This window comes from Rhipicephalus sanguineus, chromosome 6, assembly GCF_013339695.2.
Source record: "Rhipicephalus sanguineus isolate Rsan-2018 chromosome 6, BIME_Rsan_1.4, whole genome shotgun sequence".
NCBI classification, from domain to species: Eukaryota; Metazoa; Arthropoda; class Arachnida; order Ixodida; family Ixodidae; genus Rhipicephalus; species Rhipicephalus sanguineus.
In genome coordinates this window covers 13,248,006-13,727,188 of record NC_051181.1, presented here as the reverse complement: position 1 = coordinate 13,727,188, position 479,183 = coordinate 13,248,006, and the positions used below count along the sequence as shown (strand labels likewise).

Here is a 479,183-nt window from a genome sequence, read left to right as displayed (position 1 = left end):
CACATAATCCTGCAGCAGCGGTTCCTGAGAGTCTTTAGATATGTGCACGATTTCTTATGTCTCGGGGTCGCATTCCGGGTTGTCGCAAATTGTTGGGGTATTTGAAGAACGTCTTTCCACTCTTATCATAGCACGTGAAATGTCAGACGGACATCCTCCGATTCAGTAAAAACTAAATGCACGCGTATTCAACAAAGCATTTCATAGTAAACACAGGTGTGCATTCTACTTAGATGCACTTCCGCTGCTATCTTGCATTTTGGTCAGGGACTGAGTAAGACGGCCCCCTCCACATCTTTCTTATTATCTTTCACTGTGTGGTGGGGGAAGGGGGGGTGCTTGCTCGGCATTTTACGGTAGTAGAAGTCAAGAAAGTCTAGAGAAAACGTGAGCCATCAGCACGGTTTCAAATTGATGACACGTGAAGCCCTTTCTTGGGCTACGTCTCCAGGTGCAGGGACCGTTCAACACACTGGAATGTTTTGATGGCGGGACCTATCAGCGGCATGCGCATGTAAGCCTTGGCGTTCTTTGTATAGAGCTCTTTAACAGAGAGAACAATCACCACCTTTCTTGGCTTCTGCACGGGAGTACAAAAGCTGACGTCGCGCCTCGGTACTGCATTTTTGGGAGCTCAGGCATGCACAGGGGCTTATGGCGGCGGCCAGGGGGCCTTCGCGATGACAAGGTGCATTAGAATTACTAGAGTTTTAGTGGCGGGGAACCACAGATGCTCGCGTACGCACGCTCCTGCTTTCCTTTGTATTCTCCGTGGGTGCAGCTGCTGGGGGTCCCCGGAACTTGTAAGGCCGGAGGTACAAACGAACGCAAGAGCGTGCGTGCGCAAGCCACCTGGGGTCCCCGATACTAAAATTATCTACATTTTGTAGCTTTTTGGAATGCTTGCCTCGTCGATAGCAATGTAGCCCAAAAATAGCCACATAGCCAAAGAGAAAAATTCGACGCCAACTCGAACAAAAAGTAGCCCAATTTGGCTATTAATAGCCCAATCTGGTAACCCTGGTTCCCGAATCCCGCTTCAGCGCGAGAACATGGCGAGAACGTTTATCCCCATACTGACCCACGAAAATTCCCCAGATTACAAGAAAAAAATCCCAGATTCGCATTGAATGTCAATCTAGGGATTCAAAAAATACATATGTTTGACAGTGTATTTTGTGTTTGTTTTCCTCCTCCTTCGTTTTCCTACCCGCGAGCGCACGAGCACGGCTAGCACGAGAATAAAAAGCCACCTAAACATCGCCCAATGTTAGCGGTGTAAGCATGCTTCATGTTGGCTACCTTGTGCTGCCGAGCACAACTAGCGCCTTGGTGTACCCAGAAATTCCCCAGTCAAGTTGACGAGAGCAACGAGAGCATTATCGGCTTAATGGTGTGTTACCTCGCGAGTGTTCGCTTAGAAGTGACTGAGTGACTACCAGCAGCCTCAATTACGACGTCATGGACTCTGCTGTCAACTCAGTGCGCTCCAGAATGAACAGTGGCGTTATGCGAAGAAAACTAAACGTCATGCTGTGAAGCTCTAGCCCGTCGTGGCCGAGAAGGGTTCGCTGCTGCAAAGTGGTTGATAAAACAACATTTACGCCTTCGAAGCAACTTAAAGGAATCAGTCATCTCATGAGACTGTCCGAGACGTGTGATTTCGGTTTTTAATAATGGATATATCGAACTTTTTCGCGATCCCCTTCGAATCCGATGAGTCCGACGGTTGTCAAGTGAGGTGAGGCACTCGAGAGCGTACGTTGCGTTAAAATGTCTGTGTCTTTATGTTACCTCGCGAGTGTTCGCTTGAATTTATACAGATTGTTAAGACTATCAGCAGCGCTAAGAAATCCATCATCTGCACATTTATTATTTGACCTGAAATGCAGCAGCTGGCGTTTGAAGTAGACATCCGTAGCGGCGCCTCGTCGCAATTGTGCAGCTAGTTTACTATGCGATCTCGCTTCAGGCCACCTGATTCATTGGTGTGTTGTAATAATCTCTGTTGCATAATTAAGTAGGGAGTGTCTAGCGTTACGTCTAGACGTAACGGTAGGAGCCGTTGCAGTTACGTCTGGACGTAAGAATAATGAGTCTTAAAAGTTACGTCCAGCGTGACGATACAAATACAGTCCGTTAGACCTACTGAACCGATTGGCCTCTGTGGCGCAGCGGCTAGCGTGTCGTGCTCGGAACTGCGAGGACGTTGGTTCGAACCTCGCTGCTGCTACTTTTTTTTTTTCTTTTTTTTTTTTTGTCGTCGTCTCAGGTGTTGCTGAAGTCTGTTGCCAGAGAAGCGCGACGCGGCTCTTGGGTTACCTACGCCTCCGCCTGCCCCGAAGGGGCAGGCTGCGCGGGCTAAACAGCGCGTGGCCGCGATAGCGGCCAGTAGCGCGTGACCGTGACCCTGCCAATCGGCCATTGAGCGTTAGCGAAATGGCCGCACTCGCGAAGCGAGGGCGAAGCCACGATTAGGTTTCCGCGCCCGAAGGGCGCAGAGGGCCTTCACTGAGCAACAGGAAAATAATGTACTCACGTTTGTGGAAAGCCACATCTGACTAGAGTCCCTAGATTTTCCCTGCTCTTCAACAGGGAAAATCTAGGGACTTTAATCTGGACGTAACGATAGCGGTGACTACAGTTACGTCTGGACGTAACCCTAGCAACAGCCAATTAAGTAGCCCCATGGGGAGTGTCTAGCGTTACGTCTAGACGTAACGGTACGAGCCGTTGCAGTTACGTGTGGACGTAAGAATAACGAGTCTTAAAAGTTACGTCCAGCGTGGCAATACAAATACAGCCCGTTAGACCTACCGAACCGATTGGCCTCAGTGGCGCAACGGCTAGCGTATTCCAAAAGGACATGCTTCTGGGCTAGTTGGTGCATGTATTGCTTAGGTACAGAAGACTGAGGCGCGAAATACATTTCTTGAAAAAGGGAGAAGCAGAAGAGAAGACAGAGAAGCGCCAACTACCAACTGTTTAATCACAGACTACGAAAGGTACAGTAAAAAAGGAAACATTTCCGCGCATGCGTGAACAGGGGACATCAGACGTGCAGCGACATGGTCAAGCCAACATAGTATCTAGGAAGCGCATTTCTGTCGAATACAAAGATATCGAAGTGTCACTGACACAATCAGAGCCTTTCTTTTTTATATAGAAAGCTTCCAGCAGCTCTCTAGCCGTTTGTTGTCTGCTTCTGCCAAGAATCAGTACTTGCGCAAAGCATGGTTCACATCCGCAGGAGTTGCAATGCGCAGGAAGGTGCGCCTGATCTCTCTTACCTAAGCTGTTGGCATGCTCCCTCAATCTGTCATTAATGCAACGTCCCGTTTGTCCAACGTAGGACTTGCCGCAGCTCAGGGGTATTTCATACACCACCTCTTGTGCACAGCGCCTAAAAGGTTTTTTGTGCTGCTTCTGACAGCCCCTCAGCTCCTCGCGTGTGATACGCGGGCACAATTGAGCCAACTTGTTGGGAGCTGAGAAAACGACCGGGATGCCGTAACGGGTAGCCACCTTCTTCAGGTTATGGCTCACACGGTGTATATATGGAACTACCTCTGGCTTAACCCGATCCCTTTCTTCCAAGTGCCTGATTGCACCGGCAGCGCTGGCTTTTACCTTCTGCAGCAGGGATTCAACCACGGAACCAATGACAGATCGAGGGAAACCGGCTTTGGAAAGTCTTTGAAGCTGGTTCCCAAAACTATCCTGCATAACGTGCTCACATGATCTGCGCAAGGCCAACTCCAAGCAAACCTGAGCGATTCCACGCTTCACAGTTTTTGAGTGTGCCGAGTCATACTGCAGCAACTCTTTCTTGCATCGTGGGAGGTACGTACAGCAAACATGATCGCTCAAAATCGTTAGTTTGAGGTCTAAAAACTGCAATGAGTTGTCTTTGGGAAGCGTCTTTGGGCATCTTTATTGGATCGCGAGTAGCACCCATTTTATGTGATATCTTTTTATCGTTCCTTGACCACGCACTACAAAGTGCTTTTACTTCATATCATCCGAATGTTTTAAAAGTTTTTAGATACGTAGACGATTTTTTAGTCGTTATTGAGAATAGATGCCCTTTGCCTCGTACTGAGATGGTTGAGCAGATTTTAGATGTTTTTAGAGCAAACTCTGCGGGTCTCACGTTTACTAATGAGCTTCCCAAAGACAACTCATTGCAGTTTTTAGACCTCAAACTAACGATTTTGAGCGATCATGTTTGCTGTACGTACCTCCCACGATGCAAGAAAGAGTTGCTGCAATATGACTCGGCACACTCAAAAACTGTGAAGCGTGGAATCGCTCAGGTTTGCTTGGAATTGGCCTTGCGCAGATCATGTGAGCATGTTATGCAGGATAGTTTTGGGAACCAGCTTCAAAGACTTTCCAAAGCCGGTTTCCCTCGATCTGTCATTGGTTCCGTGGTTGAATCCCTGCTGCAGAAGGTAAAAGCCAGCGCTGCCGGTGCAATCAGGCACTTGGAAGGAAGGGATCGGGTTAAGCCAGAGGTAGTTCCATATATACACCGTGTGAGCCATAACCTGAAGAAGGTGGCTACCCGTTACGGCATCCCGGTCGTTTTCTCAGCTCCCAACAAGTTGGCTCAATTGTGCCCGCGTATCACACGCGAGGAGCAGAGGGGCTGTCAGAAGCAGCACAAAAAACCTTTTAGGCGCTGTGCACAAAAGGTGGTGTATGAAATACCCCTGAGCTGCGGCAAGTCCTACGTTGGACAAACGGGACGTTGCATTAATGACAGATTGAGGGAGCATGCCAACAGCTTAGGTAAGAGAGATCAGGCGCACCTTCCTGCGCATTGCAACTCCTGCGGATGTGAACCATGCTTTGCGCAAGTACTGATTCTTGGCAGAAGCAGACAACAAACGGCTAGAGAGCTGCTGGAAGCTTTCTATATAAAAAAGAAAGGCTCTGATTGTGTCGGTGACCCTTCGATATCTTTGTATTCGACAGAAATGCGCTTCCTAGATACTATGTTGGCTTGACCATGTCGCTGCACGTCTGATGTCCCCTGTTCACGCATGCGCGGAAATGTTTCCTTTTTTACTGTACCTTTCGTAGTCTGTCATTAAACAGTTGGTAGTTGGCGCTTCTCTGTCTTCTCTTCTGCTTCTCCCTTTTTCAAGAAATGTATTTCGCGCCTCAGTCTTCTGTACCTAAGCAAAACGGCTAGCGTGTCGTGCTCGGAACTGCGAGGACGTTGGTTCGAACCTCGCTACTGGTGCTTTTTTGTTTGTTTGTTTGTTTGTTTGTTTGTTTTTTTGTTTCGGGTGTTGCTGAAGTCTGTTGCCAGAGAAGCGCGACGCGGCTCTCGGGTTACGTACGCCTCCGCCTGCCCCGAAGGGGCAGGCTGCGCGGGCTAAACAGCGCGTGGCCGCGACAGCGGCCAGTAGCGCGTGACCGTGACCCTGCCAACCGGCCATTGAGCGTTAGCGAAATGGCCGCACTCGCGAAGCGAGGGCGAAGCCACGATTAGGTTGCCGCGCCCGAAGGGCGCAGAGGGCCTTCACTGAGCAACAGGAAAATAATGTACTCACGTTTGTGGAAAGCCACATCTGTAGAGTCCCTAGATTTTCCCTGCTCTTCAACAGGGAAAAATCTAGGGACTTTAGTCTGGACGTAACGATAGCGGTGACTACAGTTACGTCTGGACGTAACCCTAGCAGCAGCCTTCTCCATGACACTATTCCAAGAAGTGGCTTGGTCTGTTCTCTAATGTAGAGGTTTGCTGCTAATTCGTTTGCGTGGCAGGTAGAAGAATTGAAGAAACTTTAATTTGCTATGCACTTGCGCATTTATTAGACGTTTGGGTATGGTTTGGGTGCTCGTACGGTGACTGGAGACTGCGTGGGCGCCTTTTGCGAAGCTGCGCATTTCCGCGATGGCAGAAACGACCCCACGGAAGCGCAGGCGTGGTCCGAAGTATTGCGGTTTAGCGGCCAGCCACAACAGTGCAGAAAACACCAAGGCATACGATTCACGTGTTAAACTGTATCGTTTCCCGGGCGTGTCGTACGAGAAATAAAGGCGGCAAGCGTGGATAGCTGACAGCGCTGTCTCGCCTTCTATTTTGGCTGTCTGAGCTCGTCGCTTTCGTTCGTTCCGACTACCTGAATCGGTAAGTAACGCGGCGCACGCACGCAGCGACTACATTAATGATTACTCGCTGTCTTTTCGTATTGTTAAAGTCCAGTTACGGTTGTAGGTGAAGCAACTTTGTGTTTTGATTCCCCGTGTTCGTGACCTACCCGTCGTTGTTGAACGTTCACATTCGCGTTATACCGTTAGCATTGCGCGGTTGGTTGAATTCAACTGAACTCGGCACATTGTCAGAAGTTCGGCGCCTGCATTTCACGCGTCGGGAAGGCTGCATGCTTTATCACGCCTGAACGGACGTCTGTGCATTTGCAGCAAGCTTTGACATCGTTCTGCAGGTTTGCTTTGTTTTTGTCACTTTATTAGGGTGACATATATTTAAGCCGCTAAATATAACTGGCACTTAATACATGATTTGCAATTGCAACCTTGAAGTAACCACCTTCTGACTTTGTGCGATTTTCTATCCGCGTTCACGCAGCAGGTTTTATACGCCTGTCAAGTCGATATCATAAAAAGAGACTGCAAGCATGACGCGAGAGCCGAAAAAACGAGGCGAGCAGTTTATCTTGCTTCACAGTAGTTAAAGCTCAGCTAGCTGCCTCGCGTCTTAATCGGCGGGTGATTCTCCAGCGGCACGGAGGACTTGACTCTAACCTTCCCAGGAAGCAGTGCCATGGCCGTATAATCTTTTTTTCGCACGCCGCAAACGTTTGTTCATGAAAGTACACGGCTGCTACTGTAAGCATGCCTTATCAAAACAACAATCATATGATTCGTAGTCCACGCCGCGGAACATCGATAGCGTGTACGGCTTCATTTCGGAGTGCATATGTGGACCATTATTCATCTTTAACATGACAGAATGAGACTTACCTCGAGGTATACCGTATACGTCCTACACGGTGTAATCGCGACTTGGGAAATGCATTTCGCTTTGAGTTGGGCGTCGTTGTTGTCGATCGTCTGCTCTTCACCGTTAACGTGATTGACGAGCCTTTCTCATTTTATCAAGTTCGCTTTTCGGAAGTGCCAGTCAAGCTTGAAAATCCTTTTGAAGCCGCACTGCAAGCGGTACATTGTGAGGCGGCGCAAGTACACCGCGAGAGCTCTGCATGTGCAAAGCGAGCGGCAACGCGGTGGAGAGAAGGGAAAACGCGCGCTGCTAACACCCCAGTTTCTCTTTTTCTGCCAGAGCTGGCGCTGCCTGTCAAGAGAAGCAGCGCCGCTTAGCGTTGCTTGGGAAGCCTATAGTGCATTGAATCCAAGGGGCAGTGCAAGCATGGCGGAAACAAGCAGGGTACGAGTCAAAATATGGGCGGCGTAGCAGCACAGATTTCTTTGCGCTCCACAATGAAGGAATTGCTTTGTAAGTTTTACCGCTACACAGGGGTGTAATGCGACGAAAACTATATACCACGCTGTGAAGCTTACTACCTGTGGCTGCAATTATAGTTGCCGGAAAGATGTATACTGAAAGAATAAGCGCTAAAATTGACGAGCACACAAAGATGAGAACAAAGGACTGGCGCTACTAACAACTGTTTATTTTCGTCACACCCACCGAGTTTAAATACATATAATCATGGTGTTGCGCGTGCGCAACTTCACATTGGAACATAGAGCACAAGAAATCAAGTGTAATTCAAAAAAACTAAATGCGATGACGCCTGCCATAAAACAAGAAGCGAGTTACAACTGCGCATGTCAAAGGGAGCCTTGCAGAAATTCAAATTCGGAAGCATGCAAGGATATCGAAGCCTCACTTATAAATACAAGTGCCATCATTCTTTTTGATAAAAAACGCTTCTAAAGCGAGCCGAGATGACATGCGCTTTCTTTTGCCCAATATTCTAGTGTCTCGGAAAATCGGCTCGCACCCACATGCAGAAATGTGCGCGACCAGATGCGCATACTTGTCCTCATTCTTTTTTGCACTTGGTGCGTGCTCCCTAAGTCGGTCATTGACGCATCTTTCGGATTGGCCGATGTACATTTTCCCACAGGACATGGGAATAGAGTAAACAACTCCAACAGAGCATTCAACGAAAGGGTTTGCATGCCTGGTGCTGCAACCTCGTTTGCTTTGAGCGCAAATTCGAGGGCAAAGTTTCTGCAGTTTATTAGGGGCAGAAAACACCAGAGGCACTTCATGCCGGTTTGCCACCTTCTTGAGACTGTGCGACAGGGTGTGCACGTATGGCATGACCAGTGGTCTCCCATTCAACCCCCGATCCCCTACCCTTTCTGCTCCGTGTTTGACTCTTTGCAAGAGCGACTCGGCGACTGCGATGACCTGCGCTGGGTAGCCTGCCGCCAAAAGGCGGAGGGCTACCCTTCGAAGCAGAAAGGGTAGGGGATCGGGGATTGAATGGGAGACCACTGGTCATGCCATCCGTGCACACCCTGTCGCACGGTCTCAATAAGGTGGCAAACCAGCATGAAGTGCCTCTGGTGTTTTCTGCCCCTAATAAACTGCAGAAACTTTGCCCTCGAATTTGCGCTCAAAGCAAACGAGGTTGCAGCACCAGGCATGCAAACCCTTTCGTCGAATGCTCTGTTGGAGTTGTTTACTCTATTCCCATGTCCTGTGGGAAAATGTACATCGGCCAATCCGAAAGATGCGTCAATGACCGACTTAGGGAGCACGCACCAAGTGCAAAAAAGAATGAGGACAAGTATGCGCATCTGGTCGCGCACATTTCTGCATGTGGGTGCGAGCCGATTTTCCGAGACACTAGAATATTGGGCAAAAGCAAGCGCATGTCATCTCGGCTCGCTTTAGAAGCGTTTTTTATCAAAAAGAATGATGGCACTTGTATTTATAAGTGAGGCTTCGATATCCTTGCACGCTTCCGAATTTGAATTTCTGCAAGGCTCCCTTTGACATGCGCAGTTGTAACTCGCTTCTTGTTTTATGGCAGGCGTTATCGCATTTTGTTTTTTTTTTTTAATTACACTTGATTTCTTGTGCTCTATGTTCCAATGTGAAGTTGCGCACGCGCAACACCATGATTATATGTATTTAAACTCGGTGGGTGTGACGAAAATAAACAGTTGTTAGTAGCGCCAGTCCTTTCCCACACAACACTCGACGACGTGAGGTTGTCCTGAGGATGCCCTACCCAGTACGAAAGGACGACCTGAGGTCGTCCTCAAATGAACCTCGACAGGTCCCAGTCAAGTCTATTTGTCCGGCCCCAGATCATACTCAGGTTGTCCTGAGAACAACATTCAGGGATATTTTTGGTATGCTTTCAGGTCGACCTCAGGACAGCTTCAAGGCTTTTTTTGGAATGTATGCAAGGCTTTTAAGAGGCATGCTGTGCCCATTGGAAATGTGGTTTTACAATGTGACTTTTCCATAAATGAATGAGAAAATTCAGCCGTAAAACTAAAGCATGCACTTACTGCTTCAAAGAGCATACTTTGAGTTTTATTATTAATTAATAACAAAACTCAAAGTATGCTCTTTGAAGCAGTAAGTGCTTGAAATTTACTGAGCTTTTAAAAGCTCAGTAAATTGCCACACCAGAAGAAAATATAAATACACAGTGAAACGCAATGCTTTTTTTATTAATATCAGTTTCAAACACCGAATCCATGGAGCTTGGCAAAATGGGGTTGCTTTGATTGAATCTTTTCGTCTGAGGTCTCTGGAGATGGGCAGGGTACTAGAGGAGACATTAAGAGAAACAATGAGCAGGACATAGTGAAATACAACAAAACTGACAACAAAACAGCTAAATTGACAAAAGAAAGAGTTAACGCCAGATAAACAGAACCATTGCGAGAATACTCCTAAACCACTGTAGGCATGCTCTTGTCAAGAAAGTTGCCTCTCAGCACATGTACAGCAAAAACGTCACGAAGATATAAATGTCATACCAGCCGCATTGTGATGGTTGCGTCAGCTGCAGCTTTTTATGAAACTTAATTCTCAAGGGCGTCCGAATCTTCAAAAACTTTGCTCAGTAGATATTCTTCTCTTGCAACTTGTGATGCAGTACTGCACAGTTGCCGCTGCATTGTAGCGAACTGCTGGCTTTGGTGCTCCACCATCACCATGGGCGTTTCCAAGATTCTAACTCGTTGCTTAAATTCTGAAAACATATGAGAATAAATGTAAAAGTGTTAATTTACAAGAAACTTTGCATGACTAGGCAGGTCACCAATCGTACGTGTCACCATCAACATTATAAAATCTGCATCCTTCGCAAGTGACTGGAAAACCCAAATGATTTTTGATACCTGCCATACACAGCTACAGAGCTTGATAGGGTAAACGCGCGCACACGTCGCAGCGATCACGCTGAACATCTTCACGCTCGCAACCGCAAACTATAGTGTTGCACACGATAGTGACACAAACGGGTTCAGAAAAACTTCGGTGACCTTCAAACTGTGAAGAAACACGGGAAATGAGCTCTTGGGTACTTGCATAAACATCACGCGACACAATGAACACCATGGCATTGTCGCGTGACATCGTCAGCTTTGGCAGCGCCTACTTACTGTAAGCCCTGTTTGCTATGCGTAAACAGGCATTAGCGCATCTATTTCTTTATCGTCTAAACCTGCAGTCCACGCTTTCTCCCGTTTCGAACGCGAAAAATAGAGACGGACCCTGGAGACTTACCTGCCGCCATGCTGTTTTCTTTGTAGACGTCGGGAGAGGTTCTTTGCAGTACGTTCCACATGGGTTTCCTTTGCGCATGCGTGGCCGTCGCCTAGCAACGGAGACACGCGCCTTGCGAGCGCGGCCAGATGTTCTCTGGCGCGGCCGAGCACAGGCATGTCGGGCGTGTGGTAGTGCGGTAGTACTAGAGTTTACTAGAAATATTCTAGTGCACTCTAGTAGTACGGTCCCTAGAATACACTGAGCGTAGGGGTAGTGCCACTTTGCCGCTGCTGCGACTACGCTCAGCACTTGTTGAGAGCAGATTCCGTGCCACTTTTCCTGCGGCGCGGGTCACTGTGGAGCCTGCAGTGGCGACAGCACCTGAAGAAGATGTATGACACCTGCGGGACTTGTTAGTAGCGACTGACATTTGCGTGCGGTAGGTATTGCCGTACTTATGGCGTTTACCGTACGGAGCTGCTAAGATGCCCCAACGAAATGGCCTGTACTGAAGTGCAATAAAAACTCAGGGTCCCTTATGCATTTGCCTGAGACGACTGGAAGGTGAAAGCCATCAAGATGATGTTCTAGATGAATTACCAACCCGTTCAAACGCTCACGTTAATAGGCCTAGTTGCTGCATAACTTCGCAGGTAAGAACTTCAGCACAAACGAGGGCGAATTACAAAGAGCCCTGGCGCAGGGCACGTGTTCAGTCCTAAGCGCTGAAGTTTTCACCTTCAAAATGTACTGAAGCAACATCTGTATCGGATGGAATGGAGTAGCACGAGCACAGACCTTTAATATTTTCATGAAGCTAGATGCATGGGTCGCGGGCCGCTGCGGATGCCTGCGTGCAGCGCATATAATCGCCCATCGTAGCAGCTGCACGCCCAATACTTCTTTCAAATGTGCCCGCGTGGGAGCCTTCGTCCCTTTTTCCCATTTTCTAGGCTTGATTTCGGCTGTTGTAGAGCGACATTTGACAGCGAAAGCTGTTATGAGATCATTTCACCGGCCGTTTTTGGCGCCGTAGTTGTCCGCCGCCGCCGGTGTCCGTAACCAGTATCGCTCGAAATAAGAAAAAAAAAATGAAATAAGAAAAAAATTCCAGGATGGAACGAGGTTCGAACCTGGGCCCTCTGCGTGGAAGCCCAGTATTCAACCTCTGAGCCATGCTGGTGCTTGAAACTGCTTTGCAAAAAGGTCCTATACACTCTTCATGTCGGGAAGGAACCACGTTAGCATATGCAATATAGCGTGGTAGAAGAGTAAAATAAGCACCAAGCGTCGCATAACGCGAATTCTGTAACCAGGCGTCACACAATGCGAATTGCGCAACGAGTAGGTTGTTGAATGCTTCCAACCAAGTAGGTTTAAACCTCCTTGCTTCCAACCCATTACAGGGCTCTGCCATAATTCTTCGTCGTCATCAGGCACAGCATCAACAAAGTGCGCATAATGCCTTACATGCGCTAAGCAGGTACCGCGGCTCTCCGTAGAATGACGAAAAGTGGCACAGTGCCTGCTGCCCTACTTCTCAAAAATTACAATAATTTGTAGCGTAGTGGGTTCCTCGCAAGTGCACTTGTATTGGTTGCCAAGGAAGCCCATAAGCGCATGATCCATTTCCTCGGGGTCTCAGTAAAATTACAATGATTTAGAGCGTAGTGGGTTCCTCGCAAGTGCACTTGTATTGGTCGCCAAGGAAGCCCATAAGCGCATGATCCATTTCCTCGGGGTCTCAGTAAAATTACAATGATTTATAGCGTAGTGGGTTCCTCGCAAGTGCACTTGTATTGGTTGCCAAGGAAGCCCATAAGCGCATGATCCATTTCCTCGGGGTCTCAGTAAAGTTCTTCGCCCCCCCCCCCCCGTCTCTCTCCCACGTCAACGTATGTTATACAGCATGACGGGAGAGGGAAATAGCGACCGGGCCTCACCCAATGCAAATTACATAACTGGTGGGCCGTTTAAAGCTTCCAATCCATTACAAAGGGCTGAGCCATAATCCTTCATCGTCATCATGTCGACGCGTCAACAAAGTGCACATAATGCCTACATACGTGTAGCTGGTGCCTCGCTTCTCCGCAGAATGAGAAATAATGGCTTAGTAGGTGCTTCCCAACTTCACAAAAATTGTGATTTATGGCGTAGTGGGTACCTTTCTAGTGTACTTGTATTGTAGCCCCAAGAGAGCTTACAACGGGATCTAGAAACGCCGCTCTTCCAGCTTTCGCTGTGACTGCGCTGCGGTTTCAGCGCAGGCCTGCAAAGAACCTCTCCCGTAGACGTCCGCTAAAGCGCTTGGCTTGGGTTGCTTTGACTTGGGCTGTCTATAATGTCAATGTTGCCAGACAGGAAAAGAAAAATGTTGTGCATTGCCACTGTCGGATACCGTATCGACCGTGTCGTTACCTGTTCATTGCCGACCACAGGGGTAATCATCCGCGTATGCGCAAAACAGTAAATTTCGTAAACACACACACACACACACACACACGTGAAAAACGTTTTTATGTATGATTGTAAGGCATAAATAACCAAACACGCAGAAACAACTGTACAAAAGAGATGCGCTAGCGGTTGTCACATGCATTTAATTTTCGCGCGCCCGTGACGAGAGCCTATGTAACACAAAACCTCTAAAAGACGTCTCGAAACGGCTACGGACGGCTATAAACGTCTTGGTTTACGAGAAGATCAAGAATACACATTTTTGCTAAATAAAGCACTTGCCTCTCAAATATGCCTGCGTACTGTTTATTACCGTTTTCAACAGCTACGACATATCCAGAGTGTATTCTGCCAAAGAAGTCCACAACGTCTACTTTGAGACATTTTTAGACATTCTGCCCATGAAACACAAAACCTCTATAAAACGTCTTTAAAACGTTTAAAACCTCTATAAACCTCCTCTATAAACCCCTATAAAACGTTTTATAGAGATTTCGTGTTTCGTGGGTGGGGGAAGCGCGCGCAACGACTATCTACACTCTAAAAAGTAAAGGAGGAAATGGAGGGTCGAGGTTACTCCTTTAGGGGAGTAACTAACCTGCCACACCCATTACTCCTTTTTGGGGGTAACTGCGACGGGACGAACCCGTAGAAGTTGCTCCTTCAGGGAGCAACTGACTGGAGCAACGGATGCTCTTTGTGGAAACTCCCACGGAAGCAACGGTTACTCTTTCTCGATACTCCTCAAAGGAGGAACGGATAGTCTTTTTCGATACTCCCACGGGAGGGACGGTTACTCTTTCCCAATACTCCTGAAGGGAGGAACAGATAGTCTTCTTCAATACCCTCAAGGGAGCGACAGTTACTCTTTTCAATTACTCCTCTAGAGAGCAGCCGTTGCTCCTTTCCTAAACTCCTAAAGGGAGGAACGGATGCTCTTGGTCAATACTCCTATGGGAGTGACACTTGCTCCTTACAAATACTCCCGAGGGAGGAAAAGATAGTCTTTTTCAATACTCCCAGGGGAGCGACAGTTTCTCTTTACAAGGAGGAATGGATGCTCTCTGTCAATACTTCCACGGGAGCAATGCTTTCTCTTTCTGAACACCTAAATAGAGTAACAGTTACTCTTTCCCATTAGTCCCGCAGGGAGGAATGGATATTATCTCTCAATACCCCCATGGGAGCGACAGTTACTCTTTCACAACATTCCTCATCGGAACAGCATGCAGTTAATCATCCTCAATGCCTCTCGATGGAGTAACGTTTGCTTGTATTGAGTGCTCCTCAAGAAACCAGCAGTCCAGCTCTCCCATTGGCAAATGAAAAAAAATTTTGAGGAACATGATTTTCATCGGTTTGCGCCAAGTCTGACACAAATGCTCCAGGAGAGGGCAGAAATCCAGATCTATTTGTGAGAAAAATACTTTATTGAAATCAGTCTGGCTGTTCACTGGCTCAAGATGGTTAGAGCCACACTGACGAGTGACGTCGGCCGCAAGACGCTCTGAACTTTCAGAACTTGACACAGGAGATCGAAGGTCCGCTGAGCTTTCTTGCTGAAAACAATGTTCAGCGCCCAGTATAGCGCGATTTGTGTGGCAATGGCTGCCAAAAGGCTAGTCTCCTTAATATCAAGGCCCTCCAGGCGCACAATAAATTCCCTTGAAGTCAACAAGCTTCCATTTTATGTTACTGTCGGCACATGATGCGTCTTGGTGGGGTCCTACAAAAAAAGGCACATTTTAACACAAGGCTGGTTGCTTCATTACAGCAGCTGCTTCATGTAGCAACAGATAAAACCTAATGCTTTACGACACACTGACAAATAAATGAAATTGTAACTTATTTGCAAAACATGGTTCGACACTGAAAGGAACATTCTTAACAAGTCAAAGAACTTGCAGTAAGGCTACAGGTTTATCCACAGGTTAGAGACTGATCTCGTTTAGACGGAAGCCAATTAATTGGTTCTGAAAAAAACAGGCATTGGCTGTTTGCAGGCAGCACTCATGCTAGCATACTTTATCAAGTAGAACCTTGCTGATACATTTTTCAAGGCCATGTGGAAAAAGAATGTAGGAGCCAGGAAATGGGGAAAAAAGTGAAAGTGAGAGTCGTAGTGAAATGCACAATCATATCTCAGTGGTTATTGATGAAAAAAAAATGTGCAGCGTTGGCTCCTGTACCTTTTTTCCATCTGATCAGCACAATGCGAGCAAATTCATTGTGGTAGGTGGGAGTTGAGCTGTTAGAATGAATTATCGACTTGACAGACTTACTTTCCTGCACTAATTAGGTGCCCATTGTGCCACGTGGCTCCTACCATGATCACTTGAGTGTACATTTTTTCCGAATAAACCCAGTGTCTTTGGGTGGCTAGCACCTAAAACGGTATCTTGAAGCGACCATCCGTCGTGATCCTTTCACATCCATAAACAAGATTATCGCTGGATGCACCGGCGATAATGCCACGAGCAATGACGATCTCAGTATTTTCGGCATAGTGCCACGTTGGTGTGGCTTGTAAATGGCCGCATGTCTGGCAACAGTGAAAGACCAAAAACACAGCCCTTTCTCCCAAACTTCACCACCACAGCACGCATTGGCACACTCGACCATGATCTCATCAGTCGACAGAATTGTGGAGTTAAGAACTGCATTATCGGCGAAAACATTATTGTAAGTGATTCCATTGTAGGCATGAAAGAACCGAGCATGCACAGCATGCTAGCATGACTACAGCAATGACCCGCAAGTAAACAGAGTGCGAGAAGACCATGCCGTCTCTGGTCTTGGTGGCCTTAATTTTGCCAACACCTCACACAAAAAACATTTTAGAACTATGTGACTTTACAGATGGCTGTGAATTGCAAAAGATTATTGAATAATTGATGATTGAATAAATGTTTAGGGGTAAAATAGACTTCAAATCTTCCCGAAAAAAATTGTGAAATTAGAGAAAATATGCGATTTGTCGCATGTTTGACCGTAGTTTTCATGCTAATGCTGTCCAAGTAAAGATCCTCGCCATGCGGCATTTGATAGAAGACTTCGTCGTTAAGTAATGAAGAAAGTCTAATCAAATCATTTTTTGTTTTAAGGAAGAAAATAATTTTTGAATTTGGCGCTCCGTAAGTGCCCGGAATTTATTTTTGTTGCCACTTCGCCGCAAAGCACGTGGTCGCCCTTGCAGCTGAAACTCGTCACAGGCAGCGGCAAGATGCGAGATGTATGTCAGTGGCTCGTGGGTTGTCGAAAGTCTTGTCGCGCTGATGTCAGGGCGAGGAGTAATGAATTCGCGTTACAATGTGAGCTTGCTTGGCGGGCCCAATGGGAAGTATGGACGCCCGAGAGCAGCTTATGGCGTCGTTGGCACAGTGTGCTACAGGGCCGTCTGCACAACTAGCATACACATACCGAAAGAAATAATGCACATTGTACACACTTTCTTTCGGGCTATACGTGTTGTGCAGACGGCCTCTAGCACACTGTGCCAACGACGCCATAGGCTGCTCTCGGGCGTCCATACTTCCCATTGAGCCCGCCAAGCAAGCTCACATTGTAAGGCGAATCGATTACTCGTCGCCCTGAGATCAACGCGACAAGACTTTCGAGCACTCACGAGCCACTGACATACATCTCGCATCTTGCCGCTGCCTGTGACGAGTTTCAGCTGCAAGGGCGACCACGTGCTTTGCGGCGAAGTGGCAACAAAAATAAATGCCGGGCACTTACGGAGCGCCAAATTCAAAAATTATTTTCTTCCTTAAAACAAAAAATGATTTGATTAGACTTTCTTCATTACTTAACGACAAAGTCTTCTATCAAACGCCGCATGACGAGGATTTTTACTTGGACCGCATTAGCATGAAAAATACGGTCAAACATGTGAGAAATCGCATAAGTTCACAATTTTTTTCGGGAAGATTTGAAGTCTATTTTACCCCTAAAAATTTTTGTGCTATAATACACTTTCCTGAAAATCATACTATTATTAAGATTGGTTAGGGGGAGTTGAAGATAGCACAAGAAAAAATCACGAACGTTGAAGAGTTTTGTAGTTTTTTTGAAGATACGTAGCTGGTAGTGAAACACAAAAAATTCGGAATTAGTGAATAGGACACCTAAACAGAACCTCTGCGATAGCGCCAGCGTGGTTTCAAAGCTGAACACAGAAAAATAGATTTTAAACACATTTTTCTATTAGGCGCGGTTTAACAAATACAAGCGAACTTTGAGGGGGCGCCATGATCGTCAAAATTTTTATCGAGCAAAAATATTTTGCCACAATACTCTATGTGGCACAGGAAAAAAGGCACAAATTTTATCAGCAAAATCTGCTATGTGCGAGCGCCACGTCTGGGACACTTGGCATGGAATGACCCAATAATAATATCTGGGGTTTAACGTCCCAAAACCACGATATGATTATGAGAGACGCCGTAGTAGAGGGCTCCGGAAATTTCGACCACCTAGGGTTCTTTAACGTGCACCTAAATCTAAGTGCACGGGCCTCAAACATTTTCGCCTCCATCGAAAATGCAGCCGCTGCAGTCGGGATTCGATCCCGCGACCCGAAGGTCGCGAGATCGAATGACAGGGTCAGCAGTTGAGTGCCATAACCACTAGACCACCGTGGCGAGGCTTAACCATTGAAGGTGCAACTAGCAACTGAGCAAAGAGGCTTATCCATTTCAGAGGCCTGTTTTATAAAGAAGCTAACTACGAGCAGACTTCGATTTCGGCGAGTTGGTACATGCTTGGCTGGGGAAAAACAGCGCAAAAAAGAACGAGGACGCAGGAACACAGTACGAGCGCTGAACTTACAACTGACATCTTTATTGCACCAACCGCTCGTTTTTACAGCGCATCAAGCCGAGCACGCCATTCCAATCACACCGCCAATCAAAATCATCAGGTATGCAAACTACATTGTCACTGAAAGCTATCACATGTACACGAATTTCACGTTCTGTTTTGCCGTTTGCCTTCTCTAAAAATTATGTGTTCTCAAAACAGAATTTGAAATCGTGGAAGCGTTTTTTATCAGGGAAGCAGGAGACAGTTGCATCAGCAAGCCATCTATTTTGCTCAATGACGCTGAGATTCAATATCTCAAAGGTTTCATGTAAATCATTTCCTATACTGTGTTTTTTGTTGGTCATCCTCTAATTTTCCATCGACTAACTCTCAATCATTCTTATCGCGGTAAGTGAGCCTGCACCTCGAACATGGATTGTTTGTTGTTGTTTTTTTGGGTTTTTTTGTTGCTTGTTCATCCTTGTTAGGAACTTGTTCGTTCATTTTATCTGAGTGTGAAAGATTCATGAGCACGGTGTAATTCATGTACACGTGATAGCTTTCAGTGACAATGTAGTTTGCATACCTGATGATTTTGATTGGCGGTTTGATTGGAATGGAGTGCTCGGCTTGATGCGCTGTAAAAACGAGCGGTTGGTGCAATAAAGATGGCAGTTCTAAGTTCAGCGCTCGTCCAGTCTACTGTGTTCCTGCGTCCTCGTCTTTTTTTTTTTAGCTGTTTTTCCCCATCTAACTAAAGTTTTTGTCAAAGCGGTGTGCAACAAGCAGACTAAGTGGTTTGATAACGATACTAATACTCAAGGGACCTGGCTGGTCCCTTGAGCATTTATTCTTGCTCTATTTTCGATCACGTCCACTTCTCTAATGTCTACAGACACTTGGAAGTCTTCGTCGAAACGCTATAAAAATAAGAATGCCAGAACTCAGAAGGGAACTACGTAACACACGGATGAAAAGTTCGGAAGTGTAATGGTTGCAATGCTGGCCAACAAAGATTCACAGCCTACTGTTGCCACAAGCATTCATACTATTTATATATCCCAAATTTCCGCCATAGCAAGTGACAAGCGCGACATTTTACTACATCTAAAATTAAAACACACTATAACGAGGTTCGACTACTGACAGTGTCGGCTACTCATACACGTGCGGCAGCGCTAGATGCCGAACACTACTGGAATTGACGCCTTGCGTGGCCTCGAAGAAGGATATCCTACTCAGCAGAAATACCTTTCACGTTTTCTATGATGAAAGAAGTGAGGGCTAAATTCGGTGCAACAATGTTGTCATCAAGGCTTAGACGGGACCAAATTTGGCAATAACGTAAAATTTAGCGCTGCCGAATTTTTATATAAAATGGACGATGCTCAAGAATGTAACACAAAGCTGCAGTAATCGATGACAAACGCTGCTGCAACCGCTACAACATGACGATCAAGCACTCACCGTTAAGCCGATGGTGGAGACGTCAACTTCAGAGAACATGTCCAACTCCTTTATATGTTCCATTGAATCCCGCCCCGTCCACGGCTCGTCGAAAATGATGACGGCACTTCTGTCGCCGTATGTAACGAGTCACTTCGATGACATTGGGCGACAACGGCGCAAGACAAAGAACAGTTCTCAAGCCTGCCGCGGCACATGCACTCGCTCACACATACACGGTGTAGTGTCTCTATACGACTCGATTGCTCTAGTCCTGAAACACGCAAAAGTGACACAAAGCCGGTGATTAAAACAAAACGAACTTATTTACTGATACACCAAAATAGGAAACGTCCACGCAGCTCAAAAGGTTCGCTGGCGACTGGTTTTCCCTGGTCCGCCGGATTCTCCTCCTTGCACCACAAACACACACACACAAAAACAACCACGACCACCGACACTGGCATGGGCGTCGGCAGGATTTTGCCTTGGGGGGTGCAAACCCGTGTTACATCGCCTCTGGGGGGGGGGGTGAGGGGGAGAGAGAGATGGCATAGCTTGGGGTCGGGGGGCAAGTGCCGGTGTGGCTTGAGGGGGGCAAGTGCCCCTTTTGCACCCCCTGCCTACGCCCATGGACACTGGTGTACGTGTCCCCCGTTTTATGGCCCACTTCGGAGGGGAGAACAGTAGCGGTTTCAGTCAGGCGCGCTTTCAATGTTCCAAGGCCACGGAAGCGGGGGCCATATGCTAGACGCGTGGCTCTTCCCAGCACTCGAGAGTCGAAACTCCAAAACAAACTGTCCGCGACACACGGCATGTATCCACGTGCGGTCCTCGTTGCCATGACTGCTGATTTATCAGTAGCTCTACTGATGTTTGTAATTTCTGCTGACTCAGTGAAAAGGTGACGGAATCTACTGCTTTTTGGTCTTTTTACAAAAATGAAAGGAACCTCTACGTTTTTTTACTAAGTTTACATTAATGTGATATCACCAGACAAACAAGAAATTTCTTTATTTGCGATGTTCTCAAACGCAGCACTACTTTTGACTGACGAGCCATAGACACCATAGACCTTCATACAGTAAGTATTACAGGAAGCTCTATGTTATGAGCAAGTACCAGCAAGTCGTGAGACAGAAATGTGAATGCGCAACGCGCCCCACAGCTACGAAACCACAAGCAATATATCTGGCTCTCGCGCCAGTGCCCCATACCCCGTGCGAAGAAGTATGGACCCTGGAATAAAGTATGGGCCACGGTGCACCGGCCTGGACGTATACATACCGTCGGGCAAACAGGGCCCACCTCCACCGTTCAATAAAGGTCATCCTGTCATCTTTCTTAACAATTTTATTTTAGTTATTTATTCATCCACTTATTGCTTACAAGAAACGAACGAGCATCGTTACGGCCACTAATATACATTTTCCAGGCACTGACACTTCGTAATTCACTTAACGTAAAAATATGCTTAGTAGTGAAAGGAGATCTACCCGCTCACCCCCTCGACCCCCGGCTCCCTCCCTCTCCTTGACGAGGCGCGCGGGAGTAAGTGTGCGCATTCGTCCTCCCGTTCCTCTCATTTTGACGAAGGACCAAGCAGTTACCCTCCGAACTTTGCGCAGGGCACGCATGCTTCTGCAGTTCGTCCTTCGAGGGAGTAAAGCGCCCTTTTTCGGATGAACTGCGCAGTTACTCCCGAAAACTTTTTAGAGTGTAAATGATTCTTCAAATGTTTTGTCCACGAGCGCAAAGACGCCAAAACGGCATGTCTAAAGAGCGGTGACTGTCGCTTTAGTGAAAGAAGAGACGCAGAAAACAAAGCCCTCAAAATAATTGGTTTCGCTCCGCAACGCGGGTTTCTATCAACAGTTTGGTAAGTATATTCTTTTCAAGCCAAGGCGGCAAAGGCCGCGCAACGCTCGCGCAACAGCGAACGACAACAGAAGCAAACGCAGGCAAGCCAGGCAAGCATTGCTACTGATGCTACGCAGTCGGAGGCTCGAAGCGGGTGTTGTTGAAGCGCGCATGTTTACCCCTGCATTCAAGAACATCTTTTCACTCGGCGCTCCACCTTGACTCAATGTCGATGGCAGCTAGATACACCTATTGGCAGGAATGCTCACTAAATATTGAGCAATAGGTGGGATCATTTTGTGAGAACCGTTGTGTCTTTTTCTGTTGAATGGTGACGCTGTGCTCAGCTCGGTCAAGTGAAGGGTGAGGCTTGTTTCAGAATACTTGTTCCTTCCTCCCCCTTTCCCCTCTTCCTCCACTAGTTCGCGCCAGCCGCCAGTTCGCGGCGGCCATGCGGCGACTCGATCGGCAGCAGAGCTAGGCGACAGACGGCGGTCATTTGCGTTTTGTGTAGCGTTGTCAGCTTTTGTTTGTGAACGGATGAACGGATTACGGGCTGTTTGGCAGCAAGTAACGGTGATCATACTGTCTGTCGCATATTTTCCATCAGTGTTTGGTGAAACAAGCTTTACTGTGCTTTTTGCGACGGTACGTTCGTCGGTACGTTCGTTTCAAGAAGCGATTGTTCTGCTCACCACCTTCGCTGCAGCCAGACAAACAGCTAACAACTTGTGCACGTTCGGATAGAGTGCTTTTTTCGGTAAGTGCACCTGACTTTTCGTCGTTTTTACTGTAAGGTTTTAGTATTGTGATTAAAATGTGAACAGTTCTTTGCTAGGTTGAACCGCGTGGTCGAACGCGAAACTATAATATACGCGCCGGTGAGAATCGTAAGCCAGACTGACTCGCCCTATTTTGAGTAATTATGTTTTGCGCGTTACAGCTCGTGGCTCCACGCACGCACGCTAGTGACAGGCCGACATAGTTTAAGCAAGCATGCTTACAACTACGCCGGCCTGTCGCTGACAAAGTGCAAAGCTTCTACCGTAGGCGCCTCCCCTGTAGGTGCGGTTATGATTGATTGTCGTTTCTTAATACATGACAGCATTTTATCATATCTATAATTGGAAATGTTTCTTTAGAGTAACTTGATGATCTGTTATTTGTTGTAAATCCTGCGTAGCTTACTTGCTTTCTCTGTATGCAGCTTTTCTTCACTGCTGTTTGTGCAAGATATTGGGCCTGAGACCACGCCAGCTAATGCGGAAGCCAGTGCAGTTTCTTTGACGAGACTTGGAGTGCATTCATGCAGAATTTTATTTACGTTGCTGCCATGCCACTCAGCTTCACCTTGTGCGGTCACCTTCCGGCGTGTTTTGTGCCACAGTTGGTTGTGCTTTATTCATTAATAAAGCCAATTCGACAACATCATGGCATAATTTATTGTTGCTGAGAAGCGCGATTATTTATTTGCGCGCCATCCGCTAAACGTCATTTATGTAATACAGTATACGTGTTGATTCCCTGCGTACGTGTTCAAATTTATTATAAACCGATGTCTTTTATATGAAAATTGGATATGTATGGTGTGGTGAAGTAGCCAATAATTCACGCGGCATATATGAGCGACCGCAACAACTTGATTCGGTCCGCAATAAACGCGAGTAAACTCAGCGTCGAAAATTTATATATGCAACAGTGAGGACATGCGTGGGTGAACAGGTATGTACGTATGTTAGTGATCTTGCTTGATTGTTTGGTCACTTGCTCGACGACTGACATAGGAAGTGGGAGAAAAACAGGAAAGTGCTCTTGCGGGAGCTCTTTCGGTCCCTTCAATCTCTATCTTCCTATGGTAGCCGTCAGGCTGCCGACCAAACATGCTGCAAAGACAGTTCTATTAGTTTATTTTATATTTCGAAAGTCCAAAATTTCGAAAACGGCGATAAAACAAGAACGTCTATAAAACGTCTTATCTTGGTCTTTTCAAAACGTCTTTTAAAGACATCAACTAGCGGGACATTAGCACAGCTATCAGACGTCGAAAAGACGTCTACGGCTACGGGAATGTCTTGACCAAGACGTCTATTAGCTCTTTTTGTAGCCGTTCAAGACGTCTTTTAGACGGCAAATAGCTTCTTTTGTGTTACGTGGGAGCCACACAAAGTTCATGTACAGTCTTTTTCTGAATTATACAGTATGCACTCAAAATGTCCTACAATGGACGTTTTTCGGACGATGAGTTATCCTCGAAAAATACTGAAAAGTATGTTTTCAGTATCATCCTGTGAATGCCTTCCTGAGGGCGCACTCAGAACGTCGCATAACCCGTTGGGGACGTTTGTGCCATTTGAGGACCACTGAGGACTACCTCAGGTCGTCGAGTGTTGTCTGGGTTGTCTCTTCTCCTCTGTGTGCTCGTCAATTTTAGCGCGTATTCTTTCAGTGTTCATGGATAACCAACTAGCCCAACAGTCTGTTCTGCGGAAAGATGTATCGCCAGGTTGCTTCAGTGGCGCAAAGTGTTGTCTGGTCCGATACGTACACGTTTTACACGAGCAGATTTATGAAAAATAAGTCATGGGAAAATTTTAACGGCTTCACAGCAGCTTTAGAACGACCAATTGTCTCGAGGGACAGTCTGAGACGCATGAATATTTATTGATATATACTGAGTATGTGCAGCACAATGAAACGAAGACAGAAGACACATAAATGACATAGACTGGCTATGTCGTTTATGTGTCTCCTCTTGTCTTCGTTTCATTGAGCTGCACATACTCAGTATATATCAAGACATGTACCAACTATATTTAAGCTTCAGACAGGCATTTTATGCATTTTTAATTACGGGTATATCAAACTATTTAGCGATGCCCTTTAATTCCGATGTATGCGAGTTTTACTGTATATACACTTAGCCGACAGTGTGCATTCGTAACACATTGGTCGGTTCAGCGAAGCATTATGTGTTGAGCAGCATTGATTTTCCTGGTGTAAACAAATACTGTTTTTATTATATGATATTAAGGAGATCTTGGTGCTTCTGTATAGCACCGGGTACTGCTTTTCGCTGATGATAGGATATGTGAAAAGCACAGCAATGAAAAAAAAATTTCAAAAAAAAAGAACAGCTAGGCAAAAAAAGTTATTCACAATGGTGTTTCATATATCGGCTTAATACCGCATGCATGCGATGGGAGCCATGCATGCATATGCGACATATATCGGTTGAGGATGGCCTAGATCCATCACCACGATGTGTTCGGTAGGCACCGGGAACTCCACTGATCTGATGAGAAAATAAGCAATCTGCATCGCTGCGTTTCCTAGTACCCACATGCTGTGCTCCAAGTAGGGAGGCCAGCTTCGGCGTGACGCTCGTTCGCGTGGTGGCTCAATCGACACAAGAATTTGTTTAAAACAAGCAATAATATTGATTATTCGGTGGCTATCACAGAATATTGGAGCTAAACGTTTTTCTAAGGCACCTTCTGGGAAAGGCTGGCTTTTCTGAAACCACAAAACAAGGCCCAAACAGCAGCTCATATGAATATATAGCACGTGTCGTGCCTGGGTATTTGGATCCATCCAACCGCTGCAACCAGTTGTTGCGACCGGTATTTAGATCCGTCCCTCATCGGCAACCAGGTTGTTGCTACGATAGGGCAGCGTCGCACCCGGACTCCGTTTGGTAGCGTAGTCGAGTCTCCGGGTTGAGGAAATGCTGCTAGCAAGTTGGGAAAACAATAACAAGTTTACTGGCACTTTTCGTACACTCAGTTTACATCGTGACAACGTCAGAGTTCAGCGACGAGCGAATTGGATGAGCCTGTTACCGAGGGCTCAGAGCCCCATTTCTCCCTCAGCACCGTCGTTTTAACCCCTCAGGCTGGCTCCTCCTTCTTGATGACCACCAATCACACACACGACCCCACCCACCATGGCACAGTCCATTTCACTGTCGCTGAGGGGTCGTTGCACTCTTGAAACAGCAAGGGTCAGGTGATCAACGGCACGCTTGTGGGGGAAGCAAGGCGACAGATTCCTCGGGCTCGTTCCTCGTACTCTTCTTTTCCCCGAAGGGCAGAACGTGCTTGCTCCTCCGATTCTTCCCCGAAGGCAGAAAAGGGTCTGCGGCGACTCCTGTCCAAAGATACAGGTCATGTCGTTTCGGCAGCATACCAAGTCAAGCCCAGGTGGCCCATTGTCTCCGGCTTTGCCGTCCCGGGAACGCCGTTTCCAGGAAAGATGCAGGTGTTCTAGCGGTATGAGAACGCCTCGCCCGCCGATTCTGATGGCCAGCGCGTCGGCACCGACTGCCAGTCATAACAGCCTCCTCCCTCGCCAGTGGAGAAACGGAGGGTAGCAGCCACCGCTGCTGCTCGAAGGGTCGAAAATGCCCCAAGCTCGTCTTCGCTTGAAGCATTGTCTGGTCAGTCACAACCCAAGTTCTTCGGCCTCTCTGAAACTCAACCACATGAAGAGCAAGTACTCGGCCGCCTCCGAGTAAACCAGGCCAAATGAGGGTTGGTAAACAAACTTTCATTACTAGCTTTATATGAAAAGCTGACACTCAAAACTCTCCGGACTGACTTATGCTGAGAAACCAAACGTGCTACTTTACTCAAACAATCAAATAGTTGCACGAAAAAAAAAACTCTCAAATATCAATTTCGAGACATTGGGAAGAGCACCCCAGACTCGCTTAGAAAGAGCGGCTAAGCGCGTCAGCGTTTCCATTCAAATTTTGCCCTTCTTATCCTTAATGTCGAAAAGATATTGCCCAAGAATCAAACTCCACATCAGAAGGCGACTGTTCTTTGATGTCGCGGTTTGCAGCCAGGCAAGGGGATAATGGTCCGTATCTACGCTGAATTTGAAGCCTCCGAGATAACACTACAACTAATGAATGGCCCACATAATGCAAGCGCACTCCTCTTCTGAAGCGCAGTACGCCATCTCGCGGGAGCTCAAATTTCGGTTCAAGTAGAGCACCGAATGTTGATTGCCTTCGTCATCCCTCTGACAAAAAAAAAACGGCACCTAGGCCTCGATCACTCACATCACTCTGGACCGTGTATTGTCGGTCGTAATCCTGAGCTCGCAAAACCGGACGGTTAATCAGTACCGCCTTCACGCTTAAGAAGGCAGCTTCCTTCTTTTCATCCTAGACTACTTTCGCCTGTTCTGTCCCGCGAAGTACATTGGTCACATTGTGGCCAACGATGAATAACTTCCGGTGCAGACTGCATAGCAGCGAGCCCCAAAACGCCCTTCCGTCCTTCTTTGTTTTGGGCCGCGGATAGTCTGCTACTCCTGAGCTCTTAAGCTCACTGGGTTTCCTAAAACCTAGGCCTACGCCGTGACCTAAATAGTCTACGATTGCACTTGCAAAACGATCTTCTCTTCCTTTACAGTCAGAACCCTAACAAAAGGTTCGACCGCGTCTCATACCTGCCGGAACGATCGCTCACACCGTAACGTTCGGAAAAGCTTAATGACCCGCCTATGTGATCACTCGATCATTAATTCTTCAAAGAAAAGAACAACACATAACGGGATAAACACTGCCTTCTAACAGGTTTATTCGGTTAAAGTTACCTGCCCATGCCAACGCCTCTGATAAAAACCACTGTGCTCTCCTGAGCGCTTCAATTACTCTCAATCCTATAGCGTTGCAAAACACAAGGTACTATTAACGACTCACCTAATCCCTCTAAGTTCTTCTAAAAGCTGATCCTTACGTTACGTTACAACGCACATTGTACAAAAAAAAAACCCCAGGTGCAATACACTTCAAAAGCACCTCAAACATTTACATTGGTTTTATCCTAAAACCTTGCACAAATGCCTGTCAATCCTAACTAGCGCGTAACGAAAACTGCACCGCTCAGTGCCAAACTCATTTCGGAAACTGATGCAGATATCTCTCCTCAAATGCTTATTCACCCCAAATCGACATGAAAGTGAACGCATACGATATCGGACCAAACCTTTCAAAACTACAAAAATTACAGTTTTCGCGCAAAAAAAAATACCTTCTTCAGAAGTTCATCCTAACGATTAAAGAACTTCGATGCTCTCTTCAACCTTTACTACTGCGCGGGTTTTCTTCTTAAAACTTTACACCGCATCTCGTAATACACAAAATTAAACTGGCTGAATTCTAGATTCCTAACAAAACCATGAGTAACCCTAATTTGCATGCACGTGCAAAATTACTCGACCTGACCGTTCTCCTTTCTCTTAGACTTCATTTCTATGCGGCTTTTCTCTTTCGAAACCTCATACCGCCTCTCATAACTTACGAAGTTAAAATTAATGAAGTCTGCTCTCCTAAAAAAAACGATTTACATTATGTTACATGCCCGTGCAAAATTACTCAAAATGACCGTTCCCCCCTTCTCAATTAGATTCGCTTGAATCGTACCCGATGGGGTCGCGGTCCTGCCGGCTTTCTAGCTCGCCAGAGGCCATAACATGCACGAGCCAACAGCTGCACTCTACCGTCCCACTTCATTCGGCACCTCGGTCGGCTCCCCTCAGGCAGGCGAATGGAATGCCAAAAACGGGGAAGAAACCGTGTCCGTTCTCCCTTTGTGCTCGCCTCCGCGCGGTGCTTTGTTACCCGCCGTACACTGGCCTTTCGACTTTGACGACTCGGACCCACCTGCTTTCCTGAAGCTGTCAATCTCAACCTCGCCTTCAGTCGTGGGAGCGCACCTTGCTTTCTCCCTCTGCGCCCCTCTCGCTGCTTGCGGCTGAATGAACGCCTCAATTTACGTTTCCGCAAACTGTCCGTTGGCCTACGCTTGCGTCTTTCTCGCGCCGGGGTGGGACCTTTCTTAAGCTTACGCTGAGCCGAATGCTTCCGCCGCTTTCCTTTTCTACGATGTCGGCGGACCTCCTTTCTCTCGATGCCTCGATCATCGCTTCGGGTCGCGACATGCGGAGTTGTGCAGCTCGTTGGTGCTTGTGCTACACCTTCTTTCTCGCTCAAGCTTTTCGATTCCTCCGCCATGTCGGACTGTCGGGCCAAATTATCTGTGTCAACACTCACAAATTCTGAAACTGGGCCCTCTCCGATGGCATCGCTGCACCCCTGAAGCGTCGCGTCTTTGCTATGGTTGGCCGCCCCGCTAACCGTGTCTCCTTTTGACGGTTCCGAAACGCCCGCCGAACGCTCTCCCCTCTTTCTTTTTCTGCGCTTTTGGCAAACATCCTTTCCCACGACGCCTCCATCATCGGTTCGGGTTGCGACATGCGGAGCCGTGCAGCTCGTTGGTGTTTCCGCTACACCTTCTATCTCGCTCACTCCTCTTGAATTCTCCGCCGCGTCGGACTGTCGGGTCAAATTATCTGCGTCAGCGCTGATAAAATCTAAATCTGGGCCCTCATCGACGGTATCGCCTAATCCTTGAAGCGTCGCGTCCTTGCTATGGTTAGCCAGCACGCTAACCGTGTCTACGTTTGACGATTCCGAAACGTCCTTTCGAGGCACGAGGAAGGTTTCCAGCTTCTCCTTGAGCCCGTCAGGGCGGCTGGTACCAACCTCGTCCACGGAAGGAACGTCTTCCGGAATTGTCCCTAACTCTAGACCGGCCAAGGCCTCATTCGCAACCTGCTCTCGCGATCTCGAAAACGGCGACCTGTCGCTCGTTGTTCTCAGGAGAAGGATCCCTTTGCATACCATTCCTGCTTTCCTCTCTCCTACCAGATATTCCGAAACTCCGGAATAAAGATGCCTTAATTACATCGTAGTTGTCCGCGTCCTTCTCACCGAGTCGCGCAACAACCTCAACTGCCTCACTGGGCAGAACTGACAATAACCCATGAGACCAAGTGTCTTGCTCAAAAAGACAGTTCCTCACACATTTGCTCAAATTGTGCAAGATATAGGCCGATATCCCCTGATACCACATATGGCTGCATATACCTTGACATCTTGAAGTCTGCCTTCTTGTTGAGTAGAGGTACCACTCGCTGGGGACTACTGCCCGACCTCTTACTTAACTCCAGGAGTTCCAACTTGACTTCTAGTTTACGGATCTCAATCTCTTGCTCACGCATCCTTTCCTCATGCTCGCGTCTTTTTGCTTCGCGGCGTTCCTCTCTTTCACGCTCACGCCTCTTTTCTTCCCTTTCGAGTTCTGCGCGGCGTTCCTCTCTTTCTCGCTGTCTGAGCTGCTCTTCCTTTTTTTGTTTGATGCACTCCCATTCTTCACAGAGCTCCTCATCATCGGCCCCCAAATCAATGATTGCCTGTATGATTAGGGATTTTCCTGCCAAACCCTTTGTAACAATCCCCAATTCCTTACATAACAGCAACAAGTCCGGCTCCTGAGCTTCTCTAAATCCATGATCGTCCTGAGTGCCCGCTACTTCCAAAACAACTATCCGAGAGTACGTAACCTTGAGTCTCTCGGCAAAGTTATCTACCAGTTCTGAAACCCTCGGTTAGAACCTGGTCCACATCAAAGGAAAAGCCAAGCACTCACCCACACGTGATCGATGTCTCGAGACAGCTGCATTCCCTTAGGCCGACTGTTGTTATCGCTTGTAGCTTCAGATCCCAGCGCCGATCACCAGTTGTCGTGCCTGGGTATTTGGATCCATCCAACCGCTGCAACTAGTTGTTGCGACCGGTATTTAGATCCGTCCCTCATCGGCAACCAGGTTGTTGCTACGATAGGGCAGCGTCGTACCCGGACTCCGTTTGGTAGCGTAGTCGAGTCTCCGGGTTGAGGAAATGCTGCTAGCATGTTGGGAAAACAATAATAAGTTTACTGACACTTTTCGTACACTCAATTTACATCGTGACAAGGTCAGAGTTCAGCGACGAGCGAATTGGATGAGCCTGTTACCGAGGGCTCAGAGCCCCATTTCTCACTCAGCACCGTCGTTTTAACCCCTCAGGCTGGCTCCTCCTTCTTGATGACCACCAATCACACACATGACCCCACCATGGCACAGTCCATTTCACTGTCGCTGAGGGGTCGTTGCACTCTTGAAACAGCAAGGGTCAGGTGGTCAACGGCACGCTTGTGGGGGAAGCAAGGCGACAGGTTCCTCGGGCTCGTTCCTCGTACTCTTCTTTTCCCCGAAGGGCAGAACGTGCTTGCTCCTCCGATTCTTCCCCAAAGGCAGAAAAGGGTCTGCGGCGACTCCTGTCCAAAGATACAGGTCATGTCGTTTCGGCAGCATACCAAGTCAAGACCAGGTGGCGCAGTGTCTCCGGATTTGCCGTCCCGGGAACGCCGTTTCCAGGAAAGATGCAGGTGTTCTAGCAGTGTGAGGACGCCTCGCCCGCCGATTCTGATGGCCAGCGCGTCGGCACCGACTGCCAGTCATAACACACGCTATAGCTGTTCCGATCATGTCGCAAACTTCGTCGTCCAAAAAGAACCAGCTTCGTAAACTAATGCGCTTGATACGAAAGCAAGGTTAACACAACAATGAAACCTAATGCACTGTGCGGCTATGCCTGCGCAGTGATATCATTGAGCTGAAACAAAACTGATTCCCCCTCCTTGCGAACTACGTGCCCCTTAGTCAAAAAGTGGCCCTTCCCAAAGAAAGCAGCAAGTATGCACCTTAATTCGTGCGTCCATTAAATCAAGCCACCTGCATTTCCATGGTTAAATAGCATGATCAACGTCTCGCACGCACGTAGAGCCACGGTACTAGGCTAGGTACATCTCGCTTGGAATTTCCTAGGGACAGCACCGAAAAATGGTCTGGCAACGCGGGCATGCTTTGGTGGCTTTTTAGTCGTTCCCCCCGCGAGCGGCAGCGTCTGCTAGAGGTACTAGAGGTGGCACGAGACTAAAAAGCCACCAAAACATCGCCCAATGTTAGCGGTGTAAGCACATTTCATGGTGGCTACCCTGTGCCACCGAGCAGAACTAGTGTCTTTGTGTACCCAGAAATTCCCTAGGGAAGTCGCCGAGTGAGGTGAAACCTGAGGCACTCGAGAGCGTGCGTTGCGTTAAAATTTCTGTGTATGTCCTGCTTTATGTTACATTGCGAGTGTTCGCTTACAGATTGTTAAGACTATCAGCAGCGCTAAGAAATCCATCATCTGCGCATTTATTATTTGACCTGAAATGTAGCAGCTGGCGTTTGAAGTATGGCTGTGGCTAGGGTTACGTCCAGACGTAACTGTAGTCACCGCTATCAATACGCCCAAAGTAAAGTCCCTAGATTTTTTCCTGTTGAAGAGCAGGGAAAAATCTAGGGACTTTAGTTCGTGGGTACATTATTTTCCTGTTGCTCAGTGAAGGCCCGCTGCGCCCTTCGGGCGCGGAACGGAAATCTAATCGTGGCTTCGCCCTCGCTTCGCGAGTGCGGCCACTTCGCTAACGCTCAACCAGCGGCGAGGTTCGAACCAACGTCCTCGCAGTTTCGAGCACGACACGTTAGCCGCTGCGCCACGGGGCCAATCGGTTCGGTAGGTCTAACGGGCCGTATTTGTATTGTGGGAGTGTCTAGCGTTGTCTAGACGTAACGGTACGAGCCGTTGCAGTTACGTCTGGACGTAAGACGTAACGGTACGAGCCGTTGCAGTTACGTCTGGACGTAAGAATAACGAGTCTTAAAAGTTACGTCCAGCGTGGCAATACAAATACAGCCCGTTAGACCTACCGAACCGATTGGCCTCAGTGGCGCATACGTCTGGACGTAAGACGTAACGGTACGAGCCGTTGCAGTTACGTCTGGACGTAAGAATAACGAGTCTTAAAAGTTACGTCCAGCGTGGCAATACAAATACAGCCCGTTAGACCTACCGAACCGATTGGCCTCAGTGGCGCATACGTCTGGACGTAAGACGTAACGGTACGAGCCGTTGCAGTTACGTCTGGACGTAAGAATAACGAGTCTTAAAAGTTACGTCCAGCGTGGCAATACAAATACAGCCCGTTAGACCTACCGAACCGATTGGCCTCAGTGGCGCAGCGGCTAGCGTGTCGTGCTCGAGTACGAGCCGTTGCAGTTACGTCTGGACGTAAGACGTAACGGTACGAGCCGTTGCAGTTACGTCTGGACGTAAGAATAACGAGTCTTAAAAGTTACGTCCAGCGTGGCAATACAAATACAGCCCGTTAGACCTACCGAACCGATTGGCCTCAGTGGCGCATACGTCTGGACGTAAGACGTAACGGTACGAGCCGTTGCAGTTACGTCTGGACGTAAGAATAACGAGTCTTAAAAGTTACGTCCAGCGTGGCAATACAAATACAGCCCGTTAGACCTACCGAACCGATTGGCCTCAGTGGCGCAGCGGCTAGCGTGTCGTGCTCGGAACTGCGAGGACGTTGGTTCGAACCTCGCTGCTGCTGCTTTTTTTTTTTTTTTCTTCTCTTAGGTGTTGCTGAAGTCTGTTGCCAGAGAAGCGCGACGCGGCTCTTGGGTTACGTCCGCCTCCGCCTGCCCCGAAGGGGCAGGCTGCGCGGGCTAAACAGCGCGTGGCCGCGACAGCGGCCAGTAGCGCGTGACCGTGACGTAACGGTACGAGCCGTTGCAGTTACGTCTGGACGTGTCTAGACGTAACGGTACGAGCCGTTGCAGTTACGTCTGGACGTAAGACGTAACGGTACGAGCCGTTGCAGTTACGTCTGGACGTAAGAATAACGAGTCTTAAAAGTTACGTCCAGCGTGGCAATACAAATACAGCCCGTTAGACCTACCGAACCGATTGGCCTCAGTGGCGCAGCGGCTAGCGTGTCGTGCTCGGAACTGCGAGGACGTTGGTTCGAACCTCGCTGCTGCTGCTTTTTTTTTTTTCTTCTCTTAGGTGTTGCTGAAGTCTGTTGCCAGAGAAGCGCGACGCGGCTCTTGGGTTACGTCCGCCTCCGCCTGCCCCGAAGGGGCAGGCTGCGCGGGCTAAACAGCGCGTGGCCGCGACAGCGGCCAGTAGCGCGTGACCGTGACCCTGCCAACCGGCCATTGAGCGTTAGCGAAATGGCCGTACGAGCCGTTGTGTCTAGACGTAACGGTACGAGCCGTTGCAGTTACGTCTGGACGTAAGACGTAACGGTACGAGCCGTTGCAGTTACGTCTGGACGTAAGAATAACGAGTCTTAAAAGTTACGTCCAGCGTGGCAATACAAATACAGCCCGTTAGACCTACCGAACCGATTGGCCTCAGTGGCGCATACGTCTGGACGTAAGACGTAACGGTACGAGCCGTTGCAGTTACGTCTGGACGTAAGAATAACGAGTCTTAAAAGTTACGTCCAGCGTGGCAATACAAATACAGCCCGTTAGACCTACCGAACCGATTGGCCTCAGTGGCGCATACGTCTGGACGTAAGACGTAACGGTACGAGCCGTTGCAGTTACGTCTGGACGTAAGAATAACGAGTCTTAAAAGTTACGTCCAGCGTGGCAATACAAATACAGCCCGTTAGACCTACCGAACCGATTGGCCTCAGTGGCGCAGCGGCTAGCGTGTCGTGCTCGAGTACGAGCCGTTGCAGTTACGTCTGGACGTAAGACGTAACGGTACGAGCCGTTGCAGTTACGTCTGGACGTAAGAATAACGAGTCTTAAAAGTTACGTCCAGCGTGGCAATACAAATACAGCCCGTTAGACCTACCGAACCGATTGGCCTCAGTGGCGCATACGTCTGGACGTAAGACGTAACGGTACGAGCCGTTGCAGTTACGTCTGGACGTAAGAATAACGAGTCTTAAAAGTTACGTCCAGCGTGGCAATACAAATACAGCCCGTTAGACCTACCGAACCGATTGGCCTCAGTGGCGCAGCGGCTAGCGTGTCGTGCTCGGAACTGCGAGGACGTTGGTTCGAACCTCGCTGCTGCTGCTTTTTTTTTTTTTTCTTCTCTTAGGTGTTGCTGAAGTCTGTTGCCAGAGAAGCGCGACGCGGCTCTTGGGTTACGTCCGCCTCCGCCTGCCCCGAAGGGGCAGGCTGCGCGGGCTAAACAGCGCGTGGCCGCGACAGCGGCCAGTAGCGCGTGACCGTGACGTAACGGTACGAGCCGTTGCAGTTACGTCTGGACGTGTCTAGACGTAACGGTACGAGCCGTTGCAGTTACGTCTGGACGTAAGACGTAACGGTACGAGCCGTTGCAGTTACGTCTGGACGTAAGAATAACGAGTCTTAAAAGTTACGTCCAGCGTGGCAATACAAATACAGCCCGTTAGACCTACCGAACCGATTGGCCTCAGTGGCGCAGCGGCTAGCGTGTCGTGCTCGGAACTGCGAGGACGTTGGTTCGAACCTCGCTGCTGCTGCTTTTTTTTTTTCTTCTCTTAGGTGTTGCTGAAGTCTGTTGCCAGAGAAGCGCGACGCGGCTCTTGGGTTACGTCCGCCTCCGCCTGCCCCGAAGGGGCAGGCTGCGCGGGCTAAACAGCGCGTGGCCGCGACAGCGGCCAGTAGCGCGTGACCGTGACCCTGCCAACCGGCCATTGAGCGTTAGCGAAATGGCCGTACGAGCCGTTGTGTCTAGACGTAACGGTACGAGCCGTTGCAGTTACGTCTGGACGTAAGACGTAACGGTACGAGCCGTTGCAGTTACGTCTGGACGTAAGAATAACGAGTCTTAAAAGTTACGTCCAGCGTGGCAATACAAATACAGCCCGTTAGACCTACCGAACCGATTGGCCTCAGTGGCGCAGCGGCTAGCGTGTCGTGCTCGGAACTGCGAGGACGTTGGTTCGAACCTCGCTGCTGCTGCTTTTTTTTTTTTTTTCTTCTCTTAGGTGTTGCTGAAGTCTGTTGCCAGAGAAGCGCGACGCGGCTCTTGGGTTACGTCCGCCTCCGCCTGCCCCGAAGGGGCAGGCTGCGCGGGCTAAATAGCGCGTGGCCGCGACAGCGGCCAGTAGCGCGTGACCGTGACCCTGCCAACCGGCCATTGAGCGTTAGCGAAATGGCCGCACTCGCGAAGCGAGGGCGAAGCCACGATTAGGTTGCCGCGCCCGAAGGGCGCAGAGGGCCTTCACTGAGCAACAGGAAAATAATGTACTCACGTTTGTGGAAAGCCACATGACTAGAGTCCCTAGATTTTCCCTGCTCTTCAGCAGGGAAAAATCTAGGGACTTTAGTCTGGACGTAACGATAGCGGTGACTACAGTTACGTCTGGACGTAGCGGCTAGCGTGTCGTGCTCGGAACTGCGAGGACGTTGGTTCGAACCTCGCTGCTGCTGCTTTTTTTTTTTTTTCTTCTCTTAGGTGTTGCTGAAGTCTGTTGCCAGAGAAGCGCGACGCGGCTCTTGGGTTACGTCCGCCTCCGCCTGCCCCGAAGGGGCAGGCTGCGCGGGCTAAACAGCGCGTGGCCGCGACAGCGGCCAGTAGCGCGTGACCGTGACCCTGCCAACCGGCCATTGAGCGTTAGCGAAATGGCCGCACTCGCGAAGCGAGGGCGAAGCCACGATTAGGTTGCCGCGCCCGAAGGGCGCAGAGGGCCTTCACTGAGCAACAGGAAAATAATGTACTCACGTTTGTGGAAAGCCACATGACTAGAGTCCCTAGATTTTCCCTGCTCTTCAGCAGGGAAAAATCTAGGGACTTTAGTCTGGACGTAACGATAGCGGTGACTACAGTTACGTCTGGACGTAACCCTAGCAACAGCCTTGTATTGTCACGCTGGACGTAACTTTTAAGACTCGTTATTCTTACGTCCAGACGTAACTGCAACGGCTCCTACCGTTACGTCTAGACGTAACGCTATAGACACTGCCTTGAAGGTATACACATCCGTAGCGACTCGTCGCAATCGTGCAGCAAGTTCACTATGCGAATGATTCAGGCCACCTGATTCATTGGTATCTTTTTTGTGATAATCTCTGTTGGCACAATTAAGTTTCTCCATGACACTATTCTAAGAAGTGGCTTGGTCTGTTCTCTAATGAAGAGGGTTGCAGCTAATTCGTTTGCGTGGCAGGTAGAATAATTGAAGAAACCTTTGCTGTGCCCTAGCGTATTAGACATTTGGGTGCTCGTACGGTGACTGGAGACTGCGTGGGCGCCTATTTTGTGATTAAAGAAGACAAAGCATCAGGTAACGTATGTGGCAGTTACGATTTCCCTTGCTGGTGGGCTTCACTCAGGGGCGTAGCCAAGGGGGGGGGGGGGTTCAAACCACTCCCCCGAAATTTTTCAATTTTGCTTGCATATATATATACATGCGCACATACAATTGTGCAGCAAGTTCACTATGCGAATGATTCAGGCCACCTGATTCATTGGTATCTTTTTTGTAATAATCTCTGTTGGCACAATTAAGTTTCTCCATGACACTATTCTAAGAAGTGGCTTGGTCTGTTCTCTAATGAAGAGGGTTGCAGCTAATTCGTTTGCGTGGCTCTCGAGTGCCTCAGTCGGGCCGGGCCCGACTCGGCCCCGCTCATTAAAAGGCGTAAGTCGGGCCTTCGAGCAAACGCGAACGTTATGCATTGCATGGTCTAAGGTATACTGTGCCAAGCTGAAGTGACACGTGCAAAGAGCTGGCTCTTAGTAAAGCTTAACAATAAAAAAAGAAAGCAGTTGAAGTGCTATTTTTTTCACCAGTATAGATACAGATTGGCGCTGTATATTTTCACTAACGCTTCGTCTGCTGGACCAGACTTTGTCAAAAACGCCCCGCCACGGTGGTCTAGTGGTTATGGCGCTCGACTGCTGACCCGAAGGTCGCGGGATCGAATCCCGGCCGCGGCGGCTGCATTTTCGATGGAGGCGAAAATGTTTGAGGCCCGTGTGCTTAGATTTAGGTGCACGTTAAAGAACCCCAGGTGGTCGAAATTTCCGGAGCCCTCCACTACGGCGTCTCTCATAATCATATCGTGGTTTTGGGACGTTAAACCCCAGAAAAAAAAAAAGACTTTGTCAAAGTAAAAATTCGGCAGATCCCACGTACCGTGGGAGTCGATCTTATGCGAAGCGCGCGGCGGAAAGGTCACCGTGGCGTAATTTTTTTATACTGGTGAAACGTTACAAAATGACGCTAAAGATTTATATAAATGTTATACGCACAGATATACGTTGAAGAGCCGCATATGTATTATATGATCAGTTGTTTACAGTTGGGTAACGCTGCCAACGGCAACGTGGGTATTACCAACACCAGAAGCGGTAAGCTGATATGAAGTGCTTTACTTGTCCCTTATGATGGAGAACACACGCACGTTTCACAAACCTGTGTGAAGCGTGCGGGAACAACTTCAATTACACCGGGATCAGTGCGCACGAGCAGCTGGTCATAACTTGTTATCGGATCCGGTCGTGATCGCGGTGACGAGGGGTCCATGTGTAGTGAAGTATGAGGTATAGTACAGCTGTCGGAATTCGTGGTTACCTAGGTCATTTCGTCGACAAATTGCCTCTCGATAGAGCCGGCGACATGTCGGAACCTGAAGTCATCTTTTGCGTTGGTGAGGTATGGGCCGTCGAGGCTGGTAGGCCTGGATAGTGCTACGCAGACCAACATCAGTGGATGGCGCTTGTCGTATTCGTAGACTACCTGTGCGTATGTGGTCTACGTACACTGTAAAAAATATTTTGTGAAAAAAACAGAAATTGTCTGGCAGCTCTCTTGCCACAAAATTTCTGTAAAGCTATGTTTTCTATTTTGAAGTTTTCAGTGTTTTAACAGATTTTTTCCCGTTTTACTTTACAGAATATTTCTGCATAAACACAATGTTCAGTTTTGTGTTACAGAAAAAACTTGGTTTTCTGTTTGTCTTCTTTCTGTTATTTCACTGTTACTTTCACTTTTACAGTACAGAAATTTTATGTTTAAAAACACGTTTCAGTTTTCCGACACTGAAAAAAACTGGTTTCTGTTCTCATTTATCTGTTATTTCGCTAATAGTGTCTGTTATCGTTTACAGAAACGTTATCTATAAGTACAAGTTCGGACATCGAGTCAGAAAGGTTGTGGTTTCTTTTACTGTCCTCCTGCTATTCCATTACTGCATTTTACTTCTGGAACATATTTTTTATGCATAAAGATGCACTTTTATATATTTTCTTAGAAAAGCATTCCTCAGTACTAAAAAGTAGTTATGTCACTGGTACTAGCTATACGTAAAAATATTTTGTTTAGCCAAATGAAATGGCAAAAATACCAATATATTGCGCTTGCATAATCCAAATATGTTGCAATTTTTTAAAATAATATCTAGGGTTTTACAAGCCAAAACCACGATATGATTATGAGGCGCATCGTAGTGGAGAGCTTCGGAACTTTCGACAATCTGGTGTTTATAACGTGCACTGACATCGCACAGTACATGGGCCTCTACCATTTCGCCTCCGTCGAAATGCAACCGCCGCGGCCGGGGTCGCACCCGCGACTTTCGGGTAAACAGCCGAGCACCGAGCGGACATTGTGAACTTCTTGGAGCTACACCCGCGAGGTGTTGCTTCCATCACTCTAGTAAATAACGCAGTAAAGACAGGCACGTTTCAGTAAATTCTCCTTTCATGATAAAAGAAACGAATCTTTATTTAAGCACAGGAAATGCTGCATGTAAACAGCTTCAAAATAATGAAAACTGCGTACATGTTGTCACCGTAGATTCAAACTGGTTTGGAAATTGTGTAGATATACCGTATTTACTCGAATCTAGGCCGTACCTGATTATAAGCCGACCCGCGAAATTCGCAAGGCCAGAAAAAAAAAAAAAAACTTAATCATTGTACTCGAATCTAAGCCGACCCCCCCCCCCCCCCCCCCCCCCCACAGACACTTTCGCACATCGTTTTTTGAAAAAAGAAACATCGGCTTAGATTCGAGTAAATACGGTATATTCATTATGATACTGCAAATCTTTCGTTGTAACACTTAGCATTCATATAGTCTCGCAGAGGTTTGATTAACTTGGTCATTTGTGGTGTGAGGTGGCGTTGCGTCCTTGACTTCTCGACCTTGCTCCCTCTGTCAGGGTTGACTGCTGCGGCTGCCCTAAAAACGAATGATGATATTTTTTGGTGCACCAGGCTGTTGCATGACTATGCTGAGCATAATTGGCCACACTGAGAACAACATTGATTATGTTGGTAGAGCGCTCAAGAAACCCTCGCATTGCCACTAAAGGTGTGTGTGGAATCAGTTAAAAAAATAACCTCATGATCCAGATGGAGATTCATTTCTATAAAATTGCATTAAGGTTCATACAATGTCATTTATTGCAGTGTAAAGACTTTAAAGGAAATAATGCTCCTCAGAGAGCAAGGTTCACGTGCTTTTAAACACTCACCCAAATACAATAAAAGCTCATTAATTTGCATTTCACGGGTCCGGAAAAAACGTCTGTATTAACCAAATGCCCAATTATCGAGAGTATCCAGAAAAAAATAAACAAATGACTATTATATCAATGCACTTTCTTTTTCTTGATGAATGCGCAAATCCAGTACCTGTTTTGCACAAGAGTAAAAGCCACAATTTCTGTCATTAGGTTCATCGTTCACAATGAGACCGCGGCCCAAGACTCCGTGTATTAAGCCGAAACGTTTTCTCAACCCATCCCTTATTACGTACCTCCGCGAGCAACACCACCACGCCCACGTGATGATCATTTTGTCGCCGAAAAATCGGTCGGCAACTGATCGTTTGTCCGTCGGAATGTAACAAGCGAGTTTTATGTGAACTTGCGAAGTGCCGCTGAAGGCACTTCGACACCTTCAACAGCTTCCACCATGTATGAGCTTTGTGACATTGTGCGCGCATAGCCCAAAGTCGAAACAAAGCTACCATGCTATTAAACAAAACAAAGGTGTTATTAAACAATACATGTGCTTGCTGGGACCAGACAACACCGCCGAACTATCCGATTTTTTAAGTGCACACGCATCATTGCATGGTAGGCACTATGGGTTCCACAATTTAGATCTGCTAAAAATTACACTGAAACCATTGTAGCGCGATAGACCCGGACAAAGTGGATGATGGGACACCACGGGCACAATTTTCACCACGGATTTTATGGCATTGCCCCAGACAATCAGGAAAAGAACATACTCATCCTGAAGCGCATGCGTGCACATGTTCTCCATTGCAAACAATAAGAGATATGAAAAAGTCGTGTGTAGCTATAGATGCCAAATAAACTTGTAGACGTGTCACTGATGCAATCTGTGCCCATTTTGCTTACAGGGAATTCTCGCTTGATTGCACCAATCCTCGTCGGTCCTTTGTTTACTGTGTCTCTCTTTCTGCGTTGTGCTCACAATTATGGTATACCAACTAGCCCGGACACACACCTTGCTCCGGCAGCAGAACTGCATAAAAAAGTGCTAGCTCTTATTTATTATAATGAAAACTGTCGTGTTACTTGGTGCCCCTTCGAAATCCTCATTAAACAATGATTAAAAATATACTTCACACGTCAACCGCTCCATATATTGACGTTATTACTTAAAATCTTTCATGACCGCTCAGGATTCCCGTAGACAGTTTTACATTAAGCTGAACATTTCCATTTAGTCATACTCCATCAGAACCCTCATTGACTTAGCCAAATGGGAGTGTAGTATCAGATATTGGAAATTACCCAGTACTTGTCTACTTTTGTACTATCTAATGTGGCTTTATCTAAGTTAGTTGCATGAATCTTGTTGAAAAAGTCAGAAAAATCATATTAAGTTTTACCTTTGTGTGAACACCAGGGTTAGGCTGACCTCCTTGCGGTATTCAATAGTAAAGGCGAAGTGTGTAAAGAGCATCAACTTGAATGCCGTGTGGTGGATTCGATCACAGCATGGGTGTCAATACAGATGGTAAATACCCCGGCAGTCAGAAAGTTCTCTCCTGGAACAAAATATTTCCCGTTTAGAAATATACAGCAATATATTGCAAATATCCATAACAATAGCTTTGGCAATGATGAAAGGGGAGCACGGCACGTCTCCGACGTTATCTTCACTTGTACTTGCCTGCAATAATAAAAGTTATGAAGTTAATTATGCGATAAGTAGTCATTAAAACTCCTGTACCCTGGAGTTCAAACAAGCATACGAAGACAATTAAAAAGTTAGACAATATTTTTATTGAACTACAGACATTGTAGATGTGATATAAAATAAAAATAAATAAATAAATTCTCTCAATAATAGAAGGTAAATTAAAGCAGCGAGCAATTTGAGGAGCAGGCCACTGTCAAATTATCCTCTTACCTTCTGGTAGCTCGAGATGCAGCACCACCTTAGGGCTTCCATGACACAAAACCATATAAATCTTTTTTGGACTATTCGTTTTCTCTACAGTCCTATTTTCGTCCTTGGTATCTCGTAGCACTAGCTCAGAGAAGGAACTCTCGGAACACTTTTCTGTGCTTTTCCAATGGGCACTTCATGCAGAACAGATTCATGTTTTTGTGCAGTGGGCATACTTCATGAATCGTGGCACAGTCGTCTTGGTGATGCCAGAGAGACTGCAAACATACATCGCTGAAATAAATAAAAAACTGCAATTACCGAAAAAAATAGAAAAGTCTGTTATAACGGTAAGCACTTCTGTAAAGCTCTAAAGAGAAAGGAAAGGAGGCTAATGCCTGACTGTAACAGACATTTTTGCCATTTCAGAGAGAATGCATCTTTAACATTAAATGCTATACCTAATTGAAACATATTCCTAATGCTTTCAAAAAGCCTTTAAAGGCATGCGCATTTGCACGGACGTGAGGCTAAGCATGCAGACGAATAACACCAGAGCACGTGGGCGCGCTCAGTGAACCTCCATTGCAGAAAGTGTTTACGCAAGGAATCAACAATGCATGCGCAATGACGTTCGCAATGACGGTTCCTTCGCGTCGACTATTTCATTATTTGGGCTAGCGAGCCACCAAGTTACGATTTCTGTCACACTTTTTTCGTTACCAGGAATTCATTTATAAATGGCACGTGGTGGGGAAATATAGTTCAATGATCTGTATCAATCTGGGAAAACTTGCCACCTGAGATGGAGCAAACTATCCTTCGTTTTATGAAAAGCAGAGGGTCAATTGGTTTATATTTTTACGGAAAAACTCCTTGGAGTTGGGCTAAGCCATTGGGCCAGAAGACGAGATGCACTGCCTGCAGGGCCGTATAGCCAGAAATTCTTTTCGGGGGAGGGGTTCAACCGCTCTTTATGTAGTATGTTCGTGCGTGCATATTTACACATGCTAAATCTAACAATTAATTGGGGGAGGGGGGGTTGAACCCCCACCCTGGTACGCCAATTCGTGCCTATTACGTGCTGTATACATAGCATGAAATTTGCTTCTCCGCAAAAGAGCAACACAATATATATGTTCAAAATTTATAGAATATTGTGAATGTTTACAAATCGCAGAACATTTCTAATGAGCAATTCGCTTCATTCAAGGAGTGATGCGGCCCCGCCACGGTGGTCTAGTGGTTATGGCACTCGACTGCTGAGCCGAAGGTCGCGGGATCGAATCCCGGCCGCGGCAGCTGTATTTTCGGTGGAGGCGAAAATGTTTGAGGCCCGTGTGCTTAGATTTAGGTGCACGTTAAAGAACCCCAGGTGGTCAAAATTTCCGGAGCCCTCCACTACGGCGTCTCTCATAATCATATCGTGGTTTTGGGACGGTAAACCCCAGATATTAATATTATAAGCAATGATGCGCTTAAAGAAGTAGATGTTATTTTTTCAGTGGTAATATTAGCGTAATTACAGTTTGTTTCGCATGGCGTCATTTGGCAGGAAACAACACCGTCAAATAAACAAAGCCCATCTGTCGCGGTAGCATGGCTCGCAAAACAAACAGACCATTCCGTCATATGCCAGTCGTCTGAGCAGTTCGGGAGCCGCTGCCAAGCTGCTCTTTTGTGGCCTACATGTCGATAGGGCAGAGGTATAGAACGGATATCCTTCTAAAGCTGTCGACCAAAACGTGCGCATGTTTTTTTTGTTTTTTTTTTCAGACGCCCTAAACCTCACGCGCGACAGAACGTGCGCCTCAAAGAGCTAAAAAAATTGCGTTCAGCGGCGAACACATCTCGTACACACATCTCGAACACACTTGGTTGCGTCCTTCAAAATTTGTGTCGGTACTTTTGTTCGACGATGGAAGTCTAATAACTACTGCCGCCAAGCACTGGTGAACGAAACGGGCGAGAGCCAACGAACGATTCATTCGCCCTTCAATACGCCACTAAAAACAAAGTCCGCCTCTCCGAAAACCGGGATTCTTTAAAGGTAGTCACGATCGATGTCCACAATAAGCCTTCACGCACGGCTAGAACAGCGGCGTCGGCGTTGGTGCTCACCGAGAGATCACATGTGACATGTGCCACGATTCACCGCCTGTACTACGAGCGCAGTTGAGCCCACTTTCCAGAGGTGTTCACGGCTTCACGCTGTTGTGTGTAAACCACGGATAACAACCGCGTATCTAACATGAGCTTCAGCAGGGGGGAACACGCCAATCCGAAACGCGCCCAGTTTCTCCTACCGAGAAGACGTGCTCCACTGCAACGCAGGCGGAATGCGATGACGCAAGGTAGCGCGTGTACACGTCAAGCCCGTGCCCCATTGGCTAGTCACTCGAGGTATCAGTTTACCGAGTGGATGTGCCCCACACGCCCATTCGGTAAACTAGGTTTACCTAGGTTATCTATCTTCCGCCATGAACTTAAAGCTTCGTAAGGAAGGTCATCCAATGATACTACGCCAGGAAGCTATGCGTTCGCACATTCCCGCCAGCAATGTTCAAGATACACAGCATTATACAACCAAGCAGAACTTATCATGCAATGACCACTACAAAACACTAAACGCCGTACACCAAGCCACAACATCATTGCTCAGGGCCATGTTCACTATGCAGGAGAAAGCTGCGTAGATAAACACACACAAAAAAAAGGAAACGCTTGCACTTTCATAAAAAACGAAAGTATTATATGCTCTGTAACGTCGCTCAGTTAGCTGAGTACAGTTATACGCACTTCATTAGTTTTTAGGGGACGTCGGTCCAAGCATCAAGAAAAAAATAGGTGCAGAAACACAGAATACACAGGTTTGATGCAATAAAGACACAAAGCAGGTAAGGTGAACAAATACATCTCATTATTCTGTACAGCGAAACCTCGTTAATGGCTGCCGCAGAGAACGCGTATGAAGTGCGCTGCGAACGCTGTAGTATATGCGCTCTGCAACCGTCCAAGTACAAATTCGCATACCTTGACGTACGCTGTCGCTAACAGCAAAGAAATAAATGGGGTACAACAGCAGGCGTTCCCTCAACCACCCACTTACAAGGCCATTCAGTATTTCTACCAAAGCATGGAAGGAATTCCGGCTCTCGCACAACGTTGTGGTCGCGCGCGCTGCCGACGCCAATCAGAATTAGAAACTACGCGAGAGCGAATTTCGAAAGCGGGCAGGCATATCAACGAGTTCTTGTTGTAAGGAACTCTAGTTAGAAGCAAACCACTCACCTTTCAATGACAGACGCACAAAAAGCAAGAGCAGGAGGGTGCCGTAGCCGCGCTTTACACGGTAGCCATGCGCAGCCGCGCTTCGACGTGAGCGGTAGCCATCTTGTAAATGTAGGGGCAGAGAACATCTGTAGGGGCCATGGTAGGGGCCCGCGAAGCATGAACGTAGAACCGCAGAAAAGGCTCTGAATATTAATCAATCAAAATAGCATTGTGGGAATAACCAGAAAAACATGAAATGTTATTTCATGGACATTTGTAATCTTTGAAGTATTTAAAACTGTGGAGGTTCAATTTGGAGTCGTTTGTTTTGCTGAAGGTCACGAATAACAGGAAATTTCGGTTTCTGTTTTTAACAGATTTCCTTCATGGCACATTCACAGAAAGTTTCTTTCGCGGTACAGAAATTTCATGTATTTTATCTGTAAATTTACAACTATTTTTTACAGTGTAGCCTAGTCTAAAAAGCGGCTGTCAATAAGTCTGGCATCATCCTCGGTCAGCATTAGGCCATCGCCCAGCCTCGTAAGAAATGAAGAGGACACAGCGTCGTTCTGGCGGACTAATACCCCTGACACACGGGCACTCTAAAGTCCTTTAGACTAGGGGACATCTTCCGAAAAGGCGTTCAGGCGCAGTGACACACGATAAAGGAGTAACTCCTTTCTGGCAAAGGTTCTTTTCCGAAAAGCAGATCCCGCATCTACTTTTCGGGCAGTAAGGGAGTACTCTCGCACACAGTGTGCAGAGCTGATCAATAGAAGAAAGCATGTCACAACGCTAGGTTGCCCTTGATTTCTTCGCCTAGAGAAAATGTGTTCATTTTCAGTAGTGAAGCGATTTGTTAAACAGTAAATATTTACAGTAGCTATACTCTCACACGCCCGCATCACGTCACTGGCGCCGCCACGTTGGTGTTGACAGTGGCACAGTGCGGGCTGTCGCCGGTTGTCAAACCCACACGTTGTGTGTCGTCGCGCGCGTCACGCTTGTGTTCCTTGTGTTTACAGTAGCTATACTCTCGCACGCCCGCATCACGTCACGCGCGCCGCCACGTTGGTGTCTTCAATGTGTGTTGTCATCACTGTGCCTGCCAAACCCGATCTGCAAGGTCAACTCGCTTATCGAGGAACACGCGACTCCACGCTACCTGCGAGTGCGCTGCAAGGGACGCTCATCGGCGTGCTTACCATACGCGGTCCACGTCCCACAAGAACGCTTAGCGAGATGCGCTGCGCGTCGGGTGTGCGCTGGCTTCGGTCGCCTCTGTTGTATGCATTTGTTCGCTCTTGTAATATGAAGGCGCGTCTCTGCGCTCTTTTGTAAAGACTCTGGCGAATAGGCGTTTGACTTTCGCCTGCGCTGCGGTAATCTAACCATCAAGAAATCCGAGAGCAACAAGCGTCAGGATTACCGCAACTCTTCCTTTATCGCTATCGCTAATTACTCCGCTAATCCATCACGTGATCACAGTTGTGTGAATAACGCTATGAATAAAACGCGGCACGCCGGCACTGACACAAACGTGAGAAAGGACGGCAAGAACGTGGGTACCAAAACACTGACTGTTCATAGTTGCTAAACCAATCAAGGTCGCTGCTAAAATGCAAAAAAAGAAAAAAATATACGAACGTGAGCAATATTATAAGGCGTCAAACAATAAAAACAAACGTTTTCGAGTTCTGGTAGCGCTAAAAGTGATCTACATGCGTAGCTTTTTTAAAAATTCATCGCTCGCAGAAGAAGCGCCATTTATTTTCAGCGTTCTTCTGAGGAACCACCTGAAGCACTATAGTCCGGTGCCGTGTGTCATCGGCGCAACTCCTTTCTGAAAATGGTCCCTTTGGGTACAGTTTGGGCGACAAAAGTGGTTTACTTCAAAGCACTTTACTTTTGCCCGTGTGTCAGGGGCATAAGTGCACTTTACGGTGCGGTGATGTGAATATCAGACGTAACTTTCGTTAATGTATTCCTAAGGGATCGAGCGATATAAGAATACAAATCATAATAATAAGAATGAATGATAAGAATGAATCATAAGAATACAATGTTTATTAGACTGCTATAAAAGCGGAGTCAACACTGGAACCAAAGACGTTCATCTGATATGACGCCTGTATCGTAGGAGTACAGATCGTAGGAATATCATGTAGTGTTTATTGCTTGCTTGTAAAATTAGATAGCGAGCACCACAGACACAATTGACGTTGCACCGATATTACGCCTGCATATGCTGTTTTTCCAAAGCAGTTTAGAGACCTGGCGTGGCTCTGTGGTAGAATATCTGATTTCCACGCAGAATGCTTGGGTTCGATTCCTGCTGGGATCCCAATTTTCATTCTTTCCATTCGTCCGGTCAACGCTACCGATGTCGGTGTTTCTTAACGCCCTCGCATTTAAATTACCAATGTGTGTTCTCACCGCTCTTGGTTAGGTATAAACTGTCAATCACCTGTGGCGCATACCCGTACACTGGGGCCCGTGGTAAACGGGTATGTGCCACACGTGTCTAGAGGAAATGGTTTGACGACGTACGCGACAGGATTTTCATGTTATTCATGTTATGACCCAACAGTCATATTCGCCAAACCCTCTTACTCTCCCATGCCAATTTTGGTCCACACCAAATTAAAGAGGCGATCATAAGAGCTTCCAGACGTAGGCGGCTAGATAGATAGATAGATAGATACGTAGATAGAAACGCTCAAAGTGCCAAAGGTTCGCTAAGAAATGCTTCGCATTTAACAAGTACATCGTGGTGGGTTCCTTATAAACACGCCAGATCACGTATACATATATATGACCAGAGTGTCGGAACGGAACGAAAACCTAAAACGAAAAACGAAAAAAAACGATATTTTTGACCGGAACGAAAACGTAACCGAAACGTTATTTATTATTTCATTCCGGAGTGAAACCGAAATTTTTTCAATCGTTTTTCGGTTCACGAGAAAATTTCGCAATCCGGATCAACTGAGCTCATGCAATGTGAGCATATCTCAGGGTATAGTATTAGCGCGTACCTCAGACAGGAAATCCAAAGCAAAGATATGTTGAAATTGTGCGAAAAACGAGAACAGTGGCAACCAGAGATGTTCATATTAACGCAAGTGGACTTTTGCGCGCCTGCCAAGCAGGCCAAAGTGGAGAGGGCATTGTCGGCGCTGAAGTTTGTTACAGCAGAAGCTGTTATGAGATCACAACAGCCGATTTTGGCTTCAAAGTTGTCCGCAGCCGCCGGTGTACGTGACCGCTATCGCGTGGTATAAGAAAAAATTAAATGAGAAACAAATTTCTAGGATCCGCGCCCTCTGCGTGGCAGTCGGGTCTTCCACCACAGTGTCACGCTGGTGCTTATAACTCCATCACAAAAATACTCTACACAGGCGTCATGTCTGGCAAGGAATCGCGTTAACATATGTAATATAGCGTGGAAGAGTAAAATAACAACCAGTCATCACACAATGCTAATAGCGCAAAGAGTGTGTTTTAATGCTTCCCACCAATGTTGCGGAGTTACCACTCCGGAATTGGAATGACTCCGGAATCTTCAACATTTTCGCGACCCCGCAATGGAATGGGGACAACGCTCGGAAGAATGGAATGGGAATGGAATTACGTCTTTTTCCGAAAATAGAGGACGTTTTCGTCTACGTGCTGTTTTTCAAGCTTCAAACGTTAGTAAGTCAGAGCCTCGCAAGTTAACACTAAAGCAGTATTTTTAAAATGACTTAGCTGATTACAAGCACGGTACATTTATAAGCAACGCGCCTACTACAAACGGAGGCATAAGTTAGTGTACAAACAAATGCATTATCTCAGCATATACCGAAGGGAGAAACAAATTACACCTGCGCGTTGGTTTCCATTGATACCCCCACCCGAAAGTGGCGAATACTCTATGCACAGCCTGATCTTTATCTCACGAGCAGTTTAGTACCTGACACACTTAAATAACCTTTGCGACAAGGAAGACATTTCATACCTGCGCACAGGCGAACACAGAAAGTTCTCCTCACCCTATCCATGCTTGCAAGGCGCGCTTGACAAGCGTGAATGCTGACGGGAAGTGCGGCCCAGTGTTTCGTATTCGATGCAAAGGCGCTTTTGTCAGCATAAAAATACGCTATGTCGTCATTTTAGCATTAACAGATTTAAGCTTAAACAATATTGAAACACCAACATTCGTTCAAACATGTTGACCACGCAAATACTCTCGGTAGCGGGAGAACTGCCCCTATGGGAATTAATAGGGTGGTTGTACTGCACGATATATGTCACCAAGCTACTATTCCTCGACCTTGGCAACGTGTTTTGCGTACTTTTGCAGTTCTTAATGCATTTGACATCAGCTTTATGGGGCGTTCATTCTTAACTCGATAAAACTATCAAGATGCCTTTCCTACGTTGAGGAATTACAGGAATGGAATCGGACTGCCAGGCCATTCCCTGAGTGCCAATGGGCTAAGTTTTTTTCATTCCGAGGAATTGAAAGGAATGGAATTGCGGCAAGTTCTAATTCCCCGGAATGGAAATGGAATCGAATGGAGGCGCCCATTCCGCAACACTCCTTCCCACCCACTGCAAAGTGCTCAGCCATAATTCTTCATTATCAGCCACAGCACAGTGCAGATAATGCCTCACAGATGTGTAGCGGGTACCGCGATTCTCCGAAGAATGAAGAAAAATGGCATAGTGAGAACTTCGCTACTTCATAAAAATTGCGACGATTTATGACGTAATAGGTACGTTGCATGTTTACTTGTATTAGTTGCCCCAGGAGATAACAACGGGCTCTACAAAGTCCGCTCTTCTAGCTTTTGCTGTGACTTGCTGCGTGTTTCACGCAGGCCTGGCGATCTTTTTATCAGAACAGCGGTCTCGCACATCAGAGAGTACACTCAATGACGTGCTGCTTCTGAGATCGCGCTCACTCCCTTGACACAAAGAATTAAGCCACCTAAGAAAATTCGTATTTTTCTTGTGAGAAAATAAGTACTATTACTTTGAAATGAATACTGGTTTGTGCTAGTTGGTAGGAATACGTGGTGCAGTTACTTCCGCTCCTCTGAAGAACGTGTTTTACCCTTGTCCCACCCAATGTTTTTTTAATGATTGCTTTACCTTTTTCATACTTTCTTTTTTTATACAAAGAAAAAAAAACCGTTACGAACCGTTACGGAACGTTTCTTTTTCGTTCCTGAACAGAAACGAAACGGAACTTTTTGCGGTGAAACGAAACTAAAACCGAAACGAAAAACATTTCGTTCCGACACCCTGGTTGTTGCATTCACGGTGATAACGAACGATCGAAAATGCAAGGTAGGCGCATCAGTGAGGCTGCGCATGCTCAGAGGTGCCCCGTTTTCAACTGTAGATGACGCTCGTGCAGTTCGGAGCAGGACGCTCCGTCGTTATAGATATGAAAGTTGACCACTGTACTCGACGGTTTAACACGCCGCCGCGAGCGGCGATGTCGCCAAATGCTCCGATGCTCGACTCCACCTACTCGCCTTGGCCCACGAACGGCGACAGGGAGAGGGCGCCCAGCGGCGTGACGACACACGTCTCTCGAGCTGTCATTGGCGGCGGCCGTCCGACGGTCCGACACGGCCCGGTTTGATGCACGCCGGGCATGCGATGCGGCGGTACGTTGGGATGAAACGTCACTACTCCGGCTGCCGCAACGCCGCGTCGGACGTCGCATCGCATGGAAAATCGTACCATCTGTCTCGGCCTGAAGCGCTGGACACATGGTGCGGATTCGGATGCGATTCGCCGTACGGCTGTTCGCGCCAAAAGCCGCATGCGGACAGACGTCCAACAGGTTCCAACAGCATGCGGAGGCGATTCGCACGCCACGCGGGCATCCGACCAATCCGACTAGCTGAATGTAGCCGCACGGCTGCCGTACCGGTCTGGCGGCCGCAGCCAATGGCAGCGCGGGAGACGTGGGACGTCACGCCACTGGTGGCGCCCATGTCGCTGGTTCATTCCTCGCCGTTCCGATGGCCCTGATCGCCCTGGCGTTTGCGGATATCGCCCTTGATGGTGGCTTGAAACACATTGGATAGACTTCGTTTCTCACATGAAGTAATTCATGATTGAATAAAATGATGCTTGAAGTGTTGCATTTCTGCAAGGCGACGCCCGTTTCCGAACCATCAGCGGGATATCGAGCCGCGATGGAAGACCATTTTGCAGGTAAACAGCGGCATCGGGTGACCGGCCGTCTCGGCCAACCGGCTCGCTTCGCTCCCACCTTTTCTATTCACTCCCATCGAGGCCGTCGAGAAAACCAATTGCGCATGTAAACACGTCATATAGGAGTACACGTTTTTATCGTGTTGGCAAGAATAAGCGCTCGACGATGAGCCCGCGTTTGATCGCGAGCGGCGCTATACCGACAGCGGCGAGGCCTGCGCTCGGAGTCGTGAGTGAATATGGGCTGTTGCGATGTTTGTAGCTCGCGAAGGCTTAGCTTTGTTGGCAATGTTCTTAGAGAAGAAAGCATGGCTGTGTAAGGTTGTTTGTTTTGTACTTAATGAAGAAGATAGGATGTCTTTCGAGCATGCATGATGAAGTGCCGTATGTGGGCGGAACCTGCGCGCTGATTGCTCTTTCGCCCCATGTGTCCTGAATCGTCATACTCCGCGTGCGGCGTCGCACGTCGGATCGGATGCCGAATCGCACCATGTGTCTAGCACCTGTTGTTGCGGGAACAGGTTTTTCGCTGCGACCGTCGCTCCGAAGTGTCGGTATGTGGACATGTGTGGCGGAAAGTAAAAATCGTGCGCGAGACGGATACGCGGCAGGATCCCGGCACTGTTTTCGGCAGAGATGACCGCAGCGAGCAACCGGTGGCAGTGGCCCCGTGCTTCCATATTGGACTCGCTCGCCTCATATAAGGCCACGTGTTGACTGCTGTAACGTCTCAGATTTTCGTTCTCTCCTTATCGCGCATTTGCTATTGACCATCGTTTTTTGTGTATTCTGTTACTATGGTGCACTTGCATTTTGTGTTAGCTCGTGTTTTAGCGATCCAACGGGCACATGTCAGTGGTTTTCATGCACGACTGCTTTCCGTTGCTATCTTACCTTGAGATTAGGAGTGCATGCGTGCGTTTCTACGTTGTTTAGATGTAGAGTTCATGGGATCTTGTGGTACCGCTTGCAATGTTTTTCGCGTCGCGTGCAGCAGTTTATTCATGTTTTCGGCCCTTAAGTTGTCACTGAAAAAAGTGTAATGTCCGCTTAACATTATAATTGCCAGTCACGTTTGCCAACCAACCCAACTTTATTCTTTGGTGAATTTGATAAAAATCAGGGGGGGGGGGAGGGGGTGCTTCTCTGCTAGTAATTAGCTCACGCGTACACATACTCTTCTAGTCTGGTTGCCACTCGTATCCTTGCTTTTTCGCCAGGCCACCTAACATTATCTTTGTTTTCTTCGGATCCGTCTTTAATCCTACATTAACGCTCATTTTCTTTACATCTGTAGAATTTTTCTTGGTGATTCGTCACGGTCATTGCTGAAAAGCGCGATATTGTATTCTTCGATATTCTCCGTAAATCCTTATTCCTATTTTTTCCCGTTCTAGTTCTCTAAATATTTATAGTGAATGTGCTGTGAACATCATTGAATAGATTGTAACTCTTCCCCTGACCCTATTCTCTATCAGGATTTTCCTGCTTTTCTTGAGGAATACGGTGGCTGTGGTATTTATTGTTTTAGATGTTGGCTATGGTATCTACAAATGTTTAGGTATTCCTTTATGGTATAATTATTCCGGAACTGCTGGCGTGTGTTCATATCTGTGAATAAGTTTGTGTTTATCCCTTTCCGAATGTGTTCCTCCTGTATTACCCAGACGCATGCGTAGTTGGTGCAGCAGGCCTTTCATCCTTTTAGTTGTGTTGGATACAATATTGACTTTCCTTCTCGTCCTTGCACGGTTACACAGAATTCTGGGTCTCAATGGCCCACTAAGAACCCAGTGGAGCAGTCGTTGTAATTAAGAAGTATTGTCTGAATACGGCGCCAATGGTAGTCGATGAATGCCGTTGGGCCCCGAACAGACTATTTCAGCACTGCTGACTTACAGTCAGCAGTGCTACAGCAATACTGAACTGCAGCAATACTACACTGAACTATACTAAACTACAGCGATACTGAACTACCGGTCGGCACGCAGCCGTCTGACTTTATAACACGTCTATCAGCCTTTCTCATCAAGTTACTGTACGCATCGAGCAACTGCCGCCGGTGTCCCCATATAAGCTAGCTACGTGCAGACCACGACGGTACAGTACTACCGTACTTAACGCACGGTAAACCATCGCTGATAAAACACCATAATAACGGGTGTAAACGCCATACGTCATACAGACCAATATCTTTACTTTGTACCTGCTCAAAAATGCTAGAACATATTATTTTTACGCACTTGTCGAACTTTCTGCAACAAAATAAATTGATTGATTGCCGACAACATGGTTTCCGTAAGGGAATGTCGACGGTTACCCAACTCCTTGAGACAATACACGGGTTTGCCTCAGCCTTAGATAAACAGAGTCAAATCGATATAATTTTTCTGGACTTCCAGAAGGCATTTGATCGCGTCTCGCACCATAAACTTTTGTTAAAATTAAAACCCATATTACAAAATAACTCACTTTTATCATGGATAGAGTCATACTTATCGTCCAGGAGTCAATGCGTATCAGTTGGCGGCTCGTGTTCACGCCCGGCGCCCGTGCAATCAGGCATTCCCCGAGGGTCGGTTCTCGGGCCACTATTCTTTTTAGTTTTTATAAATGACATCATAAACGATATACCTGACAAAATCAAACTGTTCGCGGACGATTGCATCCTTTATCAGGAAGTAAACACACCTGATGGCCAGGCATTATTAAGTAGTGCCCTGGACAAACTACATATTTGGTGTGAAAGATGGCAGATGAGCATCAATACTACAAAAACCGTTTCAATGACAATTTCAAGAAATAAGGCACCCCTTACTTTCCAGTATTCAATAAATGGTCTAAAGTGCGTTGGCGGGCTAGTTGGTTGTTCATGCTTAGTTTCCACAGCGCGACTGGACGCGGGCGGAGAAGGAACACGCAAACACACACACAGCGCTGACTTGTTTTGTGTGCACCTGCTCGCGTGTGTCTATATAAGCGTCACGTGCATATGAAAAATAAACATTCCAGTTGAAAGTCAGCGCTGTGTGTGTGTTTGCGTGTTCCTTCTCCGTCCGCGTCCAGTCGCGCTGTGGAAACTAAGCAATAAATGGTCGCTGTCTTAGTGCTGTAAATCGTTATAAATACTTAGGCTTAATAATCACTTCAGCACTCCGGTGGAATGAACATATCACCTTCATAGAAAAGAAAGCCATGAAAAAGCTTGGATATCTTAGGAGATCGTTACGACAGTCAACGCAAGAAATAAAACTATCAGCGTATAAAACCTACATTCGTCCCCTTTTGGAATATGCCTGCGTTGTCTGGGACCCATACACAAAGAAAAATATTGATAAACTAGAAAACCTACAAAGAAAATCTGCTCGATTTATCTTTCGCTCGTACAATCGCCTGACGTCAGTCAGTGCTTTGCTTCAGACAGCGAACTTGGAAGCCTTACATCTGGGGCGATATCGCGAAAGGTTAAAACATATGTACCTGCTCTATCACGATAAGCTTGGCATTGATTCAAGTGCGTATATAGAAAAAGTCGTGCGACGACGAGCGCGGGCGGATCATTAAAAAAAATTACAGGAATTTTCTTGTAGAACCAACTCGTACGTGGGCTCTTTCTCCCTGGTGGGGTTGTGGAGGCGGCGACAGTGGCGTCATTCTTAGCGGAGCTAAATAACTCATAGCATGTCTTCCTGCCATATTTGTACTCTTTGTTTTGTGACGTTGGCACGATTTGTTTTTTTCTCTTTGCTTGCTTTGATGCGTTGTTAGTACACATGTGAGGTTAGTACGCATTTATATAGGTATTATGCTATATGGAATTGCATGCCATGCACTGTATATTTTTGTTTTTTTTTTCCTTTTTTTTTTACCGCCTTCGAAACTGTGTGTTCGCGGCATTTTCTGTGCGTAATATATTGTGAAAATGTTCAGTGTGCTATATTTATATTACCCACTCCTGCTTATGGCTTCATTTTGAAGCCAGCAGAAACCCTGTAAATTAAAAAAAATAAACGGTCACGCCGGCAGCTACCCGACGTCGGCGGGGCCGACACCCCGCCAGCATTGGCTAGCTTACATAGGTCCAATGACGGCTCGCCATCTTCCGCTGAATAACGGCAGGCCCGTCTCGGACCGACGCTGGCTAGCCCACATCGGCCGGCGTCGGCCCGTCTGTGCGATAGGAAGAAACGTGTCGTAGGTATACCGTACATTTATTGCGTATCTCACAGGCTAAAGAAAGTATAAAGTAGATACGGCGTTAATGTTGTTTTCACAGCTTCCAATGCGCTAGGTAAGATTTGTGCCGCTATGTAGAGGAAGAATGAGCGAGTAAAAGACAAGAAGCGGACCGATATTTGTTTCGTAAAACACACCAACGAATTCACTGATTGCCGTACAAGTGTGGTGTATAAGTCCCTTTCAGCTGCGGCCGCTTCTACGTAGGACAAACGGGCCGATGCATTAACCAGAGATTGTTGGAACATAGATCGCCAACAGGAGGCACACCTTCTAATCTATCTTTACATTCTCGAGATTGTAAGTGCAAGCCAAAATTCGATGAATGCGCAGTGTTCTACCGGCACAGAAATGAAGAAACCCGCCTAATGATTGAAGCTTGGCATATCGAGAATAGTGGTAGCGCATGCGTGAGCCAACCGTCGATTAACTTGCTTAAAGACGAAATGAAAAGTCTTAGCAGTTCTCTTCGACGTAGACCCCCACGCGTGCCGGATTGATAGGTTCGCCTGTTGCATGGGCATGCGCAGATAAGTTTTCGTGTCTTCTTCCTTTTCCGCCGTTATGTGTCTCTTCAGTTGTTAGTCGGCGTTTGTGGTGTCCTGACTTCTTTCTTGTGTCCGTGTTTGCACGCCTTGTCTCTTTAGAATGAATTCTTGGCTGATCATTGAAAAAATTGCACTGTCAGCCAATTTTCGACAAGTGCTGCTACAATGAGCAGCGCGCACGTGAGATAAGCGGCTGCCTTTAATAATAGTGCAGTGACAGCCCTAACTGATCATGTCAAAAATTGGGTAACACTTGCAATGTTTGCTAAGTCTGTGGTCATAGAGTGCTGTAATCAGCAGCGTGGACACGAGATACGCGAAGCTTCTTATACGCAACAACATGGTGCCTAAGTGCGCCTTTGCCCTTCACAGCAGTGAAATGAAATACCTATAGGAAAATTGCACTACAGCTTCCCGAGAAGGTGATATATCATAGCCGTTCGATGTATTCGCGTATTGTGCTTTTTGTTTCGTTGTCTGCAGAGATTCTTGCTTCCTATATATTTCAGTTGTTTTGCATTAAACTTTGATTGTTAGCAGTCATTACCTTGTCTAGTCTTTCCTTTGTCCTGTCCAACGTGCTGTTTTGTTCCCTTTCACAAGGGACACTAGGTGAAAAGAGTCACAAGGTCGCAGGTTCGGTCACTGCCAGCGGCAACGAGCTCTCCGCTCATTATTGGTTCACGTGCTACGTGACGCCATCTGGCAAAAAAAAAAAAAGCGTTCCACACTAGCCGTCATGGCTAAGAGCGGCGCTGACTCCCAGGGTTTGCATGCACATAGATACCCGATAAGTGGACGGGGGGACGACCGCCGCTGTAGCTCAGTTGATAAGAGCATCGGGCGCGTAATCCGAAGGTCGCAGATTCGGTCCCTGCCGGAGGCAAGTTGTCTTTTCGTCCACTTCACTTTCTTCACATATATATAAGAATTATTACAGTACACTTAAAACATTACAATTATGTCCCCTGTACTTTCCTTGGCTTCATGATCTGCTGGTTTTCACTACGTTTGTGTCAGACAAAGAAACGAGCCGTCGAAAATTCCCTTCGTTTATTCACTTCAGTGTATTAGTACCTCAACCACATGTATGAGCATTTGGGGAATGTCCCATGAGACATTCCACACTTCCTGTCGGCGTTGGGCATTGCTCTATACTAATATTAAACAGTCCCCGACAATCCACATTTGGGCCAAGTAATAGCGTGGCGACAGTCATACGGCTTTTCATGCCACTTAACACACTGATATGCTTCAGTTTCATATAAGCTTCCCTCAAGCTAATTTAGTTTTCATACAAAACAAAAACCATTTTATGTAGCACACAGGCTCCCGTGATTGAAAAATCATTGGGTGTAGAACAAGTATGTTTTATTCCCTTTATGCTCAGCTGCACATAGTGCAATTGTCAGTGCCAGAAAACAGCAGAAAGAAGAGGGGGAAGGTTAAGACATTCCACACAACGAACCAAAATTTTCTTGTGCCCCGAATTTTGTTATTTTTATGATAGAACGTAGCAATACAATTTTTGTCTTCTGGGCTGGAGAGTAATTAGCGGCGGCTACAGTGGCTGCACCAATGCCTTCAGGTCCGGGAGGAGATCAGGCGGTTTTGCCTGGCCCCATGATGCGGTCAACACTACGGCCGGCACAAGCTTCAGCTCGAGCAGGGTGGCCTTGGAGTCGTCCAACGTGTGGCCGGATGGTGACATGAGTGTACACTGGCTCTTGGCTTCTTCCATGTTGTCCAGGAGGAACTCTCGCACGGCAGCAAGCGGCTCGTGCACAGAAAACGTCCCCTGCAACCACCCACAAGCGCAGCCCGCGGGTGTGCACTTACAATATATTCTATTCATGCAGTGCCGACAGTAGTACTGGGTGCACGAGCTATTCGGGAACACAAGAATTTGCTATCATCATTTACGCCAGTTTTGTTATATGTATCTCTACACGGGGACAACTTTCTGTGGCAATGAAGGGAAAGCTACGGGGGCGGAGCGTCTGCACATGTACTGCTACGCGAAGTAACGCCGTGGAAAGTGATGGCTAGCGTTGCTTTTCGACGCAAACGCTGCTGAGCGTCTAAGGTACGGGTAAAAGGCGCGGCTTTTTCACGCACGCAAAAACGCAAAGTGACAACGTATAAAGTAAAATAAATACAAATATCTCGCTTGTGTGCGCTGCGTTCCATCTCAAAAAGCTACATGTAGAAAATGAAGGAGTATTTTATATATCTCACGCAGAAAATACGGACGCGATTGTGGGACTACATTCATTAGCGGTAGGGTACGTGCATTGTGGCTCTGTAGCTTTCCCTTCATTGCCACAAAAGTTGTCCCCGAGTATAGGCTTCGTGTATATCTACCTTCAGAATATATTAAAAAGAAAGTGCTCAAAAAATAGATATCGCATGCATAATGCATACCAATCATTGGCAGAAAAAGTATAGGAGTCTGGAAAGTACGGGCAACGGAAGTAAAATACTGTCAGTGGTGCTTTATTTACCATATGGTGCACAGTGGGCCGTGGAAAGGCTCTACAGTCAGTGAACTAGAGCCTATGATGTGCTACAGTCGCAATTTACATCGTTCTCTTGTCAACTTATTTAGGCTCTGGACTGTTTTTTTTTTCGACTTCTCTGTGAATACGAGCCAATGACAGTTCATCATAGCATTCAAGAAAAAGGCAATAAAGTTTGCAGAGGCACGTGGAAATCTGATAGCAGAGTGCGAATTCGGAGTGTTTGAGAACAGCACTCGCTACTGGCAGACCAGAAGGATCGCATCAGCACATGCAGCAATCCGAAGAAAACTCTGTAATTTAAGGCCAGTTGGCGCATAGCTCAACAAAATGTTCGTGGCGCAACTGAGAACGAAGAATAAAAACAGAGGAGACAGGATCGCTGTTGGGCAAGTTGGTGCATGTCTGGAATCAACTATGCGCCAAAATCACATAAACACGAAGCATCACATAGACAGGACGGGCGCTGACACAGCCATTTATTCCTTGACGAATGCAGGCTAACAAATCCACCATTCGCCAACGCATGCGCAACGTGCTTGTGCCTTAATCATGCTACCGAACACTTTCTAGATACCACACTTCCGGTTCATACAGGTTTATTCAAGTTTCACTTGTACAATCGCTACCCCTTTATGAAAAAACGCTCCAAAAATTTCCATGCTGCTTTGTTTTTGCTTCTTCCCAAGATCCGTATCTCCGTGAAGCGCGGTGTGCATTCACATGTCACATGCGCGCTTGAATGCACACCGTTCTCATTTGTAGCAGTAAGTGCGTGGCCTACATAGCTTTTACCGCACGTTAAGGGTAGTTCGTAAACATATTCAGTGGCACACTTAGTGAACGGCCGAGCATGCTTCTTTTTGCAGCCTTTCGGTTGTTGAGCATGATTTGCTGTTATGCGAGGGCACAACTTCGCAGTACGTTGTTGAAGATAGTGCTGTTAGATGTCATTTGAATATGCATACGCCTCACTGACATTTTGATAATTAGGTGAGTACTTGTCGAGTTAGAAATATAATTATGACTAATTAATTAAATGTAAATAACAAAAAGTCAGTAGTGGCTACTTCCTATTTCCTTAAATCGTGCTGTTTGATAGCTGGGACACACCGTGTATATATAGATATACATACTATCATTTCTTGCTTTTTTAGTAAGTCGCGAGTGCGGTGTCAACCATGTACACCGTTGACCACAGGGTGAATTGTAGGTGTAGGAAGGCCTAGCCTGCCTGCCCCCCTCCCACCCCCTTTCAGCTGTCGAATAGTTCATTCAGCTCAAAATAGTGCGAAAGTGCAGCCCTATAGGGCTTGTTGCTGAGCTACGAGGGGCGTTCAATAAAGATTTCCCCTGACTGACTTCCATTTATTGCAGGATGCTGAAACTGCGCATGCATAATGACATAAGTCACTGTAGGTCGCGTGCCAATTTGCAACTCTAAACTAATAACGGTCTTTCCTTTAGAGGCGCTGAAGTGGTGTGAGGTGTGATAATGGATGCAGTGGAAGACAGAGCAGCCGTCAAGTTCCCGTACTTGAAAGGCCGCACTCCAAGGGAGACGTTCGATGAGATAAAAGAGGTTTATGGGTAGGATTCCCTATCATATGATGTAGTGAATAACTGGCATCGCCAATTCAAATACGGTCTGATTTCCGTGGAAGCGGCTCCGATTGCAGGGCGACCCCATTCCGCTGTGGATGAACACACCATCCAGCAAGTGGAGGCCGCCATTTTGGAAAATCGCCGCGTTAGCGTTCGAGACCTAGCCCAACATGTCAAGAAAAGTGTGGGGTCCATGGAAAAAAATCATTCAGGACCATCTTCATATGCGTAAGGTATCCGATCGCTGGGTTCGCCGGCTGCTCACACCTTTCCAAAAGCAGGAACGAGTCGAATGCTCCCAGGCTCTTTTGACCATGTGCCATGGAAACCAGCAGGACTTTTTCAACAGACTAATTACACAGGACGAATGCTGGGTCCATCACTATGATCCGGAGACTAAAGTCCAGTCGATGCAATTGAAGCACTTGGACTCACCGCCTCCAAAGAAGGCACGCACCCAGCCCTCGGCGGGCAAGGTCATGCTCACAGTCTTTTGGGACCAGCACGGAGTGGTCTTGATGGATTTCCTAGCAAAGGGTGCCACGATTACTGGGGCATACTATGCTTCACTGCTGCGGAAATTGCGAGAGACCATCAAAAACAAAAGACGTGGCATGCTCACCAATGGCGTCCGCCTTCTGCCAGTTCACAACTCACATGTTGCCCAGACGGAAGCACGCTCCTGCGGCTTTGAAATTCTACCGCATTCCCCTTATTCACCCGACCTCGCACCAGCGGACTTCCACCTCGTTCCAACATTGAAGTCATATTTGAAGAGCAAGCATTTTACAGATCATGAGACTCTGATTTCTGAAGTTACAACATAGATTTTGCAGCAACCTGTCGACTTCTACAAGCGAGGTGTTTACAGTTGCATAAAAAGATGGGAGTAGTGTGTGTTCCGGGGTGTCACCTATGTAGAGAAGGACTAATAAATCTGGAAAGTTTCGTTGCTCTCCGTCCACAGGAAGTAGGTCAGGGGAAATCTTTATTGAACGCCCCTCGTAGTTGGTTCATAACTTGAGGAAAAACTGTAATGACGCAAAGAAGACGGGGACGAAGCGAAGACACGAACAGACAGACACGGGCGCCAACTTCCAACTGTTTATTCTCAGAAACCGCGCCGATTTATATACGCTGCCGAACAAGGTAATCCCATAACAGAAATTGAGTCATCGCAGAACTAACAATTCATCATGAGCCATAAATACAGATACAAGGCATGCGCCGGAACTGCACTAACGCAGCCCTATAGGGCTGCGAAAGTGCGAAATAGTGCGAAAGTGCAGCCCTATAGGGCTGCACTTTCGCACTATTTTGAGCTGCAAGCAGACCTACTATAGTAGGTCTGCTTGCTTATGTAAGGTTGCCTGGATGCCTGCAGTTGAGAGAATGGGGATAGTATATGAAGTGCAATCGCCGTTAATCTTGCGCATCTGATCCTACATTCTTTTAAATGTGATGGAGCTATTAGTTGACGAGACGCAATTTTTCCAGGAGAGCTTTTTGGCATGCCTGCAAATAAATCTTGCCTTTTTAAATGATAGGAGGTTGCCTTGTGTAGGGTATCTACGAAAAATGCTCCAGGCCTTGTTTTGCATTTTCTTAGCTTGTGTGCACTTCCTTCTCTACCAGGGATTCAGCATTTTATTGAAAACGCCAGATGATTGTGGGATAGCTTGTTCAGCTGCTGCAAGTATACAGGCAGTGATGGTCTCATTCATTTCCTCTGTTTTTAAACCATCAAGAATCTTCTGTAAAGAGTCCCCAGTCTGCCACGTGATGTTTCCAATGAGGTTGTAGAGATGCAGTAGTAGGGATGCTGGATGTTAGTTTTGTGATAGTGCGCATGTGGTCACTGCCGCAAACATTATCCATTGCACTCAATTGAAAGTGAAAGAATAGCTATGGTGAGCACAGTGGGCAACTCATAGCTCCTGTGCCTGGGGGGCAGTAGGTGAGAATACCAGCATTTTAATGACATATGTCATTGCTCAGGATAAGATATTTGAAGATTTTGCTCTCGGTATTGATTGTACTCCTTACCCAGAGCATACCATGCGCATTAAAATTCTCTGCTATAACAAAAAGTTCAGGCAGCTGGCCCAAAATATGCTCCAAGAGTGAATGTGTATGTGGAGGAATACAAACGGAACATACGGCGATAGCATTACGAGCTAAAATAGTGATGGCCGCGGGCTTTATGAGACTGTTATCTATCTTGCTATGATGCCGCCTTTGATGATGATGGCTACACCACCAGACATGGAGGAAGGAAATAACTGAGGAGAGGCCTTCGCTCGCCCATTTGCATTGCAAAAAGAGTGGCGGAAGTCACGTGCTTTTGCAATGGCTTCTGGGATACCTTGGTCACGCCGACGACGCCGTCGTCTCGCGCATGGATGGTCTCGCGTCTTCCGCGCCACCACCCATATGACCGCGTTGTTGACAGAGCCGGCTGGAGCAGCGAATTCGCATTTTAGGGGCGAAGCTCCTTAATGCGGCACCCGTTCGTCCCTCGTAGTCGTAGTAGTCGTAGTGCGTAACCAGTCGTAACGCTAGTACCAGATCTTGACCTCCAAGCTGGTGCCGGTGGGAGATTTTTCCTCTGCGTTGTTGAACAATAAAAAATTCGCAGCGTGCCCGTTAACTAAAAGCCGAATTCTTGTCTCTCATTCCCCATTAGCAGCCATTGGCATGTTCCAGTAGGAAACGTTAGTAGAAGTAGAAGTGTAAGTGTTAGCTAAAAGCTATCCACGGAGTGAATGATGATGAGTGGGCGAAGATGCGGAAGTTCATCGGTAAACCGTGAATCTTCCGTGAATTCTGCCCAGTACATCATCACCGACGTGAGATCGGGCGCGTTTATACTAAAGGTTCGATGAGAGTTATGACGACTTGCAGCTCACTTTAATTTTACTTGTACGCTGTGAATTTTCATTGTTTAGAAAACCATTGCTTTAGAAAACATCTGGCGTCTTTCGTTAAGCAGATGGCGTCTTTTCGTTTTGCTTTTAGAAAACATCTGGCGTCTTTCGTTGGTTTATTTCATCAATCAACGGCGTTTTGAACAAAATTTTTATTGTTTATTCACGCACAGGAGAAATGTCACCAGGCACTACCTTGGAGGTAAACAATGGCTGCTAATGGGAATGAGAGACAGAAGAAGTCGGCTTTTAGCTAACACTTACACTTCTACTTCTACTAAAGTTTCCTACTGGAACATGCCAATGGCTGCTAATGGGGAATGAGAGACAGAAGAATTCGGCTTTTAGTTAACGCGCACGCTGCGAATTTTTTATTGTTCAACAACGCACAGGAGAAATCTCCCACCGGCACCACCTTGGAGGTCAAGATCTGGTACTAGCGTTACGACTGGTTACACACTACGAGGGACGAACGGGTGTCGCTTTAAGGAGCTTCGCCCCTAAAAACTGAGCTCTCCGCGGCGATTACGCTGCCGAGTTGCACCGTTGATTATTGCATTCAGCTGATCAAACAAGAAGTGCAAAGATGGAAATTTATTGGAGAAGTACAATATGGGACGTAATGAGGCTGCGAGTGGCACCCAGGCACGCTACAAACAAGCATCGCAGCAGGTTTGTTCTTGATTGGCACAAAAGTTTCACTTTTCAGGCTCGTCTGCCAGTTGGCGAGGCGCGACCGAGCTCGACGCTCGCCTGGCTCCCCGGCCACCGCGGCCCAGTTGCGCATGCGCAAGCGAGCCGAAGCGTGGCCAACCTTGCGAGGAGCTCTCTACCCTCCCCCACATCCGGCTTCAAAAAATGTGACGTAACGGCCTCTCCTTAGTATTCCTTCCTCCATGCCACCAGACAACTGGCTAGCATGAACACGGCCACGACGCACTACAGGCAATCTACCGCTGCCCCTACAGCGAAAAGTGAACAACCACTCTACACTGCGAGTACTAACATATGGGATGGAAACTTGAAGGTTAACAAAGAAACTCGAGAAGAAGGTCCCCATTTGCCATCTTGGTGACCTTGCAGAAACTTCCGGTGGTCTCCGTGAGGCACATCGTCACAATGAACAGTGAAATCTTCTGCACTCTCTTATCTGCGTTCTCACAATGTATCATGTGGTGCTTGGGAAATGCACCTTGTTTTTTTTTTTTGAAATGACAGTAAATGACAAGTGATGTGCCCCCTTCCCTGGGGGCGATCTGCTAAGGAAGGGTTCACTGATCCCACGAAATATGTTGTGTGTTGCAGTGATGTAATCGACCGAAGCCACTTCGGCGCAGCCTTTGGAGTAGCATAACAATCTTTTGGAGCAATTACCAAGCAAACATTTTCACAAACGCAAACATTTGTCTCTAAGTTGGACCAGTTGTACCATGTTTAACAAAACTGATTTATGCACAAATACAGGCATATTTACTAGAATACCTTAAAAGATGAGATTGAATTACTGCTCTTCGTTTTTGTGCAGACAGCCCTAATTTTCTTTAGAGCCGTGGCCTCAGGATATCAGCGCGTTTCCGAAATCCACCTCATGTTTGTGAATGAATATGACTTAATTTTCATTGATGCTTCAGTTAGTGCTGGAAGCACAAACTATGTAAATTTTCCATGCATTCTGTTTACTATTCATTACAAAACGTTCGTACTTTCAGAACAACCCTGCTGCTCTCGTCGCGGGTGCGACGCTGGCTTGCACCGCCTTCGCCAACTCCACCGAACAATGACTGCCTCTTGTCCTGGGACCCCTCACCTCAGCTCGGGTCGGGTCGCGTGGCACGCGCCCTTCCCCGGCCAATGGTGTGCGTGGACGTGGCATTGGTGCACACCATCGGAGAATCTCCGTGCCGCGCACACCATCGCGATAATCCGCCTTTAGGCACGCGCCTCGTGCCCCTTTACTCATGACATTGGGCCCCCTTTTTAGGAGTTTTTTAGATGCGAAGTACCTTATGGCGGAGTTCAATCCGGTGGTGGTGGTGTGCGGCGTGACCACCCTTACTGCGCATGCGCATACCCTCTCCCCTCCCCCTCTCCAGTTCCCCTCTCCCCTTTCCCTCTCCCCTCCCCCTCCCTTTCCACTCTTCCTCTGAAACGCGGGCTAGACATGCCGAAATTCTCTCCTGCGCAACGCCGCGATGAGCACCAGCGCATGCGCGTCCCCTCCCCCTTTCTTTCCTCTCCTACGCTGCCCCCCTCTCGCACGCCTGCCGACCGCGTTCCCCGCTCGCCCTGGAGAATTAATGGCCAGGCTAGAGGGAAGACAAGACGCGCATAGCGTTCCTCTTCGCGTTCCACGACACGAGGTCGGTAGCATGCCCAAAGAACGCCAACCGAACGCAATCGTGCAAGCGCTCCGGCTTCGCATCGCCTCATGGTCCCCTTTAGCGGGAAATGGTGTAATTTTTGTAGCGTTAGCTACACTTGCCTAGCAAGAGCAGGTTTCGCGGGGGTCATCATGAGCCGTGCTGCGCATGCGCGCGCGACTCGCCGCTGCTGCTCTGTGCATTCGAGAGGGGTGACGTCGTAGCCATGGCGGGCGCAGCTATTAGATGCGAAGTATCTTAAGGCGGAGCTCAATCCGGTGGTGGTGTGCGGCATGACCACCCCTACTGCGCATGCGCATACCCTCTCCACACACCTCCTCTCTACTCCCCTCACCATTCCCCCTGTCATCTACCCCCTCCCATTCCCCCTCTCCACTCACCCTCTCCCCTTCCCCGCCCCCATTACCCTCTCCACTTCCCCTCTCCCCTCCCCCTTTCCACTCTTCCTCTGAAACGCGGGATAGACATGCCGAAATTCTCTCCTGCGCAACGCCGCGATGAGCTCGAGCGCATGCGCGTCCCCTCCCCTTCTCTCTCCTCTCCAACGCTGCCCCCTCTCGCCCGCCTGTCGACCGCGTTCCCCGCTCGCCCTGTGAGAATTAACAGCCAGGCTAGATGGAAGATACGACGCGCGTAGCGTCGCTCTTCGCGTTCCACGACGCGAGCTCGGTAGCATGCCCAACGAACGCCAACGTAACGCGATCGTGCAAGTGCTCCGGCTTCGCATCTAGTCATGGTCCCCTTTAGCGGGAGATGGTGTATTCGCCTTCGCTGTGCAGTCGCCGTCTGACAGTGCGCTGGTGCCGCTTGATAGCACCTCTGACTGGCGTTTGCAGGTGGGTAACGCCATGGAGGAGGAGAGCGCAAATGCTGCTCAACGGCGCAGAAGAGCCGAGAAGCTTACATCATCGGATCCCGAAGTAGTTGCCTGGCAATTAGCGCTTCAGCGTAAGAAGAATGAACAGAGGAACGCTAAACGTGCTGCGGAAAGCTAAACGTGCTGCGGAAATCTGGAAAGCTCAGAATAATCAGCTGAAGCTTTGCTAACGCTACGTATATCCTGGCATAGCCGAGCTAAGCCACTGCAAATTTTTTTTCTCTAAAAAACTGCTCATTTCTTCCGTCCAGACGATTTTGCAACGTCATTCTTGCTTGTCTTCCTTACCCTTGCCTTGCTTGATTTGGGCTCACCTTCACTTCACCCCACTGTCACGCCCTTTCAATCACACTTTGTCTGCACTGCACTTCACATAGTTTGCACAACACCACCATCCATAGTTCACGTTTCACTTCGGTCACAATTTCACCAAATTCACACTGCTCGACTCATAAAATCCGCTCCCACGTTCTGTCGGCCCTTGATGTATTCTATGTGGAAACAGTATTCCTGCAAAGTCAGGCTCCACCTCATTACCGTTCCATTTGTGAGCTTTGCTTTGCTCAAAAACTCAGGCGGTTGATGATCCGTTTGAACTCTAAATGGCTTATTAAACAAATAAGTGTGAAATTTTTTTACGGCCCACACCAAGGCCAGACATTCCTTTTCGATAGTGGAGTAATTCTGTTCGGCGCTGTTCAATTTCCTACAAGCAAAGAATACCGGGTGGAGGGTTCCGTTTTTGTCTTGCAGGAGTACTGCTCCCAATGCCTTATTCGAAGCATCGGTGCGTAATACAAACTCCTTCTGCATATCTGGGCCAAAGGTATGGGAGACCGGGACATTTCACTCTTTAACTTCTCAAATGCAATGTCATGCACCTTGTACCCTTTACTGGCACCTTGTACTTTACTATATTACTGGCACCCCTCTTCGTTAATTCGATAAGAGGTCCCGCAATTTCTGCATAGTGAGGTATGAATTCTCGATAAAACCCGGTTAATCATAGGAATGATTGGACCTGGTTTTTGCTTTTTGGTCTCTCCACCACTTGGATCTTGTCCAAGATCTCTTCCTTACTTGGTCTAGCCCTAATTTATGCCCCAAGAAATCCATGGTGTTGTATCCTAACTCACATTTGTAAGGTGTAACCGTCAGCCCAGCCTTCCTTATCTTCTCGAACCGCTTCTTTAATGCCTGGAGATGTTGTTCCCATGTAGCTGTTGCAACCAGGATGTCATCAATGTAGTGCTCTACATAGGGCACCTCATGCAAGACTTTCCTCATTAACCTTGTGAATACTGCTGCAGCTGTTTTCAGGCCAAAAGGCATCCATTTGGATTAGAATAATCCCCGAGAGCATGCGAAAGCTGTCTTTTCCTTCGAAGCTTCCTCCATGGGTATCTGCCAGTACCTTTTGGAGAGATCTAGTTTCGAGAAGTATCTCTTGCTTGCAACTTTTGCTACAGCCCCATCAATTCTTAGAATTGGTTCTGCGTTTGTCTAAGATGTTAGTTAGTCACCTAAAATCCACACATACTCTGTTTCATCCGTCTGATTTTTTCACCACTACCAGTGGCGCGTTGTAGGCCGAGTTGGCCCTTTCGATGATGCCCTGCTTTAGCATCTCATCTACTTCTGTTTCGATGGCCTCCTGCAAGGCCATGGGTAGTGGATATTGCTTGACATACACCGGTTCTTCTGTCGAGCATTAAAGGTCACACTTCACTACCTCTGTTCGCCCTGGTATATCTGAAAATATCTCGCTGAATTCGTCAATTAGCCCTCTTAACTCTGTGGCTTGTGAAACCTCTAGGAAAGGATTTACTGTAACCTTCTCTGCTCGCATTGTTTTCCTCATATTACAGGTGAATACCTCCTCCCCGTTCTCTTCCGTGATTACCGTACACGCGGTAGCCACCTCTTTCTCTTTTCTACCTCCTTTCTCTCTTCATATATCTTTAGCATATTAATGTGGAACACTTTTCTGGTCACCGACTAAAATTTTATAATCCATTTCACTCTTCTTTCGGGTGACTGTAAATGGCCCTTTCCATTGCATCAACATTTTATTATTCTCCGTGGGCAGCAGCACCAGTACTTTATCTCCCTCATTTAGTGTCCTATGCACTGTTCTACGATCATAACATGATTTCTGCTTCTGCCTAGCTTGTTCCAATTCTTGGTGTGCTATTTTGCATGTTTCCTCTAGCCTGTTCTTAAGATCTAGCCCATATGTATATGAGTTCTTTTCCTCTGCTCCCAACTCTTCCTTAGACCACAACTCTTTCAGAATCGTTACTGGGCCTCTGACGGTTCTCCCGTATAACATCTCAAATGGTGAGAATCCCAGACTAGCCTGCAGTACCTCGCGATATGTGAACACGAGTGCGGGCAGATATCTATCCCAATCCTTAGGCCTTTCTTTCCACATCCTTTTTAACATCGTTTTTAGTGTTCCGTTGAAGCGTTCTACCAACTCCATGGCCATTGGGTGGTATGGGGTGGTCAACTTCTGATCAATGGACATTAATCGGTGGAATTCCTTCATCATCTGAGGTAACGTTCGATCCTCTGTCACTAAGTACCTCCTTTGGTACACCATACTTGGAAAACATTTCCAACAGGGACTCTGCTACCTCAATGGTGTCTATGTTCCTTATGGCCACCGCATCCGGGTACCGGGTAGCTACATCTACCAGGGTTAGTACATATCTATTCCCTTTCCCTGACACTGGGTTGATTGGCCGCACAATATCAATCGCCACCCTATCAAATGGTAGTTCTACAATCGGCGTCCTATCCAGAGGAACTTTACTTATCCTCCCTTTAGCAACTGTTTTTTGGCATACGTCACACGATTTAACATATCGTTTGACATCACTGTATTCCTACCCAAAGAAATTCTTCTGTGATCCTCTCCAGAGGGTTTTTTACGCCCTGATGACCGGCCATTATACCGTCATGCCCCAATTTCAACACTGTACTCTTCAGTTTCTCCGGCACCATCAACTGCTGCACTTCACGACCTGAGCTAAAGACATACTTGCGATAAACCAGCCCGTTCTGTTTCACAAACTGTGCTACCGTTCTACTATTCTTCCTTCTCATGGTTTCTCCTAATCTCTCCTCACATGCTCTAATAGAGTGGTCCTTCTCCTGCAACTCTTCGAATTTACCCACTGTTATACCTAACCCATTAATGGCTGCGATGTGCAGCGGTTTCACAGTATTGCTTAACTTGCGCATGGCCCTGATTTGTACCGAGGCTACTATTTCAGCGTTTGCTTCCTTCCCTTCTGCAGGCTCCGAGTCTTTTCTCTGATCAAAGCTTTTCTCAGCCCCTCTCCACAATGGATCAGGGTCACCCGCCTTTTTTACCCCCGGTACATTTCCCACAATCGGGTCATAAATGGGATCCTCCCCACACTTTGCTGTCACGAGACCTGTATAAAAGGGTGTAGATACCCGTATTTTTGCTTCTGACAGGTATCTGATGGTTCTGTCCACAAAGGTCACATGCTTTACCTGTCCGGTCATATTTTCCGGTGAAACTAAACTTTTCCTTACTAACACTGTATCGGCGCCTGTATCCCGCAACACCGTAGCCTTATGCCCTTGCACCTCGCCTTCTACTACTGGCATTTCTGGTTCCTTCTGTCCCTCCTCTCTGTAGCTCATAACACACGCAGTCATTTCGGCTGACTTCGTCTTACAATCCTCAGCTCTATGTCCTCTTTTCTGGCACAGTGGGCAGGTCACGGGCTTTTCGCTGTAACTATCCTTTGTGCGACAATTGACAGCAATATGTCCAGGACGGTCGCACAGGAAATACTGCGTCGGTGCTCTTGGTTTATCTAGAGGGGCCCGACTCTTACCCTCTCCCTCTGCTGCCATACGGTTGTCAGTGTTCCCTTTTCCTAGATTCCTTAGCCCTTGAACTTCCACAAACTGGTCAGCCTGCCTTGCCATTTCCTCCGCCATGCCCACCTTTCTTTCCTTCAAAAATACAGCCAGTTTACTGCTGCAACGGTTGAGGAACTGCTCGCCAACTATTTTGTCGCGGACGCCTTCATACGTTTTTTCTGTGTCTGACAGTTCCATCCAGCGCTCAAAATACTTAGAAAGGCGGCAGACAAACTGTTCGAAGTCTCAGAGGTCTCAGGTCTACAAGTCCGGAACTTTTCCCGAAAACCCTCGGCAGTCAGCTTGAACCTCTCTAATGAAGTTTTCTTTACCAGATCTCTTTACCAGTGACTCTTGTGCCGGCATGCGGCCGAACACGCTCAATGCCTCTCCCACGAGACACAGAATCAGAGCATTTGCCCACTCGTCCCTCTCCCAGCCTTGCCCGAACGCAATCCTTTCGAAACGATGCAAATATGCATCCAGGTAGTCTCTTCGTTTGTCGAAGGGCGCCATGAGCTTTCTTGGGCAAATCTGTCTAGGCCTGGGAGTAGGCGAGTTGGCCGACGCCGTCGTGAGGGTACTCGCGCTACTAGAGTCATTGCGCGGAGCAACATTTATTTCTGCTCACTTCAACTTAAGCTCGAGAATCTGCTTCTCGCGCTCGTGCTGGTCACGCGCACGCTCCTTTTCGCGCTCGTACTCGATTTCGCGCTCCTTGCGCTCAGCCTCGCGTTTCTGTTCTTTCAGCGCGAGCTGCTTATCACGCTCTTCCTGAGCGATCTCAAAAAAACCTCTTCGTCTACTACTTATCCATTTCTACGTCTTTGGCCACGGCCTCCAACTTCTCCCAATCCATCCCTGCAACACCCGACGATACGTGACTGGGCCAAACGCTGGAAAACCTTGGCAGGCTTGCCACTTATTATGTCACGTATCTCGCGAGCGCTTGCAGTGTGGAATGTAGTTGGGAGAGAGAGAGACAGGAGACCGTGGTATCACGGCAAATATGCTTTATCGCACACAACACTGCAAACAAGACGGACACACTAAAAATTTACCACACAAAAAATAACACATGAGAAAATGCGACGCTAGTGCGTAATCCCTAACTAAAATCACAAAGCGTTCGAGCTATGTTCAGCTCTCCCTTACTTGACAGTCTGGCCACTATGGCGTCTCAGTCTGTCACTGTGCGAATCGAACGTTCTTACGGTTCGTAGTGTTCGATGCCTCTGTTCGGTATCAAAGTCGACGCCCTGTCCCGACGTCGAAGCTCCTGTCGACGTCTTAGAGTCGTCGTCGTTGGTCAGCCGCCTCGCTGGTTGTCCTCATCGACAATGCTTCGGTCTTTCTTCGAGAACGTCGGTCTCGCCCGGTTAGGCCCAACGCTCGGCCTCTCCTCAGTGCCACTGGATGAAACTTGCCGACGTGGCTATTGCCAACGCGTTGCCGTCGTCTTGTCGAGGTGGGGTAGTGCCGTAGGTGCCCTGTGAACTGCTGTGACGAGGCTGCCGGAAGCCCGGGGAGCCTCACTCGGATGACACTGTGGCGATGGGTGACCTCACAGACCGGCGAAGTCTCGGCCTTACCAGAGAGAGAGCGAGCCCGACACGACCGCCTTAATCAGAAGTATTTTAATCGGTCTTTCTTTCGAACGCAAGCGCGCGCAGGCCCGTGGCAGCGGCACCTGCCTCGTGCAAGAGCGAGCGACTCCGTCCTCTTTGCGATGACGATGCTGCTGCCGCTACAGAGGGTTCCCCCTTAGAGAGGAGGAAAGTCCGACGAACGATCATAACTCCAGGTGACATGGGATGTCTTGGGTGTCGGGTGAGAAGGCAGCGATCCGGGATGCAGCAGCGTTGCGTCGCACGATGGCGGGGCCGATGGCAACGTTGCTTCGAAATAGGCAGGCTTGATACGTTCGAGATCGATTGTGCCGGGACGGCCGTTGACGTTGACGACGAATGTTGACGGACGACGCTCCAGAACTCGATACGGCCCGGAGTAGTGCGGCTGCAAAGGCTTCCGCACAGCACAATTGCGCACGAAAACGTGTGTAGCAAAGGTGAGCTGCGGAGACACGTAAGAAGCTCTCGATTCGTGCGGGCGTGTAGACACGGGGCGTATCTGCTGCAAGATGTTTTGCAGTTCAGAAACGTAGTCTCCTACTAGTGGTACAGGGGTGATTCCACGTAAGATCGAACAATCGATGGCTGGTCGACCTCTCAAATTTATTTCAAAATTTTATATATTATTGCCTGATGAATGGAAAGAAGAGATCCGCAATTTCTTTTGCCGCCAAAAATTTTTTCGAAGCACAGGAAATCAATAATGACGAAGAGGTGGAGTGGAGCACTCATCCGCTCTGCTGTTTTGGCCAACTTTCGTTATGAATTGCACAAAATATATTAAAGTTAGGTAGCTGAAATTTCTTTAACTAAATATATGCATGTTTTTGCTTCTGCTCAGGTATTTTTAGTTTTGATGTGTAGTGCAGATGTTTTTATAAAAAACCTCAAAATTGGCCCAGGAAACGTTATTTTCTTTACTTTGAAGGTCTTTATCTCGAAAAATCCTTGTAGCAGAGCGAGAAAAATTGCGCATTACGTTCTTCGCATGGTTATCTACCAGGCTGCCGAATCTTATATTCATATAACTTTTCAGTAAAGAGATATGATCGGGCTAAGTTAAAGAAAACACCGGACAATGAAAACTTCCGACGACAATAAAAAAAAAACATTTTTTATATTTCTTAAACTGTGTCCACTTATTCTCCTCCACATCAGCTTTCATATTCATTGAAAACATGTTGCATAATGTCGTTGCACTAATAGTTACGACCCCTCCAATGAGACCCTCAGGCAAGGATTGGCAATTCCGACTTCTTGCAAGTGTATAAAATGCAGGCAGGATTGAATTGCTTTTTATTAAAAGGCCAGCAGGTACCGAAAAATGTGTCGCCGGCACTGAACACGGTATTTTGAAATTATTTGGTCACTGCAGCGGCCACGAGCGCGGGGCTACCGAGCAGGCGCGCGCGCACCCGAGATGCTCGTTGTAAGAGACGGCGCAGTGAGAGCTCGTTTTCGCGTCCTCAGACCGATTGAGTTCGAAACAGCAACACCTCTGGGGTGACTTGAACGCACGTACACCGATAGTCGCAGTGATCTGGTTAATGACGTCGATTTCTTTTTCAGGGGGTATAAGAATGTCAGCGTTAAACTGTGCGTTCCGTGAAGATCTTTCATTGCAGTGGTAGCAAAAGCACGCGTAGCACAAGTAGTCCGTCTCACTGGCAGTCACTGATCTTTCGGGCGTTAAACGTTTCTTCAAAGCGTATATGCCTAGGTCGGTAACTCTGCCAAATTTTTGCTTCTTTGCAATAATTAAAGAAGTACTGACACCATTTTGAGACATCGCAAAAGGAACATTTTTTGCTTCGTTGGTGTGCAGTGTCAACGCTGTCCACACACTGGAGTCGGAGAACACGTATAAAATATTTTTATTTGACCTTGAAGTTTTCGTCGCTGCGCATCTGCAAGCCAGCTCCACTGCAAGGACATTATCCCCACGAGTCAAGACAGTTCCCCCGAGTATGCGAGTTCTGCGTCCTGCATACAGCCTAAATCGCAGAAATCACTGTCAGGGTCACAGGACGACAATTCACTCATCGTTGTTTATGTGCACCACGAGCAGATGACGAATTTGCTGCTAGTACGTCGCGAGTTTCTGTATCTCCGTGACGTCACACTGCTATGAAACGACACTGAGACGCCACCCCCTCGATATCTAAACCGAAAGTGTCTTTTTAAGGTGGCGCTAAATAAAATATATACGATGCATTCCCAGGCACCACAATAGTCGTTTTAGGTTTCTCGACACCAGTATTTTTATTTAGAGCAACAATCCGAAGTTTTTAAAAATTCGTGTCAGTACTCCTTTAAGCTTCTTGTGCTTCGAAAGGTAGTCTCCACAACACACTCATTCCGAGCTATACTTTCTCGCCATGAGACGCACAGGAGGAGTAGAGTAAGAGCAAAGCACAAGAACTATCCGCGCCGAATGAAGTGTGAACAGCGCTCTGAACGCGCGGCTAGTTCAGGCCGTCTGCTGCCATCTAAGATAGGCAAGCGCATCCGGTTAACGATAGTTTTGCTTTTCTTTCCTTTGACATTCCATATTTTGCTTTGCCACTGGAGCGCCACGTTAATGCTTTCCACTGATCGCAACTGGCGCAGCGCAGTTTCTCTGGCAGCAGCGTGCGTGAAGCGAGCGCTCATAGCTCCCTTATAGAGTTCTCATATTGCTTCCATCTCTGCCTTGTTATCAGCGCCTAGCTGCGATGCGAACAGAGAGCGCATAGAATAGGGAAGCTCCAGTGCACGTGCGTTCAAGTCACCGGAGAGGCGTTGCTGTTTCGAACTCAATCGGTCTGAGGACGCGAAAACGAGCTCTCACTGCGCCGTCTCTTACAACGAGCATCTCGGGTGCGCGCGCTCCTGCTCGGTAGCCCCGCGCTCGTGGCCGCTGCAGTGACCAAATAATTTCAAAATTACTGTGTTCAGTGCCGGCGACACCTTTTTCGGCACCTGCTGGCCTTTTAATAAAAAGCAATTCAATCCTGCCTGCATTTTATACACTTGCTGGGCAAGAAGTCGGAATTGCCAATCCTTGCCTGAGGGTCTCCTTGGAGGGGTCGTAACTATTAGTGCAACGACATTATGCAACATGTTTTCAATGATTATGAAAGCTGATGTGGAGGAGAAAAAGTGGACAAAGTTTAAGAAATATAAAAAATGTTTTTTTTTTTAATTGTAGTCGGAAGTTTTCATTGTCCGGTGTTTTCTTTAACTTAGCCCGATCATATCTCTTTACTGAAAAGTTTTATAAATATAAGATTCGGCAGTGTGGTAGATAACCATGCGAAGAACGTAATGCGCAATTTTCGTCGCTCTGCTACAAGGATTTTTCGAAATAAAGACCTTCAAAGTAAAGAAAATAACGTTTCCTGGGCCAATTTTGAGGTTTTTTATAAAAACATCTGCACTACACATCAAAACTAAAAATACCTGAGCAGAAGCAAAAACATGCATATATTTAGTTAAAGAAATTTCAGCTACCTAACTTTAATATATTTTGTGCAATTCATAACTAATGTTGGCCAAAACAGCAGAGCGGATGAGCGCTCCACTCCACCTCTTCGTCATTATTGATTTCCTGTGCTTCGAAAAAATTTTTGGCGGCAAAACAAATTGCGGATCTCTTCTTTCCACTCATCAGGCAATAATATGTAAAATTTTGAAATAAATTTGAGAGGTCGACCAGCCATCGATTGTTCGATCTTATGTGGAATCACCCACAGGTGTTTTGGCGGGGACATCGAAGAAGTCGCATGGCAGGCGTAGCGAACTGCCGTAGACCAACTCGGCGCATGAGCAGCCCAGGTCGCTTATGATGGCAGTTCTAATGCCAAGCAAAACGAGTGGCAGTTGAACGACCCACTTCTCTGGTGATCCTTGTCCCATGAGGGAGGACTTTTGATGCCTGTGGAAACGTTCGACCAGCCCATTTGTTTGTGGGTGCTAAGAGGTCGTGCGGAGGCGTGTCGTTCCGAGAAGCTTGAGGAGTTCGTTGAAGAGCGCCGAATCAAACTGCCGACCGCGATTGGTGACTATGGTAGATGGACAGCCGAACCTCGCAATCCATGTCGACACGAAGGCTGCTGCAACTGTTGGCGCTTATATGTCGGCGATGGGTGTAGCTTCTGGCCACCGTGTATAGCAGTTGATGCATGTCAGTATGTAGCTGTAGCCCTTGGAAGGTGGGAGAGGGCCGACCAGGTCCAAGTGTACGGTGTCAAAACGCGCGTCCGGTGGAAGGAAGGACTTCGCAGGCGGAATGGGATGGCGCTGGATCTTGGAGCGTTGACACGGCAAACAGCGCACCCAGTCGCGAACTTGGGCGTTTAGCTGAGGCCAAACGTAGCGACTGGAAATGAGCTTCTGTGTCGCGCGAATTCCGGGACGCGACAGACTGTATACAGCATCGAACAGGCGTCTGCGAAGCGGTTCCGGGAGGAAAGGTCGGGGTGCGCCGGTAGAAGTATCACACACTACCGATGTACCATCTGAAGTCAAAACGACGTCCTCCAGCTTCAGGGACGTTGACGAATTTCGGAGGGTACGTAGCTCGGTGTCGTCACGCTGGTGAGTAGCGAGTAGGCCGATGTCGATGATGGAAGGCTCTGCAGTTGCTGTGGAGACTGCATCGACGCGGCTCAGAACATCGGCAGGAATGTTGTCGGTGCCTTTGACATGACGGAACGTTGCTGTAAACTCCGAGATGTAGGAGAGATGTCGACTCTCGCGAGGCGAGCGGGAGGACGCAGATCGGTTCATCGCGTGCACAAGGGGCTTATGGTCGGTCAGGACACTGAACTGACGACCTTCTAGGAAGTGCCGGAAGTGTCGGACAGCCAAGTACACGGCGAGTAGCTTGCGGCCGAAAACGCTGTAACGGCTCTGTGCAGGCTTCAGCTTCTTTGAAAAGAAGGCGAGTGGATGCCATGTACCATTGATGAATTGTTACAAAACGGCGCCGACAGCGTTGTTCGAGGCGTCTGTCATGATAGCAGTCGGTGCATCTGGTTTCGGATGTTTCAAGAGTGTTGCACTGGCGAGGGCACTCTTGACTCTTCTGAACGCGTGGGCGGCCTCTTCAGTCCACTGAAGCGCTTGGTTCCTTTTGGAGCTGAGAAGACAGTCTAGAGGAGCGACAAGCCGTGCACAATCGGGTACAAAATTTCGATAGAAATTGACGAACCCGAGAAATTGTCGAAGTTTGGTCATCGTTGTCGGTTGTGGAAAATTTTCGACGTCGCAAATTTTGGACGGCAGTGGTCGAATGCCGTTCGCGTCGACAACGTGTCCAAGGAACTCGAGTTCTTGTCGACCGAATTCACCTTTGGCGGCGTTGATGACGATTCCGCGGCTGGCGAGGCGGGAGAATAAGAGCCGCAGGTGTTGAATATGTTCTTCAGCTGAAGGACTTGCTACAAGGAGATCGTCAATGTAGGCAAAGACGAATGGCAAGCCTCGGGTGACGGAGTCGATGAAACGCTGGAACCATTGGCCAGCCTTCCGTAGGCCAAAGGGCATGCGGAGGAATTCAAAAAGACCGAAAGGTGTGGTGATGGCGGTCTTCGGGATGTCTTCTTCGGTGATCAGGACGTCTTGAGGGGCTAGTTGGTTCATACTATGCAGGAAAATTTGCGCTAAACTAGAAAGGACAACACAAAGAAGGAACACCTCAACAGATCGAGCGCACACTACCAACTGTTTTTATTGAACGTAGAACATCGGTTAAATAGGGAAACCCGAACTGCGCAGACACCCCGTGGCTGCGCATAGCTGCAAGGACACATCGAGGAACATCACGTGCTAACGCACCTTATTCATCAAAAAAGACACTTCTGCACCGTAGAGCGCTACCGAGGCCTCACTTACACAGCTATCTTTTTTCCCGTTGATGAAGAACGCTTCTAAAACCTCCCGAGCACACGTGTTTTTGCTATGTCCCAGTATCAGTCTGTTGGAATCGTGCTTCGCATCCACAGGCAGCGCGGTGAGCTGGCAAATTCGCCATTTCTTTATTTTTCATCGACAGCTGGTGTTCATGTGCGCGGTCATTTACGCAGCGGCTTGTTTGGTCATTTACGCAGCGGCTACTTCGTCAATGGCGGTGGGCGAGAGTGCCGCAACAGCGTAGTGGAACTTCGTAACTTGGGAGCGGATACCAGCAACTTGAAATTGCGATTCCGCCTGAAGAAACCACGCCGAAGGATGCTGGTCCCAGTACTGAGGAAGGCGGACAGCGATGGCTGAGCAGGAAGGCTCACCACGTCGCTCGGGTAGGTTCTGGTTTCGAGAACTTGTACGGTCAGTCTGTTCCATGGTCGCTTCTGCCACGGAAACTTATGGCCACGATCACGTCCGGGTCACCAAACTGTGGCGATGGGCGACCTCACACACCAACGAAGTCTCGGCCTTACCAGAGAGAGAGCGAGCCCGACACGACCGCCTTGATCAGAAGTATTTTTATCTCTGTTTCTTTCGAACGCAAGCGCGCGCAGGCCCGTGGCAGCGGCACCTGCCTCGTGCAAGAGCGAGCGTCTCCGTCCTCTTTTTTGCGACGCCGATGCTGCTGCCGCTACAACACCAAGGTCGACGCCACCCTCCCGAGCCTCTCGTGCCGCTGCCTCCAGAACAGGGCCCTCGTGCTCTCGTCGCGGGTGCGACGGTGGCTTGCACCACCTTGCTCTTCGCCAACTCCACCGAACAATCACTGCTTCCTCTCCTGGGGTCCCTCACCTCAGCTCGGGTCGCGTGACACGCGCCCTTCCCCGGCCAATGATGTGCGTGGACGTGGCATTAGTGCACACCATCGGAGAATTTCCGTGCCGCGCACACCATCACCACAATCCGCCTTTTGGCACGCGCCTCATGCCCCTTTACTCATGACAAATTTATATGAAGTTTGGAGTTTGGATGCGCGATCTGGTGCTACACGCCGGAGCTCGCGACATTGACATCATCTAAAGTGACCCCCCCCCACTTCCGCGACGTCACCAGTCTGGGTTAGCTCCAAGCTGGCGCAGCTAAATGATGACGTCATAGTCGCCATTGCCCTTGTGCCACGCTTGAGCAGGCAGGATACTATTTGATGGCTGCTCGCGAGTCCCTGCCCGCGGCGAACGTGTGGAAGCCTCAAGAAACTCGTTGCCACCAGACGACGACGATGATGGCGGCAACGAGATAGCGCAGCACGTGCGGCAGGCGAAAGTACGCGAGCGGACGATGCAGGCAGCGCGAAAGTGGGTAACAGTTCTGTGTGCCGTTTCACACGCACTATATGGCATTAGTTGCACCTGTAAAAGTACTTGTTGTTGGGCTAGTTGGTAGATCATTTCCAAAAACCTAATTAGAGCGCAACCACACGACACATTCACACACACCCACACGCCCAGGCTACAACCATGTACAGCGCTCACGTGGTTGATGCCTGGGTGTGCGGGTGTGTGTGTTGTGAATGTGTCGTGTGGTTGCGCTATAATTAGGTTTTTGGAAATAGTTGCACCTGGCGGCTTGTCGTTCTCGGAGCTCTCCCGAATCTAAACTGAGACTTGTCGGTAATAAAAAGACTAAATAATTGTCTGTCGCGCGCTGATGCAAGCGATATGCCGTTTGACTAATAGGCGTCCAGCAACATGTTGCAGCAAAAAAACGCCACACCAATATTTTTGCGTCAGTACCCCTTTAAAATGCTGGATGATGGACGGCTAATGAAATACATGGTTTAGCAATTGGCCCTTTGTACCCGAAATCTAATTTGTGCTCCATGAAATTTACGGTAATGCGAGGCTTCGTATTTAACTTCGGCAAGTTCTCACACCTGTCCCTGTCGTGGTGCGCTACACCATACGAATTATGAGTCTTACACACGAACTGTTGCTGCGGTGGAAAAACACAACCGACATACAGGGATGCTGGGACACCATACTTCCTTAGCAAGATCCCACAGTCCACTGTAGTTTGTGACATTGTTGATAAAAGTCTGGTGATTCTATGGTCACTCATAACTTAAAAATTAAGCGCCCTGCACAAACTTTTATAGAAGTATATTACAAGAGATAGTACATTGTTTTGTAAAACAAAGTATAGCGGAATGGACTACTCGAACATATAAACGCACTGGTCACTGCAGCTAATGGAATCAATCAAACAGTTTGGTCTCTAGCTTGGTTCACAACAGTTAGAAGCTGTTTTACTGAACTTAATAATGTAATCTCGCATTATAGTCTAGCAGTCATAGAAAACACAGTTTGGGCCAGGCTGAATTGACGATTTGCGGGAAAGCTTTTGCGCATGCGCGGCAACGGTGCAGCTGGCGCCCTCTACAGGAGCTTTGGTTTTTGTTGGAAAACATGAGCCGGACTGCCCGCCAGTCGTGCATTTGTATGCTGTGACCGAGCTTCGTTGCCTCGCTTTCGCTGTGTACAAAAATGCCAGCGCACTGTGTGGCCTACGGATGCACGAATTATTTTACTGAGAAAGGCAGCACTAACTTCTATAGGTTCCCGTCCGCGAGGCTACGTGCCAAAAATAGAGAGGCTTGTATAGCGGCTGTGAGGAGACAGAATGCTGACGGCTCGTCATGGGTGCCGAACGATCACTCTCGGATCTGCAGTGCGCATTTTATAACCGGTGCGTAAACCTATTGCTTATATCTAGATCAGCTTACAGCGCAATAAAATGACGAGGACGCAGACCAAGGATGTTACGACACGAGCGCTGAGACTCTCAACTAAAGTTTATTGGAAGGAAGGGCACGAATAAATACATACAGAGGCCAACCGGCTATCGACCGAGCAACTGCGCGTGTGCATCAGAATCATCCAGGTGATAACGAAATTATGCACGGCACGTGGAATACCAACGTGCGTCAAAAAAGATACATACAAAACAAGGCCCACTTACAAAAAAACGTGTGACGCCACCTAATCCGAAGCCAGTCAAGACAAGCTTCGATTAAGAAATTGCGCTGTAAGCTGATCGAAAATGAACTATAACCAACTAGCCCAGATTTCCCTTCTTGCTTATATCTAGGTTTGTACAATCAGAAATTACGTTTATTGCAGGACGGCCGTCAATGTTCAAGAGCCATCCTGACTTCGTCCCCACTGCTATGCGTCGCCATAGCCGCTCTCACCAGACCTAGCTCATCGTCAGCGGTTTGAAGGTTCAACCTCAAGTGTTTAACGTAGCCTCCTTCCTTGAAGGACCAGCCGCGATGAGCCTGGCGAACAGTCGAAGTGGCGGAGTGTAGGTACCGCCACACGTCGTAGTTGCTTAGGCTGCAACGCGAAAAATCCTCACTCCAGCCTGTTTCTACAAACGCAAACGGGATGTTTTCTTCTCCCATCATGCTGTTTCAATAGGAAGCGCACGTTTCCGGCAAAGAAGCAACACTAAGTCAATAAAACAAGCGCACGTGAGCCGCTGAACGCTGCCTTGCACATGTTAGTCGACGAATCAGTTTCCAAGCAAAGCGCGAGCGAAGCTTCCCTGTTTAGACGGCAGGTGGCGCTCGCTTTTCCGCAAATGGTCAATTGTTTCGCAGGGTATCCCAATGCCCATAGACTGTCACGTCACCAAGCGGATGTCAGGAGGAGGGTGTTATGACTTACAGTCGGTGGCGAAGCGTTGGATAAGAGAATAGAGGGCCGCCGCGTTCTCACGCTACTGGAACATCTGCAACCACCCCAGAAAGACGGGAAGCGACCGACAATGGAGAGTCTCGAACGAAATCCGTTGAGCGGCGGAGATACAATGAACCAGCAGAGGGACATCAAAGATGGTGACGTTTTTACAATGGGCGCCTGGACTTGGTTTGGTGTGCTGCCGTGACGATCTGTCCTGTATGTTTTGACAGGAGTCATTAAGTCGCCGCAGACCCTTTTCTGCCCTTCAGGGGAGAGGCAGATGAACTTGCCCGGGTGACCTGTTTCGCGGCTGGCCTCACAAGCGTGTCGCTGACCGCCGCACTTCCGTGTTTCAGGAGTGCAACGACCCTTCAGCGAAAGTGATACGGGCTGGTGCCATGGCGGGTGGTGTCGTGTGTGTGATTGGTTGTCATCAAGGAGGAGGAGCCAGCCTGAGGGGTTAGAACGACGGTGCTGAGTGAGAAAAGGGGCTCTGAGCCCTCGGTTACAGGCTCATCCAGTTCGCTTGTCGCTGAACTCTTACCTTGTCACTATGTAATTGAGTGTACAAAAAGTGCCAGTAAACATGTTTGTTAATCGTTTTCCCAACTTGCTAGCATCAGTTCCTCAACCCGGAGACTCTGCCACGCTACCAAACGGAGTCCGTGTCACGATTTATCTCGGGGGTGCTTGTAAAAACGGATCGGGAGCGAGTGAGATGGGACCGTGATAGGACGGCAAAAACAACAAAGTTTATCATGAGCAAAAAGGTAACATACAGAAAAGAGCGTTAAGAACACTGAACAATCCAACAAAATCCTATTTACACTTTTTCAACATCTCAATTCATATTCAGAATTGAAACTAGCTAAACAGCGTTTTAGCTAGGCTTAGCTACGTATCCTCAACTCAGTCTGGCCACTATGGGCCATGTGACAATCGAACGTTCTTACAGATCGTCGCGACGACTCGAAGTTCCCGTTGCGTCAATCTCTTGTCGAGACCGTCGTCGACGTCCTCAGTAGGCCTCCGAGTTAATCCTCGGTTGCCTTCGTCCAGCCCGCTGCTTGCTCTCGTCGCGTGCGTCCCCAGTAGTCTTCTCCGTCCTTGGTCCGTCGAGGTTAGGCCTAACTGGGCCTTGGTCCCTTGCTTCAGGACTCCACTGGTGACGGGCGTCTCCTTGACTGAACTGTGGTCTGCAGCCGTCCTGCCGAGAAGAGAAGGGCTGCTGGCGATCCCGGAACTGCCGTAGTGAGGGGCGACGGGTGCGGGCAGCCTCGCTTGGAGCCTTCCAAGGTCGACGGCCACTCCCCGGGCCTTGCGTGCCACCACCTCCAGAACCGAGTACCAGCCGCCTTCGCCGCGGATGCGACGCTTGCTCCTTCCTCGATCTTCTCCGTCCGGTGCCCCACAGCACAGTGCCACGATCATCTTTCGTCGTTCACCATCACGGCTCGGGTCGCATGCCACGAGCCCCTATCTGGCCAATCCTCTGCGTCGACGTGGCTGGTGCGCGTGCCATCGGGTGACTTTGCTTCTCGCGCACCATCGCCGCGCTTCCACGTTCGGCACGCGCCTCGTGCCCCTCCTTTACTCATCACAGTCCGGGTACGACGCAACCCTAACGTCGCAACAACTGGTTGCAGCGGTGGGATGGATTTAAATACTCGGTCACAACAAGGGTTAGCAGACGACAAACCGGCAGCCGCTCCCTAGTTCGGCTGTGCTAGCCCACTTGTCAACGCGTGGGTTGGAAAGACACTACGACTTTGCATGTTTCGTGAATCCGTGAACAAACCGAGCCGTCCGTGACAAGACAAAGTGAATTATTCGTAGACTTCTGCTGCGTATGAGTGTTTTCTGTTCACTGATTATGTGCCGTAACACTGCTGATCAAGTGCATAATATTCATGTGATCAAGTGCTGTAACATTGCAAAACTTTGTACTTTTTCGTTGCCCCTCCTGCTTGGGCGTAAGTATAGGCCTGCAGAACTTGCAAATAAATAAATAAGTAAATAAATAAGTAAATAAATAAATAAAGTGAATAAACTTAATTCTTTCTTGCGAGACGCGAAGTTTTCGTGAAAATAGGTGGTGAAGCACCCTGGGCAAGTCATGCTGCCAATGATGTCAGACAGCGTACACATTTCAGCTCCGCGAAGCTTCCTGTGGCCACGCAGGTTAGTGAAATGTTAGTGTCTGTCTTTTTCTGTCGAAACTCGCGCTATTTCGCTTGTGTGTATACAGTACCCGTGGTTGTTTTTGCATTGCATGAAACAACATTATACACGGCGTGTCGCGTGAGCTTGCGATGTCCTCCTCTGTAACCGAGTATTATCGGGGCCTTCGTAATAAATAGGTGATACACTAAACTAAAACGCCTTACATGTTGTCAGAAAAAAGCTGTGTGAATCTTGCGAGCGACCATTCAGTCATTCGGGGCTGCGCTCGCTCCATGGCTATCGTGAGCTATGACCAAGTACTGGCTGCGTTGCGGGCTCAATCTTGTTCTCAGCTGACGCATTCCGACGGAGATTAAATGTGATTGATTGATTGATTGATGGCATATGTGCATATCCACGCTGTGGACCCCAGCTGGCGAAATTTGATCGGCAGCCCGCTCTCAACGTCGTCATTTAACCGTGTGTTGCTTTCATAGCCAGCGCTGCACTGCATGTTTGTTACTTTTGTTGATAGTTGGCAACCCACTGCAATCAAAGGGACGACTGGCTTTGGGCTGCCACGGCAACGTTGTCAACGAGGAAGTCCAGGGTGACCTGAGTTGGTCCTGTTTCGAAGCGCGGGAAGCACAGAGCAAGCTGTCCTACGAAGGCAGGTTGTGCGTGATGCAGCCACATCGATGGGCACGGCGAATCTTTAATATGTGCACCGCAACGGCATCCGCACCATATGGTCGAAAAGACTGCAGCACCTCAGCAGAAAATACGGCTTCTACGCGAACTCTGTGCAGGAGGACACCGAGCCTAAGTGGTCCAAGGCAGTTAAGACCCAGGTGCGACTGACGGAGGCTGACACTTGGCTGCGAGACACCCGCGTCGAACCTCTCTTTGACAATAGTGTCACGGGGTCGTGACGCAGACGAAGGCAGCAGTCGGCGTGTCCGAGATTAAACTCTTTATTTGGCCGAACTTGTGGCCGGGAAACGGGAAAGTCAAACAGAAATACACACCGTACACTGATAGTGGCGAACAGAGCGTCGGCCATCGATAAACTGCGGAGCGGTAAGGCGCGTCTCCATTTGTGCATGCGACCTCGAACACTCCAGCCTTATTCCTGCTAGCTCTTTCTGGTGCTTATTCTTGCTATTCCAGCTGGTTCTTGATGCGCAGGCGGTACAGGTGTCGAGCTTCTTCGGCGCGTTGCAAATAAGCGGTGACGTCGAGATCGTCTTCGTCGGTGGCGGTTGGCAGCATTGCGTCGAGCGTCATTGCCGGGCTCCTTCCGTAGAGCAGCTTGTACGGCTTCATTTGCGTCGTTTCTTGCACGGCCGTGTTGTAAGCGAAGGTCACATACGGAAGGGTGGCATGCCACGTCTTGTGTTCGACGTCGACATACATGGCCAGCATGTCGGCGATGGTCTTGTATAGCCGCTCGGTGAGCTAGGCCACTAACTAGTCTGTGGGTGGTACGCTGTGGGCCGGCGGTGGCTTGTTTGGCTGTATCTCAATATTGCCTGAGTTAGGTCAGCAGTAAACGCCGTGCCTCTGTCGGTGATGGTGACCTCTGGGGCGCCAGGACGCAGGACGATGTTCTCAACGAAGAACCTCGCTACCTTGGCGGCACTGCCTCTGGGCAAGGCCCTTGTCTCGGCGTTGCGGGTGAGGTAGTCGGTAGCTAAGACGATCCATTTGTTTCCGGCATTGGACGTCGGGAACGGCCGCAGTAAGTCCATCCCGATTTGCTGGAACGGCCATCGAGGTGGCTCGACAGGCTGCAGAAGTGCGGCTGGCCTAGTCGGCCGTGTCTTGTGTCACTGACAGTCCCGGCAGGTCTTGACGTAGCGAGTGACGTCGGCGGCAAGGCGCGGCCAGTAGTACTTTTCCTGTATTCTTGCGAACGTGCGAGAAACACCCAGATGTGCCCCAGACGCCGGGTCGTCGTGCAGAGCCTGGAGAACCTCTGGTCGCAATGTCGAGGGCACCACGAGAAGGCAATCGGCTCGAAGCGGCGAGAAGTTCTTCTCTAGGAAAACACCATTGCGCAAGAAAAACGTCAGTCCTCGCGTGAATACCTGTGATGAAGCAGCTTGAAAAAATGCGAGTGTAGCAGACGACAGCGCTGCATCTCCTAGAAGATGACGAAAATGAAGGGACATTGAAGCTCGCGCATCGAAAAAAAGAGAAGGCGCTCGCGCAGAACGGAGCTGTTGGAACGCCGAGCCGACAAGACGAAGCGAGAGTGCCCAGGGCGAACCCGGAACTACGCGCGAGGTTCAGAAGGCCGGGTTCCTGTCTTCGAGTTGTGTCGGCGTGACCCGGCACGTGTTCTGGGTGAGGCCTCCCGCGGACATCTCAGGCACGGCGAGCGTACTCGAGACCCCAGAGCTGCTGACCATGTCCAGCGAGCCGACGTCGCTGACTGTGTGCGGCTACGCCTAGGCCTGGCGATGGCTCCTGCAGCGGGACGCTGACCTGTGTACCCAAGCGACGGCTGCATCACGAGCACGCAACGGGCTCCACCTCAGTGCACTGGGCTACGGCACAGATTTGTGAGACTGCCTACTACTTTCGTTATGTTTACGAACCGCGTGCATGACGTCTAGTTACTGTACTTGTAATGTGTGTCATTGAATATAACTACCTTTTGTGTTCCGCACTGTCTCCATCTTCCTCGCGTCACACGCCTTGCGACGTGACTAACCTCACCATCACATATCTGGCGTCGGCGACAGGACTGCTCTTGCTCCATCTAAGAGCATCACATCGCTTATGTTTGTGTGACGGTCGATGATGGAGGCAGATAAGCTGACGGAAATCGAAAAGGAATTAGGGTTGAGTGGCTCAGCACTAAAAGAGTGGATGGACGAAGAACGCGTACCCGAAAAAGAGGCACGTGACGCTCGTCTGGCTGAAAGAAATGCCGCGAAAGAAGCCGAGGCGGAGGCAGTCGCTAGATTAAAGGCAGAGAAGGAAGTTCTAGAGCTGAAGTTAAAGTTGCGTGAGTTAGGTGCGACAGCAGGTAGCACAACTACTGGGCAGCTTCACGAGGGTGTGCCTGCAGGCACCACGCAGAGCTACCAAAGTCCACATAAACTCATCCCCGCCTTTAACGCTAAACGCGATGAGCTGGACGCATATATACAGCGGTTTGAACGCGTCGCTACGAGCCAAGACTGGCCCCAAGACAAATGGGCCCTATCACTAAGCCTTTGCTTGACCAGAGAGGCCTTAAGTGTTGTAGGTAGGATGGCACCTGAGCATGCCATGGACTACGCGACGTTGAGGAAAACGCTACTACAACGCTTTAGGTTCACGGAAGAAGGTTATCGAACAAAATTTCGATCAGCGAAACCGGACAATTCTGAAACAGGCACGCAGTTTGCGGTTATTTTGACCATTGGCAAGAAATGGCCAAGAGAGACCGGACCTGCGATGCTCTGCGAGACAAAATCGTCTCCGAACAGTTTCTCGCACAATGCCATGAGAAACTCACCGTGTTTCTTAAAGAAAGAAACTGTGAAGGTCGTGATAAACTTGCGGAGGCTGCAGACCACTACCTGGAGGCACAGGGGTTGATTAACCTTGGCAAGAGTCAAGGCGATAACCTGAGCAAGCCCCCAGGTCAAACTCGAACGTCTGAGCGGCAAGACGAAAAAGAGAGACCGCAGTGCTTTCTTTGTAACAAAAAGGGTCACAGAGCTGCCGATTGCTGGACCAACACAAAGGGTCCAGGCACGAAGCCACCCTTCTGTGGAAAGTGTCGCCGCACCGGGCATAAGACAGGTGGCTGTCCCAAAAAGGCCAACAGCATTGAGAAGGCCTCGTGCTCGTTACAACAAATAGATGGGACCAATGCCACTAATTCAGAGTCACGGGCTTCCCTTTGTGCTCCCGATAGTTCGGAGCGCAAGGGAACGCAACAGGCCAAGCTGAATGAAAAATCTATGCCCACGGCCGAAGGTGTACTCGAAGGACATCCCGCTACGGTACTGCGAGATACGGGATGCGACTCATTGTCAAAAGATCTCTTGTGGCGAATAGCAAGCTGACAGGAAAGATTTCTTCGATCTACCTCTTGGACAGACGGTTGATGAAGCTGCCTGAACCACATGTGGAGATTATTTCACCTTTTTTCACAGGCCAGACTCCAGCCATCTGTATGGATAGTCCTTTATACGATGTTGTCCTGGGAAATGTGGAAGGCGTTCGAGGAGCCCACAATCCTGTTAACGACTGGAAGAGCCATCTTTACACCCGGAATGCTGCAGAACAGTATTCTGGCGCAGAAAATTCCAGTTCTGCACATGGGCCCTTCTACGCGAAGACTTCGACATCGGCTGCAAGGAAAACAGGTGTCACGACAAAAGTTGCAGCGGTAAACCGACAGACAGGAAAGCCACCTCTACTACCGACACCCGTTATTGATCCCTTGGACAGCAGCCCACAGGACTTCAGAACCAAACAAAAGGAAGACAGCAGCCTGCGGGAATGCTTTGAAGCAGTTAACCGAGAGGTAAAGACAAGGTTTGCTGACATATTGTTTTTTATGAAGGAGGGAATCCTTCATCGCAAGTACACGCTTCGCTCTAAGAGGCAGGTAGATCAGCTTGTGATACCAAGGTGCCTCCGACATTTTGTAATGAAAATGACCCACGAAGGCATTTTCTCTGGCCATCAGGGAATTAAAGGAACGACAGACCGAGTACTCGAAGAGTTCTACTGGCCAGGGGTTCAATCAGACATCACACGATTTGTTAAATCGTGTGACATTTGTCAAAGAACCATTCCCAAGCACTTGGTGGGTCGTGTACCACTCGGAAACACACCTATAATTGACACTCCATTTAAGAGAGTAGCCGTTGATATCGTGGGACCATTATCACCGATGTCAGAGAGCGGAAACAAGTACGTTCTCACAATGGTGGATATGGCAACGCGTTATCGCGATGCCGTAGCATTGCCGAGCATCGAGACGGGGAGAGTTGCTGAGGCGCTCCTGGAGATGTTTTCTCCTGTAGGAGTACCACGGGAGATAATCAGTGACAGAAGCACATCATTCTCGTCACGTCTAATGAAGGAGCTAAGCCGACTTCTCTCTTTCACACAACTGCCAACAACTCGATATCATCCTATGGCTAATGGCCTTGTTGAGAGGTTCAACGGTACACTGAAGCAGATGATAAGAAGAATGTGTCAGGAGAGTCCGAAGAAATGGGACCGGTACTTGGCGCCCTTACTCTTCGCTTATCGCGAAGTTCCCCAGTCCAGCTTACGCTTCTCCCCGTTCGACTTGCTCTACGGCCGTTACGTCAGAGGTCCCCTGGCGATATTGAAGGAATTATGGGCCGCTGATCATCTTGATGATGATATAAAAACATCCTACGGGTACGTAGTTGAACTGCGGAATCGTCTTGAAGACACCTGCCGCTTAGCCAAGGAGGAGCTTCAGAAAGCGAAGATGGTACAGAAGAAGCATTACGACCGAAAGGCCAGACCACGTCAATTGTCCCCTGGAGACAAGGTTTCACTACCTCTCCCATCGGAAACCAACAAATTGGTTCTCACGTGGAAAGGGCCCTTTAGTGTCCTTGAGAGGAGAAATGATGTCGATTATGTCATTGACCTCGGTACCAGAAGTACGCTGTTTCACATAATGCTACTGAAATATTATGACGAACGGCCGCCTGCACCACCACATGAAGCATCAGCTGTTTGCCAGGCGGATGACACCGAAAGCGACGAGCTCCGGTGTCATCTTTGGTCAACTTGGACAGGCGAAATACTTCGCTAAGGACTACTGGCAGCTTCCCGTGGATCAAGACTCCAAACCAATGACAGCTTTCGCTACAGCATCAGGACTGTATCAATTTAGATTCATGCAGTTTGGTATCAAAACCGTCCCGGCTGTGTTCAACCGCCTTATGAGGAAAGTGGTAGCAGACATACCACACGTTGACGATGTGCTCATTGCTACTGAATCCTGGGCTGGACATGTGGCTATACTTGAGTCGTTTCTCAAGCGAGTTAGGGAGGCTGGTTTGACCATTCGGCCAACAAAGAGTGAGATTGGCCAGGAGTCAGTAAAATTTCTCGGCCATCTCGTTGGGCAAGGCGTCATTCGACCACAGGTCGAAACACTCGACAAAATACAGGCTGCGAAGCGCCCACTAACTAAAAAAGAAGTACGCTAGTTCTTGGGTCTTACAGGTTATTACAGAGATTTCGTGCACAACTACTCTGAAGTCTCCTATCCACTGACCGAATTGACAAAGAAGAGGGCCCCTAGCAAAGTTCTTTGGGGAGAACGAGAACAGAAGTCATTTGATGGACTCGAGATTTTGCTGTCGACGCTGCCTATTCTGAAAGCACCTGATTTTGCAAAACCTTTTGTACTCCGCACCGATGCATCATCGATAAGTGTAGGCGCCATACTCATGCAGCGTCATGAAGGAATACTGCACGCAGTGTCATACGCAAGCCGCAGACTGCAACCACGCGAAGCTGCTTACTCTACAGTGGAGCGAGACGCCCTGGATCTTACGTGGGCGGTCCGAAAATTTCATATCTACTTATTCGGCCGCACGTTCATTCTGCAGAGTGACCACAAACCGTTTGTGTACATCAAGTCGGCCAAGCATGTTAACAGCCGCGTGTTACGGTGGAGCCTCATACTTATGGAGTACGACTTTTCGGTCGAGTACATAAAGGGCAGCGAAAATGTAGGCGCAGATTATATGAGTCGTTTACCAACTCCGTGAGCAACGTCTACATAAAGACTCGGCGCTTAATGGTATTAATGTCATGTGGTGTCAACCTTACAGTGCAATACTATACAGGTATCATGACGCTTTAGTTTTGTGACTTGTTTCTATTTTTTTTCTGGTGTGTACTTTTGTGATCAAATGTGCCGAGTGTGCGGGGCTCGGAACTGCTGTGCTGTGCAGTGGTGCTTACGTGCGTGTTTCCGTCTGCGAACCAACGTGTCCCCAGTGCCTTCAAGTTCTTCTACCGGAAGAACTTTCTTAAGTGGGGGGTGATGTGATGAAGCAACTTGAAAAAATGCGAGTGTAGCAGACGACAGCGCTGCATCCCCTAGAAGATGACGAAAATGAAGGGACATTGAAGCTCGCGCATCGAAAAAAAAAAGAGAGAAGGCACTCGCACAGAACGGAGCTGTTAGAACGCCGAGCCGACAAGACGAAGCGAGAGTGCCCAGGGCGAACCCGCAACTACGCGCGAGGTTCAGAAGCCCGGGCTCCTGTCTTCGAGCTGCTGACGTCCTCGGGGCACGGCGTGTCGGGGTGACCCGGCACGACTTCTAGGTGAGGCCTCCCGCGGACATCTCAGGCACGGCGAGCGTCCTCGAGACCCCGGAGCTGCTGACCATGTCCAGCGAGCCGACGTCGCTGACTAGCAACAACTTGTAGGTTTGGGCGAGTCGGTTCATGATGCGAAAACTAGAAGCAGCGCGAAAAAAACGACGACAAAAATAGGAACACACACAACAGGACTAGCGCTGAACTGCCAACTGAATGTTTATTGGAGAATCACCACTTATAGCTATGCCACCAAAAACGCCTTGTCACACAAAAAACGCCACAAAAAACCAACGATTGCGGACATGCGTATTGCTAAACTAACAGGTGTTTATCGAGAAAAGATCTCTCATGAGTAGTTAAACTAAGTGACGCCGCGCTGACACACTTATCTCCAGCTTTATTGATAAAATAAGCTTCCACGATTTCTCTTTCTTTTTTGGAGTTTCCAAACGTCAAAAAACTAGTTTGCCCGAACTTGGGTGTGCATGCGCATTTTTTACAGTGCGAGGCTAGATGGCTGCCATAGCCATTTTTGACATTGTTCTTATGTTGCCTGGCCCTATCATTAAAGCATTGCCCAGTTTGTCCGATGTACACTCTCCCACAACTCAATGGTATCTCATAAACAACATCAGAGGTGCACTTGGTGAACTTCGTTTCATGGTTAGTAGTACATATAATTTGTTTTCGACCTTTCATAGCATTACACAGCGTTGAAAGTTTACGAGGAGCAGAAAATACGAGGTTGACTTGGTGCCTGTTGGCCACTTTCTTCAGGTTATGCGATAACCTGTGCACATATGGTATCACATGAAACGGTCTCTTGTCTTTTAAGTGCGAATGCACTTTATAAGCGACCCTGAATCCGCCGTCCCATAGCAACGGCGCGTGGAGCGGAGAGGAGCGTCTGTAGCAACGGCGCAGCGACGTCACGCCCCACGTGACTGCGCGCGCTCCGCCCTCCGCTCCGTGGCTGCGCGCGCCCGGCGCATTGCCTGTGGTGATGAAGGCCGGCGGCGAGACGCCGAACGAAAGCGTGCGAAGCGAGCCGAGCCAGCGCCCTCTTTTCTAGGTGGCATTGGCCGAGCACCCCGAAGCCGATCTGGCGCGGGGACGCGCGATGCGTGAGCGGGCGCCAACGAGTTGAACGCGTTGCGGGTTCTTTGGAACGAGTTCGGAAGACAGATCATCATCATCAGTAAAAGTTCTTTGCACTTAAAAACGGCCAGACCTCCGTGGGTCGGCTGGCGCGTGCTCTCTCGCTGCCGTCTCCTTCGCTCGGCTCTGCAGTTTAGTCGCGCGCGCCCCCTCATAACATCACCCCGTGCTTCGCACTTCCTCATACTCCCCTTCGGGGAAATGCGGGTTTTTTTCTTGCTCATCAGTTTTTCTTCCTGAACGTTTCAATCTTTGTAGCAAAGTTTCACTCACAGCTGTGATGACGGAAGTAGGGTAACCGAATGATTTAAGTCTTTCGGTCTGATGCATTAGGCTAGCCTTCATTTGGTGCTCACATGATTTGTTAATTGCACTTTGTACACAGGTGATGGCAATTCCCCTTTTTACAAGCTTGGAATGGGCACTATCATACGGAAGGATGCCTTTCTTAGATCTAGGTCGATACTCCCAGCAGACATGTTCATTAGACTCAAGAAAGGAAATATTAACGTCCAAAAACTGTATGGTATTATTCTTAGGCGTTTCAAAAGTGAATTTCAGTCCCCCTCCAAGCATCCTAAAAATGCCCAGAATATTTTGGACTTCGTCATCAAAACAGTAACCTGGACGTTTCTTTAAAAGAATGAGGTAGTCATCAACGTAGCGATAAATACCAGTGACTGGAGAGTCATTTAACGCAGCGCAAATACGGTTGTCAACGCTAGATAAAAATATGTCACTGAGAATGGGCGCAATGGATGAACCAATAGAAATGCCGGTGCGCTGAATGTAAAAAGTTCCATTGTGATTAATGGCTGTCGAATTGAGATAAAATTCTAAAAGCGTGATAAAATTGTCAACATTTATGCCTGCTGAGTTTTGGAAGTCTTGTTCATTTGTTTCACAGATTTTTTCCCGCACAGCGGCTAGCAAATCATCACATGGAAGAGAATAAAACAAATCTTCTACGTCTACAGAAAACGCCGTCACACTGTTTCCGTTAGTGACACAAAGGCCGCTTAGTTCGTTCACGAAATCCTCAGAACTTTTCACTAAGTAAGGGTCATTCAACGGAAGTTTCTTCAAATGTCCTTGCAAGAACCTTCCGACATGCAACTGCCACGAAGCTTTTTCAGACACAATTACCCTTAACGGGTAGGTGGGTTTGTGCGTTTTACACGTGAAAAACACGTCAAGGAACCCAGAATCTGTCTTGCTTGTGATCTTCTTCAAATGCTCCTCTTCTTCAAATGCGTTTTCTGTAGACGTAGAGGATTTGTTTTATTCTCTTCCATGTGATGGTTTGCTAGCCGCTGTGCGGGAAAAAAATCTGTGAAACAAATGAACAAGACTTCCAAAACTCAGCAGGCATAAATGTTGACAATTTTATCACGCTTTTAGAATTTTATCTCAATTCGACAGCCATTAATCACAATGGAACTTTTTACATTCAGCACACCGGCATTTGTATTGGTTCATCCATTGCGCCCATTCTCAGTGACATATTTTTATCTAGCGTTGACAACCGTATTTGCGCTGCGTTAAATGACTCTCCAGTCACTGGTATTTATCGCTACGTTGATGACTACCTCATTCTTTTAAAGAAACGTCCAGGTTACTGTTTTGATGACGAAGTCCAAAATATTCTGGGCATTTTTAGGATGCTTGGAGGGGGACTGAAATTCACTTTTGAAACGCCTAAGAATAATACCATACAGTTTTTGGACGTTAATATTTCCTTTCTTGAGTCTAATGAACATGTCTGCTGGGAGTATCGACCTAGATCTAAGAAAGGCATCCTTCCGTATGATAGTGCCCATTCCAAGCTTGTAAAAAGGGGAATTGCCATCACCTGTGTACAAAGTGCAATTAACAAATCATGTGAGCACCAAATGAAGGCTAGCCTAATGCATCAGACCGAAAGACTTAAATCATTCGGTTACCCTACTTCCGTCATCACAGCTGTGAGTGAAACTTTGCTACAAAGATTGAAACGTTCAGGAAGAAAAACTGATGAGCAAGAAAAAGACAAGAGACCGTTTCATGTGATACCATATGTGCACAGGTTATCGCATAACCTGAAGAAAGTGGCCAACAGGCACCAAGTCAACCTCGTATTTTCTGCTCCTCGTAAACTTTCAACGCTGTGTAATGCTATGAAAGGTCGAAAACAAATTATATGTACTAGTAACCATGAAACGAAGTTCACCAAGTGCACCTCTGATGTTGTTTATGAGATACCATTGAGTTGTGGGAGAGTGTACATCGGAAAAACTGGGCAATGCTTTAATGATAGGGCCAGGCAACATAAGAACAATGTCAAAAATGGCTATGGCAGCCATCTAGCCTCGCACTGTAAAAAATGCGCATGCACACCCAAGTTCGGGCAAACTAGTTTTTTGACGTTTGGAAAGTCCAAAAAAGAAAGAGAAATCGTGGAAGCTTATTTTATCAATAAAGCTGGAGATAAGTGTGTCAGCGCGGCGTCACTTAGTTTAACTACTCATGAGAGATCTTTTCTCGATAAACACCTGTTAGTTTAGCAATACGCATGTCCGCAATCGTTGGTTTTTTGTGGCGTTTTTTGTGTGACAAGGCGTTTTTGGTGGCATAGCTATAAGTGGTGATTCTTCAATAAACATTCAGTTGGCAGTTCAGCGCTAGTCCTGTTGTGTGTGTTCCTATTTTTGTCGTCGTTTTTTTCGCGCTGCTTCTAGTTTTCGCACGTCGCTGACTGTGTGCGGCTACGCTTAGGCCTGGCGATGGCTCCTGCAGTGGGACGCTGACCTGTGTACCCAAGCGACGGCTGCTCCACGAGCACGCAACGGGCTCCACCTCAGTGCACCGGGCTACGGCACAGGTTTGTGAGACTGCCTACTCCTTTTGTTATGTTTGCGAACCGCGTGCATGAGGTCTAGTTACTGTACTTATAATGTGTGTCTCTCGAAATGACATTGAGAAGAGCTATAAGGTGGGCTAGTTGGTGTTGATTCATCTTCAAAGGTGCGCTTAGTGAACACAAACAGCACAAACGAAAAAAGTACAGGACATAAGGCAACGAGCGCAATACAACGAGCGTGTACTTTTTTCGTTTATGCTGTTTGTGTTCACTAAGCGCACCTTTGAAGATGTGTCTCTCGTTGAATATAACTTCCCTTTGTGTTCCGCACTGTCTCCATCTTCCTCGCGTCACACGCCTTGCGACGCGACTAACCTCACCATCACAATACCTTCGGAACAACGGTGGTCCTGCCCTCGAGGTATTCCACAAGGCTCCCGAGTTCTGGGTCTGCTCGCTGTCGTTCGGCGAAGTCGTCGGCACTTATGGTTCCCAAGAAGCAGTCATCCTCCAGGTCAGGCCCGTAGCCAGGAATTATTCCGCGGGTTGGGGGGGGGGGGGGGCGCTTGCTCAAAACATTGACTATTTCAGAAACACACCTATTTCCATTATTTATTTGGGGGGGGGGGGGTGGCCCCCGCCCTCTGGCTACGGGCCTACTCCAGGAACACCTTTTCTAGCCCGTCAGTCTTCTGCACAAGGACGGCGCCGAGTTCTACTCTGCTTGCGTCGGTGTGGATGTCCGTATCGGCGTATTCGTCGAAATGCGCTAGTATCGGAGGCATCTGAAGGCGCGTTTCACTTCTTCAAATGCTTCGAGTTGCGCCGTTTCCCACTTGAATGGCACGTCGGTCTTCATGAGGTGCGTTAGCGGCTCGGCTATTCGTGAAAATTCCTTGGCGAAACGTCTGTAGTAGGCGCACAAGCCGAGAAAACGGCGTACGGCCTTGTCGGTGGGCGGCGGGAAGGCAGCGATGGCAGCTGTTTTCCGCGGGTCTGGGGGAACACCATCCTTGCTGTTTAGGATAACTTTTTGTTCGGCAAGTTGGTGAACGTTCATAATTGATTTTTAAGGCGCAAAGGAGGACATACACAAGACAGGACACGGGACGGTTGTTAGAGGCGCTCCGTCCCATGTCTTATCTTGTGTATGTCCTCCTTTGCGCCTTAAAAATAAATTATGACCATCCTTGCTGATCACGTGGCCCAAAAACAAGAGCTCCTCGTACGCGAAGCGGCACTTCTCACGCTTCAAAGTGAGTCCGGAGGTCTTGATTGCTTGAAGTATAGCTTCAAGGCGCCGAAGGTGTTCGTCGAAGTTTGAGGAAAACACAACCACGTCTTCCGAGTACACGAGGCATGTCTGCCGCTTCAAGCCGGCCAGTACTGTATCCATAACCCGTTGAAAAGTCACCGGTGGCGAGCAAAGACCAAAGGGCATGACCTTGAACTCGAATAGGCAGTCTGGTGTTATAAAGGCAGTCTTTTCTCGGTCTCTCTCGTCGACTTCTATTTGCCACTAACCGGTCTTGAGGTCCATCGACGAAAAGTACTTTGCGTTGTGTAATCGATCCAGGGCGTCGTCTATACGGGGAAGAGGATACACGTCCTTCTCCGTGACATTGTTCAGGCGACGATAATCGACGCAAAAACGTGGAGTCCCATCCTTCTTCACTAGCACCACGGGAGATGCCCACGGACTCTTGGACGGCTGGATGATGTCGTCGCGTAGCATTTCGTCGAGCTGTTTCTTAACGGCCTCGCGTTCTCGCTTCGAAACTCGGCATGGGCTCTGACGGATTGGTTGGGCACCAGGAGCGTAGCCAGGGGGGGGGGGGGGGGGTCAAACGCTCCCGAAATATTTCAATTATGCGTGCGTATCTATACACGCACACATACAAACGCACGCACGAACATACATAAAGTATGATTGAACACCCCCCCCCCCCCCTCCGAAAAAATTTCTGGCTACGCCCCTGTCGGGCACCTTCTTCTGTTATGATGCGATGTTTCGCGACTGGGGTCTGTCGAATTCTTGACGACGAAGAGAAGCAGTCGTTGAATTGCAGGAGCAGGGCTTTAAGCTGGTCTTGCTTGCGCTTCGGGAAGCTCGGGCTCACGTCGAAATCTGGTTGGGAACCTTCATGCATCGAAGCAGGTTCGGTAGCACCGATGAGGGCGAAAGCATTGCTGGCGTCCACGAATTCGTCGATGTAGGCGACCGTCGTGCCAATGTTGAGGTGCCTATATTCGTGGCTGAAGTTTGTCAGCACTACCTTTGCTTCGCCATCGCCCAGCTCGGCTATGCCTCTTGCGACGCAAGTTTGACGGTTCAGAAGCAGGTGCTGATCGACCTCGATGACACCTTCAAGGTCTGCGGGTTCTTCGGAGCTGACGGAAATGATGACGCTGGAGAGAGGCGGAATGGTGACGTGCTCTTCTATCACATACAATGCCGGGTGCCTTTTTCGCTTTTTCTGAGGTTAGTGTTATTGACTCAAGCCTGAGATCGATGACGGCGCCGTGGTGACTTAGGACGTCCATCCCAGGTATCACATCCCTGGAGCAATGTTGTAAGGTTACAAAGCCCGCAGGATAAGTTCGGTTATTGATGGTGACTCTTGCAGTGCAGACTCCAGCCGGCGTAATTAGGTGGCCTCCAGCGGTCCCGATTTCGGGGCCTTGCCAAGCTATCCTAACTTTCTTCAATATTGTGGCGAACGGTCCGCTGACGACGGAATAGTCGGCTCCAGTGTCGACGAGAGCGGTGACGTTGTGGCCGTCGAATAGTACGTCGGGGTCGCTAGTTCGTCGCCTTGCGTTACGGTTAGGTCCTCGCGCCGGGTCACGGCTACGTCGGTTTGCTCCGCTGCTTCCACGTTGCATCGTCAGGTCTTCTTTTGGCCGCGAAGTTTCGACGTCAGGACTCCGTTCGGCTTGCGGCGTGTTCTTTAAATTTCGCCGCGGCGTCGTCAGCGGCAGAGGATCTTCGATGTTTCGGCGCACAGCGACCGCATCTCCATCGGTTGCTGCCCTTAGTTTTCCGGATATGGGCTAGACGACCGGCCCCGGTTTGGGCCAGTGTACTGGCGGCGCCGCGGTGACACATAGTGGCCTGGCGACGGCAAACGGGAAGGTTGTCGGGGTGTCCACTGCGCTCGTGCGAGGCGGTCGGCGATTTCGCGTGGTCGTTTACCCCGCTGTGGACGCGGCGCGTGAATGGCGAACCCACATAGTCCCATCTGTCGGTACTGGCAGCGGCGGTAGGTGTGGCCAGCTTCTCCGCAATGGTAGTAGAGTGGGCGGTGTTCGGGGGCAAGCCAATCGTCGGTCTTCCTCGGCGTGTATCCCTGGCCGGCTGGAGGGCGGTATGACGTCGGTGGTGGCGGTGGTGGTGCCTGGCGGCGGCGCGGCTTCTTCACGTGGGCGAGGAGGGGGGCGTTGCGTCGGGCCGCAGCACCATAGCTCATTGCTTGCAGCTGCGGCTGCGCTGACTCGGGGATGCCCAGCGACTGCCGGATTTGCTCTCGGACGATGTCTGCGATCGAGGCATCTTGAGGCTGGCACGACGGGAACATTCTACGAAGTTCTTCGTGCACTACGGCCCTTAATGTCTCGCGCAGATCGTTGGAGCCGATAACTTGAACCGCTGCGCTGTCTTGGATCAAGCGACGGTTGTATTGCAGGGTGCGCATTTCCAACGTGCTCTCGATTGTTGTGGCCTCGGAGATAAATTCCTGAACTGTCTTGGGTGGGTTCCACATGAGCCCAGCGAAGAGCTCTTGCCTTACTCCTCGCATGAGGAAACGGACCTTCTTTTCCTCTGTCATGTTAGGGTCGGTGTCGCGAAAGAGCTGGACCCGTGCTTCCAGGTAATGCGGCGGCCCTTTCCTTTCGAACGACGCTTGTGAACGCTGCGAGGAAGCTGCTCCGGAAGATGTCCCACGTTGTCAGGGCAGACTCCCTGCTCTCGAACCAGGTCCTGGCGCTGTCTTCCAACGCGAAGTACACATTGCGCAACTTATCGTTGATGTCCCAGTTGTTGAAGGCCACAGTCCTCTCGCACGACTCGAGCCACGTTTCTGGGTCCTCACATGATCCCCGAAAGATCGGCGGCTCCCTTGGCTGCTGCATCACGATCGCGGGCGCTGGCGCAGTGGCTGTCATCGGTGCCGCAGTTGTGGTCTTGGCCTTGGTCTTCTGAGTCTTGTCGGGTAGAGGCCCGTACTCCGGTGGTAGACCTTGTTGCCTACGGCTACCTCGCTGGTCGTGGTTGGCTTCGATGTCTTCCTTGCCGTGGGCTGGGTTGACGGCTTGACGGGGGCATCTGGAACATGAACGAACAGCACCTCCACCAGATATCACGGGGTCGTGAAGTCGACGAAAGCAGCAGTCGGCGTGTCCGAGATGAAACTCTTTTTTTGGCCGAACTTGTGGCCGGGAAACGGAAAGTTAAACAGAAATACACACCGTACACTGATAGCGGTGAACAGAGCGTCGGCCGTCGATAAACTGCTCAGCGCTAAGGCGCGTCGGCATTTATACATGCGACATCGAACATTCCTGCCTTATCGCTGGTGGCCGCGTTAGTTCCATAAAATACTCAGTTGTTCGCGTTTCCGCGCTCAAGTGTAACAGATCATCCCAAAGTAATCTGGAACGTTCCCAGACATTCTGGCGCGGTTTGCGCAAGGCATTAGTAACGCGTGTAAGGGGGCGTTAACATAAAACATAGAAAGAAAGGAGCGCGTATGGCAATAGTGTAGCCAGCAGCCTCCTCTTCGAAGCACGAGCCGGCGCTCTCAGAAATCTGGCGTACTGCCGGCGCTTTTATGACAGCGTGGGTGATGCAACGTGCCGGGTATGTGGTGCCGACGAGGAGACAATCGAACACTTGGTCGCGAACTGCGAGGGCTTCACAACAGCACCTACAGCAACACCTTACAGCAGGCGCTTGGCTTTGCGCCCACCGACGCTCCTGATGGTGGCGGAGTAGCTACGGCCAAGAAGCGACTCAGTGAGTGGTGGACAAAAGTGTACGCGCATATTGACATGTCGAATATCTCCTCGTTGAACATGTACAGTGGTGATTAGTTAATATGGGTGTAGCCACTTCCGTGTACGCGCTTTCTTGTTCTTTTCTTATTTTTTAATTCCTTAGGCCAGGGAATCGGTTGATGCCCGCCCGTTACAAAGGGTGAGGCCATGAATCCTAATCCTGAGCCTAATCCTATGTGTTCTTGAGCCCAGAACGCGGAGAAGGCGAGGCAGCTCTTGGGGGACGAGATTCTTTAGATTGATTTTCACAGTGATGTTCAAAGAGACCGTGCATCTTATTGACGACGAGGATTTTTCACTGGACATTGAAGGCTGTGAAAGCACCGATAGCGATAGCGTCGATGAAGATGCTGCAGCAGCGATTCTCTTTAACGTGCTTTGCTGGTTGACCATCTGCACGGCAAACTTTTCACAATCGCAAGTAACTTTGACTATACTATGAGATGACGCCCAGTTAAGTAATCGGAAGGTTATATTTCAATGTAGTAACGGCGTGAGTCCAAGACGGCGCAGCCCGCGTGAAAAACGAAGATGATGATTACGATGCTTTCTGTACAGATGAAGATGAACTATATAGTCAGGGCTCACACAGCAACGCCGAATATGTGGTTTCAGGCGAGAGACATGAGCGATCTCGGTGCTGCGGCGACGAAGATCAGTAGCCGCGCTGGCAGGAGCGACGCGATAGTTCACGGCAGATGTCCTCTCCAGCACGGTGTATGGACCGAGATACCTGCGAAGAAATTTTTCACAGGGCTCAGGTGTACGAACAGGTGTCCACAGGAGGACTTCATCGCCTGGACGGAACGGAAAAACTCGACGTTTCGCGTCAAAACCGACTTTCCTCTTGTCCTGAATGGTAGCAGTGTTGGCGCGGGCAATTTCACGGCAGCGGGAGACGCGAGCAGCGAACTCTTCTGGAAGGGACGAAGATGGAACAGAGGACGTGGATAAAAATGTTGTGTCCAGAACAAAAGTCGGTTCACGGCCATACGCGAGGAAAAATGGGCTGTAATTCGTCGTGCGTTTTATGACAGTATTATATGCAAACGTGACGAAAGGGAGTACAGTGTCCCAGTTTTAAAGATGATAGTCTTTCTTGGGGAACTTAAACGCAGAAATTTTGGTCTGTCTTTCTGTCTGTCTGTCTTTCTGTTTGTCGGCACGTCCCTCGATTCAGCCACTCGGCCAAAGTTGAACCACTTGCCCAAGGGCCAGCCGTCTTGAACTGGTACATCTGTTCATACTTGTGAACGTTGTCGATCAAAAATTAAATATCATGCATATCTGAGGTGCAACATCACTAGGTAAGTATTAGGTGGCGTGTTCCTTTAATAGAAAATGCATACATACGTAATTTTAACGACCCTAGTTTCTTAAGCTGCGCTGAAAATGCATAAGAATGGAAGCTTGAGCGAGTTGGTATGCGTTCATCTTTGTTGAAACAGCGCTCACTAGACGACGACGAAGTAAAAGAAGGCACAGGACAGGCAGCGCCTGTCCTGTGCCTTCTTTTACTTCGTCGTCGTCTAGTGAGCGCAGTTTCAACAAAGCTGAAAATGCGACTGCGCTGAAATTTGCCTTCCTCCGTGCCCGTCGCACGAGCTCATTGTTGTGTTTCGGTTTCGGTTCTGTATTGCACTGTACGAATGCCATGGGTTGGTGTTGAAAAACTTTAGTTTTGAGAAGGCCAAGAAGGTGAAAAAAATATTTAAAAAATGAAAAAGCAGCGTTGTGGGCGGCCTTCAGGCTGCCGGTTGTGGGCGCCGCTCTGGCGTTCCTGTTTTACCCAGGCGACGTGTAAATAAAAGAGTGTGTGGAGAGTACTCGTTGAGTGCGGACGTTTCTCTGCTTCAGCGCTTCGCGCCAAACCGCGTTTTCGGGCTGGCTGGCGTCCCCGCCGGTCGCGTTGGTCACCGCCGGTCTTCGCCTGCTGCTGCGCCGGGACTACCAGCACGCAACACAGCACTCATGTTTCCCGACGTATTGCCAGATGGCGTCCATATCTCACACAGCGCCTCTTCTATCGTCTTTACACGACATTTGCAGCGAAGCACGCAGATACGCGGCCAATTTTTTGTCCCAGTTATGTACAATAGCGTTGAGATCAAAATAAAAGCATAATTTTTTCCGATGCGATTCACGTAGCGCAACTTTTGTGGCCGCATGCTGCCAACAAGCTGGACGAGTGGAAGCAAAACGTGCAATCGCCTCCACAAGCCGCGCCGCTATGTTGCCAAATGAACTTGATCATTACCGTTCGAACGGCGTCATTGCTCATAAATTCTTCGACGTTGCGAAAAGCTTGCGTGTGCAATTGTTTCGAGGTGCTCATCAAACCTGTAACAGCCGAAAGAAGTGAACACACAAGTAATGATGACGGAGCAACATGTTTAGAAACCATCGTCACGCTAAACATGCGGTGCTGTGCAGCAACAATGGCGTTACTCGCTAGCGGCCTATTACTACGGCAAATCTGACAGGCAGGCAAGGTACGCATACTCGGAGTACCGTTCAGTTCATACGTTTTCTAAAGCGCGCACAGGATTCCGTAAAGCATCGTTGATGCACGGTAAGGAAGCCGATATATAACCCCTCACACCGCGGTAAACAATGAGGTAGCGAGCATTTCGCACTTTCCGAGGATGAGGCAACTATTTCGGCCTGATATCCATTCAGTGCAGTTCATGACCTCATCCGGTGAAAGTGGCACGGGCATAGGCGTATCTACCGGGGGGGCAAGGAGGGCGCTAGCCCCCCGCTGAGAAATGTTGCCCCCCCCCCCCACTTTCGACAGTGATTAATGTCGGCTGCAGAGTGGCAAACTAACAAGTCAGGCAAAGTTTTACTTAAACGCAGCGATAACGTAATTTTGTAATAAAATTTGTCCTACGATTCTGCGGTGACAAATGTCCTCCATGTGTCATGACCACGCACTGTAAGCTACCTGCGGTGCGGGCTGCATATTCCACGCTTGTGCGTGTTGCGCTCGAGCATTGCAGAGGAGGCTATTGCTCAGCAGGAGCTCTGTAACATTACAGCAATCTGCCATGATTTTATTTTGTCCTGCCTGGCCTGAAATTTAAGTAATCCGCGTCGCAAACATGGGCGGGAACCAGTACACGTTTTATAGCCCTATCAAACGCTCTTCTTTTTCAGAAAATTCAGTTCTTTGAAAACGAATAGCATCGCCACTGCTCCATATTCAAGCTGGTGTGAGTTGATTAGTGTGCAGAAGTGTCCAGTATTTTAGTTGTGCCTAGCCAGGATAGCTAAAATAGACTTGCACTTTAGTCTCCGATTAGCCTGCTTCACTTGGCTTATCATATGGTAGCCTGCAGCGATCGTAGCGGCTTGTAGCAAGGCAGTGGACTCAGTAAATTGAGAAGCCCAGCTTTCTAGTTTGCCCCGTTACTTGATAAAGTTGTTACTCAGATAAAGTTGTTACTCACTGCCCCGTTACTTGATCCATCTCACCAGGGATATGATCAGCGTCCACGGTTTTGTGGACAAAGAAGGCTGCCTACCTGCAAAGGATTGTGTCTGTTCCTAATAATGTTTATTTTTCTCTCTACCTCTTTGTCAGCAACGATGAGTTCACAGAGAGTTGTACACGCGTAAACACAGCTCAGCATCGTTATTCTAAAACTGAAAGTATCTATCATACACATATGAATCCCTCTAGCCCGCTGCTGTAAGCAGCCGCTGCCAATGCTATTGGCGGGTAGCCTTCTTAAATTACGTTCAGAAAGAGACACTGTCTGGCTATTCCGAAAAAAATGAGTTATTTTTCAGCAAAGTAATAGGCTGCTTATTGTGCACACTTCATTTTAACGCCGCGAGTTTTCGCAGACTTGTGACGTCGCGTAACATTGGAGGCGATTTTATGGCACACTGAAAATTTTGACGAATAGCGAAGAACCAATGACAAACAATACGCCGTATTGAAAATAGTTCATCATTATTACTTTTTACGCAGTCATGCGTACGCGGTAATTACGTGGTGGATCACTTACGCGTCTTTTGTTGCGTCGTTTTACGAGCAGGAGCTGTGAGCATAACCCAGAAATTTTCGACCAATCATTAACAGCTAACAACCTATACGGAAGAAAACAATGCGGGGTAGTTTAACGTTATAATCGGCCACATTTTTTCAAGAAATTTTGAGCTTACACAGTATACATAGGTTATTTACTTGGAGGATCCGGGGGGGGGGGGGGTCTAAAGGACCACTTCACCGCTTTTCCGTCCAACCCCCACCCAAGCTGGGAAAAGTAGGAGGGCAAGGAACGACACCTAGGTATATAAATTCGTAGTCATTCATAATCTTATAACTATACACAACCAGCTCAATGTGGTTACCTTAAGTATCATTCGACAGAACAAGGATGTCATCGTTAAGAGCGCTCGGAGAACTCGACTCACAGCTGAGGAACTGGGATTCACATCTAAACAATCTGTTTTCGTAAATGAGCACCTTTGTCCCCAACTGAAAAAAATGCAGGGCATGACGATTGCTCGGAAACGGGAAATGAACTGGCGCTTCGCGTGGGCAAGTGGTGGCAAAATATTTACGCATGAAACGGAAACATCTCGTGCAGTTCAAATCACATGTGAAGCCGACTTGCAACAGATGCGCGCGGCCGCTTCAAGCAGCCGCGGGGCATCTAGCATGCCGTAGGCTTATCTGATTAGCGCTTTCGTTTTTCCGGCGCGAGCCCTTGTTTTTTACTTTACTTTTCTTTCTTTTCTTTTTTTCCTTTTGTGAAGATGGCGTTATTACCTCGTGATATCAATATACCAAACACTAGTGGATGTTGCAGTATCATGCATTTCAATGCTCGATCAGCGCGCAACAAGCACGATGATATAACTACGTTTCTTGACGAATTTTCGTTTAAATTCGACTGAAATTTGAAATGATTTCTGAAACCTGGTACACGTGCAATTACGAGGTACTGCGCTTGCCAGCGTGTAAATCGTTCTATCTAAACAGGCCCTCTCGTCGAGAGGGAGGTGTGTTGCAACTAATTTCTGATCATTTAGTTTGCAGCCTTCTCTCAGACTTTTCAGCGGTTACACCAGACTATGAAGCATTATCGCTAATATGTCACAGGTGTGTATATGTGGTACTTTATCGTCCACCTGATGGAAAAACAGAAGCATTTTTTCGATTTCTTGAAAATCTGCTTACGTATGCGTGCTCTAACAGGTTGCACATTATCATAGGGGGCGACTGCAACATTAACCTTCTACAGCAAACTGAAACATCTTGTAATTTCAAACTACTGCTTGATTCTTTTGCCTGTGCTAATATTATTACTGAACCTACACGTGTCGCTTCAGATACTGAGAGCCTTATCGACTTATTACAAATGACATAAGTGATTCAACCGTATCTGGCACTGTTATTGCCGATATTAGTGATCACTACTCTATATACATGTTTCAAAATTGCAACGAATATCTTAATCGTGCAAAAGTATCAACTCCAGAATCGTAGAAAATACAGGAAATTAATAACAAAACATTAGACACTTTTAGGCGTGAAATTGCTCAGATTAGTTGGGATCCTGTCTCTAAAGCAGTTAACTCTAATGAGGCGTATGAAATATATATGTGCCTGTTAAAAAAACTCCCCGTAAGTGCTTTAAATATAAAACTGTCAAAACCATCAAGAAAGGTCGGAAACAATGGATGACGCGAGAATGTCTGGAAATGATTGAGAAGAAAAATCTACTGTACGCGCAATTCGTGAAAACAAGACACCCTAACGATCTTTCGGAATTCAAGCGGTACAGAAATGTTGTAACGGAGCACCTGAGAAAAACTAATGATGCGTACTATGAAGCTCTCTTCAAGAGGGTTAGCACTCGTGGTGACGTGCTTTGTTGAGAAATAAATAAGCTTCTAAATAGTGGTTGCTCTCGAGACAACGCACTTGAGTTAAACATAGATGACAAGATCGTAAAAGGTGAAGAACTTGCTAATAAATTTAACGTGTACTTCACAACGCCAGTGTATTCCGATTTATCAAACCCTTCTCGTGCCCGTAATAGTGATTACAGGGACTTTTTAGGTGTGCCAAACATGAGCACTGCATATTTTTTACACACAACTCCTGAAGAGGTATTTTCGGTATTTATGTCATTAAAAAACACTACTGCTCGGGACATAGATGACCTACAAATTAAGCCTATTAAAACAGCACTTGATCTTTTGTTACCACTTCTTACCCATCTATTTAATACCAGCTTATCTACGGGAGTTTTACCAGAAAGAATGAAGCATGCGAGAGTTAGTGTCTTATAGAAATCTGGTGACCGAAATATTTTTTCTAACTATCGTCCCATCTCCATACTTCCCGTTATATCTAAAGGGCTAGAGAAAATCATACATCAACGTGTCATATCTTTTTGTGAAAAGTACTCTATATTATCACCGCATCAATTCGGCTTCCAACGGGGTATGTCCATGGAACTGGCTCTGCTCACACAAAAATAACTCATACTTGACTCATTTGAAAAGAAACTGTTAACACTGGGTGTTTTTATTGACTATTCTAAAGCATTCGACAGAATTAACCACGAAATACTCTATGAAAAATTGAGTCATTATGGTTTTCACGCAACGCCCCTTGACTTTCTGAAATCGCATTTATCACAAAGAAAGCAATCTGTAGTAATAAATGACAGCCAATCCTGCTTACTAACCATAACGTCAGGTGTACCTCAAGGCAGCATATTAGGGCCCCTACTGTTTAATATCTATATCAACGACATAACCAGTGTCAGCAAATGTGTGGACTTTATAATAGACCCTTTTCGTAAAAAGGCGCCCCAAGCGTCCTTCACGCGAACTAGTCCAAGCCGCCATGTTTAGGGCGTCGCAGCTGTCTGCGACTAGGGTGGCTACCTACTGCGATTGCCGGTGCGCGACGCTTCGCTAGCATGGCAGTCCGTCCGCGCGTTGTGAATTGTGCCGGAAATGTGTTGCTAAAGATGGTTGGAAGGTGCTGTGTTCCGCTGTGTCCCCAACTAGGGTACCGCGACGAGAACGGAAAGGTATGTGCGACAGACCGATGCAAACAAACACACGTGTCGCATATCTGCGTACAGTGCGTGTGTCAATGCCATTATGGTCGCGGAAGCGCAAAGCCGTGTAGGCATGCTGTCGATTTTTATGTAAAATGCGCGTCCCCGCGATGGATGACGCGGTATAGACCATCGTAAGCGCGTTGCACTGGCTTCCGTACTCGACGCTGGCGACGTGGAATTCCGACATCGCCTGCTTTGCGGGAAAATGTGAAGTACGTTGCTAGCAGCGCGGTTCAGGGCCACGAAGCGTGCGGAATGAAACTCGCAGTCTGTTGATGTAGCCGGTGAAGTCAGGATATGATAGCGAGGGCAGCGATGATGCCAAGCCACCGTAGTAAGTACATACAGTGTATTTTGCCAAACAGAGGGCCGCTGCTGGCAGCCAAGTTGTTGTGATGCTTCAGCGGACCTGACAACACTCAGTTTCACACATCAAGCGCACCGCTGTTGAAGATGTGCAAGAAGTTCGGTCAGCAAAATGTATAAATCCGCCTGTCTGCTTTCTTTGGTTTTCGCGGTTGTGAATGCTCGTGTGAGCTGAGCACGAGCATGCGCGTGAGGCGTCGCGAGCGGCTGCAAATGAAATACTGAAACAACAAAACGTCAGGTGATGTGAAACGGCACACTAAAAGCCGCATAACGGAGTCTGTTTATTTCTAATTAAGGCACAAATCATGTATTACTCAGCCTGAAAAAGAAAACGAAATTACAGTGTGGCGGTAAAGACGTTCAACTATTCGTTAGCGCAAAAGCTTTTTTTTTTTCTAAGCATCGCTAGCCTCTACAGCGTTGCACCTGTTGTATGCGAAACAGAGTACGCGAAAGCGCTCGGCACTGGCCGCTCGAGACGTCCACTCTCGCGCGTACATCTGGTTTCGCAGGCCGGCCACCGTTGTGTTCTTTATAGGCAATGCTGCTACAGTTACGTGAACGCAAATTCCCGTCAGCAGCTTTTAGCTCTGACGAGCGATATTCCTCGTTACAAGCTACCGAAGTCTAAGTTGGAGGGATTATGCGTACGCCTCGGCGCGGCAGCCGCGTCAAATCGCTCGTCTACCCGGTCGACGGGTCACTCATACGACGACGAAGTCAGTTGCACTAGCTTTGCAAAGCAAGGCAGGAGTGTATTCATTCGCAGAGATTTCGGAGGCGGTGAGATGCAGCGATGAAGCCGCCTGGCACCACGCACGGGCACATTACACGGGCGCACGTACGGATAGTCACGCCCCCTTGCCATAAACATGGCGAATTATATCCCAGAACTCTTTGGAAAGTCGAAACTGACAAAAAGCCCACCGTCAGGTGCCGTATTTATGAAAAGGGTCTATTTATGCAGATGACACTAGTATATTTTTCCATGGTAATGATTTGGGTAATCTTGCATACACAGCCCATAACATTTTTAACGACATCTTCAAAAGGAGTACTGCTAATTCTTTAATGATCAATACAAACAAATCCAAAGTATTCGCACCGGTTCAGAAGGCTGTCGTCATGCTTTGGATATACACCTAGGGCCCGAAAAAATTGAGGTTGTCAAAGAAGTTTCGTCATTAGGAGTAATTTTTAATGAAAATTTTAATTGGGACCAACACGTTAATAAAGTGACTAGAAATATAGCTAGGACGTACGGTATACTCTCTAAATTTCGACAGATGCTTCCAGCAAACATTAAACTTTTACTCTATAATGCGTTGTTTTCATCTCACAAACTACTGTAGTCTATTTTAGAAGAACTTCTTGCTGGGCGAATTGTTCGTGGTGGGAATCGTTGCGCATTCAATTGGACGAACACAGGAAGGAAGGACAGAGTAAATGGAAAGAGCGCAAACTATCAACTGGCTTTATTCATTTGGTCGCTGCATATATATGCACTTTTTATCACACGTCCCAAATAAAACGAAAGAAGGGGAGAAGAGGAGGAGAAATGATCAATTGTTCGTGGCAGTCAGGGAGTGCATCGAGGAAAATGGCGTGATAAGCTTTCAAAATTCTACCGGAGTGACGGTCGACAGTTTCATGTCCATGTTAGAATTTTATTTACAAGCCACATTTATATCCTTTAACGATGACTTTGACATTCAGCGGCAGGGCATATATATAGGATCATGTGTTGCCCCGGTCCTATGTAATATATTTTTAGCCGCCGTGGACCGCTCCCTTAGTCGTGAGCTTGCTGATCAAGGGTTCCTTAAGGTCTTCCGATATGTAGATGATTTTTTAATTGTTATCTCAGAGCAAATAGTTATGACCCACGCTGATTCAGTGAGCAGAATTGTAACCAACTTTAGACAATGTGGTAAAGGTTTAGTGTTCACGCATGGAGTCCCGTCTAACGGATCACTGCAGTTTTTAGATATTAACTTGAATTTTAGTGCACATCTGCTGGCGATATGCACCAAGGGCGCAGAAAGAGCTCTTGCCTTTTGAATCTGCGCATTCCAAGATAGTCAAGAGGGCAATTGCAAACTCCTGCCTGGAATCAGCTCTTACCAAGTCATGCCCGCATGCCATGCATGAGAGCTTCCATAATCAAATCAATAGGCTGCTTTCAGCAGGCTTCCCCACCGCGATCATCACGGCTGTGGCTGAGAATCTTCTCAAAAAGATAAAAAGAGAATATCTTGGCAGCAACACAGAGCGCCCGCGTGGGAGGAATATCACAGTCGTGCCATATATGCACAAAGTTGCGCATCACTTGAAAAAAGTGGCAGACTGGCATGGCGTCCAAGTGGCTTTTTCTGCGCCAAGAAAGCTCGCCGGCTTATGCCCAAGGATTGGCGGGAACGGACAACGGCGAAGCTGCTGCGGTAAAAAGCATGCCGAAACGTTCTTGAAATGTGCCACAGGAGTGGTGTACGAAATTCCTCTCACGTGCGGACGTTCGTACGTGGGCCAAACAGGGCGCTGCGTGAATGAGCCCGTTGGGGAGCATGCTGCGTCGATAACGAGAAGAGAAGGAGCGAACTTGCCCGCGCATTGCAGCTCATGCATGGGGTGTGAGCCGGACTTCAAAAGGGTAAAAATTCTAGGAAGGAGCAAGGAGAGAGTGGGTCGTGAGCTGTTAGAAGCTTTTTATATTAAGGAATTAGGCGACCACTGCGTGAGTGACACTTCTGTTGCTCTGTATAGCGCAGAAGCAACTTTCTGCGCAGCTTTTGTTTTTGACGTGAGGTATCCTTGACATGGGTTTCCTCCTCTTTTCTTCTCCCCTTCTTTCGTTTTCTTTGGGACGTGTGATAAAAAGTGCATATATATGCAGCGACCAAATGAATAAAGCCAGTTGATAGTTTGCGCTCTTTCCGTTTACTCTGTCCTTCCTTCCTGTGTTCGTCCGATTGAATGCGCAACGATTCCCACCACGTACTGTAGTCTAGTGCGGGCGGATACATCAAAAGAAAATCAGAACAAAATATCTTTACTGCAGAAAAAAAAAAGCAATTCGTCATATTGCAAACGTACAATACGACGCACATGCAAGTGATTTATTCAGAGGATATAACATTTTACCGATTGATCACATACACAGCTTTAACCTTATTATGAAATACAAACAAAGCTTGCTATCAAACAACGCTTGTTTTCCTAAACTGTGTAACCTCAGGAAAACTACACAATCTCATTATGACATTCGGAAATGGCCTTCCTGGTTCGTACCTTATTCGCGAACTAATCATGATTTGAGAAGACTTTAACACTGTATTCCCGCTTGTTTTAACATGTTTGAAAATAAAAACATTGCCATCTTTAATATACGTAAAAAAACACTTAAGAAGCTTCTTATCCAGATTAGTGGCATGTAGTTTGGCTTCTTCTTATTGTCCGGCTAAAATACTATGTGTAAAAGAAACACCCTATAATAGTGCTCATGTGTGTAACATGTCATCCTACGCTGTTGCTTTCTTTGTAATTTTTTTTACGAGTTCAACATGTCACATTTCACTCCTCAGTGTTTCCGTTGTACTTCTCCAGAACTTGTGTTTTTCGCATACCCAATGCTGTAGACTTTTTATAATTATTTTATAATACTTTGTTAGCTGTTTGGCAACGTGTGCATTGTTTCATAATTGACCGTACGCTGTTTTCTTGTTTTATTTCTTGTTTTTCTCTTTCTGGGGTTTGCTTATTTCTATGTAAACCTGAAACTGTGATGTAATGTGCTGCTTTTTGTTTTCATTTCCTAAATTCCTGCAGTTTGAAACTCAAATGTCAAATTGTATTTCATATCTGTGCTCTGCGGATTTGTGATGCCAAGTGAAAAAGGGGTAGGAGCGTCGTCAAGCTGCTAACATAGTAGCTTTTTGCTCTTATCCTTGCATTTTCTTTCCGCAGTTCTCTGAAGAAAATGCCCGATAAAACTGAACTGAACTGAACTAATGATACTAGTCAGATTATCATTCATTGCGGACAGGCCGCCATTGGAATCTGAACTTGGCTACGTATAACGCTAGAACTTTATCTAGTGAAGCGAGTCTAGCTGTACGGTTCGAGGAATTAGAGGGGTGCTAAATGGGATGTAATAGGGCTCAGTGAGGTTAGGAGGCCACATAAGGCTTCTACAGTTCTGAAGAACGGACACGTCCTATGCTATCGTGGCTTAGCTGACAGAAGAGAACTAGGGGTGGGGTTCCTTATTCATAAAAATATAGCTGGCAATACAGAGGAATACTATAGCATTAATGAGAGGGTGATATGTATCGTAATTAAGTTTAATAAGAGGTACAAGATGAAGGTGGCACAGGCCTACGCGCCTACATCCAGCCATGATGATCAACTGGTTGAACGCTTCTACGAAGACATAGAATCAGCAATGAATAAGGTAGACACAGCATACTGTACTGATGGGTGACTTTAATGCAAAGGTAGGCAAGAAGCAGGCTGTAGATTATGCAGTTGGGGATGTGGGAATCGAGCGCGTCCTTCCCTTTGGCGCCTCGTTCTCCAGCTAGCGCTCGTGTTGGCCCCGCGTGGCTCGAGCGCCGGGAACCGCCGTTAATCGGCAGTATGGCGACCACGGCGGCAGCGCCAGGCCTCTTTGTCTGGTGCGAGCCATGCGTCAGCTTCCCGGCGCGCGGGCATGCGTCCGCAGGCTTGCCTCGACATGCTCACATGCTCACGCCACCAAGCTAGCTTACGTCACTGCGCAACGCCTGTCCTCATTGGCCGCCAGTGACAACCCCCTTCCCCCTTGAGCTCGCTTCTGTCTGGCGCGGGCTTGCCCGCGGCAGATGCTCTCAGGCTAGCACGAGAGGTTGACGCGCTGCTCTAGCAGGCGGCTTCTCGTTCGTGTGCTCGACCGCTGCCCTTTGTGTGGTAGTCCTAGCGCCGCTGGCAAGCGTACTCGTTCGGTCTTGCGGAGTTCCCCTTACGGCCTGCAAGCCTGTGAGTGTCGTACTGTGCTGCATCTTGGGTTAATAAACCCGTTGTTGCTGTTACCCTGCCTCGTGCGTGGTTTCTGCGCCGTGTCGGAGAAAACGACGAACCCGGCCGCAGCGTCGTCGCACGCAGCGGCAGTGGAGAACGTCGCGTCCCTGCACGGTCGCGCTCGTAGGTAAGCCTAGTGCAAACCTATCTCCACAGGGAATATGTCCTCGGCTCTAGAAACGCCAGAGGGGAGTTACTAGTGGAGTACGCAGAACGCAATAATTTACGGATCTTGAATACCTTCTACAGAAAACGGGCTACTCGTAAGTGGACGTGGAGGAGTCCTAATGGCGAAACTAAAAATGAAATAGACTTCATAATGTGCGTCCACCCGGGCATTGGACAGGATGTGGAAGTAGTTAACAAGATCCGATGCAGTGACCATAGAATGGTAAAATCTAGAATTCAACTAGACTTAAGGAAGGAACGGCAGAAACTGATACGCAAGAAGCCGATTAATGAACTAGCTCTGAGAGGGAAAGTACAGAAATTCAGTTTCACTTCAGAATAGGTACGCGGCTTTAAACGAGGAAACCAACCTTAGCCATTCCAGTACACTCTGCTATAACCAAATATGGTGTAGCCAAGGCTGGGCACCACACAAGCTCAACCCTCACAGCCAGGAGAACTAAAGGTAAATGGAAGGGAGAAGGAGACAGAAAAAGACTAAGATGCATGGAGAGAGATAGAAAGAGATGGCTGCCAATTTTAAATGCGAAGCATTTCTTAGCGAACTGCCTGCATGCCAGCCTGCCCTGCCCTGCCCTGCCCTGCCTCCCTGCCTGCCCTGCCTGCCTGCCTGCCCGCCCTGCCCTGCCCTGCCCTGCCCTGTCCTGCCCTGCCCTGCCCTGTCCTGCCCTGCCTGCCCTGCCCTGCCCTGCCCTGCCCTGCCCTGCCCTGCCCTGCCTGCCTGCCTGCCTGCCTGCCTGCGACTTCGTGCTCTCCTGGCCGTTTCTATAAAGCGGCCCTGCGACACTAATTAGGCATGTCATTTTCAACACTGATTCTTGTGGAATGCACCGACATCGCTGCGCAAGTGGCATCGCCCAAGACGAAGCCGTTATAATTTTATTTCACCGGATCACCTACCTTGATTTTGAACTACAGCGACACACATCCGCTATTTTTGTTATGGTAAGTGGCGTTTCGTCATTTGGCAGTGACGACAAAGGCCGTGCGTTTTGATTGGCTTGACGCGATAAGTACCATGTAATATTCATATGGTGGCAGCTAGGCCATATTACTGAGCCCTAAAAAGAATCAAACCCCTTTTATGCTTTCTCAGAAACAAATCATTTCTGTTTCTAACTGATATTACTTCAAAACAACGTACACGACGATAGGCACGTGCGCTGTGGAACTGGTGGGAATGGTAATCAAACGCTACTCGTCCGCATTTTGCCTTTTGCGGCATTGGGTGACATCGGCCACACCGGCACCTGTGAAACACGCAACGCTCAGTTAGGCACAATGCTGTCAACGAAAAAAGAAATATTCTAAACGCTTACCAACCGACGCCTTCCGCGTCATCGGGCGCTAGCGAGCGCTAGCGTTTCGCCCGGGGCCTCGGAGCCATCCTCGCGTTGCGCGGGGCTCAGCGACGCACTTTCACTTTACGATGGCGTGTCCGGATACGGCACTACACGCAGGGCATTGCTGCCTCGCAAGAGCTTGCGCTCAAGGCTTGTTAGATCATCCATACTCATTGTGTGCACTACACGACAAAACCATGGGACCATCTGCTAGGCGACGCACGTGGTTCGTCGTAGCCATGGTTGCAAACCCCGGCCAGCGTGGTTTGTGTGTGTGCGGGAATATAGCGTGTCATTTTTGTTTCGGATTTCTTGCTCATTATTCGTTAGGATTCGCAGCGCATCTCGGGAGAGCCGGCCGTTAGCATAGCTACGTATCGTCACTTCCGAGTCGCTAATTACTACTTCGACCTCGGTGGCGGCTACCGCGAGGGTGATGGCAACCTCCTCGGCCGCCTCCAATATTATAAAAAAAATTCAAAACAAAGAAAAATGCAACAAAAGAATTCATAAGAACACCAATGCTGAAACCGATGGTTTGACGAAGCATTGTCTGGTTGGGAAGGAGCATGAAGAAGAAACGAAATGAAATTAACGCCGACCAAACAAAAGGTTTATAAACCCTAAAAAGACGTTTCGGCTACCGTACGGTAGCCTTGTTCACAGTAAAGTGGCCCAGCGAAGCGGGCTTATGTCCGTTTTAGAATGCTGCCGAGACACCTGGCGTACGCTGGAGGCAGATTTCCATTATTTCTGTCCAGCGTTTTTTTTCGTTGTCTGGATAAGAAGCGATTCCGAATGCTGACGCGAACACCAGTTTCTTTCCTTTGTGATTACGGTTGCCTTGGCCCAGTCAATGTCGTGATTACATGTAGCCACGTGTTCCCCAAGTGCCTTAGAAACCACATTCTTTTTGACGTCATTCATTTGGTCCTTCACACGTCTATCAAAGTTACCACTCTCCCCAATATAAATATGGTCGCAGACCGCACACGGTATTCTATAAACGACGCCTGGGAACTTTTCTTTCTTGAGTGGGTCCTTCACGTGCACCAGTTCGTGTTTTCGGGCAGGAACATGCGCGACGTGTACGTCGAACGTTCGTAGAACCCGTGCTATTGCTTCACTAAACCTGGCACATAGGGAATGGGTGCACGAGCTTGGGGCTGCACAGCTCGCGTAGAGGCGACGTTGCGTGTGCGGCGTTCTGCGGAACGAATGAAGCTGAGAGGGTACCCGTTGTCAGAAAGTTCACTGCGCACTTTGGAAAGGTCAGAGGCACGGTCAGCGTCACTGGAGCATACCAATGCTACTCTGCATAGGGTAAACACTAAAAAAAATCGAAATATATGTTTTGAACACGAAGCCCTTAAAGAATAATACTGCAAATATAAACTTTAAGTACAAAAATTACTTACATACATACAAAAATATAAGCATTAGTGTATCATGTCACCGCGCGAAGCAGTTTCTTGGCATGGTGAAACAAACGTTGGCTCCCTGTGGGTTGGCATTTCGAAAATATGCATCCACGCATACTTATTTGCGTGGTTGCATGTCTCTCCGACGACTTCAGTGGTGAAAAACAACACGAAGAAGCCTCGGCGCGGCACTCCGGAGAGTTATGTCAAGGTCCACTCCACGACTTCCTCGCGGAGAGAACTCCGCTCTTTCTGCAGCCGGCGCGAAACACTACCACCCGAACAAAGTAGACACCTTGCAGATAGGAGCTGTGACCTTTAGTACGCGCCGGATACGTTTACATCAACGCGCGGCAGCGATAAAACGGCCCAAGGAGAGGGCGAAAGTTACTGGCGGATACCTGCTTGTGTTCCGGTGCGGTTACATTGAGGCACTATCGCCGTCCGTACTGAAGTCTTACGAATCGAAGTCGTCTTCCGTGTCTGTGCTGCTACCATCATCTAGACATTGACGCTCAGATTTATCGGAATCCATCAAAATTTGCTCTGCAAAATGTGCTGTTTTTGTGGACAACCCGCGAGCGACGTCGACGCCACAACCGAAACCACGAGCACTCACCTCCCTTACTGCGAAGGAGCTTTAAAGATCCCCCCGCGGCAGCGAAAAAAACAAACAAGCTCAAAAGCGAAACTGATAAAATACTGCCTATTTTACCCTTTAAATGAGGTGTCCAGAAGCGCGCAGAGAGCGCCAAAATTTGAACTTGAAGTCATCGTTAACATACTAACGATGAGAATACGCGCGGTCAGGAAATTATTAAAGGTCCAGTCACTTCCCCTTTTTCCCAGACATGGCTCTGCCATGCATGGCGAGGTGTGGGAGAAAGTCGAATTCCCTCCCGCGGTTCCGTGGTGACGTCATTCACCAAACTCCTGCAAAAGCTGACACCCCTGCGAGACCGTAGTCTGCATTTTTTCCAACGTGGCCAACACAGGAAGGGTTCTCCCTTCCTGTGATGGCCACGTTGCATAGAGCATAGTGCCGCGCGTCTTATTTTTCATGAGTTGAAGCTTCACCCGCAAAGACTGTCGGCAACGCGCTGCGCAGGCCGCGCCGCGATGTGTAAGAAACTTCGCGATTGTTTTAGAACGTTCCGTTAAGATTGCGCTCCGCACGCGAATGTTCCAGCTTTGTCGAGAGATAACGCTGCCACCAGCGATATCGCTGGAAAATTCGATAGCGCCTGTATAAAAGCCGACGCACTTGATCGACGGACGCCGCTTCAGTTGATCGACGGACGCCGCTTTGTTCGCCGCAATCCGTGCTCATTGTGCATCGCTTGTAAAGTGACTATTTCGTTTCTTGGCACAAGTTCGCCAAATAGAAGACTCGTTCTGATCCTGCTGACTTCTGCCTACGTCCACGTCACGAACACGTTACATCTGGTGGAGGTGCTGCTTCGCTCATGTTCCGGTCGCCCCCATCAGGTCGTGAACCCAGTCCGGGCCGCAACGAAGACATCGACGCCTACCCCGAGCAGCGAGCAAGCCCCAGGAAACAAGGACTATCTCCAGAATACAAGCCTTTACCCGACAAGACCAGGAAAACCCCGACCATGACCACCACAACAGCGACAATAACAGCAAACAATCTGCTAATATAATAATATCTGGGGTTTAACGTCCCAAAACCACGATATGATTATGAGAGACGCAGCAACCAATCTGCTGAAGACCCGGAAAGTTGGCTGGAGAAGTACGACCGCGTCGCCGTTTTTAACGAATGTGCCGATGAAGACAAGTTAGGACACGTCTACTTCGCCTTGGAGGACTCTGCCCGAACTTGGTTCGAGAACCAAGAGCGAAGCCTCCCGACGTGGGACAATTTTCGCAGAAGATTCCTTGCCACATTCACGAGCGTCGTCCAAAGGAGAGGGCCAAAGCTCTGCTGGAAACCCGTGTGGTTTCCGAGAACGGGGTGCTGTACGCGGAAAAGATGAGCCGAATGTTCCGCCAAGCTGACCCTAACATGTCCGAGGAGAAGAAAGTTCCCCTCCTCATGAGAGGAGTCAAGCAGGAGCTATTCTCTGGTCTCTGGCCAGAGAATCCAAGACCTGGGTGGTCTTGGATTCCAGGTCTTGGATGGCCAAGACCATCCAGAAATTCGTGGCAGAAGCGACCACCATCGAAAAAAAAACGCTTGAAATGCGAAACCGCCAGTACAATCGGCTATCGATTCATGACTGTCCAGCTGCTCATTCCCTCGGCTCCGACGATCTGCGCGAAATGACACGAGCGATCGTGCGGGAGGAACTGCGCAAGCTGTTACCCTCCCCACAGCCTCACGTGACCTCGATTGAAGACATCGTCAGAGAGGAAATTCAGCACTCGCTGGGAATCCCTGAACCAGCCCCACCGAAGCCTCAAGCAATGAGCTCCGCAGCTGCAGCCCGCCGTGCCGCTCCTTCTCCCCGCCCTTGAAAGGCGCTGCACCACCGCAGTACTGTCGCCCGACACCCCCGCCACAGTTCCGCCGCCAAATGCCGCCGCCACCACCACCGATGCCCTACCATCAGCATGCTGGCCAGCACTACGCGCCGAGAAAAACCGACGTTTCACACGCCCCAGACAACCACCCCGTCTGCTACCACTGCGGGGAAGCCGGCCACACGTACCGCCGCTGCCAGTACCGACAAATGGGGCTACGTGGTTTCGCCCATCGACGCGCCGTAACCACAGCAGGGTGAGAGAGCGCGCGACATCGCCGACTACCTCACAGGAGCTCAGTGGACGCCGCGGCAGCCTTCCCGATCACCGTCGCCCGGCCGCTACAGCTCGCCGCACCGCCAGCAGCACAACAGCCCCTCCCGGGGCCAGTCGCCTAGCCCCCACCTGGAAAACTAAGGGCAGCAACCGATGGAGGTGCGGTTGCTGAACGACAAAATGCTGAACATCCTCCGCCGTCGACGATGAAGCCGCGACGAAGTCCCGAGCCCCCGCCGCACGCCGTCCTGAAGACGAAACATTGCGACCGGAAGAAGACCTGACGACGCAACGCGGACGCAGCGGTGCAAACCGACGTAGCCGTGACCCGACGGCGCGACGTAACCGCAGCGCGAGACAGCGGACTAGCGACATCGACGTACAATTCGACGGACACAACGTTACCGCTCTCGTCGACACTGGGGCCGACTATTCCGTCGTCAGCGGGTCATTCGCCGCGAAGTTGAAGAAAGTTAAGACTGCTTGGGAAGGACCTGAAATCCACACAGCAGGAGGTCATTTGATAACGCCGGCTGGAGTCTGCACAGCAAGAGTCACCATCAGTGACCGACCTTATCCCGGGAGCTTTCTTATCCTGCAGCACTGCTCCAGGGACGTGATACTTGGGATGGACTTCCCAAGTGAACACGTTGCCGTAATGGACCTGAGATTCGAGTCCATAACGCTATCCTCAGAAGCTTTGCCACCCCCCACGACGACAAGAAACCACGCCTAAAGTGTGCTCGACGTGCAGGTCACCATACCACCTCTCTCGAGCGTCATTATTTCCATCTGCACCGAAAGAGCCACCGACTTGGAAGGCGTCATCGAGGGTAACCAGCAGCTGTTGGTCAATCAAGACGTTCGCGTCGCAAGAGGAATAGCCGAGCTTCGTGGAGGAAAAACAAAAGTGATGCTCACGAATTTCGGCTACGAATAAAAGCACGTGAACAAGGGTATGACAGTCGCATTCATTGAAGAAATTGTGGAAGCCAGCAATGCCTTCACCCTCACAGATTTAACCGAAGCCTCCGCGAAAACGCCAGGACCGGAACCTGCTTTTGACGTTAACCCAAGTCTTCCCCAGCGCAAGCAAAAACAGATCAAATCCATGCTCAAACGATACAAGGACAGCTTCTCGTCGTCGTCACGAATTCGACAAAGTCCGGTGGCGAAACAACGAATTATAACGGAGGAAAGTGCGAGGCCCCTCCGTCAGAGCTCCTACAGAGTTTCGACTCTAGAGCGCGACGCGATGAAGAAACAAGTCGACGAGATGCTAAGCGACGTCATCCAGCCATCCAAGAGTCCGTGGGCGTCACCCGTGGTGTTAGTGAAGAAGGACGGGACACTGCGCTTCTGCGTTGATTATCGGCGCCTGAACAAAATCGCGAAGAAGGACGTGTACCCCCTCCCACGGATAGACGACATTCTGGATCGACTTCACAACGCGACGTACGTTTCGTCGATGGAGCTCAAGACCGGCTAATGGCAGATCGAAGTAGACGAAAGAGACCGAGAAAAGACCGCTTTAATAACACCCAACGGCCTCTTTGAGTTCAAGGTCATGCCTTTCTGTCTTTGCTCGGCACGTGCGACGTTCCAGCGCGTCATGGACACCGTGCTGGCCGGATTGAAGTGGCAGACGTGCCTTGTGCATGTGGACGACGTCGTCGTGTTTTCCTCGACTTTCGGCGAGCATCTCCGGCGGCTTGAGGCAGTACTTCAAGCAATCAATACCTCTGGACTGACCCTGAAGCCAGAAAAGTGCCGATTCGCGTACGACGATCTCTTGTTTCTGGGTCATGTGATCAGCAAGTCTGAAGTGCGCCCAGTCCCGCGGAATACAGCTGCCATCGCCGACTTCGCGCCACCTAAAGCCCCTCCATGCGTTTCCCGCCGGCTCGGTTAAGTAGCGCCAACTCGTCCTCCCCCTTCCCCTTACACCGGTTCCCCGCCTAGCGGAAGCCGAAGTGCCGCCATGATGTTTCTGCTGCTTTTCCGGTTGATGCACCCGCCCATGCCCTCGCGACGCAGAAACACCGAGCGAAAACTCGCTCGGCGGCAGGCAGTTTACGACAAACCTCAAAACAACATTTGCGAATCGGAGAATGAAATATTTGCTTTTTCGCGTGTGCACATGCGTGCGCAGAAACAAGATGGAAGGAAAAAGCAGAAGGAAGTGGTTCAAGAACTTCCTTCCGGAAGCTCCGGAACTGGAAGTGAACATCGTCGTCGAAAGAATAGATGGCGGTACTTAAAAAAGCGGCAGCAGACGCGATGGAGGGGCTTTAGCGCCACCCACCGACGAGAAGGCCGTGCGCCGTTTTCTCGGCTTATGCGCCTATTATAATTGTGTCACACGGACACTTTTGAACGGCCATCCAGTCGAAGGCCATTGAAAGGCCACAACTCGATCGACTCGATGGAGTTGTCGCGCTGCTACACGGCAGTTCTGAACGTCCGTTGAGTGGTTCAGGCGTCTCTCGCGAAAACTGCGTGGCGCTGCAGATTTTCGTATTCATGTCACCGAAAGTTAAATAATACAAATCCGCTTAAAATCACAATTATGCCTGTTGATTTTGTTTGAACATTTTAATATCGCATTTATTTGTATTTAGCAATATATATTTAATTTATAATATGTTGAGCACTGTGGCGAGTGACACACGGCAAGACGGCACGATAAAGACAAGCACGTTGCCGATGTCGAGGGTATGTGCCGTTCGCACATTTCAAGTGGCACGCATATTTTAATAAATAATCGATTGCGCTCGCATACACTGCTTTAAAGCATACTGGTTAAAGTTTTATTTTTGTAATCGTGAGTACGAGCACACTGTGAACGAGAGAGCACGTTCGCGCTGTTTCCGCTTCCGTCGCTCAATGACCATCGAAGTTTCAATGGAGTTGTGGGGTGCTCCGTTGACTCGATAGACTATTGACTCAATGGCCTTCAAAACCACCCGTGTGGCAGCTCGTGCTTGACCATTGAGTCAATACACTATCGGTTGGAAGGGCTTCCAAACGCCCGTGTGACACGGGTATTACAGACGCTTCCTCAAAAACTTTTCACGGATCGCCGAACCACTGACGCTTCTCACGAAGACTAACGTGGAATTCAGGTGGGAAACGGCGCAAGCGCAAGCATTTCAAGAACTTAAACGACGCCTGCAGACGCCACACATACTTGCGCATTTCGACGATTGCTCCGATACGGAAATACACACCGACGCAAGCAGCGTAGGGCTCGGTGCCGTCCTTGTGCAAAAGACTGACGAGCTTGAAAGGGTTATCAGTTATGCTAGCCGGTCACTATCCAAGGCAGAAGCCAACTATTCCAAAACAGAAAAGGAATGCCTTGCCATCATCTGGGCTACGTCACAGTTTCGCCTCTACCTCTATGGCAGGCCCTTCAATGTTGTCAGTGACCATCACGCCTTATGTTGGCTAGTTAAATTGAAGGACCCTTCAGGTCGTCTCGCACGATGGAGTCTGAGGCTTCGAGAATTCGACATTACCGTCGTGTACAAGTCCGGACGAAAACACCCTGACGCCGACTGCCTGTCTCGTGCCCCCATCGACGCGCCGCCGCAAGACAACGACGACTGCTTCCTCGGAACTACAAGTGCCGACGACTTCGCCGAAAGGCAACGAGCCGACGCGGAACTGGGGGGCCTTATGGAGTACCTCGAGTGCAAGACCGCCGTTGTTGCAAAGGTATTCAAGTGAGGACTGCCGTCGTTTTTCTTACGGAACGGCGTTCTCCTGAAGAAGAACTTCTCGCCACTTAGAACCGAATACCGTCTTGTCGCGCCCTCGTCATTGCGACCACAAGTTCTAGAGGCCTTACACGACGGCCCGACGGCTGGACACCTCGGTGTTTCCCGCAGGCTTGCCAGAATACAGGAAAAATGCTGCTGGCCACGCCTTGCTGCCGACGTCGCCCACTACGTTAGGACAAGATTGCCAGGGACGGAAGACACCGCCGACTAGGCCAGCATGACTTCTGCAGCCAATGGAACCACATAACCGGCCGTTCCAGCAAATCGGGATGGACCTACTGCGGCCGTTCCACGACGTCGACTGACTACCTCAGCCGCTACGCCAAGACAAAGGCCTTGCGCAAAGGCAGTGCCACCGAGGGAGCCAAGTCCTTCGTGGAGAACATCGTCTTACGTCGTGGCGCCCCAGAGGTCCTCATCACAGACACAGGTACCGCCTTTACTGGGGACCTAACTCAGGCGATCTTCAAATACAGCGAGACGAGCCACCGCCTACCACCCGCAGACCAATGACCTCACCGAGCGTCTAAATAAGACCATCGCCGACATGCTGGCCATGTACGTCGACGTTGAGCACAAGACGTGGGACGCCGTCCCTCCGTACGTGAGCTTCGCTTACAACACGGCCGTCCAAGAAACGACGCAGACGACGCCGTACAAGTTGGTCTACGGAAGGAGCCCGGCGACGACGCTCAACGCCATGCTACCCAACGTCACCGACGAAGAAAATCTGGACGCCGCCGCTTACTTACAACGTGCCGAAGAAGCCCGATAGCTCGCCCGCCTGCGCATCAAGACCCAGCAGCACACCGACAGCCGTCGCTACAATCTTCGACGACGCTTCGTGGAGTACCAGCCCGGCGACCGTGTCTGGGTCTGGACGCCAATACGACGACGCGGACTGAGCGAGAAGCTTCTTGGACACTTCGGACCGTACAGGGTACTTCTCGGCGCACTCGACTGCGAGGTTGTCCCCGACGGCATCACGAACTCTCACAGGCGCCGAGCTCAACCCGAGGTCGTGCACGTGGTCCGCCTTAAACCGTACTATGCTTGTTAACGCACCTGAGGACTCTAATGTTTGCTTGCTTTACTGGTTTTATTCAGTATTGCATGTATTCATGTTCTGCTTTTTAGCATCGGGACGATGCTTTTTCAGAGGGGGGCATTGCCACGCGTCTTATTTTTCATGAGTTGAAGCTTTACCCGCAAAGACTGGGCAACGCGCTGCGCAGGCCGCGCCGCGATCTGTAAGAAGCTTCGCGATTGTTTTAGAATGTTCCGTTAAGATTGCGCGCCGCACGCGAATGTTCCAGCTTTGTCGCGAGACAACGCCGCCACCAGCGATGTCGCTGAAAGTTCGATAGCGCCTGTATAAAAGCCGACGCGCTTGACGGCTTGTCAGTTGATCGACGGACGCCGCTTTGTTTGCCGCAATACGTACTCATTGTGCATCGCTTGTAAAGTAACTTTTTCGTTTCTTGGCACAAGTTCGCCAAATAAAAGACTTGTTATTATCCTGCTGACTTCTGCCTTCGTCCATGTCACGACCACGTGAGAGCGAAACTTACTGGCGGATACCTGCTGACGTTCCGGGGTGGTTAATTTGACGCACTATCGCCGTCCGTACTAAAGTCTGACGAATCGAAGTCGTCTTCCGTGTCTGTGCTGCTACCATCACCTAGACAGTGACGCTCAGATTTATCGGAATCCGTCAAAATTTGCTGTTTTTGTGGAGAACCCGCGAGCGACGTCGACGCCACAACCGAAACCACGAACACTCACTTCCCTGACTGTGAAGAAGCTTTAAAGGTCCCCCCGCGGCAGGGAAAAAAACCAAAGAAACTCAAAAGTGAAACTGATAAAATACTGCCTCTTTTGCCCTTTAAATGAGCTGTCCAGAAGCGCGCAGAGAGCACCAAAATTTTAACTTGAAGTCATCGTTAACAAACTAACGATGAGAATACGCGCGGTCAGGAAATTGTTGAACGTCCAGTCACTTGGCATCGGCTCAACCTCCAGGATCCCCTTTTTCCCAGATATGGCTCTGCCACGCAGGGCGAGGTGTGGGAGAAAGTCGAATCACCCCCCCCCCCCCCCCGTGGTTCCGTGGTGACGCCACTCGCCAAACGCCTGCAGAAGCAGACACCCCTGCGGGGCCGTGGTCTGCATTTTGTCCAACGTGGCCATCAGAGGAAGGGTCCCGCGGTGAGGCGTTTTTGTGCAATTTCACTGTTCTTGTTGATAAAATGGTACAGTTTCCTACAATATTTGTTAGAAATAATTATGGCGCTGCGATTGTTCACCCACCATGGGAAAGATGGACAGTACATAGATTTGCCTAGTCTTTGCGCTTGCGGCTTTGTTTATTGTGTTTCGGCTTTTCTTTCAGATAAAATGGCTCATTGTAAACTTTGTGAGCCCATCTGAATTAGTCAGCTTAAAAGGGTCAAGGTGCTGAACTGAAACTGCTGAACTTCGTCTTGCGGCAAGGTGGCTGCAGGCCCCACGGAGGCGAAAGAATGAAGTTTAGGCATATCCATGTACTACCCAGCATTCCCATGCTGGCCGAAGCACCACACGTCGCAGTTCCCCCAGACACTAGCGCCAGATTTCCCTATAGTGTACTGTTATGATACACTATGGATAAAATTATCGGTGCTTTTGGCGCATTGCCAGGAAAATTGTTTTGATACAGCACATATTAGACACTGGAGATGCTGACAGAAATGTATTAATTAATGATAATATAAAACACACGGTACAAAGGAAGAAGCGACACACATAGTGGTGAATTTCAACTGGGTGTATTGAAAAATGACGTGTTGCTTTTTTAAAAGCAAAAGGCTTAAAGCGAGCACACATGTTCCATGTCAAAGCGATACATTCGTCATTCGCTTAAAGCATGCACGTTTGCCTCAAGCCTTTTGCTTGAAAAGCAACGTGTCATTTTTCAATATACCCAGTTGCAAGTATCAGCGCCGTGTGTGTCACTTCTTCCTTTGACCCATTTGTACAGCGCTGTTTTATATCTATCATGGAAACCTAGCTCACCCAATCTGCCTGTTTTCTTCATGAAATCCCATTTATTTAGTGATTTTACGATGTGATCTCCGTGCCCCGCTATAAGGGCTAGTAGTGTGAGTAAAGAAATCGCTGCGCAGTTTCATGCATTTCAGACGGGGCGTAACTAAAGCATTGAGATAGAGAGGCTCTAACAATCGGCCACATTCTACAGCAGTTGAGCCACTAACAATCGGCCACATTCTACAGCAGTTGAGCCAAATGAGAAACAAGTTGGCCTCTTTTGGATTATACGAATTCAGGAGGATGCGAAACATTCTGTCCACAGCAAACATACGCTCACCTGTAACAAAAGGCCCGAAGGCAGCCGGATCCGAATGAGCGCGTAGCGGTACATCATCTGCTCCCGCCTCTCGTCACGCTCACGCATGGCCTTAGTTCGAAGGGTCGTCTGCACCTCCACTTCACGACGCCTGTGATGGAAATGGCCTATTTATTGCGATGGTTAACTCAATGAGCAGCAAACCAATGTGCTGAAGACAGCACAGTGGGCAAGCATGGAACTAAGGAGTGAGTGCATAAGCCTTTTCACATTACATTCCCATCAGACTGTGCACTTAATTCACTGTATGCGCTAGAACAATGTTCCATCACATCATGCCAACAAGCTCACAAATGGTTTCGTTGCACCAGTGCAGGGCACAAAACATAGCAGCCATGTGCTGCACTGTGATGCTCTAGCGACACAGCCACCATAGAAGGTAATGACAGCCAACGAGGATGCATTAAAAGAATGAAATAGACAAAAAATAGATGAGGGAGCATTGGGCCGCAAAAGGAAGATCTTACTGCCACGCCCGCTTCTTGTTTTATTTTGATGTATTCGGTGTTTGACCAGCAAGGACGGTTAGCAACGCTCGACGCTGACCGCGCCGCAGTGTTCGAGAAGCTTCGCGACTGTAGTAGGTTATTTTGTTAAGATTGCGCGCAGGACGCGAATAGTCTAGATTATTCCAGAGCTTGCGCGACCACCATTGATAAGACTGGAAAGTTCGATGCGTGATGTATAAAATACGGCGCGTCCCAGCCATGAGCGGATTACCGACGGCCGACGCTCTGTTCGCCGCTATCAGTGTACAGTGTGTATCGCAGTAGGTTGACTTTCCGTTTCACGGCCACAAGTTCGGCCAAATAAAAAGTTTCATTTTAGACCCGCCTACTGCTGCCTTCGTCAGCGTCACGACCACGTGACAGACTAAGAAGACTTACTGCTTGTATTGAACAGTCTCTTCACTGGCTGGTTTTGTATTCAGATAAGAGGGACAAAATTTTCACAGCGTTCTGCCAGCAGAACCACAGAAGGAAGCTATAAAAGATTTTTCCAAAAGGAGGAACAATATGGAACAAATGATCATCACAGCTGTTTCATTAGTCATAGTCATGACTAATGAAGATCACAAAGCAGCCAGAGTGAAACCAAAGCCCTGCATTGTGTCCTACTGCCACCTCCCAGCGATGAGCGTAACAGCGCATTTCCATTTGTTTCCTCGTATTAGCAGTGCATCTGCCCATATCAGCACATCTTGCCAACTTATTGTTTGCAGGTGACATTGTGCTCTTAAGCAATATGGTGGTAACGAACTTCAGAACATGTTTGAAGAACAACACCTAGAAAGTGTTAAAGTATAGGGTTGAAGATCATTATGCAAAAGAAAAAATGTTCAGACGCCTGGTGAGGGAATGAGTGTTCACGATTGCGGAACAGACCCTGGAATCTGTGCAAGAATGGGCCTGTGACAAACTGGGGAGCTCACTCATGCAAAGGAAATTCGTCAAAGAATAAGAGTTCGCTGGGTGCACACATGGCGGACATTCCCAAACCAGGACAGGCAATCTACCATTGTCCGTAAAGTTTAAAGCGAACAACTATTGTATACCACCAGTACTAAAATATGGGGTGGAAGCTTCGTAGATAACAAAAAAGTCACAGTTTCACCGCAAGGGCGAAGCTATGAACGCGATAACAACAAATTGTAGTGTTATACGAAGTGAGGCTGGCAGTTAACTGTTTTGTATCCAATCTCGCGTAACTAGAAAACGCTGGTGTAAGAGAATACGGCCACTACAGGGAGAGATGCTCTGTAAGCATAGTCATTTCGCGTTGATAGCGCAGCACGTAGAAGGGTACACGAGCCGCCCGCTCTGATGGCTGTCGAGATAGCGCGCGCGCGCCAGCGATCGCGACCGCGCCCTTAGATTCAAAGTTGCTGCTCACGCGACATCCCCCCTCCCGTCTTTTCATGGTCGTTGAAGACGGCCGGGGCGTTTCCTGTCTGCTTCGACGGCAGGCCTCCCGAGCGGGGTGATATTATCGAATGCACCCTCCTAGCGAAGGAAATGGGCGGGCTCGTTTGATCTCTGCTTCAGCCGCGTTCGTCGCCCCCGCTCGCGCACTTTTACCCGCGGTAGAACATACGATGCGCGGGGGATCTTATCAATTTAGACTTTGTACGGGACGGCGACGGCAAAAACCCGTCGAGACTGTCCATATAATTTGTATCGCAATAAAAACATGAGAAGAATCACCGAGAACGCGATGAAATGAATATTGATGGGCATTAAAAGACAGGAAGAGAGCAGAATGGATCACTGAACAAATAGGGATAACAGGATACAGTAGAATCTCGATAATTCTAACTTTTTGTTTAATTCAAACAAAGCCACTTAATTCAAACTACCCTATTGCAAAAATTTGTTAATTCAAACTTTTTGCTTGTACATGCCTGGACATTTTTGCCTTTGTTGCTTCGAGCTTACCATTCGCATTTTTACCGTCAGTAACAGTCGCAAGTAAAGCCGGCTGCCTGCCTACAAAACGGCCGAGATAGACAAACCACGCGCACCAACAACTGCATGACTAAGAGGGAGAGAGAGAGAGAAAGAGGCGTCATGGCATTGGTCTAATGCGTGCCGAACGCTTCCTAGAGTCACTTTCACCGCAGTACATTGGTATAATGCGAAAGTGCATCTTAAGAATGGGAAGGGGCTACAAGCTGTCGCGGGACACAACACATTTCGTCTCATTTACACTTGCAAGCATGCGCTGTATAATAACAAACCAGTGTGATCACATATGTCTAAAAAATTAACTGGCAATCATGCAGAGCTATGATGTTTCTGTGGCACTGGGAAACAACAAACATCACAACACTAGTTGGTATGTTGCCCCGAGTCATATTTATAAGAACTTCTGATAATGCAAACAAAATCTTGAGGTCCCCTCGAGTTTGAATTATCGAGAGTCTACTCTGTTGTAGTTGAGATGAAGGAGAGATGGACTAGGGCAGGTCATGCACGGTTAAAGACAAATGGTCAGAGCAAGAGATGGGAAACACAGTCGAGGATGGAGGGATCAGAAACTTGCAGACATAAAATCGAATCGATATTGCCACGTCCGTGTCGTTAAGCGGTTTATCGCGCGATGAGGGCTGTCGCTTTTCCTCGCGTTTTTCATACTTGCTCAGGGTAGCTGCCCTAAACATGACGTGCACGTCTTTTCGAATTCCGCGATAGACGGTAGGTGGGCGGTGAATTGTCTAATGCGACTGTCTTAAAAACGAGCTGCGGGTAGTGAAAAGCATTCATTCTTTCTTCTTTTCTGTAGACGATCGCTCACCACAACAGGCACGCTTGCGGCGATTTACCAATCCAAGGTTATGCCATTTGGCCTCTGCACCGCACCTGCCACTTTCCAAGGTGTCATGGATACAGTGCTGGCTGGGCTAAAATGGCAAACTTGTTTGGTGTACCTGGACGGCGTTGCAGTTCTCGCGCCCAACTTCGACGAACATCTTCGGCGACTAGAGGCCGTACTCGGCGCTATAAGGGCTTCTGGACTGACACTAAAGAGATGAAAATGCCGATTCGCCTACCAAGAACTCGCATTCCTCGGCCATATTATCAGTGGCGCAGGCGTTCTCCCAACCCGGACAAGACTGCTGCTATTCGCCACTTCCCGCAGCCCCGCGACAAGAAAGGCGTCCGAAGCTTCTTGGGGCTTTGTGCCTACTACAGGCGCTTTGTTAAGGCCTCTCTCAACTTGCCGAGCCGCTCACACGCCTTACAAAAGATGATGTCCCGTTTGAATGGCAAAATTGCAGCAAAAAACATTTCATGAGCTGCAACGTCGCCTACAAGAACCACCTGTTCTTGCGCACTTCGATGATAACGCCGAAACCGCGATTCACACTGATGCCAGCAGTACTGGTCTGGGCGCTGTCCTTGTGCAAAAAGAGAACGGCCAATAACGGGTGATCGCTTATGCCAGCCGTTCCTTATCAAAAGCAGAAGTAAACTATCCTACAACCGAGCGTGAATGCCTGGCAATAGTGTGGGCCACATCCAAATTTCGACCGTACATCTACGGCAGACCTTCCAGCATCGTCACGGATCACTCGCTTTGTTGGTTAACAAACATCAAAGACCCGGCAGGCCGCCTCGCTAGATGGAGCTTGCGTCTACAAGAGTTTGATATGACAGTCGTACACAAGAATGGTAGAAAACATTCCGATGCGGACTGTCTGTCGCGTGCCCCCTCACATCAGCCTTCGTCTAGCTATTTCGGAATGGCTCGTTTATTCTTGTGTACGGGCGAACACCTACAACAACACTTGATGCCATGCTGCCGCACGTAAACGACAGTGACGTGAATCCTGACGTAGCTCAATATCTGTATCCTGCCGAAGAGGCTCGCCAACTCGCCCTCGTACGGCTAAAGAGGCAGCAAGAACTAGATACCCAACATTACGACCTTCAACGACGGCAACAAGAGTACACTCCTGGTGACCTTGTCTAGCTGTGGACATCTATTGGCCGGCGTGGACAAAGCGAAAAGCTCTTATTACGCTACTTAGGCCCATACAAGATCCTACGTCGTCTCAGAGAAGTGAACTATGAGATCGTTCCCGAAGGAGCGTTGCAGCGGTAGCCGCGTCGTGCGCGACCTGAGGTAGTTCACGTCGTCAGACTGAAACCTTTCTACGGGCGGTAGACAACCCATTTAATTCTGTGCCGAATTTATGTGCTGAACTTGAAGTGCGCGTACACAAACACTAAGGTGTATTCATTTTTACTGCATTTTTTTGCACTGTCCTTTATTTCTCTCTGTGTGCTTTCTTATATATTCGCATCGAGGCGATGCTGTCTTTTCAGGGGGGGGGGGCAGTGCCACGTGCGTATCGTTAAGCGGTTTATCGCGCGATGAGGGCTGTCGCTTTTCCTTGCGTTTTTCATACTCGCTCAGGGTAGCTGCCCTAAATGATGACGTGCACGTCTTATCGAATTCCGCGATAGACGGTAGGTGGGCGGTGAATGGTCTCATGCGACCGTCTTAAAAACGAGCTACGGGGAGTGAACAGCATTCATTCTTTCTTTTCTGTAGACGGTCGCTCGCCACAACAGGCACGCTTGCGGCGAAGCCGTTGAGCGATCTTTGTTTTTCGTTGAGAGGGGCACAAGTTCGCTCCGAATAAAGTACGTTTTCTTGTTCCTGTGTCGTCCGTCGCCTTCACGTATGTGCCGTACGTGACAATATAGTCGGATACACCTTTAGAAGTCAGCGGCAATTCCTCCTCAAAGGCGGATACAGACGAGTCTGCACCAATGGGCGCACTTTCCGTATTGATGTCATGAACCGGCCTGCCGGTGACCCCGCCTTCGGAGAACACTGCCGAGTGCATGAGCGGACCATTTCTTTAGTCGCGGAGGCGACCGGCTGCCACGCTACGGCTGTCTGGGCGAGGCCTCTCCTGACTTCTTAAGTTGTATCCGACTATGGTGCACGACAGGGTAAATTGGAGATCCTGCAGGGCAGAGCCATAGCTAGGGGGTGGCACATTGTCACGTATCTCGGGAGCGCTTGCAATGCGGAATGGAATTGGGAGAGAGAGAGAGAGGCGGGAGACCGTGGCTTCACGGCAAACACACTTTATAGAACACAGCACTGCAAACAAAACTAACACCCGAAAAAATGCTAGAATGCGACACTAGAGCTCAATCACTAAGATAAAGATCATTCAAGCTATGCTTAAGAAAGGGAAAATAGACAACCACTCATTTGTAGCACAAAGCCACAAGGAGCTATGCTCCTTGTGGCTTTGTGGCTCCTTGTGGCTCCTTAGAGTGAGCTAAGCTATGCTTAGCTCACTCTAACTCGAGCGTCTGGCCGCTATGACGTTTCAGTCTGTCGCTCTACGAATCGAACGCTCTTACTGCGTAATGTTCGCTGCCTCGATTCGGTTCCAAAGTCGACGCTCTGTCTCGTCGTCGCTGCTAGTATCGACGTCTTAGAGTCGTCGTCGTCGATCCACTGCCTCGCTGGTCATCCTCATCTCTGACCCTCCGGTCTTTCGTCGAGAACGTCGTCTCGTCCGGTTAGGCCTAACCCTTGGCCTATCCTCAGCACCACTGGCTCGAGTTGTCGATGTGGATCTCCGGTGATTGTCGGTGGGTTGCCGTCTCGTCAAGCTGGGGATAGTGCCACAGGTGCCACGAGAACTGCGTGATGAGGCTGCCGCAAGCCCTGGAAGCCTCGCTCGGTAGATACAAAGGTCGACGGCCACCCTCCCGGGACATACGCCACGCTGCCTCCAGAACTCGGCTCTGCTGTTCACGTCGCGGGCGCGACGCTGGTTTGCACCACCTTCCTCTTGGCCAACTCCACCGAACAATGACAAGCGCTTCCTCTGGGTCTCTCACCTCAGCTCGGGTCGCGTGGCACGCGCCTTTCTCCGGCAAATGGCGTGCGTGGACGTGGCGGGAGTGCACACCATCGGGTACTTTTCCGTGCCGCGCACACCATCGACGCATTCCGCCGTCCGGCACGCGCCCCGTGCCCCTTTACTCATGACAATGGGCCCCCTTTTGAAGAGTTTTAACGCGGTAGCGTTAGAGAGCTCGTGTCGCAGAAATTCCGCTGTCGGCGTCGGCACCGTTGGTTGTGAGCGAAAAATCATCCGTGAGCGAAAAATCGAGAAAGTAGCAAATAAAATAAACGATAAAATCTTCGGTCCCAATGAGGATCGAACCCGGGCCGTTCGCGTGGCAAGCAGGTGTCTTACCACAAAGCCACGTTGTTGCTTGCAGCTGCTTCGGACAAAAACACTACATAAATGTCATGTAGTGAAAGGAGTCTCGACGCATTTTGTTCGGCAGGTGTCAGGATGAAAACGAGCCCATACGATAGGCGCATTCGCGAGGCCATCAAACTACGTCGAAAAACGCCAGGATAGTGCAGCCATCGCCGCTAAAAACACACGAACTTTCAAACAGCTCTAAAAATGGACAACTATGTCCATCTAGAGGAAAACATATCAAGCCAATGCAGCAAACGCTAGATAATGTGCTGCCATCTGTGAGGTATTGTGAGAAATATGTCTCGCCTTTTCATGGCATCCGAGAGGGCCGGCGCGCGGCGTATATCTTGGAGGCCATGCGACTCTTGCTTTAGATCGAAAGCCTGTAAAATTCGCGCGCGTGCGTGCGTGTGTGTGTGTAACAATACACATTAATAAGTATGCACTTAGTGGTTGAAGTGCGCACTAGGGGCCGGATTTCGCTATCGCGTTCAACTCTTAAAGGCGAAGCTTAAGGGTCCCCCAATTTTTTTCCCTCAAAACTGGTTCTATCCTCCTCGGGGTTACGGCCCTCTGCTCTTCTGATGGTGACTTGTAGCTTGTGATACGTACTCTTTCCTTGCTTGGCTTAGCCTCCTCTTCAACACCTTGTCGGGCACTTTCAATCACAATTTGTCTGCACTCCACCAGACATGGTTTGTACAACACCGCTATCATCGGTTCTACACACCACATGTTCATTGTCCATAACACTATAGTCTATCAGGTACGATATTTCACAAAGACACGATCGATCACTTCATTGGCGACTTTTCACGAAGTGCTTGACATCTTTATGTACGCCGGGCCAAAATGCCTCCTTCGTCACTTCCCTTCGCAGGTTCTGTGTATCTCTGAACCCATTCGCATAACAATGCTCTAAAATGACCAGTCTATAACATGCTTGCACCATCACTTGTCTAATTAGTGTTCCGCTTTTCCAAAACTTCCGGAAAATCAAATCCTTGACTGATTCATAGAACAATCCGTCTCTAAACCCTTCTCGTGTCGGTTTGCGGCCAATCCTATCTACTGCGTGCCTCAGGGTTCTGTCACCCCTTTATTCTTTAGAGAACTCCTCTGAGGTCACACCTACACACTCCAACATTGACACTCTATACTCTTGCCTCGTGCCTCGCTATTCCCACTTCTCCTACTAGCTTCTGTGTTATCGAGGCTTCCCGTTACCTGATTTCTGTGTTTAGCCTCGTTATTACTCTGTATTGGGTCATCCACCTTTCGTCCCCCTGGCCTATTCCCCAAGATCACATCATAAATGGCATCGTCCATACACTTCGCTGTGATTGGACCTACAAAATAAGGAGTATCTAACCTTATTTTCGCCTCTGGTAACACATTCATAGACCCATCTACAAAGACCACTGTTCCGATTCTCCCCGTCAGATCCCTTTCATTCACCAGACTTCTCCTCACTAACACAGTATCCGCTTCCGAGTCCCTCAACACCGTTACACGTTTGCCGTTTACCTTCCACAACTGGCACATTAACACCTTCCGAGCTATAGATCACTGCACTAACTACCTCTTCCTTCTCTTATGACTACTGCACACGCAGTGTGCTCTACCGGTCTATTCCTACACTCATTCGCTTTATGCCCCCTTTTCTGGCACAAGTGGCAGGTAACGTGGGATTCTTGTCGAGTAGTGTTGGTGCGGCAGTTGTTAGCTATGTGCCCAAGTCTATTGCACAAGGAACACCGCTGTTGTGCCTTTTGTGTACCCATTGGGACCTCACTGTTGGTCTCCTCTTCCATATTGTTGTCCTTGTCGCCTTTTTTCCAAATTCCGTATCCCTTGTGCCTCCATGAACTGGTCTGCCTGCTTGGCCATCTCCTCCACCGTGTGCAACTTCCTTTCTTTCAAAAATACCACTAATTTATTGCTGCACCGGCTTAGGAACTCTTCGCCAACCATTCTGTCACGGGCCCCTTCATACGCTTTTTTTCTGTCTCAGGCAGTTCCACCCAACGATGAAAATACTTGGACAGCCGACACGCAAACTCCTTGCCAGTTTCTGAATCCTCGGGCTTACACGTTCGGAACTTTTCCCGGAAACCCTCGGCTGTTAGTCGGAACCTCTACAATAAAGTCTTTGTTACAATGTCGTAGTGCAGAGACTCGTGTACTGGCATGCGGCCAAACACACTCAACGCCTCTCCCACTAGACACAGACTCAAGGCGTTTGCCACTCACTTTTCTCCCAGCCCTGCTCTACTACGATTCTCTCAAAACGATGCAAATAGGCATCGAGGTCATCCCTTCGTTCATCAAAGGGCGCCGTCAATTTCCTAGGGCAGACAGGCTTAGGTCTGGGAGAAGGTGGATTGGTCGACGCCGTCGTTCTGGCGCTAACGTCACTCGCGTCATTCCGCGCCATCACATGAACCTCTGCTAAACATAACTTTGTAACTCGAGAATTTGCTTTCCTCGGTCCTGCTGCTCGCGCGTACGTTCATGCACTCTTTCTTGTTCTTGCTGGGCATTCTTAAAGAACTCAATGGTCTCCTCCTTGTTCATGCCCAAGTCTTTGGCCACGGCCGCCAACTTCTCCCAATCCATACTTGCAACGCCCGACGATACGTGACTGGGCCAAACGCTGGAAAAATCCTGGCACAGGCTCGCTACTTATTATGTCACGTATCTCGGGAGCGCTTGCAATGCGGAATGAAATTGGGAGGGAGAGAGAGAGAGAGGCGGGAGACCGTGGGGTCACGGCAAACACACTTTATAGAACACAGCACTGCAAACAAAATTAACACCCCAAAAATTCACTACACAAAGTAATACATGCTAGAATGCGACACTAGAGCTCAATCACTAACATAAAAATCATTCAAGCTATGCTTAGCTCAATCTAACTCGAGCGTCTGGCCACTATGACGTTTCAGTCTGTCGCTCTACGAATCGAACGCTATTACTGCGTAATGTTCGCTGCCTGGATTCGGTTCCAAAGTCGACGCTCTGTCCTGTCGTCGCTGCTCCTGTCGACGTCCTAAGAGTCCTCGTCGTCGATCCACCGCCTCGCTGGTCATCCTCATCGCTGACCCTCCGGTCTTTCGTGGAGAACGTCGTCTCGTCCGGTTAGGCCTAACCCTTGGCCTATCCTCAGTACCACTGGCTCGAACTGGCGATGTGGATCTCCGGTGATTTTCGGTGGGTTGCCGTCTCGTCAAGCTGGGGGTAGTGCCACAGGTGCCACGAGAACTGCGTGATGAGGCTGCCGCAAGCCCGGGAAGCCTCGCTCGGTAGACACAAAGGTCGACGACCACCCTCCCGGAACATACGCCACGCTGCCTCCAGAACTCAGCTCTGCTGTTCCCGTCGCGAGCGCGACGCTGGTTTGCACCGTCTTCCTCTTGGCCAACTCTACCGAACAATGACAAGCTCCTCCTCTGGGTCTCTCACCTCAGCTCGGGTCGCGTGGCACGCGCCTTTCTCCGGCCAATGGCGTGTGTGGACGTGGCGGGAGTGCACACCATCGGGTACTTTTCCCGATGGTACTTTTCCCGCATTCCGCCGTCCGGCACGCGCCCCGTGCCCCTTTACTCATGACACACATGTGCCCCTCCGGAAATTTCTGCCATGGCATGCAGGGAACAAAATGACACTCGAACACACTTCAATCATCATCAATCATCAATCAGTGTTTATTCAATGAACTTAATGCAAAAAAATGGTTACAAAAGTATTTGCACCATTAGCCTGCGTGGCTAGTTAGTAGTCCAATCTATTACATGAATATTTTATTACAAGTCAGGAGCAGAGGTGCAGAGGAGCAGAGCGATTATGAATCTACACAAATTCAATGACAGGGTAGCTTTTAAGGTATATTTTATCAAATTAAATACACATGACAATAAATGCTAAATTGCTGCAAATATTCTAAGTACACAAGGGATAAAGAACAACTAAAGGCATATATTGTAACAATACAGAAGATAGTGATACAGCAAAATAATTAGCACAATTTGTGCACAAGATCAACTGCGTTGAAGAATCAAAACAATCGAACTGACATCAGAACTAGAAAGAAAAAGAAAGAAAGAAAAAATATGCCAGGCGAGCCGTAAAAAGCTTGCTTGGCCCCCACACCAAAGCACGTTTCTGGCCACAACACTTCACCTGTGCTCATGCTGTGCTCACGATGATGACAAACACTTGCCCTGCACAAATGTGTCAATTTTTCGGCCACCAACTGAAGAAATTGAAGCTAACTTTCTTTGTGTTGTATGTGAGAGGCGTGTCATGGAGCTGAAACGGGCAAAGCCTAGACCATCCAATAGACCTCTCCCTGTTTGCAAACAGGGAGACGTCACTGCGAGTACCCCACCCACAAGCCCCTCCCTCGGAGCAGGTGCTGGTTGGCAAGAAAGTTCCGCCGGTGGGATCTCTCTGCATAGCAGAACTGCATGTGCCGGCATTCCTTCGATAGAAATTTCTGCAGATTGCGATTTTCTGAAGTCACAGCTTTTAAAGGCATACTGAAGGCAAATATTAAATCGACGTTGATTGTTGAAATAGCGTTCCAGAAACCTCGTAGTGCTTGTTTCGTGCCAAGGAAATGCTTATTTTGAAAGAAAATCACGTTTTAGTGTTCCACACGGCGTTAACGCTTTTAAAATCAGCCGCCTGAACGGACCTTCTGACGTAGCAGTTGCCGTGCCCAACGATGCCCGTCTTTACTGCCCGGCCGCCGACGCTGCGGCTTCTTGCGTAACAGCGGCCATCAACCTTGCCAAGACGCAGCCACGAGCCATTCCGAAAATAGTTCACTGTAACGGAGCTTAGCTTGGCGAGCAGCAGAAGAAGAGTATCAACAGTGCGAAAATAGCGAGAGCCAAGCACATGCAGCAGTACGCGATACCGAAACTGCGTGAACGAAGCGCAGCTCGGCGAAAACAACATTTGAACCACTCGCGCCCGTACCCCATGGTAACGCCAAAACGTTCTTTTAGATGCGGGCTTTGTCCGTAGTTTCATTGGCGACCGTCCGCTTTCTAAAACCTACCATAGTCATCTGTAACATATTGAGCGCGCGCTCGGGCCAAGGAGAAGTCTTCGTCTTGTTCTTCGACTGCCTTGATGATGATATGTGCAGAGCACGCTAGGGGCCCGGGCTGCCGTATGCTGTTTTAGCTTGGCGTTACGCAGACAAAACCACGTGTGCTGGCACGCGCTAGAGCGTTTGGGCCTGTGTAAGGGGCTGGGTAAGACGCTGTGGCCTCTCCCCCTTACACTCTCTCAAAAATCATTTGATGGTGTCGGCGAACGAGATTCTGCAGACGCACGATGAACCAACGCGTTGTATCCTAGTCAGAACGCACGCGCTAGCGCGTTCGGGCCTGTGTAAGGGGCTGGGTAAGATGATGTGGCCTTTCCCCCAAACACTCTCTCAGCAATCACGTGATGGCGTCGGGGAACGAGATTGTGCAGACGCGCGATGAACCCGCGTTATAGCCACCATGCCCGCGTGGCGTGCTCCAACAAGAGTTCGGGACGAGTAACAGCAACAGCAACTACAGTGAATTCATGGTGTGCTCCACATGCAAGGACGCGTTAACATCGGGCAAGGTGCCCGTGATGAACGGAACTTCAAGTCGACCCATGCGCTCCTTCGCATCGCCACATGGTTCCCTTTAGTGGGAGATAGTGAAATTTTTTTTCTTATACATTTAAGGCGGGAAGTTAGGCTAGTTGGTAACGTGAATAATAGGACATGTTTACTAGCGAAAAGACTGTTTTCCTTCTTCTCGTCCACGTCTTTTTCGCTAGTAAACATGTCATATTGTTCTTTTTTCCATGAATCAAACAGGCTTCCGAAAGAACATGAACCGACTAGCCCAACAACATGTGTTTCTAGAAACGAACAAGCAGCATTTTATTACGTCTCTAGATGCACGGAAGGTTCTTTTTTTGTCGCAACTAGTTTGATTACTAGTGGTTGATTGTACTCGGGACTCTTGACGTCACCGGGATCATTTCCAAAATGTCCCACTCGTGGCGCATATCGTGTCCTGCATTAACCTAATTTCGCGATTAGTAGGGCACTGCTGTTGACAATATTGTAGCGGGGTTGCAGCTATGACAGCGGTGAGGTATGCAAAGAAGAGGCAGACGACGTGTCGGTGTTCTGAAAATACACAACCGCCATCTCGACTGCTGGACTATTCGATACTGTAAATAAGTTAAATATATTCGTAACATTTTGGTGGAGGTGCTGGGTACTACGCAAGACAGAACTCCGCAGCGGACATGTCCTGGACAGCCTCAATATGTCAACAGAAAGCAACTCTGCTGCGACCGCGACTCCGGTACAACCGGTACAGCCGGTACAGCCGGTCGTATTGACTCAACCGCGCGATCCCGGTAACTTCTGCGGCACCGACTACGTTGACGTCGATGACTGGATTGCGAAGTACGAACGGTTTGCAGCGGTCTACAGGTGGGACCCTACAATGATGCTCGCCAACGTTGACTTCTATCTCTGCGGAACAGCAGGCGCGTGGTTTAAGGCTCATGAAGCTGACTTAACAAGTTGGGATGCCTGTAAACGGAAGCTTCGCGACCTATTTGGTAGAGCCGTCGGACGCCACCGGGCCGCTTCTAAAGAACTCTCCTGTCGGGCACAAACTTCCACCGAATCATACGTCTCCTACATCCTTGACGTCCTGGCCCTTTGCCGTCGTGTCGACACCAACATGTCAGAGGGTGACAAAGTAAGCCATTTGCTCAAGGGAATTGCGGATGACGCGTTTAATTAACTTGTGTCTAAAGACTGCTCAACCGTGGACGACATCATCAAAGAGTGCCGCCGGTTCGAAGAGCTGAAGAGTCGCCGCATTGTTCAGCATTTCGTGCGACTTCCTAACACGGCCGCTACATCATCCTGCGAGGACCTTCAGCCGCCATGCGGTCAACCGCCTACCAACGACAGCGTAGTTCGCATCGTGCGCCGAGAAATCGAGGCGGCGTCGCCACCATCTTTCCTGACGCGGCCATCTGATGATCCTCGACCAACGATCTCGTTGATCCAGAAGGTTGTGAGGGATGAGCTTGCAAATGTCGGACTGCAGCCGGTATGTCCATTGACGGAACCTCGTGTCAGTTCCATAACGCCTCATCATGCACCGGAAATGTTTCGCCGCTATCGTGACCCTGCCCAGTGGAGAACGCAGGACGACAAGCCGATCTGCTTTCGTTGGCACGGTGTAGGACATATTTCCCGCTACTGTCGTTCTCGCACCTTTCCATCTCGCTCGTTCTCTGGCTATCGACGTGACGACAACCACCGGCCCCTGCAGTTTCCCGCTCGTGACGGTGGACCATAGGATGAGGCTCCTACGACATCGGTCCGACGCTCCAGCCGTTCGCCGTCCCCACACGATCGTCGCTCCCGGTCACCTCAGCCCCGTCGCCACTCGTCGCCCCGCCCTACTGGACGCCCATACTCGGAAAACTGAGCAATGCAGCTCCCGGAGGTGATGCTGCGTTCGACCCCCGACCTGAGAACCCTCTGCTGACCCTCACTATGGACGAGAACCTGCTTGCTGTGGAAGTGGATGGCCTGCCTGTTACTGCCCTCATTGATACCGGCGCACATATTTCTATTATGAGCTCTGATCTCCGTGCACGATTAAATAAGGTCCTTACGCCGCCAGAGTCCCTATTTGTACGTTTCGCTAGTGGAGGAACTCCGGCTGTACTCGGAATGTGCACGGCACGTGCGAGGTTCTCCGACCGCCAGACGTCCGTTCTGTTTCATGTTCTCGCTCATTGTCCTCATGATGTCATCCTCGGACTCGATTTCTTGTCTGACCACTCTGCTGTCATTGACTGCTCGTCCGGTGTTGTACAACTTGACTTGCCTGCGTCCGCCGACGTGTCGGAGGTGGTTCAGACGAAACTTTCGTGTGCTGAGGCTGTTAGTCTGCCACCACAAGCCCTAACTTGCGTCGCTGTTGAACCATATCCCAGTGTACCGGATGGGGATTACGTGGTCTCTCCCTCTCCCAGTGTTCTACTGGCCCGCAACGTCTCCTCTCCGTACACAGTTGTAACTATTACAGCGAACAAGACGTGCCTTCCTCTTCTGAACTTCGGATTGCGCCCTTAAGTCCTACCACAAGGCATTGCTCTCGCTACTCTGTCACCGTCGTACGAGTGCCAGATCTCATCGGTGTCACCCGAACTGCCCGCTGTTGTCTCTCCAAACCCGCATAGAGTCGACGCAGTCACCTCTTCTACACTGCACAACAACATAACCAAGATGATTGCCTTAGACCTTTTTCCCTCTCAATTTAAAGACCTCAGTGATCTCCTTATGACCTACTCTGACATATTTGACTTTGACGGTAAGCCCTTAGGTCAAACCTCGCAAGTCAAGCACCGCATGGGTACCGGTGATGCAGCTCCAATTCACAGGCGTCCTTACCGAGTTTCACCATCAGAGCGCCAAGTTATTCAACAGGAGGTCGACAAGATGCTCACAAAAGGTATTATTGAGCCTTCTTCGAGTCCGTGGGCTTCCCCTGTAGTCTTAGTTAAAAAGAAAGACAACACCTGGCGTTTCTGCGCGGATTATCGGCATTTAAACAAGATCACCAAAAAGGATGTCTACCCGCTTCCTCGTATCGATGACGCCTTGGACTGCCTTCATGGTGCTACCTATTTTTCTTCGATAGACCTACGCTCTGGTTACTGGCAAATCGCCGTAGACGACCTCGACCGTGAGAAGACCGCCTTTGTAACGCCTGACGGTCTCTACCAATTCAGAGTCATGCCGTTCGGTTTGTGCAATGCGCCGGCCACGTTCGAGCGGATGATGGACACGCTTTTGCGCAGCTTTAAATGGTCTATCTGCCTTTGTTACCCGGACGACGTCATTGTATTTGCTCCCACCTTTGAGTCTCACCTCGACCGACTTTCGTCTATTCTTTCCGTGTTTCGTGCGGCTGGGCTACAACATAATTCATCGAAGTGCCACTTTGACGTTTTGACGTTTTAGACGTTCTTACACGTTCACCTTTCACTCTGACATAAATTGTTATTTGCCTTTAGTGTCCCTTTAAAGGAAGAGTCACTGCACTTGACGTCACCTGCGAGGAGCGCTAGCGCCGGGGTCTCCATTATGACGCACTCGCCGCACGCGCAAAAAACTTGCTGTGCGCGCTGTGTCCGAAATCGGCACGGCACAAATGACTAGAAATCTCCGGAACCCCTCCTGCACGCCGACGCATGGCCAGCACGGACGGCGTGTACGAACGGACCTCCAAGATGGCTCGGCGATGGTGTTGCCGCCATGCGGACCAAGGCTCAGTGCATACCCCGGTCCGTAAAGGTGAGCCAATATCGTCGATGCCTCTCGACGCACACTGGACGCCGCAATAAACGCGGCACATTTTCGAAGACGATGCCGCTGCTCGTTGCACGATTCTGTTGATCCACATATGGTGATTTGCTCGTCGTAGATGACAGACATAAAAAATATCCTATGCTCTCGAAAGCGAACGTTGTACGTTTTCACGATGACTGGTGCTTGGAGAAATAGTTGCATGGCATGGGTGAGAACGTACTCAATTTCCGTCGCAACATCTGCACGAGGTACAGCATCACGGCAACATGGTTTTGAGCTGCTGTGCGCGAGGTCACGGATTAGATCCTCACTCACAGGCCAAAATCCGCTCGGAGACGAATTAAAAAAAAAAGAAGGAAACACGTTGCCGTGCGTTCGGTTGAGGTTAACAAATTTCCGTGAAAAGTAAGGTGAATTTCTCGCCTACGGCGATAACCCACTGAGCAGTTTTGCGATGTTAAACACAAGAACTTAATCATGCATAATCTGGTTGCTTCGCTGCATCTGATGCCTATATAGAACGTGTTTGCATACTTATTTTGCTGCTTTAGACTTGATACTCAAGCTTGGAATGTGCATTGTCACTTCATAAAGATCGAGTCAAAAAGGCGAGCTAACGCTATGACAAACAAAAACCTCCACTGTTTACATTAAGACGTATGTGACCTCGGATGCGCCGTAGCGAAGCGTATACATGCAGCTTCGGTAATGCTAAAACATGCTGGGCGCTCATGCGTTGTCCTACCTTTCAGTCGGACATTATGCACTTTCTTTTTCTGTGCACAGCGCCAATGCTGACATGTACGCACTCACAGATCATCGCGTCAAATGCATTTTTACCTTCCCTAAAATGTCGAATCCTGATGTTCCGTTGAGAACTGGTCACTGCAACTGGCCCAGTTAGACACAACGAGCGCCAACGTTTTCGTAAACAAGATGCATCGTTATGCACACACCACACACAATTGTCAATTTCACCGTCCGTAAAGGTGAGCCAATCTCGTCAAATGCCTCTCGACGCACATTGCACACCGCAATAAACGCGGCACATTTTCCAAGTCGATGCCGCTGTTCTTTGCACAGGCCGCCACGTGGGTTCAGTTCTGCAAGTAAAACAGCCAGCCAGCGTGGCAAACCTTTCATCACGCAGTTTACCCTACACCAATATGTTCGTTGACACACACCACAGCTAACCTTGCAACAGTATGATGAAGTTTGAGGAGAAAATAACTTTATTCCGAGTCCTGCGAGTTGGTGGGGCAGGCCGATGGCCCCGCCTAGGAGACGGCCAGGAGTCCTTGAACCCTGGAGGCTTCCTCGGCCCGCTGGTCTGCCCAGAGCTGATCCTCGAGGGCGGAGCTGAGCAGCGCGGCTTCCCAGCGTGCGCGAAGGCTGTCACCAGAGGCCGCGTTCTCGGTATTGTGACTAATCCCTCGGCATTCCCATAACATATGCTCCAGAGTGGTTCTGGATTCACATTGTTTACATTGGTCCGTTTTGTATATATCCGGATATATGATGTGCGACAGCGCGGGATTCGGATACGTCCTAGTTTCTAACCGCCGCCATTCGACAGACTGCTTTTTTGTCAATTTTGGGTGAGGTGGCGGAAATATGCCCCTCTGTAACCTATAATGTTTTGTGATGTCGTTGTATCTGGTCATTCGGTCTTCCCACTCCCATTCGTCTACCGCGCTGTCACGTCCGGAGGGTGCTGCGGCGGCACTTGAGAACGCAGCTCGGTCCGTAAGCCCTCGAGTCGCGTCGTGTACCACCCCGTTGTTGCTGTCCTCCGCGAGAGCGGGTATGTCTGTTGCACGCTTGACCTCCTACAAGCAGAATGCGTAGTGCCTCCGGGGAGATGCGGCCGTTGGCAAAGTTCCTTACAGCCGTCTGAGAGTCGCTGACTATCACAGTTGCATTTGTATGAGCTACCACGAGCGCTATGGCTACCTCTTCCGCTGTCTCGTTCATGTCTAACAGCGTTTGTCGCTATCGAGTACGGCTGCCGTAAACCCCCGTCTGCGCTTGTATCGAGCAGCGTCTACGAATACTGCGTCCTTGTCATTGCCGAGCTTCTTCTGTATTTCCCTCGCTCTTTTCTGTCGTCAGTACGTATCGTGTTTTGGGTGCATGTTCTTTGGTATGGGGGGTATTATCATTCTTTCGCTCGCCTCTCTTGGGATGTCCACCTTGACGCCGTGTTGTGTGTGATAGCCCATGCCTAGGCGCTCTAGGATATGTCTTCCTGCTCGTGTCTTAGACGTTCATATTGTGCCGTACGATGCGCTTCAATGAGCTCGTCTATCGTATTGTGCAGGCCTAATTGTAGCAATTTGTCCGTGCTGGTGCTAATAGGCAGCCCTATGGCTAGTTTGAATATTTTCCGAATGAGGCATTCTATAGTCGGTGACAACCTAAGAATAAATATAAGGTCCGCCCACGAGGCCGCATTGCTCATATTTTGCATGCCTCCGCGCTACAAACGAAGTAGTTCCTAAACAATGGCAATACTTTTCACTTATATAAACCTTATTTTGCAATACTGCACTGATATTGAAATAAAGAAAGCAAAGCTAGATAAAATAAATTGTGAAGGCACGGAGTTCACCGTCAGCATAACAATATTTGTGTTGTTTAAATCGCACCCCCGCCGCCTTCATCTCGGAGTCTATACGAAAAAGTAATGTACATCTCAAAGGCGATGTTTCTGAGCAGTACCTAATATTGTATTAAAACAAAGAATGCTAGATTTAACATAAAATTTAAAATAAAGCAATAATTATTTTACGGTTTAACAGAACAAAACAGGGACATTTATCACGTTTAATAAGGTCGCTTGTAATTTTTTTGCGAAACTCTCGCCGCCAGTTTTCTTCACTGCCTGCTGTAACTATGGCGACTGTGACCCAAAGCGAAGTATGGCGAAGTTGTCTGAGATCGCCTTTGTGAATTTCGACTCTTGTGTTGCCGTAAATACCGCATTTGCGTCTTAGTCGCCGTGCTTGTAATCGTGTTTAGGAAGACGCCAAGGCTTCATTTGACGTCTTGCTTCATCAAAATAAAAGCATGTTGCACACATGACGTTTAACTGTGGGGGCGAATGCGTGCGTTGCCGTTCACGCCAAGGAGGTGCACGCGGCTAAATTGGCATTGACTAAAAGCTTTACGTGGAATTGTTTCTCGCTTCGACAACTTGCACTGGAACTGCCATTACCCCTTAAGCCCTTGAACGTTCAAGTTTTTAGTTATTTATTACTTATTTATTACATATCCGCGTCACCCCAGTGGGAATTACAGCAGGGGGGCCCACTTTTGCTAGAAGAGGGGCCCCTACCTCCTATAGATGAGTGTGTCTGTACGAAGGCATATATATCTATACATAGATTGTGAAGAGGCTGTCATCGGTTGCCGTAAGACAAACAGGAAAAGGACACACGCTTCTCAAAAGAGTTTATTTGTCAACGTTTCAATTGGAGACCGATCTTTATCACGGGAATGTTTACGAGGCTTCGATGCGCTTTTATAGCATCGTCCTCCGTGCAGGTAGAGCGACAAAAAAAATAAATAAGAAAAAATGTAGAAATGAAAAAATCAGGAGGCCAAAAGATGACAAATATACACTCGGACATAGAAAAAGCACGTGCATCCTCGAAGAAAAAAAAAAAGGAAAACATATAGATGTCTACATAGGTAATCTCGGTGGACACAATCAGTAAGTACATTCCTTTCATACATTGTCAAGCCCGAGCTCTCCTGCTCCCCCCTCCTCATTTGTTCGTGAAGCATAGTGACGGGGTGAGGCTTCAGAAGAAGGGATAAGCGCTTAAAAAAAAGGGTCTATGCATTATAAGCTTCACGAGTTTAATATAAACAAATTATCACTGAGTAATACATGCCCACAATACACGCGAAATGCTAAAAAACGCACGTTAGACAAAAACACGGATTCCAAATATGATAATGTGAAATATGATGCAACGCCATTAAAAACAAACGCTTTTTTTTTCACTGAATAATAGTTTTAGCGGCGTCACTTCACTTACGATCACGATCCATGCAATCGACGTGTCACAGCGAGCGCATCATTTCACGGTTCGTAAACAACGATTGCCTCGCACGGCATTTCTCATTGCAAGGCGTTCGTGCATCGAGCGCGATACTTACGCGACGGGCACTTCAACCTAGCACATGATTCTGGGCTGGTGGAACTAAATTCCGTTGATACGACGCAACTGCGCCAATAGGCACACGTCACATAATCACAAACGCATCAGATGACTACAATTATCTTCTTATAATGCACACACCACTGCATATACTCCACACCTGGTTTGTTTACTTTCGCATTGTGTTGCGCTAACGGGTTATGTTGGTCGCTTTCTTTCTCTCACGCTTCGTCCGCACATACGTCGTTTATATAGGCGCACAGAACGGCGCATATCACAATAGATCACCAAGATTCCCATGTCGCGAGCTCCAAGCAACACACACACGCGTACATGTGGCAACGCTAATGACATGGCTTTTGCGGGCGGTAAATCGTACACAGACGCGCACATTCCGACTTCACTTTCACCTCACTGCACAGGAATGAACGCGACGACAATCGCCAATGTGGTGACCCTCAGGCGATATGCTTGATGTATCCGAGCGATGGAGGGAACACACGCCGTGTTGCAACTTGACGCTGCCGAAACGACGGAACGCGCTAAAGCGTTGTAAAACACTCCGAGCTGCTGCCACTTCGGTGCACTTCGAACGCGGCACAGTCACAGGCTTCTACTGCATCGGATGACGACCGGCGAGGACGATGCTGGGTACGTGCGAATAACAGTAGGAAATAGCATCTTCTGGAAGAAACAAACACCGCAGGAAATTCGAAATGACGGTCATATTGAAACAGCGCAAAAGACGAGCACACAGAAAGACTAGACAACACAAGCGCTGACTGACAACTGAATGCTTTATTCAAGCGAAACATAGAAAGGGAGAAGAAGAAAGAACAAAAAAATGCGCACGCAACCTGTGCACATGACAAAGGACTACTCTAGTACCATCATTATGTCTTCTCCAAGTACGTTAACTCGCAATCAAGTAAAGAAATCGACGAAATATGAACGCAAACCAACTAGCCCAACTCTCCCTTTTGCTGCCGAAATGACGGATCTCGTTGTCGGTGCAGCGGTACCTCTGGTACCTCGCCTCTCGTCGCGAACGGCGCCACGTTGCATTTTTGATTGGTTCGTCTTAACCGTTACGTCAATGTAAAGGTCGGCTGTAGTTGGACGCGCATAATACAAATGGATAGCGGTATAGTTTACTTTTAGGGGCGAAGCTCCTTAAGGCGGCACCCGTTCGTCCCTCGTAGTCGTCGTGGTCGTAGTAGTGAGTAACAAGTCTTACGCTTTGACCTCCAAGGTGGTGCCGGTGGGAGATTTCTCCTGTGCGTTGTTGAACAATAAAAAATTCGCAGCGTGCGCGTTAACTAAAAGCCGAATTCTTCTGTCTCTCATTCCCCATTAGCAGCCATTGGCATGTTCCAGTAGGAAACGTTAGTAGAAGTAGAAGTGTAAGTGTTAGCTAAAAGCCGACTTCTTCTGTCTCTCATTGCCATTAGCAGCCATTGTGTACCTCCAAGGTAGTGCCTGGTGAGATTTCTCCTGTGCGTGATTAAACAATAAAAATTTTGTTCAAAACGCCGTTGATTGATGAAATAAACCAACGAAAGACGCCAGATGTTTTGTAAAAGCAGAACGAAAGAACGCCAGATGTTTTTCTTAAAGTGTAGTAGTAGTAGTTGCATGTAGCCACCTCGCCCGATCGTCAACGGGCGAGGTGGACCGGCAACGGCGCGAGGACCCTGCCGTACGAGAGTTAAATCACACTAAAAGACATACTTTGCGGGCGATACACTCTAGTGAGCTTTCAACTTTTCGTCTTAATGTACATGATAAAGAAATTATTTCTACGAAAAACGCAAGGCACACCTTGAGCAATATGTTTGGTTTTGGGACGCTAAATGGAACCATGAGGCGATGCGAAGCCGGAGCACTTGCACGATCGCGTTCCGTTGGCTTTCGTTGGGCATGCTACCGACCTCGCGTCCTGTCTTCCCTCTAGCCTTGCCTTTAATTCGCATAGGGCGAGCGGGGAATGCGGTCGCTCTTGGCGCTCTTTCGCTCGGGAGCGGACTTCTTCCTTGCATTTCACCGATCACAAGTGATAATGAAGGGACCACGTAAACCAACAGTACAATAAAAGTTTGATGTTTAATATATACACGATGTTTCACACTCTTTATATTATGTACTGGGCGCATTTCACGGAAGAGTTTCACGGTTTACAGATGATTCCCTCCGTAGCTTCGCCCCACTCATCATCATTCACCCCGTGGATAAGCCGTGATTTTTTTATTCTTAGCGTGTCACCGACTATAGTTTGATCTTCTCCGCGACCTGCCATCGCAAGTACTGTGCTACGTATACTATGCTGCTTATGACGAAGGCCTGTATTAACCTGATCGTGTTTTCCTCTCTCATACCGCTGTGTTTATTTGCTGTTCTTGTGATGAGCCTCATTATTTGAGCTACAGTTGCCTGCAGTCTTTTGAGGGTTTCACCATTGTTTCCCTTGGCTTCGATGAGAAGCCCGAGTACCCTGATCCTGTCGACCTTTGGTATAGTATTGCCATCGGCCGTTCTTATCTGTATTTCCTCTCTATGACCGAGACCTCCTGTGTAGTTGTATAGTTTGCGTCCTCTGCGAGTCGGTCTGTACAACAGCTCCGATTTTTCCGCCGAGCAGACTAGCCCTGTCCCCTCTAGATACCGTTCGACCGTTTCGACGGCTGTTTGAAGCGTTTACTCTATTTGCCCGTCACTCCCGCTTCTCACCCATAGGGTGATGTCGTCTGCGTATATTGTATGACTGTCCTCCATTTCTTGAAGCTTGACCGGGAGTCCGATTAGGGCCATATTGAATAGCATTGGTGATAATTCTGAGCCTTGCGGCGTACCTGCGCTGCTCATGTCATTGTCCTCCGAAACTTGGTCCCCTACGGTGATCTTTGCCTTTCTTCCCGTTAGGAAATTGCGTACGTAGTCGTACGTCCGTTTTCCCAGTCCTAGATCTCGTACTCTCTCTAGTATCGTTGCATGTGTTACGCTGTCGAAGGCCTTCTTTAGGTCCAACTTAAGAATGGCCTTTGTCGATCTGCCCGGATCTTCAATAATCTCATGTTTTAGCTGTAACATCGCGTCCTGCGTTGAGAGGTTTCTCCTGAATCCTAGCATTGTGAGTGGGAGCGTGTCCCGGTCTTCGAGGTAGGTGGTTATTCTCGCCAGAACCACGTGCTCCGTGAGTTTCCCCTCGGAAGATGTCAGAGATATGGGTCTTAAGTTCTCAATCTGCAGTCTCTTGCCAGGTTTGGGTATTAGCACGATTTGAGCCGTCTTCCATTGCTGCGGAATCTGCCTTGCCTCCCAGCATTCGTTAAGATATTCTGTTAACTCAGTTATGGACTCATCGCCCAAGTTCCTGAGCGTTTTGTTCGTTATCCCGTCTAGCCCAGGTGCCGATTTAGTATTGAGCTTTTGCAGGGCTGCCCTGACTTCTGCCTCGCTGATTTCGTTGTCTAAATCGTCATTTGCCTGCCCTGTGTAATCAAGGTGTGTGACGGGAATCGCTTGCGAGATGTATCTTTTCTCGATTTCTCTGAGCAAGTCCTGCTCGGTTCCTTGGTACGCTTTTATTAGCCGATTTATATGGTGCCTTTGTGCTGACTTAGTCCCGTCCGGGTTTAACAAATATCGAAGGATGTTCCACGTTTTTGCCATTCCTATCTGACTGTCCATGTCGTTGCATTTTTCCTCCCATTGTTGTCTGCATAGCTCTTGGGCATACTGCTCTATATCTCTGTTCAATTTAGCTATCCTTCTACGAAGAGTCCGGTTGTGTCTTTGCTTCTTCCAACTCCACTGTAACCCTACCATACTTCCCACATGTGTAGATGCTTACTGTCTACATTTTGTAGCTGCGCTTCCGGTGGGACCGTTTGCGCAGCTGCCGTCACGTCTCGCTTTAATTTTTCGGTCCATTCCTCAATACCCTGTGTCGGTTGGGTGCCCTGCTCTCTTATTTTTCTGAATTTGTCCCAGTCCACAATTTTAAGTTGTCTGCCTATTTTCTTGCGCGGTCCTGCCCTCAACGTTATTTCAAGTATATTGTGATCGCTTCCCAAGTCGTGGTGCGTATTTGTCCACTGCGTGTCTATTATGTTCTTGGTGAATGTCAAATCTGGCGTAGTATCCGCGCAAACACTGGTACCCGTTCTCGTAGACACCGATGGGTCGGTCACAAGCGTCAGGCCTTCCTGTTGCGCGTCCAGCCAGAGGTTCCTGCCTTTCGGGGTTTCGATTCTGTAGCCCCATGCGCCGTGCTGGGCGTTGAAATCGCCTCCGATCTAGGGATGGTAAAATCGATGAACGATTAATCGCTTAAAGGTCTACAATTAATCGATTAATCGTCATCAATTTCCGCCTTTCGATTATTCGAATTAATCGATTAAAACTATTCGATTAATCGATTACGGAACCCCCCACTCCCACCCCCAACCTCGCCCCTTGGCCGGAGCGCATGACTGCGAGGAGCGCTATCCTGAGGCGCAGATGCCGTGCCCATAGTCTCTCTTTCACTGCTTTCACTACAGCGCATATTTCTGCGCTAGCAGAACAAGCCCGGAGCTGGCGGCGGCCATACCCCATAGAGAAAGATATGAACTCGCCCTGATCTTCGTCGCGTACGGCGCCCAACTCCAAGTACTCCCCAATGCTTCAAGCCCCGGCAGGTGGCGGCTCCACCCCATCGAGGCAGAGAGGAACTTGCCTCTCCGGCTCACAGTCTACTGCTGCTACTGCCTTCACCTCCTCTCCCTTAAGCTATTTGAGCGTCGCCTGAGTATACGCGGGGCTTGCGTTGCTTGCGTGTTATATTGTGTAATTATTACACATTGGTGGATACATTGCTATCTTTGCTGCCTTTGCGGTGTCATAATGCCGGGCGATCGGAAGAAGAGCGCAGTATGATCGTTGTTCGCTGAAGATGAGAAAACGAAGACTGCAAGGTGTAATAAATGTGGCAAGCACTTCTCGAAGCCAGCACTTGAAGCACGAAAGTTGCTGCCATTAGTTGAGAGAAAATGTAGCGCAAGAATGCGCACTCTCGAATTGTGAAAAGGGTCTTATGGACCTTTTATGTAATCCGCAACTTTACGAGTCGGTTTACCGAACGTCTAGCATCCAGTGCATTGCTATTGAAGAAGTGACCTTGTAGCATTTAGTAATGCCGTATCGTCGCATATTTAGGGAGAAATACCGCTTTCACCTAGAGGCCCCCGTCTTATGCTGTGACAAGAAAGAAGGACAGTCGCGCAATTTATGTTGTAGTGTCTCAAACATGAGATAACGCTCACAGTTCCGGCTGTACGCACGATTGAAAAGGTGCGAGGGGCGCCGTGTTAAGGCAACGATCGGATGAAACCTGCGGAGTATACTGGTGCAGTTGCTGTTTATAATAGCCGGGAGGCAGAAACTCATGTCACTATTTACCGCAGTTGCCTGTACCGATGGTCTGTTTGAGGCCAGTATGTTTCTGTGTAATCTCTGCATGGGTGACGAAGCTGTCTCTGTTTGGTGGAGTGGAACATGTCAAGTATAAGGCGTACAAGACTCCACCAAATAAACCCTACGCTGGAATTCCGACCTCCACCCGGTCTTCGTCGACGTGAAGCTTCGCTTCTGTGTCGGCTTTGGTTAGGAGTTGCCTTCACGAAGGCATACACAACATTAATTGGAGTGACCGACAGCGCGGCATGCGAGGTCTGCAGCACCGAGGAAGACATCGATCATCCGCTATGCCGCTGCCCTCGATTTGCCACTGAAAGACGAACTCTTTTTGATGCGATGCGACGATAGGATGATCGGCCGCTCTCCGTGCAGATGCTGCTGGAGCACCGTCCCCATCGCTCGGCGGCCCACAAGGCAGTTGAAGCACTTTTGTGCTTCTTAAAGACTACGGGCCTTTATGACAGCCTATGACTGCTGTAGAGTGCCACCGCCACATACGTGTCAGCGCATTTATTGATTCTAAAAAGAGACAGGGCGTGCAAACACGGACACAAGAAAGAGATCAGGACACCACAAACGCCGTTTGTGGTGTCCTGATCTCTTTCTTGTGTCCGTGTTTGCACGCCCTGTCTCTTTTTAGAATGAATACGTACCAACTAGCTCAGCTCTCTGTTATTCTAAGCTTCATTTATTGATCATTTCCTTTTATTTTTCTTCTCGCTCCCCCCTCTCTCTCTCTCTTTGTCTCTCCCATCTTTCCACTCCCCTTTCCTTTCCCCCGGCGTAGGGTAGCCAACCGGACTGCTGTCTGGTTAAAATAAAACTTTGACTTGGGCGAGTTGGTACATACTCGGATAAATGCAGCGCGACTTGGACGAAGACAGGAGACACATAAAACACAGACGAGCGCCGACTTACAACTGAGTTTATTTGCACTTCGACAGGCCTTTTTGTATGCACCACCCAGCCTGTATCAACCATCACACAGAAGCAGATAAACGAGGATAAAACGATAAAGGACTTAATGATGCTGTAAGCAAAAAATATCACATGCCTATAACAAGACGAAAAGCCACCGTTTATGCGCACCTATATCACACAAGCGAACTAATTTTTGATGACAAGACAGCGCAAAGAATTACACATTCCAAAAAACGCGCCAACAAAACCCAAGCCGAACACACGCACAGCGTGAAATATCTTGTCCTGGTGACGATTGAAGTAGGCATCTAAAAGAACAATGACCAAAAACCACGGAAAAGCATGAAAGGATGAAACACTCAATGACAACCTAGAGATCAGAAATCGGCGTCAGGTAGTAAAACCAACAGACTGCTTGCGCTCTTACCGAAAAAAAAATACAAAACCAAAAGCAGACAAAATCAATACAATTAACTGTGAACGGATCAAGATAATTCAAAACAACCCGGCGCCGGGGTGACAACCACGCACTGTGAAAAACGAATTATTCACCTCATTTGTGTCATGGATAACAAGTGTAAAGATGAACAAATGACCAACAAAAACACGGAAAAGCAGGTGAGGGCGAAAGGACACGTCACACAAAACCATCTAAAAAGTCAACCTCAGCGTCCGTTAATGTGACTGAAGGCGTGCTTACACATTGATCGGCAGCTTTCCTAATAAAAAACGCTTCAACAAGTTCTCGTTCTGTCCTGTCTTTGGCTCTTTTCAGAAACTTTGTACTGTTGAAATTTGGTGTGCAGCCGCAACGCTTGCAGTGCTCAGCTAGAAAGCCACCAGCGTTATTGCGTACATTAAGGTTGTGCTCTTTTGCTCGCTCATTAAAACATCTGCCCGTTTGCCCTATGTACCGGCGGCCACAGCTGAGGGGAATGTCGTAAACGACATTTGCGACACATTCTGTGAACCTGTTTTTGTGCTTAGTCGTGCACTGGGGTAACCCTTGCCGATTGATCATGCTGCACAATTTCGACAACTTACAAGGGGCTGAGAATACTATCTGAACATCGTGTTTTGATGCCACCCTCTTGATATTGTGTGATATTCTATGAATGTAGGGAATCACTTGTACCTGCTTCTTTTGATTCTCCCGTTCTTTTCCCCCGTCAGAACGCTTAATCTTTTGAAGCAACGACTCGGACACCTCAGATACCAGGAAAGACGGGTACCCTGCGCTCCTCAAACGTGTTACCTGATCTTTGAAGCTTTCAGACATGCAATGTTCACAAGATTTTGTTAGCGCGGACTGGAGACAATTCGTTACTATTCCTCTCTTAACGAGTTTCGAATGAGCACTTTCGAAGGGAAGTAGGCCTTTCTTTGACCTCGGACTGAATTTCCAGCAGATTCTTTCAGAACTGAACAGCAGGCTTAAGTCCAGAAATTGAAGCCTGTTGTGTTCTGGCAGCTCCCACGTGAAGTTAAGACCTGCGCCATGTTTTGTGAAAATATCTACAATGTTCTTCGCAACACCTTCTATCTCTTCGCTGCATACATCTTTTAGAATTACAAGGAAGTCGTCTACATACCTATGAATTTCTACCACGCGTGGGCCCTGCATGTGGGTTTGAATGCGCATTCCTATGACTGACAAGAAAATATCGCAAAGAACCGGAGCAACTGACGACCCAATGCAAATACCGCGTTTCTGAATAAAGAACTTCTCTTCAAACTTTATAGCTGTTGACTTCAGGTAGAATTCTAACAAGTCTAAGAAGTCCTCACTGCGTATTCCTGCTGCGTTCTGGAATTCAGTTTCTCCGAAATCTGATATCTTTTCCTTTAAAGCGCTTAGTAAGTCGGCGCTCGTCTGTGTTTTATGTGTCTCCTGTCTTCGTCCAAGTCGCGCTGCATTTATCCGTGTCTGGTTAACCTCTTTGCCTTCTCCCTTTTGCGTTCTTTCCTTCCTTCTGCATGGGTGACCTCAAGGAAGAGATCGCGTCAGTCCGCAATTATAGTATTATGTAGGGCTTCCACAATATCTAACCGACAAACCGAGAAAAGATGCCGTGCTTACGAGAGCGAGCGTCTTATTTAATTCCTTTTCCTCCTCGTCTCTCTGTTACCTTTCTCGGAATTTCTTCACCCTCCGCCACACTGCATGTTTCGACTTTCCAACCAGTGTGGTCCCCGAACGCGCCTCCGGTTTCGATGAGCTCGAGTAGGCAGGCTTCGAGAAAATACGACCTGCTGCCGAATAGTCCAGGGATGATGGCCACAGATACTTGAATCCGCAACATCAACCATAGACGACGGGCCCCTTGTGTCCAATGTGCGAAAGTGGGCATTTTCGCACACTGGACACAAGGGGCCCGTCGTTGACGCTTTCGAAAGTGGGAATTTTCTATCGTCAGCCCGTCTGATAAAAAGATTTGGGTCCATATCAAACACGATCGATGCCTCTCAAACGAAGAGATATCGGTTTTGAAGCACCCATGAAAAATGACGATTAATGGATTAATCGATTAAAACATTCCACCGAAAGAAATTAATCGATTAAAGGCTAAATCGATTAACGATTAATCGATTAAAAATTTTAATCTACCGTCCCTACTCCGATCACTACCGCTCGGTTGGCCGTTATAGCGAGGGTTTTTCGAAACAGCGTGCGAAATTTATGTTGTCTGCATTTTGGACTGCTGTAAATATTTCATATAAAAGGACTGTCCTCCGTTTTCCACATGGGTATGAGTTCGAGGAGAATATGATCTATTGCCTTAACCGCCGTGTTGTGTTGCACGACCGTGTGATTTCGCTTAACCAACGTCGTTAGCACCTTTGTGCCCCCATCAGCACTACCAAATGACTCGTATGCTGATAATGTTGCCAGCCCGTGCGTTTCCTGCACCATTATAATATCCGGGCTATCTGTGTCTTTAAGGTGCTGTTGCAAAATGTATCGTTTTTGATCGTATCCTCTACAATTCCATTGCCAAATCGTGTATCTATTTCGTCTGTCCATGGCGGCGTTGAAGGTTTTCCGATTCCTCGGCGGGTATCGGGGTCCTAGTGTACGGCTTGATAGATGTCTAAACTGGTCCTCCCCCACTTGTCTGCGGACCACATATTGCTAGTTTCGCATCGAACTCAGCCATTATTTGTTGCACTAGCTGCAATATTGTCTTGCCTAGCGCCTCTAGCTTTGCCTCAAATCTCACTTCTTGTTGTTCGAGTTTAGTTTGAAATGTAGTTTCGATCTGTTCGATTTTGGCTTCGATGTTTTTTGCAAATTCCTCCTGCCCTTCTGGAGCGTCTTCGCTGGCTTCGGTTTCTTTACTCCGGTTTTAATCGGCGCATTCTCGGTTTTACGTTTAATGGGCACTGCTGCCTCGTCTTTCATCGCTGCGTCTTTTTCCTCCGCTACAACTCGCGAGGTTTCCTCGTTGCGGGTAACTCTGCCGCTTTTCAAAAGCTCGTTCTCTGCCCTGAGTTTTCGACTGATGTGCGCCAATTCGTTCTCTAGCGCCTTAATTCTGTTTTGAAGAGCAGCCTCTGCCTCCGCGCGCTCCCCAGAAGCCGCGTCCGTCCAGCTCACCTTGAAGGGTCCCGCGGTGCCGTTGATGCGGCTCGTTCCTTTTGGGCTCTGGAATCCTGCTCCCTCCTGTGTTCGGGAAGATCCGGTAGTGCTGGTGTTGGGTCTTGACATCGACGTGGACCTCGATCTGGACCTGGAACCTGATCTTGTTTTCTTATTGGCCGTCGAGCGGCCTTTTTCCCTTGCTTGGTGCTTGAAGAAGGCATCCGGTCCGAATCCGTCCCTTGCCTGATGTTCCGGTTCTTGTCTCCAGTCATGCCGTCCTTGCCTGTACAGTGCTTCCGCTTCCTTTTCGTAGTACATCGCTTCTTCTTCCTCTCGTCGTGCTGGCTCCCATCAGCGCCTTTTTACCAGATACGGTATTTTGTATGTGGCCTTGCACCGGCGATCCGCCGTAGGGTGGTCTTTGCCGCAGAGCTGGCACTTCGCTTCACACTCGTGGTCCTGCGGCGGGTTCTCTGTCCCGTAGCCTCTGCATATCCTGCTGTTCGGGTTCGGGCGCACATCTGCTCTATGACCGAGGCGTCCACACTGGTAGCACACGTCGATGTGCTTTCGGTATACTGAGCACTTGACCAGTGCCCTTCCGTATCTCACGCAATTTGGGACGTGATGCCCGTCGAAAAGGATGATAACGTTCGTGGTGTTTCCCATCCTCTTGGCATGAGGACCGTCGGATTCCTTGGTGTTACTAGCATCTCCACTATTTCTTTTGGAGACAATTCGTGCGTTACTCCTCGTATCACTCCCTTAGATGTATTTTCCGGAGCCGACTCATACGCGTTGGCTTCGAACTCCTTGTCCCCTATGCGCAGTCGAGCGATGGCTCTGTATTTTTCGGCGCGCTCCTCTGATGGCGTGCTGACCACGAGAATCTTCTGTTTATAATTGGCACATACCGTGTCTTCTTTAGATTCCTTCCTGGAGATTTCCGCAGCGTTGGCGACGGAGCATTCCGAGCGATTGATCCCGTAGTCAGTGACCTTGAAGGCGTCACGTAGGCGCACAATGATCTTGTAATCTTCCTTCGGTAAACTGGGCATCCTGCTTGCGGCCATGATTTCCCTTGCTCTCTGTCCCTTGCTCCACTTATTTTGACCGCGTTCACGCTTGAGAAGTGCGTCGCCTCGTCCTTGGCCCCATGCAGTGTGGTTCGTTCGTTGGCCCATCCTCTTCTCTTCACAACTCGCCAAACTGCTTTGTCCTCATACTCCTGTTGCGTTACGTCCTCTCCTTCCACGCTCATCGCTGCCGTCTTGTGGCACTAACCCGAGAAGAGGCTACTTTGAGGGGGCTCAAGCCGCCAGCCTCGTTGGGTTAGCCCTAGGACACCATGCACAGCGGCGGGAGGCAACAGCGTCGTGCGTTTTGTGGCGTTACAGAAAAGTGGTAATGTGCCCAAAAAATAAACCGTCCACCTATTTGAGAGTGGTATCAGGGCGTTCCGTGGAACTTCCACTTTCTTCACGATAATAAGGCTTCCGTGAATTCTTCGATTTCACGCCGAAAATCATTCAAAATCTGCGGAGCCGACGCGACACACGTGTCTGCACTCCGTGGCCCCCCTGGCGTCCCGATGAAGTTAGAGGTTAAAAAAAAAACCGTGCCCCAAGCACCGCGTGATTGTATCACGCTGAGCCAGCAGTGGGAGTGTTTTGCCAACCACCGCCGTTGCACATGCGCCGGTGTTGGCACGCTGTGACGTACCCCGGGAGAGGTGTATTCGTGGCGAGATCGGGCTATATGTTGCAGCACCGTCGCCGTGTTAGTGTGGATAGGTGGACGGAGGCGCGTATACAAACGTACGCAGCGGCGCTTCGCCGTCGATTGTCGGCGAATAAAGTCGATTGTCGATTGTCGGCGAATAAAGCACATTGACTGCAGCCTAATAGTTATATATACACCCTCAATTGCCATATTAATGCATGCCGCCGGACTAACGTTCCTATTACGTGAGAGAAGCGCAGTACAATAAGTGGGGTACTGGCCTTCGGTCACAGTCGTGCTTTGCACTGTGCTCGATGTTTTTTAGGGGCGTAGCTCCTCTTAGTCTAAGCTTGTCACGTCTCCGTTGTCCGGCGTATCTCCCGGCAGCCGGCAGTAAACGGGGGTATCTGTCCGGTGGTGGTGGTGTGCGGCGTGACCACCCTTACTGCGCGTGCGCATACCCTCTCCACACACCTCCTCACCACTCCCCCTGACCATTCCCCATGTCCTCTACCCCTCTCCCCTTTCCCTCTCCACTCGCCCTCTCACCATCCCCTCTCCCATACCCCTCTCCACTTCCGCTCTCCACTCCCCCTTTCCACTCTTCCTCTGAAACGCGGGCTAGACATGCCGAAATTCTCTCCTGCTCAACGCCGCGATGAGCTCGAGCGCATGCGCGTCTCCTCCCCTTCTCTCTCCTCTCCTACGCTGCCCCCCCTCTCGCCCGCCTGTCGACCGCGTTCCCCGCTCGCCCTGTGAGAATTAACGGCCAGGCTAGATGGAAGATACGACGCGCGTAGCGTCCCTCCTCGCGTTCCACGACGCGAGGTCGGTAGCATGCCCAACGAACGCCAACGGAACGCGATCGTGCAAGTGCTCCGGCTTCGCATCGCCTCATGGTCCTCCTACGGTCCCCCCCCCCCCCTATCTTGCCTCGCGGCGCAGCGGCGCCGACGCAGGCAGCGTCGCGAGGCAGCGTCGCAGCAGCGTCTTGATTGAAAAAACCGACCGCTCGCGCTGCACAACCGTTCACTGACCACCCCGTATATATAGGCACTGGATTTCGACCTCCAAGGTAGTGCGTGTGTGCGATTTCTCCTGGCGTGATTAAACAATGAAAATTCACAGCGTACATGTAAAATTTAAGTGAGCTGCAAGTCGTCATAACTCTCATCGAACCTTTAGTATAAACGCGCCCGATCTCACGTCGGTGATGATGTACTGGGCAGAATTCACGGAAGATTCACGGTTTACCGATGAACCTCCGCAGCTTCGTCCACTCATCATAATTCACTCCGTGGATATGCTGTGATTTTTTTTCTTGCTTTAGTTCTACGTGTTTAACTGGTGTACTGACTACACCACAATATAAATAGCGTTGGGCGACTGAGCCAATTTAGTATTTACTTCTTGCTCTAGCGGCTACAAAAAAATAGCCTGCATTTCTGCGTAGTTGGATAAATAGAACTTTGTGCACTCTACTTTTTTGTTTGCGTGAATACGTGTACCCTATAGAAATGCGTGGCTTGGGGCCTTTTTTACCGCTAACCGGCCTTTGCAGACGCTCGTTCATACTTTGCGGTATCCCAAGGATTTCTAAATCGCCAACACTTTACGAGAAAGTGTCGCTAAAATTCTACATTCAGACCTCAACATTTAGTACCGCTTTCTTTGAGATCGGCGCCAAATGCACTATGTGATCTGCTTGAACAACAAAATGGCACCCACATTGAAATGATTTTGGCGATTGGACGGTACGATGGTTAGACCTAGCAGCATACCTACACGTGCATGCACTCACTTATTAGGGTGCATACAAGTCTCGGAAGGCAAAATGATTGTGTACATCGTGTAGGCATACGTACAAGCATTGGATACTGTGCCAGCACAACGGAACAAGCTGTCATCCGAGGACGTGCATGACGCACGCACACATGCGAACACGGTGTGGCTAGCAGACGACGCGAAGAGCCATCCACACCACGAGGTTTCGTCCGCTCGCCGCTAGGTGCCGACTCTGCTCGATCTCGCGGCCAATAGCCATTAAACGGGCTCCACACCCTCAGACATTCACTTCTTTATGCTTAACTTATTGCCATGCGCCCTTATTTCTTTATTTTGGTGTGACTGCATTTCCCCCATAAAAGCTGTTCAAACTGCTTGGCACAGGGCACTCCGCAATTTTTGGGATGATGATGATTGTGTGGTGTTTTGTGGAGCAAGGGCCAAGAATGGCCAAAGAGCAGCAAATAGTATATGATGTGGAGATGATGTGGTCAATGACAGTGGCAGTGTGTACCGTTCGCTATATATGGGCCTAAATATTTTCGCTGTAAAGTGCGTAAAACACAAATAGCTGTTAAAGGAATGTTATGATTACTGAGACAATGATGTTATGATTACTGAGTGCAAGTTTTGTATGCATAAATGAACTTCTCAAAACAAATTGGAATAAAGGCAGCACTTTATACCTTGTCAGAGTCCTTGGGAACAAGGACGACGAGGACGTGCTGTATGGTGTACAACCATCGCAGCAGCGGCCTCTCAGGGAGGGCGTGCTACAATTTTTTGGACTGATAATATGCAGCGTGGTGGGTCTGTTAACAAAATTTAGGACTACGTCTGTGTCAAATATGGGATCTCTTCCGAGGAACACTGCCGGATGCAAGGGAAGATTTTCTCGGTAAGCCTGTCAAAAATACTATTTTGTTTCAGGTTCAGTTTGTCGACACGCTAGCAGAGCGTGAAGCCGTTCACTACATTTATTGCAGGTGGGAGGGTCCTCCCAATCAACAAGTAATTACGCGTACTATAGGTATGACCTATTCTTCAGCGACAGAGGAAGACATCACGTCTCCGGGACTTTGTCATTGATGGTCAGTTACCTAAATAAGGTTTATTTAAGTGAATTTTAATGTCTCTGTCCCACACGTTCCGCCAATAGATTGTTAGTCTACTGTGAAGGAGAGGCTTCAAATCTGCAACGGGCACAGCTAAGGAAGTGTTACCACTTTTCATCCCTGTAGATCTAGAAAGTTTGTCGACAAGAACATTCCCTTCAGTGCCCCTATGGCCCAGCACCCAACACAGACTGACATCCTGGTTTAACACGCACATGCTGCACAGGGCAGAGTACAGATCATTAACGACTAGATTTTTATGCTTTTGGACTTTTACTAAGGCTTCAACTACGCTTAGAGAGTCAGTAAATATCACTGACTTTTCTAACTGAAGGCTTTTTATGTGCTTTACGGCAGTTAACAGAAAAAGGCCTCTCCTGTAAAGATGCTCGTTTTCAGCTGCACAACAGCCGATTGTGAATATGACGGGCCAGTCGCTGCATAAGCTGCACCGGCATGCGACTTAGACGCGTCAGTGCAAAATGCTTGACAGGCATAGTTCTTTTTAAGTTCAAAGAAATAAATACGGATATGAGTCTCTGGGGCATGTCTCAATATTTCGACAAATGTCATGTTACAGTCTATCTGCTGCCAAGACCAGGGCGGTAGCAAGTTCGCTGGGGCCATTAGCGCATGTGTGAGAAGTGGGACATCCATATCTTCACAGAACCTCCTCACGCACAGTGACAAGGGCTCTCACAATGTAGCGCGGTTACGAAATAGGGCCGCGCATGTAGTGCCATTAATAACAGAGTGATAAGGATCATGTGCATTTGTATTCACTTTCCAAAAGTATGCAACGGTAGAGCATTGCCTCTGAAAATGGAGTGACCACTCGTTCGATTCAACATAGAGACTTTGCACAGGACTGGTCCTAAGAGCACCGGTGGCAAGCATCTAATGTCTTCAGAGCGCATGGTGGCGCAGAGTCATACACAATGCTACCGTAGTCGAAACGTGACCTTACAAGGCTTTTGTGTAGATCCAGTAGACGCTTTCTGTCGCTGCCCCATGTGGTGTGTAGTATTTTGGTTAAGTTCATTGTTTTTATGCATTGAGCGTTAATTAACGCACTTAATGTGGGGGACGAAGGTGAGTTTTGAGTCTCGTATCCGACATAAAAATTTGTGTTCTGTGCTCACGGGTAGGAACTGCCCGTAAAACTCGATGTGAGGCTCTGGAACTAGACCTCTCTTGCAAAAAGGATGCAAAAGTTCTTCTGGGGGTTAAGCTTAAACCAGTTTAATTAGCCAATTTTGACACTTTATTCAGACCCTGTTGGATATGTCGTTCGCAAATAGCGATATTACATGACTTAAATGCTGTTTGCACATCATCCACATATGTAGAATAAAATACACTATATGTGGGATAAAATTACGCAGGGAGTTCATTTTTACAATAAAGAGCGTACAACTTAGTACCCACCTTGTGGTATCCCAGTCTCCTGCGCATACGGCTTAGCGCATTACCGATTCTTACACAGAACGTACGATTGCTGAAGTAGCTTTCGATAACATCAAGTAGTGCAAGCAGTGTCATCTGAGTGTCTGTATTGATATTCTTAATCCTGTCATACATGACTGTCAGCTCCCGGTGCTGAGCTTTTGCACGTATTTAACGCTGCTCTCAGCTTGGCAATGTTAAAGGGATGGTTATATGGCTCATATTGTTGGCATTTGCTTCTTTTTATTTGCGGAATGCTTCGTTGTAGTGCATGGAGCTAGAAATGCTCTCAAAATGGGCACCAAGAGCATCTGCCTGCTCTTCCAAACTGTTTCCTTGCTCATCTACCAGGGGCAACGGATAGGTTTCCTTTCTCTTCAGCCTTCTCTTTCCATTCCATAGCTTTCTTTCCTGCCTATAGGAATTTATGCCAGAGACAAACTTCTGCAAGCTTGTTCTCCTGGCTTGACGTGGAGCACGTCTTCCTGTTTAAATTCAAAGCCTTTTTAAATTCAATGGGAGTTTCAGCATCTGGATAAGCACGGAGCATGCCCCAAGATTTATTCTGCTTCTTTCGCGCCTTTCTGCAGTCTTCATTCCACCAGGGAACACATCTTTTGGATGAATAACCATTTGTTGCGGGGCTGAACCTTTGTGCAGAGTCAATGATAAAAGCAGTAAGATAAGTAACTGCAACAGTCGAGGGACTTGTGGCAGAGAGATGCGTTCCTTCTTTAGTTTTAACATTACAGGGAAGTGGTAACTTCCGTATGAATTTTTGATTACATCCCATTATAGGTGCGGAAAAAGCGTTGCAGAACCAATGTCAAGTCTATTGAGGAGTAAGAGTTATGCTGCATACTGTAATAAGTTGTTTTTTGTTTTATGGATGAAAATTCTTAAAGTTGGCCACGAAAGATAAAAGTTCAGTTTCCCCGTGATGCCATATCAGAAAGATATCATCTATGAAGCGCTTATAGTAAAATGGTTTTAGTGCGCAAGTGGCCAGAAACCTGTCTTCCAGTGTGCCCATGAATATATTGGCGTAGTTCGGTCCTATTTTTGTGCCCATTGAGGTGCCACTCGTCTGCACATAGTGGGTTCGATTAAATTCAAAGTTGTTTAATCGCAAGATAAGTTTTAAAAGCGAGGCCAGAGTTGAGGTGTCAATAGGTTTGTCTAGTGAGGATTCGTCGTACGCACGTATTACTGCCTGAATGCCGTCGTCATGCGGTATATTCGTGTAGAGAGAAGCTACGTCTAGAGTGGCTAGCAGTGCTTTGTCGGGGATGTCAAGATCAGCAATGTCACTTAAGAAATTATTAGTGTCCCTGAGATAAGAGGGAAATGAGGCGGGAAATGAGGCGTAGCTGGAAAGAGGTTTAGTAACCGTGCCAATCGCCGAAACTACTGGACGACCAGGGTTATTTGGTTTGTGTACCTGTGGCAGTAGATAAAACCTTCCTGCAACAGGACTAAGAGGTATCAGTGATTCCATCGTCTTCTTACTGATGCATTCATTTTGGAAAAGTTCTCTGAGGGTGTTGGCAACGATGTGTTTAAATCCGTCAGTCAGCTCGTGGTCGAGCTGCTTATAGTATGCGGTGTCGCCCAACTGCCTTAATGCTTCGGTGATGTAGTCAGACTTATTCATTACCACCACAGCACCCCCTTTGTCGGCGGGCTTAATGGCAATGTCTACATGTCTAAAATAAAAGTTTTCGTACGTTCGTTCGCTCAAGCCAATTTTATATATATATATATATATATATATATATATATATATATATATATATATATATATATGAGAACTAACAGACAGCAATGCCAAAGAAAGTATAGGAGATGTCCTTTGTACTAATTAGGATATAAATGTGATGAAAGTAAAGTGACCGAAAAGATAACTTGCCGCCGGCAGTTATCTTTTCGTCCACCTTACTTTCTTCACATATATATCCTAATTACTACAAATAACATCTCCTACACTTTCTTTGGCATTATTGTCTCTTAGTTATCATCAATACTGTGTATAACAAAAAAAGATCACAGCATATCCACGGGTGAATGATGAAGAGCTTGGGCGAAGCTCCTGAAGCAATCATGGTTACACCGTGAAATCTTCAGTGGTTTCGCCCAGCAGTAATCAAAGCGATAGCCCAGTACATCATCAAAGACGTGACACTGTATATATGTATACAAGAACTTTTATTAATCGTAAGTGGTAGCTAGACGTGGCTTCCGTTCCCCCTTCATTATAACAGCTTTATGGTCGGTGAAGTAATGTATCGGTGATGGATCTATTATACTGTTCGGGAGATACTGCCGGTTACGCCGGACGCGGCACAAGGTTAGACTAAGAGGAGCTTCGCCCCTAAAAACAAGCCCCTAAAAGTCATAATCTTTCCTTCATTCATAGCGAGGGTCTCATTCTGGCAGACTTCATAACTTCAGGTAGTATGCGAGGGATTACTGGTCAGCTGCCCGCTCGTAAAACGATCACGTACTACGCGACACCAACACGCAGAAAAAGAGTGTCCACATTCGCCGCCATGAGTGCGATCGACGCTGACTGACACTGCTATGTTTAAATGCACATATATACCCCATAAAAATGGACGGGAGGATGACCGCCGCCGTAGCTCAGTGGTAGAGCATCAGACGCGTTATTCGAAGGTCGCAGGTTCGCTCCCAGCCGGCGGCAATTATCTTTTCGTCCACTTTACTTTCTTCACATTTATATCCTAATTACTACAAAAAACATCCCCTATAATTTCCTTGGTATTATCATGGTCCCTGAATACTTTTACTGGTAATGAAACTCCCACGTAACTCAATGGGAGAGCTTCACATACCGCCCGCACATTCCGTGCCGCGGCGCTGGCGTAGCTAGAAGGGGGACGAGGAAGCCGGCTGCTGCTGGCCGCCATTAGCGGAGTGCGGGCGATTTTTGTTCGACTCCAAGTGCCTTCGCGTGGCTAAAAACATTTCGATGCAAGTGATATTGTGCGTGCGGACGTGCGCACAGTGAATAGAAACATCATTTCACAGCCTCGAGATCAACCGAGACGCCGTGCCTAGAATTGTGTGTGTAGTGTGTGTGAGTGTTTAGAGTATTATGTCAAGTGCGGTGTTCGGAGTGTGTGCGTTTGTTTTATGGATAATCATAGAAGCCAGAAAAAAATGCCGTGGCCCAAAATGCAATATTCTGTTTGCTAGTGATGTCGCTGAATCGAGAAAATTTCTTGAAAGGTTCAAAAAGAGTAATGTAGTTTTATGTATAATTGATAAGTTTGAGCTGAATAACTGGGTTGATGGAAGCTCCGGGTTGATTTTTTTTATTGGCGCCAGTATGCCCTGCGGCATAAGTTAAATAAAAAGAAAGAGTTCAGTTTCGCGGATAAAGGCCAGGAGCTATCGATGCAAAGGCCCGTGCGTCCAGCGCGTTAAGTCAGGTTGATTTCGATTTGCGCTGGTGTTTACATAGAAGGAACAGGGTGGCTTACTGGAACGCCAACTTAGAACTCGTGGTCATTGCGACAATATACGGGATTGGATAAAAAAAAGAGAGCCGCGTATATTAGAACTCGGCAGTGTTATGAAATGTGCATGCGTAGAATCAAAACATTTCGCCTGAAGATGAAGTGGATGCGCTTGAAAGACGAGGACGAAGAAGAGACGGGACACACACTGCGCAACTTACAACTTGTTTATTAGAAAAAAGGGAGTAGCGTCACTTATATACACTGAAGCACGTGACACAGGGCCTACGCATTACACGTTATTGAGAACTCAAAAATTCAATCTCTTTCTTAGATAATGTCAAAGAAGCTATGCTGACACACGATTCTGCGCGTTCTAAAATACATTTTCCTTCAACTACGAGCCTCGCCGATTGATTGCGGTTGCGGGATATGATCGTGCACTGCTCAAATTCCGGGGTGCAGGAGCACCTTTGGCAATGAGTTGCGAGATGAAAGTGCACTGACAAATTTCGCTTGAAAATCGCACATAGTGTATATATCTAGCAAAATCAGCTAACAGCAGTTTGACCTCATTATTTTTTAAATCAAAATCAAAAGCGTAAATTATGACACCAAAGAAAAAAAAGGAAAACAACACGAGCATCCCTCTCCGTTTTGTGGCATTTCAATCTGCGCTTTTGATTTTTAAAGCTATGTTTCACTAACGATATCCCTCAAGAAGTACTTCAAGGCTATTAATGTCAAGTTAGCCTGATATACAGGCTTGTTTATTGGCACGCGAAATTCTATTTGCAGCATGAGAATTGAAAGTTGAGCTAGTTGGTACGGATTCATCATGATTTAAGCAGCGCACTGAAGGAGACAGAATGGCAGCGGACTAAATGTCACGGTTGAGATGATGACAGAAGGAGCACTCCAGTTCCTAGACTTGAAGTTAGATTTTCTACCTACACATGTGTGTTGGCGCTATCATCCACGTTCACTTAAACCATTACTAGATTTCACATCAAACCATTAAAAAATAATCAAAAAGGGCATAGCCTTTTCCTGTGTTCGTTCTGCTTTGCAGAAATCTTGTCAGGACGGGCAACACATTAGCTTCAGTGAACAGGTAGCAAGGCTCAAGCAAGCGGGTTTTCCGGAACTAGGTTTAAGCCCGAAAGCGACTATGCAGGAATCGAGAAATGTAGGAACGTCAATGACTTGTGCAATTTGCCAACGCGCATCATGTACAATATTGACAATACTAATCACTACTATGATTTGATAGCGAGAACACGTAGAAGGAAAATATCTCCAGAAGTGTATTTGACGGCAAACGCTTCGACGAACGCGCAACTTCCCTACCAAGCGCGGAAGATCAATGCCGTTCTGCTTAAGGTGGCGCCTCTGGTCGCCACTTTTGTCCCTATAGACGATTTTCCGCAGCTGGTTTATTAAATCAAACTAGATGGCGCCACTGGCGCCACCGCACCGTGGCCGTCTCCATGGCCATCCCCCTGCCGTGGCCTTTGGCAGCGCTGCTCAATATGTCTCCATCCGCGTCGCGTCGTCTGCTCGGCGTTCCCATAGCGTCTGCGCGCACACGAGTAAAAGCGAGCAGACGGCTCAGACGGCAGCGCCGGAAAAGTAAACATGGCGGCACCTGTGGATGTAGTTTCCTTCCGCCTAGAATTTATCACGTCGTCGTCCTGCGCTGTGTGGCCCGTAAGTTCAAAACCTACGCATTTATTTGCTTTATATTCGCGCCCTGAAGCTTCGAGAGCGATGTACTCGTCGGTATTTTGCAGTATTTCCAAGATTCATTCTCATATAGTCCGAGACAAGGCTTAGCAGGCATGGCTAAATAAACACAGCTGATTGCAATAATAAAGACAAGGCATACCTGACGTTTCTTCTCCAGCGTGAGCTGACACAAAGCGATGGCCGATTTTGCCATTTATTTATTGCTGTGAGGACAGTGGGCGAGTAGCAAGCGCGAGGTCGGACCGAAGCAGGGTGTCGCGTCTGCGTGGGTGCTGCCATGTTGGCTTGTAACCCCAGCTACTGGCGGTTGCTAATACAACAATTAAAGACATACACCATAAATACGACGCAGATTAAACATATCCCTTATCGTTGTGGCGTGGTACGTACCAAACAAACGCATATGTCTCAACGTTTTCAACTCTGAGGCGATTACATGTAGAACTATGTTTTGCTGCGCAAGCATGTGACTTGCTTACACCCTGCAGCAACCAGCTTGTGTAGTACGGCCACGGCCGCTTCGCTGGCCCAATGCGTTGGCTGGGGCAAATGGCTGGGGGAAGGCCAGTTACGATCACGTGATCAAACATGGCAGCGCCCGTGCGCCGCTGCGGAAAATCGTCTATATGAGACTTTCGCGGGAGTTTCATGAACAATAAAAACCATGCTTTTACTCACCGGGGAAATCCCCTGAACGCTCTTTTTAAACAAATCGGCTGTTACCTTTCGGATGTAACCTAGCGCTTCGTACCCTTCCAATTGATTTCCTCCTTCATCTACAATATACGTTATTGCATTGTGATAGACCTCCTACCTAGCGCCTATGTGGCTCCGTCGTGTGGATGCGCCTGCTCCGTCGTGTGGATTCGCCGTCCGTCGTGTGGATGCGCCTGTTGGCAGATGATCCGCGGATTAGCCGTCCGCGTCCACGACAAATCCGGATTCGGAATCTTTCGAATGCACCATATGCAGCGTGTTGCGGCTTCTCTTTTCGTGCTTGAAGCTGACCTCGGCAAGCAGGCGACGCACAGTACACCGCCTTAGTGATGGGAGTTCCATACGCTCCGAGAACTCGGTAGTTATCTTCTCGACCGTCGGTATCTCGATGCGGCGAAAGAAACCGTGCACACGTGACCTCAGCGCGCACAACGTGAAGCTGTAAAACTTCGTGCTGCGTCTTCTCTTCTCCGCATTGCGTGGGCGCTTTCGCGAGGGCTTCTTCAGTTTGCCTACCGAAAAATGCGAAGCTTTAACTTCCTCCCTCGCCCTGAACACAGTCCTTTCGCTGACACCGAGTATGTCGGCGACAAACTTGCTCGTGTCCTCCACGCTGTGTTCACGCTCCATGTTGCGCCAATGTGGCAGTGGAAGTTCAGCAAAACGGCAGTTTGGCCTAGTTGGAAATGGTTCGTCATTTTAAGAAGCGCAGAATGACACGGGGAAGAAGCATAGACACACACAGGACAAGCGCTTTCTAACAACTGATTTTATTATCGAAACAACTCAGACTTTTAATCCATACGGAACTGCGCAATTCACATCTGCTAATGCCTTAGCGCACACCTCTAAAAACAACGTAAAAAGACGTTCACAAAAAAGCAGAAAGCAGGTGTATCTCTTTGTCTGATAGGGCTATTGAAGGATGACTAATGCAACCTTCCTTGTGTTGTGAAATGAAAAAAGCTTCAGCAATTTCTCTAGATGTCTGGTTCTGATGAGTCAACAAAGTGACGGTATTATCTATGTTAGGGTTGCACTCAAATTTGTTGCAGTGCAGTGCTAGGTGTGTGTAGGGACGTCCTTTTAGGCTATTCATGTGTTCCCTTAATCTTGTGTTCACACATCTGCCAGTTTGGCCCACATAAACATGCCCACATGTCATAGGTAATCTGTATACGACCTTGTATAGCCCTATCAGACAAAGAGATACACCTGCTTTCTGCTTTTTTTGTGAACGTGTTTTTATGTTGTTTTTAGAGATGTGCGCTAAGGCATTAGCAGATGTGAATTGCGCAGTTCCGTATGGATTAAAAGTCTGAGTTGTTTCGATAATAAAATCAGTTGTTAGAAAGCGCTTGTCCTGTGTGTCTCTATGCTTCGTCCCCGTGTCATCTGCGCTTCTTAAAATGATGGCGGTGGAAGATCATGTTGCGTGAATCGCTGTTCATTATGTGGACGCTCTTCTTCTTGCCGAGGCTCCTAGGTGGTGTGCCCATTGAGGCGACACAAGGCTCGTTCAGCAACAAGGGATCGCGTTCCGATGTCACCTCGCTGGGCACCATGGCGGAACACTGGCATGGAATGCCGTGCGCGAACTCACGAGATTGCAGGTTCGCAACCGCAAAAAAAAAAAATTACCACCATATTCACGAAGTGAATGATGTTAGACGAGCTTGCTAGGAGCTGATCATATAACCCGTGAATTCTCCGTACACATTCCTCTACCATCATATTGCCACGTGCGCATCGTTAAGGGCTATTGCTTTTCCTTGCGTTTCTCATACTCGCTCAGGATAGCTGCCCTAAGCGATGACGTGCACGTCTTATCGAATCCCGCGATAGACGGTAGGTGGGCGGTGAGTGCTCTCATGCCACTGTCTTAAAAAACCAGCTGCGGGGAGTGAACAGCATTCATTCTTCTTCTGTAGACGGTCGCTCGACACAACAGGCACGCTTGCAGCTAAGCCGTTGAACGATATTTGTTTTTCGTTGAGGGGGCACAAGTTCGCTCCGAATAAAGTACCTTCATCGTCGGAAACAGCGCGAGCACACGGGACCAGAAAGACAGACAGGACTTTGCGCTGCCCATCTGTCTTCATCGTCGGAAACAGCGCAAAGTCCTGTCTGTCTCTCTAGTCCCGTGTGCTCGCGCTGTTTCCGACGATGAAGCCCAACAACCTCAAGTTGACACCCTCCTAAAGTACCTTTTCCTGTGTACCTTTCCGAATAAAGTACCTTTTCCTTGCCTTTTCCTGTGTCGTCCGTCGACTTCACGTACATGCCGTACGTACCATATCTGGTGGAGGTGCTGGGTATGTTCCATTCATGCTTCCTCAAGCCTTGATCCGAATTCAAGCAGCGACGAAAAAACGCTGAGAAGAAGTCGCCGAAAGAAGGGACTGCCTCCAGAGTACGCACTGCTGCCGGAGAAGATCCACGAAAAGCCGGACACCGTAACAGCTGCAATGAATCGGCAGTCATCACCAGCTACCTTTCTGCTGCAGCAGCCACGAGAACTTCCGACTTTTCATGGTGCGCAGCGCGACGACCCGGAGGACTGGCTTGAGAAGTTCGAGCGTGTGGCAACACACAACCAGTGGAATGAAGAATCCAAGCTGCGTCCCGTATACTTCGCTCTAGAGGGGTCTGCGCGCACTTGGTATGAAAACCAAGAGTCTTCAATCACGTCGTGGGACATTCAAGAGCAGCCTCCTGCGCACGTTGACTAGCATCGTACGGAAGGAGAGAGCTGAAGTGCTACTTCACTCGAGGCTCCAGCACCCAAACGAAAGTGTGACAATATTTGTTGAAGAGATGAAGCGTCTCTTTAACAGGGCGGATCCAGCAATGCCCGAGGAGAAAAAGCTCAGATATCTGCTCCGAGGCGTAAAAGAGGAAATTTCTTCTGGGCTGATGCGAAACGCGCCGAACAACGTTGAGGACTTAGTTACAGAGGCTGCAAACATCGAAAAGACGCTCGATGTGCGAAGAAGACAGTATGGACGTCCCGCACGAGTCTCTTCACGTTCTGCCTCAGAATGCGGTGCATTAAATGCGGATAGTCTTCGAGACACCATCCGAGCGGTCGTGCAAGAGGAGCTTCGGAAGTTGTTCCCGGCATCGCAGCCACAGGTCGTAGCGCTAAGTGATGTGATTAGGCAACAAGTCCAAGAAGACTTTCATGAAGCTGCTCCGGCCTTGCATAACCCACAGCTTCCTTGCAACACGATAGCGCCGCAGCTATCCTACGCCTGGGTACTGCGTAGCCAGGCGCAACCATCTCGGCCGCAGTTCTCAGTGCCACTGCTTCCCCAGACGCCCACTCACCCTGTTATTTACCAAATGCCTCCCCCGAGAAAGCATGAAGTGTGGAGGGCATCGAGAACCGTCCACTCTGTTTCCACGGTGGCGAAGCCGGCCACGTGTACCGCCGTTGCTTCTACCGCGACCTAGGCCTCCCTTCGACGCCCCACGGCCCCGGCAAGGTCAGAGGCCGCGTGAAGTTGAATATCTTTCTCGAGGTGAAGACAGGCCGAACTCGCGTTACAGGTCACCATCACCTTCGTTCCGGCGCTCTTCTCGACCTGGCTATGTAGGAGCGGCACGGGGTAGGTCTGCGAGCCCAAGTATGGGAAACTGAAGACAGCAAGTGATGGAGGTGCGGTTGCTGCCCATTTAGACTGCTGAAGAGCCTCTCCTGGCACAAGAAAATCCGTTAAACGCATCTGCAACAGCCACACAAGATATATCCACCGGTTTGGTTGGCAATGCGCCGACGAGGCGCGTAAACACCGATTTACGACGAAGCCTTGACCCCCAGACCAACGTTACTAGAACAAACTCAGTTTAAAACATGGTTTAAAAGCTCCGCCGGAGAGGCGGTCGTGAGAACTAGTGGCGCTGCAGTCCCGTCTAGCTCCCGCGGCTGTCGCTTGTGATCGGCGCCGCCGATGTACGAGCGCACGTGGGTTACAGCGTCGTCTGCGCTTTGTCAGCTCGTCATTTTTGCGACTATTCTTGACCAGGCTTAGCGTCTTGTACGAAGACACGTGCATGATGTACGAAGCGTAACGAGGGCGAAGAGATTCACAGTGCGGTATGCCGACTTGCTTTGCGCCGGGCTGCAAGAGCGGCTACCGCAACGACGACTCCGCTTCACGACACTTCTTCGGACCTCCAAAAGACCCTACGCCATTCAAGCTTTGCATCAAGATAGAAAGCTTACTGCGAAATGCAAGGTCTGTGACGTTCATTTTGAGAGTGACGACATTGTAAAGCACTATCGTCGCGTCGTTGCGGGACAAGAAGTTTTGATCCCACGTGGAAAGTGGAAACGGTGGAAACGCGCGCCCGGTGCCGTGCCGCGCTTGTTCCCAGCGCTTCCACCCCACATTTCAAAGCCAAAATGTTCGGGGTTTAGGCGCAAATCCCCCCCTCCCCCCCCCAAAACGCATTGCGTCCCGCGAGAGCCCAGTGCCCAGTTTGGAGGAGCCACCAGAAATAAACAGGAAAACGAAAGGCAGGCGATTACCTATATACGCTACCGAGACTGAGAGTTGCATCACACTGACATTCGATGAGTTGTCAGCTGTCGCTATGCCTTCAAAGCAGTGGATTTTCGAGAGATTTTACGACGAGGTATTGAACATGATGTGCGGAATATTTTACACTCGCGGGCTCGGGAACGGGCTGCTCAGCGCAAACATTTGGCACGGTACAGATAGAAAAGACGAGGACCAGCGCTGGTCCTCGTCTTTTCTATGTGTACAGTGTAAAATTTCTTGCGCTGAGCAGTTTAATAATTTAATACCAACTAGCCCAATCCCACACTTTGCTTCGGGAACGGAGACTTACTTGTGCAAAAGATTATTGTAGTTGGCGAGCAGTTTAACTGCGTAGTGAACGGCTACAGCACGAAACGCAAACGGCTGTCGTACAGTGTAAGAAGTGCTGCGGGCAATATCTGCTCGGTGCAGTTGGAAAACTGAAGTTCAATACTGACGACTCTTCTAGCGACAGAGTACGCGCGAATAACTGCTCGGTGCTCACATCATGGCCGATCTGTTCGAATTGTTTAAAGGGGTACTGACACAAAATTTCGCGGCCGAGATAGCCTGTTGGATCAATTCCCGTGTACGTGCGTGTACCATCTGCAAAATATCGACAGCGAATAAAGCTTGGAAGGTATTTTATATGAATTTTGAAGTTCGCGAGCGCGATCCAGCATTATAGGCCGCACCTAGTGCACTGACACCCTCGGAGGTGACCTGAGGTGACCCCCCTACTTCCCCTACGTAATCGTTTCAGCCGGTACAAGTTATGATGACGTCGTAGCCGCCATTTCTGTTTTGAAGCGCTTCCCGACGAATCGTTCCTCGCCAGCGCGTCAAACGTGAAGTGATTCGCCACGTCGAAAATTCCTTCTATCCCCGCCGCAAGAAAATCATCGCCATCAGACGACAATGAGCCCGACGACGATCGACAGACCGCGCGGAAATGCGTCACTGTTCTGTGTGCTCACGTGACCGAGCGTTTCACTCGCTAGGTGGTGATAGTTGCACCCGGCGGCTTGTCGTTTTTGGAGCTCTGTCAAACCGAAACTGAGGCTGTGTCGGTAATGAGGAGCTTGTAATTAATTATCTGTCGCGCGCTGCAGCAAACGATGTGCCGTGTTATGACTAACAGGCCCCCAGCAACACATTGCAGCAAAAAAAAAAAAACGCGGGGCGAAAATTTTTGTGTCAAGACTCCTTTAAGGCACCGTAGAAGGATGCGACGTAGAAAGCTGAGACACCGAAAATACAACTATCCGCTGAAAAAATTGCTCAGAGACGACATCTATTCGACGTAATAGCACACTGAGATTTCATTTACCGAGTTCTCGTAAAATGTTCTGATTCTGGGTCAGTATCCCTTTAACCGTCGCGAAAACGTATCTTGTAAACATTGCAAAGCATTGGTAATGTTTTTGGAGAAAGTTTTTTTCAATAAATTGTAGACAACATGAGTACTGTTTTTCTAGAACGTTTTTGTATCTCGAGTAAGTACGCTTCTTTGTACACTATAAAGGCTTTTACAAACGTGTTGGGTTGTTCTTGGTCTAGATAAGACGGCAGCGGCTAAAATGGTGCTGGTATATAGTTATAAAAATTAAGCTGAAAACCCCGATTGGCTTAGAAACTCATATGCTTGGAAGTTAAGCGCAATGTAGACAGCTCGAATATTGTCACAGGGTCATGACGTCGACGAAGGCAGCAGTCAGCAGGTGCGAGATGAAACTCTTCATTTGGCCGAACTTGTGGCCGGGAAACTGAAAGTCACACTACAGCAATACACTGATAGCAGTGAACAGAGCGTCGACCGTCGATCAACTGACAAGCGGTCAAGCGCGTCGGCTTTTATACAGGCGCTATCGAACTTTCCAGCGATATCGCTGGTGGCGGCGTTATTTCTCGACAAAGCTGGAATATTCGCGTGCGGCACGCAATCTTACCAAAACGATCTACTACAATCGCGAAGCTTCTCGAACACTGCTTCGCGGACAGCGTCGAGCGTTGATAACCGTCCTTGCTGGTCAAACCCGAATACATCAAAATAAAACAAGAAGTCGGCGTGGCAATATAGACCGAACATTGATTCTTAGCCAATAAATGAACAACGCACGCGGGCCAATGCATACAGACAACCTTATGCATATCCACCTTAGTATCCACCTAACTATTACAATAAGAAAGTTGCCGCGCAGTTGCCGCGAGCAACTGCGCGGCGGACCGCAGCGTTATGCTGTGGCAGCAGACGACGCGCCGATAGTGGTGCAAGACGGAACCAGCAGCGCCGCTAGTTCTCGTGACCGCCGTTCGGACCACCCTCCTCCGCTGGCGGAGATGCGGAGCTTTGAAACTGAGTTGGTTCTAGTAACGTTGCCCCAGACAACGTCGCACCTCCACCGTGATGCCACATTCTTCGAATGTACAAGTGCTCGTAGACAACCTGATCGTAACTGCACTAGTTGGCACTGGCGCCGATTTTTCCGTACTAAGCGCAGGATATGCAGCTAAGCTTAAGAAGGTCCACACAACATGGGTCGGTCCACAAATCAGAACTGCTGGCGGCCATCTCGCGGATCCAAAAGGAAGATGCACGGCTAGAGTAACAGTTTAAGACCGCGTATACCCGGTTGCCTTTGTCATATTAGGTCGGTGCTCTCGTGACGTCATTCTCGGGCTGGACTTCCTCCAAGCAAACAAAGCCGTCATTGACCTAGAAGCATACACTGTTAGCCCCGCAACCGACAACGCCACTGACGGAGTTCCGACTGCTAACACGTGTGTCTCGCTTGCAATCCTCGATGACCAGGTCACAATACCCTCCTTTTCGGGTGTCCTAGCTCCCGTCAGTAGCACCAATTCTACAGACCTTGAAGGCTTAGTTGAGGCTCACCATGGCTTGCTGCTAAATCAGGACATTTCTGTGGCCAGAGGTGTCACCGATCTCTCTGGCGGAAAAGCCAACGTCCTCATTACAAACTTCGGGCCCGAATATCGTCATCTCAACCAAGGTACAATCGTGGCAACATTTCAGACCATTCCAGACATCGCCGACGTCGCCACGCTCGAAGAGCAGCAGCCTCGAGCAGCAAATAATTGGTTCGATGTGAATCCTTCACTACCACAAGCAAAACAAGAACGTCTTCGATCACTGCTCGTCACCTACCAGGGTTGCTTCGCTGCATCGTCCAAGGTCCATCAAACAGCGCTGGTGAAACATCGCATCATTACGGACGAAACAGCACGACCCATACAGCAGTCTCCATACCATGTGTCCATGAAAGAACCCGATGCAATCAGCAGACAGGTAAAAGAAATGCTCACAGATGATATCATCGAGCCGTCCAAAAACCCATGGTCTTCTCCCATCGTGCTGGTACATAAAAAAAGATGATACCTACAATTCTGCGTAGCCTATCGCCGGCTCAACAAAATAACAAAGAAGGACGTCTACCCGCTTCCCCGAATAGACGACGCACTCGATCGCCTGTGCCATGCAAAAGTACTTTTTACCTATGGGTCTAAAAACTGGCTACTGGCAGATCGAGGTAGAAGAAAGAGATCGCGAGAAGACTGCATTCATTACACCAGACGGCCTTTACCAAATCAAGGTTACGCCATTTCGCCTCTGCACCGCACACACCACTTTCCAATGTGTCATGGATACAGTGCTAGCTGGGCTAAAATGACAAACTTGTTTGGTGTACCTGGACGACGTTGTAGTTTTCGCGCTCAACTTCGACGAACATCTTCGGCGACTAGGGGCCGTACTCGGCGCTATAAGGGCTTCTGGACTGACACTAAAGAGAGAAAAATGCCGATTCGCCTACCAAGAGCTCGCGTTCCTCGGCCATATTATCAGAGGCGCAGGCGTTCTCTCAGACCCGGAAAAGACTGCTGCTATTCGCCATTTCCCGCAGCCCCGCGACAAGAAAGGCGCCCAAAGTTTCTTGGGGCTTTGTGCCTACTACAGGCGCTTTGTTAAAGGCTTCTCTCAAATTGCCGAGCCGCTCACACGCCTTACAAAAGATGAGGTCCCGTTTGTATGGCAAAAATCGCAGCAAAAAGCATTTCATGAGCTGCAACGTCGCCTACAAAAACCACCTGTTCTTGCGCACTTTGATGATAACACCGAAACCGCGATTCACACTGATGCCAGCAGTACTGGTCTGGGCGCTGTCCTTGTGCAAAAAGAGAACGGCCAAGAACGGGTGATCGCTTATGCCAGCCGTTCCTTATCGAAAGCAGAAGTAAACTATCCTACAACCGAGCGTGAATGCCTGGCAACAGTGTGGGCCACATCCAAATTTCGACCGTACATCTCCGGCAGACCTTTCAGCATCGTCACGGATCACCACTCGCTTTATTGGTTAACGAACATCAAATACCCGGCAGGCCGCCTCGCTCGATGGAGCTTACGCCTACAAGAGTTTGATATGACAGTCGTACACAAGAATGGTAGAAAACATTCCGATGCGGACTGTCTGTCACGTGCCCCTATAAATCAACCTTCGTCTAGCGATGACGACTGGAATTTTCTCGGAGCAGTAACTAGTTCAAGCTTCGCAACAGAACAGCGTACCCTTATGAAAATGTGAGACGAGTTCAAAAAGAAAGTCTAATGACTTCTGACATTTCAGTCATTTGACGCTCTAATGTGTCCCTTTAGAATTTTGTAATGTATTTGAAATGCCATTCAAAAACATATTGGCCGATCATTCTGATGCGTATTAACATGTGATAGTCTGATGCGGATTAACATGTGATAGTCCGATGCGTATTAACATGTGATAGTCTAGTGAGCATGAAACGACCTTTGACATCAACACTCATTTGATTCTCTAATGTATTTCTTCAGAATTGTTTTAATGCACTCATAATGTCATTCAAAAACATATTGGCCACCGTCATTCTAATGTGTCCTTATGAGTGACTTTCTTGTGAGTATGAAACATCCTGTTTGCAATGACCCTCGGCCAAGCTTGTGCTTCGTGGCCAATGACATTCATAACATTCCTGAAACAGAACTATTACAGTGCATGATAAGATTGATGATATGTCCGGATGATAGTACGGAATCACATATTAGTTGTGCCTGACAATGTGTTTGCTGGTTGATACACATGCAGCCAAGCATCATACGAAAGTGCATGTATGCACCTTCTACAACACTTGTGCTGTACAAAGACATTTCTCAACAAAAGAAAATGGATAAAAACATTTATTGACTGGGAAACATGCAGAGGTTAAATGAAAGAAAAATATGGTGTACACCTGTCATATCTTCGTTTCGTTTAATCTGTCTACTTAACATTGATGACAGATTGCTTTTGATGCGCAGGGTCCTTGTAGGGAATCCATGTATGTGTATCCATGCATGTGTATCCTGCACGAAAGATCGCAGTAAATATATAAGAGTTGCAAAGAAAACTTTATCCAACACATCGTGCACCTTAGAACACTTAGATGTACTGCCAAGGCCCCGTGCAGGTAGTTGACAAAAAGCACTTTTGTGAAGTTAGTTAGTCAAAATTGCATCTTATATCGCATTTCCAATAGAAACTTTCAGCAAATCCTGTAAGAAAACAGGAAAACAACACAGAAGGTCAAGTCCAGCATCAAGTATACATTAATGGAGTTACGTCTAGGGTCTTGTTTCTTTGATCTTAGAATTCCCTCAAAAAAGTTGCAATAGGTTCATGAGCAGGCGCAACATGTCGAAGCTCTTTGTAAAGATTGAAACAAATGCCTACCATAAAATATAAGCTCGACCAGGCTCACAGATAGAACGCTCCCATCTTCGTCTGCAAGCTGTCGTCTGCTTCAGTTCCACGAACAGGTGAGATCACCGGGTACATATGTTAAGGATACCAGAAAACATTCATGAGTTGGCGCACCACACAGACCTTACAGCTCACACACAATACATACAATGTATTCAGGCAAGTCTATGTTTATATACCAGCAAGGGCCTTGAATGATGGACTCAGATTGCGCTATAAGAACAAGTATAACCTGAGCAACGGCTCATGGCAGACAACGGTAATGGTGCCATTGCAAGCCGAACTTTCAGAAACTTATGTACTTAGTAAACACTATGTGGTTGGAGAACGTAGATTACGATATAGGTCATTTAAATGACGAAAATTACATCAGCTCTGCTACACAATATAAAATGCATAAATTGATAAAATAAGAGTATGTGTGGCCCATGTGCACACTCCATAATGCCGAGCTTTACATATTGTATTATATGATGAATTTGAGCCGTTTAGGAAAGTAATTCTAGTCGTGTTAAAGCCAATCAATGCCTGGAATATCGGTTTGAATTTGTAGTGCTGCAAGCCATAAAAAAAAAAACCGTTAACCACTTTTGTCAGCCTTCTCTAAACTTCTGCACACATAGTTACATATGAGAATTTAGATTTGTTTCCCATAATAATTACTTCATAAAATTAAAGTAGCACTCTCACAATGAATGCTACGTCTTAGTCGCACAACCTGCAAATAAGAGCGCTTTTTCAGTTTCATGCTGCCTTAAGAAAAGCTCACAAAAGAAACATGAACTTTAGATAAGCACATAATTGAGGTGTGCTTTTGCCACCCCAGCACAGTGGATAAAAAGCTCTTGGAACAGTGCTGCTTAACCATTACAACAACTTCTGTTAATATAAACCAGTATGCTTCAGGAAACAATATAACGACGGGAAAAATATTTCACATCATTTTTCTCAAACACAAATATTGCAACAAAGGGCACCTTGCCAAACGCAACTGGCATATTTGTCTAGAATTGATAATTATATACATCTTGTGCTCTTTCAAATTACTGTACACATGGTGTTAGTACCAGAATATAACGTAATTCACTGACTTGTATTATCTTCAAGTGGGTTCACCCAACGCAAGTTCGTTTCTCGTAGCAACGACCTTGCACAGTCAGATTAAAATCCTAACCATAGTGCAACTAACTTCTAACAAAAACAAGCGCGGTGCAGTAGTCGCGGAGAAAGCCACAAACACACGCCACTGAAGAGCACCGCGCGCGCATGTGCAGCCGCAGCGTGTTTTTATATCTTCCTCCCCGCGTACTACATGCCAATTATTACTGAGTTTCCTGAAAAGTTACTTCATTTGTACCTGCATCATGAGAAGGCTAGGCGATGAACGTTATGTTTAAAGCAGTTCTATTTCCGAAGTGATAAGCCATCGTACAAGTAGCTTCAGGCGATGATCTCGTGCAGTATACAGCTGTAGTCGATTTCAATAACTTTCGACGACGCTGAGAAGTTTATTTACAGAATCACAACTCGGATACAAAAAATCTTGCAAATTATTCTTCCCTCGGTTTACGATCGCTTCTGAGCGGCGGAATGCCAAGAGCGGGCCACTTTCTCTCTCTCCTCGGTCGCGACCCGTCCCCTCTCCGGGAAAGAGCCATGCTCTCAGTCCTTCCCTCCTACCTCACCTCCCCCCTCCGGTCCCCTACGCCCAAAAGGGCGAGTGTTGCCCTCCCTGCGACGCATACATCGCGCAGGCGTCCCCAAGGTCAACCAGTTCCCGAGTAGAGAAGCAGCAGCGGGAAGCGGGCGGGCGGGCCGAGCGACAGGCATTCTTGGAATCGAAAAACAGCCAAGGAAGAAGAGCGCCATGACAAGAAACGCTTGCGTTACAGAAGCGAGCGGAGTATCGCGCAAAGCAACGCGCCTTCATCCACCCGTTGCAGTTGTAGGTAGTGAACGCACATGGTGAGTGCTTCATACAACCGTATAAAGTGCACAGAAAGCATTGAGCATAGCGTAAAACATACCTGTCTATCATCCTTCCTCTGGCCATCATCCCCGCAGAGTGAACACACCGCCCAGACGATCACACTCGGTTCCTGCGTAAAAGACGTCATGTAATGAAGTAACCTAGCTGTGTAATTCAGAAATATTCTAGAACTTACCAAAATCAGGCATCCACTGTGCACTCTTCAGCTTTACAGTCCACAATGTACCGTACACTCGGCGACAGTCTTGTCAAAAGGCTGCTGTACGTCCGCACTCGCCTTCAGTCACGAGACTAGGACCTAGATCGTCTTGGAAGGTACACTTGACATTGAATCAAGTAACCAACGTGCATAATCGATAAACGTGGTAACGAAGCATTGCAGAACACAGCATGGCACACACACACACAAACCGCGCGCATCGTGCACCCGTCAAACAACTAAAGCGCCCCCAAGGACAACTTTTCTTGGCAATGAAGGGAAGGCTACGGGGGCGGAGCTACTGCACATGTACTGCTCCGCGAAATAGTCCGGTTCGGCGCGCGTTTCGAATTTAGTTTTGGTTTGTGAACCTTCCGTATCTCATGTGACGGCCATTTCATTGTTCGAGCGGCCGTCTCAGGCTTATACAGCCATTTGCTAGTGAAATTCGTCAGAAGCTCCCTAGGCGAGTCGTCGGGAAAGGTGGAGGGTGACGAGCGCTCACTTGAAGACGAAGGCGCTATTTTGACTGTGAGGTGCACGTAAAAGGTGCGACGTTTTCACAAGTGCAAAAACGCGAAATGACGCTGCATAAATCAAAACAAATATATCCTTGGTGCGCGCTGACCCTCTCTTCAAACAGCGCTCCGTAGAAAATAAAGCAATTAATGTTGTTTTTATTTGTCACTGTACATAAAAAAAGTGTATTTATGGCTTTTTTTAACCCGTGTGTGCATGTTGGGAATGTGTTATGGCTGTTCGATTTTGTTATACAACTATACATTTTGTTTTGTCAAAAGAAACGCTTTTTTGTTTCAAGTTACTGCCCTCTCCCGTGGATAGAAAGAGGTAGGGATTATGATAGGAGGAGGGAATGGGTAGGGTGTGATAGGCGACACCCAACGTTGCACACAGAGGAGGTGAATGGGACAAGGAAGGAGTGAAGGGAGAGAGGAGTTGACGCCGTGGAGAACGGAAGAGAGTCGCGTGGAGACGACATTACGAGGAGGCGGGGCGGGAGAAGGATGTACGCGACGTTGGGCCAAATCGAACTTTGGTTGTCGGCTGCTTCTCACCAGCGTTGCAACAGCGAGGAGAGATAGAGACAGTAGTTTGAGGTTGGGAAAAACGCTTGTCCGCGTATCTTTGCAACCAACAACATTCTGTTTTGGACATATATGTAAGTGCACCATGCATAAGAACAGTCCCTAATTTTTATCACAACAATAACGAACTTTTTTTCTGTACGTCACCCATTGTCCACAGTTCCAATTCTTCTCCGCCCCCCAAAGTCCTTCGCGACGCCGTGCGGGTAATCCCCACTCTCCTCCGTTAATTTCTACTGGACAAATGGGCAACACGGGCCCCTGAGCGAGTGTTCGCAGTGTCACTTGATCATATCTGTTCATATTTGCATATGTGATCGACTCATGCCTTTTAAAAATAAGGAAATGCTTACTTCTATTATATGGCAGGTAATATAATGAACATTGCTGCGGTCGTCAGCAATTCTTCGATCGCCGGTGCATGGGCGATATATGTAAAATATTTACGCATTCTACTGAAATACGATATTTGTGTACATTGCAACACAAATTGTTTATTGCTTGTAGTCTCTGAAAGACGAACTTGTCTATTGTGATAAACTGATTTTACGGTGGCGATTAAGGCTATTTAACTTCTTTGTTGTGATGCGCGTTTTGACATTAGGAACGGCAACTGAAAGTCTGAACACTTCAGTCACCAGAAATTAAAGTGCACATGATCATTTGACTCTCCGATGTACACTTAATGTTAAACGACATTAGGCTTTGCGTGTCTAATGTCTGTCTAGTGACTCATTAGGAGCGCACCTAGTCGACACTAGACACTCAAGACTCATTTTCATAAGGGTAATGACCAGGAATTACAAGGCATCATCGAGTATCTTGAAGGACGAAGAGGAGACATCCCGCGAATTCTCAAACGCAATGCCTCAACTTTCTGCTTGCACAGCGGTCTTCTAGTGAAGAACTTCGAATCTACCAGCACAGCGTACCTACTCGTCGTCCCATCCTCCTTGCGGTCGGAAATTCTACGGGCCTGTCATGACGAGGCTGTATCCGGGCACTTTGGCGTAACGCGGACTCTGTCACGGATTCGTGAAAAATACTACTGGCCTCGCCTCGCAGCAGACGTTTCTCGCTACGTACGAACGTGTCTGCAATCTCAACGTCGAAAAACGCCCCCCACCAAACCAGCCGGGCTCCTAAAATCAATAGCGCCTGCTACAAGTCCATTTCAACAGATCGGAATGGACTTCCTTGGATTATTCCCGACGTCATCGACAGGCAATAAGCGGATCTTAGTAGCAACAGATTATATGACGCGTTACGCAGAATGACAAGCACTTGCGAGAGCCACCGCCCAAGAAGCTGCCAGATTTTTTATTAACATCGTTCTGCATCATGATGCTCCAGAGGTGATCAATACTGACAGAGGAACAGCCTTCTGCAGTGACCTTATGCAAGCGATATTGCAGTATAGCCAGACCAGTCACCGCAGAACAACCGCATACCATCCACAGACTAACGGCCTCACAGAGCGGCTCAACAAGACAATGACAGACATGCTGTCAATGTACGTAGACGCTGAGCACAAGACATGGGACCAAGTGCTGCCCTATGTAACGTTTGCCTACAACACGGCGTTGCAAGAGACCACAAGAATGAGCCCGTTTAGTGTTGTGTATGGGCAAACACCTACAACAACACTTGATGCCATGCTGCCGCATGTAAACGAGAGTGACGTGAATCCTGACGTAGCTCAATATTTGTATCGTGCCGAAGAGGCTCGCGAACTCGCCCTCGTACGGCTAAAGAGGCAGCAAGAACTAGATGCCCAACACTACAACCTTCGACGACGGCAACAAGAGTACACTCCTGGTGACCTTGTGTGGCTGTGGACGCCTTTCGCCGGCGTGGATTAATCGAAAAGCTCTTATTACGCTACCTTGGCCCATAAAAGGTCCTACGTCGTCTCAGTGAACTATCAGATCGTTCTTGAAGGAGAGTTGCAGCGGCAGCGGCGTCGTGCGCGACCTGAGGTAGTTCACGTCGTGACACTGAAACCTTTCTACGAGCGGTAAACAACCGATTCAATTCTGTGCCGCATTTATGTGCTGAACTTGATCTGCGCGTACGGAAACACTGCATTTATTTGCACTGTCCTTTATTTCTCTGTGTGTGCTTTCTTATTCTTTCGCATTGAGGCGATGCTGTTTTTTCAGGGGGCGGGGGCAGTGCCACGGGCGTATCGTTAAGCGGTTTATCGCGCGATAAGGGCTACCGCTTTTCTTCGCCTTTTTCGTACTCGCTCAGGCAAGCTGCCCTAAGCGGTGACGTGCACGTCTTATCGAATCGCGCGATAGACAGTAGGTGGGCGGTGAGTAGCCTCATGCCACTGTCTTAAAAAACCAGCTGCGGGGATTGAACAGGATTCATTCTTCTTCTGTAGACGGTGACTCGCCACAACAGGCAAGCTTGCGGCGAAGCCGTTGAACGATCTTTGTTTTTCGTTGAGGGCCACAAGTTCGCTCCGAATAAAGTAGCTTTCTTGTTCCTGTGTCGTCCGTCGACTTTACGTACGTGCCGTACGTGACAATATATAGACGTGACAACGTTATATATACATTAGCCCTCATCGCTTCGGACTCCCGGGCTCTCACCGCAGGGTCTTGGCGGCGAACCCGAGTTGCTGCTGCGTGGCGAGCCCGTCGCGCTGCTGCCTTGGCTGGGGTGTTCATGCTGCGGAGCGGCAACGAAGACTGTTCACTGAGTGAGCTCCCGGCGAAGACCAAGGAAGCGCGCCAAACGCGAGCGCCGAACGAGAGGCGCGATCCACTGTTCACTGAGTGAGCTCCCGGGGAATAGAAAGGAAGCGCGCCAAACGCGAGCGCCAAACGAGAGGCGCGGCTCTCTAGCGGTCACCTATCTAACTAGCGCATGCGCCAAGCGTGGTGTGCGCCGCTTTGGGCGGAGGCGCGCCATCTAGTGAGCATTCTTGAAATCACCGGGGAGTGTACACGCCGCCGACGGACAAGGCGCGATCATAAGGAGCACGCTCCTAAAAATAAATAATACTTCAAAAATAAGCCAAACACATTACAAAAAAATATAAGCTTGTGCAAACACACAAAAAACATGGTTGATTCCTCTGTCATAGGAATCAGTATAACACGAAAGTAAAACCTGTCTTCACAGACGTATTTGAGCGTTTGTTGTGCATTGTTTCGCCGCGAGGGCGAAGGAATGAATGCTGTAGCAAAAGCTTGTAATGTCATGCGAAGAACGACAAGCAGCTCGAAACTTGCAACGCGCTGCTCCAGCAGAAAGGAAGCACGTAACGAACATATACAGAATGAGCGCGAACAACTGTCACAGCTCGACAGTTAAAGAGCGCTGGTCAAATACCGAGGAGGACGCACGAAACGAACGCACAAGTATGCACGGGATGCGCGCAAACTGTCACAGTTGTGACTTATTTGTTTGTGAGCAGCGCGCTCCTTTCGCAAAAGCGGCCGCTGCAGCGAGCGAAGTGACCTTAGGGCGAGAGAGCAAGGCGTATCAGATAAGCGCGCGCGCACGAGCGACCACGCCCTGTAGAAGCGCACGCTCATCTTAACGCGTGGGGCGACGAGCGCACCCTTCGTGCTTATCGCGCCATCTCGCTAGTGATAACGAAAACACGCTGATGTACCCTGATATCCGAGTACCGCCGCCGGCAAATAGTGTACATAAATAGCACGCCGTTAGTATGACGAAGAACGTGACGTCTGTGGCGGAATCGTTTCGAGCTGCGCGCTGGGGATCGAGGGGTCGTACGTTCGACTCCCGGTGACGGAACTTTTTCTTTTAGTTTTTAGATGCGAAGTATCTCTTGCTCGGGGGTATGTAACGCGGCGTGGTAATCCGCACGCAGCGTAGTAGTCCGCACTCACACTACGCATGCGCGACTTTCCTCCTTCCCTCTCTCGAACAGCTGCGCGTTACTCTCTTCACTTCTCTACCAGCACCTGCTTGCGCTTCTCCTGCGTTCTCGCTTCTGCTCTCACGGCGCATACGCTACTCTCCTCCTCTAGTCTCCTCTCCTTCAAGTGGTAAAGCGCTGCGCACGTTCAGTCCAGCGCTTGGCTCGGTTGGCTCCTCTGAAATGCGGGCTCGACATGCCGAAATTCTCACCTGCGCAGCGCCGCGATGACGGCCAGCGCATGCGCATCTCCTCCCCCCCCTCTCTCTCCTCTCCTACGCTGCCTCTCTCTCGCGCGCCTGTCGACGTTCCCCGCACGCCCTGTGGGAATTAACGGCCAGGCTAGAGGGAAGACACGACGCGCGTAGTGTTCCTCTTCGCGTTCCACGACGCGAGGTCGGTAGCATGCCCAGCGAACGCCAAGGGAACGCGAGCGTGCAAGTGCTCCGGCTTCGCATCGCCTTATGGTCCCCTTTAGCGGGATATGGTGTAATTTTTTTTCTTTACCACTTGTTTGTCTTTGTATTTTAAAACGTCATATCCGTGACGGAAATGCGTCAGTGGAGCCGCGGTGGACCCCGGCATAAAACACTTTCGTGTTAAAAGTATATATGAATCTTATGCTATTAAGCCAGCGACTGCTTTTAATTACACGCCCAGTGCCATCGATCTTGCTCCGTAGCAGTCGACGCACAGCGTTGTAGAAGGCACGGAGTTATTTTTCTGTCGCGATCCGGCATGTGCTCTAGCATTTCCATCATGACAGTTTTACCAAAGCACTCGTCAAGATACACAAATCTTATGTATACCTACAAATACGCGTTTTAGAAGCAGTCACAATTTTTTTGAGCGGACTATTTCAGTGATGCTACCGAGGTCGTCCGATCTGGAGCAATTTTTGGAGCAGTAAAATTTTTGTTTTGGAGCACTTTGGAGCAGTAAAATTTTTCTTTTGTAGCATTTTGGAGCAGGTTATCTTGTGATTTGGAGCATCTTGGAGCAGTAAAATTTTCGTTTTGGACCACTTTGGAGCAGGTAGTCTTCCAATTAGCAGCATCTTGGCGAAGCTGTTTTTTTTTCATTATGAGGAACTTCGGAGAAGCAAGTTGCATATTACCCTCAAACACCTTAATTAACAGACACTAATGTGAAACAAAGGATCTGTTAGATTGATGAAATGCTCTGAGAACTCTAACATCGTTCATTTCAGTATTATAGGTTTATTAATAGAACAGAAAGTCATTGTGAAACTTTCTTTTTTAAGTTTCGCGCTGAAATTTCTGCGCGTGACGTCACGAATTTCAATGAGTATGTTTCGTATTTTGGCGACATTGGCTCAAAGAAGTTTCCTGAAGCTTGGTACGTTAAAGGGACACTAAAGGCAAATATTAAGTCGACGTTGATTGTTGAAATAGCGGTCCAGAATCCTCGTAGTGCTACTTTTGTGCCAAGGAAGTGCTTATTTTGAAATAAAATCGCGTTTTAGTGGTCCGCATCGCGTTAACGCACTTCAAATCCCCCGCCTGAAATCAGACTTTCATACGTCACTGCTGCCGTGCCCAACGTTGCCCGCCATTACTGCGCGGGGGCGTGCACCATTCGGGCATCCGGCAACATCACATGCATGCGGCATTTTGTCGAACTTTCTGTCAGAGCGACTTTCACGAGCGTACAAAACACACGCGACAGTACGCGATACCGAAACTACCACTGAAGCGCGACCGCGTGAACGAAGCAGGGCGCCGGGCAAAGCGCAGTTCGGCGAAAACGGAACTTTTGAACCACGCGCGCCGTTCCCCATGGCAACACCAAGAGGTTCTTTTTAGGGGCGAAGCTCCTTAAGGCGGCACCCGTTCGTCCCTCGTCGTGGTCGTAGTAGTGAGTAACAAGTCTTACGCTTTGACCTCCAAGGTGGTGCCGGTGGGAGATTTCTCCTGTGCGTTGTTGAACAATAAAAAATTCGCAGCGTGCGCGTTAACTAAAAGCCGAATTCTTCTGTCTCTCATTCCCCATTAGCAGCCATTGGCATGTTCCAGTAGGAAACGTTAGTAGAAGTAGAAGTGTAAGTGTTAGCTAAAAGCCGACTTCTTCTGTCTCTCATTGCCATTAGCAGCCATTGTTTACCTCCAAGGTAGTGCCTGGTGAGATTTCTCCTGTGCGTGATTAAACAATAAAAATTTTGTTCAAAACACCGTTGATTGATGAAATAAACCAACGAAAGACGCCAGATGTTTTGTAAAAGCAGAACGAAAGAACGCCAGATGTTTTTCTTAAAGTGTAGTATTAGTAGTTGCATGTAGCCACCTCGCCCGATCGTCAACGGGCGAGGTGGACCGGCAACGGCGCGAGGACCCTGCCGTACGAGAGTTAAATCACACTAAAAGACATACTTTGCGGGCGATACACTCTAGTGAGCTTTCAACTTTTCGTCTTAATGTACATGATAAAGAAATTATTTCTAGGAAAAACGCAAGGCACACCTTGAGCAATATGTTTGGTTTTGGGACGCTAAATGGAACCGTGAGGCGATGCGAAGCCGGAGCACTTGCACGATCGCGTTCCGTTGGCTTTCGTTGGGCATGCTACCGACCTCGCGTCGTGGAACTCGCGTCCTGTCTTCCCTCTAGCCTTGCCTTTAATTCGCACAGGGCGAGCGGGGAATGCGGTCGCTCTTGGCGCTCTTTCGCTCGGGAGCGGACTTCTTCCTTGCATTTCACCGATCACAAGTGATAATGAAGGAACCACGTAAACCAACAGTACAATAAAAGTTTGATGTTTAATATATACACGATGTTCCACACTCTTTATATTATGTACTGGGCGCATTTCACGGAAGAGTTTCACGGTTTACAGATGATTCCCTCCGTAGCTTCGCCCCACTCATCATCATTCACCCCGTGGATATGCTGTGATTTTTTTCCCTGAATCAAACAGCAACGAACAAGCAGCATTTTATTACGTCTCCTGATGAACGGAAGGTTCTTTTCTTATTGCAGCTAGTTTTATTACTAGTCATTAATTGTAGTCAGACGCTCATACGTCATCGGGATCACTTCCAAAATGTCCCACTCGTGGCGCTCATTGTGTGATACATTTAGCTTAATTTCTCGGTAAGTGGGGCACTGCTGTTGATAATATTGCCGTTTTAGACGTTGTCATACACTGAGCTTTCACTCTGACATAAATTGTTATTTGCCCTTAGTGCCCCTTTAAGGTTTTAGCCATCTCAGGAGACAATGTACTTCATTTTTACTGATTAAGAACTATGCAGGGCCTAGAAAACGCCGTCATAATCTATGACTCCATGGCGTTTGATGCGGGAATTGTAACGTGGTGACGCCGCCCAAATTTTCTTTTTGCGCGTTTTCTCGCTTACGAAGAGTCTTCTCGTGCCAAGCGTGGTGATTTTGGAATTGCGAAAGCGTAATTTACTACTATAAGAAAAATCGTTTTCTTCTTAAAGGGGTGGTGCCACCAAATTTGTGGCTTGCGCGTTCTTTGCTGTAAGCGTTTCCTGGAGCTCCAGGAAGCATGATGCACACACCAAAATTCATGTATTCTCCCTAAATAATTTAATATCGCCGTTTGATGTGGACAACTTTTGGTTTCGGTTTCTGGGCGCCGAGGTTGGGCAGTGACGTGGAAGTGTAGGAGGCTTGGTCACGTGACCACACAAGGCTGTGACGCACTTAGCCAGGAAGCGATCGAAACTCGGCGAGTGATGTAGCAACCGATGCTTTGCCGGTGCTACAGTGAACTAGAATATATTCTAGTGCACTACAGCCGGTACGTACGTTGCGGAGGGTGGCGCAGGTCCGGAAGTCACTCACGTCGCTACAGCAGATCTGGTGTGACGTCATTACATCTTTCGTTGCCCTTCCTATACATCTACGTCAGAGTTGGCGCGCTAGCGATGGGTTTCGATCGGGAGAATGGGCATTTAGGTACACTTTGGAAGTGAATTAAAATATATTCTAAACGTTTGCTGTGTCCGGCCCTTCGTGTGGAGTGTCCTTGCATACAGAAAAAACCCACAACAGGCTTGTTATAGCCTCGCAATTTGATGGCACCACCCCTTTAAGTGTCCCTTTAATATGGAGCTCTGATAAAGAGCTACATAAACGTTTCCATGCGCTGCAAGTCTAATGGAGAAAATGCTCGCAGGAGTAATCGATATTATTGAATTAAAACGGCAAGCTCGGCGAGTTGGTAATTAAACATACTATATATTATTTCACACTATAATGCAAAAGTAAAGGCAGTCATACAGTTTGGAGGTTGTGGAAGAACTTCTTGAGCCATTTTAATCAAAAACATTGAATACTGGGCATATCAACTACATTTAATCAAATAACACTACAAATGTAATTATATGGTCGCCGAAATGCAGGGCTGCTGCCCCAAAGCAATACTCTTCTTAAGGTTATGAAACATTACACTTCCAAACACACTTCGCATCGTTGTTCACACGCTGGACTTCTCGAGCACACAAGTACTAAAGCTGCTGCAGCTCTTGGTTGATGTCTGCCAGCCTTGTCATGTTCTCGGTAAGGCTGTCATTTGCATCAGCTAGAAGCACTTGGCCGCATTCTATATCTTCCATGTTCTTGTTGGCCAGGCCTCCTTTGATGAGACCCTGTGCACGTTGGAGCATTGCTCAAGAAGACTCTAGGCGCCCTTCTAAGCACTGTTTTAGGGGCGAAGCTCCTTAAGGCGGCACCCGTTCGTCCCTCGTAGTAGTGCGTAACCAGTCGTAACGCTAGTACCAGATCTTGACCTCCAAGGTGGTGCCGGTGGGAGATTTTTCCTGTGCGTTGTTGAACAATAAAAAATTCGCGGCGTGCGCGTTAACTAAAAACCGAATTCTTCTGTCTCTCATTCCCCATTAGCAGCCATTGGCATGTTCCAGTAGGAAACGTTAGTAGAAGTAGAAGTGTAAGTGTTAGCTAAAAGCCGACTTCTGTGTCTCATTCCCATTAGCAGCCATTGTTTACCTCCAAGGTAGTGCCTGGTGAGATTTCTCTTGTGCGTGATTAAACAATAAAAATTTTGTTCAAAACGCCGTTGATTGATGAAATAAACCAACGAAAGACGCCAGCTGTTTTCTAAAAGCAAAACGAAAGAACGCCAGATGTTTCTAAAGCAAAACGAAAAGACGCCAGCTGCTTAACGAAAGACGCCAGATGTTTTCTAAAGCAATGGTTTTCTAAACAATGAAAATTCACAGCGTACATGTAAAATTAAAGGGAGCTGCAAGTCGTCATAACTCATCGAACCTTTAGTATAAACGCGCCCGATCTCACGTCGGTGATGATGTACTGGGCAGAATTCGCGGAAGATTCACGGTTTACTTTTTGAACCTCCGCAGCTTCGCCCACTCATCATTATTCGCTCCGTGGATATGCTGTGATTTTTTCTTCTTGAAGCTTCCCCTTTTTATCAGTGACTGAGCTGTTGTCAGCTGAAGCCTTCCGTTTCCGTCTTTCCTCGTCCTCAGCCTCCAGCTGGAGTCGGTCCAAGTATTTTTTGTGCGAATGTTTTACAGCATTAATTAGTTCTCGTGTTACCGGAACCTGGGAAGCATGACTGTCATAACGCTTCAAATAACTCTTCACATGTCTGATGCCATTGAGCGTTACGATTCCGAGATTAACACGATTGTCTATAATGCGCTTATTCTCACTGAATCCTCGCTCGCAATCCGCATTTCCGTGTGGCAGGGAGAGCAAGGCACGGATAAATACGGAAAGCAGTGGGTATTCATTAGCCGCAAGCACCGAAGCCCAATAAGTGTCGACGCTGCAGTTGCTGGAAGCAGCGCCTTCATCCGGTGACTTACAGTGAAGACAGTGCCACTCATCCACTGGAGATGCCACCTGTTCGCTCTTGATCATATGGGGCACATTTGCGGCAACATACTTTATAGACATACTATATAAGGGGTTCCTGCCTTTGGAAAAGTGCTTGGAATCCAGTGAACAATTCAGCTATGTTCCGCAAAAAGGCAGGGCAGGATCGAGAAAACGTAAATGAAAAAGAAGTTTGTTGTCGAGTGGTAGTTGCTTCAATAAGTGTCGCGTTGTTGCAATGTAGAATGCCCGAGCGCGAACCTTGAATGATTTTTTTTCTTTGGGACTCCAGCTCTGAATTTGTTGCTCAGTGTCGAATCCAATTTCTGGAGCCTGCTTGAGCCCTTCAGGGGCAGCCACACCTGAGCATTTAAGCTCAGCTGCGCTCATATTCTTGAAGACTTCGTGCCTCATAAAGCGGCCTAACAACTTTAAAAGATTAATAGACTCGGAGAGTACGATGTGTATAAGGAGTTCCTGCCTTTGGAAAAGTGCTTGGAATCCAGTGAACAATTCAGCTATGTTCCGCAAAAAGAGCATTTTGGCTAGCAATTGCTTGTCAGCAAGTGCTGCGGCCAGTCGTCTGTGAAGGGCAGAACTTGTTGGCCTGGTATCAGCTGCACGGTGAAAATACGCCATCAGCGCATCATACTGCTCGAGCACGCGCTCTAGGCTGCACTGAAATGTGAGCCATCTGTTCTTTACGTGCTTTAAAAAAATGTGTTCCGGAATACCAAGGTCCTTTTGCTGGCTGTTAAACTGTGAAGACCGGACAGCATGCTTAAAAAAATAATACACGTCCATCACTAGCAGCTCCACATCTGCACCAAAAGCAGTAAGGCCTGTGCCGAAAGAATTATGCACTTTATGGAGATTACACTCTCCAATGTCCAGAATATTTATGTGGACAGATTCCTTCAATTTCTTCTTCACACTTTTCATTGTATTGGGGCCATCACTAAAGAAGCAGAGTGGCTTTTCCTTGGGAAGCTCCGTGATGCTCCTTTCGATGCAGTCAACTATTGTATCTGCTGTGCACGGCCCAGGTTGAATGACTCCAGGTATTCGATGACAACCCTCTGTTGCTTCCTTGAAAAGTAACGCACGAGTACATCCAGTTGTTGTACTCTTCGTTCAGGTTTGGGTGTCTCGTCGATTTGAATAGAGTAGTACACCTCTGGCCTGCTAAGCTCCTCAACGAGTTTCTTCTTGAAATATGGCCCTAATCCATCTGAGATCATATAGGATGCTTTTGTTCTTCCACAAGAAACCTTTCCAGCAATCTGGGAGTCAGGAAGCGTTGCTGAAGCTGATCGTAGGCTGGAAAGACTTGAATGGCTTCAACTTCCCGTCAGCATCACAGTGCTGTTTTCTAGCTAAAAGGTGCATCTGGGATGAAGCATGCCTTGTGACAGCAGACGTCCCACCTTGTGCACAAGAGATCACGAGGTCGCATAGGACGCATTTAGCTTCGAAGCTTTTCCGGCCCCTGCGGCACCAAGACTTCCCAATATCGCCGCTGCTGTCCACCTGCTCCAGCACAGACTCGTTGAAGCTCGTGAGTCGTGCTGCAGAGAATAGGAAAGCTACTTAATGACATTTCAACTCAACAAGAGGAGCATCAATAGAGATAGCAATGTATTTTACAACTACAGGAAGCGTCGTAGCTTTAAAGGGACCCTAAAGGCAAAATACAACTCGGCGTGGACGGCATGAAATACCATTCCAGAAACAACGTAGTGCTTGTTTCGAGCCAAGAAAATCTTTAGTTTGAAAGAAAATCACGCTTTTGTGTCCAGCATACTGTGCGCAGTTCAAACTACCCGCCTATAAAGGACACGTGACGCAAGACTCCCCAACGCCGCTTTTAACGGGTGCTACGCCAGCACCTTCCGTTATCCGGCAACACTGCGCCTCCATCAGAAACGCACCCTAAGAATTCTTCCTGTTATGCTTGTTTTGCTGGCCTCTGCTGATTGCATTGTAATGTGATGTTTTCCGCGGAAACGCTTGACACTCGGACACCGCTGTGTAGTGTCGGGAAGCTGCACGCGATCCGGCCGTCAGTGCGGGTATACGGGCGCCTTATGCACGTGTGTATTTGTGCTGGCGCAGCTCAGTGAGCCTCTGCGCTGGTGCGCCGAACCTCCGCAATGTGACACAATCAACCCATGTATACCGTGAAATCTCTGAGCGCAGCCTTTACTTGTGTGATGCACGTCGGACCAATGTTCATTCCCCCGAGGCAGGGGCGTATTCAGGGGGGGGGGGGCACACCGGGCCCGTGCCCCCCCCCCCCCCCGAAATTTTTCCCCCCACGGGATACAGAGGACAAAATGACACTCGACCCCACTTACCTGCCCGGACCCAATGTCGGATCAAGGAGGTGCCCCCCCCCCCCCCCGAAAAAAATTTCTGCCTACGCCACTGCCCCGAGGAGTCGTGCAGAACGCGCCTGACGACTCATTTCGCTTTGAGGTGCGGAGAGGGACAGTTCGCAAAAACAGGCACGGAAATGCGACTACGCTAGCGGAAACTACCGCTGAGACGCGACCGCGTGGGCGGAGCGCTTCCCGACGAAAACGGAACTTTTGAATCATCCGTGCCGTTCGCCATGGTAACGCCAAGTTATCTTTTCCATGAATCAAAGAGAAACGCATAAGGAGCATCATTTTATTACGTCTTGTAATACACAGGATGTTATTTCTTTTCATGAGTAGTTTACTAGTGAATAATTGTACTCTGGACTCTTGACGTCATCAGGCTCATTCCAAAATGTCCCACTAACCAGGGGCGTAGGCAGAAATTTTTTTCGGGGGGAGGGGGGCACCTCCTTGATTTAAGGTGGGGGCCGGGCAAGCAGATGTGGTCAAGTGTCATTGTGGGCTCTGTATGCCATAGCAAAAGAATTTTCGGGGGGGGGGAGGCACGGGCCCGTTGCCCCCCCCCCCTGGCTACGCCACTGCCACTAACTTAATTTCTGGATTAGTATAACACTGCTGTTGATAATACTTGAGTTTTAGGCGTTCTAAAACATTGACGTTTCACTCTGGCATAAATTGTTATTTGTCTTTAGTATCCCTTAAACGATAATACAATTGCATACAAATTAACAAGCATCGTATGACGCGCGTTCCGGCAAACATTAAAGATCTCCCTCGATCACCACAAAAACCCGCTGTTACAACAGTGGCGCGATGAAGAGCGCGAAAAGATGGTAGCAAAGGAATCTCGTTGCATTTTGCTTCAACGCATCTTCGAAGCTGAAATAACGCAATCTCCAACGTATACACGCAAGGAAAGCCACAGCCGACCTTGGCTCCCGATGCAATTTGCATAATCTTTCTTGTTACGTCTTTTTATCAGAAACCGCTTTTAATTCTAGGCTCACCCTGCTGTTGCATTTTTGCAAGGTAAGAGTGCGCGAGCCGCCTATATGCGCTCAGCCAAATGGAAACCTAGCGCAGTTGCCAGGGCTAAATTGACTGGAGGAGAGCACACCTACCTACACCCACGACGTACCGCAGGCGGGGCATGATTGGACTTCCCATCTAACCTGATCGCGACAGTTTATTTTTGTCTGCAGTGCCCCTACAAAGGTGAATCGCCATGCGAGCGTCTTCTCAAGCAACACCGACAAGCGACACGACCGAAACCAATGTTACTGAGTCTGCATGCCGACGACGAGCGACGGGCGCAGGCGTCGCGAACAGTGCGTATAAACTAGTAGCGCGATAGAGCCTTCATCATCTGCTACCGCTAGCAAACGCTGCTGTTACGCTGGGCTCTCATATTGCACTGAAATCAGCATATATCACAAAACTTCTGGTGACTATTGTGACACAATTTTTCATGCCAAGCGCTCAAACGGCGTGACCTTGGGGATTGATGGTCCCTACACCGTGCTTTCCACATATGTAAACAAACAAAGTTTTGACGCATTAGTGCTTTCCTGGCACCAAACTAAAAGTTTTGTGAATCTTAAATAACATTCGCATAATCCCCTGATACAGCAGATGTGCTTGTTCATTATGAAACCGTTAAGCGCACAAAGACGGGAACAAGAAGACGACACACAGAGCTTGAAGCGCTTCCAACGAAATTGTCAAAGATCAAGAAGCCGGCCATTTCAGACACAGTGAAGGTGCTACAAAAAAACAAAAGCGCTCTGTGTGTCGTCTTCTTGTTCCCGTCTTTGTGCGCTTAACGGTTTCATAATGTCAGTGTACCAACTAGCTCGGACCCAGCCTCTTATTCAGCGCTTGTTCACTTTTCGTTCTGAGATTCAGCATCAACGGGCCTCCAAAACATCGGTCATTTGATGCAAATGCAAAACATGCCCATGGCAAAAAAGCGCCGAGCTGTGCAGTGCCGAGAAGGCAACGTTTCCCGCAACACAAGGAGGAGTGATGCGCAATCGGTGTCCCATTCAACACTATCGGTTGAGGCATTCTAGGTTTCTAGAACCGAGCAATCATAAGCTAGTGGCGACGGCTTGTTTCGTCGCTCGTCGCAGATGCACATGGAATCCCTCCTATTGGGATTAAGCCTTAATGTTACCGTAAAAGAAACTATACAAAGACGAAAAAACTTAATGAAGCTCTGAAGGACCAACACATATTATAGAGGAAGCACAGCAGCCACAGACCAAAACAATATAAGTGATCCGAACCGCGCGCTTGTCGCCGTGCTGACACCCGCAGGAAGCGCCGGACAAAGTTTCGTTTTCTGCCGGTATGCGGAAAAGAGCTTTGGCCGGGCAGCCATGCGTAGATTCACCGGCCCCCGGACCCGTCCGCGTGCTGCTCTTGTGCTGTACTATCGTGCTACACCGTGATGAGTGCCCTGGGCCTTAAAACATTCAGCGCTCATTCACAGCATCGCTAAGAGGGCTGCTGTTCTCCATGCCGAACGAACTAGCAGCTGTGCGGCGGAACGCACGTTCGGAGTTTCTCAACGGGTGGAGGTGGCTGTTGCAAATACAGTGCGACCAAATTTTCCAAGTGACGCCAAAGGTCGAGATTTCGCGGGCTGAAGTCAGGACGTTTCGAGAGTTTCGGCACACGTGACCAAATTGCACGATCCGTCTCTTCTGTGGGCATTCGAAATCGTTATGCAAGAAGCCCTCATCTTCGCTTCGAAAATTGGAGCACTGAGGACGCAAATGTAGGCGATTCAGCAAGCATACTCATTGTAGCAGCGCGCAAGTATAATGCGCGCGAGAACCAAGGTCTTGTCGGCCTTTCCAAACACGGGATTCACGTTAATGCTCTCTCAAACTACGCACAAGTGGGTTATTCCAAAACACAAAACAAAAAAAAAACATAACTTACCTTTCTTCATCGTGAAGCAGAAGAGCAGAACTGGAAGACAAATGCGGCCACATGCAACAGGGCCCCACTGCTAACAAAAGCACAGGGGAGATCCCAGCCGCGTGCGCGAAACTCGAAACAATGAGATCGGCGCTTCCGTAACTTCGCGAGCACGAGGAGTATGTAAGCGCAATGTGCGCTTGGCGCGGTTCAACAGAATAAAAAATTGCTTGGAAGCGACATGACGTCACTCACGTATAGTCTCAGCAAGCTTGCCTCCTCTGACACTAGCTTCTTTCTCTCCGAGCCCTCTCTGCGCCATGGCCAATGGCTCTAGGAACACCAGAACACCTCCTATTGGCTCTAGGGGGGCCTTAGCGAAAGCAGAGTCCAATGCTTTTCTGGCCACGAAATTCCACCGTCACGCTATGGAGAAGCTTCATACGCTGCCCAAAGTTGCCGCGATGCGGCGCCACTGTGCCACAGGGAGTAGAGTCAGGTAGAGTCGATAGAGTTGGTAGAGTCAGTGCCTCGATGCGCGCGCGCGGGCATCAAGGCACCCTAAAGAGGGAGCATCGTTCGCGTGCCGAAACGCTTGCACGGTGCGACACGAGCTGATGGTTGTAGTGTTTTCTGTGCACCTGCTGCGCTGTTTTTCGAGGTAGCTGAAGTGTTGGCGAGGCGAGGGACGACGATGCCTAACACGTGTTGTGCGCCGGCGGGGGTTCCGTTTACAAGACAACAACCCAAAGGCGCAGTTTGGTTCACCGAGTAACAAGCAGCGCGAGAAATGAAAGTGGGCTCTACCGGAGCTTTACAGCGGTGATTCCAACTTTGAATGGAAGTGCACACGTGTGTGCACAAAATACTTGGGTGCCCTGGACATCGTCGCTGTTAGCGATTCTAACTTCAACGGCGACGTGATGTCCCTGGAACGCGAAAATCCGGCTATCAAGCCTGTTCATTACTTATGCTTCTTATATCGGTGTCGTGCCTTTAACAATGTTATTCGTTACCTGAGGCCTTCTGTGGTCTCTCAGCGTCTTATATTACAACATAAACAAAATGTCGTGGGTTTTGGTTTTGTTCCCACATGTTATATTCTTTTCCTGGTTGGACTATTGAAGATTATTGTGTTTTTATTCCGGCCTATTTTGGTGACTGTAAGAAAATAAGGATATAATATTTCCATTCTTTGTAACCCATTAGGAATATTATAACTTGTTGGGCATTAAAGGGACACTAAAGAGAAACAATGAATTGGTTTAGATTGATAAAGTGTGGTCGGAGAACTCTTGTGTAGTTTATTTCACCACCATAGGTTTATTATTAAAGGAGGAAACAAAGTTCAAAGTGTCATTTTTAAATTTCGCGCCGAACTTTGTAATTCGTGACGTAAAAGACTTCAAAGAGCATTTAACGTATTTTGGCGCCACTGGCTCGACGAAATTTCCACAAAATCGTTATGTCAAGTCTCTGGCCCCCTCAGAGAAAAATATACTTCGATTTAACATACTGGGAACTACGTAGGCCCAAGCAGGCGCCGTCAAAAATATGTGACGTCACTGCAAATGGAGCGGGAATTCGAAGGTGGCGTCGCCACCTGTATTTTCTTTTTGCGCGTTTTCTCGCTTATTAAACGTCTTCTCGCAGCAAGCGTGGTGTTTTTGGTATCGTGGAAGACTACTTTACTAATGCGAGAAAAATCGTTTTGCTCTTTAGTGTCCCTTTAAAAACCAAAAAACTCACAGGGTCCCTTATGCATTCTGTTAAGATGACGCGAATGCGAATGCCATCTTCTCAGTCGATGTATTGTTTCTCCCCCGCCATCTCCGTATGCTTTCCAGACCTAACGTGGTGTTACACTGCGTCCAGGATCGGAGGCATTGCAAGCTTTCTGCCTTTCACCTGGTTTTGCACTGCCTCCGTGATCGGCCTTCCGATCACGGAGACAGTGCAAAGCGACGTTGTCGTGTGGTGACGACATCATGTGATGTCACAAATTTTTGGAACTGCGACGTCATATAGTGAAGTCATCATGTGATGATTTTTAGGGGCGAAGCTCCTTAAGGCGGCACCCGTTCGTCCCTCGTAGTCGTAGTCGTAGTGCGTAACCAGTCTTACGCTTTGACCTCCAAGGTGGTGCCGGTGGGAGATTTTTCCTGTGCGTTGTTGAACAATAAAAAATTCGCAGCGGTAGCTAAAAGCCGACTTCTTCTGTCTCTCATTCCCATTAGCAGCCATTCTTTACCTCCAAGGTAGTGCTTGGTGAGATTTCTCCTGTGCGTGATTAAACAATAAAAATTTTGTTCAAAACGCCGTTGATTGATGAAATAAACCAACGAAAGACGCGAGATGTTTTGTAAAAGCAAAACGGAAGAACGCCAGATGTTTCTACAGCAAAACGAAAAGACGCCAGCTGCTTAACGAAAGACGCCAGATGTTTTCTAAAGCAATGGTTTTCTAAACAATGAAAATTCACAGCGTACATGTAAAATTAAAGTGAGCTGCAAGTCGTCATAACTCATCGAACCTTTAGTATAAACGCGCCCGATCTCACGTCGGTGATGATGTACTGGGCAGAATTCACGGAAGATTCACGGTTTACCGATGAACCTCCGCAGCTTCGCCCACTCATCATCATTCACTCCGTGGATATGCTGTGATTTTTTTTGCATCACTCGTGCTCACGACTCGCGTCCAGACTCGTCTTTTCTGCCTCGGAACCGCAAGCAGCGTTGTTTCGCTCGGGGTGAGAAAAAGAACGTACACTTTCATTTCGTTCAAGGGCCTTACATGATCAAAACTGAATGCGGAGTCTCCCACTACGCCGTGCCTCATAATGGTATGCTGGTTGCGGCGCGTCATACCCAGAGTTTCTTTCTTTTAAAAGGAAACCGCCGCCAGCTGCATCTTTTGAGCGGCTATTCTTTTCGTCCCGGTGCTCATTTCAAGACTTGCGACATACTCAGGCACTCATTTACGCATGTTGCGTGTTAAAAGTACATATGTGCAAGTAAAGCGACCGTTGCGGACGTTCAGAAAGCTAGAATATCGAGGGTGCCCCACGCACAACACAGCGGCAGCAGCGCTCACATACCCTCTCATGCACAGTTGCGCTGTTGGCACCTCTAATGGCGGGCGCTTACTCCATACGAAGCAGAGGCGGGAATTTCGTGATCAGAAAAACATTGAAGGACTGGCGAAAGCTTTCTTAGAGTACTTCTATGCGATCGTTTTGAGCATGCACCTGGTTGCCTGGGAGACGGAGAAATACTGCAAATCGACGTTCTCCGAAAGCGACTACAATGGCACATTCGCCTTCGTTAAGGTGGTGTCAAACAAAGAAACGAGCCCTCACAATTCCCTTCCTTCATTTATATAACAGGATGTTCTGTCCCGAAATTCTCGAAAATAAGGAAAAAGATATTTTCACGCCGTCTTCACAATCACCTTTTTTTTTGGCGGCAGGTATCTAAGATGAGTAGAGGCATCAATTACGACACTAAATAAAGAAACTAAGCTAATTAACTTTTCACTTAGTGGAGAGAAGCAGTCGGGTCAAATGGGAAAGCTGCAGGCCTTCGAGCGAAGAGCCTCTTGCCGCTTTCAGATTACACATAAGGAGCCGCTGGGAATAATTAGCGAGTAATGAAATATGGCAAATTTCGCCGGCCAAACAAACTCGGAAGGGCGCAAATGCCATACGCTTCTGAGACGTCTAGAACCAGCGATCGTCGTCGTACCAACCATCGAGCGACTTCGCTTCGTGGTTGTGTTTCGTTTGCGATTAGAGTACGTATGGCGCACGTGAGTTAACGAATACAGAACTAACACCACTGCAATCACCGCCATGAACAGTAATGTCTTTCTGGTCGCCCTCTAGTTGCGCTCATCGAAGCGTCGGTTGCGGTTACGCCGCAAAATTTGGTTGAATTACGAGAGGCCGATTTTTCAAAATCTCAAAGCCGCAACGGCCTCTTCGCAGGTAAGACAGCAATCCTCCCATTTTCTGACCCGACCACCTGTCTCCACTAATTAAAAAGTAAATCGAATTATTATTGCGATAGCAATTATATGGACAGTCTCGGCTGATTTTTGCCGTCGGTGACCGCCGTCATTCACCGTATATGTATATGTGTATACATATATATATATAAAAGCCACAAAGAAAAATAATTCAGAAAAACTTTCCGACGCGCGGACTCGAACGTGCGACCTCTCGCTTACGAACAGCAACATCTTACAGCCTGTTAACGGCGAGCTATTTATATACACCACCTACTTCAGAATGCTTTCTTAGTGAACACATGGATGGCGCGATGTGCGCGCGTGGCGCGCTTTAAACATCGTCGCCCCGCTCCTGCGAACGCCGTTGCTGTTCGCCCTACAGGGCGTGGTCGCCTTCGTGCGCTTATCTCTAGGAAAGAAGGGGCGGCCTCTAGGGTGGAGAGGAGGGCACGAAGGTTACTGCGCTCGCTGCAGCGGCCGCGTTTGCGAAAGGAGTGCGCTGTTCAAACAGAAATAAGTAACAACTGTGACAATTAGTTCGCGTTCGTCTTCTGTGTACCTGTTCGTTCGTTTCGTGCGTCCTGCTTTATGTTTGAGCAGTGCGCTTCAAGTGTCGAGCTGTGACGCATTAGTTTGCGCTCGTCCTGTATGCGTTCTTTTCGTGCGTCCTTTGGGCTCGAGCGACGCGCTGGCAATTTCGAGCTGCTTTCTGTTCTTCGCGTTACATTCCAGTTTATTGCTATCGCATTCATTGCTTCGCCGTTGCGGCGAAACTGTGACTTTCTTATTTAATTACTGCCCTAATTTCCGTGTCTAACCATCTTAAGATTTCTGACGCCGTACCGGGGGCCGCATAATAGTGCCCCGCGGGCCGCATGCGGCGCGCGGGCCGGAGTTTGCTGACCCCTGATATACCCTTTTTGGCGCAGTTTGGCGCAACCCCTTTTGGCGCCGTTTGGCGCAATTTGCGTCGATTTTATCAGGTTGGCTCAGCAAATCCCATTTGGCGCACTTTGGCGCAGTTGACGCAGGAGTGGAATCAGTGCTATTTCTTTAATCGCGGAGGCAATTGGTGCTGCGCTTCGGTCATCTGGGCGGGAGCTCTGCTGTCTTCTAAAGTTGTACGCGACTATAGCCTCGGAATTACGGCGGTCTCTCCCGGATGTGCCGCATGGTGAATGCGCCGAGCGTGTTCGAGCCTGTGACAAAAAGCATGTCACGCGTTTCGTTGAATGCTCTGCTGCAGTGATTTATTTGATTCCATTGTCACGTGGAAAGTGCTACAATAAGCAAAGGAGTCGTTGTTTGCACGACCGTTTGCGGGAACACCGGGCAGCTGTCAGTGCTGTAGCGGCTGCTGGCCATCTTGCAGACCATTGCCGAAGGTGAATGCGCACAGTGCAGTTTCACTGCACTCGTGTGCTGAGGCGGTTAGAGGGGCAATCAGATTAAGAAATTTGTTAGGCATTTTGCATAAGAAAAGTAGGTGATGGGTGTTTAAATGCTCCGTCGCTGGCTCTTAGCAATAAGGAATGCGCATACCTTACAAGAAATCTGTACGTGGAACTGTTTGGTTAGATGCGGAACCAGTACGTTGTGCAGGCATGTGAAGTGTTGAAAAGGTTAATGCTGTTTATGGGGGGCGTTTTTTTAGTGATCTTTTCCGTGTTTTGTTAGATGCGGCACCAGCACGTTGTGTAGGCATGTGAGGAGTTGAAAAGGTTAGTGGTGTTTATGGGGGGCGTTTTTTGAGTGATCTTTTCCGTGTTGCACTGCTTTCTGTACATCTTGTGAAATATGTTTTTTTTTTTCTGTGAGTAAATGCTCAGTTGAGGTGTAGCGCCGCGTCCTGCCTGTTATCATCGCCTTGCCTGTTATTTTCTTGCGCCAATTAGTTATGTTAGTAGTCAATACGCAGCAACTAGCCCAACTAGCTTCTCTAATTGTATGCGTCGTTTTTTTTGTAACTTTTTCTAACTTTAGTTGTTCCATCTGTGCTTTCTACCTTTGGCATGCATCAAAGTTGTGAGGTGAGCTGGATATGTGTCAGAATGTGTGCTCAGAAAATTAGCTTCATCTTCCCAGCTTCCCCTTTTGGTGTTTACCAAAGGTAGCACACATCTTTTCTGGCCTTTAACTCTTTTAACCTTATTCCAGACATTCCCCTCATCCGTGTACGAGTTCATATTGAATATAAATTTTACCCAGCTTTCTCGCCTTAATTGTCGGCACGTTCTCCTTTCCTGGGATTTGACGTGCTTGAAGTTTTTGAGGTTTTCTGCTGTTGGAGAATTGTGAAGCATACCACATGCTTAGTTCTGCTTCCTCCACGCTTTCTTGCACTCATCATTCCACCAGGGAACACATCGTTTGGAAGCTGCACCGCTCGCTTGAGGATTGCATTTAGGAGTGGCATCAAATAAAAAAGCAATAAAATACTTAGCAGCATCATCTGTGGTTCGAGCGGGCATGTCATGTGAGTAAGGGTTTGATACTGTTCCCAATCGGCTGAGTCAGCCTTCCACCAAGGGGCCTGCAAAATGAGTTCACACTGAATTGGTGCACACAGAATTACCAGGAAGCGGTCACTTCCTAAGGACTTTCAAGAACATTGTATTTAAAATTGGGCAGAAGTGTCAGAGATGCAATGCTGAGATCCGGAGCGGAGTATCATTTGTTTGCAAGGCTAAACTATGTGGGCTCCTTTGTATTCAAGAGACATAACCCAAAGGAAAAAAGAAACTGTTCAATAAGACATCCTCAAGCGTCACAGCGAGGATCGCCCTCCAGAACACTGTGTGCATTAAATCACCAAGAATCAAATAGGGCTCTGGTTGCTGATTATTAATGATTCTGAATCGCACTTGCGGAGCTGAAAATGTGGTGGCGTATACAGTGAACAAATGGAAAACAGCTTATTTAAAAAAACGGCCCGGGCCGCAACTGCCTCAAGGGATGTTTGAAATGTTAAATGTGTACACGCTACAGTACTGTCTCCTATAATTTCTACACCACCACATGACACCGCAGCATCATCGCAGTTTTTTCGGATAATGACGTAGTGGCGGGGAAAATTAGATGACACATACACTTTCGGAATGAGTTCATGGATGACTTCCTGTACGTCAACGAGATTTCTAAAAAAGGCCTTTTGTAATATTTGTGGCTCCATATTAAACATAAATGCTGCTGTGAGTGCAGCAAGAAACTACTGAGTGTTCACGTGCATTGTTTTCTCTTTCAGAGACCAGAACTGCCGTCAGGCCCCGTGATGTTTTTTTTTTTGCCTTGTGGGCACGGTCCGAAGAGCCGCGCCGGTCTTTCGACACCAGAAGTGCCGACATCGGGTACTAGTGCCCTTTTGCGGGCACTAAATGCCCGCAGGTGCTCGCTGTTAGAATTTCGAACCTTGCCTCGTGAGCTGAGGCCTTGAGACCCAACAGCCCTGCAGTAGCCGGGCTCTGTTCACGAGATGGTGGAGTAGATTGAACTACTGCAGCCATGGCGGGAGGCGCCACAGCTGACGGCTCACTCTGCGCGGGCCATGCAAGTGGCGGAGGCTGGTACGACGCTGCCCCCTGACGTGCCGCATCTGCATGGGTCGTGCCATGAAATTGTGAGCATCTCTTCCTGGCTTCCCAGAAAGAGGTGTTATCCCTCCCTTTCAATGAAATAGTGTCTTTCTCCTTTTTCCACACAGCACAAGATCATGAGTACGCTGGGTAGTCACCACTGCAGTTGACACAGTGAGCTGCAGTTTGACCGTTTCCTAGGAAGCACACCTGGCAAAGTGGATTGTCCTTTGCCAGTAAGAGAGGTGTGGCGGTATCTTTGGCACTTATAACATCTTCGTTGATTCGGAATGTACTGACAGATTCTTAGTTTCGTTTAGCCTGCTTCCATGGTCTCTGGCAGTTCGCTCGATGCAAATGTGAGTATTATGTGCTTGGTAGGATTCTCTGAGTTGTCCCTTCTTATTTTAACGGTATGTACATTGGTAACCTTTTGTTGTTTCCAGCTATTAAGAAGTTCAAGTTCGGAAAGGTTCAAAACGTTACCATAAGAAACTACACCACGAACGGTTTTCATGGATCGATGTGGGGTGATTGTGACAGAAATGTCGCCAAAATACATAAGATTAGGAAAATTTTCATGCTGCTCTTCGTCTCCAAGTTTGAGGAGTAGATGGCCGCTGCCCACATTAGACGCCTTGTAACCTGGGCCTAGTTTTTCAGTTCTAAGGCAACCCGATCTCGCTTCAAACAGTAAAGCGCTTCCCCTTGAATTATCGTAAAATGCCTCCCTCCTTATTTCATTTTTGCCCTTTCGGTAGTTATTCAAAGCCGGTATTTTCTCCATAGCTGCCGTCCAGTAAATCCTCCCCGCCTCTCTGACTTTTCGCTTAACGCTCCTTGTTGACATATTGCTTACACTACCAGCCGTATATTTACTAGTGAGCCTCCTAGTGCTTTTTCTCCACTGTGTGTCCACGCTCTTCCTATACAAATAACGGAACACCTTGTCTGCCCATCTACTCTCCTTCATATTTCATAGCGTTTCTTCAAACATTATTTTGCTCTGAGCATCCCTAACCTCAAAACCTGCCCATCCCATATCTCCCTTTACAGCCTCATTTGTCTTCTTCCCGTGAACACCCAACGCGAGGCGTCCCACAGTCCTTTGATTTACATCCATTACTGATTGCACCTCTGCCCTCATGCACACCTCTGGGTTCCCAAAAGTAAGCCCCGGAACCATTACACCTTTCCACAGACCTCGAAGCACCTCGTACCTATTGTATCCCCACAACGCTCTGTGCTTCATTATTGCAGCATTTCTCTTTCCTTTTGCTTCCGAGGCTTTTTCCTGTACATCCATGTGTCTATCACTCTCATTTACCCATACTCCAAGGTACTTGTATTCGCTTACCCTCGGTATTTCTTGGCCTTGTAATGACACCATCTGATCACAGGGATCATTGAATACCATCAGTTCACACTTCGTTACACTAAATCCTAGTCCAAGAGCTTCACTTTCTCTTCCGCATATATCTGCTAGCCGCTGTATATCATCGCGAGTGTCCGCAAATAAGACGAGATCGTCCGCATAAAATAAACCTGGAAGCTTCTGCTCAATCATCACGCCGCCCTGTTTGTGTGACAGATTGCGAAAATACGAGCGCCACCCTGAGTGGAAAACCGGAACTGCGCTGTCCTATCGCTCACGGCAAGAAAGGGGCGTTTCTTGTCGCGAGCCCATGTATGCTTCGGCCTACAGTGTCCCAAAGGCCGCTTTTACAACCGTAAAGTTTGTTTCAGCAAAACCCTCGCAAGTTTCAGCGAAATAGACGCATGAATGGATTCGCGCCGTCATCACAAATCGTGCTGTGCTGAGTGGTGCCGAAATTCTTCACGCCACACCGGCATAAAATTCTTTCGAATCCCGGCGGACAATAAGTACGATCTGCATGCTGCTCGTTTTGTTTTTCTACGCTTGCACGGCATATCAGGATGCGGTTGCAGCAGTAGCGTAAGATTTTCAAGTTGTGTTTTTACTGTATGAATGGTACGTTTAGGCAATAAAATATTCAAACTCTGCTGTTTGTTCTTGTGTAATTTGTGTGTACACGTAAACAAAAACAAAGTCTTACTTAGAGTAAGTGGTGCAAAAATAGGTGAATGGGCAAACATTCATCAATCAGAACGCAACGATTGCCGTTTTGATCATGTGGCGGGTTGCGCAACAGCAAGGAGGTCGCGCGCTCGCCATCTGAATACCTTCCACTCGCTCAGTTTGGCTTGCTGGTGCATTCCCTATTGAATTTAGCGCCACATCCCTCCCCCCGCCACTCGGATCCTCAGTCCTCATAAAGATGGCGTCCCCCAGAGCGTGTCTGCAATGCGCCGCCATGTTTTAGTACCGCCCCCAAACACCAGACGTTCGTCCGGCGCTGCGAGCGAATATCGCGTTCCATGAATGGTATAGGAAGTTTCACTACCCTGAAGCGGCTACGGCTTGTTACACGTCCGCCCCCTGCTTTCGAGGGTCAATTGCTGACGGCATAAAAAAATCAGTTTCGCTTAAGGGCGAATGAATGTGATACCAACAAATTGTATTCTTATACGAAGTATGGCTAGCAGCTGACTATTTTGGATCTCATCTCGCGCAAATCAACAAAACGCTGGTTTAAGGAAATTTCGCCGCTAGAGGAACGGAAGCGATTTTCGTGCTGCCAGTTCAGTAAATGCGAAGTAAGCGTTGAGAGTACAGCAAGTTTAGGAGCCATCTCCTGATGCCTCGAGAGGGAGAGCGCTCGCGCCAGCAGCCTTCGAGCGACGCAGCCCCCCCCCCCTTTCCTCCCCTTCATGCTCCTTAAGAAAGATGAGCGGGGCGTTTCCTCTTCGTTAAATGAGCAATCGACGGCAGGCCTCGCATGCTGGATTATGTTATCGCATGCGCCCACCGTGCGACGAAGACAGCCGGCTCGTTTCATCTCCGCTTCAGCCGCGTTCATCGCCAGAGCTCGCAATATTTTACTCGCGGGTAGAGGGTGATGTTATCAGTTTGGAATTTATACCGAACGTATCGGTATACCCGTCGAGAGTGTCCGTAAAATTCTATTGGAACGGCCATAACATACGTGGGAGAGAGACGGGGGGGGGGGGCGAAGAACTTTACTGAGACCCTGAGGAAATGGATCATGCGCTTATAGGCTTCCTTGGCAACCAATACAAGTGCACTTCAGAGGAACCCACTACGCTATAAGTCATTGTAATTTTACTGAGACCCCGAGGAAGTGGATCATGCGCTTATGGGCTCCCTTGGCAACCAATACAAGTGCACTTGCGAGGAACCCACTACGCTATAAATCATTGTAATTTTTCAGAAGTAGGGCAGCAGGCACTGTGCCATTTTTCGTCATTCTACGGAGAGCGTTCGTACCTGCTAAACCCATGTAAAGCATTATGCGCACTGTGTTGATGCTGTGCCTGATGACGATGAAGAATTATGGCACAGTCCTTTGTAATGGGTTGGAAGCATTCAACAACCTACTCGTTGCGCAATTCGCATTGTGTGACGCCTGGTTACAGAATTCGCGTTGTGCGACACTTGGTGCTTATTTTACTCTTCTACCACGCTATATTGCATATGCTAATGTGGTTCCTTCCCGACATGAGACCAGTATAAGACCTTTTTGCAAAGCAGTTTCAAGCACCGCCATGGCTCAGAGGTTGAATACTGGGCTCACACGCAGAGGGCCCAGGTTCGAACCTCGTTCCATCCTGGAATTTTTTTCTTATTTCGTTTTTTTTTTCTTATTTCGAGCGATACTGGTTACGGACACCGGCGGCGGCGGCGCCAAAAACGGCCGGTGAAATGATCTCATAACAGCTTTCGCTGTAAAAGCTTGCAATGCGTCTGATCCTGGTGGCGGTGCAAAACCATGTTAGGTGCAGAAAGCTTTCACAAGGGGGCGAGCTGGCTCAATATATCGAGAAGAAAAAAGAGGAGACGATGGCTTTCGCCTTGGAGTCGTCTTAGACGAATGCAGAAGGGACCCTTCCTAGAGGGAAGTAGGAGGTTTTCGGAGTACAAATAGAATGTCCCAGCTATATACAGCTTCGGTGTAAACGGAGAACGTTGTTAGATCATGTAGTCCCCCATGAAACGCACTTTCGGACACATTCGCGAAAGCTTGACTTGAAGCGGATCTCCATCTTCCAGGCAACCCAGCGCATGTGCAAACGATAGTCTGGAAGAATTGTGAAAACAGTCTTGCTACCGCACAGAGAGGCCTCAGAAAGAGGAAAGGGAGTGTCGGAGCAAGTTGGCTTTTTGAGGCTAGATAAGTGACGTCATGTTGCACCCAGCAATACGATCGATTGAGAAGAAAAAGAACCTGGTTTTTGCCTTGGAGTCGTCTCAGAGGAATGTATTAGAGACAGTGTGATTATTTAACACTGAGGCACTGTTGTCCGTCGCGGCATTTGTCTACCACGCCTGCTGATAACCACATAGATTTATTTAGAGTGTTATTTCATAAAGTACAATTTTACTTATTAGCTAGTGCATGACACCGTTATTTTTGAATTATCGAGTGAGATATGGAGTGCTCCTGAGATGACATTCTGCATGAGATTTGCAATGAATCGGAATATTTCTAGATCTTCATGAGAGCCCCATAATAATTCAGATACTTGAATGTAAATGCAGTTTGCTTCTCCAGTGTACTCCAGGATGTGAAATTAGCTGCTCCAGAATGGTCCCAGATGCAATATTACCTGCTCCAAAGTGCTCCAATATGGAAATTTTTGCCGCTCAAAGGTGCTCCAAAATGAAAATTTTGCGGCTTCAAAAAATGCCCCAAATCAGACGTCCTCGGTAGCATCACTGGTAACATTGCCACGAAAGTTTGAATAGTTGCAACACCATACAGTTCACCATGCTTTGTTTTTATTTTAGAATTGTATCATATCCAGAAACACTTTAAAGTTACACATTTACACTTGTAAATGGCCAGATAAAACCTAGTACGCTGTACCTTTCTTTTTCTGAACGGCAGCAGCGACAAATATTTTTGTGCAGCACTACCGTCCGACTCCGTGCTGCATGATAGCTGTTTTGTGTTCCCTCGCAACATGCAACGGCACGAGTTTAATTAGGCAATTATGTGAGTCTTTAACGCAAAACGGTGTAGAGGAGAATACGTGCGGCTTCTAAGCGCGATTATTCGAAAGCATGGCTTGGTGTAGAGTGTCTGAAGCCTCTTGTAGCAGAGCTAGACGCAACACGTATGCTGGCCCCCAACCAATGTGTTGTTAAAGAGCAGAGGCTGCAAAAAACACCCCGTCATACAGGTGCTTTAGACCACGAACAAAACTGACGAGGATTATGTTTGAGTCCGATACTGATTATGTTTGATCCTGACCGAGTGGTGCATATGCGTGCACTTTCTATCGCGACATGCTTCAGTCAGGATATACGTAACCGAAATTGAAGTATTATGCCTGCAATGACAAGATCCCCGTCACACAGGCACCTTCAATCGCGATCGAGCCGGATCAGGATTTAAAGCCTCGGTCTTCCTCTGCTGTCGCAGCAAAACATCGTTATTCTGAAAGCACGGGTAGACACGCTTCGCGGCTGTGAGGTTCAATATATATGTTCTTTGGACATGAAGTTGTAAAAAGTGAAATCGTATGTTATATCGAGGTGTACCTGTGCCTTTTTGAACAAACTTATACCCAAGGTGGCCGCATTTTAGATGTGGGCAACAAGCTTAAACATCCGTGTATTGAAATTTCCGTGCATGTTAATAACTGAAGCAGCCTCCGGTCTGCTGCGGTGGTGCGTGCAAGTTTTCAGGCAACATTGAGAAATATATGTTAGTTTGCTTCGCAGTTTGGGAAAATAGGTGGTGAGGTGTATGGAGACGGTCTTTCTCATTTCAAAATGATTCCGTCGTTGCCGTTCTAACAGTTCAATTTAGTTTTCCTTCCAGCAGGTGGTAGTGGTTTACCCCATGCAATTGCACTGCAGCCGTTTGAATTGGTATAAAATACGGCGTCTTGTGCAAGAGCACCAGCTCACTTATTATTGAAATCAAAGGCCTTGAAAACGTCTCGAATACACCTCGCAAATACAAAAGCCTTTCGTGTTCCCGTAAACGTTGCAGGTCTGTTGCATCAGCCGCTTTTTCGTTGGTTGTTCGTGCCCCCAAGAACGGCACAGTGCCACCCGGACGAATGTTTAATTTTTATACATTGCACTCCTGTTCCGAGTATGCGGAAAGCAAGCAGCTGAAGCCACTATCTTCTAACAGCTCTGAAAGCACCGACACAAGCGAAGACGCAACGCAAGCACGGTCCTCACCTCCCGCCATCAGCAGCACCCGCCGTCGTCTGCACCACCAGGCGGCACTGCTGTCAAGTAGCGGCTCGGCTGACACGCACACTACGAGGCTAAGTGCGGTCTATAGATTATGTGGTACTTGAGAAAATTCTTATGCCTTTTGTAAAAGAGTTAGATTGATGCTTCGGTCCGTACCCTTTTCAGGGTACTATTGGACTTGAAAAGAGATGTGCTCCACATGGTGCCACACACGCTTTCTTTCTATGTTTTTTGTTACTGGCCCATTGGACATGTATCTGCTGCTTTGCGCAAAGCGTGCCAGAATGTCTGAGAAGATTCCAGATCGTAGTAGATCATTTTGATAAAATTGCGGACATGACGCGAATACTCAAGATTATTCCAGAGCTTGCGCGACCACCAGTGATAAGGCTGGAAAGTTCGACGTTCGTAACGTATAAAAGACGGCGCATTCCAGCGATGTTCAGTTTATCGACGGCCGACGCTCTGTTCGCCGCTATCAGTGTACAGTGTGCGTTGCTGTAGTTTGACTTTCCGTTTCCCGGCCACAATTTCGGCCAAATAAAGAGTTTCATATTGGACACGCCAACTGCTGCCTTCGTCGACGTCACGCCCCCGTGACAATAGCATGTGTGTTATGTTTTGGCAGCGGTGCCAGCCACCCCCCACCAGGAAATGTCAGACACATCGTGCTAACACCAGCTGTACGACGCTGCTATAGCTCAATATGGAGTAACCAAGATTGGGAACCCACACAAAGGTTAACCTTTGCTACCAGGAAATGTGGAAGTAAATGAAAGCGAGAAGAAGAAAGGGAAGATAAAAAATGCGCGCATCTTGCACTAGTGGTGCAAGGCTGGAACCAACAGCGCAACTATAGTCGGTGACAAGCTAAGAATAAAAAGTAAACTATACCGCTGTCCATTTGTATTATGCGCGTCCAACTACGACCGATCTTTACATTGACGTAACGGTTAAGAAGAACCAATCAAAAATGCAACGTGGCGCCGTTCGCGACGAGAGGCGAGGTACCAGAGTTACCGCTGCACCGACAACGAGATCCGTCATTTCCTGCGGTGGCACACAACCTAAAGAAGGTTGCTAACAGACAGGGCGTGCCAATTGTTGTTTCTGCGCCGCAGAAGCTGTCTCAGCTTTGCCCACGTATCCTATTTGATGGGAGCAAGAAAGGTGGCTGCGGCAAGAAGCACGCCAAAGCGTACACAAAATGTGCCACCGGTGTTGTGAATTTCCGCTATCCTTTGGCAAGACGTATGTCGGCCAGACGGGAAGGTGCGTGAATGAGCGTGCGCGGGAACACGAGCTTTCACTAAAAGGTAAAGATGGGGCACATTTGCCGACCCACTAGAGTTCACATAAATGTGAGCCGTGCTTGAATAAGATTCAGATTCTGGGTAGAAGCGGGGACACCACGGCTCCAGAGTTGTTAGAGGCATATCATATCAAAGCACGAGGCTCCATGTGTATCAGTGACACTTCATTGTCTTTTTCGCAGGCAGAGCGCAAGTTCATAGATCACAGGTTGTGATTAGGGTGGTATGCGCTCGCTGTGTGCCTAGTTTGCTGCGCATGTCTCTGCCTATATATTTGGTTGCACTGTCTCTTGAATAAACAGTCGAAAGTTTGCGCCCCCCTGGACCCCTTCCCTCGTTATTTCCTCACGCAAAAACAGCCATACTTTGTGGCTTGTACTTGGCCATTAGTGCAGGCTTGTGTGCATCCGCCATTGAGGAGGAAATACCGCAGACTTCTAAATGCGGCAGACTATAGTGCCACGTGATTTTGGTGGGAACATGCCACGTGACTAGTGTTACGTGAGAGTTATAGGCTCCTCAACTAAGCCAGGTGGCGCTGCAGTGCACAGCTGCCTTTCTTGCAAAAACCGGACGCTCGTCTCCCCGCTCTCGCCTTTTGACAGCGCTCTCTAAGCAAATTCACACACCTTGCACGCGGCGTTGTCTGCTCGCCGTGCATGTGTAGCCTCACGTCTCGCTTGCTCTGAAGGTTTAAAAAGATATGAGATATTGAAAAAAAACATTTTCACGGCGTGAATCTGACCAGAGGAGAGTGGTTGATTGACCGCCTTTGGGGGACCGAACAGGCCGTCGAGGACGGTGCTGTTTGTGCGAGCGCTACATGAGTGCCGACGGTAAATGGCCACACTTTTATGACGTGAATATTGAGGTGACTGCGCGAGTTCAGTAATTATGTTACCGGTAAAACACCCCTTCGTTGCGGCAGTGGTGTCTGCTTGGAGCTGTCAGCAAACAACAACCACGCTCTGGCGTGCGTTTGCGTTGCTCAACTTCCGACTGCTTAGATGCGATTGTCGTACGGCTTTACATTTATGATGAGCTGTCTGAAGAGCTCAACTTTACATCTGCCTTGTTGAGCCGCTCTTGCTGAGGCTTGCTTTGGATGATAACCACGTCCGATCTTAAGTTTAATGCCACCTTGGATGTTTTTACAGCTCAATTTGTCCCATGTGCGCAAGAAAAGTTTTAATGCCCACTGGGATCATGCATGTTTTCTGCAGCGACGGGTTTCGTTTCGGATAATATCGACGCCTGATCATGCACCTTGTGCGCTGATCTTAATGTCACTTTGGTTGTTTTAACAGCACTCTTCCAAAGCGGCTAGTGTATATCACCCGCGGCTCATGCACATGCAAGGCCAGAATAATTTCTGGTGTTTTGCGTACCAAAACCACAATAACATTATGAGTCATTCCCTACTTTAGCGGATTCGAGGTGAGGGCCAGTTGGTGATGGAGCATACTTGATGAATATTAATCGCAATGGACGGGACAAAAGAAGGAGCACACAGGACGAAGCGTTTCGTCCTGTATGCTCCTTCTTTTGTCCCGTCCATTGAGCTTAATTTTCACCGAGTCATTCCGTAGTGGGGGACTTTGGATCAATTTCGGCCACCTAGGGTTCTTCAGCAACCTCTGAAGAGGTTGATTGGTTGTTCAAGGATGTAATGGTCGTCAGCGGCAAGACAGCGAGAATAACCGTCCAGAGGCAGGGCAGCGATCCAAAACACGAGCCGAGCAAGCCGAGCGTTGGCGATGCTGCTGGATGGAGGCGCATCTTCTTCACAATCGCCCGTGCTCAAAAAGGAGCCATCCTGGCGACCTAAGAAGTTTCAGACACAGGCTCATGGTACGTCTTGAGGCGGGAAACATGGACGATGGCACGTCCACGACGACGCATGTCATCCGACCGAGAAACTGGCTCGAAAAAAAGATTAAGTGGAGAGGTTTTCTCCAAGACGGTGTAAGGCCCCTCGTACCTTGGAACGAGCTTCAAGGTGAGTCTCGGAGTTTGGTATGGGACAGATAGTATGGGATAGTATTTGACAGATAGATCTGGAGGTGAGGTGCTGCGGTTTTCTTTCTGGCGTGGCTGCCCTTGCGAGGTAAACGTGCGGGTGAGCTGGCGCGGCACTATTCGACTTGTCTAGCAGCTTCGGAGACAGGTGGACACTCGAAAGCATCAGGACGGTAGCGAAGTAGAGCGTCGATAGTATGTGAAGGCTCGCGTCCGTAAAGGAGAAAGGCGAAAATCTAGTAGTTGTTTGTATCGCGGTGTTGTATGCGAATGTTACATAGGGGAAAACACGTACAGTCCGAGTTGCTATGGTCAGATGCGACGTACATGGAGAGCACATCACCCAGCGCGCGGTTACACCGTTCTGTAAGCCCGTTAGTCTGCGCGTGGTATGCTGTGGTTGTCCGATGAATGACGTGTCATTCCGAGAGCAGAGCTTCGACGATCTCGGAGAGAAAATTACGGCCTCTGTTACTAAGGAGCTCTGGAGGGGCGCCATGTAGAAGGATAAAGTGACGTAAAATGAAAGAGGCGACATCCCGAGCGGTAGCGCTCGGCAAAGTGGCAGTTTCGGCGTAGCGTGTCAGGTGGTCGACAGCCTCTATAATCCACCGATTGCCATCTGCGGTCATTTGAAGGGGACCGTAGAGGTCAACGCCGACGCGATCAATTGGCTCGTCAGGGCACGGAAGCGGCTGCAATGCGCCAGTCGCACGTAAAGGTGTTGATTTGCGTCGCTGACAGTCAGGACAGCACTGCACGAATTTCCGCGCTAAATTGTACATGCCGCGCCAGTAATAGCGATGGTGAAGGCGTTCGTATATCTTTAACACCGCGGCGTGGCCACATTGCGGATCGTCGTGAAGAGAGGCGCATAGTTGCGATCGCAAGCTGCGTGGAATGACCAGCAGCCATCGGCAGGGTAGTCGCAGCGATGAAGCAGTTGATCGCGGATAGTGAAATGGAAAGCTTGACGTCAGGGGGATCGAGATACAGGAAGGGTGGACGTGCCAGACAGATAATCAAGGAGTGATGCGATCCACGAGTCACGACGTTGTTCGGTGGCAATGGAGTCGAGATCGAGAGATGACAAGGGGTGGACGCAAGTGGTTCCGCACGCTGGATTTGGAGGTAAATGTGAGCGCGAGAGGGCGTCAGCGTCAGAGTACTTGAGTCTCCAGCGGTATACGACGCGGCTTTCGTACTCCTGGATGTAGAGTGCCCATCACGCTAGGCGGCCAGAAGGGTCTCTCAACCTGGCGAGCCAGCAAAGCGCGTGGTGGTCTGTTACTAGATCGAACGGGCAGCCGTATAAGTACGGCCGGAACCTTCCAAGTGACCACACCAGAGCCAAACACTCTTTTCAGTCACGCTGTAATTAGTTTCGGCTTTCGTCAGCATGTGACTGGCGTAGGCTACGACCTATTCTGAACAGTCGGGCTTTCGTTGAGCGAGGACAGCGCCAAGCCCGACCCCACTGACGTCTGTGTGTACTTCGGTAGAACCGTCCGATCGAAGTGGCGAAGAATAGGTGGGTAGGTGAGCAGGCGGCGCAGTGTAGCGAAGGCAACGTCACATGCAGGAGACCAGGAGGAAAGGTTCACGTCGCCGTGAAGAAGCTGGGTTAACGGTGACATGATGGATTCAAAATTGCGAACAAAGCGCTGGAAGTACGAGCATAGGCCTACAAAACTTCGAAGTTCCTTCATTGTCGTGGACTTGGGAAATTCCGCGACTGCATGAAGTTTTGCAGGGTCAGGTAATACGCCATGTTTGGACTCGATGTGGCCTAAGATGACGAGCTCCCGGGCAGCGAAGCAGCATTTCTTGAGGTTAAGCTGAAGGCCAGCGTTGGTCACACAAGTCAAAACGTGCTTGAGGTGAACGAGGTGCGTAGGGAAATCATGCGAGAAAACTACGACATCGTCGAGGTCACAGAGGCACATAGACCACTTTGACCACGTAGCATATTATCCATAAGTCGTTCAAACGTAGCAGGCGCGTTAGAAAGCTCAAAGGGCATGACGTCAAACTCGTATAGTCCGTCAGGTGTAAAAATTACACCATCTCCCGCTCAAGTGAACCATGAGGGGTGCGAAGCAGCATTGGGGGCGCACACCGAGTTTCCGTTACGTTCACTCGACGTTTCCATTAGTGTGTGAAGTTTGTATTTACTGTTTGTCTTATGATTACGTTGTGTTCGTTGCTTTCCATTAGCGCCGAGTGAAAGGGTGGCACTGACGTTGACGTTACAACTCATCTGAACGGGAGCGAAGCGAGAATGACGGAAGCCGACCGAGCGCACGCGCTTACATACACATGAAATGGGGGAGGGAGAGAAGAGAGTGGGTTACAGGCTGTATTTTGCTGCGGCGCGGCTGCATCACGTGGCGGGCGCTGAGCCGTGCCCCCACGACGGGAGGCAGAAAATAGCGCCCCTTTTCATTTCTTCTTTCACGAACAACTCTCTCTCCCTCTGCATCACGTGGGAGCCTGCGCCGTGGCTGCAGCGCGGCGGAGGAGAGGAGAGAAAGCAACCGAACGTCTGCGTAAAGGAGGAGAGCGGGAGAGATAATAATATCTGGGGTTTAACGTCCCAAAACCACGATATGATTATGAGAGACGCCGTAGTGGAGGGCTCCGGAAATTTCGACCACCTGGGGTTCTTTAACGTGCACCTAAATCTAAGTACACGGGCCTCAGACATTTTCGCCTCCATCGAAAATGCAGCCGCCGCGGCCGGGATTCGACCCCGCGACCTTCGGGTCAGCAGCCGAGCGCCATAACCACTAGACCACCGTGGCGGGGCGAGAGCGGGAGAGAGAGTAGGCGCATGCGCAGTGGAGCGCGGACGCCACCACCGCCATCGGACACAGTCCAGAGCAAAAGCTGCTTTGCATCTAATAAATGCACTCTTCTGGCGATTGGCTTCAGCCATTGGAACTTGCCAACAGCCAGACCGCAAGTTCAGCGACGACAAAGATTCTGCTCCGTGAAGGGTCTCAATGGCGTGATCAATGCGCGGCGAAGGATAGACATACTTGCGGGTTATTTTATTCAAACGACGGTAGTCCACACAAAACCGGGTACATCCGTCTTTCTTACGCACCAGAATGACAGGAGACGCCCAGGGACTATGCGATGGTAGAATAACGTCTCTTCGAAGCATATCTTCGTCTTGGTCGTTAATGACGCGGCGCTCTTCAGCGGAGATGCGGTATGGTCTTTGACGCAGCGGCTGCTGTAAACCGGTGTCAATGTAGTGTTGCACTTGCGACGTGCGGCCCATTTGAGGTTGCGACACATCGAAAGAATTCCGGAACTCGTGCGGAAGATCAAGTAAGCCGGCGTGTTCAGCAGGGGTGAGGGTATCGGCGATGGCACTGAAAAACATGTCCTTGGACGACTCCCCGAGTGCTGACAGGGCATTTGGTTGGTCGCAGCAGTCATCCGGGACGTCAACCAGAGACGAAGAGTCGAGATCTTCCACGCGGCCGAGGCATTCGCTTGCAAGCAGCCTGACAAGTGCGGAAAGAGGATTGAAGACGAATATATTGCTGCTGCCGGCAGCCATGTCAATCGTTGCGAAAGGTAGCGGCAGAGCTCTACGACTCGTGAAGGCATCGGACGGAGTGAAAAAGACTGTAGAGTCGGTGTGGGCGTTGCAGGAAACGGGAAGAAGTGCGAAAGTACCAGGCGGAATGTCAGTATCCTCACGAACGACCAACTTAGGCAGCTGATGAAGAGCATCAAGTAATGGGGCTTCACACAATGGTGAAAACTCAACTTCTGCGCGCGCGCAGTCGATGACGGCACTAAGCGGGATAGGAAGTCCCACCCGAGGATGACGTCATGCGAACAGGCAGAAAGCACAATAATCTCAACGATGTATAGATTGCCTTCAATGAACACTCTTGCAGTGCAGGCTGCGAGAGGCATCACTTGCTGCGCGTTTGCAGTGTGGAACGAGTCCCGAAAGCGGCGTCTTTACCTTGCGTAATAAACGGCAAAGATTAGCGGCTGACAGAAACGGTTGCGGCGGTGTCCACAAGTGCAAAAGTACGAACACCAACAGTTATGGCGACCACGTTAGCAGGGGAGGAGTGAGGGCTTGGACAGTTCGAAGATGGTGCAGTTCTTGCCTCTTGAACTGCGGCGGTGAGTTTTTCTGGTCGGAGAGTCCGGGCCGGCGACGCATGGGGGAGGGCGATCGCCGCAGGGGAGATGGTGAGCGCTGCGGCTGGAAGTCAGGCCGATGAGTCGGGGCATCGCGCGGTGATGGGCCAGGAGCGTATTGGGGGAAGGGCTGGCTGCCGAATTGCGACGACCGGGCACGGTCGCCGAAAGTTTGGGGGCGACGAGTCCGGGAGTGTAGCAGGCGTAGCAGATCGGTCGATTATCAGGCGTCCTCCATGGATTGGGGATTGTTGGTGCTGCCCAAGATGCAGTATAGACAGGCGGTTGCGTGGGCAGTGAGTGCGTGGTGTAAGGTGGTTGCAGAAGCCTACGCAAAACGTTCGCATACGTGAGGGGTGCGGCCACAGTCTGCACGGCTTGCGCATAGGCGACTGGACCGGCCACAGGCTGCGCTGCATGCGCGTAGTGAACAGACCTGGATGGAGGCGGCTTGTGGTGCGCAAGGGGAAGAGCGCGGGCAACCTCCTCCGAAATAACAGTGTGGAGTGGGGCGGGCAGACGGGTGGTGGGCTCGTGAGTAAATGGCATTAAGGAAAGTTGACGGGCAACTTCCTAGCAGACGAAGTCTCGGACCTGCTGAAGCAACGTCGAATGGTCAGGCATGGTGTCGAGACTGCACAGCGACTCGCCACCCCGGGAAGGCTGCCGAGTCAAGGCGCGTGGCTTTTTCAATTCGTCCTAGCTCTGACACAAGCTGACGACTTCTGAAGCTGTGCCCGGATTCCTAGCCAAGATCATCTGGAATACGCCGTCGTCAATGCCCTTCAGGATTTGCTTGATCTTGTCAGCTTCTGTCATGGTGTCATTGACACGTCTACAAAAGTCGACGACGTCCTCAATATAGCTTGTGAAGCTTTCTCCAGTCTGCTGTGAGCGGACGCGCAGGCGCTCCTCTGCGCGCCGCTTGCGGAAGTAGGTCAACCGAACACTTGTGAGGAGGGCGTCTTGAAGACGGTCCATGTGGGGATTGTTGCTGTACCATAATTCGGCGACGCCAGTCAGATAAAATATTGCCACCTGTACTAGTGGGTTATACGCAAAGGCAGAGGCACAGGCCACGAAAGGAAGAAGTGGGCGCGCTGTCCCTTTTGGCGAACAAGCTCAACCGACGCGTCTGGCAAGAGCCCTGTTACTCTACGTTAAATAAACCCTGCCTGGACCTCTGAAGCGACGTGACAAGTGGTGGAGGTGCTGGGTAGCCCTCACGAATGTTGCAGACCCCTCCTGGAAGTCGCACCACAAGCCCAGTGCCAGTCAACACTCCCGTGCATCGGGCCAGCCGCAGGATCAGGGGATTGCCTCCCGAAGCCGAAGCGGACGTTACGCTGCGTACCACTTCGAGCGGTATGACCAGCACTTCCGTTCAAACCACCCCAAGCGGTAAGGAAAGCACGATGGTGAATCGCTACACACTTGAGAGCCCACAAGTTCCGACGCCATTCCATGGCACCATGCTCGAAGACGTCGAAGACTGGTTGGTCGACTTCGAGCGCGTGGCTGCCTTGAACGAATGGGACGACGCAGCGAAACTACGACGTGTGTACTTCTACTTGGAGGACGGAGCACGTACGTGGTACCAGAACCGCGAGGAACAGCTGACGTCGTGGCGCGAATTCTGCCGTCGGCTGCTAGACACTTACACCAGTGCTGATCGCCACGAGCGAGCGGAACGAGCGATACAGGCCCGCATCCAGATGCCCAACGAAACTGTGACGATCTATGTCGAAGATATGATGCGCCTGTTCAGACGAGCTAATCCAAGAATGGCGGAGGAGAAGAAGTTGCGGCATCTGATGCGAGGAGTCAAGGAGCAGCTTTTCGCTGGTCTTGTACGGAGCCCTCCGAAGACGGTCGCCGAGTTCTTATCCGAGGCCGTCACAATGGAAAAGATGCTTCAGCATCGGTCCACCCTGTACGAGCGGCAAGTCAACAGTACGTCCGATGCTCAGGTTTTCACGGCTATCGGGAGCAACACCGAGATCTACGAGAACTCATTCGCTCTGTAGTACGCGAGGAGCTGCAAAAGGCTGCCGCACCACCCCTACCTACGGTGAGCTCCATTGCAAGCATCATAAAGGACGAGTTACACCAGGCCCTCCGGGATCCTGTGACTCTCGATAACACCACGGCAGTGCCGACTGAATACCGCCGTGCGACCTACGCGGAAGCCTTGAAGCGCCCTGCTTCCTCTCCCCCGCTATTCGTACATGCACCTCCCACGGTTTCCCTGCAGTCGGCGCAGCAGCTACAGTACTGCGAAGATACACGTACATCGCCACCTTTCGTTTACGCCGGTCCTGTCGCACATCGTTCGGAACAACCAGTACATTACATCGACGATAGACGCCCGTCCCCTCGGAAATCCGATGTTTGGCGCACTCCGGATCACCGGCCTCTGTGCTTCCACTGCGGTGAAGCAGATCATTTGTACCGCCAGTGCCCATACCGGCGCCTCGGACTGCGGGGCTTTTCTGCATATTCGCCGCCTCCCCGGTATGGCCAGCGACCCCGGGATATTGAGGACTACCTGGCTCAGCAGCGCGTGCCACCGCCTGCCGGGCGGCAGTCGCGCTCACCGTCGCCGAGGCAATTTTCATCTCCGCCCCAGCGATATGCTGGCGCTCGGACCCCAGTCCCCGCCGGGAAAACTAACGAAAGCGACCTTTGGAGGCGAGGTCGCTGGCAGTCGACGTGCTGAAGACCTCCGATCGACGCAAACAAGAAAGGGTGCAGATACGATTCAACGGGATGGCCGGCGTTCTCTCGATATACCGGTGCTGATTGACGGTTATGCGGTTAATGCTTTAGTGGATACCGGGGCTGACTATTCCATATTAAGCGGGAAAATGGCCACACTTTTGAAGAAGGTAATCACGCCCTGGCATGGCTCGCAGATCCGAACGGCTGGTGGCCACGTCGTCACTCCGCTGGGAACCTGCACGAGTAGAGTTCGGATTTGCGGTTCTACCTTCGTAGCAAGTTGCCTTGTGCTACGTGAATGTTCCCGCGACGTCATTCTTGGTGTCGACTTCCTGCAGGAGTATGGGGCTGTTATTGATCTCCAAGAGTGTCGTATCACTTTCTCAGTCGACCGAGCAATCGACGGGCAGGACGATCAACGGCGTGCCGACGTTCTTCGCGTTTCTGCCGACAGTGTAACGCTCCCGCCACGAGCCAGTGTCATAGTCGACGTCACATGCTGTGGATTACGAAATGGTGAAGCGCTCGCAGAAAGTAACCTCGAACACCTGCTGACAAAATGTGTTTGTGCGGCTCGGAGTATCATATGGCTTCGTAATGGCCGATCTCAACTGCTTGTTACGAATTTCAGTAACGAACATCGACACCTTTTGCGCGGCACTTCGTTAGCGTTTGCAGACAAAATAGCAAGCGTTCGGAACTGCTTCACATCTGAGGCAGTCGAGCCCGCAAATACGTCACTGGCCAATATCGATATAAATTCTGACCTGTCGTCCGATAATCAGACAGCACTGCGGAGGCTCTTGCTTGAATTCCAGTCATGCTTCGCCAGTTCTTCTAAGGTGCGCCAGACTTCCATCACTCGGCACAGGATAATTACTTACGACGACGCACGCCCGATACACCAGCGACCTTACCGCGTGTCAACAAAAGAACGCGAAGCGATTCGAACGCAAGTCCGAGAAATGCTTGACGACGGCATCATCAAACCTTCCAACAGCGCGTGGTCATCTCCGGTCGTCCTAGTCAAAAAGAAAGACGGAACGCTACGTTTTTGCGTCGACTACCGGAAGTTGAACAACGCGACTAAAAAAGACGTGTACCCGCTGCCACGTATCGACGACTCATTAGATAGGCTACGCCGTGCCCAGTATTTTTCCTCCCTGGATTTAAAAAGCGGGTATTGGCAGATCGAGGTAGACGAGAGGGACCGCGAGAAAACGGCATTTGTGACCCCCGACGGCCTCTACGAATTTCGAGTACTTCCTTTCGGTTTGTGTTCAGCACCGGCAACTTTACAGCGAATGATGGACACTGTACTTTCTGGACTGAAGTGGCAGACTTGTCTCGTGTACCTCGATGATGTAGTCGTCTTTTCTGAAACGTTCGAGCAACATCTCCACCGCCTGCGTAGTGTCCTAGAGGCTATTCGATCGGCAGATCTCACACTCAAACCAGAAAAGTGTCACTTTGGTTATGAAGAGCTCAAGTTCCTCGGCCATGTAGTGAGCGCCAGAGGAGTCCGACCCGATCCTGACAAGCTTACCGCTGTAGCAACATTTCCGGCTCCTACCGACAAGAAGGCTGTCCGGCGCTTCCTGGGCTTGTGCGCCTATTATCGACGGTTTATTAAAGGCTTTTCCAAGATAGTGGAACCATTGACTCGCCTTACAAGAGACGACACGCCATTTGTTTGGGATAACGAGCAACAGGCTGCTTTTGCCGAACTACGACAGCGCATGCAGTCACCATCCGTTCTTGCACATTTTGACGATGATGCTGACACCGAGGTGCATACTGACGCCAGCAACATCGGCCTCGGCGCAGTGCTCGTCCAGCATCAACACGGAGAGGAGAGAGTAATAGCCTATGCCAGCCGCTCCCTGTCCCGTGCCGAGGCGAATTACTCGACCACAGAGAAAGAATGCCTCGCAGTCGTATGGGCGATCACCAAGTTTCGCCCTTACCTCTATGGTCGTCCATTCAAAGTGGTGACAGACCACCATGCCCTGTGCTGGTTGGCAAACATACGTGATCCCTCAGGACGACTGGCCCGGTGGAGCTTGCGCCTACAGGAATTTGATGTAACCATCGTCTATAAGTCTGGCCGGAAGCACGAAGACGCTGATACACTGTCGCGTGCACCCATTCATCTCGTCAACCAAGAAGCAGAGGACGATGACGGTTTCCTGGGCGCCCTTAGCTCATCGGACTTGAGCAGACGGCAGCGAGACGATGAAGAAATTCGACCGGTCATCGATTATTCAGAGGGTCGTAGCGCAGTTATACCACGCCATCTATCCCGCGTGTTGACATCATTCTGCCTCCGAGACAATGTCCTGTACAAAAAAAGCACTCGTTCTACGAGCCGCGCTTACCTCCTCGTGGTTCCAAGGGACATGCGGGACGACGTCCTCTTCGCTTGTCATGACGAGCCCACATCTGGCCACCTAGGCTACTCACGAACCTTCGCTAGAGTAGGCGAGACTTACTATTGGCCCGGACTTTCGGCAAGCGTCAAGCAGTACGTCCAAGGCTGTCGTGAATGCCAGCGCCGGAAGACATCATCCCGTAAGCCGGCTGGACTACTTCAACCAATTGACCCTCCTCATAAGCCATTTGACCAAGTTGGCATGGACCTTCTCGGCCCTTTTCCTCTGTCTACCGACGGCAACAAATGGGTGATTGTCGCAACTGACTATCTGACACGGTATGCCGAGACGGAGGCGGTCCCACGAGCCACGGCTTCCGAGGTAGCACAGTTCTTCATGTGCCACGTCGTACTGCGTCACGGTGCTCCCTCTGCAGTCATGACCGATAGAGGCACAGCGTTCACTGCGCAGCTCATGGATGAAGTTTTTCGATTAAGCAACACTAAACATCGAAAGACGACTGCCTACCATCCGCAGAGCAACGGACTTACCGAGCGGTTAAATAAGACCGTCACAGACATGATCTCCATGTATATCGACGTCAAACACAAAACATGGGATCGGATTTTACCTTACGTGGCGTTCGCTTATAACACCGCCGTGCAAGAGACAACGCGATTCACACCATTTCGCCTTCTCTACGGCCGCGAGGTTCAGACGATGTTGGACGCTATGCTTCCTTGTCAAGACGCTGATCAGTTAACAACTGACGCCGAAGAATTTGCAGAGCGTGCAGAGGAAGCTCGCCAGCTCGCGCGACTGCACATCGGTCTGCAGCAACAGGCAGATGCACGACGCTACAACGTCCGCCACAGAGAGGTATCCTACAGTCCAGGAGACAAAGTTTGGGCGTGGACCCCTGTTCGTCGCCGTGGCCTCTCCGAAAAGTTGCTGAGCAGATACTTCGGTCCGTATAAGGTGTTACGCCGCGTGAGCGACGTAAACTACGAAGTGGTTCCGGACACTGCGTCGTCAACTGGAACACAACGAAGACAACCGAGCTCCTACATAGTTCATGTCGTGCGCATGAAGCCTTATTTTGCGCGTTCATAATTTTCCTACCGTTCATTTTTTTTGTTTTCTTTATTTGTGCCACTAGCATCGCCTCACCGTTCATTGACTGCGCGCGTAACATTTCACCATTGTCCATTCGCGTTGTGTAAGCTGCTTTGTTTTTTTTAACACGAAAGTGTTTTATGCCGGGGTCCACCAAGTACATCCGTCACGGATATGACGTTGATAAAATGGACGCTAACGGGTGAGAAAGAAAAAAGCCAAGAAAAAGATACACCCGCTGGGAATCGAACCCACGACGTTGCGGCCACGACGGCAAGCGCCCGACGCGCTACCGACTAAGCTAACTCGAGAGATGGTAGACACGGCGCGAACGCGCCTTATATCTTTCACACATTCTCTTTCGCGGCGGGCGGAGCGGGACGGTGCCGCCGTCTGTGAGATGTGAAAAGAAGTAATGCTTCACGATCGACACTTACTAGCGCTTACTCCGAGATTGCATGCGACCATAGAGCTAGACTGGCCGCGCTGGCGTCGCCGAGGCACCTTTGACGCAGTTACGTTCTTTGCCTTTGGCTTCGTGTTAGCGTGCGTCGGCTCATCGTAGTGCAGCTTTCACGTGCACCATCGGGATTTCTCCGCCGCCGACTGCTTCAATTGCGAGAGCACCGACTAACAAAACTGCTACAATATGCGTCGCAGAAAGGACGCGATTTCGACGGGCGAATGTCGTGCCTTGGTAGAGTGAGAGCAGCGCCTGCGAGACAGAGGCCAGCGGGACGCACGCGTTTGCGGCTCAGGCTACGAACCTCTACCTCCCGTGTTGCTGAAGCGCAGTGTGTGTTATGTATGCATGAGCACAGGCGTACGCTACCCATTACTAGAAAGCGCACGCCATGCCGTTTCTCTCCTTAATTGACGACGCTTTGAAGAAGTGCATACCGGGTACCAGTGTTGATTATGAGCTTGTTAACACGAAAGTGTTTTATGCCGGGGTCTACCAAGTACATCCGTCACGGATATGACGTTGATAAAATGGACACCAATGGGTGAGAGAAAAAAACCAAGAAAAAGATACCCCACTGGGATTCGAACCCACGACGCTGCGGCCGCGACGGCAAGCGCCCGACACCCTACCGACTAAGCTAAGCCGAGAGATACTGCTCACGGCGCGAACGCGCCCTATATCTTTCACACATTCTCTTTCGCGGCGGGCGGAGCGGGGCAGTGCCGCCGTCTGTGAGATGTGAAAAGAAGTAATGCTTCACGATCGACACTTACTAGCGCTTACTCCGAGATTGCACGCGATATCGGAGGCCATGGTTAAAGCGTATCGATACCAGAGAGGTAGACTGGCCGCGCTGGCGTCGCCGAGGCACCCTTGACACACTTACGTTCTATGCCTTTGGCTTCGTGTTAGCGTGTGTCGGCTCATCAGAGTAGTGCAACTTCCACGTGCACCAACGGGATTTCTCCGCCGCCGACTGCTTCAATTGCGAGAGCACAGACTAACAAAACTGCTGCAATACGCGTTGCAGAAAGGACGCGATTTCGACTGGCGAATGTCGTGCCTTGGTGGAGCGAGAGCAGCGCCTGCGAGACAGAAACCAGCGGGACGCACGCGTTTGCGGCTCAGGCAACGAACCTCTACCTCCCGTGTTGCTGAAGCGCAGTGTGTGTTAGTGTATGCATGAGCACAGGCGTCGGCTACCCATTACTAGAAAGCGCACACCGTGCCGTTTCTCTCCTTAATTGACGACGCTTTGAAGAAGTGCATACCGGGTACCAGTGTTGATTATGAGCTTGTTGATATCATCCTTACGCGGGATTCACGATTCGCTGTGTCTAAATATATGTTGACTCCGTCAGCTACCACAACGGTTTAATCATGATCATGGGCGTTAGTCGTCGCGATAGAGACATGCTGTCAACATGGGTGCATCCACGTCAAACGGCGCTATAGCTGCCAAACACGAATAGACATTGTAGAAGCTGTCATATATCACTACACAATAAGCACTACTTCTGTGAAGAGACGTTTCGCTTTCGTGTTATACCGATTCCTATGACGGAGGGATCACCCATGTTTTTGATATCATCCTTACGCGGGGTTCACGATTCGCTGTGTCCAAATATATGTTCACACCGTCAGCTACCACAACGGTTTAATCGCGATCATGGGGGTTAGTCGTCGCGATAGAGACATGCTGTCAACATGGGTGCATCCACGTCAAACGGTGCTATAGCTGCCAAACACGAATAGACATTGTACAAGCTCTCATATATCACTACACAATAAGCACTACTTCTGTGAAGACACGTTTCACTTTCGTGTTATACCGATTCCTATGTCGGAGGGATCAGCCATGTTTTTTTTCTCTTACAACTACCTTGCAGCATCGAGCCGATGCTCTTTTTCGCGGAGGGGGGAATAATGCCACCTGTAGTAGTGGGTTATACGCAAAGGCAGAGGCACAGGCCACGAAAGGAAGAAGTGCGCGCGCTGTCCCTTTTGGCGAACAAGCTCAACCGACGCGTCTGGCAAGAGCCCTGTTACTCTACGTTAAATAAACCCTGCCTGGACCTCTGAAGCGACGTGACAATATGACATGGCCTAGCTTGTCAGGGTCATCCCACTTATTTGCACGCTCACCAGTTTGTAGTGGTCAAGCCAGTCTTCCACGTCGGTCTCGTCTGCACCTTTGGGTCCAGCAGCCGAGGAAGCCTGGTGCAGGTGACGGACAGGGGCGAAGGCGCCGGTAGGTTTGCGTTGTCAGTCATGATCGGCGGAAGCGTCCGGCTTCGCAGCTCCAGGGTGTAGCGACGGCGATAAACAGCACCCTCCACCAAATGTAAAGAGGTGTATTGGTTGTTCAAGGACGTAATGGTTCTCAGCGGCAAGGCAGCGAGAAGAACCGTCCAGAGGCACAGCAGCGATCCGAAACACGAGCCGAGCGTTGGCGATGCTGCTGGATGGAGGTGCATCTTCTTCACAGACCTAAATCTAAGTACGGGGATGTTACTGCATTTTGCTCCCATCGAAGTACAGCTGCCATATGAGGGAATCTACCTTACGACCTCAAATTTAGCCTTACAACATCTCAACCTGCGAAGCAATCATGGTGTATTCCCTGCAAGGCCAACATAAAAGCTCAATGTAAACATGCTGCCAATTCTCCTTACATTGAGCTGCAACGGGAAATGTATCGTCACCAGCTGCATAAAACTCTTGTGGCACTCACGCTACGATATGTAAACTGCAGTGCATTAAGCTAACATGGCAAGTCGCTGTATCTAGTTATTTGCAGAACTGCTTAACCTCTTTGACTTTTTCAGACCCTTTTCGTATGCCTAATTCTCAGGCGCTAGTTCAGGTTCCTCTTAGAGAACCCCGGTTATTGTAAAGCTTTTACTATGGATATTGAAGACCTTTATTACTCTTTGCCGCATGAGGACTTGCTAAAATGTGTTAATGAATGCATTAACGAACAAGGGTACGAGACGGTTTTCACCGATAAATGTGGTGTTTCTGCCGGGGCCTTTCTAGAAAGTATTTCCATGTATTTAAAGTCGACGCGGGTAGGTTGGAAGGAAGGTGTTTATGTGCAGAAATCAGGGATATGTATTGGTTCTAAGGTTGCTCCGGTTCTTAGTGATTTATACCTTAGCAAGATTGACAAACTTTTGGAAGGCGCCTTAGGTAATTCGGTTATTAAGGTGTTTCGTTATGTGCACGATTATTTGATTTTTTGTAGTGGCGAGGACTTTGAAACGGTGGTAACATCAGTGAGCGAAAAATTTGAATTAAATGGAGAAGGGCTGCGCTTTACTAAAGAGGTGCATCAGAGTAATAGAATACAATTTCTAGACGTTTCCTTAACGTTTAATAAGAACCACGTGTGCTGGCAGTATTCTCCTAGATCTTCGAAACCGCTGTTAAATTTTTCGTCGAAGCACTCGAAGGTTGTAAAAACACGGCATCGCCATGTCTTGCCTTAAGTCAGCCCTCACCAAGACGTGTGAGCACAAGATGAGAGACAGCTTTAACGCACAGGTTACGCGTATTTTAGATGTAGGGTATCCTCCTGATGCAGTGGCCACTGTTGCTGAACGTTTAAAGAAGTCCATTATGTTAAGTCCGAGCATCGTTGCAGAAGGCGATAGGAAGAAACGTGTCGTAGGTATACAGTACATTCATGGCGTATCTCGCAGACTAAAGAAAGTAGGAAGTAGATACGGCGTTAATGTTGCTTTCACGGCTGCCAATAAGCGAGGTAAGATTTGTGCCGCTGTGCAGAGGCAGAATTAGCGAGTAAAAGACAAGAAGCGGACGTTTGTTTAGTAAAACACACCAACAAATTCACTGATTGCCGTACGAGTGTAGTGTATAAGGTCCCTTTCAGCTGCGGCCGCTTCTACGTAGGACACACGGGCCGATGCATTAACCAGAGTTCCAAACAGCGCGTAAATTACGAGGACACAGCGCCTGGTCCTGTGTGTTTATGTGTCCTCGTACTTTACGCGCTGTTTGGAACCCATGAAGCCTTACCAGCCTTACCAACAAGCTCAAACCCATACCCTTTTAGATTAACCAGAGATTGTTGGAACATAAGAGATCGCTAACAGGAGGCTCAGCTTCTAATCTATCTTTACATTGTCGAGATTGTAAGTGCACGCCAAAATTCGATGAATGCGCAGTGTTTTATCGGCATAGAAATGAAGAAACACGCCGGATGATTGAAGCATGGCATATCGAGAATAGTGGTAGCGCATGCGTGGGCCAACCGTCGATTAACATGCATAAAGATGAAACCAAATGCATTAACAGTTATCTTCCACGTAGACCGCCACGCGTGCCGGATTGATAGGTTCGCCTGTAGCAGCAGGGGCATGCGCAGATAAGCTTTCTTGCCTTCGTTCTTTTTCACCGTTGTGCGTCTCTTCAGTTGTTAGTCGGCGTTTGTGGTGTCCTGACTTCTTTGTTGTGTCCGTGTTTGCACGCCCTGCCTTTTTAGAATGAATACTTACTAACTAGCTCAGCTCTCTCTTATTGTAAGCTACCATGCTCCGCTGCTGTCAAGTACAAATGGGTAGCCTGGTTGAGTCGGAAAGCTAGTGCACATTCTCAAAATATACCGCGGCTATCTATTTGTTGTGCCTTCAGATCGCAAATTTGTGCACTCTCCTTTCATCGCGTTTCACCCAGCAAAAGTCTGTAATACTGCTTACGACAAAAATGACATTCAGACGCCAAGACCGTGAAAGGTTGCTTGATGCGGCGAACTCTGTAATCCACTCTTGCCGCCTCTGCTCCTCGCAGTGCTTGCATGAGAAACGGTAGAACTTGACTGGTGGTTTTCAGCTCTTCGATCGTTATTTAAAAATTTTTGCGACAGTTCACAATGCGGCAGTATTCCAGGACGATGGAGTGGCAGTCTTGCGAGAGAAACGTGAGATAAACGCCTCAAGAAGGACGTCTGCCGCACGCGCACTGCGAAAACCAAGCAAGCGCGACCGCTTTCAGTGACCAGTCGTTCAGCCGCTCTCCGCTGGGGCAGAAGACGGCACTGCGCAGTCTTGAGCATGGGAGGCCTATTACATCTCATGCCCGACAAATCGGTCCACGTGTTCTGGGAGCGAAGCAGAGGACGAGGTGAGCCCAAGCCGGTTTATAATGATGATGATCATTTTTGTTCGTGATTCTTGAGGCGAAGCTCAAACATTCTCCAAGCATTCTCCGAGCTTAAAGAGCTCCGCTGTTAAATGTGAGAGGGAAGGACGATGATGGGAGAGGAGGACAGAAAAAGGTGAATGCCGATTTCCCCGGCGCCGGTCAATCTGGGGGTGCCGTCTGCTGAAACACGAAGGGGTGTGTTGCCTCTGCTAACGTGCCTTATTGGTCCAATCACTCAGCATAGGCTCAACACGACTAAGTCCGGCAGAGCGAGGCATGGGAGGGGGTCGGAACGCCCCCACTGGCTTGGGTACGTGGTGACACTGCTCATCAAACGCCTGCTTGCTTACACGCTCCGAAGGGGGAATCAAACCCAGGCCATCTGTGTGACAAACAGGTGTTCTACCACAGAACCATGTTACTGTTTGAAACTGCTTCCGGAAAAAAAACCCTATACGAATGTCATGCAATGTGAGAAGTCTCCGCAGGCCCGTAGCCGGGGGGGGGGGGGGGGGGGGGGGGGTGTTTTACCAAAAATAAATAATGAAAATAGGCGTTTTTCTCAAACAGTCAAGGTTTCCAGCAAGTGCCCCCCCCCCCCAAAAAAAAAAAAAAAATTCCTGGTTGCGGGCCTGAGTCACCGTAATGCATGGAATGTTGCATGGCAGGAGTGAATAATCGTGCCAGGCGTGAAGACATGCGAACTGCACAACGAGTGAGGGGTTTAAAGCTGCACCCATTACAAAGCGCTCACATATTTAATAATCATCAGCATCAAAAGCATCAACGAAGCGAGCAGCAGCGTAGGTTCGCGTGTTGCCTTACAGATGCATAGTGGGTACTTCGCTGATTCACCAAAGCAAGAATTACGGCGTAGAGAGCACTTCGCAACTGTACTTGCAGTAGGCATTCCAGGAAAGTTTTAAGCAGCCAATGTTACTCACACAGACGTTCCTTTCCTTGTAGCATGTTTGCGGTGTCCATCGAGAAGCGTAGCGAGGTTACCGATTGAGAAGGTGATGAGAACGTGGCCTGATTACGCGATCGCATTCTACCCTTGAGGCGAACCTCAAGCATTCTCCTACTTTTGGCTGATGCTGGTGCTTTGGAATGAGTGACCACATAACATAAAATTTTCAGAATTCTGAAATGTTAGTACCGGGTGCTTGTGCGAAACTTCGAGCTACTGTCGTATTTTATGGTACAGTTTACTGGCATTGTGCCGTGAGGCAGCCGCATTTTGTGTTATTGTCCTTTTATGAATTTACTTGGGCTGCCTTTAAAGAGCGAAGCTGTACATGCCTAGGCATCCGTCCATGCCCACGAGGGCCTTCCACAGGAACCAGTGTGCATGCGCGAAAAGACCGAGTTGGAGAGGAGTTAGAAGCAAGAGCAGAGTCTGGGTCTTTCACCTCGGAGTAACACATGTTGGTGACATAGATACACTCTAGCCGAGTCGGCATGGAGTGCATACGCGCCAAGTGCTAGGGAAGAGAGGCTTTGGTTTTTTTGCAGTGTGAAATACACTCCCCGCAGGCGCGCAGCCTGCGGGGAGTGTATACGCACAAAGTGTGAGGGAACATCTGGCATGCAATGGATTGCGGGGTTGAAGACGTCATTCCTCTCTAGCAGCAGAGCACACGCACATCATTCTCTCTCCAACATCGCAATGGTACAGCCATGTGTCACGCGTTCTCCCGAGGAGCAGCTCGTGTGCGAGAAACAGCACTGCGAACAGGCCTATGTTACCAACTTGCCAGACGAAGCCAAGTGCACCCCTTTTTGATGGTTCTCTTCTGAAGCAGCATGGGCACCACGTAAATATTGCGATAAACCCAAGCCAAACATGTCCGTGGCTTCATTGCTCAGCATAAAGTAGCACGTGAAGTGACACTAATTGCAAAACACAGGTAATAATAATAATATGTGGGGTTTAACGTCCCAAAACCACGATTTGATTATGAGAGACGCCGTAGTTGAGGGCTCCGGAAATTTCGACCACCTGGGGTTCTTGAACGTGCACCCAAATCTGAGTACACGGGCCTCAAACATTTTCGCCTCCATCGAAAATGCAGCCGCCGCGGCCGGGATTCGATCCCGCGACCTTCGGGTCAGCAGTCGAGCGCCAAAACCACTAGACCACCGTGGCGGGGCGCAAAACACAGTTCAGAAGGACTTTAGTATACTCGTATGATAAGCCTCAAGATAACACTGTGGCTGCCCCTTTTCAGCTTTGATGGTCAACCATCTTGGCAGGGTGCAAGTGTCGAGTATCTTTTCTAAACTTTTTTTTGTGAAAATGAATGGAAGCCGACAAAGGTTCACCATAGTGTTAAAAAAGGCAATAGAGTTCATGTAGGCACGTGTATACCTGGTAGCACAGTGCGAGTGTCTGAGAATAGCATACGCAGAATAGAAGGACGTCATCACTCCATGGAGTGATCAGAAAATTCTAGGCTGGACCACTGCACATCTGAAGCTGCAGAGTCTATCCGGGGAGGTACGTTCAAGATGGCTACCAATGACCTTCCAGTGAGTCCAAATGATAGCCACTGAGATACTGCCCTTGGACTTAGGACAGCACAATACTGTCACGTATTTGTGATGTTGAACAAAGCGATCGCAGCCGGTAAAGATGACACTCTTTATTGGGCGAACATCTGCCCGGAAAAACGACACTCAAAGTGCAACGATATTGGTGCAGACAGACGTCGGTCGTCGAATAATCTGATCAGCGCTAAGGTGCATCAGCATTTATACATGTGGTATAGAAGATTCCAGGCTTATCGTTTTTGGTTGCATTAGTTCCAGAATAAACTCTATTGTTCACCTACTGTCTTACTAACAAGTCCGAATTTCTCCCCTCGTGCAATCTAAAATGACCGGTAATGTTCTACATTCCGGCGCGGTGCATACGAGACAATGGTTACACGAAAGTAGAAGCAGCGCGCATGGCAATACATAGTGTCTCCATCGTGCTTACAAACTTCTACAATGCCTTCCTTCTAGCACACAAATAAATTGTACTGTTTGAAGGTATAGGTACCGTTTGGCACATTGGCCATTCCATGCATTCTTTCTTTCTTTCTTGTTTTAGTTAGGAGTCAACCTATGTTCTAGTTTTTATGGTACTTGCATGGAAGAGTGTTAGCAAGTTAAAACGAAAAAGCTGCCATTGTGGGGTGCTTTCCTGGAAAACTGGAGTAATTTTTCTAACATTTAGATTTCTTGACTTGCATGTTTCTCGGCACAAACAAGGCTGACAGAAGAAGAAACACATGGCTTGACAGCTCAACTTTATTTTGCTGATCGCAGCTACAATGTACACTCCCACAAAGGAGGGAATAGCAAAGCAGGTGGGACAATAACTGCCTCAGTGGAAGGCAAGTCATATCTATTATATATTTTGCAAGCTCATCAAATAAAATATTTGTCCTTCTACTTATGCTTTAGGTTGCCTTGTTATACACGGTCACAACGATGTGACGGAATGGCGGTGCGGCATGTCTTTCAAGAGGGCAGCGCAAGCACCCACCTGGCTTCCTGTTCACGCAGCAGCTCATCGGGGCTGAGGTTGAAGAAGGAGTCGGGAAGCACCAACTGTTGAGCTGCTTCGTGGGGAAGCAGCACACGCAGAGACCGGTCCAGGACAGGTCGTAAGGGCTTCGCACAGCACAGAGCGTCAGCCAAGATGCGCAGCTGCTCAATGTCTCCGTCCGAAGGAAACTCGAGCCATTCCTCGGAGGACGGCTCCGCCTCGTGTCGCCGTTCAAAGCCAGCGGCCTGTGAGGACGACATCATTTCTATCTCGCTCAATTCAAGTTTGAACAGCGCGATTGAACGCTCGCACACACACACACACACACACACACACACACACACACACACACACACACACACACACACACACACACACACACACACACACACACACACACACACACACACACACACGCACACACACACACACACACGATTTTATACTAGAAATATTTTTCATGCCCGCATGACGGCTATATATAAATACGCAAGTTGTTGCTGAAAATAAAACAAGAAAGGTGGTACATGTAAGTACGCAACAAGGACCCAATCACATATATTTGTTGCTGCAATCACAATCTGTTGCAACCAGATTAGGTTGACAATTCGAGAAATGTCATGTCCTTGTAGGAAAGTGCCAAAGATGACATGCTAACACACTTATCATTTATTTTTTTCTATTTCACAGGCTCAAACGGTTTCCCCAGCAACCATCTTTTGCCTTTTTGGGAACAGTCAGTTTCGCCGCAACGGCGAAGCAATGAATGTGATAGCAACAAATTAGAATGTCACACGAAGAACGGCAATCAGCTCGATACTTCCAACGCGCCGCTCGAGCGCAAAGGACTGACGAAAAGAACACACACAGGACGACCGCAAATTAGCAGCGCTCACAGCCCGACACTTGTAGCGCGCTGCTCAAACACAAGGAAGGCCACTCGAAAAGAAACCACAGGTATACACAGGACGAGCGCGAACTAACAACTGTTACGGTTGAAACGGGGTTTATTGGCGATAAGTAGCACTTGAGAAGGAGGCTTACGGACGCTGAAGGCGGGCGGCGAATACCAACACAAGAATCAGAGTCCAAGCGCCAACAGCTCGCGCTCGGCTGCTTCGGCTAAGGTCGTGGCCCACTGCGGCATATGATCTTCTTCCCTACAATACCCCGGCGACAAAAAGGAGCTATTCTGGCGAGTCAAGGTGACGAGAGGAGGAGCGGGTCGTGATACGGCTTGAGGCGACTCACGTGGACAGTCTCGCGACCAAGGCGGCGCCTGTCTGTAGATGGTTTGACCGGCGCGATCACGTGGTACGTTACATGATATCGACGTTCCACGACGCGATAACGACCGTGATACTTGGGGGTAAACTTGGAGGACAGGCTAGGGGAGTGAAGGGGCAGTCGGAGCCAGACGAGCGAGCCTACGGCGAAAGTTTCGACTTGCTGGTCGCGGTCATGGCGTTCTTTTTCTTGGCATTGTTTTTCCGAGGTGAATGAGCGGGCTAACTGACGACACTCTTCAGCGTGCTGTACAATTTCAGAAACAGGGCTGAATCCGGAGGCGTCCGGGCGATACGGCAAAATTGTGTCAAGGGTGGCGTATGGTTCACGGCCTTATAAAAGAAAGGCGAGAAGCCTGTGGTTGACTGCGTGGCGGTATTGTATGCATAACGCACAAATGGGAGAACGACGTCCCAGTTCAAGTGGTCGGAATTGACATACATCGCGAGCATGTCTCCAAGCGTTCGGTTGAAGCGCTCAGTTAGACCGTTGGTCTGCGGGTAGTAAGCTGTAGAGGTGCGGTGAACCGTGCGGCAAGCGCGAAGGAGTTGTTGAAGAACTTCGGATAAAAACACACGCCCTCTATCGCTGAGTAGTTCGCGTGGTGCACCGTGACGGAGGACGAAGCGACGTAAGACGAAATTGGCAACATCACGAGCTCTAGCAGAAGGCAGCGGAGCTGTTTCAGCGTATCTAGTGAGATGTTCGACGGCAACAATTACCCATCAACTGCCAGCCGCAGCGTACGGACTGGGTCCATACAGAGCAATGCAAACACAGTCGAAAGGGCGTGCAGGACACGGTAGAGGCAGCAGTAATCGGGGTGAATGGGCAAATGTCTTCCATTGTTGGCATAATGGACAGGATCGAATGTATTTCTAGACGAAGGTGTACATACCACGCCAGTAGTAAAGCTGGCGGAGCCGGTGATACATTTTCAACACGCCAGCATGAGCATATTGCGAATCGGCATGAAAATACGCACATACGTTGGATCGCATGCGGATTGGTATAACCAAAAGCCATTTACGGCCATCCGATTGGTAGTTTCTGCGGTATAATAGCGCGTCCCGTATCTCAAAATGTGTGGCTTGGCGGCGAAGGGCACGTGGGTACGCAGACGCTGAAGTGTCGGAAAGGATGTTAAGCAAAGAGCCAATCCATGGGTCTTTTCGCTGCTCAGATGACATGTTCGCCACAGAAATTCCAGCGATGGAAAAGTCAGCGTATGAGTGCGTGTCTGCGTTAGATCTCACTGGTGATCGGGAGAGTGCGTCCGCGTCAGAATGTTTTCGTCCTGAGCGGTAGATGACATGAATGTCAAATTCTTGTAGGCGAAGAGCCCAACATCTAAGGCGACCTGAAGGCTCCTTTAGCGAAGCCAATCGACAGAGTGCGTGATGGTCGGTTACGACGTCGAAACTCTGTCCGTAAAAGTACGGACGAAATTTGCTTAACGCCCACACAATTGCCAGGCACTATTTTTCGGTGACTGAGTAGTTAACTTCCGCCTTTGTGAGTGCGCGGCTAGCATATGCGACGACGTACTCTGGAATGCCGGGCTCACGTTGCGCAAGTACCACACCAAGACCAACGCCACTAGCCTCGTGTGCACTTTAGTCGGAGCAGTTGGGTCATAATGGCGCAGAATGGGTGCTGACGTAAGCAGGCGGCGCAGTGTACGGAAGGCTTCGTCACATGCTGTGGTCCAATTAGAAAGATTAGCAGGGCCAGCCAGTTGTTGCGTAAGTGGTGCTATTATCGTTGCAAAGTTACGGACGAAACGACGAAAATATGAGCACAAGCCAATGAAGCTCCGAAGTTCTTTGAGTGAAGTCGGCTTCGGAAACTCGGCTACTGCACGAAGTTTATCCTGCACGAAGTTTATACTTTGACACAACATGGCCAAGTATAGTGAGTTGGCGAGCCCCGAAGCGGCACTTCTTCAGATTAAGCTGAAGGTCTGCCTTAGTAAGGCATTGAAAAATGGTGCGCAAATGCTCGACGTGTGTAGGAAAATCTGCGGAAAAGACGACATCATCATCAAGGCAACATAAGCATATCCGCCATTTTAGGCCGCCTAAAATGCTGTCCATCATCCGTTCAAACGTTGCAGGCGCATTGCACAGACCGAATGGCATTGCCGTGAATTCGTATAGACCGTCTGGCGTAATAAACGCTGTCTTGGGTCGGTCACACTCTGCCAGTAACCGGTGACCTTCCATCGTGACCTGCTAGTAACACAAACGTAAGTCCAGTGAAGAAAAGAACTCGGCACCTTGCAGGCAATCGATGGCGTCGCCGATGCGGGGAAGAGGGCAGGCATCTTTCAGCGTAATTTTGTTCAGTCGTCGGTAGTCCACACAAAACCTAATTGAACCGTCCTTTTTCCTAGCTAGTACCACAGGGGAACGCCAGAGGTTGGAAGAAGGCGTGATGACACCGCGCTGAAGCATGTCACCGACTTGCTCCGCAATTATAGTGCGTTCCTTCGGTGATACCCGGTAGGGCCGTTGACGCAAGGGAGGGTGAGTTCCAGTGTGGATTGCGTGAGCAACTGTTTTCGTTTGACTTAGTGCCTTCTGCGGAAGGCCGAACGAATCTCGAAATTTATGCAGAAGGGTGATAAGCTGTTCCCGTTCATTCGGAGGAAGCTTGCTGTCGATGGAGCAGTTGAATATATCTGAGGAGATGCCATCCAGCGCAAAACGAGGTTTGACAGCGTTCAATTGAAGCTTTTGGCCAGTTTCGTGGGATTCAATGAGCACTATAGCATTGTCGTCTACAGGGCGAACGTGGCCAAGCGTCTCGTAAGTATTTAAGGTGAGAGGGCATAAGCTGGAGTTGCAAACGACAATTCCAGTCGCATCTTGGTGAGGCGGCAGAACGGCATATGGCAGAGACGTACCGTGGCGGCGACTGAAAACGTCAGATGGCGTGAACACAACGGTGGAGCCAGAAAATTCAGAGCGATAGACAGGGACAATGACGGCAATAAGAGAAGGAACGTCAGTGTCGGTGGCAAAAAGGAGCTTGCCGACGCAAGGTCCTTCAGTGTCAGTGGACGGGGCATCGGAAAACACCGAAAGTTCCACCTGAGCGCGAGCGCAGTCAATGACGGCGTCGTGGCGCAAGAAGAAATCCCATCCGAGTATCACGTCGTGAGAACACGTGTCCAACACGAGAAACTGTCTTACAAAACGTCCTGAATGATGACAATGGCCGTACATGCTCCAACCGGTCGAATTTGTTGCGCACTCGTTGTACTCAGCGAAAACTCGGAAGGCGGCGTCGTTACTTTTTGTATGAGCGGCAAAGTTTTCGGCTCATCACAGATATGGCAGCACCGGTGTCCGCAAGCGCGAGAGTTCGCAAACCTTCGACAAACACTTCCACAACATTGGCGGGGGACAGGCGAGGACTTGTACAATGTGACGACGACGAAGCTCGGGGCTTCGGAGCTGCGGCAGTCAGTTTTCCGTCACCAAGGGGCCCGGTCGGCGACGCAGGGGTGACAGAGAACGGCGCCGTGATGAGGGTGAGTCAAGGGGAGCGAATGATCGGTACTCGGGAGCAGGTTGGCGGTCTCGGTCGGATGGTAGTGGGTCACGTTCAGCTGGTACTCGCTCACGTTGAGGGGCCAGTTGTCGTTGCGCGTCGTACGGGGCCCGGAAAGAGTAGTTGAGTATCTCGGTACAGCCGGGGTCGCTGCGAAGCGCCGTCGACAGAAGCGCGCGACATGGCCTGGGTACCCGCATGCGTAGCAGATTGGGCGATTGTGAAGTGCGCCCCAGAGGTTTCCGTTATAGCACTGCTGTGTGCCAGAAAATGACGTCGTTGGCGATCGCACAGGCTCGGCAGTCGAGTCAGGTAGATGTCGCGGTGGAGTAGCAGCAACGGCCGCAGACCTCCGTGGCGCGGCGAGAGGTGTTGGCTGAGAGGCGGACGGCAGTGCCTCGGAGACCTGCTCCTTTATCACCTGTCGGATGGCGGGCGCGAGACGCTCAGTAGTGTGTTTCGTTGTCGGTAAGTACGATAGGCACGACAGTTGCCGAGCCACTTCCTCGCGCACATATCGTTTGATTTCTGACACCAGCGTGTTGTTCTCACCACCGAGGGTCAACGCCGCGAGAGCGTTGTCTGTAGCCGCTGCTCGCCGTACCGAGACCCGTTGTTTCCGCAGTTCGCCGAAACTCTAGCACAGAGTGGCGACTTCAGACACGGTCCACGGGTCCTTGGCCAGCAACATCTGAAAGACATCGTCGTCTATCCCATTCAAGGTGTGTTTGATCTTGTCTCCTTCACGGTTAAGGCACTTGCACAAGTCCAGTACGTCTTCGATGTAACTTGTGAAGCCTCATCCCTGCAGCGGTGCACGCCCTCGTAGGCGCAGTTCAGCACTTAGCTTCCGTACCTCGGGGCGACCGAACACATCGGCAATGCGTTGCCTAAAGGCACTCCAAGTGGCGAATTCCAACTGGTGGTTGTGAAACCACAGGCTTGAGACCTCTTTCAATTAGAAGGACACATATTCAAATGTCGATGGATTGTCTCACTTGTTGCTCGCGCCCACCTTTTCAAATGTCGACAGCGAATCTTCGACGTCTTGTCCATCGGTGCCGACAAAGAAAGGTGGATCGCGCAGGCGTAGCGCAGTGGGCAGGATGACCATCGGAGGTTGGGCCGTGCCTTGCTGGGTCGTTTCGTCGGCCATTTCTGAAGGAGCGGGCAGTCTCCTATTTTGGAGTTCCAGGTTGAGTACCCCGCACATCCACCACTCTGAAACGGGGTTTATTGGCGACAAGTATCACTTGAGAAGGAGGCTCACAGACGCTGAAGGCGGGCGGCGAAAACCAACACAAGAATCGGTCCAAGCGCCAACAGCTCGCGCTCGGCTCTTTCAGCTAAGGTCGCGGCCCACTGCGGCAATGATCTTCTTCCCTACACGGTTGTTACTTCTTGTTTGAGCAGCGCGCCCAAGCTCAAACCAGATGCTCTTATACTTTTCTTTAAAACTCTGGTGCGTGGAGTGACCCCTCCGCGTCTGCTGCCGCGCGGTGGCGTTCGACGCATTGTTTACTCGGCGTTCCACATCGTCAGTGGGTACAAAAATGGGCCACTTTTTGCGCGCCTCAAGGGGAGCTTTCAAACTGAAAAAAAAATGTAAGTGTTGCTTTAAAACGTCCTTGGGGCAATCTCGCTGGTGATACTACACACACTGAAACACCTGCGAGCTCTGCGTGCTGTTAGCATTATATGGTGTATCAAATAGCTCGCTGCTGTTATGCTAAACAGCCGGTGGCGCGTGGCCGAGTTGTTTAAAGCAGCGCGCTGCGGGGCGAGGGATCGCAGGTTGAAATCCCGGTGGCGCACTTTGGAATTTTTTTTCTTCTGATGTATGTTTCTTTGCGGCTTTTATTTATATATACATACATATACATATCTGGGACATGACGGCGACGGCAAAAACGAGCCGAGAGAGTCCATATAATTGTTATCGCAATAACACTCGTATTATCAAACACTATAACACAGCCACGTTTTGACAATGAACAGCAAGATGCCCGGAAATCATTTGTGGAACATTGTACTCAAGCTGCTTCAACCTCTGGTTGACACAATGGCCAGTCTGGCCAATGTACACACGAGCGTATGACAATGTAGCCAAATAAATCACGTCTTTAACACAATCCACAAATTACTCACCATGTTTTGTGGAACAAGCGGTATTCATTTGTCAACATTGGCCTTCCTGCAAAGTTACTAGTCACACTAGCATGGAAAGAACTCCAGACCAGACCTCGCAATCCTTTTCAGATTGTGTAATATGGTATGAATGGAGGGCAGTAGAACTTTTTTTTTTTGCTCGAGTGCACTGTGACGCTCTTTTGGGCTTGCCCAATACTTCTTACTCCTTCCGCTATTGCCGACAACAGTCTTACAGGATGAACAGAATGGCAGAGACGGGTGCGGCTGTACAGAGATCACCTGAGGTACCTTATGGGGTTTTCTTCAAGCATTCACACTTGATGGGAATTTCTCAGACTTGCCAGCAGCGTTCCTCTGGCAGTAGGTGCTTCCTGGCCTCAGGAAGCAGGTACAGAGCAGGAGCCATCACCGAATATCACACACCTTATGGGTGATGAGACTTTACAGGACCATGTGCAGTGCATTCTCAATTGTTTGCAGTTGAGCCTCAGAAGCCGTGCCCTTATCTGCTGTCTATGGTGAGGAAAGTGTCAAAGGAGGTCCCCGAAGCTGAGAGGTGCGCCTTAGGGTCTCATCGTGCATCGTCGTCTGCTGTCGTGACGGTCCAATTGCTAGAGCGCATGAGAGGGTGCCACCGCTTCAGCGCTCGCCGTGTGGCGAAGAGAGCGACTGGCGTGCGTTGGCTATGAAAACGCTCTTTCTGCCATGAACGCTGAACTACCAGCTCGCAAGGAACGAGAATGCGTCCTCGCCCGCGAGAGAACGCCTACGCCCGTAGCATCTGCTAGCGAGTTTCTTCATTGAAAAAACCGACTGCTCGCGCTGCACAACCGTATCTTGAGCTGCAATGTAGTGCCGGTGGGAGATTTGTGCGTAGTTTAATAAACATTTGTAGTGTGCACGATAACTAAAAGCGGACTGCAGGTCTCTGCGTCTAATCTTTCTTCTGTCTCTCATTGGCCATTAGCAGTGAATTTGCTGTGGGAAACACCGGCGCACACTTCATGCATCGGCCCTCCACAGGTTTCACGTCAGTGGAGCTGAAACACCTTTCCCTACATGCTTTTCGAAGGCATGGACGTCCTCCTGCGCCTTTCAGTCAGAAGCTTTCGTTGGCTAGGACCTTAGGTACGTGAAGGACAATTCTCTGTCATTGTTATCCCTGGACAAATGGGGTTGTTTCGTAGTAATGCTCAAGTCCATGGACTTTACAAAGGCTTCGAAGTCTGTTTTCGCTGCGTTCGATGCACATGATGACATCTCACTGAAGAAACTTTGAAATAAGGCACAATATCTGTGCAAAAAATTTAATCTCGAAAGCCTAGCCCGGTCAATAGGAAACAGCAAAAAGTTGAAGTTAGAAATATTTTTTACAGCAAAAACATAAAACTGACTGCCCCTTCTGAGTGACTTTGTGCGAAAATCATACCTCACAGAAGTGTTAGCAGTGTTTTTATAGAAGCACTTGAAGCTGCTCCCAGTCGATGATCCTTATTTGGTAGTGATGTCAGAGCAAGTTGTGAATTTTTAAAGGGTCCCTAAACCACCCAGAGGTCGAAATTTAGTTGTGGTGTTGCAGCTGTGCACGATTCTATGTCGAACACGTAGCCGCGAGAATTTTTCAAGATGGTGCTATGATAGCAGAGTTACACGCGCTCAGTGATCAAAATGCGAAGCTCGCTAATTTCGCTCTTTCCTTCGCTACGTTCCATTTGTTCGCTTGCCTCTCCTCCTGGCCAAGTGTTCCTCCTCACCATGCAAGGCGGAAAAGTAGGGAGTGCCCGTGCAGACAAACAGGCGCGTGCTTACCTGAAACGTTAAAAAATATTGGGAGTGATTTGGGGCCCTTTCCCTACAGAGTTTTTTTTTTGCCCAAGAAAGATACAAAAATACCAGTTCTTTTTTTTGCCTATTTGATTCTACGTGTCTTGAAACAACTAAAAAAAGTCTATTAAAGGGGCTTATTTGAAATATATAAGCAAAAAATATATATCTTTTAAATATGCAGAAGATTGGCTTCACTGCACTGGACCGCGGAAAGTAACCAAACCTCTTCAGTCATCGGTGCAGAAAATGCCACTGTGAAACATAAAAACATAAGGTCAAGAACATGTGAGCCTGTGCAAGAAAACCATGAACACAGTAGTCCCCGTACGAATCTCATAATTTAAAGAAAATATGTTGCTTCGTGTAGTGCCTGCCACACTCACAGGAGAACTTCTTCATTCCACAAAACTTGTGCAAACGAGGAGTTCTTTTTTTCTTTTTCTGAACAGAGCTGTTGCCGGCATGTCCACACCGTTCACGCACAGAGGGGGGCGCCATTTTCTAATTCCGGTTACCAGGATCAATATGTTTTTTTTTTTTTCAATTTTTTACTGCACCATGTGTTAAAGCCAAACAGAATCAGCAAAATGAGTCAGGCTCGCTTAACTGCAGTGCCCCCAAATGCCTGTTTCAGAGTCGACGAGCCCAGCTTGTCTTCGGTGGGAGCGATACAGTGTGGACGAGCTGAGCTCGTCTTTGTAAGAGAAATGGTTAGCTCTTTTGTGACTTCACTTAAACCCAACGAAGACAGTCTTTATTTTATTTCACTCTGAAAAAGAGAAAACGACTATTCATTCTGACGTCATTTACAATAACCATCCCATAAAACAATCTAGGGAGACAAAGTTTCTTGGTGTTATAATCGACAAGCACTTAAAATTTCGCCTTCATGTGCGCACTGTAGTTAACAAAACTTCCTATGGCTTGCATATAAATGTCGCAACTACTTCCCTCCCAACATATTTCTCAACCTTTACTACGCATTTGTTCACTGTCACACTAGTTACTGTATAGGGATCTGGGGTTGCACATACAACACTCATTTGTCACCAGTGTTCACACTTTAAAAAAGAGCTCTCCGCATTATAGGACCCAACAATACATCCATTAAGAGTGAAGATTTATTTATAAGCCTCAACATCCTCAATATTTACGATCTGGTGACATACAACACTACCCCAATCATGCATCACATAATGAAAAACTCGTCTTGACAACAGTCTCGCTTCACCACTCACATCGCACTGCTGTGAATGTATCGCGTCGTCGTTTTATCCTGCCTAAGGTACCTATTAGTTACGGTCGCTCTACACTAAACTTTAAATGTACATCTCTTTGGAATAAGCTTGATTGTAACCTAACCAGTATAACAAACTTGAAAACATTTCTAAAAAGGCTAAAACACTCCCTTAATGAGAATGAATAGCACACTTGCCCAGTTTCCATTTTTCCCCTTTTTTCCCTCCTAAGATGCGTTTTAGTAGTAAGGATTGCTGGAAAGATTTGTAATTTGTATGACACTTTCATTTGTTTGTTCTGCTTAATTCAGACACTTCTGTTTGATCTTACTACAACGTGCATATTAACAGCTACTATAGATGTTTTTTACTACGAATAACTTCGGTAGGGACCCTTTAACAAATTTGTTGGGTCCCAAGAGTGTGTCGCCTGACAATAGATGTATTATGTTAAATAAACTTTCAAAACTTACAGCTCTTAAACATGCCTATTCAAATCGATCACCCGTGATCGATGCTTTCAATCATCGATTTTGGCATATTGGATTTGTTTCTCGTGCACTAAGCACCTCGTAGTGGTTAGTCCGGCCACTGAACATTCAGAATCAGTTTGAATTTGCCCGCTTCGGCAACATAGTGATTTTTGACAGATGCTTGCGCGAAAAAATGAACATGTGTTGTTGGGAAAGTGCGCTTGGCCGACGCCCTGAGAGAAATGCGTGCCACTCGTCGTTATGCTCCAGTAACATCAAAGTTATCTAACCAAAAGAACCCTTGCAAATCAAATATCAAATTATGGTGTCAGGTTTGCAGTCTGACAGTGTTGAGCGGTAATAATTGCCTGAAATTTAGGCCGTTCACTAGAGAGCTGTTGTTTGGAGTCAGGGAAGATTAATTCTACCAGAACTTATTTCCGAAGGTCTGCCGCATGCATAACGTGTGGAGCTGGCCTTTTCAGCCAGTTTCTAGCAGTTTAGGTTTTCATTCTCTTCTTAAATCAAACAGAGGGGCGAATCCAGTGTCGCTAGTCGCTCCCATGGCGGCGGCGTCACGTGCGCATGGGTGCGCACCTGTGGCGCGAGAAACGCTCGCCACGAGAAATTACCTGGCAACCACAACTGTATTGAGTGACGAGGAAACGAGATTTGAGTCCGAAGATGACAGCATGTCAGCTTCAACCTCTGACGGCAACAATGCTTTGCGACAGCCTGAGACATTTGCAGAAGTTCAGGGGTTAGTTTCGTTTGTGGCCTCAGGTGGCCTCGACCCTGCGTGCGTAGCTGCTGACCTTTGTGCACAATCTTAGAGCTACTCTGGTTACCTGCAAGGTCCACACGTCACTCGGGTGCGATGTGCTGGCGTCGGCTGCAAAGCTACTCTTCACGCCAAGAAGGTCGCCCGGAGCAAGTCTCGGTGATGCACAACGGAGCGGCGCGATACGTTTTACGACCGCGTGCGATTTCGTTCTTTCTTTTTTCCACGGCGGAGGTGATCAATACCATCTGCAAAAATACAAATAAATATGCTTGGATGCATATTATGGAACGCCAACCTGTGCGGAGAGAAGTGGCTCATAGAAAGAGGTGACGCCAGACGAGCTGTTCTTTGGACTTCTGATTTATACAGGCATTGTTTACATCTCGGGCATCCATCTACGATGGAACACCAGGAGTCTTTTCTCATCAAAAAACTAAAATTTTGTGCGATAAGTGCACGAGTGCACCTGTGTCTCACGAAAACCAGGAAATGCTTTACCACATGGCACGAACAATGAAGCAGCACCTCGTTTCAGTTTTAAATGCGAAGCATTTCTTAGCGAACTTCTGCGACTTTGAGCGTATCTATCTATCTATCTATCTATCTATCTATCTATCTATCTAGCCGCCTACGACTTTGTGCTCTCTTGGCCGTTTCGTTAATCGGATGTATACCAAAATTGGTGTGTCATAACATGGCCTTATTGCGAACATAAATGACAGGTCATATCATGAAAATCATGACACGCATGTCATGAACAGCATGATTTACATTCCACGACCTTAGGCTCTTGTGGCCGTTCCGTTAATTTCATATACACCAAAATTGGTACGACGTGACAAGAATTCATGACGAACATAATGACTGGTCCTAACATGCAAATCATGACGCGCATGTAATGTGCAGCATGATTTACATGACAGTCTCTGGGCGCTCGCGGCCGTTTAATGGAAGGGATATATACGAAAATTGGTATGACGAGACACTTCTGTATGAGGAACATAACTGACTCGTGATAACATGAAAATCATGACATGCATGTCGTGTATGACATGATTTACATGCCACGCTCATGGCGCACTCCCGGTCGTTTCGCTAGATTGATATACACCAAAATTGGTATTGTGCTATGTGACTGTATGAAGAACATGAATAACAGGTCGTAGCATGAAAACCATGACATCCATGACATGTATGTCATGATTTACATGCCACGCTCATGGTGCATTTGCGGCCGTTTCGCTTGCATGATATACACCAAAATTGGTATTGCGCGACACGACCGTATGACGAATGTAAGTGAGAGGTGGTAACATGAAAATCATGACGTGCAAGTCATGTACAACCTGATTTACATGCCACGCTCATGGTGCGCTAGCGGCCGTTTCAGTAGATTGATATACACCAAAATTGGTATTGCGCGAAGTGACTGTATGAAGAACAAGAATAACAGTTGGTAAGATGAAAACCATGACATGCATGTCATGTATGTCATGATTTACATGCCACGCTCATGATGCATTCGTGGCCGCTTCGCTGGCTTGATGTACACCAAAATTGGTATTGCGCGCAGCGACTGTATGACGAACGTAAATGAGACGTGGTAACATGAAAATCATGACATGCATGACATGTACGACATGATTTACATGTCATGCTCATGGCGCACTCGTGGCCGTTTCGCTTGCTTGATATCCACCAAAATTGGTGTTGTGCTATGTGACTGTATGAAGAACATGAATAACAGGTGCTGGCATGAAAATCATGACATATATGACATGTATGTAATGATTTACATTCCTCGCTCATGGTGCACTTGCGCCCGTTTCGCTGGCAAAATATGCACCAGAATTGGTAATGCGCGACACGACCGTATGACGAACGTAAGTGAGAGGTGGTAACATGAAAATCATGACGTGCAAGTCATGTACAACCTGATTTACATGCCACGCTCATGGTGCGCTAGCGGCCGTTTCAGTAGATTGATATACACCAAAATTGGTATTGCGCGAAGTGACTGTATGAACATGAATAACAGTTGGTAAGATGAAAACCATGACATGCATGTCATGTATGTCATGATTTACATGCCACGCTCATGATGCATTCGTGGCCGCTTCGCTGGCTTGATGTACACCAAAATTGGTATTGCGCGCAGCGACTGTATGACGAACGTAAATGAGACGTGGTAACATGAAAATCATGACATGCATGACATGTACGCCATGATTTACATGTCATGCTCATGGCGCACTCGTGGCCGTTTCGCTTGCTTGATATCCACCAAAATTGGTGTTGTGCTATGTGACTGTATGAAGAACATGAATAACAGGTGCTGGCATGAAAACCATGATATATGACATGTATGTAATGATTTACATTCCTCGCTCATGACGCACGTGCGGCCGTTTCGCTGGCATAATATGCACCAAAATTGGTATTGCGCGACACGACCGTATGACGAATGTAAGTGAGAGGTGGTAACATGAAAATCATGACGTGCAAGTCATGTACAACCTGATTTATATGCCACGCTCATGGTGCTCTAGCGGCCGTTTCAGTAGATTGATATACCCCAAAATTGGTACTGCGCGAAGTGACTGTATGAACATGAATAACAGTTGGTAAGATGAAAACCATGACATGCATGTCATGTATGTCATGATTTGCATGCCACGCTCATGATGCATTCGCGGCCGCTTCGCTAGCTTGATGTACACCAAAATTGGTATTGCGCGCAGCGACTGTATGACGAACGTAAATGAGACATGGTAACATGAAAATCATGACATCCATGACATGTACGACATGATTTACATGTCATGGTCATGGCGCATTCGTGGCCGTTTCGCTTGCGTGATATACACCAAAATTGGTATTGCGCGACTCGACTGCATGACGCACGTAAATGAGAGGTGGTAACATGGAAGCATGACATGCAGGTCATGTACGACATGATTTGCAAGCCACACTAATGATACATTCGCGGCCGTTTTCCTAGCTTGATATATACCAAAATTGGTATTGCGCGACGCGACTGTATGACGAACATGAATAACAGGTGGTAACATGAAAACCGTGACATGATGTCATGTATGTCATGATTTACATGCCGCGCTCATGGTGCATTCGCGGCCGTTTCGCTAGCTTGATATACACCAAAATTGGTATTGCGCGAAGCGACTGTATGGCGAACGTAAACGAAAGGTGTTAACATGAAAATCATGACATGCATGTCATGTATGGCATGATTTACATGCTATACTCGTGGTGCACTCGCGGCCATTTCGCTCGCTTGATATACACCAAAATTGATGTTGCGCGATGTGACTGTATGACGAACATAAATGAGAGGTCTTAACATGCGAATCATGTTATGCATGTCATGTACGGTATGATGTACATGCCACTGTCATGGTGTGCATCCGGCCGTTTTGTTAACTGGATATATACCGAAATTGGTATGGCACGACTCGAGTACGTGATGAACACAAGCGACAGGTCATGCATTGTATATACCAGAATATGCGTTTCATTGGCATGGTGTATACTAGATTGTGCATGCATGCGTGCATGGCAAACATGCGATATATGGTGGACTAGATGCCATGGCATGAATGATTTCATTTGGCTCAAAGACAAAGAAGGCGATGTATGCAGCTCTTTGCTGGCTGCTTCGCATTACATCGATTCCCACAGTGCGTGGGATCTGCCGAATTTTTTTGTGAATGTTTTAATTTTTATGCTATTCCTGGTGTATATTCTGAATTTTCTTTGTTTTGAATGTTTTTGTATATATAGTGTCCGTTATAATGTGTTTATCAGCTGGAAACAAAAATTACATACTTTCAATTTTCATATATTCCATATTTTTCATGCACTACAACTTTTGGAAAGAGCATTTCATTATGCATAATGTGATATGCTTCAATGCGTGATGGAGTACTTTTTAAGCTGGCAGAAAATTCCTTCCAGAGACCTATGAAAAATGATTATTTTCTCGCGGTAACGAAAGAGTTAAAGGACAGGCAGGAGGAGACGCTTGCTGCCTTCTCTATTAAAGGGGCCCTGCAACACTTTTTGAGCAGGGTCAAAAAGCGCTGCCAATCGGTAGTCGAGGCTCCCGAGAACACGCGAGCCAAATATTATAGCGAAGCGAGCGGCCTGAAATTTACAATAAATTCTCAAAGTCAGCTGAAAATCGCTCCCTCTTCTCTCGACAAATGATGTATTAGTCCGCAATATATGACGCGATTGTCGGCAGTTCAACCATTGGCTGATGTTATAATCACGATAACACCCTCATTATTACCTTCGTTGTTAAATTTGAGTTCAATAAGTAGATAATAGGTATGTTTATATTGTGTTATGCCGTTTACACACCGAACAAACATTCTTATTAGCACTTCCGGTCTCACCGACAGCTCGTCTGCTCGTGGTTGCGTGGTTGCGTTTTCTTCACCATGCGCAGTGCGGAAATCGTGAATATTTCTGTGCTTTTGATCATCGCCGGTTGCCGTTGAGAGTGGCAGCCATTCGAGTGTTGCCTCGTCAGCTGGAAACTACATCGTCGGCACGTTCTCACGACCGACCGAGGCGGCGGTGCAGCATTTCTCCGATAACAATGCTGGCGCCGGCTAGTTTAGGATACCTGTGTTCGCTGTATGGCGAGAGTCCCGTTCGCTGTCTGTTCAGTATGTCATCGAGCCGTACCTCGGCGTATCCTCCCCGTAGTCTCACATTCCCGAGATACCGCGACACAGCAACCAAGCAGACTCGCATTTTCACGGTAGCTGCAGACAGCCGGGGGATGGGTCCGCGCCGGCCCGATGCCCCACGATCATTTCTTCTCGTCTTTAGTTCTTTGTTGTCAGCCCGCACTCGCTGTGCGCCCGCATTCGAAGAGCAAACAGCCTCGAAGTACCTCCACTGGGAGAAGGGTGCACGCAGCTTTGCCGTGTTGAATACGATTGAAGCGCGAGCAGTGCGACGAGGCGGTGTATCCGAGTGTGGGTCGAAACCCATCTCAGCTGTCATTCGTTCCAAACGCGCACGCAGGTTTGCGTCCATGGTTGGCAGAGCGATGAAAACACTACGGCAGTTCGAGGTGCACACCCAAAATTACCAAACCGACTCGCAGTTTTCAAGCACGCACGATACACGGTGCGATGGGCTCCGCTCGACGACGACCACGCAAGCCGACCGGAAGTGGCTCCACAGACCACGTGGTTGCGCCGAGACGCCAGACATCAAAAAAATGAAGGAAAAAAATGCCGCCGGAGCTGACGTAGCCCTTCGGCGCCTCCTCTCACCTCCGTCCTCCCTCCCTTCACGCCCTGCGCAGCTTCCCGCGCGCTCGCGGCGTTGAGTGGAGGAAGAAGGCTGCGGAACGTGATCTCTATAATTTGGTAACACCACTTAGACTTGACGGATTCGAAAAATTTTTGCGGCATATGACTCGTGAAGAGTCATACGTGAATAATGAGACTATTCCAATATAACTAAGAAAGGTGTCGCAGGGCCCCTTTAACGTTAAAGTTTTAGTCGTTCCGCAAGACTGATTTGATAACATGCGTTGCAGGCAGTATTGACAGGTTGGGAAGTGTCAAACTTCAGAATGCTTCTAGCTTGTCCTGTGAACAGCATTTAGAGCTCCTTCAATCATATGTGAACTCGACTTACGCAACATGGGATGACCACACTGTGAAACAAAAAAAAATGGTATATGCATTCTGCCATAGCTCCCAGTTTGAGCGACTTACTTCTGGCTACCCATACGAAACCTCTTCATGATCGTTTCATTGGTATGGATATCGTCACCATCTTCACATTTGCAGACGACTATTTAAATGTTTTAAACAATGAATCAAACAACTTCTACTCAGTGGTCTCAAAAACCCTAACCATCTTGAGTGATGTGTTGTGCCCTCTCTTACTGACGCATGAAGTCCCTAAGGGCAAGCCTGCAGTCTCAACCCTGCAATATATTAGAGTACTGTTGCGAATCCATTTTCACCCCGCAACGTCCCATACGAACGTACGCTGCTGCGCAGGTGCAAACAGATACTGCCCGCGCTGCCGCAAAAGATATGGCAATCACGCACGCAGCCATGAAAGCCGCGCCGCCAGTTTGTTAGCATCGCGCATCAACGGTGTGTCGTATCCTCAGAAATTGTGCGCATGAACCTTGGAGGCCCTAATGTGCCTTTCTTTTTTTCCAATGCTTTGACATGTGCTGCTCCACTCGTGTCCTTGTGATGTGTTTACACGTGCCCGTTGATCCCACGAAAGCTCCCACGAAAAACATCCCACGAAAGCTGGAGAAGGACCAAAATGAGAAAGTGAATGGGCTTGGTGAAAGAGCTAGACCTCGCAATGTCAACACGCATGATTGTTGGGGATGCGCACACCTTCCAACTCTCCCATTGGCACAGGAGACTAACGAATTTTGAGCAAACGGCTCATTTGTGCAGGCACGCCATAAAACTGCAAAAAAGCAGCTGAAACACCACCACGAGAAGAAGATAATAAGCACGGACAGAGTCGTGGTAATTTGGGCCTGTTGGTTGCACACCAGAAACAATTTGTAGCGCAAGAAACAGACACAAAAGAAGACAAGAGGCTCGTATGTCGTCTATTGTGTTCTTTTGAGTCTCTGTTTCTTGTGCTACAAATTGTTTCTAACAAAGAACACCGGTTCTAAAATTTGTTGGCCTTCAGCTATCGTCTGAGGGCCACTCCTTAAGTCACTTTCGCCGCACTACTCTGGTGTCACGCCAAGAGCATACTAAAATTAGGAAGGGGCTACTAATGTCACACATCGCCGCACATTTGTCAAGCTGGCAGAGGATAGCCAGGATATCGCAACGTTCATAACACCTTGCAGCAGGTACTGTTTTTGCTGCCTATCTTTCGGTTTTTTCAGCGCCGGATGTCCTGCATTCTGGAGGGGCAGCAAGGCGTGGTCAACATGATTGATGACGTCCTGGTGTTCGGCTGCAACCAAGAGGAGCACGACAAAAGGGGCTCCGAGTTGTCGGACCAGTTACACCGAACAGGGCTGACTCTAAATAAGAAAAAGTGCTAGTTCGACACGTCAAGTTCCTGGGCGTCGTGGTTTGTTCAGGCGGTTTCTCGCCAGATCCAGCTAAGGTGGAAGCCTTTCAGAAGATGGAACCGCCCGTGGACGTCAGAGGTGCCCGATGGTTCATGGGGATGGTGAATAGTGCCTCGATTCCTGCCACATCTGTCAGATACGCTAGCTCCTATTCGAGAACTTCAGTGCAAGCAGAAAGATTAGTTGTGGGGGCCACCCCAGCAAGTCGCTTTCGAAAGAGTAAAGGCGCTGTTTTTTTTTCGGAAACTTGCATGGTTTGCCATCACCCATCTCGCCCAGCAGTGGTCTCCGTGGTTGGAAGTTCTTACGGGCTCGGAGCTGTCCTGATGCAAGACCAGTCAAAGGGCAAAAGACGGGCTGTCGCCTTTGCTTCGCGCTCACTTCCAGGTGTACTGCTCGGGTGCCAAGCCAAGGTCAGCTTCCGAGATGCTACGTAGTAGCGATGCCAAACGGTGTGATACAGCGGAACCACTGTCTGCTTCTGCCATTTGGTGGTTGTGGAACGACTCCTGCTACGAGCGTGTTTTCACTGGTGCCGGATATTGTAGGCGACAAGTGAGTGCGGAATAACTCCCGAGTGCTGTGTTGAATTGTGTGGTTTCTCAAAGTCATGCGGTTTCTCCAGGTGGTGTGGAAACTGCTATAGTTTGCCAAGAAAGTGCGCCTTCTCCTATAAATGCGGACAGTCGTAAGCCAACGCACGCCGCGACATAATATCTGGGATTTAAAGTCCCAAAACCACGATATGATTATGAGAGACGCCGTAGTGGAGGGCTCCGGAAATTTCGACCACCTGGGGTTCTTTAACGTGTACCTAAACCTAAGTACACGGGCCTCAAACATTTTCGCCTGCATCGAAAATGCAGCCGCCGCGGCCTGGATTCGATCCCGCGACCTTCGGGCCAGCAGTCGAGCGCCATAACCACTAGACCCCCGTGGCGGGGCACACACGCCGCGACACCACTTCGTGATTATCGGTACACAGTGTCTGGAAGACTTATCATTATGCCTAAAAGATTGAACTTATAGTTAGCCCGTTATTGCTCCACATCTTCGACAAGGGGGGATGTGGTGTAAAGGGCGTTTATGTAGAGCGCATTTCTAACCATACTGATATCACTAACAACTTACCTATGTTAACTGTCTATGGTATTCAAGTGTTGGACGCGTACAAAAGTTGTGCAAATAAAGTGACATAGGCATTCGCCTACCCGGAAACTTGGCTGTATGCTGACTACAGCAGACACCCTGTTGTGTGATATATCGTAATATGGTGGTTCCTTTTTGTTGAACAGGCATACATTCAAAGTTACCAAAAGATTTTAGATGTGTAGCAGCTCTTTGACTAGCCTATGTAACGCTGTCCGTCCGCACAAACGCGAGGCAACGCGCTTCCCTCGGCGCAGGTGTTGGAGCGGTGCCAAGTAGGTCACGCCGTAGCTGGGCGTTGACTCACGCACCCCTCGCACGCTTCCCTCGCAGGTGCGCGCGTACGCCACTCTCTCCCTCACCCGCCGGAGCGCCGCAGCTGCCGCCTGCTTCCCGTGTCTGCGTTTCAAACAAACGTTTACACCAGTAAACGCTACACCGAGTTTCGCTTCAAACGAATCTTCCAGCGCTCACCGCAGCACCCGCGTTAGCGCCGTTCAACCCATGACGCCACCCGTGCGCAACGCTGCTGCATCGCATCCCATCGGCGTTCCCTTCGGCGAGATGGTCCAATTTTTTATTGAGAACTAACACACAATAATGCCAAGGAAAGTATAGGAGATGCTATTTGTAATAATTGGGATATAAATGTGTAGTAAGTAAAATATACGAAAAGATAACTTGCCGCCCGCAGGGACCGAACCTGCGACCTTCAAATAACGCGTCCGATGCTCTACCACTGAGCTACGGCGGTGGTCATCAACCGTGCACTTTATAGGGTATATATCTGCATTTAAACCTAGGAGTGTTAGTCAGCGCCGATCGCAGCCATGGCGGCGAGTGTGGAACACTCTTTTTCTGCCTGTTTTGGCGTCACGTAGCACATGAACTTTTTACGAGCTGGCAGCTGACCTGCGTCCCTCGCATACTACCTCAATGCATGAAGTCTGCCAGAACGAGACCCTTGCTATGAATGAAGGAAAGACGGCTTTTAAGGGCTCGTTTGTCTTTTTTAGACACAATATAAATAAGAACTAACAGACAATAATGCCAAGGAAAGTATAGGAGATGTTGCTTGTAATAAGTGGGATATAAATGTGAAGAAAGTAAAGAGGACGAAAAGATAACTTATCGCCGGCAGGGACCGAGTTATCTTTTCGACCACTTTACTTTCTTCACATTTATATCCCAATTATTACAAATAACATCTCCTATACTTTCCTTGACATTATTGTCTGGTAGTTCACATTAATGTGTCTACCATAGAAAAACGAGCCTTTAAAAGCAATCTTCTTTCATTCAAAAGATTTTATACAAGACGACATCTTGCGTCATAGTGCAAGCCTCTCCATTGGATGTTAGGTACATTAATATTGACTACTATTATGTAAGGCCAGCGCCTCCTCTATCTTTTCAGTGCCTGGGCGAACGCTCTCCTCGGGCCGTCGAGCGCGCTCCGTCTCCGCTCGCCGCTGCCGTGTGGTGGCGCTGTGCGAGTAGACTACGATAGGCTGGCGCTGAACGGGCGCGTATTACGAAGCTCACGAATTTGTGTTTGTATCTGAGTTCAATTGCATTCGTGCTTGTCAAAGGTTTTCACGGGTACAGGGGGGTGGAAAGGAACGCGAACATACTGGCGCGCTGTTTTCATCACGCTCTGACCGTGGTGGCAATAAAAAGATGCTAGATGGTCTTAGATTGTATCATGGATGACTCCGTCTATTCGTGAATAATCGAGGCTACAACTGCTCGAAAATAAATGAGAAACAGTGAGAAATGTAGATGGCACATGTTCGCGTTTCTTTCCATCCCCACTGTGCGTATTTCGTAGGCAGTCTCTCAGCCCGTGCTGCCAGTTCAATACTTGCATTCGAAATTTACAGCATTCGCGTTTTATTTTCTATTTCAGGCTATTGCGACCACGTCATTCGCATGCCTTAGTATGTCATACTGTTGTGCTCCGCTCTGCAAATGGAACGGAAAGAAATCACGATTGTCTTTTTTATTTGGCTTTATTAATAAAGGAAAAAAAGGAGTAGGAGGATCCGTTATGAATTCACCTAAAACGACTGAAAGGCGAGATTCATCTTTTTCTTCCCAGTCAATGTATTGAACATCCCGTGCTTCTCTCCGAGATATTTCTGCATCTAACGTGGTTTTCTTACAGCCTCAAGGATCGGAGGCACGGCAAGTTTCCTGTGCCTGAGCTGGTTATTCACTGCCTCCGTGATCAGCCCATTTTGACCAAGCGAAGTTATATACAACAGAATGCGTTGGCGGGCTAGTTGGTGAGAATCCATATTGCTATAAAGAGTGGAGTGACGCAATAAACCATGTCGGTTGAGAGTAGCGCTGTGTTCCGTCTTCTTTCTTGTGGTGTCGTTTTTTGCGCTAAAAAAGCAATATGAAGATATACGACGACGTCACGATGATGTCTCAAAAGTTTATTATCTGTGACGTGATATGATTACGTCATCACGTAATGATGATTTCTTGCATCACTCGTGTTGACACCACCGACGGTCAATTTTCGCGTTTGATGAGGCACCTAAGGCTTTCGCCTTAATACACTGTTCGGCTGTCGTTCCATGAAATTCCAGCTGCCGCTGGTGTTCGGGAGAGGTGGCCTGCAGTAATTAGACGGGATAATTGGTCTCCTAATACATCTTAAAACTACACTAAAATATGTAGCCATCATTTACGACACGAGGATTTCATAGAATATAAGAAGCGGCGGCTTAAGAAGGATGCAGTAGCATCAGCCCTTGCAGACTACCCTTCACGTTTGCAGCCCAAGGTAACAACTGAACCAAGCATGCCAAGTATCACTAAACGTGACCGTGCTGCGTCCGACAGTGAACGAATGCATGTACCAGTAGCAATGCTGCCTCGCGATCGCTGCCATGTGTAGCGCTGACATTATGTCCCGAAGCCGAAGAATCGGAGCCCATGGACACCACATTCGCTACCGGCGAAACAACCGACAATCATCGTGTACAGTGTCACAATCAATGCGTGCACAAGGCTGAGCAGGCTGCCTCATGCGACGAAAGCGTCCAGGCCGACAGTCATTCGGCTTCTACTTTGCTCACTACCGAAAAGGCCAAATAGAGGAGCAAAAAAAGATAGCTGAGGAGACAGATATTGAGGCTACAACAATCCGTCGAGAAATACAAAGACGAGCTCACGCAAGTGACAACAGGCCGCATTTTTCACGCCTATCGCATTGGCTCACGGTGAGAGTCGGCACTACGACTTTAGACTTGAACAGCGTCTGTTCACACACATCAGCCATTGTTGCAGGAAGCGCGCGGCATATGCAACTGCTTTTCTTTGTTTTTCGTACCACCACGGGTTATCTGGTTTAAGCTCTCAAATGGTGGAATCACATGGCATAGTTCCCCATGGGATGGCACGAGCTGTTGCTTTCTGTCGGTGGCAACAAATGTAATTCTCAAAAGCTTTGCGAAGGGAATGGGTGATCACGTGTATCCCTGGAAGCTGTCTAGTGACATTTCGTGTGTAGAGGCATTGGAACGCTGTAATGGGCCGTCCTCTCGAGCGCCTTCTAGTGGGTTGCCCTCTTCGCTTCTTCTCGGAGAGCACGCCTCTCGTACTCGTGAGAGTCTGTGAGTCTGCGCTTTGTCGTTGTGCATCATCGCCGTCAATCCCGCCTTCAATAAACGCCTTTACAAAGTGGTGAAGGTGCTGCACCGTCACCACAACATCGATCTACATTCCATGCCCCTGGAGCTTCGATCCCGTACCGTGTCATCTACCATGCCTCAAGACGCCGCTCAGCAAACGTCGCCTCCTGCCCCGACCGCTTGTTCCGGTGCCCCCCGTATCCGCGACCCTCCTGTTTTCACCGGCGCGGATGGCACCGACGTAGAGGACTGGCTCGCGATTTACGAACGGGTGAATGTCCCCAATAAATGGGACGAAGCAGGCAAGCTGAGCAACTTGGTTTTCTACCTCGCGGGTGTGGCAGCATGTGGTAGAACAACCATGCATCCGATTTCCCGATGTGGTCCGATTTCAAGACCGCCATCGCCATCATGTTTGGCCGCCCCGCCGTTCGTAAGCTGCAAGCCGAACAGCGTTTACGTGAACGAGCTCAGCAGGCAGGTGAATCGTTCGCGAGCTACATTGAAGACATCCTTGACTTGTGCAAGAAAGCCTACGTGAGCATGTCGGAGTCTGACAGAATCAGGAATGTTATACAGGCATCGACGACGATGCCTTCACCATGCTGCTGGCCAAAAACCCTCGCACAGTGGCAGAGGTCATTACGCTGTGCCAAAGCTACGAGGAGCTGCGCCGGCAGCGCTTGATGACCCGCCGACCGCCATCATACGATGCTGATCTCGCGGGCTTGTCGGCCATTCACGACCACTCCACTTTGTTCGCCGAAATCAATTCGTTCGTGCGTGAGGAAATTGCCCGCCAGGTCTGTTACTGGCTTTCGCTCCACCGCAGCATGTTGACCAGCCGCCAACTACACTTCTGCCTCGTCTCCGCCGAGCGATTCAGCAAGAAATCGCGGAGGTCATTCCTGAATACCACCAGCCGCCTACAGAGCCTGCGCCACTAAGCTACGCGCAAGCTGTACCCAGGCCGCCCCCAGCGATTCCTGTGGCTGGCCCGCGAAGTTACGCCGAAGCCGTCGTCGGACCTCAGGCCTTCGACGCGGCTGTGCCGCCTACATACGTCGACGTCATTCCCAGGCCATTACTGCTGCCCACAATGCAATCATATCAGCAGCCGCCTCGTCCATCCCGTTCTGCGACATGGATGGGACCCGCGAACCACTGGCGCACTTCCGACCACCGCCTCATATGCTTTGCGTGCGGTTGCGCCGGCCTTACTGCAATCTCGTGCAGCCGCTCAGGGTCGCATCAACCCTCACCAGACCATCAAGCCGCCCTTATTATGACCAAGCACCGCCTATGTCATCGACGTCCCGCCCCGCACCATCTACCCGCCATTCACCGTGTCCACGACGTCGCTCACTGTCGCCGATGCGGCCACGTCAGGTCTCACGCGACCAGGAATACTAGTCGTCGCAGTCCACGAAGCAGGGGCTGCGATGCTATCGAACTGCGAAAGCCCTCAGCGAAGCCCCTCGAACGTTATAGACGTGTTTGTGGACGGTGTTCGCGCACCTGCCCTTTTCGACACTGGAGCCGCTGTATCCGTTATGGACGCCAAACTTAGCCGATTACTGCGAAAAGTGACGACGCCACTTTCCGGGCTCTCCCTCCGTACAGCCAGCGCCCAAAGTATTCACCCTACAGCGGTGTGCAGAGCCCGCGTCATTATTCAGGATGCTCTGTACGCCGTCGAATTGATCATAATTCCTGTTTGCTCTCACGACGTCATCCTAGGATGGGATTTTCTCTCCCGCCACGACGCCGTAATCCATTGCGCACCAGCCGAAATAGAGCTCTCACCATTCTCTGATTTGACGCCCGCAGACAGTCCATCGGCTGCGGGCAAGGTACTTGTCAAAGACGACACCAAGGTGCCTGCAAACTCATCAACGGCGATGTCAGTCTACTGCGTCAGTCTCCCCGACACCATTGCATTCATCTCGCCATCTGACCGTGTTTGCACGAGGAAAGGCTTGCTGGTGCCTTTCGCGACCGTGCAAGTCACTCAAGGCAGCACGTCAATTTTTGTTATCAACCCATCTCCGTACAGTGTTATGTTCGTGCGAGGGGAATGTCTCGGCAGCGTGGAATCCCTCGAAGACACACAAGTTATCGACGAACTCTGAAAGAATAAGCGCTAAAATTGACGAGCACAAAAAGAGGAGAACAGACAAAGGACAGGCGCTACTAACAACTGTTTATTTTCGTCACACCCACCGAGTTTAAATACATATAATCATGGTGTTGCGCGTGCGCAACTTCACATTGGAACATAGAGCACAAGAAATCAAGTGGAATACGAAAAAAAAACAAAATGCGATAACACCTGCCATAAAACAAGAAGCGAGTTACAACTGCGCATGTCAAAGGGAGCCTTGCAGAAATTCACATTCGGAAGCATGCAAGGATATCGAAGCCTCACTTATACAAGCGCCATCATTCATTTTGATAAAAAACGCTTCTAAAGCGAGCCGAGATGGCATGCGCTTGCTTTTGCCCAATATTCTAGTGTCTCGGAAAATCGGCTCGCACCCATATGCAGAAATGTGCGCGACCAGATGCGCATAGTTGTCCTCTTTCTTTTTTGCCCTTAGTGCGTGCTCCCTAAGTTTGAGTATTAGCAGACCGTCAAAGGATCAGCGTGTCTATTTTTCTGGAAACAAGCGGCTACATGCACTGAAGCACCAATCCTTGATGTGCCCAAATGGCCTGATTTGCGAGCTGGATGGTCCGTACCCTGGGAGCAAGCATCATGCTGGTACGTTGTGGAGAGACGGTATATTAGAAGAAAAAAAAAACAGTAAATCTCACGCATTGTGGGAATTGATGTAATGCGAAGCAGCCAGCAAGGAGCAAATCATGTTGTATATAGCATGCATGACATGATTGACATGTTACCACCTGCTAATTATGTTTGTCATACAGCAACGTCTCGTAATACCAATTATGTTGTATATCAAGTTATCGAAACAGCTGTGAGCGCTCCATGAACGTGGCATGCAAGTCCTGCTGTACATGACATGTCATAATTTTCATATTATGACTTGTCATTTATGTTCGTCATACAGTCAAGTTATGCGATTCCAATTTTGGTATAAATCCCAAAAACGATACGTTCCGGAAAGCACAAAGTCGTAGGCGGATAGATAGATAGATAGATAGATAGATAGATAGATAGATAGATAGATAGATAGATAGATAGATAGATAGATAGATAGATAGATAGATAGATAGATAGATAGATAGATAGATAGATAGATAGATAGATAGATAGATAGATAGATAGATAGATAGATAGATAGATAGATAGACAGACAGACAGACAGACAGACAGACAGACAGACAGACAGACAGACAGACAGACAGACAGATAGATAGATAGATAGATAGATAGATAGATAGATAGATAGATAGATAGATAGATAGATAGATAGATAGATAGATAGATAGATAGATAGATAGATAGATAGATAGATAGATAGATAGATAGATAACGCTCAAAGTTGCCGAAGCGAAAACTAGAAGCAGCGCGAAAAAAACGACGACAAAATTAGGAACACACACCACAGGACTAGCGCTGAACTGCCAACTGAATGTTTATTGAAGAATCACCACTTATAGCTATGCCTTATGGCATAGCTATAAGTGGTGATTCTTCAATAAACATTCAGTTGGCAGTTCAGCGCTAGTCCTGTGGTGTGTGTTCCTAATTTTGTCGTCGTTTTTTTCGCGCTGCTTCTAGTTTTCGCATCATGAACCGACTCGCCCAAACCTACAAGTTGTTGCTAAAGTTGCCGAAGTTCGCTAAGAAATGCTTCTCATTTAAAAGTGAACGTATGCGTACGATATAGCACCATGCATGCGTTAACCGGAGAAAAAAACATGATCGCGGTTGAAGTTGTCCATTGCAATCTGCGAAGACCACAAAGTCTATATAATGATATTTGTGACTGAACAGTTCTTGGATTATTGGCTGGTTTTTATTTTGACCGACAAGCAATGGCGTAGCCGGGGGGGGGGGGCACACCGGGCCCGTGCCCACCCCCCGCCGAATTTTTTCCCCATGGGACACAGAGCACAAAATGACACTCGACCCCACATATCTGCCCAGAGCCAATGTCGGACCAAAGAGGTGCCCTCCCCCCTCCGGCAAAAAGTGTCTGCCTCGGCCACTGCCGAAAAGTTATGTCAATCGCCTGTTCGAATTATTCCAAGGCCCCAAATGGCTCGTGTAATGAGCACTGTAAAAGGAAGAATGTTATGTGCAGTGCGTCTCCCCCATGCTTTTGTTTTGATCGTTGAGCAATATGCTCAATTTAATATTCGCGGACACCAGCATGCAGCGCTTCAATGTTTTCCTGTCAGCTTGTGACTTACTGTAATGTGAAAAGACACATCCGTGCATGTGTTATCACACATGTGAATTACTCAGCTTTCATCCCATGTTCTCCAATATTTATGTCAGTTTAATTTCTGCTTAAATGCTTGTATACGTTTTTCAGGGATCCTTCATGACAGTGGACTGTACGAGAAGCTTGAAAGCTGAATGAAGGCAACCAACAATTCGTGCTGTATGGGGACCCTGCTTATCCGCTGCGTCCGCTGCTCATGAAGCTATATGGAGGGTCAAGGAAAACAATACAGCAGGAGGCTTTCAATGCTGCCATGAGTGCTATCAGGCAGTCAGTAGAATGGGGTTTTGGTAAAATAATCTCCGAATTTGCTTTCTTAGATTTCAAGAAAAACCAGAAGATGCTACTTCAGGCTGTACCTCGAATGTACAGAGTGGCCGTCATACTTACCAACTGCCACGCATGTTTGTACGGCAACCAGGTGTCTATTTTGACCTGGAACCACCTTGTCTTAAAGATTACTTCAAGCCAACTATGCAGTGGTCAGTGGAAGAAGCCACATACGTATATGCGCAATGTGAAACACTCTGACAGGGCATGCAAGTGCATGCAGCGCCTTTTTCTTTAACATGGAGCCAACACTGTACACATTTTACTTTTTTTATTTAGCGAACTTGTTTACCACTGCATCCGGAATTTGCAATAAATTTGGTTGTTGCTGAGCAATTCATTCTGCTGCTCTCGTGCTTTGAGTTCTTGAGCGCGTAGCTCCAACTCCTTCTCTTTCAGCGTGCATTCTTTTTCCAACTTGCTTCGTTTGTGCTTATATTTTCTTTCCGACTGGCTTTCCTTTTCTTCGAGTTCATGTCTTCTTAACGCTATCTTCTCCAGCTCCACCTGTGTTTCCTTTGTCTTGAGTTCTCTTTCATGGTTCCATCGCTTCTCAAGAAACTCGTGATCTGCGTCGGCGCCCAAAGCATGGGACCTCTTCTTCCCTGCATTGAGCATGTCGAAATGCGCCGAATGATAACGCAATTCAGCTCATGAGTGTCTTCACATCATGCATCTGGTGATAAGAGCAAGTAGCCCTTGTACTCTTGATATATTCAGCAATAGTTGTGTTCAGTTGGTGAGAGCATTACAATTAACACGAAGCACCAATGCGAAAAAATGCTTGTGAAGTTGGACGTTAAATACTGAACATTGTAAGGTATGAAACCATTTATTTTCACTGATAGTCGTCTTCAATGTGTCCTCTCTTAAAAAGCTATGCATGTCACATGCTGCAGAATACTCACTGTTGTTAGCTTCAATCTCGGATGTGTGGTTCCTGGCTGTCAGATCCGGCTGTGACATGCCTATGCCACTGACGTCTGCACAGTCAGGCTGTTCTTGCGCGACTGCTGGTTCACCTTCATCGCCACAATTCGGTAGCTCCGGAGGATCATTATACATGCCCTCGAGTATGTCTTCGGCAGCTTCTGGTGACGGCTTAACACTTACAGGAACCACAAGGGCTGAAATGAAAAGTTATATCATTACAGACACACGTGAATGTCAAACATTTTGAAAATGACAGTGTTACAATATAAACGTGCTATGCTTGTATGCAATATTTCACACGTATGCTGGAAGACTGCACACTTGTGTGCATTACAAGTGTGCAACATTTCACCGAAACAATTTTATTAGCATAATATCAGCCCAAAGCACATGCTGGGACACGCAGCGTCGCTATATACAGTTTTTCATCACTTGCCGTTTGTGGCACAATATGAAATGTTGGTGCATCGTGACCACGCATGCTCGTAAGAGTGAAGATGTACTACCTGAATCGTCGGCGTTTGTCGTAGGAGGCCGAAAATTTGCTGTGGCACTGTCGCGAAGGGCTGCGGCGGCTTGCCGTACTGCTGATAGCGGCCTCTTTTTCACACCATAGCCATTAACTTGGGCTATCTCCCCAATTGTAGTAAGTGTGTCTTCTCGCTGTACTGCTCGTCTGTTCTAGACCTGCATAATTTCCATTCGAGAGATTGCTTTGCTGTGACCATCAGACAATTTTACACTGCAGTTAATACAATTTTACAGAGTTATAACAGTAGGGTGCAGCAGGCGCCTGAAACATGCTGCACAAAACCGCAAAGCGGTGGTGGTACACATTCTTTTGGAACAAATTGTACTCGACGAGTGCCTTTGTCGAACAAGTTTTCTTCAGATGCCTACACATCTAGGCCAATTTCATTGGAGATCAGCTCGTCAATACTAGTCTCAATAGCGTGCTTTCGTTGTGAAGAACGATCTCTTATTTTATCATTCACTTGGAGTTTATACTAACACAGCATAACCATTTTACTTTTAGGCAGGCACCGCGTGAAAAGAGCACGTTTCCCACACAAACCAGGAGCAAAGCGTGGATTCAACTTTGCTGGCTATGCGTAGCGACAGTTTCCGCTCCAGCATATTTTTTAATCCTTCTCGCGTGCTCCTCTGCTAGTAGATGCGCGCGCCTTTCGCGTCTTCGCCCCGGACGCTAAGGAAGGGCACTCGGAGAGGTAGACAGACTAGGCGACGAACGCGTTCGCTGAAGCGTTGTGCACAAGTGAAACGCCACAACTAAATTTAGTGCGGCTTGTCTCGGGTTGTCCCTTCATCTTTTCAAGGCCACGCGGAGATACACATCGAAACTCGCTCGAGTAGGCCAGTAAAGCTTTCGGATTATTAAGGGCTTCAACGGTATGCTTACTTCTTCAAGTTGGCTTCACTCGTGCCTTGAAGTAGGCCAAGAGAAGGTACAGTCTTTGTCGGACAGCGCGCACGGTGAACTTTTTGGCAGGTACGACGGCATCTCCGACATTGGTGGCAATGGTCCTCCGCCTTGACGTTTGCCCGAAGGGGTTTTCAGCAAACACCTACTTCAGGAGGTTAAGGTCGTCCTCGCTCGTGAAACGCACACGCATCACACATCAGAATCATGCACTGCCGCGAAAAACATGAAGGGAAACGAATCTTGACATCTCTCGGCTTCACTTGTGGCCGCATCTTGGAAAGAGTCGACTGAAGACAGCGTCGCCATCTCTGTGCGGCTACAGAAAACATGAGCGGACCTTGTAAACAAATTTTGTTAAGCCTTCTGCACCGCAAATCCACTTTGTATATAAAAAACGGGGCTATTTTATCGGCGGTACGCGGTTGGCGAAGCCTCATTGCTCAAATCTAAATCAAATACGATCATTATTTGGAAATGAGTCAGTTTAATAAAGCAGTACGACGACTAGGGATATTCGAAGTGGTCGGCTCTTGCTTCAACAGGCACCGCCATCTTGCCAAACGTACGGGATCTCTTGCGTGCGTTAGCGTTGAACGCTATATTCTAGAAATAGCGTTCGTACGTAAGAGCTCGGGCTACGTTTACGTTCTGCTCATGCGCGGTAGGAGCACGCAACGCTAACGATAACGCTAAATCCTTGCGTTTGCTGTTTTCCGCTATAGTAAAACTCACTATTCTTGTGAAAAAGCATGAGACGAGATGCTCTGCAACGTGATTCAAGTAATGCAAGAAAGGGTGCGTTTAATTGATGTGACACTGCTAGTGCGACGGCAGTTAAATAATATGAAGCGTGCAGGTTATTCTGTACCATTTCAAGCGAGTGAGTTAAGTTCAGTTGAGAAGGATCCCAGATGGAGCATGCGTATTCGAGTTTTGGACGGACTAATGTTTTATCCATTGTTAGTTTCACGGCTTGAGGGGCGCGACTAAAGTTGCGTCGTAGGTATCCTAGCGTACGGTTGCTATTGTTAATAACGTGACGTGATGTTTTTACATAATACGTGATAACATAATAACGTGATGTGATGCTATTTACAAAAGTAATTGCTAACAGAATTATTACGACATTAGAGTTCAATCAACCAAGGGACCAGGCAGGATTTCGTACAGGCTTCTCGACAATAGACCATATTCATACTATCAATCAGGTGATAGAGAAATACGCGGAATACAACCAACCCCTTTACATAGCCTTCATAGATTACGAGAAGGCATTTGATTCGGTGGAGACATCAGCAGTCATGCAGGCACTGCGGAATCAGGGCATCGACGAAGCCTATATAAACATAATGGAAGAAATCTACAGCGGATCCACAGCCACTATAGTCCTCCATAAAGAAAGCGACAGAATCCCAATAAAGAAGGGCGTACGGCAGGGAGACACGATCTCTACGATGCTATTCACCGCGTGTTTACAGGAGGTTTTCAGGGCCCTAGATTGGGAGGAATTGGGGATAAGAGTTAATGGAGAGTATCTCAGTAACCTGCGATTCGCTGATGACATTGCATTGATGAGTAACGAGGGAGACGAATTACAGCTCATGATTACTGAACTGGATGCGGAAAGTAGAAGAGTAGGTCTGAAAATTAATATGCATAAAACTAAAGTAATGTGGAACAATCTTGGCAGAGAACAGCGCTTTGCGATAGGTGGCGAGACACTGGAAATTTTAAAGGAGTACGTCTACTTAGGACAGGTAGTAACCGCGGAGCCGAACCATGAGAGTGAAATAACTAGAAGAATAAGGATGGGATGGAGCTCATTCGGCAAGCATTATGAAATCATGAATGGTAATCTACCACTATCCCTTAAGAGGAAGGTATATAACAGCTGCATCTTACTGGTACTTACCCACGGATCAGAAACCTGGAGACTTACAAAGAGTGTTCAAGTTAAATTGAGGACGACGCAGCGAGCGATGGAAAGGAAAATGACAGGCGTAACCTTAAGAGACGGGAAGAGAGCAGAGTGGGTCTGGGAACAAACGGGGGTTAAGGACATCATAGTTGAAATCAAGAAGAAGAAATTGATATGGGCCGGGCACGTAGCACGTCGGCAGGATAGCCGGTGGTCATTAAGGGTAACTGACTGGATTCCAAGAGATGGCAAACGCGTGAGGGGGAGACAGAAAATTAGGTGGGTAGGTGAGATTAAGAAGTTTGTAGGTATAACGTGGCAGCAGAAAGCACAGGACCGGGTTGATTGGCGGAACATGGGAGAGGCCTTTGCCCTGCAGTGGGCGTAGACAGGCTGATGATGATGATGATGTTTTCAGCTCAAGTCAGATGATATGTGAATCCCTAAGTATTTATACGAAGTAACAGTACACTCTAAGAAAAAAAGGACTACAAGGGGTAGGGAGGTTAGTCCTTTGGAGATCAACTGACTTGCCACAACCAATAGTCCTTTTGGAGATGAACTGCAAGGGGATAAACAGTTAGTCTTTGAAGGATTAACTGCAAGAGGACTAACGGTTGCTCCTGTAAGGGGCAACAGTTGATTTTCGGATGTGGTCCCTGAAGGAGCGAATGTTACTCCTGTAAGGACTAACAGTTGGTTTTTGGAAAGGGTCCCTGAAGGAGCAAATGTTACTCATTTAAGGAGTATTGGTTGATCCTCAGAAATGATCCTTGGGAGAGCAAATCGCGCTTCGCAACTGTATAAAATGGTGGCGAAGTTCCTGCGCTCATAGGAACAGACATTTCACGGAAACATGCCACTTAAATATTGCTTTAGAAGCGGTACCCAACTCATATGTATCAACTGCTATCAATGCATTCATTGAGCGCTTGCAAGCAATATTGCTGATTATTCGAATTTACTTTGCCAAACTTCGAAGAAATTGTGTATACCGGCTTCAGCACTTGCCCTAGCGAGAATAATTAGTCGCGTGCCCTGATCTTTCAATCCTTTAAAACACTTCGAATCCTATGAACAAGGTAAAAACTTCGCGAGAAGTGGCAAATTAGGGCACGGGAACACAAGTCACATGAATGACATCAAACACACACACATGCACAGTGATTCAGGTTACCAACGGTTTTGATTTCTTGATTGTGTAAGTTGCCGATAACCTACGGTGTTCTATCAAGTATTCAAGGAAGAAAGGAAAACACGATTCTATTAACATCAATCTTTATTTTTACGAAAACACCAAAAAGGAACGAATGCCATCATTTAGTTGGTGTAGGGCCTGTTCCCGAATAACTAGGGCGAGTCCTACCTGGAAGAAATACAAAACAGAAAATTTTGTTACAAAATAAAGTAGCTAGAAGAGAATGACTTAATCACGTATGCCCCAATGATTGCGCAGTCGCATGCTCAAAAACATGCGACGCACAATGCTTTTTTAGTCTTCATATTATTTATAATACAATGTACCAAGGCAATGAAAATAATAAACTTACCTTCAAAATTAGCAGAGGGACATTGTTTGCAAAGCAAGTAAATCCAGAAATTGTTGATCACACCTCGATGTGACGGCGTCCATCTCTGAAGTTTTGCAGAAAGGAAGCTGCGATGGAGTCTTGCATGTAAGCTAGGTGTCCATTTTCCGGAGGAAAGTTACGACGCTGGGCCTAATAAACAGCCGGTACACAGAAACAAACGCGCATGCGCGTCCATAATTGCAGCACATGCAGCGAGGTATGTTCTTCACAGCTGCGTTGATAGTCTGCGAAAATAGCGGCACTCGCCGACCCCGAAACAAGAGCGAGAGAGATCACAAGTGACGAACGCGACCCGCACTCGACACTCCGGCGAGCGATACTGAAGAAGAAAAAGTGCGGCGCACAAGGATACCCAATAGAAGCGCTGAAACGTCCGTCAGATTTACACGATTGTCACCGCCAGTGAATATTGGGAAGCTTATTGGTGAACTAAGTTTCAAGTCCTCATAATTGGTGACACAATATTAACACCCTACAAATTAAATTAATCCTTTCTCGCGTTATTTTCTTGATCGCAGCAGTAAGCGGGCCGACGCGTGGATGCCTTCTTGTCATCTGTGCAGTGGACATTTGGAACATGCGTTCGCGCCGCCTGCAACCCGCACCGCGACGGAGTAGAAAGGAGGGCTTCGGAACAATAGGGCGCACCTGGCCGAGAGCTAAGCTCATGACCTTTGAAAGAGGCACTCGCGGGATCTACGATCACTGCTTCGCGTTCGATGCTGAGCCTTGCTGCAAACAAGGGCCACAGAAAAAACGTCTCCCCTTCAACCTCTACCCGCGGGAGCAAATGCACCCGTTCGTCCCCCCATTAGTCTTTTCCGAGGTGCGTCTAGTCCTCCGAATTTGCACACGACACGCACTTCACGACAGTTGGTCCTCTTGCGGACTAACGACACGATTTAAGGTCTAAAGCTGACTTTACTCCCCCCTCAGCCGGTTTTTTTTTCTTAGAGTGCATCTAGAGTAGTGTTATTTAAGGTGTAGTTAGCAGGAAGTTTGGTGGTACGTGAAATGCGTAAAACTTTACATTTGTTAGTGTTGAGGTCCATGTGCCAAGTTGTGCACCAGCTAGCAATATTATAATGTCAGTTTGCAATGAACTAGTGTCGAAGTTACTTCAAATTTCACGGTATACAACGCAGTCGTCTGCAAAAAGCTAAATCGAAGAGGTTACAACATAGGGTTAATCGTTCATATAAATAAGAAAAAGTAAAGGGCCCAAAACACAGAGCCCTGGGGCACACCAGAAGTAACCGGAGAAGAGGGTGAGCTGTAATTATTGGCAATAACGTACTGTGAGCGATTAGTTAGAAAAAACTCGATCTAAGTAAGAGTGCCGCGATCAATATTAAGGGTCCTAAGCTTGTAGAGTAGTAGCTGATGATTAATCTTGTCAAAGGCTTTCCAAAAAGCTAAAAAAGTGCAATGAACCCATGAACCCCGATCTAGAATGGCGTGTAAGGAATGGGTAAAACAGAGCAACTGAGTTTCGCATGAGAATGACTTTCTAAATCCATGCTGCGACATGTTAAAGAACGAGTTTGATTCGAGAAAGGTGACCAAGTTAGAGAAGATGATATGCTCCAAAAGTTTACATGGTATACAAGTGAGTGAAATAGGTCGGTAATTCGTGACAGAATGCTTGTTTCCTGACTTATGTAGTGGAACCACCTTCGCCTCTTTCCAAGCGCGTGGCACCACACCATTCAAAGACTGTTGCAATATTTTGTACAAGAAACGAGATGAGGTACGTTTAGTTTTTTCAAGAAATCTTGCGTTCATATTGTCAACACCAGAAGCAGAGGACACTCGGAGTGATGCAATTAACTGTACAATGCCATGAGGTTGAGTGACAATAGCAGATATTGATGGATAACTGCGCATTCACAAAGAGACGGTAATAGAAGTAGAGGATGCAGAAAGGTTGCGGACAAAATTTTTGCTCCAATCTGTTGCACCTTTCCCGAAAGACACGGGAAGGCCGTGTGAGTCAACAAGCACAATTTCACTGTCGTTAATATCTGTTACAGTTTTCCAAAACTTTCTCGCGTTATTCTGAGGCACCTCTTTCGTAATGCTCAGGCCTCCTCCATTTATTTCAAATGTTAACACGAAAGAGTTTTATGCCGGGGTCCACCAAGACTTCAGTGACGTATTTCCGTCACGGAAATGACGTCGAAAAAATTTACGCGATCAGATGGCAAAGAAAAAAAGTTCCGTCAACGGGCATCGAACCCCCGACCACTCGGTCCGCAACCACAGATGCCGGGCAAGCTATCAACTGCGCCACGGTCACAGATTCTAGATGCTATACAAACGCGTCTTTTATATCTACCACTCTCCCGGTCGGCGGGGTGGCATTGCCCCCTGCGAGCGGTTAAGTAAAGTAATTCGCCATTACTGTGGCCTCCCCGATTAACACCTGCAACGCTTTACACGTCCGTCCCATTCGGCGCGTTTTCAATAGAAGTTCAATTTTGGCAATGCCTTAACACACCGCGACGTGGCGATCTTAGCCCAAGCGTCGTAAAAGCGTCGGCCTGGCTCATAGCATCACGCTAATCCAAACCAAAAATAGCTCTGCGACGCGCGCCTGCCTCACTTGGCTGTTACACCACGTTCCCCGCTCACGCGCTCGCCCCGAGAGAAATCGCGGCCCGGGGGCGGCACGACGCGCTTTGCGTTTCCTTCTAGTCCACCCGTGGTGTTGAATTAGATTTTAACACGCCGCGGGATGGCGAACAAGTTCTGCGTCCAATATGCGGCGCTCTTCTGGCTATCACACCTCGTTCTCTGATTAAGCTTTCACCGTTAACTACTACAGCTACCACAAGGTTTTGTGTAATCATTTAACATGGACGTTAGTCTTCGGAATGGAGATGTACCACCAATCATCAAAGTGGGTGCATCCACGTTAAACAGTGCTATAGCTGCCAGACATCAATATACATTATACAACCTCTTTTACATCAATGTACAGTAAACATTCAGTTACTTCTGTAAGGGCACGCTTTACTTTCGTGTTATTCCGATTCCTATGACGGAGGGATCAATCATCTTTCTCGCTTACTGAGGTTACCACCTTTTCAAAGTCCTCACCACTGCAAAAAATCAAGTAATCGTCCACATAACGAAAAACCTTAACAACCGAATTACCTAAGGCGCCTTCAAAAAGATCGTCAATCTTGCTAAGGTATAAATCACTAGGAACCGGAGAAACCTTAGAACCAATACATATCCCTGACTTCTGCACATAAACGCCTTCCTTCCAACCTACCAGCGTCGACTTTAAATACATGGAAAGGATTTCTAGAAATGCACCGGTAGAAACACCACATTTATCGGTGAAAACCGTCTGGTGCCCTTGTTCGTTAATACATTCATTAACACATTTTAACAAGTCCTTATGCGGAAAAGAATAATACAGGTCTTCAATATCCATACTAAAAGCTTTACAACAGCCGGGGTTCTCCTCTAAGAGGAACTGAACTAACGCCTGATGATTACGCATACGAAAACGGTCTGAGAAACTCAAAGAGGTTAAGCAGTTCTGCAAATAACTAGATACAGCGACTTGCCAGGTGCCTTGCTCTGAAACGATTGCTCGAAACGGAATCTCGTTCTTATGTGTTTTGGCTGAAAAAAACAATTCTAAAGTAAGTGATTTAGCCTTCTTGACATTACAAGCTATTCTCTCAAGATTATATCTTAACAAAAGGTCGACAGCACGTTGCCTAACTACCGATGGCTAAAGTTTTACCGTCCTCAAATTCTTTTCTATGGCTGTTAATGCTTCTTCTGAGAACAAACTATCCGGCATAATACAAAATACCAGTGCTGGGCAGTATCGAAGATACATGTATCTTAGATACTATCTTAGATACTCTTTGGGTATCTTGTATCTGTATCGCGATACGTCCCGCAAAACGAGTATCTGTACCTGTATTTCCGATACATTCAATAATGTATCGAGTATCTTAAGCTACAAGATACTGCTATAGAAATACCACCGAGCGAAAGAATAAACGTCGGCTGAACTCCGCTTCTCAAGCTGATACTGCTACCACTAAGCCACCAGAATAAAACTAGACGACAGTACATTCTTTTATTTTTCCACCAGAGTGCTTCAGCGAGCACACGCTATTAGGTCTACGCGTCCCAATTGGCGGAGCAGTCACGTGATGGCACTCGGGCCATCTCAACAAAAAAGTAGCGCGCGAAAGTCTACGCGCATCCCACCTTTTGTTTTCTCGTTTACTTTCTTTTTAGTTGGGTCAGTGTTATGACATTTGTTCATATCCACGATTGTGTTGCGTACACCAATGCGCGTGGCGTCTTCCGCTCAAATTCTGATGCCGCTATAATGTCGTTATCGATGTTTTTCTCGCGTTGTGCTTCGTTTGCAGTCTCAAGAATGCAATAATGGGGTTGCTTTACATCTCGCTGCTTTCACACTTGAGCGATTTGCGATATCTCGTGGATGTAAGCTTCAATTACATACGATGGCATTCACTTATATACAAATGAGATAATAACAACCGTCACACCCCCGTTGTCGATGCTAGATGCAATAGAACGAGCATTTATTTAACAGAAGATATCTCGGCGTACTGTAACTTTGTTCTTCCAGCTAAATTATCCTAGAAGTTCTTTCAATGATAATTTGAGCGTTATCACTGTGCTCTCTTTGCTGTCCTCCGTTTGCATCCCCCCATTACCTGGGCTTCTGTATAGCTTTCGCCCGTCTATTTACTGTAATGTATCTTTTGTTACCTGTTCCTAAATTCCTTCTCTGCTTTATTTCTATTTTTTAACTGCCTGCGTCATTGCTACTATTCACGTATGTAAATTCCATGTGAATTTACTGTTATATAAAGGCGATGATGAGGACAAAGGTAGAATAATCTGAGCGTGCCTAGAGCATACCTTAACATAAGTTCTGCTTACGATTTAATGGAAAGAAACTCGAATAGTGTGGCATCTACATTTCCCACGGTTTCGCATTCTTTTTCAAGCGATTGCAGCCTGGATGGTAATAAAAAGCCAACAGAATCTTCCATGATACAATCAAGAACCATTCCAGCATCTTTTTATTGTCACCAGGGTCGCAGCGTGAGGAAAACAGCCCGCAGCGCTCTTCACGTTTCTTTCCAACCCAGTTGTACATGCTACGTAGTGGCTTTTTCCGGCGTTTGAAAAAAGCCGGAGAAATATTACCACCTTACTAGCTTCGAGCGCTACCGTACTATAGTGCTCTCAAACGTGCATCGAGTGCAACAACCGGCGAGTGGACCGCGGCAAAATGAGCGGCCGCTGCTCCAAGCATCGGCTCCACAGTGCGTCCGCATTTCAGACTGCCGCACATGGCAAGTAAACGCCATCGTCCCTGGGAAGCGATAGGCTGACGGTTCGCGCGCCGGTTGTTTCGGTGGAAGCAGGGTGTCGGAACGGAACGAAAACGAAAAACGAAAAAAAAAACGATATTTTGGACCGGAACGATAACGTAACCAAAACTTTATCTATTATTTCGTTCCGGAGTGAAAACAAAATTTTTTCAATCGTATTTCGGTTCACGAGAGAACTTCACTATCCGGAGCTACTGAGCTCGTGCAATGTGAACATATCTCAGAGTACGGCATTAGCGCGTACCTCCGGCAGGAATTCCGAAGCAAAGATATGTTGAAATTGTGCGAAAAACAAAAACAGTGGTAACCAGAGATGTTTATATTAACGCAAGTGGATTTTTGCGCGCCTGTCACGCAGGCCAGCGTAGAGAGGGCATTGTCGGCGATGAAGTTTGTTACAGCGAAAGCTGTTATGAGATCACAACTGATTTTGGCGCCATAGTTGTCCGCCGCCGCCGGTGTCCGTGACCGCTATCGCGTGATATAAAAAAAATAAATGAGACACAAATTTCTAGGATCGGATGGCATTTCAACCCGCGCCCTCTGCGTGGCAGTCGGGTCTTCCACCACAGTGCCACGCTAGTGCTTCTATGCTTGCGAGGAGCGCTTGACAAGCGTGAGTGCTGACGAGCAGTGCGGCCCAGTGCTCCGTATTCGATACAAAGGCACAAGGTGTCCGAGCGGTGCACTGTTCCAACTAATACCAGCAGATCTAGAGGGTCTTATTCCTCATTAACCAAATCTTATTTTTCTCCATACTCACAACCGCTCCAGACGCGTGGCAAAACTGCTTAGTCTTCTTGAATACTACTTTAGTCAGCATAAAAATACGCTACGTCGTCATTTTAGCAATAACACATTTAAGCATAAACAATATTAAAACACCACCATTCGTTCAAACATGCTGACCATGCAAATAGTATCTGCATCACAAATCCAATGTTCGTTATGATTACCTTAACTTCAAATTTTTCCATAAAGAAACCGTTACGAACCGTTACGGAACAATTTTTTTTCGTTCCCGAACAGAAACGGAACGGAACTTTTTGCGGTGGAACGAAACTAAAACCGAAACGAAAAACATTTCGTTCCGACACCCTGGGTGGAAGCACGTTTGAGAGCGCTGCCGTACGGTAGCGCATGAGCGCAGTCATGTGGTTTGATTTGATTCACTAAGAAGCCTGTACGTCGCCAAAAAAAGCTTATCGGTCGTTTTTAAATGCTCTCTATTACGTGACGAAGAGCACTTGGCCCTAAAGGGAATATTGAAAATGTTGCATAATTGCCCTTAGTTAATTAACGAATGAAGCGCAACATAAAAATACTACAACGAGCGCCACGTGACGGTAGACCATATGCCGTCGGTTTCATTCAGTCGCGGTCAACCACTTCCTTTTAGAAATAGTTGGTTCTGCTTACGTGAAACAACGTGTATACTTATTCACTTTGATTGTTTAATAGGGAACTGCCTTGCTATTTCACTTATATTCGTTTTCCTTGTTTCGGTCACCGTATTTTTTTCTTTACTTTTAGAAATCAGCAGGTAGCAGAGCTAGAATTGGCAATAGTGCGAATAGCAGTGTTATACTGCGACGCTTTGTGTCGATATACTATACGTCTGAGACGTTTCTGGGTGGCACAACTCCTCTCGGAGGAGAAATGGTACAAGATTGCACGTTAGTGAATATGTGGCTGACGGACGCTTTACGCCAGCTGATAAGTAGAATATGAAGACTCATTGCAGTTTTATGTGCTTAATGAATTTTGAGCGCTGACTCTGTAGTTATCATCTTCACACGATGCATCACAAAAAATATCCCTACCAGCGTTGCTGCTCTACACCTGTCGGGTGATGCGGTATTGCGAAAACGGTAATACGCTTATGGACAAGGTAAGACTGCACAGCGGCAATCGCGACATCGTGCGGAGGCTTCTTAATGGTGTTCTTGCAAATAGATCCCAACCCGCTAGCTGATCGCCATGTAGAGCAGCGACGCCCATCAATTACAAAAGTGTCAAGCAAAAACCGCTGACAGCGCAGCGTACAAAGAGCTGTCATGTTAAACAGCCAAACAAATCTGAATAAGTTGTTTCGGAATGAAACTAGTATACTTTGAGCAAGAAGGATAGAACTTTCGAGATACAAACAGGCATTTCAATAAAATTATACAGAGTTGGTCGCATTAAGAAATTTTCAAGGAAACACTTTTGTACATAGGTCTTTGCTGTTTCATGTTATCGATCTATAATAGCAAATTTGCAAATGTATCGAAGTATCTTAAGATACAATTGGGAAGTATCGTATCGGATACAATTACAGCGCTAGTATCTTGTATCTGTATCTCAAATACTTCTTGCCCGAGTATCTTGTATCGTATCGCGATACAATTTCAAAGTATCTTTGCAAGCCCTGCAAAATACCCTTCCTTATCTGAAATCACTGGCCTGAGTTTCTTCTCGACACAGTAATTAACCAAAGGCCGGAAAGGATCAGGGCACTTGAGGTGCATATTAAAACCATTGATACTGGCAAAGCAGCCTGAAATGCAGTGGGAGCGCTCTTCTTCAGGAACGAGTCTAGTGATTGTACGCGGCAAACTTAAAACGTCTATTGGTTTCCGGTTCGGCTTAAAACAGTATTTAAGACCTAAGGCTAGGGCTTTGCAGTGACTATCATCTAAGACAGCTCCTCCAAGGACTAGCAAGTTATCTTGCGGTGCAACAGTAGAAATAATCTTCCTCTTACATGGTTGAAGTTCTCGAAGTTTTACCCTCCATATGAATTCCGCATGCTGCTTAGCTACCCTCATCCAGTCGGCGTACATCTGCTTCTGGCGGCGATCCTCACGCGAAGTCGAGAATGGAGCTTGAGGCATTCCTGGTAAAATCTCACTTGACGCCATGATTCCGCGGTCAATATGGCACATATCCTCCTGGCATGTCTGGTAGACGGTTGCAGAAAGCCGCACAAAAGTTGAACTTCAACTGGACAAACTCTATTCTTAGAAAACCATGAAAAAGTCCTAGCACGCAACATGCAAATAGCAGTTAAAGAAGCCAAGGAAGCCGGATTGTTCATATAACTAGGAGTACATGGAAAAGGGGTCCGAGTACTAGAAATGAAGCTTAGAATAACAGAGATGAGCTAGTTGGTAAGTATTCATTCTAAAAAGACAGGGCGTGCAAACACAAGAAAGAAGCCAGGACACCACAAACGCCGACTAACTGAAGAGACGCACAACGCCGGAAAAGAAAGAAGGCACGAAAAATTATCTGCGCATGCCCATGCAACAGGCGAACCTATCAATCCGGCACGCGTGGGGGCTACGTGGAAGATAACTGTTAAGGCATTTGATTTCATCTTTATGCAAGTTAATCGACGGGTGGCTAACGCATGCACTACCACTATTCTCGATATGCCATGCTTCAATCATCAGGCGCGTTTTTTAATAATATAATAATATCTGGGGTTTAACGTCCGAAAACCACGATATGATTATGAGAGACGCCGTAGTGGAGGGCTCCGGAAATTTCGACCACCTGGGGTTCTTTAACGTGCACCTAAAGCTAAGTACACGGGCCTCAAACATTTTCGCCTCCATCGCAGGCGCGTTTCTTCATTTCTATGCCGGTACAACACTGCGCATTCATCGAATTTTGGCGTGCACTTACATTCTCGACAATATAAAGATAGATTAGAAGGTGAGCCTCCTGTTAGCGATCTTTTATGTTCCAACGATCTCTGGTTAATGCATCGGCCCGTCTGTCCTACGTAGAAGCGGCCGCAGCTGAAAAGGACCTTATACACCACACTTGTACGGCGAACAATGAATTTGTTGGTGTGTTTTACGAAACAAATATCGGCCCGCTTTTTGTCTTTTACTCACTCGTTCTTCCTCTGCACAGCGGCACAAATGTCTTCAGTTGTTAGACGGCGTTTGTGGTGTCCTGACTTCTTTCTTTTGTCCGTGTTGCGAACGAACCCCTTCTCAGCCGTCCACAACTGAAGATGTGACGCACATCATCCGACGCGAACTCGAGGCTGTGTGCCCGGCTGCCAATCAACCGACGTTGTCCGAAACACCGGCCCCTGCTGTCTCCTTGATCCAGGCCGTTGTCAGCCAGGAATTCACTAACATGGGTCTGTTTTCCACTGTATGTGCCATGAACATACTGATGCCTCCATAGCCTCTTAGAGACAACACACCGTCGTCAGTACCCTTCTCGTTCCAAGAACCCGTCTGAATGGCGAACAGCAGATGATAAGCCGATCCGTTTCTGCTGTGGTCGTGCAGGCTACATTGCTCGTTACTGTCGCAGCCAGTGGCCCTCTACTCTTTCAAGCCCGTATCCCGCTTACAACGGTCCCTTCCGCACAATTAATCGCCGCTGTCTGACCCGCACTGATTCTTCAGCATTTACCGCCTCTGAGGACTATGGCCGCACCTTCCCATTGTCGTCACCTTTAAGCCGTCCCTCTCGTTGACCCACGCATCGCCGCTCGTCGTGGCAGCCGTCAAATTTTAAACATGATCGCCGCTTGTGGAAGACCTGAACACATGAAGCCCTCCAACGAGTTCTCGGGTCCTACCAGGACATTTTTGATTTCAGTGGCCGGCCTTTAGGGCAGACGTCCATTGTCTAGCATCGCATACACACAGGTGATGCCAACAGGGGCGTAGCCAGAAATTTTTTTCGGGGGGGGGGGGGGGGTTCAACCATACTTTATGTATGTTCGTGTGTGCGTTTGTATGTGTGCGTGTATATATCCGCAAGCAAAACTGAAAAATTTCGGGAGATTTCAGCCACCCCCCCCCCCTTGGCTACGCCCCTGTATGCCAACCCTGTTCACCGCCGCCCCTACCGAGTGTCCCGTGGACCGAGAGAAGACGGCCTTTGTAACACCTGATAGCCTCTACCAGTTCAAGGTCATGTCTATCAGCCTATGTATGCCCCAGCCACATTCGAATGAATGATGCACTCCCTGCTTCACGGATTCAAGTGGTATAGGTGTCCATGTTATTTAGAAGACGTGACTGTGATTTCGCCCAGGTTCAAAACTCACCTTGCGAGACTCTCAGCAATTCTTGAAGTGTTCCGTCTCGCCGGACTTAAGCTGAATTTGTCCAAGTGCCGGTTCGGCGGCCACCGCATTACGATCCTTGCTTTCGGTGTACAGCCTGATACGTAAAAGGTTCGAGCCGTGAAGAACTTCCTTGTACCAACAACCGCCAAAGATGCTGGCAGCTTTGTGGGGCTCTGCTGCTACTTCCGGCTGTTTGCCAAAGACTTCGCTGAAATTGCTAGACCTCTCACGGATCTGCTCAAACAAGACACGTCTTTAACTGGGGTCCCTCACAATCAGCACCCTTCTCCAAGCTCGTCACACTCCTCACATCTTCCCCTGTTCTGGTCCACTTCAACCCTTCAGCACCAACCGAAGTCCGCACTGACGCCAGTGGTTACGGAATCGGCGCTGTGTTGGCCCAGCAACAACGTGGGCAGAATCACGTGACAGCTTATGCCAGCAGGCTGCTGTCGACTTAGGAGTGAAATTATTCAATCACGCAGCGTGAATGACTCGCTCTGGTGTGGGCATGCAGTTGCGAAATTTCGCCCTTACTTATGCGGCCGACCGTTCACAGTGCTCACCGACCACCATGCCCTTTGTTGGCTCGCCTCTTCGAAAGATCCCACAGGTTGTCTCGCTCACTGGGCACTTCGCTTGCAGGAGTATAACTACACGGTAGTGTACAAGGGTGGAAAACTGCACCAAGATGTGAATTGCTTATCATGCTACCCTGTGGCTGACTGGGACTCTACGAGCACTGACTCCATCGGCTGCATATTTTCCCTCTCCCAGTTGCTTTGCCTCGGCGACGAGGAGCGTTCGGATCTGATATATAAGTGGAATAATACAACAGATACAATCCTCCCCGCACGATGCCTCTGTACGCATGTTTCAATGATAACGCCTTATATCGGCGTAATTTGTCACCCACCGACCCCGATCTACTGCTGGTCGTACCAAAGCACCTGCGCTCCACAGTCCTCTGCGAGCTTCATGACGCCCCAACCGCAGGCGACCTTGGCGAGTCTCGCACGTATGACAGTGTGCGCCGCCACTTCTACTGGCCTGGCCTTGCACGCTCTGTGTGGCGTTATGTCAACGCCTGCGAAGTTTAAAACAAAGAAAGTAACAGCGCGAAAGGAACAAGGACAACAAAGGAACGAAGACCACCGGACAAGCTCTGACTGCCAAGTGAATGTTTATTTTAAAAAAGCAGCTTTTTATTTATTTTCAGAATAAAAATGCGCACATCACACTCCCTAATCCCACTCACAATCTTTATTTTAAGAAGTTTATTTCTTTCTCTGATAGCAGAAGAGAGGGTGAATTGATACAATTGTCACCTTCATTATGAATCCAAAAGGCCTCTAAACTTTCTATTTCCTTCTTAGACTTTCCTTTTCCTATAAATTTCGTTCTTTCAAACATGGGAACACATGCGCACTTCCTACAATGGTCAACTAAATGACTGCCATATCCATTTTTTACGTTATTGCAGTGCTGACGTGCACGATCGTTGAAACATTGTCCTGTTTGACCTATATAAACTTTCCCACAGCTCATGGAAATCAGATATACCACATTACTGTGCATTCACTGAAGCGAGTTTTGTGATTAGTGGCGCATGCGGGGGGGGGGGGGGCTGTTTTTTTGGTTTCATGCGCGTGCACATATCGAGGACAGCTTGCAAGGGGCATTGAAAAGCAAGTTAACATTGTCTATTTGATGCTTTCTTAAACTTGCGTGACAACTTGCGCAAGTACTGAACTACGTGCATTGGTCTCTTGTCTTGCCTGTTTTTTTGTTCCCTGGTTTTGTTTTTGTTCTCTGCAGGATTGTTTCGCACACGGATGTGATGAGAGAATGGGGAAAGCTTGCGTTTCGTAACCGTGCTAGCTGATTCATCAGGCTACGCTCACAATCATGCTCACAAGACTTACTTAATGCTGCCTTAATACACGTGGTGGCTATGCCCCTCTTAATCAATTTGGTCTGTGCGCTGTCATAAGGCATCAAGGTTTTCTTCGATATAGGCCCAGCATACATGCTTACATGCATGTTTTCTTCGATATATAGGCCCAGCATACATGCTTACTCGATGAAAAACACAGGTTGATGTCAAGAAATTGAATTCGGTTACTGATCGGCAATTCGTGCGTGAACTTCTCTTCCCAACGATTTGATTAAAATGTCTAGTATGTTATCGACTTGGTGATGTAAGTGGAAGCAATCGCTGCCCTTAATAACAATTAAGGAATCGCCTACGTACCTGAACACTTGTGTCACAGGCGTGTTACTAACTTGGCTGCGATTACATGGTCAAGAGATGATAAAAATGTGTCGCACAAAATAGGAGCTATGGCTAAACCTATGCATATTCCGGTTGCCGTTGAATTAAGATAAAATTCTAAAAGCGTTAAAAAGTTGTTGCTGCTAAGCCCGACAGAATTCTGAAAATTCACTTCTCCAAAACCCCGCACAGCTGACATAAGACCAACATGCGGCACCGAATAATACAAGTCCTCGATATCTATTAAAAATGCAGTTTGATCAATCCCTTGAGCTTCGTTATTTGCCAAAATAACTTCTTCGGAGCTTCCTACGAGGGAAGGGTTCATTATCGGCGGCTTTTTTAGATGAGTCTGCAGAAAATTCCCTAGATGTCACCGCCATGATGTCTTCTCGGCATGTCCAGTGTTGACAAGCTGCCTCAACGAGTTCAGGTGCAAATCCTTGAATAGCTTCAGGGCGGCTTTCTTTTGTTTCTTCAGTTCGAAAGAAATTTCTTTAAAATTCTTTGAAACGGCGTTTCTGGATTTTTCTTTCATTAAGGTTTCGGGCAAGACGACGAAGCCACCGTCCTTGCCTGCCTGTATCGCTTGAAGTGTATCGTTCTTTAGGAAAGTAACAGCTCTTTAAAGGGGAACTCCGGGGATTTTTCGATATTCACCGACTTCAATTAAACTTTTAACATATGTTCTCTTTGGTACCCTCATGATATGTGCCAAATTATACAACCGTAAGTCACTTAGTTTTTTAGAAAACGAATTTTAAATTTGGTAGGCAATTCCGGAATCACGCCTGTTAAAGCGGGCCACCCTATGTATGTGACGTAACGTGCCTACTCTTTTCCGACCCCGCCTCGCCCAGCAGACGGTTGCAGCGTGCGCTTTCTTCTACGAGGCGGCGACGACGCGAGCAAAGTTCGGCTTTGTTAGCGTCATAGCGTCTTAGTCGTCATGGACATCGGGTCTTACAGTAAGCACGCACAATACTGAGCAACGAGGAGATCGATGCGGGGCACGTGAGCTGCTTCACGCGCCGGCGGGTAGAAGTCAAAAGGCGATGCTTCCGCGCTCATATAGTATAGCCGCAATCATCGCTGAACTCGTCACTGGTAAGTTGAGACGGGCAGGCACAGCTTGATTCCGCGTCGGATGGCATCGCCAGCTTGCTTTTCGCGTGATAGAAGAAGCGCGTGTGCTGTGTTTATCACCTGGCCAGCCGTGATGGCGTGTAGCACACTTCGTGACGTCATCGCATACCTAGCACGGAGCAGCTTAGCTCCCTGTTTCGGTTTCGACTCATCGTTTATTGCTTATTTAAAATTATTGACTAGTCATCTCAGCAAAATGAGCTACCCTTGCTGTTACAAGACTGTTAATACTATTTGAAAACGGCATTATCTCAATATGGTCGAAAATGCACCGGAGTTCCCCTTTAAGGGTGCTGTTCCTGAACTCTTTGTTCCAATTATGAACCAACTAGCCCTCATCAAGTTGTTACAACTGCGAAGTTGTCAGAAGTCGTCGGGACTTCCTGCTGGGTATCTTCAGCCTATCGACATCCCACCGGAGCCCTTCTTCAGAGTTGGTTTGGACCTTCTCGGTCCCTTTCCAACATCCACTTCAGGAAACAAGTGGGCTGCCGTTGCTACCGATTACGCGACCCGCTACGCAATCACACGAGCCATGCCAACCAGCTGCACTACAGACGTCGCTGATTTTTTACTTCGGGATCTTGTTTTAGTGTACGGTGTTCCATGACAATTGCTGACAGACGGAGGCCGTACCTTCCTTTCACACTTGATTGACGATATCCTGCACTCCTGCTCCACATGGCTTCACCTCACGACCTCGTACCACCCCCAGACAAAAGGTTTACAGAGCGCTTAAACCGGACCCTGACAGACATGCTTTCAAAATACGCGTCGACCGACCATCGTGATTGGGACCATGCACTGCCATACGTGACGTTCGCGTATAACTCCTCCCGGCACAACACTGCTGGATACTCACCGTTTTACCTTTCGTTTGGACGCGAACAACGCTGCCATTGGATACCTTCCTTCCGGCTGCTGCAGATTCGACCACGCACGCGACGCTACTGCCCGCGCTGACCACGCCCGTCACCTTGCCCGCAAAAGATTGACGGCTTCTCAAGAAACACAGAAGCACCGTTACGACGAGCGGCATCGTGACAAATGATTTGCAACGGGTTCCCTCGTTCTTCTCTGGACCCCAACGCGACGTGCCGGCCTCTCCGAGAATCTACTTTCTCGTTACACGGGCCCATAACGCGTGCTTCGACAAGTGACAGACGTTACGCACGAAATTGTCCCAGATATTCCCACAACCTCTTCTGCTCCGTTATCCCGTGACGTCATCCATGTATCAAGACTCAAGCGTTACCACCCTCCTCCTGCTGTGGCCCCATAGGTGCGCCAGGTCGGCATTTTTGCCAGCGGGGGTTGTATTGCGTGGGTTTGACCGACGTTAACGGTGCATAGTGGGAGATGCGCTGAAAAGGCGTCTGGGAGTAAGGTGAAGAAGTCGACGTTCTTGTGTGGGCTATGCTGTGGCTTGCCACTGACCTAGTGTTAGTTCCACGTAACAATATACACAACAAGAACCTTCCATAAAGGCAATAGGAGCACCACCAACCTGAAGGAACTCAAGGGCACCCTCGAGTGGCAGCACCCGCTCCTGGAATATCCGGTTGTTGAGGCGGATGCGGCGATACTTCTCCTCCGTTGGATGATCTGCTATGTTGCTGAGATACTTGCACAGAGTTTCCACACCAGCGTCAACCTGATCGGGATAAAAGACTTTTAAAAGACTTCATATGAGCGTTGTTCGAACAATGAGACAAGATAATAATAATATTATTAATAGCTGAGGTTTAACGTCCCAAAACCACGATATGATTATAAGAGATGCCGTAGTGGAGGGCTCCGGAAATTTCGACCACCTAGGGTTCTTTAACGTGCACCTAAATTTAAGTACACGGGCCTCAAACATTTTCGCCTCCATCGAAAATGCAGCCGCCGCGGCCGGGATTCGATCCAGCGACCTTTGGGTCAGAAGTCAAGCGTCATAACCACTAGACCACCGTGGCGGGGCAACAATGAGACAAGAAAAAAAAGCACTATTGTGGTGCAAGAGTGTTATTGCACATGCTACATATGAAATGTACCAAGCTATTAATGATTTTTCCTTAAACCTTGCTTATTCTGAAGAGGGAGACCCTGCTTTAGATTCATATTTCCTTATTTTTGAGCGGATTTTTATGAAGCTTCGGCAGCTTATGTATATTTAAGTCCTAATTTTAAATATGCAATTATTTTTCTAGAACACTTTGGAGTTTTTAAACTATGAAACATGTCCGCAAGACTTATTTCTAAACTGTCAGAGTTATAAAGGAGTAAATACTGTATGCAGTAAAACGAGAATCAATTGATGGACTTCCCTGAGCAAAATCCCAGCTTGACTTATGGTGGTGTTTGGTTTCCTTTTCTTTTTGGGTAATAGGCCTTTACCGACCACCGGCGTGCACGGCCTCGCTACTATCAGCGATACGCGCCGAACACCACCGCGGGTCCGAGCACTGCGAGCTCCATCTAGGGTGCCGCCTCCTTGTTTGTCTCGCACCGTGTACCGTCTGCGCTGCTGCGCACGAGAGCTCGGCCCATCACCGCGAAGGGACGGCCAGCCCACGCGCACAGCGGGGGATACCGTAGGCGGCACTCTCCAAATGGGTGGTTTATTTAAGGGATTTTCGTACAATAAGATGAACAGCTTTACAGAATAACCAATCGTAAGGGACAATATACAGGGTACCAATTAGATAATACATGATACAAAAACACAGAAAGTGGTCGCCATGAATGGCACACCTATAAAAAACAAAGAACCAAGTTTAGAGCGCCCACCTACCCTTCGGCTAGCACTCCCGCGATTGCGCACCCCAAAGCAGAAGAAACAGAACAGACAAGGACAGTTAAGAGAAACACACGGTGCACGATCGTGAGACGCTGCCTTGGAACTTCGAGACTGCAGAAGAGAATGCGCGCCCCCCAAAGCCGGGGCCCCGACGAGACGGCATAACCACTGGTCAGCGATGAACAACAAAGAAGAAAGGACCGCCACCCGCCGGAGAGGTCGAAATGCATACACACCCTCCGAGGTCTCGAAGTGGTCTCCCCGAACCCCGTCTCGTGTCCCCGCTTGTCAATCGAGCCCGAGCAAGGCCTGAATCCCACCAAGATTAGGCCAATGGGACACTGTTTTAAACCTTCAAGGAGCCGGAACTTCAAAGAGTGAAGTGACGGCGATTTAATAATAATAATCGCTGGGGTTTTACGTCCCAAAACCATGATATGACTATGAGGGACGCCGTAGAGGAGGGCTCCGGAAATTTCGTCCACCTGGGGTTCTTTAACGTGCATCTAAATCTAAGTACACGGGCCTCAAACGACAGCGATTTAAGTCCAGCTGCTGCCCGTTCAGTCGGTATGAGGGGGACGCGAAAGTTCTCCAAGGAAAAATGGCATCGAGCAACTAGTGCGGACGCCTGAATTCCCACACCCCTCCCTCCTTAAGTGCCCCCTACTAACCGGAGCTCTGGTGAAAGCCGAGTGAACATACACAACAATGTCACAACTGTAGGGCACCAGGGCATTCAGTTAAATTAACACACGGCGAAAATCCTCCCAAAGAAAACGAAACAATAGCTCTAAAGCTCTCCCAGCAAAAATGTCAACAACTAATCAAAACCAGTACATCTAGCATGCACAAAAACCAAATTTAAGAACTCAGCTCTCGAAACGAAGAAATACCAGAATCCGCCAAGACAACAGCGAAAAACAGTTCGAACACTGAAGAAGTACCAAGTCGAAAACAATCGTGCAATGCCTCTTAAGTGTTCAACCCAAACGGCCCCGCTCATCTCTGGTCCGTCTTCACTGACATGGACCGTAACGGGCCTTGGTCGCCAGCCATACCGTCAACGTACTGACTGCGACAGGCGCCGCAATCTCAGCCTAATCCACTGCCCCGCCATTTCTGCAGCGATTCTGTGAATTCATCTCCGCCGTGGCCATTTGGGACCGGTGCTGTTTTGCTGTTTTTCTTTTGCCCTGATTCTGGCTCCGCTGTATACTTTGGTGTCGCCGCCACCTGCTGTTGAATGTGTGCGTTGACAGCTTGAAGGAGTGCCGGCCTTTGGGGCAACTGTCAGTGAAAATGGTGGCTTCTGACATGACTGTTGCTGGATGGCTGCCGATCTGCGACTGGAATAAGTTACCCCCTCTTTTATCCTCCGAAAGAGAAAGCGCGTGCTCGCTTTTGAAGGCTGCATGCTAGATGTCGGAGAAGCGTCCCATCGAGCATCACGCACAATAAAGCCCCTACGAAACGGACAGAGTTAGTTCTGCCGAGGTCGCAAGTTATAACGTCGCACTGGGCTCGAACCTTGAGCTGTGCCCTCGGATGTCACTGTCTGCGGGCACGGGGAGCGTTCGCCTCGGGCCACTCGTTCCCTCTGTCATATTATAGGGTTTGAGATCACAGACGTACCCCGATCCACCGATTGCTTTTAGCGTTAAGTCCGTCAGCTTGTACACGAGAGAAGAGACAGTCATTCCTATCTGGTACAATCATATCCACTTCGGTGCCACAGAAGCTGAAAATTTCTTGCTGGCATCACTTAGGACATGATTGTGCTTTAATTAACACCACGTCACCCACTTTGTATAGAACGTCCCGATAAGAGCAGTCATACTGCGCTTTCTGGTCCGCATGAGCAGTGCTCAAATTCCTGTCACCTTTACGAGCAGCCCAACTGCATAAGCAGCGCGTGCCGACGAAGCAGTCAGTTCTGCGCAGCGTTCCTGTAGAGTATGTTCTATGGGATTCAGCAGCTCTCTCCCAAGATTGAGACTTGCGGGGGTAAAGCCAGTCGAGCGGTTCACGGTCGTCCTCAAAACAAATCTGATTTCAAGGAGACAATTGTCCCAATGCTTGTGCGTCCCCACAAAAGCAACAAGCATGTGTTTGATGTTGCAGTTACACGTTCGGTTGGATTTGTCTGGGCGTGGTATGTGGTTGTTCTCTGGTGCTTAAAGGGACAGTAAACAACCGCGTGGTCCAAAAATTGTAATGAAGAGAAATATGTGCATTTTTGCTATGTGAACATGCTGCCACAACCATTTTGCGAATACGTGCTATAATAAGGAAGTTACATGGGTTAGAACATCCGCTTCAGCTGATTTCAAATTTTCGCGCGGCCGCGCCACCCTTCTCCGCCACAGGGAGGGGAAGGCGTAGCCCGTCGTCGTGACTCAGCCCACTTCGTAAATGTCACACGACGTCAGCATTTGACGTCATCGGCGAGCTCGATCACTCGCAATGCACTTCCGCTTGCTGCGGCTCCTCGTTGTTTATTGTTTATATTGTCGCACGTGTTCCGTAACTTGACGGGCAGTTTTCGGCTCTTCGGTATATTTAAACCTTTGTGAGAGTTCACGATGAAGCAGGAATGCGTGCTTGCTTTCCAAGACGTCGAAGGGGCGCGAGAGAAAAGAACCCCGCTTGCCGTGCGTGCAATGGGAAAACCAAGCAAGCGCAACCCGTCAGAGCTACCGGAGATTGTTCTATAGTGATGCGCTGTAGAGTTGAATTATAACTGGTTTATTAACTCTAACGCTACATGACTGGGCGACGCCCTATATGCGTAGTACCGCGATGCGTGCCGAGCTTCCAATGCCACCGGGTAGATCACGCGCCCGGATACTTGAAGCCCGCGTGCCACATGAGACCTGAGCCGCGTCGCTCTCTCCACATACCGTACCGTCCGGCGCATAGCAACCGTGGCATCTTCGAGGCCGTTCGCTGTTTCGGTTGAGCGTCAGAGATGGCGCTTGATGACTCCCGAGTCCCGACACTAGCCCGACACTACATCTCCCCCCTTCAGTTACGGAACCATGCAGGAGGGCGCACAGTTCTCCCATGCGCGGTGACGTAGGGTGATGGTAGTGATGGCGCGGCCAGTGTTGACTGCGTGGTTCCCGGTTGCTTCATGCCTGGTGCCCGATCCGACAGACGAGATGGCATGTCCAGCGATGCCGGATGATTTTCTAGCGCCATACCTGCGCTGTCTTTTACGAGGTGTCTCCTGTTGCGGCGGACAGTGCCCGTTTCGCATTGGATCTAGTATGAGCGTGGCGAGTCAGCCTGTCTCAGGACGGCACCTCTGCGTTTGAGGTCTTTTATCCACACTTGCTGCCCTGGATTCAGGACTGGTAAACGGACACCGCGGCGACGATTGTAGTTCCTTTGCTGGCGCTGCTTGATTCCTTGCTCGGTCTTTTGAAGTCGTTGACTGTCTGCGAGCGTCGGCTTCAGCATGTGTGGAGAAATCGGAACTGTGGTGCGAACACGCCGGCCGAAAAGTAGCTCTGCTGGGCTATAGCCGTTCTCTAGCGGTGTTGCACGGTACGCCAGAAGAGCCTTGTAGGGATCAGCTGCCTTGCCTATCTTCTGTTTGGCGATCTTCACTGCCGCCTCGGCGAATCCGTTGCTCTGTGGGTACTTCGGGCTTGATGTAATCCCCATTCTCTCGCGAATTTCGAAAACTCGGATGTATTGCAGGGATGAAACTGTGGCCCGTTGTCAGTTACAACAGTATCTGGAATGCCGTGGCGCGCGAAGATTGATTTCATCTTCTGTATGCTTGTTGCAGGTCGCTCATCTTCGAGGAGCGCAATCTCGAAGTAGCGCGAGTAGCAGTCAGCCACTAAGAGATACGTGGAACCTTTCGCGTAGAAGAGATCGACACCGAGCCGCTGCCAGGGTCGGTCCGGGAGTGCCGTCGGCATTAACGGTTCGCTCCTTTGTTGTCGATGCTCTATGCAGTTGGGACACTTTTCTATCAAGTCTTTGATGTCCCTTGTGATACCAGGCCACCAGCACGTTTGTCGGGCAAGTCGCGAGCACTTGACTTCTCCCTCATGCCCCTCGTGCAAGGCGTTCAGTGTTGCCTTCCGTAAGCATTGAGGAATGATAAGCCGATTGCCCATTAGTAGGACGCCGTCGTGTACTGTGAGTTCATGCTTGAATTGCCAGTACTCACGGCAGTCTTTCGGAGTTTTGCTCTTGTGCGCTGGCCACCCGTTTCTCGTGAAGGCTTCTATAGCTTTACATGTCGGATCACGCTTCTGCGCAATGGCAACTTTCTCTAGGCTTGCCACCTCCGACGACAAAAGGCCCACTACGACACTTGCGTAGGTTGATACTTCGCCTGAGATGTCTCCGGAGTCCTGCATTGCGAGTGGCTGACGAGAGAGAGCATCGGCTGTGATGAGCTGCTTGCCTGGTATAAACGTGGTCTCATAGTCATACCGCATCATGCGCAGACGAAGACGCTGAAGTCTGGGTGTTAAGCTGTCGATGGGTTAAGTGGAAAGGATGGGCACCAAAGGCTTGTGATCCGTTTCTATCTTGAAATGAAGCCCGATGAGGTAGTCCCTGAATTTCTCACATGCCCACGTTATTCCGAGAGCTTCTTTCTCAATTTGAGAGTAGCTTGCTTCAGCTGAGGTCAACGTTTTTGAAGCGTACGCTACAGGCCGCCGATTGCCATTGGGGTCTTCTTGGAACAGAACTGCTCCCAGACCGTAGCTTAAGGCGTCTGATGAGACGATGAGTCGTTGCCTCGGGTCATAGAGAGCTAGGACGGGTCGTGAAGTTAAGGCTTCTTTAATTTCTTGAAAAGCCTGCTGCTGTGCGGCGTCCCAGACAAAATGGTTGGACTTGCGCAAAAGCTCTGTCAGCGGATGCGCGATGTCACCGAAATTCGGAATGAGCCGAGATACGAAGTTGGTCATCCCGAGGAAGCGCTTGATCTCTGTCACGTTGGTTGGCGGCTTCATTTTAACGATGGCTTCAATCATACCCTCACCTGGGCGCACGCCGTTTTGATCAATGATGTGACCCAGAAACTTCACGCTATTTTGGTAGAAGGAGCACTTCTGTTTGTTCAGCGACACACCTGGCTTGAGTAACCCCTCGAGGACCAGGGCAAGGCGCTCGTCGTGGGACTGCTTGGTCTCTCCCCACACTAGCACGCCGTCTAGGTGGCACACGACTCCTTTCAAGCCCTCGAGTACATGACTCATCATCCTTTGGTAATGCTCCGGAGCTGATGAGATTCCAAAGGGCATCCTATTAAACTTGTATCTCCCAAAAGGAGTGATGAAGGTGGTTAGCTCAGATGACTTTGAATCCACCTTGATTTGGTAAAATCCGGAGTACGCGTCCAGTTTCGAGAAATACTTCGCTCCTCCGAGAAGTCCTAACGTGTGTTCTACGCTTGGAATGGGGTGATGCTCTCTGAGTACCCCTTTGTTGAGCATGGTGTAGTCCACGCAGAGCCTGACGCCACCATCCTTCTTGGGTACGACGACTATTGGCGCGCACCAAGAAGACGGATCTTGGACTTTTGTTATCACTCCCTGATTTTCCAGCTTCTTTAGCTCAGCCTCAACAGCGTCGTGCAGCGGGATGGGAATGCGCCTCGGAGAGGTTATGGCGAAAAGGACTGCGTTTGGCTTTAGTCTGATGGTGAAAGAATGCTCGATTTCACCGAGGCCAGAGAAGAGTTGCGAATATCTTTCGAGAAGAGTGTCGCAGTTGTGTTTAACTGACAGATCGCTCACCCGCCTTAATATGTCGAGCTTCTCTATGAGGCCTAAGCCCAGTAGTGGCTCGCCGAGGTTGCCTGCAACGTAGAATCTCTCCGAGGTGGTTGCTCCCTTATAAACCACAGTTGCTTCGATCATGCCCAGCACGTCTAACTGCTCGTTAGAGGGACCGATAAGGAATTTATCAGACTCACGCAGCGGTGCTGATGAGCTGAGGTTGAGATATGTATCCTCCGGCAGGGCTGATACGTCCGCACCAGTGTCCAATCGAAACTGCACCTCCTGTCCGTTGACGTACAACTGCGTTCTCCACGGGGTCGTTCCACCGTTTCTGATTGCTCCCAGGAAGCTCGGACTTTCCGGAGACTTGCCTGATTGGAGATGAAGCACTCGCGATGAACGGCATACCGTGGCAAAATGTCCCTTTTTGCGGCACTTCTTACAGTACACTTTTGACGCGGGACATTCTTTTCTGGAGTGAGTTTCTTGTTTACCACACCAGTCGCACGAACGCCGAGTCTGGGATTGCCCAACTGGTTTGCGCTTGCTGTCGACGCGTCATGGTTGGCTAGCTGTATGTAGACGATCGATGGCAGCTGTTCCTTCTGAGGAGCCGGCAGCATGAATATGCGTTTGCTGCTGGAGGACTTCTTCGAACTGCTTTGCGCAAAGTACTGCTTTCTCCAGTGTGACGCATATAGGGCGTCGCCCAGTCATGTAGCGTTAGAGTTAATAAACCAGTTATAATTCAACTCTACAGCGCATCACTATATAGAACATGGTGTCAGAAGTTTGAGCTACGATACCTCACGTCGCCAAGTGAGTGCTCATCAAAACCTCCAGCCATGACTGAATCAGGAACTCAAAGCGATCAGCGCATCCAACTCCAACCCCCTCAAGCCTTCAGCTTCATCGCCGAGCAATGGAGTGCCTGGAAGCGAAGGTGGGAGCGTTTCCGAACCGCCAGTGGTCTTCATCACCAACCAGACACTGATCAAATCAACTCATTGATCTACATCATGGGTGACAAAGCTGAAGACGTCCTCACGGCACTTTGTCTGACAGCCGCAAACGCGAAGAAGTATGCCAAAGTCATCGAAGCCTTCGACAGTCACCTCGTCGTCAAGAAAAACATCATCTGTGAAAAAGCGCTCTTCAATCGCCGCATACAAGACGAAGGTGAACCAATGACAGACTTCATCACAGCTCTGCACACTTTAGCCGAGCGGTGCGACTACGGCGACTTAAAGGACGAATTAATCCGTGACAGGATTGTCGTCGGCGTGCGTGACCAGAAGTTGTCGACGAAACTTCAGCTTGAACAAAACCCTACTTCTGACACCATATTCTATAGTGATGCGCTGTAGAGTTGAATTATAACTGGTTTATTAACTCTAACGCTACATGACTGGGCGACGCCCTATATGCGTCGTACCGCGATGCGTGCCGAGCTTCCAATGCCACCGGGTAGATCACGCGCCCGGATACTTGAAGCCCGCGTGCGACCTGAGACCTGAGCCGCGTCGCTCTCTCCACATACCGTACCGTCCGGCGCATAGCAACCGTGGCATCTTCGAGGCCGTTCGCTGCTTCGGTTGAGCGTCAGAGATGGCGCTTGATGACTCCCGAGTCCCGACACTAGCCCGACACTACAGAGATTCCCCCTCTCTCCGCTCGATTTGCAGCCGACAACGCTTTCCTCCCTGTTCCTCCACGTGTTGCTCATGTCGAAGGCGAAGTGCGTGCAGGTGCCATGCAGCGCGAGGAGTATACGCGCGCGCGACAACCCGAAAACTGCGTGGCCGAAACCGAATCACCGCAGGGCCAAGAGACAAGGCGCAGTTTCGTAGCGGTGGGTGGGAACAGGAACTGACGTTAACTTGTTGAGACCTGGTTTAGACCAATCGACGAGCTCAGTGGTACGTTAAGTTGCCCATGGGCAAGCTCGCGTCACTGCGCGTACGAGGGGGATTGGTCCGGCGAAGGAAAAAAGCACGGGAATTGTTTTTCGAAACGGGGTGTCTGCGCGGCGCGCAGCGCTGTAATATTCTGAAAATGTGACTGCCGCGGTCTACTGTACGAATTGTCGAGCTTGTTTGGGGTGTAAAAAAAAGTAGGAGCCTGCTTACTGGCCCTTTAATGCCCAGTGATACACAATAGTCCACAAAATTTTGGTGGTGAAATAGGACGCATTGTCCGTAATTAACAGCTTTGGATAGCAAAATCGCATGAACACCTCGATGAGCTTTTCCATGACGATGCGTGCCGTCAGCATTCGCAGGGGGAACAGTTCCACCCACTTAGTGAAGTTGAAAAGAACACACCGGGGCCGTGGCTGGGCCAAGACTAAAGTTTTTGCGATATAGCGGTTTAATGTAGCGTTGTGCGAGAGGGGTTAAGGGGAAGGGAAGGGGAAGAAGCAGTGGTGATAACGGCGGCTTCGGCTGGCGTGACGTCACGGATACAACATTCCGCTCCCCCTACGGTGAGTAACGGTCTGGGGGTTTGCGTTGCCGGCCCGAGCGACGCAACACCGGAGTTGAGGGGCTCCCGGCGATCTCGCTCCTTGTTGGCGCTCGCCTCGGTGTTCCTCGTGCTGGGGCCCCGCCGGCCCCGGCGGCCGTTTCGAGGCACCGAGAGTCGCCGGCTTCTCCCTGGTCATGCTCCAACTCCCGTGGCTTCACCTGGTCGCTGTGGCGCCGAATGGTTTCCCCCTCCGGACCATCGGCATTCACCAGGCGGGCTCCGTCTGTCGATGTAATGCTGGCTGGAGTCCACGGCTCGCCTCGCCCAAAGTTCCTCACCCAGACTGGCTCCCCGGGCTGCCACCCATCGAGGGGGGGACGGTCAACTGGTGAGGGCGGAATGGACACTGCGTTGTCCAGCCTGGAGCGAAGATCGTAGCCCATTAGGAGTTGCGCTGGTGTCCGGCCCCCGGCGTCCTGCGGTACCTGTGCAAAATCCTAGCCAGGCGGGTTTTCAGTGACCCTTGTACATTCTTCTTCAATGAATACTTCACAGTCCGAACCGCCCGCTCCGCGAGCCCATTGGACTGGGGGTGATACGGTGCTGTTCGGAGGTGTACTATGTTATTCAGCTTCGTGAAGGTGTTAAATTCCCAACTCGTAAACTGTGGGCCATTATCGGATACCAGCGTCCGGGGCAACCCGAATGTACTGAACAAGGTGCGCAGAGCCTCTATGGTGGCGTGTGTGGTGGAACTCTTCATGGGTATCGCTTCTATCCACTTACTATGTGAATCCACCACGATCAGTAGCATGTGACCATCGATCGGCCCCGCAAAATCGATATGCAGCCTCGACCAACGCTCATCCGTTTCCGGCCACGCAACAGGGGGTTTCTTTGGGGGCATAGGGGCAGCTTGGATGCAACTGGTGCAGGACTTAACCATGTGCTCAATGTCATTATCGATCCGGGGGTACCACATCAAGGAGCGCCCTAGCCGCTTCATTGAGCAAATCCCTTGATGAGTATCATGCAGCAGACGTAACATTACTGCTCGGGCACTCTTAGGGACGATCACTCGATGGCCCCAATAGAGAAGCCCATAACTCCCCGTTATCTCAGCTTTCCGGTTGAAGTATGGCATCAAGTGCTGGTCCTTAGGCCCCAAATTTCTTGGCCATCCCTCCTGCATCCATTTTTGCACCTTTGCTAAATCGTCATCAAGCTCCGTGAGAGTGCCCAGTTGCTTCGCAGACATGACACCATCATTGAGGGTCTCCGTGAGCAGCACATACTCACCGTCCACAGTTTCTTCCTGCGTCTCTGGCTGGGAAGTTGCTGACGTGGGGAGTCAGCTGAGGGCATCGGCTGGAATGTTGTTTTTCCCGGGCTGGTGTTTGATGACGTAATCGTATGCGCTCAGCAGCAGGGCCCATCGCTGGATTCGCGCCGCGGCCATCACGGGCACTGGCCTGTCTGGGTGAAAAAGTCCAACAAGCGGCTTATGGTCAGTCATCAATGTGAAAGTATTGCCGAGCAAGTATTGTCGGAATTTCGACGCACCAAACACAAGTGCCAAGGCTTCACGCTCCAGCTGCGAGTAATTTTTCTCAGCTCCAGTCAATAACCGAGAGCGGAACCCTATGGGCCGAAGTACCCCGCCCCCGACATCGTGTGAAAGCACTGCGCCGATTCCGTCCGGGGAGGCATCGCATTCCAGGACTAGCGGCTTGTGTGGCTCAAAATGCGCCAGAAAGTCTGCGGACTTCAGAAGGTCCTTCACACTGCTGAATGACTGCTGTGGAGCGGTACCCCACTTCCACTTAGCTTCCTTCCGGAGTAGTTGATATAGGGGTGCCATGGCGGTCGATGCATTGGGAAGAAACTTGTGGTAGTACGTTACCATGCCGAGGTAGGACCTTAATTCTGCGGAATTCCGTGGTGCCTGAACCTTAAGGATGGCGTCTATGTTTTCCGTCTTTGGTTGAAGACCTCGAGCGCTGATTCGATGCCCCAAAAAATCCACCTCTGGTTGGCGGAACTTGCACTTGTCTGCGTTCAGGCGCACGCCGTATTCCCGGAAACGCTTGAATACTTCGTGCAGAGTGGTGCAGTCATTGCGTTTCTCTGCCACGATGACGTCGTCTAGGTAGACCTGAACACCCGGAAGTCCCTGCAAAATGGTCTCCATATACGCCGTTGGAACACGGCCGGCGCGGACGCCACTCCAAAAGGCAGGCGAGTAAAGCTGAACATTCCCTTATGCGTGTTTATGGTCGTGAGTTGCATGGCTTCCTCATCCAACGGAAGCTGGTTGTATGCCTCCCGCAAGTCTATCGTGGTAAAAACTTCACCGCCATTTAATGTAGCCAGGATATCCTCCACCCGTGGCAACGGATATTGCTCAGTGCGACAGGCTTTGTTGACCGTTAGCTTAAAATCGCCGCAAAGGCGGATGCAGCCATTCCGTTTCACTACCGGTACCACTGGCGCCGCCCACTCCGCATGAGGCACCGGTACAATAATACCCGCGCCCGAAAGGCGGTCCAGTTCCGCGTCGACCTTTGGCCGAAAAGCATACGGAACTTCGCGTGCTTTCCAAAATTTCGGCACCACGTTTTCTCGCGTCTCGAAGTGTACCGGTGGCCCTTTTATGAGCCCTAAACCTGGCGCGAAGACATCAGCGAATTCTGCTAGCAACCGGTCCACGTTAACGTCCTCAGCACCGAGTAACGGCAGTTGCTCACCTGACGTGTTCACGTTCATGACCGGTGCCTCGAGCATGTGGAACGCTTGAATCAGGTCGCGTCCACAGAGGTTTGGGCCGGAGCAACCTAGGACTTGCAAAGATCCAGCCGTCGACCTGTTTCCGCACGAAACCTTGAGCTGAAGTTGTCCCCGCACTGGAAGCCGTCCCAAGAAGCAGGTGAGTTTCAATGGCGAACCACGCAGCTTCGGCCACACTGTTTTGTTCCGCTCATATGCGGGCCACGTGATGACCGAAACCGGCGAGCCTGTGTCGACCTGCATGTTCACTGGAACCCCACCACAATCCAAGGTGCGCACGATGGGTTACGTGATGCCGACGTGGCCGATGTGACTGTCTGCTGCCTCCAGCGCGAACATGCCGTCCGTGCCAGTGTCTTCCTCCCGTGACAAGGCGTGTACTTGGCGTTCTGGTGGTACCACCCCGAACCCACTCTCACGGCGGCAACAGGCTCGAGCGATATGACCTCGTTGTTTGCACTTGAAGCATGACGCCGAGCGGAAGCGGCAATCCTCGGGTCCGTGCCCTTTTTCTCCGCAGCGGTAGCACGCAACAATCTGTGGCCGGCTTCGTGGGCGATAGGACTGGCCTCCCAGCGCATGCACACTTGCCTCAGCGGTGGGGCTTACTATCTCTTGCGCGTTGGCCTCGGCCATTTCGGTAGATATCGCAATTTCTTCCGCTTCGCTCCTCGTCAGCTGTGGTTTCGCGAGTAGCTGCCGACGCACTCCGACGTTGTGCAGACCACACACGATGCGATCTCTTAGCATTCTGTCCAACGAAGCACCAAAATTGCAGGTGTCCGCTATCTCTCGAATCGCCACGATAAAATCCTTGACCGGTTCGCCGGGCAGCTGATTGCGGGTGAAGAACTTATAAGACTGTGCTATCTCGTTCGGTTGCGGCGAGAAGTGCTGCTTAAGCAAGGCTATCACTTGTGGGTACGACAGTTCATTCACCTTATCCGGAGCACAACGTCCGCTCAGTACGTCGACGGTGTGGGTGGACAGTGCAGTCACCAGCTGGGCCCGCTTCTTGTTGTCTTCCGTGATGCCATTACCCTCAAAGAAGGCTTCCAGCCGAACCTGGTACGCGGGCCACTTGTCGCTCGTCTCGTCGAACTGCGGCGGGCTGGCGTATCCTCCCGTGGGTGCGGCGGCCATGACGGACGGAGTTGACGCCCCGATTTCATCCCATCTTCGTCGCCATTGAAAAGAACACACCGGGGCCGTGGCTGGGCCAAGACAAAAGCTTTATTGCGATAGCGCGGTTTAATGTAGCGTTGTGCGAGAGGGGTTAAGGGGAAGGGAAGGGGAAGAAGCAGTGGTGATAACGGCGGCTTCGGCTGGCGTGACGTCACGGATACAACAGAAGTGATCTGTGACGACGAGAAGAAATTGGTTTCCTCTCGGTGTACTAGGGTAAGGTCCCATGTCGTCACAAGCCACAATTTGCCATGGTGTTTAGCTCTGGATTGGCTGCAGGAGCCCGGGTGGTTGTCCACCACGCGGCGTCATGCGTTGGCACAGATTGCAGGAGAGGGCATAGCGCATTACGTCTTGCTTCATGCCTGGCCAGGTAGCAAAGCAGCACAACTTAAAGTAAGCCTTAGGGCCACTTACATGTTCAGCGATGCACGTATCGTGAAAGTAACGTAATAGAGCTCCTCTCAACGAGCGTGGAACCACCGCTTTGAAGGACTCATGCGTATCCTTCTCCGCAGGGACGTATCTCAGTAAAGTGCCGTCAGAGTCAAGCAGGTAGGAATCCAACGCGCTCACAGCGTTACCAGCTGTTTCAGAGTGCTGCGCATTGACAGCAATACCAGCAGCGTCAACATGCGCAGCGGCCGTGCAACAAGGTTCCGGGAGCCCCTCAAACACCTCTTTGCAAAATAATCTGGATCCTCCTGTTGTGCCTCCAACAGCTCCTTCCTGCTAAACACTTAGAATAACAGAGAGCTCAGCTAGTTGGTAATTATGCATTCTAAAAAGACAGGGCATGTAAACACGGACACAAGAAAGAAGTCAAGACACCACAAACGCCGCCCATTCTAAAAAGACAGGGAGTGCAAACACGGACACAAGCAAGAAGTCAGGACACCACAAACACCGTTTGCGGTGTCCTAACTTCTTTCTTGTGTCCGTGTTTGCACGCCCTGTCTTTTTAGACTACTAAACACGTTCGCCACTGAACTGACGCAGTCCAAGTGGTTAACACACTCCTCAATCGAAGGTGGTTTGTCTGCCCTTTTGAGCTCTTGCCATCGATCAGTGTAGCACTTACTCTGCTCTTAGGCTGAGTTTCAGGTGTAGCAGAATGGGCAGTAATGTTACCCCTCACAACATTAAGCTTCAAGAAAGGGAAAATAGACAACCATCCATTTGTAGCACGAAGCCACAAGGAAATCCATATGGATTTCTCAGAAATAAAGCTTCTTAGTTGCCGAAAAATTCGTCCTGGTCCGGGGTTCGAACCCGGGACCAACGCCTTCCCAAGGAGGTCGCTCTACCAATTGAGCTAACCAGGAAGCTAGCAATTGGCAGCGCGAGGGCGAATTCATCGACAACTCGAAGCAACTGGACACATATTGAAAATCAGTTGGTGGCGTAATGAGATGTCGTAAGTGCTCATCAAAGGCTCGTGAGTATAACACGACAATGTCCAGGTAAGCAAGAGCGTAGTGCCGCCTTGCATCACCTAAGACACGGTCCATCAGACGCTGGTAAGTCGCATGCGCACCGACAAGACCGATTTCGGGTAAACTGAAAAAGGCCCCTGTGACAAGTGAAGGCAGTCTTCTCTCGGTCATGGGGATCTACCTCCACCTGAATGTATCCTCTGCTAGCATCGAGCATAGTGAAGTACTTTGCTCCACCAACGTTGGACACGATCGAGGGAATGCTAGGAAGCGGATATGCATCCTTGCGTGCTACCTCGTTCAGGCGACGATAGTCAACACGAAGGCGGGTCGCAGGCCCGTAGCCAGGGAGGGGGGGGGGGCGTAGCCCCCTCCCCACGAAATTTTGATGAAGTAGGTGTTTTTACCAAATATAAATAATAAAAATAGGTGTTTTTCTCAAACAGTCAAGGTTTTCAGCAAGTGCCCCCCCCCCCTCACCCCCGAAAGAATTCCTGGCTACGGGCCTGGCGGGTCGTCCCATCCTTTTCGGTACCAGCACCACGAAAAAACGCATGGGCTCTCTGACCTTTCAATAACGCATGTATCGAGCAGTTCGTTGAGAGAGCTGTCGAGTGCTTTCCTCTTGGCCAAACCAGCGCCTCCTCTATTTTTCTGTGCCCGGGCGAAGGAGAGGAGCGCAATGGGAACCGCCCGTCGGCACTAGTGCGGCTTTTAGCCGCTAGGCACCACCACCGTAGTAGACCGTCGACGCGTCGTCGCTCGCGGAAACGAATGCCATGGCTGCATTCGAAGCCGTTATATGGTTCAGTCTTCGGCTGTACTCGCGCTGTTTAAAGTAGAATGAACACTTGTAAACAGGAATCATGAAGCGCTTGTCGTTCTGGGCACCCAGCCCATTTCAAAGGCATGTGTCGTTCGCGGCTATTTGATCGAGACGCACGCGCGTCGCCTGCTAGGCCCAGAATGGTAGGCATACCAGAATGCACATGCCATGATGCGCGGAGGATTCTTTTGTCACCGTTACGCTCGCTTGACTGAGAGTCGGTTTTTGACTGTCTGCAAGCGGATTTTTGAAAGCAGCATTTGCCAGGAGCTAATACCAAAAGCTTGGGCGCTTAAAGTTCCCGATGCGTGCTACCGCCTGCTGGTGTAGCCCACTATACGCAAGCCTGGAGTTCGTGCGCTAAATAGCACGAAATGTCACTAGACTGCCCAGGGATATAAGCCATAACCCGTTTCCTTCGTAAAGCTTTTGAGAATTACATTTGTTGCCACCGAGGGAAAGCAACAGGTGGTGCCAGAAAATGAGAGTCTATGACAAGTGATTCCACCATTTCAGAGCGTAAACCAGTGAAATTGAGGTGGTACGAAAAACAAACGAAATTCAGTTGCATATGCCGCGCGCTTCCCGCAACGCTGGACGATGTGTGTGAACAGACGCTGTTGTTCAAGTCTAAAGTCATAGTGCCGACTCTCAACTTGAGCCAATGTGATAGGCGTGAAAAATGCGGCCTGTTGTCAGTTGCTTGAGTTCGTCTTTGTTTTTGTCGACAGAATGTTGTAGCCTCAGTATCTGGCTCCTCAGCTCCTTTTCTTTTCTCTTCCATTTGGCCTTTTCGGTAGTGAGAAATGTAGAGGCCGAATGGCTGTCGACCTGGACGCTTTTGTCGCATGGGGCAGCCTGCCCAGCCTTGTGCACGCATTCATTGTGACACTGTACATGATGACTGTCGGTTGTTTCGCCGGTAGCGTGTGTTGTCCATGGGCTCAGATTCTTCAGCTTCGAGACCTAATGTCAGCGCTGCACATGGCGGCGATCGCAAGTCAGCGCTGCTACTGGTACGTGCATTCGCTGACTGTTCGGAATCAGCACGGTCACGTTTAGTGATATTGGCCAAGCTTGGTTGAGTTTTTATCTTGGGCTGCACACGTTAAAGGAGCACTGACACAAAAATTCTGCACCTTCTTTTTTTTGTTGCAATAGATAGCTTATGATCCACTCATCACGGCTGAAAAGCGCGTTTGCGCGAGTGCGTGACGGTTATTTATTTAGAGACGTTTTTTGAGCGCCCAGTCGCAGTTTCGGTTTCAAAGAGCACCGAGCTAGGCAGCACTACTTCCGGTGGCCGGGTTAACGCGGCTGGCCACGTAACCACGCAAAGTTGTGACGTAGCCGGCGCGCGAGAGCGGGTACACAAGCTCGCACCAGGTCAAGTGGCGCAGCTATGGAGGATTTCAAACAACTAACAAACGCGTAACCTATGTCCTCCGAGCATTTGGAAGCGCCCATCTTGACTCACTAAGCCTAGAGCATCGATTATTTGACTATGGCTCTCAAAAACGGCGCTGAATCAGGACGAATACATTGCTGTCGAAGCTTCAGGACATAATCAGTTCGGAGCTTACACGTTACAGAGCGCACGGCGGCCACTTGGTATATTCGAAGTGGACGACAACCGCTTTTGGCTGTGCGGCCATGTTTTTCGGAGGCACGAATGCCTCGCCGGCGATGCTTGCCGTAGACGTTGGACAGCTCTCGCGCGTGCGGCCCCGCGCCGTTGCGGCAGGCTTGGCGCTAGCGTGAGCGGGCCATAACATCTGCCAACGGGCACTACGAGCGAACAGCGGAAGAGAACACAACTAGCACACGCAAAGCCGCAGGCACGGAGGAAGAAATAGCAGGTAGCATGGCACAAGCGCAAGTGCACAACCAGCAACCAGCCAACACAATCTCGTGACGTAGGTTTGTTTACACAGCCATCGCGTTGATGTCGGCGTCGCGAGGTGCTTGCATCTCGCTCACTCGCGCGGCACGCACTTTAAAATTGATATTAAATATGTTCTAGGCTATATTGGCCCTTGATATTTCGTAGACGTTGTGTATGGCTCTACATACATCTATTTCACTCATTATCTCGCCTTCGAAATTTTCTGTCAGTGCTCCTTTAAGGGTAGTCTGCAAAGACTGACGCTACGGCATCCTTCTTAAGCCACCGCTTCTTATATTCTATGAAATGTTCGCGTCGTAAATGACGGCTACATATTCTAGTGTAGTTTGAATATGTATTAGGAGACCAATTATCCCGCCTAAACACTGCAAGCCACCTCTCCCGAACATCAGCGGCAGCTGAAATTTCATGGAGGGACAGCCGAACGGTGTATTAGGGCGAAAGCCTTAGATGCCCCATCAGACGCGAAAATTGACCGTCGGCAGCGTCAACACGAGTGATGCAAGAAATCACGTGATGACGTCACAGATAATAAACCTTTGTGACATTATCGTGACGTCACATCTCGTGACGTCGTCATATTACATCTTCGCTTGGTCAAAAAAGGCCGATCACAGAGGCAGTGCATAACCATCTGAGGTGCAGAAAGCTTGCAGTGCCTCCGATCCTTGAGGCTGTAAGAAAACCACTTCAGGTGCAGAAAAATCTCGGAGGGTGTTCAATACATTGACTGGGAAGAACAAAAAGCAGATTGCTTTCGCCTTTCGTAATAACCTTAGGTGAATGCATAAGGGACCCTGTGAGTTTTTCTTTCTTTATCAGTAACAGGAAATAAAACAAAAAGACAATCTTGATTTCTTTCCGTTCCATTTGCAGAGTGGAACACAACAGTAACGACATACTAAGGCATGCGAATGACGTGGCTGCACTAGCCTGAAATAGAAAATAAAACGCTAATGCTGTCAAACTCGAATGCAAGCATCGAACCGGCAGCACGGAGAGCCTGCAGAATACGCACCGTGGTGATGGAAAGAAACGCAAACATGCGGCACCTACATTCCTTGCTGTTTCGCATTTATTTTTCAACCGGTTGCAGCCTGGATAATTGATGAAAAGACGGAGTCCTCCATGATACACACGAAGACTATCTCGCGTCTTTTTATTGCCACCACAGTCAGAGCGTGATAAACAGCGTGCCGCTCTGTTCGCGTTTCTTTCCATCCCCCTGTACCTGTGAAAGCCTGCGAGAAGCTCGAATGCAACTCAACTCGGATGCAAACACGAATTCGTCAGCTTCGTAATACCCGCGGCCGCTCAGCGCCAGCTTCCCGTGGATGGGATGGATGAATGGATGGATGGATGCTGGATGGATGGATGGATGCTATGAGCGTCCCCTTTATAACGGGGCGGTGACAAGTGTGCCACCAGGCTCGACAAAAAAAAAAAACTTTACTCTTTTTTTTTCTTAGCGTTGGTCTAGTGTCTTCACTTCAATTAAAATTATTTTATTCCAGAAGGAAAAAAAAACTTAAGTTTTCAGCTCCGTTCTCTGCCCTTTACGGCAGAATGTCCGTATTTTTTTTCCAATATTTATTTTTGCCCTTTCTCTCTAGTTTTCTGCCACCAATACTCTAACCGTCTCTTACTTATTTCAACCGCGGGTGTGTTCAGCTTTCCATTGTCTCTAAAACCCAAGGCGTCATGTAGGCTCGTGCCCAAACGTACACCTGGGTGGATGTCTCCACATTCAATCAGAACATGCTCCGCCGTTTCCTGATCTTCCCCGCAGCACGTGCATTGTTCTTCTTCTTTACTGAATCTCGCTTTATAACTAGCCGTTCTAAGGCAACCCGATCTCGCTTCAAACAGTAAAGCGCTTCCCATTGAATTGTCGTAAAATGCCTCCCTCCTTATTTCATTTTTGCCCTTTCGGTAGTTACTCAAAGCCGGTTTTTTCTCCATAGCTGCCATCCAGTAAATCCTCTCCGCCTCTCTGACTTTTCGCTTAACGCTCTTTGTTGACATACTGCTTACACTACCAGCCGTATATTTACTAGTGAGCCTCCTAGTTCTTTTTCTCCACTGTGTGTCCACGCTCTTCCTATACAAGTAACGGAACACCTTATCTGCCCATCTACACTCCTTCATATTCCTTAGCCTTTCTTCGAACCCTATTTTACTCTGAGCCTCCCTCGCCTCAAAAACCTGCCCATCGCATATCGCCCTTTACAGCCTCATTTGTCGTCTTCCCGTGAGCACCCAACGCGAGGCGTCCCACACTCCTTTGATTTACATCCATTCCCGATTGCACCTCTGCCCTCATGCACACCACTGAGTTCCCAAAAGTAAGCCCCGGAACCATTACACCTTTCCACAGAGCTCGAAGCACCTCGTACCTATTGTATCCCCACAATGCTCTATGCTACCTGCACAGCGCCACCACGCGGCAGCAGCGAGCAGAGGCGGAGCGCGCGCTCGACGGCCCGAGGAGAGCGTTCGCCCAGGCACTGAAAAATAGAGGCGCTGGCCAAACTGACCGGCCGAGGATTGCACTTTCAAGGGGAAGCATCGCCTGTTTCAATTTCGTGCCTCGCTAGCGCAGTGTAGCCAGGCTGCTCAATGAATATGGCTTCATATTCATTCAGAAGCGATGAGAGATTAGCTCGTTCTTCCACCGCCAAAGTGATTGAGCTGTTGTCATATTGAAGATATTTAGCGCAACTTGACATTCACTCGAAAAACACACTCACATTCACGCACGCTTCCACTGTTGAGCAGCGGGTGGTCCCTTTCGCCCTACTCTGCAGTGCGAAGTGCTTCCGCAGCGGAGAATGGGGAACACGCGCGAGGGGAGTCATTCACTTCGGTGCATTCTGTCTACGCCGGTAGTTTTGTCGAAACGGAAGAAACCTTCGTGAGCGACATTTTGGGCAATTGTTGGGTCGGTCTGTGCGTGAAGCACCATCGAACGTAATTGTCTCTGACGCTTTTTGAAAAAAACGAAAGGTATCAGGGTGCCACATGCTCATTCCCTATATCCTCCATTGCAGTCGTCAATAACAATGCCCGTCTTGGCGAGGAAGTCTCAACCAAGAAGACTAGGAACCGACAGGCCAGGAAGTGAGCTAGGTGCTGCCGCCCGACCCGTTTGTCCCACCGCACCATTAGCCTAGCAGCAGCGCTTGCTCACACCGTGCCGCTGGCGACCCGGAAAATCACGTTACTCTCTCAGCCGGATACCGCTCCGACAGAGATGATCGTACACCTCGTCGCCAAAGAGTGAAGCGCTTGCTCCCGCGTCAAACAGCCCAAGAAACCTGCGCCAGGTGGCTGTAAGCTCAATAGGTGGCACTGGCATGTCGTTGGAAACGGAATAGCCCCAAGTCATCATCATCATCATCATCATCATCATCATGGTCAGAAACGACAAGCCAGCAGGGCTAGGAGTTCGTGTGTCTCACTGACAGTCTGTCGGAACGGAACGAAAACCATAAACGAAAAACGAAAAAAAAAACGATATTTTTGACCGGAACGAAAACGTAACCCAAACTTTATCTATAATTTCGTTCCGGAGTGAAACCGAAATTTTTTTAATCGTTTCTCGGTTCACGAGAAAACCTGGCAATCCGGAACAACTGAGCTCATGCAACGTGAGCAGTTATGCATATCTCAGGGTACAGTGGCCGTGTTCCAATTCTGGGCAGCATCGTAGACAGTTTACGACAACAGCTTTGAAGACAGCAGCGAGCCCATGATGTCAGAGAAATGGAACGTATCTGCATGACGGATGGATGTATGGATGGATGGATGCTATGAGCATCCCCTTTATAACGGGGCGGTGACATGTCTGCCACCAGGCTCGAAGAAAAAAAAACAAAAAAAACTTCCTTGTTTCATGTTGGCCTAATACCTTATCTACATTGATTAAATCTATGTTATTATACCAAAAAAATATAAATTCACGGTCCATCTCTCTGCCTCTTATGGCAGAAGGACCTTATTTTCCCCATTATTTATTTTTGTACTTTATCTCTACTTTTCTGCCACCAATACTCTAACCGTCCCTTACTTATTTCTATCGCGGACGTGTTCAGCTTTCCATTGTTGTCCCTAAAACCCAAGGCTTCATGTAGACTCGTGCCCATACGTATACCTGGGTGAATATCGCCACATTCAATCTTTACATGTTCCATCGTTTCCTTAGTTCCCCCGCAGCATGTACATTGTATCAACGCTTTTTCTATACAAATACCTGAAAACCTTCTCTGCCCATCTACTCTTCTTCATTTTCCTCAGCCTCTCTTCGGATCTCATTTTGCTCTGAGCTTCCCTCACTTCAAAGCCTGCCTGTCCATCCCATATTACCCTTTACAGCCTCATTTGTCGTCTTCCCGTCAGCGCCCAAAGCGAGGCGGCCCACCGTCCTTTGATTTACATCCATTCCTGATTGTACCTCTGACTTCATGCACACCACTGAGTTCCCAAATGTAAGCGCCGGGACCATCACACCCTTCCACAGCCCTCGAAGCACCTCGTACCTATTGTATCCCCATAAAGCTCTGTGCTTCATAATTACAGCACTCCTCTTTCCCTTTGCTACCGATGCTTTCTCTTGTACCTCCATACATCTATCCCCCTCATTTACCCATACTCCGAGGTACTTGTACTCGCTTACCCTCGGTATTTTTTGGCCCTGTCTGTATTAAGACCGCATGGTCTTCGTGATCATTGAATACCATCAATCCACATTTTGTTGCACTAAATCCTAGTCCTAGAGCCTCACATTCCCTTCCGCATATATCTGCCAGTCGCTGTATATCATCTTGACTGTCCGCAAATAAGACAATATCATCAGCATAAAATAGACCTGGAAGCTTCTGCTCAACCATCGTGCCGACCTGTTTGTGTGACAAATTAAATCCAATGTTGCTACCTTCTAGCGCTTTTTCCATCCTCACCATGTACAGCATGAATAACTGCGGGGACAAAGGACATCCCTGTCTCAGCCCCTTGCTAATTTCAACGCTGTCCTTGCTACGTATTCCTTCCCATTCTATACTAACTGTATTTTCTCGGTATATTTCCCTCAAAAGCTGTATACAGTCGTCCCCTATGCCCACTTCTTTCAATATATTCCACAAAATTTCCTGATTACGTTGTCATACGCCCCGGTGATATCTAGATAAGCTACGTATAAGGGCCTGTTTTCTATTTTCGATAATTCTATACACTGGGTAAGAACAAACAGATTATCGTCTAACCACCTGTCGATTCGAAATCCATTCTGAAGTTCTCCCAAAATATCATTTTGTTCTACCCACGCTTCTATTTTTAATTTTACTGCCTGCATCGCCAACCTGTATAGCACCGATGTAATGGTTAGCGGTTTATACGAGGGAATGTTATCCCTTTCTCCCCTGCCTTTACAGATTAAGTTCATTCTACTTTTTCGCCAACTGTCTGGTATTTCCCTCTCCTGTAAACACTTTTCCACGGCTTTCAGCAGTGCTTCATTAGTGTTATGTCCGAGTTCGTTAATGAGGCCGACGGGAACCCCATCTAAGCCCGGAGTAGTGCGCTTAGGAATTTTTCCTTCGGCCTTCTTCCAATTGAAATTCTCTAGTACTACATCTTCGTCGGTAGTACTCCTCTGCGTACTTTTACTCATCGGGGGAATCCCCTGCGCGACCTTTTTAAACGAATCGGCTGTTATCTTTCGCATGTAACCAAGCGCTTCATACCCTTCCAATTGATTTCCTCCTTCATCTACCAAACGTTGTTGCATTGTGACAGACTTCCTACCCAGCGCTTTTAGGTGACTCCAAAATATCCTAGGCGCGGCCTTCTTCTTTTCGCGAATCTCTGTCATCCAGCGTTCACTTTCACCTTTAATTTTTGCCTCGACTAATTTCTGCACAATGGATTTTTGCTCTAAATATATTTCCCATATTTGGTTGACTTCGTCCTGTGGCCGCTTCTCCTTTTTTGCCTGTCTGTGCTGCCGTGATGCCTCACGTCGCTTCTCGATCGCCTTCCGGATTTCTTTGTTCCACCAACGTTCTGGCGTTCTCTTTCCTTTCTAACAAATAGTTTTCTTCTCTTTTTCCATTTCTTTCGTGATTACATGTAGCAGCTCACTATACTTCCAGTCTTTACCTGGTAGTTCGTCTACTTTTTCCTCGACTCTTGCGGCTATATTTGTTATTTGTTTGTCATTTAGATACAAGCTGCCAAACTTTGATTCTATGTTCTTATTTTCAGTTTTATATCCCATTTGTAATATTATGCGTTTATGATCACTACCCAAGCTGTTAATGCCTTCTTCGTCTATTCTCATCTCTCTAAGTTTGTCATATATTCCTTCTGTCATGAGACAATAATCAATGCTCCATTGCCTGTTTCCGACTTCCCACGTGATCTGCCCCTCACACTTAGGACCCACGTTAACTATCTCAAGACTATGTTGCTCGCAGAGATCTAGCAATAACTTGCCATTGGTGTCTGAATATCCCTTAAGGTCATGAATGTGAGCGTTCATGTCCCCTAGAAGGATTATTTCGGCATCATGACCAAATTCTTTAATATCGGTGCTTATGCATTTCACTATCTCCATTCTTTTCTCTGCAGTTATTCCCCGTCCACAAGTAAGCTACACCTAGCCACGTTTACTTTCCGCCTACTGTGCCCGAAACCCATATGTGCTCTGAACACGTTTGTTTCACTCTATCCCATGTTGTTCTGCTATGAATTAGCATTCCAACACCCCCACCTCTCCTTTCTGAAGTGATCCTGTTACATCCTTCCCAAATATAATTGTCAATATGTGGTGGCTCTTCCAAGTCTCTAAGGTGTGTTTCTGTAACCGCATAAACACCTATCTGTTCCTTGTTTAACTGTCCCTCAATGTCTAACCATTTTGCCTTTTTTCTGCCCCCCTGCATGTTAATGTAACTAATTGCAACACGCGCCTTCTCCCTTCTTTTATATTTTCTCTGGTTTTTCGCTATACTGCCTGTCAAAGAGTCCCCCTGGTTGTTTTCCTCATTACAAGCTACCCTGGGCACCGAAGGGCCTGCGTGCCCCCCCAAAAAAGCTACTGCGCGTCCTGCAAGTCGCCAACCCATCTCATGACAAAGCCTCCTATAGAAGTGTATTCCGTCTCTTCGAAAACCACCCCACCTGTGCGCCTCTCTGTTTATTTCCACTACCTCGATGCCTTTCTCTCGACTCATCTGTCATATCTCTTTGTTTGCGTCGACAACCGCTCATTGCAGGTTGCCGTCACGCACTGGTACCGCCGGTATTGTGCATACCACTATCTGCACCTGAGGGGAAATGGTTCACATGTCATCGACCCCTTTTGCCAATGTGGTCGCTAGTTCGGCTGATTCTTCATTCAAGACGTCGTTTAGACCTCCCGCGATTATCACGAGGTTACGTCCATTAGCCTTAGTTGCGAGTTTTGCGCTAGCTTGTCTCATCACTGATCCCAGCCTATGTCTCGTGAACTTCCCTATTAAAACTCGATTGTCGCCTCTCACCCTTTCCTTGACTGCTTCTGCTCATCTAACTAAATTCGAGTGCCCGGCGATTATCACGTGCTCCGACTTTTCTGCTGGACTGTCCCGCACCCGGCCACTGCCTCGGTTACTAGCGCGTGCCAATGCTGCTGTTTTGTCCCCTCCCCTTCCCAAAACTACTTCGCGAAAGCTGGGTGCTGTGACCCTTGCACCTGTATTTTCAAAACCTGTTTCCCCCTTCGCGTCTACCACTGTGGGGGTCGATGCCCCGCTGTTCCCGCTGTCGCTTGCTTCCTCGTTCACCATGACTACCTTTGCCAACCCCTGTTCGGCTGACTTAAGCCTTTCGCCCATAGCCATCGTTTTTTCCCGCTCTGTCGCCAACGCATTCTCCAGCTCGGCGATTCTTACCATGAGCTCATTCGGGGCAGCCATCATTATTTCCATTTTCGCCTCTAAATCGCATTGCTTACACTTGGCGCCAGCTCCCTCTGTCTTCTCATCCGTACAAACCTCTATTTTCCATCCCATTCCGCACCCTGAACACTTTACGGTCTTTTTGACCATGGCTAGATCGTTCACACGGCGGATTAGATACACTTAAAGCCAAATGGTATCACAAAACTCCGCAAGTACGCTACACTTCAAAGCACATGTGTATCTTTCAGCCACGTGGTGGCCGAACAAACAAATAATAAAAAAAAACAGGCGACTGTCACACAGGAAAGAGTACAAAGTTGTAAGCCCTATTAAGCTTCAATCTAAATCTAGTGGCTTATGTACTCATATAACTTAAAAAACAAGCTCGAATCATGCAAAAAAAACCTTATCTGACGCTGTCATTCCGGAACCCACGAAAAACACGTCCGTCCTCTAGCAGAACCCTCCAGAAAAAACCGAGGTGGCGTCACGTCTAGGCGACGTGACGCCACCTCGCATCGAGAGGAGAAGGCTACCGGAATACAAACGTAATTGTTATTTCTTTAACTTCTTTGATGTTCAAATCTACGAAAAATTGAACTTAGCTCACAATGAGCGCCTGGAAAAGCGTCTGCTTGCGGGCAGACGACGATGCCGGCAAGATCCGAGCTATGCCAAGATTTCGATGAGCCGCCATATTGTTTGGACAGCAAAGTAGCCTGCATTGTTTTTGTCTCCAATGATGACTTCTCGAAGCTGTCTATATTGCCGTCTACGTCAGAACTTGAATGGTACTTAAGGTGGCCGCTGTCCACTTAGCTGTGTATTTAGCCGTCTACGATGAGTAGTGGAGCACACCCAGTATTATCGCGTACCCCAGGCAGCAATTCCAAAGCAAAGATATGTTGACATTTTGCGAAAAACGTGGCAACGAGAGATGTTTATATTAACGCAAGTGGACTTTTGCGCGCCTGTCACGCCGGCCAGCTTGGAGTGTACATTGTCGGCGCTGAAGTTTGTTACAGCGAAAGCTGTTATAAGATCACAACTGCCGATTTTGGCGCAATAGTTGTCCGCCGCCACCGGTGTCGGTAACCACTATCGCGTGAAATAAGAAAAAATGAAATGGGAAACAAATTTCTATAATATTTCGAGTGAGAACTAGAATTCTAGTGAGTGTGTTAGTTCTCATTAATATTGTGTCCAACAAAAAAAACGAGCCCTTAAAAGTCACCTTCTTTCCTCCATGATAATTCTAGGTAATATAGCGTAGCAGAAGAGTAAAATAACAACCTGGCATCACACAATGCGAATTGCGCAACCAATCGGTCGTTGAACGCTTCCAACCCGTTGCAAGGGCTCAGCTATAATTCATCGTCATCAGCCACGGCACAAAGTGCACATAATGTCTTACAGATGTGTAGCGGGTGCCACGATTCTCCGAAGAGTGACGAAAAATGGCATAGTGGATGCTTCGTTACTTCAGAAAAAATTACGATGATTTATGGCATAGTGGGTACCTTGCATGTGTACTTGTATTAGATGCCCCAACAGAGTCTACAACGGGCTCTAGAAAGGCCAGCTTTCGCTGTGACTGTGCTGCCTGTTCCGCGCAGGCCTGACAATCTTAAGATGCGAAGCAGCTTATGAACGAGGCCTGTCCCCCCGGCGTCCCGTCGGCGTAGCCAGTGCCCCGCGTGCCACTAGATGTATGGAAGAAAGAAGAGAACGAAGTGTTGGCACTAGAGGAGAGCTTGCGCATGGTGTGCAGAAAGGAATGTTTGCCTGAGAGAACGGTGCCACTAAATGTATGGAAGAAAGAAGACAACGAAGTGTTGGCACGAGAGGAGGGCTCACGCATGGTGTGCAGAAAGGAATGTTTGCCTGAGAGAACGGCGCCACTAAATGTATGGAAGAAAGAAGAGAATGAAGTGTTGGTACGAGAGAAGAGCTCACGCATGGTGTGCAGAAAGGAATGTCTGCCTGAGAGAACGATGCCACTAAATGTATGGAAGAAAGAAGAGAACGAAGTGTTGGCACGAGAGGAGAGCTCACGCATGGTTTGCAGAAAGGAATGTTTGCCTGAGAGAACGGTGCCACTAAATGTATGGAAGAAAGAAGAGAACGAAGTGTTGGCACGAGAGGAGAGCTCACGCATGGTGTGCAGAAAGGAATGTTTGCCTGAGAGAACGGTGCCACTAAATGTATGGAAGAAAGAAGAGAACGAAGTGTTGGCACGAGAGAAGAGCTCACGCATGGTGTGCAGAAAGGAATGTTTGCCTGAGAGAACGGTGCCACTAAATGTATGGAAGAAAGAAGAGAACGAAGTGTTGGCACGAGAGGAGAGCTCACGCATGGTGTGCAGAAAGGAATGTTTGCCTGAGAGGAACGGTGCCACTAAATGTATGGAAGAAAGAAGAGAACGAATTGTTGGCACGAGAGGAGAGCTCACGCATGGTGTGCAGAAAGGAATGTTTGCCTGAGAGAACGGTGCCACTAAATGTATCAAATACAGGAGAGAACGAAGTGTTGGCACGAGAGGAGAGCTGGCGCATGGTATGCAGAAAGGAATGTTTGCCTGAGAGAACGGTGCCACTATATGTACGGAAGAAAAGCGTGAACGAAGTTTTCGCACGAGAGGAGAGCTCACGCATGGTGTGCAGAAAGGAATATTTGCCTGAGAGAACGGTGCCACTAGATGTATGGAAGAAAGCCGTGAACGAAGTGTTGGCAGAAGAGGAGAGCTGGCGCATGGTGTGCAGAAACAAATCTTTGCTGACATTTGGACGTGCGTAGAGCGCTCGCTCCACTGCGGCGCGTGCGCTAGTATAAATCACGCAAGGTACCCACTACGCCATAAATCATCGTCATTCATGCAAGATAACCAGTACGCCATAAATCATGCAAGTTACCCACTACGCCATAAACCATGCAAGGTACCCACTACGGCATAAATCATCGTCATTCATGCAAGGTACCCACTACACCATAAATCATGTAAGGTACCCTTAGATGCAAGCTTATGAACGAGGCCTGTCCCCCCGGCGTCGCGTCGGCGTGGCCATTTTCCCGGCCGATCCGGAGCAGCGGGCTCGCGAAGCCGAAGCGAAACGGGCGCGTTGACATCGTGTTCTGTCCCCTCTTTAAGCTAGCGGCCATGTGCTGTGTTTGCCTTTGAAGTGCCGCCGAAGGAGCGTCCTTTCCCCACATATGTGCCAACTGGGGGGTCCCTTCTTATCTCCAAACCCGTCTTCCTTTGTTACCTACTTTAAACGGGCGACACGTGCGACCATCAGAGTGCAGCTCAGCGTCGTCTTTGTCGGCTCATGGCGAGAGAGAAAACGCCCCCGAAGAAAGAAGAAACGCAAGGTTGCGGCAGTCTCACCCCACCAGCCCGACCAACAGTACCGCTTTTTTACGAGGATTGAGCGCTTGTGAATGTTTTAAATGAAATGTAACCTACATTCCTGCTAATTAAAGTTAGTTTTGTTTAAATGTTCACCAGTGTTCGACCGTTAACTGGCTGGATAGCGGACGCTTTGACCCGTCAAATGCGAGCTGCGAGACCAGCATAGTAAAAAAGCGACACAACTGTCATTGGCCGCCCACTCAACGGCCGCCGGCAATGGGATACGTCGCCACGGCAAGACCCCCGCTTTGGCCCAGACATTCGCCCACTGCAAGGATTACATTGCCCAGGAGTTGAGCAGCTGACAGCACAAGGGCAGCAACAAGGTGGGCTCGTTTCATCTTTCAACGCGCAGCTTAGCACAATTTGCTTCACATACGTCCGCTTCGAGACAAAACGTGAAACACGCAAGAATGGATCAGGACAAGCTGACGCCTGAGTGTCGAAATGTCACATCAGAGGATGAAGCTTCCTCATCAAACATTCGACCGCAAAGAACAGCAACACTTTCGATGAAGGCTAAAGAAATTTATGAAGCATGCCGCGACGAGCGCTGCCGCAAACTAGACGCTGTTTGGGAGAACGTGGAGATCGCTCTTCAAAGGCTGTCATGCGCCAAGGATGGAAGGAAGTTCACCAGTGCCGCAAAGCAACTTCGTGCAAGTTATGAGCGCTACGAGCATGTCACCGCAAGATACACTTCCTTTCTCGACAAACAAACACGTCTGAAGCCAGGCAGGAATTACAGCTCCAAAAGGCAATCGATGCAGACCCTGAGGCGATCATCAGCGAAAAGTTACGTGAGGCTACGCAACAAGAACGCGACAACACACAGGAAACAACGTCGCAGTTCTCTCTACCGGCCCACTCAAGAGCTTCCTCGCGATCACAACGATCGGGCTCTTCCCCGATTAGCCTAGCCGCTGTGCAGGCACGCACGCAAGCCGAGGCTCTCAAAGCAAGAGCTGAGTTTGGTCGTAAAGAGGCCGCGACGCGCCTAGAGAAAGCAAGAATTGAGGCCGAACTTGAAGTCTTACAGCATGAGAAAGAAGGAGCTGCAGCAGACGCGCAGGCAAGTGCACTCGAGGCAGCCGTAGAACAGGATGGCGGGGAGTGTGTGCGCCCGCACCCACCTATAGACCGAGCACAACGGGTTTCGAGCTACATCACTGAGCAACCAACCATACGTGATGCCGAGCTTACGTCTCTTCGGGCGACTGTTGTGCACGCGAGAAGCGAGAGCTTGGAGCGTGCCGAAGCAACAAACCACCATACGGACTTGCATCATTATCAGCAGCCGCCTGCGTACACACCGCCGTCCAACAGTCCCAGCTCGGAGCTTGTCGGTGTCCTTAAGTTCCTGTGCCGAAAGGACCTTGTCTCTACTGGACTGACGAAGTTCGATGATCGACCTGAGAACTTTCGTGCTTGGAAGTCATCTTTCAAGGGCGTCATCAGAGATGTAGATCTTTCTGCGAAGGAAGAGCTCGACCTCCTTATCAAATGGCTTGGTCCTGAATCATCACGTCAGGTTCGAAGGTTGAAATCTGTGCATGTCGATGACTTTTCGAAGGGCTTAAACGTCGTGTGGAAACGGCTTGACGACACCTTCGGACGTCCCGAGGCAATTGAAGATGCGTTGCTGAAAAGGTTGGAGGACATCCCAAAAATACCGTACCGGGATAATGCCAAATTGCAAGATCTCGGCGACCTCCTGCTGGAACTCGAATCAGCAAAGACTGATCCGTACCTTGCCGGTCTTAGCTATTTGGATACTGGAAGAGGGATAAACAAAATTGTTTTGAAGTTATCATCTGGGCTTCAGGAGCATTGGATGTCAGTGGGAACGAAATACAAACAACAGCACAACGCTGCATTCCCACCTTTTGCAGTTTTCTCGAAGTTTGTTCAAGATCAAGCAAGCATGAGGAATGATCCTAGTTTCATCTTGCAATCGCAAAATGTGTCGTCTTCGTTCACACAACAAGAAGAAGTTACGACCAAGACCTCGCGGCAAAAATCATCCGTATCAGCAAGGAAAACAAACGCTGATCCCGCCTTCGAACACTTCCAAGAAACCACTCCAAAGGAGCTGCCTGAGCCGAAGAGCTTTGAAATAACGCCCATGATCATGATTAAACCGTCGTGGTAGCTGACGGTGTGAACATATATTTGGACACAGCGAATCGTGAATCCCGCGTAAGGATGATATCAACAAGCTCATAATCAACACTGGTACCCGGTATGCACTTCTTCAAAGCGTCGTCAATTAAGGAGAGAAACGGCACTGTGTGCGCTTTCTATGATGGGTAGCCGACGCCTGTGCTCATGCATACATAACACACACTGCGCTTCAGCAACACGGGAGGTAGAGGTTCCTAGCCTGAGCCTCAAATGCGTGCGTCCCGCTGGCCTCTGTCTCGCAGGCGCTGCTCTCGCTCCACCAAGGCACGACATTCGCCCGTCGAAATCGCGTCCTTTCTGCAACGCATATTGCAGCAGTTTTGTTAGTCGGTGCTCTCGCAATTGAAGCAGTCGGCGGCGGAGAAATCCCGTTGGTGGAGGTGGAAGCTGCACTACTACGATGATCCGACGCACGCTAACACGAAGCCAAAGGCAAAGAACGTAACTGCGTCAAGGGTGCCTCGGCGACGCCAGCGCAGCCAGTCTACCTCTCTGGTGTCGAGACGTTTTAACCATGACCTCCGATATCGCCTGCAATCTCGGAGTAAGCGCTAGTAAGTGTCGATCGTAAAGCATTACTTCTTTTCATCTCTCACAGACGGCGGCACCGCCCCGCTCCGCCCGCCGCGAAAGAGAATGTGTGAAAGATATAAGGCGCGTTCGCGCCGTACCTAGCATCTCCCGAGTTGGCTTAGTCGGTAGAGCGTCGGGCGCTTGCCGTCGCGGCCGCAACGTCGTGGGTTCGATTCCCGGCGGGGTATCTTTTTCTTTCTCGCCCGTTGGCGTCCATTTTATCAACGTCATATCCGTGACGGATGTACTTGGTGGACCCCGGCATAAAACACTTTCGTGTTAAAAAACAAGGCTGATCCCTCCGTCATAGGAATCGGTATAACACGAAAGTGAAACGTGTCTTCACAGAATTGCTTATTGTGTAGTGATATATGAGAGCTTGTACAATGTCTATTCGTGTTTGGCAGCTATAGCACCGTTTGACGTGGATGCACCCATGTTGACAGCATGTCTCTATGCGACGACTAACGCCCATGATCATGATTAAACCGTAGTGGTAGCTGACGGTGTGAACATATATTTGGACACAGCGAATCGTGAATCCCGCGTAAGGATGATATCAACAAGCTCATAACACTGGTACCCGGTATGCACTTCTTCAAGGCACGGCACGGTGTGCGCTTTCTAGTGGTAGCCGACGCCTGTGCTCATGCATACGTAACACACACCGCGCTTCAGCAACACGGGAGGTAGAGGTTCGTAGCCTGAGCCGCAAACGCGTGTGTCCCGCTGGCCTCTGTCTCGCAGGCGCCGCTCTCACTCCACCAAGGCACGACATTCGCCCGTCGAAATCGCGTCCTTTCTGCAACGCATATTGCAGCAGTTTTGTTAGTCGGTGCTCTCGCAACTGAAGCAGTCGGCGGCGGAGAAATCCCGTTGCTGCACGTGGAAACTCCACTACTCCGATGAGCCGACGCACGCTAACACGAAGCCAAAGGCAAAGAACGTAACTGCGTCGACTGCGTCAAGGGTGCCTCGGCGACGCCAGCGTGACCAGTCTACCTCTCTGGTATCGAGACGCTTTAACCATGACCTCCGATATCGCGGGCAATCTCGGAGTAAGCGCTAGTAAGTGTTGGTCGTGAAGCGTTACTTCTTTTCACATCTCACAGACGGCGGCACCGCCCCGCTCCGCCCGCCGCGAAAGAGAATGTGTGAAAGATATAAGGCGCGTTCGCGCCGTGTCTAGCATCTCCCGAGTTAGCTCACTCGGTAGGGCGTCGGGCGCTAGCCGTCGCGGCCGCAACGTCGTGGGTTCCATTCCCAGCGGGGTATCGTTTTCTTGGTTTTTTTCTTTCTCACCCGTTGGCGTCCATATTATCAACGTTATATCCGTGACGGATGTACTTGGTGGACCCCGGCATAAAACACTTTCGTGTTACAATGGTGCCCGCATCCCAAGAAACCCCACCCCCTTGAAAGGTGTTGCGCTTTCCGAGAAATAGCATTGGAAGAGCGGATGACCTTCCTCAGAGCGCAGGGTATCTGCCTGCGATGTTGTTTATCCACAAACCACACGCAGTGGCAATGCAAGGTGGTCGTGAAGTGCCATGTACGCAGCAGTGGTGACCATGCAACAGCGCTCCACCCATAATCTCTGTGCTCAGAGTCGCCGAAGCCTGCTGAACGCGATAACAGCTCTGCACATCATCCGGAAGGAAGAGTCACATCTACGCGTACCGAGGTAGCAAACGCGAACCACAGCTACAGATCATGTACTAAAACCTGCCTCGTGGATGTGATTCATCAGTCTCAGCCTGAAACGACACTCAGAGCATTACTATACTCGATGAGCAGAGCAACCGTTCATTGGTAAGGCCAGAACTTCTCGACGAGCTCAGTGTGGAGGGGACACCCACCAAGTACACACTACGTACTTGTTCCGGCAGTACTGAAATTGTTAGAAGGATCGCTCACGGCTTCTTCGTACGGAGCGTATCGGGTGATGTCAAGCTTCCCCTCCCGCCTCTTCTCGAGTGCGATGAGATTCCAGACAACAGGGAAGAAATTCCAACACCAGATGCGGCACGGAACTACCTCACCTGTCAGCCATTGCAACTCACATTCCGCCTCTAGAGGAGGCGAGAATACTGCTTCTCCTTGGCCGAGATGTACTCAGAGTTCACAAAGCTCACCAGACCATAAACGGGCCGCTTGACGCTCCTTATGCACAGAGGCTCGATCTCGGATGGGTCATTGTCGGAGACGTTTGCGTGGGTCGTACACGCATAACAGCCACTATAAATGTGTTTAAGACACACGTTCTCAACAACGGACGACCATCTCTCTTCAGCCAATGCACAAAACATTTCATCGTGAAGGAAGCGCCGGTTCTCTGCGTTACGGATAGACATTGGCCCCCAAATGGTTTCTCATCAGTAACACCATCAGATGACACCCTAGCACCTAATCTGTTCGAAATAACGCGAGAAGACAACGAGCGTGCCCTCTCTATAGAAGACAGGGCATTCCTCAAGATAATGGATAAGGAATTAAACCGAGACAGGTCAAACAACTGGGTCGCCCCTCTACCTTTCCACTCGCCGAGAGGTCGGCTTCCGAACAACAGAAACCAAGCTCTTTCTCGACTGTACTCGCTTCGACGCACGTTGCGAAAGAACCCGGAAACAAGAGAACGCTTCGTCAACTTCATGAAAGAGCTGTTCGTCAAGGGTCAGGCAGAGGAAGCTAACGCGAACGAAGAGTACTGGTATCTATCTACCCATATTCGGCGTTCACCATCCTCAAAAGCCCGACCAAATCCGTGTGGTGTTTGACTTCAGTGCTCAGCACGAGGGAGTATCCCTGAACGGTGTCCTCCTCACCGGACCCGACCTGACAAACAACCTTGTGGGAATACTGATATGCTTCCGGCAGGAACCAGTGTCGATAGCAGCAGACATCGAGCGGATGTTTTACAATTTTGCGGTTCGCGAAGACCATCAGAACTATCTTAGATTCCTCTGGTTTAAGGACAACGATATCTCCCGGGAAATCATGGAGTGCCGAATGAAGGTCCACGTTTTCGGCAACAGCCCTTCGCCCGCTGTCGCAACATATGGGCTTCGGCGAACTGCTCAAGAGGCTGCCCAGGAATTTGGTGAAGACGCCAAGAGGTTCGTTGAGCGAGACTTCTACGTTGATGATGCTCTCAAGTCCCTTCCGTGCGAGGAAGACGCCATCAGCCTGCTGCAAAGAACGCAGAAAATGCTTGCAACATCTCACATAAGACTGCACAATATTGCGTCGAACAGGCAGAACGTGTTGAATGCCTTTTCTCCACAAGACCGTGCGCAGGAACTGAAGAGCCTCGACTTCAACAAAGACGCATCGCCTATTCAGAGAAGCCTTGGTCTACTTTGGGATGTAGGCAACGACACCTTCGTGTTCAGAGCTCCTCTTCAAGATAGGCCTTATATGCGGCGAGGGGTGTTGTCGACCGTGAACAGTCTTTTCGACCCGCTGGGTTTCGTGGCACCTATAACGATTCAAGGGAAGAACCTGCACGGTGACCTCGTGACGGAAGGTTATGACTGGGACACACCACTTTCGGATGAAAGGAAACAGAGTTGGGACGAGTGGAAGAATTCTCTCCGGGCACTTCATCACCTTCATGTGCGGAGAACTTATGTACCACACTCAACTGCTGAAGCCGCAACCAGGGAAATTCACGTGTTCTCAGATGCGTCCACAGGTGCCATCGCCGCGGTAGCGTACCTACGCGTAACAGACAGGCAAAGAAACAGAAATGTCGGATTTGTGATGGGGAAGGCGAAGCTCGCCCCACAACCAGACCACACAGTCCCAAGGCTGGAGTTGTGTGCAGCGGTCTTCGCTGCAGAAATGGCCGATGTCATACTGCGGGAGTTAGACTTCCAGCCGAGCGCTGTCACTTTTACACGGACAGCAAGGTAGTGCTGAGATACATACACAATGAAACGCGAAGATTTTATGTGTATGTGGCTAACAGAATTTCCATTGTTCAGAACACGACCTGAACAATGGAAGTACGTGCGCACGGAGGAAAATCCCGCGGACCATCCCACCAGACCAATCCCAGCAGCGCAGCTCGAGAGGACAAACTGGTTGTCAGGACCTGGATTTCTCTCCAAACCTCAAGGGGAAGCGCCATCATCAGGCTTCACGCTCGTAAACCCTAATCAATGGGGTACATTTTAGCGCAAACTATGAAAGAAAGCACGGGAAAAAGTAGAGGAAAGCAGAAAGGTCGAGCGCTAAACTTGAACTGTTTATTCGAAAGGTGAAGCCAACAACAAATAACCCCAGCAACAAGTCCAGCAACAAGTCTTACTCAACCCTAATGAAGACGAAGAGATACGCCCCGAAGTCCGCGCCTTCGCGACGGAAGCGAACCGACGACAGAAACTCGGAGCCGAACGATTCAGAAGGTTTTCAAGCTAGAGCTCACTCACACGGGTGGTGGCAAGCATAATCTGAGTTGCCCGTCGCGCAAAGAGTTACTCTCAGCAAGAAATGGATTCGATTGAGGTGCTCTCTAGAGCCAAACTCATCATCATTCACGCTGTGCAGCAGGACACATTCTCGGAAGAGCTACGTTGCATCCAGAGAGGAGAGCCGGTTCATAAAACAAGCTCACTTCGGAAGCTTGACCCATTCTTGAACAGCCATGGGTTAATCCGTGTCGGTGGATTCCAGATGAAGAGAAAAACCCTTTGATAATACCGGGCCGACACCATGTCGCGAAGCAACTAGTGCGCTACCACCATGACTGCGTGCAGCACCAGGGTCGACACATCACCGAGGGAGCTGTGAGAGCTGCCAGATTTTGGATTGTTGGAGGCAAAAGGTGCATCTCATCTGTGTTGGAGGCTTGTATTTCGTGCAAGAAGCTGCGAGAGCGTTTTCACGATCGGAAGATGGCTGACCTTCCGGCTGACCGAATCAGCACAGAGCCACCTTTTACGAATGTGGGAATTGATGTTTTCGGCCCCTGGATGATTACATCCCGCCGAACGAGAGGTGGTGTTGCCAACAGCAAGCGCTGGGCAGCAATGTTCCCGTGCTTAAGCATTCGCGCAGTGCACATTGAGCTCATCGAATTAATGGACACTTCGAGCTTCATAAATGCTTTCCGAAGGTTCATGTCAGTGAGAGGGCCTGTCAAGCTTCTACGCTCTGACTGCGGAACGAATTTTGGCGGCGCATGCAGAGAACTTGGAATGAATGCTGAGAGCCTCAACAGCTCACAAATTGGCAAGTTTCTAGCCAACACTGTCTGCAAGTGGATATTCAATCCACCGCACGCGTCCCATATGGGCGGCGCATGGGAGAGGATGATCGGCATGGCACGCCGCGTTCTTGATTCAATGCTTATGCAGTCACGCCATCAACGGCTTACACATGACATTCTTGCCACCTTCATGGCAGAAGTTGCGGCCATCATGAATGCCAGGCCTCTAACTCCGGTTTCTTCTGACCCTGAAGATCCCACCATCCTCACTCCGGCGACACTACTGACACAGAAGAAAGGATGCGCATCCGCAACAACTGGAGAAATAGACATGGCCAATCTCTACAAACGACATTGGCGTCAAGTGCAGAACATGGCTGATCAATTTTGGAAACGTTGGCGTACAACGTACCTTGCTACTTTGCAACAACGCCGAAAATGGCAAGTACCAAAATCTGACATCAAAGAAGGAGACGTCGTACTCCTATGGGATAAAGAAGCAACCCGCAATGATTAGCCCATCGGTGTTGTCAGCCAAAGCCTGCCCAGTGCAGATGGCATGGTATGCAAGGTGGAGGTGAAAATATCAATCAATGGCGCAACCAAGACATTCTGCCGACCGATATCAGAAGTGGTACACTTGTTTTGACCTTTATTTTAAACAGTGGCGTCTACGAACCGCAGACACCAGACGGGGAGTGTTCTGTCCCCTCTTGAAGCTAGCGGCCATGTGCTGTGTTTGCCTTTGAAGTGCCGCCGAAGGAGCGTCCTTTCCCCACATATGTCCCGACTGGGGGTCCCTTCTTATCTCCAAACCCGTCTTCCTTTGTTACCCACTTTAAACGGGCGACACGTGCGACCATCAGGCGTCGTCTTTGTCGGCTCGTGGAGAGAGAGAAAACGCCCCCGACGAAAGAAGAAACGCAAGGTTGCGGCAGTCTCACCCCACCAGCCCGACCAACAGTACCGCTTTTTACGGGGACTGAGTGCTTGTGAATGTTTTAAATGAAATGTAACCTACATTCCTCCTAATTAAAGTTAGTTTTGTTTAAATGTTCACCAGTGTTCGACCGTTAACTGGCTGGATAGCGGACGCTTTGACCCGTCAAATGCGAGCTGCGAGACCAGCATACATCGAATTCTCAAACTTCAAGCTACAACCTTTGCAGCAAGAGCCATTAACTTTATACTTTACGGACCACAAGGCCGTTACACTCAAAGTGAAACGTTCCCCTGAGCTTAAAGTCATATATGACGACTAACAACATCACGGGAACCTCGAATGGAAGGACCATGAACAGTGATGAAGAAAATAAAACATTTACAGAAATCTAAGTCGACTCATGCCTGCTTCGCATACTACTCAGGGTTCCCATTACGGGGAGATTTTTTTATCAGAAGAGCTGTCTTGCACATCAGAGAGTACACTCAATGACGTCCTGCTTCCGAGATCGTGCTCACTCCCTTGAGACAAAGCATTCAGCCCTCTAAAAAAAGTCGTAAATGACTTTTCAGAAAATAAATACTATGACTTTGAAGGGTATACTGGTTTGTGCTACTTGGTAGGAATTCGTGGTACAGTTACTTCCGCTCCTATGAAGAATGCGTGACAGAACGCGTTTTTCCCCTATCCCACTTTCTTAGGAGGAGTGTGAGATGCGGAGTCGGTGAAGGACGGATCCCAACATAAAACAAAACGATGTTTATTAACGTAATAGCAGCAGCAGGGAAAGCATGCCGATGCTGCGCTTCGGAAGGTTAGAGGAACAAACATGAAACCAAGCTTGGTAGCTTGGGTTATATAGCCAGCAGTGGTGACGTAAGCCTCCGGTGAAACTGCGTAGCGCTGTCTTTTATCGGAAGCGTGTTGCAGCAAGTGGCTGTGTCACGCCGGGCTAGTCAGTGACGAGACGGAGGCTGCGTAGGTCTGTGCGCAGTGGTCGCCACAGGAGCAAGTAACTATCACAAATACAATATTTTTATGGTTACCTTAACTTCAAATTTTTGCATAAAAAAACTTTTACGAACCGTTACGGAACATTTTTTTTCGTTCCGGAACAAAAACGGAACGGAACTTTTTGTGGTGCAACGAAACTAAAACCGAAACGAAAAAAATGCCCCCACCTCCCCGAAGGGAATCGTGAGGAAATGCGAATGCATTTCTTGCGCCGAGAGTACACGGCGTAGTAATTTTAATGGCGTAAAGCTGGACACATCGACGCGCTCAAGTGCCTCCCTTTTGGGCGCCTCTTTCAACTCACGCTTCCTACGTGCGTTCGTAATCACCTCAGGGATGTTGCCACCGCCTTCAATGCAGCACAAACGCGTTTAGAACGCGCTGTTTTCAAGCTGCGCCAAGGCAGCAAAAACGCTACAAACGCGTTTCTAACGCACTGCATTGAGGCGGTGGCGCATGGAGAAGAGAGAGCGAACGGCGAGAGAAGGAGCGGCGAAGCACTGCACGTGCCCCCTCCTACACTCTCTCCACACACGCGGGAGCTCGGCAGAGCTCCCGCGATGCGAACGCTCTCACACGCCAGAGCGCGCTCCTCCTCTCCACTCACTCTCCGCTACTCCGCCCGCACTACCTGCTCCGGTTGCTAGGGGCGAGGATAAGCGCGCGCGCCCGCAGCTGTTGCTATAGGAGAGGGAGTGAGAGCGGAGAGGCGCGCGGACAACGCCGGACGCCTCCCGATTAAGAAATGCATTCGCATTTAAAACATTTCGTTCCGCAACCCTGCTTACTCAGCACCGCCTTGTTTGCTGCCGGCCCTGCAGCGTTGCTCCTCGGCGGTCTAGCTCTTTTCCCGAAAGCGTGTGCTTTCGGCTTGCGGGTTGCCTACAATCTCGGGTGAAATGTCCCGGCTCGTTGCAACGATAGCAGAGGGTGATCGGCCGCGTTCGGGCTTGGCGTGCTGTGCCTTGCGCCGTTTGGCCGCTGTTCCTCTCTATCGAATGCTCCCTTCTGGGCGCGCTCCGTTCGTGCATCCTCGGATTGGCATGCCGACTCTGATTCTGCGTACGCGTACGGGTCAAGAGCCCGGTCAGATATCTCCCAACCGCTACTCAAGTGCCCGTCACTGAAGGCAACTACAACATTTCCCTGTGGACAGATGCGAACGTTGTTTCCGTTCCACGCACATCGCGGCTCAAGTGCCTGCGATGCTGGGGGTGGTAGTCAGTACGGACGTGAGGCGAGTATGTATATACGCCTCTATGCGTTTCATCTCCGAGGCCAGCTCGTCCAAATCTTTGAACTTGCCGCCTCTCAAATACGCTGCGAAAGTGGGGTACGCTTGTCGCGAGACTCGATTCACATTCTCACAATTTAGAGCAGCGGGTACAGCAATACAATAGAGCTCGTCCATCACCCTCACGTACTTGAGCAAGGATTTGTCTGGATGCTGAGTACGTTGCTCTAACTCACGCTGCAGGCGACGCTGGTAATCAGCGGGTAGCAATTCACGGTGCGAGTTCGCTCGGAATTTCGACACCATGCCTGACTGATGGGCCGTAAGTCGGAACCACAGGGCGGCCTGCTCAGTCAGTGACACTGGAACGACACGCTCCAGCATTTTGCCATCGTCGGAACCACCGGGTGGCCTGCTCAACCAGTGACACAGGCAAGACGCGCTCTGGCATTTCGCCATCGGACAACCCCGTTGCCTGCTGGCAAGTCAGCATGTGGTAGAGGTATTCATTGGTACTGACCATTAGCGCATCCAGGATTTCTCTCGGGGGGGGGATTCTGAGAAGACTACATGAAAGCAACGACAAATAAAATACATGATACTAGTAGTAGTAGTAGTAGTAGTAGTAGTAGTAGTAGTAGTAGTAGAAGTAATAGTAGTAGTAGTAGTAGTAATAATAATAATAATAATAATAATATCAAATGTGATGATGATGATGATGATGATGATCTTTCAGCGTTTTGCAGCAAGATCTTGAAAAAACTTGAGAGGGCCAAGAAACCGTTCAGTGAAGCAGTGCACCTAGAAAATAAACGGCAAATTCAATAAACCAACGCGTAATATAGTTCCAACAAAGATGTCTGGCAAATACTTGCTTCTGTAATTTTTTTAGCTCCATGTAGTGATAAGGGTGCTGACGTGCCGGCCGGCTGGCGGTCGCGCAATGCTGTTAAAAAATATCACAGCATATCCACGGGGTGAATGATGATGAGGGGGGCGAAGCTCCGGAGGAAATCATCGGTAAACTGTGAAACTCTTCCGTGAAATTCGCCCAGTACATCATATAAAGAGTGTGAAACGCCGTGTATATATTAAACATCAAACTTTTATTGTACTGTTGGTTTACGTGGTCCCTTCATTGTCACCGCTTTGTGATAGGTGAAATGCAAGGAAAGTGTCCGCTCCCGAGCGAAAGAGAAAGCGCGCCAAGAGTGACCGCATTCCCCGCTCGCCCTGTGAGAATTAACGGCAAGGCTAGAGGGAAGACACAACGCGCGTACCGTTCCTCTTCGCGTTCCACGACGCGAGGTCGGTAGCATGCCCAACCAAAACCAACGGAACGCGATCGTGCAAGTGCTTCGGCTTCGCATCGCCTCATGGTCCCATTTAGCGTCCCAAAACCAAACATCTTGCTCAAGGTGTGCTTTGCGTTTTTCGTAGAAATAATTTCTTTATCATGTACATTAAGACGAAAAGTTGAAAGCTCACTAGTGTATGTCGCCCGCAAAGTATGTCTTTTAGTGTGATTTAACTCTCGTACGGCAGGGTCCTCGCGCCGTTGCCCATCCACCTGGCCCGTTGCCGATCGGGCGAGGTGGCTACATACTAATACAGAGGAGGGAACGACCACACTCTAAGGAGCTTCGCCCCTAAAAAGATTACTATGGTTGAGCAAACAAATCGGACGCAAGAAAGGCACACGAGGACACCCGGCGCCGTGTGCCTTTCTTGCGTTCCATTCATTGTGTCTTGTGTCCGATAACCACAGTAATCGGGAAATGTCGTACAAACAAGCCCCATTGGCAACTTTAGCAGTTGAAAAACTCTGCAACTGAGAATTTTGTGCATAATGCAGGCAGAACATCCTATACCATACTTCCTTCAAGCCTCGCCAAACTACAAATCTGAAAGTGCATCGTAAATATTGATTATAAATTTTGTGGCATTGATTTATGCGCAGTGCAGTGCAGCACACGTACAGTACAATTTTCAGCTCACGGATAAACTGCATTATAGCAACGCTTACCGATTTGCCATGTCATTCGGGTGCACAGGTTCGGCGACTGAAGTACCCTCTAATAAGTGACTGATCGATTGAAGCACCTGAAGGCGATGTGTGCCGAGTCATCGGTTCCTTTTTGGCCGCAATCGGGCATTCCGGTGTTGTTGCTGCGTCTCTTGAATTGGAACACGGAATCTTTGTCGGGAAGTAGGTGAGGATCGTGTTCGACTGGCGCTTCAGCGAGATGGCTGTGGTGTTGTAGGTAATTGTCGACGCAGATCGCGCAGCAGACACAGAAGCAAGTTCTAGCAAGCGAACTGAACGTGTATATGGGTGCACATCGTAGCTTCTGTCTGATGTACAACATACAAAAAAGAAGTCGTAAAAAGAGAGAGAGCGAGAGTTGTCTACGGAAAAAAAGAAAACGGAACAAAACGTGGCACCCCAATATGCCCTTCGCACATTCCAAAGCCCTTTTTTCTTGTCACACGGCCTTCAAAACATTTACTCATTCTGCCACGTCTTCTACTCCTCCCACCTTCGCAACGTATGGATTTCGCGTAGCATTCGTGCTTGCTTGGGGTCCCCGCGTGCGTGCAGTAATGCGGCATGGCTGGCGACGCACACACCAGTTGCTCCAAGCTTGCTCAGAAATGCAGGAACCACAGTGTATGTGCTTAAACTAATATCGTCATCTGCTCGTCCTGTACGGCCTCCGGGGTTTGCGGTCGCTTTGACGAACGAGCCGCGTACGAGGTCGCCTTTCTCCTCGCCGCTCCAATGCACCTCGTCCGTCCGCTGTCAACAAAGTTGAGAAAAAATGCGCGACCACACCGCTGGCGACACCATTTGCCTGCACAAAACGCAAGCCCCGAAGAAAATGGAAAACGCTTGTTTCGAAGCGCCGCCGACGCCCTCTTATCTATGGAACTTTGAGTGAGCATTGTCCCGCCTTTCGGAATCCATACGATTCCTTCGTGAGAGTTCGAGGGAGGGAGACAAACGAAGAGGGCTTCTTTTCTTCATGATCATGATGGTTAGCGCAAACGCGACACAGACAAAGGAAGAAGAAACAACGACACAAGCGCTATCTAACAACTGAATGTTTATTGGAAAAATGGAAAAAATGGGGGTCGCCTTTGTCTGTGTCGCGTTTGCGCTAACCATCATGAGCATATTCTAACTCGCCCAATTCGCTACCCTCCTACAGCTTCTTTTCTTGTTCGGCGGGTATGAAAGGGTGAGTCAGGCGGCGGCAGTGCTCGTCAGCAAAAGAACAGGGGAGTGCTAGGGCTTGACCGGTGGGAATGAGTTGAAGAGTAAAAGGGGGTGGGGAGCTCCTTTGGCGTGTGGATGTGTCGAGGTGAACTGTTAGATAAGAGACAGAGAAAAGGGGATACTTGGAGTGCTGGACTGTGTGAGGCTGTACGCGGACATCTTTTTTCTTTTTTCTTACGCTCTGCGCAGGGAAAAGCGAAGACGCTCTACGCGTAGGTTGCCTTCAGCGTGGGTCACGATGGGGGTCGCTTGGATCTACCAGCATTAATTTCCGGTAATTGGTTTCAGCTGCGAGGACTACAGTTTCAAGAAAATTGATTCGGCGGTCTGCGTCTTTGCAAAACTGTGGACGTCTTTCCCGTCCTTCTTAAAGGTTCTCAGTTCCGTTGATGCAGCTGGCATCGCAGCCAGTACAAGCAGTTTTGTTGAAGATGCCTCGGGTTCGCTCTTCCGGTGGCCAGTGTTTTGGAGAAGGCAGAGAACGCGCTGTTGTGCTCGTAATGCTGAAAACATTTTCACGAACCGCCCGTCCCCATCGTCGGCTGCGCGCCACGCTCTCGAAGCGGTGGGACGTCAACAAGGCCGTTTCTTCTTCCTTGTTTTTTCGGCACCCAATTACGCCGACGGCTTTTCGAACATGTGGCTTCGCTTTGAAGTCGCGCACGCGGCGCCGTTTGCGGTTTCGAACTGGCTTCGGCCCGGGCTTTACCCTCCCGTTTCGACTGCACGTGTGTATGGCGCAAACGGACGGGCCATTCGCGGCATGCAGGAATGATTTGCGGTCTTACTGTCACGTGACTCAGCCCTCCGAGAAACGGGCGATGGTTTCGCTGGCGCCACGGATAGCGGAGAGTGATATACGTATTTTTGTCGTGGTGTTGATTAGGGGGAGGCCTATTGCTGTATTTCTCAGCTTGCGTCGTTGTGTTTTAGCAAGTGAATTGCTTTCTGAGTAAGATTTTGGGTAGCCGTTCTTGGCGAGTTTCCTGAATATATCGCGTTTTTCTTGTTTTACTCTCTTCAAGTTGTGTGCTGCTGTGCGTTCCGGCTCTTCGCATTAATATCTTTACAACTGATGCATTGCGGATATTCGGGAGGTCTGGACTTAAAATATCGACTTGTGTAGATGTGTTTGCACAGTTTTATTTTCAGGTTACGACAACATCCAAAAAATGACAGGGAGTCTTCTGTTTCAAGGGTTACCTGAACACTCGTTCTAAAAATTTAGATGAGAGAACAATTGTGATTATGGTCTCCTGACGCTCGAATGACAGTCGTTGACACGTATCTGAGAAAGATTTTTGGCTGCGGTTGCAATGATTAAGAGCGATGTGTTTCATTTTTATATTTGCCATCACGACAGACGTCGGCACAGGGTTCCAAATAGTGAAAGATTTATTAGAAAGTTTACATATTTAGCAAACTTAATACATTCTGACAAGTCAAGAAAAAGAATATTCGCACCATATGTACCTGGAAGTGCTTCAAGTTCTTTTCTCTCTTTTTTTTCGTTGTGGAGGATCGATAGTTACCTTGATTCGGTTCTGCCAATTTGAATCATTTTAGGCGCCGTTTGCACGTCAAAAGTGGCACTAATTAGTAAGACCTTAAATATAAAGGGCATTTTCGTCGAATGAGTGCCTTCGTTCTCATTTTGCATTCTGCAGAACCCATCTATGATGAAAAAAGAATGTTTGTCGGCAAGGAAAGCGTACATTATTGACTATTTAAAGGAAAACAAAGGTGCTCTGTGACGGACACAATTCGTGTTCACTATAAATCAAGGATTTAAGAAAAAGTAACGAGAATGCCACCGGCATCGCAACAGGAAATGTTCATCACGCTTAAGCAAGTTTCGTTTCCACAGCTGGTAAGGCATTGAATCTACATGAAAACGCTTGTTATTTCTATAAAGTGAGCTTTATGACGTAGAATTTGAAAAAGTTGCACATTCGAGGCAAAACCAACACATATTTGTTGCGCAACTTCGTCGTCGCGCCATTTGTGCCATTAAACCAAGTCATGCGACACCGACAATTTAATGGTATTTAGGCACTTGATATCTTAATCTTTAACTGCATTAGAAGCGTCCCAGTGAACCAAGTATAATTTACGTGTGTGCAGGTGTGAACCTGTGTGAACCGGATAATAACGTTATTAACGGTAAACAACAATGCGAACTCCTGTTCTGGACATACTTGTATGTAGCACTGCGTACAAAGCTGGATGAGCTGCTATACGTAATAATTTTGATGTCACATGCACTGTGCACCGACGTCTGTGGTTAAGTCACGCGGCGCATTATCATTGTACACGGCCCCTTTTACACTTCCCCCGAGAATCAAATAAATGAAAAAGAACAATAGCATGTTTCGAACATTCCGAAATATCTCCTTGCTCTATTGCAGTAATCAGAGGGGCCAAGAAAAGAAGAAGGGTCAAACTGACGACCCGTGAAAGCATCTTCTCTTTCGGCCAGAACTGCTTCACTGGAAGTGAACACAGACTCACACAACTTGCGCTTTGCGCTCTTTCTGTTTAGGAATAGATGAGTGAATAAAACACATTTCTAGAGTAAATGAGGGAAATTCGACTTGAAACCACCTCTTGAATTGAAATGACAACGTCAACAAGGCCCCCTGAACGTGTACGTTGAATTCTCGGTGACAATGACCGTGAAGCAGTTACGGGGGGGGGGGGGGCGGTCAGGTCGGCCTCAGGGGGGTTTACAACCCCCAAACCCCTCATCCCCTGCCGGTGCGCCACTGGTGCTGACTGTGTCATGGTAGCGGTTACTACCGCTTCAAAGAGTTGACTGTTTGCATGCCACGCCCTACAGCGCTACAGCGGTTGTAAGTCAGCCAAGTCTGCTGCCATGGTTGTTCGTGTGGTGTCATTCACACACTGTGGGGGTGCTATCACCCCCTGTAAAGTTGTTCGCGCCTCAGGGCGCACGCGCGCCTTGCGGATAGGCCGCAGTTACGTTAAACGGCCGCCGAGAGAGATGTGGCGCTGTGCTCGCACGCGTTAGGGTTAGTCAAGGAGGTTAAAATAAAATTTCCTGGAGTGGAGGAGGCGCCCCTCAGCTGAAGCCGCGTGCCGCCATCTTGCCATAGGCAGAAAGCGCGCCTTCCGCAACGCATGCTGCAGCGGCCGCATAGATGTTCTAGCTGTTCTCTGGCTTGGTGGCGTCCGGACGTTGTTGGATACATTGTGCGTTGCGTACGGCTGTATAAATCGAGCGAAAAGGTACACTGGGATGAAGTTTCAGTTGTAAGCAGAACATTTCGAGCTCGATGAAAACTTCTCTATATGCCGGAACATATGCTGACAGCCCGCAATCTGTCCCTAATTTCACATCTGACGGTCATTCGTTTTTCCTAACCGGTTTCGTAAGGACTCAAATGTTCGAAGCACGTCGGGGCAGGCTGTTTGACGGGAAGTCTGGAAGCCAAAAGACGGCGATCGCATATGTTAGAGGCACTTTTCGCCAAATTGTTTCGACCGGACTAGGCTGCGGCCTGGGAGTTCTTAGACTAGCTGTGCTTGACGCATTTGTAAAACACTTGCAAAACCCAGTGACACACATTCTTGTGCTTGTTGATACCACTGGTGCGGAGCGCGAATAGGAAAATAACGCACCGCTTGCTATTCATTGAAATTGCGAGATTTCGTTATCGGTTGCCCTGTTCGTGCTAAAGGGTAGCTCGCAACTACGAGGTTAAGTAACGCCATTTGGGCAATATACAAGGACCTGTTTTTTCTTACATTCGTGCATTTTTTCCTTATATTTGTATTTGCTTTATGCAGTGCAGCGAGTAAAACCAGCAGGTCTGAACTGTGCAATGCTCGTTACAGCTGCAAATAAAGCGACCTAACCGATCGCCCAGGGGTACTCCAGCCGTTAGATGCGTAACGAGAGAAAGGCAGGGAGGTTAACCAGAATTGTAGCATCCGGTTTGCTACCCTACACTAAGGAGAGGGGGAAAGGGAAAGAAAGACGGAAAGGACAGCGGAGAGAAGAGCAGGCGCGCGATAAAAAAAAAGATATAGATAAAACAGCTCAAGATGAAAATTCTGCAGCAGAAAAATTCCACGCTAACCAAAAAGAGCGAGGCTCGATCCTCAAGCGATAATAAAGGAGATCAAGGATCAAAAGCTCATGTCTGAGTAGGGCAGGGCGATGTTCACTGCAGCCTTCCCCCATACATACAGCAACCCCTAGGGCACGAAAAGACCAGAAAGGCACGTATTCCATCCGAGCTGCGGGCGTTTGCGTTAACGCTGCACTTCTATTCTCCATCAGCTTACGAGTATGTACGCACGAAGTTTAGTCGCGCACTGTCAGCAGAGCGCTCTATACGAGAACGGTGTGCAGAATTCCATCAAAGGAAATGCTGGCTTCACACATGAGTCACTGTCACGAAAAAGCTAGCCCAATGCCGCACAAAAACTCGACTGTACTTTTATTGTTGATGACAAATGAGAAAACATGTTGAGATTGTGGGCGACTAAACGGTTAGATATGCCGACTTTGGGACTGGAATACATGATGACAGACTATGCTCGTTGGCTTAAACTTATGATGTATGCCACTTGGGCGTTTTTGATTGATTCATTGACAGGGTAAGAGAGAGCGGCCGCGAGCATACGAAATAGTATCGAAAAAGGTGTATCTATTGAAATAGCGTCGACTGCAAGCTGAATGCCCTTGAAGCACGTCCATGCAAAGCCAAAACTATTCTTTTTGGAGATTTTGAGCTTGTCTTGAGAAAAGAGATGGCTTTCAAGCCTTGACGAATATATATCCTTCTCGATGAGCATATCGAGTGTGGTGCTTTGTACCCACATTTATATTCCGCTCAAAGAAAGTGGCCGAACTCCATATATGCATAAGACTCCGTCACATGACGAACGAAAGAAACCGGAAAATGAATGCCGAGAAGTGAGGTCAGCTCTTACGAGGATAATTATTTAAAAAAAAAACAGTGATACAGGCCCTTTGGTGTGCATGCTTGCAAGGAAAACGCCAAAAGAAACAGAATAAAACTGACCGCGTTCTTACCTGCGATTTCGCTTCTTATTCTTGACAACTTCTCCCTTAATGTTCGCCATTATAACCATTAAAAACCACGGCGGAAAGACGCGGTCAGCGCGGCGGGCGCGCTTTGGCTCCCGTTTTTTGCCTATGGCAAGATGGCCGCCGCGTGCGCGGCGCGGCGTCACTGCGGCCCATTGGTAAGTATAGGCGGCCTCCACTCCAGCAAGTTTTATTTAAACCTCCTTGGAGTTAGTGCGGTGGCGCCACCGCATAACGTGCAGAAAGCGATAGGAACAAACGTGTCGTAAGTATACCGTACATTCATTGCGTATCTCACAGGCTAAAGAAAGTAGGAAGTAGATACGGCGTTATTGTTGTTTTCACGGCTGCCAATAAGCTAGGTAAGATTTGTGCCGCTGTGCATAGGAAGAATGAGCGAGTAAAAGACAAGAAGCGGACTGATATTTGTTTCGTAAAACACACCAACAAATTCACTGATTGCCGTACGAGTGTGGTGTATAAGGTCCCTTTCAGCTGCGGCCGCTTCTACGTAGGACAGACGGGCCGATGCATTAACCAGAGATTGTTGGAACATAAGAGATCGCTAACAGGAGGCTCACCTTCTAATCTATCTTTACATTGTCGAGATTGTAAGTGCACGCCAAAATTCGATGAATGCGCAGTGTTGTACCGGCATAGAAATGAAGAAACGCGCCTGATGATTGAAGCATGGCATATCGAGAATAGTGGTAGCGCATGCGTGAGCCAACCGTCGATTAACTTGCATAAAGATGAAATCAAATGCCTTAACAGTTATCTTCCACGTAGACCGCCACGCGTACCGGATTGATAGGTTCGCCTGTTGCATGGGCATGCGCAGATAAGTTTTCGTGCCTTCTTTCTTTTCAGCCGTTGTGCGTCTTCTCAGTTGTTAGTCGGCGTTTGTGGTGTCCTGACCTCTTTCTTGTGTCCGTGTTTGCACGCCCTGTCTCTTTTTAGAATGAATACCTACCAACTAGCTCAGCTCTCTATTATTCCAAGCGTCATAGACATACCTCACAATCTTTTGTGTCGCACTACCAGGACGGCTGTTCATGCCTCTGTCCACCTTGGCGAAAATATTTGACTCAAGATAGGCGCTACTCGAGACCCTATACACACGCCTGATCGCTGCGCATAAACACCTCCTTCCCATGAAATCAAGGCGGAGCGTAGGTAGACAGTTAGCAATTCTGAAAGACCTTCGGCCGAAACACCGCGTCTGGACATGAAGGCGACCTCGTCATTATCGGTACATATACATTCTCTTACGCTCAACAAGAGGGCGTCCTGTCGCATGGAATAGTACATGTTCTCGACAACGGTGCTGAAAGCGCCGCAACCCACCGGATTGCCTTTGTCCGAAAAATCCACAACAGACGCGGAACGTGAAATATAGAACGGATCGTTCACATGCAAAGACCCTAAATATTTCTGAAGAAACCCCGAAACCAACACCAACCTGGTGTTCCTTTCTGAGACTATTGATGTAAACGCAATTTCCAGCTTGTGGGACTTAGCCGTAAAAAACGCTTCGATCAACAAGCGTTTCCTTTGCTAAACACTAGCAGCTAATTTGTCAAGCGACAATTTCTTGAGCAGTTCCACAGCACGAGCTCTCACCTTGGTTGGCTCGTCACGCACCTTGTGGAAGATTTTGTGCACGGCCGCAGCTCCCTTTTCTAAGAAGGCACTCTCCTCCATGACGACGAAGAAACCCTCCTTGTCTGAAACGACGGCAGCGAGGCCAGACGCAGCCAGGAAGTCCACTAAGGCACCACTGCCTTTGGTACGCGATGACTGAAAACCGAACCTTGAAACCACATTCACACACTCCGCGATGCATGCCCCTTTTGACTCCTCGGGCACCTGAGCCGCAACGTTCCGTGATACGGACAAGTCCACTGGAGGCAGGCGTGAGCGTAAGCAGAACATGGGCCCGGAGCGCAGCAACTTTTCTTTGTCTGGTGAAATGGATTGGTCACTTAGGTTCAGGTAGGTCCCCCGTGTCTCGCCAGACTTCTTCGGAGGCAGACCCCGCCGCACATAGGACCACAACCACTCAGCAGTTTGATAAGCCGCCGTAAGCCAACTTTCATCATTCTTCTGCTACCTGCAATCCTCGCCGTCTTGTTTGCAGGTAACACGTAGGCAATCCTTGAAAAAACGAACTTGGTGCCATAGATCTGCCCTCAAAAGACGGCAGAATCTTTTCGAGTGGCCTGCGGAAGCACGCAACACACAACAAAGTGCTTCCACTTCCGGCAAACATAACGCCGCCTTCGCGTACTACGATGTCGTTCTTGCTCGGCAAATGTAGATCGCGATGAATGACGAAAGAGTGGCGGGATTCGAGAAAATATTATTGGAACATAAAAGAATTATGAAAGTTGGCTTACGGCGGCTTATCAAACTGCTGAGTGGTTGTGGTGCTATGTGCGGCGGGGTCTGCCTCCGAAGAAGAAGCCTGGCGAGACGCGGGGGACCTACCTGAACCTAAGTGACCAATCCATTCCACCGGACAAAGAAAAGTTGCTGCGCTCCGGGCCCATGTTCTGCTTACCCTCACACCTGCCTCCAGTGGACTTGTCCGTATCACGGAACGTTGCGGCTCAGGTGCCCGAGGAGCCAAAAGGGGCGTGCATCGCGGAGTGTGTGAATGTGCTTTCAAGGTTCGGTCTTCAGTCATCGCGTACCAAAGGAACTGGTGCCTTAGTGGACTTCCTGGCTGCGTCTGGCCTCACTGCCGTCGTTTCAGACAAGGAGGGTTTCTTCGTCGTCATGGAGGAGGGTGCCTTCCTAGAAAAGGGAGCTGCGACCGTGCACAAAATCTTCCACAAGGTGCGTGACGAGCCAACCAAGGTGAGAGCTCGTGCTGTGGAACTGCTCAACAAATTGTCGCTTGACAAATAGACAAAGACAATCCGGTGGGTTGCGGCGCTTTAAGCATCGATGTCGAGAACATGTACTATTCCATGCCCCAGGACGCCCTCATGTTGAGCGTAAGAGAATGTATATGTACCGATAATGACAAAGTCGCCTTCATGTCCAAATGCGGTGTTTCGGCCGAAGGTTTTTTAGAATTGCTAACTGTCTACCTCCGCTCCATCTTGATTTCATGGGAAGGAGGTGTTTATGCGCAGCGATCAGGCGTGCGTATCGGGTCTCGAGTAGCGCCTATCTTGAGTCAAATATTTTTGGCGAAGGTGGACAGAGGCTCAACAGCCGTCTTGGCAGTGTGGCACAAAAAATTGTGAGGTATGTTGATGACTACTTGATTTTTGCTCAAACGCAAGATTTTAGCCTCAATGTAGCTGAGGTGCTAAATGTTTTTAAAGAGCATGGTCAAGGTTTGCGTTTTTTGTTTGAAACACCCAAATACAACGTTATACAGTTTCTAGACTTGCGGATTACGCTGGGAGTCTCGCATGTATGCTGGCAATACAAGCCTCGGTCTGAGAAAGCCCTGCTGAGCTACAATTCCTGCCATACGACGCTGGTTAAGCAAGGTATCGTTCTTTCTTGCATTCACTCAGCTCTAAAGATATCTTGCGAACGTTTGATGACACAACGTATGAAAGGGCCGGTGAAAAGGCTTCAGAACGCTGGGTACCCAGAGTCTATCATTACTGCGGCCGCCTTCAAATGTTTAGGGACAGTAAAAACTGGAGCAGAGAGTGCGTCAAAGGGTCAAACGGTAGAGAGGAATAGTTTCGTGGTTATACCGTACATCCAAGGGTTTTTTCATCGCGTCAGAAAGGTGGCATTACGTCATGACACTGACATTGTTTTCACTGCGAAAAACAACGTGGGCGCCATTTGTCCAAAGGTGCAGAGGCGCATGTGCAGTAAGGAAGGCCACAGAACAGCGTTTTGCACCGTTAGGCACGGTAGTCGGTTCGTTTCGTGCACTCGTAATGTTGTCTACTGCATTCCTTTTTCGTGCGGACGTAAATAGATCGGTCACACGGGCAGATGCTTGAACATCAGGCTCAGAGAGCATTTCAGCTCTCTAAAAGGTTCGCGATACTCGCATCTCGCGATGCACTGTCGGCAGTGCGGGTGTGAACCACTTTTGTCTCACATGGAGGTGATGTACCGGAACCGGAAGAAGCGGTCCAGAGAGATCATAGAAGTATTTTTAATTCTCAAGAACGATTCCGTATGTGTTAGCCAGGTTTCACTGAGCCTACTCCCGTGTGAGATAGCTTTCCTTTCGGCCAACCTGGCTTCTACCCTTGCCGCGTGAAAGGAACTCTCAATTCTGAGCATGCGTGTTTTATTGTGATGTTTTCGAGTGTATCAGTGTTTGACTGCGCGGTTCTTGCGCGATTCAGTGTTATCATTTTAGGTATAGGAGCTAATCACGATGAGTCGGCGTCATGACATCCACAGCAGTATCAGTTGTTCTTTCCATGGTGACAATGTGGTGTTGTGATCTATGATAAATAGGCGAGGATTCAGAAAATAAACTTTAGTTTGAAGTTGGCGCTTGTCCCGTGTACTTATTCTTCGCTTGTGTCCGTGTTTCTTTGCGCTACCTGTCTTAAGATGAGTTCCCACAAACTAGCCCAGTTATCCGTTCTCGTAAGCAGGATATGTGTTGATTAAAGGTTGGAGGGTGTGTGGAGTGCCATCACCCCCCTGTAATGTTGTTTGCGCCTCAGGGCGCACGTGCGTCTCGCGGATAGGCCGCAGTTAGGCTAAACGGCCGCCGAGAGAGACGTGGCGCTGTGCTCGCGCGCGTTAGAGTTAGCGCGGTGGCGCCGGCAGCGCCGCCGCGGAGAGGTGAGGCCGGCGTGCAAGAAACAGCAGGGAGCCTCTTTGGGTTTGTCCAGGCCTCGGAAAGTATCAAGTTATCGCGATCGCAGCAGAGGTCGAAAAAATCAACCGCGGCGAGTTGCATCACTATGCGCGCAGAGTGGCGCTACTGACTCCTCTTTTATCGGTCGGCTAGCTTAGTTTGCATTTTCCCTGATAGAGGTGCTAAACCATCCATATTTCTCACTTTAAGAAATTGTTTTGCGCAAGCCAATGGATTATTCAAACATGTTATTTTGCTTTGGATAACTAGGGAGTTAATTATATTTAGATTTAATTTGTATAGCTGCTTTATATCGAAGTGTCAACGTTTTAAGACTTCAGTAATGACTAACTGACCAAAATGCAATGTGTATCGATCTTGTCCTTGGCCGTTGGCGTTCAAATTGTTCGGCGGCAACATAAATGTAGAAACACATTTCGCTTCATTTCGCAGACGCCGTTTAATCTTTAGAGAAATGGTAGCTCAGTCAGTTTACCGGCGAATTTAGGAATGCCGCAGCGATCGAGATCGAGAGGTACGTTTGAAACTTTCATGAAGTCGACCTGTTGATTCCGCACCGTAAATAGGTAAACCGGCGCGTCAGTTATGCTCTTGTTCAATGGTCCGTCATCATTTCCTTGATATAGTTTTTACATCAACTACTATATTGCTATAATGACGAATACATAAACCACATATTGTTCTGTATCAGCTTTGCATTGTCGTGTAACTTGCACACGCGACACGTCTGGTTTCTGATTTCGGTGTACTGTACCAAAAGGGATAGTCTATTGCGCGTGATTTGCGATAGGATACCTAGGCAATTTGATGTGGTTATGCGTGCAGCGTTTCTTATAATAAGCGAGCACATGTTTTTTAAAGAAATTTTATATCCGCGAGGGGCGCGACTATTGAACGTAAAGGCAATCGCATTAGGTGAAAGCCAGAGGACGTTTAAGTGCTTTGGGAGTTATTCATGAACGATTACATTGGGTTAAACACTAAGATTATTATCAGCAGTGCTTAAAGTCAAGGGGGCTTAAAGTTAATTGGGTCTCTGGGGGCCTCATGCACCTCCACCGATATTGAGATCTGAGACCCATCTCGCCAGAATGTAGGGGTGGGTGTGTGTGTGTGTGTGTGTGTGTGTGTGTGTGTGTGTGTGTTTGGACCGTCAAGACTGTTCAGAAATGTTTCTCTTTTTCCTTGGTGTCACGATTACTATAAAATCTAAATTTTGTAACATATTTTGCCTGATGAGTATTTTGTACATTCCACCCAGTAACGGCAGTGGTTTCGCGAATAATATTACAATGTTACAAGTGTCGAAGTTTCGTTTCATTGCTTCCATAGATGGCAAGTTACATTGTTTACATGAGTGAAAGTGCTTATTTCATCTCATGTGTTTTTTCTAAAACGGATATAGAATCAATATAATGACGTCTACTTTCAGAACACCAAGATTTCCCGACTTCTCTCCAGAGCTGTCAGCATCAAGGCGTGAGACCGGTAAGTTCGTGCTTTCCAAAAATGAAACAATGCCATTGCTCCTGCTTAAATTTGTTTTCCAGTGCCCTTCAACATGTCTCCACCAACACAAGAGCAAGCATCCCAGGGGGCACAGGAGCCATTGCCAACAGCACCAACTACACAGAGTAGGTTTTCTTCCTCTTATTAAAGCAAGATTTTCAGTGTGGCTGATTACATAGTAATTACAGTAAGCGTGCCTTCGTTCTACAAAACAAAAAGGAAATATTCCCGCACACATCCGCAGTATATAATACTGGTACTACAACTGGTTAATGATACAGCTCATTACATTAAATGGATGCCTTCATTAAATAAATGCACTTTTGTTTTTAAATTTTACTATCTGCCACTGGGCGTGTGCCTATACTTTTGGCCACTCATATACGGGGCTGTGACAAAAATAGATTTTGCCTGTGTTTATTTTCCTGTCATAACATGCAAGAATACCAAATTAGATATTTACACTAGCCTGACCTGGTATTTTAATTTGGGCACAGCTTGCAAATTTTGTAAAGGATGCACAAAAAATTTCAGGTAATATGTTGCACTAAAATACAAATGTATGTGTTTCTAGTGTACCAAACTTAGCAAACCATTTAACCAAAACGTAAGTTTTAAGGCCTCTTGCTTAAACTTAACATTAGTGATGTGGCTTTTTGATTTCACAGGAACCCCTCGAGCCAGGACGAGGACCCGGAAGGTGCTCACTCCATGTTCTATGAAGAGGCTTCAGCGCTACCGCAACGAAAACTCCCGCCGCTGTCAAATTGTCGCAAGACTTAAAATACCCAAGAGACCAATTGCATCTCGTGCGCAGCTTCTTGTTCAAGCAGCCAGGTACCTAAACAAAGACTTTTTGGAAATTCTAAGAGTGCAAATGCATCTACAGCCACTTAAAAACATGGGAAACGATGGCTGATGCAATTTAGGCACTTTGTCTTCAGCCTTTACTTTACGAGCCCTAAGGCATACAAATATGTATCAAAGGTACTAAGCCTTCTCACAGTAAAGTACTTAAGGACGTGGCTGTCAGCCGTAAATATAAAGACAGGAGTTGTGCCTCAGATTCTTGAGTTATTCAAAGGAAAGGCAAAAAATATGGAAATTCACGACAGAGCTTGCTGCCTGATTTTTGACGGAATGTCTTTAAAACCAAATCTGCAATATGACCGTAAGGAAGACATCATACATTGATATCTTGATAATGCCAGAGAAAGAACAAATGGCACCGCGAACACTGCAGCACTTGTGTTGACCTCTGGGATAGCGAAGAAATGGATACAGCCAGTAGCCTTTCTGACAGGAGAGGGGACAGGGCCCCTTGTAATGTTATGGAAAAAGCTAATCATTGAGCGGAAGGCATGTGGCCTCTTCGTCAAAGCATTGGTTTGTCAGCAGGGTAGTAGTAGCAATTGCGTTATTGCAAGGACACTGGGTGTGAGCTCTGACAGGCCTTTCTTTATTACTGATAAAGAGAAGATTTACTTGATTTCTGACGTCCCCCACCTGCTGAAATATGTACAAGGAAGGATGATCTTTCCACTGGTGATCTGAGGGAGCATGATCTTTCCATTGGTGATAAGGTTGCTTCCTGGGGGCACATTAACTCTTTCGTTACCACGCCTATTCAAATCGATCACCGGTGATCGACGAAAAAAAGCTGCTGATTTCGACGCGTTAAAATTTTTCCCATGCATGCTGCAGCATCTCGCGTTTAGTTCTGGGACTGCTCTTCTACAATCCGTTTAAATTTTCCCACTCTGACGACGTTGCGATTTTTGACGGAGTTTTTCGCTAACGAATGCGCATGTGTTACTGGAAAAGGGGGCGTGGCTGCCACACTCGGGAAAAAAATGCGCTGCTCATGTTTGTGCTCCGTTATTATCAACATTTTGGTATCAAACGATTTCTAAGAAGTCAATTATCAAATTGTGTTGTCAGTTTTGCGAGGTAATAAATTTTGGCTGTGATAATTACATGAAAATGACACCTGCTACTCACTAGCGAGCTTTGCTTCCGAGTTTGCGCAATATTATTCAAATACAGCTCGTTTCTGAAGGTCCGTCGCGTCTCTAGCTTGTTGATCTGTCCTTTTTAGCCAGTTTGCAGCAGTTTTGGTTTCGTTTCTCTTTATCTACGCGAGAGGGGCGCATCGGGCGTTAACGTCGGTGCGCGCGGCAATCTCTCGGCCGCTCCCATGGCATCTTCAACCCGCGGGGCTGCGTCGCGGGAAAAACGTTCCGCTCGAAAGCATGCTCAACCCGCTCACGAACTTAGTGAAGCTGAGTCGAGCTATGAGTCTGAAGACGACACCGGCTCATCTTCAAGCGCTGACAGCGACGATGCTTCGAGCCAGCCCGGGCCATCCTCAGCTGTGTATCGGTAAGTTTCGTTTTCGGCCTTGAGCGGTCTCATCCGTCGGAAGCGCTTATCTGCCGATCTCGGTGCACGACCTTTGAGATGCCCTGGTTATCTGCAGGATACGCACAGCGCTTGGACAGGATGTGCTACTTCAGGATATGGACAACTTCTACATGTCGGCGGTACTTTTTGTTCACCCCTTGGAAAAGAAAACCCTCGCTTGTGGCACTACACGGAAGGACCGCCGGTGTTTTCCGTCCGAATTGAAGGACCCCACATGGGAAAAAAAATCAGAGAGGCGAAGTTCAATGGCTACGCCGGGACAGCATTCTGTACATGCAGTGGAAGGACAAGAGAGCTGTCCATATGATGTCCACTGCACACACTGCCAACAAAAGTGTGACAGACACAAGAAAAGAGAAAAGAGGTAGCGTGTGGAGCCTCGTTCCAATTCAGAAGCCGCTCCTGATTGAAGAATATAATTATGGGATGCAGGGCGTAGATCGATCAGATCAGCTGATCGCATCTTACAATGTCTTGATGAAATGTGTGAGGTGGTGGAAAACTCTCTTCTTTCACTGCATTGACATTGCAGTTGTGAATAGTTTCAGTATTTTTCAAGAACACCGTCAGCGACACCTCTCTGCCACAGAACTTCAGAGAAACTCTAATTTTGACCAGCTATCCTTCCGGTTGGAGCTCGCTCAACAGCTTCCCGAGGTGGATGCGGATGATGTTCCACGAGTGAAGCCTCCGCCAAAAAAAAAAGTGCAGCACCATTCCAAAAAGATGCCGAAAAGGAAAAGCTGCCGCAAGTGCTATGAGGAACGCAAAGTTGAAAAAAAAACTAACGTTCTTTGTGAAACCTGTGGCGTCCACCTGTGCTTCACGAAAACCAGAAACTGCTTCACTGCATGGCACGAGCGGTGAAGCAGTTTTCGGTCGGCAGTATTTTTGATCTGTGTGAAAAATGGCTTTATGCAGATTGTTTATTTTTCTTTTAGAATATTCCTAGATCATTTCCCTTCAAAATGTATATTTTGAGTTTTGTTTGTTCGTAATATTTTTGCAGATATTGTGTTTTGTTTGTACTGTTTTTCTCAAGTTCCTGCAAAAGTGGTAGATTTCAGATTTTTTATAAGTTTTGTAACATCTTTTTCGTTTTGAAACTTGTGCTATCTATAAAGAGCAATTCATTATGCACAATTTGGTGTGCTGCAATGCTACCTAGAGCATTATTTATACTAGCAATAAATTTCTTCCTCAGACCTATAAAAATGGCCATTTTCATGCGGTAACGAAAGAGTTAAGACATTGTATGAATCAACACATCACCTGAAACTAAAATACCTACCCAAACTCACTGACTGGTACATCTATGAAAGTGCATTTGGTAACATGAAAGTAAAGTGGGCCTCTCAGGTGCTCAGCAACAGTGTCTATCTAGCGATAGAAGCATTCATAGCATTTAATGTTCTACCACTAGAAGCCAAAAGCACGGCTTTGTTGAGAACTAGCCCCACAACAAATTTTATTGGGCAGATTGTAAACCACATTCGTGGCACAACTGACAGCCTGATTTCTGTGCTTGACACCACAACCTTCTTTCTTTTCTTCTGTGGCCTCTGCCTGTCTACCTACACGTTCGAAAATTGCCACTAATTTGTTTGGTATTGAAAAAACCACACCAACCCCATATCTACCGGCGATATTCTTCAAACTATGGGACAAGGCATGAACATACGGTACAACTGCAACACATTTTAGTTTTTTTTCTTTTCGATTGGTTATTTTTTTTTCTCTGCGCTGACCTTGTCTTACTGCTTGAATTAACTTTTCACAAGTTAGTGTCAAAACGTGATCTGGGAACCGCACACTTTTTAATTTGCCCGCCTGTACTGACGCACTCTCATTTATTCTATGAAGGCACGTCTTATTCATAGCTGATAGAACCAGCAATGCCATCTTTTACAATTTTTTTTGAATGGCTACACAAATAACTCAGAATTTCTTTTCTTTCTTTTTTTTGAACGTGGCCAAAACTACAACAAATGTGATCGGGAATGGCAGACAACATCAAATCAAGAAATCGCAGCTCGTTCTGCTGAGGAACCTCATACGTGAATTTTAGTCTTGCCAACCCTCTTGAAAACGTCAAGTACGTCATCCAAAGTTCTAGAGTTTTACTTTCATCTACTATTACAAGATAATTATCTACATACCAAAATATTTTTACACCACACCGACCAAGTTCCTGTTCAATATCTTCATCAATGGAACCCAAAAATATATTGCTCAGAATCAGGGTAATCCTCAACCCGATACAAATACCCTCTCTTTGCTAGTACAACTTACCCTCACTTGTCCTTTCGACTGCCTTGTTGCGCCGTTCAAAATCCATGCATCCGTACCAACTCGCCCAATTGTCAGTGCTACTCAATGTACTGACGTTTCGTACAGCATTGTTGTGACCATGAAGTGCTTGTAAGGTATCTCTGTTGTGAATTAAGCGCGTGGTTACTTAAAAACCGGGAACGCACAGAATGATTATACCATACCTATTAATGTCTGTGCACTTGCTGTGCTGTCAAGTGGGCTCTTTACCAAGAAAGGTGGGAATTTTCCCAGCCACTTGTCTGTGGTCAGCTGCAAGCTGCAACAAATTTTGTGCTACTCCGAGCCATTACTTGCCTCTTTTGAACACAACTTAGCCGATCGCCTTTGCAGAGAGAAACTAGATGTTAGGATAATTTTTCATCCAGGGCAAACTTATTAGGTTCGCTCCACCAGTTAAAATAGTTTTGAATACATATAAATTTAATATATTAATTGTTTTTCGAGAATTACGTGCTGAAACCACGATGCGATTATGAGGCGCATCATAGTGGGTACTCCACATCAGTGTTGACCACCTCGAGTTCTCTAATGTGCACCTTAATCTAAGTACAGGTGTTTTCGGTTTTCGCACCCCACCGAAATGCCCGTCTCGGCGGCCGCATCTGTTTTGTCGCCTAGTTTTCCTAGGCGACAAAACAAAACAAATGCGGCCGTCGTAGAGGGAATTCACAACCACGTCCTCGCATTTACCAGCGCGCCACCTTACCTGCTAAGCTAAATTTATGAAGCAACAAGCCAATACTTAGGAAAATCAGAATTCGGATAGTTTCACAACCTGAAGTCAAAAGGTGGAGAAAAGGCAGCCGATGAATTGTGCGCTGCAAGCTATCGTATTCTCTCCGCAAAGCTACCAGCCAGGTGATGTCCCAAAGAGGCTGCATAAAATGGGCACGAGGAAATAGGGAACTTGTTATAGCGTACACGAGCGTACAAATACGTTTCGTAGCTCAGGTCTTCTTGCATGAGCGTTCGCGCTTGATAAGCCACTACTTCACGATGTAACCGCGTTGTTTGCTTGTGTGAACACTCAGTGGTCTATTTTGTCTTGTAATGATTTATGAATATGTAATAAACATTATCAAGTTTACTCATCGCCGTTGTTGTGTGCGTTAATGCCAGTTGAGGCTTTGGCGTCTCCTGGCACCTTCTTAGCATTTCACACAGTTGGGGCACGGAGTACACACGAAAGACAGTTCAGAAGATTCATTACGACACTCGAAGGGCTCGGTAAGTGAACAAAACAAGGTATATACACTTACTTTTGTTCAAGCACAGGAAACCGGAGCGCACTGCACAGCAGCCAAGAACGAGAAGCGGCAGCCATATTGCATAATACTCATTTCCGTTTCCTGTAGTACAGCGGCATCTCTTGGTCGGCTACTTTAGTTCATAACGCCACCGCTACCTTTATTTCCGTTGCACTGTCATAGGTACAGTTTACATTCTCTAGATGGTTGTATAGGTGTTCTCTGCTTTGTCGGTGTCCGTGGATGGACGCCTCCCTCGGTGGGTCCGTGGGGAACGATTCCGAGCCTCGTTTCCCACTGGCCCCTCGTGGTGAATCGAACGTCTACGACGTCACATTCGCGGTGCATTGTATGTATTATGTTGTCTTGGGTGAGTGTTATGTTTTCCGGGTATTGTATTAGCATTGCATAAGGTTACTTCGTGTGTTACTAGTTGTCTATCAGATTCGGCAAGCGAGCTCGCCGTACGTAAAAAGCAAGTTAATAAATGTACATGTGTTGTTGCACGACCGCATGAACTGTCTCCATGTGTTCCGAGAGCGGCCATATCTCCAGACCCCACAACACACAAATGACTTGTCCAGTTGAACCACTGGCCCCTCGTTGGGCTCCAAATATGGTGGTGTTTGGTTTTGTTTTCTTGTTGGTTAATAGGCCTTTACCAACCCCCGGCGCACACAGCCTCGCTACTCTCAGCCGCACGCACCAAACACCACCGTGGGTCCGAGCACTGCGAGCTCCATGTAGGGTGCCGCGTCCTCGTTTGTCCCGCGCCGTGTACCGTTCGTGCTGCTGCGCAGGAGAGCTCGGCCCATCACCGCGAAGGAATGGCCATCCCGCGTGTGCAGCGAGGAATACCCTAGGTCAGACTTTTCACATACGTGGTTTATTTACGGGCTTTTGGTACAATGAGATAAAAGCCTGACAGAATAACTAATCGTAAGGGGCAATTATACGGGATACCAATTAGCTAATACAAGATACAAAAAAAGTGGTGGCCATGAATGGCACACCTATAAAAAACAAGCAAAGAACCCAATTTTCGTGGGCCGACCTACCCTTTGGCCAGCGCTCCTGCAATCGAGCACCCCAGAGCAGAAGAAACAGAACAGACAAGGGCACAATTAAGAGAAACCCATGGTGCACGATCACAAGGCGCTGCCTTGTGACTTCGAGACTGCGGAAGAGAGCGCGCGGCCGCCAAGGCCGGGACCCCGATGAGACGGCGTAACCACCGGTCGGCGACAAACAACAAAGAACAAACGATCGCCGCCAGCCGGAGAGGCCAAAACGCACATGCACCCTCCCAGGTCCCGAAGTGGTCTCCCCGAACCCCGTCTCGCGGCCCCGCTTGTCGGCTGAGCCCGAGCAAGGCCCGAATCCCGCAAAATTAGGTCAATGGGACACTGTTTTAAGCCTTCAAGGGACAGGGTGGCAGCGAAGTGACGGCAATTTATGACCAGCTGCCACCCGTCCGGTCGGGATGAGAGGGACGCAAGAATTCTCCAAGGAAAAATGGCGTCGAGCAACAAGTGTGGACACCTGAGTTTCCACAATGTCGACTCACTTCAATATGTTCAACGGGTTCCACATAACTGATGTATTCAGTTTCGTTATTGCTTTGCGTTCTTTCTACCTCAGGGGGCACATCTGTTCTTTGTTAGAACTGTGTTGTATGATTTGATTAACTGGTCTTTAGTACGTCGGGACGGCTAGAGTTGGACTACCTTCTTCTTAGCTACGACACTGGCGACAAAGATGTAGTAAACGAGCCCCAAGTCCGGTGCACCACCTGGATCCACCCCAACATAAGCTTCCCCGGGCTTGCTCCGCCACCGTTCGTCCTTCCGATGGCCAGCCATCCGTCACTACCATGGGAGCAGCGGAAGGAAATGTTAATGTGTACTTCCGGAGCCGCTGACTTCAAACCAAAGCAACGCACGGCCATTTTTTTTACATTGTTTGGCGGCGGAGGGCCAAAGCGTTTACCAGACATTACCTGCAGGGTCCAGTGCCACAGCGCCGGCAGCGCCAAGGGCCGCAGCACTCGCCGAAAAGGGCAATGATAAGTCAGCCACGACCACTTCTGGTGAATATGACACTGTACGGCACCAGTTTTTGGCACCAGTTTTCAACGTCATGCAACGTTGTCGTCAAGCGTCATTGCTTTCACCACTGCAGCCAACAAACAAGCGAGTTCGTTCATGACTTTGCTGCCACCTTATGGGAGCTAGCATCACACTGTTTGTTGGCCACTCAAGATGATGCTCTGCGAGATCAATACGTTGACGGTGTAGCATCCAACTACGTACATAAGTGGCTATTGCTCGAGGGCTCCACAATTTTTAGTTTGAGGAAGCAGCTGAAGAGCTAAAGGAGTTTTATGCTTCCGTTGAGCTGCTTTCATTGCGTCGTCGTCGTAAACAATCCTTCCAATCTTTGCAAAAAGGCAATCCCCAGCCGGCAGGCCATTTTTAGCCAAATTTAGCGAGGTGTGCGAATAGCTCACATGTGCCACAGTAGAACCACCCCCTGAATGAAATGAGAACACAGTAGGCGCTCCGTTCCGCTGCACTGTTTGCGATACGGCTCGCGGTACCACTATGCATCAGCGTCGCAGTGCCCAGTGCATGGCAAGAGTTGATTGTTTTGCGGTCACAAAGGCCACTTTCCGAATGTATGACACCGCAAAAGAAACTCCAATGCAAGGCAGGATCCGTGAAGTTGGATTTGATGAAGATGTTTCGTCGTGTAGCAGTACTTAAAAAATCATGACTGTGCAATATCCCACGCGTAGCGGAATTTATATACAAGTGCAAGTCACGAACGTCACATTGACAATCCTTGTTGATTCAGGGTTGTCTGTCTCGATTTTGTCAGAGCAAGAGTTCAGCAGACATTTTCAGAGCGTTTTGCTTCTGCCTGTTCCACATGTCACCCTGTTTGATTACTGTCAACATCTATTGCTTCGATGCTGAGTGTCAATGGCCATGTACCTTAGAAGAACTGATAGCTGGGCCAGTTGGTGATAATACTTGAACATGTTTAACACAGCGCAACGACGACGAGGACACAAGAGAAGAGGAGACAAACCACAGCGCTGACTCGCAACTGAATATTTTATTAGAAGACAAGAACGAAAAAAGGGGGGCACTTCAACCCTACACCCATGTGACACACAAAACCAATGAAACGGCAAGTCAGCTGACATCCTGAACAATAAAGAGCCTCACGCAGACCACGTGTACTCTCCAGCACCAGAGAAATTAAGATATCGTGCTATCTAGAAACCTAACCTCGCTATCATGTAGGGCAATAGAAGGCACACTAATGCACTGTTCTCCCCTTTTTCTGATATTATAAGCTTCAATTATTTCTCGTGTAGTTTGATCTCGGTGTGTCGATCTCGGTGTGTCTCGGTGTGTCAGTTGCGAGTCAGCGCTGTGGTTTGTCTCCTCTTCTCTTGTGTCCTCGTCGTCGTTGCGCTGTGTTAAACATGTCCATGTACCTTGTTTCACTTCCACACGGTCAGGCCCGCAGCCTGGTCCACCAGCCTTGGCACACAAGTTCAGTTCACTTTTCAGTCCCGAGTTTGGCCTTGTTCAGGGGGTCACCAAACAAAGTAGCAGATGCACTGTCTCGGCAGAGGCAGAGCTTCCTAAGGAGGAAGAAATCATCTCGTTGGTTGAACCAGCCAGCGTGACAAAGGGGGAGTTCAGGCAGGCCATTCTCGATGATGGTTGCCTGGAAACTTAAGTCATTCGTGCTGAGTTCCTGGCCGCCACAAAAGTCCATACCAGAAGAGGCGAAACCATTCTGCCCTATTCCAGAAGAACTTTCTGTTATTGATGGCCCTCTGCTGCGTGCAGAATCCCTTGTTGTTCTGTCCTCCCTCATGGCTCAGATCATTGGCACCACGCACGAGACTCATCCGGGTATCACGCACACTAAGGTGCGATTTCGTGAGCACTTCTGGTGGCCAAGAATGGACAAGCAACAGTAAACAGCAGTAAAAAAACTGCCCCATGTGCCTGGAGGCAGATCAATCTGCCAAAACATTGCCAGTACCGTTGCAACCTGTTGAATGGCTTGAGCAACCATGGCAGAAGCTTGGCCTAGACATTGCTGGTTTTTTGGAGCATGCAGCTCACAACAGCAGATTTTCTGCTAACACTCGTGCATTACCGTTTAAAATGGCTGGCGGTATATTTTTGCAGCAAGGTCTCCACAAGCACAGTGAAATACATTTTAACAAGTGTTCTTGCCCGCGAAGGCTACCCGGAAGAGATCGTTTGCGACAAAGGGCCTTGGTTCACTTCATGTGAATTCAACACCTTCCTGCAAAACAGAGCCATCCATCTGTCGCATTCGTCAGTATATCACCCCCAAGCAAATCGGCCATTAGAACGGTTCAAAGGACAATGAAAAACCTAATTCGAGTTTCACTCCTTGAAAGACGACCACTACGGCAAGCAGTCACGGTATCATCATCATCATCATCATCATCATCAGCCTGTCTACGCCCACTGCAGGGCAAAGGCCTCTCCCATGTTCCGCCAATCAACCCGGTCCTGTGCTTTCTGCTGCCACGTAATACCTGCAAACTTCTTAATCTCATCTACCCACCTAATTTTCTGTCTCCCCCTCACGCGTTTGCCATCTCTTGGAATCCAGTCAGTTACCCTTAATGACCACCGGTTATCCTGCCGACGTGCTACGTGCCCGGCCCATATCCATTTCTTCTTCTTGATTTCAACTATGATGTCATTAACCCCCGTTTGTTCCCTGACCCACTCTGCTCTCTTCCTGTCTCTTAAGGTTACACCTATCAGGTCACGGTATATCTTGCCATTTACAGGTGTACTCCGCAGGACAGCACCGGGGTCATCCCAGCAGTTCTGCTGCACGGTAGGATGCCCCGAACCAGGACGTATGTCGTGGGTTTCTCAGCACCAGCCTTTGCTAAAGACCTAGCCAAGGAGTTGGCGTAATGCCGTCGAAAGATCTGGCATTAACAGCAGAGCAGCAAGCAGTACACGGACGAAAGGACAGCTGCCAAGAAGAAAAGAATAGCTGCAGGCAACTATGTCACTATCAAAAAACTGTCCATTCGTTTCAAGTGTGACTGCTCCTTTTCCTCACTAACTAAAGTGCTGGAGAAGAGATCACCTCAATCTTTCTTTCTAACTTGGAAATAACTCAGCTGTACGAGGAATGCCTCCAAGCTTTCCAGGAGTTGAGGAAAAACTGGTATGGCGCAAAGAAGATGAGGACGAAGCGAAGACACGAACTGACAGACAAGGGCGCCCGTGTCTGTCAGTTCATGTTTTCGCTTCGCCCTCGTCTTCTTTGCGCCATACCAGTTTTTCCTCAAGTAATGAACTAACATCACTAGCCCTACGACCATAAATGACAACCACGGCGTGTCGACGCGACCATGGGCAACCACGAAAGTATGCACGCATCCAACGCGAACCGACTAAAAACAATGCTGCTTGCTGCAGCGCTGCGGACAAAACCGTGTTAGACGCAATCACAGATAGCAACAACGCAGTTGTGAAGGCACGTGCACGGCCAGCATGCACAGATTCAAATTGGAACTACCGTTTGCCGCAACCGCGGTCGCTATTGTCGTGAAAATTGATAGCGAATAAGCTCCGGAGGCACGCAGCAAACACGGCGGAAGATTAATGGCAATAAAGTCGAAAAAATGGCACGAAGCGTTTCGGCTTTCCTGTCTTTCGCTTATGACTATAGTCGTGCGGAGCTTCGGCACTTGTTTTCACTTGGCCTCTAGCGAAGCTTTGGCTCACTCCGAAGGTAGTCTGAATACAGTAAAACCTCGTTAATTTAATGTCACTGGGACTGCGGAAAATCTTCAAATTAAGCAGGTTTTCGAATTAACGAAACATACAGAAAGCAGGATGGAAGGAACTTTGAATTACTGAAAGTAATCATATGTGGTCGTTTGCTGTACCAGCTAGTTTGCGGCTCTAAGGGTTATACTTTCCAGCAATACCCGCTCCCAATTTTGCTGGAAACCCGGTGAAATGGCCGGCCTCGCTGCTGCCAGTGCAAAAAAAAAAATGAAAAGGAAAAGAAAACGGTTTCATGGTCACCTGAAATGCGTGCCTGCGGAAAAGAAAACGTGCTTCACTGCAACACAGTGGTGACACGCGGGCAGCATGTCACCTGCTCCTCACGTCGTCATGAAGCGACCATTAGCCCATTCTTTCTGGTAAAATCAAGAATTTATTAATGGCCAGTGGGACGGAATTTGCGAGGTGTTCTGGCTGGAAAACATGATCATTGACGTTTTCAAAGAGTTGCCGAAGTAGGCATTGCAGGCAAAAAACTCCGCCAGCAGCGCAAGTGCGCAAATGGCCGGAGCAACCACCTTTCGGAGGTTCGCATACATCGCGAATTCCGTCAGAATGTCCTTTATTATTTCTTTTTTTTCCCAGAAAGAATTGGTAAATCATGACGCGCTGACGTTGCGAGAAGCATGCGACATGCTGCCCGCGTGTCAACGCTGTGTTTCAGTGAAGCACGTCTTCTTTTCCGCATTCGCACATTTCAGCTGACTACGAGACTGCTTTTTTTCTTTTTTTTTTGCGCTGGCAGCAGCCAGGCAGGGGCACTTCACCTGTCACTCATTAGTATCGCTACATCATATTGCCTTGTGGCCCGTAAGGGCTGTCGTTTCCGCGGATTCACGGCGACATCGGGATCGGGAATTGGCACATGGCACCCAAAGCTTTCGAATTAACCGGGCTCGTGCTGGCCGCCGCTTCAAATTCTCCATTCAAATTTACATTGCAAAATACGAGACCACACAAATGCTTCGAATTAAGCGCGATTTCAAAATAACCGAGTTCGAACTAATGAGGTTTCACTGTACGTATTTTGTCGTGGATAACCCGCCCCTGCATATAACCAGTACCCCCCAATACAAACCGCTGGAGAAAGAAAAGAAGGTAAGATTACTTTTAAGGGCTCGTTTTTCTTTGTTATACACAATATTAATGAGAACTAACAGACAGCAATGCCAAGGAAAGTATAGGGGGTGTTATTTTGTAGTAATTAGAATATAAATGTGAAGAAAGTAAAGTTGACGAGAAGATAACTTGCCGCCGGCAGGGACCGAACCTGCGACCTTCGAATAACGCATCCGATGTTCTACCACTGAGCTACGGCGGCGGTCATCTCCCCGTCCACTTTATAGGGTATATATGTGGATTTAAAGGGGCCCTGCAACACTTTTCGAGCATGCTCAAAAAGCGCTGCCGATCGGTAGTCGAGGCTCCCGAGAACACGCGAGCAAATATTATAGCGATGCGCACGGCCTGGAATTTACAATAAATTCTCAAAGTCAGCTGAAAATCGCTCCCTCTTCTCTCGACAAATGATGTATTAGTCCGCAAAATATGACGCGATTGTCGGCAGTTCCACCATTGGCTGATGTTATAATCACGATAACACCCTCATTATTACTTTCGTTGTTAATTTTGAGTTCAATAAGTAGATATGTATGTTTATATTCTGTTATCGCGTTAAAAACACCGAAGAAACATTAATATTATCACTTCCGGTCTCACCGACAGCTCGTCTGCTCGTAGTTGTGTGGTTCCGTTTTCTTCGCCATGCGCAGTGCCGAAAACGTGAATATTTCTGTGCTTTTGACCATCGCCGGTGGCCGCTGAGAGTGGCAGCCGTTCGAGTGTTGCCTCGCCATCTGGGAACTGCATCGTTGGCACGTTCTCACGACCGACCGAGGCAGGGGCGCAGCATGTCTCCGATAACAATCCTGGCGTTCGGTAATGGCGGCGCTTCGGGGTCGTCTGCCAGTGCCGTCTTACGAGGCGGTGTATCGGAGTATGGGCCGAAACCGATCTCAGCTGTCACTCGTTCCAAACGAGCGCGCAGATTTGCTTCCATGGTTGGCAGAGTGATGAAAACACTACGGCGTTGGAGGTGCACACCCAACATTACCAAACCGACGCGCAGTTTTCAAGCACGCGCGATACACAGTGCGATCGGCTCCGCTCGACGAGAACGACGCAAGCCGACCGGAAGTGGTGGCACAGACCACGTGGTTGCGCCCAGACGTCAGAGAAAAAAAATGAAAAAAAAAATTACAGCATATCCACGGAGTGAATGATGATGAGTGGGCGAAGCTGCGGAGGTTCATCGGTAAACCGTGAATCTTCCGTGAATTCTGCCCAGTACATCATCACCGACGTGAAATCGGGCGCGTTTATACTAAAGGTTCGATGAGAGTTATGACGACTTGCAGCTCACTTTAATTTTACATGTACGCTGTGAATTTTAATTGTTTAATCACGCACAGGGGAAATCGCACACACGCACTACCTTGGAGGTCAAAATCCAGTGCCTATATATACGGGGTGGTCAGTGAACGGTTGTGCAGCGCGAGCGGTCGGTTTTTTCAATCGAGACGCTGCCGCGACGCTGCCTGCGTCGGCGCCGCTGCGCCGCGAGGCAAGATAGGGGGGGGGGACCGTAGGAGAGGAGAAAGAGGGGGAAGCGTAGGAGAGGAGAGGGCGATACATATCACGTACTGTCGCAGCGCATTGTCCTAAGGGAGCGCCTTCATGTGTGCACGCCCCCTCCGTTTTTAAGAGTGGTTATGGGAGAGGGGAGGGGAAGGGGAGAGGGATATGGGAGAGGGGGAGGGGAGAGGGGTAGAGGACATGGGGAATGGTGAGGAGGTGTGTGGAGAGGGTATGCGCATGCGCAGTAAGGGTGGTCACGCCGCACACCACCACCACCACCACCGGACAGATACTGCCGTTTACTGCCGGCTGCCGGGAGGTACGCCGGACAACGGAGACGTGACAAGGTTAGAGTAAGAGGAGCTACGCCCCTAAAAATTCCGCCGGCGCTCTTGGGCGGAGCCTCGCTCCTCTGCGCTCCCTCCCTCGACTCGCTGCCTAGCTTTCCGCGCGCTCGCGGCGTAGAGTGGAGGGCTAAACCTGCGGAACGTGATTTCTCTAATTTGGTAACACCACTTAGACTTGACGGATTCGAAATATTTTTGCGGCATATGACTCGTGAAGAGTCATACGTCAATAATGAGACTATTCCAATATAACTCAGAAAGGTGTTGCAGGGCCCCTTTAAACGTAGAAGTGTTAGTCGGCGCCAGTCGCAGCCATGGCGGCGAGTGTGGAACACTCTCTTTTCTGCCTATTTTGGCGTCACGTAGCACGTGATCTATTTACGAGCAGGCAGCTGAAAGAAAAAACATACCTGAGGATTGACGCAAAGCCGCCTTCCTTGCATTACCGTGAAGCCAACTGGGGCACATGAAATTCGAGTATAACCCCGAGTCTAGCTCAAAATTTTCTGTATATTTTGTGCGTGTTATTCGCGAGAAAATACATAAACTCAGTGTACGGCCAAGCACATCCGAGTTAGTGAGAGTTCAAGTCAAAAGATAATGCACGCACTTTGAGATGTCCCCTTGTCATGGTCTCATAGGTGGAAAACACAACACAGGAACGTTGCGGACCACGAAAAACCTTTATAACTGAAAAGCGTAAAAATGAAGAACCCCAGTATATAACAAGCCATGCAAAACAACTATAAAATTCCCTTAAGCAACCATGTACAAAAAACTAATAGTCATATTTACAGTTTGTCACAATGCCTTGACGTGGCTGCTGCTTCGGGGTCACGTCGTACGGCTTGTCGTTTCAGCGATGTTCGCAGCGTCGCTGGTGTACGTCTGTCAGCTGTACCGCCGATGTAGCTCAGGAACGACGTCGAAGTCAGCTCTCCGCAGCGGCTGTACCGCTCGTCCACTGTGGTGCGAGGCCTACGGGGCGTAGCCGTAGGAAGCCTGGCGTGTCCTCACGGGGATGACGTCGTTGTGCCCGAGCTCTGCTCCTGGCCGTGCTCCCGCAGCTCACAGGACGCTGCTGCGAAGGCTGGGGTACGTCCTTGCCAGGTGCACTGCTAGCCGTCTCGGGTCGCACGTCATGCCGCCGCTGCCGCTCGCCCACGCCTCCTCTCGTTCCAAGCGCGCTCTGTCCTCTGCCGGCCACGTCGCCTCTCGTGCCCCTTGGTCGCTTCTTCCTCCTCAGGTTCTTTTCTTAATTCCACCTTCAATATGTATTCTTCTTTTTCTTTCTTTCTCCTATATTTCTTCAACTGGAACACGTTCTTTTATGTTACTTCTTCCTCTTCTCTTTGTTTTCTATCCATGCTAATATAGTCATGACACCCCTGCTGCCAACTGCCAAGGAGGGGAGGCCACTCAGTCCCTTTTCTCTTTCAACTTTTAAAGGACCTGTACTATTCAATTCCCAAGGATAGGCTACTTCAGTGCATCCAAGAATGCATAGACAGACATGGTGCCGTGTCATTTCAGAATGAGGTAGGACTACCGGCAGCCAGATTCATGGCACTCTTAGAACTGTACCTCAGGTCCACCTACGTGGAATGGGACAGCCGTCTGTATCTTCAGAAGAGCGGCGTCTGCATAGGGTCTTGTTTAGCTCCGATTTTAAGTGATTTATTTCTAGCTCACGCAGACAGATCTATCGCCAGTTTTACCGAGGGTAGTAGCGTTACCAAAGTTTTTAGGTTCGTCGGTGACTTTTCGAGTTTTTATTGACACGACCTCCAGTCGTTAACAAAACCTTGACAACTTTTAGGCACATTTTATCTCCAATTGAAGTGACTCACGAACTTTCGGTTGATTCATCCATAAGGTTTTTAGATATGCGATTATTTTTAGAGACTAACCATGTCTGCTGGCAGTACGAGCCACGGGCGAATAAACCGCTGCTACCGTTCAACTCCTGTCATTCTAAGCTTGTTAAACGTAGTATCACCAAACTTTGCTTGCTTAACGTTTACAAGAAAACCTGTCCCCATCGTGTTGCGGAGAGTTTCGGCAAGCAGGTAAACCGCCTGGAAGAGGCAGGCTTTCCGCAAGTTTTACTGGTTTCGGTAGCTGAAACAATCTTGAAAAAATCGCGAACCCGCCAAGTGGACCAAGAGCCATCTCGTGTAAAAGAAAAGGTGCCTGTGATACCGTATCTTCATCGCGTGTCGCACAACTTGAAGAAGATTGCTAAGCGAGCAGATGTAAAGATGATTTTCTCTGCACCTTTGAAGTTGTCAAAACTTTGCAGAATGACTAATCCTTGCCTCCGAAAAGCACCTGCCTGTACCGCAAATCACGAAAGCAAATATGTCGAATGCCACGTTGGCGTGGTCTTGTGGCAAGAAGTACGTAGGCCAAACAGAGCAGTGCTTAGACGACAGGCTCAGACAGCACTGCAACAATGTTAGGAATGGTAGAGAGGGTCACCTGGCGATACATTGCAGAGATTGCAAGTGTGTACCGGATTTTCGCGCATGCTACGTGATCGCCAAAAGTCGAGACAAGTGGAATAGGTTAATAATTGAGGCTAAGCATATTATTGAAGCCGGTGTTCGCTGCGTGAGTGTGGCCTCCGTATCTTTATCACAGAAAGAGTTTTGGTATCTGAATGCGACTGCGCAGCAAGGAAACGTGACAACACTGTCTGTATAAGTAGCACCTGGTTTTTTCTTAAAATAAACATTGTTGGCAGTGGCGCGCTGTGTGTGTGTCTCCCTTTCCGTCCGTGTCCACGTCGCGCCTAATATTTCGAATCACTGAAGGGCGTCCACGGCGTTTGGCCGCTGCAGTGACTGCAGACCAGAGACTCCGTCACCGGATCCTGGTGTCTGCGCGGGAGGCCCCGCGATGGCCGTCGACACAAGCTACCAAGCACCCCGCTGCGAAATGCAGTCTTCGTCGCCTCGGGGGGTCATCTTTTTACCACGCCAGGGGTCCAGTCAGCGTGTGCCGGGACGTCGCAGTTTACTGGGACCAAAGGACGAGTCATAATCATCAGAGCTTCCTAACTTTTGTGGTCTATACTGTGCGAGAGCACGGGCGCCCATTTTCTTCCCTGAACGGAGACGCGATCGCAGTCTGGCAATGGGGACAAACCAGTCACTTAGAAAGGGACACCGTAGCCCCTTTTTTGAGAACCCCTTCCACCCTGCAGCCAGCTCACCCTACTCCTGGGTTCCCCGCTCACGCAGAGGGTACCCTTCCCCCGCCAGTGAAACAGCCCTCGCGGGACGAGGGGGGGGGGGAAACGAGGGTGATTAAACAGCCGACCGGACAGGGAGACGGCCTCTCTCTTGTGCCAGCGACCACCTACCCCAGGACCCACGAGCCGACGATTGACCGAAGGAATAAGCCTTACCCTTTGTTTTCTACATAGAGCGGACTATCCCTCTACGTGAAGTTTACGAGTTATTGCTAGTGTAGAAATAAAGTGTTGTTTGTTGACCTAGCCTGTTGCCTTATTCGCCCGAACTCGTCGTAGCTGCGATGACTCGCGCTACGGAAGGGGACATTGACACATGCATGGTACGACTGTGTGCGGCTGGTACCGTAGCTAGGCTACTGCACCAGCCGTGCATAGAATGGACCCCTGCAATACATGACATTTTGCCGCAGCAAAATTCTGCGAGAACGAACTTTTTCGCACGTCCCGTCAATTTCGTTGTAGCGGGACTGGACTGTATGTGCCACTGGTTATTGAAACGACCCACAGAAACCAGCCATGTAGCGTACTATACCGTCTAGAATAGATCTGAGTGCAGACAGGACACAAGGACGACGAGACGACTGAACGAGTGCTCAGTACCAACTGGTTTTAATAGGATGAACAGTTGGTAGTAAGCACTCATTCAGTCGCCTTGTCTTCTTGTGTCCTGTCGTTTTGCGCTCATATCCATTTCAGACTATGAACCAACATGCCCAGCAAAGCATTTTATTGTGATAGCAATCATATGGACACTCTCGATGCGTTTTTGCAGTCACCGTCATGTTCCGTATAAGATCCACATTATTAACATCCCCCCCATTCATCGCATGTTCTACACGTGGGTAAAAAGCGCGCGAGCGGTGGGATGAACACGGCCGAAGCAGAGGTCAAACAAGCTGGCCCATCTCCGTCGCTCGAAGGGTGCATGCGATAACATAACCTCGCATGCAACACCTGCCGTTTCCTCTCTGCTCAAGCACAGAGGAAACACCCCGCCCATCTTGAAGGAGCATGAAACGACGCGGGTGTGTGGAGGAGGGATTTCGTTTGAGCAGCAACTGTTTGATTCTAAGGGCGCGGTTGCGATCACTGGCGCGCTTGCTATCTCGGCAGGCATCAGCAGACGGCTCGTATACCCTCCTACATGCTGCACTCTCAGCGTGAAGAGACTGCGAAATCCGCATCTCTCCCTGGATGGGCTGTATTCTCTTACACCAGCGTTTTGTAGAGTTACGCGAGACTGGATCCAGAAGAGTTAGCTGCCAGCCTTACTTCGTATAACATTACAATGTGTTGCTATTGCATTCAATGCATCGCCCTTGCGGTGAAAGTGATTTTTATTAAAGGGACCGACAACCACTTGTTATGGTACCTGCGTTCTATAGCGCAACAGAAAGCTTAGTGGTCAGAGCGTCTAATCACAGAATGGTAACGCGGAAAACGCTGTGAAGCATTTATAATCAAAGTTTTCAATCTGCGGCAATTATGAAGTCGCATGCACACAATAAATGCTGCAAACAGCGGGAGATGAGTCCAAGAGCTGTTCGTGTTTCTGCGCTGCAGTTCGCTGCCCATGCGTGCACACTGCGCGCATGCGCCATGGCTTGATATGTTCTACTATTGCCACGAAGACAGCACCACTTCTCAGCGTGCAGCATTTTTTTTTTTTTGCCTTGCAAGCAGCACAGAATAGAGCGGGGATAAATAATAATTGTCTGTGCCTGTTGTCGGTGCCGAGGTGAATGCGCCTCTCAGCTATTGTGAAGTTGCCGCACGGCCACCGCCTCAGACGTTTGCTTCATTACCATCAGCCGTGCCAGTGCGACCAACTCCCCGCTTCGATCAGGCAAGGTACCCACAGAGTAGTGGCCAATGGCGCACTCTCGACAACCGACCGATTTGTTTTGCGTGTGGCCTGCCTGGCCACGTCGCGCGATATTGCCGTCGGCGCGTACCTCCCTACCGCCAGAGCTTCGATTCTGACCCGTATGTGTCACCGCGCTCACCGTTCTCTGCATCTCAGAACCCCGGCCAGATGTCTTCTTACACCGACCACCGCCCTCCTGTTAACCGCCGCTCGCCATCGCCTCGACGCCGCTCGTTATCGCCGATGCGTCGTCGTTCATCCACGCCGGAGCAGGAAAACTAATTGCCGCAGTTCCAGAGGCAGGAACTGCGTCACCCGCGAAACGACCAAGACCTCTCCCTTCGCCGACGAATGTTATTGATGTATCTGTGGACGGCGTCGCTGCACTCGCCCTTGACACTGGTGCCGCAGTTTCAGTGATGAGTGCCAAACTCTGCCGCTTGCTAAAAAAAGTTACGACGCCGCTATCGAACATATCTCTTCGTACCGCCAGCGCAGATCGCATCACGCCGGCCGCTGCATGTACTGCTCGCGTTGTGATTAATGGCCTGCTCTATGTCGTCGAATTGTTAGTGCTGCATTCGTGCTCCCACGACCTCATTTTGGGCTGGGACTTTCTCTCCGCTAATAAGGCCGTCATCGACTGCTCTCGCGCTGAGGTGGCACTTGAAGTGCTTTGCGACGCCCCGTTATTTGACGCTCCTGAAACCGACGACAAACTATTTGTTGCGGAAGACGTTTCAATACCGCCGCACTCTTTTGCCCTTGCCACGGTGTCCTGCAACAGCATCGCCGAGTCGAGCGCCCTTTTTACGCCATCTGCCATTTTCGCCCGTCGCAAATGATCCCCGCTGCCTTTTGCCCTTTGGGGAATTCGTGACGGCGTCAGCAGACTGCTCGTCTCGAACCTGCTGTCATATCCTTTAACATTGCTTCGTGGCGAGTGCGTCGGGCGTGTCCACAGTGTCGACCCTTCTACCATCATTGACCTGCCAACTGGTTCTACCGCCGAACACGAAGTCGCCGGACTGTCCTGTGACTCCTCGCAGCAGCCTGCTACGCCTGACGTACTGAGCAGCTCCATCGCCGACACGCTAACCGTTTCTCAACGCGCCCAGCTTCTACGCCTCCTCGGCAAGTTCCGCTCTTCCTTCGACTGCCAGCATGCTTCCCTCGGCCGCACGTCCGCTGTGAGTCACCGCATCGACACGGGTACAAATGCGCCACTGCGACAAAGACCCTATCGTGTGTCCGCGACAGAGCGCCAGGTTATCGACGACCAAGTAGCTGACATGCTCAAGCGCGGCGTCATCCAGCCTTCGACTAGCCACTGGGCATCTCCAGTTGTTCTCGTTAAGAAGAAGGATGGGTTAATTCGCTTCTGTGTTGATTACCGTCGTCTTAACAAGATAACTCGAAAAGACGTTTACCCCTTACCGAGAATTGACGACGCCCTTGACTGCCTCCAAGGCGCGGAGTTCTTCTCTTCTATCGACTTACGGAGCGGCTATTGGCAAGTCCCCATGGGATCTGACGACCAACCTAAAACGGCTTTCGTCACACCTGGTGGCCTTTACGAATTCCGTGTCACGCCCTTTGGTCTTTGCAACGCGCCCGCAACATTCCAGCGGATGATGGACAATCTTTTGCGTGGTCTTAAGTGGAAAACGTGCCTGTGCTACTTAGATGACGTGGTTCTATTTTCACCACATTTTTCCACACATCTCTGCAGGCTAGAGGAAGTACTGCAGTGCCTAACTGACGCCGGCCTTCAGCTCAACCTGAACAAATGCCGCTTTGGCGCAAGTCAGCTCACCATCCTCGGCCATGTTGTGTCCAAAGACGGCATTCTTCCCGACACCGCCAAGCTTCGGGCAGTCGCTGACTTTCCTCGACCTGCGTCTTTAAAAGAACTTCGCCGCTTGATTCGTAATTTTGCGACCCGACGCCCTATCACGCTCGCCTTGAATCAACTCCTACGAAGCGACTCGAAAACTTACGTTTGGTCGCCCGCCTGTGACGATGCCTTCCAAGAGTTGCGCTGTCTGCTAATCTCACCGCCAATCCTGCGTCACTTCGACCCTTCCGCTCCGACTGAGGTACACACCGACGCCAGCGGTGTTGGACTCGGAGCCGTGCTCACGCAGCGCAAACCGGGGTTCCAAGAGTACGTCGTCGCATACGCAAGCCGTACCCTCACTAAAGCCGAGAAGAATTATTCTGTTACGGAGAAGGAATGTCTGGCCATAATTTGGGCTCTTGGCAAATTTAGACCCTATCTTTATGGCCGCCCCTTCGACGTAGTGACAGATCACCATGCCCTTTGCTGGCAATCTACGTTGAAGGACCCCTCCGGCCGTTTAGCTCGCTGGGCTTTGCGGTTGCAAGATTTCGACATGCGTGTCGTCTACAGGTCTGGCCGCCGCCACACCGATCCCGACGCCCTATCACGCTCGCCTGTGTCAACCGAAAGCGCTGCCTGGTCTATCTGCCGTGGACGAAACACTTCCGTTCCCAGCAGGCTGCGACATGGCGTCTGAGCAACGCAAGGATGCCTGGATCAGCGCCCTTCTGCGATTCCTTTCGGACCCGTCGACTTTTTCTTCAGCTTCTCGAGCATTGCGCCGTCAAGCTTCCCACTTTGAAATCCGCGATGGTCTCCTCTATCGCCGGAACTACACGTCTGACGGCCGCAAGTGGTTACTGGTCATACCTTGCCATCTTCGTGCAAAAATATGTTCAGCCTTCCACGCTGACCCACAGTGCGCACATGCGGGCGTCTTCAAAACATATGCCCGCCTTTCCTCCAGGTTTCATTGGCGAGGCATGTACACCTTTGTGCGCAAGTACACTCAGTCCTGCCCACAGTGCCAACTACGCAAAGCTGCTCATCAGCACGCCTCTTGTCCGCTCCAGCCAATCCCGTGCCCGGCCAGGCCCTTCGACCGCATTGGCGTGTATGGGCCCCTTCCGTGCACGACTCCTGGAAACCGCTGGGTAGTTGTCGCTGTTGACCACCTCACGCGATACGCAGAAAACAGCCGCTCTGCCTGCTGCCACGGACCGCGACATATCTTTCCTCCTGCGGAACTTCATTCTCCGTCACGGCGCACCGCGCGAACTTCTGAGCGACAGGGGACGTGTGTTCCTTTCCAAAGTCGTGAACGCACTCCTTGCCGAATGTCGTATCGTTCATCGTACTACTACCGCCTACCATCCTCAAACTAATGGCTTGACGGAAAGATTCAACCGCACCCTTGGCGACATGATCTCCAAGTATGTTGCCTCGGATCGCTCGGACTGGGACCCAATTTTGCCCTTTGTGACGTACGCCTACAACACTGCTCCACAGGCGACTACAGGCTTTTCGCCATTTTTCCTCGTATATGACCGAGAACCCTCGACCACACTCGATACCATTGTGCCGTACCGACCCGATGCCTCCGAATCTACACCCATCTCTGAAGTTGCCCGCCGCGCCGAGGAATGCCGTCAGCTCGCCCGGTCGTTCACAACCGTCGACCAATGGAGACAAAAATCTCGGCGCGACGATGACCACCCGTATCCTCACTTTCTTCCGGACTCCCTTGTGTGGCTTTGGGTTCCAGCTGTCCCTACTGGTCACTCCTCCAAGCTTATTTCCACGTATCAGGGACCCTACCGTGTTGTTGCGCAGACGTCACCTGTGAACTTTATCGTCGAACCAGTCACACCATCTACAGACCAACGCTTTCGGGGTCGTGAAACTGTTCACGTACAGAGTCTGAAGCCTTATTACGATCCGCTCGTAATAAGTTCACCGTGAGTCCCCAGGATGGCTCCTTTCCCACGGGGGACGAATTGTAGTGAAGAGGAATGTCCAGCGCTGCAGCCACATCGCCAGCCCTGCGCGAGGCACGAGCTGGAGCTGCCTAGCCCGTGTTTTTGCTGCAACGCTGCCCGCGCCCGTCGAGTTCCTGCTGCTACTATTACGACGACCACCGCTTGTAGCCCAGTGTTTTCATTATAATACATACAATAATGTTGAGCACCAACTGTGGTGCGCATTTATTTATTTATTTTATTTATTAGTAAAACCTACATCGCCCAAGTGGGCATTATTGTAGGGGGGTTAGAAAGGAAAAACACAGTTTTACAGTAAAAAATGGCACACATTTGCGCAGAAATGCCTGCGTATTCACGAAAAGCACACATCTTGCAGTGATGAACAAAAAGCATCGGCTGGAAGATCAACAACACACGCATCCAACTTATTCCATTCACGAGTAGTGAAAGGAAAAAAAGAGTTAGCGAAGACACCGGTACGACAGCTGATCTCGCGGATTTTTTTTTAATGATCATTTCTATGTGACACGTAGTATGGTCTCATCATGTATAAACTCTTGTTGATGCGAATTTCATTGAAATTCATGAAAGGATCAGACTACGTACAGCAAAGCTAGCAAAGTGAACAACTCCATAATCCAGCTTCAAGGCTCTTCCGCTAGGCTGCGCGACATACCGGTTTCTCGCGACTTTTAAACGCGACTTAAAAATATAAATCCTACTCGGTTCGCGAAGAGAATGCTTGAATCTGTCATTATAATTCACAGTCTTTTCATTTCCACCAGGATCTAATTACACGTTCTGGCCAGTTGTTGGCCCCTTTAAGTTATACTATACCATGCCTGCACCACAAGAGAACTATTATTTAAAAGCAATATCAGCAGTTGTGGTGGTGGTGCTTGTCTGCTGTGGATCCACTTTCACAGGGTGAAATAAATTCTTTTCTGACTCAACAAAAAAAAAATGATCCACACCAGTAGAATGATAATGCTAGTCTTAAGACATCCACATGACTTTTAATAAACAGGATTATATATATATATTCTTTATTCATGCCTGTTCCTGTTTATTCAATTAATAGTACTTTTACAACACTGCCATAACAATGGGACATGTTTTCTACTGTAGTAGCCGCCTTCTTCAACTGAACTACTCCCATCAGAGCTTCAACTGGGAGTGTTACCTCCGGAGCACCCATCCAAAAACAGTGGAATCAAGAAATGGTTTCGCTAGGTACTCAGTGAACAGATCATAATTGGCTTAATGCACTAAAAATTTAATTACAGTAAGGCTGAAGTCTGGTGGAGTTGGTACATAATGCTGAAAGAGGCTGAACCTTCTTAGGCAGCGACCGCCACACCTGCTGTCAGTGCGCCTCAGTAGCTTGGCTTGCCAAGCGACGATGTTCTTGTAGGGAATGAAAGACAGTGGATTCCCAGTCAGCGAAAAAATAAAGTTGTAACAGGCAATGGCGGGAAGCAAATTGTTGGTTTACACCACAAATGTTTTTACTGAATATACACAAGCCTGTAAACATATTACGAAAATTTAGCCATGAGCATTATTTTACCTACATGTGTCTCATTCATACATACATGCACACTAGTCAAGTAGATTTGAGTTACTGATCAGCCTGTGTTACACTGCACTTGAAAATTTTGGGCTGTGTGCTACTGCTGTATTAATCATGACGGGAGTTCACACCTTGGACTGTGGCGAGTTGCAGGTGTGGATGAGAAGACAAGAGGTGAGGCCCGGCTCTTCAGTCATCTGCTCGTAGAGGAACTGGCGGATGCGTGACCGGAGCTCCTCGTATGGCAGCCTCAGCTCAGGCCCCAGAAGCGGGTGGCCGAACACAACGGCATTGTCACCAGCCTGTGGTCCAGACTCGAGCACAGCCTGCGAGCAAGGGGCAGTCCTTCATTAAAGAACCAAACATCCAGACTGTTTTATCAACAGAGTCAAAAACAACTTATCGTATTGTTTAAAACCCCAGCCAATACTTAAAACGCGGGTTGTGAAACTCCTGAATTGAATTAAATGGCTAAACAAGCTCCAAAAATACAGAAAACCATTGCCTTGTTCTCTCCAAGGACAATTGGTCACACTTACCCCCGTATTCATATGGCGCCATCCATAACACATAAACTAATATGCATCATCCATCTGGTCACCTCACCAAGCCTATCTCAACGACTTACTAGAATCTGTGCAAAACCGCGCTGCACGTTTCATTGCGCGCGACTACAATCGCTATTCCAGTGTGACGAACATGAAGGCTTTGTTATCACTACCATCCCTGGAATTGCGCAGGAAGATAGCCACTCCATGTTTATTCCATAAAGTCATCTACAGCATGCACGTAAATACATTGCCACTATCAAAGCCCCATCGTACATCTCGCAGGCTTCAAAATCAACATAAATTTGCACGTCATTTCGGCCGAACCCAAGCATCTAACGCATCCGCACTCATACTTCAATGGAATAACCTCCCTGATGATGCAGTATGCATTCGCGATCGCGTGGCCTTTAGGAATAAAATAGGGTAATTCCACGCCAAACGTCCCAAACATAGCGCTCGACTCTCTCCAATTGTATTCTAAAAATTTTGGACGTTCATATCAGTGCACTATTTGCCCTCGGAAAGTATTTTCTGGAAAAAAAATTTTCTTGCCTGTTGCAGTGATTTGAATTTTGCCGTAGTGGGTGAAACATAGGTTGCGATAAAATACTCTAAAAAATAAAATACTTTACGGGACGGCTTACATATCTGCTGTTTACTTGAAAAGGAATGGCACTATCTTATTATCGCCCATTGACGACCACTACTTTGTCTCACGATGTGCTTTATGGTGAAACAATGCTGCAATTCTGCACCCATTTTGATTATTTTTTAAAAATTCTACGAATACTACAGACAAAATAGGACTATATGACATGGCTGGATAGTTGGCAGTAAGCGTATCAAAAATGTATTGTGGTCGATGACCGACTAGTTTCGAAGTGGATGGAGCTAAAACATTGAAAAATGTGTGAAATGCTCCAAGTTCAGGCACATGTAGAGTGGTGATGCAGTCCAAGTAAAAATGCACGCTTGGTCTCGTTGAGAAGAGTAAACAAAGAAGATTTATTTGTGAAAGTTTAATCGGAGTGTTTTTTGTTTTAGGCGAGAAACAAAAATTTATGTTGAGCGTTCGCGGCGTGCCTGGGCGAGGGGCCGTAAGTCAGCTTCACTGCTCCGCCACTGTTCCTTGGGGCAACGGAAGTATGCAGCGCCCACGCGGGTGACACGATCGTGTGCTGCTGTGAGTTTTCACGTTGCTGAAAACTTGCAAACAGTGTGTATGGCTGGCAGAATGTTTCGGAAGGGCACTAAAGGCTGCCGGTTAGTAGTCGGAGCAGAGCACGATTTCATTGCCATGTCACTGCATGCTCACGTACGACAGGCGTGGAGCTTGGGTTGTGTTTTCGATCTCTGCGGAGGTTGCAGTTTTAAAGACGATAGTCTTTCTTGGGGAACTTAAACGCAGAAATTTTGGTCTGTCTTTCTGTCTGTCTTTCTGTTTGTCGGCACGTCCCTCGATTCAGCCACTCGGCCAAAGTTGAACCACTTGCACAAGGGCCAGCCATCGTGAACGGCTGACTAGGTTCATACTTGTGTACATGGTTGATCAAAAAGCAAACATTACGCATATCTGAGGCGCAACATCACTAGGTAAGTATTAGGTGGTGTGTTCCTTTAATAGAAAATACATAGATACGTAATTCTAGAGACCATAGTTTCTTAAGCTGCGCTGAAAATGCGACTGCGCCGAAACTTGGCTTCCTCTGTGCCCTCTGCGCGAGCTCATTGTTGTGTTTCGGTTTCAGTTCAGTATTGCACTGTACGAGTGCCATGGGGCGCCGCTAGGCGACGTGAATATAAAAGAGTGTGTGGAGAGTACTCGTTGAGTGCGGACGTTTCTTCTGCTTCGGCGCTTCGCGCCAAACCGCGTGTTCGGGCTGGCTGGCGTCCCCGCCGGTCGCGTTGGTCACCGCCGGTCTTGCCTCAGGGGCGTAGCCAGAAATTTTTTCCGGGGGGGGGGGGGGGGGGGGTTCAACCATACTTTATGTATGTTCGTGCGTGCGTTTGTATGTGTGCGTGTATATATACGCAAGCAAAACTGAAAAATTTCGGGGGGGGGGTTTGAACCCCCCCCCCCCTTGGCTACGCCCCTGTCTTGCCTGCTGCTGCGCCGGGACTAGCAGCCCGCAACACAGCATTCACGTTTCCCGACGTATTGCCAGATGGCGTTCATATCTCACGCAGCGCCTATTCTATCGTCTTTAGACGACATTTGCAGCGAAGCACGCAGATACGCGGCCAAATTTTTTACTTCCGTTGCCGACGTATGGTCTTCGCCACTTGAAATGCCTGTGTTGCTGAGTAGGTGGTGAGCCCGGCATTAAGAGTGGTCAGTGATGATGGCACGAAATGGTGAAACGTGCGCGTACCTTTGAGGGAGATTGTAGACTCAAACCTTGCTGAGAGCTCAACTTTCTGCCACGCTGCATGCGATGCCTTCATCTTAGTAATCGCCTTGCGATTACTAAGCGAATGCGATAGACATTTAAAAGAACGAAGCCGCCTTAAAGGCGGCTTCGTCCTTTTGTATATTCATCGCTTTCGGTTTCCGTTGTACAGGCTCCCCATCTAAAATATGACACGATAGCAGTATTCACCATTCGCAAGGTTTATCTTACGCGCTGCAAAGGGATGCGGCCGAAAGACGAACCTTCGAGTGCTGCCTGCTCGCTCGGCGACGCGATGACCGGAGCAAAGTTCACCTCTGCCGAAGATTCGAGCGTAAGAATACGTAGCACCATTCGGCTCCGAGGCAAGAATGGCGCGAGTCACGTTCATGCGAGCTGCCCATAAAAAAGAATTATAAGTGTATTTCGGGTGCCTGTTAGCCACTTTTATTATATAATAATATATTTTAAACGAACCATCACTCGTTTTCTCTGACACTTCATCGGCGGCACTCCAGAAAGCCGAAGAATGCGTGTCGAAACGTGAAAACTCACAGCAGCACACGATCGTGCCACCCGCGTGGGCGCTGCATACTTCAGTTGCCCCAAGAAACAGTGGCGGCGCAGTGAAGCGGACTTACGGGCCCGCGCCCACGCACGCATCGATCGCTCAACATAATTTTTTGTTTCTCGCCAAAAACAAAAAAACACTCCGATTAAACTTTCACAAATAAATCTCCTTTGTTTACTCTTCCCAACGAGACCAAGCGTGTATTTTTACTTGGACTGCATCACCACTCTACATGCGTCTAAACGTGGAGCATTTCACACATTTTTCAGTGTTAGCGCCCCTTCCACTTCGAAACTACTCGGTCATCGACTTCAATACTTTTTTGACACGCTTACTGCCAACTATCCAGCCATGTGATAGAGTCTTATTTTGTCTGTAATATTCGTAGAATTTTTTTAAAATAATCAAAATGGGCGCAGAATTGCAGCATTGCTTCACCACAAAGCACATCGTGAGACAAAGTAGTGGTCGTCAATGGGCGATAATAAGATAGTGCCATTCCTTCTCAAGTAAACAGCAGGTGTTCCATAAAGTATTGTATTTTTAGAGTATTTTTTCGCACCCTATGTTTCACCCACTACGGCAAAATTCAAATCACTGTAACAGACAAGAAAATTTTTTTTTTCCAAAAAATACTTTCCGAGGGCAAATAGTGCACTGGTATGAACGTCCACAATTTTTTACAATACAATTGGAGAGGGTCGAGCGCAATGTCTGGGACGTTTGGCGTGGAATGACCCAATACTAACTAGTTATGAATGTGTTTCCTAAGCATATCTTTTATATTCGTGTTTGTTTATTGTACAGTGACATCTCGACCTGTTCAAATATGTATAACACATATTAGTGTCATATTATTGCAGTGTATGTTATCTCACATTTTAGCAATTGTATAATACCTGGCTTTTGAATTCTTGTCGTTTGTTTTGTGTTCTTGATAAATAAGTATTGTATAGTCCCCTTCACATAATGCTCCTACTTGGAGCCTGTGAGGTATTTGTAAATAAATAAAATAAGAACAAATAAATTCTTAAACAAGCCTCGACTCGAATTTCGTCCTTCACTTGACCGAGTTGAGCACAGCGCCGCTGGTCGACCGAAAATGACGCCGCACTTCTCAAGAATCGCTGATAAGCAGTGACTTCTGCCTAGAGACGGTGATCCCATCAACTTTTTCAAGTCATGGTGGAGTGTTGAGTGAAGGGACGTTCTAGAATTCCAGGGTTAGAAAGGCCAACAGGGTGACTCACATGGCCCTTGACTGGTCCATGTACGAGGAACATCATCAAATGCCGTTTGTCAGCCACCATACTTTGGCATACACACCCGTTCTCACTTGGCTGTTGCGTGCACAATAGCCAAGTGGTTTTGTTCTGCATTTGTGGTGACGATAATAGCTTCTAGGGGGGGGGGGGGGGGGGCAAACAAACCTTTGAAACAAGTCTGAAATTTGAGCATTTTGCTGCTCTCCATAGCCAGACCATATCATAGTATCAAACCCAGCATTCAATGTCTACTGTTTGGACACAATTTTTGCTTTCAGCGAGGCCATATGCCGAATCGGTGTAGTGCCTAGGGCAGGCGCAGCTTAGAATGAAAGGGCTAGTTGGTACGGATTCATGATAAAAAAATGTAGGCGTGCAAATACGAACAATACAAATGTCATTTGTGTTGTCTCGATCTCTTGTGGCACGTGTGTGCACGCCTGCCTTCTTTTATCATGAGCTGCAGCTTTCTGCAGCTTTGTCATTTACAGACACTCGCTAATGCATTTACTCTGGCTAGTTGGTACTGATTGAATGCTTACGAGAACAAAAATCTGGGCGAGTTTGTAAGAATGAATCATAAAGCAGGTAGCGCAAAAAAATACGTAGACACAAGCCGCTTCTACGTAGGACAGACGGGCCGATGCATCAACCAGAGACTGTTGGAACATAAGAGATCGCTTACAGGAGGCTCACCTTCTAATCTGTCTTTACATTGTCGAGATTGTAAGTGCACGCCAAAATTTGATGAATGCGCAGTGTTGTACCGGCATAGAAATGAAGAAACGCGCCTGATGATTGAAGCATGGCATATCGAGAATAGTGGTAGTGCATGCGTGAGCCAACCGTCGATTAACTTGCATAAAGATGAAATCAAATGCCTTAACAGTTATCTTCCACGTAGACCACCACGCGTGCCGGATTGATAGGTTCGCCTGTTGCATGGGCATGCGCAGATAAGTTTTCGTGCCTTCTTTCTTTTCAGCCGTTGTGCGTCTCTTCAGTTGTTAGTCGGCGTTTGTGGTGTCCTGACTTCTTTCTTGTGTCCGTGTTTGCACGCCCTGTCTTTTTAGAATGAATACTTTCATTGCCTTGTTGTTTTTTTCGGGCAGCTACAGACAAGAATGGCTTGCCCCGAGACATCGTCACCATCACATCATCACCCGCTTTTCAAGACAGTGTAGTCGATCATCTACCATACTAAAACAACCTTCACTGCTTATTGTTAATGACAAATAAAACCCCACTCCTTATGTAATGCCCCCTCAAAAAAGGGGGCTCTTTCAGGTAATAAAATGAAGTGAACCACACAAACGGCGTTTGGAATAAGGCGTGTCATGATTAAAACCTCTGCTTTAAGATTGTAGCATGCATTTCACCTCTTCATTTCAGTTGGAAGCTACCAATGCTTCTGTGTCGCATGTATTAAACACTTTCCTATTTCAAGGCCACTGAGTAAAGGAAAGAAGGTGACTTTTTTAAGGGCTCGTTTTTCTTTGTTAAACACAGTATTAATGAGAACTAACAGACAATAATGCCAAGGAAAGTATAGGGTGTCTTATTTGTAGTAATTAGGACATAAATGCGAAGAAAGTAAAGTGGACGAAAAAATAACTTGCCGCCGGCAGGGACCGAGTAGGGACTCAAGGCAACTATGTAATGCAGACGTCCGTTTGGAAAATAAGGCAAATCTAAACGATCCCTTTTTCTAATTAACTATTGGCCGTCGTCCTGTCCTTTGGACAATTTACACTCTCAAACAGAATAATACTTACTGAGGTAGGCTTTCGCATGCTTGTCGCCTCTTCTGAAGCCAGCTGCTGTTCAAGCTCCTTCTTGGCCTGTGATTTGATGGCGGCTACAGACCTAGAGCAGAGGACACCAGCTAGTGAGCCGCCTACGATTACTTACTCTGCAGTCGCATGATAGTGCTTAACGATTTGCTCACTGAACACACACTCGTGTTGTAGTTAAGATGCAAACACACTAGAGGGAAAACGTGCGCCGTGCTACCAGAGAAACGCTGCAGCAACAGTGCATGCACTCCAACTGGCAGCAGGCCACTGTGGCCCAAGTCATGTAACAGCATGGAAATCCAGGCTCCTTTCGAGCCATATGGGTGGCATTCTTTTAGTTGTCTTCTCACAAATGGATACTGTGTAGCTGCGTTTGAAATTTTGTGTGTTTTTGACGAGAGTCATGTGAGGTGGTGATGATGACTTCGTTACTAATGCAGCCAAAATTATGCTCGTGTGCTCGCTTCTGTTGAGGCGCAGCCGCATTCAGATGAGAAGGCGGCACCAGGTGAAACCACGCTCCTCCTTTTACAGCAGACCTATTATACTCGGGATTTGCTGTGTGTCGTAGATAAATACGATCACAATCATGAACCCGGCATGCGCTCTCTTTTTCTTCTGCTTCGCTACCAGAACACATGCACCGATTTCTCCCTGTGGGTGCAATAACTCCGATTGACGAGAGAATGAGTACAGAGAGAAAGAAAGAGAAAGACAGAAAGTTTTGGCAAAGAAGATTCCTTGGCAAGGTGAGATTTGAACACGCGTACCCACGATTCGAAGGTGAGCAACGTAACCACTCTGCTATCCAGGCACGCTAACGTAGCCTTGTATAGCCTACTATAGCAAGAAAACTGAGGGTAAGGAGGAGGGAAACAATCAGCGGAGAGAGTAAAACATAGCATAGAAAGAAAGAGAAAGAAAAAAGAAGCGAGAAATTGAGAGAGACAGAAAGAAATAGACAGAGACAAAAAAGGAAAAGAGAGCAGGCACAGCCATGTACAGTATCGTACTATAGCAAGGGATGGGAAAGAGAGGTGAGAGATTAAAAGCCTAGCCAAGCCAGGACCAGCTGGGTGCCCGCCATCCCTGCTGTCACCCAGCCTTGACAACATAGTGCAAGCTGCGCAAATTTTTACACCCCCTTTTTGGAGGGAAGTACAAAGCTTGACAATGAATTTTTGAGGGGTCACGCATATTTAAACACTCTGGAGCGGATTGTGTCAGTCGCCAGAAGGCTTGTTGAAAAGGTTCATACCTGGCTTCTGCTGCCTCAGTCGCTCAGCAGAAACAACACTTTCAAGTCGTAAAGAAACTGATAATCTCACAGGAGTTCTAAAAACCTTTCCATGGCGACACAGTTCCAAGCCATGCCTGAAAGACAGAATATGTGTAGACCAACCTGAATGGCTGGGCAGGTCCGCATGATACCGTTATACCGAGTGCGTGCATAATGGAAGGAGCGAATGATTGGCCTCTGAAAGCAGCAAGCAGTACACTGCGAGAAATCGTGCATAAACCTTCCCTCTCGCGGCACAAGAATGCTGTGGTGGCAGCGCCTCTGGTTCTGCCACTATCGGTGTGTCGCGTGCGTTTTTCCGCTAGTGTGTTTGGGCCTTGACAGTGAAGAATGAAACTCTACTGCAACTATGAGTTATGAATCTAAGCCTTCGTTTGGTGAACTTGAGCACAGAAAGACAAGAAACTATGGAATCAAAACATCAGCCACATGCACGGTGTTCAAATGCAGTCCCACAGGTGAAATACGCTATTAATGCTCGTATGTAATTAAGAATGTATAGCAGTATTCGTGTCATGCTCAAAATACCACATCATGACTTTTTCTACAGAAGTGATGACATTTAAAGAAAACTCAGAGACATTAGGTGGGTCTTGCATCGACTAATAACTTAGCAAGTGTAACAAGGTAAACAACAGTCCCCGAGAAAAAGAAGTAAAACAATGTATGTCAGAGCAACACTGATTTTAGCACCACCAAACAAGACAAGAACTTCCTGTGTGTGTGCTGTTCTTGAAATAAAAATGTGCTGCATTGATATAGGGCACATATAACAACCAACGTTTGCCATGGTTTTGCCATGCACTACATTATAACAGATCTGAGAAACTTTAAAACATCATAAATGCACCCTCTTTAAAGGGACACTAAAGAGAAACAATGAATCGGTTTAGATCGATAAAGTGTGATCTGAGAACTGTAATGTCCTTAATTTCGCCATCATAGGTTTATTATTAGAGGAGAAAATCAAGTTTAAAGTTTCATTTTTAAATGTCGCGCCGAAATCTCCACACGTGACTTCACGGATTTCAAAGTCTATCGAATTTCGGCGCCATTGGCTCAACAAAATTACCCCAAACTTGGTATGTTAAGTCTATGGCCCTCTCAGGGGACAATGTACTTCATTTTTACCGATTGCAAACTACATAGTCACTAGTAGGCGCCATCAAAACGTGACGTCACGGCAAATGGTGCGGAAACTTCAAGGCGGCGTCGCCACCCACATTTAACACGAGTGTTTTATGCTGGGGTTCACCAAGACTTCCGTGACGTATTTCCGTCACGGAAATGACGTCGAAAAAATATACACGATCAGATCACAACGAAAAAAAGTTCCGTCAACAGGCATCGAACCCACGACCGCTCGGTCCGCAACAACAGATGCCGGGCACGCTATCCACTGCGCCACGGTCAGAGACTCTAGAGGCTTTACAAACGCGCCATTTATATCTACCACTCTCCCGGACGGTGGGGTGGTGTTGCCCTCTGGGAGGGGTAAAGTAATTCGTCATTACTGTGGCCTCCGTGAATAGCACCTGCAACGCGTTACACGTCCCTCCCATTCCGCGCGTTTTCAATAGAAGTTCAATTTTGTGAATGCCTTAACACACCGCGAGGTGGCGACCTTAGCCAAGCGTCGTAAAAGCGTCGGCCTCGCTCATAGCTCTGCGACGCGCGCCTGCCTCACCTGGCTGTAACACCGCGTTCCCTGCTCACGCGCTCGCCCCTAGAAAAATCGCGGCCGGGCTACCGGGGCGGCACGACGCGCTTTGCGTTTCCCTCTAGTCCGGCCGCGGTGTTCAGTCACATTTTAACATTACGCGGGATGGCGACCAAGTTCTGCGTCTAATATACGACGCTCTTCTGGCTATCACACCTAGCTCTCTCATTACGCTTTCACCGTTAATTAATACAGCTACCATAAGGGTTTGTTTAATCATTTAGATGTACCACCAATCATTAAAGTGCATGGGCACATCCCCGTTAAACGGTGCTAGAGCTGCCAGACATCAATATACATTGTGCAAACTTTCTCATATCACTGTACAGTAAACATTCAACTACTTTTGTAAGGGCACGCTTTACTTTCGTGTTATTCCGATTCCTATGACGGAGGGATCTACCATGTTTTTTGCGTCTTTTCTCGCTTACTAAGCGTCTTCTCGCAGCAAGCGTGATGTTTTTGGGATTGTGAAAGAGTACTTTACTAACATCATAAAAATCGTTTTGCTCTTTAGTGTCCCTATAAAGGGGCCTTCCAACACTATTCAAGCCCCCATTTTTCACTTTTGGGTTCTGTAGACTGAAGGATGGAAAGATTAATGCAGCAAGAACGGCAGCGATACGGGCACGCAGTCCGAAGTTATTCAGCCTAGAAAATTCAAAACACAAGAAAAAAATGCCTACCCTGCACTCAATGTTTGCTGAATCACCTGACCACATTTCACTCGCGACTGGCGTTGCAAGGTGCTGCCAATGAAATGAACAGAGAGGAACTACATTGGGAAAGTGTGCACATTATTGTTGCCTGTTCCACACAGCCCAGCGATCACGCTGTTACCACGGTAACAACGTGGCGCCACAGCCCCGCACTTGGGGGAAAAAGGTGAGACCAATAGGAATGCACCGAGGTGAAAGACTTTAACCCTTTGGATGATTTAACATCATGAGTTCACAAAAGAGGCTGCTCAGGAGGGTACGCAGGCAAGAATAAACTTTCACGTAACAACAGGCCTCTTGTGCACAGTTTTCTATGCTTGAAGGCCACAGGCTGTAAAGCAGGCAGCGCCCCTGCCGTGTTTTTTTACGACAATGTATGTTTGTGCCAGTATAAAAAGTACGGGAAACAAAGATTTCTCGAACTTGCATGTGCGAAATGAGGCAGCTGGCGAACATGCACCCAAAATAAAGAAGCGAGCGAAGCCTTTCATAAGAACATCCAACCTGTGCAAGCAAAACCCAGAGGCAAGCTAACAGCCAGTGCCTCTATGGTGTTTTGCAGTAGTCTTCTTTTTGTTGTTGCTGTTGTTGCAACAGTGTCTATTTAGCGTTCAATGGAAAACCTGATAGTAGCCTTTTTTTATGCACTGTCTCAACCACTTCTAACGTTACATTTATCCGATCAAAGGCCTGTGCTCTTCCCTGTCATTGCTGCCCGCAGTAGTTATGGCGAGCACTACTACACATTGATGTGTTCTTGTTATAATAGAAGCGCAAAAAGGACAAGGACAAGAAAGTACACAACACGAGCGCTTACTCACAACTGGAAGCTTTACTGCTTGATAAGTAAATATATACCTAAACTTGGCCTAACACCCGCGCATGCCCACCGTGGACAAAGAAAAACCAAAAGAACACAGAAGCTCCCCCCTCCTCGAGCAGTTTTACTTTTTTGGCTGATATGGCCAAAGAAGTAGAACTACTCGAGGAGGGGAGGCTTCTGTTATATACAATAATGAATCAGTAGCAACTAGCTCGCCTTTCTGTTTTGCTACATTGATGTGGTTGGGAGCCATGTAGTGATTTCATTGCAAGATTAAAATAAGAAGTCTATTGGCATTGATGCTTTGATCTATGCTACAATTATCCCCAGCTATCCATCTACAAATTTGGACCATCTCCCCAAAGGGAACCCTGATGGGATGCGAAGCAGCAGCGTTGCGCACGGGTGGCGTCACCGGTTGAACGGCGCTAACGCGGGTGCTGCGGTGAGCGCTTGAAGAGACTTTGTCTGGGCAAGTTGGTGCCACATTGCAAAAATATAACAGCACGAGGGACGGGACTGAAGACACAAAAACCACAGGACGAGTGCTGACTACCAACTGAGATTTATTTGATGAAAGTGCTTCCTTTATAGCATCACATGTCACCACCAACAACACGCCCCCGCTCACCAAACCAGTAATAGCACTATCATGAACGCTATATCATACAAAACCTGAACCAACTCACAGTTAACCACCGAAACAGCACCCACAGATTATACAGACGCGCATGGCATTTGTCAAACACGCTTTAAGACACTATCACAGTTTAACATGTAAGTGCACACATCTCGTTAGAACACTGTATTGCGCATGCTCCTCCCAATCAGCACAGCTTGAAAGCAAGATGATCCAACAACTAAAAGAAACAAACAAAAAAACACAAAAAATAACCAAAAACACGACTAAAAACGTGGCAGCTGGAAAAGACGATGACCCCCCCCCCCCCCAACCGCAAAACAAGAGTGCTCTGTCATACAGAAGATGTTCAACAGATGAAACCCAGCCCTGTCTAATTAAAACTTAAAACTTAAAAGGTTGTTCATACATGGCCTTCCAAAAAGGCCATCTCGTCTTTGGAGAGAAATAAGAAAGGTTCGCTAACACATTGATCACCAGCTTTGTTGATAAGAAACGCCTGCATTATTTCTCTCTCCAATTTGTTGCTCGCTCTTTTTAAAAAAAAATCACAGCATATCCACGGGGTGAATGATGATGAGTGGGGCGAAGCTACGGAGGGAATCATCTGTAAACCGTGAAACTCTTCCGTGAAATGCGCCCAGTACATAATATAAAGAGTGTGAAACATCGTGTGTATATTAAACATCAAACTTTTATTGTACTGTTGGTTTACGTGGTCCCTTCATTATCACTTGTGATCGGTGAAATGCAAGGAAGAAGTCCGCTCCCGAGCGAAAGAGCGCCAAGAGCGACCGCATTCCCCGCTCGCCCTGTGCGAATTAAAGCAAGGCTAGAGGGAAGACAGGACGCGCGTTCCACGACGCGAGGTCGGTAGCATGCCCAACAAAAGCCAACGGAACGCGATCGTGCAAGTGCTCCGGCTTCGCATCGCCTCATGGTTCCATTTAGCGTCCCAAAACCAAACATATTGCTCAAGGTGTGCCTTGCGTTTTTCGTAGAAATAATTTCTTTATCATGTACATTAAGACGAAAAGTTGAAAGCTCACTAGAGTGTATCGCCCGCAAAGTATGTCTTTTAGTGTGATTTAACTCTCGTACGGCAGGGTCCTCGCGCCGTTGCCGGTCCACCTCGCCCGTTGACGATCGGGCGAGGTGGCTAAATACAACTACTACTACTACACTTTAAGAAAAACATCTGGCGTTCTTTCGTTCTGCTTTTACAAAACATCTGGCGTCTTTCGTTGGTTTATTTCATCAATCAACGGCGTTTTGAACAAAATTTTTATTGTTTAATCACGCACAGGAGAAATCTCACCAGGCACTACCTTGGAGGTAAACAATGGCTGCTAATGGCAATGAGAGACAGAAGAAGTCGGCTTTTAGCTAACACTTACACTTCTACTTCTACTAACGTTTCCTACTGGAACATGCCAATGGCTGCTAATGGGGAATGAGAGACAGAAGAATTCGGCTTTTAGTTAACGCGCACGCTGCGAATTTTTTATTGTTCAACAACGCACAGGAGAAATCTCCCACCGGCACCACCTTGGAGGTCAAAGCGTAAGACTTGTTACTCACTACTACGATCACGACGACTACGAGGGACGAACGGGTGCCGCCTTAAGGAGCTTCGCCCCTAAAAACTGCTTCTATGAAACTCTGGTGCACAACCACACCTGCGGCAGTGGTCCGCCAGGTGCCCCCCTGACTTGTTTTGCACATTCAACCTGTGCTCTCGAGCCCTATCATTAAAACATCGGCCCGTTTGGCCGATGTATTTCCGTCCGCAACTGAGCGGGATTTCATAGACGACCTGAGACTGGCATTCAGTGAACTTGTTCCTGTGCTTCTTCTCACACAACACAGGCACCCTGTGTACTAAGGAACAAACTTTACTCAGCTTCTGAGGGGCAGAAAAAATAACATTGACTCCGTATCTTGATGCTACTTTTTTTATGTTGTGCGATACTTTATGTAGGTACGGAATAGCCTGTGCCCTCTTCTTTTCTTTCTTGTTTCTCCTTCCCTCAGGGTGTTTTATTGTCTGCAACAGCTGCTCACACACGGAAGTAATTGTTAATTCCGGGTATCCTGAACGCAAAAGGCGCGTAATTTGGGAGGAAAACCCTGATTGCACAAGGTGGGTACACGACTTCTTTAACGATGCGCCCAAACAAGTGATGGCGATCCCTCTTTTGATAGTTTTAGAATGAGCACTATCATACGGTAGAAACCCTTTTGAAGAGCGCGGATTGTAAATCCAGCAGACACGAGCTTCATGAAAATGCAACCGAACATCTAAAAACTGAATGACGTCATTCAGTTTTTAGAGTTTTAGACACGGCAGTGGATTACGCTTTACTTTTGAGAAACCAGAGAATGACGTCATTCAGTTTTTAGATGTTCGGTTGCATTTTCATGAAGCTCGTGTCTGCTGGATTTACAATCCGCGCTCTTCAAAAGGGTTTCTACCGTATGATAGTGCTCATTCTAAAACTATCAAAAGAGGGATCGCCATCACTTGTTTGGGCGCATCGTTAAAGAAGTCGTGTACCCACCTTGTGCAATCAGGGTTTTCCTCCCAAATTACGCGCCTTTTGCGTTCAGGATACCCGGAATTAACAATTACTTCCGTGTGTGAGCAGCTGTTGCAGACAATAAAACACCCTGAGGGAAGGAGAAACAAAAAAGAAAAGAAGAGGGTACAGGCTATTCCGTACCTACATAAAGTATCGCACAACATAAAAAAGTAGCATCAAGATACGGAGTCAATGTTGTTTTTTTCTGCCCCTCAGAAGCTGAGTAAAGTTTGTTCCTTAGTACACAGGGTGCCTGAGTTGTGTGAGAAGAAGCACAGGAACAAGTTCACTGAATGCCAGTCTCAGGTCGTCTATGAAATCCCGCTCAGTTGCGGAGGTAAATACATCGGCCAAACGGGCCGATGTTTTAATGATAGGGCTCGAGAGCACAGGTTGAATGTGCAAAACAAGTCAGGGGGGCACCTGGCGGACCACTGCCGCAGGTGTGGTTGTGCACCAGAGTTTCATAGAAGCAGTTTTTTAAAAAGAGCGAGCAACAAATTGGAGAGAGAAATAATGGAGGCGTTTCTTATCAACAAAGATGGTGATCAATGTGTTAGCGAACCTTCCTTTTTTCTCTCCAAAGACGAGATGGCCTTTTTGGAAGGCCATGTATGAACAACCTTTTAAGTTTTAATTAGACAGGGCTGGGTTTCATCTGTTGAACATCCTCTGTATGACAGAGCACTCTTAATTTGCGGTTGTGGGGGGGGGGGGGGGGTCATCGTCTTTTCCAGCTGCCACGTTTTTAGTCGTGTTTTTGGTTGTTTTTTTTGTGTGTTTTTGTTTGTTTCTTTTAGTTGTTGGATCATCTTGCTTTCAAGCTGTGCTGATTGGGAGGAGCATGCGCAATACAGTGTTCTAACGAGATGTGTGCACTTACATGTTAAACTGTGATAGTGTCTTAAAGCGTGTTTGACAATTGCCATGCGCGTCTGTATAATCTGTGGGTGCTGTTTCGGTGGTTAACTGTGAGTTGATTCAGGTTTTGTATGATATAGCGTTCATGATAGTGCTATTACTGGTTTGGTGAGTGGGGGCGTGTTGTTGGTGGTGACATGTGATGCTATAAAGGAAGCACTTTCATCAAATAAATCTCAGTTGGTAGTCAGCAGTCGTCCTGTGGTTTTTGTGTCTTCAGTCCCGTCCCTCGTGCTGTTATATTTTTGCAGAGCGCTGGAAGATTCGTTTGAAGCGAAACTCGGTGTAGCGTTTACTGGTGTAAACGTTTGTTTGAAACGCAGACACGGGAGGCGAGCGGGCGTTGGAGCCGGCAGCTGCGGGCGCTCCGGCGGGTGAGGGAGAGAGTGACGTACGCGCGCACCTGCGAGGGAAGCGTGCGAGGGGAGCGTGACGTCAACGCCCAGCTGCGGCGTGACCTACTTGGCACCGCTCCAACACCTGCGCCGAGGGAAGCGCGTTGCCTCGCGTTTGTACGGACGGAGGGACAGCGTTACACAGGCTAGTCAAAGAGCTGTTTCGCATCTAAAAACCACAAATTAAAAATAGGTGCTTCAAAAGCGTTGACGGCCTCTTCAATGGAGCCCTCCATCAGAGTGGGGGAAGAACGTTCCATTAACTCCGAGTTAATTTTGGCAGCAACACCCGCCATCTGATATAGCAAGGCTTTTGACCGCGCTAGTTGGTGAAGATCCATTATAGCTGAAAATCCATTACAGTGCACAGAGCACGCTGTAAGCTATAATGCACCTGATATATAGCCCGACAGGGGGACCCCACAGAAGCTGCATAACAATGGTCCTGTGGGTGCCAGTTGTGTACTGCCACTAGAACGTATGGCAACTATAAAACAGCGCTTAATACATGGGACGAAAGAAAGAAGTTATACACATGGCGCTGACCAACAGGAAACTGACCATGGAAACCTACCAACCTGCCCGATTTAGCTGTCTTTTTCAATACAACCTCATAATGCCATGCGTGCTTATGGCATTATTTTTTTGTGACCGGGATTCACCCCCAAGAATTGTTACCACTGCTCGGCCCAGGCTGTGCCCTAATGTTTAGGGAAACTTCACGATAGTCTTAGATTGTTTCGATAAGATTGTGTGCACGACATAAGTAGTTGAGTTTATTCTAGAGCCAACGCGAGCACCAGCAATAATGCTGGAATTTAAAATCACTCATGTATTAAAGTAACATGTTCCGACGACCATCAGTTCTTCAACAACTAGCGAATGTGTGAGCCAATACAAACTGCAATATGAGTGTTATTCTTTATTTTGGGCACAAGTTCACCCAATAAAAAGTTACCGGCTCTTTAGTGGGGGCCGACTATCAGTTTATTGACTGTGCACCGAGATCATTGCAATATGTGTCATATTTTAGGGGGCGCAATTTGTTCACCCAATAAAGAGTTGCCGGCTCTTTACTTGGCGAGGGCCATCAGCCTATCGATGACTGTGTGCGCCAATATCATTGCAATCTGAGTATCGCCCCGACCCTCAAAAAGACGAGGACGACACGGCAGCAGAAACACTCCAGCACGCACACGGCAGTAGCAACCTTTGGCGACTCAATGAAGACGCCTTACTGCACGTGCACACGAGGTGTGAGAAAAGAAGAAAAAAGAACAGGCCACGTTGGTCAGGCAGAAGGAGCCAAAAGCTGCAGCAGAGAAGATTTGTCGGTCTGGTCGGATGTCAACGCCCAGCAGACGCAGCAGAGCCTGCGACAACCCAGCTGGCCCTTCTCTTCCAACAACACCAGGAATGCAGCCACGACCGCTTCATTGAGCCCCAACGCGTGAGCACGTCGTTTGTGTGAACTGAATCGTAAGGACGCTTTGTATTTGTGTTGTTTGTGCATTTTTGCGTTCAAATATATGTTTGTGGGCCGTGCCAGTTGCGTCCTCTTCCTTGCTGTTCTAACAAGCGTCTCTGACACCACTCATTAAGCCTGCTTCGATCAGCTCTACTACATACATCTTCCGTGCAGCCCTTCGCTAATATCTCTCTGACTGCACTGCTCCGACCTTCATAGTATAGTATGTCTTGGTCCTGTCGCAGACGCCACTGTTATGATAGTAGGTTCGGGGAGGTTAATGAGTGCTGTCAGAGATGCTTGTTAGGGCAGCAAAGAAGAGGACGTAATTGACACAGCACACAAACATGATGATGATGGTGTCTTTGGCGCAAGGCAAGGGCCAAGTGTGGCCAAAGGGCGACAGTGCTATGAATGTTCAGGAAACGATCACATGGACTACGGTGGAGTATGTAAGGGGGCTGTAAAGTGTAAAGTGGCCTAAAATCAATAGCTCTATACAAGCTTTATATATATATATATATATATATATATATATATATATATATATATATATATATATATATATATATATATATAGTAGTGGGAAAAGAATCACGCGGACCCCGATAGAATAAGGAATGAAGAAAGAAACTGCGACTTTCGTTGGTTTGGCACTGTATATTTTCACTATGTCAAAATCAACTTTCATGTCAAATGGAAAAATCAACTTTCATGTCAAATAATTGCATCTCGTTTTGTTCCAAAACGAGATGCAATTATATGACATGAAAGTGTGATTTCTTCCCTTACTGGCGCGCGCATGCGCACATAGCTATTTGTTGTTGGTCTCACCTTTCGAATAAACAGTTGAAGTTAAGCGCTCGACCTTTCTGCTTTCCTCTACTCTTTTCCCGTGCTTTCTTTCACAGTTTGCGCTAAAATGTACCCCATAGATTTCAACCAACTCGCCCAGCAACAAGTCTTACTCAGTTACCTATGTGGGGCTTAATCGTGTGTAGTTATGTATTTCTTTGTTTCACTGTTGCTGCGAGTAACTCCTTAGCCTTTTCCTTACAAAAGATTTCAAATCTATTGCCAGGAAACTAAAAGAGTGGTTGCTCGCTCTTGTTGTCACCATTCCTGCAGTTTCATCTGCAAGAACATTGCCTTTTGTGTCTGGGTACCCAGCATACTATGACGTGCTGGATTGACATGTGTGCTGTACACAGGCCAGAGTAAACATAATTTATTGTAGGATTTTTACCTTTACGGAGCAATTTTAAAGCTTTGACTACACTCAGAGAGTCTGTGAATATTACGGCCTTCTCTAATTTTGTTTTAGTGTTGTTCTTTACAGCTAATAATATTGTATAAGCTTCAGCAGCGAAAATAGTTGCTTCCGCATCCATCACGTTGGATTCAGAGAACTCAGTACAAAGAGCTGCATAAGATACACCAGCTTGAGACCTTGATGCATCTGTGTAGAACTCTGAGCAGGAATACTTATTCTAAAGTTCAAGGAAATGCATTGTGGGGTGTGCCTGTGGTGCATGTTTCGTGACCTCAATAAAGGATGTGTCCAATCAAGAACTTGCCAAAGCCACGGCGCAAACGCGTTTGCAGGAGCCATGAGACGATATTCTAGAAGACCAACAACCATGAGACAGATGGCAGAGGCTCCTCACATGTAGTGAGAAGGGCTTCCGTGCCGCTGGGCTCTTCTGATAAAGGGTGGTACAGGTGATATCACTGATAACTTTGTAACATGGGTGTTGGGGGTCTGCATTTACCTTCAGGAAGTATGTGAAGCTGGAGTAGGTTCTCTAGAGATAAACAGGGCACTCATCCGACTCAACATAGAGAGTCTCTACAGGGTTAGTTCTGAAGGCACCGGTTGCAAGGCGGATCGTTACCAAGGCTGTGAATGGGGTCTAACATTTTTAGGGCGCTGGGTGTGGCAGCCTGATATACTACAGCTCCATAGGCAAGGCATGAGCCTGAGACTCTTATACAAGCTCAGAAGGCATCGCCCATCACTGCCCACGTTGTACGCACCAAAAGCTTGAGAAGGTTAATTGCTTTGAGACATTTCGCTTTTAGATGTTTGAGGTGGGCGATAAATGTTAGTTTTGAGTGTAATATGATGCCAAGCAATTTATGCTCATATTTCACTGATAGTTGCTCGCCATTGATCTCAGTGCTGGGATCTCCTCTCTTCCTTGAGAACAGAACGCAGGTACTTTTGGGGGAATTTAGCGTTAATCCCTTCTCATCTGCCCCCTTAGACACCTTGTTAAAGCACTTGCCTCTCACAGATAGCGACATTACATTACTTAAAACTAAGTTGCACATCGTCCACGTAGACACAGTAAAACAGTGTGCGGGCTATCACAGTGCCCAAGGAGTTCATATTTATGATAAAGAGAGTACAGCTCAGCACACCACCCTGCGGTACACCAGTCTTTTGCGTGAATGGCCATGGCGGCGCATCACCAACTCTAACGCAAAATGCCCAGTCGGACAGATCACTTTCAATAATGTCTAGCGAGTTGCCGCGGACACCCAAGCCAGAAAGATCACGAATAATGCCGAAACGCCAAGTGGTGTCGCATGCCTTCTCCATGTCTAAGAACACTGACTGCTTGTGATAAAGGTATGATCGCTTCCATGCAGACAAGGTGATCTGTTGTGGATCTACCTTCCCTGAAACCATATTGAAGGAGGTCTAAAAGATTGTTGCTTTCAAGGTAATGAAGAAGGCGCCGGTTTACCGTTTTTTCAAAGAGATTGCAAAGACAGCTCGTCAATGCTATGGGCCTGTAACTATTTCCCAAGGAAGGGTTCTTTCCTTCTTTGAGAATAGGGATAACAATACCTTCTTTCACAACAGACTGGACAAGGCCGAAAGACCACATCGTTTTGTAAAGACAAAGTACTGTCTTCTGGGTTTCTGGGTGCAAATCTTTTAACATTTCATACACTATGCGATCAGAACCGGGGGCAGACGTTTTACAAGAGTTAAGGGATGCTTGAAGCTCTGCAAGGACGAATGGTCGGTGTTACGCTTCGCTATTTGTGCCTTTTCTTTCTATTGGTAGTCGTTCTATTCATGTTTTATATGCTTGAAATGTCTCTGAGTAGTTCGACGAACTAGATATGTGTTCAAAATGTGGGCCCAGGAAATTTGCCTGGTCTTCTAAGCTGTCTCCTTCAGTGTTTACCAATGGTAGCGAGTATGGTTTGCAGCCTCTTATTCTGTTAACTCTATTCCACACCTTTGCCTCGTCTGTATAGGAACTGATGCTTGCTATAAATGTTTGCCAGCTCTCTTCAAGCCTGTCGGCGCATTCTCCTTCCTTGGCACTTAATTTGTTTGAAGTTCATTAAGTTTTCTCCAGCAGACAAATCGCGAAGCAAACCCCCCGCTTTGTTTTGCTTCGTTCCGGCACTCGTAGTTCCACCATGATGATCCATTTGTTTCACGGATACACCTAGACGCGGCGGCAAATAAGAAAGACGGTGAAGTACTCAACAGCAGCGTCTACACATAAACCGTATGTAAGCCCATTTTAACAGAGTCTCATTTTGGAACTGCTCCCAGTTGGCCGAGTCAACCTTCCATCAAGGAGCCCAAGGAGGAAGTTCATTGGATTTTGATCTTTGCAGAGCTATCGGGAAGTGGTCGCTCCCGTAGGGCTTTTTAATTACACGCCATGCCAGATCAGGTAGAAGGGTTGGAGAGACAATGCTTAATCTATGGAAGAATATGTTTTGTTTGCCAGATTATAGTGTGTAGGTTCTTTATTCAATAGAGAAGCACCGGAGGAGAACAGAAACTGCTCCAGCAAACCACTTCGTGCATCGCAACGAGAGTCTCCTCATAATATACTGTGTGCATTCAAATCTCCGAGAATAATATATGGTCTAGAAGTACACGTTGCTGGGCTAGTCGGTTCATGTCCAAGTACAAGCCACAAAGTATGGCTGTTTTTCCGCAAGGAAAAGGGAAGGGGTCCAGGGGAGCGCAATTTTCGACTGTTTATTCAAGAGACAGTGCAACCAAATATATAGGCAGAGACATGCGCAGCAAACTAGGCACGCAGCAAACTAGGCACACATTTAAATGTACAGCTTTAACAGCCACTGCTTTGAGAGGAGTTTGGAGATATATTTGTTGACATGCTACATTTTTGACCACTATAATAGTTACTCCACCAGAAGATGAAAAAGCACCATCGCGGTCTTTACGGAAGGCAGTATATTGCGACACACGCTTCTTTCTTTCTATGTTTTCTGTTACCGGCCAATTGCACGTGTAGCTGCTGTCTTGCGCAAAGCGCGCCAGAATGCCTGAGAAGATTCCAGATTGTAGTAGATCATTTTGTTAAGATTGCGCACATGACGCCAATAGTCAAGATTATTTTAGAGCTTGTGCGACCACCAGTGATAAGGCTGGAGAGTTCAATGCATGACGTATAAAAGATGGCGCATCCCGGCGATGTTCAGTTTTATCAACGGCCGACACCCAGTTCGCCGCTATCAGTGTACAGCGTGTATTGCTGTAGCTTGGGTTTTCGTTTCCCGGCCACAAGTTCTGCCAAATGAAGAGTTTCATCTTGAACACGCCGGCTGTTGTCTTCGTCGATGTCACAACCACGTGACATCTGGTGGAGGTGCTGCTTCTTTCATGATCCGGACGCCCCCGCAAAGCGCTGGCCCAACCCCAAGCCCTGACGATCGTCGTCACGGATCGTCGAACAAGCCGCAGGCAGAAGGGACTGCAGCCAGAGTACGGGCTCCTTCCTGAAAAAACCAGGCAGCCCCAGATCCCAACGTCGACCGCACCGACCCGTGCAGCCTGCGCCGATCCTTCTCCGGCAGCCCAAGAAGCCGCCAACCTTCCGCGGATCGTCATTCGAAGACCCGGAAAGCTGGCTCGAAGCCTACGACCGAGTTGCCCTCTTCAATACCTGGACCAGTGAGGACAAGCTACGGCACGTCTACTTCGCCTTTGAAGAAGCCGCTCGTACTTGGTTCGAGAAGCAAGGGCGAACCCTGACAACGTGGGACGTTTTTCGCACCAGGTTTCTCGCGACATTCACGAGCGTCATCCGCAAAGAGAGGGCTGAGTCTCTGCTCGAGACCCGCGTGCAGATGCCGAACGAAAACGTGGTGCTCTTCACGGAAGAGATCAGGCTGTTCCGTCATGCAGACCCTATCAAGCCCGAAGACAAGAAAGCTCGCTTTCTTATGCGAGGAGTCAAGCAGGAGCTCTTCGCCAGGCTGATGCGGAACCCCCCATCGACAGTTCAAGAATTCGTCTCCGAAGCAACGGCCATCGAGAAGACGCTAGAAATGCGAAAGCGCCAGTACAATCGCCGATCAATTTAAGACAGCCCAGCTGTTCATGCCCTTGGCTCCGACGAACTGCGCGAAGCGATCCGAGCGATCGTGCGGGAGGAACTGCGCCAGCTGTTACCATCACCACAGCCTCGAGGGGACTCAATCGAAGGCATTGATCGAGCAGAAATCAGCAGTCCCTGGGCACCCCCGAACCGCCACAGCCTCAGCCGCAAGCCACGAGCTACGCTGCTGTAGCTCGCTCCGACGCTCCCTCTCCGCGCCCACGTCAACACACCGCACAGCCGCCATACCTCCCTCCTGTTGGCCAGCGCTGCACACCAAGGAAAACCGACGTTTGGCGTGCCCCTGACAACCGCCCGCTCTGCTACCACTGCGGGGAAGCCGGCCACACCTACCGCCGCTGCCAGTGCCGTCAGATGGGCCTACGCGGCTTCGCCGTCAACGCCCCGCGTCCACAGCGCGGTGAGCGACCACGTGACATCGCCGACTACCTGGCCACCACTGAATAGACACCTCGACATGCGTCGCGTTCACCGTCGCCTAAACGCTACCGGTCCCCTCAGCGAAGACAGCAGTACAGCGGCCCTAAACGGGGCCGTTCCGCCAGCCCGTATCCGGAAAACTACAGGCAGTAACCGATGGAGGTGCGGTTCTTGTGCGACAAACTACCGAAGATCCTCCGCCGCCGCCGACGACGACGACGCGACGAGACCTCTAGAACACTCCGCAAACCACACGGAGCCCTGACATCGAAACTTCGCGGCCCGAAGAAGACCTGACGACGCAACGTCGAAGCAGCGGGACGAACCGACGTAGCCGTGATCCGACGCCGCGGCCTAACCGCAACGCTAGGCGACGAACTAGCGACATCGACGTTCTCATTGACGGCCACAACGTCGCCGCTCTCGTCGATACTGGAGCCGACCATTCCGTCATCAGTGGGCCCTTCGCCACGAAGTTGAAGAAAGTTAAGACTGCTTGGGAAGGCCCCGAAATCCGTACCGCTGGAGACCATCTAATAACGTCGTGTGGAGTCTGCACAGCAAGAGTGACAACCAATAATCGCATGTATGCTGCGAGTTTCGTAATCTTGCAACACTGTTCCAGGGACGTCATACTTGGCATGGGCTTCTTAAAACATCACGGCGCCGTCATTGACTTAAGAATCAAATCGATAACCGTATCGTCGGAGAAAACGACACCGCCGGATACGAATCTATGTCAACATGCCCTGAACGTGCCCGAGGATCAAGTTACCATTCCGCCTCGCTCCAGCGTCATAACACCCGTCAGCACCGAAAAAGCTGAAGACATTCCAAGGTGTCATCAAGAGCGATCGGCGTTTGCTGCTAGACCGAGACATTTGCATCGCAAGGGGCATTGCTCGGTTGCATGAAGGAAAAGGAAGCGTGATGCTAATAAACTTCAGCCAAGAATATAGACACCTGAGCAGGGGCATGGCGATTGCATACATCGAAAAAATCTTAGCCGTCAGCGATGCGTTTGCCTTTTCTCTGACGAAGTTACGACGACGACCCCAATACCTGAGCTACCCTTCCACGTAAACCCTAGTCTTCCCGCTCGCCAACAGCAACGGCTTCGATACGTTCTGCAGGAATACAAGGACTGTTTCTCGTCGTCATCGCGGGTCCGAAGAACGCCCCTTACTATGCAGCGCATTATAACAGAAGGAAATGCTCGACCACTTCGTCAGAGTCCCTACGAGGTTTCGACGGGGGCACGGGAGGCCGTTAAGAAACAAGTCAACGAAATGCTACGCGACGACATCATCCAGCCATCCAAGAGCCCGTGGGCGTCTCCCGTGGTGTTAGTGAAGAAGAAGAATGGGACCGAACGGTTCTGCGTCGATTATCGTCGCCTGAACAAAATCACAAAGAAGGACGTGTACCCTCTCCCACTGATAGATGACGCCCCGGATCGACTCCATAACGCGAAGTACTTTTCGTCGATGGACCTCAAGACCGGCTACTGGCAAATCGAAGTCGACGATATAGACCGAGAAAAGACTGCCTTCATAACACCAGACGGCCTGTTCGAATGCAAGGTCATGCCTTTTGGTCTTTGCTCGGCACCTGCGACTTTCCAACGAGTTATGGATACAGTGCTGGCTGGCTTGAAGTGGCAGAGGTGCCTTGTGTCCTGGACGACGTCGTTGTGTTTGCCTCAAACTTCGATGAACACCTCCGGCGCCTTGAAGCTGTACTTCAAGCAATGAAGACCTCCGGAATCACCCTGAAGCGAGAAAAGTGCCGTTTCGCGTACGAGGAGCTCCTGTTCTTGGGTGACGTCATTAGCAAATCTGGAGTTCACCCCAACCCGCGGAAAACAGCTGCCATCGCTGCCTTCTCGCCGCCCACCGACAAGAAGGCCGTACGCCGATTTCTGGGCTTGTCCGCCTATTACAGACGCTTCGTCAAGGAATTTTCACGGATCGTTGAGCCACTAAGTGACCTCACAAAGAGCGATGTGGAGTTCAAGTGGGGAACGGCGCAAGTCGAGGCATTTCAGGAACTGAAACAACGCCTGCAGACGCCTCCGATAGTTGCGCATTTCGACGAATACGCCGATACGGAAATCCACGCCGACGCAAGCAGCGTAGGACTCGGCGCCGTCCTTGTGCAGCAGACCGACAGACTGGAAAGGGTCATCAGTTATGCTAGCCGGTCCCTATCCAAAGCAGAAGCTAACTATTCCACAACGGAAAAGGAGTGTCTTACCATCATCTGGGTGTCACTGATCCCGTTAATCGGGTTGGCAATCGCCGGGCGGATTCTAAGGGCTGGCGTCACGGCCCTCCGAAAACGCACCACGAAAGCGTGGACAATTTAGAGTTGGTCCTTTGGTGCGCCAGCGAACGCCGGTTGTGGTCCAAAGACCGAGTCAGAGCCGAGAGTCGATAACACAAACGAAAACGAAATATATTCTCAGTTAAGGCAATACAAATAACACAAACACATGCACACTCGGCTGGTACCAGTTACTTCACAATATAACTCAGATGGTGTTTACATGACGGGAGCTAAACATACAGATCACACGCTACAAATGCAATCGCATGCGTTATAACTATTCAACGACAGTTAAAGTCCTGAATAAACAATGGCGTATCCAGTCCGCAATACTTCGACGGTAATCGAATGCTTCTCTTCAAGGAAACACTCACGCCAGCTCCAGCGCTGATCGTCGTAGCTCAACCGTCGTCGTGACTTGTCACGGTTCACACGGCGTCGTCATCGGATTCTTCCAGTTCGACGATCGACTGACCGCACATCATCTTAAACACGTCTTCTTTGGCTAACAGAGCCACACTCAGCTTACTTCACCATATCCGGGCCGACTGACTCACTCCTGTCTCGACTTCACTGACTGCTTCACTGACCTCCCTCGTCGTTTGCACGCTTTTATCCCTTCTTCCCCGGTTTCTAGAAGCGTCGGGAGGGTTCTTCGGCGTGCAGTACAGCTAAGGCTAGAGAAAGGGCGAGAGCTTTCTCGTATGTTCGAACCGCAGCGGCATCATCGGCGATGCGTCACCCTTTCCTTCTAGATGTTTCCAGGCATTGCTGGGCGTTTGATCGCGTTGTCTGCTTCTGGCTCGAGTGGGTGAGGAGGATGCGGCGCGCCGGCGTCTTTTGATGCTTGTTTTTTCGCCGTTCGCGCTTCTTGGGCGATCGGCTCGCGCCGCCTGTCTCGCAGCCGTTGGAAAGCGGCCTCGCGCGCGCTTTATTACGAGCTAATTTGTGACACTGGGCTGCGTCAAAATTTCGCCCCTACCTGTACGGCAGGCCCGTCAATGTTGTGAGCGACCACCAAGCCTTGTGTTGGCTAGCTAACTTGAAGGACCCTTCATGTCGCCTCGCACGGTGGAGTCTGAGTCTTCAAGAATTCGACATTACCGTCATTTACAAGTCAGGAAGAAAACACTCCGACGCCGACTGCCTGTCTCGTGCCCCCGTCGACGCACCACCGCAGGACGACCACGATGATGACTGCTTCTTGAGAACCTTAAGTGCCGACGACTTCGCTGAACGACAGCAAGCCGACCCGGAACTCAGGGGCCTTGTGGAATACCTCAAGGGCAGGACCGCCGTTCTTCCGAAAGTATTTAGGCGAGGATTGACGTCATTTTTCTTGAAAAACGACGTCCTCGTAAAGAACTACTCTCCGGCCCGGGCCAACTACCTTATCGTTGTACCTTCGGCACTGCGACCAGAAGTTCTGCAGGCCCTGCAGGATGACCGGACGGCTGGCCACCTCGGCTTTTCCCGCACGCTCGCCAGGTCACAGGCAAAATACTACTGGCCACGCCTTACTACCGACGTCGCTCGCTACGTGAGGACATGCCGGGACTGTCAACGACGCAAGACACCGCCGACAAGGCCAGCAGGGCTTCGCAGCCCATTGAACCACCTCGCTGACCGTTCCAGCAAATAGGTACGGACTTACTGGGGCCGTTCCCCACGTCGACTTCTCGAAACAAATGCATTGTCGTAGATACTGACTACCTCACCCGCTACGCCGAAAGGGCCCTGCCCAAAGGCAGTGCCACCGAGGTAGCCGCGAGTTCGTTGAGAACATCGTCCTGCGCCATGGCGCCCCAGAAGTCACCATCACCGACAGAGGTACGCCCTTTATTGCTGACCTTACTCAGGCGATCTTGAAATACAGCCAGACAAGCCACCGCCGGACCACCGCCTACCACCCACAGACCAATGGCCTCCCCGAGCGCTTAATAAGACCATCGGCGACATGCTGGCCATGTACGCCGACGTCGAACACAAGACGTAGAATGCCAACCTTCCGTACATGACCTTCGCATACAAGACAGCCGTGCAAGAAACGACGTAGATGACGCCATACAAGTTGGCATACGGAAGGAACCCGGCAACGACGCTCGATGCCATGCTACCCAACGTCACCGACGAAGAAAACCTCGACGTGCTGTCTACCTTAAGCGCGCCGAAGAAGCCCGACAACTCGCCCGCCTATGCATCAAGAATCAGCCGACGACCGACAGCCGCCGTTACAATCTTAGACGACGCTTCGTGGAATACCAGCTCAGCGATCGTGTTTGGGTCTGGACGCCGATACGCCAACGTGGACTTAGTGAAAAACTTCTTCGACGATACTTCGGACCATACAAGGTGCTTCGACGTCTCGGCACTCTTGATTACGAGGTTATCCCGGACGGCATTACGAACTCTCAACGGCGCCATGCGCGACCTGAAGTCGTCTATGTCTTGGGCCTTAAGCCGTTTTATGCACGTTAGTTAACCTGAGGACTGTACCTTTTGCTTTATTGTTGTAATTTTGCTTGTACTCATTGCTTGTTGTACTTTCTTGATTTATTAGATGCGAAGTATCTTATGGCGGAGTTCAATCCGGTGGTGGTGGTGGTGTGCGGCGTGACCACCCTTACTGCGCATGCACATGCTCTCTCCACTCCCCCTCTCCCCTCCCCCTCTCCCCTACCCCTCTCCACTTCCTCTTTCCCCTCTCCACTTTCCCTCGCCCCTCCCCCTTTCCACTCTTCCTCTGAAACGCTGGCTAGACATGCCGAAATTCTCTCTTGCGCAACGCCGCGATGTGCACCAGCGCATGCGCGTCCCCTGCCCCTCTCTCTGCTCTCCTACGCTGCCCCCCTCTCGCACGCCTGCCGACTGCGTTCCCCGCTCGCCCTGCGAGAATTAACGGCCAGGCTAGAGGGAGGACAAGACGCGCGTAGCGTTCCTCTTCGCGTTCCACGACGCGAGGTGGGTAGCATGCCCAAAGAACGCCAACGGAACGCGATCGTGCAAGTGCTCCGGCTTCGCATCGCCTCATGGTCCCCTTTAGCGGGAAATGGTGTAATTTTTTATTGTACTTCCCTTCTGTAAGCATTTGTTTACCCCTTCCATGTTGTTACAAGCATCGGGACGATGCCTTTTCAGAGGGGGGCAATGCCACACACGCTCCTTTCTTTCTATGTTTTCTGTTACCGGCCCATTGCACGTGTAGCTGCTGCCTTGCGCAAAGCCCGCCAGAATGTCTGAGAAGATTCCAGATTGTAGATCATTTTGTTAAGATTGCGCACATGTCGCGAATAGTCAAGATTATTCCAGAGCTTGCGCGACCACCAGTGATAAGGCTGGAAAGTTCGATGCATGACGTATAAAAGACGGCGCATTCCAACGATGTTCAGTTTTATCGACGGCCGACGCCCAGTTCGCCGCTATCAGTTTTCAGTTCAGTGCAGTTCAGTTTATTACCTTAAAGACCCGCAGGGGTTTATTACATAAGGGGTGGTTACATGAAGAACAAATACAAAAGTGTCCTTTACAAAAGTTTATACAATGCAATAAATTTGTTATTATAAAGTGTTGTTTGTACACCACTGGATTCTTTATTACGCATTGTTTGTTTCAATATATTCCGTCAAACGCTTTAGAAACAGAGACGGACAGGTGGTAGGAACGATTTCCCCGGGAAGGCCGTTCCATTCTGAGGCAGTTCGAAAAAAAGAATTAGAATGAAAAAGTTGTGGTTCGTGCACGTGGACGCGAGACTTGGTGCGAGTGATCTAGGCGGCTAGATGTGCGCGCTGCGGGTGAAATGTAAAGTGGTTGATGAAGAGAGCTGAAAAAAAAATTCTGGTAGAGCGATAGGCTGGCGAGACGGCAACGATGAGCGAGAAGTGAAAGACCGCTTTGCGATTTTAGTGACGTGACACTGATGTCATATGAATACGCGGAATGAATAAATCTGGCAGCCCGATTTTGAACCGCCTCTAATGCTTCGGTGAGATATGCCTGATGTGGATGCCAGACATGACACATATTCGAGTTGTGGCCGAACGAGTGATTGATAAGCGATTAGTTTTACGTGTTGTGAAGTATGGCGGAGGTTACGTTTTAAGAAACCTAATGTTTTGTTAGAGGCTGATATTATATTAGTGACGCGGGTGCTCCAGGATAAGTCACTGCATACAGTGACACCCAGGTATTGATATCACGATACTAAGTCGAGTGGTATGCTGCCTATTTCGTAAGGAAAGACCAGGGGGTTTAGGGTTCGAGAAAATGACATTTATATTTTAAATGCGAAGCATTTCTTAGCGAACCTCAGGCACTTTGGCCGTTTCTATCTACGTATCTATCTATCTATCTATCTATCTATCTAGCCGCCTACGTCTGGGCGCTCTCCTGGTCATCTCCATAACTTGTAATATACCAAAATTGGCCTAGCAGGAGATTAGTGTATGACGAACACGATTCACCGGTCATGACATGAATAACGCAAAATACCTGTCGCGTAAGTCATGAAACCCTTTCTCTCGGTCACGTGTGGCACATACCAGTAAACCAGAGTTAATGTTATGCGGGTATGTGCCACAGGTGATACACAGTCTCAACCAACACAGTAACCGCGAACATACACATTGACACGCAAGGAAAGTGATAATAATATAATAATATCTGGGGTTTAACGTCCCAAAACCACGATATGATTATGAGAGACGCCGTAGTGGAGGGCTCCGGAAATTTCGACCACCTGGGGTTCTTTAACGTGCACCTAAAGCTAAGTACACGGGCCTCAGACATTTTCGCCTCCATCGAAAATGCAGCCGCCGCGGCCGGGATTCGATCCCGCGACCTTCGGGCCAGCAGTCGAGCGCCATAACCACTAGACCACCGTGGCGGGGCGGAAAGTGATAATAATAATTGTTTGGGTTTTATGTCCGAAAACCACGATATGATAAGAAAGGTGCTGTAGCGAATGGTTCCGGAAAATTTGACCATTGGGTATTCTTTAACGTGTACCGAGATCGCACAGAACACGAGCATCTAGCATTTTGCCTCTATCCAAATGCGACCACCGCGGTCGGGATCGAACCCGCGACCTTCGGGTCAGCAGCCGAGCACCTTAACCGCTACACCACCACGGCGAACGCAAGGAAAGTGAGGAAACTGAAGACAGAACACCCCTGAAAGACGCTCAAGTACCATCCACTCGTCCACATGGTCAGCAACGTGGACCACGTGGATTACGCAAAAACCGGCGTCAATGCTTCCTACAGTAAATCTGCTGAGAGAACCAGGCCTCTCATCATTACAGGTGTCTTGAACTTTGATTTATCAAGACCCAAAAATGCTTGGTCCTTATATTGCGTGAAAGACGGATTGGATGTGGCGAGGGCATCAAAAGACCTCGTTGCCACGTCCTCGACAGGAGGCATCATAGATCACTTCATCGTAAGAGGCATCCAGGATTTCCACCAGCTGTACTATACCTCGCACTTCACTACGCTTAGACCCCTCGTAACCGCGATCACGAACGAATCCGATTAACAAGTTCGGTTCAGCTGCTGGTGCTCACTGATCACGGTGATGATGACCTCGTTCGAGAACTGTCAAGAATCCCTTCTACACATACACATGGGTTCGTGAAACGTGCGTGCGTTCTCTGTCATAACGGACAAGTATAAGCATTACAACTGTAAATGTGACTCTAACGTACGTGCAGTGCGCCTGCGCGTGCCATCCGGCTGTGTATTTATCTAGGGAAACTTTCCTAGATGAAGCTTAGTTGCAACTTACGCCTGTCCTGTGGGTCTGTGTTCCTTCTTTGTCCTGTTCGGATTCGCGCTATCCAGCATTGATGAATATAAGCACTGCACATCAGCTTACCGCGTCTGGTGTTGGTAACACCCATACATGTGTCTGTTGCCATCGCTACGCAACGGTAAACAACTGGTTCTATAATAGATATGCGACTCTTCAACATATCAGTGTGCGTATACCAATTCCATATTTCTCTAGCGTCATTCCGTAACATTTCGCTCAATGTGAAAAATTACGCCACAGTCGCCATCCCGCGCATGCTTCGCATAACATCGATTCCCACGGTACGTGGGATCTGCCAAATTTTTTTTGCATAAAGAGACATTAACCAGGTGTCACACCATTTTAATACGCTATAGAGGTCTTCCTGTAGAGCTTTTTGATCGGTTATCGTTCGTACACTGCGATAAATAACGCAATCATCGGCAAACATTCTAATATTGCTAGTAACATGCAGTGGAAGGTCATTGATATATATGAGGAATAAAAGTGGTGCATGAACGGAACCTTGAGGGTCGCCTGATGTTACAGGGACGGGGCTAGACAGATTGTTATTTACAGTGACAGACTGTGAATGATTGTTAAGAAATTCTGTTATCCATTTGACGACAGCAGGTTGCAGGTTAAGTCTCGAAACTTTAAGTAGCAGTAGCTTGTGAGGTACCTTGTCGAAAGCTTTATCATAGTCTAGGAAAATTGTCAGTTTGTATGATCATGTCGAGGTTAATATGTATATCATGCAGGAATATTGCCAGTTGTGTGTCGCATGAGAGGCCCTTTCGAAAGCCATGCTGTGAAGGAAGAAAGAAATTATTACAATCGAGGAAATCCATGATGTGGGAGTAGATGACGTGTTCCATGATTTTACGAGGAATGCTGGTTAGGGAGATGGGACGATAGTTTAATGGAGAGTTTTTATTGCCGGATTTGTAGATTGGAACAATCTTACCGATTTTCCAGTCATCTGGAATAGCTGATGTGGAAAGCGATCGGAAAGTGAAACTACAACGTGTATTGCTCTAGTTTGAGTTTTCATTAACCGGCCACAAGTTCGGCCAAATAAAGTTTCACCTTGAACATGCCGGCTGTTGTCTTTGTCGACGTCACGACCCCGTGACAATATTGTCGAAGGAAGATTGCGTGTTTAGACTTTAGGTGGGTTCCCTGTACACACAGCACTTTTGGAGCATGCTTATGGATGAGTTCCTGAATGTCATCGAGGTTTCTCGGAAGACCTCTCACGTTCCACTGTAAGATTTGTGTTTACATATTGGAAATAAGTGAGTGCTGTGTGTACGGATAGGAAAAGCTTAGTAGTCATGTAGCAGGACCGTCATTCGGTCCCGTTACGGGTTTTTTGGCTTTCTTGGCGTGGTCCTGAGAGCTGCACCGGTTCTTCGGCCCAGGAGGTGCCAGAGTTGTATCCATTACCTCATGGGAGGCACTGGATGCTTGCAGGCGCGGGCCTTTAGTTCGCGTTGGAGACCTCGCCTTACGAGGCGAAGTCTTGGGACCCGACAACCCTGGAGTTGCGAGACTCTGTGGCTGAGGGGTGAAGTAGCCTTAGCTACTGCCACCACAGGGGCGGGTGCCACAGCCAACAGCTCGCTGCTAGCAGGTTGGTGTGGCAGAGGCTGGTGCGTTGCTGCCCCCTTGTGCGCCGCATCAGCATAGGTATTACCCTGGAATGGGGAACACCTTTTGCGAGCTTCTTTGAAATATAACTTGGTAAAGTGAAGCTTTGGGCTAGTTCGTTTTGCATTATGAAATGGTAACAGCGCGATATTCTACACGGGGACACACAGGAGAAAGATATGTTCTTTGAAAGATGTGTTCTTGCGGGCTTTTAGACTGATTATTTCTTTTTCTATTTTCCAGTTGAGACATGATCGGCAATATGCAGGGTGTGCACTGTCACAGTTCACACAGTGAGGTGCAGCATCGCAGTTGTCAGAGGCGTGGCTTTGAGCTCCACATTTTACGCAGGTAGGTCGCCCCCGGCAGCTCTGACAGCCATGGCCAAATCTGACACTGAAAACATCGGCGAGAGTTTGGGATGCAAGGTCTGACAGGTGTCTTTGTGTACCCACTTTCTACGGTCTGTGGCAATTCGCTAGAATTGAAGGTTACTATTAGGTGTTTTGTTGCGATTTCTTTATTTTCCCAAGGCGCGTTGTTGGGCTATTTAGTTATGATCCATGAGACTGTTTGGTGCTGTACCATTTCGTCATGGTACAGCACCTACCCATGCCGCATCGTCCCGCTGATCGCGACAGCGGCCTGCAGAGCCCGGACGCTTGGTTTCTGCATATGGCGCAAAGTGTTTAGCGCTTTGTGTGTGTCCTTCTTTGTCCTTGTGGGTGTGCGCTACACCAAACAGTCTCATGGATTTATTTTCCCGTCGAATGACGATGCTCTGTACATTGGTAACATTATGGTCCTTCCAGCCTTTAAGAAACTCTGTTTCAGAGATTTAAATAAGCTCCGGGTCAGACTACACCACATGCTGTGTTCATAGAACGATGTGGTGAAACAGCGACGGGAGTTTCTCTGAATGCCACAAGGTTGTTCAGTCTGGTGTAGTGTTCACTGTCACGGATCTCTAGGAGGAGGTCCCCGCTCGCCATTTTTGTTACCTTATAGACTGGGCCAAAGGCGTCAGTTAAGTCTTTTGCAACAACAAAGGGAGATAGTGTTCTGGTTCGTTTGTCGGGTGTTTCACTGCGAAGTACTTGAGCGTAGGGGAAAGTCTCTTTGGTTTTGGATAGAATGCTCAGGATTGCCTATCAAGGAGTCGGGGAAATGCAGGAGTTCCCATAGGCGCTTAATGCCCTTCTGCAGTACTGGCGGCCACCCACCACGGACCCAACTAGGGGATGCTGCAGCTCTTACCCTAAAAGTGCTGCAGGCACCAGCCGTACATTGCAGCTGTAACCAAATATATTATGTCCAAGGTAGGGCACATACACCTTGCCACCATGAAAAACGGAAGTAAATTGAGGAGAGGAGAACAAGGAAAGATTAAATGCGAGAGAGAAAGACGAAGATGAGGGAAGAGAGGGACAAGAAAAGGCGACTGCCGATTTCCCCTGAGTGCGTGAGCCCAGGGGTGCCATCTACATGAAGCCGGGGCTAAAGGGCAGTGGCGTAGGCAGACATTTTTTCTTGGGGGGGGGGGGAGCACCTCCTTGATCCGACATTGGGTCCGAGCAGATAAGTGGTGGGGTTTAGTGTCATTTTGTTCTCTGTATCCCATGGGGGAAAATATTTCGGGGGGGCGGGGGTAGGGGCACGGGCCTGGTGTGCCCCCTCCCCTGGATACGCCATTGCCACTGACAAAGGGGCGTGTTGCCTCTGCCGGGGGGGGGGGGGGCCTGAAAGGTCCAAGCACCCTGTGTCGGCTTAACTCTCACGATCCTCTTTTCCCTGGACACGGCTAAGCCATGCACGGCGAGGCGTGGGAGGGGATCGAACCCCCCCCCCCCTTCCCCCCCGCCGGCTCTGGCGGGTTGTCACAGGTTTCGCTGCGTCCGCTGGGCGCCGGGGCACAAGACGTGTAGTTGCGAAGTCGCTCAGGCGTCGACGCCCAACCAGGTCCCTCTGACAGTGTTGGTCTCCCGAACGTTGATGTCCGACCAGACCAACGAGTCTTCTCCGCTCCAGTTTTTAGCTCCTATAATAATATCTGGGGTTTAACGTCCCAAAACCACGATATGATTATGAGAGACGCCGTAGTGGAGGGCTCCAGAAATTTCGACCACCTGGGGTTTTTTAACGCCCACGTAAATCTAAGTACACGGGCCTCAAACATTTTCGCCTCCATCGAAAATGCAGCGGCCGCGGCAGGGATTCGATCCCGCGACCTTCGGGTCAGCAGTCGAGCGCCATAACCACTAGACAACCGTGGCGAGGCCAGTTTTTAGCTCCGTCTGTCTTGCCAACGTGGCCTGTTTTTTTTTTCTTCGTCGCTCGTGCCTAGTGTGCACGTGCAGTAAGGCGTCTTCACTGAGTTGCTAAAGGTTGCTTACTGCCGTGCACGTGCTGGAGTGTTTCTGCCACCGTTTCGTCGTCGCCTTTCCGGTTTCTGGGCACTTCATGACACCAGTAATCCGTCCACATCTTCGACAAGGGGGAATGTAGAGTAAAGGGTGTTTATGTAGAGAGTGTTCGTAAGATATCACTAACAACTTATCTAAGTTATCTGTCTATGGTGTTCATATGTTGGCTATGTATAGAAGGTGCGCAGATAAAGTGACATAGGCATTCGCCTGCCCGGAAACTTGGCTGTACGCTCACTACAGTTATCAATGAAATGTTTATAGTACACAGGTTGTTAGAGGCATTCCAGTTTCTGTAGGCGTCATGACTTCGTGCAGTGCATGTGCTTTTAATGAACATCAATGACCTTCATTATTATTTAACTTGGGCGTCCTTTGCTGACACTGTACAGGATGAGATTGAAATGTACGGTGCATTAAGTTTCTAGAATGACGTTGGCATAAGTGTTCGCAGATTTTGGCACCTCTTGTTGTTTTATCTTAGCAGCATGGTCATCAGACAGAATGAAGAATTTTATGAGCAGAAATATGACATGTGCACAGCCTGTTGAGCGACCGTTTGCACGCTACAAAAGATGCTAGCAGGAGTGCCTAAGCATGACCAGAACGGGATGAAGATCTACTGCTTGTTGAAGACTTCCCGATTTTATTTTGAGTTACCCTTGATGAAGACAGCACTAAAGTCGACCACATTTTCAGCTGCTCCTGCATAAGCTTCCCAGTATTCCCTTTCACCACGAAGCTGCCTGAAGGTGATGAGACAACTCTGCTTTCTCGACCTTACACTTCACTTCGTTGTTAAGAACCATGGTTTTTGAACTTCTACACTGCTCTCAAAGAAGGACCTCCTACCATTCTCATTTCCCCACTCAAAGCTGGTGAAATGCGCTCTTACACTGACTGCCATGAGGAATGCCTTAGGTCATTCCTGTCCTCATCAAGTTGCTTCCAGTTTCACTAAAGTGACAGCTAGACAGGGGCACATTTTTAGAGCATTCTCAGTCATTGGTGGCAGAAGTAATTTTACAAGACTCCCGCTTGCTAAGGAAAGGAGCTCAACTGGAGGTGCGATGCACAGGTTGAAAAAGGTTGCAAGACAGTGGCTAAATTTTATTTGAAGCCCATTAAACTTGGTTCCCTCTGCAGGCAAGTGAATGCTTCAGAGAAACCCGCTTCATTCCCGGCACACTCGATGGGTTGAGCTCCGTCGAGTGCGCCCGGCATGCGCCGTCTCACAACAGAGACGAAGTGCGCGGGGTGGTTTGAGAACTGCTCCGCCAGGTGTTGCCACATTACCAGCCGTTCTTACTTTATTCTCCTGTACGGCGACAATCTGCAAAGGCATGCGAACAAACAAAAAATTGGCCGCGTATCTGCGTGCTTCGCTGCAAATGTCGTCGAAAGACGATAGAGGAGCGCTGCGTTAGAGTTACTGTATATGCTACCTTTGGGTAGCAGAGTTGCGCATAGGTCTGGCTGGCAACCAAGGCTATGTCGCGAAGACTCACTCCGTTTTTGAAGGCGATGTGACTACCGGGTCATGGTCGACTTGTTTGGCGTGTCGAAGACCGGTGATTTACTTTAATGTGAATGACTAGTGTCAATCCAGTTCGCTGCAGCGGCGCCATCGAGAAATACAAAAGTTGGCCCCAGCGTCAGCTTCTCCGCAACGCATGGCTGCTAGCGGCGTTTGGAAGACCGATGCGCAACTCTGCTACCTAAAGGTAGCATATGCAGTAACTCTACGCTCTACGTCGGGAAACGAGCTTGTGCAGAGGGCACGGAGAGGAAGGTTCCTTCCTCCGTGGCAGAGGAAGGTTTCTTCCTCCGTGGCAGAGGGCTTTCGTCGGTGCGTCGCGTGTTGAGCGCATCCGCAGTTTCAGCGCAGCTTAAGAAACTAGGGTCTTTAGAGTTACGTATGTATGTATTTTCTACTAAAGGAACACACCATCTAATACTTACCTAGTGATGTTGCGCCTCAGATATGCGTAATATTTACTTTTTGATCGACAACGTTCACAAGTATGAACAGCCGTACCACTTCAAGCTGGGTGGGCGGTAAGCAAGTGGTTCAACTTTGGCCGGGAGGCTGAATCGAGTGACGTGCCGATAAACAGAAAGACAGACAGACCAAAATTCCTTCGTTTAAGTATCCCAAGAAAGACCTGGCGTCTTTAAAAAGATCGCCAGGTCTGTGCGGAACACGCAGCACAGTCACAGCGAAAGCTGGAAGAGCGGTCTTTCTAGAGCCCGTAATCGACTCTCTTGGGGCAACTAATACAAGCACACATGCGAGGTACCCACTACGCCATAAATAATCGTAACTTTCTTGAAGTAGGGAAGCACCCACTATGCCATTATTCGTGATTCTGCGCAGAAGCGTGGTACCAGCTACACATCTGTAAGGCATTATGTGCACTTTGTGCTGCGGCTGATGGCGATGAAGAATTATGGCTGAACCTTTTGTAATGGATTGGAAGCAATGAACGACCCGATCACTCGTTGCGCAATTCACATTGTCTGACGCCCGGTCGGTATTTTATTTTATACGACGCCATATCACATAACACGATCGATTGCCCGACATGAAAACTATTCGCATTTTCGGTCGGTTTCAAGATTGCGATAACAGCAGCACGTGTTGCACCCCAAGAAACTTCTGGTCACTTCAATTATCACTCTCTAACGCCGAAGCCGAAAGCTGGTTTTTTTAATTTGTTCCAAAATACGGAAAGATTCTTTTTCCGCATTCAGGTAGAAGGAAGGCGTTTAAAGTGAAGGAGTAACTCTTATAATGTTGTGCGTGCAGCTTAGAAGAATATTTATTTAAAATATTTGGCCAGACACAGGGAGAAAAGTGTTGAAAATGTGCGGGCTACTCACTAAGGCTTTTGTTCCCCGCCAATGTCAGCAGGCTATGCCGGAGCGCAAAACCGGAAGCCGTCCAGCAGCTGTGTTCGTTAACAGCGAAAGGGCCTATAGGGCGTTTTTGCGAGAAGTTCCAAGCACTAGCGTGGCCCTGTGGTAGAATAGTTGACTTCCATGCAGCGGGGCCCGGTTTCAAGTCCCATCCGTTCCTAGAATTTCTTTCTATCTTCAGTTTTTCTTATTTCGCGCGAGAGCGGGTACGGGCAGCGGCGGCGGCAGCTGACAACTACGGCGCCAAAGTCGGCTCTTGTGATCTCATAACATCTTTCGCTATAATATATATATAGGGCCCCAACTACCATCACTGCCACTAGAGCCGTGGCCGAGAGCACAGAGTGGCTGCTTACTAATGGTTAGGTAGGTGGTTGGTGGAAGCAAAGAATAACACGCACCACCGGTGGTATCTGTCGCCCAGGTTGATGCCTTGAAATTTTGTCGCGTCATTTTTTTTTTCCTATTCCGCGCGATGGTGGTTACGGACACCGGCGGCGGCGGCGGCGGGCAATTACCCCACTGCCATTGTGATCTGATAACAGCTTTCGCTGTAAAAGTACTTGAGAACGATCACCGATAAGCATAAACATGGGCAATGTGATTGTGTCTTCAGGGGTGATATTACAGTTGCAGGCGCGTGGATCCTGGTGTAGATCGGGTAGCGAGAGCCCGACGCTCACTGCAGCGACGAGCTGAAGCGACGCCGCTCACCAGATGCATTACAAGCCTTGCGTGACGTCTCAGTGTTACAAGTCGCCAATCGCTAGATTTGTGGCGGCACACAACTCAGCTAGGACTATTCGCGGTCCGAGAAAAGAAACCTCGGGATAAACACTGTTGCGTAGCTCACGTCAACACAGAACACGTTGTAACACAGGCAGACGACACTCACTACCCACCGGAAGTGCAGTCCCATAGACTGGACATATCCAATCAGATGGATCACCAATGCTACTTAACATGGAACAATACTACGTAGAAAGGGTGAGGGAAGTTAAAACTTATTTGGCTGAGCCGCTTCGATCTGTAGCACATGTTTAAAGTTCTGTAATAAATTACTGTCATGAGTATATTGACTTTAGGGCGAAATATGGAGAGATCAGAGAAGGAGAAACTAAGGAGAAGAGGAAGAAAGACTACGATAAAAGAATGTGCGACTCAAATTAAGAAATATAGAATAAAGAAAGAGAAAGGAGACGCTGTCACAATGTTAATAGCTAAAGTCACTTGAGCTGGAAAAGTACCGCATTCGTTTTCTCTTCGCCGCCGCGCCCTTTCGGTGGCTTCGCCACATAAATGGTTCAGCTCGCTCGCCTCGCTAGTGTCTCCCCGCCGCCGACGCACGGCGCTTTGAAGGGCAATTGCTTTTATAGCCTCAGAAAAGCGTGCGGGAACATCACGACATCCCGTATCGTTTGGCACTTCATCGCAAGCCTGTCGAGGCATCGAAGAAGGCCTGGATGCTGCGCTTTGGGTCCAGCAACCGGCGGGAAACGGGCAAAGCCCTCTTTGCTATTCCCAGCGGGAAAAAGGATGCCAAGCGACGGGCTGTGTGGCTGCGTGCACAGAATACGGCGCGAAAAACTTGTTCCCACGACTGATACCCGCCTTCTTGAGGCAAGCGTTTCATGAGAATTCGTAAATGTTGTTTCGGGGAATGTTTGCGCTCCGCTGCACTAGTGCAGCTTGTTTCGCGTGGTTGCCGCAAAAGGTCCATGCACAATAATGATTTCCAGGAGCTCTTAATTATGTTTGACGTAAAATTGACGCCTTCGGCCTCACATATAACGATCAGTGCGCCATTAAAACTGACTGCTACAGATTGGTATTGCTTGACGTGACTGTATGACGAACAGAAATAACAGTGTGTACAATGAAAATAATGGCACGCATGTCATGTACGGCATATCATTTACATGCCATGCTCATGGTGCATTCGCGGCCGGTTCGCTGGCTTCACATGCACCGAAATCGGTATTGCGTGACGTGACTGTATGACGAACATAAATACCAGGTGGTAACATGAAAATAATGGCGCGCTTGTCATGTAAGGCATGATTTGCATGCCATGCTCATGGTGCACCCCCGGCCGGTTCGCATGCTTTATATGCACCAAGATTGGTAGCGCGTGACGAGACTCTATGTGGCAGAGTTGCACCACCGTTGCATATATCGCCTTGTTCGTCTTTGGGCAGACGAAGTCATTCATGTCATGACATCTAGTTCACTATATATCGCATGTTTGTCACGCATGCACGCATGTAGAATCTGGTATACACAACGCATGACCTGTAATTTATGTTCGTCACACACCCATATCATGCCATACCAAATTTGGTATACATCCAGTTAACAAAACAGCCGGAAGCGCACAAAGACAGTGTAATGTAAACCATTCCGTACATGTTATGCATGTGATGATTTTCACGCTACCACCTGTCATTCATGTTCGTCATACAGTCACCTCGCGCTATACCAATTTTGGTGTATATCAAGCTACCGAACCGGCCGCGAGCGCACCATGAGCGTGCCAAGTAAGTGATGCTGTACCTGACACGCAAGTCATGATTTTCATGTTACCACCTGTCACTAACGTTCTTCATAGAGAAATATCTCGTCATACCAATTTTGGTATATATGCATTTATTAAACGACCGCGAGCGCCCCGAGACCATGTCATGTAAATCATGTTTTACATGGTATGCCTGCCATGATTTGCACGTTATTACCAGTAACTTATGTTCGTCATACACTCTTGTCACGCCATACCAATTTTGGTGTGTATTAAGCTAGCGAAGCGGTCGCGAGCGCATCATGAGCGTGGCATGTAAGTCATGCCGTACATGTCATTATTTTCATGTTACCACCTGTAGTTTATATTCGTCCTACAGTCATGTTATGCCATACCAAATTTGGTATACATCCCATTAACGAGTCGCACATAGTCGGATGGATGGATGGATGGATGGATGGATGGACGGATGGACAGACAGACAGACAGACAGACAGACAGACAGACAGACAGACAGACAGACAGACAGATAGATAGATAGATAGATAGATAGATAGATAGATAGATAGATAGATAGATAGATAGATAGATAGATAGATAGATAGATAGATAGATAGATAGATAGATAGATAGATAGATAGATAGAAGAAATGTTTCGCATTTAAAAAGATCATACATGGGACGCTGTAACAGCACTGACCAGTTCGGATGTGTCTTGGCCTGTTGCTGCTCAAGGCGTGCAAGTGCAGCTGCGGCGGCTCGCTGTGCGCCTTCCGACGGAGGTCCACGTTGCTGGCTCTGTTGCGGTCCTGGGGAGGGGGAATGCATTGGCGGTGTGTCATCTGCATTGAGTCGTCTGCCAGGGCCAGCCTGCTTGAACTTGATTTCGGCCTTTCGCTTCTTGAAGAAGTCGCGAATGGCTGCCATCTAGAGGCGCTCAGATCCGAGGCGAGTGCTCTTCCGGCAGCTCCAGCGAGCTGGCCTCCTTCTGAAACTCTTCAAGCTGGCTGCTTGAGGTGGCTGCATGCGATAAACAAAAGGCTCAAGCCAAGAACATTTATGCAACGACTATCTCATGCAACTTATACCCTTGTCACACGGGTAAGCTTAACCGCTGTTATACCCAACTGCAGTTAGCGGACGTAACCACAGTTACCGCCAACCAGACAGAGGCGCTGTCACACCTGTCTGGTTGCTTTTTCCGAGAAAAAACAAAAACGCGCGAAACACGCCAAATATTAAATAGACGCGCGCTTGTGCGCCTCTAGCGCTTCCAACCGTTCTTTAGTTGATACATGGCTGCGTTCGTGCAACACCTCCTTGTACAGTGCTTCACGCTCGATTATGGACGCGTCAGCAGCGTGTTTTGATGCGCGTCTATCAAATAGCGTGAAGCCCTGTTCAATGAACGAACGCAGCCGTGTATCAATCTCGTGAATGCACACTAGATTTTGCAGCACGTACAAACTTGTACCTCAAAGCCGGTAATTTATCTTCCCAAATGTGTATCAACGCCTCCATCGTCGCAACGGTCCAGTTGACACGCTTTTGGCTCGATATGTCGTTGGGAGCCGAGCTGCTCGCGTCCGACATGGGCGCCGCCATGTTGTCAGTTTACGGCGCTAACAGGGGTTGCCTACCTCCGTTTACGAAAACGGTCGTTAGCGGTTTAACTGCAGTTAGGGTTGTCGTGTGACAAGGTACGACAGCCGTTAGACTTAACGGCCGTCGTACTTAACTGTGGTTAGACTACCCGTGTGACAAGGGTATTACTAACGTTAGCCATTGTGGTTCTGACAAAAAAACAGCACAACTATCAATAAACAGCTGCTGTGGCTCGGTACTGTATATATTCTGGCTTTTTATTGTCTATGTCGTATTCCAAGTTATATTTTTGTTCCTTTTCTCTCCTACCAGCCTGTCTACCAATTTGATGTGATGTGAATGCGAGAACACCACAATGCGCTTAAGTCTGCCCCGGGTTTACATTTGTCGGCCCATTGCACAAAGTGTGGTTGCGTACCTGAATTTTCGCGCACGTCTGTTTTATATGCCCATCGTGACACTAAAACTAGGGAGATTGCGGAAGCCTTTTTCATTAAAAAGAATATCGATAATTGTGTCAGCTCACCTTCTATATCGCTTTTAGATTGTGAAATCTCGTTTATGGACGACACCTGATTATGGTGGATCCTTCCCTCATGTATTTCCCTTTCCCTTCATGTTTTTTCTGGTATATATTATCTTCTGTGAATAAATCCAAGTTTCAGTCTGCGCCTGTTTGTGTTCCTCTTCTGTGTCCCGTTTGTTTGCGCTGCCAATTTTCAGTATGAACCTATACCAACTTGCCCGCCTTTCAACACTTCTGTGATTTTTTCAAATTCCCCGAGTTTTCCAGGTGTTCCCTGATAATTTAAGCATATTCGCTGAACAGTAAGCCAGCTTGGAAAACTGAAAATGGGCCCTTGAGTGGTAAAAAGACGGCGCACTTGCATAAACTGCAAACCATACTGGTTTATTACGTTACTGAAGCAAGGTGTGACCGGGCTAGTTGGTATTCCATGGCGACGTGAACAGCGCGTGAAACACACAAGGACGAGTAACCGACGCAGACTCGTCGGTTACTCGTCCTTGTGTGTTTCACGCACTGTTCCCGTCGCTATTACATAATGTGAGAATAATTTTAAATTAAAAATTACGGATAGGAGAAACAATAAATCCTGAGCATATACAAACAGTACAGCTGGCTCATTTCCATTGGCAGTGATTTTACTCTTTCAGAAACACAATTTTTCACAACAGTATCGAGATTTGAAATCGATCTTTCATGAGTTCTTGCATCTTCAATTGAAGATCTTGTACAAGGGCAGCAGTTTTCTTTTTCTGAATGTCAGAGATGTCCGACTGTTTCTGCTTCTTCCTCTGATATTCTTCTTTCTATCTGATCCTAATTAGCACCACGAACCATATCAATCATATTCTCCACAAGATCAACTTCTGCCCCACGACCAGCTGCAGACACTTCCATCATAATCTAAGGACTGTTCTAAGAGTGATTTTTCATTCATGTTTTCTGCAAGACATTTCCTTTCAATAAGGAGCAACCAGCCCAGTCAAGCACACTGATACATCATACATTCATTGTATTGAAAATCCCTGCTCCACAGAGAAAGTTCCATGAGAAAGACAAAGTATGATTTTAAAAAATAGCAGTAGTTCTTTATGAGCACTTGCAGAGAGCTCAACCCACAGTGTTTCCAATGACATTGTGTGACTGTGGTGAAGTGCGCGGAGTTTGAAGTGCGCACCGTGGAACCAAGATCGAAGACAACGAAAAAGGAGCTTGCACGCGCCTAGAAGAGCCAAAAGAGTAAAAAATGAAACGCCAATGAGAGAGAGCCACAGCGATCGTTCCGAGGCACGCGGAGAGAGAGGGAAGCGAAGAGGAAGGAGCAGTTGCTACGAAACAGCGAGGAAGACGGGTCACGCGTTTCGGCCGTCGGGTTTCAGACCCGAGCCAAGACCTCTAGCCCTCTCGACCGGTGACCTGAGGGTAATCATGGCTACCTGCTGCTGTTCTTGGCGGGGGGTCGCTCGTGTGCTGCTCCTGGTCCAACGCTCCTGTGCCCGTGGACAGGTTTGAGCAGTCGGGCTTCGGACTGGAGCTCGAACGAGGCTGTCCGACCGGAACCCCTTCTCGGAGCCAGCGGTTCGACATCAACGTCTCCTCATCAACGAGGCTGTCGATACAGCAGGCCATCGAGCGGCTCAGCTTCGACGGCAACGGCAACTGCATCAGCTCCATACTTCGCTCCATGGCATCTTCACCAGTGACCCTGGTGAGATCAGCACCGTACCTTCACGTCTCCCCGCGACTAACTGTAGGTTAGGGACTGAGTGATGAAGAACTAAGCATGTAGCTTATGCGTTCTTAATGACGTGGCCTCAGTCGTATATACAGTTATTCCTGTAGTGTACTCTTCTGTCTTTGTTAGTGTTGTGTTCTGGTATTAGTGTTGTTATTAAATGTGGGTTGCAACCGGTCTCGTCCTTTAAGGAGTGCCTCGAGTCGACGTCTCCGGCACCTCCGAAATAAAAAGAACATGCACGTTGTGCGAAACCAAAAACCACAACGTAACATCGAGACACTCCTTAAAGCAGAAGAGTACACTACAGGAATAACTGTCTATACGACTGGGGCCCCGTCATTAAGAACGCATAAGCTACATGCTTAGTTCGATTATGTAACTGCGCAAAAAACGGACGGTGACACAAGAGGAGAGAAAGGCACAAACAGGCGCCTGTTTGTGCCTTCCTCTCCGCTTGTGTTACTGTCCTCTGAAGGAAAAAATTGTAGCGCAAAGCAACACACGGACAGACAGAGAGGACGGGACTGGCGCTAACTTCCAACTGTGTTTATTCAAGAAACGTACGTACATATATAAGGAACACAAGAACAGCAAGGGCATGACACTCGCGATAATCAGGCACAAAGCTAAGGGGGGATCATATCTATAAGCATAGTCAGGCAGGAAATCACTTTTTTGGCGAACATTGCATAACAAGAAAGCTCCATGACTTTGGCGGTTGCACGCATGTTCTACAGATTGCAATTCTGGAACCGCTAGATAAAGGAAAAAGGACCAAAGAATAAGCAAGAAAACTTGGAGATTGTTCATAGGATTGGTTCTTACATGGCGATAACAACGGTTTTACATGAACAGAAACTAGGAAGCAATGCGTCATACGTAAAAGCGATGCTTCAGTATGCATCACAAACGACGACTTGCGGGCGTAACCAATCAGAAAAACCAATGAACAAAAAACAAACAAGAAACACATTTTTTTTTCTCTCTAACGGAAGCGCGTGTGCTTCTGCAAGCAGAATTGTAATGAAAACGACAACAAAACTGAAAGGTCCAATGGGGTGCGTCAAAAAATCAACAAGAAATAACGGCAACAAGACTTAAACGTGCAAAGGGGCGTCAATAAAACAGCAAAAATGAAAGTAAGATAACCCAAAAGAGGTGAAAGTTAAACATGCCCTTCCAAGAAGGTCACTTCATTACTCATGGCTGTTATTGAAGGCGTGCTAATGCAGTTGTCACCGGTCTTTAAAATATAGTAGGCTTCAACTATCTCCCTTTCTGTCCTATCTAGTGCCCTCTTTAGAAAACTTGTGCGCGCAAACTCAGGTGTGCACCCGCATCTTTTGCAATGCTCGGCCAAATGCCCTCCCGAGTTGTTCTTAACAGACAGCGCGTGCTCTCTGGCCCTCTCATTGAAACATCGACCTGTTTGTCCTATGTAAACTTTTTCGCAGCTGAGGGGGATCTTATATACGACATTGGTATCACATTCGGTGAAAGTAGTCTCATGGTTCTTTTCACATTTTTTTGCTTTTTCTTTTTGACATCATGGAGCATACCTTCGAGAGCTTGCATGGAGCCGTGAACACGACATTGACACTGTACTTTGAGAGTGCTTTTTTTCAAGTTGTGCGAGATACGGTGTACGTACGGTATAGCTATCGTGGGTTGTCGCTCACGCTCATTAGAGTCATTGTTTCCAGGACCTTTAAGCTTCTTTAGAAGGGACTCGCAAACACTTGAGACTAGCAAAGCAGGGAACTTTGAAGCGTTAAGGCGGGCAATTTGCAGTTGAAAACTAGCATGCATTTGATGTTCGCAGGATTTTTCTAGAGAAGCCTTCAGGCAAGTCATGGCGATACCTCTCTTAACAAGTTTTGAGTGGGCACTGTCAAAGGGCAACAGACTTTTCTTAGTTCTGGGATTATACATCCAGCAAATGTGCTTGTCCGTGAAGGACAGCTTTAAATCAAGGAACTGAATGCTGTTGTCCTCTTCCATTTCCCTAGTGAACCGAAGCCCTTCACCTGCGTTGTCAAATGCCTGCTGTATGTCTGAAACAACTAGATCCGGAACAGCGCTACCTTCGCAATTTAAGATGACCAGGTAGTCATCCACATATATGTAGGCCTTAGTGACGTTAAATTTTTCTAGTTCTGGAGCCAAGCGCGTGTCAACAGCTGATAAGAAGATGTCACATAACACAGGAGCCACGGACGAGGCTATGCAAATGCCCGATTTTTGTACATAGTACCGCTCATTAAAGCTAATGGCCGTTGAGTCTAGGTAGAACTCAAGTAAGGTGATAAAGTTATCACAGCTTACCCCCGTGGCATTCCGGAACATGACTTCGCCATTTTCGTTGATTAAATCCCGCACAGCACGACAGAAGCCTCCGTGAGGAATGGAATAAAAAAGTTCTTCGACATCCATTGAAAACGCATGCGTGCCAGTCACTGTTCCATCAAGTAGGTCCTTGGCTATTTCTTGAGAGCTTCGCACTAGGAAAGGGTCTGTGATCTTGAGAGAACTTAGGTGCCTCCGTAGATAGCGTCCGATGAGGCCTTGCCAGGATCCTTTCTCTGTAACAATGGTTCTGAATGGGCAATCAACCTTGTGGGGTTTTCCGGCGAAGAATGCTTCTAAGGTGTTGGTAGCTGCTTTTTCGACTTTCTTCCGAAGGTATTCCAGGTTCAAGTCCTTGAGCATTCTGACAACCCTCCTTTTTTGAAGCTTTGGTTTAAAACTGCAAGGTTTGAAGTTTTTTTCCACGGCAGCTAAGGCCTTTTCATTGAACTTTCCTTTGTCCATAACGACAAAACCTCCTTCTTTGTCGGCTTGGAGTATGGCTAGGTTGCGCTGTTTCAGTGTGTCAACCACATACTTGTAGGGAGGTTTCTTCGGTGGCTGAGAGCCTGCTCTTGAGAGAACACAATTTACAGCATCGCTAGTAGCTCGGTCCCGTTCTCGAACGTCTGTGCGAAAAGCTGCTTGCCTTGCCATGGCCAGGAGTTGATGACGCTGGGCTGCCGGCTCGAAGCTGTACTTCGGTCCGTTGTCCAAAATACGGCGGGCACTGTCTGGCATGTTGCAGTCACCAATGACGGTTACGCTATTAGCAGCCGTCCTTTCTTGCTTCGGCCTTGGCGGAAGGCTAACTACCGCACGATGCCAAAGGAATTTCGTTCTCTGGGCTGCAAGCTTCTTGAACTCACTGAAGCGCCTGTCGGTCGTAGATTGATGCGTTTCTTCTGCCGGAATGACGCGAAGGTGGTCATAGAATAAGCACACCTGCCGCCAGTACTCCGCCTTGAGGAATTTTATCATCCTGCGTATATGTCCCCATGAAGGGCTGACGAAGCCGAACAAGGCTTGCACTTCGTAAGGGACGAGCTTGCGTTTAAGACAGAAAGCAAGAATCCGTGATTGGCATGTGGCCACAGAAATGAGATTGATGAGGGTAATGGCCCTGCCATTCTTGGCTTGCTGTGACAAAAAAGAGCCCAGTGTAGGAGAAATATGGCTTAGCAATACGTTTTGTTGGGCTAGTTGGTTCATGACTTCTGAAGGAAAAAATTGTAGCGCAAAGCAACACACGGACAGACAGAGAGGACGGGACTGGCGCTAACTTTCAACTGTGTTTATTCAAGAAACGTACGTACATATATAAGGAACACAAGAACAGCAAGGATGATAAAAATCCTCAAGGCGGAGTACTGGCGGCAGGTGCGCTTATTCTATGACCACCTTCGCGTCATTCTGGCAGAAGAAACGCATCAATCTACGACCGACAGGCGCTTCAGTGAGTTCAAGAAGCTTGCAGCCCAGACAACGGAATTCCTTTGGCATCGTGCGCTAGTTAGCCTTCCGCCAAGGCCGAAGCAAGAAAGGACGGCTGCTAATAGCGTAACCGTCATTGGTGACTGCAACATGCCAGACAGTGCCCGCCGTATTTTGGACAACGGACCGAAGTACAGCTTCGAGCCGGCAGCCCAGCGTCATCAACTCCTGGCCATGGCAAGGCAAGCAGCCTTTCGCACAGACGTTCGAGAACGGGACCGAGCTACTAGCGATGCTGTAAATTGTGTTCTCTCAAGAGCAGGCTCTCAGCCACCGAAGAAACCTCCCTACAAGTATGTGGTTGACACACTGAAACAGCGCAACCTAGCCATACTCCAAGCCGACAAAGAAGGAGGTTTTGTCGTTATGGACAAAGGAAAGTTCAATGAAAAGGCCTTAGCTGCCGTGGAAAAAAACTTCAAACCTTGCAGTTTTAAACCAAAGCTTCAAAAAAGGAGGGTTGTCAGAATGCTCAAGGACTTGAACCTGGAATACCTTCGGAAGAAAGTCGAAAAAGCAGCTACCAACACCTTAGAAGCATTCTTCGCCGGAAAACCCCACAAGGTTGATTGCCCATTCAGAACCATTGTTACAGAGAAAGGATCCTGGCAAGGCCTCATCGGACGCTATCTACGGAGGCACCTAAGTTCTCTCAAGATCACAGACCCTTTCCTAGTGCGAAGCTCTCAAGAAATAGCCAAGGACCTACTTGATGGAACAGTGACTGGCACGCATGCGTTTTCAATGGATGTCGAAGAACTTTTTTATTCCATTCCTCACGGAGGCTTCTGTCGTGCTGTGCGGGATTTAATCAACGAAAATGGCGAAGTCATGTTCCGGAATGCCACGGGGGTAAGCTGTGATAACTTTATCACCTTACTTGAGTTCTACCTAGACTCAACGGCCATTAGCTTTAATGAGCGGTACTATGTACAAAAATCGGGCATTTGCATAGCCTCGTCCGTGGCTCCTGTGTTATGTGACATCTTCTTATCAGCTGTTGACACGCGCTTGGCTCCAGAACTAGAAAAATTTAACGTCACTAAGGCCTACATATATGTGGATGACTACCTGGTCATCTTAAATTGCGAAGGTAGCGCTGTTCCGGATCTAGTTGTTTCAGACATACAGCAGGCATTTGACAACGCAGGTGAAGGGCTTCGGTTCACTAGGGAAATGGAAGAGGACAACAGCATTCAGTTCCTTGATTTAAAGCTGTCCTTCACGGACAAGCACATTTGCTGGATGTATAATCCCAGAACTAAGAAAAGTCTGTTGCCCTTTGACAGTGCCCACTCAAAACTTGTTAAGAGAGGTATCGCCAAGACTTGCCTGAAGGCTTCTCTAGAAAAATCCTGCCAACATCAAATGCATGCTAGTTTTCAACTGCAAATTGCCCGCCTTAACGCTTCAAAGTTCCCTGCTTTGCTAGTCTCAAATGTTTGCGAGTCCCTTCTGAAGAAGCTTAAAGGTCCTGGAAACAATGACTCTAATGAGCGTGAGCGACAACCCACGATAGCTATACCGTACGTACACCGTATCTCGCACAACTTGAAAAAAGCACTCTCAAAGTATAGAGTCAATGTCGTGTTCACGGCTCCATGCAAGCTCTCGAAGGTAGCTCCATGATGTCAAAAAGAAAAAGCAAAAAATGTGAAAAGACCCATGACACTACTTTCACCGAATGTGATACCAATGTCGTATATAAGATCCCCCTCAGCTGCGAAAAAGTTTACATAGGACAAACAGGTCGATGTTTCAATGAGAGGGCCAGAGAGCACGCGCTGTCTGTTAAGAACAAGTCGGGAGGGCATTTGGACGAGCATTGCAAAAGATGCGGGTGCACACCTGAGTTTGCGCGCACAAGTTTCCTAAAGAGGGCACTAGATAGGACAGAAAGGGAGATAGTTGAAGCCTACTATATTTTAAAGACCGGTGACAACTGCATTAGCACGCCTTCAATAACACCCATGAGTAATGAAGTGACCTTCTTGGAAGGGCATGTTTAACTTTCACCTCATTTGGGTTATCTTACTTTCATTTTTGCTGTTTTATTGACGCCCCTTTGCACGTTTGTCTTGTTGCCGTTATTTCTTGTTGATTTTTTGACGCACCCCATTGGACCTTTCAGTTTTGTTGTCGTTTTCATTACAATTCTGCTTGCAGAAGCACACGCGCTTCCGTTAGAGAGAAAAAAAAATGTTTCTTGTTTGTTTTTTGTTCATTGGTTTTTCTGATTGGTTACGCCCGCAATTCGTCGTTTGTGATGCATACTGAAGCATCGCTTTTACGTATGACGCATTGCTTCCTAGTTTCTGTTCATGTAAAACCATTGTTATCGCCATGTAAGAACCAATCTTATGAACAATCTCCAAGTTTTCTTGCTTATTCTTTGGTCCTTTTTCCTTTATCTAGCGGTTCCAGAATTGCAATCTGTAGAACATGCGTGCAACCGCCAAAGTCATGGAGCTTTCTTGTTATGCAATGTTCGCCAAAAAAGTGATTTCCTGCTGACTATGCTTATAGATATGATCCCCCCTTAGCTTTGTGCCTGATTATCGCGAGTGTCATGCCCTTGCTGTTCTTGTGTTCCTTGTATATGTACGTACGTTTCTCGAATAAACACAGTTGGAAGTTAGCGCCAGTCCCGTCCTCTCTGTCTGTCCGTGTGTTGCTTTGCGCTACAATTTTTTCCTTCAGAAGTCATGAACCAACTAGCCCAACAAAACGTATTGCTATGTCACTGTCCGTTTTTTGCGAAGTTACGTAATGGATCATTACCAACTCGCCCAACTTACCAATCTTATGCTTAGTTCTTCATCACTCAGTCCCTAACCTACAGTTAGTCGCGGGGAAAGGTGAAGGCACGGTGCTGACCTCACCAGGGTCAGTGGTGAAGATGCCACGGAGCGAAGTATGGAGCTGATGCAGTTGCCGTTGCCGTCGAAGCTGAGCCGCTCGATGGCCTGCTGTATCGGCAGCCTCGTTGATGAGGAGACGTTGATGTCGAACCGCTGGCTCCGAAAAGGGGTTCCGGTTGGACAGCCTCGTTCGAGCTCGAGCCCGAAGCCCCACTGCTCAATCCTGTCCACGGGCACAGGAACGTTGGACCAGGAGCAGCACACGAGCGACCCCCCGCCAAGAACAGCAGCAGGCAGCCATGATTACCCTCAGGTCACCGGTCGAGAGGGGTAGAGGTCTTTTCTCGGGTCCGAAACCCGACGGCCGAAACGCGTGACCCCTCTTCCTCGCTGCTTCGTAGCTACTGCTCCTTCCTCTTCGCTTCCCTCTCTCTCTGCGTTCCTCGGAACGATCGCTGTGGCTCTCTCTCATTGGCGTTTCATTTTTTACTCTTTTGGCTCTTCTAGGCCCGTGCAAGTTCCTCTTTCGTTGTTTTCGATCTTGGTTCCACGGCGCACACTTCAAACTCCGCGCACTTCACCACAGTGACCAAAGTTTGGCAATCATGCTTGCGCAGTGTTGCTCAAGCACACTTGCACATATTGTAACGTGGTCGTGACGAAGAAGGCAGCAGTCGGTGTGTTCAAGACGAAACACTTGATTCAGGTGAACTTGTCCCCAGGGAATGAAAAGTTAATCTATAAGCAATACACGCTGTACACTGATAGTGGAAACAGAGTGTCGACCGTCGGTAATCTGATCTGCGGTAAGGTGCATCGGCATTCATACGTGCGGCATCGAACATTCGAACCTTATTGCTGGTGGCCACGTTAGTTCCAGAATAAACTCCATTGTTCGAATTTGTGTGCTCAAGCCTAACAGAAGATTGTAAAATAATCTGGAATGTTCCCAGACATTCGGGTGCAGTTTGCGAAAGGTCGTGATACACGTGTAATAGGCTGGTAACATAAAACATAGAAAGAAAGGAGCACGTGTGGCATTGGCCCCCTCTGAAAAGGCATCGTCCCAATGCTTGTAACAGATCATGGAAGTGAAGACACAAATAAAGTACAATAATAAAGCAAAAAGTAGTCCTCAGGTTTGCTAACGCGCATAAAACGGCTTAAGGCGCACGGCTGTCATGTGCGGTACGTCAATCTGGTGTGCGGTGTTTGTGGTTTTGTGCTGTGCGGTGCATCGACGAAGACGACAATGAGACGGGCAAAAAGGCGACATCATGACGTCCAACGAAGCTAGGCTGTCAGCACAGAAGTAGAAGAGGAAGAAGACGAGGTGTGTGTTCGAGAACGAAATTGAAGGAGGCAGTCGCAGGCCAAAGCGCTCGTTGGGTCCTGGTCCCGAAGCCCACTGCCTGTTGACTTCATGGGCTCCCTTCCACTGGGTGCTCAGTAGCAGGCGCCGGTCCGTTGTGCTTGGACCCGGGTGCGTTCCAGATATGGGCCAACTATTGGCGTTCCAAGAAGTGTATGTTCCACATCTACTCTGCAGCCCGATTCGACAATGCCTGAGCCATCTCTGCTGTTGGCATGAGGTGCAACCCAGCGACTCATCAACCAACCAACAGCCTTCAACCATCGCACGGTGAAGTCCGCGTCAGTGTATCGGCGTTCAACCCAAACACGGTCGCCAGGCTGGTATTCTATGTGGAGTCGTCGAAAGTTGCAATGACGGCTGTCAGTTTTTTGCCGGTTTTTGATACACAGAAGGATGAGTTGTGTGGCTTCTTCGGCACGCTGAAGGTAGACGGTTGCGTCTAGGTTTTCTTGTCGGTGATGTTGAGTGGCATGGTGTCAAGCGTCGTAGTCGGGTTCCTTCCGTAGACCACCTTGTATGGCATCATCTGCGTCGTTTCTTGCACGGCCGTGTTATATGCAAAAGTCACGTATGAAAAGATTGCAAACCACGTCCTGTGTTCGATGTCTACGTACGTAGCCAGCATGTCGGCAACAGTCTTATTTAGACACTCAGGTGCGACGAAACCAGCGAAACTCGAAAAACAAGGACCAAGAAGAAGGCATGCATTCAAGCACACACCATGTGCCTTCTTCTTCGTCCTTGTTTTTTTTAGTTTCGCTGGTTTCCTCGCACCTAAACATGAACCAACCGGCCCAGCTTTTCACGCTTTAGACACTCAGTGAGGCCATTGGTCTGTGGATGGTAGGCGGTGATCCGGCGGCGGCTTGTCCCAACATTGCCTAAGTTAGGTCAGCAGTAAAGGTCATACCTCTGTTGGTGATATGGATCTCTGGGGGGCCATGACGAAGGACGATGTTCTCAATGAAGAACTTGGCTACCTCTGTGGCACTGCCTTTGGGCAGAGCCCTTGTTTCAGCGAAGAGGGTGAGGTAGTCAGTAACTACGACGATCCACTTATTTCCAGAAGTAGATGTTGGGAACGGCTCAGTAGGTCCATCCCAATTTGCTGGAACGGTCGGCGAGGTGGTTCGATGAGCTGAAGAAAGCCTGCTGGTCTTGCCTGCGGTGTCTTGCTTCGCTTACAATCTCAGCATGTCCTTACGTAGCAAGCGACGTCGGCAAGGTGTGGCCAGTAGTACTTTTTCTGTATTCTAGCGAGCGTGTGGAAAACATCGAGGTGTTCAGCCGTGGGGTCGTCTTGTAGGGCCTGGAGGACCTCTGGTCGCTAAGCTGAAGGCGCCACGACAAGGTAGTTGGCTCGAAGGGGCGAGAAGTTCTTCTTTAAGAGAACGCCATTTTGCAAGAAAAAACGCCAGCCCTAGCTTGAATACTTCTGGAAGAACAGTGGTCGTGCCCTCAAGGTATTCCACAAGGTCCCTGAGTTCCGGGTCAGCTTGCTGTCGTTCAGCGAAGTCGTCGGCACTCATGGTTTCCATGAAGCAATCATCATCCTGGTAGTCCTGCTGCGGTGGGTCGACGGGGGCACAAGACAGGCAGTCGACGTCAGAGTGCATTCTTCAGGACTTGTAAACGACGGTAGTGTTGAATTCTTGAAGTATCAGACTACACAGTGCGAGGCGACCTGAGGGGTCCTTCAAGTTAGCTAGCCAACACAAGGCGTGGTGGTAGCTCACAACTTTGAAGGGTCTGCCGTAGAGGTAGGGGCGAAACTCAGATGTAGCCCAGATTAGAGCACTGCACGGGCCGTGATTAGCGGCCCGGGCCCGGCACTTGTTGAAGTTTACCCGCCCGAGTCCGGCCCGGTGACTCAAAGCGAGACCCGGGCCCGGCCCGGCCCGAACTCGACAAAAAATTTCACCTAGCTGGCCCGGCCCGACATGGTCCCGATCCAATATTATGGGTCGTGTTGAGCGAACATGGAATCGACAGCAACGCATTTTTAAGTAGCAAATATTCACGTTTTTTTGGCGCATGCTACGCTAAATATGCTTTAATCTACGGCAATTCCTTCTACAAAAGGGGCTCACTGTGGTAACAGTTGACCGGAAATGCTGGGTACTCAGTTAACGGTTATTCGGCAGCGGTATACTCTGTTTTTCTTGCAAGTACAATGGGAATCATCAATAGCAGATATTGTAGCAAGAACAGTGATTTGCAGCATGAGTTCAGTTTCAACAGGGAGCGTGATAAGAACAGAAAGAACTGAACGCCCTCTTCACTTTGTTTTTATTGCGTTCTCTTGAAATTTAAAGCATGCTCTAACGACAAAGTTAATCGTGCACCCTTCTTGATATGTAGCACGTCTCTAGCATAGTAGCAGCTTGCCCCAACAAGAGAAAGAGGAAAAAAGCCACATTTATTACATTTGTTGTGAATCATTATCATCACCATTAGCCTGTCTACGCCCACTGCAGGGCAAAGGCCTCTCCCATGTTCCGCCAATCAACCCGGTCCTGTGCTTTCTGCTGCCACGTTATACCTACAAACTTCTTAATCTCATCTACCCACCTAATTTTCTGTCTCCCCCTCACGCGTTTGCCATCTCTTGGAATCCAGTCAGTTACCCTCAATGACCACCGGTTATCCTGTCGACGTGCTACGTGCCCGGCCCATATCCATTTCTTCTTCTTGATTTCAACTATGATATCCTTAACCCCCATTTGTTCCCAGACCCACTCTGCTCTCTTCCCGTCTCTTGAGGTTACGCCTATCATTTTCCTTTCCATTGCTCGCTGCGTCGTCCTCAATTTAACTTGAACCTTCTTTGTAAGTCTCCAGGTTTCTGCTCCGTAGGTAAGTACTGGTAGGATGCAGCTGCTATATACCTTCCTCTTGAGGGATAGTGGTGGACTACCATTCATGATTTAATAATGCTTGCCGAATGAGCCCCATCCCACCCTTATTCTTCTAGTTATTTCACTCTAATGGTTCGGCTCCGCGGTTACTACCTGTCCTAAGTAGACGTACTCCTTTACAACTTCCAGTGTCTCGCCACCTATCGCAAAGCGCTGTTCTCTGCCAAGACTGTTCCACATTACTTTAGTTTTATGCATACTAATTTTCACACCTACTCTTCTACTTTCCGCATCCAGTTCAGTAATCATGAGCTGTAATTCGTCTCCCGCGTTACTCATCAATGCAATGTCATCAGCGAATCGCAGGTTACTGAGATACTCTCCATTAACTCTTATCCCTAATTCCTAATTCTTCCCAGTCTAGGGCCCTGAAAACCTCCTGTAAACACGCGGATTGGAGAGATCGTGTCTCCCTGCCGTACTCCCTGCTTTATTGGGATTCTGTCGCTTTCTTTATGGAGGACTATAGTGGCTGTACATCCGCTGTAGATTTCTTCCATTATGTTTATATAGGCTTCGTCGATGCCCTGATTCCGCAATGCTTGCATGACTGCGGATGTCTCCACCGAATCAAATGCCTTCTCGTAATCTATGAAGGCTGTGTATAGGGGTTGGTTGTATTCCGCGCATTTTTCTATCACCTGATTGACAGTATGAATATGGTCTATTGTTGAGAAGCCTGTACGAAATCCTGCCTGGTCCTTTGGTTGATTGAACTCTAATGTCGTATTAATTCTGTTACCAATTACTTTTGTAAATAGCTTGTAGACAACGGACAGTAAGCTGATGGGCCTGTAATTTTTCGGGTCCTTGACGTCCCCTTTCTTATGTATCAAGATGATGTTGGCATTCTTCCAAGATTCTGGTATCCTCCCCGTCGAGATGATGATAACTGTGGCCTTGCCCTTTGTAACGGGCGATCAACGAGCATATACAGCCCGGATCTGACCTTTAAAAGGAAAAAGATCTATTTGTCTGCACTTTCGGGGGGAGCTGGCGGATTTCTGGTGCGCCACCAGTGCTCCAGCCGTCGCTTCGTCAATTCCACCTCTTTCCAGTTAGGGGGCGCACCCTGTTCGTGGAATCCCAGCGCCGTCGCCAATGCATTGGGGCAACTGGGGTTCGTCTGCTCGAGCGGAGGCCCGGGCTGCAGGCCAGTGCATTCGAGCACAACGAGTTTAATGGTTTCCTCGGCCGCGCTGCAGCGGTGGCAGGTCGTTGACGTGCTCGGTGTGTATTTGGCCTGCAGGGTGCGAGTACGAAGGACACCTCCACGGGCCTCGGAGAGGAGACTGCTATCCCTGGAATTGTCGAAGAACCGTTCTGGTTCAATGGCTTGAGACACTTCGTGGCCAGTCTTTCTAACATAATCTCTCCACCGTCTTTCAACAGGTCTGATGTTACCTGATACTCACCAGCGGCTTTGCCTCTTTGCATTCCCTTTAGGGCTTTGTTTACTTCTCCTGTCAATGCTGGTGGGATGTCAGATTCCTCTGGGCTATTACTGGTTCTTACGTTATCATCCTGACTGTCTCGGCTGCTGTGCAGATCTCTGTAGAATTCTTCCGCTACCTCAACTATTCTATCCATATTGGTTGTGACCTTGCCTTCCTTGTCCCTTAATGCATACATCTGGTTTTTGCCTATGCACAGTTTTGTCTTCATAGCTTTGAGGCTTCTTCCGTTCTTTAGAGCGTGCTCAATTCTCTCCATATTACACTTTCTTATGTCGGCTACTTTACGCCTATTGCTTAACTAGGAAAGTTCCGCCAGCTCTATTTTGTATGTTGCATTTGAGGCTTTCATGGCTTGACGTATCCTAATGAGGTTTTTCGTCTCTTGGGATAGCTTACCAGTGTCCTGTCTAACGACTGTACCCCCAACTTTGTTGTGAATACGCTAACATAGATAAAAGTTATAACGAGCTCCGTGCACCACGTGTACTTTTCTAAATACGTATGAACAACCAAAAGGAAGAAAAAGCGATTTGTCATAGCGTTCTTTCCATATATCACTCCGCTGCTAGTATACACATCCTATAAGCTTTTTGTGACATAGTTTAGAGTTCATTTCTTCACATGTTATTGGGCGAAATGTGAAATTAACAAGAGATTGCGGTTGTAAGCACACCATGCGCTGTTACGTCACATATCCTGCCACGCTAAGGTTTCTCGAACTGCTTGCTCTAGCCGTAGAGGCGCACAAAATCTGCCTCGCGAATTGTGGTGTCGACAGTCGCTGTTCTCGGACTTCCACCACTGGAGCAAATTTCGGACGTCTGAACAGACCTATGCAAAATGAACATAGATGTCCAGCTCTCCCTTCATTTCTCTTGTTCCGGAACGTCGTGGCACTAGTGATGCAGAACTATCAGTAAATTGGCTATCGATAGCATCGATAGTTTGTTTTTTTAACTATCGATAGTGTAAGCAAACTTCGATAGCACTAATATCGAGAAACTATCGATAGTGCAATCGGTAGTACCATCGGTAATATTACTAGCGATATTACCGCCACGCGTGTTTATTGCTTTGTTTTCATGTATTCGGGTTTCATCCGCAAACACTGTTAGCAACGTTTGACGCAGACCACGCCGTCACGTTTAAAAGCTTCATCTTCAAAGGTGCGCTTAGTGAACACAAACGACACAAACGAAAAAGTACAGGACATAAGGCAACGAGCGCAAACTACCAACTGGTTTATTGTCTGAAAAAACGTAACCCCAAGAAAGGGGCGTGTCAAACGAGCATGCGCAGATGCTCATAAGAAGGCAAACGGGGCAGGGCGATAATGAGAGGGGGGGGTGGTACGGAAGAAAGGAAAAGGTGAAAAAGGAGGGTAAGGAGGGAACGCGATCCGAAGAAGCAAGATCGAATAAAAATTAGCTTGTAATTTTCGCAAAATCTCCCTCAGCCGCCGTAAGGACGATAGAAGGGGCACTAACACAAGCTTCCTCGCCTTCTTCCATAATTTTCAATGTCTCTAAAATTTCTCGGACCGTTTAATCTTCGGATTGGGCTACTACAGCTGTTCTTTCGAAGAAGGCTTTACATGAACATTTCTTGCAATGTGCCGCTAAGTTACTAGCGGCTGCTAGCTGCTGGCAAGCGTACCGATGCTCTCTTAGCCTTAGATTAAGGCATCGTCCCGTCTGTCCGACGTACGACCTACCACACGATAACGGTATCTTATACACCACCCCTTTCGTGCACTCTACGAACCTGTCTCTGTGCTTAACATCGCAAATTGGCTTTTGGGTCATTTGACCTGTATTGACCTTTTTGCACAAGCCTTTCAGCTTTTGCGGAGCTGAAAAGATTACGTTAATATCGTGTCGCGCAGCGATTTTCCTCATTCTATGTGAAAGACTGTGTATGTATGGCAAAACGACAGGCCTCTTGCTTTTATCTATAGGTACTTTAGCTATGCTAGGGTCGCGTTTTAGTTCTCCTATCTGCTTTTCACAAATTTGTGTAATCATTCCTTTAGGATAGCCACTGCTCTGAAGTCGCTTAATTTGGGTTGCTACGCTTTCTTCTACCCTGCGGTGGCATGATTTCGCAAGGGCTTGCTTCAGGCACGTGGTTGCATTCCTCGTTTAATTATTTTTGAATTCCCCGAATCGAACTCCCAGTGGAAGGTAGATTACAGTTCCTTGACTTGGAAATCGAAATGGGGGATCAACATACCTGTTGGTCGTACAAAGTGCGGGGTGAGAAAGGGCTTCTTCCTTTCGATTCGGGGCATTCAAAAATAATTAAACGAGGAATCGCAACCACGTGCCTGAAGCAAGCCCTTGCGAAATCATGCCACCACAGGGTAGAAGAAAGCGTAGCAACCCAAATTAAGCGAGTTTCATCTTGGACACGTCGCCTCTGGTCTTCGTGGTCACGACCACGTGACAATATTGTCAAATATTTGCGATAGCCTACTATCAGCTTCTCTTAATTTATGAGCAAATTTTGGCGAGAGAAATAAATTATTTCCGCAATGAAAATGGCGGAATATGTCCATCAATAAATTCATATCCAAAAGCAACCAGTTACTTCATATTTACCGGCAGCGCAACCACACACACGGACAGAGAAAAGAAGCGAAACGGAAACACAGCGCTGACTGTGTTTGAAGTACAACCAAATGAAATATGAAGTACAACCAACTGGCCCAAATTTCCGTTTTATTGCAACCAGTTACACATTACAAATAACAAACTGAGTTCTTGATATTTCTTTTTTTTTATTTTGAAATCATAAGACGCAATATAAATTTCAAGCCGCGCAGTTCCACCACATGTAACGGTTTCCTTTCCGCTACAGCTGAACAGCTTGACTATATTATGGTGGCTAGATGGGGAGGCGTCAGCATCGGGCAGCCTGCGCTGCGAGAGGAGGCGCGCCAGTGCTCCATGACGTTGCTAGGTGGCGCACTTGCCGCCACGGAGATGCCTCCATGCTCGTGGTGCATCGGGGAACACGTGTTTTAGCGAAGTGCTGTCATGCTGCCGCTGCCTTCAGTGATTTCTTTTTGCAGTGTGGCCGTGCTCGCTACAGCTATGGTGATTGAAAAGTGACAGAGACACTGCTTTGCTACAGGATGCACTGTTGGGTATGTTTCCGCCAGAGAGCAAGGTAAAAAGGCGTCCCTTTTCACCGCTCCTGAAGACGACGAACGACCCAAGGCTTGGGAGCGCTTGATCCCGCGTGCAGACAAGTCACTAGAGAAAAACTCATTTGCGAAGCGCATTTTGATGAGTGATTTGTCGTTCGGACGTACAAACATGTAATCAATAGTGAAACCATAAAAATTCCCCGAGACCGTCCCTGCCTGACTCCCGACGCCATACCGACTGTTTTCCCGAATGTTCCGTCGTACCTTACGAAGAAGCTCCTACCGAAAAGGAAAACAGCAGCATCGAAAGGTGGCGTGCCGCGAAAGCGTAGGAAAGATGATTCCGTATGTGATGCCACTGAAGTCGGTCAAATTTGTGTTACCGATGGAGAAGTGGACTCGGAGTGCTCCACCGCTGAGGCAACGCCGCGTTCTGCCGTTGAAAAGTGGCTCGAGAGCGTCAGAGACGGGGATCTTCCTAGCAAGTATTGGTGTAAGCATTTGGTACCCAATGTTCCCGATGTCATGGCATTTTCGGTTTGCGAGGTGACCGGTAGTTCACTCTGCTTTCAGAATCTACTGTCATGTACACTGTCCGAAACTGGCATTCACTGCACTGCATGCGTACAGGGATCAGTGATCAAAGCTGTGAATGTTAATAGCTCACATGCTGTAAAGGGTATTTTATTTGATATGAATTCCATGACACCGTGCGAGGAGCTTGGGATGGCTATCAGCGACGACAAAGTGCTAACCACGAGGAACAACAAGATTCACGGAAGCAGGCTGTACAGTAAGAACTGCTCTGGTACTTGTCAGAGCAATAGTCGATGTGTGCAATGCAAGTACGCCCGCAAGCTGCTCTTAAACCAAGCTTCTTACAAGCGTACAAGAGCTACAAATGTTGTCGTGGTCAAGTCACGTAAATTGGCTGCGAAGAATGCTCGTTTGACGGCACAAGCGCAGTATCATAAGACCTGACGAAAAGCTACAACAGATGAAACATGACAATGAAGTCATGAGTGCCGTACAGTTTGAGGAAAAGCTGAAAAGCCTCACGGTTAAGCAAAACATGCAAGTTCGCGCAGGTTTTGAAGCCTCCAAAGGAAAAGCAACAAACCGGATGAAATTTGAAAAGGGCTGGATTCTCGAATGCATTATCATGCACATGAAGAGTCCGCGGCTCTAGGAGCAGGTGCGCACAAACTGATGGTAGTGCCGAGTCCTTCGTGCTTGCAGGAGTATGTGAGAAAACACAAAGGCGGCTTTGGGTTTAATGAAAATCTGCTTGCTGCTCTTGCTGAGAAGGCCCAAGACATTGAACCTTGCCACCGACATGGTGGTATCCTTGTAGATGAATTGAAGCAGTCGGAAAGCTTGGCTGTCAGCAAGAATGGTCAAATTGATCGTTTTGTTGACCTCGGATCCTGCACTTCTGCGGACCAAGAAGGAGTCGTTTGTGATCATGGCCTTGCTCTTCTTTTTCAGTCATTAACTGGGAAGTGGCAACAGATTCTTGGAGTGTTCGGTCCTCGGGGCAATGTGAAAGCTGACGTGTTGTCAAAAATTATTCTGGACGCAGTGATTTGTGCAGAAAACTGTGGGCTGTTCGTTGACTTCATAACATGTGACGGGGCCACATGGAACAGAAGTATGTGGACAATCTTTGGCATCACAGGCAAACTGGCAAACACAGTGTGTAAAGTGCAACACCCAGTAGACTCAAGTCGCTATTTACATTTCCGACTTTCCCCATCTTGTCAAATGTGTTCGCAATGCTGTCACATCTACAGGACTCCTTACACCCGGTGGGCGGGTTGGTAGTGAGTTTGTGAGAGAGGCATTCCGCTGAGACAGCCGAAGCACTGTCACTTTAAGAGCAATGTCTCATGTGTCAATGGCTGTTTGTTGCCCGAACGAATTTGAGAAACATCGCGTGAACCTAGCTTTCAGGTTCTTCAGTGATGAAGTCCTGAGAGGGCTATATCTCTATAAGGAAGAAGTAGAGAAGGCAGTATGGCTCTGGCAGCACAGCAGCCACTTCTGATTTTGTAGTAATGATAAGAGGCCTTATTGCTGCAATGACATCAAGGCACTGCCGAGAGGGTTTCAGGCCAGATAGTGAGCAAGTGAAGTACATAGTGAAGTTTAGAGAATTTCTGGATGGCTGGGAATCCTCTGGAGTAAAACTGGGATTCCAGGGTGCGTCTACAGCCCAAGGCCCAAGGCTTGCGCGTAACTCTTGAGAGTACCCTGTCACTTCTAGAGTATGTTACAGGGAGTTTGGGCTTCAAGTAACTGCTGACAGCGCGCTTGAGCGAAGATCCCATTGAAAACTTGTTCGCTGTCTTGACACAGATGTCGGGATGTGATATCTTGGTTCTTTGGGGGTTCTTTCTTGCCCTTTAGGTGTTTTTGGTTTCTTTTTTGTTTTTAAGTGCCTGGATAAGCATGTGATCTTATTCTGGTCTGTACCCTATATATGTGTGCGTTTTTGTAATAAAAATCAGCTGGAAGTCTGCGCTTGTCCTCGTCGTTTGTATGTGTACCGTGTAAAATTTTTGCGCTGAGCAGTTTAATAATGGAATACCAACTAGCCCAATCCCACACGTTACTTATGTAATGACCATCCGACACCGACACAATTCCTCATCTCCACTAATTGCCTCAGTTTTCAGAGCTTGGCACGGTCTCCCTCTTGTGGCAATGTTTCAGAGCGCCTGTTAAATAGCCTTTTGGATCCGAGCAACACTTGCGACCTAAAACTTGTGCAAAACAAGCTTGATGCTCTTTTAGACCTAGGGCAGCTCAATGAGGTCCGTGAGATAAGTGCACGTGATGCCCTTCCAGACCACCGTGATTTGGTTGGGGCAAAAAGTGACTCCCGTGTAACATACTATGTTTGTGGGTATGTAGCTCGAAGAATGCTAAAGAAAACCAAATGTGGTGACTGTGCAGAGTTGTTGCTACAAGGGTACAGCGAGGGCCCGCATCCAAAAGAGTCATGTTTAACAAATCACATGGATAAAGGAGGACTGATGTACCCTTCACAAGCACTGACAGAGCTGGTCTTGAAAATGGAAGATGCCTTTACGCACTGCTTTAGCTTTAGCAAGCTGAAGAGCAACAGCATAAGAGATCTCATCTCCTGCCTCTCTATTAACAAGCTTAAAACGGTTGGCTGCACACAGCACAATGTACAGGTCACAAATGAAGTGATCAGATTTTATGTGATAACTAGGCTTCATTTTCTAGTGACAGGTGAGAACGCATCAAGACAGGCTAAAAGAGACAAGATGCATTCAACATTCCTTACTGTGAATGTGAAGTCTTACCTCATACATGTGATGTTTTGCTACATTTGCCCATTTGTATCAGTTACAATTTTGTGCATTATGTGAATTTGTAAATATTTTTTTTCATGTTATGTACTTTGCTAAAGATTGATAGATTTTTTAATAAATGTTCATTTTAAGCGTGGCCCTGTCGTGAGCTCTTCCAAGTGAACATGTTGCTCGTTGTGTACTTTGAAAGGTAAGGCAGCCAATCCTTGCCAGAACTTAAGTTTATGAGAATTGCATGCCACGGCCGCACCCAGGAATTTTTTTTCGGGGGTGTTTCTGTGTAGAACGGCTAACTTCGGCAACCGACAGTCGCTGTGAAGGCGTGCAAGTATTATAGTATCACCCAAAAAGTGAAAGCATCAAAAAATTTTGGGGGGTGTCGGAACCCCCTCAACCCCCTTAGTTGCGGCCCTGTTGCATGCACTCACCACTTTAATGGCTAAAAGGCGTTCTCGCCGTGTTATAATAACATTTTCAAGAAACAGCCTTAGTGCACAGAACCAGCTTGTCAAACACCAGTGGCGTAGCCAGAATCTTTTCCCGGGGTGGGGGTGGGGAGGGGTGTTCAAGCACTTTTTATGAATGTCCGTGCCAGGAGGGGGGGGGGGCACCTCCTTGATTGATGTAGGTACCGGGCAGGCAATGTGGTCGAGCGTCATTTTGCGCTCCGTATCCCATGCAGAAAACAATTCGGGGGGGGGGGGGGGGGGGGTACGGGCCCGGTGTGCTACCCCCTGGCTACGCCACTGGTCCGTGGGTGTATATATACTCATGCGAAAGTGAAAGTTACGGCAGGGTTCAAACCACCCTGGTTCCGCCGTTGTCTAACACACGGAGAAGACGATCGTATGTTTTTTACCTCGCATGATGTCGACGTGAAAGTGTATTTAGTGGAAGATGAACTGTACGACATACGCGCTGCCATTGATCTTCCAAATTTCTGGGAGATAGCTCCATTATAGAGCGTGCGAAGTCCGTTATTTCGCAGCGAAGGCAACCGGTCGCCTGTCTTATGCATCTCCGTACCGAAAGCAGCGCCGCCGCAGCATCCTGAAGGTCCGCTCTCTCCACGGCGCGCCGTTTCACACACCTCCCCATCTAGCCATCTTAACTATATGATCATGTGTCAGCAAAGCACTCTAGCGAAGAACACAAGCATGTCAACTTTGTTGCCCTTCGGCCTGCTCCTCCGGCTCCACTATGTGCCACACGCGCGGGGGACCAAGTTTATTCTGTAATGAGTTCGCGCTGTTGATATTAGTGTTTTAGTGGACAATGTTGAACGTCAGCCTTAGTAGACACGGGAGCGAGTGTATCTGTCATCAGTCTGGATTTCAAAACCAAACTCGGTCGTAAAGTATTGTTTCACTGGGACAACGCTAACACATTTCGTGCTGTAAGTGGACAATTGCTCCGACCCCTTGGTGTGTGCACAGTGAACGTTTATTTCTCCGACAAGTTATATCAAGCCGAATTTGCAGTTCTTGCTCAGTCTACACATGAGGTAATTCTTGGCCTCGACTTCTTACAGCAGTGCGGTGCCACGCTTGACTGCGGGACCGGCGAGCTTTTCCTGCCCCCTCTTGCCGACCGACCTTCTACCTGTTCGCGCACCCTCGCCGTCCTTGAAGATGTCGTCCTCCCGGCACATTCCGTATCCAGAGTTCGAGTAGCTGCTGATAGTGATGACATTGATGCACTTGCTGCTATTGCCGAACCGGTGTCTTCGATCATAACGAAGAAAAGTGCGTTCATACCTCGATGCGTCATCTCTTTGGCCCGCGGAACAACCACACTTTGGGTGTCAAATGTATCTGACGAGTCTGTTGTGCTACCCAAGGGTATGAGGCTTGCATCGTTTGAAGTGGATACCAGCATCGATATAGCAGCTTTAAATAATGACACATCGCACGAAGAAGCCCGAGCAACTGATATTAGCCCTGGTGTTCCTCAAGACTCATCACTTTTCCTGAATATGGTGAACAAGTCACTGACCTCCGAGAAGCGTCAAGTGCTGGTTAGTGTCCTCAGGAAGCATGCATCGCTGTTTGATTTCAGCCAGGAAGCTAAGGAAGTGCGCATTCCCAACACACGGGCTCGTCACAGGATCGACACCGGGTTAGCGCATCCAATAAGGCAGAAGCCTTACCGCGTGTCCGCGTCGGAGCGTAAGGTTATCGCTGACCAGGTGGATGACATGCTGGCCAAGGGCGTCATTCAAGATTCTTCTAGCCCTTGGGCTGCACCGGTCATACTTGTGAGAAAGAAAGACGGATCCTGGAGGTTTTGCGTCGACTACCGGCGCCTCAATTCCGTGACGAAAAAGGATGTGTATCCGCTCCCCCGTATCGACGACGTCATTGACTGTCTCCACTCGGCGTCCTACTTTTCATCTGTGGACCTCCGATCGGGCTATTGGCAAATACCGATGCATGCCACTGACAAAGAGAAAACAGCTTTTGTGACACCAGACGGCTTGTTTGAATTCAACGTTATGCCGTTTGGTTTGTGCAACGCGCCCGCGACGTTCGAAAGGTTCATGGACACGGTTCTGCGTGGCCTAAAATGGGAGATTTGTTTATGCTATCTAGATGACGTCGTAATTTTCGGTCGCACTTTTGCAGAACACAACCAGCGACTTGACGTTGTTTTGACGTGCCTCGAACAGGCTGCCCTTACCCTCAACTCAAAGAAATGCCAGTTTGGCCAACGAGAGGCGCTAGTACTCGGACATCTAGTCGACAAGCACGGCGTACGGCCAGACCCACAGAAGGTTGCCGCAGTGAGCAATTTTAAGCAACCGCAGTCGCAACGCGAGTTAAGAAGTTTCTTAGGTCTTTGCTCGTACTTTCGACGTTTTGTGCCCAATTTTGCCGAAACTGCGTACCCTCTCACCTCATTGCTACGCAAGGACACGCCTTTCACCTGGACAACGGATTGCGACTCTTCGTTTCGGCAGCTAAAGTTCATGCTCTCTTCCGGACCCATACTCCACCATTTTGACCCTTCTGCCACAACGGAAGTGCACACCGACGCAAGTGGAATTGGCCTAGGTGCCGTCCTCATCCAGCGTTTTGGTGACGCCGAGCATTCCATTGCGTACGCCAGCCGTTCGTTGAGCAAGGCCGAACAGAATTACACCGTAACGGAGCAAGAGTGTCTCGCTGTAGTTTTTGCTGTCCAGAAGTTCCGCCCGTATCTCTACGGCCATCACTTCACGATTGTTACCGATCATCATTCGCTATGTTGGTTGGTTGGTCTCCGTGACCCGTCTAGTCGCCTTGCTCGGTGGGCGCTACGCTTGCAGGAATTTGACTTTACGGTCCGTTACAAGAGTGGCCGCCAGCATGCCGACGCCGACTGTCTTTCGCGGCTCCCGCTACCCACAACTGCTTGTGACGCCGACAATTTTGATGAATTCCTAGCCGCCATTGACGATACACGTTTTCCCGATCTCGCCACCTTCAGGAAAGAACAGCGTGACGACCGGCACTTGAATGCCCTTTTCGACTCAGCTGCTCAGCCGACAAACAACAATGGCTTTGTTCTGCAAGATGACCTGCTCTATAAAAAGAATTACGCGGCTGATGGTGCACGCTTACTATTAGTGGTCCCCACAAAGTTGCGACGAGACGTGCTCCGTGCTATGCACGATGACGGGACCGCTGGACACATGGGTTTCGCCAAAACGTATCACCGCGTTCAAGGTCGATTCTACTGGCCTAGAATGAGAAGGACTATAGAAAAGTATGTGGCCAGTTGTGACAAATGCCAACAATTCAAGCGCCCGAACACTGCCCCGGTCGGACTCCTTCACCCTTTGACACCACCCTCAACACCTTTCGAAATGGTCGGAGTGGATCTTGTCGGCCCTTTCCCGCGCTCATCAAACAACAACCGTTGGGTCATCGTTTGTGTTGACCACCTGACGCGTTATGCGGAGACCGCAGCAATACCAACAGCCACGGCAATCGATGTTTCGAGTTTCCTCCTGTCTACAGTCATACTTCGCCATGGACCACCTCGCATTATTGTGAGTGATCGTGGACGCCAGTTCGTTGCCGACGTGGTCGAAGAACTCTTGCGTCTCTGTGATTGTCGATTTCGCCACGCGACCCCTTATCACCCGCAGACAAATGGTCTCGTCGAGCGCACGAACAGAACGCTCACCAATATGATTTCTATGTACGTCAATTCAAGGCATAAGAATTGGGATGACATCCTCCCCTTTATTACGTACGCCTACAACACGGCGAGGCATGAAGCCACTGCCTACAGCCCCTTCTATCTTCTTTACGTTCGACCACCTCGACTCTTCCTTGACACCATTCTGCCATTTCATACTCATGTGGACCTTTCTATTGCCCAGACTCTCTGCCGCGCAGAGGAGGCACGGCGTGTAGCTCAGCTTCGTACGCTGGCATCCCAGGACCGTTCCAAGATCACCTACGATTCACGGCACAAGGACGTATCTTACGACAAAGGCGACAAAGTTTGGCTCTGGACGCCGCTTCGCAAGCGTGGCCTGTGTCAAAAGTTTCTGGCACGTTACACCGGCCCCTTCGTCATCGTCGATCGCCTCAGTGACCTGACGTACTCGATAGCTCGTCTCCTAAACCACGGCTACCGTTCTCGGCAGACGCAACTTGTTCACGTCGCGCGCCTAAAGCGCTGTCGTCCGCGCGACTCCTCGTTCACGTAGCCGTTACTCGCCCGGCGGGCTTCGTCTGTGGAGGGAGGAGTGCTACGCTAACGCGACAGGCAGGGCGAAAAGAAGAGGAGGACGAAGAGCGCTGGTCTTGCGAGTGTGTCGGTGCCAGGCGGCAGCCATTCAGCCCCTTTTGCCCATCAGCCCATCTTCAAATAAACATCTTTCATCATAACAATACTATCGATAGTACCATCGAGGTTACTATCGATGGCGCTATTGATAGTATTTTTTACCATCGATAGTTCGATAGCGACTCAGCTATCGAAAGTACCATCGATTGTTCTGCATCACGACGTGCCACTCTTCAATATAATCTACAAAACTCCTCTCTGAGGGCTTCTCCTTGCAGGTTTCAGCAGTTTTTGTTATGCACGATTTGTACTGTGCTCTTTTTTTTTCATATTACAAGCTTCCCGATAATTACTCATTGGGTGCATATTGTTCGAGGTAAAGGGACACCTGCCGTCACGCAATTATCACTTGTCTTTTTTCAAGCGAATATACTTTGCCCCATGCCTTGTTTAATAAACCTATGCTATTCCTGCACATTCCAACGCTGTTGCGGCAGTATCATGTAGCTCTCGCACCATATAGGCCTAGTGCGCTGCAGCTTTGAACCTAGAGTCACTGAAAAATTTTCAGGGTATCGCATCTGTTTCCGCGCGCCGCCACCGACGTGATTGGCTTCCTCGCATCACGTGACCTCTCACCGCCATATCCCTTCCAAGCGCTTTGGGTGCAGGCGCGTTGAACGCAAAGCGTGGCCAGGGGCGGAATCAGGTGCCAACTTTGGGGGGGGGGGGCGGTTCCTTCATCTGAGCGGGGGGGGGGGGGGGTAGGGAGGAGGAGAGACAGGCACTACAGGCAGGCGGGGGGGAGGACTGACACATGCTTTGGGGGGGGGGGGCGATCGCCCCTACCGCCCCCCCTCTGGATCCGCCACTGAGCGTGGCTGGACATTTAGCAGTATCACGGTCCCTAGAAGTATTTCGTCGCTTTTTAAAGGCGTCATGCAGATGCCAGAGAATAGCTCAACAGCAACCGAACGTAATCTGGGATTCTCGTTTATTTCTGCATTCCGTGCCGGAAGAATTAACGTCAAAGAGCGTCGTTCTACGTGGTGGCTGCATAGTTGGCCGGTATGAATTCGCCCACCTCGAAGAACATTCCTTTCTGCAGTGAACTACACAAACTTTGCTGGAAAAACTCTCATGCGACAAGACACTTCACCGTTTCGGTTCGCTATGTTCAGCGATACTGAAAACTACCTATCAGATACCTTTCTATTTGCTCGGCTGTTTATATCTAGACCTGTTGAACAGATTGTGCATTTATTTCGAGTTATAAGCATGTCACGCACGAGAACGAAATGGAAGATTTATTAAAATAATGGCTGTTTACTGGTATACCTTGAAGGCAATTGTGGCATGATCATTTGCCATTGCGCAAAACAGAAGCGTGGAACTCTGTTGATAACTTGATGTAAGGCAATGTTGTATTAAGCGTATTTTTTTAATTTTTTGCAAAAGAAATGCCGCCAGTGCTGCATTGCGCCGAGCGTACCCTTACAATACTGTTTAATGGGTCAGAAATGGTCACAGGAAAAAAAAAGAAACCGGCAGTTCCCATTCAATGATGGAATCATTTCATGCGAGCCCTAGGTCTATAGTCTAGTCTACTGTGTTGTAGTCTAGTCTACCCTAGTCTACTGTGTCGCAGTAGCATGTGCTTTAAAAATTTCCGGGATGTGCTATTTCTGACCAAAACAACATAAAGCACTGTGCCGAGGAAGTTTTATAAGAGTGCAATATGAAAAAAAGAAGTTGAAATTAAAAGCAGTGCAGAAACCGAACGCCAGCTGTTTACGCGCTGGCAACGTCAAAAAAAAATGTTTGTCGGAACACAGCAAAATATTTCCAAATGCACTGCAACGTCGGGAATATTAAGGAGCCAAAAAAAGGAAATTAAACAATTAGTGATGTCAACAATCTTCTGTGTCCGTGTTTGCACGCTTCTTCTTTTTAGAATGTCAACAATCATTTTTGATGGCCTAGTTTCTACGTATCTGTAGGAACAGACAACGTATTCGCAAAGCGACGAGCAACTCCTTTTGAAGCACATGTTATTGCAATTTCATGGTGAATTCCGTTGGCAGATTCTGAGCACTTCCGGTAGCAGTTTTTCTGCTCCATTCGGAGCAAGTCTGTTCCATTGGCAGATTGTTTCATTGGCAGATCTGGAGCAGCTCCGGCGCCTGATCCACTCCACGGAGCAGCTCTCTCTACTCCGCGAAAAGCGGCGGGTTCGACCGGAAGACGCAAGCTCCCCGCGCGTGCGCAGAGCGTGGCGTACCGCGTGTGCGATGAAATGCGCTGTCCGACTGCGCCATGGAGGAAGGAAAAACTAAGGAGAGGCCCTGACGTCACATTCGTGAAGCCTCCACATCGCAAACACCCGCATTGCCTCCTAGCGAAGGCGCAGCGAAACATTTCGCGACTTCCGTCTCGATGTTTGCAAGCGCATGCGCGCATCGCGAAACTTTGCAGCCTTTTTGTTTGTTTGTTTGTTTTTTGCCGTGCGAGCGGTGCAGTCGATTCACGCATGCTGCTCTTTGTGTGTGTTCTTTAGGAAAGCTACGCAATGCCCAGCTGTTGCGTATACCCGGTGCAAATCGCGTGCACGCGGACAGTACCGGGTGTCACTTTTCATGTGTACGTATACGTTCGCTTCATTGCTGATCACTAAGGCATGGTATTTGCGTGCGAAGCTCTCGGATGTGGGCTCTGTTGCTTGTTACTCATTCTGTCAACTCAGAACTGATGTGAACTTTTGTTTTTGGCGTCTGACGCGCCGTACATAACATGCGCTGAAGGTATCGTACGTTTTAGAGGCTGTGTCGTTCAACGAAAGGGCAATAAACTTTTGTTGTTATTATCGGACTACGTGATGTATGTATTGTTCGGTGTGCGCTCGCCGCGTGCTTGTGTTGTGTGCGCACTGGAATTACAAACTTTACGTGCACGATCGCCTATACAATTCAGCGGTGTCCTCTTTTCGACGTGAAGTTACGTCAACTATAGGTTGGCGTTGCGCCGCAACCGCTAATCGGGCAATCGGGCTACGAGAACGGAAAAGAGAGATCTAACGCCCAGTAGAACGCGTAAGTCACTGCTAGGTGAGTTCGAATACAATGACGCAGGGGCTGAATGTTTTTGATTACGGCACGTACCGGTACTTTCTGTAGCACAAAAACGCTCGCTCGGGCCGGCCACGCACGAACAGCCTGGTAAACGTCTCCTTGCAACGTTTTACTACGTGCAAAACGCACAATACGCGCTAAGTTTACGCAGGGACTACAAATCTGAGCAGAAGCGAACCACCGCGGAGAGCACGCCGCGGGGCGTCTGCTGTTTTGTTTGCCCCATACCGGTTTGTTTGCCCCATAAATCTGACGTCACTTCCGCCACACTTTTCGCAATGCATTGGGATACGATAGGGCCTCTCCTGAGTTTTCCTTCCTCCATGGACTGCGCCCGTTCTCTCCGCTCAGCCCGTGAAGGCGAAAACTGCGCCAACCGCGAGGAATGCTGGGCGCTTGCGAAGCAGATGTGCGCTAGCGCCCCCTACCGTTTGCTCTGGCGAGGGAGCTTGTGTTCCATTGGCAGACTTCCTTCGGATACTCCCTTCGGTGGGCCGAGCCGGGCCCGGATTTTTGGGTAGGCCCGAGCGCGTGCAGTGCTCTAGCCCATTTTATGGTAAGGTACTCCTTTTCCAGCAAACCAATACTGAATTTCAACTCTGCACATTCAAAGGTTGTAAAAAATGGTGTCGCTTTTTCCAGCTTGTTCTCGGCTTTGTTTAAAACGAGTGTTCATTTAATTCCGGAAAGTTTTGCACGACAAATGGAGCGTCTCAGATCGGCGGAGTTTTCAGAAAATGTCATTAGGATGAACACGCACTATAGAGACTAATTCAGTGCCAACGGAAAAAGGTAAATTTGTCGTCATACCTTATGCACGTAAACTTTCACATGGGCTAAAAAATGTTGCAGGAAGATACAACGTTAAAGTTCTTTTGTCAGCCCCAAATAAAATGAAAAACATTTGTGGAATAATTGATAGGAAGTTACTTGAAAAAAGAACAGGTGTAAATAAGAAATGTTGCAAGGTAAAACATATGTCCTCGACAGTTCCATGCAGAGTGGTCTTTGTTTACCAGGTGCCTTTCTCGTGTGGCCACGTCTACATAGGCCAAACGGGCCGCTGTTTGAATATCAGATTACAGGAACATAAACGCTCACTAGAAGGCAATCCTTATTCACATCTGGCTAGACATTGTAATGAACATGGGTGTACTGCGATATTCGCAGACACAATGTGTATTTTCGCGCATGCGGATCAGGCTACCAGAGAAATTATGGAAGCTTTATACATTCACAAAAAGGGCCCTAGTTGTGTAAGCATGCCTTCATTAACCCTGCATGACAGGGAAATTTCGTTCTTGAATAGTTTTGTCACATGATACAAGTTGTTCATGGCTAGTCCTAATCTTTTGCATTTATCCTCTGTTTGACGTCATCGGCGTGTGGTCACGTGGTTATAGGTTGTGCATAAAAATATGTTTCTGCGCTAATAAAGTTGTGAGAACAGCGCTGGTGTTCGTGTCCCTTCTTCATCTCTGTCCTCGTTGTTCGCGCTGAATCCACCCAATATGTTCATCAATCCAGGGCATCGTCTCTCCGTGGAAGAGGATACACGTCCTTCTTTGCGACTTTCTTCATGCGACGATAATCAACACAGAAACGTAGGATTCCATCCTTCTCTACTAACACCACGGGAGACGACCACAGACTCTTGGACCCCTGGATGATGTCGTGTAGCATTTCAATGAGCTCTTTCAGTTATAATGCGGTGCTTAGCAAGTGGTGTTTGATGACGTCGTGATGACGACGAGAAACAGACCTCGTATTGCTGTGGACGGCATTGGAGCTGTTGCTGTTGGCAAGTGGGAAGACTCTGTTAACGTCAAAGCATGGTTGAGGTATTGGGGTCGTCGTTGTCGTTTCGTCAGTATCTGAAAAGGCAAACGTATCGTTGATGGCCACGATTTCTTGTATGTATGCAATCATCGTGCCCCTGCTGAGGTGTCTGTATTCTTGGCTAAAGTTCATTATCATCACGCTTCCTTTTTTTTTTCATACGACCAAGCAATGCCTCTTGCCACGGAAATGTCACGGTCCAGCAGCAAACGCTGACCACTCTCAATGAAGCCTTTGATGTTGTCAGAGTTTTCAGAGCCGATGGGAATTATAACGCTGGAGTGAGGTGGAATGGTGACTTGATATTCGAGCACGTTGAAGGCACGATGACATGGGTTTGTATCCGGCTGTGTCGCTTTGACCGATGATAGGGTTATCGACTTGGTTCTTAAGTCGATGACAGCACTGTGATGGTTTAAGACAACCCTGCCAAGTATGACATCCCTGGAGCAATGTTGTAGGATTTCCAAGCTCGCAGCATCAGTCCGGTTATTCATGGCGACTCTGGCTGTGCAAACTCCAGCCGGAGTTATTAGATGGTCACCAGGCGCGGTCCAAATTTTGGAACCATCCCAGGCAGTCCCAACTTTTTCAACTTCGCGGCGAACGGCCCAGTAATAACGGAATAGTAGTCTCCAGTGTTGACAACTGCGGTGACCTTGCGGCCGTCAATAAGAAAGCCGAGGTCACTAGTTCGTTGCCTTGTGTTGCCGTTGGGTCACGGCGTTGGATTGCAGCTGCGTCGGCTAGTTCCGCTGCTTTCACGTGGTGTCATCAGGTCTTCTACCAGCCGCAAAGTTTCATTGTCAGGGCTCTGTTCGGCTTGCGGCATGTTTGGCTTGTGGCGCGGTCGTCGGCAGTGGTGTATCTTCCGTATTTCATCGTACGGAAACCGCACCTCCTTCGGTTACTGCCCTTAGTTTTCGGATATGGGCTCGCAGAACGGCCCCTGGTAGGGCCGCTGTACTGCAGGCTTTGCTGGGGGGAGAGGTACGACAAACGTTGACCTATCCATTCAATGTCGGCCAGATAGTCGGCGATGTCGCGCGGCCGCTCACCGCTCTGTGGACGTCGTGCGTTGATGGCGAAGCCGCGTAGTCCCATGCGGCGGTAGGTGTGGCTGGCATCCCCACAGCGGTAGCAGAGCGGACGGTTGTTAGGGGCGCGCCAAACATCGGTTTTCCTTGGCATGTAGCATTGGCCAACAGGCGAACGGTTTGGGGTCGGTGGCGGCGGTTGTGTCTGGTGATGGTGCATTTTGACAACAAAGCTCAGTTGTAAGTTAGCGCTCTGTCCTCTTGTGTCGGTCTGCTCGGCCGTTTCTTCTTCCCCGTAATGCGCTATACCAGTTCAAGTACGTCGAACCAACTCGCCCAATCTTCAACACTTGTGGGTACTGAGGTGGTGCAGCATTTTGATGTGGGCACGGAGAGGGAGGGGTACGGCGGACTGCAGCAGCATAGCTCATCGCTTGTGGCTCAGGCTGCCGCTGGTTCAGGTGCTCCTAGAAATTGCTGGATTTCCTGGCGTACCACGTCGGGATCTACTAGAGGCTGCGACGATGGCAACAAGTTCCGCAGCTCCTCGCGCACGATTGCTCTATGGTGTCGCACACGTCGTCGGATTGCAGCGTTTGAACCTCCACGTAAGTCGTCCTGTGAATTCGGTGGTTTGAAGTTCTATACTCGCGGACAACTTTTCTTGGCAATGAAGGGAAGGCTAGAGAGCCAAACTACGCGTGTGCTTCCGCTGAAGGTTATAGTCCCACAATTGCGTCCGTTTTTTCTGCGTGAGAATAAAAAAACAACATTGCTTTATTTTCTACGGGGCGATGTTTGAAGAGAGGGTCAGCGCGCACCAAGGAGATAATTTCATTTGTTTTCCTTTATGCAGTGTCATTTCGCGTTCTTGCACCTGTGAAAACGTCGTACCTTTTACGTGCACCTCACAGTCAAAATGGCGTCTTCGACTTCAGGTGAGAGCTTGTCACCCTCCAGCTTTCCCGACGACTCGCCGAGGGAGCTTGTGACGAATTTCACTAACAAATGGCTGTTTAAGCCTGTGACGGCCGCTCGAAGAATCACATGGCCGTCACAGGAGGTACGGATGGTTCACAAACCAAAACTAATTTCGAAACGCGCGCCGAACCGGACTATTTCGCGGAGCAGTACATGTGCAGTGGCTCCGCCCCCGTAGCCTTCCCTTCATTGCCTTTTCGATGATTGTGGCCTCCGAAATGCACCGTCTTCGGCGGGTTGCTCAAAACTCCGCCGAAAAGTTTTTCCTTATCTCCTCGCATGAGGAAGTGAACATTTAACACGAAAGTGTTTTATGCCGGGGTCCACCAAGACTTCAGTGACTTATTTCCGTCACGGAAATGACGTTGAAAAAATTTACACGATCAGATGGCAAAGAAAAAGAGTTCCGTCAACGGGCATCGAACCCCCGACCGCTCGGTCCGCAACCACAGATGCCGGGCACGCTATGCACTGCGCCACGGTCACAGACTCTAGAGGCTTTACAAACGCGCCTTTTATATCTACCTCTCCCGGTCGGCGGGGTGGTGTTGCCCCCTGGGAGCGGTTAAGTAAAGTAATTCGTCATTACTGTGGCCTCTGCGACTAACACCTGCAACGCTTTACACGTCCGTCCCATTCGGCGCGTTTTCAATACAAGTTGAATTTTGGCAATGCCTCAACACACCGCGACGTGGCGCTCTTAGCCCATGCGTCGTAAAAGCGTCGGCCTCGCTTATAGCATCACGCCAATCCAAACCAAAAATAGCTCTGCGACGCGCGCCTTCCCAGGCCCGTAACTAGGGGGGGGTTGAGGGGGTTCTGACCCCCCCCGAAATTTTTTTGATGCTTTAACTTTTCGGGTGATACTAAAATATTTACACGCCTTCACAGCGACCCCCAGCTGCCAAAGTTACACTGCAACTTTCCTGGCATTGCTTCCCTCTTCTTCCTTTCTTCAAACCTACCAGAACACCTCAGCGCTCCCTCCCCCGCACGCGCACCTGCCCTATTTGTACAGCTTTGCACTTCGCCCTCGCGTTCCTTCGAGTCTTTTCTTTTTCGTCTTTCACCCCGTAGCAGCTCCTTTATTGATTCCAGATGCTTTCCTTGTGCATTGCCGCTGGAGAAGTTATCCGTCTGTGCGGACCGCACGTGTCGGCTTTGGGTTTCTACGAAAAGCGCGTCTCCTTCTGTGAAAGTAAACAGTTCGACAGCAACGGCAACACCAACACGACGTGCGCAAATTTGCCAGGGAACGAAACCCCTAAGCGGAAAAACTCAGCGGCGCATTCCGAGGACGCAGGCTGCAGGGTAAACTTTTCTCAAACTGTAGTCTTCGCCACCGAAACGAATCATCGAAGATGACATCTACTGAAAGACTGGCATATCCGAGCAACTTCGAACAACCTTAACCACACGCAAGGAAATCTACCTCTTCTGTACACACAAGGTATATGCGCCTCCCTACAAAGCACACAAAGCGAGGATACAGCCGGCACACAATCCGGCACCAGCGGTCAACTTTCACAGGAGAGAAAAAACGCCGCCAAGCTGGGCTGCGCGCGGGAGTACAGAGGCTGACGTCACAGCCTACAAAGTGCATTTTTGGGGGGTCACGGCTATTTAATTAGCGCAGCCCAGAGAGAATTATGCAGGCGCCCAGGGAGCCGTCTGTGAAAAGGTGACTTTTTCACAGGAACGGAGCAACACCTGCTTTCTGGACTGTACCACGGGAGTGCAAATGTCTCGGCAGTGCATTCTTGGGGGGTTCACGTATATTAAGGGGAGTATGGAGTGCCCATGGAGTCTTCTGTGAAAAGGTCTTTAAGTAGCGTTAATCCAGTTTGCTGCAGCGGGAGTACAATAATGGTCCTGCATGCACACCAGCTGTAGCGGCGTTCAGAAAACACATGCGCCACGCGGGAGCCGGCGCGTTCATCACACTTCTACATTCTAGCCACTGTAAAGTGGATAAGAGAGGAAGAAAACATCGCCCGCCGTTCACGCCAGGCAGTCGAAGCAGTCGCAAACGTCTTTTTGGAGCCACTGGCCACTTCTCTGTGCGTGCACAGGATTGCGGCAGCAAAATGAAAAGACACTCTGCAACAACGAAGCAAAGGAGTCTTGCGTCTTACTTCAAGAAAGTTCGAACCGATGAAGCGGACGGAGAAGAACCGCCTCCTTCGAAGGATAAAACTTCGCCCTCCTCAGCACTGGTGGAAAGCCAAGCGCGTCGGAACTTCTGTAGCGACTCAGGAGAATGCACCGGTTTATGTGAATCACCTGAGAACGAACACAAGCAGGACACCCATGCGCCGGCGGAAAATGATGGTGGCCGCAGTGCAACTCCAAGTGACCTTTGTTCTACAGTCAACGCTGGGCAAAGTGACGCCTTTACCACTGGGCAATGCCCAAGGAAGGTGAGTGGCATGGCACCTACACATTCTGGTTCGCCTCCCCTCTGTGCGACGAGTGCGAATATTTTGGACTTGGGACTGTTTGTCTCGAAAAGCAATAATGTAAATGATCCAGAGACGACGGAGAAGCTGCTGCTCAATCCGTGGACCCCTCCGGCTAACTATGATTATCCAGCCACAGGGAAAAGGAATCTGAAGTTCCAACCTCACTGGGTAGATCGTTACCCATGGCTTGTTTATTCAGAGAAGCTTCAAGGAGCATTATGCAAATATTGCGTAGTCTTCGCAAGCGAGTGTGCAGGAAAAGGGGAGCACCAGCGCTTGGGCTGTTTTGTAACTAAGGAGTTCACCAATTACAAGAAAGCCATGGACGCCTTTAAGAGCCACGCATCCAGCAGTTATCACGCCATGTCAACAACGCTATCGGAGAACTTTTTAGCAGTCCGGTCCCGCTCACAGCATGACATCTTAACACAACTTGACCACGGTCTTAAAAAGCAGGCGGAAGAAAACCGCAAGAACTTGCTGCCAATAATAGAAACAATCCTTTTCTGTGGCAGGCAAGAAGTACCGCTTCGCGGCACAGACGACTCTGGTCCGATAAATATGTCTGAAGTGCTGCCATTGAAAAATGATGGAAATTTCCGCGCACTGCTTAGGATGAGAGCAAAATGTGGAGATGCCGCCTTGAGAGCTCACATGGAAACATATCCGGCGAATGCGCTGTACACGAGCCCAAAAATTCAAAATGAGTTGATCACCCTCTGTGGTAAAATCATACAAAGAAAGATAGTTGAAAACGTCAACTCAGGTTCGTGTTTTTCAGTTCTAGCTGACGAGGCCACTGATATATCTCGCACCGCCCACATTTCCCTACGTGTAAGGTACGTTGGACACGACACGTCGGGAGTGCCCATACTTAAAGAAGATTTTGTAGATTTCGTTCCCGTGTACGATCTCACTGGCAAGGCGCTGGCGAGCACAATCCTGAACAGCCTTAGAGGTCATGGCTTTGACCTGAACCTACTTTGCGGGCAAGGATACGACGGCGCGGCATCAATGAGCGGCCACCTTAACGGTGTTCAAGCCTTCATTCGTCAAACAGCGCCCAAAGCGTTGTACGTGCATTGTAGCGCCCACTCGTTGAACCTTGCTCTGCTTCACGCATGCAAACTCCCCAGCATCCGCAACTGTTTGGGAACTGTATCCTCAACCTGTACGTTTGTGAGAGCTTCGCCACAGAGGACGAACCAACTGCGAGACAAAGTAGAAGATTTAACACAAGAAAAAAGAAAACCAGTTCTCTCCTTTTGCCAAACAAGGTGGGTAGAGAGTCACGATGCACTTCAGCGTTTCCTTGAACTGTACGTGCCTATTGTACAATTCCTCGAATATTTGGAAGAAGAGGCCGCGTCATCTGATACTTCATCAAAAGCTTCTCAACTGCTCAATGCCATTACGAAGCCCGAGTTTGTCGTTTCGCTTCAGATCTGTAGCGACCTCTTCTCTTTGACACTGCCACTTTGCAAGTTTCTTCAAAAAATTGACTGTGACTTGGCTCAAGCGTGCGATCACGTAAAGAATGTTATAGACGTTCTTTCCACAAAAAGGGCTAGTGCGGAAACGGAATTTAATAAGATTTTTCTGAAGTCGCTCTCTTTGCTGAAGATCACAAATGTTGAGATGGCCCTACCACGCATCACTGGAAGGCAGATGCAAAGAAGCAACGTACCTTCTGCTACTCCCGAAGAGTACTACCGGAGGAATGTGTATTTGCCTTTGCTGGCTGACTTCGAAAATCAATTAAGAGACCGGTTCGATGCCCATAAGAAGGTCGTGGTTGGCCTTAACATGCTGCTGCCGAAATTCTGCGCATCGGCTAGCCTTTCTGATATTGATGATGCAGTGCAGTTTTACCTTGGCGACATTCCTTCCGCTAATGTCATCGAAGCAGAGTTCACACTGTGGGTGAACAAATGCTGCCAGATCGAAGAAAAGAATCGCCCAGCTTGTGCTTTACAGGCCTTAGAGATGTGCAACCGCGACTTTTTTCCGAACATCCACAGCCTACTTTCTATCCTGGCGACTTTACCCGTGTCGACGTCGACCCCGGAACGGACTTTTTCCACACTGAGAAGGCTGAAGAGCTACCTTCGAAATCATATGAACAACGACAGATTGACCGGACTAGCACTGCTCAGCATCCATCGAGAACTTCAAGTGACCCCAGAACAAGTCCTCACAGAATTTTGCAAGTTGCCGAGAAGGAAAAACTTCCTCGTTTAAACTTCCCTCTATGTTTCAAGAGTCGATTAAAAGCTAAACCCAGCTAGCCCAAGCTTCAACCCTTCTATTCTTTCGCAATTACGAGGAAACTATCCAGCAAGCAGAATGTGCGAACGGTAACAAGAAGATCGGAATGTCGGGCGACTTGTTTGTTTGCTTGCATACATACTGTCACGGACTGCCATTTTTGCGACCCGGCGTAACGGCAAATTAACGGGCGCCGCACTCCCCCGCTGACCGGTGGAACCGTTCGCTCATGAAAAGACTGGTCTTTAGTGCAGGGAAGTACTGAATGGGGTGTTCTTCTTCAAACGTTAGTCGCCGATGTTTGATCCTTTGTATCTACGGCGGCGTCGGCAGGGTCGTCAAAGGCCGCGATGCACCCCGAACCAGCTGTAGACTGCAAGACGCACCGGCTGAAACCAAGGAAACTGACCATTCCCACGGGCAAAACTGCTTGTGGACAAGCCGTATGAGAGAACCCCAACAGGTTGTCACTCTCGCTCAGTTGAGGACCCTCTCCTAATTAAAAAGGGACGCGGTCAATATATTTTTAGGGTTTCTAACAATGAAACGTGCATGATTGGACCCATGTAGAGGTCTCTTTTCCCCCAGGACGAGAATGAGGGGACACGGAGGTCGATTTAAGCGCAGGATTTCGCCTTGCTAAGCAGTCTAGTTGCTGACCAACATGGTGTAGAAGGAGATCAAGAAGTATCCCTTAAGTGGTTGTGGCTCCGTATCGGCTGGCCACCTAAACTTAGCTATTCGTCTAGTTGTGACGCGAAATTAACGTCTGTAACGTAGGCATCGGTACTTGAATCTCGAGTAAGTTCAACCTGCCCGAGATCGGCTTCAAGCACTAGCCTACCGGAAACACCAGCGCTGCAACACCGCCGACATCGCAGTTGTGCCAGAACTCTCTCTGACTTCTTGCATCCGATCGTCGTGGACTCAACGCTGCTGGTCATCACAGGTATCCCTTCACCTGTTTATACCTTCGGACTTTCTCATCTGTAGTTTTATTGTTGGTTAGTTTTGTGTAGTTTGTAATACTTCTCTCTTGTAAGCTGATTTATTGATTTTATATGTATTTTGTTAGTTGGTATTACGTGTTGTACTAGATTCCTCGTGCTGCAATATCACTAGAGTTTTGTTTTTCCCCACACACGTCTCTGATCTCTTCACTGTCTCTGCTTACGTACGGAACGACCTAACCTGCTGCCATTCCCGTCGCCGACTTCGCGCTGGCGACGCTAGAGTGGCAGCTTGTAACACATACATACCGTTTTTGTACCGTGGTTACATTGTGTTACTTCATCAGGAGCCGTTGGTCGCGGTGTCCCCGGCTTTGGTGGTGCTATTGTCCAAACTTATTTCTTGCTTTAACCAGAATTTGAGGTTGACATACCAATTTCTTTATTTGGGTACAAATAATTGAAAAGTACCATCGAATTATTACAAGTAAGCGATGTACTTGATTTATTCACAAAAATAAGCCAGTATAAATCTTAAAAAATGGCAGCCGTTCTACACGCAAACCCCCCCCGAAAAAAATTCCTGGGTACGGCCCTGCGCCTTCCTCACCTGGCTGTAACACCGCGTTCCCCGTCCACGCGCTCACCCCGAGAAAAATCGCGGCCGGGCTACCGGGGCGGCACGACGCGCTTTGCGTTTCCCTCTAGTCCGGCCGTGGTGTTCAATCACATTTTAACATGCCGCGGGACGGCGACCAAGTTCTGCATCCAATATGCAACACTCTTCTGGCTGTCACACCTCGTTCTCTGATTACGCTTTCACCGTTAACTCCTACAGCTACCACAAGGGTTTGTTTAACCATTTAACATGGACGTTAGTCGTCGGGATGGAGATGTAACACCAATCACCAAAGCAGGTGCATCCACGTTAAACGGTGCTATAGCTGCAAGACATCAATATACATTGTATAAACTCTCTTATATCAACGCACAGTAAACATTCAGTTACTTCTGTAAGGGCACGCTTTACTTTCGTGTTATTCCGATTCCTAGAGGGAGGGATCAATCATCTTTTTTTCCCATCAGACATGTCGGCGTGGCGGCAAAGTTGCTTCATCTCCTCTGTAAATATGGTAACGCATTCATTCGGGAGCTGCACTAGTGTTTCCTATAAAGCGGCGGCCCTTTCCTTTCGAACGACGCTCGTAAACGCTGCTAGGAAGCTGGTCCGGAAGATGCCACGTTGTCATGGTTGACTCCCTGCTCTCGAACCAGGTCCTGGCACTGTCTTCCAATGCGAAGTACACAAAGCGCAACTAGTCGTTAAGCTCCCAGTTGTTGAAGGCCGCAGTCCTCTCGTACGACTCGAGCCATGTTTCTGGATCCTCACATGACAAACCCTAAAATTGGCGGCTCCCTTGGCTGCTGCATTACGATCGCAGGAAGTGGCACAGTAGCTGTCATCGTTGCCGCAGTCGCGGTCATGGCCTTGGTCTTCCGGGTCTTATTGGGTATAGGTCCGTACTCCGGTGGTAGACCTTGTTGCCTGTAGCTAACTCGCTGGTCGGGGTTGGCATCGATGTCTTCTTTGCGACTTGGACTGGGTTCACGGCTGGACGGGGGCGTCCGGAACATGAAAGATGTGGGGGTCAGGGTTGCCACTGGCTTTCGAGTAAATGTCTCCAAACGACGAGCAAAAAGTCGCCAAAAGTCGCCATTTTTTACCGATTTCGCCAAAAACGTCGCCACTCTAGATATGTGCGGCATACCTAGTAATAAAAATTTCCACTCACGCCAGGCCCGTAACTAGGGGGGGGTTGAGGGGGTTCTGACCCCCCCCCGAAATTTTTTTGATGCTTTAACTTTTCGGGTGATACTAAAATATTTACACGCCTTCACAGCGACCCCCAGCTGCCAAAGTTACACTGCAACTTTCCTGGCATTGCTTCCCTCTTCTTCCTTTCTTCAAACCTACCAGAACACCTCAGCGCTCCCTCCCCCGCACGCGCACCTGCCCTATTTGTACAGCTTTGCACTTCGCCCTCGCGTTCCTTCGAGTCTTTTCTTTTTCGTCTTTCACCCCGTAGCAGCTCCTTTATTGATTCCAGATGCTTTCCTTGTGCATTGCCGCTGGAGAAGTTATCCGTCTGTGCGGACCGCACGTGTCGGCTTTGGGTTTCTACGAAAAGCGCGTCTCCTTCTGTGAAAGTAAACAGTTCGACAGCAACGGCAACACCAACACGACGTGCGCAAATTTGCCAGGGAACGAAACCCCTAAGCGGAAAAACTCAGCGGCGCATTCCGAGGACGCAGGCTGCAGGGTAAACTTTTCTCAAACTGTAGTCTTCGCCACCGAAACGAATCATCGAAGATGACATCTACTGAAAGACTGGCATATCCGAGCAACTTCGAACAACCTTAACCACACGCAAGGAAATCTACCTCTTCTGTACACACAAGGTATATGCGCCTCCCTACAAAGCACACAAAGCGAGGATACAGCCGGCACACAATCCGGCACCAGCGGTCAACTTTCACAGGAGAGAAAAAACGCCGCCAAGCTGGGCTGCGCGCGGGAGTACAGAGGCTGACGTCACAGCCTACAAAGTGCATTTTTGGGGGGTCACGGCTATTTAATTAGCGCAGCCCAGAGAGAATTATGCAGGCGCCCAGGGAGCCGTCTGTGAAAAGGTGACTTTTTCACAGGAACGGAGCAACACCTGCTTTCTGGACTGTACCACGGGAGTGCAAATGTCTCGGCAGTGCATTCTTGGGGGGTTCACGTATATTAAGGGGAGTATGGAGTGCCCATGGAGTCTTCTGTGAAAAGGTCTTTAAGTAGCGTTAATCCAGTTTGCTGCAGCGGGAGTACAATAATGGTCCTGCATGCACACCAGCTGTAGCGGCGTTCAGAAAACACATGCGCCACGCGGGAGCCGGCGCGTTCATCACACTTCTACATTCTAGCCACTGTAAAGTGGATAAGAGAGGAAGAAAACATCGCCCGCCGTTCACGCCAGGCAGTCGAAGCAGTCGCAAACGTCTTTTTGGAGCCACTGGCCACTTCTCTGTGCGTGCACAGGATTGCGGCAGCAAAATGAAAAGACACTCTGCAACAACGAAGCAAAGGAGTCTTGCGTCTTACTTCAAGAAAGTTCGAACCGATGAAGCGGACGGAGAAGAACCGCCTCCTTCGAAGGATAAAACTTCGCCCTCCTCAGCACTGGTGGAAAGCCAAGCGCGTCGGAACTTCTGTAGCGACTCAGGAGAATGCACCGGTTTATGTGAATCACCTGAGAACGAACACAAGCAGGACACCCATGCGCCGGCGGAAAATGATGGTGGCCGCAGTGCAACTCCAAGTGACCTTTGTTCTACAGTCAACGCTGGGCAAAGTGACGCCTTTACCACTGGGCAATGCCCAAGGAAGGTGAGTGGCATGGCACCTACACATTCTGGTTCGCCTCCCCTCTGTGCGACGAGTGCGAATATTTTGGACTTGGGACTGTTTGTCTCGAAAAGCAATAATGTAAATGATCCAGAGACGACGGAGAAGCTGCTGCTCAATCCGTGGACCCCTCCGGCTAACTATGATTATCCAGCCACAGGGAAAAGGAATCTGAAGTTCCAACCTCACTGGGTAGATCGTTACCCATGGCTTGTTTATTCAGAGAAGCTTCAAGGAGCATTATGCAAATATTGCGTAGTCTTCGCAAGCGAGTGTGCAGGAAAAGGGGAGCACCAGCGCTTGGGCTGTTTTGTAACTAAGGAGTTCACCAATTACAAGAAAGCCATGGACGCCTTTAAGAGCCACGCATCCAGCAGTTATCACGCCATGTCAACAACGCTATCGGAGAACTTTTTAGCAGTCCGGTCCCGCTCACAGCATGACATCTTAACACAACTTGACCACGGTCTTAAAAAGCAGGCGGAAGAAAACCGCAAGAACTTGCTGCCAATAATAGAAACAATCCTTTTCTGTGGCAGGCAAGAAGTACCGCTTCGCGGCACAGACGACTCTGGTCCGATAAATATGTCTGAAGTGCTGCCATTGAAAAATGATGGAAATTTCCGCGCACTGCTTAGGATGAGAGCAAAATGTGGAGATGCCGCCTTGAGAGCTCACATGGAAACATATCCGGCGAATGCGCTGTACACGAGCCCAAAAATTCAAAATGAGTTGATCACCCTCTGTGGTAAAATCATACAAAGAAAGATAGTTGAAAACGTCAACTCAGGTTCGTGTTTTTCAGTTCTAGCTGACGAGGCCACTGATATATCTCGCACCGCCCACATTTCCCTACGTGTAAGGTACGTTGGACACGACACGTCGGGAGTGCCCATACTTAAAGAAGATTTTGTAGATTTCGTTCCCGTGTACGATCTCACTGGCAAGGCGCTGGCGAGCACAATCCTGAACAGCCTTAGAGGTCATGGCTTTGACCTGAACCTACTTTGCGGGCAAGGATACGACGGCGCGGCATCAATGAGCGGCCACCTTAACGGTGTTCAAGCCTTCATTCGTCAAACAGCGCCCAAAGCGTTGTACGTGCATTGTAGCGCCCACTCGTTGAACCTTGCTCTGCTTCACGCATGCAAACTCCCCAGCATCCGCAACTGTTTGGGAACTGTATCCTCAACCTGTACGTTTGTGAGAGCTTCGCCACAGAGGACGAACCAACTGCGAGACAAAGTAGAAGATTTAACACAAGAAAAAAGAAAACCAGTTCTCTCCTTTTGCCAAACAAGGTGGGTAGAGAGTCACGATGCACTTCAGCGTTTCCTTGAACTGTACGTGCCTATTGTACAATTCCTCGAATATTTGGAAGAAGAGGCCGCGTCATCTGATACTTCATCAAAAGCTTCTCAACTGCTCAATGCCATTACGAAGCCCGAGTTTGTCGTTTCGCTTCAGATCTGTAGCGACCTCTTCTCTTTGACACTGCCACTTTGCAAGTTTCTTCAAAAAATTGACTGTGACTTGGCTCAAGCGTGCGATCACGTAAAGAATGTTATAGACGTTCTTTCCACAAAAAGGGCTAGTGCGGAAACGGAATTTAATAAGATTTTTCTGAAGTCGCTCTCTTTGCTGAAGATCACAAATGTTGAGATGGCCCTACCACGCATCACTGGAAGGCAGATGCAAAGAAGCAACGTACCTTCTGCTACTCCCGAAGAGTACTACCGGAGGAATGTGTATTTGCCTTTGCTGGCTGACTTCGAAAATCAATTAAGAGACCGGTTCGATGCCCATAAGAAGGTCGTGGTTGGCCTTAACATGCTGCTGCCGAAATTCTGCGCATCGGCTAGCCTTTCTGATATTGATGATGCAGTGCAGTTTTACCTTGGCGACATTCCTTCCGCTAATGTCATCGAAGCAGAGTTCACACTGTGGGTGAACAAATGCTGCCAGATCGAAGAAAAGAATCGCCCAGCTTGTGCTTTACAGGCCTTAGAGATGTGCAACCGCGACTTTTTTCCGAACATCCACAGCCTACTTTCTATCCTGGCGACTTTACCCGTGTCGACGTCGACCCCGGAACGGACTTTTTCCACACTGAGAAGGCTGAAGAGCTACCTTCGAAATCATATGAACAACGACAGATTGACCGGACTAGCACTGCTCAGCATCCATCGAGAACTTCAAGTGACCCCAGAACAAGTCCTCACAGAATTTTGCAAGTTGCCGAGAAGGAAAAACTTCCTCGTTTAAACTTCCCTCTATGTTTCAAGAGTCGATTAAAAGCTAAACCCAGCTAGCCCAAGCTTCAACCCTTCTATTCTTTCGCAATTACGAGGAAACTATCCAGCAAGCAGAATGTGCGAACGGTAACAAGAAGATCGGAATGTCGGGCGACTTGTTTGTTTGCTTGCATACATACTGTCACGGACTGCCATTTTTGCGACCCGGCGTAACGGCAAATTAACGGGCGCCGCACTCCCCCGCTGACCGGTGGAACCGTTCGCTCATGAAAAGACTGGTCTTTAGTGCAGGGAAGTACTGAATGGGGTGTTCTTCTTCAAACGTTAGTCGCCGATGTTTGATCCTTTGTATCTACGGCGGCGTCGGCAGGGTCGTCAAAGGCCGCGATGCACCCCGAACCAGCTGTAGACTGCAAGACGCACCGGCTGAAACCAAGGAAACTGACCATTCCCACGGGCAAAACTGCTTGTGGACAAGCCGTATGAGAGAACCCCAACAGGTTGTCACTCTCGCTCAGTTGAGGACCCTCTCCTAATTAAAAAGGGACGCGGTCAATATATTTTTAGGGTTTCTAACAATGAAACGTGCATGATTGGACCCATGTAGAGGTCTCTTTTCCCCCAGGACGAGAATGAGGGGACACGGAGGTCGATTTAAGCGCAGGATTTCGCCTTGCTAAGCAGTCTAGTTGCTGACCAACATGGTGTAGAAGGAGATCAAGAAGTATCCCTTAAGTGGTTGTGGCTCCGTATCGGCTGGCCACCTAAACTTAGCTATTCGTCTAGTTGTGACGCGAAATTAACGTCTGTAACGTAGGCATCGGTACTTGAATCTCGAGTAAGTTCAACCTGCCCGAGATCGGCTTCAAGCACTAGCCTACCGGAAACACCAGCGCTGCAACACCGCCGACATCGCAGTTGTGCCAGAACTCTCTCTGACTTCTTGCATCCGATCGTCGTGGACTCAACGCTGCTGGTCATCACAGGTATCCCTTCACCTGTTTATACCTTCGGACTTTCTCATCTGTAGTTTTATTGTTGGTTAGTTTTGTGTAGTTTGTAATACTTCTCTCTTGTAAGCTGATTTATTGATTTTATATGTATTTTGTTAGTTGGTATTACGTGTTGTACTAGATTCCTCGTGCTGCAATATCACTAGAGTTTTGTTTTTCCCCACACACGTCTCTGATCTCTTCACTGTCTCTGCTTACGTACGGAACGACCTAACCTGCTGCCATTCCCGTCGCCGACTTCGCGCTGGCGACGCTAGAGTGGCAGCTTGTAACACATACATACCGTTTTTGTACCGTGGTTACATTGTGTTACTTCATCAGGAGCCGTTGGTCGCGGTGTCCCCGGCTTTGGTGGTGCTATTGTCCAAACTTATTTCTTGCTTTAACCAGAATTTGAGGTTGACATACCAATTTCTTTATTTGGGTACAAATAATTGAAAAGTACCATCGAATTATTACAAGTAAGCGATGTACTTGATTTATTCACAAAAATAAGCCAGTATAAATCTTAAAAAATGGCAGCCGTTCTACACGCAAACCCCCCCCGAAAAAAATTCCTGGGTACGGCCCTGCGCCTTCCTCACCTGGCTGTAACACCGCGTTCCCCGTCCACGCGCTCACCCCGAGAAAAATCGCGGCCGGGCTACCGGGGCGGCACGACGCGCTTTGCGTTTCCCTCTAGTCCGGCCGTGGTGTTCAATCACATTTTAACATGCCGCGGGACGGCGACCAAGTTCTGCATCCAATATGCAACACTCTTCTGGCTGTCACACCTCGTTCTCTGATTACGCTTTCACCGTTAACTCCTACAGCTACCACAAGGGTTTGTTTAACCATTTAACATGGACGTTAGTCGTCGGGATGGAGATGTAACACCAATCACCAAAGCAGGTGCATCCACGTTAAACGGTGCTATAGCTGCAAGACATCAATATACATTGTATAAACTCTCTTATATCAACGCACAGTAAACATTCAGTTACTTCTGTAAGGGCACGCTTTACTTTCGTGTTATTCCGATTCCTAGAGGGAGGGATCAATCATCTTTTTTTCCCATCAGACATGTCGGCGTGGCGGCAAAGTTGCTTCATCTCCTCTGTAAATATGGTAACGCATTCATTCGGGAGCTGCACTAGTGTTTCCTATAAAGCGGCGGCCCTTTCCTTTCGAACGACGCTCGTAAACGCTGCTAGGAAGCTGGTCCGGAAGATGCCACGTTGTCATGGTTGACTCCCTGCTCTCGAACCAGGTCCTGGCACTGTCTTCCAATGCGAAGTACACAAAGCGCAACTAGTCGTTAAGCTCCCAGTTGTTGAAGGCCGCAGTCCTCTCGTACGACTCGAGCCATGTTTCTGGATCCTCACATGACAAACCCTAAAATTGGCGGCTCCCTTGGCTGCTGCATTACGATCGCAGGAAGTGGCACAGTAGCTGTCATCGTTGCCGCAGTCGCGGTCATGGCCTTGGTCTTCCGGGTCTTATTGGGTATAGGTCCGTACTCCGGTGGTAGACCTTGTTGCCTGTAGCTAACTCGCTGGTCGGGGTTGGCATCGATGTCTTCTTTGCGACTTGGACTGGGTTCACGGCTGGACGGGGGCGTCCGGAACATGAAAGATGTGGGGGTCAGGGTTGCCACTGGCTTTCGAGTAAATGTCTCCAAACGACGAGCAAAAAGTCGCCAAAAGTCGCCATTTTTTACCGATTTCGCCAAAAACGTCGCCACTCTAGATATGTGCGGCATACCTAGTAATAAAAATTTCCACTCACGCCAGGCCCGTAACTAGGGGGGGGTTGAGGGGGTTCTGACCCCCCCCCGAAATTTTTTTGATGCTTTAACTTTTCGGGTGATACTAAAATATTTACACGCCTTCACAGCGACCCCCAGCTGCCAAAGTTACACTGCAACTTTCCTGGCATTGCTTCCCTCTTCTTCCTTTCTTCAAACCTACCAGAACACCTCAGCGCTCCCTCCCCCGCACGCGCACCTGCCCTATTTGTACAGCTTTGCACTTCGCCCTCGCGTTCCTTCGAGTCTTTTCTTTTTCGTCTTTCACCCCGTAGCAGCTCCTTTATTGATTCCAGATGCTTTCCTTGTGCATTGCCGCTGGAGAAGTTATCCGTCTGTGCGGACCGCACGTGTCGGCTTTGGGTTTCTACGAAAAGCGCGTCTCCTTCTGTGAAAGTAAACAGTTCGACAGCAACGGCAACACCAACACGACGTGCGCAAATTTGCCAGGGAACGAAACCCCTAAGCGGAAAAACTCAGCGGCGCATTCCGAGGACGCAGGCTGCAGGGTAAACTTTTCTCAAACTGTAGTCTTCGCCACCGAAACGAATCATCGAAGATGACATCTACTGAAAGACTGGCATATCCGAGCAACTTCGAACAACCTTAACCACACGCAAGGAAATCTACCTCTTCTGTACACACAAGGTATATGCGCCTCCCTACAAAGCACACAAAGCGAGGATACAGCCGGCACACAATCCGGCACCAGCGGTCAACTTTCACAGGAGAGAAAAAACGCCGCCAAGCTGGGCTGCGCGCGGGAGTACAGAGGCTGACGTCACAGCCTACAAAGTGCATTTTTGGGGGGTCACGGCTATTTAATTAGCGCAGCCCAGAGAGAATTATGCAGGCGCCCAGGGAGCCGTCTGTGAAAAGGTGACTTTTTCACAGGAACGGAGCAACACCTGCTTTCTGGACTGTACCACGGGAGTGCAAATGTCTCGGCAGTGCATTCTTGGGGGGTTCACGTATATTAAGGGGAGTATGGAGTGCCCATGGAGTCTTCTGTGAAAAGGTCTTTAAGTAGCGTTAATCCAGTTTGCTGCAGCGGGAGTACAATAATGGTCCTGCATGCACACCAGCTGTAGCGGCGTTCAGAAAACACATGCGCCACGCGGGAGCCGGCGCGTTCATCACACTTCTACATTCTAGCCACTGTAAAGTGGATAAGAGAGGAAGAAAACATCGCCCGCCGTTCACGCCAGGCAGTCGAAGCAGTCGCAAACGTCTTTTTGGAGCCACTGGCCACTTCTCTGTGCGTGCACAGGATTGCGGCAGCAAAATGAAAAGACACTCTGCAACAACGAAGCAAAGGAGTCTTGCGTCTTACTTCAAGAAAGTTCGAACCGATGAAGCGGACGGAGAAGAACCGCCTCCTTCGAAGGATAAAACTTCGCCCTCCTCAGCACTGGTGGAAAGCCAAGCGCGTCGGAACTTCTGTAGCGACTCAGGAGAATGCACCGGTTTATGTGAATCACCTGAGAACGAACACAAGCAGGACACCCATGCGCCGGCGGAAAATGATGGTGGCCGCAGTGCAACTCCAAGTGACCTTTGTTCTACAGTCAACGCTGGGCAAAGTGACGCCTTTACCACTGGGCAATGCCCAAGGAAGGTGAGTGGCATGGCACCTACACATTCTGGTTCGCCTCCCCTCTGTGCGACGAGTGCGAATATTTTGGACTTGGGACTGTTTGTCTCGAAAAGCAATAATGTAAATGATCCAGAGACGACGGAGAAGCTGCTGCTCAATCCGTGGACCCCTCCGGCTAACTATGATTATCCAGCCACAGGGAAAAGGAATCTGAAGTTCCAACCTCACTGGGTAGATCGTTACCCATGGCTTGTTTATTCAGAGAAGCTTCAAGGAGCATTATGCAAATATTGCGTAGTCTTCGCAAGCGAGTGTGCAGGAAAAGGGGAGCACCAGCGCTTGGGCTGTTTTGTAACTAAGGAGTTCACCAATTACAAGAAAGCCATGGACGCCTTTAAGAGCCACGCATCCAGCAGTTATCACGCCATGTCAACAACGCTATCGGAGAACTTTTTAGCAGTCCGGTCCCGCTCACAGCATGACATCTTAACACAACTTGACCACGGTCTTAAAAAGCAGGCGGAAGAAAACCGCAAGAACTTGCTGCCAATAATAGAAACAATCCTTTTCTGTGGCAGGCAAGAAGTACCGCTTCGCGGCACAGACGACTCTGGTCCGATAAATATGTCTGAAGTGCTGCCATTGAAAAATGATGGAAATTTCCGCGCACTGCTTAGGATGAGAGCAAAATGTGGAGATGCCGCCTTGAGAGCTCACATGGAAACATCTCCGGCGAATGCGCTGTACACGAGCCCAAAAATTCAAAATGAGTTGATCACCCTCTGTGGTAAAATCATACAAAGAAAGATAGTTGAAAACGTCAACTCAGGTTCGTGTTTTTCAGTTCTAGCTGACGAGGCCACTGATATATCTCGCACCGCCCACATTTCCCTACGTGTAAGGTACGTTGGACACGACACGTCGGGAGTGCCCATACTTAAAGAAGATTTTGTAGATTTCGTTCCCGTGTACGATCTCACTGGCAAGGCGCTGGCGAGCACAATCCTGAACAGCCTTAGAGGTCATGGCTTTGACCTGAACCTACTTTGCGGGCAAGGATACGACGGCGCGGCATCAATGAGCGGCCACCTTAACGGTGTTCAAGCCTTCATTCGTCAAACAGCGCCCAAAGCGTTGTACGTGCATTGTAGCGCCCACTCGTTGAACCTTGCTCTGCTTCACGCATGCAAACTCCCCAGCATCCGCAACTGTTTGGGAACTGTATCCTCAACCTGTACGTTTGTGAGAGCTTCGCCACAGAGGACGAACCAACTGCGAGACAAAGTAGAAGATTTAACACAAGAAAAAAGAAAATCAGTTCTCTCCTTTTGCCAAACAAGGTGGGTAGAGAGTCACGATGCACTTCAGCGTTTCCTTGAACTGTACGTGCCTATTGTACAATTCCTCGAATATTTGGAAGAAGAGGCCGCGTCATCTGATACTTCATCAAAAGCTTCTCAACTGCTCAATGCCATTACGAAGCCCGAGTTTGTCGTTTCGCTTCAGATCTGTAGCGACCTCTTCTCTTTGACACTGCCACTTTGCAAGTTTCTTCAAAAAATTGACTGTGACTTGGCTCAAGCGTGCGACCACGTAAAGAATGTTATAGACGTTCTTTCCACAAAAAGGGCTAGTGCGGAAACGGAATTTAATAAGATTTTTCTGAAGTCGCTCTCTTTGCTGAAGATCACAAATGTTGAGATGGCCCTACCACGCATCACTGGAAGGCAGATGCAAAGAAGCAACGTACCTTCTGCTACTCCCGAAGAGTACTACCGGAGGAATGTGTATTTGCCTTTGCTGGCTGACTTCGAAAATCAATTAAGAGACCGGTTCGATGCCCATAAGAAGGTCGTGGTTGGCCTTAACATGCTGCTGCCGAAATTCTGCGCATCGGCTAGCCTTTCTGATATTGATGATGCAGTGCAGTTTTACCTTGGCGACATTCCTTCCGCTAATGTCATCGAAGCAGAGTTCACACTGTGGGTGAACAAATGCTGCCAGATCGAAGAAAAGAATCGCCCAGCTTGTGCTTTACAGGCCTTAGAGATGTGCAACCGCGACTTTTTTCCGAACATCCACAGCCTACTTTCTATCCTGGCGACTTTACCCGTGTCGACGTCGACCCCGGAACGGACTTTTTCCACACTGAGAAGGCTGAAGAGCTACCTTCGAAATCATATGAACAACGACAGATTGACCGGACTAGCACTGCTCAGCATCCATCGAGAACTTCAAGTGACCCCAGAACAAGTCCTCACAGAATTTTGCAAGTTGCCGAGAAGGAAAAACTTCCTCGTTTAAACTTCCCTCTATGTTTCAAGAGTCGATTAAAAGCTAAACCCAGCTAGCCCAAGCTTCAACCCTTCTATTCTTTCGCAATTACGAGGAAACTATCCAGCAAGCAGAATGTGCGAACGGTAACAAGAAGATCGGAATGTCGGGCGACTTGTTTGTTTGCTTGCATACATACTGTCACGGACTGCCATTTTTGCGACCCGGCGTAACGGCAAATTAACGGGCGCCGCACTCCCCCGCTGACCGGTGGAACCGTTCGCTCATGAAAAGACTGGTCTTTAGTGCAGGGAAGTACTGAATGGGGTGTTCTTCTTCAAACGTTAGTCGCCGATGTTTGATCCTTTGTATCTACGGCGGCGTCGGCAGGGTCGTCAAAGGCCGCGATGCACCCCGAACCAGCTGTAGACTGCAAGACGCACCGGCTGAAACCAAGGAAACTGACCATTCCCACGGGCAAAACTGCTTGTGGACAAGCCGTATGAGAGAACCCCAACAGGTTGTCACTCTCGCTCAGTTGAGGACCCTCTCCTAATTAAAAAGGGACGCGGTCAATATATTTTTAGGGTTTCTAACAATGAAACGTGCATGATTGGACCCATGTAGAGGTCTCTTTTCCCCCAGGACGAGAATGAGGGGACACGGAGGTCGATTTAAGCGCAGGATTTCGCCTTGCTAAGCAGTCTAGTTGCTGACCAACATGGTGTAGAAGGAGATCAAGAAGTATCCCTTAAGTGGTTGTGGCTCCGTATCGGCTGGCCACCTAAACTTAGCTATTCGTCTAGTTGTGACGCGAAATTAACGTCTGTAACGTAGGCATCGGTACTTGAATCTCGAGTAAGTTCAACCTGCCCGAGATCGGCTTCAAGCACTAGCCTACCGGAAACACCAGCGCTGCAACACCGCCGACATCGCAGTTGTGCCAGAACTCTCTCTGACTTCTTGCATCCGATCGTCGTGGACTCAACGCTGCTGGTCATCACAGGTATCCCTTCACCTGTTTATACCTTCGGACTTTCTCATCTGTAGTTTTATTGTTGGTTAGTTTTGTGTAGTTTGTAATACTTCTCTCTTGTAAGCTGATTTATTGATTTTATATGTATTTTGTTAGTTGGTATTACGTGTTGTACTAGATTCCTCGTGCTGCAATATCACTAGAGTTTTGTTTTTCCCCACACACGTCTCTGATCTCTTCACTGTCTCTGCTTACGTACGGAACGACCTAACCTGCTGCCATTCCCGTCGCCGACTTCGCGCTGGCGACGCTAGAGTGGCAGCTTGTAACACATACATACCGTTTTTGTACCGTGGTTACATTGTGTTACTTCATCAGGAGCCGTTGGTCGCGGTGTCCCCGGCTTTGGTGGTGCTATTGTCCAAACTTATTTCTTGCTTTAACCAGAATTTGAGGTTGACATACCAATTTCTTTATTTGGGTACAAATAATTGAAAAGTACCATCGAATTATTACAAGTAAGCGATGTACTTGATTTATTCACAAAAATAAGCCAGTATAAATCTTAAAAAATGGCAGCCGTTCTACACGCAAACCCCCCCCCCGAAAAAAATTCCTGGGTACGGCCCTGACTCACGCATAGCCTCGCAAAATACAGTACCATCCAAGACTCTGAAATTATACTGACGTTTCTCAATGCCAGTCGTATCACCCGCTTCACCATGGGAGTGCTTGGTTCTGCTTCTCCGAACAGCCGCAAAATGTGGCGCAAGGGTGAATGAATGAAACGCTCATGATATCGTTCCATTCCTGTCCGCTCGTTTCAAAGGCAAAAGTGTGGTAAATCTTGGGCGAAAACCGTGAAAGCGGTGTTTGTAGACAGCTTTACGTACCCTTATATGAATTAAAAGGATTAAAAGGTTTATTGAAGGTGGTAACACGACAGAATTCTTACAGGAACCAATCATTAGTGAGTCTTGCACCTTTTCATTGTCAACTAATATGATACCGGACGCCACCGACCCTTTCTTTTAGTCACCCTTGTCTACACGCGTCAATCCGATGCGTTATTAATGATCAGGTAGACAATGTAAAATGTTTTATAGCAATTGTTTTCATTGCACACACTCACCAAGAACAGTGGAAAATGCCTCAATAAATATGTTTTATTGCACGAATAGTCGCGTATCCGCCTCTCTTCGCTGTTCCAAAACAGTCTTTACGAGCTGAATTGGGGGTACTGCAACATTGAATAAGTCGCCAAGCTATTCAGAACAGTTGGAGTTTCGGCGGAACAAGTGGTCGGAACACGTCTAGCCCCTTCCGAAGCGAAACTTTAGAGAAGCTTAAAGTACTTCAAGCCATAAATTGATGGATGCTATGAGCGTCCCCTTTGTAACGATGGTGCAACGGTGTGCTACGATGGTGCAAGTTCGATGGCCGGCAAAACGAATAGTGTTCAAGCTGCTGTTCGTGAGAAATATCCAGCCGCTCTCTACACTCACTGCGCCAGTCACTCCCTTAATCTAGTTCTGTGTGCGGCATGCTCCATCACAGACATTCTAAACTGTTTTCGGACTCTAAAGGCGACGTCAGTCTTTTTCCGTAAATCTTCTAGCCGCTCACACGTTTTGCGAAAAAATGATAAGTTCGAGCTGTCGTGAGTCTACAAGGCAGCGCCTTTTGAGACTATGTGAAACGCGCTGGGTCGAGAAGCACGATTCAGTGCTTTCATTTGTGAGCCTCTTTGAGTCGTTGATCGCAGCGCTAGAGGAGATTAAGTTTAAGGGAAATGGCGAAAGTCCAGTGCAGGAAAACAGTCTAATGTTAGCACTCTTGTCCAAAGGTTTCACAGCGCATACAACGAGGACGAGCAAAGAAGAGACACACACAGCGCTGTGTGTGTCTCTTCTTTGCTCGTCCTCGTTGTATGCGCTGTGAAACCTTTGGATTATGCTGCACCAACTAGCCCAACGCTCAACCTTAGCACTCTTGTCACCAGCGTTCCTTGTAAGCCTGCATATGGCGGAGCACGTGTTAGCACTTATTTTGCCACTGTCCAAGAAGCTGCAGACGAGGAGTATCGACATCAGCGCTGCCATTGACGACATAGAAGCGGTACAGCAGTCAATTGAAAATGACCGCAAGAACGCGAATGCTTGTTTCTCAAAAATATTTGCACAAGTGCAGGCACTGGCAGAAAAACTGAATGTGGAGATCACCAGCCGTCGAGCCGGTGTCCGGAAGCAAAAACTTGGGAGCAATGCATTCGAAAGCACGGAAGAATATTTTCGCAGAACCCTGTTCATTCCGTTCATGGACCACGTACTAGCCCAGTTAAACCAACGGTTCGAAAAGCACAGGGCACTTCTAAAGGACTTTTCATTAATTGTACCATCCGCAATACCACCAATGCGAGATGATCGGGAGAAAGGAGCACAAAATCTCCTGACCGTTTTTGCGCATGACGTCGAAACCAGGGCTGCTTTGGGAGAACTGCGACTATGGTGGACAAAGTGGGCGAACAAAGCAGTAAACCAGCGCCCAGCACAGGAACCGATGCCCTCTTTCATTGCGACAGCAGGTTCTATCCGAATGTGTACAAGCTACTCCAGATTCTAGTCACCCTTCCAGTGACCACTGCCAGCGCGGAGAGAACGTTTTCAAGCATGAGGTTACTTAAGAACTACTTACGCTCCACGATGTCTGATGAACGCATGGTTGGCCTGGCACTTCTGTACACCCACAGAAATGTCATCAGCGTGTCGGAAGTCATTGACCGCTTCGCTAAGCTTCCTCGCCGGGTAAACTTTGTCCTTTGATACCGAGAAGGACAAACATCAGCGCAAACGAAAGGAAAAGACACTGCTGTTCCAGTGTTCAGGTCAATGAGCCCGTAATTCTGGAGCAATATTATTGTTCCCACCTTTTAAAGCCGTAAGGATTTTGTACCTTTTAGCAGTGTTATAAACATACGAATACGGGCATCAGGTGGACATTAAAAGTCAATCGGCAGCTTCACGTTGTTCACTGAGAGGTTGGCATATGCGGCGTTACCAAACAAATTCAGCTACTGGGAAGTTGTACTAGCGGCATTGTTTGTTACTTTCATTTGTCGTTTTTGTTCTTCATTGCTTTCTGAACTACAAGCGACAACCCTCCTTTTATATTGAGTGCACAATAGTGGTTCGCACTTTTAAAACAGTTTTGAAATAGTTTCTTTCATTATTTCTGCGCTCTTCCTTCATAGTTTTGTCCATAGGCAAAGATTACGGGGGGGCTGGGGGGCTTGGACCCCCCCCCGGACTGCCTCATGGGGGGGCTGAGCCCCCCCTGGCGCCGGCCCAGGGTATTTTTTAAGAGCTTGGCTTAGGTCCCCGGGTCGTCCTGTCTGGCAGCTATTTCACAGGAGGCTGTTTATGCCCGCTTATTTTTCATTTCAGCCATTTAAAGTTCGGCACATGGGCCAGTGACAAGTCCAACATTCAATGGAAAAATACCCCTCAAACAGATTTTTACGTGCAGAATATGTTGTGCTGATGAACAACTGAAGCGACGACTTAAGCTACGACAAATTAAAAAATTCACCGGCGATTACGATACTGCCTAATTCGCTGAGCGCAGCCTCGTGTTCGGGCAACGCCAGCTTTGTTTGAAGTTTTGACTATCCGCAGTTGTAGCAATGTAACATTCGTTACATATTGCCACAGAAACTGCCAGCACTCGACGCACACTATAGACTCTATGCATTGCCGCTGTCACGAACCAAGTGAAACGCCCACAGCCCCGTTACAAGCGAAGCCAGCCGCAGTGCACGTGCCAGCCCTGCATGCGCACGAGCTCCGACCGAGGGGCCAGCGCGCGCGACAGAGGAAGCGAGGTTAGAGGCCAGTATCCCGTGATATCGACAAACTCCGCGTTCGCTCTCTTTCGTCGTCGTTCGCGCTATCGGTTACGCCGCCGACGCCAACGGCGATGCCGCTCAACGCAGGAACGGACGCCTAAGAGCTGCGCTCTAATTGTCTTGAACCCCGTAGTGAATGGTTTTGAGAACACAAAAATGATACTGAGAATACAAAGCAATCCCGACACAGTCAGTCAGTGAACGCTTTCGCACAAGCTTACTCGCCAATAAAAAAAAATTACAGCATATCCACGGGTGAATGATGAAGAGCTTGGGCGAAGCTCCTGAAGCAATCATGATCTCGGGATCGGCTTCTCGTTGAGCCCGTTTCGCAGCGGCGTCCTTGGCGCGCACCGTCTCGGGATGCGCCTGGCATCCGCCAAGCGAGCGCCCGCCACTGCGCATCGTTCATGCTCCACGAACGATCCGACACGTACGGCGACGATCCAGGAGAATGGGAGAGGCGCTCGCTCCCCGCGCATCTCCACGCAGCCCGCGCAGCAGCCAATCGGAGAGAAGCGGAACTCCTAGCGCCATCTAGTGTCGATTCACACAAGCACCATATTGCACACAATTCTATTGGACCAACGCCATCTAGGAAATGAGACGAGAAATGGCGATGACGACACAGGTTGTGTACAGCGCCATCTAGAATATCGTCCCTGAACTGCAGTTTGTATGTACTTCTATGAGACAGCGCCATCTGCCGTTTAGGCCGGACAGAGATACTGCCGTTTACGCCGGACAACGGAGACGTGACAAGGTTAGACTAAGAGGAGCTACGCCCCTAAAAAAAACGGGTAATTTTTTGGTTGCCTACATATTGGTACCCTTCGACATGCCTGCTTATAAAAGTGCCGAGAAAAGATTGTACGCAGTTTTGATTTATCAGTAAAGGGTTTTACTAAAAGTTCGGCCACCAACGAGCAACTCCATTACTCGTCCAGATTCATAACCGCAGCTTCGCACAAGGTGTAGTGATAGCAAATGGTATTTGCTACCATCTCAGAATTACTTTCGGCCATCTTGAATTGAACTCACTGGCATATAATTAAAGCTTCCCGTCATAGCGTTAGCCTACTGTCTCCTGTGTGGCGCATGTTTTAACAAAGTAAAGTCTAACCCCACGTATTGCGTGAATCGATTTTACGCGACGCAGTCAACGACGCGACCTTTTTCGCTTCGAGCCAAGAGTTACGAGGTGGATCGATGTGTTTGTGTAAATTGAAAAATAAATCTAGGGTCTTCCACTTACAGATCTTCATTATGATGTCGCGGGGACCTAAGAGAATTCTTTAATTTGGAAGTTGGACTCCTCTCTCTCTCTCTCTCTCTCTCTCTGTCTCTCTCTCTCTCTCTCTCTCTCTCTCTCTATATATATATATATATATATATATATATATATATATATATATATATATATATATATATTTGTAGGGAGAGTGAGAGAGAAACGTGGAAGAGCAAGTCGGGCCCCCGCCCCCTCCGGTAAAATGAAAACTCTCCGCCTGTGGTTCTGTCCACATGGTGTGTCTAAGACAGCAGCTTGGCCAAGGACATATCAGTTTCAGTGATTGTGCAGCATATTCTTTTGCATTATTTTAGGCATTATGTATAGTGATCATTGGTTAGTTCCGCATTTTGATTGCATATTTAAAGGTACATTTGTGATGTTTTCTGCAAGCATACTGCGCACTGTTTCCAGTGACTTATGTTTTGCCCGTATTCGAGGTGTACTTCCCCATTCTTGTTTTTCCCTGGCCGCATCATTTGTGCAAAAAGATGAACATTTCGCGTAAACAACCTGCAATAAAATATTGGATCTCGTCCTGGTTATTTTGTGGGCTTTATTTTTTTGTTATCAGGCGCTTCTTCAGTTTAAAACTGAGGCAGTTCCAAAGTTTCCGTGATATTTGTCGTACCTCTTACACACAAAAAAAATAAAAAAAAATTGAAAAGATTGAACACAGGTATTCCTGGAAAGATTTTGCGGGCATGCCAACATAATATTTTTACGAAAAACACATTTCTTACTTGTTCTTGATAGTGCGCAGCATTCAAGAAGCGATTTGCAGCATATAATACAAATTGTCTCTGGTAATACATGCTATTCATATACTTAGTCGTTCGAAACATTCAATGAGGAGGTCGCGCTGCAACGTGGGCTCCCCCCGAACAAAATTCCTGGCTACGCCACTGGGCTGTTGCCATTGGGCATCGTTTATCAAGTGCTGATCGCCTAGAGTACAGGTAGCCTAGAGCATCACGGCGACACTTCAGTATTTTGAAGCGACTTAGTCTGCCGATTACTTCGTGAGGCGGTGACGGTACCAACGGTACACTGAGCGACATAAGATTTCGTGTTGCATATTCGGCGTGGCTACAAGAAGCGAAGAGAAAACAGTGACTGCTATCTGCTAAAAAAAATGATGGCAGGAAACTTGTCCATCATTATTTGTTATGGTTATCATCTACCAGTCATGTCTTGTACTCGGGACACACACGCAATGCGATAGAGCCAGCCGGAGCAATATTCTAGCGCTACAGTTACGCCGGCCGAAAGCACAGATTCGCCCAGCGATATTCAAAGCATGCTGAAGTTCGACTGTGCCGAAAGCCACGCTTTACGCAGTTCGCGTCTCTTTCCATCGCGATATAGTACATCACCACGAGCCGTTCGCGAAATCTAGGCGCCCAGTGACTCAGTTCTGAGACCACGTCCTGTCATCCGAGCCTTGATAAGCCGTGCAAATCAACGTTCCTGACGCGGATGCCAGAGAAACTGATGCAGCCAGCTGCATCTGATCATCAAACATCCAATATCAAAGGGCCTGTAGACAGGACCACCAGCAGCGCAGCAGCAGCAAGTCCGGCTGACGGGAGTCCGATGGGGAGGCATACTCGCTTGCCGACTCGGCGAATTCACGGCATATTCAAACGACGCGCCTAACCGGAAAACGCATGACGTCACTTCCGTGCGGTGCAGGAGTCGCTTCTGTGTGGGAGCGGCTCGTGCACCGCGCGGCCCAGCAGTCTCTGCCTTCCCCAAATGCCCCAAGGTTTGCATGCACATGAATACCCGATAAAATGGACGAGCGGGCGAGTTATCCGAATGTTGCAGGTTCGGTCCCTGCCGGCGGCAAGCTGTCTTTTCGTCCACTTTACGTTCTTCACATCTGTGTTAAAACAGCACAATTGCAGTCCCATATACATTCCATGGGCTCACTGTCATTTCGTTCGCAAACGAATACTTGGCATTGAAAAACCTGCCTTCGGCTGCTCACGAAGCTATATGTCTCGCCAGTCGATACAATGCGGCGTACTGTACAGACCCCGCCCACCCACACGCCGCAGCTCAGCACATTGCAGGTGCTTTAAACAAGGACGCCACCGTACGATCTACCTGCGCTCACTAGTAGCTTCAACCGAGGAGGGATGCAGCCGGCCTATGAGCAAGGCAATCGGCCCGTGGGTGTCATAGCAATCAGCGAACTCACCGAGGTTGAGAAACTGGTCAGCGATCTGGTCGCCGCACCTGCGCCACACACAGAGGATTAGCACGACGTTGATGGCGAATACGACGAGCAACGTCTGGGCGACGCTCCTCTCGAAGTGGTCGCTACCGAGGCACCACGTATCGAGCTGCTCGTAAGCTTCTACTAACGGTCCCGTCAACAGGCTGCTGGTCGACCAGAAAGGCGATTCGACTTCTTCTTTCTGGCTACTGGAAAACCAAAACATTTACGGAACTTTGGCGTGACGGACGGCACACGAGGAAACGCACATGAGCGCCCCTTGCGCTCGAAGCCGCTGGCGACCTTGGGAAACAGCTGCTAGCTTTATTAGAGTGACCTAGAATAGGGGGAGTGTCCGAAGCGCCGCGCGAATACATGGGAGGAGCCAGGGCCTTTTGCGGTGAACTTCCACGCCGAGGCGCTGCCGTGCCGGACCCGTGGGCTTTCTCCATGGCGGAAGCCGCGTCAAAGCGGCGAGCGTCTGCTACGCCCGTGATATTTTGGCCGCTATTAGCTAAAATTGCGGAAATTTGGGCAATATTTAATACTGCGTCACTGCAACATAATACTGCAGCGACTCATCACACAGCCAGAGAACGCGTTTGTTAGTTTGCGTGTTGTGAAACGGGGATTTTGTATATATCCTTTCAGCTGGTTTGTCACCGCATTGGTCCACACTTCCGCGGCTGTTTGAGGAACGCATCCTGCGCGCACTTCATCGTGAGAAAAGGCGCTTAACTTACTTTCGTGTGGAATGACGAACGTAAAGTTGCTGCACGAGAGAATAAACTGGAGATAACCAGGAGAACCGTTTGCACCCTTCATCTTTTATTTCGTGCAATCGATTTGTTTTACAAGGCTGCCTCCTGCGCTCTGCTGTTTCAAGCCATTTCATGCGAAGCCGAATGTGTCAGTCGGCGTGGCCGCGGTACCAAAAGTAAAAAATTACTCGCGTAACTCGCGTCTCGTTCACTTGGTATACACGAAAATTGGCACGGAGAGGCACGAATGTACGTATGCCCAACACGACCGATAGGTCATGGCATCACTAACTTGACATGCTTGTCATTTGCGTAACGACTAACAATAATAATATGGTGTGTGGACCGCAAACACGCTTTCTGTAGCCAGAAATAATTCTGACGATTTATTTCCGTCCGGTTATAAAAAACGTGGTGGTCACCAATATCGATGTCAACATGTTAAACTTTTATATACCCATACGTTTTGAAGAACTGACCGCATAGGACGTAAAATATATGCGAAAAAATTACATGAAAAAAGAAACATGGTCCCTTATGCATTCACCTGAGATGACTCGAAAACGAAAGCCATCTTTTTCGTCAGTCGATGCACTGATCCTCCCTCGCCCCTCTCCGAAAGCTTTCTGCACATAACGTGGTTTCAGACTGCCGACAGGATCGAAGGCATTGCAAGCTTTCTACACGTCACGTGCTTTTACATTGCCTTCGTGATCGGTCCCCGATCACGGAGGCAATGCAAAGCGACCATGTCATGTGATGGCGTCATCATATGACGTCTCGTTGAATGACGTCATAGTGACGTCACAAGTTCTGTCGACGTCATCGCGTGATGATTTTGTGCATCACTCGTGTTGGCTACGCAGGACGCCGACGGTCAGTTTTCGTGTTTGATGAGGCATCTAAGGCTTTAGCCTTAAAAAAAGACAAACCAAAGAAAATGAAACGATAACAGTGCAACATCGTGTATGTCTCACTTCACGTTACGAGCGATCGCCTGAAAACAAACGTGATTCTCAGTTCAGAGCAGCTGATTGCACGCGTCTGCGGGACAAAAGAGGCTTGCTTTATACCCGCAGAGATGAGCAGACTCGCTATTTAAGTACTCCAGAGCTTCAGCACGAAATTGTGGTGGACGCTATGTTGAGGTCATCAGGAAAAAGCGGGAAATTGCGGTCGGGTGCCCTGTTGGCGCGCACTCAACTGCCGCGGAAACAGTTGTATTTTATGTAACTACTCGCCCACATATTTCTGTAGAGTCTCTAGCTAGCTAGCCCAGTTAAAAAAAAAACAATTGGAACCAATTGGAAAATTTCCACCTGGTTCCAATTGGTTCCATTTGTGAATTAGTACACAATTGGGCCAATTGGTTGTATGCCAATTGGGTCAAATGGTACAGTAGCACATAACCAGTTGGGCCAATTGGCTGTATTCCAATTGGGCCAATTGGTTGTACTCCACTTGGGTCAAATGGTGCAGTCAGCACATAACCATTTGGGCCAATTGGTTGTATTCCAATTAGTTCAAGTGGCGCAGTTAAGACAAACACCCGTCTGTGCTCAAGATAGACACCTTGGTGGTGAGCCATACCAAGGTAAAATTCCAGGATTAAACACAAAGTAGAATTCAATTTCTACAGTAGAATTCAATTTGGCCAGAACTTGCACGGATCTCACCTGGCTGTTATCGCATGTAACATAGTTGGTTCCTACTTTGATTGGCTGAGGACCTGCTAGCCCAGCCAACTGCACACAGCCAAGGCAGCATGGTGGGCAAACTCAGAATTTATTTGAACACTTGCAGCAGGTGTTCTTATAATTGGAAGATATCCTTAGATGAGCAGTGTGCTTGCGCGTATCCTTGTACACCACCTGAAAGAAATGAAGGCAATAATGAGTCATCAAACCTACGCAATTACAGCGAATGTATATAGTTTTACCAAATAACATGCGTAGCATGAGCTCATTCGCGTTTAGCAGTACAACGTTAAAGCAGCCCTCAATTAGCCCAGTCTGACAAGCACTCGCAGTTTATGCTGTAGTAGAGCTATGTAACGGTTATTAACGTTCGCCGTCGCGGCGGTCCGTGCTCGGCAAGCTGACCCAAAAGAAAGGGGTTCGATCCTGCCCGCAGCGGTCGCATAATTCAATGGAGGCGAAATTCGACCCTTACGGCAACCGATTTTTCATTCAATACTACTCTGACTAGACGTCAAATGAATTCACTTGCACATAATCGCTAGCGCTTTCTACATTTGACACATGTGCACCATAAGGCACGGGCACAAGGATGCTCACAACAACCGGCACGTAGTGTACTTCGCGCATTCCATCTGATACTGCAGCAAGGTCCAATGACACCATGCTCATAATAAAGAACACAAATACTCAGGACAAACGTTCGCTTAAACTCCAAATATGTAAGTGCAATACTTTCATGGAAGAATCAGAGCTGAGGAAATCGGTGACCCTCGATCGATGCTGACGAAGCGATCACCGCATGGCACAACCTATACAACACCAAAAACCGCTCGAAGGTGTTGATGTTGAATGTAGCACTTTCCACAGATAAAAGCGACCAAAAATAAATGTCTCATCTTAATGTCACCAAGGTTCCTCTAGCAAACACGCTGCACTATGGAACACGCCGCACGCACACATGGAAAGAGAGCACCACGACTAACCGCAATGTGCGAAACTACCAAAACTACGGGTCATAATAATATTTGACCACAGCCTGTAATGCTCTTATGTGTAAATAAAAAATGCAGCTTAAGTTTTATGTAACATTCATATTATAGAGTGCGTTATTATTCAGCATTATGTATCGGCAAACGTGAAGAAAAGATACGAGAATACTGCTACTGAGATGAGACTATAGCTAATTCCTTCCCCCATAAACATCGAATCGGTAGTTTCAACGCCAAATGAATTGGCTAGTTTTCTTGAAAATATTGCTAAAGGACTTGAAAATCGCTTCACGACTGCTTGTTCATACCTCTCACGGTCCCCTGTCAAAAGTGATGACTTTGAAGAGGTCACTGCTTCAGAACTAGCACAAGTTGTGCAAATCTTACCTAATTCTGCGCCAGGTCCTGATGGCATTACTGCATCAGTAATAAAAATCATACATAAGGTTTCGCCCCAAGATTTACTTGAAATCGTTAACCACTCTGTTAGAAATGCTTGGATCCCACCTGATTGGAGAATTGCGAAAATAATTCCTTTATTAAAAAAGCAAGGATCTGGATATACTTTAGATAACATCAGGCCTATTTCGCTCACTTCTAATCTGGTAAAATTAATCGAACGAATATTGCACATTCGGATAGATAATTGGTTGAATGAACACATGATCTTGAGCCCATGCCAAATTGGATTCAGGCGGGGTTGTTCCATTTGGTGTGCCCATGTTGACTTAGAAAGCAGGATACAACTAGCCCGTGATCAGAAATACTTTGCCGCTTTAGTTACTCTGGATATTGCAAAAGCTTATGACAGTGTAGAACATGTTAAATTAATAAATTCACTTACATACGTAGGTCTACCACATTACTTCGTTGCATGGGTACACTCCTTTTTGAAAGACAGAAAGTTTTATTGCTCTCAATCTGGTATATCTTCTTTAAATTATAAACAAACTAGAGGTCTTCCGCAAGGATCGGTATTGTCTCCATTACTATTTAATATTTTATTAAGTACCATTCCTATTCAACAGGGCGTACAGGTATATGTATACGCCGACGATATTGCATTTTTTGCTACAGCTGCAGATATACATACATTGTATCAAAACTTACAGATGTATATGAACACTCTTGAAACGTGGTTGGAAGGCATTAATCTGTCCTTGAACATTAGAAAAAGCGCAATTGTAATTTTCCCGCTCAGCGTTCCCGTGCAAATTTCGTTACTTTATCGCCAAGACGTTATCCAGCAGGTGGAATCGATTAAGTATTTAGGGGTTATTTATACTGAAAAACTTAATTGGGGTCCGCATATCGAAGCTATGGCAGCTAAAGGAGCTCGTGCGGTAGGGATGCTTCGTAGGCTCAGCAATAAGCGGACAGGATTACGACGTGATGTGCTCCTTATGATTTATTGCATGTATATTCGCCCGATATTGGAGTTCGGCTGCGTCTTGTTTTCTGGGGCACCTGCCTACAAACTTCGGCCATTAGTTCTTCTAGAACGCGAATCACTACGTTTATGTCTTGGGCTTCCTAAATTTGTTGCGAATAATATTTTATACAAAGAAGCGCGCCTGCCTTCTCTTCTTACACGCTTTCACATCCTGACAGTACGTACCTTCCTAAAGATATATGCATCACCCCTGAGGAGGTCGCAGTATGCTTTTATTAATCAGCCGATGTCATTTTTTAACCATCAGTGGTCTATATTACGGTGTCCACAAGTCATTTTCGCACAAAAACTCTTGGCAACATTACAAGTGAACCTTCGGGAAGTACTTGTGTCGAACAGATCTGTGCACCCAATTAAAATACAATTCGATGACATCTTTCCTAAGAAATGCAAAGACTTACCTAATAGATACATAAAGGCCATTTTGGAAGACCATTTGTCAAAATTAGATACAAACATCGTAATAGCTACTGATGCTTCAGTTTGTGAAGAAAAGGTAGGAGTGGGAATTACATCATTATCTTTGGATTGGTCTTTCTCAATTCGTTTGCCTGATTTTACACCTATTTATCAAGCGGAATTACTTGCAATCATCCTAGCTTTACGTAAATTACCCTTATCTATAACAGAAGTAGTTATTTTAACAGACTGTCTGTCTGTTTGTTCTTCATTGACGGCACCTAACATGTCATGTACCTTAGAAGTATTTTATTCTCTTGTCCCAAGACATTTACGTTTTATTCGCTTGGTGTGGGTACCAGGTCACAAAGGTTTAACCCTCAATGAATGTGCGGACGCGCTTGCAGTTGCATCACGCGATGGTCCCGTAATTTCTATTTTACCGACGTTGTCCTTTGTCTCTTCGGCGCGATTTGAAAAGTTTGCCACGTCGGTTGACATTGGTAAATCTCCTTTGTCAACATCCGAATTCCTTCACCTTGACTTTTCGTGGAAAAATCGATGGTGCTCCAGCAGAAGGGCAGAAATATCTATCACCAGACTACGATGCCGAGTTCCCCCACTGAACTTTTACCTGCACAGGTCTGGTCTGTCTCAGACACATTTATGCCACCACTGCAACGAGAGTGAATCTCTGCACCATTTCTTTATAACATGCAGATTGTACAAAAATCAAAGAAAAAGACTGCTAGAGGAACCCCTCCGAAGGATGGGATTAAATTTATCCCTTCCGATGGTTCTTTCCTTTGGGGCAATTGAATTGGGCCACAGCCACAGGAACGTTTTCGAAGCCGTATGCGATTTTCTACGGGAGACAAAGCGAATTGCTTATTAGGTTATTTAATTTCATTTTATTTTTCATTCATACTGGCTTCAAAAAAAAAAAAAGAAAGAAATATATATATATATATTTCTAATGTTTTTCTAGCCTTGAATATTAGTGTGAGTTTTTCCCTACATATCCTTTTTACAAACATATTTGAAATGTAAAACAATTGTATCTCAAAAATAAGGTGCCGCCCGTTTCATGGCCGATCCCCCACAGTGGGTTGCGCCAGGTTGCGAAGGTCCAACCAACCAACCAACTATAGCTGCTGTCCATGCTGCTGTCAACAAAAATGCCGGCAATGCGGCGTTCGTCGTGGTACAGTCGTGGCTACGGTGTTCGTGGCGGCGCCAAGTTCACCGCGCTCCGATCGGGGTAGATACAACGGATGTTGGTAACGTAGGGAATTAACCGCTATGCTTTAAACATTAGCTAGTTGCGCAACGGCTCAGTATGACCAAACGGCTAGTAGATTTCGTGTCGGTTGTGCGCAGATCTACGGGAAACGTCGAATAAAGGAAGAAATATTTTTTGCAATACATTCATACGGGGTACTTTATATCACGGCTGTAAAATGTGCATCTTTTCTTCACACCATTTAAATTAATGCAACCAATTGGTGCTTGGCATAACAAGTGTATATATAAATAAGCGCTTATTTCAACACTTCGCAAGTAAACGAAGTCGAAGCACTTGATAACTCAAATTCCTTGATCGAATTGTGGACATAAATTTCCAATGGAACCGCCTGGCCCAACTGAAAACGAGTGTTTCCATTTGGCAATTCCAGTTGATCCAAATGGCCCTATCGGGGATTCAAATGGTTCAAGTGAGCTACCACTTGAACCAATTGGTAGTTTCAGTTGTTCCAAACGGTCCAGTTAGAGATCCCATTTGGCCCAATTGGAAGTGAGCTTATCCTCTTGAGCCAATTGTAAATTCCAAATGGTCCTGTTGGGATACTATCTGGCCCAATTGGAAATCACTATTACCATTTGGACCCATTGATATTTTCAAATGGTTCCAATTGTTTTTTTCAACTGGAGCTGAACCGGGCGAAGGCTAACCTCCGAGAACAGTGAAAATATCTGAAGTTGAGAATGAGTTGTTTGAAACTGTTTTCATTTCGTATGGTGAAGGCTTGAAGCAATGCACGCATCTCGCGCGAACGTTTCATACTGACGTTCAGCGATCCAATGCAACATGCGATAATATATATATTGAAATAAAGCGGTTAAGCCGACGCTTTATTACGCCAAAGGCAAGATGGCGCCGACGAAGACGACGCCCGAGCCGATGACTGATGATGGTTATGTACAGATGAGGAAGATGAAGTCCAATTAATGCCTACACTAATTTCCCCGTTGACGAAAGCGGCCAGCCTGGCCGCGAATTACGTTGTGGAACGCAGATGAAAGGGTTTGAGACGCGAAACGTGCACAACCTCTGTGCCGCGGCAGCGTTGGTCAGTGGAGGCATGAACAGGTGTAACACGGTAGTTCACCGGCGAGGTCTGGTCTATAACTGTATAGGGGCCAATATAGCGAGATTCAAGCTTTTCGCATAAGCCAGGTGTCCGTGCAGGCGTCCATAGGAGTACAGCGTCGCCAGGGCGATAGAAAACGTCGCGGTGAGTGGCATCGTAGTGATTTTTGCGATCTTCTTGGCTAGCTTCGGTGTTTATACGGGCGCGACGACGGCATTGGGCAACCCGGTACAGAAACTGGTCGCAAATGAATGGTGAAGAGTTGACGGGTCCAGAGAAGAAAGAAACGTCGAGTGATGAGGTTGGCTGGCGTCCGTATACTAAGAAAAACGGAGAGTAGCCTGTGGTCCGTTGAACTGACGTATTATACGCAAACGTTACAAATGGGAGAACCGCATCCCAGTTACGATGGTCAGGTTGGATATACATGGATAACATGTCGCACAGCGTGCGATGAAATCTCTCCGTCAAACCATTTGTCTGTGGGTGGTAGCTAGACGTTGTCTTGTGTATTGTGTTTGACGCTTGGAGAACTTCACTAAGCGTGCTTGAGAGAAACGCCTTGCCTCGGTCGCTCAAAAGAACGTGAGGGGCTCCGTGCCGTAGGTAGATAGCTTTCAAGAAGAAGGTTGCTACTTCGGAAGCAGTTCCTGAAGTGATCGAGGCCGTCTCAGCGTACCGGGTCAAGTGATCAACAGCGGTGACGATCCATCTCTTGCCGTCTGGAGTAGTTGGGAGAGGCCCGAATAGGTCAATTCCGACGACAGAGAACGGCTGTGCTGGGCAAGGAAGTGGTTGTAGGGTCCCGACTGGGACAGTAGTAGGCCGCTTGCGGTGTTGGCAAAGGGCGCACGAGGCAATATATTTAGCTACGCTCGTGGAAAGACCTGGCCAGAAGAACCGGCTGCGGATGCGCTCGTGGGTTTTGTGGTAGCCAAAGTGGCCTGACGTTGGGTCGTCGTGTGAAGCCCGAAGAACTTCCCCGCGAAGAGCCCGCGGTACGACGGGGACCCATCGATGGCCTTCCGGGTGAAAAATGTACCGATAGAGTACGTCGTCTTCAAACTTGAATAGCTTGAGCTGTTTTCGTAGCCTGGCATTGGGAGAAGACGAAGCACCACTTAGGCGACTGATGATGTCACTGCAATAAGAATCAGCACGCTGGTGAGTGGAAAGCACTGAAGGGCGGTTGGCTGAAGGCAGGGAAGAAATGGATGCAATCGACGATGTGTCCTCAGTGCGGCCAATCTGACAAGGTGACGTGACGTGCTCCGATGTTGGCGGCAATGGACATCGTGATAGAGCATCGGCATCTTGATGCTTCTTTCCGGTCTTGTAAATGACGTCAAAGTCATATGCTTGTAATCGGATAATCCAGCGGCCAAGGCGTCCCGACAAGTTTTTGATTGTCGACAGCCAGCATAGCGCATGGTGGTCTGTCACAACAGTGAAATGTCGACCATGGAGGTACGGACGAAATTTTTGGATGGACCAGACAACAGCCAAGCACTCTTGTTCGGTTATCGAGTACTTCTTCTCTGCAGAGGTGAGAGTGCGGCTTGCATACGCGACAACTTTCTCGCGAAATTCACGGTCACGCTGTAGCAGTACGGCACCAATTCCCTGCCCACTAGCGTCAGTGTGCAGTACCGTAGGTGCCTCGTCATTGAAAGAACAAAGAACCGGTGGGGATGTCAGTGCGCGCTTGAGTTCTTGGAATGCGGCTTCGCACTGATGATTCCAATCAAAGGGAGCGGTACTAGCAAGGAGCTTGTGGAGAGGCGAGGCAATGGTGGCAAAGTTCCGGATGAAGCGTCGGAAGTATGATGCGAGCCCAAGGAAGCTGCGCAGTTCTTTTGCACGAAGTGGGCGCGGGAAGTTGAGCACTGCGGAAATTTTGTCCGGATCGGGCTGGATGCCATCTTTGTTAACGAGATGTCCGAGAACTTTGATCGTTGTGCTACCGAAGTGGCACTTCTTTGTATTTAGTTGAAGGCCAGCATTGGAGAGGCATGTGAGCACTTCGTCGAGGCGTTGCAGATGGTCATCGAAAGTGGAGGAAAACACGACGATATCGTCCAAATAGCATAGACAAGTTTTCCACTTGAGGCCACGAAGAACAGTGTCGATCATCCTTTCAAATGTGGCGGGGGCATTACATAGGCCGAAGGGCATACGTTAAACTCGTAAAGACCGTCCGGCGTAGAAAAGGCAGTCTTCTCTTTGTCCGCTTCGTCCATTGGAATTTGCCAATATCCGGAACGAAGGTCAAGGGTGGAGAAGTACTGCGCGCCTTGCAAAGAGTCAAGTGCATCATCTATACGAGGCACCGGATATACATCCTTTCGGGTGATCTTGTTGAGCGCGCGGTAATCAACACAAAATCGTACCGATCCATCCTTCTTTTGTACCAACACAACGGGTGATGACCAAGAACTGGCAGAGGGTCGTATGATGTTTCTTTTGAGCATGTCGGCCACGTTCTCCTCAATGATTTTGCGTTCGGCCAAGGAGACTCGATAGGGACGACGGCGTACAATATCCCCTTCAGCGGCGGTGTGTACAATTGTACACATTAACTTCGGAGGCGCGTTACGCACCCAGTGTTTCTTCAAATGGCTTGAAACGCATTATGCGCATTTGTGCAGGCTTCCTGAGTGGACAATTAGCGGTCATTTAACTTTATTGTGCTGCATATTGCTGCAGAGGATCATTGTGCTGGAGACACTATCATGTTCGACGATCGTTCGATGTGCGCGTTCCAGGACCAACGTCAAGAGTATTTTTTTTTCTTTGCTCGAAACGAGTAAAACCAAAAAAACAACCTGTGCAAGCATTTTGGACCTAATATTTGATTCTTTTTATGCAAGGATTGAAGCTGACTCATTGCAGGATAATTAGATATTTAATTACATGCTAATTAACATTAATTATTGAAAATCACACAAAACAACACATTCCTCCATTTTCTTTCTTGGAATGTACTACTGAATACCTTGGAATCATGCCATGAGAATTTGACGCATTTGCAGACAGTGCATCATAATTTGCGCCCGAAGGGGATATTCTGACCATCAGTGTTGATACGATGAGACGCAACTGTGGTCTGTCCGAGTGACGAAGCATTGGCGTCGAAGGAGGCCTGATGTTTTGCTAGCAATTTCAGCAACGCCTCACGCTGAGGAGCAGGAAGGTCGGGGTTTATCCCGGAAGCAAAGGTGGATGAAGAAATACGCTTGTCCTGTGGAGGATGAGCTTGCAAGGCGTCAAGAGGTACGAAAGATGCCGGTTGTGTATCCACATAACAGGTCACCGCAGAACCTTGAGGTAGGAGAATAGTCTCAGTGGTGGTGTTCAGGCCGACGATTACCGCAGCACTTTCTTTGAATCGCACCAGGCTGGATGGGAACACAATGCCACGAGCTAGACAGCGGCCGTAAGGGGTGATAAACACGTCACCATTGGCAATATGCGTAGACGTGATCGGGATCAGTTGCTCCTGACCCGGAGGCAGTACGGAATCGGCAGCTGTGGAAAAACGCAGTCGTGTCTCATCGATACGCTCGCTGCAATGATCGGTCTCGGTCATCTGAAGTACACGTTGGCGGCAAGAAATTAAAGCAGACGCTGACGAGAGAAAGTCCCAGCCTAAAATGAGTTCATGAGCACAGGAAATTAAATGGTGGAGGAGCTTTACGATCCCTTCGACCTCTCTTCTTCTAAAGATCTCTCCTGGAGCTCCGTTCGGGACGCCGCTTACGCCAGCAGACCACCATGTCACAAGATGAGCCCACAGTGCCAACTTACCCAGCACCTCCACCACTTGAAATAAAGTGGTTAAGCCGACGCTTTATTACGCCAAAGGCAAGATGGCGCCGACGAAGAAGACGCCCGAGCCGATGACTGATGATGGTTATGTACAGATGAGGAAGATGAAGTCCAATTAATGCCTACAATATATATATATATATATATATATATATATATATATATATATATATATATATATATATATATATATATATGCTAGGTACAATTAGGTATCTCTGCATTTGAACAATTTTCTGAAGTGATTGAGATACTAAACTTCTATTTGTCAATTTCTTACCGTATTTCCGTTTCGGCAGCTTGTACAGCAGGAATGGGAGCATTTGTAACTTTGTTTCATGATAATATGGATATTTGTAAAGGATTTTCTATATTACGCCTTTTATGCAAACAACTTGGTGGAATAAGGTTAGTTTACCTCGCATTGCTTTTCTTCCAAATGTTTGCGCACGGTGAGCCTTGTACGCTACCTCAGACGCAAAAATAAGCCAACAGCATTGCGGTGCTATGACCATCTCTACTCCTTTTCTTTCTTTTTTTTTGTTTCCATTGCGTCTTCCCGGTGTGCTCCGTCCTTAATAAAGAGCTAGTGGAGGCTAATGAATTGTCGAATAAAGCGGTGTGCATATGGCTAGCAAACCAGTGGTGACCATGAGTAAAAAATCGGCAGATCCAACGCACTGTGGGAATCGATGTAATGCGAAGCAGCCAGCAAAGAGCTGCATACATCGCCTTGTTTGTCTTTGAGCCAAATGAAATCATTCATGCCATGTCATCTAGTCCACCATATATCGCATGTTTGCCATGCACGCATGCATGCACAGTCTAGTGTACACCATGCCAATGAAACGCATATTCTGGTACATAGATGCATGACCTGTCGTTTATGTTCACCACGCACTCGTGTCATGCCATACCAATTTTGGTATATATCACGTTAACAAAACAGCCGGGAGCGCACCATGACAGTGGCATGTAAATCATACCGTACATGACATGCATAACATGATTCACATGTTAAGACCTCTCATTTATGTTCGTCATACAGTCACATCGCGCAATACCAATTTTGGTGTATATCAAAGGAGCGAAATGGCCGCGAGTGCACCATGAGCGTGGCATGTAAGTCATGACATACATGGCATGCATGTCATAGTTTTCATGTTACCACTTGTTATTCATGTTCTTCATACAGTCACATCGCGCAATACCAATTTTGGTGCATATCAATCTAGCGAAACGGCCACGAGTGCGCCATGAGCATGGCATGTAAATCATGTCGTACATTTCATGCATGTCATGATTATCATGTTACCACCTTTCATTTACGTTCGTCATATAGTGGCGTCGCGCAAAACCAATTTTGGTGTATACCAAGCTAGCGAAACGGCCGGGAATGCAGAATGAGCGCGGCATGTAAATCATGACATACATAACCTGCATGTCATGATTTCCTGTTACCACCTCTCATTTACGTTCATCATGCAGTCACGTCGCGCAATACCAATTTTGGTTTGTCAAGCAAGCGAAACGGCACGAGTGCGTCATGAGCATGACATGTAAATCATGTCGTGCATGTCATGCATGTCATGATTTTCATGTTACCACGTCTCATTTACCGTCGTCGTACAGTCGTGTCGCGTAACACCAATTTTGGTGCATATCACGCAAGCGAAACGGACGCGAACGCACCATGAGCGTGGCATGTAAATCATGACATACATGACATGCATGTCATGGATTTCATCTTACCAACTATCATTCATATTCTTCATACAGTCACATCGCGCAATACTAATTTTGGTGTATATCAATCTACTGAAACTGCCGCTAGCGCATCATGAGCGTGGCATGTAAATCAGGTCGTACATGACTTGCATGCCATGATTTTCATGTTACCACGTCTCACTTTACGTTCGTCATACAGTCGTGTCGCGTTACACCAATTTTGGTGTATATCACGCAAGCGAAACGGACGCGAATGCACCATGAGCGTGGCATGTAAATCATGACATACATGTCATGGATGTCATGGTTTTCGTGCTACCACCCGTTATTCATGTTCTTCATAAAGTCACATCGCACAATACCAATTTTGGTGTATATCAATCTAGCGAAACGGCCGCGAGTGCGCCATGAGCGTGGCATGTAAATCATGTCATACATGACATGCATATCATGATTTTCATGTTACCACGTGTCAGTTATGTTCGTCATACAGAAATGTCTCGTCATACCAGTTTTCGTATGTATCCCTTCATTTAAACGGCCGCGAGCGCCCCGAGACCATGTCATGTAAATCATGCTGCACATGACATGCGCGTCATGATTTGCATGTTAGGACCTGCCATTATTTTTGTCATGAACTCTTCTCACGCCGTACCAATTTTGGTATATATCAAATTAACGGAACGGCCACAAGAGCCCAGAGGTCGTGGAATGTAAATCATGCTGTTCATGACATGCGTGTCATGATTTTCATGATATGACCTGTCATTTATGTTCGTGATAAGGCCATGTTATGGCACACCAATTTTGGTATACATCCGATTAACGGAACGGCCAGGGAGCCCAAAGGCCGTGGAATGTAAATCATGCTGTTCATGACATGCATGTCATGATTTTCATGATATGACCTGTCATTTATGTTCGTAATAAGGCCATGTTATGACACACCAATTTTGGTACACATCCGATTGACGGAACGGCCAGGGAGCCCAAAGGCCGTGGAATGTAAATCATGCTGTTCATGACATGCGTGTCATGATTTTCATGATATGACCTGTCATTTATGTTCGTGATAAGGCCATGTTAGGACACACCAATTTTGGTACACATCCGATTAACGGAACGGCCAGGGAGCCCAAAGGCCGTGGAATGTAAATCATGCTGTTCATGACATGCGTGTCATGATTTTCATGATATGACCTGTCATTTATGTTCGTAATAAGGCCATGTTATGACACACCAATTTTGGTATACATCCGATTAACGAAACGGCCAGGAGAGCACAAAGTCGTAGGCGGCTAGATAGATAGATAGATAGATAGATAGATAGATAGATAGATAGATAGATAGATAGATAGATAGATAGATAGATAGATAGATAGATAGATAGATAGATAGATAGATAGATAGATAGATAGATAGATACGCTCAAAGTCGCAGAAGTTCGCTAAGAAATGCTTCACATTTAAAAGCTCGTAGTGTGAAGCGGTCACTGCGCGCAAGTATTTCAGCTGACAGCGCGTGCAATTTACTTTATTTTATTACTCTTAATTCGTGCATATGTGATGCTATTGCCCGATTACTCGTGCGAATAAGGTTTTCTTTTTCGGTTTTTGCTTGTGCGTGTCCGTTTTGCGCGTTTTTACACACGCACCAACGTTCTCGAACTCTGTGACCGGAACTAGGCCACGCTGATGCCGCTTCACATAATTTTTTGCATTCTCTTGTTGACCCAGCACTAACACAACGCTTAAAGATGTATAAGCTCCATTCCGCACCGCATTATAAAAGTTAAGTAGACTTCAAGTGCCCTGTGTGGAAACGCGGCGCAAGAAACTACAGC

At 48.5% G+C, this 479,183-nt stretch overlaps 1 protein-coding gene, 1 long non-coding RNA gene and 1 other non-coding gene across 6 annotated transcripts; all 3 read right to left on the bottom strand.

The window, feature by feature from the left end:
* Positions 1-57,059: 57,059 nt before the first annotated feature.
* Positions 57,060-464,423, bottom strand: LOC119395605 (UBX domain-containing protein 6). 4 transcript variants are annotated; one of them, XM_037662581.2, is made up of 8 exons: positions 464,093-464,419; positions 403,781-404,100; positions 369,036-369,126; positions 362,615-362,809; positions 282,246-282,392; positions 232,955-233,202; positions 125,134-125,263; positions 57,065-57,509 (listed from the first exon to the last, which is right to left on the bottom strand). In XM_037662581.2, exons 2-8 carry the CDS (start codon positions 404,005-404,007, stop codon positions 57,273-57,275), a joined length of 1,275 nt encoding a protein of 424 aa, XP_037518509.1. In that variant the 5' UTR covers positions 404,008-404,100; positions 464,093-464,419; the 3' UTR covers positions 57,065-57,272. The 4 variants fall into 4 exon arrangements, with proteins under 4 accessions (XP_037518511.1, XP_049272651.1, XP_037518509.1 ...); XM_037662583.2 differs by lacking the exon at positions 282,246-282,392 and having other exon boundaries at positions 57,060-57,509; positions 464,093-464,423; XM_049416694.1 differs by lacking the exon at positions 125,134-125,263 and having other exon boundaries at positions 57,064-57,509; positions 464,093-464,422.
* LOC125758920 (uncharacterized) lies at positions 177,257-180,312 on the bottom strand. Its single transcript, XR_007416467.1, has 4 exons — positions 179,977-180,312; positions 179,839-179,910; positions 177,782-177,846; positions 177,257-177,414 (listed from the first exon to the last, which is right to left on the bottom strand). It is a non-coding gene; the product is annotated as an uncharacterized LOC125758920 (long non-coding RNA).
* Trnap-ugg (transfer RNA proline (anticodon UGG)) lies at positions 296,972-297,045 on the bottom strand. The gene has a single exon. It is a non-coding gene; the product is annotated as a tRNA-Pro (tRNA).
* Positions 464,424-479,183: the final 14,760 nt, after the last annotated feature.

What these genes read in the sequence shown, in the direction of transcription:
- LOC119395605 (XM_037662581.2), bottom strand. Translation starts at nt 404,007, where the DNA reads ATGGCAGCCATTCGCGACTTCTTCAAGAAGCGAAAGGCCGAAATCAAG. An exon ending in GCATGCGAAAGCCTACCTCA is followed by an intron (nt 362,810 to 369,035) that starts GTAAGTATTATT and finishes CCTTGCTCGCAG; the next exon opens with GCTGTGCTCGAGTCTGGACC. An exon ending in GCAACTCGCCACAGTCCAAG is followed by an intron (nt 282,393 to 362,614) that starts GTGTGAACTCCC and finishes TATCCCGATCAG; the next exon opens with GTTGACGCTGGTGTGGAAAC.